General features: G+C 46.2%; 1 protein-coding gene and 1 long non-coding RNA gene across 4 annotated transcripts; one reads left to right on the top strand and one right to left on the bottom strand.

The window, feature by feature from the left end:
- Window positions 1-135,897: 135,897 nt before the first annotated feature.
- On the bottom strand, window positions 135,898-548,560 carry GAS2L1 (growth arrest specific 2 like 1). 3 transcript variants are annotated; one of them, XM_069619267.1, is made up of 6 exons: window positions 548,415-548,560; window positions 442,924-443,620; window positions 331,397-331,504; window positions 264,248-264,344; window positions 220,980-221,391; window positions 135,898-143,184 (listed from the first exon to the last, which is right to left on the bottom strand). In XM_069619267.1, the coding sequence occupies exons 2-6, from the start codon at window positions 443,590-443,592 to the stop codon at window positions 141,447-141,449; spliced, it is 3,024 nt and encodes a 1,007-aa protein (XP_069475368.1). In that variant the 5' UTR covers window positions 443,593-443,620; window positions 548,415-548,560; the 3' UTR covers window positions 135,898-141,446. The 3 variants fall into 3 exon arrangements, with proteins under 3 accessions (XP_069475368.1, XP_069475366.1, XP_069475367.1); XM_069619265.1 differs by lacking the exon at window positions 548,415-548,560 and adding an exon at window positions 484,567-485,561; XM_069619266.1 differs by lacking the exon at window positions 548,415-548,560 and adding an exon at window positions 484,345-484,498.
- Window positions 493,542-526,011, top strand: LOC138492231 (uncharacterized). The gene is made up of 2 exons (XR_011276170.1): window positions 493,542-493,632; window positions 521,753-526,011. It is a non-coding gene; the product is annotated as an uncharacterized lncRNA (long non-coding RNA).
- Window positions 548,561-576,716: the final 28,156 nt, after the last annotated feature.

The following is a 576,716-nucleotide window of genomic DNA, read 5'->3' as shown; positions in this document are numbered from 1 at the left end:
TAGTCAAACCTAGGAGGCAGCCATTGCTAAGTGGTGTACATTCAATGAGGTATTCTGGGTGCCCCTCACATGGGGGAACCGAGGTTACCAGCTATTGTGATTACTGACTATCATTCTGATATCCCAGCAATTTCCATTATTAACAATTGGTCAGGGGAGCTCACTGGGTTCACATTATCCTAGTCATGGGCTTGGCGGCAGCCATGCCTGTAATGCAGGTACGTCTGCCGCCGGAGTCGTTTTTTTTCCAGCCCCCTGTAATGGGTTACCGGGGTATTACAACCCCGGTGGACCCAGTAATTACCCATTCCAGGGCGCCGCAAAAAATTCTTCCCCATAACCATTGAGCCGCATAGGGCTCAATGGGAATGGGGAAGCCGGATGCACTGGCACCATCCGTGAATGGTGCCGGTGCATCCGACATGTTGTGCTCACGGCAGAAAGGCACGCGCGAGCACAACCCGTAGTCTGCCGGTCCGGGAACTACGGTACCGGCAAGCTTACCAGTACCGTAGTTCCCAGACAGGCAGACTCGTAATGAGGCTGTGTTGTTCAGACCTTAAGGTTCTATTAGTTTAATAAGGAATGACTCTTACCAGGGTGCTCGTGCTTTTAACCATTTCACGTCTTCATTCACACCAGTGATGTGGCATCAGATTTTTTAAATCAATCTCTGTTCTAAAGTAGGCAGTCTACGTGCGTTAGATGCTTTTGTTCTCCCGCTGGGTTTCAATTTGTGACCTTCACATTGGCACACTCCTGCATGCCTTCTATGCGTGCATGTTTCTTCTGATCTGTTTGACTTTTTCCTGAACCGTTCTGCATGCGAGTATCCCTTCGTATTTTTATTAAAATACCAGAAGGTGCTTAACACCCTTAACAATTTGGAGTCATACCCATCTTCATTGGCACATATATTGCGGTTGATATCAGTGCATAAGCTTCACGAATCCATCCCAGAGAGTGATTAGTAGTAGATCAAGAGCACCTGCTGCTGGTGCACACTTCGTATATCGTTAATGATCATGTACTGGGGCTGGTTTGGACCAGCCCGGGTGTGAATGCCTCCGCAAGGGCTCACGGCTGTTAACGCAAGGCTTGCCTCAGTTCAGGATTGTTAATATAGCTGCCACCTTTGCCCAGGATGCTAATAGTGATTTCCATGATTAAAAGGAAATTGGTATTGAACCTTTTACATATGTCCTATTTCTTTTTTTTTTTTTAAAAAGGAACAAGTTACTTACCTGTAACTCCTGTTCTCCGCATGGTCTTACATGGATTCACATGCTCGTAAATATTCCCTGTCGTCAGGCTGGGAATCCTCGATAATATTAAAGCAGTTTCGCTTTAAAGCTAAAAACTGTGTGTCGCTCCTAAACTGGCAGGACGAATCAAGAAGAGCCAGAGAGGGGAAGAAGGGAGGGGTTGCATGTGAACCCATGTAAGACCCATGCTGGAGAACAGGAGTTGAAGGCAAGTAACTTGTTCCTCCTCCAGCATGGGATCTTACATGGATTCACATGCTCATGAATAAGATTACACAGCAGTACACATACACAACCACGGGAGGTGGCAAGGCTCAACAGAAGCAATACACATACCCCTGGAATAGACTCACCTCATGCAAACAGGTTGCGAAGCACTGCTTGGCTGACCCAGGACTCCTCCCTGGAATCCCTGTCGACACAGTACAATCTTGTGAAGGTGTGGGTAAACCTCCACATAGCAGCCCTGCAGATGTCCAGCAGGGGAACACTAGAGAGATACACTGTAGTTGCTGCGTTGGCGCTGGGGTGGAATGGGCTCTCAGCCAGCCTGGTAGCAGCCTGTTGGCCAGACGATGGCAATGCATGATACAGCTAGAGAGCCACCTGGAGATGGAAGCCTTAGACATGGCCTTCCCGTTTCCCATAGGTCCGAAAGCAATGAAAAGCTGAGAAGTCTTTCGAAACGATTTGGTGCATGCCACATAGTACTTCAAAGCACGCAAAACATTCAGGGAATGCAATGTCCTCTCTGCCGGTGAAGATGGGTTAGCAAAGAAAACCGTCAATACCAAAGGTTCATTCAATTGAAAGTCTGATGTAACTTTAGGCATAAAGGACGGATGATGGAATGACAGATATGGAGGTTTACATGAGAGAGCTTGAATTTCCACAACGCGCCTGGCTAAGGTGATAGCCATTTTCCAAGACAGAAACTTTAAAGATGCTTGATTTATTGGTTCAAAAGGTGGAGCCCTTAGATTTGACAAACTACATAGAGCTCCCAAGCCAGAGACAGAGCTTTCACTGGAGGGAATCTCCTGAAGATGCCCTTGAGGAACTCCTTCACGAGTCTATGAGACCACAGGGAGAGCTTGCCAGGAGCCTGAGTATAGCAGGATATGGCGGCCAAATTCACCTTGATAGAAGCATGGGGTAGCCCAGACTTAGTAAGCAGGAGCAGATAAGCAGAAGCTGTGGGGCTGTTACTTGCAGTGAAGAGATTCTCTCTGAGCGGCACCGCACTGTAAAGCATTTACACTTGTGCTTATAGCAGGGAAGCATTGATGGAGCTCTGACCATAGCTAGAATGTTCTTGCATTCTAGAGGTATCGAGTAGTGTCTAAGTTCTAGGGCTGAAGGAGCCAGGCCACTAGGCTCAGCGACTCTGAATCATGGTGCAGGATTGTCCCTCCTTCTCCAGAGAGGTAGTTTGATGGCTGGTGACACAGACAGATGGAGACGATCTGGATACCAGATCTGTCTGGGCCACGCCAGTGCAATGAGGATCATCTTGCAGCAGAATCGTCTGAGTGTATTCATCACACGTTGCAGCAGGGGGATGGGCGGGAATGCGTACAGGAACAGGCCCTCCCAAGGGAATGGAAGGTTATCTCCTAGAATCTTGGCCCGAGAATACCTGCTGGCAAACTTCTGGAATTTGGAGTTGGCCGATGTGGCAAACAGGTCAATCTGAGGGCGACCCCTCTTCCTGGAGAGAAGAGATACCTGGTTTTGTTGGAGTTCCCACTGATGGCAGTACCGTAGCTCCCTGCTCAGCATGTCGGTGATGGTGTTGTGAATGCCAGCCAGGTGAAACGGAACAAGGAACATCTTTTGAGTGATGGCCCAGTGCCACAGGTTCTGCGTCTTCCTAGAGAGAGCGAGAGAGCGGGAGAGTGAGTTCCACCCTGTTTCCAGATATAAAACATTGTGGTTGTGTTGTCGGTGAAGACACAGACCACCATCTCCTGGAGCTGAGGCTTGAAGGACTCCAGGGCCCAGAAGACTGCCTGCAGTTCTAGGACGTTGACATGCAACTTGTTCTCCTCTGGAAGCCAGAGGCCTCTGCGTACATCTGGCCTGTAGGGGCGCCCCAACCTTCCAGAGAGGTGTCAGTAGTGACTGTCGCCTGATGAGTAGCGGCCTGAAAAGGAGCTCCCTGTCAGAGATGAGGGTGAATGGACCACCAATGTAGGGCTTGATTGAAAGCTGGATTGAGGTTGATCTTGTCGCTCCATGAGTCTGTGATTTGTTTCCATCTGGCATCCACAAACTACTGAAGGGGTTTCATCTGCAGTCTGCAAAAAGGCACCAGATGGATGCATGAGGACATCATCCACAGCAGGAACTTGAGCTGCTGAAAACCGTTGAACCTTCCATAGAATGGCTTATTGTCTGTCTTCTGAAGGAGTCACTAGACATGACAGTGTTTTGAGGCCAGCTTCCATGAATAGTGCGTTCTGAGATGGCACCATGCAGGATTTCAGATAGTTTATCGAGAATCCCAGAGAAGTTAGGGCCTGGATGGTCTCTGCGGTGTGCTGGACTGCTAGTGCCAGAGGGTGGGATCAGATCAGCCAATCGTCCAGGTAAGTATAGACGTAGATCCCCCTGCACCGAAGGTGTTCTGCCACCAGGGCCAATCCCTTGGTGAACACTCTTGGAGCTGATTTTAGGCCGAATGGCAGGGTTTTGAACTGGTAATGTTTTCTGTGAACGACAAAACGCAGGAACTTCAGGTGCCTGCAATGAATGGGGATGTGGAAGTAAGCGTCCTCTAAGTCGAGGGTCGGCAGGAAATCTCCTTTTTCCAGCTGGCTGAGCACATGCTGCAATGTGACCATCCTGAACTTTTGGGACTTGAGGAATTCGTTTAGGCATCTTAAGTCTACCTCTGCATTTTCACTGTCTTTGGAACCATTTGAGGAGCGTCACGACGCACCGTATGAAAGGCCAATGTTGTATGGATGGAAGAGACTAACATTGAAGAATATAATTGTGCACCAACATTGGTTTGGCATGGGGCATTTACATTTTGATGAAGCTGTTATTAATCTGAGGAATAGGGATCTGAATGAGCTAATCTTTGGCAATGAGTGCGCAAGTGCTAAATAGGACCTAACAAAGAAACCAGTTGAAAGCTCTGAAGAAGACCTTCAGAAGGAGGTCGAAACACGTGTTGGCAGGAATTGTACAAATCCTACTGTTCGAACGGGCAGCATTTGAACAGTTTCAATTGTAACAAAGATTGTACAATCCTTATTGTATAATTATTTGATTTCTAAGTTGTTTCTTTTCTACATTAAACAGAGGTGTAAATCATTCCATAGTGGATCTCCAACTTAGAATTGATATTTCCTAAGACAACTGGCGCATTAGGTGGTTTTTCAACTTTTGTTCTTAATTTAGAGTGATTTCAGGCTTGGAGTCACAATCTTAATCACAACTGATGCAGCCAGTTGACTGTGTGTGAACTTAAACTAAGTGACTATAATTTATGGTTGGGTAGAGAGCGCACAGAAGTACCAAGCCTCATCTTGATACCCTAAGTCGAGAATAGGTCTCCACCCTCCTCACTTCTTTCAGACAAGAAAGCGTCTGGAGTACAATCTGGGGATACACCCAGAGGCACAGATGAGCCGATTCTATTGCCCCTCTCTTTAACATGGCGTCAACTGCCTTCAATAGCTGCGGTACGTGCTGCTCTTGTCTGGAGACAGGAGGAATGTAAGGGCATATGTCTTGGAATTCCAGGGTGTGGACCTGTTGGATGATATTGAGCACCCATTTTTCTGTTGAGATGTTGCACCACTTGTTGGCAAACTGCGACAACTAACCTGCCACTAGAGTGCTGAAGTGTGGGCACAGGCCCTAGTTGCTTTGGCATCTGCGTTCTGACTGCTGGAGTGCAACAACGCTGGTATCTTCCTCTGTAAGCTGAGAAATGTCCCCTATAAGCCTGCTGGGTGGTGGAACAGGAGGGTTGATGATAGGGTGAGGTGAACCCTTTAGATGATCTCAAGACCTTTCACTTGGAGGATTGAAAGGACTGCCTCCGCTGGAGAGTGCCCAACAAATGAGCTGTCTCTGTGTCCATCATTATGGACTTGAGGTTCTCGTCGACAGCTTACCCAAATAGATTCTCACCATCGAATGGCATTGTCGAAACTGATATAATATTGTTTCGTCTTCATTGTATATGTTGGCCTATGCCCAGTCGCTTTGCGAGGAAATCTGTACTGCAAGGTCGTGACCTTAAGTTAATCAAGCCTCCATTTTAGGTTAGACCACCATTTTGGTTTATCGTGCAAAGTCACCCTGTGGCCTAAAATGGCCGACCTGTGTCCTCTTGTTTTCACTTTAACCTCTTCAACCTCTGTAGGCGAGTTAATGTCCAACCTGCCTGCAGGCTATATGTTAGGGTCATGTAGACCTTGTCCTTTCTTGACCTAGGGATCAGGGGATTACTTGAATCGGCGATGTTAACCTAGAAGTATACAAGAACAATAATGCTATTTAAACATGATATGCGAAACATCTGTTTGACCTACATTGAAGCAAATGTGTATTGAGTGTAAAGTCACATCCAGAGAATAATAGTACTTGTTAGTAAATGTATTAAGAAGTACGCCACATGCACGAGATATGTAAATTAGGAATGAACCTGGCGCGAACCGTAGCCCAGTACATGATTAACTTGTAGGAGGCTGGACATCGTTACGAAGAACCTGTATAAATAGGCTGATGTCCAGCTAGCAATTCCTGTTCACTGCTCACATTGAACCTGCTGGTGGTCTATGTGAAGTACTGACGGCCAAATAGCTATTTGTGTACTTTGTTTTGTAAACTGTTCAGTGTTGCAATAAAGATTCTGGGAATCTTTACAAGCCTGTGTTGGTGTATTTCTCTTTGCATGGTGTAAAAGCCTTAATATTGTATTTTCTGATTTCACAGCATGTCCTCCACTTTCATCTGCACATCATGGCAGAAGTTGTTGGCCTTAAGCCAACCCTGGTGGCGGTGTGCCACTACATTACCCATTTGCCAGAAACCAGAATCTGCGATGTCCATGCCAACGATGATAGCCTGGCCGGAGGCAACTTCCCCTTCGTGAAACAAAGCTAGGGCCTCTGCATTTTTGTCATCCGTGAGGAAGTCAGGTATGGGTCCCAACCAAAGCTCTCTATCATATCTCGAGAGAATTGCCAACGCGTTAGCAGCTTTGATCGTAGATGCTGCAGTTGTGATAATGAGTTTTCCAGTCACATCCAGCTTCTTACCCTCCTGATTTGGAGGAACCATAGAAGAGGAAGATGGGTTAGATGACCTTTTCCTAGCCGCAGCAGAGACCACAGAGTCTGGTGATAGTTGGGATCTGAGGCACTTCGGGCCGTGTCAGAGACCCAGTACTCTTTCTCTAAGAGGTCCTTTCTTGCACGGGCCGTGCTAGGGGTCTTCATAATCAGCAGGCCATGTTCCCAAACATTATCCAGAAGGGGAACTAAAAGCATAGTCTTCCTGGAGGACTCTCGCTGTTCAAAAAGGAAGCCTTCCTTCTTCTTTTCTTCAGAAATGAGGTTGAATAGCTTCGCAGCATGCAAGATCATGGTATGAAATGAACCAATCTCATCTGGTGGAGAGTCCCTGGAGGGCATCTCAACGTCAAGCGGCTACCCAACAGCGGTAACATAGTCATCAAACTCATCAGTCCCCTGTGTACCTTGGGTCATGCCAGTATCAGCATCAGTGTCTGTCTGAGCGTCCTGTTCCACCACAGGAGGAGTTGTAACTGGCAATTGTCGAGGGGCAGCTGGAAGACAGTGGAAGACTGCTTGGAGCAGGTATGGGTGCTGCCAGAAGATGCTGCAGGATTTCTGACACCAACGTGTGGAGAGTGGTTAAAATATCCATTGATACATCTCTAGGTGCTGCAGGAGCCCGCACTGAGTCTTATGTCAAGGGCTAGTCAGCCGAGAGGGCTGAGCCCCTTGTCGAGGAACTGGCAGAATGGGATCAGGTTCCCTGTGACGGCTTTCTTGGTCTGAACAGAAGCCTTCTGGTAGTTACTCCTCAGAAGCACTGGATCACTGGGACTGGGGATGACACCCTGGGAGGGTTCAAGGAAGCCAGTCCCAAGAGTGGTGTGGCCTTGGTGGGTCTTGGGAGGAATGCAAGAGTCAGAGGCATCGCTCTCCAAATTAGTGCCTGTGGTGCAGGTAATGGCACTGCCGGTGCTGGTGCCGGTACAGCCGACGGAGGCCTAGGCATCGTGCCACTCTGGGAGTGGTAGTGGTTCTTGTGGCAGCGGTGACTGGGGTGGACAAGCCCACCAACAGGGCAGCTTTCTTCATGGATGAAGTCGACAAGCTCGAAGTCGTCGATGGAAGGCCAGTCTTCATGGAGGAAGTCGATGGGGTAGTTGTCAACAGGTTAACGGCCTTGGTGGACCAAGGCTTCGACGGTTTAGCCGCTGATGGGTCCCTCAACGAGCCCCATGATGACGAAGAGGTTGTTGATGGTGAAGCAATTGACGGGTCCCTCGACAGACACCATGATGACAAAACTTGTGCTTTGCAGCTGGTGTCAATGATTTTCTCGCAAACAGGACCTGTCCGCTCGACGGTAGACTACTCATCGATGAGGAGAGTGACGACAACCGGTGCCTTTCAGATGAAGGATCCACAGCAGCGGTGCCCGTCGATGATCAAGTCTTAGCATGAGACGACTTAGCCTTTTTTGGTATCTTTCCCCGGCAAGTGTCCTCAAAGGATCTTAACCTCTTGCCAGAGGGAGCACACTCTTTTGGCCTACCGACCCTGGAAGAGGCATTACTGTGCACGGAGGCTGAGTCAGAAGCCCTCCATTCCTTCCCCCTCCACGCCACTAACCTTTGATGGCGGTCTTTCCGAGTCTTGGAAAAGAAAGCCTAGCTGATGGAACATCCGTCTGCATCGTGGTCTGGATGCAAGCAGCAGATGCATTTGAGATGCCGATCCTCAATGAATATGTTTTTCAGGCCACTTTTTGAGCAAGCCCTGAGAAAGCTTTTTCTTGTGGTATCCACCATGAAGGTTCAAGTTTGAGCCTGCGGCCTCTCACGGTCTGGAGATTCCATCATGGACTGGATCTCGTCCTGGAACGGGCCCATGACGTCGGAAGTCACAAAGTGACAGAAGAATTAACAATTTGAGACGATTTCTCACAAAAATAGGAAAAGTTATCGATATTTCGAGGAGCGAAAAATGAGGACTCTGAACACGAAAACGTACAGTAAAAGTCTGAAGATGGCCACCAGGAGTGGAGCTATCATTGGCGGGGCAGTATGACCCAACGTGACAGCAATATGCTATAGAACCGACAAGCAGTTTTAAGCTTTAATATTACAGAGGATTCCCAGCCTGACGACAGGGAATATTCATGAGCATGTGAATCCATGTAAGACCCCATGTTGGAGAAAAACCACAAACCAGATACCCAGTAGAAAAAATAGTAAAGGTAGTAAGTTATTTTACTATTTGCATTGCCATGCCAATAGCAGGCGTGACAAGGAGGAAGAGGCTGCAGGCGAGACAGCAGATAGGTAAGTGGGAGGAGTGAGGTTGGTGGTGGGGACCTGTAGCGGCTGGGGGTGTATGCAGACTAGGGCAACACATGGCTCGGGTCAGTGGCCAAACCAAAAGAAATGGCGACCTGGGAGAGGCTAAGGTGGCCAGGATGGAACCTGGGCTTATACTCACAGACACAGGCTGCATTCCAGGCCACCTAATTGGTTGCTGCCTCTCTCCCAGATGCAAATATTCTTTAAACAACCAATCTTTATGGCTAGCTTTCTTGAGGCATCCCCTGTAAGTATATCATTGGCTGTTGCTTCCCTCAGTTCACCTAATTCCCCATACTCAACCCTATACTTTACACAGGGTGTTCTCTGAATAACTCATTCGGATCTAGATGATGAATTCTGACACACACTCTCCTCCCAGAATATCTCCACTGTGTACCCTTTCATTTATCACTATGACAATTTAGTTCCCCTGATGGAAACAACGCCCTTGACTTGTTTTAGACTATTTGCAAGAGACATATGTTGACAAGTTATTAATCTGTGATGTCGATCTTGTAAAACGGGTTTGTCAAATAAAATAAACATCAAATATGAACCAGGAAAACAAAATGGGGCTAATCGTAGAATCCCCAAGCCGCATCCAGAGTGATCTCTGAGGTTCTAAGATCCACTTGTGGGAATGTCTGTTGCTACGTTGATATGGTCATCGCCGTTGTTCCATAGTCCCTATTTCAATTACAGTATCATTTGATGAGCCACCCTTTCGTTCAAAGTCGTGGTGTGCAGGCATTGTTTTGTCTCTTTCACATCAGATGAACCCTTGAATAAGCCACCAGAGACTTCCTGGATCTGCTTGCTGCACAGTGTCACTGTCTCTCTTGCCCTCCTGTAGCCCATTCTTGCAACTCCTGTGGCTTTCTGTGTAGTTATCTGTTCATATCTGCTGCTTTTTTAATGGCTTGTTTGAGAGTGATGTCTTTGTGCCATAGATGTTCCTTCTGCTGTGGCTATCTATAGGCCCCATCCATAACGTTGCGTTCTGCCTTAGGTGTCCTTAAAATGGAAAGAGTCATGGATTAGAGTAAGAATATGTATTATTCATACTTAGATTCCTTACAGTGCATCACACTCTACATGCCATAAGTGAGATTTCATCAAAAATAGCATTATCGGCAAAAACAGTCAGATCACACATTGTGCAATACTTATGATGATGGTTAATATAGATTAATTTCAAACTGACTTGATTAGTTCTCTTTTGGGGGTTTGAAACCTGCAGTCTACTATGGACCCAGGCATTGCTTTAGTAATGTTCTCTCTTCACCCTAAGGTTGGTGGCATTTGCACAGATATACCCTGTCTCCCACCTAAAAGTAGTTTGAAGATGATCACCTGGCACTTTCTCTCTCTCTCAACACTGCTAAGACTGGAGTCTTATTCTTTCCCTCCACTTCGCCTTCCCCTCCAAACCCCCCTCCTTTCATTCTCTTCCCCCTTCAAATCTCCCCATCTCTGACCATGCCAGCAATCGTGGCCTTCACCTCGACTCCTCCCTTTCCTTTACCCACCATATTTCTCTTACCTCCCGTTCCTGCTGCTACCACCTCTTCAATATTCGTAAAATCTCTTCCTCTCTTACTTTCCATGCATACCAAACTCTTAATCACTTCCCTTCTCTTCTCTCGTCTTTTCTATTGCTACACTCTTCTCTTTGGCCTCCCTGCCGCTCATCTTGCTCCCCTCAAATCCATCTATCACTCTCCATCCATACCTTTTGCCTTCTCTCTACCCATGTCTTCATCTCATCTTGGCTGGCTTCCTTTCCACTCTCAATTTAAATTTAACTTCCTTTGTTTCGTCTTTTAATCTCTTCATGACCTCGCCCCTTCCTACCTTTCCTCTCTCCTCTCTTTCTATTCTCCCTCTCGCCCCCTCCAATCTGCTGATCTTTTCCTCCTCATTGTTCCCCCACCTCCTTGTGCCCCTTCCCATTTCCCTCTCTCTCTATCTGCTCCATTTCCTCATACCCCTCCTTCCGTTCCTTCTTGAAATCTCATCTTTCTCTTTCCATGGCCTGTTAACCGCTTCACCTCTCTCTTACTCTTCCTCTCTTCTGTTTTCTCTCTTACTGTTCTAGGTAAATTGTTCTATATATTGTTTTAATGGTTTGTCTCATGTTTTGCATTTATTCTTCCAATTATTCTATGTATCCAGTTGTTGTAATGTAAAGCGCTTTGGAGTAAAGCGCTCTATACATTTAATAAATACAAAATACAAATAGTGAGATATTGCACCTCTTGCTGCTTTTTACTATTCGTCTGGGCAAATGCAAATGTTTTTTGCTGATCGATACAATAATTTTAGTTGGCATAATAATTTCACAGGAAGGACTGTTCCCAAATTCTTAAGAGTCTTTGGTCCTCTTTGTGGAATTTGGATTGTTACCTGTGGGATTGTACCAAGTCGTTCTGAACACGGTGTCCTTATTTGAGTTTTTTTGTTTGTTTTAGTCATGGTGATCCTTAGGATTCTCTGTTCCTTTAAGTGTCCCAGACACTGTGAGACAGTTTCTTCGGGTTAGTGCCTGGTTACTCTTTCCTGATGCTCTTCGTTCTGAGGAATGGACCCAAGTCAGCTTCATCTTACTCAGACGTGAAGCATAACACAATTTGCTACTACTCACTGCTGTTATAGAGTCCAGACCACTTCTCTAGATTTGCTCTTACTCCTGGAGTGGGTTGTCTCCCTTCCTTACCTCTGTCCCATCCTTGAACCGATTTTCTATCTTCTTTGGGTTTACCTTTTCTCTGTCCAAAATATCATCCTTACCTGTTTTTAGTCCCTTGCATCAGGACTTTTGTCTCTGTTCTAGTCATGCACTCTTGGGTCGGAACTGCTGTCCTTTCTTTTCATCCCTAACACTCTCACTGGTACGGGTCACCCCTCTTTCTCCAGGATGCCATTCCATATAACCTCTCGTTTTGATCACTTGCCACAGTCAGCCTCTGGTAGGTTTCTTGATTCTTCTAAATGACTCCCCTTTTTTATTTTTTGGAAGGTTCTTCTTGCCTTCTACTTAGCCAACCACTCTCTAGATGGTTCTTTATGTCCTGCTTTGCTTATGTCTAGGTTATTTCTGGACATTTCATTCCATCTCCCTCTAGTCAACTCCTTTTGTTTAGTAACTGCTCTTTTTTACTTTCCCAATTCTTGTCTTACTACTTTTGTGGCTCAACCACACTTTTTTGAGTGTTTTTCCCATACTCCCCATTTCCCCCACAATCACCTGTTCCCATCTTGCTGAACCTCCTTCTTGCCCAAAGAGGACAGTGTGGGCAGAAAGGTACTGATCCCGCCCACAGGCATGCTCTTGAAGGAGCAGAGATAAAGTGCGATGACACGCAGTGATGGGCAGCACACCAGCATTGCCTACAAAGTCACACAGTGGAGGGAGTATCCCTCTCTCTTGCAGCAATGAATCCCCTCTTTCTTGTGAGGAAGGAGGAAACAGCAATAGAGGCATTTCCAGTGACTCGGTGAGAGATGGAGATTGCTCTGATTACTTACCGGTAATCTTCATTACTCCTAGGCCTGCTCATCCTCATCAGAGTGCTTACCTCTGAGGCCCTGCCTCCACTCCAGGAACCCCTTCTCACTTTCTTTTTCTTTTGAGGTATAATACCTCCTACCTACCCACAAATCCCAGTTACCAATTTCCAAGCCAGATCATTGGATCTCCCCCCCCCTCAGGGAGGGAGAGGAGGGCCGTCAGTACTGTGACGAGGAAGATTAGGACTAGGAGTAATGAAGTGTACCAGTAAGTTATCCGAGCATTACCTCCACGTTCCTCTTCCTCGTCACAGTACTTACCTCTGAGGAATACCAAAGCATAGATAAGGGGGAGAGGTCCCAATGAGACACACCGACATTCATTACGAGTTGGCGGATCCGGAAATAAAGTGCCGGTAACAACGTATGCCGGCACCTTCCTGGACTGGCCAACTCCAAGTCTGCCAGTAGGGGCTCTGCTCTACCGGCAGGCCTGACCTGCTGGTAGATCAGGCTCCTCCTGGCAGATAAATGCATGAATCACCAGCACCGTTACTAACAGTGCCGGTGAATTGGGCAGCCCCATCCCATGGAGTTGTGTGGATCTCCATGGTATGGGTAGTTATAGCGCCTCAGCTGCCCGATAAATCCCGGTAACACTGGTATATCAGGTGGCAGAAGCAGTACAGTATTTTCCCGGTATTCAGTCGGAATTACCAGCAGGATAACTGGGAACTCATAATGAGCCTCACAGAGACAGAACTTCTGCAACACTCCAACACAACTTTATTTCCCCAAAACAAGTCAGATTCTTGCTTATAGACAAGACCCACATCCCAAAAGAACCATCCCTGGGGTTATGCACCTTAAGTCTGTAGTATAAAGGTGCTCTGATCAGCCCAGCTAGCTGCCCTGCAAATCTCTTGCAAAGAAACCCCCTGAGCAACCACCCAGGAAGCCACCATTTCCCTGGTGGAATGAACTTAGACATGTTCTGGGACTGGCAATTCCACCGACACATACACCATGGTGATGACAGTGCAGATCCAACAGCTGATGGAAACAACAGAGGCCTTCCTACCCGCCCCAGCAAGCACAAAAGTCACCAGAAGACTGTCAGTCTGTCTGAAAGGCCTCCGGAAATCAATAGCGTGTCAAGCCACCTCTTCAGGGCTCTGAGGATTCGGGAAAAAGGCAGGGAGAACCAGGTACCTGAGATGTGTGAATCTTCAGCACCATTATATGAAGAAATGTAGGATAGCAGCATAAGAGAAAAGCATCTGGGAGGACCCGCAGAAAAGGAGTCTGACACAACAAAGGCCACACCTCCCCCAACCTACGAGCCAAAGTAACAGAGATCGAGAACGCAGTCTTGAGCAAGAGGTGCCGAATGTCAATCTCCCAATCGGTTAAATGTGAGGCAGATTCCACAGAGGAAGCCCCTTCTAAGAACAGAGGTGAGAAGGATTCCCTTTGAGGGTCTTAATGGATGCCCACTGGGAGTGAATTGTGGACACAGCAAGCACCCCTCTGGAGAAATTAAAGCACAGAAGGAAGCACACACTGAAGGGCAGACATACCAAGCCCCTTACACCAAGTCAGGAAATTCCCCCAGTGCCTCTCATAGGTTTTTAAGGTAGAAGGCTGCATGGCATGAAGGATAGTGTCAACCACCTGGCCCGAAAACCCTTGCCCAGTCAATCTAGACCTGGCAATTTCCAGACTACCCATTGAATCTTCCTGGCATCGCACCCAAGCCCGTTTGTAGAGGGCAAGGCCATTTTGGAATCTTCCACGGGTCCCGACACTGGAGATCCAGGATAGAAGGGAACCACCCTCTCCAGGGCCAAAAGGGGCCACCAAGAGGACCATTGCCCTGCAACCCCCGATCTGCCAAATCACCCGGTATAGGAAGGAAAGCATACAAAAGACAGCTCAGCCATACCAGATTCAGAGCATCCACCCCCAGACCACCACCGCCTGGAACCTGGAGAAGAATCGTAGAACCATTGTCGAAGATGGGGAGGCAAAGAGATCCAGACTCGGGACCCAAATCTGCGACAGATCTCCAAAAAGACCCTGTCTAACAGCACCAGTTCCTGAGAAGAGTAAAACCACTTGCTGAGGTGATCTGCCCGGAAGTTGTCCACCGCCCTGATATGCATCACTTCCAGAGAAAGCAGATGACCTTCCCTAACAAAGTAATTTTCAAGTCCAAGGCATCAAGAGACTGAGATCCCGAGATCCCTTGATTGTTCACATAGGCCTGGGTGGTAGTGTTGTTCATTCTGACCAACACAGCCGTGCCTTCCAGGGACCCACCGAAGGTGAACAGAGTTTGATAAATAACACACAACTCCCTCCAGTTGGAGGACTGCAGATGCTCCTCTGGGCCTGTATCCTCTCTGTTGTCCAGGAGCGCAGTGTGCCCCCCCGCCCCAAACTGATGGCGTCTGTAGTAAGGGTGGTCTTTATGGGACAAACCAGACTCTTCCCCTGCCGGAGATTCTTGGTACCCAACCACGATACCAGCTCCTGTTTTAAGACCTGGGTCACTGGGTTCCGGGCCTTGTACGCCTGACAAGCAGTGGTCCAGGAGATATGTGACCAGGGGTAGCAGATGGAGATGAGCCCACAGGACCAGGAAAACACAAGAGGCCATCTGCCCCTGCAGAGTCAGCAACAGCCTTGCCGGGTCCCACTACCGCCTCAGAACCATGGAGAGAAACCAGTGGAACTGCCGAACCTTCTTCAGGGGCAAGAAGAACATCCCCAGTCTTATGCAGAATTGGGCCCCTATGCACACCAGGTCTTGCGTCAGAACTGGGGCTTCTGCAATTTATCAGGAAACCCCCAATCCCGCAGGTCCTGATAGACCAGATGAAGATGCTCCGGGACCTCCCCCTTGAGATCTGCCTTGACAAGCCAATTGTCCAAATAAGGAAAGTTGTATCGCCCACAAGTGAAGATGAGCCAGCAGGGGAGCCACCAACTTGGTGAACACCCTCTGAGATGACCTGAACCCAGAGGGAAGGACTTGGAATTGAAAAGATCCCCCTGCCCCCCAACAGCAAATCTCAGGAATTTCCTCTGAGAAGGGAGAATCGCCACATGGTAATAGGTGTCCAGGAGATCCAGGGATGGTAACCATTCTCCCCACTGAATCAGAGGGATGATTTTCTGCAGAGACTCCATCTTGAACCCTTCCTTTTTCTTGAAACAGTTCAATGCCTTGAGAACCAAGATGAGCCAGTGTTTCCTGAGGCCTCGGAGACCAGAAAGACCCTAGAGTAAATCCCCAGACCCTGTGGAGCATGAGGAACCAGCATTATAGCGTTCTTCTCCAACAACTCCTCCAAGGCAGTCAACAGGCCCTTCTCTTGGTCAAAGTTCACAGAGTAGGAGTCACGGTCATATCGGGTTGAACAGGAAGGGACAGAAATTCCACCCGATAACCATCGTAGACCATGTGAAGAGCCCAGGCATCAGATGACCACTGGTCCCAAGTGGGAAAAAAGAGCCGGAGCCATCCACCCACCGGACCGCTGTAACAGTCAGGGCTTCTTCAACTGCCCTGATGGCATAACAGCTCTAGGACATGTACGCCCCCCCCTTGCGGCTTCCAGAAGGACCTGGACTCAGTCCCCAAAGAAGAACGCTGAGACTTGTAAGAGGAGGACTTCTTAGGCACAGAAGAGGATTTTCCGCAGCAATGTATCTGCATGCTTTTCTGCATGGAAAGCATCTTGTGAAGCTTCTCCTCCAAGGTATCGCCAAACAGTTTAGTTCCTTCAAACTGATGTTTTAGAGCCGCCACCTTTTGAGAACTCTCAATCTTCCAGTCCTTAAGATGGATATGATTCCTAGCCGAAATACTGGCACGCATCACCATGGCTAATCCACGCACCCCATAAGAGGACAAGTCCGACAGCAGCTCTCCCTGCTTCGGCATGTAAGAGAGAAGATGCACACAATCCTCACCTTGCTCCATCGCCTTTCCCAACTTCTTAAAGCCTCCCAACACAGATTCAGCCATGTAGGATCCGTAGACATTGACCCTGAGAGCCAGATGAGCACCAGGATGGACCTTCTTCAGACCAGAGTTAGCCTTGTGCTCCACCGAGCCCCAGACCACCGTTTGCTCCGCCGACATAGACAACCGGCCCACCAGGCTGGTGAGGATGTCATCAACGGTATCCGAGAGAAAGGTGTCGGCACCCATCAGGGTATAAAGCTTCCCCATAAACTGGGGCACGACTATATGTTCGGAGTGCTTCCACGTCTTGAGGATCTTCTTCCTTATGTCAGAGATCAGAGGAACCCCCATCTTGGGGTATGTTTGTATTGCCGTATGGCAGGGACCGCAGAATCACCCTGGAGCATCGGTCCAGAGAAACCCATGCTGTCCCACACCTGTGAAATTATAACTTCCACTTTATCCTTGCCCAGGTACTTCCCTTCTGCCTCATCATCCGAGGCGGGGCCTCTGAAGAGGAGGAATCCGAACAGGAAGACGAAGAGGAGGAGGAAGAGGAGGCCTGTTTCCTCTTCTTCCTACTCTCATGTTCATGTATAGCCTGCTTTATGAGGACCTTAATCTCCTTCTGGGACAAGGAGAACTTCAGTACCACCTTCTTCTTATCCTTTTTCTTTCTAGGTCTGTCCACTGAACTGGAAGAATGGTCAGAGGACCCCAGGTGCTTCTTCTTTTCCTTATATTTCCCCATAGCGCAATGACAAGCCTGAGACCTGGAAGAGAATGTACATAAGTGTCAGCAGGCGGTGCACAACGGTCAACTCAACAAAATTTCCCAGCCCGGGTCACCCAAATATAGTGCAAGGCTCAAGGAGGTCCAACCACGACCCCCAGGGAGCCATGGAAACCGATGCCGCCGAGAAACGGCAGCCCGGCGACAACCAGGCACGCCCCCTTGGGGAATGCGGCACCACATACCTCCGGTAAGCCGTCGCCACCTGAAAGAAACCCTCTGCGAGAAGGGCAGGCCAAATACTTGGAAACCCCAGGCAGGGGGACCCGGGGCTCAGCAAAGCCGTGGCCTCAATCAGTTGCCCTTGGCAGGGGGAATAAGAGGGAGTCACCAGAGCTATCAGCGCTCAACCAGCGTCCCGCCCTGATAGGGAACCAGGAGCATGCCCCTACAGGAAAGGATTCGCCGCCCCGCCAGAGAAATCTTCCAGGGTGCCTGCAGGCGTGCTCTCTGGTGCCCCGTACCCGAAAGAAACAATTCCTGGGCAGAAGACAGGACATTTTTTAAACTGGGGATTGTGGGTAAGTAGGAGGTATTACACCTCAAGAGAAAGTGAAAAGTGGTTCTTGGAGTGGAGGCACAGCCTCAGTGGTAAGTACTGGCACAAGGTGGAAATTCAGCTGCCATTGTAGTGTATTAGGCTGCAGGTCCAATGGAGGGCGGCGTAGAAGGAGAAGGGGATTAGGGGATTGGGGTGAAGACACAGGGGAGGCAAAAAAGAAGGGCCCTGTCACTGGGTGTTGTGGACAGATATTTGGGCCCGCGGAAGCGCAAAAAAGAAGGCAAATGGAGGGGATACAAGGCCAGGGGAAAAAAGGGCAGATGGGGCAAGGAGTGCCCTTCGAAGAGGGACACACCCATTGCAATAGCCAGGTCTGAGGGGGCGGGGCAGCCTGATGAGAGGGCTGGGGAAACATGATGGTAGGCAAGAAGGGAAAGGGGTGCCAGGCCAAAGCAGGAGGACGAGGGGAGCAGGCGAATGGGGTTGCCGCTAGGGGTGGCAATATGAAGGATAGGGCAAGAGCACAGAGAAGGGCTTCAGATGGTCGTGATGAGGATGATGGCCATGAAAAAGGGGAAAGGACAAGGATGGCAATACAGGGGGGAGGAATTGGAAACAGATGTTCAATTCCTCCAAGATGTAGAGGTATGGGTTCACAGCGTGGAATCCAGAGGCATAGACGGCGAAGGGCCTGTGGGCAAGGCCCACACAAAATCTGGAAAGGCCCACTCAGCAGCGGTGTCGGCATTTGCAGATGCTAATGTCGCTGCAGTGGGCCCAACTACATTTGCTTCAGACCCCACTTGTTAGACAATCCTGGCTACGCCTCTATTGGAATGTCTTCAAGGTGGGGTGATTGGGGTGGGGCAGTAGTGATGGAGGGAGGTGGCCTAGATGTGTACCGTCATGGACAAAGACGTGGGCCGGATAGCCCCCAGATAGCCCAATGTTGAGCAGATCAGCGATGCCCGTAAAGGGGTGATGTATAACAGGGCTGCAATATATCCTGGGCAAGCAAAGGAGGGGACTGGCAGTGACAGCGATAAGAGTTGGGGCATGGAGGAGAAGAGCGGCATTGGAGGGTTTTGGGACCTTCTGGGTCATTTACGGGAATGGACTGAGGTGGAAGGGGCCGGGGTTTTGATTAATAAGGCATGGAAGGATGTCAAGGAAGGGACAGCAGGGTGAAGGACTGAATTGTGGCTGAGTTTTGTAGTGAATAGTCACCCATGGAGTCACCAATGAAGGAAGATGATGAGGGAGCTGGGTGGGGTTCCCTGGGAAATGAAGACACAGTGCAAGGAAGGCTGCAGCTGTGCAGGCTCTCTGAGCAGAGCAACATGATGGCAGTCAGGGCTGGACTGGGAACCAGGAGAGGCCCTGGAAATAATTTTCAAAGTGGCCCTATATTACACATTTTCAGCAAGCCCAACCTTTTTTTCTATGAGAACATTTGGAAATTCCTGCACAAAAGTGTCCTATGAGGGTGCAGGGCGCAGAGGCCTACTGGGAAATCTCCAGAGTTCCCTGCAGGCCAATCCATCACTGGTTGGTTTACATTTCACTTAAATTCTGTATCCAAGGGCAGCACATGACTATAAGAGTCCACCTTTTCACATCACCAGGAATGTTTGCCATTTGTCTTAATACCTTTTAACTGCTATGGAGTGCCAGTCAACGTCATTGTGCCATCAACTAACTAGACTAGGGAAAAACACCCCAGCACCGTAAAGTGTCCAGGATGCATCTAAAGCACCCGCTCTGCTTCCATAACAAATGTACCAAGCTCGCATTTCTCCTGAGGAAATTAGTTGGCTGAATAAACCACAGAACGTGCAGTGTTTAGATACACGAGTTGAAAGATAAACTGTTTAAATTCAAAACACATTTCAATCTTTTCAAGCCGCATTTCAACCATAAAAACACAGGTCTCGTGTGGCCCTCACCTAAGCCGTCTATCACACATTTTACCCTGCATTGTTATTAAAACTATTTCCTGTTTCCTGCTGCGAACTTGCAAAACATTCACCCACTGCAATGCCTTGCAAAGGAAGCTTTTGGGGGAATCGTGACTGCAATGTCAGGGACCCCTCAGTGGAATTTGGAATAGTTGAAAGCTTTGGAAACCACTTTCTAGTTGAAAACACAGCCTGAAGCTTGTTCCCTGTGAACACCGAGTCTATTCCCGGGCTGTGAAGTCAGTGGGAGAAGATTAAGCCTCCAGCTTTTACAATGCATGAGAAAGTAACTCCCTGCAGGGCAGGCATTGCACTTACAATCTCGATTTTAGCGTGTGATTTTTACACCACGCAAAGTAAATAATACGTGTTTCATCAAAAAACAAAGTGAGGCTACTTTTTTTTTTTTTTTTTAATTTTATTTGTATTTAATCAAAAGATTTTTACAAAATTTGAGGTTTCTGTCTTTTGTCTGTGATCGTGACGGAAAGAAGAAAAAAGAAAGAAAATGAGAACAGCTCTCTAAAAATGTGCCTTTGTCGGCCAGTTTATGGCTTCCAAGATTTTATAGGAAGCTATTTGCCATGATGTTTTGTCGCCTCCAATCAAACGAGACCAACATATTTCTTCGTCCTCTATGATGAAATCTGTGAAGGTTGATTTTAAGTATCGACTTCTTGTATGTTGGTTTGAGGCACATTTTAGGAGCAAGTGGCGGATTGTTTCCTTTTCTTGTATCTCACAAAATCGACAACTGTTGTTTCCCGACTGGCCTCTAATTGACAAGATCTCATTTGTCTGCAAGACATTTAAACGGGCTCTCATCAGCATGTCTCTCCCTTTCCTGGATGGAAACTTCTTTATATATTCCTGGAGTTCATTGAGTTTTTTCGTGTTTGGAGGCAGGTGTAAGGTTAATTTATTTTTTCCTGCTGTCTCCAGGGTGTTTATCCAGTCGAGTTCTTTGATTTTGGTGAAGGTTCTCTTTGGGTACTTTATTAGTTGTTCTTCGTCTGCATTGATCTGTTCTAGCAAGCTGATGTTTTCTTCTTTCCATTTTTTAAGGGATTTGCTTGTATTCCTTTCTATTTCGAGATTGATGAGAAAGTATATTGATGGTGGCTCAGCCATCCGGCATTTCCTGAACAGTCTTAGAGACGATTGTGAGACTGAACTTCTGAGAGAGGGTAAGCTAAGCTCTCGTCGGATTGAGGCTATTGGGGTCGAGTTTGGGAGTCTGAGGACTTTTCGCCAAAACTTTGCCTCAATTTTTGTCCAAATGGATCGTGGTAAGTTCATCATAGCATCTCCCCCATATGTTAATGTCGGCATCACCTTTTTCTTATAGTGTTCTAGCACAGGGATCAGTGAGAATCTTCCAAACTTTTTATCTATGGCCCTAGCTTGGGCTGCCAATTTGTTGGCTTTGGACATCAGGACCGACATCAAAACAAACAAAGTGAGGCTACATTCGACAGACGGAACGTTGGATATACAGAAGTGGGACTTATGATTCTGCATTGACCACCCACTCCAGTGCCCACCCTTCCCACTGGCAGGACTGTTGCTAGGTCTGGAAAAGATCAGGGGCTAAGGTAATGTTGTGACTTGCGGGATTCGGGGCTAGCTATAGCCTTTTGGTTGTAGTCCCTGAGCTTCTATCCGGGGCTACAACCAGAAGACCCGGGCGCTATAGCCCGCCAGTCACCCCCTAGCAATGCGTGGCTGTGATTCGGTGGAAGCAGGATGTGTGCTCTCTGTGAGGTAGGTGGGGTGACGTTTGTAACTGGGATGTGTGTGGGTGGGTGTACGTGTGTGAGTGCTGCTGTGTTTAGAGTGATGGGAGGAAGCAGCACGTCAGAGTCGAGACAACTTTACCCAAGGGCACCGGAAGCAGGTGGCGCGGGGGCCATCTGTCGGTGCCACCCAAAGGCGTGCTGCAGTAACCTTGTATTACATGACGTTCACGGAAGGATGCAGCGGGGTGTCTCAGAGATGGGCGTGGAGGGCGATACTCACCTCTGTGTTCCTTGAAAGATCAGGCATTTTCTCGATGCCCCTGTACCATGCCATGCCCCCCCACCACACACACATATGGTGCATATCTTCAAAAGGGGCACCAGGCACAGCACCGAAGTGCTGCAGAAAATGAGTGGGGACTCCCATCAACACATGCCATATTCCCGAACCCCCAACACACACACACACACGCACATTCTCCTCCCGGTCCCCTGAACTGCCCGCCCCCTTAATGTTGTGTTACTGGTATTTATACCATACAGCTCTCCCATTGCATCGGTCTCTAGGCGCTCTGGGGGGGTCTGACAGGGAGTGGAGGGCCATGTTAGTGGGGAGAGCGGAAGTCACTGGGTACAGAGTGCAGACCTGCTTTTAGGAGCTCTGTGTTGAGGACATATGTGTGTCTCTTGAAATGGATAGCAGGTGGCCGGCGTGACTTGACATTTACACTACTGGAAATAGACACAGTTTACATTGAGGTGTAACTCTTTATGTCTTGATTACTGAGGTGTATTGGCATACATCAAGCCTTTCGTAAAGGTTTTTAGTAATGACATCACCGAAAATGTGATCAATAAAAATCCATTTCACCTGCATCTTGCCCGAAATACTTTTCCACAAGTGCCCAGTGATTCGCGACAGCTGGACTCCTCGAGATCCCATTTCCATACCTCAGCGCTGTGTGGGGACATATAACGGGAAAGCTCCGATATACCCTGCAGCCATGGACTTGTAAGTCAATATCGTTGCGTTTCTTTCCCAGTCATATAAATTGGCTTTTGCCATCCATTCACACTTCCTCGGGTCCCAATCCAGCTCTAAACCACAGCCTGATCGTAAACCTGTTTCCTCTCGTAATCATGACGCCTGAAAAAACCCGGAGAAGAGCGTTTCCTGTAAGGTTACTTGCAAACTATATGAGATGCGCACCTTTTAAACCTAAGCATCTGTATTTAAACAGTTCCTGCAAAGTACACCCCTCATGCGCGATTTCACAGGCACTGTGGTCAGGCGTGACCCGGCTGCACGCACTAAACACTGCGGGTGCACTGTTCACTGGGACCAGGGATTTGGAGCTTCCGCGGATCTGGGGAGATATTTTTTGTCAGATCCGGCAAAATCCAGCACTGCGCATTTGGCCTCAATGCGGATCTATAGTGCTAGGGGCCTTGGATAGGACCGGAGAGGGGGTATGGAGTGGGGCAGCGTGGCCCTCTGCAGCTCCGGGAAGCACAGGCCCATCACGAGGGCACTGCTCATCCGCAGACCAGCCATGCACGGGGTGCCCCGAAGTACCCTCCACCTTGGCTAACTCTGGAATCGGCCAAAACTCGACCATGGCGTTGTCAGATATTCAAGAAGCCCGGTCGATCCCATTGAAGTCGATGGGGGCACGTTGTTTCAGGGGGCAGCGGCGCAGCTGTACTTTACTGACACTGCGGATGCTACATCGCAGGGAGTCAGCAGACATGTTCAAGAAGTTGCCGCCTCTACTCCCTGTGTGAGGGAGCCCATTGAAGTCAAGGGAAATAGACTGCGGTCATGGGACAGCCGGTTTCAGGGATAGTGTGGGCAAACCGGTTGGAGTTATAGAAAGTTATGCTGAGGAGGGTGGGCATTCAGAATGACAGCTGCAGGGGTGGCCTGTTTTGGGGGCGGGAGGGTACAGCAAAGGCGGTGCAGGTGAGGGGGAATTTACAGTAGCGGGCACTGCTCATCACAAGACGTGAACCTCGGTCCCCGGTCTTGCTACCCCCCTCGCTTGTGTTTTGATGGGACTCCATGGGGAGGTGCTCGTTCACAGGTGGGTTGTAGTGGCTGCGTGAGGCCCACCCCCGGGTCGGGACTAAAAACACGGAAGCGTCTGAGGTGCACACTGTCGACTCCGCGGTCACTGACCTCATTGGCTGCCTCATCCCACGTGACCCGTCTGCCTCTAAATGGCTTCCCCGGGAACAGGAGCGGCAGAATCACCACAATGCGTAAAAATGTATGTATCCTTCATCCCCCAAGAAAAGAGGCCCTATGACCTGAGGCCCAGCGGGGAAACTCCCGGTGTCCCGCTGGCCCAGTCCAGGCCTGAAGTGGTCGAAGTGTGCATAAAGAAGTAGTGGAACTATGTTCCCTACTGGCCTGCACCACTGCCCACAAACCCCATCACCACGCACCCTCCCACGCAAAATACAAACCCCCAAAACATGCTCCTGCTGTTTAGGGGAACGCTCAGTGCACTGCACTGAAAGTGAAAGTTTTAACTTCTTCCTACACATTTGTTTTAAAACGGAACCCTTCCGGAACGGTTTCTTTTTAAAATAAAAGTATAGGAACAGTAAAACTTAATTAAAAGAAGTAGAGGAGCACCACTCCCGACCGCTCCCGCCCACTTCCACCACTGCCTGCAGGTCACAGTCGTGGTGCCGTCCCAGGACTGTGGTACCAAGAAGAAAGGATTAGGCATCAAGATGAGTGGAAGGAAAGAATGGTCATGACACGGGAAAGGGGTGGGGAACAGGAGCTGCAGGCCGAGGAAGCCGAGGAACGAATGGGATAAGCAGAAAGAATGTCAGGGAGAAAACGATGGATCAGTGGAGGCAGAATCGGATAGAGCCACATGAAGGTAGAGCTGAGAGAGGGAGATGTAAAAAAGGGTTGCTGAAGGACAAGAAAGAAGGGATAGTGGGGACAACGGACAATGCTGGTGTCTCGGAGAGCAACAGGTGGCACAGAAGGAGAGGAAGGAAGTTAAGTTGCCGACCATGGGGAAGGATAAGCTTTTGGGTTCACATTGGATAATGGCAATGAAAGAAAGACTGCGCGATGGGCAATTCATAGCGAATCACACAGAGAAGTGAGAAGTAAAGAGGGTTTGAAGGAAGAGGAATTGGAGTTCTCTCGGGATCCTAGGGTGCCACGACGCTTGAATATTGGATATTGGCTTTCCATATTTATGCTAGAATTCACTGGGGTGGAGCGGAGTGCTACATAAATATATGGAGGTGACCAAAAAGACACAGATTCACTTTTGGGGGGCTTGCTGGGCTTCCTTATGAAGACGAATTTCGGCACGGATGAGCAATGACATAGGGGGAGCAAAGGGGTGAAATTGATGCAGCATTGTGGCTGAAATGGGAGGCGCCCACCAGACCTGCCGATGTGTCTGCGCCCTTTTAGTCATCCCCATCCAGAGAAGGATGGTGCATCAAAGTAGAGTGGGGTTTGGAAACAGGAGAACATGCTGTGCTTAAAACAAGGAAACATGTACGCAAACAACATGCAGATACAAACATGAATGCCCGGAATGCGCAGGGTGACGTCCAGGCATTCAGTACTGGATGAAGGGCTGGAAGGGGAGGTAGAGGATCTGTGGGCAGAGAGGGTTGTTGGGAAAAGGCACGTTCGCCGGTTAAGGTGGATAGGTTGCGGGAATGACTGGGAATGTACCCTGATTGGGGCAGCAAGTTTATTGGCAAAGGGTTTTACAGAAGGTGTTTGCAAACGATACAGGAGCCAGAGGGAAGGCAGGTGGGTGGAAAAACTTGCAGTCCATCAGGGAGCACATGGGCAGTATAGGTGATAAATTGATGAAAGAAGTGCTAGAGGGGAGGATGGCAGGTCCGATGGATGTGATACCGCTGGCTAGTGGAACTGATTATCTTGCAGATGGAAATTCGTCCCATGAAAGAGAAGGGGGAATAATCCACCACTTGTGTTGGCCCGGAAGGAGAATCCATCATTGACTCTGCAGACTGCTCCCTATCCTACCTGAACAAATATGAGGTGATCACACGTATTAACCCCTCATGTGCCAAGGACGAGTATGCCGTCCTTTTTGCATAGACTTGCATAATAGCCTGGAAGTTAAGAGTGTGGGGCAAGGGCTCAGATGGCGAAATGTGACATAAAATGGGCCCTCGGCTTACTTTCCATGCACCTGGATGACTTTCATCGTTTGTGTATCCAGTTTGGGGGCAGGGATCCTGTTGTCAAGGCTTTGCCAATGGGATGCTCTCTGGCATGCTCCCTCTTCGAGTGCTTCAGCACGTTTGCAGAACGGGCTTTCATGCAGTGCACTGGATCACACCAGATATTGCACCATTCGCATGATTTGTTGATGGCGAGCAGAAATGACAGGGAAATGGAATGTGCTCGCCTGCTGGCAGAGGACCTGGGCGTCCCGCTGTCTCCAGATCAGCCGGAAGGGCTTGCTACTGCTCTGACAGTCTTAGGTTTTGAAATGGACTCCATTTGGATGGAATCAAGGTTGCCCAGGGATAAACTATGAAAGTTGAACAGGGTGATTGCAGAAGTGTTGCCCCAGGACAAGGGTGAGGTGCGATCAATTCAGCAGCTGCTGGGCCATTTCAACGTTGCTTGCAGGGTGGTTGAACTGGACAGTGCTTTCTGAAGGCAACTGGCTTTAGCACTGCTGGGCGCAAAATGACCACACCATAGGATCAGGGTGACGTTGAGGATAAAAGGGGACCTGGATGTGTGGCTGTGTTTTCTGGCAGGCTATAACCGGATTTTGATGTGGCTGTCTAATGGGGGTGTGAACTGGAATGTAGAGATGTTTTTGGGTGTGGTTTGTGTGTATACTGGATAGGAAGTGTTGTGCATCCGAATGGCGACAGGAGTTATTGGCTGTGAAGCCCAGCATTGCATTGATGGAACTGTGCCTGGTATTGGTGGCAGCAGAGCTTTGGGAGAGGAGTTGGAAGAACAAAAGAGTGATGTTCAGGGTTAATAACAAAAGCATTGTGTCAGTGATCAACAGGCAGTCCAAGAGGAACAGGTGGGTGTTACAGCTGCCCAATCAGTTTCTTGTGTGTCTAAAGTGGAATATTGTGTTTAGAGCTAAGCATATCCCAGGTACAGACAACTGCATTGCCGATGCACTGTCTCGTTCAGTGGTCGTGATTCCGTTGGGCTGGCTGTGACGAATCAACTTCCGGTTCACCAGTGGTACCGGTTTCTATACCATCAATCAGCCCCACACCTCTAGTACACCATAAGAAATCCAAACAGATTGGAATACAAATCAATTATAAACCTCCTTGTCCAAATTTGGTAACGTGGACGGAACAGCAGGCTTATCTCCGCAAGGTTGTGGATCGTTGGTTAGTTGCAACACAACGAAAATACAGTTATTACCCAATGATAAAAGGGACTGTCCAGTCAAGGTTGTATTAAAAATACCTACTTTATTATTATTACAACAGACAGTTCTAGCACACTACAAAATACAACCCACTCTTTAAAGGAAGACAGAGGACAGACAGTTTCACGAAGGAAACAGAAGCACTCTGGATACTGCCCTCGTCCCCAGAGTCTTTTGGCTCACTGTACAGGAGTCCATCTTCCCAGTACACTTTGAACAGTCCAGGGGCCCCGCCAGAGAGGGACACTCTTTCTGGGCTGTGAAGAAGTCAGTCTGACCTGGGCTTCCAGCTGATGCAAACTCATCCAGCTTGTGCAGACCCTTCAGATCTGCGCCCACCTGGTCCTCCACTTCAGGTTCCAGCACTGCACCAGGCAACTCTGAAGTCACAGAGTCCCCTGCTACCAAAGTAGGGTCCTCAGTGGCTACTGGAGTAGGAGTAGGTGCTCAGCAGTCTGTGGAACTGGACTAGGGGCTACTGGCCATGTCGGTCCTTCCAACAAGCCCTCTCGAAGCACTCCAGGCCCTAAGGTTCTCAGAGTGTTCAATCTGGCGCTCTCTTTGGCCCTCGATCGTGTAGCTGCTGCAGCTTTTTTGGGATCAGGAAGATCATTACCCAACAGTCATGTACAGGGATGGAGTCTTTCACTGCTACACAGTGTTGGGTCGTTTCACCTCACCAGCTGAACTCTACTATCACCAAGAGGCACTTACTCTTGCCATCAAACCCACTTATGCACAAATCAGGGCCAGCAATATACTGGCCTGGCTGTACCCACTGCCAGGTGACAGTAGTGACAGTTGTGACACTAGCCACTGTCTCTCAGACCGCAGGAGTTTTGTGTCCATTGATATACACATGTTCTAGATAGAGTTGAGTATTATTGGGAATTGGGGTTTCTTCTCGAGACCTGCTACCGTTCCCACTCAGTGTAACCAATCTACATTCGGCCACTCCCCGGCCTAGTGGAAGTCCCCACACTAATGATGGCCTCTTCCATGAGTCCAACAATCACTATGGCTTGGTTGGGTAATCCTTTGCAAGCAGCATCCCTTTTCCTATGGTCCAGCTCCTTACACACAAAACAACTTTGGGTGGTGAGAACGTAGGTGTCCCAGCGTTAGGGGTACCTGCACTCTTCTTTTCGGTATGCACGGCTGAACTAGTTTGGGCTTCCCCTTCATTCTTTTGGGGACCTGACTTTGAAGAGGATGGGGTTGGACCTTTGTCCTTCCCTTCCTTGTTTACATTTTTGTCTGCCGATTTATTTTCCGGTTTCGGGTGTGCTTGCCTGAGCCTTTTGCTGGACTCGAGTACTCACAAACCTATCAGAAGCCTTTGCAACCCTCCTAAGGTCTGTGATAGTCTTGTCCCAAGATGCTGGTGTAGGTGAACCTCACAAGTTTCCAACACATGCTTACACGCAATCAAATTGTCCATCCCTTTAAATGTGTCAAATTTGTTACCAGTCACCCACCAGCTCAGATATTTCAACAAGTGTCTCTTTATTCTCTTTTCCCATATTTTTTGTTCTTCTTCTTCGATTCTCTTTTGTTCTTGCCTATCCTAATCATTCGCTGTTCTTGGCTTATGATCGCGTTTCCTTTCTTGCACTTCGCGATATAACTGCTCTCGTTTCTGTCTGTCCTTTTTTCTGATTCTTTCGTCTCTCAATCCTTTTTCCTTTTCCTTCTCTTTCCTCTTTGAATCGTCTAGCTTTCCTTTTGTTTGATGTCCTCAATGCCTTTACCATCGAGTTTCAATCAAATCTGACCTCCCATCCATTCGTTCTATGTGAATGCCATCTCATCCGGTCCTATCCTCATCTGCTTTCCATCTCTATCCTTCTCTACTAGTATCTAAAGATGTACTTGCTTGTGCTTGATCTCCTTTTTCTTTTTTGCATCTCTCCTTGTCCCTCGAAACTTTGGAGGTAATATCTCTGTCTCTGTCCTTGTCTGGGTTTTCGTCACTACTTTTCGTAGGTGACTCGTATGCCGGGTTGCTATATCCCTTGGCTGCTTTAACCTACCTCAACGGATATAATCCTTCGTCTTTACTGGCTTTGCTTTTTGTTTCAGACAGGGCGGGTGGGCAGAAAGCATTTCACCCCCCTCTGTTCATATGTTAAGTATCCAATCTAATGGCGGCTCCTCCTCCTTTTCCTCTTGGTACATCTTCCAAAGCTCTAAACTAGCTAGGCGTTTATCTAACTTTTTGCCAGTATACGTGGCGTGCAAATATGTCGTCATGTGTTGCAGGACCGTTTTAGACAGCGATCCGCCTTGAGGCCATGGCATAAACATTTTGTGGGTGGTTCCTTTAACCCATTCTGCACTGTACTTCTTCAGCTTCAGGGTCAGTTGTTTTTCTAAGAAACGAGCTGGGGGTAGATCTCTGTCTTCGGCTGGGGCCTCCCTCTGGAACAGCCTCCCTGCCACTCTAAAACTTGAGGAGAACCATCTCTGGTTCCGGAAGAACCTCAAGACCTTCCTATTTTCTTCTGCCTTTGCTCCCCCTCTCCCCTGCTGATCTGTTCTCTGTTGGCACCGTGCACCTGGCCACCCTCTGTCTTTTGGGCCCAGGTACCTGCTCATCCTGCCACCCTCCCGCACTGCCTCTGGGCCACCCCTTGCACTGGAGTCTGTATCTGTACCCATACAGCCCCCCTTTTTCTTCCTGCACTTATCAGACCTACCCTGTCTGCTGCCTTAAACCTAGCACTTGCAAATTGCTGGCTGCATTACCACGGTTTGTTGCCTTTATTATTTATTTATTGTTATTTATCTGTTTCTCCTCTGCTTCGTACTTTCCACCTCTCCCCCCTTCCATGCACTTTTCCCCACCCCCCTCTCCCATGCACTTGCACGTTCTCAATGTCACTGGGCCTAGTAAGATCGCTGTTTTGTTCTCCCCAGTTCCCCTCCCTTGCCTTGTCGCGCTCTGAAACACTTGTGTACGAGCGCGATAGAAATAAAATATTAATCAATCAAGCAAGCTTAGGTGCATGTTTTGGCAACTGTTTGCACAAGTGTACCAATGGGGTAACGTCTTCATTGCTTAACCTGTTATATCCTCTACTCTTATAACACTTTGGGCCTCATTACGACCCTGGCGATAGCCGTGCCCTTATTAAGGGCACGGCTGCCGCTGATTATTTTTTTACCGGGTCCAAGAAAATGGCAATAACCGGGTTATGCCGACCTTGGTGGACCCGGTAATTGCCCTTTTCTTGGACCCGGTAAAAATCAGTCCCCATTCCCATTTGAGCCCCATAGGACTCAATGGGATTGATTTTTACCGGGTTAATGACGTCCCGTTGATCTTGCGTTAATGACGGGCCCGTTGTTAGCATCCTGGCCTGCTAGCGGGTCCCGCTTTTCATGTCTGGTCAGACCAGACGTGAAAAGCGGGACCCGCTAGCAAGCCACATAATAGGGCATCCTGTAATGAACGGTGCCGGTCCCGTACCGGCACCTTTCATTACGGGACCGACAGGGTCCTAATGAGGCCCTTTGTTATGCTTTACGTTTCTCAAACAAAATCAACAATATGAGCAAGCACCAATCGTCGCAAGCTCCAATCCCGTTTTTTCACAAAAAAAATTCACTTTTACTTTTTCAAACAACAACCATTAATTCATGTCATACAACTTTTTTTCTATTCAATCGCACAATTTTCATGCTATTTCCCCCAAAAAAGGTCTTACCTCATGACGTCAGAGAAAAAAAAAACACAAGATAGACACGCCAACTAGACAGACTCCAGCCAGCTACATAAATCTCATGCCATCTGCTTCCACAGATGCATTTCTGCCCCTATTATTATTCTGACATGGAATGTAAGCCCATTTCTTTCAAAAATTTCTTTAATCGTTTTGGTCTCCTATAGCGTCCTATTTTTTTCAAGGCTTCAAATGCAGGCTTCTTCTAGCGCTATATTAAAACCTAAGTATCTGGTTGTATCCTCTCTAGCTCGGGTATCCTCCCGGTATCTCTCTCCTCCCAGTATCTTTCTCTAGCTCGGGTATCCTCCCGGTATCTCTCTATTGCTCGGGTATCCTCCCGGTATCTTTCTATTGCTCGGCCACCCTTGAGTCAATATTTTTCCCCTTATATATACATTATACTCTTACTCTGATGTTATTGTTGTCTCACCTCCTTCCGTTACCTTCCCTTACTTGTTCTAAGGCATGCAACTTTTTGCCAAAGCATTTAGTCTTTTTCACTGACCATTTGCATTTTTTCCCCTCTGGATGCTCAGGATCACCGCCTTTGTTACCGCCTCTCCTTGCCGTTCGTCCGATTAGCTGCTCGTAGAAGTGGGAAGGGGTTTATGGGAGAAAGCAAGGGTCCCTTAAGAAACCTGCAGGGTTTTTACTTAGACTAACTACTATCTACGGGGAGCCTCTCGTTCTACTCAGCTGGATGGCAAAGGACTTGTGATATTGCCGAGGACCTAGAGTTACTTATGTCGACGGCTACTGGGTGTCTTATCTAATCGATTCTAATCGAACCATCAATCTCTGCTACCAAGTTTGCAGTAGGGACCCCAGCCGGCCCATAGGACTGGGGGTTTCCAAACAGCACTTTAAGATGAGTAGCACCACCCTTGAGATAGATGTGGATGCAGATTAATACTCTCGCATCAAATCAAGAATGACAACTCAATAGTTAAGCAAAAGGAGTCCGAGTAATGACAAGTACAAAAAACAGTGAGTTCATGAATATCAGAAATCGCTCGATCTTCCTTCTCACTTCAACTCCGATTAATTTCAGAAAAAACAGAACATGTATATTGAAAACTCGTCATCACTGACATGTAACTCTTAAAACTTAGCATGGTTCTATGAAGGTAACTTTAATATAGGTATTATATCTGTATATGGTAACGGGGAGTGGGGATTGGATAAACAATGTCAGGTGGGGCATCTAAGCCCTTCCTTCAAAATGGCTACTGTAGACGCCACTAAAAGTATGACGTCTCATTGATTCTACTAACTATAGGACCCCCTAGATTACACGGTCCACTATGATTGGGTTGGCATCAATCCCACTCATGCTTTTCCACTTGCTCTTAGCAGCGTGCAGAATAGCCGGCCAGGTGCAGGGAGTTCTTGTTACAATCAATCATCACTTCAGTGGGCATGTGTCAATTATTTCTTTGTGGTTGACCTTGAGTCTGCTTCTTGGTCTCGGAAAGTTAAGGTGTCTGGGCATGGCAAAGGTCCATACATGGGTGTGAAGGTTTCATCCCTTCCTGCTCGCCTGGTCACATGATTCCGACACCGTGAAATTGTCTTATTCTTCATGCAATTTAGTGTATTTGATTTAATTCTGCCAGTCGTCTGCCATCTGTGGCTTATCATGACCTTTCTGAACAGGATACTGTGTTCTTCTTCTCATTAATTGTGTCCACTGTTGGCCTATTTCAGACGATACGAGCTTGGATTCTTGCATTGGTTATCTTCGTCTGAGTTTCTCTCCGTCTTTAATTCTCGATTTGTTTGATGCGAAACTGTCCTCTTGAGACCTTTAATAACCGTTGGTTGATTGTGCTCTTGTTCATAGTGGAAGTATACATATATAAAATGCTCCTTTTGAGGTAGATATGTATAGGTGGTGCTTGCCGCAATCTATCTTACTATCAAGCATAAGCAAGCCTCACGATTTCTGTGCTTATTGCGGTTACTTTGCATATGTACATGGTTAAACTAACTGAATATCTTCATCGTGCTTATGGCACAAGTTTCTGACATCTTGACATCATTTATTTCACTTTAGGCCCAGGATGTCACTTATCCATGGTGTTTCATCTCTTTTCATCATTCACAGGTCATTATATCTTCTAAATGTGAGTCAGTCTGGGTTCTTATGATGTCATCATTCGTCTTCCTTCAACATCTTCTTAGCTTCTTCAGGTATAACATTCAGCCAATCGTCATTCTGTCTCACTTGTCGATATTGTTTTCTCAATGGGTATCTTACTGTCCAGGTTTTCTTAGGTGTCGGTACTTCAATAGGTGCTATTATTCTGATAGGTATGGGATAGAGCCCCACTGCGGCTCTCTGCTGGTTTATTTGCTCATCATACGTTACATATTTTGGCGTGAATGTTCCTGGTACTTCAAAATGGGCGGTAGGAATGTGAATTGTGCTTGGTACCTCCTCTACAGGCCTTTAACTGATAATTGCATTAGACCCTGGTGTCGGTAAGCGGCTCATCAGGGCTGTACTCCCACAGTACCTCATCCACCTCCTGCAGCTGGAATACCAGCTCGAGTGTTTCAAACCAGTCAAATGTATCCTTCCCCACTTCATAAGCCTGTACTAAATCCTTGGGATGTGCCGTTGGGGCTTATCCTGGGCACTCTGGATTGAGACACTACTGCTGTTCTCGCTAGAGGAGGACCTGTTGGCCTCCTTCTGCTCTGTGAGCACCAGATTGCGCAGCTCTATGGTGACCTTTTCCCACTGTTTCTGTTCCTATAGCACTAGTCTCCTCTCCTCGAGCAGGAGCTTTCCAGCCACTACCTCATTAACAGCCCAAACAGTTACTGGCCACTTAGAGACTGCGCTGAGGCCCGGGAACTGTGGGACGCCACACTAGCCCCTGTTCTCACTGACACTCTCGAGTGTAGGGAAACCACATTTGCCCCCTGGTGGGATGATTGGGGAGAAACACTACTCATGCGGTCATCCTCGTCATTTTTCCCCTCCGGAAGGTCTTGTCCGTTCGGGTACACACAGCCTAGCTCATCCCCTGGGTTCTTCTCCCCAACCATCATCGCTTCTACCCAAGCTTGGAGGCTGGTCAGCAACTCGGGTTTATTAACCTTAGTGCTGTGGGGAAGTCCCCTCTCTTGGCATAAGACGCGCAGAGCATCCTTGGGCAGGTGTTTTGTAATCTCCATGTCAGGCTCCATGACTATTTCTAATACCTAGCAATGACTAAACGTTGCCTGCAACAGTACTTCTTTCGTTGGGTGACTAAACTGTGCTGGTTGAATCAACTTCCAGGGCAGCAGTGGTGAAGGGATAAATATCGGTTTCTAAACCATCAATCAGTCCCACACCTTTAGTACACCAGAGGGGATCTGAAAAGATTGGAACACAAGTCAATTATAAACCTCCTAGTCCAATTTTGGTAACATGGACGGAACAGCAGGCTTCTCTCCACAAGGTTGTTGATCATTGGTTAGTTGCAACACAGCGAAAATACAATTATTACCCAATGATAAAAGGGACTGTCCAGTCAAAGTTGTATTAAAAATATCTACTTTATTATTATTACAACAGACAGTTCTAGCACACTACAAATTACAAACCACACTGTAAAGGAACACAGAGGACGGGCAGTTTCACGAAGGAAAGGGAAGCACTCTGGATACTGACAGGAGGGTAGTTGAGAATAAGCTGGGAATGGTGAAGCAACAAGAAAAGAGAATAACAGTACTTTGTCCTACAGTGGGCAAGTACGTGGGAGAAAAGAAAGGAGAGAAAGAAGGAAGGCCAAAAGATAAAGGAGCAATGAGGCTGGGGGCACACAGAAGGGCAAGTAAGATGGACAAAGGTTCAAAAAAGGGGTGTAAGAAATGGATGAGGGAAGTTGACATGGAGTCTTGGGAGGATAGCTCAGTGGAAACGTGATTGCCTTCGAAGCAAGATGACACAGAGCAACATGGGTTCAATCCCCAGGTCCGCGCTTAGAAACCTCTGGGTATTAAGCACGTTATAAATAACCTATCATATTTCAACAAAACTGTATGGGATAAAGAGGAATTAAGTGGCTAATGTTCATTTTAGAAAGGGTCCTGTCTTGAATAAGGCAGCCTTTCATCAAAACATTTGGGAGTTAGAGAGTTTCATTTAGAGGCACTTTCTAACAAGTAATCTTCTTTAAGCCTCCCCTGCCTTGGTTCATTTCGTGCCAGGATGTCCGCTCTTCCTTCTCACGGTCTTTTCACTCTTTTTTAGCCTGACTTCTATTTTCCATCTATTTCATTTAATTCTGCCTCCTTTCTTTATTCTTCCCATCTCTTCCTATTGCTTCCCTCTCTCTTTCGCCTCTGTCCTAGTGGATGCTTCCTCCTCCCTTCTATTCTTCTCTCATACCCTTAAAATGATCTCTCTGGTCCTAGAGGCCCACCCCTTGTCACTTCTTTAGTCTGTGTGTTCCTTCTCCGCTCCTCGGTCTTAGTTGCCAGTCTAGTAGCTTTTTCACCCTTTCTATCTGTCGTGCTTTCCTCTCCGACCTGGCGTCCTCTCTTGATTTGGTCTTTCATTTCACCTCCTTCATCTGCCTCCCTACCTTTTGCCCCCTCTCCTTGCACTTCGGTTTTTCCTGTCCTCTTTCTAGGAACTGCTTCTTTCTTCTTTACATTTTGTGGTGCCCCAAACCATCCACCCCTGCTGCCCCTGATCTCTCCAGCGTGCCACCTTTCAATGTTCAGCTTCTCACTTGTTTTCCCCTTCCACCCTGTTAATCCTTTCTTCCAAATAGGACTCACCAGCAGAGACACGGCCTTCAGCTTCATTCCAATACAGTGCCATTTCTGATCCAGTTCCTTGTTTTTCCAGCCGAGCAGCAGCTGACCTTTTCCCACGGGTCCACCACTTCACTTCCTTCAAGGCTATCTTCCAGTCAAGCAGGTAAGGGTTGCTTGACTCCCTCTGGTCTCCTTAGATGGCCTCCAACCCTTTTCTTCCTCCATCTCTGTGGGTCAATCCCAACCCTTCCCCCTGGGTATGCCCTCCCGGGACCACTGCAAAGTCACCAGGGTCTCTCAGCCATCCTGACCCTCTCCACAGAGCCAGACGTCCAAGGCCAGCAAACACAGCACAGAAGCATCCCTTTGTGCGGAGTCATAAACCAAAACACCACCAGGTTGAATTGGGAAGTTCTATCCCTATAATTAGGGTAAAATATGACTATATGCTCCATTCATGGGTAGCTCGCCACATTTCAGCAGGCCCTTTGACTTTGTCACAGGGTGCAGAAATGGCACAGGAATCTGGCCAGTGCCATGTTCTCATGCTTTTTTTTAAAAACCCTGACATGACACAAGCGTTAATGTCTGCCTCCATATATGTGCAAGGAAGAGTTTTATTATGAACCCCTATGGATTGCTTCTTCTTTTTACCCATGTAAAATGCAGGCTGAATTATTGGGGAGTCAAACTTATATGAATAGAAAACACAGTGTCCTTAAGTGATGGGGCAAAATAATATTGATTCTTACAGTTCTTCAATTTTCAAAAGGTATCTAAATAATAAGTGAAAAATATCAGTTTCACCTCATTTGCGTGCATTAATCATTATATCTCAAATATCACATGGAGTCAAATTGTTAATCACCTGGCTAGCACATGCCATGGGTCTTGTCAAGATAGATATCCAAATGGATATCTTAAATTATGCATCAAGATAATGAGATCCTCACAGCATTCATGGATAGACAAGCCCCAGATAGGAATACCCGTAGCTTGTATTACATTTTTACAAATAACTAGAGAATAAACACCCACTTTTTATCTTGCATTTTTTATTCGCTTAACTAGAGACCGAAAGAGAGGAACACACAAACAATGCATAATTTGAGATATCCATTCGGAAATCTATCTTGCGAAGACGCATGGCATGAGCTAGCCAGGTCGTTAACAATTTGACTCCATGTGAGATTTGAGACATGATAAATACACTTAAATGAGGTGAAACTGATTATATTTTTCACTTATTCTATAGATGACTTTTGAAAATTGAAGAACCGTAAGAACCAATAATATTTCGCTCCTGATGAAGGGAATGACCCAAAACAGGTTGAGAAATCCCTTTTGTTTTTGTGTTGTTGCTCTAAACTGATTATGTATTAAAAATTGAATAGTGAATGTTTGTCTCATAAAATTTACTTGAAATCATTTCTGAAGATCTGATCAGAATGATTGATATTAAGTTGTTTGAACTCTGTTCTTAGTAACAGTAATAACAGTGTGCAGGGTACAGGAGTCTCCATCACTTCAGGACACTGAGTTTTCTTTTCATGTTAATAGCAGCTTCATGTGCCAGAGTTGCATTTGTCTCCTCAGTACCCCAAATTATAATGAATGTGTAAACATCTTTTTGAAAGCAATAAGACATTAGGTGTGCAGCTTGCCCCATTATTTGTAGATTCAAACTACTATACAAGTCAAGTACAAGTCAAAATTAGACTGACACAGAGATGGTGGCATGTTTCCTTTCGGGGTAAGAGGCTGAGCCGAATGTACACCTCATACCCAAATTCTGTGCAAGAATTCCAAGGAAAGATCACACAAATGTATTGTGGTGATATCCCTTGTTTCAGTCTGGTTTATGAGGCTTAAGTCACCAGGGGGGCAGATGCCAACACCTGCTCTGTTAGACCTGCTGGAGGAAAGGGGCGGCTAAGCCAGGTGCCCCGCCCCATCCCCTCTGCTATCTAATCGGATATTGTCCACCAGGCCGTCTGAGAGGTTACTCTGGGTCCACACCACGAGGTGCAGGTAGTATTGGAATTGCTGCAGATCAGATTGTTTGAGCCAGCAGTTAGCTAGCCTAAGCCTCTGTTCTCAGGCCCCTCCTTTGCTACAGATATACTCGACATCCACCTGGCAGCTAGAGCCCTCACTACCCTGGCCTTCATGCCTGGGTCTTGTTCCTCCTCGTTCCTTCCTATTCTCACTCAGCACTTCACCTCCTTGGACTCTGGCCTCCACCATCAATGCACCTTCCTCTCCTCATGTTGTGACTTCCACTGCCCCACCTCTTCTTTCCACCTACTCCCATTCTTGTCCAGCTGTTACCTTCTCCTCGTCCAGCTTCTCCCAACCACCTCCTATCACCAGCACCTACAGTTTTCTCCTGCCTCGTTCATGAGTAACCTCCTCTGCCAACTTCTCACCATCCAACCTGCTGTCGGCTCCTCCTCCAGTCCTCTACATCCTCCTCCAGCTATAATTTCCTCCACCTTCTCAGCCCCACCTCCACTACTGACTCCTTCGCCAGCAATCTCCTCTCCTCCACAGCCCTTGCAATGCCTTTGCAACTCCTCTGACCGACTTCCACAACTTACTCCAATAACCCGCAAGCTGGGTCTGGGCTGACAGGCTTTTTCAGCAAGATTTCTCTTCCACTTGGGTGGGGCTGAGGTTGGGGATATACTGCTGTGGGCCTAGATTTTTTGAAGACTTGGATTGATCAGGTTTTTTTTCTTCCTTGCTAGACAGAATAAGGCTGACGGGACTGCAAGAAGTTATATCTGCTTTCGCAGGAATTTGGGATTGTCTCTCTTTCCTTGATTGGATGTGGAAAGGTGTAAGCAGGTTCTTCAAGCGCTGGGCATAAGTAGCAGAGTCTCCTAGGGATCTTTGTTACCCCACGACCTGATTTTGTATTCCCCAGATGTTTTGTGTACCTATCCTGCACTCGTGGCTCTGCAGACTCTGTGGGATGGACCAGGAGGGCGGGCAGCTCTGCAAATTCCAAGAGAGAATATGAGGCATTGTGGGAGCCCATGAACGTCAGATACTTGCAGATCGACTTGGGGTTGTTTTGGGGGACTGGACATTCCTTTCTGTGAAGCTGGCAATTGGGAGGGGATTCCCAATATCTGCCATATTTAGTGGAGCGGTTTTAGTGGCTCCAATGTGACTGTCTGCTGTGAAGGGGTCCAGGGGTCCTCTCCATTCCACCTCAATGCCTATTATCCACTGGCTCAGGGAGTCCTCTGGATGCCGAGGCCTCTCTCCCACCTGTATGGAGAGCGAGGAAGGGGACTTTGACACTTCCAGAACGTGTAAGGATTGGCTTGCCTGCCATCCTAACCCTTCTCTGTTGCTGCATCATCCATCATCCTTAAGAGTAACCCACAATGATAAGCTCTTGGTTCTAATCTCTACCAAAGTCGAATAGAACTGCAAAGTCCCCTAAGCAAGAGACTGTGTAGTGTATGTATTGCAGACAGGTAAACAGGAAGGACTCTGGAAGCTGGAATATGCTTTATTCAGTTACAGGGATTAAGTAAGAAGGGAGGTAAGAGCTACAGTAAATACATCCTTCTATGTTCATCTCCCATCCTGTGTGTCTCAACCTCACTCCTGGAACCCTGAGATACCATAGGGTTCCAGGCCCGCTGACAATTTATGGCTTGCATTGTGTACATCAATGCAAGCCCAATACCACAGACTGCCTGCAATTCATTATCCGAGGCAAAGGCAGCATTATCAAGAGAGGACAGCAGGACCTGTGAAGGAATTGGGGAACAGGGTGTTGCACTTTCAGAAATCGGCAAATATTCAACAATGATTCAGTTTTAGGAGGTCTGACATTTATATTAGAACCTTCCCTCAAGCTCTTTGGAGAGACCCACATAGACAGGAGGAGCAATACAAGTGGCTGGCAAGCAGCCGTGCACTCCAGTGGAGGCAAATACCAGCATAAAGCCCTGTGAAATCCAAGATGTAGGACAACTCTCTGGTTGGTTCGGTCTGTGGAGATGCATCTGGAAGAGCTGACCAATCAGAGACAACTTTCAAGAACAGCTACAATTTGGAAAGCCCAATCCCTGTGCTCACTGTTTGCTTCACCTCACCTGAGCGCAATGTGGCATTTGTTTACACCCGAGCAGACTCTGTGCCACTATTTAAACTGCATCAGTTTAGCTCCTGGGGAAGGTGCTGGAAGCAGGATGGTGGTTATTGTACTGAGCACAGAGGAAGGGTGAGCGAGGAGCAGAAAAAAGAGTGAACAGGTGGGAGATGAAGGCAGAGTCACAGGAGTGGAGAAAAGGGAAGGAGGGAGGAGAGGCTGGAGAGGAGGATAGAGAGAGGAGGAAGTTGAACCTGTAAAAGACCTGGAGACAAGAAAGTGGACCAGCCAGGGAGGGGGATAGAGAGACGAGGTGGAATGTCAAAAGATCTGAAGAAGACGACAAAAAGTAGATGAGGTAAAAGTTGAATGGCATGAGGAAAATAGGGGAAAGACAGTGACCCGGAAATGGTCACTGGAGGAGGCGGTCTGTGAAATGATCTTTAATGGGAAAAGGAACAGGGAGACAGAAAAGGAAGAGTGAAGCAAGGACAGAGAAAGAGGAAAGGAGGGAGAAAGACCAGAAACCTCTCATAAGGCAAAGCCTCAAGAGAGGACGAGACATGAAGAAAGGTCATGAAGGAATAGGAGCTAAGATGCGGTAAAGATGGTCCCATTGTTGTGGGGCAAGTCAGGAGGGAAATAGGGGAGAGAAAAAATGGAAAAAGATAAGATATAGATATTAAGGAGGGTTTTGGGAGGTATCCTATGTAAGAGGCACCTGGGCATTTTGACTACAACTGTGGCAGAGTCAAACGTCAGTACACCATGGCTCACGCAGGGACCTTCCCGGACCCAGTAAGATCTGGCGAAGCCTTAACCAGATGTTGCAAAATGTGAAGCAAACCTTATGCCAAAGGCCCACTAGGTAGTAGGGAACACCGTTGTCCAGTCGATTTACCTACGGAAAATTCAGAGTGGTACATTTCAGTGCAACCAAAATACAGCAAAATACTGAAAACATAAAATAAATATATATAGGGTAGTGGGGGTAAGGGGTAAAAATGGGTCGGGATGGGGTTGGGTGGAGTTATAAGGATAGAAAAACAGAAGCCTCGGGGGCGGTGGGGAGGCTCCCAAATAAAACAAATATTAAAAATCAGTATTTTTGATTGCACTGAAATGTACCACTCTGAATTTTCCGTAGGTAATATCACATATAACCGGGATCACCTAGATACTCAACATCTTGACCAGAACCACCACGGAGAAAACATCTTTAAAGCCGATAAGAAATGCAAGGGATACTCAAACCTCACAGACTGTGAGCGACTTTCATTTGATCCCCTGACAGCAGTGCTCAGATTGCAAACAAAATAAGTGCCAGGGGCCATTTTCTTTCTAGCAATCCTGTAACACTGCAGCCCGGGCAGCACCCCATCAATGTTGCCATCACCCACAGCTGCTCCCCACAGTGTCAAACTATTTCAAGTTAAAGCTGCAACTCGCATCGGCTCATTGGGGTTGATGGATGCACTGACTATGGCAGATATGCAATCCACATAAAATAACATAACATATTGGTTGTGTTTTTAAATAACTCATGTTTAAATGCTTCTTGAAACATGTATTCATTGTTAACATTTTTCTATGATTCTATAGGTGGCAGGTGGTTTTATTGACCGTTTAGCCACAGTAATTAGCGCCAACATCCTATCCTCCCATGGTAAATTCATGGACAAATGCTGGCAAATCATTACTGAACTGATGAACTTTCCTGTCAAACACTGCAGCAAGCTCTTCTTTTATAGGCTAGCTCTTGGGACAGTTACTCCTCCTTGGCAATGGTCTTTTCCCTGTTTTTGGCCCTGTATTGGTGCTGCTGGCTGTCCTGTTGTTGCTATCCATCCTGCTGTGGCATTGCTGACTTTTATTACAGTAGCAGTGCTGCACCAGTGTCGTGCAGGCTGACTGGAGCAGGGTGTGGGCCTGGCCAGCATGAGTGCCCAGCATCGTTACCTTCCAACCCATTGCTATTCATGAAAACGTATAACTAGCACTGCCGCCACACCAGCTTGCTTGCATTACAATGAGCCGGCCCAAGATGCAGAGACACATGGCCAGTGCAAACCGTTGTTGTTTGTTGTACAGCTGCTACTGACAGTGACAGTGACAATAAGAAAGTGACCAAAACAGCACTTCATAATCAAAGTGAGCCTGAGACAACAAGTGCTGGGGCTAAAAAATAAGTGCCCTGGCAAACACCCCCACAAATGAAGCATTGCCTGGAGGTGGTAACAAGGAAGGTGAGGCATGCACTACTCTACTCAAGCAGGCTGGAGCTGGCTTCTTTGGAAAGCCCTCATTCAATTTACCAAGTCCATCCCACCCCCTTGGCTTATTTGTGTGGAAATATGAACCACTGTATACACTGCTTTTGCAAACTGATCTCATTTGCATCCAAATGATCACATGGACCTGGACTTTTTGGGGCCCTCATGACCACCGATAGGGGAGCTAATTAATGATCCAATCTTTTCTGGTTTCTTTCATATATTTCCATAATATGCCTTGCATGTTAGTAGGCCTCTTGACTGTAACCTGTATGCAATATGTGCCCCTTGTGATGGGAACCTGTAATCCCTCACAAGTCCTAGTGCTAGAGCAGATGGAGAAAAGCTGCTCTGCTGGGCGGCATTCTGCCCACTTGGTGGATACACAGGTTACTTCTAACACACATTTCACCCCCTTCATGGTCAGACATGTGGACCTATGAGTTATATTTCTAGGTCAGGCCATGGAGTCACAACCCTCTTTTTTGTATTTGAGCTCTGTGCATGGGTGATGCGGGTTAAAATGGCGTGGATAACGCATATAAGTATATTTTGTATTTCATTACACAGGTTTGGACTCCAACATAGTTCCATTAATATGCCATAAGTCACCCTATCCCCTTTTTGGACTGCCTTGTCTGAGACAACATTGACCCCCTTCCCCCACGCCCCTTTCCCTAGAAGTAGAGTGCAGGTTCAAAGGAGGGTAGGGCACCTGAGATGCATTAGACGGCCTGCATATCGCGCAGTAGAGAAACTCTGTATGATGTATTCTCAAAAACCCCGGGGTATTATAAAGGCAATTCCACTAAAAGCTGAGTGCCGCCCTGCAGGGTTACAGCTTCCTCTGGAGGACTATCAAAGCTGGAGAATGGCGTCTTGCTGCACACAGGAGGAAGCAGCATGAGGGTATGGCGCAATGCATGATCTCTGGGAGGACGCAGCCGCCAGATGAATAAAGCACAGGGAGAAGTTCAAGAGTGGTGCAATCATTCATTGATGTGCAGCATGAGTTTATGGCGCAATGCATGATCTCTGGGAGGACGGAGCAGCTGCCAGATGAATAAAGCACAGAGAGAAGTTCAAGAGTGGTGCAATCATTCATTGATGTGCAGCATGAGTTTATGGCGCAATGCATGATCTCTGGGAGGACGGAGCAGCTGCCAGATGAATAAAGCACAGAGAGAAGTTCAAGAGTGGTGCAATCATTCATTAACCTGCAGCATGAGGTTATGTCAGTGCATGATCTCTGGGAGGACGCAGCAGCCAGATCAATGAAGCATACAATGAAGTTGAAAAGTGGTGCAAATATTAATTGACGTGCATGGTTATCCCTGCTTCATTAATTGCAGATATATGCTACTAAATCAATCATTTATCATTTAGAAGGCCTAGACATTGATGGTGTTGGTCCCTGTGGCACTTCAAAATGTATGTGGGCTCCTAGATCCTACAAAGACACTTTCTAGCAAATAGTTTACACACTGTTGTTGGGTCACAGGCTGGTTTCCTGAGGTTTCAATTTCCTTCAGGGCATGCTCATCACAGTTTGCAAAGCCAATTCATGTGTATACACTTGGTCTGATGGAGCCTTAATTATTATTTTAGAAACAATGTAAGTGTAACGGAAACAGATGATTGGCGTTTTTTCATTTAAATCTGAATGTTCAGAAATAGAAGTACCTATTCTGTTACAGTCAGACAACAAGTTTCAGTCCTAAGAAATGATCAACCTTCCAGACTCAGTCAATTTGACACCTTTTCATCTCACCTGAGAATATTACCTGTTCCCCAGTCAGGGAGGGAGTGTTGAGGGCCAAATCAATCATCCAGTCTCATTTACATTAGTGGGCAATTATCTGCTATTAAAAGATGTTTGGCCGGACATCTACATCTGAGACCACATTACCTCAATTGTTACCGATCAAGACAGGAACCTAAAGCACCATTTCTGATGGAGTTCCATTGAGTGGTGAGCTATGCTGGTTGGCTGGTGGGGAAGGTGTGAGGTAATAGGTAGAGGATTAACATCAGGTAAACTCACTTGAATATGTGTTTCACTCATCTCTCCCTCTCCCAACAGCCTATTCCTACAATCACCACTCATCGCCAACCCCACCCCTCACCAGCATCATGGACACTATATTGCAGCAACCTCACCCATGTCCCTTAAACCGCATTACTACTCCATCATCCAGTGTTAGTAAAGATTTCCATTTATGTGTAATTTGCCCACCAGTTGTCAACCCCCCAACTTTTTGCTTTTGTCTGACCATCCTAACCTGACATTTTCCAGTGGAGCCCAGCCTTCTGCTAAACGCCACTGAGTTTTCGCTCACTTTATTATGGGGAAACTGACATGCCCTTAAAGACAGTCAGTGCTGGGAGACTTTGTTTCCCTTAGTCTTTCAATTTGTTGCTAGTTTTTAGCAATATGTTAAAAGTGCACAATGTACTTTCCTTTCATTTTTAAGGCCCTCGATACCTTCAAAGGATTTTACGGTAGAAGTACAAATCTGCGTTGGACAGAGCTTGTGGCAGCTGTTAATTTTCATAGATTTGTAACCCTTTCCTGTGGTCCATATCACGTTTACTGCATTTGGACCAGGACAGTGGCTTGCCCCCAAAATGGCCGTTCCACGAGGTTCATTGTTTTGTTCTTTGGCCATCTTGTCCCTTTGCCTTCCCCAGGTCAAGGAGACCCGGGAAAACCCCTATATGGTCATGCAGATCCCCGTGCAAAAGGAAGCTCTTGCGGGCTTCTGCATGCCTTGTATGAGTGCCTCCAGGATGTGGGCTGGACTATCCAGTTCCAATACACATCCTGGGTGCCAGGATGTCTGGTGTGCTGGGAATGACTGGGCCCTCCGTGGTCCGTGATTGGTCCATGTCTGGGATGGCTGTATGTGAGCAGATCTCTCATTGGGTCCTCTTCGTTTTGGCGCGAAGGAGATTCTGGATAAGAGAAGGCCCCTTACACCCATACCAGGTAGATCTCTTGAGTTCTCATTGAATTTAGGATAGGCGCCAAGTATCCTGAAACCAAGAAGCAGACCTGAGGAACTGCTGGTGACCTGCTGGAAGGTTTGGCACCCTGAGCCTGCTGTTGTCCCATTGGACTCCCTGTTCCTGATCGAACTTATAAGGTCTGCAAAGGTGCTTTGACCCTTTGGAATAGTGGGACTAACTATTCTCACCACCTCCAATTTAACCTGTAAGCAAGCCTTTTCAGAAGTGTTCCAGGACCAATCAGTGAACTGACCAGCTTGCACGGGACCCTTGCCCTGGAACCACCGCTGTTTTGAGTTGACACTTGAGCATTTGGAGACTGTAAACTCTGGGTATGAGGCACTCTCCCTCTGAGTTTCGTACACCTAGCATTCCTAGGTCTGGATTTAGAAGAGTACGCCTGAACCTGAGCATACGCGGTCGCCATGTTGCCCTTATGTGGTGATGAACTTTGTGGGTGACTTGCTGCTGTGCCCCCCTGGGCCCTCAGACCTGCTGCAGCGGAATTGGCCTGATCCTTTCATCAGGAGCGGATAAATCGCCACTGTCCCGCCACAGAATCATCCCTGGAACGCAGCCCTTGAAAGCTGCAGAACCGCACAACTGCAGGATTCGAACCTGCTACCCAAGTGGACTCAACTGCCAAAGTTTGGTCCGGAGTGTGCCGAGGGTCGGTGAGCACTTGCAACCCTTACCGGTGACTCATAGCGGATCCATCCATTTTTACGCACAAGTGTCCACTGAGGGCCACTCTTCTTTATCAAGGTAGCCTGTGCTACAGAGCAATTCCCAACTCTTGGATCCTGTTCTGCCCTCTTGGGGAGACCCTCCTCGAATAGTGGGAATGTATTCTTCACTGCCTCACCCGCCTTACTGAGCTGCTACAGCCCCTGCAAGAGACCCCATTTTTGCTCAACTGCATGATCGCGTGCATCAGCACCGAAAGTACTCATCGTAGGGATTTGACTACCTCTTAGTTAGAGTTTGATAAGTGAAGGATTGCCTAAATAATATCTGCACTGTTTTCTCCCTTTCTTCACAGATTGTGGACTCTTACTGTGCACTATTCCTTTATGCCATTGGTATCTGTATATAGGTTTGATAGTAGGGTTGTGTTGGTTTAGTTATTACTGTTGATATTTGCTTTGTGTTTGATTTTAAAGGCCTTTAATAAATGTATATGTATTTTTGCTACATACACCTGACTGAGAGTAATTAGTAGCGTTGTTTACTGTGTGTGCTCATTGTGGGCTTTCGATCACCCTCACCGCTCCTGAGACCTAGTCTTGACCGCCGCCAATGCTACCTTGATTGATCTCGCTTGTCCACTAGGTTACCCTGTTCCAAGAAACTAGCCTGACCTTCTGAACCTCGGCCCACCAGGTCAGAGTTCAGAAATCCATCTTAACATCCACCATTATACGAAAATTAATGGTCACCAATTCCTGCTCAGCAACCAATCATGCAGCTGACATCGCCGACCTCATCATCCCACATGACTTCTATGCCATCTTCATTACTGAGACCTGGATGACATCCATCTACACCCACATCCTAGATGTCCTCACCCCCAACAGTTATAGAATTCTACAACAAGACCATCCAAACAAGATTGGCGGATGTCTGCCATCATTCACAAGGCATCATGGCCATGCACCAAACTGGACGTCGCCACCATCGGCTCTTTCAAAAAACTATCCTGCCACTCCCTGCTCCCTCCAATGGGCACAGTCACTTTTCATCTCATCTACAGACCACCCAAGCCCAACACTGCCTTCATTGAAGACTTCATGGACTTGGTCTCTCAGCAATGCCAACATCTTCCTCAGAGACTTCAACATCCCTGGAAACCCAGCAACCACATCAATGAAGAAAGTTCTCCACTGCCTATGCAATACACTGAACCTCACACAGCACATGAAAGAACCAACTTGCAGCAAATATCCTTGACCTCATCATCACCACACTGCCCACCCTTCATCACAGCTCTCCTATTGCGCTCATCTGGTCTGACCATTTGCAGTCCTCTTTAGATTAGTCACACCACACCTCTCCAGCAAAGGCATTGGAAGCCAAGCAATCAAGACTTCAGTTCCTTCAAGAACTTCCCAGTGGAGGCTCTCACAGACAACCTAACCAAACTCCACCTCACATGGGCTGATGTACCTCTGACGAATCAGACTGCAACTCGCTTCTCAAAGCACTCAACACCACCCTCACAAACAACAACAACCACTATGCCCCAGCACCCTCAAGCCTAAACTTTCAGCGCCCCAGTAAACTTAAGAACTCAACCTCAACAAATGAACCATCAGAAAACAAGAAAAGAATTGGCGAAAATCGTGCAGCACATCCAACCTCGCCCTGTTCAAGGAACTCGTGATACACGCAGGTGACTGATCAACTGCCAAGGCCAACTACTACCAAAACACCATAGCCAAGAACAACAAGGAAAGCAGAGCCCTCTTCAAAGCCATCAAACACTGCATTACCCTCTGGCCGACCCACCCGTATCACACTCCATCGAAATATTTCACTGCCATCAACTATTTCTTCATCAACAAGATCAACATGATCAGCCAACACATATACACCAACGCCACAACTGACAGCACACTACACATCCCATCTCACAAAACCACAACTACCTGGACAACTTTCAAGACACTAACTATGGAAGACCTCACTGGCACCTTAGCATCCCACAAAGCCACATCTTATACGGATGCCATCCTCCCTTCCTCCTTACACAAACCCCTTCTGACTGAAGCACTCCTCCCTTATCTGACATTCATCAACAGCTCCCTAACTGAAGGCACCTTCCCCATGACCCTCAAGACCAGACAAATTCTCCCACTTCTTAGGAAACCAGCACTAGACCCTGACGATCTCAGCAACTACAGCACCATTACCCATCTTCCCTTTCTAGGTAAGGTCCTTTTGAAAGCAGTAGCTACACAGCTCCTCCAACACATCGAAGTCAATACCAATCTGGCTTCAGACCCAGATGAAGCACAGAGACGGCTACTATCAAGGTGATCGATGATGACCTTAAAATCCTCAATGATGGCCATCCTTGCCTTCTAGTTCTCCTTCTCCTCTCGGTAGCATTTGTTACACTAGACAACCAGACACTCATTGACAATCTACATTGCTGCATGGGGAGCAGCAAGATCATCCTCAGATTGCTCAAATCCTACCTTGCGAACCACCAACAGTTCGTACAAATAAATTCTTCCAGATCACCAACTCTACCCATCACCTGTGGAGTTCCAGAAGGATCCATCCTGTTCCACGTGATCTTAATTTTTTACATGGAACCGCTCCAAGCCCTCCCCTCTCCACACAACATCCACATTCATCAATAAGCAGATGACACACAGATCTACCTCAAGATACCCTCCATCGAAGACACCCACAGCCTCAAGGCCTGTCTCACATTGATCCAGTCCTGGATGTCCAGTGTTTACCTGAAGCTCAAGACCTCCAAGACTGAATTCCTACTGCTGTCCAACAACACTGACCACCCTGACATGCTGTCAGACTTCGGCTCCGCCTCCCCCTTCTCCTCACCTGAATCTTCTGATATTGAGTCCTTTACCGTAGTCCGGATCCGGGGACGTTCCTTCTTCTTGTTAGAGATAAGATCCTTAGGTGATCTAACCTTCTTATCGTGCAAGTAAGGTCTGGCCCCTCCGGAGGCCACCGTGGCAGAAGTGGAAACCTGCCGTGGGGGGCTCCCAGTGGGCCAGCCTCGGTGCCCAAGGGAAAAAGCCGGAACGGCAGAAAAAACCCTTGAACGAAGATCTGCAGGCAAGGTGAGGAGTGGTTCCAGGCCTGATATAAGGCAGGTTATTCCAGGCTGAGATGATGAAGGTTCAGTTATGATGGATTGAAAAGCGAGAGCTTTCTCCAAAGTCAGGACACTTCAGAATGCCGGGAGTGTCAGATGCTTCGGACACCGAAGCAGATAGAGGCCGCAAGCAGTTTAATGTACAGGAAGGCAGAGCGAAGAACAGAGTGCGGAGGGATAAGCAAGCGGAGAAAAAGTAAACAGAAGGTAAGCAAGAAGCGGAACGCGAAAGGGATCGCGAGCGGAGAAAAGTAAACAGAAGGTAAGCCAGAAGCGGAACGCGAAAGGGATCGCGAGCGGAGAAAAAGGATTCAGAAAGGCGGAGCGAGGAGCTGAGTGCGAAGGGATTCGCAAGTGGAGAAAAAGTAAACAGAAGGTAAGCCAGAAGCGGAACGCGAAAGGGATCGCGAGCGGAGAAAAAGGATTCAAAAAGGCAGAGCGAGGAGCTGAGTACGAAGGGATTCGCAAGTGGAGAAAAAGTAAACAGAAGGTAAGCAAGAAGCGGAACGCGCAAGGGATCGCGAGCGGAGAAAAGGATTCAGAAAGGCGGAGCGAGGAGCTGAGTGCGAAGGGATTCGCAAGTGGAGAAAAAGTAAACAGAAGGTAAGCAAGAAGCGGAACGCGAAAGGGGTTCGCTAGCGAGAAAGGCTGAACACAGATAGTCGGTTACGAAAAACCACATAGAACTAGAACACAGAGCGGACAGAAAGGGAGAGGGACACAGGAGAAAATAACAAGCTCACGCCGAAAACGAGAGCTAGGAGGAATACTCGGAAATAAGATACGAGCTACTCTGAGCGCTGGTAGAAGTGTAAGCAATACACAGATACAACGCGCCGAGCTGGAGGCGGGGCCTAAATTTATAGTGGAGGCAGCCATGTTGGGTGAGGACTAGAGCGTCCATCGATCCCACAGCTTCCACCCTCGATTCCTGACAGTATACCCCCTCTTCCTTGGGGGTCCCCCCGGTTTGCCTGGCTGAAAACGATGGAACCTCTTTAAAAGATGAGGAGCATGTATGTGGTAGTCAGGCTCCCAGGTTCTCTCCTCCTTAGGATAGCCCTTCCAATGTACCAGGTACTGTAACCTGCCCTTACGATACCTGGAATCGATCAAACGAGCCACCTCGTACTCGTCCGGGGCAGGATCAACCTTAGGGCGTCCCTTATGAACAGGCCTCTGAAATGGGTCTTCCTTGTAGACCTTGAGAAGAGAAGTGTGAAAGACAGGATGAATCCTCTTGAGGGAATCCGGAAGTTTAAGTTTGAAAGCCACCGGATTGATCTGTTGAACAATGGGAAAGGGTCCTAGAAATCTAGAAGAAAACTTCCCCTTGTGAATCCATCTGGGAAGAAATCTGGTTGACAGCCATACCAATTGTCCCACCTTCCAGTCGGGGTTTGAGCGTCTGCTCCTGTCTGCCCACTTCTTCTGGGCATCCTGGCTGGCTAGATGAGCTTTCTTGGCTGTCTCCTGTACCTCGTGCAGATCTCTGAGAGCCTCATCTAAGGCCGGAACCTTGGTCGATCGTGTGTTAACCCAGGGTAGATATTGTGGGTTGAAACCGTATGTACAAAAGAACGGACTCATCTGTATGGTGGTGTGAATTGCATTGTTATAAGCAAACTCTGCCTGGGGGAGAAATTCAAACCACCTTTCTTGCTGTGGACTACAGAAGCACCTAAGGTACTGTTCCAAGCTGGCATTAAGTCTTTCCGTTTGGCCGTTGCTTTGGGGGTGATAACCTGAGGAGAGAGCCCTATGGATTCCCAGAACCCGACAGAGAGTGGCCCAGAATCTTGAGGTGAATTGGGAACCACGATCAGAGACTATAGTCCTAGGCAAACCATGCAGGCGGACTACGTCACGGAGAAAGACGGCAGCTGTCTCAGAAGCCGAAGGCAGTTGCTGAAAAGTGTGCCAACTTGCTGTAGGAGTCACAAGTGACCATAATTACAGTCATACCAGAAGACACCGGAAGATCCACAATGTAATCCATGGAAATGTGTTCCCAGGGGCGATTAGCTAGAGGAGGCTGTTGCAACAACCCTATTGGCCTACCGTCTGATACTTGTTTGCAGCACAAACAGAGCAGGTAGATACGTATTGACTCACGTCCTTTCTTAGCGTTGGCCACCAGAAGCCCCTACTTATTAAGTCGTATGTCTTTCTGATGCCAGGATGACCTGTCAAGGGCGAGTCATGGCACCAGGAAAGAACCATTCTTTGAAGCTTCTTGGTGGGAACATAGAGCGCCTCCTCATGGTAATACAATCCATCCTTCTCTTTGGTGGTAGTGTGCGCGAGCTCTGGGCAACTCTGATACAGGGGTATAAGCTCCTTGAGAAAAGTGGTCGTGGAAGCCAAAATCCTGAGCTTGGGGAGAACAAAGTCATGTCCTTGATATAATCCTGATACTTCCCCCTTACTTCGGGATAAGGCATCAGCCTTCTTATTCTCCGTCCCAGGAATGTAAGTTATCACAAAGTCATACTGTAGAAAGAAATAGGCCCATCGGGCATGACGGGCATTGGTGCATTCCATCTGCTGGAGTACCCTGAGATTACTGTAATCGGTGCGAATCAAGAAGCTATGAGCAGCTCCCTGTAGGAGATGACGCCATTCCTGACAAGCTAGCTTGATGGCTAGTAGCTCTCTTTCCAATACGGAATAGTTCCATTCGCTACATGTTAAGGTCTTGGAAAAATACGCTACAGGATGCTCAAGACCGTCTTCCGATTCTTGGAGGAGAATGGCTCCCACTGCTCCAATGGAGGCGTCAGTCTCCATGATGAATCGTCTTGTCTGGTCAGGTTGGATCAGGATGGGAGCCGTGGAGAATCTTTCTTTAAGGAGTCGGAAAGCCTTCTGAGGTTCTCCTTCAAAAGAAAACCTTACTCCCTTCTTAAGTAGAGAGGTCAAGGGGAGCACAGTTTGTGAGAAGTTGGGGATGAAACGCCGATAAAAATTGGCTAAACCCAGAAAACTCTGTAGCTCCTTTATGTTTCCGGGTTCCTTCCAATCGTGAATGGCCTTAACCTTTCTTGGGTCCATTTCGATCCCTTCATGAGAAAGGATGAACCCAAGGTAGGACACAGCAGTGGCTTCAAACTGACATTTTTCGGGCTTGACCAACAACTGATGGATAAGGAGTCTTCTCAACACCTTCTTGACCTGTGCTCTGTGTTCATCAAAAGATTTGGAGTAGACGAGGATATCGTCTAGGTATACCACCACGGATAGGTATAACATGTCAGCAAACACCTTGTCCATATACCTCTGGAAAACTGCCGGACCATTGACAAGACCGAACGGCATGACTCTATACTCGTACAAGCCGAACGGAGTGCGAAAGGCGGTCTTCCATTCGTCCCCCTCCTTGACTCTAAGGAGGTGATAGGCCCCTCTTAGATCTAGCTTTGTGAAATACCTAGCCCCTTGAACCGCCTCCAGGATGTCTCGTATAAGGGGCATGGGGTACCTATCCCTTATAGTGATCTTATTAAGTCCTCTGAAGTCTATGCATGGTCGCAACTCCTCCGAATCCCTCTTGGGGATAAAAAACAATGATGCACCGCAGGATGACTTGGATTCCTGAATAAGCCCGTTCTGTAGATTAGCGTCCAGATATTCTCTGAGGGCCCTTCGTTCCGGAAGGGACAGGGGATACATCCTTCCGAAAGGAACGATAGAATCAGGCACCAGGTCGATTGAGCAGTCCTCTGCCCGGTGTGGGGGTAGCTGCTTAGGTAGAGTATCCAGAAAGACTTCGGTGTATTCATGGTATTGGGGTGGAACTGTTGCTACAATTAAGGAGCCTGGAGCCTTGGAACCTTCTCCAGTCACCACCATGGCCGCAGTAGTATTCAGACAGCTTGATTTGCAGAATTGGGAGTCGAAGCACACCTTGTTGGCAGCCCAATCTATAAGAGGATTATGTCTCCTCAGCCAAGGTATTCCCAGAACTAAAGGAAAATGAGCTGCACGTATCTGGTCAAATACTAGGAGTTCTTGGTGATTGCCTACTCTAATCTGCAATGGAATCGACTCCCACAGGATAGGAACCGAAGAAAGAGGAACACCTTCTAAAACCCTCAACAGGTATGGGTCTGGGCTTGGGTCTGGTAGAGACTAGGTTCTCCTTAGGCCAATTAATGTCCATGAAGTTACCCGCGGCACCACAATCCAACATTGCCAATACCTCAACTGATGTCGCTTCAGATAACTTCACATGGACCTTGAACACCATTAAACTACTGTCTTCGCCCTCTTCAAGGGTTCTTGAGTGGTTGCAAGGGTAACTGGCAGGTCCCCCGAGACTTCCCTTGCAACAGCCTGGGGGTGGAAGTTTTCCTTCTTCCTAGGAGGAACTTCTGGACAGTTTCTCAGCAGGTGTTTTGAGGATCCACAATACATGCACAATCCCGCCTCTCGGCGCCGTCTCCTTTCTTCAGGAGTCAGAGGTCCACGAGCTGCTCCTATCTGCATTGACTCTTCAGAGGATGATATCGGTCTCTGGATGGGAGTCTGGGAGGGCAGGCCTATCGTCTGTGAGGTTCCCCGTGGACGTCTCCTTTCTTGTCTGCGTTCATGCAGCCTAAACTCGATCTGGAGGGACAAGGTCATCAAGTCACGAAATGACTGTGGTCGGGCTATCCTCGCAAGCTCATCCTTGATCTCATCCTGAAGTCCTCTTCTGAAGATCGTCTGTTGAGCCGAGTCCGGCCAGTCCGCCTTTGCAGCCAGTCTGAGGAAGCGTGAGATATATGTTTGCACGTCTGTATTTCCTTGACGGACATCAAGAATGGCTTCTAATGAGGAGTATAGAACTTCAGGTCTATCAAATCTATCCTTAAAGGCTGTCACAAACTGATCGTAGACATTTAGGGAAGGATCATCATTGGAGACCAGTGGAGTTGCCCATGATAAGGCATTCCCAGAGAGATTGGCAATTATGAATCCGACCTTGGCACGGCTAGACTCATATGCATGAGGCCTGAATGTGAAGTATACTTTACAGGCGTCCAGGAAATCCTTGAGACCTCCTGGATGACCATCATACTTGCCGAATGAGAGAGGCATCGTGGGTAGGTCTCCGTGGTCATCTCGACGTAACACTACTTGTTGGCGAAGGACTATGTTTTCAGCCCTTAGGGATTGTACTTCAGCTGTCAGGTTCTGTATAGCTGCTACGAGTTCCTGGTATTGTTCCAAAGATGCCATGTTTGTAGTTGGGCGTTGTATGCTGTCAGACTTCGGCTCCGCCTCCCCCTTCTCCTCACCTGAATCTTCTGATATTGAGTCCTTTACCGTAGTCCGGATCCGGGGACGTTCCTTCTTCTTGTTAGAGATAAGATCCTTAGGTGATCTAACCTTCTTATCGTGCAAGTAAGGTCTGGCCCCTCCGGAGGCCACCGTGGCAGAAGTGGAAACCTGCCGTGGGGGGCTCCCAGTGGGCCAGCCTCGGTGCCCAAGGGAAAAAGCCGGAACGGCAGAAAAAACCCTTGAACGAAGATCTGCAGGCAAGGTGAGGAGTGGTTCCAGGCCAGATATAAGGCAGGTTATTCCAGGCTGAGATGATGAAGGTTCAGTTATGATGGATTGAAAAGAGAGAGCTTTCTCCAAAGTCAGGACACTTCAGAATGCCGGGAGTGTCAGATGCTTCAGACACCGAAGCAGATAGAGGCCGCAAGCAGTTTAATGTACAGGAAGGCAGAGCGAAGAACAGAGTGCGGAGGGATAAGCAAGCGGAGAAAAAGTAAACAGAAGGTAAGCAAGAAGCGGAACGCGAAAGGGATCGCGAGCGGAGAAAAGTAAACAGAAGGTAAGCCAGAAGCGGAACGCGAAAGGGATCGCGAGCGGAGAAAAAGGATTCAAAAAGGCAGAGCGAGGAGCTGAGTACGAAGGGATTCGCAAGTGGAGAAAAAGTAAACAGAAGGTAAGCACGAAGCGGAACGCGAAAGGGATCGCGAGCGGAGAAAAGTAAACAGAAGGTAAGCCAGAAGCGGAACGCGAAAGGGATCGCGAGCGGAGAAAAGGATTCAGAAAGGCGGAGCGAGGAGCTGAGTGCGAAGGGATTCGCAAGTGGAGAAAAAGTAAACAGAAGGTAAGCAAGAAGCGGAACGCGAAAGGGGTTCGCTAGCGAGAAAGGCTGAACACAGATAGTCGGTTACGAAAAACCACATAGAACTAGAACACAGAGCGGACAGAAAGGGAGAGGGACACAGGAGAAAATAACAAGCTCACGCCGAAAACGAGAGCTAGGAGGAATACTCGGAAATAAGATACAAGCTACTCTGAGCGCTGGTAGAAGTGTAAGCAATACACAGATACAACGCGCCGAGCTGGAGGCGGGGCCTAAATTTATAGTGGAGGCAGCCATGTTGGGTGAGGACTAGAGCGTCCATCGATCCCACAGCTTCCACCCTCGATTCCTGACTCATTCAGACCTGGCTCTCTTCTCTGAATCTTGAGGGATTCACACCCCAGCCAGCCCCCCATGCCAAGTCCCTTGGGTTCAACATCGACGACATCTCATCTAACAGCACCCAGCAAGGAAGACACAAACGGCCTGGTAACAACTTTCTCTCCTGACAAAAATAGAGTACTTCATCCCAGAAAACAATTTTAGATCTGCTGCCCAAGCCTTGGCCCTCTACCACCAATGCCTCTTTGGAAGAACTTCCCTGGCACCCCTGAAATGTGTCATGCATGCTGCAGCAAGACTCATTAAAGGACTCCGGAAATTCAACCACATCACCCCGAGCCTAATTGAACGGCACTGGCTCCCACTGCAACCCTGTATCATCTTCAAATCCTGTTGCATCATCTACAAGGCTGTTGCCCTGAAGTCCCCAAGCTACCTCACTAAGAAACTCAGGATCTGAAGAGGCCTGCGATCCACCAGAAGCAAGGAAATGTGCAGACTTGAATTACGACAGTGCAGGAAGGGAAGAACCAGAAGACCGTCCTTCTCTGTCTATGCTCCAAGAATCTGGAACCTCCTCCCAATCAACATTAGACTTGCCCCATCACTTGTTCAGTTCAGGAAAGAGCTCAAGACCTTCCCCTTCAAGGAATTGCTCCTCCTTGAGACCTAGGTCCACACACCCTGCACTGCCCACCCTACCTGAGACTCAGTGATCTGTGCTCCACTGTCCTTCCTATTAGGTCCCTGCTCCTTTTTTCTCTGCTTCCCTCGCTGTGTTCTTCCCCCTGTGATTGTAAAGCACTCCATTGCTTCCCAAAGCTAGGTCGGTAATGGCTTACAACTATAATTGGGTTATGGGCTGGGCCTTGAAGGGTCTGTGTTAGGGGAGGTGCAGTGCCTCATGTGCCCAGAAATACTAGTAATCATGCAGAGCTAATGGTGGAGCTTAACCACATGGTATGGGTTTCGGGGAATGTGGAGGTCCAGCAGCAAAGTTCCGAATAATTCATTATGCAGCTTCGCTCAGAAAGGTTATTTTGTAGAGCAATCTCCAAATTTAAAGAAGGAAAACATTGAGGGACAATGATATGGCAGGGCAATTCACTTCCCCAGGAAATAACCATAATTAAATCCGGCAAAACCACAAGGCCATACCCCAAAAAACAGATTCTGATATAAAGATTTTAACTCCGTCAGACTCTAGTTTCATGAAATGTTGATACAAAATTGTTATATCATACTTTATGTTTTCATGCTTGTATGTTTGCAGGATTGCACTGCAGACTCCCTTGTATATGGTTGAACTGGATGCTCATTCTACATGGGACTCCTGCTGAGAGAATGTTGTGGGGTTCTATGGGTTGCTGTTGGAGTGGAGAGGCAGTTGGCGAAGGAGAGGGAGGTGGAAGCAGTGGATTTCTGGGGGCCTGTTAACCACTAAACCGCGTGGTGTCCTCCATATTAAAAGTTAATTAAACTCAGAACAATGTATTAGCCCATAAATAGAAGTCATACTTTGCTTGAACTGTTCATTAGCACCCTCGTGGGGAGCCAGCCAATCAGGTGGCTAGGAACGCAGGTATCTCTCTATTGCTCGGGTATCCTCCCGGTATCTTTCTATTGCTCGGCCACCCTTGAGTTAATATTTTTCCCCTTATATATACATTATACTCTTACTCTGATGTTATTGTTGTCTCACCTCCCTCCGTTACCTTCCCTTACTTGTTCTAAGGCATGCAACTTTTTGCCAAAGCATTTAGTCTTTTTCACTCACCATTTGCATTTTTTTCCCCTCTGGATGCTCAGGATCACCGCCTTTGTTACCGCCTCTCCTTGCCGTTCGTCCGATTAGCTGCTCGTAGAAGTGGGAAGGGGTTTATGGGAGAAAGCAAGGGTCCCTTCAGAAACCTGCAGGGTTTTTACTTAGACTAACTACTATCTACGGGGAGCCTCTCGTTCTACTCAGCTGGATGGCAAAGGACTTGTGATATTGCCGAGGACCTAGAGTTACTTATGTCGACGGCTACTGGGTGTCTTATCTAATCGATTCTAATCGAACCATCAATCTCTGCTACCAAGTTTGCAGTAGGGACCCCAGCCGGCCCATAGGACTGGGGGTTTCCAAACAGCACTTTAAGATGAGTAGCACCACCCTTGAGATAGATGGGGATGCAGATTAATACTCTTGCATCAAATCAAGAATGACAACTCAATAGTTAAGCAAAAGGAGTCCGAGTAATGACAAGTACAAAAAACAGTGAGTTCATGAATATCAGAAATCGCTCGATCTTCCTTCTCACTTCAGCTCCGATTAATTTCAGAAAAAACAGAACATGTATATCGAAAACTCGTCATCACTAACATGTAACTCTTAAAACTTAGCATGGTTCTATGAAGGTAACTTTAATATAGGTATTATATCTGTATATGGTAACGGGGAGTGGGGATTGGATAAACAATGTCAGGTGGGGCATCTAAGCCCTTCCCTCAAAATGGCTACTGTAGACGCCACTAAAAGTATGACGTCTCATTGATTCTACTAACTATAGGACCCCCTAGATTACACGGTCCACTATGATTGGGTTGGCATCAATCCCACTCATGCTTTTCCACTTGCTCTTAGCAGCGTGCAGAATAGCCGGCCAGGTGCAGGGAGTTCTTCTGCACCCCCAGCTTCCCTCCAATTATTGTTACAATCAATCATCACTTCAGTAGTCATGTGTCAATTATTTATTTGTGGTTGACCTTGAGTCTGCTTCTTGGTCTCGGAAAGTTAAGGTGTCTGGGCATGGCAAAGGTCCATGCATGGGTGTGAAAGTTTCATCCCTTCCTGCTCGCCTGGTCACATGATTCCGACACCGTGAAATTGTCTTATTCTTCATGCAATTTAGTGTATTTGATTTAATTCTGCCAGTCGTCTGCCATCTGTGGCTTATCATGACCTTTCTGAACAGGATACTGTGTTCTTCTTCTCATTAATTGTGTCCACTGTTGGCCTATTTCAGACGATACGAGCTTGGATTCTTGCATTGGTTATCTTCGTCTGAGTTTCTCTCCGTCTTTAATTCTCGATTTGTTTGCTGCGAAACTCTCCTCTTGAGACCTTTAATAACCATTGGTTGATTCTGCTCTTGTTCATAGTGGAAGTATACATATATAAAATGCTCCTTTTGAGGTAGATATGTATAGGTGGTGCTTGCCGCAATCTATCTTACTATCAAGCATAAGCAAGCCTCACGATTTCTGTGCTTATTGCGGTTACTTTGCATATGTACATGGTTAAACTAACTGAATATCTTCATCATGCTTATGGCACAAGTTTCTGACATCTTGACATCATTTATTTCACTTTAGGCTCAGGATGTCACCTATCCATGGTGTTTCATCTCTTTTCATCATTCACAGGTCATTATATCTTCTAAATGTGAGTCAGCCTGGGTTCTTATGACGTCATCATTCGTCTTCCTTCAACATCTTCTTAGCTTCTTCGGGTATAACATTCAGCCAATCGTCATTCTGTCTCACTTGTCAATATTGTTTTCTCAATGGGTACCTTACTGTCCAGGTTTTCTTAGGTGTCGGTACTTCAATAGGTGCTATTATTCTGATAGGTATGGGATAGAGCCCCACTGCGGCTCTTTGCTGGTTTATTTGCTCATCATACGTTACATATTTTGGCGTGAATGTTCCTGGTACTTCAAAATGGGCGGTAGGAGTGTGAATTTTTCTTGGTACCTCCTCTACAGGCCTTTAACTGATAATTGCATTAGTCCCTGGTGTCGGTAAGCGGCTCATCAGGGCTGTACTCCCACAGTACCTCATCCATCTCCTGCAGCTGGAATACCAGCTCGAGTGTTTCAAACCAGTCAAATGTATCCTTCCCCACTTCATAAGCCTGTACTAAATCCTTGGGATGTGCCGTTGGGGCTTATCCTGGGCACTCTGGATTGAGACACTACTGCTGTTCTCGCTAGAGGAGGACCTGTTGGCCTCCTTCTGCTCTGTGAGCACCAGATTGCGCAGCTCTATGGTGACCTTTTCCCACTGTTTCTGTTCCTATAGCACTAGTCTCCTCTCCTCGAGCAGGAGCTTTCCAGCCACTACCTCATTAACAGCCGAAACAGTTACTGGGCCACTTAGAGACTGCGCTGAGGCCCGGGAACTGTGGGACGCCACACTAGCCCCTGTTCTCACTGACACTCTCGAGTGTAGGGAAACCACATTTGCCCCGTGGTGGGATGATTGGGGAGAAACACTACTCATGCGGTCATCCTCGTCATTTTCCCCCTCCGGAAGGTCTTGTCCGTTCGGGGACACACAGCCTAGCTCATCCCCTGGGTTCTTCTCCCCAACCATCATCGCTTCTACCCAAGCTTGGAGGCTGGTCAGCAACTCAGGTTTATTAACCTTAGTGCTGTGGGGAAGTCCCCTCTCTTGGCATAAGACGCGCAGAGCATCCTTGGGCAGATGTTTTGTAATCTCCATGTCAGGCTCCATGACTATTTCTAATACCTAGCAATGACTAAACGTTGCCTGCAACAGTACTTCTTTCGTTGGGTGACTAAGCTGTGCTGGTTGAATCAACTTCCAGGGCAGCAGTGGTGCAGGGATAAATATAGGTTTCTAAACCATCAATCAGTCCCACACCTTTAGTACACCAGAGGGGATCTGAAAAGATTGGAACACAAGTCAATTATAAACCTCCTAGTCCAATTTTGGTAACATGGACGGAACAGCAGGCTTCTCTCCACAAGGTTGTTGATCATTGGTTAGTTGCAACACAGCGAAAATACAATTATTACCCAATGATAAAAGGGACTGTCCAGTCAAGGTTGTATTAAAAATATCTACTTTATTATTATTACAACAGACAGTTCTAGCACACTACAAATTACAAACCACACTGTAAAGGAACACAGAGGACGGGCAGTTTCACGAAGGAAAGGGAAGCACTCTGGGTACTGACAGGAGGGTAGTTGAGAATAAGCTGGGAATGGTGAAGCAACAAGAAAAGAGAATAACAGTACTTTGTCCTACAGCGGGCAAGTACGTGGGAGAAAAGAAAGGAGAGAAAGAAGGAAGGCCAAAAGATAAAGGAGCAATGAGGCTGGGGGCACACAGAAGGGCAAGTAAGATGGACAAAGGTTCAAAAAAGGGGTGTAAGAAATGGATGAGGGAAGTTGACATGGAGTCTTGGGAGGATAGCTCAGGGGAAACGTGATTGCCTTCAAAGCAAGATGACACAGAGCAACATGGGTTCAATCCCCAGGTCCGCGCTTAGAAACCTCTGGGTATTAAGCACGTTATAAATAACCTATCATATTTCAACAAAACTGTATGGGATAAAGAGGAATTAAGTGGCTAATGTTCATTTTAGAAAGGGTCCTGTCTTGAATAAGGCAGCCTTTCATCAACACATTTGGGAGTTAGAGAGTTTCATTTAGAGGCACTTTCTAACAACTAATCTTCTTTAAGCCTCCCCTGCCTTGGCTCATTTCGTGCCAGGATGTCCGCTCTTCCTCCTCACGGTCTTTTCACTCTTTTTTAGCCTGACTTCTATTTTCCATCTATTCCGTTTAATTCTGTCTCCTTTCTTTATTCTTCCCATCTCTTCCTATTGCTTCCCTCTCTCTTTCGCCTCTGTCCTAGTGGATGCTTCCTCCTCCCTTCTATTCTTCTCTCATACCCTTACAATGATCTCTCTGGTCCTAGAGGCCCACCCCTTGTCACTTCTTTAGTCTGTGTGTTCCTTCTCCGCTCCTCGGTCTTAGTTGCCAGTCTAGTAGCTTTTTCACCCTTTCTATCTGTCGTGCTTTCCTCTCCGACCTGGCGTCCTCTCTTGATTTGGTCTTTCATTTCAACTCCTTCATCTGCCTCCCTACCTTTTGCCCCCTCTCCTTGCACTTCGGTTTTTCCTGTCCTCTTTCTAGGAACTGCTTCTTTCTTCTTTACATTTTGTGGTGCCCCAAACCATCCACCCCTGCTGCCCCTGATCTCTCCAGCGTGCCACCTTTCAATGTTCAGCTTCTCACTTGTTTTCCCCTTCCACCCTGTTAATCCTTTCTTCCAAATAGGACTCACCAGCAGAGACACGGCCTTCAGCTTCATTCCAATACAGTGCCATTTCTGATCCAGTTCCTTGTTTTTCCAGCCGAGCAGCAGCTGACCTTTTCCCACGGGTCCACCACTTCACTTCCTTCAAGGCTATCTTCCAGTCAAGCAGGTAAGGGTTGCTTGACTCCCTCTGGTCTCCTTAGATGGCCTCCAACCCTTTTCTTCCTCCAACTCTGTGGGTCAATCCCAACCCTTCCCCCTGGGTATGCCCTCCCGGGACCACTGCAAAGTCACCAGGGTCTCTCAGCCATCCTGACCCTCTCCACAGAGCCAGAGGCCCAAGGCCAGCAAACACAGCACAGAAGCATCCCTTTGTGCGGAGTCATAAACCAAAACACCACCAGGTTGAATTGGGAAGTTCTATCCCTATAATTAGGGTAAAATATGACTATATGCTCCATTCATGGGTAGCTCGCCACATTTCAGCAGGCCCTTTGACTTTGTCACAGGGTGCAGAAATGGCACAGGAATCTGGCCAGTGCCATGTTCTCATGCTTTTTTTTAAAAACCCTGACATGACACAAGCGTTAATGTCTGCCTCCATATATGTGCAAGGAAGAGTTTTATTATGAACCCCTATGGATTGCTTCTTCTTTTTACCCATGTAAAATGCAGGCTGAATTATTGGGGAGTCAAACTTATATGAATAGAAAACACAGTGTCCTTAAGTGATGGGGCAAAATAATATTGATTCTTACAGTTCTTCAATTTTCAAAAGGTATCTAAATAATAAGTGAAAAATATCAGTTTCACCTCATTTGCGTGCATTAATCATTATATCTCAAATATCACATGGAGTCAAATTGTTAATCACCTGGCTAGCACATGCCATGGGTCTTGTCAAGATAGATATCCAAATGGATATCTTAAATTATGCATCAAGATAATGAGATCCTCACAGCATTCATGGATAGACAAGCCCCAGATAGGAATACCCGTAGCTTGTAATACATTTTTACAAATAACTAGAGAATAAACACCCACTTTTTATCTTGCATTTTTTATTCGCTTAACTAGAGACCGAAAGAGAGGAACACACAAACAATGCATAATTTGAGATATCCATTCGGAAATCTATCTTGCGAAGACGCATGGCATGAGCTAGCCAGGTGGTTAACAATTTGACTCCATGTGAGATTTGAGACATGATAAATACACTTAAATGAGGTGAAACTAATTATATTTTTCACTTATTCTATAGATGACTTTTGAAAATTGAAGAACTGTAAGAACCAATAATATTTCGCTCCTGATGGAGGGAATGATCCAAAACAGGTTGAGAAATCCCTTTTGTTTTGTGTTGTTGCTCTAAACTGATTATGTATTAAAAATTGAATAGTGAATGTTTGTCTCATAAAATTTACTTGAAATCATTTCTGAAGATCTGATCAGAATGATTGATATTAAGTTGTTTGAACTCTGTTCTTAGTAACAGTAATAACAGTGTGCAGGGTACAGGAGTCTCCATCACTTCAGGACACTGAGTTTTCTTTTCATGTTAATAGCGGCTTCATGTGCCAGAGTTGCATTTGTCTCCTCAGTACCCCAAATTATAATGAATGTGTAAACATCTTTTTGAAAGCAATAAGACATTAGGTGTGCAGCTTGCCCCATTATTTGTAGATTCAAACTACTATACAAGTCAAGTACAAGTCAAAATTAGACTGACAGAGAGATGGTGGCATGTTTCCTTTCGGGGTAAGAGGCTGAGCCGAATGTACACCTCATACCCAAATTCTGTGCAAGAATTCCAAGGAAAGATCACACAAATGTATTGTGGTGATATCCCTTGTTTCAGTCTGGTTTATGAGGCTTAGGTCACCAGGGGGGCAGATGCCAATACCTGCTCTGTTAGACCTGCTGGAGGAAAGGGGCGGCTAAGCCAGGTGCCCCGCCCCATCCCCTCTGCTATCTAATCGGATATTGTCGTGCAGGTAGTATTGGAATTGCTGCAGATCAGATTGTTTGAGCCAGCAGTTAGCTAGCCTAAGCCTCTGTTCTCAGGCCCCTCCTTTGCTACAGATATACTCGACATCCACCTGGCAGCTAGAGCCCTCACTACCCTGGCCTTCATGCCTGGGTCTTGTTCCTCCTCGTTCCTTCCTATTCTCACTCAGCACTTCACCTCCTTGGACTCTGGCCTCCACCATCAATGCACCTTCCTCTCCTCATGTTGTGACTTCCACTGTCCCACCTCTTCTTTCCACCTACTCCCATTCTTGTCCAGCTGTTACCTTCTCCTCGTCCAGCTTCTCCCAACCACCTCCTATCACCAGCACCTACAGTTTTCTCCTGCCTCGTTCATGAGTAACCTCCTCTGCCAACTTCTCACCATCCAACCTGCTGTCGGCTCCTCCTCCAGTCCTCTACATCCTCCTCCAGCTATAATTTCCTCCACCTTCTCAGCCCCACCTCCACTACTGACTCCTTCGCCAGCAATCTCCTCTCCTCCACAGCCCTTGCAATGCCTTTGCAACTCCTCTGACCGACTACCACAACTTACTCCAATAACCCGCAAGCTGGGTCTGGGCTGACAGGCTTTTTCAGCAAGATTTCTCTTCCACTTGGGTGGGGCTGAGGTTGGGGATATACTGCTGTGGGCCTAAATTTTTTGAAGACTTGGATTGATCAGGTTTTTTTTCTTCCTTGCTAGACAGAATAAGGCTGACGGGACTGCAAGAAGTTATATCTGCTTTCGCAGGAATTTGGGATTGTCTCTCTTTCCTTGATTGGATGTGGAAAGGTGTAAGCAGGTTCTTCAAGCGCTGGGCATAAGTAGCAGAGTCTCATAGGGATCTTTGTTACCCCACGACCTGATTTTGTATTCCCCAGATGTTTTGTGTACCTATCCTGCACTCGTGGCTCTGCAGACTCTCTGGGATGGACCAGGGGGGCCGGCAGCTCTGCAAATTCCAAGAGAGAATATGAGGCATTGTGGGAGCCCATGAACGTCAGATACTTGCAGATCGACTTGGGGTTGTTTTGGGGGACTGGCCATTCCTTTCTGTGAAGCTGGCAATTGGGAGGGGATTCCCAATATCTGCCATATTTAGTGGAGCGGTTTTAGTGGCTCCAATGTGACTGTCTGCTGTGAAGGGGTCCAGGGGTCCTCTCCATTCCACCTCAATGCCTATTATCCACTGGCTCAGGGAGTCCTCTGGATGCCGAGGCCTCTCTCCCACCTGTATGGAGAGCGAGGAAGGGAACTTTGACACTTCCAGAACGTGTAAGGATTGGCTTGCCTGCCATCCTAACCCTTCTCTGTTGCTGCATCATCCATCATCCTTAAGAGTAACCCACAATGATAAGCTCTTGGTTCTAATCTCTACCAAAGTCGAATAGAACTGCAAAGTCCCCTAAGCAAGAGACTGTGTAGTGTATGTATTGCAGACAGGTAAACAGGAAGGACTCTGGAAGCTGGAATATGCTTTATTCAGTTACAGGGATTAAGTAAGAAGGGAGGTAAGAGCTACAGTAAATACATCCTTCTATGTTCATCTCCCATCCTGTGTGTCTCAACCTCACTCCTGGAACCCTGAGATACCATAGGGTTCCAGGCCAGCTGACATTCTATGGCTTGCATTGTGTACATCAATGCAAGCCCAATACCACAGACTGCCTGCAATTCATTATCCGAGGCAAAGGCAGCATTATCAAGAGAGGACAGCAGGACCTGTGAAGGAATTGGGGAACAGGGTGTTGCACTTTCAGAAATCGGCAAATATTCAACAATGATTCAGTTTTAGGAGGTCTGACATTTATATTTAGAACCTTCCCTCAAGCTCTTTGGAGAGACCCACATAGACAGGAGGAGCAATACAAGTGGCTGGCAAGCAGCCGTGCACTCCAGTGGAGGCAAATACCAGCATAAAGCCCTGTGAAATCCAAGATGTAGGACAACTCTCTGGTTGGTTCGGTCTGTGGAGATGCATCTGGAAGAGCTGACCAATCAGAGACAACTTTCAAGAACAGCTACAATTTGGAAAGCCCAATCCCTGTGCTCACTGTTTGCTTCATCTCACCTGAGCGCAATGTGGCATTTGTTTACACCCGAGCAGACTCTGTGCCACTATTTAAACTGCATCAGTTTAGCTCCTGGGGAAGGTGCTGGAAGCAGGATGGTGGTTATTGTACTGAGCACAGAGGAAGGGTGAGCGAGGAGCAGAAAAAAGAGTGAACAGGTGGGAGATGAAGGCAGAGTCACAGGAGTGGAGAAAAGGGAAGGAGGGAGGAGAGGCTGGAGAGGAGGATAGAGAGAGGAGGAAGTTGAACCTGTAAATGACCTGGAGACAAGAAAGTGGACCAGCCAGGGAGGGGGATAGAGAGACGAGGTGGAATGTCAAAAGATCTGAAGAAGACGACAAAAAGTAGATGAGGTGAAAGTTGAATGGCATGAGGAAAATAGGGGAAAGACAGTGACCTGGAAATGGTCACTGGAGGAGGCGGTCTGTGAAATGATCTTTAATGGGAAAAGGAACAGGGAGACAGAAAAGGAAGAGTGAAGCAAGGACAGAGAAAGAGGAAAGGAGGGAGAAAGACCAGAAACCTCTCATAAGGACAAAGCCTCAAGAGAGGACGAGACATGAAGAAAGGTCATGAAGGAATAGGAGCTAAGATGCAGTGAAGATGGTCCCATTGTTGTGGGGCAAGTCAGGAGGGAAATAGGGGAGAGAAAAAATGGAAAAAGATAAGATATAGATATTAAGGAGGGTTTTGGGAGGTATCCTATGTAAGAGGAACCTGGGCATTTTGACTACAACTGTGGCAGAGTCAAACGTCAGTACACCATGGCTCACGCCGGGACCTTCCCGGACCCAGTAAGATCTGGCGAAGCCTTAACCAGATGTTGCAAAATGTGAAGCAAACCTTATGCCAAAGGCCCACTAGGTAGTAGGGAACACCGTTGTCCAGTCGATTTACCTACGGAAAATTCAGAGTGGTACATTTCAGTGCAACCAAAATACAGCAAAATACTGAAAACATAAAATAAATATATATAGGGTAGTGGGGGTAAGGGGTAAAAATGGGTCGGGATGGGGTTGGGTGGAGTTATAAGGATAGAAAAACAGAAGCCTCGGGGGCGGTGGGGAGGCTCCCAAATAAAACAAATATTAAAAATCAGTATTTTTGATTGCACTGAAATGTACCACTCTGAATTTTCCGTAGGTAATATCACATATAACCGGGATCACCTAGATACTCAACATCTTGACCAGAACCACCACGGAGAAAACATCTTTAAAGCCGATAAGAAATGCAAGGGATACTCAAACCTCACAGACTGTGAGCGACTTTCATTTGATCCCCTGACAGCAGTGCTCAGATTGCAAACAAAATAGGTGCCAGGGGCCATTTTCTTTCTAGCAATCCTGTAACACTGCAGCCCGGGCAGCACCCCATCAATGTTGCCATCACCCACAGCTGCTCCCCACAGTGTCAAACTATTTCAAGTTAAAGCTGCAACTCGCATCGGCTCATTGGGGTTGATGGATGCACTGACTATGGCAGATATGCAATCCACATAAAATAACATATAACTCATGTTTAAATGCTTCTTGAAACATGTATTCATTGTTAACATTTTTCTATGATTCTATAGGTGGCAGGTGGTTTTATTGACCGTTTAGCCACAGTAATTAGCGCCAACATCCTATCCTCCCATGGTAAATTCATGGACAAATGCTGGCAAATCATTACTGAACTGATGAACTTTCCTGTCAAACACTGCAGCAAGCTCTTCTTTTATAGGCTAGCTCTTGGGACAGTTACTCCTCCTTGGCAATGGTCTTTTCCCTGTTTTTGGCCCTGTATTGGTGCTGCTGGCTGTCCTGTTGTTGCTATCCAGCCTGCTGTGGCATTGCTGACTTTTATTACAGTAGCAGTGCTGCACCAGTGTCGTGCAGGCTGACTGGAGCAGGGTGTGGGCCTGGCCAGCATGAGTGCCCAGCATCGTTACCTTCCAACCCATTGCTATTCATGAAAACGTATAACTAGCACTGCCGCCACACCAGCTTGCTTGCATTACAATGAGCCGGCCCAAGATGCAGAGACACATGGCCAGTGCAAACCGTTGTTGTTTGTTGTACAGCTGCTACTGACAGTGACAGTGACAATAAGAAAGTGACCAAAACAGCACTTCATAATCAAAGTGAGCCTGAGACAACAAGTGCTGGGGCTAAAAAATAAGTGCCCTGGCAAACACCCCCACAAATGAAGCATTGCCTGGAGGTGGTAACAAGGAAGGTGAGGCATGCACTACTCTACTCAAGCAGGCTGGAGCTGGCTTCTTTGGAAAGCCCTCATTCAATTTACCAAGTCCATCCCACCCCCTTGGCTTATTTGTGTGGAAATATGAACCACTGTATACACTGCTTTTGCAAACTGATCTCATTTGCATCCAAATGATCACATGGACCTGGACTTTTTGGGGCCCTCATGACCACCGATAGGGGAGCTAATTAATGATCCAATCTTTTCTGGTTTCTTTCATATATTTCCATAATATGCCTTGCATGTTAGTAGGCCTCTTGACTGTAACCTGTATGCAATATGTGCCCCTTGTGATGGGAACCTGTAATCCCTCACAAGTCCTAGTGCTAGAGCAGATGGAGAAAAGCTGCTCTGCTGGGCGGCATTCTGCCCACTTGGTGGATACACAGGTTACTTCTAACACACATTTCACCCCCTTCATGGTCAGACATGTGGACCTATGAGTTATATTTCTAGGTCAGGCCATGGAGTCACAACCCTCTTTTTTGTATTTGAGCTCTGTGCATGGGTGATGCGGGTTAAAATGGCGTGGATAACGCATATAAGTATATTTTGTATTTCATTACACAGGTTTGGACTCCAACATAGTTCCATTAATATGCCATAAGTCACCCTATCCCCTTTTTGGACTGCCTTGTCTGAGACAACATTGACCCCCTTCCCCCACGCCCCTTTCCCTAGAAGTAGAGTGCAGGTTCAAAGGAGGGTAGGGCACCTGAGATGCATTAGACGGCCTGCATATCGCGCAGTAGAGAAACTCTGTATGATGTATTCTCAAAAACCCCGGGGTATTATAAAGGCAATTCCACTAAAAGCTGAGTGCCGCCCTGCAGGGTTACAGCTTCCTCTGGAGGACTATCAAAGCTGGAGAATGGCGTCTTGCTGCACACAGGAGGAAGCAGCATGAGGGTATGGCGCAATGCATGATCTCTGGGAGGACGCAGCCGCCAGATGAATAAAGCACAGGGAGAAGTTCAAGAGTGGTGCAATCATTCATTGATGTGCAGCATGAGTTTATGGCGCAATGCATGATCTCTGGGAGGACGGAGCAGCTGCCAGATGAATAAAGCACAGAGAGAAGTTCAAGAGTGGTGCAATCATTCATTGATGTGCAGCATGAGTTTATGGCGCAATGCATGATCTCTGGGAGGACGGAGCAGCTGCCAGATGAATAAAGCACAGAGAGAAGTTCAAGAGTGGTGCAATCATTCATTAACCTGCAGCATGAGGTTATGTCAGTGCATGATCTCTGGGAGGACGCAGCAGCCAGATCAATGAAGCATACAATGAAGTTGAAAAGTGGTGCAAATATTAATTGACGTGCATGGTTATCCCTGCTTCATTAATTGCAGATATATGCTACTAAATCAATCATTTATCATTTAGAAGGCCTAGACATTGATGGTGTTGGTCCCTGTGGCACTTCAAAATGTATGTGGGCTCCTAGATCCTACAAAGACACTTTCTAGCAAATAGTTTACACACTGTTGTTGGGTCACAGGCTGGTTTCCTGAGGTTTCAATTTCCTTCAGGGCATGCTCATCACAGTTTGCAAAGCCAATTCATGTGTATACACTTGGTCTGATGGAGCCTTAATTATTATTTTAGAAACAATGTAAGTGTAACGGAAACAGATGATTGGCGTTTTTTCATTTAAATCTGAATGTTCAGAAATAGAAGTACCTATTCTGTTACAGTCAGACAACAAGTTTCAGTCCTAAGAAATGATCAACCTTCCAGACTCAGTCAATTTGACACCTTTTCATCTCACCTGAGAATATTACCTGTTCCCCAGTCAGGGAGGGAGTGTTGAGGGCCAAATCAATCATCCAGTCTCATTTACATTAGTGGGCAATTATCTGCTATTAAAAGATGTTTGGCCGGACATCTACATCTGAGACCACATTACCTCAATTGTTACCGATCAAGACAGGAACCTAAAGCACCATTTCTGATGGAGTTCCATTGAGTGGTGAGCTATGCTGGTTGGCTGGTGGGGAAGGTGTGAGGTAATAGGTAGAGGATTAACATCAGGTAAACTCACTTGAATATGTGTTTCACTCATCTCTCCCTCTCCCAACAGCCTATTCCTACAATCACCACTCATCGCCAACCCCACCCCTCACCAGCATCATGGACACTATATTGCAGCAACCTCACCCATGTCCCTTAAACCGCATTACTACTCCATCATCCAGTGTTAGTAAAGATTTCCATTTATGTGTAATTTGCCCACCAGTTGTCAACCCCCCAACTTTTTGCTTTTGTCTGACCATCCTAACCTGACATTTTCCAGTGGAGCCCAGCCTTCTGCTAAACGCCACTGAGTTTTCGCTCACTTTATTATGGGGAAACTGACATGCCCTTAAAGACAGTCAGTGCTGGGAGACTTTGTTTCCCTTAGTCTTTCAATTTGTTGCTAGTTTTTAGCAATATGTTAAAAGTGCACAATGTACTTTCCTTTCATTTTTAAGGCCCTCGATACCTTCAAAGGATTTTACGGTAGAAGTACAAATCTGCGTTGGACAGAGCTTGTGGCAGCTGTTAATTTTCATAGATTTGTAACCCTTTCCTGTGGTCCATATCACGTTTACTGCATTTGGACCAGGACAGTGGCTTGCCCCCAAAATGGCCGTTCCACGAGGTTCATTGTTTTGTTCTTTGGCCATCTTGTCCCTTTGCCTTCCCCAGGTCAAGGAGACCCGGGAAAACCCCTATATGGTCATGCAGATCCCCGTGCAAAAGGAAGCTCTTGCGGGCTTCTGCATGCCTTGTATGAGTGCCTCCAGGATGTGGGCTGGACTATCCAGTTCCAATACACATCCTGGGTGCCAGGATGTCTGGTGTGCTGGGAATGACTGGGCCCTCCGTGGTCCGTGATTGGTCCATGTCTGGGATGGCTGTATGTGAGCAGATCTCTCATTGGGTCCTCTTCGTTTTGGCGCGAAGGAGATTCTGGATAAGAGAAGGCCCCTTACACCCATACCAGGTAGATCTCTTGAGTTCTCATTGAATTTAGGATAGGCGCCAAGTATCCTGAAACCAAGAAGCAGACCTGAGGAACTGCTGGTGACCTGCTGGAAGGTTTGGCACCCTGAGCCTGCTGTTGTCCCATTGGACTCCCTGTTCCTGATCGAACTTATAAGGTCTGCAAAGGTGCTTTGACCCTTTGGAATAGTGGGACTAACTATTCTCACCACCTCCAATTTAACCTGTAAGCAAGCCTTTTCAGAAGTGTTCCAGGACCAATCAGTGAACTGACCAGCTTGCACGGGACCCTTGCCCTGGAACCACCGCTGTTTTGAGTTGACACTTGAGCATTTGGAGACTGTAAACTCTGGGTATGAGGCACTCTCCCTCTGAGTTTCGTACACCTAGCATTCCTAGGTCTGGATTTAGAAGAGTACGCCTGAACCTGAGCATACGCGGTCGCCATGTTGCCCTTATGTGGTGATGAACTTTGTGGGTGACTTGCTGCTGTGCCCCCCTGGGCCCTCAGACCTGCTGCAGCGGAATTGGCCTGATCCTTTCATCAGGAGCGGATAAATCGCCACTGTCCCGCCACAGAATCATCCCTGGAACGCAGCCCTTGAAAGCTGCAGAACCGCACAACTGCAGGATTCGAACCTGCTACCCAAGTGGACTCAACTGCCAAAGTTTGGTCCGGAGTGTGCCGAGGGTCGGTGAGCACTTGCAACCCTTACCGGTGACTCATAGCGGATCCATCCATTTTTACGCACAAGTGTCCACTGAGGGCCACTCTTCTTTATCAAGGTAGCCTGTGCTACAGAGCAATTCCCAACTCTTGGATCCTGTTCTGCCCTCTTGGGGAGACCCTCCTCGAATAGTGGGAATGTATTCTTCACTGCCTCACCCGCCTTACTGAGCTGCTACAGCCCCTGCAAGAGACCCCATTTTTGCTCAACTGCATGATCGCGTGCATCAGCACCGAAAGTACTCATCGTAGGGATTTGACTACCTCTTAGTTAGAGTTTGATAAGTGAAGGATTGCCTAAATAATATCTGCACTGTTTTCTCCCTTTCTTCACAGATTGTGGACTCTTACTGTGCACTATTCCTTTATGCCATTGGTATCTGTATATAGGTTTGATAGTAGGGTTGTGTTGGTTTAGTTATTACTGTTGATATTTGCTTTGTGTTTGATTTTAAAGGCCTTTAATAAATGTATATGTATTTTTGCTACATACACCTGACTGAGAGTAATTAGTAGCGTTGTTTACTGTGTGTGCTCATTGTGGGCTTTCGATCACCCTCACCGCTCCTGAGACCTAGTCTTGACCGCCGCCAATGCTACCTTGATTGATCTCGCTTGTCCACTAGGTTACCCTGTTCCAAGAAACTAGCCTGACCTTCTGAACCTCGGCCCACCAGGTCAGAGTTCAGAAATCCATCTTAACATCCACCATTATACGAAAATTAATGGTCACCAATTCCTGCTCAGCAACCAATCATGCAGCTGACATCGCCGACCTCATCATCCCACATGACTTCTATGCCATCTTCATTACTGAGACCTGGATGACATCCATCTACACCCACATCCTAGATGTCCTCACCCCCAACAGTTATAGAATTCTACAACAAGACCATCCAAACAAGATTGGCGGATGTCTGCCATCATTCACAAGGCATCATGGCCATGCACCAAACTGGACGTCGCCACCATCGGCTCTTTCAAAAAACTATCCTGCCACTCCCTGCTCCCTCCAATGGGCACAGTCACTTTTCATCTCATCTACAGACCACCCAAGCCCAACACTGCCTTCATTGAAGACTTCATGGACTTGGTCTCTCAGCAATGCCAACATCTTCCTCAGAGACTTCAACATCCCTGGAAACCCAGCAACCACATCAATGAAGAAAGTTCTCCACTGCCTATGCAATACACTGAACCTCACACAGCACATGAAAGAACCAACTTGCAGCAAATATCCTTGACCTCATCATCACCACACTGCCCACCCTTCATCACAGCTCTCCTATTGCGCTCATCTGGTCTGACCATTTGCAGTCCTCTTTAGATTAGTCACACCACACCTCTCCAGCAAAGGCATTGGAAGCCAAGCAATCAAGACTTCAGTTCCTTCAAGAACTTCCCAGTGGAGGCTCTCACAGACAACCTAACCAAACTCCACCTCACATGGGCTGATGTACCTCTGACGAATCAGACTGCAACTCGCTTCTCAAAGCACTCAACACCACCCTCACAAACAACAACAACCACTATGCCCCAGCACCCTCAAGCCTAAACTTTCAGCGCCCCAGTAAACTTAAGAACTCAACCTCAACAAATGAACCATCAGAAAACAAGAAAAGAATTGGCGAAAATCGTGCAGCACATCCAACCTCGCCCTGTTCAAGGAACTCGTGATACACGCAGGTGACTGATCAACTGCCAAGGCCAACTACTACCAAAACACCATAGCCAAGAACAACAAGGAAAGCAGAGCCCTCTTCAAAGCCATCAAACACTGCATTACCCTCTGGCCGACCCACCCGTATCACACTCCATCGAAATATTTCACTGCCATCAACTATTTCTTCATCAACAAGATCAACATGATCAGCCAACACATATACACCAACGCCACAACTGACAGCACACTACACATCCCATCTCACAAAACCACAACTACCTGGACAACTTTCAAGACACTAACTATGGAAGACCTCACTGGCACCTTAGCATCCCACAAAGCCACATCTTATACGGATGCCATCCTCCCTTCCTCCTTACACAAACCCCTTCTGACTGAAGCACTCCTCCCTTATCTGACATTCATCAACAGCTCCCTAACTGAAGGCACCTTCCCCATGACCCTCAAGACCAGACAAATTCTCCCACTTCTTAGGAAACCAGCACTAGACCCTGACGATCTCAGCAACTACAGCACCATTACCCATCTTCCCTTTCTAGGTAAGGTCCTTTTGAAAGCAGTAGCTACACAGCTCCTCCAACACATCGAAGTCAATACCAATCTGGCTTCAGACCCAGATGAAGCACAGAGACGGCTACTATCAAGGTGATCGATGATGACCTTAAAATCCTCAATGATGGCCATCCTTGCCTTCTAGTTCTCCTTCTCCTCTCGGTAGCATTTGTTACACTAGACAACCAGACACTCATTGACAATCTACATTGCTGCATGGGGAGCAGCAAGATCATCCTCAGATTGCTCAAATCCTACCTTGCGAACCACCAACAGTTCGTACAAATAAATTCTTCCAGATCACCAACTCTACCCATCACCTGTGGAGTTCCAGAAGGATCCATCCTGTTCCACGTGATCTTAATTTTTTACATGGAACCGCTCCAAGCCCTCCCCTCTCCACACAACATCCACATTCATCAATAAGCAGATGACACACAGATCTACCTCAAGATACCCTCCATCGAAGACACCCACAGCCTCAAGGCCTGTCTCACATTGATCCAGTCCTGGATGTCCAGTGTTTACCTGAAGCTCAAGACCTCCAAGACTGAATTCCTACTGCTGTCCAACAACACTGACCACCCTGACATGCTGTCAGACTTCGGCTCCGCCTCCCCCTTCTCCTCACCTGAATCTTCTGATATTGAGTCCTTTACCGTAGTCCGGATCCGGGGACGTTCCTTCTTCTTGTTAGAGATAAGATCCTTAGGTGATCTAACCTTCTTATCGTGCAAGTAAGGTCTGGCCCCTCCGGAGGCCACCGTGGCAGAAGTGGAAACCTGCCGTGGGGGGCTCCCAGTGGGCCAGCCTCGGTGCCCAAGGGAAAAAGCCGGAACGGCAGAAAAAACCCTTGAACGAAGATCTGCAGGCAAGGTGAGGAGTGGTTCCAGGCCTGATATAAGGCAGGTTATTCCAGGCTGAGATGATGAAGGTTCAGTTATGATGGATTGAAAAGCGAGAGCTTTCTCCAAAGTCAGGACACTTCAGAATGCCGGGAGTGTCAGATGCTTCGGACACCGAAGCAGATAGAGGCCGCAAGCAGTTTAATGTACAGGAAGGCAGAGCGAAGAACAGAGTGCGGAGGGATAAGCAAGCGGAGAAAAAGTAAACAGAAGGTAAGCAAGAAGCGGAACGCGAAAGGGATCGCGAGCGGAGAAAAGTAAACAGAAGGTAAGCCAGAAGCGGAACGCGAAAGGGATCGCGAGCGGAGAAAAAGGATTCAGAAAGGCGGAGCGAGGAGCTGAGTGCGAAGGGATTCGCAAGTGGAGAAAAAGTAAACAGAAGGTAAGCCAGAAGCGGAACGCGAAAGGGATCGCGAGCGGAGAAAAAGGATTCAAAAAGGCAGAGCGAGGAGCTGAGTACGAAGGGATTCGCAAGTGGAGAAAAAGTAAACAGAAGGTAAGCAAGAAGCGGAACGCGCAAGGGATCGCGAGCGGAGAAAAGGATTCAGAAAGGCGGAGCGAGGAGCTGAGTGCGAAGGGATTCGCAAGTGGAGAAAAAGTAAACAGAAGGTAAGCAAGAAGCGGAACGCGAAAGGGGTTCGCTAGCGAGAAAGGCTGAACACAGATAGTCGGTTACGAAAAACCACATAGAACTAGAACACAGAGCGGACAGAAAGGGAGAGGGACACAGGAGAAAATAACAAGCTCACGCCGAAAACGAGAGCTAGGAGGAATACTCGGAAATAAGATACGAGCTACTCTGAGCGCTGGTAGAAGTGTAAGCAATACACAGATACAACGCGCCGAGCTGGAGGCGGGGCCTAAATTTATAGTGGAGGCAGCCATGTTGGGTGAGGACTAGAGCGTCCATCGATCCCACAGCTTCCACCCTCGATTCCTGACAGTATACCCCCTCTTCCTTGGGGGTCCCCCCGGTTTGCCTGGCTGAAAACGATGGAACCTCTTTAAAAGATGAGGAGCATGTATGTGGTAGTCAGGCTCCCAGGTTCTCTCCTCCTTAGGATAGCCCTTCCAATGTACCAGGTACTGTAACCTGCCCTTACGATACCTGGAATCGATCAAACGAGCCACCTCGTACTCGTCCGGGGCAGGATCAACCTTAGGGCGTCCCTTATGAACAGGCCTCTGAAATGGGTCTTCCTTGTAGACCTTGAGAAGAGAAGTGTGAAAGACAGGATGAATCCTCTTGAGGGAATCCGGAAGTTTAAGTTTGAAAGCCACCGGATTGATCTGTTGAACAATGGGAAAGGGTCCTAGAAATCTAGAAGAAAACTTCCCCTTGTGAATCCATCTGGGAAGAAATCTGGTTGACAGCCATACCAATTGTCCCACCTTCCAGTCGGGGTTTGAGCGTCTGCTCCTGTCTGCCCACTTCTTCTGGGCATCCTGGCTGGCTAGATGAGCTTTCTTGGCTGTCTCCTGTACCTCGTGCAGATCTCTGAGAGCCTCATCTAAGGCCGGAACCTTGGTCGATCGTGTGTTAACCCAGGGTAGATATTGTGGGTTGAAACCGTATGTACAAAAGAACGGACTCATCTGTATGGTGGTGTGAATTGCATTGTTATAAGCAAACTCTGCCTGGGGGAGAAATTCAAACCACCTTTCTTGCTGTGGACTACAGAAGCACCTAAGGTACTGTTCCAAGCTGGCATTAAGTCTTTCCGTTTGGCCGTTGCTTTGGGGGTGATAACCTGAGGAGAGAGCCCTATGGATTCCCAGAACCCGACAGAGAGTGGCCCAGAATCTTGAGGTGAATTGGGAACCACGATCAGAGACTATAGTCCTAGGCAAACCATGCAGGCGGACTACGTCACGGAGAAAGACGGCAGCTGTCTCAGAAGCCGAAGGCAGTTGCTGAAAAGTGTGCCAACTTGCTGTAGGAGTCACAAGTGACCATAATTACAGTCATACCAGAAGACACCGGAAGATCCACAATGTAATCCATGGAAATGTGTTCCCAGGGGCGATTAGCTAGAGGAGGCTGTTGCAACAACCCTATTGGCCTACCGTCTGATACTTGTTTGCAGCACAAACAGAGCAGGTAGATACGTATTGACTCACGTCCTTTCTTAGCGTTGGCCACCAGAAGCCCCTACTTATTAAGTCGTATGTCTTTCTGATGCCAGGATGACCTGTCAAGGGCGAGTCATGGCACCAGGAAAGAACCATTCTTTGAAGCTTCTTGGTGGGAACATAGAGCGCCTCCTCATGGTAATACAATCCATCCTTCTCTTTGGTGGTAGTGTGCGCGAGCTCTGGGCAACTCTGATACAGGGGTATAAGCTCCTTGAGAAAAGTGGTCGTGGAAGCCAAAATCCTGAGCTTGGGGAGAACAAAGTCATGTCCTTGATATAATCCTGATACTTCCCCCTTACTTCGGGATAAGGCATCAGCCTTCTTATTCTCCGTCCCAGGAATGTAAGTTATCACAAAGTCATACTGTAGAAAGAAATAGGCCCATCGGGCATGACGGGCATTGGTGCATTCCATCTGCTGGAGTACCCTGAGATTACTGTAATCGGTGCGAATCAAGAAGCTATGAGCAGCTCCCTGTAGGAGATGACGCCATTCCTGACAAGCTAGCTTGATGGCTAGTAGCTCTCTTTCCAATACGGAATAGTTCCATTCGCTACATGTTAAGGTCTTGGAAAAATACGCTACAGGATGCTCAAGACCGTCTTCCGATTCTTGGAGGAGAATGGCTCCCACTGCTCCAATGGAGGCGTCAGTCTCCATGATGAATCGTCTTGTCTGGTCAGGTTGGATCAGGATGGGAGCCGTGGAGAATCTTTCTTTAAGGAGTCGGAAAGCCTTCTGAGGTTCTCCTTCAAAAGAAAACCTTACTCCCTTCTTAAGTAGAGAGGTCAAGGGGAGCACAGTTTGTGAGAAGTTGGGGATGAAACGCCGATAAAAATTGGCTAAACCCAGAAAACTCTGTAGCTCCTTTATGTTTCCGGGTTCCTTCCAATCGTGAATGGCCTTAACCTTTCTTGGGTCCATTTCGATCCCTTCATGAGAAAGGATGAACCCAAGGTAGGACACAGCAGTGGCTTCAAACTGACATTTTTCGGGCTTGACCAACAACTGATGGATAAGGAGTCTTCTCAACACCTTCTTGACCTGTGCTCTGTGTTCATCAAAAGATTTGGAGTAGACGAGGATATCGTCTAGGTATACCACCACGGATAGGTATAACATGTCAGCAAACACCTTGTCCATATACCTCTGGAAAACTGCCGGACCATTGACAAGACCGAACGGCATGACTCTATACTCGTACAAGCCGAACGGAGTGCGAAAGGCGGTCTTCCATTCGTCCCCCTCCTTGACTCTAAGGAGGTGATAGGCCCCTCTTAGATCTAGCTTTGTGAAATACCTAGCCCCTTGAACCGCCTCCAGGATGTCTCGTATAAGGGGCATGGGGTACCTATCCCTTATAGTGATCTTATTAAGTCCTCTGAAGTCTATGCATGGTCGCAACTCCTCCGAATCCCTCTTGGGGATAAAAAACAATGATGCACCGCAGGATGACTTGGATTCCTGAATAAGCCCGTTCTGTAGATTAGCGTCCAGATATTCTCTGAGGGCCCTTCGTTCCGGAAGGGACAGGGGATACATCCTTCCGAAAGGAACGATAGAATCAGGCACCAGGTCGATTGAGCAGTCCTCTGCCCGGTGTGGGGGTAGCTGCTTAGGTAGAGTATCCAGAAAGACTTCGGTGTATTCATGGTATTGGGGTGGAACTGTTGCTACAATTAAGGAGCCTGGAGCCTTGGAACCTTCTCCAGTCACCACCATGGCCGCAGTAGTATTCAGACAGCTTGATTTGCAGAATTGGGAGTCGAAGCACACCTTGTTGGCAGCCCAATCTATAAGAGGATTATGTCTCCTCAGCCAAGGTATTCCCAGAACTAAAGGAAAATGAGCTGCACGTATCTGGTCAAATACTAGGAGTTCTTGGTGATTGCCTACTCTAATCTGCAATGGAATCGACTCCCACAGGATAGGAACCGAAGAAAGAGGAACACCTTCTAAAACCCTCAACAGGTATGGGTCTGGGCTTGGGTCTGGTAGAGACTAGGTTCTCCTTAGGCCAATTAATGTCCATGAAGTTACCCGCGGCACCACAATCCAACATTGCCAATACCTCAACTGATGTCGCTTCAGATAACTTCACATGGACCTTGAACACCATTAAACTACTGTCTTCGCCCTCTTCAAGGGTTCTTGAGTGGTTGCAAGGGTAACTGGCAGGTCCCCCGAGACTTCCCTTGCAACAGCCTGGGGGTGGAAGTTTTCCTTCTTCCTAGGAGGAACTTCTGGACAGTTTCTCAGCAGGTGTTTTGAGGATCCACAATACATGCACAATCCCGCCTCTCGGCGCCGTCTCCTTTCTTCAGGAGTCAGAGGTCCACGAGCTGCTCCTATCTGCATTGACTCTTCAGAGGATGATATCGGTCTCTGGATGGGAGTCTGGGAGGGCAGGCCTATCGTCTGTGAGGTTCCCCGTGGACGTCTCCTTTCTTGTCTGCGTTCATGCAGCCTAAACTCGATCTGGAGGGACAAGGTCATCAAGTCACGAAATGACTGTGGTCGGGCTATCCTCGCAAGCTCATCCTTGATCTCATCCTGAAGTCCTCTTCTGAAGATCGTCTGTTGAGCCGAGTCCGGCCAGTCCGCCTTTGCAGCCAGTCTGAGGAAGCGTGAGATATATGTTTGCACGTCTGTATTTCCTTGACGGACATCAAGAATGGCTTCTAATGAGGAGTATAGAACTTCAGGTCTATCAAATCTATCCTTAAAGGCTGTCACAAACTGATCGTAGACATTTAGGGAAGGATCATCATTGGAGACCAGTGGAGTTGCCCATGATAAGGCATTCCCAGAGAGATTGGCAATTATGAATCCGACCTTGGCACGGCTAGACTCATATGCATGAGGCCTGAATGTGAAGTATACTTTACAGGCGTCCAGGAAATCCTTGAGACCTCCTGGATGACCATCATACTTGCCGAATGAGAGAGGCATCGTGGGTAGGTCTCCGTGGTCATCTCGACGTAACACTACTTGTTGGCGAAGGACTATGTTTTCAGCCCTTAGGGATTGTACTTCAGCTGTCAGGTTCTGTATAGCTGCTACGAGTTCCTGGTATTGTTCCAAAGATGCCATGTTTGTAGTTGGGCGTTGTATGCTGTCAGACTTCGGCTCCGCCTCCCCCTTCTCCTCACCTGAATCTTCTGATATTGAGTCCTTTACCGTAGTCCGGATCCGGGGACGTTCCTTCTTCTTGTTAGAGATAAGATCCTTAGGTGATCTAACCTTCTTATCGTGCAAGTAAGGTCTGGCCCCTCCGGAGGCCACCGTGGCAGAAGTGGAAACCTGCCGTGGGGGGCTCCCAGTGGGCCAGCCTCGGTGCCCAAGGGAAAAAGCCGGAACGGCAGAAAAAACCCTTGAACGAAGATCTGCAGGCAAGGTGAGGAGTGGTTCCAGGCCAGATATAAGGCAGGTTATTCCAGGCTGAGATGATGAAGGTTCAGTTATGATGGATTGAAAAGAGAGAGCTTTCTCCAAAGTCAGGACACTTCAGAATGCCGGGAGTGTCAGATGCTTCAGACACCGAAGCAGATAGAGGCCGCAAGCAGTTTAATGTACAGGAAGGCAGAGCGAAGAACAGAGTGCGGAGGGATAAGCAAGCGGAGAAAAAGTAAACAGAAGGTAAGCAAGAAGCGGAACGCGAAAGGGATCGCGAGCGGAGAAAAGTAAACAGAAGGTAAGCCAGAAGCGGAACGCGAAAGGGATCGCGAGCGGAGAAAAAGGATTCAAAAAGGCAGAGCGAGGAGCTGAGTACGAAGGGATTCGCAAGTGGAGAAAAAGTAAACAGAAGGTAAGCACGAAGCGGAACGCGAAAGGGATCGCGAGCGGAGAAAAGTAAACAGAAGGTAAGCCAGAAGCGGAACGCGAAAGGGATCGCGAGCGGAGAAAAGGATTCAGAAAGGCGGAGCGAGGAGCTGAGTGCGAAGGGATTCGCAAGTGGAGAAAAAGTAAACAGAAGGTAAGCAAGAAGCGGAACGCGAAAGGGGTTCGCTAGCGAGAAAGGCTGAACACAGATAGTCGGTTACGAAAAACCACATAGAACTAGAACACAGAGCGGACAGAAAGGGAGAGGGACACAGGAGAAAATAACAAGCTCACGCCGAAAACGAGAGCTAGGAGGAATACTCGGAAATAAGATACAAGCTACTCTGAGCGCTGGTAGAAGTGTAAGCAATACACAGATACAACGCGCCGAGCTGGAGGCGGGGCCTAAATTTATAGTGGAGGCAGCCATGTTGGGTGAGGACTAGAGCGTCCATCGATCCCACAGCTTCCACCCTCGATTCCTGACTCATTCAGACCTGGCTCTCTTCTCTGAATCTTGAGGGATTCACACCCCAGCCAGCCCCCCATGCCAAGTCCCTTGGGTTCAACATCGACGACATCTCATCTAACAGCACCCAGCAAGGAAGACACAAACGGCCTGGTAACAACTTTCTCTCCTGACAAAAATAGAGTACTTCATCCCAGAAAACAATTTTAGATCTGCTGCCCAAGCCTTGGCCCTCTACCACCAATGCCTCTTTGGAAGAACTTCCCTGGCACCCCTGAAATGTGTCATGCATGCTGCAGCAAGACTCATTAAAGGACTCCGGAAATTCAACCACATCACCCCGAGCCTAATTGAACGGCACTGGCTCCCACTGCAACCCTGTATCATCTTCAAATCCTGTTGCATCATCTACAAGGCTGTTGCCCTGAAGTCCCCAAGCTACCTCACTAAGAAACTCAGGATCTGAAGAGGCCTGCGATCCACCAGAAGCAAGGAAATGTGCAGACTTGAATTACGACAGTGCAGGAAGGGAAGAACCAGAAGACCGTCCTTCTCTGTCTATGCTCCAAGAATCTGGAACCTCCTCCCAATCAACATTAGACTTGCCCCATCACTTGTTCAGTTCAGGAAAGAGCTCAAGACCTTCCCCTTCAAGGAATTGCTCCTCCTTGAGACCTAGGTCCACACACCCTGCACTGCCCACCCTACCTGAGACTCAGTGATCTGTGCTCCACTGTCCTTCCTATTAGGTCCCTGCTCCTTTTTTCTCTGCTTCCCTCGCTGTGTTCTTCCCCCTGTGATTGTAAAGCACTCCATTGCTTCCCAAAGCTAGGTCGGTAATGGCTTACAACTATAATTGGGTTATGGGCTGGGCCTTGAAGGGTCTGTGTTAGGGGAGGTGCAGTGCCTCATGTGCCCAGAAATACTAGTAATCATGCAGAGCTAATGGTGGAGCTTAACCACATGGTATGGGTTTCGGGGAATGTGGAGGTCCAGCAGCAAAGTTCCGAATAATTCATTATGCAGCTTCGCTCAGAAAGGTTATTTTGTAGAGCAATCTCCAAATTTAAAGAAGGAAAACATTGAGGGACAATGATATGGCAGGGCAATTCACTTCCCCAGGAAATAACCATAATTAAATCCGGCAAAACCACAAGGCCATACCCCAAAAAACAGATTCTGATATAAAGATTTTAACTCCGTCAGACTCTAGTTTCATGAAATGTTGATACAAAATTGTTATATCATACTTTATGTTTTCATGCTTGTATGTTTGCAGGATTGCACTGCAGACTCCCTTGTATATGGTTGAACTGGATGCTCATTCTACATGGGACTCCTGCTGAGAGAATGTTGTGGGGTTCTATGGGTTGCTGTTGGAGTGGAGAGGCAGTTGGCGAAGGAGAGGGAGGTGGAAGCAGTGGATTTCTGGGGGCCTGTTAACCACTAAACCGCGTGGTGTCCTCCATATTAAAAGTTAATTAAACTCAGAACAATGTATTAGCCCATAAATAGAAGTCATACTTTGCTTGAACTGTTCATTAGCACCCTCGTGGGGAGCCAGCCAATCAGGTGGCTAGGAACGCAGGTATCTCTCTATTGCTCGGGTATCCTCCCGGTATCTTTCTATTGCTCGGCCACCCTTGAGTTAATATTTTTCCCCTTATATATACATTATACTCTTACTCTGATGTTATTGTTGTCTCACCTCCCTCCGTTACCTTCCCTTACTTGTTCTAAGGCATGCAACTTTTTGCCAAAGCATTTAGTCTTTTTCACTCACCATTTGCATTTTTTTCCCCTCTGGATGCTCAGGATCACCGCCTTTGTTACCGCCTCTCCTTGCCGTTCGTCCGATTAGCTGCTCGTAGAAGTGGGAAGGGGTTTATGGGAGAAAGCAAGGGTCCCTTCAGAAACCTGCAGGGTTTTTACTTAGACTAACTACTATCTACGGGGAGCCTCTCGTTCTACTCAGCTGGATGGCAAAGGACTTGTGATATTGCCGAGGACCTAGAGTTACTTATGTCGACGGCTACTGGGTGTCTTATCTAATCGATTCTAATCGAACCATCAATCTCTGCTACCAAGTTTGCAGTAGGGACCCCAGCCGGCCCATAGGACTGGGGGTTTCCAAACAGCACTTTAAGATGAGTAGCACCACCCTTGAGATAGATGGGGATGCAGATTAATACTCTTGCATCAAATCAAGAATGACAACTCAATAGTTAAGCAAAAGGAGTCCGAGTAATGACAAGTACAAAAAACAGTGAGTTCATGAATATCAGAAATCGCTCGATCTTCCTTCTCACTTCAGCTCCGATTAATTTCAGAAAAAACAGAACATGTATATCGAAAACTCGTCATCACTAACATGTAACTCTTAAAACTTAGCATGGTTCTATGAAGGTAACTTTAATATAGGTATTATATCTGTATATGGTAACGGGGAGTGGGGATTGGATAAACAATGTCAGGTGGGGCATCTAAGCCCTTCCCTCAAAATGGCTACTGTAGACGCCACTAAAAGTATGACGTCTCATTGATTCTACTAACTATAGGACCCCCTAGATTACACGGTCCACTATGATTGGGTTGGCATCAATCCCACTCATGCTTTTCCACTTGCTCTTAGCAGCGTGCAGAATAGCCGGCCAGGTGCAGGGAGTTCTTCTGCACCCCCAGCTTCCCTCCAATTATTGTTACAATCAATCATCACTTCAGTAGTCATGTGTCAATTATTTATTTGTGGTTGACCTTGAGTCTGCTTCTTGGTCTCGGAAAGTTAAGGTGTCTGGGCATGGCAAAGGTCCATGCATGGGTGTGAAAGTTTCATCCCTTCCTGCTCGCCTGGTCACATGATTCCGACACCGTGAAATTGTCTTATTCTTCATGCAATTTAGTGTATTTGATTTAATTCTGCCAGTCGTCTGCCATCTGTGGCTTATCATGACCTTTCTGAACAGGATACTGTGTTCTTCTTCTCATTAATTGTGTCCACTGTTGGCCTATTTCAGACGATACGAGCTTGGATTCTTGCATTGGTTATCTTCGTCTGAGTTTCTCTCCGTCTTTAATTCTCGATTTGTTTGCTGCGAAACTCTCCTCTTGAGACCTTTAATAACCATTGGTTGATTCTGCTCTTGTTCATAGTGGAAGTATACATATATAAAATGCTCCTTTTGAGGTAGATATGTATAGGTGGTGCTTGCCGCAATCTATCTTACTATCAAGCATAAGCAAGCCTCACGATTTCTGTGCTTATTGCGGTTACTTTGCATATGTACATGGTTAAACTAACTGAATATCTTCATCATGCTTATGGCACAAGTTTCTGACATCTTGACATCATTTATTTCACTTTAGGCTCAGGATGTCACCTATCCATGGTGTTTCATCTCTTTTCATCATTCACAGGTCATTATATCTTCTAAATGTGAGTCAGCCTGGGTTCTTATGACGTCATCATTCGTCTTCCTTCAACATCTTCTTAGCTTCTTCGGGTATAACATTCAGCCAATCGTCATTCTGTCTCACTTGTCAATATTGTTTTCTCAATGGGTACCTTACTGTCCAGGTTTTCTTAGGTGTCGGTACTTCAATAGGTGCTATTATTCTGATAGGTATGGGATAGAGCCCCACTGCGGCTCTTTGCTGGTTTATTTGCTCATCATACGTTACATATTTTGGCGTGAATGTTCCTGGTACTTCAAAATGGGCGGTAGGAGTGTGAATTTTTCTTGGTACCTCCTCTACAGGCCTTTAACTGATAATTGCATTAGTCCCTGGTGTCGGTAAGCGGCTCATCAGGGCTGTACTCCCACAGTACCTCATCCATCTCCTGCAGCTGGAATACCAGCTCGAGTGTTTCAAACCAGTCAAATGTATCCTTCCCCACTTCATAAGCCTGTACTAAATCCTTGGGATGTGCCGTTGGGGCTTATCCTGGGCACTCTGGATTGAGACACTACTGCTGTTCTCGCTAGAGGAGGACCTGTTGGCCTCCTTCTGCTCTGTGAGCACCAGATTGCGCAGCTCTATGGTGACCTTTTCCCACTGTTTCTGTTCCTATAGCACTAGTCTCCTCTCCTCGAGCAGGAGCTTTCCAGCCACTACCTCATTAACAGCCGAAACAGTTACTGGGCCACTTAGAGACTGCGCTGAGGCCCGGGAACTGTGGGACGCCACACTAGCCCCTGTTCTCACTGACACTCTCGAGTGTAGGGAAACCACATTTGCCCCGTGGTGGGATGATTGGGGAGAAACACTACTCATGCGGTCATCCTCGTCATTTTCCCCCTCCGGAAGGTCTTGTCCGTTCGGGGACACACAGCCTAGCTCATCCCCTGGGTTCTTCTCCCCAACCATCATCGCTTCTACCCAAGCTTGGAGGCTGGTCAGCAACTCAGGTTTATTAACCTTAGTGCTGTGGGGAAGTCCCCTCTCTTGGCATAAGACGCGCAGAGCATCCTTGGGCAGATGTTTTGTAATCTCCATGTCAGGCTCCATGACTATTTCTAATACCTAGCAATGACTAAACGTTGCCTGCAACAGTACTTCTTTCGTTGGGTGACTAAGCTGTGCTGGTTGAATCAACTTCCAGGGCAGCAGTGGTGCAGGGATAAATATAGGTTTCTAAACCATCAATCAGTCCCACACCTTTAGTACACCAGAGGGGATCTGAAAAGATTGGAACACAAGTCAATTATAAACCTCCTAGTCCAATTTTGGTAACATGGACGGAACAGCAGGCTTCTCTCCACAAGGTTGTTGATCATTGGTTAGTTGCAACACAGCGAAAATACAATTATTACCCAATGATAAAAGGGACTGTCCAGTCAAGGTTGTATTAAAAATATCTACTTTATTATTATTACAACAGACAGTTCTAGCACACTACAAATTACAAACCACACTGTAAAGGAACACAGAGGACGGGCAGTTTCACGAAGGAAAGGGAAGCACTCTGGGTACTGACAGGAGGGTAGTTGAGAATAAGCTGGGAATGGTGAAGCAACAAGAAAAGAGAATAACAGTACTTTGTCCTACAGCGGGCAAGTACGTGGGAGAAAAGAAAGGAGAGAAAGAAGGAAGGCCAAAAGATAAAGGAGCAATGAGGCTGGGGGCACACAGAAGGGCAAGTAAGATGGACAAAGGTTCAAAAAAGGGGTGTAAGAAATGGATGAGGGAAGTTGACATGGAGTCTTGGGAGGATAGCTCAGGGGAAACGTGATTGCCTTCAAAGCAAGATGACACAGAGCAACATGGGTTCAATCCCCAGGTCCGCGCTTAGAAACCTCTGGGTATTAAGCACGTTATAAATAACCTATCATATTTCAACAAAACTGTATGGGATAAAGAGGAATTAAGTGGCTAATGTTCATTTTAGAAAGGGTCCTGTCTTGAATAAGGCAGCCTTTCATCAACACATTTGGGAGTTAGAGAGTTTCATTTAGAGGCACTTTCTAACAACTAATCTTCTTTAAGCCTCCCCTGCCTTGGCTCATTTCGTGCCAGGATGTCCGCTCTTCCTCCTCACGGTCTTTTCACTCTTTTTTAGCCTGACTTCTATTTTCCATCTATTCCGTTTAATTCTGTCTCCTTTCTTTATTCTTCCCATCTCTTCCTATTGCTTCCCTCTCTCTTTCGCCTCTGTCCTAGTGGATGCTTCCTCCTCCCTTCTATTCTTCTCTCATACCCTTACAATGATCTCTCTGGTCCTAGAGGCCCACCCCTTGTCACTTCTTTAGTCTGTGTGTTCCTTCTCCGCTCCTCGGTCTTAGTTGCCAGTCTAGTAGCTTTTTCACCCTTTCTATCTGTCGTGCTTTCCTCTCCGACCTGGCGTCCTCTCTTGATTTGGTCTTTCATTTCAACTCCTTCATCTGCCTCCCTACCTTTTGCCCCCTCTCCTTGCACTTCGGTTTTTCCTGTCCTCTTTCTAGGAACTGCTTCTTTCTTCTTTACATTTTGTGGTGCCCCAAACCATCCACCCCTGCTGCCCCTGATCTCTCCAGCGTGCCACCTTTCAATGTTCAGCTTCTCACTTGTTTTCCCCTTCCACCCTGTTAATCCTTTCTTCCAAATAGGACTCACCAGCAGAGACACGGCCTTCAGCTTCATTCCAATACAGTGCCATTTCTGATCCAGTTCCTTGTTTTTCCAGCCGAGCAGCAGCTGACCTTTTCCCACGGGTCCACCACTTCACTTCCTTCAAGGCTATCTTCCAGTCAAGCAGGTAAGGGTTGCTTGACTCCCTCTGGTCTCCTTAGATGGCCTCCAACCCTTTTCTTCCTCCAACTCTGTGGGTCAATCCCAACCCTTCCCCCTGGGTATGCCCTCCCGGGACCACTGCAAAGTCACCAGGGTCTCTCAGCCATCCTGACCCTCTCCACAGAGCCAGAGGCCCAAGGCCAGCAAACACAGCACAGAAGCATCCCTTTGTGCGGAGTCATAAACCAAAACACCACCAGGTTGAATTGGGAAGTTCTATCCCTATAATTAGGGTAAAATATGACTATATGCTCCATTCATGGGTAGCTCGCCACATTTCAGCAGGCCCTTTGACTTTGTCACAGGGTGCAGAAATGGCACAGGAATCTGGCCAGTGCCATGTTCTCATGCTTTTTTTTAAAAACCCTGACATGACACAAGCGTTAATGTCTGCCTCCATATATGTGCAAGGAAGAGTTTTATTATGAACCCCTATGGATTGCTTCTTCTTTTTACCCATGTAAAATGCAGGCTGAATTATTGGGGAGTCAAACTTATATGAATAGAAAACACAGTGTCCTTAAGTGATGGGGCAAAATAATATTGATTCTTACAGTTCTTCAATTTTCAAAAGGTATCTAAATAATAAGTGAAAAATATCAGTTTCACCTCATTTGCGTGCATTAATCATTATATCTCAAATATCACATGGAGTCAAATTGTTAATCACCTGGCTAGCACATGCCATGGGTCTTGTCAAGATAGATATCCAAATGGATATCTTAAATTATGCATCAAGATAATGAGATCCTCACAGCATTCATGGATAGACAAGCCCCAGATAGGAATACCCGTAGCTTGTAATACATTTTTACAAATAACTAGAGAATAAACACCCACTTTTTATCTTGCATTTTTTATTCGCTTAACTAGAGACCGAAAGAGAGGAACACACAAACAATGCATAATTTGAGATATCCATTCGGAAATCTATCTTGCGAAGACGCATGGCATGAGCTAGCCAGGTGGTTAACAATTTGACTCCATGTGAGATTTGAGACATGATAAATACACTTAAATGAGGTGAAACTAATTATATTTTTCACTTATTCTATAGATGACTTTTGAAAATTGAAGAACTGTAAGAACCAATAATATTTCGCTCCTGATGGAGGGAATGATCCAAAACAGGTTGAGAAATCCCTTTTGTTTTGTGTTGTTGCTCTAAACTGATTATGTATTAAAAATTGAATAGTGAATGTTTGTCTCATAAAATTTACTTGAAATCATTTCTGAAGATCTGATCAGAATGATTGATATTAAGTTGTTTGAACTCTGTTCTTAGTAACAGTAATAACAGTGTGCAGGGTACAGGAGTCTCCATCACTTCAGGACACTGAGTTTTCTTTTCATGTTAATAGCGGCTTCATGTGCCAGAGTTGCATTTGTCTCCTCAGTACCCCAAATTATAATGAATGTGTAAACATCTTTTTGAAAGCAATAAGACATTAGGTGTGCAGCTTGCCCCATTATTTGTAGATTCAAACTACTATACAAGTCAAGTACAAGTCAAAATTAGACTGACAGAGAGATGGTGGCATGTTTCCTTTCGGGGTAAGAGGCTGAGCCGAATGTACACCTCATACCCAAATTCTGTGCAAGAATTCCAAGGAAAGATCACACAAATGTATTGTGGTGATATCCCTTGTTTCAGTCTGGTTTATGAGGCTTAGGTCACCAGGGGGGCAGATGCCAATACCTGCTCTGTTAGACCTGCTGGAGGAAAGGGGCGGCTAAGCCAGGTGCCCCGCCCCATCCCCTCTGCTATCTAATCGGATATTGTCGTGCAGGTAGTATTGGAATTGCTGCAGATCAGATTGTTTGAGCCAGCAGTTAGCTAGCCTAAGCCTCTGTTCTCAGGCCCCTCCTTTGCTACAGATATACTCGACATCCACCTGGCAGCTAGAGCCCTCACTACCCTGGCCTTCATGCCTGGGTCTTGTTCCTCCTCGTTCCTTCCTATTCTCACTCAGCACTTCACCTCCTTGGACTCTGGCCTCCACCATCAATGCACCTTCCTCTCCTCATGTTGTGACTTCCACTGTCCCACCTCTTCTTTCCACCTACTCCCATTCTTGTCCAGCTGTTACCTTCTCCTCGTCCAGCTTCTCCCAACCACCTCCTATCACCAGCACCTACAGTTTTCTCCTGCCTCGTTCATGAGTAACCTCCTCTGCCAACTTCTCACCATCCAACCTGCTGTCGGCTCCTCCTCCAGTCCTCTACATCCTCCTCCAGCTATAATTTCCTCCACCTTCTCAGCCCCACCTCCACTACTGACTCCTTCGCCAGCAATCTCCTCTCCTCCACAGCCCTTGCAATGCCTTTGCAACTCCTCTGACCGACTACCACAACTTACTCCAATAACCCGCAAGCTGGGTCTGGGCTGACAGGCTTTTTCAGCAAGATTTCTCTTCCACTTGGGTGGGGCTGAGGTTGGGGATATACTGCTGTGGGCCTAAATTTTTTGAAGACTTGGATTGATCAGGTTTTTTTTCTTCCTTGCTAGACAGAATAAGGCTGACGGGACTGCAAGAAGTTATATCTGCTTTCGCAGGAATTTGGGATTGTCTCTCTTTCCTTGATTGGATGTGGAAAGGTGTAAGCAGGTTCTTCAAGCGCTGGGCATAAGTAGCAGAGTCTCATAGGGATCTTTGTTACCCCACGACCTGATTTTGTATTCCCCAGATGTTTTGTGTACCTATCCTGCACTCGTGGCTCTGCAGACTCTCTGGGATGGACCAGGGGGGCCGGCAGCTCTGCAAATTCCAAGAGAGAATATGAGGCATTGTGGGAGCCCATGAACGTCAGATACTTGCAGATCGACTTGGGGTTGTTTTGGGGGACTGGCCATTCCTTTCTGTGAAGCTGGCAATTGGGAGGGGATTCCCAATATCTGCCATATTTAGTGGAGCGGTTTTAGTGGCTCCAATGTGACTGTCTGCTGTGAAGGGGTCCAGGGGTCCTCTCCATTCCACCTCAATGCCTATTATCCACTGGCTCAGGGAGTCCTCTGGATGCCGAGGCCTCTCTCCCACCTGTATGGAGAGCGAGGAAGGGAACTTTGACACTTCCAGAACGTGTAAGGATTGGCTTGCCTGCCATCCTAACCCTTCTCTGTTGCTGCATCATCCATCATCCTTAAGAGTAACCCACAATGATAAGCTCTTGGTTCTAATCTCTACCAAAGTCGAATAGAACTGCAAAGTCCCCTAAGCAAGAGACTGTGTAGTGTATGTATTGCAGACAGGTAAACAGGAAGGACTCTGGAAGCTGGAATATGCTTTATTCAGTTACAGGGATTAAGTAAGAAGGGAGGTAAGAGCTACAGTAAATACATCCTTCTATGTTCATCTCCCATCCTGTGTGTCTCAACCTCACTCCTGGAACCCTGAGATACCATAGGGTTCCAGGCCAGCTGACATTCTATGGCTTGCATTGTGTACATCAATGCAAGCCCAATACCACAGACTGCCTGCAATTCATTATCCGAGGCAAAGGCAGCATTATCAAGAGAGGACAGCAGGACCTGTGAAGGAATTGGGGAACAGGGTGTTGCACTTTCAGAAATCGGCAAATATTCAACAATGATTCAGTTTTAGGAGGTCTGACATTTATATTTAGAACCTTCCCTCAAGCTCTTTGGAGAGACCCACATAGACAGGAGGAGCAATACAAGTGGCTGGCAAGCAGCCGTGCACTCCAGTGGAGGCAAATACCAGCATAAAGCCCTGTGAAATCCAAGATGTAGGACAACTCTCTGGTTGGTTCGGTCTGTGGAGATGCATCTGGAAGAGCTGACCAATCAGAGACAACTTTCAAGAACAGCTACAATTTGGAAAGCCCAATCCCTGTGCTCACTGTTTGCTTCATCTCACCTGAGCGCAATGTGGCATTTGTTTACACCCGAGCAGACTCTGTGCCACTATTTAAACTGCATCAGTTTAGCTCCTGGGGAAGGTGCTGGAAGCAGGATGGTGGTTATTGTACTGAGCACAGAGGAAGGGTGAGCGAGGAGCAGAAAAAAGAGTGAACAGGTGGGAGATGAAGGCAGAGTCACAGGAGTGGAGAAAAGGGAAGGAGGGAGGAGAGGCTGGAGAGGAGGATAGAGAGAGGAGGAAGTTGAACCTGTAAATGACCTGGAGACAAGAAAGTGGACCAGCCAGGGAGGGGGATAGAGAGACGAGGTGGAATGTCAAAAGATCTGAAGAAGACGACAAAAAGTAGATGAGGTGAAAGTTGAATGGCATGAGGAAAATAGGGGAAAGACAGTGACCTGGAAATGGTCACTGGAGGAGGCGGTCTGTGAAATGATCTTTAATGGGAAAAGGAACAGGGAGACAGAAAAGGAAGAGTGAAGCAAGGACAGAGAAAGAGGAAAGGAGGGAGAAAGACCAGAAACCTCTCATAAGGACAAAGCCTCAAGAGAGGACGAGACATGAAGAAAGGTCATGAAGGAATAGGAGCTAAGATGCAGTGAAGATGGTCCCATTGTTGTGGGGCAAGTCAGGAGGGAAATAGGGGAGAGAAAAAATGGAAAAAGATAAGATATAGATATTAAGGAGGGTTTTGGGAGGTATCCTATGTAAGAGGAACCTGGGCATTTTGACTACAACTGTGGCAGAGTCAAACGTCAGTACACCATGGCTCACGCCGGGACCTTCCCGGACCCAGTAAGATCTGGCGAAGCCTTAACCAGATGTTGCAAAATGTGAAGCAAACCTTATGCCAAAGGCCCACTAGGTAGTAGGGAACACCGTTGTCCAGTCGATTTACCTACGGAAAATTCAGAGTGGTACATTTCAGTGCAACCAAAATACAGCAAAATACTGAAAACATAAAATAAATATATATAGGGTAGTGGGGGTAAGGGGTAAAAATGGGTCGGGATGGGGTTGGGTGGAGTTATAAGGATAGAAAAACAGAAGCCTCGGGGGCGGTGGGGAGGCTCCCAAATAAAACAAATATTAAAAATCAGTATTTTTGATTGCACTGAAATGTACCACTCTGAATTTTCCGTAGGTAATATCACATATAACCGGGATCACCTAGATACTCAACATCTTGACCAGAACCACCACGGAGAAAACATCTTTAAAGCCGATAAGAAATGCAAGGGATACTCAAACCTCACAGACTGTGAGCGACTTTCATTTGATCCCCTGACAGCAGTGCTCAGATTGCAAACAAAATAGGTGCCAGGGGCCATTTTCTTTCTAGCAATCCTGTAACACTGCAGCCCGGGCAGCACCCCATCAATGTTGCCATCACCCACAGCTGCTCCCCACAGTGTCAAACTATTTCAAGTTAAAGCTGCAACTCGCATCGGCTCATTGGGGTTGATGGATGCACTGACTATGGCAGATATGCAATCCACATAAAATAACATATAACTCATGTTTAAATGCTTCTTGAAACATGTATTCATTGTTAACATTTTTCTATGATTCTATAGGTGGCAGGTGGTTTTATTGACCGTTTAGCCACAGTAATTAGCGCCAACATCCTATCCTCCCATGGTAAATTCATGGACAAATGCTGGCAAATCATTACTGAACTGATGAACTTTCCTGTCAAACACTGCAGCAAGCTCTTCTTTTATAGGCTAGCTCTTGGGACAGTTACTCCTCCTTGGCAATGGTCTTTTCCCTGTTTTTGGCCCTGTATTGGTGCTGCTGGCTGTCCTGTTGTTGCTATCCAGCCTGCTGTGGCATTGCTGACTTTTATTACAGTAGCAGTGCTGCACCAGTGTCGTGCAGGCTGACTGGAGCAGGGTGTGGGCCTGGCCAGCATGAGTGCCCAGCATCGTTACCTTCCAACCCATTGCTATTCATGAAAACGTATAACTAGCACTGCCGCCACACCAGCTTGCTTGCATTACAATGAGCCGGCCCAAGATGCAGAGACACATGGCCAGTGCAAACCGTTGTTGTTTGTTGTACAGCTGCTACTGACAGTGACAGTGACAATAAGAAAGTGACCAAAACAGCACTTCATAATCAAAGTGAGCCTGAGACAACAAGTGCTGGGGCTAAAAAATAAGTGCCCTGGCAAACACCCCCACAAATGAAGCATTGCCTGGAGGTGGTAACAAGGAAGGTGAGGCATGCACTACTCTACTCAAGCAGGCTGGAGCTGGCTTCTTTGGAAAGCCCTCATTCAATTTACCAAGTCCATCCCACCCCCTTGGCTTATTTGTGTGGAAATATGAACCACTGTATACACTGCTTTTGCAAACTGATCTCATTTGCATCCAAATGATCACATGGACCTGGACTTTTTGGGGCCCTCATGACCACCGATAGGGGAGCTAATTAATGATCCAATCTTTTCTGGTTTCTTTCATATATTTCCATAATATGCCTTGCATGTTAGTAGGCCTCTTGACTGTAACCTGTATGCAATATGTGCCCCTTGTGATGGGAACCTGTAATCCCCCACAAGTCCTAGTGCTAGAGCAGATGGAGAAAAGCTGCTCTGCTGGGCGGCATTCTGCCCACTTGGTGGATACACAGGTTACTTCTAACACACATTCCACCCCCTTCATGGTCAGACATGTGGACCTATGAGTTATATTTCTAGGTCAGGCCATGGAGTCACAACCCTCTTTTTTGTATTTGAGCTCTGTGCATGGGTGATGCGGGTTAAAATGGCGTGGATAACGCATATAAGTATATTTTGTATTTCATTACACAGGTTTGGACTCCAACATAGTTCCATTAATATGCCATAAGTCACCCTATCCCCTTTTTGGACTGCCTTGTCTGAGACAACATTGACCCCCTTCCCCCACGCCCCTTTCCCTAGAAGTAGAGTGCAGGTTCAAAGGAGGGTAGGGCACCTGAGATGCATTAGACGGCCTGCATATCGCGCAGTAGAGAAACTCTGTATGATGTATTCTCAAAAACCCTGGGGTATTATAAAGGCAATTCCACTAAAAGCTGAGTGCCGCCCTGCAGGGTTACAGCTTCCTCTGGAGGACTATCAAAGCTGGAGAATGGCGTCTTGCTGCACACAGGAGGAAGCAGCATGAGGGTATGGCGCAATGCATGATCTCTGGGAGGACGCAGCCGCCAGATGAATAAAGCACAGAGAGAAGTTCAAGAGTGGTGCAATCATTCATTGATGTGCAGCATGAGTTTATGGCGCAATGCATGATCTCTGGGAGGACGCAGCAGCTGCCAGATGAATAAAGCACAGAGAGAAGTTCAAGAGTGGTGCAATCATTCATTAACCTGCAGCATGAGGTTATGTCAGTGCATGATCTCTGGGAGGACGCAGCAGCCAGATCAATGAAGAATACAATGAAGTTGAAAAGTGGTGCAAATATTAATTGACGTGCATGGTTATCCCTGCTTCATTAATTGCAGATATATGCTACTAAATCAATCATTTATCATTTAGAAGGCCTAGACATTGATGGTGTTGGTCCCTGTGGCACTTCAAAATGTATGTGGGCTCCTAGATCCTACAAAGGCACTTTCTAGCAAATAGTATACACACTGTTGTTGGGTCACAGGCTGGTTTCCTGAGGTTTCAATTTCCTTCAGGGCATGCTCATCACAGTTTGCAAAGCCAATTCATGTGTATACACTTGGTCTGATGGAGCCTTAATTATTATTTTAGAAACAATGTAAGTGTAACGGAAACAGATGATTGGCGTTTTTTCATTTAAGTCTGAATGTTCAGAAATAGAAGTACCTATTCTGTTACAGTCAGACAACAAGTTTCAGTCCTAAGAAATGATCAACCTTCCAGACTCAATCAATTTGACACCTTTTCATCTCACCTGAGAATATTACCTGTTCCCCAGTCAGGGAGGGAGTGTTGAGGGCCAAATCAATCATCCAGTCTCATTTACATTAGTGGGCAATTATCTGCTATTAAAAGATGTTTGGCCGGACATCTACATCTGAGACCACATTACCTCAATTGTTAACGATCAAGACAGGAACCTAAAGCACCATTTCTGATGGAGTTCCATTGAGTGGTGAGCTATGCTGGTTGGCTGGTGGGGAAGGTGTGAGGTAATAGGTAGAGGATTAACATCAGGTAAACTCACTTGAATATGTGTTTCACTCATCTCTCCCTCTCCCAACAGCCTATTCCTACAATCACCACTCATCGCCAACCCCACCCCTCACCAGCATCATGGACACTATATTGCAGCAACCTCACCCATGTCACCTTAAACCGCATTACTACTCCATCATCCAGTGTTAGTAAAGATTTCCATTTATGTGTAATTTGCCCACCAGTTGTCAACCCCCCAACTTTTTGCTTTTGTCTGACCATCCTAGCCTGACATTTTCCAGTGGAGCCCAGCCTTCTGCTAAACGCCGCTGAGTTTTCGCTCACTTTATTATGGGGAAACTGACATGCCCTTAAAGACAGTCAGTGCTGGGAGACTTTGTTTCCCTTAGTCTTTCAATTTGTTGCTAGTTTTTAGCAACATGTTCAAAGTGCACAATGTACTTTCCTTTCATTTTTAAGGCCCTCGATACCTTCAAAGGATTTTACGGTAGAAGTACAAATCTGCGTTGGACAGAGCTTGTGGCAGCTGTTAATTTTCATAGATTTGTAACCCTTTCCTGTGGTCCATATCACGTTTACTGCATTTGGACCAGGACAGTGGCTTGCCCCCAAAATGGCCGTTCCACGAGGTTCATTGTTTTGTTCTTTGGCCATCTTGTCCCTTTGCCTTCCCCAGGTCAAGGAGACCCGGGAAAACCCCTATATGGTCATGCAGTTCCCCGTGCAAAAGGAAGCTCTTGCGGGCTTCTGCATGCCTTGTATGAGTGCCTCCAGGATGTGGGCTGGACTATCCAGTTCCAATACACATCCTGGGTGCCAGGATGTCTGGTGTGCTGGGAATGACTGGGCCCTCCGTGGTCCGTGATTGGTCCATGTCTGGGATGGCTGTATGTGAGCAGATCTCTCATTGGGTCCTCTTCGTTTTGGCGCGAAGGAGATTCTGGATAAGAGAAGGCCCCTTACACCCATACCAGGTCGATCTCTTGAGTTCTCATTGAATTTAGGATAGGCGCCAAGTATCCTGAAACCAAGAAGCAGACCTGAGGAACTGCTGGTGACCTGCTGGAAGGTTTGGCACCCTGAGCCTGCTGTTGTCCCATTGGACTCCCTGTTCCTGATCGAACTTATAAGGTCTGCAAAGGTGCTTTGACCCTTTGGAATAGTGGGACTAACTATTCTCACCACCTCCAATTTAACCTGTAAGCAAGCCTTTTCAGAAGTGTTCCAGGACCAATCAGTGAACTGACCAGCTTGCACGGGACCCTTGCCCTGGAACCACCGCTGTTTTGAGTTGACACTTGAGCATTTGGAGACTGTAAACTCTGGGTATGAGGCACTCTCCCTCTGAGTTTCGTACACCTAGCATTCCTAGGTCTGGATTTAGAAGAGTACGCCTGAACCTGAGCATACGCGGTCGCCATGTTGCCCTTATGTGGTGACGAACTTTGTGGGTGACTTGCTGCGGTGCCCCCTTGGCCCTCAGACCTGCTGCAGCGGAATTGGCCTGATCCTTTCATCAGGAGCAGATAAATCGCCACTGTCCCGCCACAGAATCATCCCTGGAACGCAGCCCTTGAAAGCTGCAGAACCGCACAACTGCAGGATTCGAACCTGCTACCCAAGTGGACTCAACTGCCAAAGTTTGGTCCGGAGTGTGCCGAGGGTCGGTGAGCACTTGCAACCCTTACCGGTGACTCATAGCGGATCCATCCATTTTTACGCACAAGTGTCCACTGAGGGCCACTCTTCTTTATCAAGGTAGCCTGTGCTACAGAGCAATTCCCAACTCTTGGATCCTGTTCTGCCCTCTTGGGGAGACCCTCCTCGAATAGTGGGAATGTATTCTTCACTGCCTCACCCGCCTTACTGAGCTGCTACAGCCCCTGCAAGAGACCCCATTTTGGCTCAACTGCACGATCGCGTGCATCAGCACCGAAAGTACTTTTGAGCACAAGGCGCCACTCATCGTAGGGATTTGACTACCTCTTAGTTAGAGTTTGATAAGTGAAGGATTGCCTAAATAATATCTGCACTGTTTTCTCCCTTTCTTCACAGATTGTGGACTCTTACTGTGCACTATTCCTTTATGCCATTGGTATCTGTATATAGGTTTGATAGTAGGGTTGTGTTGGTTTAGTTATTACTGTCTGTTGATATTTGCTTTGTGTTTGATTTTAAAGGCCTTTAATAAATGTATATGTATTTTTGCTACATACACCTGACTGAGAGTAATTAGTAGCGTTGTTTACTGTGTGTGCTCATTGTGGGCTTTCGATCACCCTCACCGCTCCTGAGACCTAGTCTTGACCGCCGCCAATGCTACCTTGATTGGTCTCGCTTGTCCACTAGGTTACCCTGTTCCAAGAAACTAGCCTGACCTTCTGAACCTCGGCCCACCAGGTCAGAGTTCAGAAATCCATCTTAACATCCACCATTATACGAAAATTAATGGTCACCAATTCCTGCTCAGCAACCAATCATGCAGCTGACATCGCCGACCTCATCATCCCACATGACTTCTATGCCATCTTCATTACTGAGACCTGGATGACATCCATCTACACCCACATCCTAGATGTCCTCACCCCCAACAGCTATAGAATTCTACAACAAGACCATCCAAACAAGATTGGCGGATGTCTGCCATCATTCACAAGGCATCATGGCCATGCACCAAACTGGACGTCGCCACCATCGGCTCTTTCAAAAAACTATCCTGCCACTCCCTGCTCCCTCCAATGGGCACAGTCACTTTTCATCTCATCTACAGACCACCCAAGCCCAACACTGCCTTCATTGAAGACTTCATGGACTTGGTCTCTCAGCAATGCCAACATCTTCCTCAGAGACTTCAACATCCCTGGAAACCCAGCAACCACATCAATGAAGAAAGTTCTCCACTGCCTATGCAATACACTGAACCTCACACAGCACATGAAAGAACCAACTTGCAGCAAATATCCTTGACCTCATCATCACCACACTGCCCACCCTTCATCACAGCTCTCCTATTGCGCTCATCTGGTCTGACCATTTGCAGTCCTCTTTAGATTAGTCACACCACACCTCTCCAGCAAAGGCATTGGAAGCCAAGCAATCAAGACTTCAGTTCCTTCAAGAACTTCCCAGTGGAGGCTCTCACAGACAACCTAACCAAACTCCACCTCACATGGGCTGATGTACCTCTGACGAATCAGACTGCAACTCGCTTCTCAAAGCACTCAACACCACCCTCACAAACAACAACAACCACTATGCCCCAGCACCCTCAAGCCTAAACTTTCAGCGCCCCAGTAAACTTAAGAACTCAACCTCAACAAATGAACCATCAGAAAACAAGAAAAGAATTGGCGAAAATCGTGCAGCACATCCAACCTCGCCCTGTTCAAGGAACTCGTGATACACGCAGGTGACTGATCAACTGCCAAGGCCAACTACTACCAAAACACCATAGCCAAGAACAACAAGGAAAGCAGAGCCCTCTTCAAAGCCATCAAACACTGCATTACCCTCTGGCCGACCCACCCGTATCACACTCCATCGAAAAATTTCACTGCCATCAACTATTTCTTCATCAACAAGATCAACATGATCAGCCAACACATATACACCAACGCCACAACTGACAGCACACTACACATCCCATCTCACAAAACCACAACTACCTGGACAACTTTCAAGACACTAACTATGGAAGACCTCACTGGCACCTTAGCATCCCACAAAGCCACATCTTATACGGATGCCATCCTCCCTTCCTCCTTACACAAACCCCTTCTGACTGAAGCACTCCTCCCTTATCTGACATTCATCAACAGCTCCCTAACTGAAGGCACCTTCCCCATGACCCTCAAGACCAGACAAATTCTCCCACTTCTTAGGAAACCAGCACTAGACCCTGACGATCTCAGCAACTACAGCACCATTACCCATCTTCCCTTTCGAGGTAAGGTCCTTTTGAAAGCAGTAGCTACACAGCTCCTCCAACACATCGAAGTCAATACCAATCTGGCTTCAGACCCAGATGAAGCACAGAGACGGCTACTATCAAGGTGATCGATGATGACCTTAAAATCCTCAATGATGGCCATCCTTGCCTTCTAGTTCTCCTTCTCCTCTCGGTAGCATTTGTTACACTAGACAACCAGACACTCATTGACAATCTACATTGCTGCATGGGGAGCAGCAAGATCATCCTCAGATTGCTCAAATCCTACCTTGCGAACCACCAACAGTTCGTACAAATAAATTCTTCCAGATCACCAACTCTACCCATCACCTGTGGAGTTCCAGAAGGATCCATCCTGTTCCACGTGATCTTAATTTTTTACATGGAACCACTCCAAGCCCTCCCCTCTCCACACAACATCCACAATCATCAATAAGCAGATGACACACAGATCTACCTCAAGATACCCTCCATCGAAGACACCCACAGCCTCAAGGCCTGTCTCACATTGATCCAGTCCTGGATGTCCAGTGTTTACCTGAAGCTCAAGACCTCCAAAACTGAATTCCTACTGCGGTCCAACAACACTGACCACCCTGACATTCAGACCTGGCTCTCTTCTCTGAATCTTGAGGGATTCACACCCCAGCCAGCCCCCCATGCCAAGTCCCTTGGGTTCAACATCGACGACATCTCATCTAACAGCACCCAGCAAGGAAGACACAAACGGCCTGGTAACAACTTTCTCTCCTGACAAAAATAGAGTACTTCATCCCAGAAAACAATTTTAGATCTGCTGCCCAAGCCTTGGCCCTCTACCACCAATGCCTCTTTGGATGAACTTCCCTGGCACCCCTGAAATGTGTCATGCATGCTGCAGCAAGACTCATTAAAGGACTCCGGAAATTCAACCACATCACCCCGAGCCTAATTGAACGGCACTGGCTCCCACTGCAACCCTGTATCATCTTCAAATCCTGTTGCATCATCTACAAGGCTGTTGCCCTGAAGTCCCCAAGCTACCTCACTAAGAAACTCAGGATCTGCAGAGGCCTGCGATCCACCAGAAGCAAGGAAATGTGCAGACTTGAATTACGACAGTGCAGGAAGGGAAGAACCAGAAGACCGTCCTTCTCTGTCTATGCTCCAAGAATCTGGAACCTCCTCCCAATCAACATTAGACTTGCCCCATCACTTGTTCAGTTCAGGAAAGAGCTCAAGACCTTCCCCTTCAAGGAATTGCTCCTCCTTAAGACCTAGGTCCACACACCCTGCACTGCCCACCCTACCTGAGACTCAGTGATCTGTGCCCCACTGTCCTTCCTATTAGGTCCCTGCTCCTTTTTTCTCTGCTTCCCTCGCTGTGTTCTTCCCCCTGTGATTGTAAAGCACTCCATTGCTTCCCAAAGCTAGGTCCGTAATGGCTTACAACTATAATTGGGTTATGGGCTGGGCCTTGAAGGGTCTGTGTTAGGGGAGCTGCAGTGCCTCATGTGCCCAGAAATACTAGTAATCATGCAGAGCTAAAGGTGGAGCTTAACCACATGGTATGGGTTTCGGGGAATGTAGAGGTCCAGCAGCAAAGTTCAGAATAATTCATTATGCAGCTTCGCTCAGAAAGGTTATTTTGTAGAGCAATCTCCAAATTTAAAGAAGGAAAACATTGAGGGACAATGATATGGCAGGGCAATTCACTTCCCCAGGAAATAACCATAATTAAATCCGGCAAAACCACAAGGCCATACCCCAAAAAACAGATTCTGATATAAAGATTTTAACTCCGTCAGACTCTAGTTTCATGAAATGTTGATACAAAATTGTTATATCATACTTTATGTTTTCATGCTTGTATGTTTGCAGGATTGCACTGCAGACTCCCTTGTACATGGTTGAACTGGATGCTCATTCTACATGGGACTCCTGCTGAGAGAATGTTGTGGGGTTCTATGGGTTGCTGTTGGAGTGGAGAGGCAGTTGGCGAAGGAGAGGGAGGTGGAAGCAGTGGATTTCTGGGGGCCTGTTAACCACTAAACCGCGTGGTGTCCTCCATATTAAAAGTTAATTAAACTCAGAACAATGTATTAGCCCATAAATAGAAGTCATACTTTGCTTGAACTGTTCATTAGCACCCTCGTGGGGAGCCAGCCAATCAGGTGGCTAGGAACGCAGGCTTTAACTGCCGGTACAAGCCTGCGTTCCAAGCCACTTGGCAGCCAGCTCGCCCTGCCGCCATCTTCCCACCACCATCTGCTCTGTTTTTTTTTTCTTTACCAGCCTCCCACACTCCCACTTACCTTATTTTGGCAGTGGCAGCCCTTGCTGCCGCAGCCGCACCTTCCTCTCAGCTTCCCCGGGCCGCCATGGAAAGAGAAGAGGGGTTCTGTATGGAGCCCCGCTTTCCCTTTCCATAGCAGGCATCTTGGAAAAGGATTTTCCTTCCTACAGCTGGATGTTCCACGCGTCCCGTTGTAGAAAAGAAAACCCTTTTTTTTGGTAACCTGGGGTGCTAATGACCCTCATCTCCCATTCCAGGGTCTCGAATGGGGGATAACGACCAAGCGTCCTCGTTATCTGCCCTCGCTTCGCTCAGGCCAATAACTTGGGCTGCCGGGCCATTATCCCCCGTTCCAGCCCCTGGAATGGGGGATGAACACCACAGAGTTAACGTCAGATCAAGTTACCAACACTACCCGAATAATGGAGATTTCGAGTTTAAGAAAGGATGCAATCTGATATTATCAATGCACCATCATTTGATATTATTTTGGGATTTAGGCTAGTGACACGTGATCCACTGATTTATTTACAATAGAAGAAAGGGCAGTTTGGGTCTGCAGCAAACAAAGGAAAATGTCTTGCATGGTGAAATGTGCTTCTGAAGTATCTTCTGCGGTAGAAGAGATGGCCGGAGTAAGGGAAACATTTCTTTGAAAGTTTGTTGATTTTCTTGATGTGAACTTGTACTCCGGCCTTCAGAGTTCCAACCAGGAAATCAGTCTCATGATTGTGCCATAAATATGCCCCTTGATAGTGTGTTTTTCAGGGAAAGTTGTATACATTATCAGTGAAGCAGCATGGGCACTTAGATCAATATATCGAGAAAAGAGTGAGAACAGGTTTAATAGACCTACAAGTTCACCAGTTGGGGTTTCTCCCCATCTGTGCTTTATGTGTTTACAAGGAAGATATCTGGCAACCTTCATCCACGCATAGAAACTCCCATACTGTATGATATTTTGATGAATGGCTGCTGCCTGCTCTACCGGTTGGCAACTTTGGAAGCAGATTCAATGAGAAAATGTATTGTAAAACTACATTTACAAGAAGCAACAAACCTAAGATTAATTTTAAAAAAGATGACAAGTGTAAGATTATATATAAAACCAAATTGTGCCAATATGGCTACCAAGTAACACCTTTTGGTTTGTGCAGTGCTCTAGAATTGGAGTCTGCAAACTTTGGGTCACCAGATGCTTTGGACTACAACTCCTATCAGCCCTAGCCAGCATAGTCAATGACAAGTTATCAGGGGTGGGGGGAGCTGTAGTGCAAAGCATCCGGAGAGCCTCAGCTTGCAAACCCCTGCTCTAGAAGAATTTCAACACTTGATGATTAAGAACATGTTTGAAAAATACTTGGACCACTTCAGGGTGATTTTTTGGACAGTTCTATTTTCTTTAGCAATTTCAAGGAACATAACCAGCATGAACAAAATGTGTTAAATAGTTCTATGTCATATTTCTGCATTTTAAAGACCGAACACAAAAAAGACTGATTTATGTTGTGTCAGCTTTAAAATGGCAAAAGATGGCATATTCCCCCACCCTCTCCTGCTAGTTTTGGTTTAACCCCACAAACCCTCCCCTTACGCCACCCACCACCCCCTTCCCAGCATATATCTCTCTCTCTCTCTCTCTCTCTCTCTCTCTATCTCTCTCCCCCACCCCCACCTTCACCCCCCCAGGCACACACAAACCTCAACATACATACACACAGACATGCCAAAACACACTTAACCGTTTCGCCCAATCTTCGGTCTTCCGGCCTGGCCCTGCCTGTCAGCCGCGTGCACTCTGTGCATTCACAGAGCGGTTTTTGTAAATTGATCTTTTTGTTTTTTGCTTTTAAAAAAGGTATTTTAACCTAACACAGTTTAAATTGATACGTGGCAATATTCTCTAAATCTAAGTGGAAAGTGGACAGTGTTGGGCAACACTGTTGTGTGGTCTCTCCAGGGAATTTGATTAATGAAAAGTATAAAGTTAAATCTGTGCATGCTTGGAAGGTCTTTGTTTGCAGAGATATACTTTTTTATGGCTGTCAACCAGTAAAATGTAAGTTGAATATTTCAAATTGGGATATCATGGATTGCTGGCCTGCCAGGAAAGGAAACTGCATTGGAACTGAAGTCCTACTGCCATTGGTGGCCTCTGATAAATACTGAAATGAAAGGGTATGACAGGTCACTTGCTCTTTCAGTGCAGGCTAAACAGTTTTAAATAAGGTTTTGATCGATATACCTACACAAAAAGAACCTTGGCGCTCTTTGTCTTGGGTATGTAGTACTCAGCTCCCTGAATCCCAGCAAAATGATACCCTGTTGGTAGTGGTGGGTGTGTTGGTGGTTATCGTTTCCTGAGAAATGTCAAAAAGCTAATTTCAAAGCAGTCGTCAAATTGTAGTTTGGGTAATAAGGAAACCAGTATGTACTAGGTGATGGTCCAGATATACAATGAAAGCTGACCTATGTTCAGTGCTTTGCTAGGTGGTGAATTCTACCTGAGAGTGTTAAGAAGAGAGTGACCTCGACAACTGATTGGACATCTACAGATATTGCAATTTCCATTGGCTGCAAGTACTCACAGGTGTGAGGGGAAACAATATGAGACTGTCGTCTACTTGCGTGATTATATCACTAGTGAAACAAACACATGCTTCCTATGTTTCCTTTCCTTCTGTAAACATCCATGATAGATAGAGATTTAAATGGCCCACTATTGATGCTGCTGGTATTTGGATCTGCCAGACTAGCATATTGTGATCTAACGCCAGTAAAGGAGCTCAGATGACATTGGCTATGTTGTCTTTACAGTATGGAATATTAGAATTGCTTGTCATTATGCACTAATTTGATGCATTCACTATTTGCACTGCTCACTGTTTAGCCTTTTTATTAATAACAAAAAACAGTCTCTTTCATTGTAAGATATGGATGTGTGTAATAGCTGATATGCTGTATGTTTTTAATGGTTAATGTATGGTTATAAACAATGTAAATACAGACTTTTGACTTGACTGACTTAGGGATGGACTTGTTTTCCAAAAAAACATAATTTATTTGTATTTACTGGGCTGCTATAATTGCAGAAGGAACCTCATTTAGCCTGATTGGTTTGCTTTGGCAGAGCAATGAAATTGAGAGTATGTAAAGAATTACTACGCTCTCCCTGATAGAAAAGAATCCTTTCCCTAGACTGTGGTGGTGAACTGCCCTAGACTGTGGTGGTGAACTTCCCTAGACAGTGGTGGTAAACTGTCCTAGACTGTGGTGGTGAACTTCCCTAGTCCATGGTGGTGAACTTCCCTAGACCATGGTGGTGAACTTCCCTAGACTGTGGTGGTGAACTTCCCTAGACTGTGGTGGTGAACTGCCTATTTAGTCAGTCCCTGTTGGTGGACTCACTGCATGGAACAACAGAAAACGAGATATGTCTGATCTAGTTTCAGATTCTTAAATATAACTGTAACTGTTTACTGCCCAGGCTTATATGTTAGGGAAAGTTTCCATTTAAAAAAGTGGACTGTGAAAAAGAAACCTTTATTCCAAATATGCGCAGTCACATACTTAAAGGCTAATGAAAGTCACTGTGTCAATAATGGTTTGGTTTTCTGTCTGGTTGCATTCTAACTGAATACCCGAAACGTATCCTACATGCAAATGTACAGGTTTCAGCAGCATTAATAATGGTAGTCCTTCATCAGGACAAGAACACTCCTCTCAGGAGAGCGCTTTATCAATTCTGTATACATTTTGTCTCACAATTTAATTTTTGTGGAATACAATTCCCACCATTTGCAAATGATACAAAAATAGGGTTGATTGTACTACATGACCGACCCTAAATAAATTGGACTTTGTATCAACAAGTTTCTGCTAAACGGTGTGGAGCCAGCTAGTTAATATATAGTAGATGTGTATTATCAACAGGATTTCATGCAGAGGTGTTAGTAGTGATTAAACTTGGAGGTGGAACATTTCCCTAATTAATCCCAGTAACGTGTTTATCTTTTATAGTTTAAGCCTTGTCTATACTGGCACAGATTTTCTTGAAAGAAGTTTAGGCCTTTATTTATTTATTTATTGCATTTTTTTAAAGCGCTCACACAGCCCGCAGGCATCGAGGCGCTGTTACAGGAATTGTTTGTTTTTTAGTTGCGTAATTGTTTTTTGTCTTAGTTGCGTATTTATTACGCGCTTAAAGGAATGGTTCGGTCAAAAATTTGTATTGCCCCTACAGGTCGGCCATGTGTTTTTAAGCCTAAGTCGCTCGATTTTAGAAAAATTTCCTATGGACCTTACCCGAGTTTTCGTCCATTAAACGCACGCGAAAACAGGCACCAGGGAGCTGCCATTTTGTGATAATCCTATCATTTCCCCCATCGCCCTGGCTGACCTGCTTTTGCGGCACTAAATCATATCCCCCGCCCCTGAGCCTGTCATCAGCAGACGCGTACCGCCCATTTCACAACGCCAAAGCACGTCTCATGTCAACATTCGCTGCGCTTCAGCTAATGACGTGTCGCCATGGAAATGGCAGGACGCCTCTTTCCTCAATAAGTACAAACAGAACGTTTCACAACACACAGCAGCAGATTTTCGATTCCATTCCTCTCTCTGTGTTACTTTGAGTATTCTGTGACTCGTTTCTGTGCTCTGGTCAGCTACCTTCGTTGCTTGTAGCCCGGGTGGACAGATACCAGTACCACCGCTATCAATTATTTTAGTTTGTGCAACACACAATGGATACAATAATGCCCTACATGTACGAGCCCGAGCATACCGAGGAGGAACTACTGGAAAGGGAAACACGCAAAAACGATGGGGCTTCGGACAGCAGTTGGCAGGACGAATCAACGGATGAAGACACTGGACCTAGTCGCACGGACGGTGTTTCCACCTGGTGCACATGCAATCGGTGCGAGCTAATGCCGACCGAGGAGGAGAACTGCTGCTGCTGTGAAAACTCGGGATGCGTGGCCTACATTTCGGAAGGTGAGCCACGACCGCAATGCATCACCGAGCTGCCAGACTTCAGGGCAGCCTGCCTCACATGGTTTGCGAGCAGTCTGCTTAGTTCTGGCGATGACTTCGTTCAAGGATAATGATGGTGCTTATGCACGAACTTAGCGCAACTGTTCGTCCTCGTAATCTGAGTAACGAGTAAGTATACTCTGCTTGTCATGCCACTCCCATTTCATGGTCTTCTACTATATCCAAAATTACATATACATATCATTGTAACGCATGAAAGTCTTTCAATAGTGTGCAGTGTCTAGATTGCATTTGTCCGAGCAGAATGCCATTAGTTACAAGAATTGTCATTGACAACAAACGTTTATTACACTGATCTTGGTAATTTAAAAATAGTTTGTTTCATTCCTTTTCACAGGTGGTACAGGCTGGTGGCCTATCGTTCCTTTACATGGTGGCTTCACGGGAGGCTTGGACACCGCGTTCGAAGAGTGATACCCACCTGTGCCGTTCGTGCCATAAGAGAAACGTTCCCGAGTGACAGCGGTCAGTACAGGGGATTTTCTCTCGCTGTGCTGCAACCTGAACTGTACAATGTGTAAACTTTTGTATTTTTGTGTCATCAAAATAAGTTACAAAATAAAACACCACATATATTTTAACAACGGTTGTTTCAATTTTTTAAATCAATCAAGTGTGTCTCCATTCAAGGATGGACGTCAGACACCTGTGCTCGGAATGGGTGAAGTTCAGGTCGCTGTGAAGCGGGGTGGTCACTATCTAAGCTAACATAATATATTATCAATAATGCATGCACTAAATAACACTTGTTCAAAGTCTTTCAGTCGGTTATGTCTCTATAAAAGTCACACATATATCAATACTATCAATGAACATTGGGTCTTGACCACTATAATACAGTGTTTGAAGTGTGGGTCTGTGCTCACAAGAATCTCCGATATGTGGCATTTGTTATTGATAGGCAACGATATACTGCAGTAGGGGTCTAATGTTAGTTGGGGATCTGCTAGGTGGCCATCATGGCGTGGTCAGTGGTCTGGCACATGAAGAGAATACCTTGCAGGGACACAGGGTCAGAATGGCAGTAAATTTCCACTGGCGAGGGTGCGTGGGCAAGGACACGTTTGTGGAGATGAATGAGCCATGTGCTTGGTTCAGGCCGGTTCACATGCTGGACCAAGATCTCAGAGAGTGATGTGTTACATTTATTAGCTGTTGCAAATACCTCTGGAGTTTTCCGGTCAGAGTGGGAACGAGGCTGTGGGCCATGTGCTCTGCGCGCTGTACTATCGCAGTGAGGCCTGGTCACCAAAATGGAGTGGAAAGGGGGTACAAAAATAGATGCCCCGTGTCCTGCTCAGTGTTCCCATCTACGCAAATGTCATGCAAAGTTAACATCACATAAGGGCAAGGGACGGGCGCAAACGGCCAAGGTGCCAAACAGCATGTACACTTCAGAAGGTATCCCACGCCCAGGGGCCATCACTCACATGGCCTCCTCAGACCCTGTGTCTCCAGGGAGGCCTCCCCTGAGGCAGGCCGCCCCCCCTGCAATCCACATAAGTGTGTCTCCATTCAGCAGTCTTCCTGTGCCTTATCTGCACGCCCACCGGCCCATCCGTCCCACCCCCCTCTATCAAAGGCGGTTCGCACCCGTGGATGAGCGTTGGCATGGGGGACTGTGACGGGCGCAAACGGCCAAGGTGCCAAACATCATGTACACTTCAAAAGGTATCCCACGCCCAGGGGCCATCGCTCACATGGCCTCCTCAGACCCCGTGTCTCCAGGCAGGCCTCCCCTGAGGCAGGCCGCCCCCCTGCAATCCACATAAGTGTGTCTCCATTCAGCAGTCTTCCTGTGCCTTATCTGCACGCCCACCGGCCCATCCGTCCCACCCCCCTCTATCAAAGGCGGTTCGCACCCGGGGATGAGCGCTGGCATGGGCAGCTGTGACGGGCGCAAACGACCAAGGTGCCAAACAGCATGTACACTTCAAAAGGTATCCCACGCCCAGGGGCCATCGCTCACATGGCCTCCTCAGACCCCGTGTCTCCAGGCAGGCCTCCCCTGAGGCAGGCCGCCCCCCTGCAATAAACATAATACCACGACATACACATGTCATTCATTCACAAACACACCCCTGTTTCTAATACTTTATAAACCACTTGATATGTCTCATGAGAACATCTTTGTGCTTTGCAAGTCAACTTCTGAACCTTCTACCTGAGAAGCACTGAGATCTATGCTAATCTGCTCGTCGCCGTGCTATCTGTGACCGCTTCGAGCAAACTCGTCAGTGTGCTACCTGTGGCCATCTACCTGTTCTCCTGCAACATACTGCTCGGCCTGCTGAATCCAACTGTTTGTTGGTCAAGGTAAGGCCATGTATCCTAGTCATATTTCGGTCATTTTTACATTTCAATTTATTTGCTATTACAGTACCCAATAGAGCTATGGTCATTGGTCTCATTGCTATTGACTTGAGTTCCAATTGTTATGTTATCGATAGATCTATTTATTTTCATCTGTGTCAATTGTCATCGAATTGCATCCTTTGGGGGGTCCAGTCTATAATGTAAGCATGGTTACTTTTCGTGCAAGACAAAACAGACATTTCTGTAACTTATGCATATACTAAGCCGCACATGATGAACTGGTATAGTTCCGGGGACCAAAACAAACCTTGCATTGAGCATGGTATGGTTCATTTACTTTTTTATTACATTTTTATTCATCAAGGTTTTATAATCTTCATATTTACTTTTCAGAATTTTCAACAATGCCTGCCTGTTCGATTGGCGGTTGCCCTTCGAAGACCCATGCTAAATCTGAAGGCACTAAAATGCATGTATTCCCGAAAACTGTTGATCGAATAAGAGAATGGGTCAGACATTGCGGATATCCACTGGATGAGCTGGAAAGTAGAGTCCAACAAGTCTTTGAGGACAAGAGGGGTGATCGATACCGCATCTGCAGCCGGCACTTTCCCTCGAACATGTACACCACATCTTGGGTAACAAAGAAGAACAAACGGCGATCGACACGAAAATTGCTCGCAAACGCTATTCCCACTCTATTCATCCACAATCCGCCACTGGTGAGTCAAGTGTCCATTTTTAGCTTTAGGCCTTGCGGTAGTGTGTAGGTAGCCGAATGTATTCATTGATATTTTAGGTGTTGTTTCCAATTTGTAATACTTTCGACATTGATATGAGTGTATAGCTTTTTGAATAATGACATTCATCAATATATTATTTCTAGATTTCATAACCCACAAACGAAATCTATATTGAAATCTATATATGGGCACAGGGAACTGTGCTATATTGCGCATTACTCAAGTATTCTGTCTCCTTACATGGCAAATTTAAATATTATGTCATTTCATTATCAAACTATAATTTACCTTCACAACTTTTTGACTATCCCTTGAATCTGAAGCAAGAACATTCTACTTCCGTCACGTGCTCGCAGTTATCAACCACTTCTAGCGCGTATCAGGTAATCATACTTGGCTATTCCGCTACAGACTTGTTTTATGCATGTCAAGTAATAGTTTGTATGTATCGTGTGATTATTTTACCAATTGTTTGGTTAGTGCTTTCCAATTGATATACACCTTAATTGTCGTCCCCTGGTGTTTGTTTTCAGTTATAATTAGTGTTATCCATACTAATGCAAGTACTGTCTTTCAGGGAGATGCTGAAGCGTCCACCACATTCACAACAGCCCTAGATGTTCTTCAGCAGCCCGAGGTATGGATACTGACAGCTCAACTGACCGTGATCATCAGGACTGGAACACTTGTCGTTTGATTGTTCTACACCATGTTTCATTTGTGGTTAGCCGTTGATATGTACCTGTGCGGTCACCCCAAGCGTGTGTTGTGTTTTCAATATTGTAATCCTTACTAATGCAAATACTATGTTTCAGGCAGTTGTTGAATCGTCAACCCACGCACTTGATGCAGAGCCTGACATTCAAGTAATTCCGGTGGAAGCGGGACCATGCGGATACGAATCGGCACAACAGCTTTCGGAAGTGCGCACCACATTGACAACAGCCCTAGATATTCTTCAGCAGCATGAGGTATGGATACTGACAGCTCCATCGAGCGTGATCATAACGTGATTCCATTTGCTATACTTTCTTCCCTATTAACGCAAGTACTGTGTTTCAGGGAGATGATGGAGCTTCCACTACAATCACAAGATCCCATTTAGATGATGCAGATGTAAAGAAATCGGAGAAATAAGTCGATTAAATCTGATCATTTTTAAATGTTCCTTGATTCTTTTAGACAATGCAACATTTGTGGTTATCTCTTTATATGTACCTGTGCCGTCGACCCCAAGTGTGTGTTATGTTTACGATATTGAAAACCATACTAACGCAAGTACTGTGTTTCAGGGAGTTGCTGATGCCTCCTCTTCAATACAATCATTCGTGGCAGTCCGTGTAGAGCCAGAGGTATGGATATTGACATCTCCATCGAACTAGGTCATCAGAGCTCGAATACTTGTCTTTTGATTGTTCCACACAATGTTTAAATCGTGTTTGGCTATTGAGATGTACATGTGTGTTTGTCCTCGCGTGCGTTTTACGTTAACAATATTTTGATACACAGTAATGAAAATACTATGTTTCAGGGAGTCGATGGAGCCTCATTCCGTGCTGTCTATGCGGATACAGAAAATATAGTCGTTGCAGCGCAAGAGGAAGGGGAGACATGCGAATACGTATCGGAGCAACAGTGTGCAGATATTGAAGGTCGAGTCAAAAAAGTTGCAAAGAAAAGAAACCAAAATAAGGTTAATTACAAACAGTTCATAACTTTAGAAATGTTTTTGTGCTGGGGACTATTTTATGTTTTTTCCCGTCAATTGTACTATACTTTATCTTGTGTTTAAACTGAACATCCCTTTTCCAATCTGTCCTCTAGTTACCCGTGGGTCTACGAACTATACATTCACAGACAGTGAAGCGAATGAAAGATGTTGCTTGCCAGACCATTTACACTATGGAGGAACTATTAATTCAGAGGCGGCATGTTGAGACTCGGGATGCTCATGTCCAATGGCCAGAACATGAAATGAATGTGTCCGGAGAATCCAGCAAAGTTTTATTGGACCATTGCTACAGTACAACCGCACCGCCGCAACAACATGATACTGGATGTATTGAAGATAGCTCTGAAGTAGTCGCAGATCAATTCACACAATCTACACCCGCCAAAAAATTGCCACCAAAAAATCTGTCGACATTGTTGTGTTCTCCCATCAATGTTGAAGTAGCAGATGTTGAAATGACAGAGAATGAACCAGCAGCAGCATTCACCGACGCATCAGAACTTGATAGCAGCGATATTTCTTTCAAATGTGGTGATATGTCCTCAACGTCACAGGCCGAAACAACTTTGACGCAGGATGACAGTTTAATGAAAGAGGGCAAATACATAGTATTCGATAGTTGTTTGATGGATATTATAAGTATGCTGAAATGTGGGCATTCCGTCAGAGGGAAAGTATGTGGGAAGCCATTGATTCATGTGACTCGTCAAAAACAAGGCAGTAACGTCACAATACATGCCGCCTGTAGATTACATCATACGTTCTCATGGTCTGCACAACCAATGCTGGGGAAACTGCCAGCAGGCAATCTACTGTGTGCAGCTGCATCACTTTTTAGTGGCTCCAGTTTTAGAAAGTGAGTCTTCCTTTCAGTTTGTGGGACTCCATTTCATTTAAAAAACGTAGTACTACAAATACCAACATGATTATCTGTTTCCGGCCATTAGTGATGCTTGGAAAATTGAACAATTGTCTCTAGCAAGTACATTCGAAGGCAGACGATTCAGGCTAGCTGGCGATGGACAGTGCGACAGCCCTGGATTTTCTGCCAAGTACTGCACCTACCACTTTCAGGACATGGATAGTAAGAAGATTGTGAGTTTGGTGGTCGTGCAGGTAACACAATGTACATCCTCAGTGGCCATGGAGAAACTAGGATTTATAAAATCAGTGGAATATCTACAATAGAGGGGAATCCACATCGACCTCATAGCCACGGACAGACACGTTTCAATTGCCTAGACAATGAGAGAGCAGTTCCCACATATTACACATCAAATTGACGTATGGCATCTTGCTAAATCAATCAATAAGAAAATCTCGGCTGCAGGGAAAAGAAAAGGTTTGGAAAGTCTTTCAGAGTGGTCGCAGTCTATCAGCAACCATCTTTGGTGGAGCTCCAAAACTTGTGAAGGGTCAGTGGAAATACTACTTGAAAAATGGCGGTCACTGATGCACCACTGTACCAACGTGCACCGCTGGTCAGAAAACCTACATTTCCACCAATGTGAACATGGCCCTTTATCCCCAGTGGAGGCACGGAAGAAGAAGTGGTTGAATCCATCTTCACCGACACACAAAGCCATTGAGAAGATTGTTTTCGATAAAACTCTATCAAGAGATTTGAGGGGACTGACAGAATTCTGTCACACAGGAGGTTTGGAGGTGTTCCACAATATGTGCCTAAAGTACAGGCCAAAGCGCTTGCATTTCAGCATACAGGGCATGAGACATAGGACTCTACTTGCCGTCTTGGCCCATAACGAGAATCTCGGCCGTGAACAATCTAGGACTAAGGGTAATGTAAGGATGCCTCGCTACACTAAGGCCTTTTCAAAAAGAAGTAAGCAATGGGTGATCAAACCAGTCTATGAGGAAATGGAGTTCGACTTTGTCAAAAGCCTTATTGTTGCTGTATTAGAGAAGCACAGATATGGAATTTTGAACGTTTCTGTGCAGAGCACTGATCCATTGCCACCCAACATTGCCACTGTGCCATGTTCCCCCAACGGAGAGCTGGTTGTGAAGTACAAATCCTGGTTTAAATAATTGTAATACGATTGTCTTTTTGTAAATAAAATTTATTGTACAGTGTGCACACAAAATACGCTAACCCTAACCCCTACCTTCACCATCCTGGGTGCCGAACTACCTGGGTGTCATCTTTGAATTCTCTCTCTATTCACCTCATATTGCTGACCTTGTCTATATGTGTATGTATATATTTTTGTTGATGTAACTAATTTTCGCAATCTCTTATAAATGCTGGGCACTGTTAACCGAGGGGAGGCTTGCGTATTGCAAATAATAAAACAAACAAACAATAAATCTCACTTTCAACTCAACTCCTCGGGTACTTTATACTTTCCCTGACCTTCCCCAAAAAATTAAAACTCTCAATAGTTATGGTTCTTTGGGGCTTCATAGCTCGCAGACAACAAGGACAAAATTGGGGCCTTAGAACGTGCCAAGCGAGCCGTTGCAGATGGGAGAGAAGCCAGTTCGCATTTGCACATTGAGGCGCACTACATAGATGGATTCGAAACTTCAAGTTCTCACAGATGGCTTTACTACGGGATGTTGCAAAGAAAGAATGTATGCTAATTTCTAGTGAAGGTCAGCGGCTTTGATTTTCAGCTCGCGCCCTGAAGAGGACCACAACTCGCACTGGCAGTATAAGGTTCTATTGTTTTTTTACCTTGAGAGACAGGGACCATGCAAAAAGAACTTCATTTGAAGAGGGGATTGGGGGGTGCAATAACGTTTGAGACGATAAGGCAGAAAATTCTTAAACTAGACCGAGTTTCATGTTAGTTCAGTATACGAAAAATCGTTGTCAAGAGCAGTGTGGGATTTACGGACTGCATTACGCAGAGACACAATGGAAATTGCAAATATAATGTAAGTAACTCTTTAGACGCTTTTATACCGGAATGAAGAATTAATGAATGGATGCATGAAAAAATGAATGAATGAAGAGCTTTGAAAAGGTTTGTGGGATCGTCCTTGTAGCGGGCACATGGGCATGCAGGTCCACATTCCACACGCATGTAGACAAAAAGTGGTTTCTCATTGTGTACCAACCTCGATTTATTTCGTTAGTTTTCGCATTGATTTTAGAGCCGAACATACTCCATTGCACTATCCTTGAAAGCAAATAGTTTCAGCTCGGCCGTAATAAATAAAATGAATAATATTAATAAAGATCGGCTGGCGAGACTAATTATACATTTTATGTTTTCAAAATAGGTACATCCTTCCCTTTTGCCCCTGCTACCAGTTTCAGACACCGGCAGACGGTTTCTTCAGCCGCCAGCTGCAGCTTAATGTAAAACTCTGCACCATTCTGATGATCTTATGGGACGATCGCCAAGGGCCCATATACCCTTACGCGGTACTAGCGGCTAGAAGCAACATATCAACCTTTGCGCTGGCCTAGTGCCTACTTGATGGAACAGCCTTGCGGTTCAACGTGCGACAAAAGTGCTTCTTTGAACGAAAACCAACACCCTGTGTACCATAAAGGAACAGTGCATGACTCACGATAAAATTTTACGGATTTGCGGATAGAGATAAAAGAAAATAAATGACTTTCGGAGTTCATATGGCAATTGCAGAATATTCTATAAACATTTAATGTCAAATAAATGTACTTTACCAAATTTACTGTGTTGCTGTTTGATTTTAAAGTACAGTTTCATATTCCGAATTGTGGCGCGTTGTGTTGTGAGCTGATCTGTGTTGGTTTCCGGGTTCTGTATGAAGTCGCGTAGAAGACGACTGGGCGCGTTTGCCTACGCAGCACAGTAATGTCACGGAGAGAGGAGGGGAATATGAATGTTTTGTCAGGCTCAGGGGCGGGGGATATGATTTAGTGCCGCAAAAGCAGGTCAGCCAGGGCGATGGGGGAAATGATAGGATTATCACAAAATGGCAGCTCCCTGGTGCCTGTTTTCGCGTGCGTTAAATGGACGAAAACTCGGGTAAGGTCCATAGGAAATTTTTCTAAAATGGAGCGACTTAGGCTTAAAAACACATAGCCGACCCGTAGGGGCAATAAAAAATGTTGACCGAACCATTCCTTTAAATACCCAGAGGTTTCTAAGCACGAATCCGGGGATCGAACCTGTGTTGTTTCGTGTCCTCTTGCTTCCAAGGTGAGCATGTTGCCGCTGATCTATCCTTGCATGGATCACCATAAATATTGGTTGGAGATATAACTACACAATTTATATCATTTAAAATAAAAATACATTTTGATCAATTATAGAAGATGAATTTGCATTTACCTTCTGTAACTGACTCAATCAGATGATCAACGAGAGAACAAGCAAAACCTTAGGACTATTGTATAAATAGACCAGAGGCATTTGGATTTGGTTCCAATGGGGAATGTTACGCTCACTAGGTTCCCACGGGGGCGTCGACCGGAACTGGGCCGCTGTTGTTCCCACCAGCGTGACGTGTAGCGCCGAGATGACTGACTGGACTGGCCCGCTCAGCCTAGTTTGTCTGGTTTCGCAAGAATATTCTTCTGCAAAGGAGAAGAGGAATTAACCACCCGTGGAATTGAGTGTCAACCCACCTTCCCCACTCCCGTTGTCTTCCCACAGATCACTCTTGATGTCCCCCCTCCTTAGTCTCACCTGATGGTTTGGAAGGATGAGCTCTCCATCCTGCGTCGACCGCAGAGGCGCGTTGATGACCAGTTACTTCACTGGCGTAGAGGAATTGGTGAGTTCCAGTATTGACTCTAAAGTCCAATTGTTCATAAGAGTTCAAATGTCTGATCTTCACTCTGTCCGATTCCTTGCAGGTTGCAGATTAATCCACTCGAAGATTTCCAAATGGCAATTGGTAAGATTCAGGTAAGTCTATTGTGGTTTTCCCCTTAGGGGCCGGGGTACGGCGATGAAGCTGAGTTGACTGTGCTGACCCGAGATGAGGTGAGACCCCCGTGGTAAATCAGGTAAGTTTTGTGGGGGGGTAACTGGTATTGTCTTTGCTTTCTACCCTTAGGGGCCGGGGTACGGCGATGAAGCAGAGTTGACTGCGCCGACCCGAGATGAGGTGAGTACCTCCCGTGGGAAATCAGGTAAGTCCTTGGGGGTAGCTTGTATAGCCTTAGAGAGTCCCCTTGCTCACCTTGCTGTCTTTGTCTCCTAAGGTGTCGGAGGGCGGCCGCGAGATGGAGAGAGCGTGATGGAATGCTGAAGTACCGCCAAGCAGGTGAGTTCAGCGCGGCGCCGTAGGAATGCGAAGCGATGCTTCAAAGACTTCTGTCTTTCAGTTCCGTGGTGAAATGGATCAGGATTCAGGTAAGGATTAAAGTTAAAACTCCTATTCTAACCTTTATCCTTCTTTTCTTCTTGTTTCAGGAGTCCCAGGACTGAAGCGGGCGTGGCTGAAGACTGGAGCTGCTGAAAACACGGTGAGCGTTACGCTGCAGCAAGCAGAATAACGCGAAGCACGTGTGGCTGTCCAGGCGTGGTTTAAATAGCCTTGGAAGAAGATCCAGGTAAGTATTCTTCCACAGCCCCACCCAAGTAACAAAATAGTTCCTTCAGTAAAATAGTCCCTCCTAAGCCTCATTTGGCTTGAGTCTTCATGCAGCATGGTCTGCCTCAGGTGAGTATGCAGCATGGTCTGCTTCAGGTAAGTTATCAATAATGAGCCTGGCGCCCATGGCACCAGGACTGACTTTATGTTTATGAGCCTGGCGCCAGGACTGCACCCAAACAGCCCCTAACTGGGGCTTTTGGGCATGCTCCAAGTGGCATGATGCCTGCTTCCGGGGCTGCTGGGCCTGGTCTGGTCTTCCGGGGGCAGGCATCATGACAGTAAGTTCTCTTAAAATAATCCTATGTATTCCTCATCAATAGTGTTTTTGGTCTTTTCTTACCATCACACCATCCGAGATGAGTACCTTCGATGGTTCCGGAAGCTAATGATGTATCGTAGAAGAATCAGAAGCATCAAAAAGATATCAAGAGCATTTCGAGAGGTTACAGTCCTTGCTAGAAGTGTGGTTGTATTTCCCACCGGAAGAACAAATTCAGTAGTAACCCATACATTATTTTAGTGCATCCCTACCCTTGTAGGAAGGATATCCTTTCAACAATTGGATTCGGAAATAGCCTTTTAAGTTGTGGTAAAAGTATATAGTATGTTATGAGGCAGAATATATCTCATTCCCATTTAGTTCATTTGCTAATTCTAAAATGTGGTATCTGGTAATATCCTTATGCATCCATTATCAGGTGGTTGGCAATAATAGGTGGTATTTGAAATACTTCTTCAATTTTCACTGCTGCTGCTTAACTCATAATGATGCCTTAAGAGTTGTTATAAGGTTTGTGCAGATGAAAAGCCAAGGCCAGGATAGAAATACTGGGTAGAGGGTATGGCTGAAAACATGGCATGTTCACATCCATGGGCCACATAAGACAATGAAGCCTTGCTTTATAGGATCCTTTTAAACTGAACGTTGATAAATACAATGGGTGTTTATTTGAAGCTCCTTAAAGAGTAACAACTGTTAACGAAAATGCCAATGATTTAGAAAACCCACCAGGTTGTGTTATATTGCAAGATTCCCAGAGTATGGGATTCGTGAGATCCTAGATTCTAATGTTTTTAAGGATGCCTATTTAATTGGAAAATATATGGACCCGAGAGCAGATCATGGTAACATTTCAAAGGTCTACAAGAGAAGAGCTTAATCCAATGTTTCCATGGTCATTACCCACTTAAATCCATTACCTAAATCCTTGCAAAAGGAGTGGTGAACACTGCCACATGGGTGCAGATCAGTAGTATGCATAGGCATAGACAATCCTATGCCTCTCTAAGTAGGCAAAGAGTATTGTGAGGTCTTGGCCTTCCAGGGACAGCGTGCCCAGGCGGGCACCTGCCGCAATGACACACTACCACACAGAATCAAGGTTTAGCACGTACTGCTTTATTCGCGTGCTGAGCGTGCACACATTAACTTTGGCCAGCTGACCATCTTACTCGTGTCACTGTGTCCCTTATGTCAGGTGACCAGGAACGCTACATCTCAACCCAAAATAACATTGTCCTACCCCATTTCCTTGATCCAACGTCATGGTTTCTGAATGGTGCAGCATGGTCTGTTGTTGACCTTGTGCGATGCACTATCCTCCTCATTTGTGTTCTCCATTGACTCGTGCTCCCCTTCTTCCGATTCATCACTGGAGTATCCTGATGTCTCCCTGGCATAGTCCTCTTCCTCACTCCATTCTTGCTCCGTCTGTGGTCTGTCCACCCCTGCCTTTCTGAAAAAGGAGCTGTTTCTGGTCACTGCCCATCCATCTCTTTCTGCCGTAACCATAGACCCGTTCATGTGAGTGATGGTCAGGGGCCGAGGGTCGAAAGATGGGACATTCTTGTGGGACTGAGTCTATCATACCACAACATGGTCCCCTATACCCAGATCGACATTCTGCACCAGGTTTCTTTGATCTGCGTATGCCTTCATTTTGTCCTTCGCTATGCCGTCTCTCCTCCTTGCTCCATGTTCTTCTTCTCTCTCGTCTGGACCGTTACCTTCTTGGGGCAGCATTGAGCACACGCAGCCACCGAACATTAGGTCATCCCAGCATGTTCATGTGGCGTCATGTGGCATGTTTCTGTAATTCTGCAATAGTTGATACAGTGATTGTTCAACTGGCATATGGGTGATGTTAGCTATGTGAATGGCCCTTTTGATGTTTGCCATAAATCGCTCCACTGTCCCATTCACTTGGGACCACAGTGGCATAATTCTGCGGTGATGAAAGCCCATGGAAGTTGCAAAATCACTGAAGTCCTTGCTGGTGAAAGGGGGATCATTGTCTGACTTGACCACCTTGGGAACTCCAAACCCCGAGAATATTCAGTCTAGCATGGGTTGTATGGCAGTGACGGCTGTGGAGGTCACTATTCCGGCTTCGGGATATCTTGAGTGCTCATCCAGAACCACCAACATGTATTCCTCTGATCTGAGAGGATCATAGAAATCAATTGCAACTTCTTCCCACGCCCCTTCTGGAAGCGAAGTCATGTGCAGGGGCTCTGGGAATGCTGGGGGTTGCAAGCTCAGGCATATATGGCAAGACTTCAGAGCTGTCTCCATCTGTTTTCAGTTTGTCCACTCCTGGGAACCATACTCTCCTCCGTAGCATGAATTTGGTTGCCGCAATGCTACAATGGCTCTCATACGCGATGTCAACCGCGTGTTGGTGAAAGGATGCTGGCAGCACGATGCGGTCCCCTTTGAGTATTACAGAAGACCGAGACATGGACGGTTCATATTTAAACTTGTGAGTGTTCTGAACAGGGGTCCATAAAGAGCTTGATTGTTTAGTATGCTTGCCTCTGTGTAGCACCACTATCCATGTTTGTTCCACAAAGTGGCGAGGGAGAGCGTTGCATCCTCCGCAGTGCACTTCGTCAGTTCCGCCATTGAGATGGCTGGCGACATTGCATGGTGGATGATGTAGTTAATGTACCCATCTGCATGGTTGCTTGCCTCCTGGGGGCCGGCGAGTGGGTGGCATGATAGAAAATGCACAGGATTCTTGTCTTTTCCTGGACAATGGTTTATTTATACTCTTGCAGATGAAGTCCCCATCTTGCTATCCTGGGTGGCATCTGGGCAGTTGGTTTGTCATAAATAGTGTGGAGAGCTTGATGGTCCGTAATTATCATAAAAGGCTTCCCGTAGAGAAACAAGTGTTAGTGCTTGCACGCCTGACAACTGCTAGGGCCTCTTTTTCAGCTTGCAAGAATCTCTGTTCTGCCTCTGTGAGGATTTTGCTGGCATACACCACAATTCTCCTTTGCGCGAGTTCACTCCCCGAGTGCAGAGCCAGTATTGTCCCTAGACCTACTGGGCTTGCGTCCACTGTGTGCATGTTCGGGTCGAAATAAGACATGCATACCGCAGTGGCGAAGACTCTCCGACTCTTGTGTAGGGCCCCACTCGAACAGGCGGTCCTGCTTCAAGAGGGAGCGAAAAGGGGTGCTTGTGGTGGCAAAATGTACAGTAGCTCACCAAACCCAGAAAGGATCTTACTTGTGCAGTGTTCACAGTGTGAGGGGCTTCTGTAAGTGCTCGGATCTTGTCCGGGTCCAGTTGGATTCCGTTTTACAAGAAGATGTGACCGAAAAACTTGAGCGTGCTGTTGTTGAAGGTGCACTTGTTTCTGTTAAGCGTTAGTTTGATGTCATTGAGAGTTGTACATACTTTGGTTAGGGTAGCATCATGAGTGTCCAAATATCAAGATATCATTTCTGTAATTGATGCAGTGGGGAATGTAACAGATGATTTTGCGTATCTCTTCTTTGAATATTTCCGCTGCTGAAGAAATTCCGAAACTCAGGCGTTTGTAGCGGAATAATCCTAGGTGGGAGGTGAAGATCGTGATGTACCTTGACTCTTCACAAAGTTCAATTTGGTGATACCCTTTGTTTAGACGGGAGAATAATTTGGTTCCATTTAGTAGACGCATCATGTCATTGATGCGTGGTGACTGGTAATGTTCTCTGAGAATGGCTTGATTTGGTGCACGCATGTCCACACATAGTCTTATATGGCCTTCCAGGCCTCTTTTTGACACTGGTGATACTAACGGGGTTGGGCCCCGATGCTGGTTCGATGATGTCCTCCTCTGCTAAGGCAAGCAGTTCTTTTTAAACCTGATGTTGAATGCTGACAGGGATACCCCTGTAATGTTGAGTTATGGGCTTTTCTTGTCTGATCGATGTGAAGCCAGATCATTTGCCCTTTTAGTTGCCCAATTCCCTTGAGGAGCTGGGGAAAACTTGTTGTGATCTTGGCAATGGGAAGGTTACCTTGGTGACGTGTAGTGTATATACATAAGCAAGGCAAGGAGGCACCACAAGGGTTGGCTGCCTCACATTGGAAAGTTTTCTTAACTGATTAAGGTAGGATTTGTTGCATATCTATCTTTGAGTTCATTTGGGAACTGGTTTACATGGGATAGAGGACCAGCCGCGCGAAAGCAGTTAAGGGATTAGATCTACGCTCCAGCATGTGATTTACAGTTTCATATGCTGACAAGGTCCATGCTCCCACGTGTGACTTATTTTGGCATATGCGGATAAAGATTCACGCTCCTGCGTGTGACTAAATATTGTACTTGCGGATGCATTTGGCCTACTTGATTAGCTCCAAACTATAATATTGTATTTTCACACACTTACGGATTGTTCATGAGTTACGTGCGAGAACTGTTTGCAGTATGACCAACTGACATCGTCTTACTGTGTACATTCCCCTTCAGGTCCTTAAGGAGACATTCCGGAGTATTATCCGGCTAGATTAAACTCTCATAGGCGGGGAACAGCGTGAGTATGCCGCTCATGTAATGTTTATTGCACACCCCTTGGTGTGTGAGTTACCCATGAGGAATGGCAATAACATGTAGGATGATGTTATATTTGATTTATTTGTTGCAACATGTTGGAGTGATTTTGAGGCTTACACATTATTTTGAGGTTAGTGTCATATGGGATTTTTTTCATATGCACTTTAAAAATTGGTTAATTTGGAAATTACATAAAATCATTAAGTCTTCACCTGTCATGTTTTATAGGTATACAGATAAAAATGAATTTGTAACTTCGTTATAGTGAGATGAAAACACAAGCCCTGATGATGGATGGTTAATCTGAAACGCGTTGACTATTGTTTATATTGTTTAATGTGATGAAACTGTTTATGTATGAAGAATCATGTTGAAAGACTAGAATGTATTCGGTGTTTGATTCACATAATAGGAAATTGGGTTGTGAACAGATCCTGGTTTTGTTCAATCTGAGGAATTCTAATTTAAATGAACATGTCTACAATTTCGTGAAAGGTTGTTGGGTACAGACACACGCAAATCCTGATAAAATTCAGTGGATTTTTCTAAGGTCGAGTCTGCTCAGAAGTTTTCTCTATTTGTTGTCAAAGCTTTTGTTTTCTAATGTTTACATATGGAGATTGAATATCACATGGTGAGATATTAAATTGACAATTATAGAAGGAATACTACGTAAGAGGAAGACTGTCTTCTAAGAGTGCAATGGGGTTACCTGTTGCTGACAACAGGTTGGTGTAATTAGAGATGTATTTATGTGCCATGATTTGATACATTATGTGTATAAGTCCCATGTGAACAGCTGACTTGAAACTCAGTACACACCCACTCACAGCTTCGATTGCTAGGACTATTTGTCTTGGTGCCGGCAGGGGCTTTACAGGCACCCAGGCATGGGAAGGGTTTCTTGGCCCTGTATGCCTAGATTGTGTAAGGAACTCATGGTGGCAACAGTAAAGACAGACACAAGTGATCACAGTTAACTGTATAATGGGTGAGAAAAACACCTACTCTAAACCTAAATCTAAGATGAGAGCAAGCTACCACCATACAATAATAATAAGGCAGTCCTAGTGGTGCCTTGTCAAATAAAAAGGGCCTATACTAAAGAAAATCTATTGCTAATCCTTACAACTAAATTACAAATCAGTGTGGGATATTGTTCACAAGAAAAGAAAGAAGTGTTCACCAAATGATAAGTCAGGATGGTAGGCCTGGGGTCCCCCTTCCCTGCATTTTTTAGAACGGGACAAGGCGGGACTCCTGAGTACAGCACACTCATAGGCTTCTCCTGCACAAGTCTACAGTTCAATTCCAAGATATCGGGGCCTTCTGTGGCCAAGCCTCTTTCACATGAAGTCTCTTTCCTCAGAAAAGCTGAAGTGCCAAAACAACAAACAAAAGGTTCCTTCAATAAATCTTCCACATTGGGAGAATACCCTTTGCCTTAGGATCCCCCTCTCACGGGCTTCGATCCTTCTCTCAATGTTGGCCTTCCTCTGTCGGGTTCACTCTTGTCAACACAATGTTCTCCGGTGTATTATGCTTCACCCCAAATTGCAGGCATCCCTCAGCCGGGTTCATGTTTGCCAGCTACACAGTTCACTTTGTTTTATCACAGTACGGGATTCACTCTCGTTAGTTTTCCTCTTGGTATCCTCCGTCGGGTTCACATAGCCATCCTATCACAATGTTCTCAATCTCATCAGAAAGCGGGGGGGTTCCCTTTCCCTAGCTTTCTCTTCGCAATGGGTCAGAGACTTTCGATTGTGCAAGGGATTTGATGTGACCCTTGTAGGACCACTCTGACTGACACCTCACGTCGGCCTCTCCTTAGGCCTCCTGGTACTTGTACTTGCACAACAAAGGGGCCAGCCAGAGTCCTTCGAATGAGCACCTCTACAGCGTCTGACCACCCTGCAGCTGGCCTTTCACTGGGCTTTCTTAAATGTCCAATTACACACAAGTTCTTTGAAGTTATATATTGTTGCCACTTCCAACTATCGGCTCAACACAGTCCGGCTTACTATCAGCTCTCCCCGAATCACCGGCTATGCTGAACTCATTGGTGTTTCTAGTCGCTGGAGTCACAGACGATACCACGGTACCAGGCACATCTCCCCGTCTTGGCTATCAGTGCGGGAGGGCCTTGTGCACCTGTGACATCTGTTGCACCACACGTCAGCTTTAATTCCCAGTCTTATAAATCCATTCACAGAGGCTTTGCGGGTCTGGGTTGAAATGGGCAAGGGCACTTCCTTCCTTGTCGTCCTTTCCGGTCTCGCCACCTTTCTTCTCCGTTTGAACTGCTGTCCTGGAATAGCTGTTTCCTCGTGCGGTTGGCCTTGCTCCAAGTGTGCTCTCATGCTCCGCCTTTAATCCCTGTGGGGAGGGGAAAGGGCCGTCAGGTGTGTGTAGTTATTGTCAATTGTCTGACTCTGCCTGACCCTTGTGTTGGGACATGTCAGGTGTCTGGTGTTAGTCTGTTGTCTTTCACAGTGTAGGAAAGTGTTTGTGTCGCAAAAGAGGGTGGAGGGGCGGTAGAGCTTCTAAGTATCCTATTGGGTAAGATGGGGAAATGGGTTAGAAGGAAGGGGGTACTGTGTCTCGCCCGTCAGTGTCCCACTTCCACTCCCTGAAGACCCCCCATCCAGGTGATCCTCCCCCAAAGGTCCACATCCAGGAACCCAAAATCTGCCAGAACAAGTTCTTCTCAACAAAAGTTGCAGAGGCAGAGGTCCCCACCTCAACACCACAGAGAGAAAAGGAATAGAGTACCTGAAAGGTGACACTGCAAAGAAAGACGCCACACACAAGTCAAGAATTCTATGTCAAGACAAGGAGGCGAGTATTAAGCTTTCATCTTCTTTATTCTCTACTCTCCAGCAGTTTCAACAAATATAACTTTGTAAACTTTCAATTTAAACATTTTTTTTTTTAAACAACCTTCAAATCCCATCAATCCTGTAGTCTCCTAGTCTCTGGCCATCTGACCTAGTCCTTCCTGTTCCTCTGTCCTTCCTCTTCTTTTCCTGCTCTCCACAAGATAAGTACCTCTTTATCTTTGCTCCGTAATATTCGCTTGCCAAAATGTGTTTTATGCCATTAACGTAATTGGAATTGTACACCATTGACAATAATAGAATAAACATGTATAGTAGAGCGCGAGAGCGTTAGTGTTTTAGTGTTTAAAAGGGATTCGGAGGCCCCGTGTCGTAATGCACGACACCTCAGGAGCCTGCCGTACCCCCTAGCTGAGCGCGGGTTCGCAGCCCCAACCCTTGGAAGGGCGGAGCTCTATGCAGGCGGGAAACTTTCCGCGAGCCGAGCAGAAACGGCCACGCGCAGCGAATGTGCCAATAGCGAACGCCTCCTACGCGGGGGCGTGGCCTTAGACAGCGGAGCCGCACGATTATAGAGTATTACCAGGCAATAGGAAAGATATATCCTGCAAACATACGTACTGTATAAGGAAGGTGCAGCCTCGAGCAAAGTGAATCTGTGGACGCGCCACTACACCTACACAGGTATTGATTCATGCAACGGCCAGCACAATGTCGAACTTCGAGTGGAGCGAAGAGGAGCAGGAGGCAGTCTACCAAGAAGACCTAGCCTATAGCTTCAAAGAAGTGCTGGGAGATTCACTGACAGAGGCAGTGGCCCACGGAGTGCAGCCTTTACAAGAAAGGCTAGATACCATAGAACTATTCCTGAGCCAGAAGGAAGAACGCACCAAGCAGGAAGAAAGCGCGTCCACAAGGGCAACGTTTAACGACCCTAAGGGGTGTAACAAGGCCTGGAAGAGCAAAGACTCTCCTGACCCCCCGGGCCAACCGATAGGGGCGAGTACAGGTGCCCCAGAGGCTATGGACGCGTTCCTCAGACTAAAGGAAGCGTTCATGAAAGATTCCCAGGTGCCGAGCCTCTGGACCCCCTACCCAGGGGAAGACAATATGGGTTGTACAGAGGAGGAATCCCCAGAAGGCTTCCCAGACGAGGAACCCCGCCGATATCCCCACATCCACTCAAGCGGATGCAGATAACGAAGGGGAGGAGGGGAGCCAACCTCCGCCTAAGAAAAGGCAACAAAAACTCCACCACCTAGAAGAGGACGAAACGGCGGACATGTTCCAACCAGAAGAAATCAGAAATCCGAGATCCTCGGAGTGGGTGCCATCGCCGAGAGTGGCGAAATACATGACGCAGAGATTGAGGAAAGCCCTCGAAAAAGAGGTCAGACAAAGACCGAGGGCCGAATGTCCGAGACCAGATCTGCCGGGCAAAGTCGCGGAAGCCCCGGAATTGGACCCTATAATGCTGTCGTTCATCTCCAAAATAAACAGAGACCCGAGGAACGGCATAGACCGCTCCTGGAGAAGCTACCAAGAAAAACTCCTCGACCTGGCAGGTCCGCTAGCTAAAATAATGGACCTAGCCGAACGAGCCAGAGATACAGGCGAGGAGGTAGACCCAGGAGTGCTAGCGAACTGGGCCCAACGGGCGGTACGTATACTGGGAAACGCGAACTGCGCGATTTCATCAGAGCGCAGGAGAGGCCTCCTCTTGAAAATCGACCGGAAACTAGGAGATCTGTCGTCATACGAAGCTGGCGAGGCAGCGCAGGGCCTATTGTTCGGAGAGACTTTTGATAAGGAGATGGGGAGGTTCGTAGGGACCTACACCTCCCTGGAGAAAGCACAGGCTTCAATGAAGAAAATTTTCCCAGGGAGAGTTTTTGGCGGGACCGGTCACTACAGAGGTCGCTTGACCGGTCGATACCAAGCATCCAGAAGGCCTCAGTACAACAGAAACCAATACTGGGAATCCAGGCAGCCTGATACCTTCTTTCCCCCAAGAGGCCGCTTGCCTAGAGGAAGACGAAGCAGAGGACAGGGAAGAGGACAAAACTTCCCCACAAGTGAGAAACTTTACATATCCACCAGTAGGGGGGAGGACAGCTATATTCTGGGAAAACTGGCGCTCGCTTTCCAGCGACGCTTGGGTCCTTCAAACAGTGAAAGGCATGTGTATAGAATTCACAGAAAACCCTGTTCAGGACCGAGCGCCACGCCCCGTAGTCATGACGCTGACCGAAAAAGAGCTGCTAGACTCGGAATTGCGAAGCCTAGCAGAGAAACGGGTGATCGAACCATGCATAGCGCTGCCAAGATTTGTGAGCAACATGTTCCTAGTTCACCAAAAAGGCAAAGTGAGACCAGTGATAATTCTAAGGCACATGAACAGCTGGGTGGCCTACAACCACTTCAAAATGGAAGGAATCCACCAGCTCAGAGATATGCTCGGACAGAACGACTGGCTGGCGAGGATAGACTTGAAAGACGCCTACCTTACGATTCCTGTAGAGAGGGATTTCCGTCCATTCCTAGCATTTGACTGAGACGCGCAATTATGGCAGTTTGCATCGATGCCTTTCGGGCTCTCCTCGGCGCCGTGGGCATTCACGAAAGTGATGAAGCCAGTAGCCGCAGCGATCAGAGGGAAAGGAATCTGCATGATTATATATCTAGACAACATCCTACTGATGGCCGACAGCAGAGAGACCCTAGTCTACCAGACCGACTGGGTAGTACACCTCTTAACTTCGTTAGGTTTCCTATTGAACTGGGAGAAGTCGGAGATGGCTCCGGCGAGGAAGATTGAATTCCTGGGATTTGTTATAAACACCAGGTCGGCGACACTGGAACTCCCAAACAAAAAGATCAAAGACATAAAGAGAGAAATAAGAGCATGTCTCGGCAAAACGAGCATATCACTCCGCACCATAGCGAGAGTAGTAGGCTTACTAGCGGCATCAATAAAAGCAATCTTCCCAGGGCCTTTACACTACCGAGCCCTTCAGAGGCTGAAAATACGGCATCTTCAGCAAGGCCTACACTACCACCAACTGGTACTCTTAGATCAGGAGTCCAGGACAGAGTTGGAATGGTGGTTAGCGAACATGGAGGCCTGGAACGGCAGAGCCATTTTCGGCGACCGCCCAGACCTGATAATAGAATCAGATGCCAGCAGAGCAGGCTGGGGAGCCCGGTGCGGGGATCTCCAGACAGGAGGGAGATGGAGCGCATCGGAACTCCAATTACACATAAACTGCCTAGAGTTACTAGCCGGATCCTTTGCGATCAGGGCATTTACGAAAGGGAAAGTGAACTCCTGTATCCTGCTAAAAATGGACAACATTTCGGCAGTCAAATACATCAACCATTTAGGAGGGACAAGGTCCAAATTGCCGGCGGAAATAGCCAAGGATTTCTGGCATTCCTGCCTAGAATCAGGGATCTCAGTGGTAGCCGAATACTTACCAGGTTCGTTGAATGTAGTAGCGGACTGGAACTCCAGACATCTCTCAGACTCCAGTGACTGGATGCTGGACCGGATGATTTTTCAGAAACTGGAAAAGATCTGGGGCCCAATATACACAGATCTATTTGCGTCCAGGCTGAAGGCTCAGAAAGAGAGGTTCTTCAGTTGGAGATTGGACCCAACGGCAGCCGGAGTGGACGCTTTTATACAAGATTGGAGGGAGCACACACGCTTTACGCTTTTCCCCCATTCATAATGATGAACCGAGTACTAGAAAAGGTACGCAGATAGACACCAGACCTCATAGTGGTAGCTCCGATCTGGAAATCCCAAGTATGGTTCCCAACACTCATGGAACTATTGGTAGATTACCCGGGAATATTGCCCCAGGGAGAACACCTCCTCACGGACCCAGCTGGGTCATCTCACCCTCTGAGAGTGAAGGGGACACTGCCATTGATGGCGTGCAAGATAGCAGGAGACGCTGGAATCTCCCGGGCATTTTGCCACAAGCTGCTAGTCTCATCTCAGAGTCATGGGCTCCATCAACTCGAAGGAGCTACGACACAGCTTGGAACAAGTGGTCGACATGGTGCAGAAGGCGAAATATTCATCCTGTTTCTGCCCCTCTAGTTGAGATCTTGAATTTCCTAGCGGAACTCCTCCAGGACGGGAAAGCATACAGAACAATAGGGGTATACAGATCTGCGATATCAGCAGGTCACCTACCCGTGGAAGGAGTACCGGTGGGAGAGAACGTAGCAGTAATTCGGCTACTAAGAGGAATAAGATTCAGGAAACCACCACAGCCGAAATATGAATCTTTATGGGACGTAGCAATAGTATTGAAACTATTTGCGGACTGGCCCGACAACAAGTATCTGTCCCTAGGACAACTGTCCGAAAAATTAGCCATGCTACTATGCTTGGTGTCATGCAGGAGAGTAGCAGACGTGAGAGTCTTAGAAGTGAATAGGAGAACGTACGGGCCGGAAGGCGTGACGTTCAGCTTAGCCAGAAGAACTAAATCGGATTCTAGTACCATCACATACCCGTACATGCAGGAGCACCCGAAATGGTGCGTAGCGGCATGTTTAAAGGAATACAAAAATAAGACAGCCGAACTAAGACCGGCAGGGACGACTCAATTATTAATTGCGCGCAGAAAGCCACCCAGAGGAGTAGGAACAGCCACCATAGCACGGTGGGTCAGAAACATTGTGTTTAGCAGGCGTAGACATGACAAGATTCGGGGCACACTCAGTCAGAGGAGCGATGGCCTCGAAAGCACTAGGAGTAGGCGCAACATTACAAGACATCATGAAAGCCGCAAACTGGGCTAGTGATACGACATTCAGGACGTTTTACTACCGACCTATTAATGCAATGGCAGGAGTAGTAGTAAGAAGCTTTGAACAAGCTTAATGCTCGCCTCCGTCTTGACATAGAATGAAGATTCCCCCTGCTAATAGCGCAGGGGGCTCTTGATTCTATTAAAGACAAGGAGGCGAGCATTAAATTCCCATCCCGAATACACAATGAATGCAATTATGAAATACATGTGGTGAAGTACTGTTGATAATTAACATGGCTATTTCTCCCAGAATAGGGTGTGTATTCCCGCCCTAACGTATACTATTTGTTTCTTATTGACTGTAGGGGGTGAGCAAAAGAACAGCTGAAAGCCCGAATCAGAGCAGGTCGCCTAGAACAGCTTCGGAAGCTCGTATGTGAGAGATCGAACTGGTACAAAGCAGGAAGTTCAGCACAAGTTCAACAGTTGGGTGCGCAGTTAAAGAGAAAGGACAAGTTCAAGCAGTCAAAGAAGAGGAAGGACAGAGGAACAGGAAGGACTAGGTCACATGGCCAGAGACTAGGAGACTACAGGATTGATGGGATTTGAAGTTTGTTTAAAAAATAAAAAATAAATGTTTAAATTGAAAGTTTACAAAGTTATATTTGCTGAAACTGCTGGAGAGTAGAGAATAAAGAAGATGAAAGCTTAATGCTCGCCTCCTTGTCTTTAATAGAATCAAGAGCTCCCTGCGCTATTAGCAGGGGGAATCTTCATTCCCCGCCGGAAAGGGAGGAGGAGAATTCCCGTACACACAAACACTGTCAACAAGCGAGTTAGACTCACAGTCCAGCACGGAAAGGAAGAGCAGAGGATACCTATATGCTCTGGGCAATCCCACAACGTCTGAACATAGCCCCACACTTCCACTATCCATCCAAGGACAGGAATTTGAATTCCTGGTGGACTCAGGAGCCACCATCAATGCCATGCCGGAATCTGAGTGGATCAAACTCGCACAAACACCCAAATTAAAGGGTGGCAATTGTGAGAAACCTGAAGGTGTCTCACCTGCTCGTCCCCGGAGATCTGTCATCCAGGTAGTCAGGACACGGCCATCGCTATTGGATTCAGTTCCTGGGGGTGGACCATTGGGGGAGGATTACCTGGATAGGGGGTCTTCAGGGAGTGGAAGTGGGACACCGATGGGCGAGATGCAGTACCCCCCCTGATAGTACACCTCCATCAGCCGATGGCTGGGCATGACCCCTCGTATTGGAGGACACAACCGCATCAGAAACACTGCCGTTTCTCCTGCCGGGCGTCTTGTGCTGAGTGTTGTTGAGATACGAGTTTGGCAATGGCCTCTTCTTTGATGGTCTGTGGTGCAGAGATGTGGGTCTTGCTTAATGTGGATATTTGTAGGTCTAGAGCCGTTTGATGTTCTGGCTTGGACAAGGATTTCCACTAATGAGTGCAGTATTTTCAGTAGTTTCTTTTTCAGTTTTATGGTCTCACACCCCGCAATTACTTGGGATTTAATGGCTTCCTCATTCTTGTACAGGTGAAATTCACAGTGCTTTAGTCTTGACTTAAGGCATGTTACAAATGTGTCCATACTCTCACCTGAGAGTTATGTTGTTGGGTGGAAAATGTGCCTCTCATAGTTGACGTTTCCGTGAGTTGCAAAATGTTCCTTCAGCCCCCAACGGTATGGCTAAGCTTTCTGGTGGAGGCCACAACATGGATTCTGATAGTTCACCTCCATCCATTTTGTTTTCCAGCAGCAGGAGAGCCCATACTTGAGTAATGGGAATGCTCAAAGACAGTACCTCGAAATGACATCAGCACAACCCATTGTGTGATCCCATGTATGGGGCTTGTTATAAGCTGACCATGCTCTTTTACTGAACCGCAAGTGAATTAAAATCAAAAGTTTTCATTTGTATCACAATCACGATCTATAATCTGATAAAGAATATTGGTAAGGGTTATCAGTGAATTGATAGAGCCTCCACATAGTAATATTGCCTTGTTCTTCCTTAACAAGATTATGGTTAAGTGTATTAAGTGTATTTGAGTGTATTTAAACAGAGTTGAGGGACTGTCAGGTCAGGTTGCCATTTTGAGTCAGGATCCTACTTCCACTAGGTCCCCATTGATGGCCCCCAGTTTGGCAGACAAATCTGCACAGCGATTGACTTCGTGCCTTCCTCCCGGCAACATAGGCTTGGGTTTTTGTTAATCACCTGTTACCTTCTGGCCATTGGTGAACAGGAACTCCCAGTGCAGCTTATAATGGGTGAGCAAGGATTAGACTGTTTCAATAAGATCCTATGCAGGATGCCCACAGTTAGACCAGAGCATCCCAACAAAGTGAAATACTGAGTGTATCCTCCCCCTACATCCTAAGGTACATGTATAAAGTAGAGGCTGTGGAGCTCACATTCATCCAACAGTTGGGTACAGCCTGCAGCATAGCATGTTGATAGTTTATGGTCTTTCCATCGAAAACTTTACAACGAAATGAAAATGCATCGAAAGTTTTGCAACACATTTCTTTTCCATCGAATGCATTTTTAGTGATGATTTTTTTTGGGGGTCCCTCCCCAAAACCCCCTGTTTTTTACCGTTAAAAATCCACCCCAAACAAAATTAACCCTTTATCCTACACACACATACATTCGATGGGAAAAAATGTGTTGCAAAACTTTCGATGGAAAAAGTTTAATTGGAATCATTTTCGATGGAAAGACTGGATACCCACTTTGATGACATCTGGATAACCCAGTAATTGCCCAGTAATTGTTGACCTTTGTGGGTAGGGGAGTGGGCCCACAATGGAACCATTCTGTATAAGTGGAGCACTCTGGCACGCAAATAGCAGTTTGCGTCTGTGTGATCAGATTTCTGCAACAACCATGTCCTGTCTTAGAAATACATTAACCATTTACTTTCAGCAGGACATCGGAAATTAAAAGGCTTCTCATTTTCTTCCTGTTTTTCAAGAAAAGGTTCTCTCTTTCAGGTGATAGACTGCGACACAGCACCTCTAAATGATGCCATCAAGGTGGCTGCTTAGCCGTAAATAAACTAGTATCAAGAGTTTCTAAAGTGATTTTCCCAAAGCCAAGAGCAAAAAGAACGCCCTCTTTGATGTATGGGTGTTTCCCACATTTTCAGGACTTTCGTAATCTTAACTAAATACCATCAATGTTAAGGTGGGTTTACAAACCACATGAAAAAAGTGTAGAATAGTCCACTTCAGCCAACAAGCCTCACGTATCACTGTGCCTACCAGTATCCATCACTGCAAGTTCACCTCTCAGAGGTTCACCAACATACAAGGATGGCAGACCAATGCATTGTGGGTATGCAAGTATGTCGAAAAGCATGCATTTCTGTTCCAGAAAGTTGAATTCGTCTTATAGTGCAGCACTGTGTTTGTACATAGCTTTATCAATCCAAAACAGACAGCTCTCAACGATGCAGACAACCACAACCACAACCACACATGCAATGCACCCTCATGATCGCCAATGAGGATGCAATGCATATGTGGTTGTCTGCATCCTTGAGAGCTGTTGCTCTTGGATTGATAACGCTGTGTATAAAAATAGTGCTGCCCTATAAGAGGAAAACAGCTTTTTGGTGCAGAAATGCATGCTTTTTAACTAATTTGCATACCTACAATGCATTGCTCAGTGGCTCTGAGCTGGAGGTGAACTTTTATGAGTGGCTACTTTGTGTATGTGTGGCATGTTAGCTGAAATGGCTGCTTCAACCCTGTAACTAAGTCTTGAACGTTCTATGACTTCCTACATCATCCACTAGTCCCAATAGCCTATGAATGCAAACCAAAGTTCTTTTAAGGAAAGCAGCGACATGTCTTTACATTTTCATGCATTTTCAACAACTGGATTTACATCGTGTTGTTCTTTTTTCTGGGAACAAGCAAAACAGATGTAAAAAGGTAAGGTGGAACAGAAAAAATGAAGAAGTACAGGGCAATGGGGCCCTTAATCCCTTTTTAAAAAAGACGCAAATACAGTAGAAGAAAATTCATACCAATGCCAATGCAGTTAATGTCAAGGCATGGAACATACATGTAAATGTACATGATACTTATAGGTGGTATTTGTAACACAGAGAGACAGTTCTGAAATACAAAGGCAAAATGAATGCTTTGAAAATAAGTAGTGTGACTTGGTCTCAACTTTTATTTTGCTATACAGATCAATATACAGGATTTCAGCAGCAGAATTTAGGGTTCTCAAGTGTAGGCACAATAATATACAAGTATTCATACACACACGCAACCAAAATATATTAATGTGTAATTCATCTCTCGGCAGAACACACACTCCTAGTGCATCATGGGATGGTGACAAGCAGTCACAAGCACAACGACCCAGCGGATCCATCGAAGGATGAGCAGTGACATGCAAGGCATCCCAGTTGATCTATGATGGGAGGTAGGGGCAGCCAGAAGCACTTGATCCTGCAGATCTAGGATGGGAGGAAGGAGCAGTGAGAAGCACATGATCCTAGCTGATCTATGATGGGAAGGAGGAGCAGCCAGAAGCACAGGATCCAGCTGATCTATGATGGGAAGGAGGAGCAGCCAGAAGCACAGGATCCAGCTGATCTATGATGAGAGGGAGGAGCAGTCAGAAGCACGCGATCCAGATCTATGATGGGAGGGAGGAGCAGTCAGAAGCACAGAATCCCAGCTGATCTATGATGGGAGGGAGGAGCAGTCAGAAGCACAAGATCCCAGATGATCTATGATGGGAGGGAGGAGCAGTCAGAAGCACATGATCCCAGATGATCTATGATGGGAGGGAGGGGCAGTCAGAAGAGCAGGATCCAGATCTGTGATGGGAGGGAGGGAAGAGCAGTCAGAAGCACAAGATCCCAGATGATCTATGATGGGAGGGAGGAGCAGCCAGAAGCACGGGATCCAGCTGATCTGTTATGGGAGGGAGAAGCAGTCAGTAGCACATGGTCCCAGCTGGTCCATGATGTGAGGGAGGAGAGCAACAACAAAGAGGTGATGGCTGGAAGGTTTAGACTGAATCTTAACCACTGGCATTGCTCGGGGTAACCCTCCAGACCATCGTTCTTCACCTGCCAAGCCATTACAGAAGGGGAAAGACCATATGCAAATTAGGCTTGGCCCTACCCCAAAAGGGGCAGTCCAGCCCGAGCTGCTAGGTCACATCCCTTCTGCACAAGACCACAAGCATCCCCAAACATGTTTCGTCCTTGTTGGGGCTCATCAGTGAGGAGTAGCTTGGGTCTCTAGGCCCAGCAGGCACGGGACCCACGTCTGGGCATACCCGTCCCACTCGGGGTGACAAAGCAACAACAAAGAGGTGATGGCTGGAAGGTTTAGACTGAATCTTAACCACTGGCATTGCTCGGGGTAACCCTCCAGACCATCGTTCTTCACCTGCCAAGCCATTACAGAAGGGGAAAGACCATATGCAAATTAGGCTTGGCCCTACCCCAAAAGGGGCAGTCCAGCCCGAGCTGCTAGGTCACATCCCTTCTGCACAAGACCACAAGCATCCCCAAACATGTTTCGTCCTTGTTGGGGCTCATCAGTGAGGAGTAGCTTGGGTCTCTAGGCCCAGCAGGCACGGGACCCACGTCTGGGCATACCCGTCCCACTCGGGGTGACAAAGCAACAACAAAGAGGTGATGGCTGGAAGGTTTAGACTGAATCTTAACCACTGGCATTGCTCGGGGTAACCCTCCAGACCATCGTTCTTCACCTGCCAAGCCATTACAGAAGGGGAAAGACCATATGCAAATTAGGCTTGGCCCTACCCCAAAAGGGGCAGTCCAGCCCGAGCTGCTAGGTCACATCCCTTCTGCACAAGACCACAAGCATCCCCAAACATGTTTCGTCCTTGTTGGGGCTCATCAGTGAGGAGTAGCTTGGGTCTCTAGGCCCAGCAGGCACGGGACCCACGTCTGGGCATACCCGTCCCACTCGGGGTGACAAAGCAACAACAAAGAGGTGATGGCTGGAAGGTTTAGACTGAATCTTAACCACTGGCATTGCTCGGGGTAACCCTCCAGACCATCGTTCTTCACCCGCCAAGCCATTACAGAAGGGGAAAGACCATATGCAAATTAGGCTTGGCCCTACCCCAAAAGGGGCAGTCCAGCCCGAGCTGCTAGGTCACATCCCTTCTGCACAAGACCACAAGCATCCCCAAACATGTTTCGTCCTTGTTGGGGCTCATCAGTGAGGAGTAGCTTGGGTCTCTAGGCCCAGCAGGCACGGGACCCACGTCTGGGCATACCCGTCCCACTCGGGGTGACAAAGCAACAACAAAGAGGTGATGGCTGGAAGGTTTAGACTGAATCTTAACCACTGGCATTGCTCGGGGTAACCCTCCAGACCATCGTTCTTCACCTGCCAAGCCATTACAGAAGGGGAAAGACCATATGCAAATTAGGCTTGGAGGAGAGGCCAGAAAACAGGATCCAGTTGATCTATGATAGGAGGGAGGAGCAGTCAGAAGCACAGAGTCCCAGCCGATCCATCATCGGAGGGAGGAGCAGTCAGAGCACAGAATCCCAGCTGATCTATGATGGGAGGGAGGAGCAGTCGGAAGCACAGAATCCCAGCTGATCCATGATGGGAGGGAGGAGCAGTCAGAAGCACAGAATCCCAGCTGATCTATGATTGGAGGGAGGGGCAGTCAGAAGTGCAGGATCCAGATCTATGATGGGAGGGAGGGAGCATCAGTCAGAAGCACAGCATCCCAGCTCAACTATGATGGGAGGTAGCGGCAGTCAGAAGTGCAGGATCCAGATCTATGACGGGAAGGAGGGAGGAAGAGCAGTCAGAAGCACAAGATCCCAGATGATCTATGATGGGAGGGGGGAGCAGCCAGTAGCACAGGATCCCAGCTGATCTATGATGGGAGGGAGGAGCAGTCAGAAGCACAGAATCCCAGCTGATCTATGATGGGAGTGAGGAGCAGTCAGAAGCACAGAATCCCAGCTGACCTATGATGGGAGGGAGGAGCAGTCAGAAGCAGGGGGATCCCAGCTGATCTATGATGGGAGGGAGGAGCAGTCAGACGCACAGGATCCAGCTGATATATGATGTGAAGGAGGAGCAGTCAGAAGCACATCACAGCTGGTCTATGATGAGAAGGAGGCACAGTCAGAAACGTAGGATCCCAGCTGGCCTATGGTGGGAGAGAGGAGCAGGCAGAAGTACAGAATCCCAGCTTGTCTATGATCGGAAGAAGGATCAGTCAGAAGCATAGGATCCTGGCTGGTCTAATATGGAAGTGAGGGCAGGTAGGAGGTACATGGTCTCAGCTGATCTGTGATGGGAGGGAGGGGAGGTGAGAAGCACTTGATAATGGCTGATTTGTAGGGGGAGGAGATAATTGATTACCTGCCATTAGAATGGGGCCCCGTAGGACCCCATGCAGGACAGGTTAAAGAGGTGCTATGGCAGCATAGAATCTCACTTCAGTCATTGGGAGAAATGGAGATAAATAAGCTTTCCCAATTAGAAGATACCAGGGGAATCAACATTATCAGGAGGAGCTTTCACAACTCTGGTCCTCCATCTGATCCAGCCTGGAGGAGCTTGGAGAGCTATGCTAGGCAAGGGGGTCCCTCCCAGCTGGGGCAATGGGGAGAGCCACTACCAAAAGCACACACTCTAATGACTCTATCCAGTGACTGAGGACAGCCTAGTGGCTGGATATATGGGATCCCAGCTAAACTAGTGGGGAACAAGATCCATCACAAGCATGGTTTCCAGCTGATCCATTCAGCGAGGGGGAGTCTTAGGCACGTTATTGCTCAGGAGACGACTTGTCACAAGCCCAGCGTCCTAGATTAGTCATCAGGTGTGATGGTGTTGCCATCGGAAGAACAGGACCCCAGCTCATTGATCATGCCAGAAGGTTTAGCAGGTGGTGGGTCCCAGTTGACCACGTAGGACACAGGCTGCCACAAGCACGGTGTCCCACTGGACTAGTCAGGAAGGGACTCTCACAAGCACATCCTTCCGTGCCAATTTGTCAAGACAAAACAGAACGTGTCAAAAGCACAGGATCCCATCTGATTAATTGAGAAAGGGAGCAAGAGGAGCTATCAAATTCAAGACGAGGTGCAACTGTGCAAAATGCAGACACATGTATCAGTAAACCAGCTCCTTTTAAATCAATCATTGAAAACAAAAGTAACACCCCTTTTAGTTTAATGTCAGTTGTTGCACAGCGCAAGGCAGTGTCCATTGGCTGTTCTCCATCCCTCACTGCTAGGGCAATGACAGCACTGCTACATTACGAGTGGAAATCCATAATAGGGGTGCACTCTGAACAGATGGCCAAGGTGGGTGCCACCCAAAGCGAAATCCATGTATAGGCACTACAAGGACCAATGTCAGTTCAAGGATGCAACGTGTGTCATAGATGACAACTTTCCAAACATTGATGCAAGTATTTTCTTAGTCAAGCACACGTCAAGTCCTTTTACATTGGAATATGCTGGAATAGGTCAATGCTTTAAAGGGCTACAGCTGAAGAATTGTACCTTGCAACATATTCTGAGCCAAAGCGATTAGGGAGAATGAAGTCCAGAGCCATCTAGCATCTGAGAGCAAAGAACAGCAAAGCCTATGGTTAGACTCTGCCACACAAGAATCCACTGACATCTATAAGGTGGCAAGGCCCACATGAGTATTCCATGAAGTGGGCCTCCTCCAAAGCTGCATAGTACACAATGGCTTGCTCGAGATCAGCTCAGGACTGAAGATATCAGATAGCGCAGTTACATTGCGAGGTATTCCTTTGGTCAGGCGGGGGATATGTCGGCTTTCGGTGTGCCAATTGGGAACATGTGAATTTGAACGCAGCCCAGAGATAGGTAATACATGGAAATTGCCTAGGGGCAGGTGACATTTGATAGCCCTTGGGCGAACACACTCAGAGGAGGTGCCAGGTGAAAGTAGACACTAATGACTTTCCATAGGGAGACATCCACCAGGAGACACCAGAGTAGAGATGTGCATGCAGAGGTGTACTAAGTAGAATTTCCCAGGCAGAGGTCCCCTAAGTGCAGAAGCCACCCAACATTTCTCTGGGCAGAAATGCCAAGCCGCAGATGTTCCAAAAAGAGATGCCCAACCAGCTGATCCATGTTTAGAGGTATCTGCCAACAGCAGAATAGGCTGCCCATCCAGAGTTGCCCCAAGTGGCTATGGTCAATGAAAGGTGCCGCAGGTAGAGATAAAAAACCTAAAGATGCCCACTGAGAGGTGCCTTATGTAGAGGTGATCAACCATAGATAAAGTAATAATTCCCACCTAGAGATGCCCATTGAAAGAGCCCATTGACAGCTGCCTTCCCAGAGATAGCTTGACTAGAATAACCCACCACAGGTGCACAGGGCTGAAGTTCCAAAGCAAGATGATCTTGGTCAGAAGTGGCACCAGATGTGCACAGAGAAGTATCCTGAGAAGAGGTGTCCTGGGATTCAACGGCCACAGGTTATGATAAGTGTTCACACAGGCATGCCTGGCATAGCGATATGTACTTAGAGTTGCTCAGAGTAGAGATGCCCACCCAGCTGAGTAGACATGCCCCTAGAGATCCCTCACATAGGCATGATCCCTTAAATTGCAGGTTCCCTAAATGGGGATAGCCAATCCCTGGTGTCTAGGAAAGATTCCCGCCTATGAGTGAAGCTTGGGGAGGTGCCCACCCATATGTTACACCAAAGAGATACCCAGTCCTGAGCAGCTACTATGAAATAAGCCCAGCATGAGTGCACCCACGAGTGATCCCGGGAGAAAGGCTGAATTCCAGGTAACCCTTCAGAAAAAGCACCCCGAAGAGTGACCACTGGAGAGATGCCAACGCATGAGTGATCCCTGGACAGATGCTCATTCCCGAGTAACATCCCAGAAAACACATGTGCCCCATGAGTGAACTCTGGACAGATGACCAATCAGAAATACCTGGAATGACTCCAACCATGGGTTCTCTCTGGAGTGTTGTTCACCTATAGGTGCTTCCCAGAGATTTAGACTGATGAGCTGAGGTATCTCATCGTGTGTGTCCACTGGAGACTAATCAGGGCCGGCCTCTTGTCAAGCGTCTGCGATTTTCCATGTACATAAAGTTTCCAGCCCATCGTTCTTGACTATCATGTGGCCATTCTATGCAATAATGTGCCTGCTCCTGGAGGCATGTACTGCACTCCTGGACTCTCAACCATCATCAGACCTCATCATCATACCTCCGAACACGGGGGGGGGGGGGCAGTCCAAGTACAGGGCAGATGGGACAGGATCAGAGGCAGGAGGTGGAGGGTAGGTAAGGTGGGCAGGGTGAGAAGACGAGGGGAGGGCAAACACAATTGAAATGAGAAGGGGAATGAGAGGGATAATATCAGATAATTAATTGGTAGTCTCTTAGCACGGGGACGGGCTGTTGTCTTGCTTTCAAGACAAACGCGTTGGCCCTGAGCTATCGTCCAGGCCCAAACAGCAGTGGATTTAAAAGACACTGGATGAGTGAGGAAGGAAAGCTCATATGTGAGGGAAAGTGATCAAAGGTGCTGGAAGAGTCTTGAGGTGAGTTAGTGGAAGGACAGAGGCAGAAGAAAAGATTCACAATCAGAGAAGAGAGTGGAGGAGATGATCTGGAGAAGGGAGGGGGAGAACCAGTGGAAGAGGGGGACAGACGTCAGGATAAGAGTTTGGGGGGATAGAGTCCGCGTAAGGGGGTGAAGAAATGCACACGGTCTGAGAGGGGAGGAGGAGTAAAGGGAGAAAGTAAAAACCTGACCAGAGTTGTAATAAAAGGGATAATAAAATCACGTTTTATACCGCCTCCATGCTCAATTCTTCCCACTTCTAAGCGCTCTACTCACAGTTGCGATTATTACCCGATGTAATGGTACTCAATTTATCTTGGGAAGATAAAGGGCTGAGTCGACCTTGTTGCGAATCGAACTTGCAAAGTGCAGGCTGGTGCTGTATCTGAGGCACGCACTTGGCTCGTGAGGTACCCCTTTTTTATCCCACCCCTCAAACCCCCACCCCCCAGACGTGAGGACATTGGAGCGGTGAGGAAACATAAAGTGAGTCACAGAGAGGGCACGCAGAAAGAAAACAGCGGAGAAGATAGGAGAGCACGAGACTCATTCTGTCTTTTTGGAGAAACCCAACTTGATGGCATTTACTCAGTGAGTTGCAAGGGGGGGGCAAAACGTTATTTGGTAAAGAATTTTAATAATTTTAAATAAGGTTTATGAAAATGTGAAACACCTAAAACAGTATTTTATTTTTAAAAAAAGGTGAGTTGCCAAAACATCTTTTTCAAAATCCAAATCTGGTTCCTTAAAAATGTCCTAGCAGAAACTTTTTGGAATTCATTTCAATATAAGGAAATTAATATGTTTATGGGACTGTCTCTAAACCAGGGCAAAGGAATGGAAAGTGCTGTTCACTGCAGCCCCCCCAGAAGAGACCATCCACGGATGCAGTCCACATTAGGGGCGAGGGGGGGGGGGCTAGCACAGATTTTAATCAAAGGTGAGTTTTGAATGTAAGGAAGAGGGGATGTGTCCGTTTGGTGCGTCTGGTGGCCACAGTGAAAAAGTGGCAACCAAAAAATTAAATAACCAAACAGCGGTTGATTTAACAACGGGATACCACAGTTTAGCTAAGGGGTGTGTGATGTGGGACTGGAGGATGTTGGAAGGGGCGCAGAGGTAATAAACATGGGTTCAAGAAAGGGATGAACTGGTAAACACTCTGGGGTGAAAGGGATTTCGCCCTTATGCCTATTTTGATCAAGTCATTACTTTAAACATTTTCATCAAATTAGATTTTCATATCTGTTTAGTTGTCAGATTCTCTTGAACAATGTGATTCCCTCCCCATCCCCCACCAACATTTTATTAGTAGCTTTTTATTGGGTTTTATCAAGAGAAACACACAGATAAAGCAAGATGGTGGGAACGCCCGACTGAGAGGATGGGTGTGGTAGAGAACAAGGGGCAAGAGAAAGAGATGCAATGAGGGAATAAGAGGAGGGCGGGGGAGGGGCTTCTGACTGCCAGCAGTGCGGCCAGACTTCAGTAATTTCCTGGGGCATCGTCTTTTCATAGCTTTGGACAGATTTAAGGGATACCATTGCTCTAGAGAGGGTTTTCCTGGCACACTCCTGGTTTAAGAGATGCAGACATTCCTTGGCATTGTTAGGTAAAGTCCTAACTCCCCTTTCCCAGCGCGGGCCTCTTCCCTAATACGCTGATTTGCTACAGAGGGGGAGAGAGGACATACAGCAGCGAGCCAGCACAGGCGTGGGAGTGGGGATCTGGAAACAGCAGTAATTCGGCCCAGCCAGCCTTTCTTTTTCATGAGTCACCTTTGTCCGCCATGAGGTCTCCTTAACCCCAGGGATTCTCCTCCTGCCCTTCCAATTCCAGCTGTCCCGGGGTGACCGGGGAGTCAGCAAAGGAGGAAAATATGGAGTGCAAAGCCCGCCAGGACTTGTGCTTGGTGGGTCCTGCTTTTGTGGGGGTGCCCCCCTGGGGAGACCTGGCTGCAGACTTGTAGCTCTGCGGGGTGGGGATCTTGGAGGGATTCTTGTCTGGTTGATTGTCCATCCTGGGGCGGATTTTGGGTCGCAGTTTGAGTTTGTAGATCGATGGCACTCGGTCCGGCCTCTTCTGCGACTTCTTTGGCCTCATGACCACCTCCTGGACCTGGCCACCATCTTGCACATTGAGGACGCAGGTGGGAGCTGACTCACTGGAAGACTCCACCACAGAGCCTTCCTCTTCCTCCTCCTCAGTCAATTCATCTACCACCTCCTCCTCCAGGACAGTCTCCTCTGGGACCTCACTTGAGTCCAGGAAGCAAAAAGCTCTCAAAGAGTGGTCAGCATTTGCAGTGGGAAACTCATGCCCATTCTGTGAATCGCTTGTTGCTGTGTGATAGTTGCTTTCATCTGAGGAGCTCGACAAGGTCGCTTTCCGCCAGCACGTTTTTGTCTCAGGCGTGTCTGGGGTATTCCAGGACCCAGTCAGCAAGGGCTCATGCCCAGGGGAGCCATTGCCAAGCTCATTGATAGATCCTGGCACACATGAGCGCGAAAAGGTCCCCGACACATGTATACCCCTGGGATCCTCCCTTTGTCGCTCACCAAAGTCTGCTGGAAGACCACCTTTGCTGTAGAAGTTCAGGGAGGAGGAGGAGGAGCTGGATGAGCAATAGGCAGAGTCAACAGCGGTTTGGTCTGGGGTGGCCTGCTGGAGCCTTTGACTTGTTTGGGAATATTCCAGACGGGCAGCATCCTCGTCGTCCATACCGATGAGTTGTGAGTTTGCTATGAACTCCTCTTCCAGACTCTTGTACAGCTGCTGCTCCTCGCTGGGGTCAAGTCGGAGAGGGGCAAGAAATGCCTGGGTCAGGTTCCCCAGGTCTTCCATAAAGTCCTCATATGGTTCTGTGTCAGGTAGAGATTTTGAAGGTGCAACATGACTCGGTGAATGATGTAAAGACCTTCCAAGCTGTGGTGTAGGGGGACCTTGTGTCTTTCTGAGGGCCTGATTGCGGGGCGAAGTCCTGGATTGGGTCTCTGATTTTTTGGACAGTAGTGGCGACCTCCCTTTGGCAGCAGGGGCAGCAGTCTTGGACCCTATTGTTGCAAAGCGGCCGGGAACTGGGTTTGTGGTTCTGGCTGGAGGCTTTCCACAGCCATTTGCTTTCTGTTGACCTGTAAGGGCCCAGGAGTGCTGCCCGTCTTGCCCACGACTGATAATCAGAATAGAATCACTGTCCCCGGCTCGGCCCTGGCTCCTTGCTCTTTGATGGTTTGGGCTCTGTGTTCCGGGCCTGGCAGGACCCTGAGGTCCCCGGGGTCGGCCGCGTTCCTCAAGGGAATTGTTTGGTTTTGGCCTTGTCTTAGATGGTGTGAGATTGGCCGAAGAGCTGCGGTCTTGAGAATGGCTGCGGCTGATTGGCTTCTTCTTTGGGGTGCCGGTTCTGTCCAGGACAGGTCTCCCATCCTTCCCAATCCCAGTGAGGAGCACCCCATCACTGAACTTTCTGCCTGGGGGACCACTCTGCACTGAGGAAGCTGAAGAGTCACTGTCCCCAGAATAGCGCCTCGGCCGTGGGGGCCTGTTGAAGGAAAAGAGAAAAGAAGGAAAACATATCAGAAGGATACAAAGGCAGGAAACAACAGGGAATAAATACAGGACACAAAAGTTAGTCAGGGCGAGGAAAAGGAGAGGGAGAGTAAATAAAGGGTCAAATAAAAACTGAAATCACTCTCTACTAGGGATGGAAATATGTCTAAACTATCAAAAATAGATTGTTTATTAGGTAATAAGGCCACACTGTACCCTGCATATATTGTATATCAGCCAGGCATCTTTATCAACTAACAATCTTCATGCTTTAAATTGTCTGTTTTTTTTATAAAGTCATTTTAGAATAACCTACTTAGTTAAGTTGATTTCCACAACACATATTTGGTGGTATTTCTGAATCGCGTTATAGGTGGATAGGCATGACAATGCCTCTTGTATTACCAAAGGTTTACTGCAGTGTTTTAAAAGTTACCCATACCTTCAAGCAAAAGTTACGGACAGATTTACCGCCATTGGATGCCCCCGAGCTCCTCTACACATGAAATGGTCTGTTTCTACTTCTGTTTCTATATCTTGACTACTCTTAAAACCCTAGTATACATCTAGATGGATACAATCAGACTGCGCACAATGTCTATATGTTTCATGCGTAATTGCATATCATTTATTCAACTGAAGATCAGCCTAACACGTGTTTTGAGACGTTCTCTTCCTCTGAGGTTGATTTGTTACGTCACAAATTAATTTTAAAAAATGGTCAGGTGGTAGTTGCAAGCACATATACCCGAAGATACAGGCGGCTCAAATCAACGACAAAACCAAAGGGTGAAGTATACAATGGCCATATTGTCATGTAGCAGTGTACATCAATATTCATTGTTCATTAAAAATGAGAATTCATCGATAAGATATACAGTTGGATCAATTCCATTTCAAGAATGCAAAATGGAACACAGGACATACGTACACAAAAGAGAAACGAAAACAATCAAAGACAGCAAAATTAGTTAATAGTTGTGGTAAATAGGATTGAGTTCTACGGCAATTAAGGTGGTGTGTGAAATCACCTATGCCCAAGTTAACCCATTTACTACTATACTTTAAAGACTCGTCTGTACCATGTATGCTCTGCAAGAGAGTAATAACAGTAATGGTAAATATTACCAAGCAATACATTAAAAAATATGATGCATAGGTTCCAAATACCTTGACTAGCTGAATACAATATGTAGGCACTTACCAACTGGCGGTTTGCCTATAAGATGTAGTTTGTCGATTCTGTAAAGATTCCGTAGAGAAATAACCAATGATTGAGCCCATGGGCATGAGTAAACACTGATGATTACCAAGTAGATAATAAGTTATGCAGACCCAAACGGGTTAGCAGTCCAGAGACAGAAACGCAAAAAATGGGGTAATGAACCAAGGGTTTACCTATATATTCTTTGCAGTTGCGGCTAAAGACTTAACTCCTGCGTGGCGATCATAATGGTGTAACCCATTAAAGAGAAAGGAGATAAGAGATTGCTGATTTAGACAAGTGGAATAATACCATTTAACAGAAAATCGTAAAAAAAAACTACTGCGAATGCTACTAGGGACCATGTCTAAACAAAAAAATATACCTACCCGGCCTTTTGGCTTGCTTCCACGTTGTCAAGGAAGCAGCGATGCTGCCTTGTGCTTGTATTTATCCTGTACTAAAGAAGATGGACTGTTACTTACTAAACCGGACCATCTGCAACCCCGTCCGCCATCTTGGGTGAGGTATTATGCCCCTTGCGGCTATACTTGCTGCTTATTACATACTGTGCGAACTACATCTAAAATGAATGTAGCATAATTATATAAATACAAATGCTGGTGGATAGACTAGCCTCATTATATTGTGAGCAAAGATTGCCTGTCAGTAAAATGCAAAACTGCCAGCATGGTGCGCTAGTGTCTGTGCGCATCACATTGGTTGGTTAACATGTACCCCATATTAGAAACTCGCAAACCTCTTCAATTATCATATTAACCGTATCCACAAGGTCAGTGAACCTGTTTACAGCACGTGTTGGTTATTAGGTAATGATCAGTTCGACAGGATGATTGTGACACATTCACCCTCAATTGCAGCAATTTCATTCCTGCACCATATTTTGTTTTGCTTGCAACATGTGATCAAATTGTATAGGTACAACGGGGCACTGGCACCCCAACTCCAGACCGTAGTGGTCCCTTAAATGCCATTGGTACCGCTAAGGTCTTACAGTGACCAAGTCTATGGGGACCTTGTGAACTGCAAGACATGAATACATAACAGATGTAAATACTTACAGGGAGAGCAACTCCAATTGTTATGTCTATAAACTGGGGTGCAACATTATTGGATCATTTCGATTCATCACATATAGTTATAACTCAGAACATTGGGTCAATCTGGGTATATTTAATAGAAAAACTGAAAATTCGTGATCCGTATTAAGGCCCCTTGCAACCGTCCTGTATTGGCAAATTAGTCTGGCCTCCAACTGTCTGAGCTTGAGTTCGAGGTTATCCCCTCTAGGTGGTAGATTTACGTTGGCCATCCTCACAAACTTGATGTCCTTCTTATCATCCATTTGATGGGCATTTGTCAATGTGTGGCTAATGGGTATTTAACTCCCTGGTTAGCAATGGTTGGTAAATGCTCTCTAATCCTAATTGTAAGAGGTCTAATAGTGCTTCCAATATAATGCACACCACACACGCACGTAATGCGATACATGACAAATCTAGGAAATCAATAGTTGTGTCACTAAATTTGTGTAACTTGTAACTCCTTGGCAGCCAAATAATTTACACTATCATTCGGAGACACTGGCATCTTTTAAAAAATGGCTGCTGCAATATGTCTACACACGTGTTGGAAACTATGGTGGTTGATTTTGGAACACTAGGCAATTTCTTTATTAGATCATTTATTAACTGCAACTCAAAATGTGTTGTGTACCACATACGTGCATATGTGGTCTGCATTATATTGGAAGCACTATTAGATCTCTTAAAATTAGGATTGGAGTACATGGGGTACATGTTAACCAACCAATGTGATGCGCACAAACACTAGCGCACCAAACTGGCAGTTTTGCATTTTACTGACAGGCAATCTTTGCTCACAATATAATCAGGCTAGTCTATCTACCAGCATTTGTGTTTATATAATTATGCTACATGCATTTTAGATGTAGTTTGCACAGTACGTAATAAGCGGCAAGTATAGCAGCAAGGGGCATAATACCTCTACCAAGATGGCGGATGGAGTTGCAGATGCTCCGGTTTAGTAAGTAACGGTCCATCTTCTTTAGTACAGGATTTATACAGGCACACGGCAGCATCGCAGCTTCTTTGACAACGCGGAAGGAAGCTGAAAGGCCGGGTAAGGATTGCTGTTTGTTTAGACATGGTCCTAGTAGCATTCGCAGTAGCCTTTTTACGATTTTCTGTTAAATGGTATTATTCCACTTGTCTAAATCAGCAATGTCTTATCTCTTTTATGGGCTACACCATTATGACTACCAAGCAGGAGTTAAATCTTTAGCTGTAACTGCGAAGATAATATAGGTAAACCCTTGGTTCATTACCCCATTTTTTGCGTTTCTCTCTGTGGACTGCTAACCCGTTTGGATCTGTATAACTTATTATCTAGTTGCTAATCATCAGTGTTTTCTCATGCCGATGGGCTCAATCATTGGTTATTTCTTTACAGAATCGACAAACTATATCATATAAGCTGCCAACTGGTAAGTGCCTAAATATTGTATTCAGCTAGTCAAGGTATTTGGAACATATGCAACGGATTTTTTTATGTATTGCTGGTAATATTTAACATTACTGTTATCACTCCCTTGCAGAGCATACATGGTACAGACAAGTCTTTAAAGTATAGTAGTAAATGGGTTAACTTGGGCATAGGTGATTTGACACACCACCTTAATTGCCGTAGAACTCAATCCTACTTACCACAACTATTAACTAATTTTGTTGTCTTTGATTGTTTTTGTTTCTCTTTTGTGTACGTGTGTCCTGTGTTCTATTTTGCATTCTTGAAATGGAATTGATCCAACTGTATATCTTATCGATGAATTCTCATTTTCAATGAACAATGAATATTGATGCACACTGCTACATGACAATATGGCCATTGTATACTTCACCCTTTGGTTTTGTCGTTGAGTTGCGCCGCCCGTATCTTTGGGTATATGTGATTGCAACTACCACCTGACCCTTTTTTTCAAATTAATTTGTGACGTAACAAATCAACCTCAGAGGAAGAGAACGGCTCAAAACACGTGTTAGGCTGATTTTCAGTTGAATAAATGATATGCAATTACGCATGAAACATAATGCCATTGTGCGCAGTGTGATTGTATCCATCTAGATGTATACTATTGTTTCTGTGGAGTATTAGGCAAAATGCCCACAATATACAGTAACCTGCAGCCATTTGAACTTGACTTACTTGTGTGCAAGCGCTTGGGTATCTTAGCCTCTCATGCCACATATCTTACAAGGTACTCTTAAAACCCTACCACCTTCTATCCCCCCTTAGCTACCTCCCTTTCAGTCCTCATCACCTAATCCTCCACTGGATTCCTCTCCCTCGATAGCTGACAGGTCTGGCCAGAGATGCTACAGTGCAGCAGTAGTTGGTCACCAAGGTATCCATTATCTAAGGTGCCAGGGCTGGGGGTGGAGATTTCAGCTATAAGCAGCCTCCAAGCGGGGTGTGTAGTGGGGGCTGGCGGCGGGTATGTGTGTTGTGGATTTGGCCACCTGCTTTACTGGATCCTGCCCCTCAACATTACCCTTCAAACATGTTGAATCTCCTAGGCAACGCCCCTGGCTCTCTACTCCCCTACCTCATTTCCTCACAAAGCCATTAGGCTCCTTACACTGCTATTCCAAATATTGCCTTGGGTTAGCACCTACCGATCATCTACAACCATCTTCATCTAAACCAGCCTCTATGATTACGCATCGCTGTTCTGCTTCCATTTTCCTGAACCGTCCTGAGTATTTTGGTAATTTCTCCCCCGTTCACCCCTTCACTGGAGTGCCCTCTGCCTGACTTGACTGCAATGGATTCCCACATAGCTGCTTCCGTGGATTGAGCAGGTCCAGTGTGATGAAAGGGGGGAGTAGCTACAGTCAAAGTCCTAAACATTATACACTGCTCAGCAAGAAGCCGGTGCATCCCTCTACAGATGGGGACATGTGATGTTATCTTCATGCCCTTTGTTAGGATTTCCCTAGACCCTATGTTTAGGGCTTGGGGAGACCCTTCCGTGCGTAGGTGCAGCCTTCCCTGTATACGCCCCATTCTCCAGGTCGGTGAAGGTAGCCAAGCTGTCAAGCCTGTACTCTCAAGAGAGGAGCAGGGTGGTCAAATTCATCAACATACAGAAAGGATTTGACTACAAAGTACATTAATACCAATATATTCTTTATACAGTTTGCTGCGAGAGAGGAAATGCAGTTTATTGATGGTAGGTAACTTTTAAGTGCGTCGTTTTAGGGGCCAGGGCTTGCACAGAATCTGCTACACATTCAGAAAATCATTTTAAGGCATACAGTTAAGGGGCCAAAATTAAAATACAATTGCACTCGAAGTGAATATCATTCAATAAAGTTAGGTATAGTCCTATGCTCTTATGGTGCAGGGTTCTACTCTAGCCACCCATAAATACTGTAGACATATAAAAAGAAGAACCCTTCACAGGGGATGTGGTTCCCACACTCCACCTCGAGCAATCAGCTCTTCAGAATGAATCCTCAACCAAAATTCGTGATTAGTAAATAATAGAATACCATTACTCAAAAAGGTTTCATCATAGTTCCAACAAAAACAAATTTAATGATTCTCCTCAAGAGATTATTTTGTTTTTCAATACAAATAATATTGATATGTGTTCATTCAATATTAACCAATACTGAAATAGTTTTGCTCCACATCTGTTTAATATTCATCTATAAACAGGATTCCCACATGGGGTGATTATTATGAATTTTCACAAATCAAAATGTGTTAGATGTTGAAGTTTGACGTGTTTCGAATTAATAATGATTCTTCTTCAGGAAAAAACGATTTGATATTTCTACAACAAAATATAAAAAAGCCAATTAGACAAGATCAGTTAATTTGGCAAAGTGAGAATAGAATCCTCTATATCCAAATACTCATTAACCTCATAGACTCTTAGGGAGAACGCCTTCAGTGACCGCAATCAAATGGGTATCACCCCATTACTGCGCTGCATAAAATGCCAAAGCCAAAATTGCAGAATTTTATACTGTGCAATTAATTATATGTGGGGGAGTGGGTTAGGGTAATAAATGATGTGGGGGGAGTGTACGGGAGGCTGTGGGGTTCTCCCCCACATATAAATGCATTCAAATGTGCGGGGGGAAATAAACGGACATTTTTGGCAGCAGTTGCATAGATCCATCCAATGATCTGATGATGATTCTGTAACACATATTAAGGATGCATCTGTTGCGTGGCTCACTACCTTGGCAAATGGAACCTCGTGGGCTGCCCTAGAGCCGACTTACACTAGAGTCTGCTTCCACTGTGGGCCAATATTGCAGTAAGTACGTGTGCTGCGGCGCTGTATTCTAATCCTAGAGTGATCTTAAATCCAGCCTTGCGGCTCCTTCTTACCTTAGTAAGGGGCACTTCTGAGTGTTCCAAAATCAGGGGCCTAGTAACCCACTTGTAAAATTCAGGGGTTCATCTGAAAACATAGGGGTGCATTTTTCGGCCCAGAGCACCACAATTGAAAGATGTAAAAGCCTTGTGGAATGTTTTTATGGCTTTCATTTGCGGTGCGCCTGATGTTGGCATGGTGGAGAGGAGGGACAGAATGCAACTTGCATTTCAGCCGCCTTCCTTCCTCTCTGCCATACTAATGCCCCAGCATTTGGGCCGGCATGGATTTTCATGATGGGGATCCCTATGGAGCCTGTCAGCGTCATGCACCAGCATAGAGCAGGCCGACTCATGCACATGGCATGTCATGGCAATTAAATGCATCCTGCCAAATGATACCTACCACGCGAGGATGGTCCGCGGTGTTTACTCATTTGCACAGCGGAGTGAAAATGAGCAAAGCAAAAGGCGGGGTACACATACGTACACCACCTTTTGCCCTGTACATTTGCTCTCCGCCGTGCCAATGACCAAAATTTAGCGGCGGGGAGCTGCCTACGTGTATGTCTATATGTAACAGCTCTCCGCTGCTAAATAACGTCTGGAACAAAATGAGTTCCATAGGGTTTATCCGTTTTATATCACGCACCACTTTGCTTTCCTTACTGTCAATATTTTCCAATGAGGCTAGCACGCATTCATCCTTCAAGAATGTGTTGGGTGAGGGTTCTTTGCAGAGTAGTCTGTTAGTTTAGCCACAGGCCTTAGTATTCCTAGAGAAGAAGACCTGGCACCCCGTGGCCTAAGCATGTGCATGAGAGCTTTGTTATTAGTTCAGCAGTGGAATTTGTCCCCCGATGCGTTTGTCGTAAAGTACAAGACTACGCATGTGCATGTCAGTGTTTCTCCTCCAATCACAGTAGTTTCTTTACACTGAAGACAAGATTTGGAAGACACATCATGCCTCTTTTGACTGTTTGTTTTACTCTGCATGAATGTTGCTCCAATTCTATATGCAGTGGCATCAACTGTGATGCATGCGTCCCGGCTTCGGATGAAACGGCCTAAGACTGGGAATGCTTGCGATGTAGGACCAGACTTCAGCAAATGCTGATTGTTGTTCTTGCCCGCATTGGAACTCCGACCCCTTTGGGGGACACTTAGGTTAAATTCTTTCTGAGGAGTTGTGAAGGAAATGTGCATAGTACTGTCAGAGTCAGAGAAAAGGATTCAGGATAAACATTGGAGAGAGCTTTGAGAAGATCCAACTTCAGCCTGATTTCCTCTGGAAATGGTGTATCCTAAGTACTCATCTATGTTTGTCGTCACTTGTCTCTCTGGGGTGAATGTCTGAATTCTGCAAATCGCCACAGAACTGTGAGTCTTTTCTTTATCTTCTTCGTAGATCAGATTATCATCCTGGAAGTAGAACACGTTCCTGACTGCTCTCAATAACAAGCTCATCATCCGCTGACATAACGAACAGGCTGAGGACAGGTTAAACGGCATGCAGGCTTTCTCTCAAAACAGCAATAAATGTTGTCAGAGATTTAAACCTTTTTTGAATCGTTATCTGATGGTAAAGGGTTCTTCATATGAAGGCTGGTGAACACGAGAGCGTTTTGTTATATGAGGACAAGCTCTGGGCTGTTTGGCAGCATATAGATGCCTGTAACTACTTCTCGTGTGAGACTACGAAAGTCCAGGAAGAAGTGGAACGTATTAGTCATTGGTTTCTTGATGGGAACTACTGGACACAAGTACTCTGTGGCCTTGACTTGTTCAATTGCTTCTAGATCCCCGTTAAGGTCCTTGATGAATTCCTGGTGGTCATAGGTACTGGTCAAACCTTGTGTTTGACTGGAGCAGTTCCTTTTCAAAGTTGGATATTGTCACTGATTTCCGCTCTTGCCCACACCCTGTGTAAACACCTCTTTATTGTTTTTATGTTTTTACCTGTTTCTGTCTCCATGCACTTTACATCTTCTCAGCTTCAAGGTGTCATTTTATTTTAAGATTCCTTTATTTGTGCCATCCCAGTCAGGTTGGGCTATGCTTCGCCATATAATAATAAACCCATTGAACTCAATGGTACAAGATTGGTCACCCAAGACGTTTGAAGTCCAGAGCCTCGACGGAGACTTTCTCTTGGTGCATATTAAGGTGGATTTTTGGAAGTAGTCCTGAAGGAGGGTTTTGAGAGGCCACCATAGTTAGTAAACAGGGTAATTGACAGGTCTAGCCAAACTCTATCAAGGTAGACTGAGAAATGAGGCAGATTTCCAGAGACATGGTGGTGGTGTAATAGTACTGTTAAACCACACACAGAGCACTCAACTAAATCAAGCAACTCAGCAGTACAACATATATTAATTCATTAGGCCTTTAAAGTCCAAGCAGGTAAAGTAAAAGTCAAACAGCTATCACTAACACACACTTATAAACACATACACACACGCATGTGCACGCACGCACACACACACACACACGTGTGCACACTCAGTTGGTGATCTCAAAGTAAGATCACTTACCCCTTACAATAAAAACAGTAAAATCAGTTCAAATTAATGAAAGAGGTGAAACTATGAGAATCAAAGTGAAAGGACATTACAATAAAACCCTGAACCATATACCCTGCCTTATAAATATAAGGTCTCTGTAGCTTACTCAGTCCTCCCTACCAGGTAAGTAGGCCTAGTGCCTCACAAGAGACAGAGTGCCAGGTAAGTACCTAAATAGGAATCAGGAAGTATTAAAGGTCCCACAAGAACCAGCTTTCACAAAGCCAACAAACAGGAGAGTGCAGTAACAAAATGAAAGCCCTTTGGGGGTTAATAGAGAAGTAAACGATATGTACGGGTACTGTCCCAAACTCACCACACTGGGGCTTACCCTGTGGGATTCTTGGCCAGAACGCCACCGATCATGACAAGGCAAGGGAGAGTTACAGACTGGACATGTTCATGTCATGTGCTTTAGCCATGTTCTCTTTTGGCCTTCTTCCTGCCTTCTCAGGTCAGGGAATGTAATGTATGGTAAACCCTTTCCCAGGGAAAACCTTGAGATTCCTGCGCAAAGCTGTAGTATTCCAGAGAAACGAATCCTGCATCTACAGTCCGCTCAAAATCCAGCTTCTGGGTTAATCTGTCAGGTTCCAAAGTTTCTCTTACCTCTCAATTATCAGAGATCTCTGCACTGGCTATCGGTCAGACTAAGAATGGCGCTCAAGGTACTGTACCTGGTCTTTAAGTGTAGTCATAGCATGGCATGGCTCCACCTTCCATAGCAAAAGGGGAAAGAGTGAGGATAAAAGGAGACCTAGGAAGTTGTGGGTAGTTCAGAGGAGGTCAGCGGATGCCAAGAGACCAGGCGGTAAAAGAACAGTGCTTGGGACCGTAGAGGAGGATTATTTAGACTGTGTGCAAGGTGAGGTATTGGTTGGTGAGAGGAAGGTGTACTTAAGATTGCATGAGCGTGTGTTTGAGTGGTGTGGTAGAAGAGAGTAGGGAGTGAGTGAGAAGGTGAGTGAGAATGTGAAAGGGATGTGATTGAGAGAGGGGTGGGTGGAATAGCAGCAGGGTGGGGACGCAGACGTAGGAGCTGTTCCTCTGGATACTCAATAACATGACATTTACACAGTCAAGCTTGGAATTGAGCAATGAACCAGCCTCTGCTGGTTGGTCACCAGCTTAATGTAAAGGAGGCAGGGGGAGCAGTAGAACGAATGAGCCTAAGACGGGAGTTATAGTGTAGAGAGTGGTAGTAGTAGTATTTGGGTGGGGGAGAGAGAGAGAGATGGGAGAGAGAGAGAGAGAGAGAGAGAGAGAGAGAGAATATCAGTAGACAGAGGAAAATCAGAGGGACGGAGGAGGAAGAGCCAGGGAGAGAGAGGATAGATGGTGGGTGGAGAGGTAGAAAAGAGACTAGGAAGAGGAAGAGAGAAGGACAGGGAGAATAGGTAAGGGAACACCAGGGTGTGGAAGGACAAGAGAGAGAGTGGGATATGGAAATCAGAAAGGCCCAAACCTTGAATCCCATCTTTGAGAGGTCTTTGAGTAAGCACCCACAGATTGTTCCCTGAAACCGTCTAACTAGAGGAGGTGTTTGCCTTTAGGTCATCACGAGAAAGTACATATCTTTCAGGTAGCAAGGGTTACCGATCTCTAGTACCAGTCCAGGGTTGAGATACACCTGGGTTAGGGTGGGACTGCCCATCCCTAGGTTACATAGACATTGAATAAATAAATACCCTTGAACTATCTCTAGGAGTCGCTGTATTCTTGAGGCCATTTGTGACAGTATATCCAAATATCTATATGGTTTGGTGTGCACAGAGTGTTAGGGCCTATTTGAGTGCTCTGTATGTGTCTCACTGTACCACTACACCGTCTTGACTTGCTGCTCTGTTACACTACATTGATAGAGTTTGTCTAGACCCAAGTTTCAATGATCCTATTAACTAACCAGTGTTGCCTCTCAGAACCCTGCCACAGGGCTGGTTCTGAAAATCCATCTCAACAACAGTGGTTCCACGCTCCAATGGGATGGTTCCAAAGTTCTTCCAGCGGGATGGCCCACGTACTTCAGGACAGCAACCACAGCAGGTCCCACTCTGAGATGATGGCCCCCCTTCCATGACATGGTAGAGGTGGTCAGCAGTGAAGTTCCCCCCAATCAGGAGGTGGCAAGCGAGACCCATGGTGGCGAGGAAGACTCAGATCCCGGAAGAGCCGTTTTCATACTGGAGAGCAGCAGGAGCTTGAGCCTCTGCCAGGCAGTGAGAGGCCTTGGCAGAGGCTGGACAGCTCACAGTATGGTCCCAGAGCACTTCCGACAGCGTCTGGTGATGTGTTTCTCAAGCAGGTTGATCCCAGCAGTCCAAGGGTCAAGCACAAACAAGGGTCTTCTAGGATCATAGCAAGAGAGGCAGGGCTTCAACAGGGCCTGGCTTTGGCAATGATGGCCATCCTCATCAGCAGCCTTCTGTGTCTTCAGTAATGGCTCCTCTTTTTCAGGGTCTTGGCTAAGATAGCTGATCTGAGAAATGGCTGCCTAGCTCCTACTTTTTTTCCCAAACTTAGTCTGTGGGCTGCCCTAGAAGACCAGTGGCAAGGATCTGTACCCTTCAAAGGTAACTTCAGTCTAATCATACACAGCCTCAAACCCCACATTTTTATGTTTTTATGTATTTCATTGTTCATTTATAACTCACTTAATACCAGCGAGTGGTTTCTAAGCACGGGATCGGATTCAAACCTGTGATGCGTCTCGTTGACTTGCTTCCAAGACAATCACGTTGTCCCTTAAACGCGTCTCTCCAGCAACAGACATTACCTGTCTGAAATGCGGTTGGCACAAAAGAGTTCTCCCCTGCATATTCGTCTAGGCCTCAAATACCCTCTTTGCTGGGGAATCCAAGCTGACTCCTGCAAAAGTGCATGCTTTTTATGGCTATTCCTGAAGTCAGAAGCGCAGAGCAAAAACCACATGGTACTGCCATTTTGACTCTATATGGTACTTAAAATGGCATGATCTGGAAAGAAAGAAACTTGCATGCACCTGCATCGAAAAAATGGTACAACTCAATGTGCACAAAGTAAATATCCTAGAAACGTAATTCCAGAAAGCTGTGTGCTCACACAAGTAGCTCAGATGAGAGCTGAGAACATAGTTATGTTAATCATTAGAAAAAAAAGATTTGAAAGGTTTTTAGCCATCACTCCTAGATTCTTAAGTAGTCAGATATTTAAGGATCTCATTCAAGGAGGACAGAAATAGTAGTTAACAGGTCTGTCAATTCATTTCGGACCACGTCCGTCATCAGGGCAGCCTGCAACTGTATGGATCTTTCTAGTATCTGCACTAGGTTTCTAGGATATTTACTTTGTGTTGATTACCCTACGTGCCCAGGGTTATACTGGAGTGTTTCTGATATATTTTTTACATTTGGGCGATATGCCCCGTGGCGGCGGGCCGACCCTGTTGGAAATGGCGCATCACCCAAGTTAAGGGACCGAGCAAAGCCCGGTCCTTAACGAGGGTGGCGGTGCCGTTACCGACTGGGTCGACGTGCCGCATAGGCATCCATGTAGATCCTACACGGGTGCTAAGAGTGTGCATTTAAAAACAAAAAGAAACGCACCATTGCTGCGCAGCTCTGCACCACGCGTGGTTTCCAAGTGCAACTGTGTGGAAAACTACATGGGTGCTAAGAGGTGAAGGGGGGTGGGAAATGGAAGGGGGCGCTGGCCGGCAGCACCCAGGCTGCTCTGAATGCGGGCTTGTACCATACAATACAGCCCACGTTTCGAGCTTCCTGATTGCCCAGCGCCCCTTCTCAGGGTGCTAATGCCACAAACATACCTATAAGTTGTACTTAAGGTGGTCCCCACCTGCCCCAGATCTCAGAACTTAATCTGCAGCCACCAGCCCATGCTAGGCACATCAAAAGGGTAAGACAAATTGTACTGGAAAAAAAGGATACACCACACTGCACAGCGATGAGTGCTACAGTAAAAAAATACAGAAATCTCACCCAGGGGATGGAGTCTCCTTGCACTGGTAATCATATGGCCTGACCAGTGCACCCAAATAAATTAGTTGAAAAATGAAAGTAAAGCAAAAAGACTTCACTTATCTCCAAGAGTCAGTATCGGGTTCAAGCCTTAGCAAATAGCTGAGGGTTCCATTGGTTTCAATGGAAGGAAAGTTGCACAAAATATACATCTTTCCTAACAGTGCACCATACTTTTGTACCCATAAAGTGAGATTGCTGTGAGGTCTGAGTGAGAGGTTGGCATCAGCAGGACTTCATTGCCATGGCCTTTCACTGCACAATGTGATTTAGAATCTGCACCCCACTGTTGATTGCTAACCCTGCCTCACTTCTGTCACCGGCACTGTCTCCCCGCAATATGACTGTGTTGCGGCTTCTATTGACAGTGAGCTAGTGGCCCTTGGAATGTGCATCTGTTACTGGATGGGATGACACCAGAATAATTCTGAGTCTAAATAGCCAGACAAACTCAAGAAGATGGCAAGTTGCTGTTTTATTAGCAGTTATCTAAAACAGGGACTATACAATGAACATCAACGGTCGGACGCCTATTCTCTCCGATTTCCCCATGAAATGCAATTATATACTTTTTTATACATCAGAATGACGTCATGCTATGTGACAATAGTGAACAACCTATCAAGGGTTGGGATTGGTTAAGGGACACATCTAGATATACAATCATATACCAGGTAGGTTTGTTATTGGCTGTCAAATATCAGGTGGACAACTTATGCCTATTTTAAGAAAATTTAGTTACACAATGTTTCATTGGTTTCTCAAGCTATAAGGTCCTTCGTTATATGGACTAATGCAATTGTTTGGCACGCTTGTGCCTTGTCTGGAACATTCAGTTCAATTAGCAGCACATAAGCCAAGACCCAGGTGCAAGAAGATAGGACATGAAGCTGCCCTACCATCCATTTGGCCCAACATCTCTCATCACCCGTGCCTTCTGCCATGAAATTCTCTTTGTACTTGGCCTTGCAGAGTATTCTGTTCCTAGGAATGCAATGGGAGTTGGGGCACTCTCTATCATGTCTTGAACTCTAAGTTCAAGCCCTATTTTAAGCCTCAACTCACGTGACAAGAGACCACAATTCTTGTTCATTCTGCAAACTTTTAAATGTTTTAATAAATCAAGACTTGGCATCTTCTGTGCTCTTTCTTGCACCTTAACGTGAGAGGATTCATCCTCCGCACACATGTTCCTCTTCAGCGTAGATGGCTGAGCTCGACTTCTCAGTTCTTGACTTTAGGGCAGACAGCCTCCCAACGCAGCTCCAACAACCTGCTATTCTACTGTGACAGAGCCTTTCATTTTCTCTTCATGGTTCTTTGGCTTAATTATTTCATGATACCAATGCTCCGCTGTTAGGCAGAAACCTGTGCAGTTCCCTCTGGGAGCACTGCAAAAGATTTAGGACTACAGGTGTTTGGCAGTAAACCCACTTGGTAGCAGTCTGTACCACACAGATTCACTTGGTAGCTGTGGCTGAGCAGTCAGACTTCCCTCAAGAAGAGTTAGGCAGTATATAGAGTATTCACAATAGGTCAAGAGAACACAGTAGAACAAGTAAACACTGACCAGGGCTTGGTGTAAAAAAGATATAATTATTTATTTAAAACCACATCTAGAAAAACACAGACACTAATAGTAAGCAATTCAAAAACACGGTCACTAAAAGATATACACTCCCTTAAAAGAATATTAAACAAGTCTTAAGTAAAGCCCCACTTATTTTCAGACAGCGGTGAACGCTTAACGTAGATGGCACTCTAATAGTTAGTTTTAAAAAGGGAGAGAAGAGCAGAGAACGAGTTGAAACAGATCCCAACACTTTTATCAGAACATAACAAGAGAGGAAGGCAAAGTAAAACCGTGAAGTTAGAGTTCAGGAGGCCGGATCCACTTTCAGAGGATCCAAACGAAATGTGTCCAAGGTCACACGGTTGCAGTGCACAAAAGTCTTGTAAAGGTTCAAAAGGAGTTGGACCAAAGAAAGGGACCAGTTAGAGGGTCAAGGCGGCCAGCCCAGTCCAGAAGGTTAAGGGGTTATTATTACCTTGTAGCAATCTTTAGAAAGGGAGGCCTGGCGGACATGGTACCTTAAAGTGGTGAGAACGCTCCAGCGGGGGCAGTTGTTCCTGGCAGCGGATGCAAGTCAGTGCTTCGTCCGGGGGAAGAGAGGATCTCGTCGTGGAGGAAGACAGGAGTCCGTTGCACTGCCAGGAAGAAACCAGCCACGGAGTTTCTCAGGTACAAGGAGCGGTCCGGTGATTCGCAGTACAGTGGTGAGTGGCTATCCGGCTGACGGGGTGCTTGGCACGGGCAGTTCAACCACAAACCGGGCTGGGGTGTGAAGAAAGAAAGGTAAACTGGTTGTGCCCACCAGTCAGGGGAAGAAGCCTCTCCAGCCGGGAGATGTTCTCTGTCGTCGGGAAGTGGTGAGTCGGTTCTGCAGGGCTCCACCGGTGGTGTCGTCGTGGTAGGTCAGCTCAGCTTCTCCCTCGTCGGATTCTCAGGTCCTGTGGCGACTTCTGAAGTTCCAGTCCCCAAAGCCCTGCTTTTATGCAGAAAACCCCCATTCACTCAGCCTAGCTGTCACTCAAACATGCTAACTGGTGAGCCGGCCGGCTCACCACTTGGGCCAATCACACAAGAGTGCGACTTAAGTTACCAAGGTAACTCAGTCCAGGGTGCCTAAACCCCCTTCCACACCCCCTGTGGTACCCAGACAGAGTGGCACCACTTTTGGAGGCTTCTGTGGAGAAGCCCGCCAAAAAGTGGAACAAAGGGCTCGACTTGGGTTGGAGTCACAGAAGAGAACAAACGCCATTTTAGAATCGAGTCTTGGCAAAAAATACCAACCGGAGAATTAATATTAATTAAATAAACCGGCGGTATGTTCGAGGCTATGAGAATTAAATAATTAAAGTTGATAGCCTCGAACAATGGGAAAATCCCATAGGAAAATATTTGCGGTCGAATATAAAAAGTAGTTTCCACTGCCACCAGCCAAAACTCGATCAGGGGGGACAGAGACGTGCCCCCTTGGCTAACAGACCCCGGGGCAGTCGAATTGCCCCGACCAGTACGTCCACAATATGATAGTTTGTACTGGTTTCTGTTAATAATTTGGGACTAGTAAAGCCAATGGTAACTTTACATGCCCTGGGAGACAGTAGTCAGTCCCAGGGTATGGAGTCTATGGTGGGGTGTCACTATGACACCCCTGTGTTACTGCACGGAGGGTGCTGTGTAACACACATAGGAAAAACACATGAGACTCTGTGGAGTAAAGGACCCCATAGCCCATAAAACACATTACCAGTCAAAGGAATACTATAAATCATGTCCAAGAGTGGGAGGAAAAAGAGTCTCACTCTTGGCAGGAGGAAAAAACAAACTCCAGAAATCCAGCAAAGCTGCTGGGGGACTCACTAGGTTAGGAAATTCAGCCTAAAGAGAGAATTCTCCCTAACACTCACCCCCACAGCCTAAGGGACAGGAGGATTTAATCCACTCCTGGATGAACCTCATACCTCTAGTCGATGACATACATCCTAGAGAGTCCATCAGCATTTTGATGGTGACACCCTGACCTGTGCTCAATGGTGAAATCAAACCACCATCTCAAGGGTTGGTGGTCAGTCTGAATGACAAAAGTAGAACCATACAAGTATGGCCTAAACTTCTTCAGTGCCCACACAATAGCAAAGCATTCTCTTTCGATTGTTGCCCACCTTGTTTCAGGATCCTTCAGCTTTCTGCTGATGAAGCAAATGGGGTGCTCCCTACCTTTCCCATCCAGTTGACTGAGGACTGCACCTATTCCTACATTTGAAGCATCTGTTTGCACAATGAAAGTTTGGTGATAGTCAGGAGCTCTGAGTACTGGGGCTTGGCAAAGAGCCTTTTTCAGGGTTTCAAAGGCCTGATTGCATTCCTCATTCCATCTAACCTTTTTAGGGAATTTAGGAGAGGAGATGACATTCAGTGGAGAAGCTATGGACCCATAGTTCACAATGAAATTCCTGTAATACCCAGTGCGACCTAAAAAGGCTCTCACCGGGTCTGAGTAGTAGGTATTCTCCAATTTTGCACAACTTCAATCTTACTGGGCAAATGCCTTATTTCTCCACCTCCTACCTCATGTCCAAGGTAGACCAGTTTACTCTGTCCAATCTGGCATTTACTTGCCTTTATGGTCAGATTGGCCTTTCCAAGAGCCTGCAAAACATATCTCAGGTGGTCCACATGTTCCTCCCAGGAATTGCTGAACACTGCTATGTCATCCAAGTATGCCATGCAGAAGTCCTCCATCCCATTCAGAACCTGGTTTACCATCCTTTGAAATGTAGCAGGTGCATTTTTCAATCCAAAAGGCATAACCTTAAACTGGTATAAGCCGACTAGGGTAGAAAATGCAGTTTTCTCCTTGGCATGGTCTGTCAGGGCTATTTGCCAATAGCCTGACGTCAAGTCAAATGTGCTGAGGAACTTGGCTGCACCAAGTCTATCCACCAACTCATCTGTCCTTGGCAAAGGGTGGGCATCAGTCTTAGTGACTGCATTAAGAGCTCTGTAATCCACACAGAATCTAAGTTCTTTAGATCCTGCCTTTGGTACTAACACAACTGGGCTAGACCATGGACTAGTAGAGGGCTCTATTACCCCGAGATCAAGCATCTTGTTGACCTCACCTTTGACGTGGGTTCTTATATTTTCTGACATTCAATATCCTCTGCTTTTGACTGGCAGACAGTCACCAGTGAGTATGTCATGCTGTCCCCAAGGGGTCAAGCCTGGTGAAAGTGAGAACAGGGAGGCAAACTGATTCAACATAGATTTGCGCTCTTCCTGTTGCTCAGGTGTCAGATTTGAAGAGAAATTTACTCATTCAATTTTTTCGTCTAAAGGTAAGCCTCTGAGGAGATCAGGAAGAGGTTCACTCTCTTCTTCTTCCTCTGATGATGCTAGAAGCAAAGCTCCTACATCAGGTCTGGAGACATACGCTTTTAGTCTGTTGGTGTGGAAGACTGTTGGAGCCTCCTTGGGGTTGTCCAAGTCCACCAGATAGTTGACCTCTCCAGGTTTACCCATAACTTTGAAGAGTCCCATCCATTTGTCTTGCAAGGCCCTCTGCCTTGTTGGAATCATAACAAGAACTAGCTGGTCCTGAGTAAACTCAACCATGTTAGCCTTTTGGTCATGCCAGTGCTTGACCAATGCCTGTCCAGCTTTCAAGTTATCACTTGCTTCTGCCATCATTTCTGACATTCTCCTTCGGGGACCTATCACATATACATTCACTCTGACTGGCTTGGGGGAAGGAGCACTCTCCAACCCCTCCTTGATCAGGGCCAATGGACCTCTGACCGGATGACCATAGAGAAGTTCAAAGGGAGAATAACCTACTCCCTCCTGAGGGACTTCTCTATAAGCAAAGAGAAGGCATGGCAGTAGAAGGTCCCACTTTCTTTTAAGGGGGTCCTCTAAAGCACCTATCATGCTCTTCATGGTTCTGTTGAACCTTTCAACCAGCCCATTTGTCTGAGGGTGGTATGCGGTTGAGAACTTGTAAGTAACTCTGCAGGTTTTCCACATGGCTTTCATGTAGTGGGACATAAAATTTGACCCCCTGTCAGAGATTACTTCCTTAGGAAACCCAACCCTGGTAAAAATACCAAGGAGGGCCTTAGCCACAGCCGGAGCTGTAACAGTCCTCATAGGAATTGCCTCAGGGTACCTAGTAGCATGGTCTACTACAACAAGTATATACCTGTTGCCTGAGGAAGTTGGAGGATCAAGGGGACCAGCAATGTCGATCCCTACTCTCTCAAATGGGACTCCCACAACTGGGAGAGGTACTAAAGGTTCCACATTCTTGGAGCCACCCTTACCAGAAGTCTGGCAGGTGTGGCAGCTCCTGCAGTATTTATCTACTTCAGCCCCGATCTTTGGCCAATAGAAGTAGAGTGAGAGCCTTTCCTTAGTCTTCTTGAAACTCAAGTGACCAGCCAAAGGAATCTCATGGGCTAACTGCAAGAACTGTGGTCTGTTCTCTTGGGGTACTACAAGTCGTTTGTTGTCCCCAGGTGCAGACTTGGTTGGTTCACTGTAGAAGAGGCCATCTTCCCAGTGTAACCTATCGTTCCCAGGCTCTTGCCCTTCAGCCTGAGCATCTGCCTGGTGGCGAAGACCTTCCAGAGTTCGACATTCTCTCTGTCCCTTACTGAAGTCTGCCCTGTTGGGTCCACCTTCTGCCAGTAAAGACTGCAGCTCAGGATGGTCAACAGGAGCCAGATCTCCAATGAGTTCCTGGCCTTCCACTAGCTCTTCTTCAGAGTCTAGTTCAACCACACAGGGTTGTACCTCCCTCTCAGCCTCAGCTGGAGGGGGAGTTACTGGTGTAACTTTGGACAACCTAGGGGGAAGTCCTTGTTGACTGCACTGGAGTGCTGGCTGTGAGGTTCGTTTTAGCAGTTTTAGGTTTCCCTTTTTCTTCTATTTTCTTAGAGACGGCAGCTGACACCTCCAGTGGAGCAGGAGTGATCTCTTTCTTCATCATCTCCTTGGGAGTACCTCTCATGGTTCTCTCCATTGCAGGTCTGGTGAGCTCCTGTAACCTTTTACTAGGAGGTCTCGGGGTATGTGACACTACTCCAAGAGTTTTCAAGTCATTACCCAGCAGAACCCTTCCTGGCACCTCACTTTGTATGCTGACAGGTATCCTCACAGTCATGTCATTATACTGGATGAGAACTGGTAATTGGGGAAGCATCTGCACAGGCCCTCCAGCTAACTTGGTGAGGCGTTTGGGTGCCTTAGCAACATCCTCAGCCTGAAAAAACGATTTGTCCACCACAGTTATGCTGGCCCCAGTGTCCCTAATGGCAGGAGTCTCCTGACCATTCACCTGGACACTGTCCTTATAATACTCTTTAGTATTATCTGGGATAGAATTATAGACATCTAAGTTCTGTTGTTCCCACAGACCCAGAGACACTAAAGAAACACTAGATGAGACTCCAATGGGTTCATCAGCCAGTAATAGAAAGTTTCCACTTGCCATTTGGACTGCCTCCTCTGGAGCGAAGGCTAAGGAGACAAGCTGGACCCCTGAAGGTTTACCCTTACATCTGGGATCTCCTTTCACATGGTCAGTAGAGCCACAAACAAAGCATTTACCAAATGCTTTCTGGAATGGTGGCTTGTTCTGACCTCCTTCTGGTTTGGCACCAGGAGGTACAGTAGCCTGATTTGGTTTCCCTGGTGGCTTGCCCTTTTGGTTCTGTTTGGGGCCCTCTTTGGAATTGGAATTATTAGAATTCTCTTTGGAGTCCTTTTTTGGCTGTTTTCCCTCATCCTTTTTCTGAGTAGCCCCAGAATCCTTGTGAATGGCCCTGTTGGCAACCCACAAGTCAGCAGCCTTAGCTAACTTCCTGGAATCTAATTCCTTTGAATCGGCCAAGTGCTGTCTGAGCTCAGGAGAGCAGGCATCATAAATTGACTCCAACATTACAAGATTCTTCATTCCTTCATAAGTGTTAACTCTGTAACCCTTAATCCATCCCTCTATGTTTTTCAAACTTTCACTCACCCAGGTAGCCCAAGGGGTAGCATCATGCTTTTTGAGGGTCCTAAACCTCTTAAGGTACTGGGAAGGGGTCTTCCCAAATCTAGCTATCAAAGCTAGCTTCACACATTCATAATCCTTCTTATCCACCTCCCCCAACTCCATTACCAAATCAGTTGCAACAGGGGGAAGCCTAGAGAACAACCAGGGAAGTAACTCATTCCCTGTGACATCTTGGAGCCCATGATTATACTCAAACATGTTCAACCAATCCAACACATCCAATCTAGGTTCATACATACCCACTAATTCTTTAGGCATCCGGAGTCTTTTGGGACTGGAACTCCTAGAAGAACCAGAGGAGAGAGAAGCATTTTCCACAGACAACTTTTTCATTTCTAATTCATGATTAAGCTCTATTTCTCTGAGTCTTAACTCAGCTTGCTTCTGCTCAGCTGGGCATTCATTCTTCTGAACTCTAGCTCTTGGTTTCTTTCAGATTGAGCTAAAAAACGTTTGTACTCTAATTCAAGCTTCATTTTTTCAAGTTCAAAATAAGCAGGGTTACATGTGGGACCTGGTATGGGCCCAGTAGGTACAGTCGGTAAGGCAGACAGAGGCTCAGAGTGGCTAACTTCAATGGGTTCACTTTCCTCTTCTGACTCATTCTCAAGACTTTGATTCAGATCAATACCATCACTGTTTTCTACATTTGGTGGGGGCGGGGGGGCGGTGTAGATTCCTCTGTACCACCCAGACTTTGGTTTTCTAACAATCTTTCTATAAGTTCCATTTTCTTGCCCTTCTCAGAGAGATTCGTATCTCTACACAATACTTTTAAGCAATCAGCAGTTTTGGCAGACAATGATTCTAGAGTATAACTCTCCATAGCAGACATAGTTAGAAAATCAGCTTTTTAGTGCTAAGCTCCGTGGTTAGTTGTCCTAAAGTGTTCAACAAGCACTCTAAAGTGTATACTCAATAAAAATCCCACCGCTGACACCAGTGTTAGGCAGAAACCTGTGCAGTTCCCTCTGGGACCACTGCAAAACATTTAGGACTACAGGTGTTTGGCAGTAAACCCACTTGGTAGCAGTCTGTACCACACAGATTCACTTGGTAGCTGTGGCTGAGCAGTCAGACTTCCCTCAAGAAGAGTTAGGCAGTATACCGAGTATTCACAATAGGTCAAGAGAACACAGTAGAACAAGCAAACACTGACCAGGGCTTTGTGTAAAAGAGATATAATTATTTATTTAAAACCACATCTAGAAAAACACACAGGCACTAATAGTAAGCAATTCAAAAACATGTTCACTAAAAGATATACACTCCCTTAAAAGAATATTAGACAAGTCTTAAGTAAAGCCCCACTTATTTTCAGACAGCGGTGAGCGCTTAACGTAGATGGCATTCTAATAGTTCATTTTAAAAAGGGAGAGAAGAGCAGAGAACGAGTTGAAACAGATCCCAACACTTTTATCAGAACATAACAAGAGAGGAAGGCAAAGTAAAACCGTGAAGTTAGAGTTCAGGAGGCCGGATCCACTTTCAGAGGATCCAAACGAAATGTGTCCAAGGTCACACGGTTGCAGTGCACAAAAGTCTTGTAAAGGTTCAAAAAGGAGTTGGACCAAAGAAAGGGACCAGTTAGAGGGTCAAGGCGGCCAGCCCAGTCCAGAAGGTTAAGGGGTTATTATTACCTTGTAGCAATCTTTAGAAAGGGAGGCCTGGCGGACACGGTACCTTAAAGTGGTGAGAATGCTCCAGCGGGGGCAGTTGTTCCTGGCAGTGGATGCAAGTCGGTGCTTCGTCCGGGGGAAGAGAGGATCTCGGGTGGAGGAAGAAAGGAGTCCGTTGCACTGCCAGGGAAGAAACCAGCCGCGGTGTTTCTCAGGTACAAGGAGCGGTCCAGTGATTCGCGGTTCAGTGGTGAGTGGCTATCCAGCTGCCGGGGTGCTTGGCATGGGCAGTTCGACCACAAACCGGGCTGGGGTGCGAAGAAAGAAAGGTAAACTGGTTGTGCCCACCAGTCAGGGGAAGAAGCCTCTCCGGCCGGGAGATCTTCTCTGTCGTCGGAAAGTGGTGAGTCGGTTCTGCAGGGCTCCACCGGTGGTGTCGTCGTGGTAGGTCGGCTCAGCTTCTCCCTCGTCGGATTCTCAGGTCCTGTGGCGACTTCTGAAGTTCCAGTCCCCAAAGCCCTGCTTTTATGCAGAAAACCCCCATTCACTCAGCCTAGCTGTCACTCAAACATGCTAAGTGGTGAGCCGGCCGGCTCACCACTTGGGCCAATCACACAAGAGTGCGACTTGAGTTACCAAGGTAACTCTGTCCAGGGTGCCTAAACCCCCTCCCACACCCCCTGTGGTACCCAAACAGAGTGGCACCACTTTTGGAGGCTTCTGTGGAGAAGCCCGCCAAAAAGTGGAACAAAGGGCTCGACTTGGGTTGGAGTCACAGAAGAGAACACAAACGCCATTTTAGAATCGAGTCTTGGCAAAAAATACCAACCGGAGAATTAATATTAATTAAATAAACCAGCGTTATGTTCGAGGCTATGAGAATTAAATAATTAAAGTTGGTAGCCTCGAACAATCGGAAAATCCCATAGGAAAATATTTGCGGTCGAATATAAAAAGAAGTTTCCACTGCCACCAGCCAAAACTCGATCAGGGGAGACAGAGACGTGCCCCCTTGGCTAACAGCCCCCGGGGCAGTCGAATTGCCCCGACCAGTACGTCCACAATATGATAGTTTGTACTGGTTTCTGTTAATAATTTGGGACTAGTAAAGCCATTGGTGACTTTACATGCCCTGGGAGACAGTAGTCACTCCCAGGGTATGGAGTCTATGGTGGGGTGTCACTATGCCACCCCTGTGTTACTGCACGGAGGGTGCTGTGTAACACACATAGGAAAAACACATGAGACTCTATGGAGTAAAGGACCCCATAGCCCATAAAACACATTACCAGTCAAAGGAATACCATAAATCATGTCCAAGAGTGTGAGGAAAAGAGACTCACTCTTGGCAGGAGGAAAAAACAAACTCCAGAAATCCAGCAAAGCTGCTGGGGGACTCACTAGGTTAGGAAATTCAGCCTAAAGAGAGAATTCTCCCTAACATCCGCCTGCATTCTATTTACTACTTGCATCTAGCCTATATGATGACTTCATCTATCTTGCGTTTTTGCGCATGTACATTCATTATACTTCTGAATTCTGCAGCACTTTCTACACTTTTAAGGTTCACTTGATTCTTTACTTCGTCATTTCTCCTCTAGGATTCATACATTGGGCCTCACTACGAGGTTGCGGTCCGAATACAATGGTACCGGTAAGCTTGCCGGTACGGTTGTATCTGGATCGGCAAACTCTGAGTTGTGCTTGCGGGTGCCTTTCATTCCTCTGACCAGTCGGAATGAAAGGCACCCATGAGCACAGCATGCCTGTAGCACAGGCACCGTTATAAACAGTGCCTGTGCTGGTGTATATCTGGTTCCTCTATCGCCTGCTTGTATGTTTGAAATAGGGTACACTACTGCCTTCATTTAATGGGGGTTCTAATCGGGTTTGCCATAAACAGCTTCTCTGTCCTACTTTCTGCATGCACTGATTGTGGTGATTAGATTCAACAAACAGGTTTGGGATCGGCACTGTGTCCCTCACCGCCAGTGTAATTAGGGTGACCAACTGTCCCATATTTTGCGGGACTTTCCCATATTGATCGGTTCTATCCTGCCTCCTACACACACTCTACGGGGCACAAAACGTCCGTACTTTGCTTTGGCCCAAGCCTGATCAAAGCATTATCAACTCAGAGCTCACACTTCCATGTGATAGTTGGGTCTCCAGGCAGCAGAGCAGCTCTCTTCTAGGTCTACGCAACATCTTAACACGCTGACTAACTTATATTGGTGTCAACGCATACGCAAGTTAGGACGTTTGCATATATTTTCACCCACATGGTCTGGACAGAGCTCTAGCAGATGATGCGGCTGCATCAGGACCCCTCCTCTCACTCGCCATCCCTAATGACTATACCATCATCAGATGTGATCGCAATGCCAACCACTCTAAAGGAGATGGTGTTGCCTTCATCCACAAAAAATCGATTGCCATGAGAATCATACCCAACCAACAGATCCCCTCAGCAGAACTCCTGTCGGTCAAACTTCCTATCTCACACAACCAAACCGCCATCCTGCATCTCATCTACAGGCGACCAGAACCCGTCACCACCTTTGCAGACAATATCACACCTATCCTAGCAGACAAAACTAAGGTCAACTCTCAAATAATATTACTGGGCGACCTCAAGTTGGGCCTCAAAGACGCCAAAGAATCCAAAGCTTTAGACATTGCTAATTCACTTACCGACTTAGGCTTCACCCATCGTATCCTTGAACCCACTCACGAAAAGGGAAGAATCCTTGATTGGTTAGCAGATTTAAACTGTACTATCACCTCAGTAGTTAAAGCATCCTGTGCTTGGTCCGATCATCACACTATTACATTCAACATTGCAGCTAACTACCAACGCTCGGTATCCCTACATATTATCCCCACCAAAAATATCGCCGTATATATGGTCATCTGGGACGCCATAGGTGATATTTTGGGGGGGGATAATTCGTGGGAGCAGGAGTTGCGGCGGTGTCCCCCGCACATTTAAAATGAATGCAGGGATTGCGGGGGAGTCCCCCGCAGGGTCCATGCCTCAATATCGCTGCAGAAATATGGTGATATTTTTGTATCGCGATATTTTTGTGGGGATATTAACAGATGGGACCCAATGTTCCAGTCCAGACATTGCACATCCAATTTGTACTAGAAACAAAAGAGACATAACCAGAGATAATCTTCTCCCCCACATCCTACCCACTCTGAACAATGTATTATTATCCAGTTCAGACCCCACAGTCCTAGTCGATACCTACAATGACACCATTTTTAAAGCAATGGAAGCAATTGCCCCTGTCAAATCTAGGAAAGTCAAACCACGTGCTCACCTCAATTCGTGGTTCATACCACATCTGAGGGCCTTATGCAAAGAAAAAAGAAACACGAAAGGCCGCTAGAAAAGTCACCCCACCAATGCCGACAAGGATAGCCTTAGCATAGCGTCACTCAACTATAAAGAGGCAATCTTCCTAGCCAAAAAGGAGACCTACAACAAACGTAGCCTGCAAGCTGAATCTAATACCAAAGAGCTTTTCAATATCCTCAAAGAACTTGAGACCCCCACCACACCACCAGCAAGACAGCTCTTGGTGCTCAAACATACAAAAAGCGCTCCTAGACAAAATCTCTACACTCCAGGCCAAAATCAATGCCAAAAAAAGTAGTCTCCAGTCTAATGCTCAGCTCAACCCCCGTCCTGGACAAAACTAATCCTACTTTACACACTCTTATACCTTTCAGCTTCTCACCTGTAACTATCCCGGAGGTGGAGGGCATCATTAGCAAACTCAAACCCTCTAATTGCCAGGGCGACACATGCCCAGCTCCCAACATAAAGGAGGCTTCCCATGAATTAGTGAATTAGCTCCTTTCATTACGGCTCTAATCAACACGTCATTCAGCACAGATAACCTGAAGGATGCTTGGGTCATACCCCTTCTCAAAAAAACGTTTTTAGACCCAAACATACCCACTAAATTACAGGCCTATCACAACTGTGCCATTCCTGCTAAAAAATTTGGACTGAGCAGCTTACTTACAGATTCAGGACTACTTGACTACTTGGAACATAATAATATCCTTGGCTTCAGACAATCGGGCTTCCGTCCCAAGCATGGAACAGAAAACGCCTTGTTAGGCCTAAAAACTAAAATTGAGGACCTGAAGATCACCCTCCTTTTACTACTGGACCTATCAGCTGCTTTTGATTTGGTGAACCACCAAATCTTGTGTCGATATCTCAAAGAGGCAGCCCACTTCTGAGATAAAGCTAGCACTTGGATCGGATCCTTTTTGGCCAACAGATCCATGAGGGTCTTCTCCCCTTCTGCTACAGCTGAACTCTCTCTCCAGTCCTTTGCGGTGTCCCCCAAGGATCTTGTGTTTCACCCAGGCTTTACAATGTGTTCACAAAACCATTCTTTGATATTCTTGACTATCTGGGTGTCACCTACACTAATTATGCAGATGACACCCAGATACTCATCCCTATCTCAGGCGACCATATAGCTGACACCAAAGCCTTAAACAATGTTTATATGATCATCCAGGCTTGGAAGGCCCAACACGAGCATCCTGGGCTCCCCCAACCGACTTAGAAAATTAGATTATACATTCAAATCCTTTGTCATTGATGGTAACATTATCAAGGTTACTAATGACACCGTTGCAAGTGATAATCCTTAAAAACACAAAAACAGGCATGCGTTTCAAACAAGAAATGCAGAGCAAAATACTGACTTTTCTGTCAAGCTGGTTTTATTTGTTTCTATTAAACTGACAGCAGATGCAACCAATTACAAGGGACACACAGAATGTTCACCTTTCAGCGAATCACAATGGCAGGAACATACAAAGGAGGTAATAATCGATCATATGGCACATCCCTAAGGCTGGTGCGTGTTTATTCACATTTGCCACCCCACCACCCATGGTGATATATTTTGCTTGACTATGCTATTGTGGGGCCGGCAGTGGGCACACGGCCAGCCTCGGGCTTACCAGGGTCACAGAGACTTATGGTTGGTTGCAGGGCAGGACCCTGATAGGCTATGGGGACACGCCCTGGGTGCCGGGGGCACCATGGATGCCGAGAGCATTCTGGATGGCGGATGCCTGGGAGGGACCCAGGGCACCAGGCTGATCTGGGGGGCCCAGACCAGCAGGGACCTGCAGGACCATAGTCACACAGTGTGGGCCTGAAGGCCACGGCTGCAGGACCGCAATCACACAGCGTGGGCCTGCAGGCCCAAAATGAGAGACAGAGTCAGCAGTTCCATTGGAGTCTGCAACTGTTCTGAGGCACGTGCATGCAGGGGCTCCCCATCTTAATATGGCAGTACACTTGGGAGGGACACACATTACACTCCCCATCTTAAAAGGGCAAATCACTTGGGAGGGTCACACATAACGAGCAAAACAACTGTTACTGAAACATAAATGATTCCCCCCGTTACAGAATGACAATACTTATACCACTTGGGAATTGTTGGGTCATAGGATAGACCAATGATATACACATAGACACTCAGGTAGCTGCAGACATATAACACATATCGAACACTTAAAACACCTCGGCTCCACCCTATCTCTCTCAAGTCAAACTAATGCTGTGATTTCAGCATCTGCATACACATGCAAACTCATCACTGCCTGTCGTCCATTCATTACCACACCAAACTGCATCATTCTTCCTATAACTTTAATTATGTCTAAGTTAGACTATTGCAACGCCCTTTATCTTGGGACCAGCCAACGAAACCTTAGCAAGCTTCAGGTCATCCAAAATAATGCCATAAAGGCTGCCTTGAACATCCCCAGGAACCAACACATATCGGACACCCGACGTAACCTGCATTGGCTCTCTGTTGCCCGAAGAGTCTCCCTTAAATCTCTTGCCCTCACACATAAATGTCTGGCCGACAAGGCACCCCCATACTTGGCTACCCGGTTCTCTCTGCAAACCTCAAGCCGGCCACAAGAGCAGCCCAAACCCACTGCCTATCTGTACCCAGATTTAAATTACAAAAATCTGGTGGAGCCAGCTTCCCGGTCCTCACCTCCAAACTTTGGCATTCTATGCCTACCTCAGTCAGACTAGAACCCTCCTTCTTTGCCTTCAAGAACAAAGCCAAATCATGGCCCAAGACTCTCACAATTTTCTCCAGCAACCTCGCTAATCCCAGGACCTAGCTCATTCACTGTAAATGACTTGGCCGAATTGTAAATACTTTAAATGTTTTGTAAATCTTTCTTTATATATCTTACAATGTATAGCATGTCGGGTACCTATATATTGATGTTGTGATAGTAACCTAAGATATGTGCCCAGATGCCTTTGGGGCAGGTGCGCTATATAAATAAAGAAATCCGAAATACAAGTGTCCTGTATGTATGTATGTACAGTGTTGTTACTTTTTGTGCTGTGTATGTGTTAAAATGCCATCTGCCACTAGTGTAACCAAAAAAGTGGATTTGGAAGGCGCACAAATGACACCATATGTACTGTAGGCCGCTTCTGAGGCGTTACCGCGCCTAAAGTGTCCTGCAAAACCATTTTGTAAGGTTGGCCACCCTAAGGGTAATAATGCTCAGACCAGGCACTCAGTCAGTGGTGTTGAGAGGTTAGCAACGTGACTTGCTTTATTTCAACAACGACTCTGTTATTGCGAAGTGCTCAGAGGCCTTGAGAATATCCGCAAAATGAAAGTGGGCAGCGGCCAACTGGACTTTCCTTCCTAGAGTTAGTTTAAAGTGCTTTCTCTTGTGTAGACACTAGGGGGCAACCTTTGACTGTGCATTTACACGGTTTCAACGCCGGTCTTCCCTTTGGTAGCCGTTTCCCGTTCCATATGCACCTGGAACCCCGTCACATCCCGACATCCAGTGACTTAGACGGATCCTTTTCACACACTGTACTCATGTTCACAGCGGCCTTTCTGGAATAAGGACACACATCCGGAAAGACCCAGGCCTCAAGTCCGCGAGGTGGCAGAATGCAAAGAATTCGTTATTTAAAAAAAAAAAAAGATTCTGGGTGAAATGCTCACATCTCACCAAACGCTTGCGCCCAAAGGGAACGGATTAACAGACGTGAGCGCCATTTTTCTGTACCGCTTTAATGATTGGGTGCACTATTCCGTCAGTAGTGTCAATCAACGCCAGTAGCCCAATGTGGTTTAAAATCCACCTTTCCAAGCACTTTCCCAGAAAATGTGATCGCAGGTACTAATCAGATTGTCGAATAAAACCACGAATGTTGGTTGGTTGATTGTGTGCAACTTTTTTAGGTTTTGGTTGATTTAGTGACGCATATGTTATGTGTGACCCTCCCAAGTGTATTGCCCTTTTAAGATGGAGAGTGTTATGGGTGTCCCTCCCAAGTGTATTGCCCTTTTAAGATGGGGCGTGTTATGTGTGTCCCTCCCAAGTGTATTGCCCTTTTAAGATGGGGAGTGTTATGTGTGTCCCTCCCAAGTGTATTGCCCTTTTAAGATCGGGCGTGTTATGTGTGTCCCTCCCAAGTGTATTGCCCTTTTAAGATGGGGAGTGTTATGTGTGTCCCTCCCAAGTGTATTGCCCTTTTAAGATCATGGGCCATGGCCAGGGGCGCCGAGTGCGTGGGTGCTCCGGGGCCCGGGCTCCCGCCGGCAGAATGAAGTCAGGGCTGAGCCCCCCCCATCCCCCGCCTCCTCGGCCGGAGAGAAGAGACGCAATATGGATGGCCCTTTGTTCCATCCATACTGTGTCTCTCTCTGGCGGCCGGGTAAAATCCGGGTAAAAACGATGTTTAAAAATTGAGGGGCGGGTGCAAAGCAAGAGGCTCTTGTTTTGCACCTGTCCCTCAATTTCTAAAAATCTTTTTGGTTTGGGTATACTTCTAAATCTGCACGAATGTAGAGGTACACCCAACCCAAAGCAAGTCTGTCCCTCAATTTCTAAAAATCGTTTTTGGGATGGGTGTATTTGTACATCTGTGCACCCCTCTTGGAAAGAGGGGTGCACAGATGTAGAGGTAGACTCAACCCAAAATGATTTTTAGAAATGGAGGCACAGACTTGCTTAAAGATGTAGAGGTACACCGCTCCCGACCGCTCCCGCCCACTTCGACCACTGGTAATACCCAGAGGTTTCTAAGCGCGGACTGAGGGATCGAACCTGTGTTGCTCCATGTTGTCTTGCTTCTGACTCTGAAGATCTGAAGTATATTTAGTGATACAGAACCAGAACTATTGAGCAAGTCTAACATCATCTTCATCAGCATCAGAATAACTCAACACTGTTGTTGTTATACAAGAGCAAATATATTTAAAGCGATGGACTCAGAATGTAGCAGCATTATTCAATAATCCAAAGTGCTTATGCACACAGAGGCTTCTACACCTTTTATGGGGCAGCACTGATCCAGCCTACTGGACAGTTTCACTTTTAATGGCACTTCTCAATAGGGCTGCTATACTTCAATAGGAAATGACCAACACTACCCGCAGGGAATTGCATACTCTTGATGCCACCGAAGCAGCACTTCCACCCACCACTGCTGCTTTATTTTTAATGGCACAGTGCGTGTACTTCTCAGCCACTCTGCTTTACATTTAAACAGACCGAATTGTCATTTCTCAGCAGGACTGCAACACTATACCATTGTGTTCTGTATGTTGAGTGCTTCTTCACACCCATGTGGGTTCATGGCTCTCTCCCAGTGTCTAAATAGTGGATCTGGCTACATTCAATTGGCAACAGGCATGTCCCGAGCTGCCTGCTGTACATAAGCTGCCGCTCAGAATGTTGGAAGCTGTGATGGGGCAAGGGATAGAAGGCTCGAGACTGTAGGATAGCAGCATCAGCAGGGTCTTAAAACCTGCTCACTCATTCTGGAGTGAGGGGCCATGGGGCAAAATGAGCCTGATCCCACATACAGGGGGTTGTTACCCCTTTATCTCTCCTGAATGAAAGAATGAGCTCTCTCAGACACAAGTTATCACCCATACACACAAAATGGATGAATATGGTATGGATCTATAGATTGAGAAAACTGGAGTGAGGCTTCAGAGTGTTTAAACAGAAATATAATTGTTTTCCCAGATGGGAGACTGACTCCATTAATATGCATGGGGTCACTGAGATGACCAAGAGTGAAACTGTACGTTCAGTTGTGATATTACCAGCAACGGGTATACTATGCGCCAATGAGTGAGGTGCCCACTCAATATATCACACTGTTTAAAGGTGTGAGACCCATCCAGAATGCTTGCCCAAAGAGCCTTGGCCAGAGTTTCACACTGAAGAAGTGAGCATGTGATCCGGGGTCTGCAGCCCCCACACACGCATGGGATTCCCATGCACCCACTTGCGAGATTTGCACCCAATTAGTGAGATTGTGCTTCAAGGTAGGAGGCAAATGCACAGGCTTTGGTTTGAGGTTTGACAGACTCACAGGATGGGATGGTATTTCGTTCTCCCATCCTAACTGTGTTGCTCTGCCTTTTGAGGGCTTCTACAACCTGGATGATTATAAAGGGGTGGAGTAGGGGCAGTGTTGGCCTACTGGAATGCAACTCGAAGGCTTAAACCTCCTTCTTACTTGACTTTAGTATATGCAGTACATGCTAGCCAACGTTCCCAATGTTCTGTGCCTCCCCGCCCCCCTCGCACCAAGTTGACGACTACGTGCAAATGCGGTCAAAGAACTGCTGGTGATGTCACTTCCTATATTTGGGCACCTCCCGGGAAATTCATAAGTCGGCTCCCCTGTCCATGACTGTCTCATGGCCCGACCTAATAAAAGGAGCCCCTGCATATACATGCCTCAGAACGGCTGCAGACTCCAACAATGGAACTGCTGACTCCGTCTCTCATTTCAGGCCTGCAGGCCCACACCGTGTGATCACTGTCCTGCAACCCTGGCCTGCAGGCTCACACCGTGTGACCATGGTCCTACAGGTCCCTGCAGGTCTGAGCCCCTCAGATCAGCCTGGTGCCCTGGGTCCACCCCAGGCACCCTCCATCTAGGATGCTCCCAGCGTCCATGAGCCCCCGGCACCAAGGCTGTGTCCCCATGGCCTAACAGGGTCCCCCCCTGCAACCAACCATAAGTCCGGTTGACCCCAGCAATCCAACAGGGTGTTGGGCATCCCCAGCACCTGTGAGGCCGGCCATGTGCCACCACCGGCCCCTCAATAATGGTGATGAGTGAGAGGAACCCCTGCTGTATGGAGGGGGAAGAGGAGGAAGCAGCACCCACCTCTGCAAGTAAAAGGAGGAGTGGATGCCAACACCCTGCTGTCTGCTTCACCCCGGCCGCGGCCCTCAGTCAATTGGGTGCTCGTGCGGCTGGGGGGAGGCGAGATTTTAGGCCCTGCAGCGTTTGCTGCTTGTTTGTTTTGATCTGCTCCCGGCAAGGGAGAATGTGTCTGGCTCTGTGATGAAAGCTCCACCGTGAAAGGCAGAAGTGTCATCTGCCGCCTGAGAGGAGGAACTGTGCCGCTAAAGAAAGTAGAAGCACGCAGGCACAAAGGAAAGGTAAAGTGGCATCCGCCGCCAGGGTGAGGAGAGGTGCTGCGGTGGTGGCAGTACTGGCTGCGCGGCCTCCCACGCGCCACTGTGCAACGTTCTGCTATGCGGGAGACCCGCTGCCACCAAAGGGTTGGGATGCATCACCCAGCATCAGAGACGGTGAATGCCTGCCCCCCCCAACCCGCAATCGGCTCCGTCTGCGGATGTCCGTCCATGCTACTGGGCCCCCCAGAGTCCCTGGTGGGATCTGCAGCAACAAGTGGAGGTACTGTCCCTGCTCGGCCTTTGCCACCACTGTTTTGTAACTGGCTCCAACCTGGCGATCCAGGCCGGTAAACCGGGGAAACATCTCCCGACCTGGGAGAGAGAAGTGCCTGCTGCTCAATGTCCACCCGGGCCAGGCGGGCGGTGAAAAATGAATATGCTCCATGTCGGAGCAGGTAGGAGATGATCCAAATATCAGGCTGGCTGGCAGTGACGATGCATAGGCTCTGTGCCTACCAAGCTTTCACTGTGGATGCGTGGCTGAGGCCGCACCGGCTAATCAAGCCTACAGAGTCAACCCGGGCCAGCCTGCAGTGACTGTTAATGTGCTCCGTGTCGGAGCCAAAAGGAAAAGTTAGAGCGCCCATGCCAGTGCCCCCCTTGCAGATACTGGGCCAAGCTGGCAGTGACATAAAAAGAGCTCTGTATTGGAGCTATGAGAGAAGAGGGAAAGTGCTTCATGTGGGTTCAAATTTGGAAAATGCCCTGCTGCAAGAAGTACAGAGACAGAAAGGTTCAAACCTAACGTGAGGGTTGCAGCAACACGAGGGCGTCCTGCCCACACTCCTGCCTGGGCGAGATAACTAAGAAGCAAGTGGACCCAACACCCTGCCACTAGTGTGCCCTGCCTACCCAGCACTGTTCCACTAGTGTCGCCCTGCCTGCCCTACCATCAATGGACCAGGTTGATGTAGCCTCTCCGAAGTCGGCTCATCATCATTCCAGCCCCACCCTTGATGCGGCCCGCTGACAGGGTGCTCGTGTGGCCGAGGAGGGGGTAACATGCTGCCACCCCCTGCCCCGTCAACACCCAGAGGCACTCCCACCTGGGGGAGCCTGAATGTGGCACAGCCTAAACACCCTGCTACCCGCGTCTCACTGCCTGCCCCAATATCAAGGGACTGACTGAGCCTGAATGTGGCGCAGCCTAAACGCCCTGCTACCCGCGTCTCACTGCCTGCCCCAACATCAAGGGACTGACTGAGCCTGAATGTGGCGCAGCCTAAACACCCTGCTACCCGCGTCTCACTGCCTGCCCCAACATCAAGAGACTGACTGAGCCTGAATGTGACGCAGCCTAAACGCCCTGCTACCCGTGTCTCGCTGCCTGCCCCAACATCAAGCGAATAAGCCGATGTGGACCCTGGTGCTCGCACGTGCGGCTTTGCTGGCCTTTGAACTGCACCATCAACAAACCTTGACCCGGGGTAATGGCTATCGTGAATGGACACTGATGCAAAGTGAACTAGTTTCCAGCGGTTCTACAAGTGCTCGAAGAAGACTCAGTAAACATGTGTTTAGATGCTGTGAGCCTGCATGTACATTATATGCATAAAGTGGTTCCAGTTAAATGGATGTGAATATGTGCCCCCTGTAGTGTGTAGGCATGCTCTAAATGGTGTCAGCAGCTAACAACGGGCCCATTCAGTGGTTGGAGTTCCACTTACTCCAGGTTAATAAAGGGTCTTGTAAAATGTGCTAGAACTGCCAACATACCAGCAGCAGTTCACTGACCATGACTGTCACCTGCTGAATGTGTTTAGAGTGTTCGATATGTGTTATATGTCTGCAACTACCTGAATCCCTATGTCTATATCATTGGTCTATCCTATGATTCGTCTACCCAACAATTCCCAAGTGGAATAAGTATTATCTTTCTGTAATGGGGGGGGGTCATTTATGTTTCAGTAACAGCTGTTGTGTTTGTTATGAAAAAGGAGGAGTGTTATGTGTGTCCCTCCCAAGTGTATTGCCCTTTTAAGATGGGCCATGACTGTCTCATGGCCCAACCTAATAAAAGGAGCCCCTGCATGTACATGCCTCAGAACGGCTGCAGACTCCATCTCTCTTTTCGGGCTTGCAGGCCCACACCCTGTGACCATGGTCCTACAGGTCCCTGCTGGTCTGGGCCCCCCAGATCAGCCTTGTGCCCTGGGTCCACCCCAGGCACCCTCCATCTAGGATGTTCCGGCACCAAGGACGTGTCCCCATGGCCTATCAGGGTTTCACCCCGCAACCAACCATAAGTCCGGGTGACCCTGGCAATCCAAAAGGGTGCTGGGCCCCCCCAGCACCTGTGAGGCTGGCCGTATGCCCACCGCCGGCTCCACAATAGAATAGTCGAGCAAAATATATTGCCATGCTCAGCCATAAATAAAAGCTCAGCCATAAAATATAAGCCCAGCCAACGGACCGGGCTGAGGCTGCCAACAGCACATCACTGCTATCTTGCACTTTTCCAGCCAAATCCCACCAACTCACCCCCCGACTCCCGCCTCCCTCCTTCAGAGCCGCCAGAGCACCAGGGGACCACTCCGGTCGTGATATTGCGCGGTACAAATATCCTTTAACATTAACATGGGTGTTGGGGTGGCAAATGTGAATGAACGCATGCCTGTTTTTTGTTATTTTGAGGATTGTTAGAACTTGTAATGGGGTGAATATCATTGCTCTCACGTAGTCATGGCACAGAGTTTATTGGGGGCATTTGAGGTTGCACATGACAAATGGTAGTCAAAACCTATTGGCTTTGCCCATTCTTGTTTTGGTGGTTGGGGTAATTTTTTCCCGAATCCAACCCTGATCGGTCATAGAAACCAGATATTACTGTTTGCCTCAGTAAAATGCAGCCTCGCGCTCGTTCCCCTAGAACGCATGTTGTTGGGCCAGTCTTTGATTTACACCCCCTCTTCAGCCCTCCCCCCTAGTCCTGCCCAACCTCCCAGCGAGTAGGAAGGAAAGTTCGCATTTTCAAAAAACACAGTTTAAATTAAAACCTCCTCACGCGCTCCTGTAGACCAGGCTCCACGTGGCAGGAGGCTGATGGGAGCGGCTCAGCTGTGTTCAGTCAGGCGGTTTGCACCGTCCCCTTCTCGAGCTCGGGCAGACTGAGGGCACACCAGGGAAAAGTGCAGGGAGTTTAGCGGGAGAGGCAAGGCTGGTTTCCACAAGAAGGCGTGAACGTGGATTTCCCACAAAATACACCCGCTTCTGGTCCCCAGACTGGCTCCAATAGAACAGAGATAGAGAGGCACACGAAACGCAACAAAGCCCTTAGCACCTGTAGGCGACCAATCTAGGGCTGGGGCCTAGACAGGCCTTTGCAATATAGGGCCTTGAAGTGTGTTTGTTCTGCAAGGCTTCCGCATAAATGTGGCCTCTGGTGCCTAGAAAGGTCTTTGAAGTCTATGTAGGGCTTCATTTTGCAGGACACTAGCCCACCCTGGACGGAGTGGTGGCTGGTGAATTTTTGAACTGGAGGGGAGTCAATGTATGCGCCGACTATGCATGAGCGACCAAGCGCAATGAGGGAGCTCAAACCAAACAAGTGCATTTTGGGGTTTCCCTGAAGAATTTTTTTTAAATAATGGGTTAAATATGTGCATTTTTACAGCACTTTGTGTGAAAAATTGGGCAAAAAGCCACATAGTTTGCAATCAGTTACCGGTATCACATGAAAAACCCAATAAATGCAAGTCACCAACAGTGCACAGGACCATTTTCCAATACATTTTTATAATGCCTTTGCCCACAAAATATGTCGGTATATAAAACAGCATTTTCATGCTGGCTGTGCCCATAGATGTCAATGTAGGCTACCCCAATATATGTCAGAATTACCATATTAGGAATCCCAGCCAATAAAAAATGCTATGCCATGGAAAGAAAGTACCAGACTGGCTATACCAACAGAGGCCAGTGTACGACGTAATCATACCTAGGTTTGATTTTCCCCTTGATGCCAAGTACAAAAATGCCATGACACATAAAGAATATATGGCCAGACGGAAGCCATCAATTTAAGACAGTCTAGCCACGTAAAACATGCATCATGTCTGCTTTACTCTTGAAGCCAAGAAAAAATGCCACGCCTCATTAAAAAAGTCTATGGAGACTGGCACTAATAATGTAGGGCTGTCTAGCCATGTAATCACAATGATTATGTTTGCATTACTCTTGATGCCAAGTAAACATTGCCATGCGACAGTAAGAACGTATATGGAGACTAGCACAACTAATGTAGGCCAGTCTAGCCACGCAATAAAACTGATCATGTTTAATTACCCTTGATGCCAAGTAAAAGATGCCATGCCACAGTAAGAAAGTATATGGAGACTGGCATAACGAATGTAGGCCAGTTTAGCCATGTAATAACACTGATCATGTTTGCTTTACCCTTGATGGCAATTAAACGATGCCATGCCGCATTAGGAAAGTATATGCAGACTGACACTATTAGTACCAGACTGCACATACTTTCTTTTCTTTGTCAATCAGTTTATAATCAACAAAAAATATAATAAAAGTCAAAATCAGTGAGAAAATTAATAACAAACTAGACACAATGCTTGAGTGACAGAAGTCCATTCAAATGGCTCTTGAAAATATTTCCAAATGATGACAACAGTCCATTGCCCAGCCATTGTTTCCCCGTTTTTCAATTGACTGTTGTAACAAAGAATCCAAAGCAACCTCAAACATTGTCTTGTGGTACAAGATTACACGACACAAAAGGAATTTATTCTGGGTAGCAGCCTACGCCAAGTTAGTAAACCTCACAGAAATACATCTTTGTAATCCTCCAGTATGGGGGGATTCATCTTCTCCTGTGAGTGGTTAACTCCATATCTTTATGCTTCTCCTCCGTTCCCACATGTTTCAGTTTGTACCCCTGTATGGGAGTCAAGCGTTGTGCCCACACTCGGTTCCGTACCACATTTTAAGGTAAACAATCCCCATTCCTCCATAAACTAAGACATGTCATCATAATGATATGATATTTTATTTGGATCACGCTCCTACACAAGTGTTTCAGAGCGCGACGAGGCAAGTGAGGGGAACATGGGAGGACAAAACAACGATCTTATTAGGCCCAGTGACATTGAGAATGCGCATGTGCAGGGGAGAGGGAAAGAGGGAAGTGCAAGGAAAAGGGGAGAAGTAGAAAGCGCTGAGCAAGGGATAAAAATACAACAGCTGGTAGTGCAGCCAGAAAGGTGTCAAGTGCAAGGTTTAAAGCGCAGACAAGGGGTGTCTGATAAGTGCAAGTAAGGGGACTTTAGGGTTAAACAGATCGAAGTGCAAGGTTGCCAAGAGGAAGTGCGGTGTGTGGCTGGGAAATCAGAGGGTAACCAGGTGCACAGTGCCGAGGCAGACCGATCAGCCGGGGAGAGGAAGAGCGAAGGCAGAAGCAAAGACAAAGGTCTTGAGGTGCTCCGGACCCAGAGATGGTTCTCCTCAGGTTTCAGAGTGGCAGGGAGGCTGTTCCAGAGGGAGGCCCCAGCCAAGGAAGAATATCTACCCCAACTGGAGAAGCGACTAACCCTGAAGGAGTTGGAGGTGGAGAAGCGAAGAGCTTGAGTGGGGAGGTATTTACGGAGGGACAGTTGAAGGTATTTTGGACCCAGGCTCCAGAAAGCATTGTGGACAATGCAATATATCATAAGCCATGTTTGTAAGTGTTTCCATCAAATATACCTCTCATACTTTATTTAACCAATCTCCCTCATTAGGTATAGAAGGTTTTCTCCATTTCTGTGCTACGGCTGTCCTCCCTGCACACAGGAGTGCCTGCCACATCCTTGGGAATCTGTACGTGTCATATTCCCTGGGTAGGATTCCCAAGAGTAGAGTGAGGGGCTCCGTCTGCAGGGCAATCCCTGTGATGTCTTTTATACAGCTCAACAGCTCTGACCGAAATACCTTAATCTGGGGGCAATCCCACCACATATGTATGGAGGTCCCTATTTCCCCACACCCCTGGAGTACCTAAAGGTTATGTTCGAAGGCATGGGTGGAAAGATTCCCATGATATGTAAACTTGTATATCTTTTCCCCAGAGTTCCTCCGGTACTGTATCGACCAGCACTCTGTCCCAAAAGGTCTTACGTTTCATCAAGAGGCAAGTTTGCTACCAGAGAACCTGATAAACATCCAGGTACCTACCCCTGTATGAGTTGCAGCAATTGCAATAATGTAATGAAAGGTAATACAGTGACTCACCCGAGAACAGGGGCCAGAATCAAGCTCAAATATCACGCTACATGCATGTCAGAAAATGTGATTTACGCCATCAAGTGCCCCTGCAGCAAGTACTACGTAGGAGAAACAGCACGCAAAGTACGAGTTAGGATCAACGAACATAAATCGTGCATCCGAAATGCCAACCTGCATCAGCAGTAGCCAGACATTTTAAGGACAATTGTGATTTGTGGTACTTCGAAGTTCAGTCTACGAAAGGATCAAATAAAGACATGAGGAAATGGAGGGCACAGCAAGAAGCTTTCTGGATTGATACATTGGACTCACTTACTCCAAATGGAATTAATGAGGAACTTGATTTGAGTTGTTTTTTGTGATTAAGCACTTTTTCCCAAGCAGCCTTTATAATTATTGTTGTCATTACTACCACAAATGATGAAATTGTTGTCAATATATATTGAGAATGTGACTGACATTGATGAGCAATGATTAGCAGCTGTAGGGCATTTGCACATCTCTTTCGTGCATTTGAGCATCCGTACAAGATCAGAACAGTATTGATATCATTCAGGCATAATAGTCTACATTAACTGACATAAGTGTCTCATACCACCTGACTTAAGAGGATATCCAACCAGGATTTAATGTAAGGTTTGTATCAGTCCGACAGCATAATATGCCAGTACATACGTAATGTCTCAAACTATTGAAGCAAGGAGATATTGGTTATTTTTTAGGCAACATATAACAGAATGTATAATTAGACACAGCAATAGTGACCGTTTTGATAGCAGCTTTGTACACTTTTCATCCTATATTTCATAATCCTGTATATCACATATTTTCATATTGGCCAAACACACACTAATCAATTATTTTACATTGCTAGACTAGCTACACACACGGTTCATATCGGCTAGACTGAAGATTACACCATTCTAAAATGGCTGCCACGGAAACCTGTGGCTCACGATCACCATAGCAACGAGTGTTACAACAAAATGACTTCGAGCTCAGGTGCGCATTCACGCCACTTTCCTGCTCAGCAGTAGAGAAACAAGGTAAGACACAGACGGCCTCATTTTTAGAGTTTCACACTTTCGCATACTTAGATCTATGATCACTTACAGTACTACTTGATATCTTTACAGGGCGGCAAAGAGACACTCTCTTCGTGTCCACTGACATTTTGAGCAGCAGCAGCTACTCGTGCTTAAACGCACGTACGCATTACCGATGCGACAGATAAGAGGTTAGTTTAGTCCATATATATATATATATATCACTCCTTACCTGTTATCTTGTATATGATTGAAGCGCTAATGAAAATGCATCCTTTTCTCCCTCTATTTTCTACGACACTGGCAACATAATTACCAACACCAACGCGTATGTATTATCTATACGTTAATTAATTATTTAACCAATGCACTCAATTGATGTATTATGCGGTTGCTAATAATATGATATGTAATGTTTAATGCTGAATGAATTTGGATTATATCTTCAATTTAAATTATTTGAAATTATGCATGGGATGCAACTTAAAACGTCGGTGAACATGACGTCCTATGTTTACTTTGGTGACTAAAAACCAACGTTGTGATTGTGATAACCAGATAGAAATGTCCCTGAAGAAGGATAATCATATCCGAAATGCATTGGCCCATCTAATGGCACCTGCACAAGCAGTGATTCTATAATTTAACAATTTAAAGAATACATTTTGAAAGAATTCGTAATTACATGGTTTGAACTAATTATTAAATTGGTACACACGACAGATACAAGTAACTATACACCACATACCAGTGGTTACGGGAGTGCAGCCCACACTGCTGTGTTCACAGCCAAGGACCTAGTTCAATTTACGTTTCATCTTCCCTTTCATCAAGTTCCTTACCAGGGTCCTGTATTGTTTTGAAATAACCCCTGTCTCTATTTGGCCTTCTCCAAGATCATATGAAAAGAAGTAAGATCATGGGTTAAATCGTCCCTCGATCTCGAGTCTGGCACCAACCCCTTTAAAATAAAATATTAGAAGATAGTAATATTCCCCCTAACCAACATTTCGCACACTTCTTCGAAATCTTTAAACTTGCCATTGAGGAGGAGATGTACCACTCTTTCCAAGCCTAGACCCGACCATCTACGAGCCCCTTTAAATCCTAATAGACAGAGCGCAAATGGGGGACCCCATAGAGAGCTGAATGGAGAGGACCAGGAAGATAGCTCTCTTTTCATCTTATTATTCCTCCATAGTGTCCACAGATCTCCCAGTGTGGAGTGTTCCCATACCTCCCGAGGGATGAGCTTAATCAGTGCCCACGGTAAGTCCCGAACCTTTTTCGGGGCTGTGAAACAGTCCTTCAAGTTCTCAAATCCTCTGACACGTGTTCCAATGATAAAATAATAATACTAGAGTGCATAGTTTGGGAAGCCAAATCCTGCCACACCCTTTGGGAGCACCAAGGTCTCACGTGCTATATGTGCCTTCTTTTTCTGTAATACAGAGGTAAAGCAAATGTAGGCAATCTCTTTAAGAAAACAGTCCACCAGAATAGTGGACAGTATCTGGAATAAGAATAGTAGGCGAGGGAGCACGTTCATCTTGATTACAGTGATCCTCCCTGTTAAAGAGAGAGTGAGGTCTGGCCATCACTTTAAATCACACTGCAGCTCATTAATAATAGGTTCATAGTTAAGCCTGTATAGGTCAGCGAGTTTTCTTCTCTCGATATCAAGATATGTTATTGCTCCATCGTCCATTGGGAGCCCAAAACAGTCCAAACTAGCCACAGATGGAGATCCCCCCTCCGATTGGTAGGATGAATGATTTAGATTGGTTTATTTTTAAACCCCCATAAACTCTGTATATTCTCAAGGTCTTCCTCAGTTCTCCTAGAGATACCCCCGGGTTTGTAAAATAACACATAGGTCATCCACAACTAGCAACACTTTAAATTCCATCCCTTCACATTCAACTCCCTGCATCCCTGGGCTGGCCCTAATCACCGCCGCCAGGGGTTCAATCATCAGGGCAAAGAGAAGAGGGGCTAGAGGGCATGCCTGTCTCGTCCCCCTATTACAAGGAGAAGCCATTCGATACAATCCTGTTCACTGTGACCCTTGCCGAGGGATCTAGATAAATCACTGAGACACAGGTCCTAAAGTCTACCCCAAAGCCAAATTTGATCAGGACTTCATTCACAAAACCCTGTTCAACCCTCTCAAGGGCCTTCTCAGCATCTAACGACACACAGTTTGCATCTCTAGCCTGTTTTTGTGTTTGATACATAAAGTTCAGTGTTTTTCTGATATTATCTGAACCTTGCCTCCCTCGGATGAATCCCACCTGATCTCCATGTATAAGCGAGGGGCGAAATACATCAAGCCTGCACCCCAAGATTTTAGCCATTATCTTCCCCCTTTCAACTCTGATGTGTAGAGATTAGCATAGTACTGCCAAAACCCCTCTACAATCTCCACACTGCTCCACTTCGTCACCCACTTCAACTTCCAAAATATTATTCATTCTAGACTGTGTTTGTGCCCTCTATCTGCATGCAAGCTGTGTGTCCGCCTTGCCCACTTTCTCATAGTACCTTTGCTTCTGGTATTTCAATGCCCAATACGTTGTATGTTCTAACAGAGGCTTAAGTTCGGAATTGTACGATCGGACCGAAAAAAAGGTCCGACCATACAAAAAGTGCGAAAAATGCTACCACCAAAGGTTCGAACACCAAAAGTTAGAAACCTTTGGTGGTAGCATTGTAGGCAAGTATATAAAAAAAAAGACTGCAGGGGTGTCCCCCGCAACACCCGCTCAATATACTGTGTGGTATAGTGAGCGGGGGTTGCGGGGGACACCCCTGCAGCTCCCGGAAAAAAAAGAAATTAAAAAAAAAGAAAAGGACCCTGCGGCGCCGGTTCCCGATCACGGAAGTGAAAGGGAACTGGCGCCGCAGGTACTCAGCGTGTAAAAAAAGGTAACTAGGGTTTGTTTATGTTGGGGGGGTGTGTGGGCGGTGTGTTGTGGGTGTGTTGTGGGTGTGGGTGGGGTTGTGAGTCTGTAGGGGTTTTGAACGTGTGTTTGCATGGGAAATGTACGAACCTTTTGTGGTTCGTACATTTCACATGCAAACTTTTTGGGTGCGGGAAAATCAGCCGCGGCCGGATCACGTAGATCCTTAAGTTCAGCCTTCCATGTCTTGAGCTCTTTCAACCTTTCAAGGCTCATATTTCTATCACCCTTGCACCCCCGTGGTTCATAGCTTCTCAATTCTACCTCTCAGGGCTGATTCTTGCTTCAAACGGTCACATTTTGCATGCAAACCCATCCCTATACGTTCCCCCCTAATGGTTGCCTTAACCCTTCCTTGAGGTTGTCTGTACTGACCTCTACCGTATCACTGAATTCGAAATATTCATTGATTTTGTTGAGAATAGATTCCCCCACTGCCTTCTCATTTAATAGGTAGTCATTACAGTACCAGCACCCTCTCTGAACCCTCACCTCTCTGACACCTATCACTGCCGTTACCATGTCATGGTCAAACTACGGGACTGCACATGTATCAGCTTTCCTGATCCACGAAGGGTACTTGATTCCACCAGTAGCAAGTCTATCCGTGAGAAGGATTCATGCACTGCTGAATGGTAAGTAAATGGGGCTTTAATTTGTGTCCCTGCCTTCCAAGTCCACAAGTCCAAACCTCCTATTAATCTCCTTGAATTTGAGTCAACCTCCACCCCTATCCAATTCTACCCAGCCTTCTTTAGTTCGTAATCTGTTAGTCTGAGGGTTCAGACCCATATTAGAATCACTTCCCACCAGTAATGTACCTTCTAGAAAACTTAGCAGGTGCAGTCCAACCTCCTCTCAAAAGGCCACCTGTCCGGGTTTGGACAATATATAGACGCCACATCAGTCTAATACCTTGGTACAGACCCTTCAATAATAGGAATCTTCCCTCCTAGTCACACTCCATCGCATGCACTTGGAATCTACAGGAGGTCCCTAAAACTATGGGATTTACCCTGAATGCACAGTAAAATGTACTCAGGTTTGCTTTGCCCTTGGTGCACAATACATTTCACTGTGCATCAAGGATAAAGCAGTCATGATTGTGTTATCATGTGGATAGACTGGTTTACATTGAATGTAGACCAGTCTAGCCACGTAATAACGCTTACGTTTGCTTTACCCTTGATGCACAGTAAAGATACTTTAATGTGCATCAAGAGCAAAGCAAAAAAGAATGCCATGCCCACAACAGCCCCACCCCTAAACTTAGTAGCCCAGGGGGTCATTAAATGTACGATTGGGAACTGGCACCACACTCTCATACAACACTTTCACCAATGCATTCACACAACATTCAAACAACCTCTTGCATGCACGCATACATAGAAACAAACACAAATATGTGCACACACATACATTAAAAACACCTTTCCTGCTTGCATCCTCCACAGGCGCTCATGGCGCAATGGAGGATCAGATGATCCTCCCCTCATCTCCACAAGGTAAAAATGATGGCTTCTATTTTTGACACCTACCCAGGTAAGGTTACTGTTGGGACCAGATGGCTCAATGAAACACCCTTACCTAACCATGGGCTTTCCTATCTCTGTCACTTATATATTGGAAGTTGTGGTCCTGCGTAACTTAAATGCATTGGATTAAAATAAAGTCAAGGGCTCTCATTCCTAGATTGCCAATAAACCGCTGATAATTCTGGTGGTTTACCGTTTCCGCCTTCTGATATCTTGGTATTCCCCGGATATTACGTGCGGCGGAGTAACAGTAAATTCCCATTCCCATGCATTCCCCTAGGACTCCATGGGATGGGAACCACTGAAGCACTGGCACCATTGTTAACAGTGCCGGTGCTTCAGTGAATGATCTGCCGGTAGGGGCCTGAACTACCGGCAGGTTAAATCTGCCGTTAGTTCACAGCCCCTACCGACAGACTCGGAGTATGCCGGTTTGGAAAAGGTGCCGGTACACGGTGTTACCGGCACCTTTTTCCAGACCGGCATACTCGTAATGAAGCCCAAGGACTGGCCTGGACTGGGTTATCTCGAGTGATATGGATTGATCTGGTAACCTTATACCCAGAGATTATGTCTGTGGGTCCCAACTAGAACTCTAGCTTGTATGTTTTAGCTGGGCTTAGTCTTTGTCGCATAACCAGGGTTTCGGTCTGCAGGCTCGAGGCAGGAGTTCAGTCCATGAAGTGTCGAAAGGGCTTCAGTCTCCGACCTCTAACTAGAGCAGTGGTTTGCACCCTCTATTCAGGTGTGGACTGGCCTATAGGGAACTGTGGAGATTTCCCAGTAGGCCTCTGCACCCTGGGCATCTTGTGTGTGGTAAACTATCTTATTTCCACATTTTCTCATAGGAAAAAGGTTGGGCTTGCGGAAAATGTGTAATATGGGACCACTTTGAAAATGATTTCCAGGGCCTCTATATCGACTTGCAGATCTGGTTCAGGAGCTTAGCTCCCACTTTGTAGAAACGTCACTTGCCATGGATAAAAATACCAGTTCTGTTGATTAATCCAGATGTGATTATGACATGCAGAAGCACCGGCCTGCCGAGGAATCCGCTGAGTTCTCATAGGCCGGTCAGCCACAGGCTAAACAACACAGCTCATGAAAATGCTGATCAAATGCGTGCCTTATTACTCTCTTGACTCAATTAAATCATGCTCTCTTTCAGTGGCTGACTCCAGTGCATGGACATAACACATGGCGCACTGTCCAGTGCACTGAAGTTTCTCCACGTCATGCACAATGCCCTGAAACGCCACCTCGCAAATATATGAGAACAATGTCTTTTTGAGGAAATGGTTTTCTGAGGCCCCCCTACACAGCACATGGTGACTAGGCTGGCCATGGTTATCCGGCTGATGCATTTCCTGTGTATGCACATTGTCACCGTACTCGGAACATCCTGCATGGCCTAAATACACACCACTCAAACTGTGGCGGGGCATGATGCACACTCCTGCTACATGCAGTGCAAGACCCACTAGCAAGCACACAGAACCACGATTGGAGCATCAAGGTCGGACTGGGTCATAAAATTGTCTCGGGCCCAAATGAAAAAGTGGCCCAGAGTTGCAAATGGCTATTAATTCCTTTTGTGACACCGATTGAATAGTAACCAAGGAGGAGTTTTTCGATAAAGTGTGATGCAAATGTGCATTTTAAAGAATATTTATTAAGCAACACTGGTCAAAACTACTAGCTGCAGACTGAATTAACTCATCAAACTGGCCCAAATTGACACAAAACGTGGCCCACTTTGACCCAAAAAACGGTCCCATACCAGCATTTTCTGTTTTTGGTTCGGCCATGGGTCTATGGCCCTATAGGCTAGTCCGAGCCTGTGTGTGGAGCATGTCGTGTCAGGGCAGAACACGTTAACAGAGGTGGACGAGCCGGACTCATCAGAGGACGTCCCACCAATGAGAGCTGTCCCAGCTTGCACATGCGCAGCGTGAACCGCCGCGCTCAGCAGTCCGTCTGAGACCTGAATAAAGAAAGGTTGTATATTTCCCAGTCTCTCACCGGCTCCTTTCTTTCCCGCGTTTTCCCTCGGCGGTCCCTCGCTGGGACCAGGAGGTGAATGGCGTGTGTGTGGGTGAGAATCTACCCCCCCCTCTGCTCTATATACACACAAAATACAAAAATGGCGGCGACGACGACGGGATTTTGCTGTCCATGCTGAAGCTATCGGCCGCAGCATATTCTTTCTCCTGAAATGTCCGAAAATGAAAAGGCAGACGAGGAAGGTCCTGGCGCCGTTGCATTCCACAGGGCCATACCTTTCGACATGAGTGACCAGCAGGCCTTTGTACCCTGGTGGGAGAGTTGGAACCGAAGGTTTGACAATTATTTAGCTGTTCATGACAAAACCATCCCTGACAAATTTGCCAGAAGGCTACTGATTAACTTAGTAGGGGATGAAGTGGAAGATTTAATGCCCACTTTCCACCCTGATGACGCATAAACCTACGCAGGGCTCAAAGAAGCACTCAGTCCATATTTTGATCCATAGCGAAACGTGGATTATGACCGACACATGTTCAATACCACATGCCAGATGACAGGTGAATCGATGGACACGTTTACAACACGGCTCCGCAAATTAGTAGCCCACTGTGACTTTCAGAAGTTCACAAACGAATAAAGCAATCCATTTGAGAATCATTGGAGGCTGTCTCTCATCCTCTTTTCTAAAGAAACTGCTGCGTGAACCGCTCCCTCTGACAGCCATATTACAAATGGCTAGAACCGAAATCACTAGCCTCAAAGATGGAGACCAACAAAACGCTTGTGAAAGATCAAATATACTAGCTCAATCAAGGAAGCTGAGAAAGATATGTCAGAAGCCCTCCGCCAAGGCACTATTATTCGACGAGAAGTTACCGATGCAGGTGACCTTTTCCTCCTCATCGGACAGAAATGCGCAAACGATGGCCAGGAAAATCACATGGCTTCTGTGTTCAACTCAGTACCCAAGCGAATGTCAGGAACCAATTTTAATCCCTCAAGACCAGAACATAATATGGGGACTCAGCTCAGAGAAAGGACGCAAGTGCACAAAGAGATCTTGTGAGCCATGTAAGACACATTACGGGACAATCTCCCTCACCTCCGCCATCTAGAGAAAGAGATCCAAATGACTCTGCGTAGATGATGCAGGACATGCCCGCGTCACCTGACAGTGATGTCGACATACAAGTCAGAACATTAAGCCTAATTTGTCATTGACACTGGCGCTACCCTAAACATTATGTGCATGATTGAATTCCGCAAGATGACACATCCGCCGCCGCTATCGCCATCAGACTTGGAACGTTTTTCAGTGGGTCACAACGGGGCCAGTGTGAAATCACAGGACATTTTCTACAATTCTCAGCTACAAAGGGAGAGAGGCCTTTGCTGAACTTCACGTATCATAAGGGGAAGTCCCGGGAAGCAACTTACTAGGTCACCCGACAGCCCTTGAAATGAGAATCGCAGCTGTGACATGTGCAATGCAATATTAGGGCTGCATCACAAATTTGTATCAGAGCGATTCAAAGGCTTGGCATGTCTAAATGGAGATCCAGTCACTCTCCATATAGATGAGTCTGTACTGGCAGTTGCACAGCATCCAAGAAGAATTCCTATTCATCTTTAATAACAAGTTGGAAAGGCGATTAAGTGGCTGATAGAAGATGACATAATAGAACCAGCCAGTGGTCCAACACCCTGGTTGTCTCATATTGTAACAGTACCCAAGAAAAGAAAATATGACCAAATACTCCTTTGTGTGTACATGTGATGTTAGGCAGAAACCTGTGCAGTTCCCTTAGGGACCACTGCAAAAAGTTTAAGACTACAGGTGTTAGCAGTAAACCCAATTGGTAGCAGTCTGTACCACCCAGATTTACCTGGTAGCTGTGGCGGAGCAGTCAGACTTCTCTCAAGAAGAGTTAGGCAGCAAATAGAGTATACACATTAGGTACAAAGAGACAGTAGCACAAGCAAATAATGACCAGAGCTTTGGTATAAAAGTATATAATTATTTATTTAAAAACACACTTGTAAAAATACACTGGCACTAATATGTCAAGCAAGTTCAAACACAGTCACTAGAAATATATAAACCTCCCTAATTAATTATTTGACAAGTCTAGGTTAGTACACCACTTATTTAGCAAAACAGAGGTGAGCGTGTAACCATAGATGGCACTCCAATAATGATTTAAAAAGGGAGAGAAAAGGCAGAAATAGGAAAACACACAATACCAACACTTTTAAAGAACCACAGCAAGTCAAGAAAGGCAGGGTCTACTGTAGAGCAAAAAGTTCATAGGCCAGGCCCACTCTTGGAGAGAGCAAGGCGGAATGTGCCTAAGATCACACAGTTGAAGTACACTTTAAAAGTCTTTGCATATAGTTCAAAAAGGAGTTAGATCAGTTCAGAAAAATTAGTTGTTCCTGGCAGCGGGTGCAAGTTGGTGCTTCGTCCAGGGGAAGAGAAGATCTCGGAGTGGAGGAAAGCTGGAGGTCGTTGCACTGCCAGGGAAGAAGGCAGCCGTGGAGTTTCCCGATTAAAAGGTACTACCCTTTTATTTGCGGTAGTGGTGAAGCGTGGCTATCCGGCCATCGGGGTGCTTGGCACAGGCGATTCAACCACGAGACGATCCAGGAAGGTGAAAAAAGCGAACTGGTTAACCCCACCAGCTCAAAGGAAGAAGACTCTCCTGGAAGAAGATCTTCTCTGTCGTTGGGAAGTGGTGAGTTTGGTTCAGCAGGGCTCCACCGGTGGTGTCATCGTTGCAGGTTGGCTCAGCTTCTCCCTCTTCGGATTCTTTAGGTCCTGTGGCGACTTCTGAAGTTCCAGTCCCCAAAAGCCCTGCTTTTATGCAGAAAACCCCCATTCATCAGTCCTAGCTGTCACTCAAACATGCTAAGTGGTGAGCCGGGCGGCTCACCACTAGGCCAATCACACAAGAGTGCGACTTGAGTTGCCGAGGCAACTCAGTCAAGGGTGCCTATTCCCCCCTCCCACACATCCTGTAGACCCAGACAGAGTGGCACCACCTTTGGAGGCTTCTGTGCAGAAGCCCGCCAAAAGTGGAACAAAGGGCTCAACTTGGGTTGGAGTTACAGAGGCGAACACAAACGCCATTTTTAAACCGAGTCCTGGCAAAAAGACCCACCGGGGAATAACTATTAAATAAATAACCCGGCGGTATCTTTAACATTGCACCAAAAAAGTGGTGCGTTTAAAATGAATGGGAAAATCCCATAGGAAATATTCCGGTGGAATATTTCGCGTGGTAACCACTGCCACCAGCCAGAAACTCAACAAGGGGGGACTGGACAGTGCCCTCTTGAAAAACAGACCCAGGGGCAATCGAATTACCCCTACCAGTACTTCCACAATATGATGGTTTGTACTGGTTCTGTTCACAATTTAAGACTAGTAAAGTCAATGGTGACTTTACATGCCCTGGGAGACAGTAGTCAGTCCCAGGGTATGGAGTCTATGTTTGGGGGCCACTATGACACCCCTGTGTTACGGCACTGAGGGTGCTGTGTAACACACTTACCAAAAACACATGAAGCCCTATGGAGTAAAAGACCCCATAGCCCATAAAACACATTACAAAGTCAACTGACATTCTCAAATCATGCCTAAGAGTGGGAGAGAAAGAGTCTCACTCTTAGCAGGAGCAAAGCAAAAATAAACCCCAAAAAATCCAGCAAAGCTGCTGGGGGACTCACTAGGTTTGGGAAATTAGCCTATATAGAGAATTCTCCCTAACACCCCCCACCCAGACTAAGGGACAGGAGGATTTAATCCACTCCTGGATGAATCTCATACCTCTTGTCGATGACATACATCCTAGAGAGACCATCAGCATTTTGGTGGTGACACCCTGACCTGTGCTCTATGGTCAAATCAAAGGTTTTCCTTTGTAAGCTATATGACCTACAAACCCTTTAAGGAACATCAGTCTTTTTAAAACTATAGGGGATCTGGTTGACCGGTCCCTCAGAAGTTGGTACAACTGCTGAACCTGTGTGATGCTTTTTCAAGGGGCCCTTATAAAGGATTCCCTTAGATCTAGAGGGGCCTCCAGAGTTCCTCACCACCTCTCTGTTGGGAGAAGTTTGGGTTTTGGGCCTCTTGGTTGGAGGGGATGGAGATAAGCAAGGTACATGCTTCTCCTTCCTCTTAGACCTACCCTTACCTACTTTAGGAGTTTCACTCCCAAGACTAGGAATTGAGTTGGAGTCTTCAGTGGAAGGTCCAACAGTCTCAAGCTTTTTGGCCTTAGACTTTTCTTTTCTGGTTTTCCACCAGCACTGAGAATTAGCAGTTCTCTTAGGTCTAGATAGGGGTCCAGTTGGTCCATCCACCTCTTCCTCAGAAGCAGGGGGAGTCACAGACTCTAAAACTGGGGGAATAATGATGGAGCTTTGTTCGGGCTCCCATTTCCCTAACATTTTAGCTTGAAATTTGCCTGGGTCAGAGGTCAATTTACCAACACCAGGGCTTGTAGTGGGTTTCTCAGTAGAGGTTCCCACAGGCTTAGAGTGGTTCCTTAAGGTGGCCTCTCTAGCCAATGTGGTTTGGTTCTGGGTCTCCATACTGGTAGGCCTAGGGGTACTGGATACTACTCCTAGAGTTCTTAGCTCATTCCCCAACAGGACTCTCCCAGGCACCTCAGTCTGAACACTGACAGGAATCATCACTGTCATGTTATTACACTGAATGAGGGCTGGTAGAATTGGAACCATTTTGACAGGGCCTCCAGACATCTTAATGGGACCTTTGGGTCCCTTAGCCACTTCCTCAGGCCTGAAAAAGCTTTCATCCACTACTGTTATGCTGGCCCCAGAGTCTAGCATGGCAGGAGTATCCTGGCCATTGACAATAACACTGTCCATATAATAAACTTTAGAGTTTTCTGGTATGGAGTTGTACACACTCCTATTCTGATTGCTAACCAGACCCATGGACTCTACTGTTACACTTGCTTGAAGACCCAAAGGGTCTTCAGGAAAGACTTCAAAGTGAGCACTAGCCATTTGGACTTCATCCTCAGGAGTGAAGGCTAAGGAGACTGTGCTGATCCCTGCAGGTTTACCCTTACATCTGGGATCTCCTTTGATGTGGTCAGTTGCCCCACAGAGATCGCATGTTCCAAATGCTCTCTGGAAGGGTGGCTTGGTCTGACCTCCTTCTGGTTTGTGACCAGAGGGTACACTAGCCTGTTGTGGTTTACCCTGGGGCTTAACCTGGTTATTTTGTTGTTTGGGGCCCTCTTTGTGTTGGGAGGTATTAGAAGTCTCTTGGTTCCCTTTTGGTGACTGCTTTCCCTCATCCTTTTTCTGAGTGACCCCTGAATCCTTGTGAGTAGCCCTGTTGGCAACCCACAAGTCTGCAGCCTTAGCTAGCTTCCTGGAATCTAATTCCTTTGAATCAGCAAAGTGCTGTCTGAGCTCAGGAGAGCAGGCATCATAAATTGACTCCAACATTACAAGATTTCTCATTTCCTCATAGGTGTTCACCTTGTAACCCTTAATCCATCCCTCTAAGTTCTTCAAACTTTCACTCACCCAGGTAGCCCAAGGGGTAGCATCATGCTTTTTGAGGGTCCTAAACCTCTTAAGGTACTGGGAAGGGGTCTTCCCAAATCTAGCTATCAGAGCTAGCTTCACACATTCATAATCCTTCTTATCCACCTCCCCCAATTCCATTACCACTTCAGATGCAACAGGGGGAGCCTAGAGAACAACCAGGGAAGTAACTCATTCCCTGTGATGTCCTGGAGCCCATGATTATACTCAAACATAGCCAACCAATCCAACACATCCAACTTAGGCTCATACATACCCACAATCTCTTTAGGCATCCGGGGTCTTTAGGGACTGGAACTCCTAAAGGATCCGGAGAGAGAAGCACTTTCCACAGACAGTTTTTTCATTTCTAGTTCATGGTTAAGCTCTATCTCTCTGTGCCTTAGTTCAGATTGCTCATGTTGTAGCTGCAGTTCTCTGTGTTTTAGTTCAGATTGGGCAGTTAGTTTCTTGAATTCTAATTCAAGCTTCATTTTTTCTAGTTCAAGACATTGAGGACTAAGTGTGGGAACTGGTAAAGGTCCAGGAAGTACAGCTGGTAGAGCAGACAGAGGCCCAGGGGGGGGGGGGGGGACAGTCACAACAGCCTCACCCTCCTCTTCTGACTCTGCCTCAAGATTTTCAATACTTTGACCAATATCAATATCATCACTGTTATCTACATTCTCTGGGAGAGTGGGTTCCTCTGAACCATCACCCAGACTTTGGTTTGCTAACAATATTTCTATTAGCTCCATTTTCTTGCCTTTAGTCAGGACATTTTTATGCTTACAGAGAACTCTTAAACAATCAGCAGTTTTTGTAGCAAGGAACTCTTGACTATAACTTTCCATAGTTGACAGGTTAGAAAATAAACTTTTTGGTGCTAAGCTTTGTGGTTAGTTGCACTAAGGTATCTATAAGCACACTAAAATGTATACTCAATACAAATCCCACCGCTGTACACCAGTGTTAGGCAGAAACCTGTGCAGTTCCCTTAGGGACCACTGCAAAAGGTTTAAGACTACAGGGGTTAGCAGTAAACCCAATTGGTAGCAGTCTGTACCACCCAGATTTACCTGGTAGCTGTGGCCGAGCAGTCAGACTTCTCTCAAGAAGAGTTAGGCAGTATATAGAGTATACACATTAGGTACAAAGAGACAGTAGCACAAGCAAACACTGACCAGAGCTTTGGTATAAAAGTATATAATTATTTATTTAAAAACACACTTGTAAAAATACACTGGCACTAATATGTCAAGCAAGTTCAAACACAGTCACTAGAAATATATACAGCTCCCTAATTAATTATTTGACAAGTCTAGGTTAGTACACCACTTATTTAGCAAAACAGAGGTGAGCGCGGAACCATAGATGGCACTCCAATAATGATTTAAAAAGGGAGAGAAAAGCAGAAATAGGAAAACGCACAATACCAACACTTTTAAAGAACCACAGCAAGTCAAGAAAGGCAGGGTCTACTGTAGAGCAAAACGTTCATAGGCCAGGCCTACTCTTGGAGAGAGCAAGGTGGAATGTGCCCAAGATCACACAGTTGAAGTACACTTTAAAAGTCTTTGCAGATAGTTCAAAAAGGAGCTAGATCAGTTCAGAAAAGTTAGTAAACAGGTCCGAGGTCACCCCAGGATAGAGAGTCAAGGATTTACGGGACACCTTGAACAGTCTGTTGCAAGGGAGACCAGGCAGGACACAGTACCTGAAATGGTGAGAAAGCTCCAAGGGGGAAGAGAAGATCTCGATGTGGAGGAAAGCTGGAGGTCGTTGCCCTGCCAGGGAAGAAACCAGCCGTGGAGTTTCCCGGTTAAAAGGTACTACCCTTTAATACTACCCTTTAATTCGCGGTAGTGGTGAAGCGTGGTTATCCGGCCGCCGGGGTGCTTGGCACGGGCGATTCGACCACGAGACGATCCAGGAAGGTGAAAAAAGGCAAACTGGTTAACCCCACCAGCTCAAAGGAAGAAGACTCTCCTGGAAGAAGATCTTCTCTGTCGTTGGGAAGTGGTGAGTTCGGTTCAGCAGGGCTCCACTGGTGGTGTCGTCGTTGCAGGTCGGCTCAGATTCTCCCTCTTCGGATTCTTTAGGTCCTGTGGTGACATCTGAAGTTCCAGTCCCCAAAAGCCCTGCTTTTATGCAGAAAACCCCCATTCATCAGTCCTAGCTGTCACTCAAACATACTAAGTGGTGAGCCGGGCGGCTCACCACTGGGCCAATCACACAAGTGTGCGACTTGAGTTGCGAGGCAACTCAGTGCAGGGTGCCTATTTCCCCCTCCCACACATCCTGTAGACCCAGATAGAGTGGCACCACTTTTGGAGGTTTCTGTGCAGAAGCCCGCCAAAAGTGGAACAAAGGGCTCGACTTGGGTTGGAGTTACAGAGGCGAACACAAATGCCATTTTTAAACCGAGTCCTGGCAAAAAACCCAACCGGGGAATAAATATTAAATAAATAACCCGGCGGTATCTTTAACATTGCACCAAAAAAGTGGTGCATTTAAAATGAATGGGAAAATCCCATAGGAAATATTCCGGTGGAATATTTTGCATGGTAACCACTGCCACCAGCCAGAAACTCGACAAGGGGGGACTGGACAGTGCCCTCTTGAAATCGAATTACCCCTACCAGTACTGCCACAATATGATGGTTTGTACTGGTTCTGTTCACAATTTAAGACTAGTAAAGTCAATGGTGTCTTTACATGCCCTGGGAGACAGTAGTCAGTCCCAGGGTATGGGGGTCTATCTTTGGGGGCCACTATGACACCCCTGTGTTACTGCACTGAGGGTGCTGTGTAACACACTTACCAAAAACACATGAAGCCCTATGGAGTAAAAGATCCCATAGCCCATAAAACACATTACAAAGTCAACTGACATTCTCAAATCATGCCTAAGAGTGGGAGAAAAAGAGTCTCACTCTTAGCAGGAGAAGAAATTAAACCCCAAAAAATCCAGCAAAGCTTCTGGGGGACTCACTAGGTTTGGGAAATTAGCCTATACAGAGAATTCTCCCTAACATGTGACAAGCAAATAGAGCAATTATGTACGAAAGACACCCCAGCATGCACCTGGATGACATAAGTCTCCTAAATGGAGCCAAGATCCTTACAAATCTTGATTTGAACAAGGGATACCGTCAGATTACATTGGATGAGCAGTCTCAGTATATCACCACTTTTGCCACCCACATTGGTCTGTTCAGTTATAGGAGGTTGAGCTTCAGGAATCTCTTCCGCCAACGAAATCTTTCAAGAGAGCATCAGGAAAGTAATTTGTCACATAAGGAATGTTTACAACTGCAGTGACGATATCCTGGTATTCGGGGACAATATTGAACAACACGATCTCACCCTGTAGCAAGTATGCACTGCCCTTGTGCACCTCACATTCTTTGGGCATGTTTTCTCTCACAAAAGGATGAGTCCTGATCCAGGGAAGGTGACTGCGATCTCTGAAATTGCAGACCCACAAGACTTCAGTGAAGTCAGATCATTCTCAGGGATGGCCAGTTATTGCAGCCGTTAGCTCAAGGATTGTGCCACTCACAGTGCCCCGCTCAGAGAACTAACCAAACAAGACATATAGTTTTGGTGGTCGTCAGTGCGACAAGGCTTTCACACAAATCAAGAGGGGTATCGCATCGGCAGAACACATGGCTTATTTTGACCCGGACAAATGCACAGAGCTAACCGTGGACACCAGTCCAGTGGGACTCAGAGCCACACTGGCGCAACACCACCCAGGCCATGAAGCCCCTCACACAGTGATCGTATATGCCAGCAAAAGCTTATCCAAAGTAGAGAAGAGAGATTTTCAACCTGAAAAAGAAGGACTTGGAGTTGTATGGGCCTGCAAGCACTTTCAGATGTTTCTCATATGAAAACCCTTCACAATAGTGATGGACCACCATGCCCTGGTGACCATGTATGGAAATCCTCAGTGTAAGATGCCACCAAGTATTGAGCGATGGGGTTTAAGGCTACAAGATTTTAACTTCACGATTATAAACAACCCAGGAAAAGAATACAACCCGGCTGACATCATGTCACGACACCCTCTCCATGATTGTTCTACAATGTCATTGGTAGAAGAATACGTCAATTTCCTCATCCAGCAAGGACCTCTGAAGCCTCTAACAACTACGATGATCAAGGAATGCAGCCTGATGGACTGGGTGCTGAGAAAAGTGTGAGAGCTCATTGTGTCCAGGATATGGAGAGAAATCAGCCTCTGAGCAACTCGAGGTGAGGAAGGGTTCAGTCAAAATACACATATATTCCGACAAGTGAGAAATGAGCTCGCAGTGACAGCAGAAGGACTTCTCATGAGAGGCCGACACATTATCATACCACTGATCTAAAACAGCAAGTCAGGGACCTTGCTCATGAAGGGCATCAAGGGATGGTGGCTACCAAGAGACAAATTAGAGAGACCATGTCGTTTCTGGGACTTGATGCGATGGTGGAGAACACCATAAGAACATGTCACCTGTGCCAGAGTACACCCAAATTAAACAGCCCAGAACCTCTCAGAATGTCAGACACGCCAGAGCTGCCATGGGCACACTTAGCCATCGATTTCTCTGGACCCTTCGGGGATGGGAAATACTGGATGGTTGTCATGGACAAGTACTCGTGATTCCCATAGTGCAACAGATCTCTTCCACTGCAGCCAGCACCGTCATCCTTGAGCTGGACATAATAGCCTCAGCATGGGGCATTCCCAGGGTATTACAATCAGATAACGGCCCACTATTCAGCAGTTTGGAGTTTGCCCGATTAATTCATCACAGGAAGGTCACTCCACTATGGCCTCAGGCTAATGGCATGGTGGAAAAATTCATGGGCAGTGTAAAGAAGGTACTCCAGCAAAACGAATGACAGTCCAGGTCCTTGAATCAGCAGTGTGCAGCATGCTCTACGGCTACAGAAGTGTGCCGCATTGGCATGACAGGACGATGCCCTTCTGAGTTGCTATTCAAAAGGAAGGTGAAAATAAGGCTTCCTCACATTGCAAGTCCTTCTGAGAAAGATGTTCAAGGGATTCTAGTGATGGACGCGTCCAAGGAGCAAAACATGAAAAGCTGCGCTGACGCAAGAAGGAACACCACGAATTTGACATTGCAAACAGGTGACAAGGTTCTCGTGTGTAGGAGACAAGATACACATTTGATCCCACACCAATGGTCGTTTCTCACAAGAAAGGCTCAATGGTGACTGCCCGGTCTCCCGGAAGAGTCACCGCTAGAAACATTTCCCACTTCAAGTTATACCATGAAAGGGAGGAAGCGAAGAATGAGATGGAGAAATTGTTATACAGAGTGAAAGTAAGAGATGGACGTTAAGCCTCCGACAAGAACATAGAGATGCGTCAGAAGGCCTGTAAAGCGGATTGAAGAGCTGTAAAAGAGAAAACTGCTAATACAATGCACCTTTGCCCAAAGGGGCCGATACCGTGTCCCGGGCAGGACACAGTTAACAAAGGTGGACGAGCCCGACGGGTCAGAGGACGTCACGCCAATGGGAGCCGCCCCGGCTCGTGCATGCACTGAGCGAACTGGCGAGCTCAGCAGTCTGCCTGAGACGTGAATAATGAAAGTCTGCCGGGGGGAGGAGGGGTGTGTGTGTGTCCCTTCTCTCACTGGCGAACACTTCTCTGGCACAAGCTACCTGCACCTTTGAAGAATGTCAGTGCTCTGAGATACTGACTGTCCCTGCACCTTTCTGAAGGCCAGTCATCGCTATCCCCTCACGCTATCATGAAAGATTTAATTTGGCATGTATGATATAATCAAATATCATGTACCGTGCTTAATGCGGGTTCACCACACTTCTCAGTGCGGCAATAAAGTGGCGTTCATCCCCCGTTCCAGGCCCTGGAACGGGGGATGAACGCCAATAGCACCCCAGGGTTACAAAGCAGTCATCCGGGTGCTAAATAAAACGGTTGTTTCCTTCCTAAAACGGCATGTGCGCAGCGTCCCGTTGCAGGAAGGAACATTCTTTTCCAAGATGGCCACCATGGAAAGGGAAGCCAGGGCTATGGACGCAGCCGCTCTTCCCTTTCCATGGCGGCTGCCGAAAAAATGTAAGTAGGGGGCAGACAAAAAAAATAAAGTGACGGAGGGTAGGGGGAAGCCGGCTGTCAGGCGGCTTGGAACGCGTGCTTGTACAGGCGGTTCAAGCCCACCTTCCTAGCCATCTGATTGGCTGGCTCTCCCCGCCCGGGTGCTAGTAAGTGTTATTATTATCCATGGGTAACGGCATTCAATGTATACACCCTTGTAGTGTGAAGATCTGAGTCGGCTCTGTTGGCTTTCAAACTGGAGTCTGAAGGTTATAAACAGATGTAAGCAGCGAGTGCCTGGCTTGTGAAACTACCAATAATCGATCCGCCAACTACCCGCTTACCCACACATTGACAACCCATCCGCCCCACCACTCACATTGTAATCATTCAGCCGCCACACACTCATTCACAAATCCAGTTAAAGGAACATCGAACTTCTCGCCCACACGTCACCCACTAGTCACATAACCCCACAGCCCACTGTCTAAATGTCCTTTATTGTCGGGGTGGGGGTTCTTAGAATTAATCAAGCGCTGACTTGATTATTTCTTCGTTTCCCTTTTCTCTGCTCTGAGTTGCCAGATGGGCGAGGGGAGGTTATTTTGGGGGAGTAGAGGGGTTCCTGGCCTCTGTGAGTACACCTCACTAATTCGTTGTTCTGTTGGCCTCTTTATGCTGATGAGCCCTTTTATGTAACAATTTGTATTACATTTCAAAACTCTTCCTTCCATTTGGTTTCCGCGCCTCTCATTTTTTCTTATCCACGATTAATAATCCGGTAAGGTATGGTCCATGATTTCAAACTAGCCCCTCCAACATATGACTTTCTAGAGACATACATCTGGACTTCTCTTGTACTACCCCCGCCCCATCATAAGAGTGAACAGGGTGAAGGTAGAACATTGGAGATAAACCTCATAGGAGGACACCCCTTGCCTTACCTTGCATTGCCTTGCCTTGTCTTCATTTCCCTTCCCTTCCCTTCCCTTCCCTTCCCTCCCCTTCCCTTGTGGGACTGAGATATGAGGTCCACGGCTGCAGGACCACCCCATGTAGTTGATTTCATGGCTTACAAGAAGAGGACACTGGGAGATGAATGCTGGAGCCATCCGTGCAAGGCTCTGCAACACGCTACCTGCCGGGTCGGACTGGGGCATAACATTGTCTCGAGCACCAGTGAAAAAGGGGCCCACAGTTGCAAATGGCAATTCATTCCTTTTAATTAGTACCCACGGGGGATGTTTTTGATAAAATGTGATGCAAATTGTGTATTTTAAAGAATATTGAGTAACACTGGTCAATACTACTAGCCGCATGGTAACTTATCAAACTGGCCCGCTTATACCAAAAGAACTGTCCCACACGAGCATTTGCTTTTGGTTCAGGCTTTGCCCCATTGCCCTATAGACTAGTCCGAGCATGGCTTCCTGCAACTCACTGGCAAGTAAAAGGTGCGTGCTTATTTCTTTCCTGGTGATTTATTCAGCATCTATTGGTCTGTTTAACAAATCTGTCAGCCTGAGCCAGGAGAAGCTTTTCACCACATCACTCCCATCCTCAATGAGCTACATCGGCTACCTCATCAAGCAGGCTTCGTTGTTGTGAAGAGAAAGCCAGAAAAGGAAGAGGCCCCTTTAAGGAGGCAGGACTAAGGTCCAGGGGCGGGATGGCGGGAGGAGGGAGGAAGGGGAGGGGTGTGGGTAGGAGAGAGCACTTGATGTAAGGAGCAGAATAAAGAAGGTCACTTAACAATCTGGCTCTGAGTCGTTAATAGAAGGCCAAGAGCGGGCACAACAGCTGGTGGCGAAGCGCTACGTCCCCATACTGTGTGACAACGCAGGATACACTGCGGGCATCTGAGGCCATGAGTCGGAACGGACAAGATGGAAGGCTGCAGATCGGCGTGATGAGGTACGCACGAGATGGCGAAACCGGCATGAACAGCCAGCCCAGGAGGCGGCCAGCCAAGGGGAGCCTGCAGCTCCAGCCCCGTATGTGAGGAGGGTCGCATAGGAAGAGGGGAGCTGGTGAGGAGCCGACTGTGGACGTTAGTGACTGAAAAGGGCCACCAGCGCAGCTGGTGGAGGAGGACCATGAGGACAGCAGAACTGCTGAAGTGAGCCAGGAGGATAGGAAGAGGTCTGCGTAGGCAACAGAGCTGACGGAAGAGGCCAGACAACAGAGCGGGTGAGCAAGGAGCACCCGCCGGAAAGGGAAAGACATCCAGGACCCAACATTGCAGATATGCTGGTGAGATTGAATCAAGCCACTTGAGTTTCCACACTAGACCTGAACCAAGGATACCACCAACTGGTGATAGGTCCCCGCCTCCAGACCAATCACCACATTTGCAACGCACAAAGGGCTATTCAGTTACAAGCGACTCAACTTCGGAATCTCTTCTGCCGCTGAGATATTTTAAGAGACAATCCACAGGCTCATCTCCCTGGTGCCCACGCCCTCAACTACAGCGACGGCATCCTCATCTTTGGCACCACCGAGGACCACCATGACCTGCGCTGCAGGCCATGTGCAACATCCTACACAAAGCTGGACTCACCTTCAATGGCCTGAAGTGCGCCATCAACAAACACAGCCTACGATTGTTCGGTCACATCTTCTCTGATCAGGGCATCATTGCTGATCCTGACAAGATAAGCGCAATCGTCGGCATGGCACCCCCACAGGAGTTGTTGAACTACGATGATTCCTAGGCATGGCAGGCTACTGTGCATGCTACGTACCAAACAATGCCACCCTCATGGACCCACTCCGACAGCTCCTCTAAAAAGACCTCCCATTCCTATGGGACACACAGTGCCAAGAGGCATTCAGTAACATCAAAGAGGAACTCGCCAACAACCGTCAGCTTGCATACCTCAACCCAGAGTGGGAGACGGAACTAACCATCGATGCCAGCCCTGTTGGCCCCTGAACATCCTAGCCCGGGCGACGTCAAGAAGCAGACCATTGTTACATACGCCAGCAGAGCCCTATCACCTACTGAACAGGCAGAGCCTTGCAGCTGTATGTGAAAAGTTCCACCACTTTATCATGAGCAGAAAATTCACGCTCATCACTGAACGCCAAGCGCTGCTATCCCTCTTTGGCAACGTGAAAATGAAAATGATGCTGCATATCGAGCGGTGGGGCATCATACTCCAAGAGTATGATTACTACATCATCCATAAACCCGGGGGTGATGCCAACCCAGCAAACTATTTCTCCAGGCAACCAGAGGGGACTCAGGGGTCTCTGAGAAAGCCATGACACGTGAAGCAGAGGTCTTCATCGCTTATCTCTCAAGCAATGCACTCCCCCCGCTATCACCACTGACACATTCACTGCCAGAACGCTATGAGCTGTCCTGACGCTACGAGCGGCAACCACCCTTGCGAAGGAAAACAGATGGAATCATCTCGCCAAGGAAAGATTTGTGGCGGGGGAAGTGGACAGGAAAGAACTAGAACAAATGGCCAAGATACAAAAAGAACTAGCCACAATGGAACAAGGAATACTGCTACGTGGTAGCCACCTAGTGGTTCCCAAGTGTCTGAGGGAGGCAATCGTAACCATCGCCTATGAGGAAGGCGGCCACCTGCCCGTGATGATAGACGAATACTTCCGATTTCCCTGCGGTAAAGCACGTACAATCCACGGTTTTCCACCACGTAGCAGGGGTAGTTGATGAACTGTTCAGCGAATGGGGGATACCAAACACAGTACAAATTAACAATGGACTGTCATTTCAAGGACAGGCGTTCCAGAAACTAGCCGCACACCTGGGATTCCATCACTAGAAAAGTACACCACTGTGGCCGCAGGCCAACAGGATGGTGGAACGGTTCATGTCCACCATCAAGCAAACCAGACAAAAAGCCACTGCGGATCAAACCTCACTACCTCAAGCGATACGTCAGATGCTGAGGAGTTACAGAAACACCCTGCATGAAGCAACAGGACATACACTGCTAGAACTCATGATAAGATACAAACCCCGAACCCACCTCCTACAAGTAGAAGACTCCACTCGGGAACAAGATGCGGAAATCCACGAATGGGATGCAGAAAGGAAAAGGAGAGCAAAAGAATTTGACGGACCAGAAGAGGAGAGCAAAAGAACCTCACCTCCCGGTTGGTGAGATGGTCCTAGTAAAGCAGAGACAACAAAGGAAAACCGGCTCAAGATACGATCCGGACCCGCTCCTCATCACCGAGGTAAAAGGACCGACGGTGACCACAACAGGGGACGGGCAGGAAATAACCCGGAATGCCTCCTTCTTCTGCTGAGTACACATAGAAGAACCTGAGGCTCCGGAAGCAACGCCGGAAGAAGACGGAAGGACAGGGCAGAGGTTGACGAACCGCCCGAAGTAGAAAGGCCCAGGGGAGACCCGCAAATAACCTGGGTGGCTGCAACGGGCCACAAGGAACCTGTATGCCTAATCGAACAAATGTGAGCATGTGAACTTCTGTGATAAGCAAGGGGGAGCTGTTGGGAAAAGAAAGCCAGAAAGGAAGAGACACCTTTAAGGAGGCAGGACTAAGGACCTGGGACGGCATGGCGGGAGGAAGGGGAGGGAGTGGGAAGGAGAGAGAACTTGATGTAAGGAGCAGAATAAAGAAGGTATGATATGGCATTTATAATGCGCCTATACACAAGTGTTTCAAGGTCACGTTAACAATCCGGGCCCGAGTCGTTAATAGAAGACCACGAGCGGGTACAACAATTGTGTTCAAGACAGCCTGATTACCTGCAAAGAAGTCACAAGCAGAACACCACTCTCCTCGGTCGAGAAACTCACCGTCTCTGGAGGACAACACACCACCAGAAGCAACAAACATCGCCAGACAGCAAACAAGGATCTGCAGGAGGGAAAATGATGGGAAACATGCCTTTTCCTACTAATCACCCTGTCTCTGGAACATGTTACCAGTGCAGGTAACACTGCCCCCCTACATCCTACACTTCAGGAAGCACCTCAAGACCGTGCTCTTCAAACAACATTTCACCAATCGCTTCAGCCAACCCCATGTCTCCCCATCCAGAGCTCCCCTACCTCTGCTTATCCTCTACCCACCGCAGGAATCTCTGCTACCCCCTCACCCTACCTTTATCCACCTAAATGTGACCTGCGTACAGTGCTGCGCTGCGTCCCATTTAGTTTTGCACTTTCTTAAGCCCAAACATACATACACTGTGTTACTAAGGTACTTAAGCTCTACCCTTGTTTGTCTGTGTTGCATCACCTGTGTTTTCCTTGCATGTGATCCATAAAGCCTTTGTCAATTAACCTTCCACTTATAAGTCTTACATGGTTGCAGTCTTTGTTACTGAGGGCGGCTCAGCACAAGGCCATTCTTTAATCCTCGCAATTTGAAGAATCCGTGAATGTACCCAAACTGCCGCTGCTATTTCGTAGGTGCGAGTGGTAATCGCGCAGCGGAACTTTCAGGGGTGTGGTTTGGAGGTGGTTGTCCTATGGGCAGTCTGTTGCTGCCTACTTACCCTCAGATGCAATTACCTGACATCCACTCCTTTCCGGAAATGCCCTCTGCTACCTATTCTCAAACCGCCCCCGAAACCAGGCCCCTGATCAAGCATTCACCCCCTAACACAACCCACCCACTCAACCCTAACACTCACTCACCCACACACTCACCAACTGGCAGCTCAGTCAGCCAGCTAATGACCTGCAAGTCCTGTATTCGTTAATTACCAAGCCTTTTAAATGTTCAGCTACTCCGCTATCACCAATCTCACTGTAAACAGGGTCGGCATCAGGGCCTTCCAATTATTTCAGTGGATAGTGGCCTATGGCGGCGGGAGGGGGGCTGCAACTGCGACATTGATAACAGACAGTAATCTTATGCCCGCCAATCTATGGTTTTCATTCGAGTCTTTAAATGTACGCTTTGCAGGGCACACATTACAAGCTGCATTAGTTGGTGCCCTTCGCGGCGTTGCCTCAGGCCTTTGTGGTATTTTTCTCTCTCTACATTAGCTCGTTGCTGACAAACAAGAACTAATCACGAGAGGGCCAGTGATCAGGGAGCTGAAAAACGAAGCACCCTTTTCAGGCAACGTTTAGCGTTACATACAGCTCCTTGCTGCCTGGCAATGTCTTGATAAGCGACAACTATTAACCCCGTTGTATCCATTAATTATAATGTATACAACCCACGGGTGTCTCAGAGTTTTGTTCTCCTCCATAAGCAAGGGGGGACCCCAACCGTCATTTAGGAATGGGCCCCCAGAGCCTCCTCAGTTGGCCCTGCCTCTAATATATCTATCCACTTACCTCCTTGTGCTGGTACCTACCCCTTTCATATTCTTCCACTCCTCCATAAAAGCGGCGCTAGAAGTATGCCAGAAAAGTAGTGCAGCTGCGACCCTGGCAGGGGCGCAGAGTAGGCAGGAAGGGAGCAACATGCAACACATTCTTCAAGGATTCCAGTCATGCTGGTTGGCAGTTAATTGGGTAGGAACATGTTTCAGTTTAGCTGTAACTGCTATTGGGTGTTAAAGTGGAGAAAAGTGCTTTAACTTTACAAAGAACAGTTCCGTAATGGTGAAAATGGTTGCAAAAAGTAGTGGAACGGTTAACAGTAAAAAATAAAAGTAGTGGAACACCGTTCCCATCCGATCCCCCTCACTTCGACCACTGGAAAAGTCAGTGTTTCCGTCTTCGACCCCTCTGCTGTTCACTGCTCTTTCTTTCTCTGTCTTCGACTCTCTGTTCACAATAAGTTTTCCCTCTCATCCCCACTGAATTTGGCACTCCACCTCCCTCCCTGCTGATACGTCTTTAATTTCTGACCACCCAGTAGCCGCATGCACCTTCCACAAATAAGCATGCCTTTACTATGGATTAATGACTGTATACACTGAAAGCCACAATCTGCTCCAGGGGCCATTTAAGATTGAAGACATGTGGCCTGGGCGAATAAAGGCATTTCACTGGGCATAACAAGACAGAGCCATAGTCCAGGCGCTCAGACTCAGGAGGCGTGCTGGCAGGAGTACATTCTGGCGTGGCTCGTGGCGGGCTGAGTGCTGTGATGATGTCAACGCACATTTTTACATTTAGAGTTCCAGTCAGGAAACAGCACACATCTAAAAATGTAAGCAGGGCGAATCTCAGCTAGTGTGCGGGAAAATCTGCAGTCTCACCCACACTTCCTCACGCAGGAAGTCAGCTCTGCCACTGCTCACTGAATTGACGTAGAGTTACAAGAGGCCGCACAAGCTACCCTTTTGGTAGTGTGATCCGGTAGGTTGTCATACCCACTATTACTAAATGTACGGGGTACTGGTTGCCTTGACACGTAAAGAACAATAGGACGAGGTGACCCAGCTGGATATGACTTGTGCCTTGCGGGTCATACGCATCTGCAGCAGGTGCATTACCCACTGAACTATTTCACCCCACGGGGCTGTTGCACTGTGGAGATCTCCTTTTGCCATGTTACATATGTATATGTTATTGGGATTGAGAATGCACACTGCTGCCACGTGTATGGCCTCCAGGCACCTTGGTGTATCAGAAAGGAGCGGGAGTAGGGGAGGGGGAGGGGAAGGGAGGGAGTTGCAAGATAGCTTTGCTGTTGCGGTGATGCATGCATTTCAGAAGTACCTGGGCGCTGTGTGAGGATCGGTTTCTAGGTGGTCTGTGCCGAGGCCATAGAGGCATTTGTGTCCCAAAGAGAATCTTGTGTGCCATGGTCAGTGGCAGCTCGTACATAAGACTCATTAATACCCTCACCCATTATGGAGGAGCCGAGCCAGCCCAGTGTAAACACTGAGCGCTTCCTCAGCTGCGCTCTGTTGCTGAGGGAGCGCTCTCGGGCCGGCTAAAACTGTCAAAGCGAACCGGGGTTTCCTTCGACAGTTCAGTAGTGCCCAATCGTGCATGCCCAAAAAGCCATGCAAGGCTGGGGTCGTTTTGCTTCCTCGTGCATGGCCCATTGGGGATGCAGGCTAGCGTATTGCATGTCTGAATGCACTCAAGTGCCTCACCGCACATCCAGGGGAAGAGGGGCCGTGAGATAGAAGCGCTCGGCCTAACAGCACATAGGCAGGAGCAGGGGAGTTGCTAGGTCTGGAAAAGACCCGGGGCTAAGCTGCTGTCGGAACTGTTGGGACTGGGGGCTAGCTGGTCTTTTGGCTGTAGCTCCTGAGATTCTATCCGGGGCTACAACCAAAAGATCAGGGGCTATAGCCCCCTTAGCCCCCCCCCCCTAGCAACGCCCCTGGGCAGGAGCCAGGAAGCACACTCTGCTTCCTGGCTCTTGTATGCTGTGTGGGGGCCGGAGAGCCTTCATAACAGGACAGGAAGTGCAAGGCCCAGAGGACCGAAATTCAGACTGGGGTTACAGGGAAGAAAACAAAAAAAACTTGTGTATGCGTGTATGCAAACGCTTGTGTTTGTAAGTGGGTTTGTGAATGAGAGTCTATGTTGTTCGGGTGCTCGTGCGAGTGAGAGAGTGTATGCATTCTGTATGAGTGCACAGCACGGGTGAATGTGAGAGTGAATGAAGAATGAATGCCGTATCAGTGCTATTGAGTGAGTGCGTCTGAGAGTGAATGAAGAATCAATGCTGACAGGTGTTTGTAAATATGAGAGCACATGAAGAATGAATACCAAATGTGTGAGAGAGAGAGAGAGAGAGAGAGAGAGAGAGAGAAAAAGAAAGAGAGAGAGAGAGAGAGAGAGAGAGAGAGAGAGAGAGAGAGAGAGAGAGAGTGTGTGTGTGTGTGTGTGTGTGAGTGAGAATGAACAATTAATGATGCTGTTAATGTGTGTGTGCCAGGCCTTGGGAGCATGCCTCTGATTTGGGGGGGGGGCAGAGGGGTGCAAGAGGGTGGTCTAAGGTTAAGGCCAGGGACGTCATTTCAGCAAAATGCCAGGGGTATCGGAAGTGACATCACACAGCCCTTGAACTCTGATGACATCACACCAAGTTATGTCATTTGACCCCTCCCACAAGTGACATCACAGGACGCAATGGGTCACAACCTGTCACCCCTTGATAAAACAAGAAGTGGCATCACATACCATTGTTCCCAAGTACACTATGAAGAATATGCTTAACATATGACTCTAATATGATATACATCTCATACAAGAATGTATCACTATATGTATCATTAATATCAGTGTATATGGGCCCATATTACTGTGAATGCAAGCAAATGTTCAAGGCCAAATGATAATGATGGCTTATTATATAGCACTTAGCGCTTTATGTAGAACAAATATACATACAATATCACCCAACCTGTGTTCATACTCATTTATCAACCTCAGAAGGATGACAGACTGAGTTTGCCTTGCCGGGATTCAAACCTGCAGATCACACACACATCACAGCAGTGAGCACTCAACCCACTGAGCTATCTTACCATCGATATATTACATGTCTGAATGTTCTCACAGTCAGAAAGCAAATTGCACTGTGTAGTGGATACCATTCAACTGGTAACTGATATTTAACAGCAGGCCAGTTTATATGCAGGTCTGCTGCAAAGTTGGCCACATGTCAAGCCCGCCCCATCACCGATCTTCCCTTCCTGGGTAAGATCTTTGAGAAAGTAGTGACCACGCAACTCCTCCAACACATCAAAGCCCACAACCTCCTTCAGTCCTTCCAATTTGGCTTCAGATCCAGGTTCAGCACAGAAATGGCCATCATCGAGGTGATCCACGATGCCCTTAAAATCCTAGATAATGGCCACCCTTGCCTCCTGGTTCTCCTTTCCCTCTCAGCAGCATTTGACAACGTAGACCACCAGGCACTCACCGACAATCTACATTGCTGCATGGGGATCAGCAAGATCAGTCTAATCTTGTTCAAATCTTACCTTGCTAATCATCACCAGTTAAATGGATTCCTCCAGATAGCCAACTCCGCCCATTAGGATCCCTCCTCTCCCACATGATATTCAATCTTCACATGGAACCGCTTGGAATCCTCCTTGCTCCAGACAACATCCACATCCACCAATGCACAGATGGCATGCATCTCTACCTCAAGATCTCCTTCGTTGAGGACATCCAAAGGCTCAAATCCTGCCTCACATTTATCTAGTCATAGATGTCTAATGCTCAACCCTTCCAAGACTGAATTCCAACTGCTGACCAGCAACACTGAACACCCTGACATTCAGACCTGGCTCTCTGCTATGAACCTTGAGGGATTCACAATCCAGCTGGCCACCAAGTTCCTTGGGTTCAACATCGACAGATACCTCTCCTTCCAACCGCACATAGCCAGGAAGACACAAGCAGCTTGGCACCAACGTTCCCTCCTGCAGGAAATCAAGCCCTTCATCCCAGGAAACAACTTCAGATCTGCTGTGCAAGCCTTGGTCCTCACTTACCTGGATGGTGGCAATGCCATAGACCTTCTGGCGACTATCCTGGACCCCTGAGATGTGTACTGCATGGTGCAGCAAGACTCATCAATGGACTCTGCAAATTCAATACCACATCACCCGACCCCCATCAAATTGCACTGGCTCTCGCAGCAAGCTCATATCATCTTCAAATCCTGTTGCATCATCTACATGGCTGTCACTCTGAGAGCCCCAAGCTACCTCACTGAGAAGCTCAGCATTTCCAGAGGCCTATGATCCACCAGAAACAAGGACATCTGCAGACTTGATCTCTGCGGAGGAGGAAGGAAATAATCAGAAGATGCATTCCCTGTCTATGCCCCAACCCTAGTGGTAGAAGTGTACAGAGAAAAGTAGTGGAACTGTGGTCTCGGCATGGGAGATGATAGGCGAAAGCATAGTGCAACATGTAACAAGGTATGGCTGGGGCATTGTCTAAGTGACTAGTAACTAAGGCTCCTATTACAACTTTACACTTGCATAGGGACATGAATGGACACATCCTCTACATAGAATGGTGAATATGGTCTTAAAAAGTAGAGGAACGGTAAACAGAAAAAAATAAAAGTAGTGGAACACCGCTCCTGACCGTTCCTGCTCCCTTCGATCACTGCCCACGTCTCTGGAAACTCCTCCCCATCAACATCAGATTCACCAACTCATTTCTACAGTTCAAGCAGGAACTCAATATCCTACTCTTGAAGGAATGGCTCCTCCCTAAGACCTAGGTCCACAGACCCCCACTCCCTACTCTACCTGAGCCTGGGAGATCTCCTCCCCAATGTTTCCTTTCCTGGTTGTTTGTAAAACCCTTGCTGCCAATTCACCCCTCACCCCTTTTGTTAGCTCCCTGCTCCCTTGTTTCTCTGCTTCCCTCACTGTGTTCTTCCCACTATGATTGTACAGTGCTGTGTTGTTTCGCGGAGCTAGGTAGGCACTCAATAAAAATCTTAATAATATTAATAATAATAGTAATTAGTGTTCATGGTCTGAAGCGCTGGAGTCTATAGCTTGGTGTCAGTGAGTGTGAGTGAAATGAGACTCTGGTACTGGGATAGTTCAGGATAGTGTACATTAATGTCATGCCCATGAGTCTATACTTGGGGAGTTTAGCTTGGTAATAGTGAGTGCGAGTCCAATGAGCATCTTCTACTGGTGGGAGTAGAGGGTGATGTTAGTGAGTGTGAGCCCATGAGAAGCTGGCACTGAGTGGAGTTCAGGATGATGTTAATGCATCCGGTGTCCATGAGCCTTTACTGCTGGGTGTTTAGCTTGTTGTTACTGAGTGTGAGTCTTATGAGGATCTGATGCTGGTGGGAGTTTAGCTTGTTGTTATGGAGTGTGAGTCTTATGAGGATCTGATGCTGGTGGGAGTTTAGCTTGGTGCTATCGAGTGTGAGTCCCATGAGGTTGTGGTACCGGTGGGGGTCCGCTTGAGGTTATGGAGTGTGGGCCCTATGTTATTGCGGTGACGTCAGTAAGGTGTTAAAATGTGTGATATCCATGAGTGGGGGTATCACTTGCTGTTAGCATGATCCGATGAGGATCTGATACTGGTGGGAGTTTGGCTTGGTGTGAGTGAGTGTGAGGGCCAGGCGTATTCAGTACTGGGGAGAATTCTGCTTTGTCTCTATAGCAGTTGTGGGAGTATAGCATGGTGTTAAGGAGCCTGAGTCCTATGAGACCCTCGTACTGTTGAGAGTTCAGGATGGTGTTAGTGAGTGTGGTCGCCATGAACCTTTACTGGTGGCTGTTTAGTTTGTTGTTACTGAGTGTGAGTCTTATGAGGATCTGATTCTGGTGGGAGTTTAGCTTGTTGTTAGTGAGTATGAGTCTTATGAGGATCTGATGCTGGTGGGAGTTTAGCTTGTTAGTGAGGGTGAGACTTATGAGGATCTGATTCTGGTGGGAGTTTAGCTTGTTGTTAGTGAGTATGAGTCTTATGAGGATCTGATGCTGCTGGGTGTTTAGCTTGTTGTTACTGAGTGTGAGTCTTATGAGGATCTGATTCTGGTGGGAGTTTAGCTTGTTGTTAGTGAGTATGAGTCTTATGAGGATCTGATGCTGGTGGGAGTTTAGCTTGTTGTTAGTGAGGGTGAGTCTTATGAGGATCTGATGCGGGTGGGAGTTAAGCTTGTTAATGAGAGTGAGTCTTGAGGATGGTGGGAGTTTAGCTTGTCATTGAGTGTGAGTATTACGAGGATCGGATGCTGGTTGGTGTTTAGCTTGTTGTTAGTGAGTGTGAGTCTTATGAGGTTCTGATGCTGGTGGGAGTTTAGCTTGTTGTTAGTGAGTGTGAGTCTTATGAGGATCTGATGCTGGTGGGAGTTTAGCTTGTCATTGAGTGTGAGTATTACGAGGATCGGATGCTGGTTGGTGTTTAGCTTGTTGTTAGTGAGTTTTAGTCTTATGAGGATTGTGGGAGTTTAGCTTGTTAGTGCGTATGAGTATTATGAGGATCTGATGCTGGTGGGAGTTTAGCTTGTTGTTAGTGAGTGTGAGTCTTATGAGGATCTGATGCTAGTGGGAGTTTAGCTTGTTAATGAGAGTAAGTCTTGAGGATGGTGGGAGTTTAGCTTGTCATTGAGTGTGAGTATTATGAGGATCTGATGCTGGTTGGTGTTTAGCTTGTTGTTAGTGAGTGTGAGTCTTATGAGGATCTGATGCTGGTGGGTGTTTAGCTTGTTGTTAGTGAGTGTGAGTCTTATGAGGATGGTGGGAGTTTAGCTTGTTAGTGAGTCTGAGTATTATGAGGATCGGATGCTGGTTGGTGTTTAGCCTGTTGTTACTGAGTGTGAGTCTTATGAGGATCTGATGCTGGTGGGAGTTTTGCTTGGTGTTAGGGAGTGTGAGTCCCATGAGGATGTGGTACCGGTGGGTGACCGCTTGGGGTTATGGAGTGTGGGCCCTATGTTACTGCGGTGACGTCAGTAAGGTGTTAAGATGTGTGATATCCATGAGTGGGGGTATCACTTGCTGTTAGCATGATCCGATGAGGATCTGATACTGGTGGGAGTTTGGCTTGGTGTGAGTGAGTGTGAGGGCCAGGCGTATTCAGTACTGGGGAGAATTCTGCTTGGTGTCTATAGCAGTTGTGGGAGTATAGCATGGTGTTAGGGAGCCTGAGTCCTATGAGACCCTCGTACTGGTGAGAGTTCAGGATGGTGTTAGTGAGTGTGGTCGCCATGAACCTTTACTGGTGGGTGTTCAGCTTGGTGTTGGTGCGTGTGAGTCCGATGGTCCTATAATACTGGTATGGGTTTAGCGTGGTGGCAGTGAGTCATGTACGAGGCCCATGCACTGGTTGCGCTCGGACCTGTCTTGCTCGGGCTGCACTGCCACCATATCCCGTGGGTGAGAGGAAGAGGAGGCGAGTGGAGCAAAGGAAGTGGAGCTGCTCATTACCGCCAGCATCCTGCCCGAGTTACAGCACCAAGAGTTGTTATTACCGTATTTAGGGAGTGGTTGTCATGGTAGCCTTGAAGAGATGATCCCCGGCTCGCCTACTGTCCTGCCACTATGAGTCAGAGCAGCCAGCCTGCCCCCTGAGCTCAGAGCAGCCAGTGCAGCGGCTGGAAGGCAACAGTGGCTCTTGCAATGATGTGCTTTGCCTCTTAGACTGGCTGGTCACTGCGGAAGACAACTCACACTGCTAGAGTCCTATAGCACTGACAGGAGACTTCTGGAGGAGGCTCACACTCCCAGATCCCATAGCACTGACAGGGCATTGCTGCAGGAGGCTCACACTGCCAGAGTCCCATAGAACGGACAGGGCATTGTTGGAGGAGGCTCACACTGCCAGAGTCCCATGGCACTGACAGGGCATTGCTGCAGGAAGCTCACACTGCCAGAGTCCCATAGCGCTGACAGGGCATTGCTGCTGGAGGCTCACACTGCCAGAGTCCCATAGAACGGACAGGGCATTGTTGGAGGAGGCTCACACTGCCAGAGTCCCATGGCACTGACAGGGCATTGCTGCAGGAAGCTCACACTGCCAGAGTCCCATAGCGCTGACAGGGCATTGCTGCAGGAGGCTCACACTGCCAGAGTCCCATAGAACGGACAGGGCATTGCTGCAGGAGGCTCACACTGCCAGAGTCCCATGGCACTGACAGGGCATTGTTGGAGGAGGCTCACACTGCCAGAGTCTCATGGCACTGACAGGGCATTGCTGCAGGAGGCTCACGCTGCCAGAGCCCCATAGCACGTTCAGAGCATTGCTAGAGGAAGCTTACACTGCTGGAATCCTATAGCACTGTTGAGAAGAAGCACTAGGGTTGATCCTCAGCAAGGATTTAACTGCCATTAGAATATGGGGCATATGGGTGCATCAATCTGTATCTAAGAACTTGGGGGATATCCATGTACCAATCTGCATCCAAGAATATAGGAGTATGCATGCAGCAATCTGCATCCAAGAATATGGGGAGGGGGATATGCATGCAGCAGTCTGCATCCAATAATATAGGGGGATATGTGTGCAGAAATCTGTATCCAAGAAAATTGGGTAAATGCATGCAGAACTTTGCATCCAAGAATACGGGGGATGTACATGCTGCAATCTGCACCCAAGAATATGGGGGGATATGCATGCAGAAATCTGTATCCAAGAATATGGGGGGATATGCATGCAGCAATCTGTATCCAGAAATATAGGGATATTCATGCAGCAATTTGTATCCAGAAATATGGCATATGCATGCAGCAATCTGCATCCAGGAATATAGGGATATGCATGCAGCAATCTGCATCCAAGAATATAGGGGGATATGCATGCAGAATTCGGTATCCAAGAAAATTGGGTAAATGCACGCAGAAATCTGCATCCAAGAATTTGGGGGCTATACATGCTGCAATCTGCATCCAATAATATGGGGGGATATGCATATAGAAATGTGCATCCAAGAATATGGGGGGATATGCATGCAGCCGCCTGTATGCATGTAGCAATAGGTACCCAAGAATATAGGTGCTATGTGTGCTGCAATGTGCATTCAGGAATATGGGGATATGCATGAAACCATCTATGCCCAAGAATATGGTGATGGGGATATCAGTGCAGCAATCTGAAACCGAAAATATGGGGGGATATGTGTTCAGCAATCTGTACCCAAGAATATGAGAAACTATGCATGCAGCAATCTGTATCCAAGGATATGGGGGCTATGCATGCAGCAATATGTCTCCAAGAATATAGGATATGCTTACAGCAATCCGTATCCAAGAATATGAGTGGGATATGCATGAAGTCATCTATATCCAAGAATAACGAGGACATGACTATGGCAATCCGTATCCAAGAAGCATATCAGACAGTCACTGCCCAGAGGAAGCTCACACTGGAGTCCTATAGTTCTGACAACATGGGCTAGAGCAAGGGCACACTGCTAGAGTTCGGACGGAAGCACTGGCAGGAAATATTTGGGTGGTGGGTGGCACATCAGGGGACTGTCAGGAGTAAGTGCACGCTGCTGGAGACCTGCAGAACTTAAAGGGCACTGCTGGGAGGAGGCTCACACTGCTAGATTTCTGAAGCACATGCCCTTTTGAAGTAGGCTTACACTGCTAGAGTTCTACAGCATTTAAATGGCACAGCTGGGGGGAATGCAACTGTTGGGGACCTAAAGCACTGGCAGAGCACTGCTTGGGATAAGAGCCCAATGGGGAGTCCTTCAGCACCTTTGGATCACTGCAGAAGGGGAATGCTGCTGGTGTCCCATAGCCCTCAAAGAGCAATGCTGGGGGAAGCGCACACTACTGGAGTTGTTTAACACTGAGCGAGTACTGCTAGATCACTCTTAAGGCACTGCTGGAGGGAAGCACACACTGCTAGAGTTCTGAAGCACATGTACTGCGCAAGGAATCCTACACTGCTGGAGCACTATAGCACTAACATGGCAATGTTGGGGGAGGGGAGAGTGCATAGAGCAATGCTGGCAGAGGGGACAGGGCATACTTCTGGAGTCCTATAGCACTAACAGGCAATGCTGGGGAGGTAAGAGTGCATACTGCTGGAGCCCTATAGCACTTACAGAGCAATGCTGGGGGAGGGGAGAGTGCATACTGCTGGAGCCCTATAGGACTAACAGAGCAATGCTGGGGTGGGGGGAGTGCACACTGCTAGAGCCCTATAGCACTAACAGAGCAATGCTGGGGGAGGGGAGAGTGCATTCTGTTGGAGCCCTATAGCACTAACAGAGCAATGCTGGGGGAGGGGAGAGTGCATACTGCTGGCGCCCCATACTACTGTAGTCCTATAGCACTTACAGAGCAATGCTGGAGGGGGGTGCATACTGCTGGAGCCCTATAGCACTAACAGAGCAATGCTGGGGGCGGGGGGGTGCATACTGCTGGAGCCCTATAGCACTAACAGGGTAGGCTGGGGGTATACTGCTGGTGTCCTATAGCACTAACAAAGCAATGCTGGGGGAGGGGAGAGTGCATAGAGCAATGCTGGGGGAGGGGAGAGGACATACTTCTGGAGTCCTATAGTACTAACAGAGCAATGCTGGGGAGGGGAGAGTGCATACTGCTGAAGCCCTATAACACTAACAGAGCAATGCTTGGGGTGGGGGGCGGGGCGGAGTGCATACTGCTGAAGCCCTATAGTACTAACAGAGCAATGCTGGGGGTGGGGGGAGAGTGCATAGAGCAATGCTGGGGGGAGGGGAGAGAGCATTCTGCTGGAGCCCTATAGCACCAACAGAGCAATGCTGTGGGAGGGGAGAGTGCATAAAGCAATGCTGAGGGAGGGGAGAGGGCATACTGCTGGAGCCCTACAACACTAACAGGGCAATGCTGGGGGAGGGGAGAGTGCATACTGCTGGAGTCCTATAGCACTACCAGAGCAATGCTGGGGGAGGGGAGAGTGCATACTGCTAGAGTCCTATAGCACTAAAAGAGCAATGCTGGGGGAGGGGAGAGTGCATAGAGCAATGCTGGGGGAGGGGAGAGTGCATACTGCTAGAGTCCTATAGCACTAAAAGAGCAATGCTGGGGGAGGGGAGAGTGCATAGAGCAATGCTGGGGGAGGGGAGAGTGCATACTGCTGGAGTCCTATAGCACTACCAGAGCAATGCTGGGGGAGGGGAGAGTGCATACTGCTAGAGTCCTATAGCACTAAAAGAGCAATGCTGGGGGAGGGGAGAGTGCATAGAGCAATGCTGGGGGAGGGGAGAGGGCATACTGCTGGAGCCCTATAGATCTAACAGAGCAATGCTGGGGGGGAGGAGTGCATAGAGCAATGCTGGGGTAGGGGAGAGGGCATACTGCTGGAGCCCTATAGCAGTAACAGGGCAATGCTGGTGGAGGGGGGTGCATACTGTTGGAGTCCCATAGCACTAACAGAGCAATGCTGGGGGAGGGGAGAGCGTATACTTCTGGAGTCCTATAGCACTAACAGAGCAATGCTGGGGGAGGGGAGATGCATAGAGCAATGCTGGGGGAGGGGAGAGTGTATACTTCTGGAGTCCTATAGCACTAACAGCAATGCTGAGGAGGGGAGAGGGCATACTGCTGTAGTCCTATAGCACTTACAGAGCAATGCTGGGGGAGGGGAGAGTGCATACGACTGGAGACCTATAGCACTAACAGAGCAATGATGGGGGAGGTGAGAGTGCATACTGCTGGAGTCCTATAGCACTAACAGAGCAATGCTGGGGAGGGGAGAGTGCACACTGCTGGAGTCCTATAGCACTAACAGAGCAATGCTGGAGAGGGGAGAGTCCATTAAGCAATGCTGGGGGAGGGGAGATGCATAGAGCAATGGAGGGGGAAGGGAGAGTGCATACTTCTGGATTCCTATAGCCCTGATGGATCACTGCTTAAGGGGAACACTAAATAACAATAACACCATCACTGCTGGAGTCCCAAAGCACTTTTAAAGTACTCCACGGGCCAGACTACAGAAACACATTGGGGACGTATTTTCCCTAGTGCTAATACCATTACATGTTAGCACTAGGGCAGACTTTGCCTTGGTGAAAAAATGCATTGCAAGTGTATGGGCCTCATTACACGGAAGGCGGTAAGGGTTAACGGTCACCGGTAATGGTACTGGTGACCGTTAACCGTTACTGCCTTACTACGAGGTCCCTTTGCGTGTTGGTACTTTAATGCCTGCTTTTTAGCAGGCGTTAAAAACCAACCCGCAAAGGGACCAGGTTGCAAATTACGGTACCGCAATTTGCGGTACCGTAATTAGCACCTTCCCCATTCCCATTATGCCCTATGGGGCAAAAATGGGAATGGGGAAGGGCAATGGGGGAAGGAGGAATTACCGCCCCACCAACCTTGGAATAGGGCGGTAATTCCCCTTTCCTCCAAGGCGGTGCCGGTATTTTACCAGCATGGACCTGGTCCACCGCCTACCGTGTAATGAGGCCCTATGTTTTTTGTACTAGGGCAATTTTTTGCAAGGGTGCTTAAAAGATATGGCACGTGTCGTGGTGAAAAGGTGTTCTAATACGTCCCCAGTGTTTTTTTGCACTAGTGCAACCTTTGCCCTAGTGCTAATACCTTTCCATATTTGTACTATGGCAAACTTTGCCCTGGTGCAAAAATGCATTGTAAGTGTATGTTTTTTGTACTAGGGCAATTATTTTCACCTGCACGTGTGATGGTACAAATGTGTTCTAATACAGCTCCATTGTTTTTTGCACTAGAGCAAACTGTGCCTTAGTGCTATACTGTGCAACTTTGCCCTTGCATTGCGCCGGTGCAAAGTTTCTGTAATCTTACCCAGGTGAGAAGTGCAGAGTTCTTGAGCACATGAACACCAGAAAGTTGACACTCCTACAGTTCTACAGCACAGAGAGAGCACGTACTGATAGAATCGTATAGCACTCATCACCGCTGGAGGGCTACCTGCTGCGGTACAACCTTACTGACAGTGACAGGCACTGCTAGGGAGGCAGTGTTGCCTCAGTGTCGCACGTCTTACCGGAGCAAGGTTGCAGAACGTGGCTCCGAGCCATCTCGCTGGATCATGCGTGCTGCGGTTCTCCGTGGGCTGGCGGCACTATGCAGCGGGACCGGGACTGTGGCTGAGCGGGGAGGCGTGCTGCCCATCCTGTCCTGCCTCGGGTTGAGCACTGGGGCAGAGACCTGCCTGGGAAAGTCGATTCTAGGGCTTGTGTCTGCGCTGCCCCTCGAGGTGTCCATCTTGCCTTGGGCCGTGTCAATGGTCGTCCTCTTCTCTGGGCCCCGTAGAGGTTCTGATTGGCGCTGTGGACTGGCTCCTTCCGACCAGCGTGGCCGTCCTGGACTGGACTCTCGGGGAGGGGAGCTGAAGGCCCCCATTGACACTCTCTGCACTGGGGTACCCAGACCCCTCGACTGCTGCATACGGTGAGCTGCCAATGGAAAAATGGGACAATTAACCTCATGTTGCAATAACATACCACAGCCCAACGTCAGAGAACAACATGTAACTTGATCACTGTAATTCCACACTGCTGCAAACAGGGAACCCTGACAGTGCATTGCAGCGGCGAAGCCCACACTGCTGGAGACATGGGCGAGTTGCAGTGCACTGCAGCACGGACCTCAAAATGCTGGACCAGAGCAGCAGTTGTGGCCCACTCAGGGAGGAAGCTCACACTGCTAGTGTCATGGATGATGGCAATGCACTGCAATATGGAAGCACACAAATTAAGTTCGGGAACACTGCAAGTGCACTGCAGCGAGGAAGCTCACACTGCTGCAGTCATGTTGGATCCCAGTGCACTGCGTAGAGGAACCTCAGAATGTTGGGGTCATGGACCACTGGCAGGATAATGCAAGGGGGGGGACTTACACTGCTGGCATTGTGGAACACTGTCAGTCCACTGAGGGAGGAAGCTCACACTGCTGGAACTATGGAGCATTGACAGTGCTGTGGAGCACTGCTGGACCTATGGAGCATTGACAGTGCTACTCCCTACTCACTCTACTCTACTACCGGCACTGGTACTTTTATTTATTTATTTGGCATTTATTTACAGCACACAAAACCCTGAGGCATCTAGGCGCTACTTACATTAAGAGCTTGATACAAGAATATGCAGAATATACATACTCTGCTCATGTTACGGGGAGCTACAACAGACAGCATTAATAGGTCAAGGTAGGTGCAATTAAACATACTGGTACAGCCTCACCTCATGTTACAGGGAGCTTCATCAGGCATGCATGGGCAAAGGAGCGGAGGGGAGGAGGAGAAACAGAAGCAGGAAGTAGATGTGGCAAGTGAGCACATCTAGATTCGAATTTCAGGCAGTGTTGGAAAAAGCACAGGTAGCAAATGAGCATTTTTAAATAAGGGAACGTCCATGTCTGGGGGATGAGGATTGAAGGAGTTTGTAGAGGGAGCTGACCTTGGAAAGACGTAGAGACTCCTTAAACCAGCATGACCAGATAGTATAGAGGTCTCCTCAACCTCCATAGGAGCGAATGGGGGTAGGAGTGGACCGCAAGCCCGACCAGGCAACGGACAGGGGAACAGACAGGGCCTTAAAAAGTAAACATTTGAATGAGGGGGCCGGCTAAAGCCTGCCGGTCTCTTAGTGGCCAGAATAAGCTTGTCAGTGGCCAACGGGATTGCATGCAGGGGGCATGTAGGAAGTCACTTCAACAGCCTCTGCAACAAAGCAAAGGTGTCGGCCATCTTGGAAAATGCTGCGAGTCCAGCACACACAAAGATCTTCAATACGTTGCGCCCAAAATAGGAGCATTAAGGCATCAGAGAAAGGAAATCCCAGGCTCTGCGGTAGAAAAGCGAACACTTTCACACTTTTCAAATAGCAATAAAAAGTACATTTTTGTTTTTTCAGTTTTCAGAAGGTGCAAAGAAAATTCAATTTCTTCACAAAAAACTCCTAAGGTACTGCACTGCAGGAGGGAGGAAACTCACCCCTGGAGCAATGACGTACTGCCAGTGCACTGCAAGGGAAACTCACACTGGAGCGGCCTGTGGCACCGGCATTGCACTGCAGGGAGAAGGTGTATACTACTGGAGTCCGGGAGCACTGACGGTCAAAAGCAGAGGGAAGCTCAGGATGCTAGCATCATGGAGCACACACTGGACTGCTGGGAAGAAGCTCACACTGCTGAAGTCATGGAGCATTGACAGTGCTCCTCGGGGAGGAATTTCACAATGCGTCGGCCCAGCAGCATTGACCAGAAACTGTTGGGAAGAAGCTTTTTGAGGAGTGGCCCGTTATACTGACTAATAGAAGTAGTCACACATTAGTCTATTTTCAGAGAAACCATCAATTATGTAATAGCTATATATTTTGGGCGGATCTCGGGTTTGTATTGAAGGTGGCTCCATACTAGATGCCCCCTTAAAAGATCTTGTGGAGTCACTGCTGAAGATGGTCTCATTGTACCCGCACAATTACAGAGAATCCCAGAAAAGGTTAGATAATATCATTGTGGCGAGGGTGTGCTTAGAAAGTGCCCCATCAAAGGTCTTATGGTGTCAGTGATGGGTCAGTCTTAGTGTAGTAGGACTGTTTGGCGCTTGTTCCATCAAAGATCTTGCAGTGTCATTAATAGGGCAGTCTTGCGATAGTGGGCCTGTTTGTCCATTGCCACATGAAAGTTCTTATGCTGTCATTGTTGGGGCAGTCACAGGGCAGATGGTCTGTTTGGTGATTGTCCCATCAAAGGTCTTATGGTGGCCTTGTTGGAGAAGTCTCATGGTAGTAGGTCTGTTTAGCGTTTCCCATATGAGATCTTAAGTTGTCATTAATGGGGAAGCCCCAGGGTAGTGGGTCTGTTTGTCGACTGTCTCATCACAGCTCTTATGGTGTCATTGTTGGGGCGGTCCCAGGGTAGCTGGTCTGTTGGCGACTGACCCATCATAGATCTTAATTTGTCATTAATGGGGCAGCCCCAGGGTAGTGGGTCTGTTTGGCGACTGACCCATCACAGGTCCTATGGTCTGTTGGGGAAGTCCCAGTGTAGTTGGTCAGTTTGGTGATTGTTCCATCACAGGTCTTACTCTGTCATTGTTGGGCGGTCCTAGGGTAGCTGGTCTGTTTGGCACCTGACCCATCACAGGTCTAACAGTGCCATTGCTGCTGGGACAGTCTCATGATAGTGGGCCCTTTTGCAGCGGGCCCCATTGAATATCTGGCAGTGCAGCCATCATAGGTCAACTTGGGCTATTTGGATATTTTGTAGTGGATCAGTAAAGTTGAAACGGCGGGGATTGTTTCAGGATAAGAGGTCCTGTTACAGAGTCTTGTGCAGACATGATACAGTCGCTGTTGAGGTTGAATTTTGTTTTTAGAGTTTCAGTTGAATTTATAATAGTGTTATTTTGGGGGTCTTCTCTGGTTAGTGGTTCCCAATGCATGATGTCTGAGCAAAGGTTTGATGATGTCGTTGTAAGGGGAGTTGGTGGGGCAGTAGATCTATCTGTAGATGGTCCCATTGGATATCTGATGGTTCTTCCATTAGATGGCCCATGGTAGAGGATGCCATTGGAAGCTTTATAGTTTCACATGTGCAGATTGGCTTGGGCTAATTTGTCCCTTTCCAGAGCACCCTATTGAAGTCTGTTTGAGTCACTATTAAGGTTGTGTTTATGCAGTATTTGCAGTATCACATTGTCGGTCTAGCACTGTTGTTGTTGGGGGCTGCCTCAGGATAGAAGGTCCGTTTATAGGGTGTCCCATTAAGGGTCGGATGGTGTCACCATTGGGGGCAGTGGCAGAGGAGAGTGCCTGTTTGCATTGCACTACCCTATAGATGATCTAATACCATCAGTGTTGAGAACGGTCCCAGAATTGTACGCCATTTTGTAAAGTGCCCACTGCGGGTCTTCTAGAGGAACCATGAGGCATATCGTAAGGGCTGCAAGTCTTCTGTCAGAGCGTCCCTTTGAATGTCAGGTAGGGCAAATGTTGTGGAAGGTGTCAGGGGCAGACGTCCGATTTTCAAAGAGCGATGTTGAAGGTCTGATACTGTGGCCACCTGGAGGACGTCAGCATGGTCAGTGTGTTTGTAGAGAGCGGTGGTGAAGGACAGCAAATGTATGATTATTTGGCCATCTGAAGGTCCCGTGTGTGGTCACACTGCAGATACCCATGGTAAAGGTTTGATAGTGTGGCCATCTGGTAGGTCTCATTGTGGCCAGTCTGTTCACAGAGAGCTATGGTGAAGGCCTGATAGTCTGACCCTCTGGAGGCCCTCCATAGGGAAGGTCTGATGGTGTGACCAACTGGTGGACCTCAGCGTGATCTGTTAGTTTGCAGACAGTCATGGTGATGGTCTGATAATAAGACTATCTGAAAGTCTTTGGTGTAGTCACTCTGTTTGCAGAGAGCCGTGGCGAATGTCTGATTGTGTGACTATCCGGAGGACTTCAGCGTGGCCAGTCTGTTTGCGGAGAGAGAGGTGTCTAAAATAGTGACCTCCTTGTGGTCAGTGTTTTTGAGGAGAGCCATAGTGACTGTAAGATAATGTGACCATTTGCTGGTCCTCATTTGTGGTCAATCTGTCTGCAGAGCTCCCCTTTGGGGTGGCCGCAGTGCAATGGACCTGTTGGCAGAAATCCCTTTGAACGTTTGATATTGTCACTGTTGGTCGTGCTGTCATAGGATGCAGAGATGGAACCAGGCTTATCCAGTAGTCTGGTCAGACTAGCTGCCCAATCTCGCAAATGGCAATGGCGATGTAGTGGAGTCTAGAGCAGGCGGTATCCCATCTCAGGGGACGGACACTGCATGTGCTTTCACAGGCTGGGAAAGTGGTTCAGACGAAAGCTGGATCTGCTTGGACATCTGTATTTTGCACGTAGAATACAGGGCCTAGGAGGAGCCTTTTGTCTAAACCGGAATGAGAAATTGTAGAAAACCCCCAACCACAAAGCGACAACGTTCGCGGCAACGATTGCACTACGTCTCCTCTTGTTTATCTTGTGCACTAAACACGGTTTCTCATCGCTCTTTCTTAACACTTCTCCTTCAATGCGTACATTGTATGTTACCAGTCCGTCGCAGGCCAACGAATCCCGGTCCTTCCTGCTCTCTGAATCAACCTACTGTTTGCAATGCAATATATAAATAAATAAGGGACCCTATTCTATCTCACTACAGGCCACCTTTCAAGGAGAAATCATAGCCCGCGCCGACATTCAGAGCCCGATGCCCCAGGAAGGACTAGGCGCAGTTGGTCGCCATTGAAAGGGGACCAATGAAGCTAGTACTGGGCTTTCTCCATCACTGAATGTCCACTTCACGTCTTTCAGTTCCTTCCATCGGCCGGTTCCATGCCATTAAGTTATTGAGGGGTTGAGTGGCGGCAGATGCATCCCGTTGCTATTTGTAAAAAAGTAAAGCTCTCCCTCTTGCGGGGAGTCACTCCTTGCGGGGATTTTCCTCTTTTGAACACCTTTTGCAAGTAGGCAACTCACCCCTATTTCCGGGTCTTGCCTCGTTTTTGAGATGATGGCAAAGCCGTGCTACCTCTGGTAGTCCTAATAGATGCTGAGCCTCACCCACTCCTCCACATCTACATCGGTTATATGTGATCTTACCTACCACAGTTACAGAGTGGCAAATTTCATCGTGGACAAAATACCGAAAAACACTGAATCTCTTTTTGTTTTTTTAATTTGAGGGGCCCCTTCCAAGCCCCCTCAAAGTAGGGGTCCTGCAAGGTAATACAATTCAAAGTTCGGCAGGTTGATGCCCCCCCCCTTTTCACACGAGTTTTGTAATTTCCAGAGGGCCACCCTATTTTTTATACCCTTATAACGCCACCCCAACCCCATCCTGACCCATTTTAACCCGTTTACCCTACTATCCTTTATTTATTTAATTAATGTTTGCAGTGTTTTTCAGTGTTGTGGTCCACTCTGAAATGTACCACTCTAAGGTTTTAGATAGGATCTATGTGATCACTGCGACCACACATAATTGCCACAGCCAAAAATGCAGACTATTCTTTGTTTTTAAAATTAAATCCTCCTTACACCACATAGGTATGCGGGGAGAGACCTCCCACTGCCACCCGTATTACTATAATATCCCATACTCCCCCCACATATATATTTGGTGTAAAGGGGGTGTTTAAAAGAAATCTGGTATTGCGGCCGTCGCAATAGTGAGGGTGACATTTTGGGCCATTTCCTTTTAGATATATTGACTGGATACCATCTACATCAGGTGCCAATTTAGAGATAGTAGGAAGGGGTGGTGGGTGGGACTAGCCATGCCACTGCCTCTATCTCCTCAGGGCTGGTGGAAGGCCCCCTTGGGCTCGGGTGATTGGCTCCATGTGCAGCACCAGAAGCAAGAATAGGTAGGAGAAGCCTTTGCCAAGCAGATGCCCACCATGGTGGCCAAGTCACTTAGTGATTCAGGCTCTCTTCTAAGCCTGGAAGCTGGGGGACAGGGGTGTGGGGGGGAGGGTTGAGAGTGGGGGAAAATCTGCTTACACATAACCCACTGAATCAAGGCCTTAATTTGGAATTTGAGTGAAGCATTTAGCTTTTTATACGCAAAATCAACTGCATCAAAAAGCCTTGTTATCCGGCACCAATGGAAAATCAAGTGTGCCGGATAACCAAATATGGCAGCTAACTAAATGAAGCCAAAAAATTAACTGCAGCATAAAGCTGTGCTATCCGGCAATACTGGGAAGTCATGGATGCCGGATAACTAAATGAAGCCGCAACATTAATTGCCGCATAAAGCCTTACTATCCGCCAGCAACAAATCGTCTGCCCCAGGCCCCGTGCGGCACAAAGTGCGGCACGATAGAGGGCCTGGGGGGTTAGGCGCCGGGTGGGGGAACCAAACGGCGCGAACTGCAAGGGGAGGGGCAGCCAAGCGGCGCCCCCACCCGCGGCGTTGCCAAGGGAACACAAACACACATGGGGAAAGATGTGAGGTAAAAGCAACAGTGGGGCAGGAGGAAGTCCAGCCCCCCAGAAGTACAACAATGGGCCAAGGGGGTATAAGTACCCCAACGAAAAGAAGGATAGGCACAACAAGGTAAGGAGCTCACCTCTTTTGGGTAAGCTCCCAGGGACTGGAAAAGGGGGAGAAGGAAACGTTTTGGTTTGCTCTTGCGGGCTTACTGTCGGTTTTCCTCTTCCAGAGTCACTTGGCCAGGTTTGCTCTTGCGGGCTTACTAATGCCAATTCCTCAATTCACTTACTGGGAGTAACCCTCGGCGGAGATCCAGGCGGCGCAGGAGACAAGTGCTGGTGTGCAGGAGAAGTGAAAAACCTGCGTGGGAAGTCAGCCGGAGTCGCGCCGTCGCATCGGAGACCAAGGCGAGGGGAGAGGACAACAGAGCAGCACTCCCCGGAACGTAGAAGCAGCACGGGAAAACAGCCATAGGCGCGGCGGGCAGGAGGATCCACATCGGAGAGCAGCGAGGAGGTAACCGCTGCAAGGAAGCCCGCTCGGGAGAATAAACGTATAGCACAGGAGTAGCAGGAAGGCGGGGCCACCCCCCTCGAGCGAACAAATCGATTACGTTTACCCGGGCGCTGTCTGGGGCCTGCAACAACAAAGATCTTTAAAGGTACAGGCGCGAGGGGGCGTGGCCGGCCCAGACTCATGCAATCGGTGGGAGCGGACGCGCTGGGAATTTCTTTTAAAGATACAGGCGCCCGGGCGGCCAAAGTAACGGCAACCCATAAACACTGGAAATTAACTGATTAGATACGCTGGGGGCCTGAGTTATAATCCAACGTTTTGGAAATCCAGGACAAGTAACATCTTTAACAGCAGCCCGGAAACACAGACAGGCTCTGGGGCAAGGTCAGTAGGTGTGCTGACTTATGTCTGAGAGGTTTGGGGTTCGGGCCAAACCTCCTACTGCAAAATTCTGAAAGGATCAGGAATAGTAATTATAGTGTTAAGAAGATCTTTGCACGTCTGAGCTGAACAAAAACGAATTTTGGAAGCAATGGCTGAAGAAAGGGCAAGAAGAGCGCAAGAATTTAGCGCATGGGCTAAAAAAGCAGAAAAAGAATATGGAGCGCAGTGGGTGCTGGAGCTGATGGTGAAGGAGGAGAAGACAAGGGCAATGTCGCCTTTGCTACTAGATGAGTCCAGCAGCAGCGAAGAGGAGGTAGCAATACCACAAGGCCAGAAGAGGGCGAGAGAAGTGGCAGGGGGGTCACAGGAGCAGCCGGAGGAGCCCAAGAAGAGGCGAAAGAAAACCAACAAAAAAGGTAAAGAAAAAATTGATAATAACATTGGGGACAAAATTGTTAAAATGTTGAAAGAATGCATCACGGTTCAGGGTAAGTCGCCCAGAACCCAGGAAGAAAAAGAAAAGAGACACAAAAAGCACAGGTCCGAACAATTGGCAGTGACATCCGAGGAGGAGGATAGTAGTGAGGACGAGGAAAGGGAGCACTTGAAGGCATGGGTGAGATAGAAGGGGGTAATACGTAAAGATAAGCAGAAAAAGGCCAGGACAGATGGGGCAGGTGACGGTCAGGGGACTGGTGGGCCAAGTCCAGCAGACAATGGGGTACCCATCCCACACGGTGGGGACAAGGGGTTGCGCCAGGGTCAACTCCCCAGGGGGCGAACACCAGCATACCGGTGGCGCCGGCCGGGCTTACAAACATAGCAGTACAAGAACCAGCCACAGTTATGACAAAATATGGCAGGCTCACGGTCAGGAAAGACGCCCAGGGGCGTTCTATGAAGGCGCAGGCATGGTACATTAATGAAAAAGTGAAGGAAAAAATATGGAGGAAAGAATTTATAGATATCTTTTCGTTACTAGATGTACAAAAGAGAGGACAGAATGTATCATTAGAGGATATAAAGGAGGATGAGAAGGGTTTACTAAAAAGGGCACCAGTACCTAGGAATTTTGATAATTGGACAGCGGCTTTCCAAATTATGTCCACTATCATACTGCAAAAATACCCAGAAGACGGTTTATCACTGTTAACATACCAGCAGAGGGTGTTGAAGGTTTACAAAGCATTTGGGGGAGATGCATGGAAAGAATATGACCACGAATTTAGAAAAGAAATGGATTGCTTCCCAGATATAGGTTGGGATGAGGAGAACTTCAACCTGTACATATTCAATGTGATAAAAGAAAAATGGGACGCCAGGGAACAGAGTAGTGCGGGAGGATATCAAAGGAGGCAATATTGGCAAAACGATTTTAGAAACGATTATAAATATAATACCAGAAGATATGAGAGCAATTATGACAGAGCAAGGGATCAGAGTTTTCGGAGCAGGCAATACAGCTCACAGAAAAGTTGGCAGAACAGCATATTGCCAACAGCACAAGGGGGTTGTAGGGGAAACAATGGGCCAACTAGGACAGAGGCAACGCATTGTCGAAACTTTGAGAATGGGGTACCATGTAGCTGGGGCAAGAAATGCAAATTCAGCCACAGATGCAAAAATTGTAGGGGCGAACATAGTACCACAAAATGTACCAGAACAGCATCCAGCGCACACAGGGTACTGGAGAAACGGAGTTAAGAAAAACGGTGAGAAAGGGGCCACAGCAGTTAAGATTGAAAGAATGGAGATGTGGCTACAGGTTTTTCAAGACAAAGAAGTCGCAGAGACGATCAGGAGAGGCTTCCAGGAGGGTTTCAATATACCATTTGAAGGGCATGGGTCCCAGAATACCCCAAAAAACCTGAAATCCGCTTTAGAGAACAGAGTGTTAGTGGGCCAGAAAATCAAGAAAGAAGTAGAACTGGGGAGGATAGGGGGCCCATACAGATCCCCTCCATTTTTCGAATACATATTCTCACCATTGGGGCTGGTCCCAAAGAAGGAAGCAGGCCAATTCAGGCTGATTCACCACTTATCATACCCTCCAGGGGCATCGGTGAACGATGGCATACCACAGGATGCAGTGTCAGTGTCTTATGCAGATTTTCAAGAAGCAGTACAGGTGGTCAGGAAAGCAGGGGAGGAGGCATGGATGGCGAAGGCCGATATAAAGTCAGCATTTCGCCTGCTTCCAGTCAATAGGGAATCACAGAGGTGGCTATGCATGCATTGGGAGAGCGAATATTTTGTCGATAAATGCCTACCAATGGGTTGCGCCATCTCATGTGCATATTTTGAAAAAGTGAGTTCATTCTTACAATGGGCACTCACAAAGGAGATGGAGGAGGCACAAGTAGTTCACTACCTGGACGATTTTTTATTTGTGGGAACACAGGGTTCCGAACTATGTAGGGCTACCTTGAATAAATTCATGGCATTAACAGAAGATTGGGGCTTCCCGCTGGCGGAAGAAGCAACAATGGGCCCAACACAAAGAATCCAATTTCTAGGGATAGAAATAGACTCACGAAGGGGAGTGTGCAGGATCCCGGAGGAAAAAGTGGCAGACCTATTGAGAACAATCAAAAGCCTAAAAGGAAAACATAAGGCCACGGTTAAGGAATTGCAATCACTGGCAGGTAAACTAAGCTTTGCTGGTAGGGTTATACCACAAGGCAGGATATTCCAAAGAAGGATTGAACAGAGAACAAGAGGGGCGAAAGAGGGGCACCACAGAGTCAGAATTGGCGGGGAATCAAGAAAGATTTGCAAGTATGGGGTATATTCCTTAAATCATTCAACGGAGCAGTGATCTGGCACTCACCAATAAACGAAGAGAGCAAGAGGGTGCTATTTACAGATGTAGCCGGAGGATTTGGTTTTGGCGCAATATTGGGGAGAGATTGGTGCGCAGATAAGTGGCCAAAGGCATGGCAGGATGCAGCTTGGATGAGTAATATTACATTACTGGAGCTGTTTCCTATCTGGGTAGCACTGTGTGCATGGGAGGCAGAGCTAAATAGCAAAGAGCTAAATGTTTGGTCAGACAACATGGCAGTAGTGCATGTAATAAATAATGGAAGCGCATCATGCCCGCTGGTCTTGGAATTAATGAGGGCAATAACATTGGGTTTTCTGAATAATAATGTGGTCTTAAAGGTGAGGCATATCGCCGGAGAAGCAAATGTGGTCGCTGACGCCTTGTCTCGTTTCCAGTGAGACAAGTTCCGATAGCTGCGGCCGGATGCAAACAGGATAAAAACGCCCACGCCACAGAAGGCATGGGTCCCATTAAAGGCAATGGAGGAAAAACGGTCAACTACAAGGTTGACTCAGAAGAGGAGGTGCAAGGTCAAGTGATAGAAAGATTGGCCAGGAACGCTATAACATACACAACTGGTAAGCAATACAAGAAGCATGTAAATAATGTGTTAAAGGAAACTGGTTTGCAAGAAGTGGGGGAGATTACAATCTCCAAAATGTGTGACTTCCTGGAGAAAGCATTTGCACAGGGGAAAAGAAAAAGCTGGGCGGCAGCACATTTGGCCGCAGTCGCATATACCTCTAAGGTGGCCGGGGTGCAGGGGCGTTGCTAGGGGGGGGCTAAGGGGGCTAAAGCCCCTGATCTTTTGGTTGTAGCCCCGGATAGAATCTCAGGAGCTACAGCCAAAAGACTAGCTAGCCCCCAGTCCCAACAGCTCCGACAGCAGCTTAGCCCCGGGTCTTTTCCAGACCTAGCAACTCCCCTGCCGGGGTGACAGACCCAACAGTTATCCCACGGATAAAATATGCAATGAAGGGCTGGGCAAAATTGCAGGGAAAGAAACCAGACAGCAGGAGACCCCTGAATTTTGGAAAAGTGGTTAAACTGTTACATTTGTTGCATAGTACGTGTAGCGACAGTTATGAGACAAGGATGTTCAGGGCGGCATTTGCACTAGCGTATTATGGGGATTTTAGGATTGGGGAACTGGTAGCGCACAACACAGTTGCAGGGGACGGGCTAGCAAGAGGCGACGTCAGCATAGGATCCAAAGGCATGTCGATATTACTGAAGAAATTGAAAACAGACCAGATGGGGAAAGGTAGAACAATAGAGCTGAATTGCATTAAGGATAGGGAGCATTGTCCCAGGTGCATCACCCAGGAATTTATCGAGGTACGGCCAGAAGTCGGGGGGCAGCTACTGATACACAGGGACGGCAGGGCGCTCAGCATATACCAGTTCCAAGCAGTGCTAAAGAAAACTATAGCTGAAGCGGGGTGGGATGAAGCGGAGTTTGGGACCCACTCTTTTAGAATAGAGGCAGCCACGTCGGCATGGGCAGGAGGTCTGGGAGCGAAAGGCGTGAAGGAAATCAGGGGGTGGAGGTCACAATGCTTCAAAAGATATGTAAGAGAAAACTTGATATGATTTCTCTCGTATCCACCCATGCAGATACGAGCAACTACAAGTCGGCATGGATAGTCGGCCATTCATTTGTGACACTGGCAGGCAGGTGGATTGAAGACTTCAAAGAGGGCCTGCATTTTAAAAAGACAATAACATCCTGGTGGGGCCTCCCAGGAATGCATTGAGAGGACATTCACGATCGGTTATCAGACCTGATCGGGTTTAGGGACCCCCCGGAGTATCTGGTAATCCACCTTGGTGGAAATGACCTGGTCAAAACAAATAGGGGAGAACTGATGCGCAACATGTGCGAGTCCCTAAGGGCCATAGCAAACTGCTGGTGGAAAACCGAAATTTTTATGTCTGAGATAGTTACCCGCAGAGTCTGGTACGGGGCGCACAGGAGGCATGCAATCGAAGTTGCAAGGAAAAAGCTCAACAAGGCAGTAGAAAAGTACTGTAGGAGTATGGGGCTTCAGTTTATAAAGCATGGCTTGTCGCAGAACAACCCAGAAATGTTCCACCAGGACGGTGTACACCTATCCAGCAAAGGGATGGGAATTTTTACAGATAACATTTTTAGAGCCTTAGCTGAGCGAGGTTGCAGATAGGGACGCTTTTTGGGGGGACCCGAGCGGCCGAGGCGGCACCCACTCAGGGGTGGCGGCACGTGTCCAGGAACGGATGCCCCGGGTAACTAAGACTAGCCAAGGAGAAGGCTGGGCATCTACACCCCCTGGACACGAAGTGCCCAAAAGCGAGTTGGTGTTCTTGTTGGTTGTTATGATTATTGTTTGGTGTTATTTTCTGTAGAAAATAAACAAGCCTACGGCCATAATTTTTCCACGAACAAAAACCCTGTCTGTATTATTATTGCTGTATCAGGGGTACCAGGGTTTAAGAATTAGAGCGAAGGGGAGCCCACACTACTCAGCCTATCGGGTGCCGCAACACCAAACATGCCAGCTACCCACCTAAGCGGAGCCTGTTGTGGATGGTAAGGCGCCAGGTGATAGAACATATGACAGAGGCCAAAGCAACCTGAACACCTCCATTCAGCTGCCCATTACCACGTGGAATGCTTTGCTATACGGTCCTTTGTGCTCTCTTCAGCACACTTCATTATACAGAATGCTTATTTCGATGGCAATGGAAGTGCTCGTTAATTGAGCTTACTGGAAAACAAGCGCCAGGCATCAAAGCTTTTCCTGGATATTGCTTTGGCTAAATATAGAGTGACTTTTTGTCACATATCATGTTACAGGTTATTATTTCATGAAAACTCTGGAATGCCCGAAGCCAAAACATATATTTACAATCTTTGTCAATCTGGCTCCTGAAGACAAAACATGACTTGCTGTCCGCAGATAAGAACAAAACGTCGCCGATAATTCCTTCTGTAGCATTCCTAACAGACATGAAGCAGTCGTGGGGTGGAACAGATGGTACACGATTCCACTTCTAAAACCAAACACTTTTGTTTTTATTTTTCACATTATTGTGTTCCCTATGAGTTGTTTTTTTGTGGGCATTTTCTTTTATGGTTTTGTAAAGTGCTTGAGTGCAATTGTGCATGTTTCTAAGCACATTATAAGTGGAAAGAGGGTTAGCTGAATTCCTGTTGTTAGAAGAGAACGATCCGTCAAGTACATTAGGCTCTCTGTTTTTGGGAGGAATTGTTGGGTAGGACTTAAAGGGATGGTCTAGTAAACATTTTTATTTAAAAAATAGATATGCAACATAAAAAAAATAATACTAGCATTCTCTGTTTTAAAACTTCCTATGTAAAATTTTGAGCTATTCAAGCTCAAAATTCGCAAAAGCAAGCACATGGGCGCATCCATTTTGTGAAATGGAGGGCCTCCTGTGCTGGCTTTTGCTTTTGCGGCACTAATGAAGGAAAAGCCAGCCAGCTGTAGTAAACAAAATCTACCGCTGGGTGGCTTTCCCTTCATTAGTGCTGTAGGCGGAGGACAGGGACCGGAGACCAGAGCAGGAAAGCTGCAGCTGAATCTCGGTAAGTGCTATTTATTTATTTTTTAAAAATAAGCACTAGCTGCGTTTTTTTTTCTAAGTTTTCCGGGCTGGAGGAGCCCGGAAAACTTAGAAATAAAACCGCAGCTTTAAAAACGTTGTATTTATGTTTGCGGTCGCTTTTGAAGCGACCGCAAACATAAATACAACGTTATTGTGTTGGAAAATGCTGCGGTTTTTCTTTCCAAGTTTCTCAGGCTCCTCCGGCTCGGAGGAGCCTGAGAAACTCGGAAAGAAAAAACGCAGCGTTTTCCAACACAACCGTGTTGTTTCTGCCTGAATCTGCTTTCCCATTTGGGGTTCTCGGGCTCCCGGGGAGCCCGAGAGCCCCAAATGGGAAAGCAGATTCAGGCAGAAACAACGCCGCATTGCAGAAAAAAAAAGCGTTGTTTCTGCCTGAATCTGCTTTCCCATTTGGGGCTCTCGGGCTCCCCACGGGGAGCCCGAGAGCCCCAAATGGGAAAGCAGATTTAGGCAGACACAACGCAGCATTTAGCATTTCCCATTTGGGTCTCTCGGGCTCCCCACCGCGTTGTGTTTCTGCCTGCTGTGGCTTTCACTTTGGGTCTCCGGTGCTCCCCTGGGAGCACCGGAGACCCAAAGTGATAGCCACAGCAGGCAAAAACACACGCGGTTGTGTTGGAAAACGCTGCGTTTTTTCTTTCCAAGTTTCTCAGGCTCCTCCGAGCCGGAGGAGCCTGAGAAACTTGGAAAGAAAAAACGCAGCGTTTTCCAACACAATAACGTTGTATTTATGTTTGCGGTCGCTTCAAAAGCGACCGCAAACATAAATACAACGTTTTTAAAGCTGCGGTTTTATTTCTAAGTTTTCCGGGCTCCTCCAGCCCGGAAAACATAGAAAAAAAAACGCAGCTAGTGCTTATTTTTAAAAAATAAATAAATAGCACTTACCAAGATTCAGCTGCAGCTTTCCTGCTCTGGTCTCCGGTCCCCGTCCTCCGCCTACAGCACTAATGAAGGGAAAGCCACCCAGCGGTAGCTTTTGTTTACTACAGCTGGATGGCTTTTCCTTCATTAGTGCCGCAAAAGCAAAAGCCAGCACAGGAGGGCCTCCATTTCACAAAATGGATGCGCCCATGTGCTTGCTTTTGCGAATTTTGAGCTTGAATAGCTCAACATTTTACATAGGAAGTTTTAAAACAGAGAATGCTAGTATTTTTTTTTTTATGTTGCCTATTTATTTTTTAAATAAAAATGTTTACTAGACCATCCCTTTAAAATAAAGCACTGCAAGGACAAGGACGAGGATGCGTGCACTTGCAAGGTGGTGGAGCCGGTCTGGCTGGTGCAGAGTGGTGTGCTGCACACAACCAGTGCATCGCAGAACATGACACCATTTCAGGCAATCAGATCCCGCCTTGGGCCGGGAGGGACTGAATTCCACAGGGCTGACCAGTGGCCACTACAGCCTTGTGGTGGTCAGCAGAGTGGGAGAGACTGGGCAGATCCCAGGCTACCGCGTGGCTTCTATGTCTGGAAGATCTTGGAGAGATGGAGTGGCGTACGACTGTGCATGTATTATGTGAGGGTTTGACCTGCAATATTTGCTTCATTCGGAGCAAGTGTGGAGGCTTTAATGCAGGTGAGATGTGGTCCCTATGCGGTCAAACTGTGCAACACGTTTCTGGATTGGCTGACGTTTGAGGGGTGGCTTTCAAAAGGGTGCGATATGGTGGGCAATGCAACAGTCCAAATGGCAAGTAACTAAGGCTAAAAATAAAGCTTAAAACCTCTGACAAGTCAAGGTTGAGCTGTATACCATCTGATAGTGAGGGTGACTGGTGACTGGGGAAGGAATAAACCAATGGCCACCACCCTCAGTTGTAGTGCTATTGATATGATATGATATGGCATTTTTAATGCGCCTGTACACAAGTGTTTCTAGGCGCGACGAGACAGGAAGGAGAAACAAGGGAGGACAAAATAGCGATCTTACTAGGAATTGTGTCATTCAGATTGTGCAAGTGCAGGGAAGAGGGAAGGGGAGAAGTGCCAGCGGGGAGGGGAAGGGGAAGTGCAGTTAACTCACAAGTGCATCCAGTGGGTATTTGTATTTTGTTTATTTGTAACGCGCACCATCCGGCCCAAGGGCATCAGGGCTCAACTTGTGCAAATATACATACATAGCTTATATACATACATAATTAATTATATACATGAATAAAATGAAAACTTAGATATATATATGAGTTACAAAAGAGGTTGACAGGCGAGGCATAAGGAAGAGAGTGTACAACGAGCAGGGATCAATGGAAATAGTCGGAGGCAACGCCAGTACTTGTAAGGTGGCTCAAAAGAGCAGAGAGAAGGGACTATAGGGTTGCAGATGCAGACCCTTAAGTGCTGGGAGCCCGGAGGCAGTGCGGATGCTGCAGAGACGCAGGCTTGGATGTAGGCTCTCTTTTTAGAGAGGACAGAGAGTCTGTACTGCCTTTCAAGCAGTCGGCAGGCCAGTTTGTCAGAGGGTGCGAGCCTGATGCCCTCCACTTCCTCTCAGCCAACTGAGGCTTTAATGGGGCCTCATGCATAACAGGGTTTCCTTTCCTGGGTGGACCAAGGTTAAATCACACTTCTCACTGTGGGGGAAGGGAAGTGCACTTGACTTGGAAGGGGGGGCAGGGTACCCAACATCTGATATACATATGTGCAACTTGTGGCAAAAGAGAACACTTTTAGAGAGTATTTGCAAGTCCTATTAGCACTTAAAAAGTTAAGTTGGAAGAGTGGCACTTTTCTGCGGTGTCTGGAGAGAGCTTGTGGGTCTCAGTGAATAAACGGGTCCAATGCCTGAAGTGGGAAATTGCGTATTCGAAGGCTGACATCCAAAAGAGGGTTGATCTTAAATGAGAATGCACATACTCGACCGTCCCAGGGGTGACTTCCTATTTCTATTATTGCATTAGTCTCAAGGTCGCCTTCCACAAGGTCACCATGCTGAACGTCAACCACTAGTCAACATGGTTTTGGTTTTTCATAAATGGGGTGTCTGCATCGTAACCTACTTTCCCACTCCTTCACTACCCCTTTCTCCCATTTCCATAACATAGTTCCGATTTTTTCTAATGCAAAAACTTTTGAATGTTTCCTTTCCATTTCCTCAAAAGGAATCCCTTTGTTGAGGTGGTCAATAAAGGTCCCCATGAGAAAGAGGTATTCACGTTGCGCGTGTCATATTGATGACTGGCGAAATGGCGAAGTTGGTGCGATGTTGCAATTTTTACATACATTTAGTGTAGTTAATGGGAATGGGATATGTGTTACTTTTAGTTTTACAATGTTTAAGTTGACACATTTTAGATTGCACGCACTCAACAAGACAAATGGCAAGGCTGCTGATGAAATATAAATATATTATAGGTATGTGTGCCACGTAAGCACCTAGAAACTGGGCCATGAGAAGCTTCATAATGCACATGTGAGGAAGGAGATTTGCAATGAATAAACCACTGTAAAGAGGACACAGTAGTTTAAACATGCATGCACTGACATACATACATGGGGAAATGTACAAATCTGTATGCTGTGTGCTCTTTCAAAATTGGGTCAGGCTCTGCAGCCAGGACTCGCAAGGTGAACTCTGTGTGACCGAGAAAACTGGTTTTGCAAGGTTGAAGGCTGAGGGAAGGGCAGGCCGTTGCAACATTTTAAGATGGTCAGTCATAACCAGGCTGGGTTTTTATGGCTTAGCACTATTGCGGAAAGGAGATGCGATCTTTTTAAATACATGGGAGTTTGTTACTCATTATTAAGGATAGTCCAGCCATTTGCTTTTGACCAGCAATTAACCTGCGGTGAAGGGACACCTGAGGCCAGAATTGACCAATACTTTATGGGTTTTGATTATTTTCTCAGGATGTGTCCACAGGCCTGCGTGTTGAATTGTTAGTTGTATAGATTAAAGTGAAACAAGGACGCCAGCAAGTCTGGGCGGGTGAGAAAGTTATCGCCAGTACAACAGGTTACATGTAATTATAACTAATGAACTAATAACTAATGAAAACATAACGAATACAAAACAACTAATTCCAAATTAACAAATTCATGTTTTGTTGTTTTTGAAGGGATTCTCCCAAGCACCCTTTTTTTAAATCATACTTTTTCCCACCCCCAAACCACTATTCCATCTCACAACCCCATTTTTAGTTTTTTTTTCAAAACTTGTTATTTTGGTATTAGTTGTTTTTTCATTAGTTTTTTTTCATTAGTTGTTTTGTATTCGATATAATCACTGCATACCAGTTCAAAGAATGACTCCCTCTCCTACCATCGTTAAAAGTGTCCTTGCAAGCCATGTGCCTCCTGTTCGAGGTTTGAGATTCCAGGGCAGCTGCAACTTGTAATGAATTATGTTTGTGCTTAAATGTGTAACTATGTGATGATGTCATGGCCTACCATGGACAAATTTCAAAAGGGTGTGTGCTGTACACATGAGCTGATGATGGTAGTTAAGATAACTGTGACCAATGAGAATATGGGAATTGGAGAAGATTGGATTTCCTTTGTATAGGTTTGACCAGTAATGTGTCGGGGGGGGGGTGGTTTGCAATAAAATATGTGGGAGTGTTTAAACTGTTGCAAAAATGTGTATAATGTGTCAACTTGTGTGGTTTGAGGAGACTCTGGTTAGTTTGTCTCCACAGGGCCATCTAGCCCCTCCAGCCCTTTGTACAATAAACTTCCTTTACGGACAAGCATGCACTTGTTCTAAAGTGGTGGGCCTATTCTGGTTAAGGTCATTAGAGGCACATCCACACACCGTTCACCTACCGTTTTCCCTTTTGTAATGACTTTTGCTCCTTAATTTATATTTCTTGGGGGAACTTTGGCCTCATGAACATATAGTACCGTTACTTTAGGTCGTCACTTTTTTGGATGTTGACATTTGAACCTGCTGACATGCAACCCATCATTAACATATTTCTATTCGAATTTGTTCACCCTGAACTCACACATATTGTTGTAGGCTGCAAAGCACAATTATGAATGCCACCTCCTACATAGCATCATTGTTCAAACTGTAAAAAATAATGTACACCCATTAATTAAATATATCCGTCCGAATTGATAGCTGGCCACATGTTCTATGTATGATCAATGAGAAAAATAGGATCCCTGCCTATGTAAGTTCGGGCGTTGCCCATTGATTTACTAATAAATATCCCAGAAGACTCCTTTTCTTTTCTGAAAGAAAACCCAAATGATTAAACCCCTACGTCTTTCCATCTGTGAGTATAACTCATAGTTTCCTCTGAAGATTGTACCCATCAAAAGGTCTTTGTAGGCTGAAACATGGCCGTTAGAGCCAGGTTTACACTACATATGTATAACAAACACCCACAAAACAATGGCAGGTCTTACAGGGTCATTACGAGTTCTACGGTAGTGGTCGATCCAAGTGTATTTGTTAAATCCTCCAAATTAAGGGTTGGTTCAAATAACACAGCAGGGTCCCAGGCAAACTTGCAGCTGCCCTTTCACCTATTTTACCTTCACCTCGGAGGTGGAGGAAAAAGTTCCAAAGTGGCCCAACCTTTTTCTTTACACTTCAAGTGCAGGTGCTTCCCTTCAATAATTACAAACATCTTTAACAGTGGTCCATGCTTAGGAGCTGAAAAGGTGGGCATGTGATATACAAAAGGATCTACATTAAAAATAATTTACAGTTATGGTATGAGCCACTACTTTACATGAACACTTTCCAACTTTCAAGTTCGACTGCATAGAAAGATTATTTTTTTAAATAAATTTTAAGGTTATCACTGGCAGAGATGGTATTTCTGGAAAAACTGCAGAGGTATTTCAGGAATACCTCTTTTGCCAGTGTAAAACTGAATTGGAATGTCTTCTTTCCCGCATCTCGATATCCTCTACATTTACCCTGCCTGTACTATTAATATACCGGCCCCCTGGAGATGACACTCTGTTCTGCTCTGATTTTCTGGTGCTAGCCTGTGGATTACAGACTCAACATCCCAATTTAGTAATCATGGGAGAATTTAATCTTCCTAACAGCCCGGCCCTTAGTGGTCATGGGAAAAAATGTTTAGACCTGATGCTTGATCTTGTCCACCACCAGTGGGTGACCAAACCTACCCACCTACAGGGAAATTTTCTTGATCTAGTTTTCGCTCTGGAGCAATCTATTACTCTGTCCTCTCCTTCCCCTGTTATCTGGTCTGAACATTATTTGGTTCCTTTCTTCATTCCTCTGCCTGTTCCGATCGCCACAAAACCTAAGCCAGCCATTTTGAAACGTAGCTGGCATAGGGTTTTAAGCTCGTCCATATTGTCCGCTTTGGCCACTCACTGTGGTCAGCCCATGTTGTGCTACCTGTCTATTCTGGAATCGGCCTTCTCCACTGCTGCTGACCAATTGGCTCCTCTTAGGATGTGAAAGAAAAAAAGCACGTCCATCAGAGCCATGGTATACTGATCAGCTACGAGCTGAAAGGCTTTTGTGCAGACAGGCTGAGAGAAAGTGGTGTGCTGACTACTCGCTGGAAACTAAATCTGTATTCCGCCAGCAACTCACTGCCTACCATAAATCTGTGGTATATGCTAAGAAGGTGTATTTTGCTCTCAAGGTTGAAGGAGCCCTTAATCAACTTAGGGCCCTTTTCAGCTTGTTCAGTCCCTTTCTTCACCTGTGATGACTAGCATGCAGGGAACTCCTTTTCAAGCTTTATGGGATTCCTTGTTGTCCTTCTTTGTGTCTAAGATCGCTGCTATTTGTGATAATATTAACAGCAATGCAGCGTACCCACCAGTCGCTAAAACACCAACTGAGCTCTCTCGCGAAGATAGGAAATGGTCCTCATTCCCCATTTTCCTAAAATTGGATATTCTCGCTGCCATTCAAGGGTTGAAATCAGCATCTCCTACTGAACCTATTCCGCTGGCGTTGCTGAAGTAAAACTCGAGGGATATTATCTTTCAGATTAGTGCAGCCGTAAAATGCCTCCTTTAGGGAGGGTGAGATCCCATCAACACTTAAACACGCCCTTGTGATCCCTTTACTAAAAAAAACTCTCACTTGATCCTGAGGTATTAGAGAACTATCATCCTATTTCTTTACTCCCGTGCCTTATGAAATTGTTGGAAGTTCTGGTTTCCCCTCTGCTTTCCACTTTCTAGGAATCTACGTCTTACTTTGATTTATTTCAGTCTGGGTTCCGGCCTGGTAGGGGAACTGAATCAGTCCTGAACTCAGTGCTCGACGACCTGGCACGCCTTTGTGGACCAGGGGGGTGTCAGCGCAGTTGTTATTTTAGATCTTTTGGCTGCGTTCGACACCGTCAACCATCCTACCCTGTCCTCCAGGCTTTCTACTGTCGGGCTGTTTGGCAGAGTCCTGGACTGGTTCGTCTCCTTTCTGTCCGACCATTCACAATCAATTTCATTCCCTCCTTTTTGCTCCAGCCCAGTTTTATTACCCTGTGGTATTCCACAGGGGTCTGCCCTGCCCTCTCCCCGATCCTATTTAACTTGTATATTCTGGCTCTTATTCACTCCCATGTCTTCTGCTATTATTCCTACACTGACGACACCCACATTTTGGTCTGTCTTGACCTTAATCAGGCCAATACGGCCAGTTGATTTAGGTTGTGTCTTCAGGAGGTCGGGGAATGGATGTCATCTAATTGGCTCAAATGAAATGGTAGCAAGACGGAGGTATTGGTGGTTGGGACCACATTGCCTCTTCTTTATTGGACCAATGATTGCTAGCCAGCCTCTGTTAGCCCTCTCCCGGTCCCTGTGGCATCCGTAAAGAACTTGGGGGTTGTTATTTCCTCCTCTCTTGCGATGGACGCCCAGGTAGTGGCAGTATGTAAGAGCGGACATTTTAAGTTGTGCATACTCAGGAAAGTTTTCCCTTTTGTTCCGGAAAAATGTCATTCTCCGGTTGTAGCAGCACTCGTCTTCAGTGGTCTAGACTACTGCAACTCACTGTATCTTGCCCTTTTGTGGCGGAAAAATGTAATGCCCGGGTTGTAGCAGCACTCGTCTTGAGTGCTCTAGAGTACTGCAACTCACTGTATCTTGCCCAACCTCGCTATGTGATTCATCGGTTACAGTTACTGCAGAACGCTGCTGTCAGAGCTATCCTTCGGCCCCCTACTAGGGCCCACATTACCCCTCTGCTGAGGCAGCTCCACTGGCTTCTGGTGGACAAGAGGATATTGTTAAAATCCTTATGTATGGTACATCAGGCTTTCAACGGCCTTGGGCCGCAATATATCCAAGAAAAGTTCCCCCATTACGTACCAACACAGTGTCTCCACTCACACTCTCCTTTTCTGGTCAAGGTCCCCTGCTTAAGACTGACACATACTGGCGGCCGTGCCTTTTCGGTGGCTGCCACCAAGACCTGGAATGCTACTTCCCTTGCATCGCAGATGATAGTTGGCCACCTCACCTTTCGGAGTATGCTCAAAACATTTTGGTTTTAATTTGTTATCTGGTAGCTCTGTATTCATTCTAGCGCCAGGGTGCCTTTGGGTGTTTGTGCGCTCTATAAATATGCCTAACATAACATTGGGCAGATTTTGTAGAACATCACTGGTGGAGGTGGGAAGTATTGAAGGCAGCATTTCACACCAATAATCTGTCTAATGTGTAATGACCTCCTTAATGTCGAAAAAGGGCGAAGATATGATTGAACAATTCCAAAATATAAGATGCGAAGCAGAAAGGTTAGCTGACCCTGCTTCAGATGCAGGCAGAACTGCAGCCCATGCCTCAGACTCAGCTATTTTGGAGTGAAGTAATCTACACCCGAGAGCTTGCAAAAAAAGAAAATATCCAAAAATCAGTCTTTCTGAAATTACTGTTATCTGGAACCCTACTGTTTTGGGAACATATACTCTTGAAGGCCTTCAAAGGGGAAAAGCCTGCCAAACAAAGCTGTCCCATACCCCTCCATCTCAATTCACCCCCAGAGGCTTTCGACACGCCAGCTGTCCATAGAAACATAGGGTGGCAAAGACACGGAAGGAGCCACTACTTCATAGAGGAGAGATTTGTTTTAACACCAATGTGTTTCGCACACCAGTGTATTATAAAGGTGAACTTCAATTGCCAGCGACAGTGACCCACACAAGAACAGAAGATGTCCTAGAACCTAAAGCTCAAGTTATCAGTAATACCCTCCGAAAAACACTCTCTCGCCTGCAAGATAGCTTCCCTGGCACTTAGGGTACATCACACCTCCTGTGATTCACTGGTCAGGGGGCCTCAGGTCCTTTGTCCCATATGGAAACAAAAGGCATCAGACAGTTGGGTTTTGTAAATGATTAGGGAAGGCTACCTAATCTACTTCCTACCTCCTCCTGGGTTGGAAATAACCTCTGACCCTTGATTCAAGGACCCATTTTAAAAAGTAGAACTTCAGTCTAACCTATGCCTCTTGACTTCACAAACCCTCTGGGGGCTTCCAATTACTTCAAACCTTTCAGCCTTTTAGCTGAGACAGTTTCATTTCTCCATGGAGACCCTCCAAGAGATTCTCCCATTCGTCTGTCCAGGGAATGCCATGACCTTCATTGATTTGCATGAGGCATACCTGCCTACACCCATTCATCCTTCTCAGAACAGGTTCCTGCGATTTGCTATGGGGGACTAATACTTCCAGTTCATAAGGACAACATCCTGTAGAAAATCAATTCTTGTGATTTATACCAAGACAGTTGCACCCATTTTAAGAATACTTCAGCAAGAAGGGATTATGGTTCACCCCATCTAGAAGTCATGTTGGTTTACTCCTCTTCTTTTCCAGAGGCCTTAGACAACACATAAGGAATCTGTGAAGTACTTCGACAATTCAGCTTCCTGCTGGACCGAGGCAAGTTATCCCTGGCTCGACCTTAATCCTCGATTCTACCATGCCTCCACAGTGTTCACATTCCCCTAGGCAAGGCTGGATATTTACCCACCCGCCCCATTCACAATCATTCTACACTGGTGGTCTGCCTCAAGGAACTTTGAGAAGTTCATATTGGTACAATGCAGCTTAAAGGGGAAATTATAATGGGGGTGGATTCCAACTCATCTGGAAGCAGGTACATTACCCCTCCACACCTCAGGTGATTACCACATGACAAAGCCACACTGGGTGGGGGAAATAGTTGTAGCTACAGCCTGTACGGGTTAAATGGACAAGGCACGATGCATGTCTTGCCCTCTACTGGTGAGAACTCAGGGCACTCCTATTGGCCTTCCAAGTTCTTCCCCTGAGGCAGGGCTTGCACATTCAATTACAAATGGGCAATATGATAACCAAAGCTACCGTAAACATACAAGGGCGCACAAGATATAGAGATCTATTCTCGCTGGCAATCAAGAAAAGTAAGGTTGTAGGGGCAGCTACATCTGGCCTCCATTTCAGCCATTCACTTCCCAGGTCTCTGGCACATCTGGGCTGAAGCGCTAACGGATCTCTCCCACACCAGTAGCATTCCAACAGGCATGAACTGCTCTGGGTTCCTCTTAGTTAAATCCGTTTTCACCCCCTCAATGCCAGCCTACCAGACTTCTGCACTAGGCGCAGGGATCTAGTAGTGCGGTGGTGGGACGTACAGTCGCTTCTGTGGCCAGAGGGTCTGCTCTACACACTCCCACCACTAATCCCCTTTGCAAAGGTTGGAAAGAAAAGGAACACGTTATGCTTATATCCGCCTACTAGCTCCAAGGAAAAAGGTTCCATCTAATCTGACAGCTCGACATCTCAAGGTGTCTCCACCTACCCCTCTACCCCAACATATCGGCCTCCTCCTCTTCTAGGGAGCCCTCCACAAACTCCACCTGATGGCCTATTCATTTATTAGTATGCCAAAGACAAATTCTGCAACAGGCAGGCCTACCCTGGCAACGGAATTCACAATCCCAGGAGACCATCCATGCTGCGGTCCTATAACCACCACTGGTATGGCTCTGCTCTTTGGTAGTTGGGCAAGGGGTTGGATCTGTTGCCTCTCCTACTGTCCTGCTATCTTCAATTCCTACACGGGAGCTTCTTGAGCCGCCTCAATTATATATATATGCCAACATATGAGTTGTATTGGCAGCTATAAAAGCCTTTAACTGAACCATGGAAGAGTCTAGAAACAACAGTTCCCTCAGTCTCCTGCCTCCCACAGAGTTTTCACATCTCCAGACCTTTAAGATATACATGTTTAACCCCTCGGGGGTCGTCCACTGGAACTATGGGCCCTTCAGGAATCCCTCTTTGAACTCCTTATTTGCCTTCCTGTCGGCTAAATTTCTTTCTCTAGTGGCATCATAACTGCCAAGACGTGTGGGCGAACTTGGAGCACTCCTAGCCCCCATTTCATCGTATTATCTGAAGGCGGAGTGTATTTTCGACACTGCCTTTCTACCTAAAATGGCATCTGTATTTGATTGGTCCCCGGAACTGGTGCTGCCGACATTTTACCCATCGCCCAGCTGAGACCATGAGAGGAAACTCAACACTTTGGACATCTCCAGGGTCATTTGAACTTACCTGGATAGAACAAGAACATTCAGGAAATCTGAGAAACGCTTAGTCCCATGTAGTCCGGGGCCCAGAGGAATCAAGCCCTTGTCCTCAACTGACCTGGTGAATGTCCAGTCATCGAGTCCTCATGTGGGACATTCCACCAGTCGAGTGGCTTCCTCATTGACAGAACTACAGTTTGTCATCATGGTTTATATATGCCAGGAGGCAACATGTGCTCACACCAGTCCTGAATGATGATTCTGCAATAAGCATTGGATTACCAATTGAACCTCTTGTTGCACCATTAAGGATCTACCAACCAACCCTCCTTCTACGTTTTAGACATATGGAATAAGACATTCAAACTACATAGTCATCTATGTTCTTCTACTTCATTCTTTTAAAAGACTTAATTGGCTGTAAAACAAGTAAATAAAATAAAAATTAAGGATCTACTCCCTTTTGTCATAAGTATATGTGTATTTTTAATACTGTAAAACAACACTAGATAAATGGTCAATAAAATCCCTGTGTGGTTTATTTCATTTCCTCAATGATAAGGAATCTACATATAAGCAGATGCAGCTTGCTATGCCATCTTTATATAATGGCTTCGACGAGAAAGAAGGGAAAAGGAAGGTAATACCTTGATTACTTCCTGGTAATGTTCATTACCTCAAGACATCTCTTCCCTATCAGAGCCCATGCCCAGGTGTGTCTTGCTCCTCCCATTCTCATTCCCCTCCCAGGATACCAAAGTGTTAGTATGTTTGTATTTGTATTTAGTCAAGAACAACACAGTGTAATTTCAAACAGAAATGACTTACAGAGTAGGCAATAACAGAGAGCAGAGGCAGTCCTAGGGTAAGATGCAATTACACAAGAGCATCATTGGATTGAATGACGCCTTCCAGGTGGTGAAGGTGTAAGAGTAGACACTTATACCAGAGACAGGCATTGGATGAAATGGAAGTATTCTCAACATTGAGAGCCTGAGGCCAGTATCTACACATGTACACATTGCATAGCTTAGCCCTGAAGTCAGAATGCGGGAAAGGTGGGCTGGGTGGTGAGTTTAGACATGAGGGTGTTGGGGTTTAGGGGACTCCTTCCTGTGCATGCAAGTGGTGTTTGAACCTCGTTTTAAAGAGTTCTACTGAAGAGATGGTGTTGATGGCCAGGGGTAGAGCAAATTGGGAAAAGGAGCGAAAGCGGAAAGCAGTACGGTGGTTGTGAAGAGATGAAGCGTGCAGGTAGTGAGGGGGCAAAACTATGGATGAATAGCAGGAGTTTAAAGAGAGAGTGATTTTGCAAGGAGAGCTATACAGACTGGCAATGGTAGGCAGAGGTGAGGGGGGATGTGGGTAGGGTGTGTGCTGTGAAGTTAAGGATTTTGATTAGGGGAGCAGAAAAGTTGAAGGGTAGACCAAAAAGTAGGTTCATGCAGTACTCCAGTTGTCAGAGCAGAAGAGCAGTGACAAGCACTTTAGTAGAAAGTTGCACGAGATGTGGGCAGATTTCTATAAGTGTGCTGTGGCAGTAGCCATGATAATGAAGTGTTCAAACATATTTACATACAATATCACCCAACCGAAGTTGGTACTCATTTATCAACCTCCAAAGGATGAAATGCTTGCTTGGCCTTGCCGGGTTACAAACACGTGACCTGCAGGGCGCACACAGATCGCAGCAGTAAGCACTGAAACTGTTGAGCTATTTTACCACTTTGATGAACTGGAAGTGTCTAAGATCATTATCAAAGAGAAGCCCATGGTAGCGAGCCATGGGTCATAGGCTGAGGAGGTCCAGCGGGCAAGGAGATGGGAGAGGTGAGAGTGGGTTTGGTGTTGGAGGCAGAGAGAAAGATGACTTCAGCCTTTGAAAAGTTTAGAATGCAGAAGAGTAGAGCCATCCAGCAGTCGATGGCAATTGGGCATTTGATAACTGTTTAGAGACTGTAGCGGTGAGGTAGGTAAAAGAGAAGAATATCTGAGTATTGCCAGTGAAGAGGTGGTATTTAAGCCAAAGGGGGAAATGAGGTTGCAGAGGGAGGAAGAGAATTGGGCTTCAGGGAGGATCCGAAGTGGTTTCAGGGCGGAGGTGCTGATTTCCCATGTCATGCAGAGGTAGCGGTCACAGAGATAGGAGGGCACCCAGTCGAGTACAGTGTCCTTGAAGCCAAGGAGGGAAAGAGTTTGAAGGAGGAAGGAAGGATCCATAGTGTCAACGGCAGGGTGAAGCGTACAAGGATGAGAATGGAAGGGGGGTGAAAGTGGTGGGCAGTGGTAAGGGAATTGGTGACATGCGTGAGCACAGTCTTGCGGGACTGTTTGGACCGGAATAGATAGTTCATTCTGAGATCGTTCACTATGCCGTTGAAGGCAACCCTCTCAAGGATTTTAGAGTAGTAGGAAAGGAGAGAGACAGGTCTATAGAAGGTGGGATTGTTGGGATTAGCCCTTCGTTTCTTTAGGAGAGGTATGAATGTTACTGTTTTCTAACAAGCTGGGAAGATATGGTGCAAATTCCTTAACAAATTGTGATGGAAAGGGGACAATTGGCACGTATGATGGGTAGAAGTTGAGCGTGGGAGGTGGGGATGACGTGTAATAAAGAGATTGAGGGAGCTGGAAGAGTGGACAAAGTGTCCTGTATTTCGCTGATTTTAGTGGAGAAGTAGGAGGCAAAGTCAATGGTAGAGAAAGAGGAGGAAAAGAGAAGTTCTTCAGGATGGAGGGTAAAGCATGGACAGCGGAGTCCTGGATAGCGTTCAAGGGTTCAAGCAGATAGTTAAACAGGATTAGTGTAATAGGAGAATTTGGTTGTGTTGAGAACTGTGGTCAGGGTCATTAGAAAGTGCTCAAAGGCATTGATAAGGGTGTTGTATCGGTCTTTGCGCTAGCAGCTTAAGCAGTGATGCATTGTTGCTGTTTTCAGCTGGACAGCAGAGGAGATCCATGATTGAAGATGCAGGTGGGATAAGGTGAAGGAGCAGGCAGGATAGTGATGATTGAAGGTGGTAGAGAGTGCAGATCTGAATTCAGTATCAGCAAGTTCAATGGAGCGAGCAAGTGGAGGAGAGGGAGATTGTAGTGAGAGGTGGCTTGGTGGAGGTTGGGGACCATGGTGTCGGGCTTGAGTGTATGTTTGGTGATATATGAAGGAGGGTGATGGGAGAGTCACGGTTGAGCAGAGCTGGTGAAATTAATGAGAGAGTGGTCAGAGAGAGGTCTATAGGTGGAGCGGAGGAAACCAGGTTGGAAGATGGGAATATTAAATTGAGAGAGTTGCTTTTGGTGTGGATTGTGAGGCTATGTAGGTTGACTAGTGAGTTGTCATAGCGAAGTCAAGTTTGGGCTGTTGGACCTTAGGCAGCTTGCAGAGTTCGAGGGCATCCAATATGACGTCTGGGAAATCAGCTGGCATCAATTCAAGAAATAGGTCAAGATCAGAGGAGAAGAGGTGGAGTGTGCCAGCGGGGTGCAGACGAGAAGGAAAGTAAGAGGGGTTGGAGCAAGGAGTTGTGCTGAGAGATGTTCAAAGGAGGAGGGAGTGAAATCAGAGAGAGAAAGGGATGGGGATGGTGTGTTCTTGCTGATCAGGAGACCAATACCAACACATTGTTTTGGTGAGACAAGGAGACTGAGAAAAAAGAGACAAGGTAGGTGTGAAGGGCTGCCAGCGGCAGCATCCTGGCAGGAATCCAGGTTTTGGTGCTTGCCATCACCGAGAATTTAGGGGTGAAGGGACTAAATATGATTCATGAGAGAGGAGATTTTTGCAGTGGGGTTTGGCATTCCAGAGACCGAGGGCGAGGTCAATAGGGCGAGCAGAGGTAGAGGAGGTAGTTGCTGGAGTAGATGAACAGAAGTGGGTTGGGTAGATAAGTGTGGAGTGAGTGGGATGGGAGATAGAAGTCTTTACTGCTTTAGGCTAAACAGACTGATGGGCCGGGCAGGGCAAAGCACAATTTTTCTCCTAGCTAAGCAGATTAAAGACTGTCTTGGGTGTGGAAGTACCTCATTATGTAATGACTGATGAGAAAGAAATGGCTTGTGGTAATGAAAATGACCAGCAAGCCATCAGGGCAATAATAAAACAAGCTGATCTGTGAACATTTAGTATAATGAATGTTCTAAAATGCAGAAGCTACTTCACAAGTAGGCAAGGCTACATTTTGAAGCAATCAATGGAAGCACGTGATGCTCGAGAACATGTGATGTCCCATCCTTTCAGAGAAGGTCCGAGAAGGCTCTACTGCTTACAGAAGCTTATGCACTGATTGGCTAGCTAAACACTTTGGTGTGGCCAATATTAGGGAAACTTCTACCTACTTAAAGAAACACTTGGAGATCATGCTTTGGTGTAAAATTAAATAATCACAGTGTTTAAAGAAACATGCTGTGAACACCGATTTTGGGGCAAATTCGGGTTACTTCCAAAAATATTTGTGCCTCATTTTGGAGCACGTTTTAACTATTTGCAACAAATCGTGTGGGTTACATTGTGTGGAACGTCGCTAATATCAGGAAAATCTAAGGTTGCGTTGTGGGGAGTATTTTCTCCATAGAGGATAAAGAGATGGTACATGAAGACACATCACTGAACACAACCAGAAGCAGCTATTCAGAAAAAAAACGAATGGCTTTAATCCCCTGCGAAATGCAAGACGGGAAGTCTATCATCGAAGAGAATCGGGGAGGGTTTTCCAACCCCTAGGAATGTCAGGAAAAGCTTGCTTCCAGGTCTGGGATTTTCTAGGAATATCAAGCTGAAGAAGAGGCTTGCTGCTTCTGGCAGCCCTGACCCCACCGGCAATACTCAATGTAGATGGCAAGATGGTTGGTTGGTATGAATCAATAGTCTTATAGGAGCCAAGCATCCCCCATTAAACTGAATCCTGGCTTCCAATGGTAGTCAATGCAGGCACACTTCAACCCAGCAGCAGAATAGCAAACTTTAACGGATGTGGTGCACAGTGCTTTCAGACTTCTCCATCAAGATGGCATTGCCCTGCCGATGTGAGAATGTATCAGTGCCTACACAATGCCGCGAGAAAGAGCAGGTGGCAAATTGGTTTTAACCACTAAGCCAAATATGTCCGATTTTGGCAAACTGTATTTTCTTAGATTAAAAGTAATAAACATGAGGGTGCCATCTAGTAGATGTTAGTTCAAATGCCTTTACGGACTGCAAAGTAGCACCCCACTTCGGCCTTTTCTTATCAAGCGTTTTAACTTAATAGTGAGATTATTTTGCAAAAGTCTGATGCCCCAATGCAAGTTGGGCTCCAGCTGCAGCATAGCGCCCAAAATCAGCACATGCGTTAACTATGCCAGTTGGTTTTCTTGGGGAGGATTCAAGTGGTGCTTTCATATGATGGCATCATTTGTACTCTGGGCGTATTTCTCCTCCCCACACTTCCCCACCATATCGGTTTGGCACTTGACCAACCCCTGCCTGGCAGTCACAACGCTGGGCAAGACCCTACTGTCACTACCCTGCTCTCTCTCATACTTAGCACTGCAGCTCCAGGTGAGTAGAAACAGGTGCACGCCAGCGTGCGTCACCGCAGAATGAGGTCCAAATAATGGCGCAAGAACCTCTCGCAGGTGCAGCAGTCCTTTGCTCGGTGATTACTATTACTATTAGGGCCCAACCTGAATCATAAACATTCATGATATGTGTAACATTCCATATTGCTATTTTGAGTTTCATTTGTGATATTTATAGAAACAGGGTGTAATGAAGCAGATTTAAGCCATTTCTAATTTCATGCACCTCCCTCTTCTCTTCCTCGTTCTCTCTCCCACTGCCCTGCTAACCCCCTTTCTCCTCTCTCCTGCTTCCTCCCCAACTCTGCTCAGTTTCTCTGACTGGTCGCCTGGTGCACCTCCAGAGCTACAATAGTCCCAGGCTCCCCACGCCAGTCCTACACTTGCCTCCGGGCCTCTGCACTCTGCCTCACACTCTGCATTAGGTACACCTTCCATGTGAGAGGCAACCTCTTCTGCACTTAGCCCAGGACCCTGATGGACTTGGCGCACTTGCTCCCCCTTCCCTTCCGCACACTTCCTGTCTGCGCACTTCGTGACCTTGAATGCGCAAGGCCTAGCAAGATCGTTTTTTCCTGTCCTCCCTTTGTCTTCCCTGCGTAGCTTAGTTGCACCTGAAACACTTGGGCATAGGCGTATGACCTATCATCATTCCATGTGAATGTCTCCAGGCCTAGCACGGTAATGTATTGTTCTGTATGTTCCCCCCTCCCCCCGCGCCCTTTCTCCTTCCCTCCTGTCTTGCACTTACACTAGCAGAAATGCCCCTGGCTTAGTACGCTAGTTAATTTTGTTACATCATTCGGAAACTTCAAGGCCTAAGAATTCATACTTTTTCCCTTGTTCTCCTCCCGCCTTGAAGTGCTTTGAAGCACTTCACTTGTGTATAAGCACTTTACAAATAAATAATTACAATTGCAATGCTCTGCTGGCCTTTCCGGATACAGGTGAATCATAGGAGAAAATGTGCTGCTGAATTTTTGGGGGCAAAATCGTGATATTTTTTAAACATTGGCATTTTGGTAAATTTTTCTGATATTTATGGAAAAGAGATGTTCAGCTTTTGGGGTCAAACTTAAGCTATTTTAGAAATGTGCAATGGTGGAATTTTGGCAAATTACAGGTCTTTGATGGAAGATGAGGGGCCTATAATTAAGCTATTATTAGGAACCTTTTATGCCGATATTTGGGGACCTCTCAGGCTATTGTATTTAATCGTGACATTTTGAGAGACCCATTAATTAATGTACGCATTTGATAGTGGGGTTTGGGGAAAATCCAGCAATGCTAATATTTGTGAAATTAAGCTATCAAAAGAGCACTGTCATCAATCATATTGGTTTAAATCATTGAAGCAATCACCAGTAGGAGCTTAGACAACACCAACAGACTTGTAAAATAAGTCCTAGAGCTGTACAATGCGCTCTGCCCGTGGTTCCTGGAGGCAGCCATCTTTCCCGCTATCCCCGATGAGCAACAAAACGATGCTTGGCTGAGCGCTGAAGGACACGTCCTGCAACACAGTGGCAACAGCTATTGTTACAAGGGAACAGTTTCAACTTTGAAGCGCAATGATACAATTCTGAAATTGACGAATTCTCAAGCAGTTCAAGTATCTATTTTGCAATGATATTTTTCCTGTCTTTACATCTAGCTTCCCTTCCTTCTTTCTAGCCTTCCTTTTTCTTTCACTCTTGGTTGTCTTTTTCTTTCTTTTATTATTTACTTTCTTCTTTTCTTTTAGTCTACACTTTCTTTTCGTCTATCCATGCCATTCTCATTTTCCCTTTTTCTTTTTAATTTCCATCTTTGCTAGTGACTGTCTCTTCCTTTCCTTTTTGTTTCACTTCCATTGTCTTTCGTTCCACCTATCCATTTAATTACTTTCTCCTTTTCCTTTCATGGCTTTTTTTCTTGCGCTTTCTTTCTTTTCTTTCAACTGCCTGCACACACTCCACCCGTTCAGCTTTCTTTCACTTGTTAAGATGAGTGGCAGAAATTTAGTGGAGGAGGCACGCAAAAATCCAAATGGAACCTTTGCCATGTTTAAAAAAAAAAGGGGGAGACCAATCCTACCACCTGTCTCTAACGATGACGACGGGAGCAAAAAGAAAGTCTCTGCACTCCTCCAACCTGGACTAAGATGAAGGCTGGAAAGAACACATCTGAAAAGAGCCTAATACAGAGATCAAAGGTTCACACTGCAACACGACCCTTCCCTGTTAGTCATTATACCACCTTTGTCTCCACAGTGGATATCCGTGCATTGTCTCTGTTTTTTGGGGGGTTAGGTAGATTCCTCACTAAATGAGCATATACAACCAGCCACACTCAATGCAAACAAAGGTTGGAGACATCACTGTGGGAAACTTGACCTCCAAAGCTCTCCTCCGAATGTTGGATGATCTTCACCTGTGCAATGCCAATGAAAGGATTTCACATGCATTTATTTATATATTTATGCATTTATATAGCGCTAAAATGGGCCTGCAGGCATAGGAGCGCTTAAACCAAAAGACAGAACGTGTCCAGTCATGTAGCTGGAACACCAGATAGGGCCTTGGGCAGTGATCGAAGTGAGCGGGAACGGTCGGGAGCGGTGTTCCACTACTTTCATTTTTACCTTTTTAGCATTCCTCTACTTTTTACGCCCATGTTCACCTTTCTATACAGAGGGTTTGTCCATTCATGTCCCTGTGCAAGTGTAAAGTTGTAATAGGAGCCTTAGTTAGTAGTCACTCAGACTATTGCAATGCCCAAGCCACACCTTGTCACATGTTGCACTAAGCTTCCACCTACCCTCTGCTCTGCCGAGACCACAGTTCCACTACTTTGTTCAGTACACTCCTACCACTGGCCTTGGGGAGTCAACAGAACAAATCAGTTTTCAGACCACGCTTAAAGGGTATGCAGTGATAAAATCGTGGCAAAAATGTCACCTGTACAAAAAATCGCGGCAAAAATGCTGTGATTTGACTCGTTAAAGGTGTACCCCATTACACCATTTAAGGGGAGCGAGGGTTGCGGGGGTGTCCCCTGCATCATTTACATGGATTGCAGTGGCAAAACCACAGCCTTTTTGCCACAATAATTTGTGTCCACAGCCATTTTTGCCGCGATTTGAACACATGGAATCGCTTAAAGCAATCACAATATAGGAGCATTTCGTTCAAAGCCCAACCTAACCACCGTTAAAGGGCTGCATGAGACCAACGAAAGCAAACCTCCATCCGGTGACCGGGATGGCGTAGCAGTGGCCTTTTACGCGGCCACGCAATAGACAGTGGTGCGTATGGGAAAGAATGAACCAGAGGGGCAAATAGCTCATCGAGAGGCTGCAATAAGTCCGTTTTTGGCAATGGGATTTTTTAATTGCACTTTGAAGAATGGAAAATACGCTTTCTGGCACTGTTCTCATGTCGACTCGTGTATTTCTGAGCCAGCAGGTACACTCATTAAGATAAAAGGCGACACTTGTTCGAGGGGATGGGGCCGAGATGTGCCTGGGAGGGGCTGCTCTCGCTCTCCTGCCAGGGATGGCTTCCTCTGCGGCATCTCAGGGGTGAGGCTGGTGCCGCAGGGGGCCGGCCATTCCTCTGCTGGGAGGAGCTGCCCTGACACAGCTCGGAGATGGGGTGTTGTGTTGAATGAGCACTCTGCGTTCCCTGGCTTGGCACAGCCTTCATACATAAATCTCAGCAGGCGAGGCTTGTGCTGTAGGGCACTTCACCACGTCTTTTCCGGGGTGGTCTGGCACAGGCTCAACTCCTGAGTGAAGGCCTGGTGCCTGGGGCTCTCCACATGTACCTACGACGGAGCTGCACTGACGAGGGCAATTGAGCTCTACCCGAAGTACTTTTCAATTCCTGGCAAGGAACTGTACATATATCATTGGCAATGCTTGGGTTGGGTGTTACCTTGGCGTGCGCTGCAAAGACATAGCTCACAGGGAAGCGGTACGTTTGTCTTGGGGTGCCCTTTCCCGTCCCCTCTCATCTCAGTCAGAGTAATGCGGACCAGTTGCAGAGGCCTGCGTGTAATCTGTAGGTCATGGTTCCAACCCCTGCATCACCAATGTAGATATTTGGCCTCACACAGCATGAATGCTGTCGAGATGCAAAATAATAACACAGAGCTGGACATTGCCCAGAGAGGACCCATCTCCACGCAAGTTTGATTTTTTTTTGGTAAGGGGTGTAACTAAGTATCAGAATGTTGTGTGGTGCTGGGATTCTGTGACTTTTTGCACCGATGAACAAAAACAATTGTTAATGCTGCCCACCATGTGCTTGCACGGTGGGCAGCATTAATATGAATCCCTATGGAGTCTACCTGTTTTTTTCAGTTGCAATGTAGGATGTATATATGCGTAATCAGGATACATGGCAAATATTACTTAGCAGTGGTTGTCTTTCTGTGGCTTGCATCTGCTTAGAATCGCATGCTTTTCATAGGCCACCGCCTAGTGGTTGGTGCAGAGTACTACATCATGTGTTAAAGCACGCTGGCAAATACATATCTGCTATCTAGATATGAAACACCTCACCTATGTTCTAGTACTTTCTTTATTTCCCTGTGATTTTAATGAGATCTGGGCAATCGCCTCACAGTGGTTACATAGATTTTCTAAATTAACTACACTGAAGCGTTACATGTATCTTTTTGAAACTCCAGTTCAGAAGTATACAATAAATCAGGTCCCAAGAGTGTAAACCGGAGAGCAAAACACTCTTTCCTTTGAAAATAGTTAATTGTGGCACTATTTGGAAGTGTTTTTGAAGTGCGGCCGCAGCTTTTCACTGCAGTAACCTCATGTTTAAATGCTGTGACCTCACGTTAAAAAAAATCACAATGCAGAATGTTTAGGGATTTTTGAATGCCACAGAGGAATTTACTGTCCCAGAGGAGCCCTTCTGAGCCTAAACGAGATGTCAGCATGGTAAAACGTGTCAAATGAAGGTTGTACCAAATAGTAGATGAAAATGCTTTCACACCACACTAAAAAGCCTCTGTTCTAGAAACCAGTAAATAAATAAGGCAGTGTGACATTTATGTTTGTGGTGTTAGTGGGAAACTCCATCAGGTGTGACAGTAGAAGTCACAGGGAACTAGATGTAAAGCTTGAATTGATATGAAGCAATATTTCCTACCAGAGTATCTGTGGGGAGGTTGGAAATCTACCTTTGTGATGCCTTAGTTCTTCCGGAACCATACATTTTCCTTCAAGGGAGAACGGATCCCATCGGAATCCGTCTAGTTGGCCAGCCCTGACACCTTTAATTTTGAACAAAGGTAAATAGGCTTTTAACGTGCATCCAGCCATGAAAAGGTCCTGGACCAGACTGTCTTCCGTTTGACTTTTTATAATTGCATTAGATCTGCAGACCCCTGTCCTGTTAAACATATTAAATGCCTTTATAGCATCAGGTATTGTCCTAGGCTGTTGTAACAAAGCAGCAACACTGTCTAAATATAAGAAAGGTGACAGCTCTCTGCCGGATTTTTACAGACCAATATTTCTCGTGGCCATCTAAACTGTATGGAAGATTAATATTCAGATGACTGTAGGATTGGCAAGACAAGAAAGACATTCTCAGCTAGTAGTTAGACAGATTATTGGCACCATAGAATAGGTTTTGAATCTACAAGTGGTCTAGTATATTGTAGCTAAGAGAAGCCTACATGTCTGGCTCCAGGGCCTTCGATTCTGTCAACCGCACTGCTCTCTGGCAAACCCTTGTTCATATAGACCTTCGATTCTATCATCCGCACTGCTTTATGGCAAACCCTTGTTCATACAGACCTTCGATTCTGTCAACCGCACTGCTTTATGGCAAACCCTTGTTCATATAGACATTCGATTCTGTCAACCGCACTGCTTTATGGCAAACCCTTGTTCATATAGACCTTCGATTCTGTCAACCGCACTGCTCTCTGGCAAACCCTTGTTTAGATAGACCTTCGATTATGGCAACTGCACTGCTCTCTGGAAAACCCTTGTTCATATATAGAGTCCATTTGTACTTTTGCAGCTTCCTATTGAGCTAAATGACGGTACGATTTCCGCTGTGAGATATGGCAAAAATGGAGCTTGTACGGAGCAAGTAGCAGAAAACAGCACCACCCATCAGGGCTTTTGCACTCCTAAATACCATGAATTAGTTGTTGCCAACATCCCACAAAATTGCACGTAGAATAATCCTGGCATTACACGGACAACGCCCGTTTCTGGGCAGGGCCGCCAAAGCATTGACAAACCTTTTGGATTCACACAGTGGGCCTCATTACGAGTTTGGAGGTAACCACGCCGCTATTTGCGGCATGGCTGCCTCCAAAATCGTTCCGACTCCACCCTGGTGAATGGAGTAATTACTGGTCCATTCCAAGGTTGGAGGGACCGGTAATTCCCCATTCACCAGGGCCCTTCCCCATTCCCATTTGAGCCCCCATAGGGCTCAATGGGAATGGGGAAGGCGCTAATAACGGTACCGTAAATTACGGTACTGTTATTAGCACTAAAGTCCCTTTGCGGGTCCTGTCCTTAACGCCTGCTAAAAGCAGGCGTTAAGGAAGGACCCGCAAAAGGAACTCGTAGTAGGGCGGTAAGGGTTTAATGGCACCGGTCTCGTTACCGGTGACCGTTAACCCTTACCGCCCTACTCGGAATTAGGCCCACTCTAGATGGCGTCTTTAGCTCTAGCCATTAATGCTAACATATGTGTATTTCTGATACTGGATTCCACGCCTAAGAAAGACCCCACATTAACTGTGGGTTGAAGTGTTCTACCTCTCGTATGATTACCTCAGCAAAGGATTTACTAAGAACATGTACATATACCAAGAAACAAGGGACCCAGATGGGCCAGTCTATCGGAGGTAGTTCTCAAGTCGCTAGTTACTTTCCCACCCAACTGTTGGAGACAATCGTAAAACTCTATAAAAAACAAACAAAAGCAAGCTGAGGACACATCCGCATGAGGTTGGATTGAGCCCATGACTTACCACTAACCTGCATTATGCTTCTATTCACGCAAGTGAGCAAGGCCTGGATTTGAGAAAGGCAAGACAATTTTTGCCCAAACACGTGTCATCCACTAAAGGCTATAGTAATTTGCAATTACAGCAATTCCAAATATTCCTCAAGACTTCTCTCTTCTGTTCTGTGCATGACTGATATGATACTACTTGTGGGGTGCACTAAATGTGTAAGCTCACCCTACCATTGAAATTTTGAACAACGGAGTTGAGGGCCTCTATGTCTCTGTAGATGCTTACATTGGTGCAACCAAAAATTAATACGTGGCTCCTATAATAAAGATCTCTCAAGTTCTTAGCAACACACACACAACAAGGTCGCAAGGTATTACCGCAGAAGGTGTCAACCAAAAAGTCCCTCACCATTAGTCAGTTCTATAAAAAACAGAACTGTCTCGGCTGCCTCTTAACTGGCTGCCATTTCGGGATCGGAAGATGATTCCAAACTTCAAAATTAAGAGAATGTGATCGTCAAACACCTACCAGGGCTTTCGCGCCCAGCTGCTAGCTAGAACAGCAGATGTGAAATATAATATACACTCCAAACCCACCCACTTCAAGCTTGAACTGGTCTGATCCAAGTCACTGTTGGCAGAACCCACAATACAGGACATCACCAAATGCAACTGGTCTAGTCCTAGTGCGCAGCCTTTTCACATTTGTAGAGAGCTTTGGCAAGTCAACGTTTTCCACCAGGGGTGTTGCAAGGTCTGGAATAGGTCCGGGGCTACGCTAATGTTGAGACTGTCGGGACTCAGGGCTAGCTAGCCTTTTGGATCTAGCTCCTGGAATTCTATCAGGGGCTACAACCAAAAGACCTGGGGCTATAGCCTCCTCACCCCCCCGCCTCCCGCCCAGCACCTAGCTATGCCTTTGCATCTCATAGAGGACAATCGCAAACTCTGTTCAAAAGCCTGGAGCGCCAAAATGAAATAGTTTTCATTTGATTTCTACAAAAGCAAACGGGAAGCCCTTGAACTAAAGGAATCTGGTAATCTTTTCATCTAGTCAAATTATTACAAATCTGACATTAGGCCCGATTACCATTAGTACCCCTATTTTTCAAGTGCATAGGAACGACTGCACCCATTTTTATTTTCTTAGTAGCTGCTAGAAGGCAATTAGAGCACACCCAGTAATACTGTTGCAGAGGTCATTGTGGGTCAGATTTCCTTTTCTTCTTGCACTTCCAGACATCTTCACTTGCACTGGCTAGAACCTAAACTCTTACCTCTCCACTCTTTATGGTCCAGGCGGAAGTGATCATTTCATCTGAAGCTTAGATCATTTTGAAGGATCTTTTAGCAGGGGTCTATTACAATAGATTATGCTTCTCCCAATTGTCCTAACTTAGCACTCCGTCTTCTTTTTATAGGATGACTGCAATCTGTTTTCAATCCATTTTAGGCTGTCTTTGATTCTGTTTTATGGATGCACAATCCCCAATAAACAGACCATAAACACAAACAGATGATAAATAAGGGCTACTTTGGGGTGGAATCCCTTGTCAGGTGTATGGAGGGCCTGGAGCTACTCCGCTCTGCTTCGCTGGAAGCGAGGAACTGATGCCTTCCCAACAGTGTGACCGCAGAGGCAGGCGTAGTCCTCCGCTCACCCATTCTGACCTTGAGAAGAGAAACACTTGCCTGCCCACATGTTGGAACCCATTCCAATCTTTCCTATTGATGGCCGCTGCTTTGACTGCAAGAGCGTCAAGACTGAGGCATATGTGTAGCCGCTGTGTGTGAGGAGTGTCATCTCATGGCACCCAAACTGATGTGTAAGAGCATCTTCAGGTAAAGTGAGTCAGAAGGACCTCCCGTAAGTGCAAAAGCCCACCCTACTACGTACTGCAGTGACTGCAGTGCCTATTTGATTGAGAACGTGTGTCACTTATGGTGCCTTGTAGTTTGATTCCCACACCCTGGTACTTCCATAAAGCATGCTCCTGAGGGACTCAGGCACATTAGACACTGCACTTTTGGTAAGGGAATTCCTGCTACCCAGAGGCTTCCTGGCAGATAAGGATCTGGGGCTACGCGGCACCAGAGACTTTAACCACTATGTAACCAAAACTCTGAGATCTGTTTGCATCCAGAGGAGACGTTTTCCTTGTCCATTTATTTGAGTTGCACCACGACTAACCACGGATGCCTTTGTTGGTTTGGGCTAATAGGTGGCGCCTAAGCGCCACCTATAAGCCAACACTATTGCATTGCAGCACAGCTATGGGGGAGATTATATTTGAGGAGAGACACACAGCTTGTGGATTTTGTTTGGTTATTTGCCCACCCATTGACTGGCCCACTCCTTCCTACGGCCATTCCTACACACTCCTTTCCCCTCCCTGTCCACAACACATCCCACTGGGATCTCTTTGAGCTAGCTCTAGTGAATGGCTTAATTGCAGCTATAAACAGCGACTGTTGTAATAAAAACGTCTTAATACTCTGTTCTTTCAGCCACTTGATTTATATCTGTTCCTTGCACTCTAGTTAGGTTAGGTTTGGTTAGAAATGTATACAGCGCATATCCATTGGAACCAAGCAGCAAGCTGCATCTAGGCACCCAACAAGTCAGAATAACGTACCTACATAGTGAGATCGCACAAGATCGTTGTCTCTGTCCTCCCTCTGTTCCCCCTTCCTTGCATCGTTGTGCCTTAAAACACGTGTGTATAGGCGCGTTACAAATGCCAGATCATATCATATCACAAATTTATAGGAACAGATATGTCTTCAATTTCTTCCTGAAAATGACGGTAGACTCAATATGTCGAAGATAAGGAGGAAGTGAGTATCAGGCCCGAGGGCCGGCCACTGTAAAATGTCTATCACCCCATGTAGGTTTAGATGAGGGAATCGTCAATAAGCCCTGATCTAAAGGTCGCAAACACTGCGGGTTTATAGATCTTAATTTTGGAGGACAAATAAACCGGTGCCACTTCATGACTGCATCTGAACGCAAGACACAATAGTTTGAATTGAATCCGCCGCTCAAACGGTAACCAATGAAGTTTTCTGCAGAAGTCAGAGACTGATGATTTCCAGGGCAGGGAGAAGATCGGGCGTACAGCTGAGTTTTGGGCCACTGCAAGGCGCCTTAGCTGGTATTTTGGACTTCCTACCAAGAGTGCATTGCAGTAGTTCAGCCTTATATTAATAAGGGTGCCTACCACCACTGCCCAGTCAAGTTCAGCCACCAGAGGAAGAATTCTAGTCCTCTTGAATGCAAGTAATGACAAAGCCAACAGTTTTGGCTTGAGGTATTAGATAGGCATTTGTAATTGACATACGCCCCTTCAATTTCTCCCTTCTTTCTTGACCACATGTGCTGATAACGATGTGAAACATGGGACCTATGGTATGTGTTCATTTTACATTATTTACCTTTACCAAATTGTGAGTCTGCTTTTACTGTATGATCATAGACTATAGGATTCGCCCTGATGAAGGAACAATTCTCCGAAATGCATTGGCACTATGACCTTTATATGTACATGCACTGATGTCTGCCCCACTAAAGAAGCATTTAGTGAATATAACTAAATATAGCTACTTTTGAAACCGACACTGATGACTAGGGCTGTTTTACTGCAGAAAACTCAAACAAGATACATTGGAATTTATATCAGAGTGCACTATATTTTCCTTGGAAACCCCATAGTTGGGACAACATTAGAGAGCGACTGAATAGCTGGATCTTTTTATCCAGCTTTCTTGCTACATAGTTATTTGAAGTCGGGGTGTCTCTGGACTCATTTCAGTCAGCTTCTAGAAAACACCTTAATAACAGAAGATATATGACGACTTTGAACTATATGTTATTAGATGGGCATTTGCCAGGTACTGACATCATATGCTCTGGAAATCACATATTGTTCCAGCTGTTGCGATCTTCTGGCTAGGTGGTACCTTTATATCAGTGCCTAGCAAGTGCATATCCCATTCCTGCGCAAAAGCCCAAACTGGTGTCTTTGCCAATGCTTATTATTGGCTATTACTGTCTACACCTGCACCACAAGCCCACCCATCATGAACGTACCTACCACTGAACCTGGAGTACCATAAGGAACCTCAGTATCGAGTTAAGCTAAAGACTTAATAGGAGCGTATCACTGCCTAGGGTGATCAAGGTGAGATTTTCTGAAACCCTATTCCATAAGTGAAATGCAGAATTAGATGTTGGTGGCCTTGGTATTGTAAACTTATTTCTGCTATTGATTTGGGAATGGATATAGATTTTCCATTCAGAGATCTTATTATCCAAATGATGGCTTCAGTTGTAGGATATTTCACGTCGATAAAGGCTATATTTGTGTTATATAATGAAAGACACTATTGTTTAAAGAGATTACATTGACGGCCTATGCTGTGCTCCGAGTCTGCCCATCTGCCTTCTATAGAATACATCCAGAGCGTTGAACCTCACTACCAAAGGCTACACTGGGTGTTCTTGAGACCCACATGATTTTACATTAGCAGTCGCATATGCTGGGACATCAGGGAGCTTAAGGAGGACCTTTTTTGGACCACCGCAATGCTGCCAGGGGCTTAGAGACTAACCCACAGTCTCACAGTGGAGGCCTGGTTCCACCTGTCTTCTCTAAGGTAAACTGGCACTGACATAGCTCCTGGGGTGTTGCAGGGGTTCTGCGATCCCTTTTAAGGGTAGTAGTATAGGCACCTACTGTGTTGAGGCCTGGGTTTCCCTTTCTACATGGTACAGAGTCACAGACACAGCACATGTGGTAAAGCCTGTGTTCTCCAATCCCCTTCATGGCACAGTGACACCTGTGATCCACTTTAAGGGAAAGCTGTGGCATGGACACCCAGCTCCCAGGGAGCACACTGGGTGTTCCCATACCTTTTAAGGCAGAGTAACACACATGTCATATCTGCAGGTTTACGTCTGTATACTCACATAAGGAGGAACATCTGCAGGGATCGTGCTTGTCCAAGTAATGCTCCAGGGTGTCCCAGCCTCCGCCCACACGCACCATGACATGGCTCCGCAACACCTGGAAAGGAAACAGAAAGTCATCAGTTCTACTCCGGTGCAAATGTAAGATCTCTCAGTGGGGAGTGGGGTGGATTGTAGGGACACCAGAGCAGACCGACCACGGCATCATAGCCAGAACCACTGGCCATCCGAGCTTGACCGGCTCAAATGCCCGGTGGCATCAGAACCTTCCCTGAGCTTCATATAATCTAGCCAGCGAATGGCGCGCACGAGGCGACCCGCCCATTCCCTCGTGCCGCAGTCTTTCTTCCATTAAACCTTCTGACACACAACCTGCCCTTACCTCTCACAGGCCAGGCCCTCTCCTTATCCTCCACAGCCTGTCCCCTACATCACCTGAATCATATGTGAACATCTTGAAGGTAAAAGGAGAGAACGAGTACATCTTAAATGAAATAAAAATTAACCTCAAATGAAAGAATTCCTCACATGGCTCATATTATATGCTACAAAAAAACAAGCTAGTTTCTATTATTTTAATACCATTCCATTTTAAATGTTGACTTTTATTGTGGTTATAATGTAGTATTATAGGCACAATAACATTCAAAATTTTAAATGAAATGGTTTTAAATTAATTGAAAATAACCTGATTTAATCCTGCTTACCTTTACACTTTCTGAACTTTTTCAAACCAAAGCATTGGCGCACGAGGGAAGAAGCAACATGCTCTTTAGTCCCTCCTTACCCCTACCCCACAATACTGTTCCTAACTTCCTTACCACTCTCTTCTGCATATACAGAATCTCTATGTTTATTTTAAATTTCAAATGTTGTTTATTCTGCATTTTCAACTGGCCTCATTATAACCCTGGCGGTAAAACAGGCACGGCTGCCGCCAGAGTTGCATTTTTACTGGCACCATCAATGAGGAATTACCGGGTAATTCCGACATTGCCGGACACGGAAATTCCTGCATTGCCGGGTGCCGGTGCCTGTCAGTCCCCATTCCCATTGAGCTCAATAGGGATCAATGGGAATGGGGACGTCGGATGCACCGGAACCATCGGACATGCTGCGCTCACGGGTGCTGCTCTGCCCGCCAGGCCAGACCTGGCAGGCTGTCAGGCGCCCGCAAGCACAGCTCGTAGTATGGCGGTCCGGGAACTACGGTACCGGCATGCTTACCGGTACCGTAGTTCCCAGACCGTCATGCTTATAATGAGGCCCTTTGTTTTTCCAAGATTCTTCACGTGACACTTTGAGCATTCTGTCTTTTCCATTCTATATTTTGCGTAGTTGCCATTACCCCGTCATGCCACAGATACGGAGAGCCCCAGGACTCTATCATAACCTTCAGGTGCTCTCTTCACCACCCCTCCCTTCACACCAGTGTAGGATAAAGCCTCTTGCCAGCACACATGGAAACCTTATTTTGACTACCACTTCTTTTTGCTTTGCGGCTTTCTCTGATGAGTCTCTCTCTCTCTCTTTCTCTCTCTCTCTCTCTCTCTCTACGCCTTGGAAATGGAAAAGCGACTTTTGCCTATGGCGGTGGCCATCTTTTTTCCATTTCTTTCCCTCAGTAGATTGGTGTTGCTTGCACAGCCAATCGCCAGAGAACTTTTTTTTCTCGCACCCTCGATAAACCCTGGGGTGCGAATGGCTTTCACAGCCGCAGTAGGGGGGGGGGGACACGGTAACAGCCCTCACACCTCGGCTGGGCTGGCAGACCACTACCGGCCATGTCCACCCCCCATAGTGGGGCTGAAAGACATATTTTACCAATAGATTAAACAACATCTGGGTTTATTTCCTCTACCCGCACACGACTTGGACACTGACAGGCTGCAGTATTTGGGTTATTGTTGCAGGTGTGCTGACTTGAGTGTGGTATTTATGTTTTTCCCTTACACCCCACCAAGGTAGCTATTGAATGTGATTCCACGCCCCCCTCTCGTGGTGACTGCACACCCGGTTTGCCATCAGTACGGCAGGTGAAGTTACTTTCGCTACCCCAGACATTTCGGTGAATTGATGGCCCTACATTTCCACATTTAGGCCAGGAATTGGAGGGTATTCTCGCCCCCCATAACTCCCTCCTGCCATGCATCTAATCCACTCCATTTTCTATAGACAAATCATGAATCTACAGGCAAGATTTCAGAGCCAAGTCACTCCCCAGACCCAGATGGGATTCCATCCAGTGCTACGTCATCCACCAATCATGGCACACAGCAGAGGCGTATCAGGATAGTCTAACAAGTGGGGCCTGATGCTAATGCAGTTGGACCGACCGCAGTGACATTAACATCTGTAAATGCCCATTCAGCGCTGCAGAGTGGATTTTTTGTAGGCCTTGCCCGCTCATGTCCTGCCCTGTCTACGCCTCTGGCACACAGGAGACTCCATCTGCGGTCAAAATGACCCCATCCTTATGATGTATATAAGTAGGGTCACCAGACGTCCCGGTTTTCCCACGACAGTCTGGAGAAATTACCCTCTGTCTCAGGGTCCCAGGAGTTTTTTCATTTTCCAAATCCCGTCCGGGGATTGGAAGGCTGGCTGGCTACAGTCCTGGTTTTTGCCGACACCCGATTTCGAAATCCTGAAATCAGGTCCCGGCACGACTTTTCCTGCGTGTAAATGGGGGCGTGATGATGTAGTTGTATTGTAGTCCTACTTCTATGTCCATGGCCTGTCCCGTTTTTCTTTTTTTTTAAATCTGGTCACCCTATGTATAAGACTCCATTTGAGGCTGCAATACTACGCCCTTGTTATTTAATTCCGGCAGCAACACTCGGCCCTTATGCTATACAAGAGCACCACTCTGGGGCTACAACATTTAGCTTTCGTGATATGCAAGAAACTTCAGCCAAAACTAAAAAGCACACTCCTCGCAATATATATACGAGATGCCTTCTGAAAAGTCAACACTCAACCCTTGATATACATGAGCCGCACTCAAACTTTCAATGTTTATGTGACTTTTTCTCAGGCTACAACACTCAGCCCTTATGATATAAATGAAGCAGACGCCTTTCCAGAGCTACAAAAGCTAACCGTTGCAATATAGGTGAAAAGCCATCTGAGGCAACAACACTCAACCGGTTCCACACATGAGACTCCATCCAAAGAGCATGCAAACCTTGTAATATACCGTCACTCTGAGCTGCAACACTTAACCCTTAATATATAGAAGCCTCCATCTGAAGCTGCAGCACTCAACCCTTGCCATATATAGAAGCCTAGTCATAGGCGCTTTAGGTAGGATACACCCTACTTGACTACAGTAGTTTCCATCCTAAAGCTTTAAAAACTAATCTACCTTTTGGCCAGTTTCTCAGACTGCGGAGAAACTGCAGTACTAACAACGAATACGACTCTAAAAGTAGTGAACTCAGCACACGTCTCAAAGAACGAGGCTATCCTGGACATGTTATACGCCAAGCACGCAGAAGAGCGAAACATATGGATAGAGAACAATGTCTTACTCCTATAGCCAAAGATGTACAAACTCAAAAGATGACATGTGTAACCACCTTTACGTCTTTCAGCAATCAAATTAAAAAGAACATTCTTAGCAATTGGAACATCTTGAACACAGATGTCTTCAAACCAGAAAAACCGAGATTTGCTTTTAGACGCAATAGAAATCTACAAGACCGGCTAGTACACACATACGAAGACAGAACAAAAGATAAGACAAGACAAACCACGCTATGGGACTTTCCCAGCGTGAAAGGCAATTTCAAATGCGGCAATTGCTCAGTGTGCTGTCTAACTAAAAACATCAAACACATTGACTTAAAAGAAACCAGATGGATATTTCCCAACTTCAGCAACTGCAAAACTAAATGGTCAATATATGCTATCAAATGTCCCTGCGACCTGATATATATTGGGAAATGTAAAAGGGAAATCAAACAAAGAATTTGTGAACACCGCTCCTGTGTAAAAAACCTCATAGATGACAAACCACTAGTGGCCCATTTTAAGCAGAAAAAACATAGTCATAATGATATCTTTTGGGTCATCTTACAGACAGTCCAAAATCCTTTCCGAGGAGGTGATCGTGATCTAGCACTCCGCAAACTGGAGCAAAAATGGATTTATCGCCTTGACTCTGTTAAAAATGGTTTAAACATATCCATTGAGTGGAATCTCTTCTTTAACAAGTAATCCAGCCAAGCATGGTCTTGTGCCCCCCCTTTCTTTCACCTTTATGTATATGAGCAACCTATAGCCGTGTTTAGCTACAAATATATCATGTACCAACATATGCAGTTCTGGCCATTGTTGTTGTTGTTTTTTCAACTTTTTTTCAACTTTTCATAATTTGTTTCTTCCATCTGTTTTCCCTTCCCCCCCCTTTTTGAGTTTTTCAATGCTTTTTGAAACTTTTGGCAGACTAAGATATTTTCATCAATGCATGAGGGTACTGTGGCTATTTAGTATCATCGAGCCTGCTAGCCCTCTTGACAATGTATATAAAAAACATACCCTCTACGCTTTCTCCTTTTTTGTTGAAAGACTAACAATGGTAACGATGTTTTATCAATGCTTCCTCATAAGTGCATGTTCATGTAGTAAATACTCTGCATTTCTTTAAGTCACTAGTGAGACCACTACTCGCTAAACACTCTCATTTTTGCTCTTTGTATTTGTATTATTTACCAAGAATGTTTTTCCAAATTTTGCCCAGATGTAGTTACTATTTCTATGCACCTTATACAGTTCTTGAAAGACCAATAAGAGCAATAATTGTTCAAATAATATATTTTTTCGTAAGAAGTTGACCAATACTTAGTTGCTGGCGACACGCATGAATCTTTTATGTGTTCATGCGCACTTTCGGAACACTTACAACTGATCGAGCGCATGCTCACTTCGCTTTCACGGCTAAGGACACTACTCCCCCTCACACATGACATCTAGCCCAAGTTAAAGAATGGAGCCTCCTTACGCATGCGCGTAGCTAACGAAGCCCTGCCATTCACTGACACAGTTCGACCAAAGAGGTATGCTTTTCTCCTCACTCCGCCCTTTTAGGCTCAAAGCGATTCTTCGACTATGGCGGCCCTGCTATGAAGGCGCCACCGAATGAACACAATATTTTTATAATAGTCATCGGTCTAGGCACCGGTTCCCTGTGTTTTATATGCACAGCGCAATCACCAAACATAATCGCGGGTTTTTCATATAATTTTTCTAAATCATTATTATTTACTATTACTTGTTAATTGGCTTTCGCAGGCACGCGCAAATGGCTAGATGCAGAAAACTTTTCACTGCTAGATAACCTTTGTTAATGGCCTCTCCTTTGTCCACCGTAGATTACGGCTACCTGCGCCCTGAATAGAGACTTTGCCTCATTCAACACAACCTGGGACAACATTAGTTATCCAGACCAGGTAAACCTTTGACTAGTATAAATATACTATTTATACACATACATAAGCTGTTACCCTTGCCATTTCGACAAGTGTAAAAACCTCTGGTCTTTTCAATTGTTTCAGACCCCCTGTCCTACTAATAGGACCTAATTAAATCGCCAGCGACTCGCCCAGATTCTGGCCCCTACAACTAACGGCAGCCATGACGCTTCAACAATCCTAGGTAGGTCCTCCCTTTTTTGTTAGTGTTTTCCAACAAATACACTTTTACATTTATTTTTAGTTAGTTTTTAACCTTCCATCCTTTGCTTCGCCACTCAGGTGCCTGGCACTTTACAACCATCCTCGTGCTTAAGAGTTCCCCCAGTCCTGAAGACAGTCCGGTACAGCGACCAGCAGTCTCCACAATCCTTATCGCTGGCCGCTACAACCAACCTACCGTACTAGAAACACCTGAACCTTGTGTGTGTCGACAATTTTTACATACTGCCACAACACTAGCAGTATATGTAATAACATATAGTATTGATGTACTAACCCTTTCTATGTGTACAAGTATTGCATAATTTTGTATATATAAATGTCCTTTGTGCCAAGGATGGCATACATTATTGTGTTATCTTTGAAAAAGACTTTTAATCTTTAAAAATCGAATAAATTTCACTTATTTTTGTTTTGAAAATGGATCTGTGTACGTATATGTCACACTCTAACTAAAATGTGGTAAATTAGCTTTATTACCTTTTACAAAAAAGTATCCTACCTAAAGCGCCTATGACTAGGGTAGCTGTTGACTCCACCTTCCTCTCCTAAACCCCTTGTCTTACCCTCTGGAGTCAAGCCCCCTGATACAAAAAAGAGGGTTCCCTGCCTTACTTCATACACCATATATAGAAGCCTCCATCTGCAGCTGCCGCACTCAACCCTTCCCATATATAGAAGCCTCCATCTGAAGCTGAAGCACTCAACCCTTGCCATATAAAGAAGCCTCTATCTGAAGCGGCAACACTCAACACTTGCAATATATATAGAAGCCTCCATCTGAAGCTGCATTGCTCAACACATGCCATGTATCAAAGCCTCCATCTGAAGCTGCAGCACTCAACCCTTGCAATATATAGAAGCCTCCATCTGAAGCTGCAGCACTCAACCCTTGCCATATAAAGAAGCCTCCATCTGAAGCGGCAACACTCAACACTTGCAATATATATAGAAGCCTCCATCTGAAGCTGCATTGCTCAACACATGCCATGTATCAAAGCCTCCATCTGAAGCTGCAGCACTCAACCCTTGCGATATATAGAAGCCTCCATCTGAAGCTGCATCGCTCAACATATGCGATATATAGAAGCCTCCATCTGAAGCTGCCACACTCAACATTTGGGATATGTAGAAGTCTTCATCTGAAGCTGCAGCAGTCAACCTTTGAGATATATAGAAGCCTCCAACTGAAGCTGCAGCAGTCAACCTTTGTGATATATAGAAGCCTCCATCTGAAGCTGCATCACTTAACCCTTGCGATATATGGAAGCCTCCATCTGAAGCTGCAGCACTCACCCCTTGCGATATATAGAAGCCTCCATCTGAAGCTGCAGCACTCAACCCTTGTAATATATCGAAGCCTCCATCTGAAGATGCATCACTCAACCATTGTGATACATAGAAGCCTCCATCGGAAGCTGCATCACTCAACCCTTGTGATATATAGAAGTCTCCATCTGAAGTTGCAGCAATCCCCCTTTCGATATATAGAAGCCTCCATCTGAAGCTGCAACACTCAACCCTTGTGATATATAGAAGCCTCCATCTGAAGCTGCATCACTCACCCCTTGCGATATATAGAAGCCTCCATCTGAAGCTGCAGCACTCAACCCTTGTAATATATCGAAGCCTCCATCTGAAGCTGCATCACTCAACCCTTGTGATACATAGAAGCCTCCATCTGAAGCATCACTCAACCCTTGTGATATATAGAAGCATCCATCTGAATCTGCATCACTCAACCCTTGCGATGTATAGATGCCGCCACCTGAAGCTGCATCACTCAACCCTTGTTATATATAGAAGTCTCCATCTGAAGTTGCAGCAATCCCCCTTTCGATAAATATAGAAGCCTCCATCTGAAGCAGCAGCACTCAACACTTGTGACACATAGAAGGATCCATCTGAAGCGGAAGCACTCAACCTTTGCGATATGTAGAAGCCTCAATCTGAAGCTGCAGCAGTCAACCCTTGTGATATATAGAAGCCTCCATCTGAAGCTGCAGCACTCAGCCCTTGCCATATATAGAAGCCTCCACCTGAAGCTGCAGCACTCAACACTTGCAATATATATAGAAGCCTCCATCTGAAGCTGCATTGCTCAACACATGCCATGTATCGAAGCCTCCAGCTGAAGCTGCAGCACTCAACCCTTGCGATATATAGAAGCCTCCATCTGAAGCTGCAGCACTCAACCCTTGCAAAATATATAGAAGCCTACATCTGAAGCTGCATCGCTCAACATATGTGATATATAGAAGCCTCCATCTGAAGCTGCCACACTCAACCTTTGGGATATATAGAAGCCTCCATCTGAAGCTGCAGCACTCAACCCTTTCAAAATATATAGAAGCCTCCATCTGAAGCTGCATCGCTCAACATATGCGATATATAGAAGCATCCATCTGAAGCTGCCACACTCAACCTTTGGGATACATAGAAGCCTCCATCTGAAGCTGCAGCAGTCAACCTTTGCGATATATAGAAGCCTCCATCTGAAGCTTCAGCACTCAACCCTTGCAAAATATATAGAAGCCTTCATCTGAAGCTGCATCGCTCAACACATTTCATATATAGAACCCTCCATCTGAAGCTGCCGCACTCAACCTTTGGGATATATAGAAGCCTCCATCTGAAGCTGCAGCAGTCAACCTTTGCGATATATAGAAGCCTCCATCTGAAGCTGCATCACTTAACCCTTGTGATATATGGAAGCCTCCATCTGAAGCTGCAGCACTCACCTCTTGCGATATATAGAAGCCTCCATCTGAAGCTGCAGCACTCAAGCCTTGTAATATATCGAAGCCTCCATCGGAAGCTGCATCACTCAACCCTTGTGATACATAGAAGCCTCCATCTGAAGCTGCATCACTCAACCCTTGTGATATATAGAAGTCTCCATCTGAAGTTGCAGCAATCCCCCTTTGGATATATAGAAGCCTCCACCTGAAGCTGCAGCACTCAACACTTGTGATACATAGAAGCATCCATCTGAATCTGCATCACTCAACCCTTGCAATGTATGGAAGCCGCCACCGGAAGCTGCATCACTCAACCCTTGTGATATATAGAAGTCTCGATCTGAAGTTGCAGCAATGCCCCTTTCGATATATATAGAAGCCTCCATCTGAAGCTGCAGCACTCAACACTTGTGATACATAGAAGCATCCATTTGAAGCTGAAGCACTCAACCTTTGCGATATATAGAAGCCTCCGTCTGAAGCTGCAGCAGTCAACCCTTGTGATATATGGAAGCCTCCATCTAAGCTGCAGCCCTCACTCCTTGCAATATATAGAAGCCTCCATCTGAAGCTGCAGCACTCAGCCCTTGTAATATATCGAAGCCTCCATTTGAAGCTGCAGCATTCAAACCTTGTGATACATAGAAGTCTTCATCTGAAGCTGCATCACTCAACTCTTTGTGAAATACAGAAGCCTCCATCTGAAGCTGCATCACTCAACCCTTGCTATATATAGAAGAGTCCATCTGAAGTTGTAGTACTCCGCCTTTTGATATATAGAAGCCTCCTTCTGAAGCTGCAGCACTTAACCCTTGCGTTATATAGGCTCCTCCATCTGAAGCTGCATTACTCAATCCTTGGGATATATAGAAGCCTCCATCGGAAGCTGCAGCACTCAACCCTTGAGATATTTAGAAGCCTCCATCTGAAGCTGCCGAACTCAACCGTTGCAATATATAGAAGCCTCCAAATGAAGCTGCAGCACTCAATACTTGCTATATATAGAAGCCTCCATCTGAAGCTGCAGCACTCACCCTTGTGACATATAGAAGCCTTCACCTAAAGCTGAAGCACTCAACCCTTGTAATACATCAAAGCCTCCATCTGAAGCTGCAGCAATCAACCCTTGTAATATATCAAAGACTCCATCTGAAGCTGCAGCACTCAACCCTTGTGATATATAGAAGCCTTCATCTGAAGCTGCATCACTCAACCATTTCGAAATACAGAAGCCTCTATCTGAAGCTGCAGCACTCCCCCTTTCGATATATAGAAGCCTCCATCTGAAGCTGCAGCGCTCAACCCTTGTGATACATAGAAGGCTCCATCTGAATCTGCAGCACTCAACCCTTGCGATATATAGAAGCCTCAATCTGAAGCTGACGCACTCAATCCTTGCAAAATATATAAAAGCCTCATCTGAAGCTGCATCGCTCAACACATTCGATATATAGAAGCCTCCATCTGAAGCTGCCGCACTCAACCTTTGCGATATATAGAAGCCTCCATCTGAAGCTGCAGCAGTCAACCATTGCGATATATAGAAGCCTCCATCTGAAGCTGCAGCACTCAACATTTGTAATATATCGAAGCCTCCATCTGAAGCTGCAGCACTCAATGCTTGCCATATATAGAAGCCTCCATCTGAAGCTGCAGCACTCAACCCTTGTGATATATAGAAGCCTTCATCTGAAGCTGTATCACTCAACCCTTGTGAAATACAGAATCCGCCATCTGAAACTACAGCACTCCCCCTTTCGATATATAGAAGCTTCCATGTGAAGCTGCAGCACTCAACCCTTGCGATATATAGAAGCCTTCATCTGAAGCTGCTGTACTCAATCCTTGTGATATCTAGAAGCCTCCATCTGAATCTGGAGCACTCAACCCGTGCGATATATATGGAAGCCTCCAACTGAAGCTGCAGCACTCAACGCTTGTGATATATAGAAGCCTCCATCGGAAGCTGCAGCAGTCAACCCTTGTGATATATAGAAGCCTCCATCTGAAGCTGCAGCACTCAATCCCTGCGATATATAGAAGCATCCATCTGAAGCTGAAGCACTCAGCTTGTGATATATAGAAGCCTCCATATGAAGCTGCATCACTCAACCCTTGTGATACATAGAAGCCTCCATCTGAAGCTGGATCACTTAACCCTTGTGATATATAGAAGCCTCCAACTGAAGCTGCAGCACTCAACCCTTGCCAAATACAGAAGCCTCCATCTGAAGCTGCATCACACAACGCTTGCGAAATACAGAAGCCTCCATCTGAAGCTGCATTACTCAATCCTTGTGATATATAGAAACCTCCATCTGAAGTTGCAGTAATCCCCCTTTCGATATATAGAAGCATACATCTGAATCTGCATCACTCAACCCTTGCGATATATGGAAGCCTCCATCTGACGCTGCAGCACTCAACCCTTGCCATATATAGAAGCCTCCATCTGAAGCTGAAGCACTCAACCCTTGCAATATATATTAGCCTCCACCTGAAGCTGCATCACTCAACACATGCAATATATAGAAGCCTCCATCTGCAGCTGCTGCACTCAATCCTTGCGATATATAGAAGCCTCCATCTGAATCTGGAGCACTCAACCCTTGTGATATATAGAAGCCTCCATCTGAAGCTGAAGCACTCAACCCTTGCGATAAAAAGAGGCCTCCATCTGAAGCTGCAGCACTCAACCCTTGCGATATATAGAAGCCTCCATCTGAAGCTGCAGCACTCAGCCCTTGTAATATATCGAAGCCTCCATCTGGAGCTGCATCACTCAACCCTTGTGATATATAGAAGCCTTCATCTGAAGCTGCATCACTCAACCCTTTCTATATATAGTAGCCTCAATCTGAAGTTGCAGCACTCCCCCTTTCGATATATAGAAGCCTCCACCTGAAGCTGCAGCACTCAACCCTTGTGATACATAGAAGCCTCATCTGAATCTGCAGCACTAAACCCTTGCGAAATATAGAAGCCTCCATCTGAAGCTGCTGCACTCAATCCTTGGGATATATAGAAGCCTCCATCTGAATCTGGAGCACTCAACCCTTGTGATATATAGAAGCCTCCATCTGAAGCTGAAGCACTCAACCCTTGCAATATATAGGCGCCTCCATCTGATGCTGCATCACTCAACCATATGAATATATAGAAGCCTCCATCGGAAGCTGCAGCACTCATCCCTTGCGATATATAGAAGCCTCCATCCGAAGCTACAGCACTCAACCTTTGCAATATATAAAAGCCTCCATCTGAAGCTGCAGCACTCAATGCTTGCCATATATAGAAGCCTCCATCTGAAGCTGCAGCACTCAACCCTTGTGATATATAGAAGCCTTCATCTGAAGCTGTATCACTCAACCCTTGTGAAATACAGAATCCGCCATCTGAAACTACAGCACTCCCCCTTTCGATATATAGAAGCCTCCATGTGAAGCTGCAGCACTCAACCCTTGTGATATATAGAATGCTCCATCTGAATCTGCAGCACTCAACCCTTGCGATATATAGAAGCCTTCATCTGAAGCTGCTGTACTCAATCCTTGTGATATCTAGAAGCCTCCATCTGAATCTGGAGCACTCAACCCGTGCGATATATATGGAAGCCTCCAACTGAAGCTGCAGCACTCAACGCTTGTGATATATAGAAGCCTCCATCTGAAGCTGCATCATTCAACCCTTGCGATATATACACGCCTTCATATGAAGCTGCATCACTCAACCCTTGGGATATATAGAAGCCTCCATCGGAAGCTGCAGCAGTCAACCCTTGTGATATATAGAAGCCTCCATCTGAAGCTGCGGCACTCAACCCTTGCGAAATATAGAAGCCTCCATCTGAAGCTGCAGCACTCAATCCTTGCGATATATAGAAGCCTCCATCTGAAGCTGAAGCACTCAGCTTGTGATATATAGAAGCCTCCATATGAAGCTGCATCACTCAACCCTTGTGATACATAGAAGCCTCCATCTGAAGCTGGATCACTTAACCCTTGTGATATATAGAAGCCTCCAACTGAAGCTGCAGCACTCAACCCTTGCCAAATACAGAAGCCTCCATCTGAAGCTGCATCACACAACCCTTGCGAAATACAGAAGCCTCCATCTGAAGCTGCATTACTCAATCCTTGTGATATATAGAAACCTCCATCTGAAGTTGCAGCAATCCCCCTTTCGATATATAGAAGCATACATCTGAATCTGCATCACTCAACCCTTGCGATATATGGAAGCCTCCATCTGACGCTGCAGCACTCAACCCTTGCCATATATAGAAGCCTCCATCTGAAGCTGAAGCACTCAACCCTTGCAATATATATTAGCCTCCACCTGAAGCTGCATCACTCAACACATGCAATATATAGAAGCCTCCATCTGCAGCTGCTGCACTCAATCCTTGCGATATATAGAAGCCTCCATCTGAATCTGGAGCACTCAACCCTTGTGATATATAGAAGCCTCCATCTGAAGCTGAAGCACTCAACCCTTGCGATAAAAAGAGGCCTCCATCTGAAGCTGCAGCACTCAACCCTTGCGATATATAGAAGCCTCCATCTGAAGCTGCAGCACTCAGCCCTTGTAATATATCGAAGCCTCCATCTGGAGCTGCAGCACTCAACCCTTGTGAAATATAGAAGCCTTCATCTAAAGCTGCATCACTCAACCCTTTGCGAAATACAGAAGCCTCCATCTGAAGCTGCATCACTCAACCCTTTCTATATATAGTAGCCTCAATCTGAAGTTGCAGCACTCCCCCTTTCGATATATAGAAGCCTCCACCTGAAGCTGCTGCACTCAATCCTTGCGATATATAGAAGCCTCCATCTGAATCTGGAGCACTCAACCCATGTGATATATAGAAGCCTCCATCTGAAGCTGAAGCACTCAACCCTTGCAATATATAGGCGCCTCCATCTGATGCTGCATCACTCAACCATATGAATATATAGAAGCCTCCATCGGAAGCTGCAGCACTCAACCCTTGCGATATATAGAAGCCTCCATCCGAAGCTACAGCACTCAACCTTTGCAATATATAGAAGCCTCCATCTGAAGCTGCAGCACTCAATGCTTGCCATATACAGAAGCCTCCATCTGAAGCTGCAGCACTCAACCCTTGTGATATATATAAGCCTTCATCTGAAGCTGTATCACTCAACCCTTGTGAAATACAGAATCCGCCATCTGAAACTACAGCACTCCCCCTTTCGATATATAGAAGCCTCCATGTGAAGCTGCAGCACTCAACCCTTGTGATACATAGAATGCTCCATCTGAATCTGCAGCACTCAACCCTTGCGATATATAGAAGCCTTCATCTGAAGCTGCTGTACTCAATCCTTGTAATATCTAGAAGCCTCCATCTGAATCTGGAGCACTCAACCCGTGCAATATATATGGAAGCCTCCAACTGAAGCTGCAGCACTCAACGCTTGTGATATATAGAAGCCTCCATCTGAAGCTGCATCATTCAACCCTTGCGATATATAGACGCCTTCATATGAAGCTGCATCACTCAACCCTTGGGATATATAGAAGCCTCCATCGGAAGCTGCAGCAGTCAACCCTTGTGATATATAGAAGCCTCCATCTGAAGCTGCAGCACTCAACCCTTGCGAAATATAGAAGCCTCCATCTGAAGCTGCAGCACTCAATCCTTGCGATATATAGAAGCCTCCATCTGAAGCTGAAGCACTCAGCTTGTGATATATAGAAGCCTCCATATGAAGCTGCATCACTCAACCCTTGTGATACATAGAAGCCTCCATCTGAAGCTGGATCACTTAACCCTTGTGATATATAGAAGCCTCCAACTGAAGCTGCAGCACTCAACACTTGCCAAATACAGAAGCCTCCATCTGAAGCTGCATCACTCAACCCTTGTGATATATAGAAGTCTCCATCTGAATCTGCAGCACTCAACCCTTGCGATATATAGAAGCCTCCATCTGAATCTGGAGCACTCAGCCCTTGTGATATATTGAAGCCTCCATCTGAAGCTGCAGCACCCAACGCTTGTGATATATAGAAGCCTCCATCGGAAGCTGCAGCACTCAACCCTTGCGATATATAGAAGGCTCCATCTGAAGCTGCAGCACTCAACCCTTGTGAAATACAGAAGCCTCCATCTGAAGCTGCATCACTCAACCCATGCGACATATAGAAGCCTCCATCTGAAGCTGCAGCCCTCAACCCTTGCGAAATACAGAAGCCTCCACCTGAAGCAGCATCACTCAACCCTTGTGATACATAGACACCTCCATCTGAAGCTGCATCACTTAACTCGTGTGATATATAGAAGCCTCCAACTGAAGCTGCAGCACTCAACCCTTGCCAAATACAGAAGCCTCCATCTGAAGCTGCATCACTCAACCCTTGTGATATATAGAAGTCTCCATCTGAATCTGCAGCACTCAACCCTTGCGATATATAGAAGCCTCCATCTGAATCTGGAGCCCTCAACCCTTGTGATATATTGAAGCCTCCATCTGAAGCTGCAGCACCCAACGCTTGTGATATATAGAAGCCTCCATCGGAAGCTGCAGCACTCAACCCTTGCGATATATAGAAGCCTCCATCTGAAGCTGCAGCACTCAACCCTTGTGAAATACAGAAGCCTCCATCTGAAGCTGCATCACTCAACCCATGCGACATATAGAAGCCTCCATCTGAAGCTGCAGCCCTCAACCCTTGCGAAATACAGAAGCCTCCACCTGAAGCTGCATCACTCAACCCTTGTGATACATAGACACCTCCATCTGAAGCTGCATCACTTAACTCTTGTGATATATAGAAGCCTCCAACTGAAGCTGCGAAATACAGAAGCCTCCACCTGAAGCTGCATCACTCAACCCTTGTTATACATAGACACCTCCATCTGAAGCTGCATCACTTAACTCTTGTGATATATAGAAGCCTCCAACTGAAGCTGCAGCACTCAACCCTTGCCAAATACAGAAGCCTCCATCTGAAGCTGCATCACTCGACCCTTGTGATATATAGAAGTCTCCATCTGAATCTGCAGCACTCAACCCTTGCGATATATAGAAGCCTCCATCTGAATCTGGAGCACTCAACCCTTGTGATATATTGAAGCCTCCATCTGAAGCTGCAGCACCCAACGCTTGTGATATATAGAAGCCTCCATCGGAAGCTGCAGCACTCAACCCTTGCGATATATAGAAGCCTCCATCTGAAGTTGCAGCACTCAACCCTTGTGAAATACAGAAGCCTCCATCTGAAGCTGCGTCACTCAACCCATGCGACATATAGAAGTCTCCATCTGAATCTGCAGCACTCAACCCTTGCGATATATAGAAGCCTCCATCTGAATCTGGAGCACTCAACCCTTGTGATATATTGAAGCCTCCATCTGAAGCTGCAGCACCCAACGCTTGTGATATATAGAAGCCTCCATCTGAAGCTGCAGCCCTCAACCCTTGCGAAATACAGAAGCCTCCACCTGAAGCTGCATCACTCAACCCTTGTGATACATAGACACCTCCATCTGAAGCTGCATCACTTAACTCTTGTGATATATAGAAGCCTCCATCTGAAGTTGCATCACTCAACCCTTGTGATATACATGTGTCTTCAACCAAAGCTGCAATATTTAAACCATGCAATACAAGAGACTTCGTCCGAGGCTCTAGCACCCAACACTCGTGATGTGTACAGCGCTCATACTTAAGAATGGATATGAAGCTGCAGCAGGCAAACCACGTAATATACAAGAGACTCTCTAAAGCTCCAAAAGATCCCCGTGTGATATAGTTCAGATCCACTCTGAGGCTGTAGCACTAAACCCATGAAATACACGAGATTCCACCACACGCTGCCTTAATGGCATGCGCAAAAACAAAGCACTACACTTTGTACCCATCACCTCAGCTGCTAAAAATGTACTCGTATTTCTAACCACTCAGCTTGTAATATTGCTATATAAGGAAGAAAGAAAAAAGCAGAAACCCCTTCAAAATATCCACCATGGTAGAAAGGCCCCATGCATGAGGTGCAGCCTAGCCTTGAATGTGCTGCGCTTGCAGCTGAGTTAGGCTTGTCAGTTTGCATTGCGTTGTATGCTCTCCTGCTCCTCGCCAATCCTCGCACACCTGCCCCAGCCTCGCTTGCATTAGCAGGACTCAGCATGGGGTTAGCAGGGCTCCTGCAAAGGGTGACTCACAGATTCCTGGAACATTTCAGTTCATCGGGGCTTGTTGTGTCTGTGTGATCTTCTCTGTGTATTGCACAGTGATGCATATCTGGGCGAAATGTCTAGGAGCGGCTGCGATATTCATCATTCTCCCAAAATAACGCAGGCTGGACCGTCCCTAATCAGGCGTGAGAGTGGGCCAGGTCTGTTAACTGATTGCTCAGCTGTTCCTTAGGCCTAATGAGGAGGCCAGGCCTGGCACTGAGGTGTGTAATGCTCTGATTACTTACGAGTAATCTTCATTACTCCTAGTCCTACTCTTCCTCGTTGCAGTACTTACTTCATGAGGGACCTGCCTCCGACACAGGACCTTCTTCTATTTCGTTAAATCCCTATAACTCCTCCCCCACATCCACGTCACTCAGTTTCATATTACCAAGCCGGAGCATGGGACCTTCCCCGCAGGGAGGGTGAGGAGGGTTGTCAGTACTGTGACGAGGAAGAGTAGGACTAGGAGTAACGAAGATTACTGGTAAGTAATCAGAGCATTACCTCCACGTCCACTCTTCCTCGTCCCAGTACTTACTTCATGAGGTAAACCAAAGCAGCAACGGGGAAAAGGTCCCAATGAGACACAGAGCCAAAAACTGCAGCAAAACACACCCACAATAACTCTTAAATCACATCACATCCCCACAGACAAAACTCCAACCACGAAGGAACCAACCCCCGAGTGGGAGAAACTCAACCCATAGCGGTTGATGAAAATGCCTAGACCAGCCAAGGTGGCAGCCAGGCAAATCTCTTGCAGAGAAAAAACCCTCCTTGCATCGGCCCAGGAAGCCGCCAAACCCCTGGCGGACCGCCCCTGATCGTGCGCAGGCACAGGCAGGCCAGAAGCCAGATAGGCCCTGGAGATCGAACCCGGAACCACCGGAAAATGGAAACCACAGATGCGTTATGCCCAGCCCCAGCCGGACCACAAGCAATCAGAAGACTATCAGATTGGTGGAAAAAGCAAACCAAGCCAAATACACCAACACGTCCCGCCAGACATCAATGTTAAGCTGAGCCACCTCCTCAGGCGTTCTTGGATCATGAAAGAAGTCAGGGAGAAGCAATCCCTGACAGGTGTGAAAACCGAGAGACAACTTAAGGGAGAAACTTCGGACCACACCCCAGCACCACCGAGTCTGGCAGCACCCTCAGGAAAGGAGCGTGACATAAGAGAGCCCCAATCTCCCCAAGCCTACGGGCAGAAGTGAGGACAATAAGAAAAGCAGATTTCAGTGTAAGATGTTTGATATCAATCTCGGAAATGGGCTCAAAAGGGGGCCCGTGAAGGAACCGTAATACAAGAGGGAGATCCCAAGGAGGAAGCCCTTTATCAGCACAAGGACGGGAAGAAGAAAAACCCTGGATCAACTTCCCCACCAACACCTCCCCATCCAAGTGACCATCAGAGTCGCCCCAAAAGGAATTTCATGGAGGCCCACTGAGAGCGAAGCCTGGAAAAACTGCCAGGCCCCTGTCAAAACCCCTCCTGGAGGAACCGAAGGATAGCTGAGAGGCCAGAACGCAGGGGAGGGATCCCAGACCGCCCATACCAGTCTCGGAAATGGCCCCAATGTCTGATGAACACCTTCAGAGTAGAGGGTCTAAGAGCATTTATTATGGACTCAACTACAGGATCTGAGAATCCCTGAGATATCAACCTAGACTGAGCAATAGCCACACTGCCCATTGCATCCGGTGGACTTCTAACCGCAGATCCCCTTGAAGGGGACACGGCCACCTCGGAACCAGCCAAGGTTCCTAGAACCGAAGCTCCAACAGAGAGGGGAGCCAACTCCAGCAGGACCAGAACAGAGCTAACAACAACACAGTCACCGTGGACACTCTGATGCGCCAAACCACCCGGGGCAGAAGGGGAATAGGCGGAAAGGCATAAAGAAAAACCCCAAGGCCACTGTACAGAGAGGGCGTCCATCCCCCAATCCCCTCGGCCTGAAACCGAGAGCAGAAGAGGGGGAACTTCTGCTGAGGCCGGGGATGCAAACAGGTCTAGAACCAGGGACCCTAATCTGACACAGGTCACCGCAGAGGAGTGAAAACCGGCGTCTGAGAAGATCCGCTTGAACATTGTCCACCCTTCTGATACATGAGGCCACCAGAGACACCAGATGAGATTCCTCCCAGGTGCCTATCAGCGCTGCCAGAGCATTCAAGGAGCAGCCGGAACCCCTTTTGCAGTTGACATATGCCAAGGCCGTCGTATTGTCTGATCGGACCAAAAACCGACGACCGTCCAGCGACTCCTCGAAGTACACCAGAGCTTGGACAATGGCACAACTCTTGCCAATTGGATGATCGCCGGCTCTCCCCAGATCTCACAACCCTTGAGCTGAGAGGACCCCCAATGTAGACCCTCTCTGTTGGTGTTGGTAGTAAGAGAGGCCACAGGAGGAAGGACCATGTACACCTCAGCCTGTAGACCTGAAACCCCCCCCCCCCGCCACCATAGAAGGGAGACTCGCAGCGCTGGGGACACTGAAAACAAAACTACGAAAGCCGAGATGTCGGGAGCCAGTGGAAGAGTATAAGACACCAGGGGACGTAACCGAAGACGGGTTTGAGGAACCGGAAAACACGCAAGACGCCGCGTGCCATGTAACTTCAGCAACAGGCAAGCCGAGACATACTGCCTTCTGAGAACCCAGCCCAGAACAGCCAGCAAGCGCACCCCCCGATCTTTGATATACTAGATTATCTGGGTGTCTCCTACACTAATTACGCGGATGACACCCAGATACTCAAACTCATCCCTATCACTGGCGATTATGTAACAGATGCAAAAGCACTCAATGCAGTCTACACTGTCATCCAGGCCTGGATGGCGCATCATGGGCTTTGCCTCAATGATGAAAAGACGGAATTAGTCATTCTGGGTTCACAATACAAACTCACTAAAATTGACCCCAAATACAAGTCCTTCATCATTGACGGAAACAATATCAAAGTCTCCAACGTCACAAAAACACTTGGAATATATCTAGATTCCACTCTATCCCTCAATCGGCAAACCAACGCAGTTGTCTCAGCATCATCATATACCTGTAAATTGATTACAGCATGTCGCCCATTTTTGACAACAGAGAACTGTCTGGTTCCCGCCAGAACCCTTATCATGTCCAAAATCGATTATTGCAATGCCCTTTACCTAGGGACAAGTCAAAGAAACATCGATAAACTTCAGGTCACGCAGAACAACGCCATAAGGGCAGCCCTCAACGTTCCCAGGCGCTCCCACATCTCTAACACTAGATGCAGGCTGCACTGGCTACCCATCACTCACCGCATATCCTTCAAAGCACTTATGCTAACACACAAGGCCCAGAACAACGCAGCCCCGGCCTACATATCCACGCCCTTCATACAACATACTGCAACTAGACCATTAAAATCGTCTCAGGCTCACACCCTGACTATTCCTAGTTTCAAGCTACAGACAGCCGGTGGCACGAGCTTCCCAGTCCTTGCGGCTAAGCTCTGGAACACCCTACCGGATGCTCTCAGAAACGTGCCTCACATCCACTCCTTCAACACTAAAACCAAACTGTGGCTACATGAACGGGATCCACTAGACTCCTCTCTATAATCCGTACATCTGTTATCCACACCACTGTTTGTTCACTGTAAGACTGTTTCTACTGTATACCTAGATTCAGTCCTTTCCGGTATATTCGTTGCTCTGAACCTCATGTAAATATATGTAAAATGCATACTGTATATATCCTCTGTAACTTGTAACTGCTTGTAAACATGCGCCCAGATGCCCCGGGGCAAGGCGTGCAATACAAATAAACAAAATACAAATACAACATCCAGAGTACGCTCTCCCCAGACGTCCGGACAAGCAGTGCAGGGTCTTGAGACCCATAAGCAGGTGACACATCCTAGAAGGCATAGGGACCAGGAACACCCGCAAGAAGAAAACCTGACCCCGAACAGGGAGAGAAACGGGCAAGACGGTAACCCACAACAACCGTTTGGAGAGAACGGATCCCATGGCCAACTACTTGGACCGTGAGCTGGGTACCAAAGTCCTAACCATGCAAACCTGGACAGGAGGGGACAGGAACGGCAACTGATACCCCCCTCCGGAAGGAGCCTATTACCCAGGAAGCCGAACCCCACCGGTCCCATACACCTCCGAGAAGATAGAGACGAGGAGCCAGGGAAAACCGCCAGTCACTGCACTTGCACCAGAGGGAACTCACAGGACGTTGAAACAGGCCTGCGCCACAACATAACAGCATGCTTGTCAGCCCACAAAAAGATCCGACCTATCAAAAGGAAGATACAGGACAGCCCAGAAGTTCAGCAGACTATGACCCCCTCAGCTGACAGAGGAGCCACCAGGCTGGTGTCAAAAGGGCAGAGTACTGTCACAAAGCGGGGCAAAGCAATCCCTCCCGGATAGCAGACATCAAAGGCAAACCCCTACCTGGGGTATGCCTATACTGGAAAACCCACTGAAGTGACACCCCCCTGCACCGGCACAAGGGGCTCTGATAACCCCTCTAAGCACAGACATGTGCCACCATGTGCCCTATCACTTCCCACAAGTCTGAGAGGAGGCGTGCAAGCAACACGTCGGCACCGGAGGACCTAGGCCCTAAAAGAAGAGACACTGGGAACCCCCTGCATGGCCGTTACTTCCATGATGCATTTTCCATAATCCCATGCCGGACAAGGGAAAAGCAAATCAACTCCTTTGACTTTCCCTCGCGCAGTTTAGAGGAAGAGGACAGGACAAGGAGGCTGCGTCCATAGCTAGCACAGACCCAAAGACACCATTAACACGCCACATGACTTGAGCCCTGTATCCAGTAGCTGGTAGCCCCATGCTCTAAATGGTTCCAATGCGTCGGTCTAGGAAGGATGAAGGACCGAGTCAGCACCGCTGAGAATCAAACCCGAAGTGTAGACTATGCCAGGCCGGTACCCTTCCGGCCGCTTGCAGACGTGTCCAAATCTGCGCCGTATTCACAGGCAGCACGCAAGGAATGCAGCCAACATCCGGTGCATCCTGGGCTGTGTGTGTCTGAGGAGCGGGTGGTATGTGACATGCCTGTGACAGTACAGAGCCCCGCACTTTCAAATACTCTCTGTCACAGTCCCCCCACGACAAGAAGCAGAGAGGCCTCACAACAAAAAGGGAAGGCTAGCCCATACTGCCAAGTGCTTGCCATCATTTCCAATAAAGATGTGTAAACAGAGCACGAGGAAACGGCCTGTCGAAGGAGTCAAGATGGCCATACCAGCAAGACAGGGGAAAACATCAAGCACAGTCCTCCTCTCTCCTTACCTTCCCCCAGATAATGCAGCTATCATCCGGTGCATCCTGGGCCGTTTGTCTCTGAGGAGCGAGTGGTATGTGACATGCATGCGACAGAACAGAGCCCCCGCACTTTCAAATACTCTGTCACAGTCACCCCACGACAAGAAGCAGAGAGGCCTCACAACAAAAGGGAAGGCTTAGCCCATACTGCCAAGTGCTTGCCATAATTTCCAATAAAGATGTGCACACAAAGCACGAGGAAAAGGGCCTGTCGAAGGAGTCAAGATGGCCAAACCAGCAGGAGAGGAGAAAAATATCAAGCACAGTCCTCCCCTCTGCTTACCTCTCCTTACCTTCTCCCAGATAATGCAGCTAACATCCGGTGCATCCTGGGCCATGTGTCTCTGAGGAGCGGGTGGTATGTGACATGCCTGCGACAGAACAGAGCCCCCGCACTCCCAAAGACTCTCTGCCACTGTCACCCCACGACAAGAAGCAGAGAGGCCTCACAACAAAAGGGAAGGCTAGCCCACACTGCCAAGTCTAATCAAGATGGCCAAAACAGGAGGAGAGGGGAAAAACATCAAGCCCAGTTCTCCCCTCTCCTTACCTTCCCCCGGGCCGTGCAGGACGCGGGACACAATGCTCACGCTGCGGTCCAGAGCCCAGCAAAGAACTGAGCGAGGCATTCCAGCTCAACTGTGACCCCAAGCCCCGCAGGGGGCTCAGGAGCAGCGCCGCACCTGAGGGAGCCGAGGGGCCCGCCACACAGCCTCCCCCACGGGGCCAGCAATCGGTGCTCCCCGGTGCCCCGCACCAGGAAGAAAAAGTCCAACCTGCCGGAGGCAGGAAAAATTAAACTGAGTGACGTGGATGTGGGGGAGGAGTTATAGGGATTTAAAGAAATAGAAGAATGTCCTGTGTCGGAGGCAGGTGCCTCATGAAGTAGGTACTGGGACGAGGAAGAGTGGACGTGGAGGTAATGCACTTCCACCACACTGGTGAAGCGCAGACAAAGATTGTAAATCTCTGCACTCTCGTGAGTGTGCTGGCCAATCATGGCAGCCATATTGGTACTACAGCTACTTCATGTCACGTAGAATAATTTTGCCCAGACTTGGCAGCCTGTGCTTTTCAGCCAAAACCACCTTGCATTCTGGGGCTTGTAGTTGCATTTTCCAGTTACAAGTATGGCTCTACAAGCCTCGCCATAATGAGTGCTGTTACCTAAAAAAAAAAACAGGACTGGCACAACATTGGCCGCTTGATAGCCACGTTTGATAGTGTGCGTATTGCGTGCTTATTGCGCGTCTCTCTTTCTTTGGCAGGGATTAGATTGAGCAGACTTTATTATCGATAGACATGGAGGTACATGGGTCCAGAGTAGCTCAGGGCATGAACAAATCATAAATATCACTATGCATGTATTGTATGTAATGAGAATTTGTAAAGGGCATCTTTGGCCCAAAGGCATCATGGCGATAGAACAGCAAACGGAGAGACCTCTCAAGACCGGCTTTAGAACAAATGGGTTTTCAGGGACCGCCTAAATAACAGGGGATCCCTGATGGAACGAAGGGACCGAGGGAGCGAGTTCCAAAGTTTGCCGGCAGCAACAGAAAATGCAGGGCCACCAATCCGCACAAACATGGCACGGGGTCCCACGATAAGACTATGCCTCAACTAAAATGTTGTCTGGTGTGGTTGAGTATTTGTAACTACCTTTAACACACTCTTGACCTGCAAGATCAGAGACATTCTGAGCTGTGAGTGCCAGAGGTCTCCCTAAGGCGTCACTCCCGGTTTTGCGAAGGCCTTCTATTCACCCTATGGGCGCAGTCAAAGCAATGCTGAGCTACATGTATTGAAAGGCCTCCTGTGATCCAAATGGTGAGACTTGTTCACTAGCCAAGGTTGTTGGCGTGTGCCTGTAACAGTAGACGGCAAGCTAAACATCTGCAGTCTATTTTCAGGCACACATTATTGATCACTAAATCGTGCGAGCTACAGGCACCTTTCTATACTTGGACGTCCGGTTCTGAGCAACCCTTTTCCGGCACAAGGTTGAACGATATTGGAGAACAAGAGAAGGGAGCCCAGCAGAATGAGTCAGATGTATTGTGAGGATTTCTACCTTTTTAGACCTTTTAAATGATGGTAGATCAACCTCTGGAAAATCTGTGGGGCTAATCCGCACACATTTTCCTATGCTCACTGTACAACATACACATAGACCCGTGTACTCTGGGTGGACACAGCCTACATGTGCTGTCCCCCCAGGTCCTATTAAGTTGGGTTATGACAGCCAGGATTACACCCTGTCATCCCAGAAGGTGGAGGGCCAAAACTTCCTCTGGCCATGGCCAGACTAATTAACTACCAAAGGCTCCACGGATCCACCCTGTCCTTTGTTTAGCTCTGTAGGTGGTGGCAGTGATTAACATAATTAACATACTAATAGAGTGTACATGGGGCCTGGATGCAGAGGCTAACAAAGTAGAAAGGAAACCTCAACAACTTTTCAGATGCACTGTGTCAACCTGAAGCCAGCTCATACCCTCAGTATCGCTTTGACAGTGAAATGTCATGTCTGGGACTGCGTGTATTACAGTAGTCATCCCTGCAGGGGGACCCCATTCGGAAGGGACCAGTATGTGGATTGCTGACACCAGAAAGTCTGGTCTCACCACAGCTTCAAGGGAGACCTGCTGCTTTAATCAGGAACCACAGAGAGCTCAATTGACCATAGAGACCCTTTAATCCACAACAGACAGGAAGACAGGTGGGACTTAGTATGGCGTGTTTTCACCTCTTTACTTTTTCTGTTGCAAAGCACTCTGGTTATGACCTCATGCATACAGGAGATTGTTGGTTGGGACCCAGAATTGGTTAATTAAGATAGGCTTAGCCTACACAAATCCCTGTGGTCTACCTTTAACGTTTGGCTTTAAAAGAGGATCAAGCCCCTCTTTTGGGCAGATCGTCTGAAGACTTTGGACGGAGCAGCAAGAAGAACTCATCCTTGGACCCTGGCTGAAGGTGCAGTCTGTCTGAACTATTCCGCCAATGAAGGAAGGCCAGGACCTCCAAGAGGGAAGCAAAATCCCTACCCTAAACATTTCCCAGGGAACAGATGGAAATACCAAATCCCGAGAACACCCCAGCAGCTCCAGAACCGGTACCCATCTAGCACACAGGGTACCCTGCTTATCACTGCAGCAAGTTTTCTAGGTGGGAAGCGCCAGAGAGTCTTTGGTCAAAACCAAGGACAACGCAGCTACCTGCAACACTCTCCTCAGCTTTGGGCTGTCTGACTTAAAGGGCGACACAAACGATTGAGATTAATTACTATACCATCTACCCTTCTGTCAGTATCCAGAGTGCATACCTTTTCCTTCTTTGAAACTGTCTGTCCTCTGCATTCCTTTACAGGGTGTGTTGTATTTTGTAGTGTGCTAGAACTCCCTGTTGTGATAATAATAAAGTAGATATTTTTGTGCAACCTTGACTGGACAGTCCCTTTTATCATTGGTTAATAATTGTATTCTCGTAGTTTTGTGCTAACCAATGATTCACAAATTTTCTAAAATAGGCCTGCCTTTCCGTACACATTACCAAAATTGGACAAGGAGGTTTATAATTGACTTGTGTTTCCAATCTGTTCAGATCCCTTCTGGTGTACTAGAGGTGTGGGGCTGATTGATGGTTTAGAAACCAATATTCATCCCTGGATCACTGGTGCCCCAGAAGTTGATTTGTCACATGTATGCCTTTAATTCTTCTGCATTCACTTTGCCATAAATTCACTTTGTCACATTTACCTCTTCATACCTTTACTTCTCCAGTCGTTTACTTCTTCTAACATTCACTTCATCATTGCAGGGAGGAGACAGACCCCCTGCACTCCCTCTTCTTTTCGAACCCACATTCTTCCTCCTAGCCCTCTTGGTGTTACTGGATGTTTCCTCTGCATTTGATACTGGACCAGTCTGTGCTACTCAACATCTGTAAAAGCCTTAGATGTACCTTTTTACTTTACAGATTCCTTTCTTCATGGGGGTATCTTTCCTGATGCTTTAAAAACCGGTATTAGTACCCCACCTATTGAAAAAATAAAATATGGTCCCAGAGAACATAGAAAATGTATCACCCTGTCTCAAGTTTACCTTTTTTAGAGAAAATGTTGGAAAATCTGTTTTAGTGCAACTGAATATCTATATTCACACAGCTAACTTACTCCAATAATTTCAGTCTGGCTGCAGCGCTAACCATAGTACTAAGTCAGCGACAAATCAAGTATTGGATGATATCTTTTGCATGACTGATGGGGCTAGTGCCTGCCTCTTGGTGTTACTGGATCCCACCACAGCATTTGATACTGTGGACCACTCCATGCAACACAACATCTTGGCACATCGCATGGGAGTGGGGGGGAGGAGGAACTGTCTTAAATTGGTTCCAGTCTGTCCTCTCAAATACACATCACATGATTGAGATGGAAGCTAGTGTTTCCTCCTCTCTCCCTATGTGGTGTGGCATTCTTTTCAATCTGTACATGGAACCGCTGGGTGATCTCGTGCTGATGCACAGCAACTCCATCTATCAGTAGGCGGATGATACACAATTGTATCTCCAAGTGTCATCAGAAAGGGATGTCCAATGCTTGACATTGAGACTTGGATAAAGTCGGTATGCTTGAAATTTAACAAATTCCAAAAGCAAATTAATCGGGTTTGGTACAAGAAAACTCCTAGACACAGGCCCTCATTCCGAGTATGGTGGTAGCCATGGAGCAATTAGCTCCATGGTTGCCTCCCATACCGGTAACGCCTCCGGCTTTGTTCAATGGGGACTTACCAGTCCATTCCGACCCTGGAGGGACCGGTAAGTCCCCAATGAACAAACCATTCCCATTCCCATTTGAGCCCCCATAGGTCCCGTTAGGACCTCGGAATCGGGCGGCAGGGGATTACTGGCCACAGTCTCTTCTTGTTTTCAATCTTTATATTCTGGCAACACTCAAGTGGAGTCATAGGCAGCCGTGAAAACATTTGGTTTTTATACCAAACCTGAGCTTTACCTAAAATCACACATAAACATGAAAGCGCAAACGGCACACTACCAACTCTCGGTACTTCGGATAAAATAAAGCCATTCTTACCATCAATCTGTTTTCGCACTCCAGTTCAATATTTGGTTCTTTCTCATGTGGATGGTGGGAATGCTTTGCTGGTGGGGGTTCATACTACTACTCTAAAACCCCTGGAAATAGCTTTCCACAGCACTGCCAAACTGATTGCTGGAGCCAGAAAACTTTACTCCGCATCGCCAATTTTACACTGGCTCCCCTTACAGCTCAGATTCTGTTCAAATTAGGTTGTCTGGCCTTTAAAGCGCTTGGTTGAGGCCACTTTGCTTATCTTTCCGAAAAAAGTTATCTTTTAGGCATAAATTAAAACTTCTGAAACAAAGATAAGCTAACACTTTTTATTTCAAATGCAAAGAAAGCCCAAACAAAAAAACAAGTATTCTCTATTACCGCCCCAGCCTTTTCCAATTCTCTTCCAATTCATATTTGTAACACTGACTCTTTATTGCACTTTAGGAAGTTGGTAAAAAATCTGCTTTTTTCAAGAAATGAATGTTGTTTCTTTTATATTTAGTCTTTTATTAGTTGGGTTTTAATTACTCCAGTAACTTCACGATTTTATTGGAATTGTATATTTTTTTTTATTTATATTGTCTTTTATAAGTGGTTTGGTATGGATTTCTTCTATTTTTATAGGCACCCTATGTCTGTATTGAAAAATTCAATATTATAATATTTCTTGCTGGTAAGGTTTGTATGTGAAATGTTTTTTTCTTTTTACCCTGTACAACACTGCGTACATCACTCGTTGATAAGGTTCACGGTATAAAAATATAACACATTTAAAAAAAAAAAAAATACCCTCCCTTGGCCCCAACCCTACAGCTAACCTTACTATATCCATTGCCACCTTGACAATGTGAAAATGGAGACGAAGTAAAGGTAAGAAGAAGTAAATGCATGAAGAAGTAAATGTCTGACAGAGTTGATGTTGAAGATGTACAGGTTAAAGAAGTTTTTTTGGCAAAGTAAATGGGGAATACCAATGAGTCTGCAAGAGCCTTGTGCCTTTATTCCATTACTCAAACTCTGACAAAAGGATCAGAATTATAAAGATTCACCCTATTCTAGGAAACGGAAGGGGTGAAGATCCAGGCTCAAAAGGGTGCAAGCAAAAATAACAAGTGACTCATCCATCCCCTACAATGTCTCTCACAGGAAGCAGAAAGCCGAAAGTATCGAGGGCGCAGAGGTTCTTACACCCCAATAGACAGTCAGGTCAACCACATGTATGCCCAACTGGTGTGGCATGAACTTATATACGCTTTCCTCATGGTTTTAGACATCTGAATGTGGAAGCCTCGGTTCTACACCACACTTGCACCATCGTGTCCTGTGCTAAGTCAGAAGCAAGTCATGTGGATTTAAGTCATGTGGATTATTGAAGGCCTGGTGATGCCAAGATCCATGAGGGGTAAATGCCTTATTGAGCAGGAGGGATGAAGAGGGGTGGGTCATTATCAGTATTGTTGTATTCAAGCAAACTCATGTACTTGTATACCAGTGATGCATACCAGGGAAAGATTGAATTCGATCCTTGGAGCAAGAAGGTCTTTGGATAATGAGCAGATGCCCTTCTCAGTGGTTTCCATTGCAGTCAGCGGCATGGCACACAGAGCGAATCATATCTTTCTGATGTCATAGGGAACCCATCTAAAATACAGATCTAGCTCTGTCCAGCGGTCTATTTGAGAGTTCACAAGCTGTTTTCTCTAAGAGGCGGATATCCTAGTATATGGGTTAAGAACGAACTCCCTGAACTGCGGTTTCTAAGACCTCTGTGTCTCCCTTGCTGTGCTCAGTGACAATGGTTCAAGTCTTCTGGGGCAGACATTTCAATTAGTAGCTATGCTTCAAGTGTCAATCTAAGTTTTGTTTAATGCAGTTCTGGCACTACATGCCATGAGCGGTCCCAGAAACACTAAAAGTGAACCAGATGGAGGCACATAGGACCCAACAACAAGTACGCCTTGTTCTGGAAGGGTCAGATATTAAAGCCTTTCCTTCATTTAAAATGAGATTATTCTTTTTGCAATACCAATGGGAACAAACTCAATGCTATGTGTCTAGCTGTTGAAGAAGTCCTTCTGCCTTTTGAATATGTATTCGATTTTCTTATGTTGGGTACCCAGAGCAATCTGGAACCAACAAAGCACATTCTGCAGTTAAATTTGTATGATCTCAATTTAGAAATCTGAAGAGGGATTGGGAAGCCTGCCACCAACCCCCTCCCCTCCTACTAAATTCATGACAAGGAAGAAAGCCAGAAAACACTGCAATCACCCTTTCTATTTTGGACAAATTCCTAATGGACCTATGATTAACAAATACATCGAGCGGTATCCCCTCAGCCAGCCATAACGACCAAGGGACATACAGATTGATCCATGTGTGGATGAGGAGCCACAGGCCATGATCAAAGACACCTGTCTGGACAGCTTGGACTAAACACCAAGAAGCCATGTTGCTGAGGTTAATCAAGACACCATGACAAAGTGGCGTTAGACATGAAGCACACATGCCATCTGCACTTTGGGACATAAACACACACTCAAATACATGAAGACCAAAAGCGTACAGTTCTATAGTTAGAGGACAGAGACATATACATACTGTCATTGCTTTTATTATTTTTGCCATTAGACAAATGCAGCAATGCAGAAACTGCAAGGCAAGAGACCCTGAGCAAAGCTTTCAGATGCTTACATGTGAATAAGCCTATGGAACTGCAGGAGCACATATGGGACCTGACAGAGCCAAGTGTGACTAACCTATGGAAATGTAGTATAACATGGAGACTGTAGAAACCACCTTATAAGGTTTAGGAAAATTACAGAAGGCCTCGGCCTCTGAGCAAGAGACAAGCTGAGCTGATTCAGGCTGGACAGAGAGACGTGTGAGACAGGACCCGCAGCCAAGGTCAAGAAATACGGATGACATTCCAATCCCCAGATGACAAAGGGACCAGCTGCAGACAATACTAACAAATCCTCATAATTCAGAGCTGCACAGCTCAAAATGGTGGTTTCTGAGCATGTGACGCGGCCGAAGCAGATACTGGGCAGCGATCGGCAGTGGGAAAGGAGAGCCGGTCCCAGGCCACCAGACACAGAGAGCAACAAGTATGCAACGGTATGCAACAAGTGTTGGGCTGGTCAGGAGAGCACTCTCATAAGCAGAGGTGGTACACAGAAGTTACAATACAGACACATAATCGTTCCCATTACCTTGAAGAGGTACACAGTGAGCTGAGAATCTTTGCAGATCCCAGGCCTGGGGACGTCAGCTCTAGCTAATCACAGTTTAATATCTCAGGGGTGGGTAGCAATAGGTAAAGAACCAATGGTAAGTCCACAACACTGAAACAATGTTATAGTTAGAGACTTGGCGATGGAACAGGTCAGCCACCTGACATGTGAGGGCCAGTAGAATAACATCTATAATGTTGCCTGTAGGTAATAGACTACTCAATACCCAATCACTTGGCCCTATAGGTCTCCTAGAGAGGGGCCCAAGTTGTGACAAAGTGCGGACACCATTTGGAAGTAGAACCGGCCTGCGAGCCGAGGAAGAGCAAGATGTGCATGAATATTTTCTGTTCCTCTGCTGATCCCTGTTGGTTTTGTCTGTAATAAACCGCAGTTTGAACTTGCCATTGACTGAGTCCTGGGGGGGGGGTTGGGCCCTTCAGGTCCACGGACTTCCAGTGTCCCTCTGGCATGCCTGTGGGTCCGTCCCTAACAAAGCAATGTTGTTGGCCTATCCCTGCTAGGGTTATGCGTTTTAAACAGCGAGTGATCTATGTTCATGGAGTCCACCGCGCTTCAGAATAAAAGCTGTCGGACACATTAGAGGTGATCCAGTTCTTCGGGAAGATCCAAATGACCCCTTCTGAGTTTGTGTAGAGAATAGGGTGAGTGCTGTAACTCCAACTAACAATAAGGGCAATTACCATATCAATTGTATTTCAATATAAATGTATGATATTTCATGAGGAGTCCTAAGTATATTGATCTAATCAAATGTTTTACTTTTTTTCATTCTTAAATCTTAATAACATTTTTAAACATAAATAAATAAATAAGGGGAATGACATGATGCAATAGCATTTTACAAATGGACAAACCATGGACTCATCACCACACAGACTTGGGCCAACAAAGAGAATCGCTGATCAATGATAAATCCCAGATGCCTGGATGTGTTTGCATGGGCGGGACGGGCAATTATAAGGCCAGGCCACTATCTTTCATTCCAGACATGGATCCCATTGCCAAGCACAACAACTTCATCCGATTTATGCTCATCCAAGATTCCATCGCCTGTAAACAAGATGACAGTGAGAGGACCACAGGGTTATTTATGATTTCTAGTGTTAGCAGAATTTTGATATCGGTTGTGCACATGTAATGGCCAAACCCAATGATATTTGCCTGAGGGCATAGGTAGCGAATAATCATAACAGGTGACAGAGCTGAACCCTGGGGTTCTACAAACTTAATTGAGGGCATGTTTGATCAAAGGGATTTTTTGAGTCCTCTCACATAAGAAATAAGATAACAAATTCAACAGTGAGGCCTCTGACCTGACTAGCTCACAGCCACTTCTATAGAACTTGCATTAGATGTTGTCAAATGATGTTGATAAATCAAGTAAGATCAGGGCACTGACACCACCCCTAGCTGTTATTATCCAGAAATCGTCTCATAAAGAGACAAAGGGCCTCATTACAAGTGTGGCGGTGCGGAAGGAGCATGCCGGTCGCACCGTACCAGCACCCTTTCCGAACTCTGCCGGCAGGAGCCTTTGCGCCCGGCATGCCTGACCTTCTGGGTGTAACGGCACCCCCCCCCAGAGTTTTCAAGGAAGCACCGGCACCGTTAGCAAAGTTGCCGGTGCTTCTGTGTCCCCATTCCCATGTAGGCCTATTGGACTCCATGGGAATGGGGACCTACACTTTGCACAGCCTGATAAATCCCGGTGACACCAATATCTCAGGGGGAGGAAACGGTGGTACGAGTTCAGTCTTGTAATGAGGCCCAACGGCTTTGTTTCGGAACCGAGAGAAACCCTGTTTAAACAGTGTTTAAAATATCGTGGCTTTTCGTGTGGGTATGCAAACGGACAGTCCCAACCTTCTCAATCAGTAAATTAGTTCTGCCATGAATGGCAAATGAGGATATGGTATGAATTGAGCCAGATTAGAAGCTTATGACCTACCATATGCGCTCCAAACCTGTTACACATTTGCATCCAACAGCGAGTTAGACAACACTGGAGGCCCACAGTGGTTCCCACCACTAGTCATTTAGGAACACCATAAGACACTAAAGGAAGGTTCCAGTGTGCCAAGTCAGCCCTAGGAAGGACCAGAAGTTGGGAGGAGGAACAATACCCAGACAAGGAGGCCAGAGGAGAAATAGCCAAAGTAAACAAAGGGGGCAGGCCTCTGGCTGTGTGGCAGAAGGGAGACTGATCCTTGTGATAAATGGGGTGGCAGGAGGTGGGGGAAGCAATTGGTACCATCTAAGCCCAACAGAGAGGCGGCACCTGTATCAGCAGTTGGCCGATGAGATGACCCAACTGATCAAGACAATTGTGCTTGGGACCAGGAATGGAAAACCTGCATTGGACTACGCAGAGGCCTTTAAGGGCTTGAAAACTCCCAGAAACACACACTGCCATTTGGAATTTAGATGGTACCACGCCAGGGACGTCATTTCACCAAAATGCCAGGGGTAGAGGAAGTGACATCACACGACCCTTGACCCCCCCAATGACATTACAGGAAGTGGTGTCATTTGGCCCCACCCCAAAGTGATATCGCGGGAAGCGATGGAACACAACCTTTCACCTGTTGACAAAACAGGAAGTGGCATCACATAGTATTGTACACTACGAAAAATATGGTTACGATATCACTATAATGTGATGTACATTTCATACAAGAATGGATCGCCGTATGTATCATTATGATCAGTGTGTATAGGCTCATATCACCAAATTACTATGATTGCAAGCATACGTCCATGACCAAATGATAATGATGTGTTATTATATAGCACTTAAGATTAAGCGCTTTACATAGAAGAAATATACACCCAATATCACCCAACCTGTGTTGGTACCCATTTATCGACCTCAGAAGGATGAAGGGCTGAGTTGAGGCGTTTAAGAACAGACTAAATAAGTGACTCACCCCCTGAAGTGTGCCTGAAATAAACCTTTTATGAGTCTAGCAATTATTGTATAGAATTCCAGAAAGACACATTTTTTGGCATTCCTATTCTTTCTTATTTAGGGTCAGTGATGAAAGTGTTAGACTTGTGACACTCCTGTTCTTATTTTTCTTCTATTTTAAGGGGCCCGAAAAAGAAAGCTAGCCACTCCAGAATTGAAGAGCCACATGGTGCTGACCACAGCCCAAGAGCTTGCATTGCAAAAAAAGAAAAAAAAATGTTTTTGTGTTTTTTTTTGAGAGGTCGCAAGGGAGACCACAGAGGTCGTAAGGGAGACCTCAGATGTCGCACTTGCGACCTCTGGCGACCCCCAAATGACGTCCCTGTACCACGCCCAGTGTAAGGCGCTTGTTTTGATTTCTTAAGTGTTCTGTTGTTTCATTCTTTTTGTTCAGTTTTGTGTGTGTAAATAAACCCAGTGAACTATACTTCCTGGGTCACTTTTTGTGCATCCCATGTGAGCCTTCTGACTATGGGATTATTGATCACCGAGTTCTGACCAAATTGCATATCTCAGGGTTTGAAATTAAGATTCATTGAGCAGGAGCTAAAACCAAGTCCTGGGTGTCAGGCATCACACACTAAGCAGGAGCTACCACTGGGGAACCAGGACTAAGTGCACAGCAAATCTAACTTCCACAGGAGAGAAAGACGTTCACTTTTCAACATTATATATGATCCATTATGTTTAAATGAGCACTAGATGTGTCCCGATTCATCTTTATGAGCATTTCTCAAATACTCAAAGTTAATGTCACATTTGTATGCTTGATAGGCCTGGGTTGGCCTGGGTACCAAAAAATAGCTCCTGGCAGCTGTTGATCCCAAGCAAACCAGGCTCTCCTATGCCAGAATAAGGAGCTAAATAGCTCCCAGCAATTACAAGGCCTGTATCTAATCAGAACCCCAGCAATCCTCGCCATATTAAATCAGAACTAAGGTGTATTTAAAAATATACACATATAAAATGGTGACTCTAAATCACTATGAGCCCTCAAGGTGTTATGTTGTGTTAATGGTTTTTTAAACAGGACGAAGTCACTACTGTAGTAGTCTTGGAGCGCCACAACTTGTCTGAGAGTTGGCATATTGTGTCCCTGCCAGGGAACTCTAGACCTCAGTCTGCAGTAGGAAAAGAAGCAGGATAAAGAGAACAGGATGGGAAAGAGGAGATAAGTGCCACAGACAAAAGGGGAAAGGGATACAGTGCTATCACAAAAGAATGTTTTGTGATGGCATGGGTAGCTTGTTCTACCTTGATTTAACACTCATACATTTCTGCCTGCAAGTACTAAGAAATTAAGGGTTGAAGAGCAAAGGAGGGTTTACAAAGATGTCTTCTTGTTGTCATGGAATCGGCTTACAGCAAGTCCCCATACAGGCCTGGGCCAGGAGGAGGAGGAGGTTGAGACCCGGTAGCCCAGGCTCACCCAGACCACAATTCAGAACCACCTGGCAAAGGCCCCTTAGTCCAAGAGGACACCTTTGCAGCCTACCCATCTTCACCGAGGGGAAACACGCTGCCCTTGTATTAGTAGCAGAGAATTAAGTCTGTCTGGTGAGTTCCTTCCTTGAACACCCTCCGCTGATGATATCTGCATTTACCTACAAATCAGTATTACTTATAACTACAGAAAAGTGGACACAATGGTGTTGTGTGCTTGAGAATGTACCCAGAGAGACCAAACCATTGAGACTGTCAGTTTTCAGCACTAGATGTGAGAGGATGAAGATAATACAGAAGGCCAGCAATATTGCCTCTTCTGCTGTCCCCAGTGCTCAACTTTTCAAACCTCCATAGCACTATATTGTTATCTAAAATTTACCTTTTTGAATTTTGCTTTTAGATAATTGTCAAAATGTTCTTGAAATATTTTTTTGGATCACAAGCTTTGTGTGGAGGGTGGTTTATATTTATTTGTCTTCATCACCATAATCAACCTTCTAGTACATTTTCAGGTGTTTGTATCCTCTCCTTTCTGAACCAGACGCATGATTCTAAGGATCTGGAACAAATCAAGCTCAGAACAAACAGAAAGATCATATTTCAAAAAGTTCCCCACTGTTAAGGAGAGATGCAATTTCAAGTTTCCGGAAATCAATCTTTATGCGCGCTCAGCTGTAACTGCCCCACAGCAGCACGGTGCTTTTTCTGTCCTACCCAGTCCAATATGTGCGACTTTGGAAAGGACAACGCCAAACCTTTTGTAAATAATAGCTTCAAAAAGTTTACAATACAAGGTTTATCAGTTTTGTACCACTTACGTTATTTACATATTATAATGCCCACGTGGTAAAATATACCAGAGGAGCACACGCTGACAATTAGAGGCCATAATATTGGAATATACATAGTCCATTACAAATAATTATGATACACTGTATAACACTTTGATTAATTTAACCATCTGCCAAAACTACTTGGTGAAATATTTTGGTAAACATGTGCGTGCTTCATCTCCAAGAAGCAACTGAGATTTGGAATCTTAGAAGAAAGATATCCAGGTGGATTGCGAAATTAAAACCATTAACAAGTGGCTTGAATATGGACCACCAAATGGGAAGCCTGTTATTTGATTGAAGCTGATTTTATTAGGCATTAGAGATATTTGTTCTCTTAAGACAATTAAAAAGTGAAGCGCGACCCAGGTTCTAGCTATCAGTAGGTGCCTGCATTCCAATAGGTGCCTGCATTTTCTTCTCACTGTTTCAAGCTCTCTAGCCAATCAGCAAGCAAGGAATGGAGGCTCTTACCAACTGTAAATGCTGCATTTAAAGCTTCCCTTTTTGATGTGTACACACTGATCACTGGACACAGAGACCTGGGATAGCTCTGTTACAGGGTGCCCACAGCAGGGCTTCCATTCTTTCTGCCTGCACAAGCTCTAATAGTGTTAGTGCCCTTACCATCTGGCTCTATTGTGTGCCAGGTGACCTGCACCCTCAATAGAGGCACTCGCCTTCAGATCGGGAACACTAACTCGGGTGGTGGTCACCTACCCCACAATAGAGTCCTCTGTTGCTCGCTCTAATGCTTCAATAATTAGGCAGCTATTGCATTGGTGATGAGAGAGTTTTTCTCTTCCTTGTTGCTTTAGGAGCAGAAACTGTTTTCATTATCAGCTCTGACAATTGATTACAACAAATACAATAGGTTTGTATTTCTGTACCTCAGTTTCATTGAAGATGACTGCAATGCACCATAATCACAAGTAGACTACATTTCCAGAATACACGAATCACACATTATTATCTCATTTTACTTTCTGCTGCATAGCTTCCGATTTCAATGGCTGCTAGGTTTACAAAGTTAATGGGGGAACCCAGAAAGCAACATGGAATCACCAAAATGGCAGAGGTAGAGGAAGTGACATCGCGTGACATTTGATCTCGATGACACAACAGGAAGCAGTGGCAAGCGACAGTTGACCCAAATCGCACCAGAGGAAGTGACATCACATTACTATTGCCGCCTCAAGCATCCCTACTCATAGCATCACAGGAAGTGACATCAGTAGGTTAATAAATCACAATAAGTTAATATAACAAAAATGTCTTAGTAAGACGGATAAAATATACCACACAGAAGATTCACATTACCTTTTTACACTGCTACCTAAAAAGAAGAATCCTCCTTACGTGCCCTATTCTGCAAACCATTTGCACTCACCATTTGATCCTCCTCCTACCACCCTTATGCTCACCACAATAAAGTATGTAATGGAATATAAGCAAACACCAAAGAAGCAGTTTCCCTGGAGATTGCAGATTGTGTTCTCCCCATCATCTTTAGCCAGGTCTGTGGCTCAGTGGTCTAATGCATCCACAATAGGGGCTTGTGTTTGGCCTCATGGTCACAGGTTCAAATCCTGGTAGGTCCATTCAGCCCTTCATCCTTCCAAGGTCAATAAAATGAGTACCATTTCGTTGGGTAACAATGAACATCTGTTAGCTGACAATAGCGCCAAGATGCCCCCTTGCGGGTAAACGTGTGCTCTCAAAATATACCTGTGTGTGCTGTGTAGCTTATATGTCAGTATAACTATTTGGGAATTCTCAAGGCTGCTGCACACTTCCCTGACTCATGTCATGTACAGCACTCTGCCCCATAGCGTTCAGCTAGATCCGTAACCTACCCAGTCCTGTTTTGCTTTGCATTTTTGTAGTCCTGTAGCTATGAAGGAATAATGAAAAACTATAACTACCAGAAAGCAGTGGCGGCTGGTGAATTTTTAACTGGAGGGGCAGACATACTTCCCACAAATATGACAGAGCGACTGAGCGTAGCGACGGAGCCCGAACCAAACAAGGGGAGGTTCAGGGGGGTTTTTCCCTGAGAATTCTTTTTTAACATTGGGGTAAACAAGTGCATTATACAGCACACTTTCTGTGCAAAACTAGGTAAAATGCCAGACAGCTTGCAATGAGTTGTGTAGGGAAACTCCAATCCAAAAATTCAATAGGTGCAAGTCACCACCATTGCACAGGAGGAGCATTTCCCAAAGTATTTTCATGATGCCTTCACCCACAATATATTATATGCCAGTATAAAAAACATGTTCACACTGGTTGTGCCCATACATGTTCATGCTGGCTGCATCAATATAGGCCAGAACTCATATATAAGAGCATACTCATGTTTGCTTTGTTCATAATGCCAGTAATCATATTATGAGAAAACATGTCCAACTGGCTCTGCCGACAAAACAATTGTATAGCACTCCGTCTTCAGGTTTTTTGCAAGGCCTTGCACTCAGTTGTCCTCTGCTTTCTAATTCTGCTATTAAAACACATTATATTCTGATTTAGGTTGGATTGTATTTGTTATTTATTTGTATATGAATATGTTCCTATGGCATTGGCTCTGCGTTTTTATGCAGACACTTTATGAGCACACAACATTATAGCCACTCTGATATAACCTCTCTTGTGGATAGGAAAAGCACCCCAACATTCTACAATGGTTTGGCAAATGATCTTTCCCATCGCACCCTTATCTGTTTTGTAGAGCCTAGATGCCTTTCGGCCTTAGTTTGCGCTTTATAAATCCCCATACCATACCATACGATATGTGTTAAATGGCAATTGGGGATGCACTAGAGTCTGAGCTACACCACCATATATTCTGCGTAAACTTACAATTTTGAACCAGCGTGGTTGGCAAGTTCGAAGGAACCAAGGATCCAACCAAGACTCAGCCAAGACTCAGCCTCCAAGTCTTGAAAAATTACGTTCAAGTCTAGAAGATCAAATTCCAACCCAAAACCACATAATATTTTCAATTTTAATTATTTTATAACCCAAAGGATGATTTAATTTAGACAACAAAATTAGTATTTAATGACATTTGCTTAAGGTTTTATTAAACCAACACTTATAACATGTTATTTCTGAGTAAACACACAAGAAAAAAAGCTGTTGGTCCTAAGTGAAGACACACGAGAAAAAGCCAACACGTGTTTCAACCTTTCACAGGTTTTCATCAGGGCTAAGTTACATAATTTCTAAAGACAGCTTTATCACACATATTGAAAAAGTCCCCAGAGGTGGGAGATGAAAGCAAGAGCATACAAGGCGAAGCAAAAGAAAATTAGAATTACAATTGGTTATGTTGGACCCTTATACTCTGACATGTGATGTCCCATACAACTCTATTAAGAATCACAGAACATCTTAAATTCTTCATGTCTCAACTGTGTTTGCATCCAGCTTTAGTGATATTCCACTCTAGCTGCACTAACACTACTTCCAGATCCGTTGATATCTGGCTCTCTCGCCACCATCACCAAAACACATTAGCTGTGTACATATACACTAAAATGGAAGCATTACACCAAAGCTGTAAACCAAAGTGTGCTTTTACCTACAAATTGGTTTCCTAGTTTCCGACGCATGAAAGCTAAGTAGCTTGTACTGAAAATAACTTGCTCTTTTGAATAATCCACCTAATAGCAAATGAAAGAAGGGGGGACATGTTAGAAGTCTCACTCCCTCAAGGCACTACCTTGTAAAGGTCTCTATGCCCAAAGAAAACATTTGCTTACCCCTTACTGTGGGCGTACAAAGTCTTATCTTGACTGCGACTACTGTGCTCAAGGTTCCAATGTAACTCTCATATATAATATGTTTGGAATATTCGTAATGAAAAATGATATAATAAAGAAAACATTGTAAGGAGCTCAAAGGGTTTTCCCAACCTAAATTCAATCTTTTCTAAATTCACAAAAACAGACCAAATGAAGAAAACGGCCTGACATTGGGTAAAAATCAAAGGGACACAAAGTCCAGTATCCATATAACAGGGATCTCTTTCAGGCTCGCTGGGGCGGTGTTCCTCGCAGAGTGCGGCCATGTTCTGAACTTCTTTTATACCAAATTGCTAATGTTTGTCGGCAACGTGTGACGTCATACGTTCTCATGCGCAGCACGTCTGCCGACAAAAAGTAAACAGAAACCTGAGGCCAAAGCACTCGGTAATTAGTTTGGTGACCCAATACATTGTGTGAGCCCGGCATCCTGAACTGTATTTCTCTGCATTCTGGTACTTGTAGTTTTGTTTCTCAATTATGCGTGCAGAACTGTACGTTATGTTTTGCGATATTTGTATAGCGCCTAACTGCCAATGCCATGGCCTCAAAGTGCTTCAAGATGCTTGGGAGTTGGGCAGACCATAGTCTGAACATACATGATAAAACAGAACATTTCATTGCATAATGACATTTCATGGATTGTGTTTACTATTGTACGCAAAGGAGAATTTTTGGCATAGATGACTGGTACAGCAACGTTATATTTCGCAGCTGTATGTGTTGGATGTGGGGTGCTGTATACTTTGCTATGTCAGTGAGTATGTGGAAGCTGACATTAACCGAATTTTGCATGGTACTCAACTAGCTAATAATTGGATATTATGCTAAGAATTTGGGCAAGCAACATGGATGAACGTGACTGTCTATCCTGGGAGCAACTGACTGTGGATGTGGACTCTGCAATAGTTTGCGTGCACGTTACAAGCACACTACATGCATATGGTAAGATTACATGTACATTACATACACATTTAGTAACTACATGCAAATTTACATGCACATTTGGGCAACAGTACATGTTTAAACTGTGAATTTTCAAAGTAGCCCCCTATTACACATTTTCAGCAAGCCCAACCCTCTTCCTATGAGACCATTTGGAAATAAAATAGGATGCCACAGAAAAGAGACCCGTGGTGCAGAGGCCTACCAGGAAATCTCCAGAGTTCCCTATAGGTCAGTCCACCCCTGGGTGCTGGGGTGCAATTGGCACTGACATGGGGCGCCTTGGGATGTGTGTATAGTCTCCAGTGGTTTGTAGAATCAAGAATCTGCTTTTTTTCATTGTTTGAAAAAGGCATGCAGCTTTTCATCATGTATTATGGGAATAAAATGTGTGGGTCTGCAAAACAAGTCATATTTTCTTTCTCAACTTCTGAGAGGATTTAGTTGAGCTTTTCTGCCACGTACGAACCAATAAACTGCCGTGCGCTGTAGTGGGCCCTGGACTTGAACATATATGGCCCAACAAAGTGTTAAGAACTTAGCATGATTCACTTCGAAGATTCGGAATCGCTGACATAAAAGAGCCATTGAAGATAAACGTTCCCTCATGACCTATTTCCCATTAACTGTTGACTGCTGAGCCGTCCCTAATTGACAGCTGGCAAGAAAACAGACAGAATCGAACTGTGTTTGTGAGAAGAGCAATAAAGTTTGCTGAACCACAGCCCTGACAGCTCTGCTGCCGAGGCACGTATTAGACTCGATAAGACACGCTCCACCCAACCCCATAGAAAACACCCCTACTGAAGCTATATGCTGGTCCAGCCCCCCGAGAGCCAGCCCATTCGTTATGAGTGAGTCTTGGGATACAAGGGCCCAAGTAACTGTCATGTCATGACTATGTAGACACAGCGCCCTCCCGCAATCTGTATGTGGGACGGTCCACGTTTGGGCCAAGGCACAAGGGAAGTGACGTTGGGCTAGGGAGGGGGCGGGAGAGGAAACAGGGTTTGGTTGGGCAGCTAAGCCTTGGTGGCATAGAATAAAGAAGTGTATGTTCTACCGGACTCTCGTGTCCTTCTTTATTTACTGGAGACCTCCCTGCCAAGTTGCCCCCCATCCCCCTCGGAGTGCTGGCGGCCAGAGTTCACACTGGCAACGAGGTCCAGGTCGGGACCCATGCCCCCATAAGGACCGTGCCGCATGGGCGCCGTTGAAAATGCAGGCCACGCACAAGCGATCCACATAGCTCTCAACTCACCCGCTTTTGGCGGGTGTCACCCGCCTTGTAAACAGGTGAGTCACCCGCCAAGCCTCGTGCACGGCCATTCATTTCAATGGGCCATTCACCCGCCAAACACAAAATCGGGTGATTTCACCCGCCTTTGCATCGGAAAAGGTTGAGAGTTATGGATCCAGGTGAGCGGGCCAGGGTGCACGCAGCTGTGTGACACCGGAGGGTGCCGTCGGGCACATGCCACGAGCGCCAGCGCGCCTCCAACTGCTGAACGCCGCATTAAAAGTACGGAGGGGGGAAGGACTGCCAACGTCCCCATAAAAAACAACAGCAGCTGACGAATTGCGCAATCTACAGGCCACACACATGCTCTCCCCGGCCAGTAAAGGCCTACATAAAGGGCCAGGAAGGGCCAAGAGAGGCACAGCAAAGGGGCTCAGAACAGCGCCCACTGGAAAAGACAGGGCTGCCATAGCCTGCACACAAGTACTGCACCTAACCCACGCATTCGACCTCTGTGACACCAGCAACCTGGGGCCACGATGGACAACCTGGCTAAGAGATTTCAAATTTTATGTAGGAGCCATAGGGCTCAATGATGATGAAAGACTCAAAAACACGCTGTCTGTGGCAGTGGGACAGGCGGTTAGAGATATTGCTGGTGAATTACTCAACCTTGAAACAGCATCGTCGAAAAATTCATGGCCAATATCAAAAGAACTCACAGATAGCCAACATCGTCAACAAGCCATTTGAACAGGCTCTCTACCAACTCCTGCATGAATATCGCCACACTCCACAGAGCACCACAGGAGTCTGCCCATCTGACGTCATGTTCCGCCGAACCATAAGAACAAGACTGCCAGAGGGCCACACACAAGCCCAAACAACACCCTTGGAACAACAGGCTAGGGGTCGGGAACCAAGGCTAGAAAGATAAAATGAAAGACAGAGCAGACTCCCGACAAGGAGTGAAAGAGTGCGACATAGAACCAGGAGACTACATGCTGGTACGTCAGCCAAAAGTAAGAAAGGAGGACCCCACATTTGCACCCGAGAGACTGGTCGTATCTAACAAAAAGGGTACTATGATAAGTGCAAGCGGAGACCAGCAACAGTCCATAACTAGGAACTCTTCCAACTTCAAGAAGCTCATGGGTACCATGCCCCTTGTGGGGGGACACTTGCACGGCAGTGAAAATGACCCGCACCTTGGATGACTCATACCAAGGGGATGGCAAGCAGTGTGAAGAAGAAGGCAGCAGTGGAAAGGGACGATCACCCCCACAGACACCCCACCTTTACACAAGACCTCAACGGTGTCGGATAAAGCCTCAGAGACTGATCGAAGAAATGAGATGAAATCGTAAGTGATCCGACATGTTCAAAAAGGGCGAGATGTCATGTCATGACTATATGGACATAGTCCCCTCCCACATCATTATGTGGGACAGGCCACGTTTGGGCCAGGGCACAAGGGAAGTGGCATTGGGCTAGGGAGGGGGCGGGAGAGGAAACAGGGTTTGGTTGGGCAGTTAAGCCCTGACGGCATAAAAAATAAAGAAGTGTATGTTCTACCGGCCGTCTCGTGTCCTTCTTTGTTTACTGGAGGCCACCCTGCCAGGGTGCCCTCCCTCAGAGCGCTGACGGCCCGAGTTCACACACCTGGGCCCTTTGCCAATTGACAGATAACTTGGGCCCTACCCGGTGCATTATTTTTTAAATTGCTATGTTTCAAAGAATCAATGTAGCCCAGAATGCACTGGGGTGTGCCCTTGTAGCATAAAGGATGGAGATGTGCTGTAGTCTTGGAGATAAGATTTTCAATTTCAAATCCTACTTCCCAATACCTGTGCAATGAAGAAAGTAGTTGGGCATTCGATGGCAATTAATATGGATAACGTGGGTAACCAGCGTATTTGAGAGCAATTCCTGGTATTGGCAATATCCAAGATATGTTTCCTCGTGCACAGCGGCCATTGGCATAGTTGGAAGCACTCCATCCTTATCCCGCCTTGCACAGCTCAGGTATCTGACAAACCAGTCCTTGGAGCCTGGATGAATGGTGCCTTAGATGTGTATTGCCTGTATTGCTCTGAACTAGCACTCAAGTAGTGGATATACACTGACCAACACTCTGGTGTGAATAGAGCATGCAGTGGCCAGTGCAGGTCGATCCAGGACCATTGGGCTGCTCACGTCACCGTGCGATACCCGTCCAGCGGGGTCCGGACTGAGTGCAGGTGTAAATGTTGGAGGAACCAGGATGCAGGTGAATCGGTGGGGTGTGGATGGGATGGGTGATATTAGAGATGTGCTCCATACATGATGCTGCACACTCGTGTTATGTATTTGAGAGATGTGGAGGCCAGTGTCACACATGCACAGAGTAAGAGTTAGTTAAAGATTACCTAATGCTACCTATCAGACAGCTGCATCTGTTGAAACTAAGATACAAGCACCTTATAAGCAGGTGTAAATGAACAAGGCTCTAGGTGTGCTGCATGAGTCCCTTTGCATAGGCATCTCTGTGTGGGTAGTGGTACATGCCTGTGTGTGTAGTGATACATTCATAAAAGCAGAACTGCACAGGCAAGTGTGTTTCAATGGAGTGCTGCAAGCACAGATCCATGGGGCTCAAGGTGCTGCAGAAGAGTAACTGCACAGCTCGTATTTGTCTACACAGTTGTGTGTGTTTGTAATGTAATGTAATTGTCATTTGTATAGCGCCTTTTCCCATTTGTATGGTCTCAAAGCATTCTAGGTGAGCACATTCGGGGGACCAAAGGCCGGATATGGGAAATTCGTGTGTGCAGCTAGACCAAATTTTTGTTGTGAATGATAGCTGCCTTCTTATGGCAGAGGGGCTGTGCGGTGTGACCTAGTGCCTGATTCACAGAGCATTTTTCAATGGGATTGCGCCATTATAAAAGTCTTCTGTGAATCAGGCCCTTAGAGTAGTGTGTGATAGCAGATGCATGCAGGTGGATGGCCGTGCCTTTGGCTATCTTCCATAAGTATGAAGTGGGATATGTACCCGTGAGTCTTGGCTGGTTTCATGGTTTCGTAAATACCACTGAGTTTAGAAGGGGGTGATTTCAGAGCACGGCTACATTCTAAATCGTGACTATATTCAAAAGGCGGCTGAATTATACTCGGTGGCTATACTCAAGAATGCAGCTAAGTTTCACAGTGGCTATACTCTGGAATGCTGCTACATGTAACACAGTGGCTGAACTGAAAAATTGCAGCTACATAGAGCACAGTGGCTATACTCAAAAATGCACCTAAATATGACACTGTGGCTATACTAAAAAATGCAGCTAAATATAACACAGAGTCTATACTCAGGAATGCAGCTAAATATGACACAGTGGATGTATGCACAAATGCAGCTAAATATGTCACTGGATGCACTCACAAGTGCAGCTGAATATAGCAGTGTATGTACTCAAAAATGCAGCTAAATATGACACAGTGGGTCTATTCAAGAATGCAGTTAAATATATCAGTGGCTAAATTCAAAAATGCAGCTAAATATAACACAGTGGCTATACTAACTAAGCCACTAAATATAGCAGTGTATGTACTAAAACATGCAGCTAAATGTAACACAGTGGGTATACTCAAAAAGCAGCTATGGCAGTGTATGTACTAAAAAATGCAGCTAAATATAACAGTGGCTAAACAAAAAATGCAGCTAAATATAACAGTGGCTATACTAAAACAAAGCTAAATATGACAGTGTATGTACTAAAAAATGCAGCTAAATTTGACATAATGGATGTACTAAAAAATGCAGTTAAATATAACACGCAGGCTATGCTTGAAAGGCAGCTAAATATGTCAGTGGATGTAATCAAAATGCAGATAATGTGTGTATAATATGAGAATATAATTGCACAGGGAAGTGTAAGTTGTGGGAGAGTAGTTGCAAACATCTGTGTGCGTGTGTGTGTGTGTATTTAGATGATCGATTACGCAGGTACATTAAAAGGTTTATTTGTTTTCTGAATTCGATGTTTTGGATAGCCCAGCTACATGTCAACTTGCAGCCAATTTCAAGTGCTTATCTACCTTGTCGACGGTACCACGGTGAACGTCTGGTCTAATTGTGACTGGCTGCCCAGACTGCCTAATCAGCTAACGAGTAATTTATTTGGGTATTTGAAGGAGAGCAAACAAGTTGAGCTTTCGCGTAATGTTGTGGCCTGGTTACTCAGCCCAAGTGAACCCTGGACTTTGCTGGTTTGAGAATCTGGGGTTATTGATGGTAATAGTAGGTATCTGGTAGCAATACATATCATGATATTACTCCCGGAGCAAATGATGGTGGTACTTTGGCATAAGTTGGCAACAGCTGGTACATGGCTTTATCAATATTTATAGTTGCAGAACTTGTGAGCAATTATTAGTTGGTCATGTAAAATAGAATACAGTGGGCCTCATTACAAGTGTACCAGTCTGGTAACAACAGTGCCGGTAAGCCTACCGGCACGGCTGTTACCGCACCGGCACACTACGAGTCTGTGAGCGGGTGCCGTCCCGCCCGCCAGGTTAAACCTGGCGGGCGGGACGGCACCTGCTCACATACTTTTTGTAAGCACCGGCACCGTTAATAACGGTGCCGGTGCTTCCATCATCCCCATTCCATGGGACTCAATGAGAATGGGGATTTACATTTACTGACGCCTGACTTCTCTGTAAAAATTGCAAGGTTTTACCGGCATGGTTACCGCCAGACTTGTAATGAGGCCTAGTGTCATGTTATGTTGATTGATTGTATAGCGTTTAACACCACTGTCAGGACCACTGAAAGTGCTGAAGATTAAGAACAGAGTGGTTGGTAGAGAGAGGCTATCGCAGGTGGAAGGGTGCAATTTAAGAGTCAGCCCCCAATAAATCGGAGATCCCGGTGCTCATTCTGCTCCTTAAATCCCCATCGGAAATAAGCCAGAGATCGATCAGCCATTCACATCCTCCACGTTTTCCTTCACATGCCTTCCTGAGCATCTTATCTATCCCTTGCCTCATCCAAACTATCTAGCCGACTTTGCTCCTCCCTACCACTACTGAATGTTCTATCACTCCCCTCCTTTACATCTCTGGCAGGCAAAAACCCTTCAATGCCATTAACTATGGCAGGAAGAGCTATACAAATGCAAGATTACATAACAGTTGACAATCAATAGAAGGCCAGACTTCCACCATCGTGCCTGCCACCAGGTGGACAAGCACCCAGATGTGGCTGCCAGGTGATATACCAAGTTACACAAAGCACCAAAATAAAGGGTTGATTGGAAATGAATCTGGATTGAACTCAGAGTTACTTGACACAAAGTGCAACATCACGTGACATCTGAGTATTTTTTATGCTTCTAAAGATGTTCATGTAGACGGAGCATGGGCAATATGATTTGGTGCAAAACTGTTCTGAGGATGCACAGGGAGGGTGAAACATGGAGGACAATAAGTCAAGACTGAAATAGCCTGAATAAGAAATAAGGAAGGGCCTAGGAGGGTGCAAGCCCCCATTCTTCTAAACATCATAAATCACAAGATCTGATCCGATGAGCTTGAGGCGCATGGGCCATAGGCACCCACTCTGTGCAGTACAGAAGCATCAGCAAGAATATAGCAGCAGCCCAAACTCTTCAAATCTGATAGTTGGATGGTGTTCCTGGGTGGGGGAATGGGTTAGAGGGCCCAGTTAAACAAACACCCCTACATAGACTCCTCTCCAGGGAAGTCTTTGTCCCTTCGGTTGGACTATCTACTTCGCCTACTCCTTGCATAGTTCTCTTGGGTGGCCTCTGGTTCACTGCAGCAAGGACTGGGGTGTCCTGGGATTCAGGCTTTGGGCTACATCCCTAGGTGTCGCCCTGTAATTTACCTGTCATGTTGCCTAGCACTGGTTGCTGTGTAACGTGACACTTGTCTCTTAGTACCTCTCTGTAATGCTTACAGTGGTTCTCTGTTGTGATTGTAAGGTCTCTGCTTTCTCACTTCCGTGGACCATGTTGTTGACATTTTCTGGGGGGGTCGTGCATGTGCCCTCCTTGCACTTACTCTCCCACCCCCCCTTCCTTGGCACATATCTCACCAAAGTGTTACAAGGCTATCAAGGTCAGCACTCCTCTCCGAAGATGTGGTGCCACGAAGTGACAGCATTTCACAGATGGCAACTTCCGCATCGTAGAGTAAGTGCTGAGGTAAATGAGAAAGAGGACTGAGTGGACTTGTCGGTTCAAAGAGATAGTCAAGTGAGTGAGGGGAGGGGCTTGGGTTATGAGGGAGGGTCCATGCGTGTCGGGCAAGGGTAAATCAGTGGAACTTGAGCCTGGGTGTGGAGAACAGAATGAGGTGGATAGCTAAAATTGGGCAGTGTGTTGGAGGGGAAAAGCGCCTGGCCGTTAGAGACAGAGCACTTTGGGATCTGAGGGGGGCTGCACGTCAAGATGGAAGGGTGATGGGGTGACCAGAAGTCCCGGGTTTGCCAGGACTGTCACAGAAATGGGCCCTCTGTCCCCCCATCCAGAATTTATTTTTAAATAAAAACTCTGTTTCGGAAAAAGGGAGGGTGACAACTTAATTTAATAGGCAGCAATGATGTACTTAACAACCATTATTGCACTTATGCAATGTTGTTACACTTTCACAAGAACAGGGAGCATTGATATGCTTCCACAACTTTGCCATTGCAGGATGGGCTTGAACTGTAAGAGGATTCAATCCAGCACTACAGCTAAGTCAATGCCTAGTCTGGGATACTGAATGGAAACCCTTATTGATATATCTTTATGTCCAGTTCATGAGTTCTGGATGACTACCCCTATATAACACCCCTCTCTTGGAATCCCCCTGACCCCACTGAGCCAAGAAGTAGTTCTGTTTTGCAAGTTAAAAGGTTTATTTGAGAATTTAAACAATATATATATATATCACACTTTATAATAAATTAATAATTGAATATCACACTTAATCTGAGCAGTAATCAATAATGGATAGTCTGGCACTAGCACACTTCTTTATAATCAATGATGAGTGGTTATAGGATGGATAAGATAGCAACAATACTTTTATGGTTTCAAATGGATGCAAGGTGGAATGAAAATGCAGTACAGAAAATAACTTGATAGGGTTTCAGCAAAAGACAATGTAATCACTTTCTTGGACAATTCACCCCCCAGCAGCTTATACAACAGATAGGAGTTTTGAAACACAGGCAAAATGCTTTGAATATGGTGACAATGCAGTGAGAAATATGCTGAAAATGCTTTTAATTCCCTTCAGGAGGTTCAGGGTGAGTGAGAGACACCAGGGATGAGTTCAGGCTCACTTTAGCAATGATTCAGAAATGGTGATTAAGAGGCAAACGAATTTTTAGCAAGGAAAGAGATGACTGCTGATGGTTACACGTGGCTGGATTTTTAACCAAATCGCAAATCGCGGTAAAATTCGCGAATGCGTGAATCACGATTACGGCAAAAGTATAAGTCGGTTCTAGGTTCGTTGAAAAGCTAATATTCTAAGCTTTCAGAGGAAAGTTAAAGCAAGTTTCTAGCCCAAACGGTTACAGAGTTATGAACGATTTTGTGAAGGTTGTTTTTCGGATTTGAAATTTTAAAAGTTCAAAGCGACAGGTTTCAGCTTGCAGCTAGTAAATGACAGGTGACAGCTTTGCAAATGACAGGTGACTGTTAGGAGGCAGTTCTGGTTAGATTAAAATAGATTGAATTATATTATTTTAACTAAGAGATTGGTTCTGCACAGTTCTGCTAGGTACTCACAATATATTTTGAAATAGGCCTCCCCACGGATCTGGTCAGGTTTTGGACTGGACTCCGGTTCTGGTCTCGGCACTTCACAGTGATCTGGGTCAGCTCTCTGGTTCTGCTAACAGCGGTCTGGGTCACTCTGGATCTCTGGCCTCTGGTTCTGGATACTGCTCTGCTTTCTCTGGGTACAGCACTGCTTCTGGATCTTTCTGCACAGCTTTCTCTGGACCCAGCGCTGATCTGCACGGCTCCTGGATGCTGCTACCGCTGTTAGGTTTGCTGGATGCTGAGGCCTACTGGGAAGAGTTCTCAGTTTGTGGGTTTAGGCCCTTGCTTTGAGTTCTGAATCAAGTTCTTTGGAGTTTTAAAGTCTAAGTGTTGAATCTGGTATCTTCTGGATGTTGTATGGTCCGGCAGAGCGCGTTGCAGCAACTGGATTTGAATCTCCTCTCTAGCTTCCAGTGGCTCTTTTTATGTCTTTTGAAAGTGGGTGTGTGTGCAGCATCACTAGCCAGCCCCTCTCTCAACTGCCCATTGGTCAAGCTTTCCTTTCTCTCTTGATTGGGGAAAAGAAGTGGAGTGTCAGAGCGATGTCATTATATGGCCTGCAGAAAGGACACTCCCCTGTCAAATTGCACACAAATCTATATTTGATCAAAAAGACATATTTCATAGATACACAGTGGTTTGAAATTGCATGCACCCATCACATATCACATGAGGTATACTCCGTTCAAACTCTGCTCTTCCTAAGAGCTCGCATTCAGAAATGGCAACATTTTGCGTTTTTTAACTGGTTTTGCAATATTGGTTTTTCATTAAAAATTATACACATATACACGGCCTGTCCATACATACTCCAGTAAATTCCCATGTCTCTAGCTTAAACACAGAGTCTGTAGTATCAATAAATAGCGGGGTTTTGCCCCAGAACATCACACAAATTGGAGTTTGGGCTTGAATCGAAGGTACATTTTTTAAATTAAGGCTCTCAAAGTTATACATTCCTGTCATTTGATTACAAAGAGTTATCAGTATTTTTACAAACTATATATTTTGCTTTCAATTCAGTTCTCAGAGTGTTGGAGTCCGCCTCCAACACTCTGGGTGGGTCAGTGATCACATGTGTCTTCTGGCAGGCAGGCCTTTGTTGACAGGAAACAGTCAAAATCAACATATTCTATTCAAGTGCGAGAGCCTATTGTGTGGTCTCCAGGAGGCTCCCAGCCAGTCTGCCTTCTATCAATCAATAGGTCATGTGAGATTCTAACTCCTGGTGTGAATCTCTGGAGGTGAGAAGTTTCCCAGCCTTTGGCCTGTTAATTAAATCAGATTGTCTTCTGGGAACAGCATGTGGTTAAGATTTTAATTAACTCCCAGCCTTTGATGTAAAGGCCTCTCCTGCAACTCCTGACATGCAGTTTCCTTGTCAGAGTTTATACCGCTAGCGCCGCCCTCAGTCAAAAGCGGGTACTGCATGCAATTTTTTTGGATCAGTCTTGAATTCAAGCATTTCAAACAAGAGATATACATGGAAGTATATTGTCCAGGTTCAACAAATGGCATTGGTGTAGTTCTGCAGTAAAATAATTTTGTGTCCATAAATTAGCCATGTTTGACCTGAAGAAGACGAATTCCCACCAGTTATGGGTTGCTTTTGGCAATCAGCATTGCCCCTTTTGCAATGGTTTTAGGCTCTGTGCCCTTCTGTGCTCACAACATAGGCAAAAATGGGTGGCAGCCTATTCTTCATGCATTTCCCTGTGAATTTTCTGGGAAGTTCTGGCCATCATGATGTTTCCATGCCAGTACTGCACAGTTTTTGTGGTAGGGCTCGGATGCATAGGTAAAAACATCCCACAAGCCCCCCATTCTGTTTCACTGATGGAACTCGCAAGATCTGGGATGTTCTCCTCATCTTCTTCCGGTAGATGGCACAGTTCAGCATCTTTTCCTCCATCCGGTACTGATCGATCGGTTCTCCTCGCCGGTCCTGATGGGAATATTGGGCGGTACCCCGGGCCCCTTGCGTCTCTGCTCCCGGTCTCCGGATCGCCCTCCTTTGCCAGTCTCCAGGTTTTCTTTCTCCTAGGACGACAAAGGAAGAGCGGCAATACCTATTCATGGACATTTCTCCCCCACCATTGATATAGTGGGGTGGCATATATATTTTTAGAACTCAACAGATATGAACATGCACATTTTTTTAAATTAAGCGACAGGAACACATAAACTTGAGAAACACAGAATTTGATAGGTTATATGTAGGATATTTTAGGGTTGGAATTGAATCACTCTGGAGCGGTACCCTCTGGGATTGCAGAGGACTCCTCCAGTTGTTGCAGAGTGTGCCTGGGATGGCAACACTTCAACTGGTTGATGTGGACCCACTTGTCTTCCCCCTCTGCCAAACCGCCTTTGGGGATGCAGATCTTGTAGGCCACAGGGGAGATCTTGTCTATAATCTCAAACGGTCCCTTCCATGTAGGCAAATATTTTCGCTGTTTGGCCTTGTTCCTTTGGAAATTGTATAAATAGACCCGGTCCCCCACCTGATATTCCTTCCTGGAAGTTTTCAGGTAATAGTGGGTCTTCATACTCTCAGTTGATCTTTCTAGATTCCGCTGAGCATAGGCAAAAGCATGTTGAAGGTGTTTCCTTAAATTCTCCACATACTCATGAGTTGTGGAGGCATTTATTAGTGTCTGCTCTTGGGTCCTGTAGAGCAAATGCTGCGGAAGCACCATCTTGCATCCAGTCATCAACTCGAATGGTGACATTTTGGTTGCAGATGAAGGGGTAGATCTGATGGCCATTAGGACCAGAGGTAATCGGATATCCCAACTTGGCCCAGAATCTGCCACAAACTTCTTTAATATACTCACAATGGTTCGGTTATATCTCTCTACTGCCCCAGAAGAAGCTGGCCTGTAAGCAATGTGTAGCTTTCTCTTGACCCCCAGTATCTACGACATCTTTGTCATTACTTCACTGGTGAAGTGGCTACCCCTGTCTGATTCAATCCTTTGAGGTAGACCAAAACGGGAAAAGATGTGGTTAATCATCAGGGCAGCTGCTGTTTCTGCCTTGCAATTTGGGGCTGGGAGACATTCCACCCACTTGGTAAACAAGCATGTCACAGTCAACATGTACTTATTCCCCCTAGCGGAGTGAATCACGGGGCCTACAAAGTCGATTTGTAAATCTGACCATGGGAGTGTCATTCCCCTCTTTTGGAGGGGCGCACGGTGCGTGAGGGATGATGGCTGAAATTGTGCACACACAAGACACCCCTTCAAGTATTGGTCAAGGTCCTGCCCCATGTGTGGCCAGTATGCAACCTCTCTTAAGATTTCCAGTGTTGTGTGAAACCCCCTATGACCGGCGGTGGCCGCATCATGGGCGTGACTTAACATCAGGCTTCGGAATGAGGTAGGAACCACCCACTGTTCGTGGCCAGCTTTGGATTTCCTTACCAGCAAACCGTCTTGGATTCGGAACATTTTTTGGACATTTCATCAACACTCTTAGGTCCTCTTTCCCAATGTAATCGGTATCCGTCAGGGGAAAGTTCTCAGGGTCCTAAAGGTGTTGGTAAAACTTACCAATAATTGGATCCCCCTTCTGAGCTGTAATCAAATCAGCATCAGGGGTCTCCTTGCTCCATTGGGCAGTTGAAATATCATTGTGAGCATTTGTCTGGGACCTAGTGATAGCAGTGACCTGGATTTCCCCCAACCGGGACTCGATCTCAATTAGATCCCCTTGGATGGCCCCGGTTTTGGCCAGCTGATCAGCTAAGTCATTTCCAGTTTTGTCTGGTCCCTCTACTTTGGAATGACCCTTGATCTTCTTCCAGTAGATGGTCATCCCATTCGAGGTGACCAGATCATCAATGTTTTGAATTAACTTCCCATGTTTCAAGGGTTTGTTATTAGCACATAACATGCCTCTGGTTTTCCAATTAACCAGGTGCTCCACGAACCCGTTCCGTACATAATCAGAATCTGTGATTATGACCAGTTCGTGGAGTTGATGCTGGACAGCAGTGAGGATGGCCTGATGCACAGCCATCAATTCTGCCACCTGACTACTTCGGGGACCAATTTTGTATCCAGCGGAGGGTTCTGGGAACTCCTTCACCCATGCATTCCCTACGCCAGCCACCAGTTCTTTCTCCCCGTCGTTGTCAACATGGTAAGAGCATCCATCCACATAGACAGTGGGCATTCCCTCACACTTGTCCTCTTCAAAGACTTTGTGTGGGGAATTAAGGTATGCCTCCGTGTTGTCCTTGATTTTTAGACTTTCGTCCTCGAGACAGTTTTCTCTGGCACCATCATGCAAGTCAGCCAGACCTTGCGCGAGGGGACTCTTCTTGTTTTGGCCATATCTGACCTCCACAGGAAAGCCTTGCATTGACAGAATCCAGGAAGTAATTCGGGAATTACTCACATTTCCGGCCCGGATTCTATCACTTTGGAGATATTGCAGAGGCTGGTGTGGAGTCTCCATTATGATGTGTTCCCCCTGGATAAACGGGCGGTAATTCTTCAATGCCCACACCGTTGCCAGGAGTGCCTTCTCACAATCGTTGAATTTTTCCTCCACAGAGGATAAAGTTTTGCTCGCATAGGAGATTACTTTATTGACCTGGTCATGCTTTTGGTATAATACTGCCGTCAAGCACGTATTAGAGAACCCCGTCTCCAGGAAGAACTCCTTGTTTCTGACAGGGTAAGCTAGGCAAGGCGCTTGTGAGAGGCTTCTCTTGAGTTGTTTTACCGCCTCGGCTTGTTCTGGACCCCATTCCCACTTGACCCCCCCTTCAGGAGATGAATCAGGGGTCTGGTGATCTCTGCGTAGCCCTCAATGAACTTTCTGCTGTAATTAGTCAGTCCAAGGAGGCTCCTTAGTTCCCGCAGAGTTGTGGGGTCTTTCAGTTTCTGAAGTGCTTCCACTTTCTTTTCCTGGGGACAGAGACCCTGAGGAGTAATCTCATGCCCCAAGAAATTAACACGGGTTCTACACCACTGTGCTTTCTGAAAGGAAAGTTTTGCTCCGGCGGCCCTCAACTGGGTCAGAACATAACGGATCTCTGCTATGTGTTCCTCCACAGATGAACTTTTGATGAGGACATCATCTACATAAGCCAGGTTACCCCTTGCACCCAGGTCGGGCATGGCCTTGTGTAGGAAAATGTTGAATTCATTGCCGGAGTTGAGGTATCCGAAGGGAGTCCGGGTCCATGTGTACTGCTGACCCCCAAAGGTAAAAGCCAGTTTGTATTGGTCCTCCCTACTGACAGGCACGGTCCAGTATCCATTGGTCAGGTCTATTGCAGTGAATACCTGTGACCCCTGGATCTGGGCCAGCCCTTGGTCAATGTAGGGCAGAGGCCATCGGGAAGTATGGACCCGTTTGTTGAACTCCCTAAGGTCGGCGCAGAGTCTCCACTGGCCGTTTGGCTTCAATATTCCCAGCACCGGATTATTGAAGGTGCTGTGTATTGGACGGATTATTCCCCGGGACTCAAGGTTCTTAATTATTTCAGTAAGGGACTCCATTGATGCGAGAGGCAAGCGATATTGCTTCACAAACACTGGAGTCATGCCAGGGTCCGTGGGGATTGTTGTTGTGTGGATGTCGGTGCGGCCACAGTCATATGAGTCTACCGCAAAGAGATCTTGGAAATCCAAGAAAACTTGTTTCAACTTTTGCTTCTGTTCCAGAGTCACACAGGCATCAGCTAGGTTGACTCTCTCTTCCACCATCTGCCTGAAGCCTGGAAAGACTTCTGGTATGGCTATCTCAGCGGCCTCCTCCAGCTGGGTGGAGAAGTCCCTGGTCAGAGTGCTGATTTGGACTGGAGGCCTCAGGTGGGAAAGGCAACCCTCATGGACCTGGAAAATCACCTCATCCCTCCTGAAGTCACAAGTCACATCTTCCTTACCATAGGGGCAGGAAGTGTACACCAGGAAGTTCCCCCCATGCCGGGTAAAAATCCTGTCTGGTGTTGTATTGTCCTCACTGTCACTGTCAAAACAGTCCTTGGGGATTGGTCCTAACAGTTCATTTCCTAGATCAATGGAAAAATGTCGGTCATCAACCGCCATTCCAATAATGGTGCCTGAGGCTAGAGTAATACTCTTTAAGTCGCTGTTATCCACCTCTATTGGAATGGTGTCATGTTCTATGTTGACTAATGGAGTTGGGTTTACCCCCAACCCTTGCTGTTGGAGAGAAGCATTTAGATGTATATAAGCATCAGGGTTTTGCAAATATTGTCCTCTTTTAACTTTCACTTCCAGGGAGAATTGTCGGGTCCTTTCTGGGATGGTGACTTCCTCTTTAATCTGAATCTCAACTGCATAAGGTAGCAATTGAGCTGACCTAAATGCTTTTTCTGGATCATCAAAGCCCATGGGATTATCCGCTAATCGGGACCAAGCTTTGAAGTTTATTAGGTCCAAACTAATGGCAAAGCAATTGAGAATGTCACTGCCTAAGTAAAAAGCGGCAGTGACGTCTCGCACGACCCAACAATTGTGGACTATGCTCTTGTTGCCAATGGAGATTTTGAGCATACACCTGCTTGGCAGGAGATGTTTGGAATTGGGTGCTTCCAGGTCCATTTCCCATTCGTCTATCAGTTTGAATGTGGGAATGGCTGGATCTTTTGGGAGTTGGCGGAACATGGCTTCGCTGATGAAGCTCTTACCGTTGTTCACACACACTCGAGCGAGAACAGAGTCCTTCCCATCATTTAACTGAACAGGGATGAACAACTGCTCTCCAATTTGCTGAATATCAGCCAGGCTCTGAGCTGATTTCACATCTTTCTGGACTATAGGAGTGGGAGTTTCTGATTGTGGATTAGTAAAGAATTTCAGGGTGTTTCCTTCCAGTGTGGAATACCACCTTAAACTGGAAGGAAGGTTGATTTTCAGAAATAGAGAGGACCCCCCATCACCAGTCTGTTGTCCTACTGCTATTACTGTCACGTCTGGAATCTGGTTGTTCTGGAAGTGAAATTCTACTTGGTCAGATTTTTGTTCAACCATGTGGCAGGTGCCGTTTAAACTAACATCGTTGACACTCTGTTTTAATTTTATTGGTCGGCTAGTCTGGGTCCAGAGGACCTTGTTTACACAATCTATTAGGGGTGACAACCTTCTCAGGAGGTCATTCCCTAGTAAACAAGGGGTGCCCTCTGGAGTCACTACTATGACCGGGTGTTTCACCTTGTGTCGCCCAATTTTAATGTCCAAGTCTGCAGTCCCCTCGACAGGAATTTCCTTCCCGTCAAAGTTCTGCAGTTGTCCAGGAAGAGAGGTGAGAGGAATTTGGTAATTCTCCCCCTTCCTGCATTTAGTTCCTCAAAGGCCCTTTTGGACAGAAGGGTAGCTTGGGATCCAGTGTCCACCAGTGCCAAAATTGTACCCTGCCCCTGTACTTGTACCGGGGCATAGTATCTTCCCTCCTTCTCCTCAAGGGGGCACAGATAATGCACATTTTTGGACAACTGGTGGGCTAACTTTCTGGTTTTGGACATGGCGAGAGAAGAGATTTGGGCAGAATTCTGTGGAGAGCCCTGGGAATCTGAAAGAAAAAGTTGACAACTGGAGATCAGAGCCATTGTGGGGTCCCCTGGTTCCGGTTCTGGGCCGCCCCCCCCCCCTTTTTGGAGGCAGTCACCAGGATGGGTTTGAATCAGGGGATTTTGGTATTGTGGGTTCTGGGATGAGATGATGGGCGGCGGTAGCTCAGTCTCCATATCTCCCCAGTCTGGATTGGAATCCCTTGGGACCCATTTTTCTTTGGGAGGAGTTCCCCCATCTCTGAAGGAGAAGGTCCTTTCCCCAGGATCCTCTGAGGATCCCTCTCCCTCAAATTGGAAGATCTGTACCTCCTCCACAAAGTGGGTCTGTTTGGGTCCTTTGTTTCTCCTACCCCCCCTCTGCTCCTTGGGAGGCAGGCTTTCAGGGGTAGGAGATTTTGTTTCCGGTTCCTGGTTTTCTAGGAGCTGTTTACAAGTTGGGAAGGAAGCTTCCTCCAAGGCTTTACACCCCCTTCCCCTTGTGCCTCCTCCCTGGGAACCGCTGTGTTATCGGGGTGCTGCCCCCGTCATTGTTCTGGAGCACCAGGTCCAGAGTTTGGGGCATTCTGCGGTGGCATGCTCATCTGAGGGTTCTGTTGAGCCCTCAGTATGTGACCCAGATCCCGTGCCATATTTTGGACCTGGCGCTCAAGTTGTGAAACCCGCTCAGGCTGATATGGGGCTCTATTTTCTCCCCTGGGCTGATCCCGGGAAGGGTAGCTATCCCTTCTCTGGTAGTACCCCTGGTTGGGAACATTTTGGTACCCCTCCACCCTTGGCCTCCCCTCTCCCGGATTAGGTTGTCTGGGCTCAGGGATTGGGGAAAGAAGGGTGGAGGATTTTGGGGCTGGAAATTGGGCGGATACCTGGGGAAAACGTTCTGCCCAGGATTTGGAGAATTTCTGCCCTCCTGGGGGAAGTTAGGAGGGAAGTTCCCCGGGTCAGGTGCTTGGCTGGTCCCCCCCCTTGGGCTGGAGGAGTCCACACATAACCCAGGATTGGTCGGTTTCCCTTGTAGCGGGGACTTACATAGTCAGGGGAACGGGGGACCCCATTTGTGGGACTACCTCCTCGACTCCCTGTCTGTGACTGGCCCGAGGGCCTTCTGGGCTGTGAATTATTAGGTGCAGGTAGGTTTTTAGGCCCCCCCCATCTCCAAATCCAAAACGGGGGTGACCTTTACCTCTGCCACCTTGGCAGCAGCAGGGGTGCTGTTGGTTTTGGGATTTTTCTGGGTATTGCTTTTATTTTCTATGGGCTTCTGTACCTCATAGATCCGGGTAGCCTGTTCAATGACCCAGTCTAAAGATCTTTTCTCATGAAAATCTCTCACGAGCTGGGTCATTATCAGGGCTTTAAGTGGGGTAAGAAATCGAGGGGGGGCCCTCATTTGGGGGCGTGGCTTGTGGGAGGGGCGTGGCCTGAAAACTAGGCAAACCGTAGGGCCTGCACACACATATATATAAATGTTATATATGTGTGTGCGTACCTTACTATGGTGTGTGTACTGTGCAAGCCATCTTTTCTAAACATAGAGATATTTCTATGTTTAGAAAAGATGGCTTGCATAGCACACACCATAGTAAGGTACACACACAAATATATAACTTTTATATATATGTGTGTGCATACCCTACGGTTTGCCTAGTTTTCAGGCCATCTTTTTTAAACATTTCGGGTTTATAAAAGATGGCTTGAAATGTGTACTTTTCAAGCCATCTTTTATAAACCTCGAAAAATGTTGAGGAATCCCCAGGTTCGCCGAGGTTTAAAGACACCTCGGCGACCAGGGGAAACAAAGGGACAGTAACTGCCTCTGGTGACCTCTCGCGCGAGGGGTCACCAGATGCAGTTACTATGACTGACGGAAGTGGCAGCCAGGCACAGCGTCGCTGTGGCTGGCTGCCACTTCTGTCAGATCGCCTGACTTTATGGCAGGCGCCTCTCCCGTCGCGGCTGCGGCCGCGACGGGATAATGCATCCTGCCCTTGTTGCGGGCTCCACTTTTTGGAGACTGCCGGGGCCCAGCCCCGGCAGGCCCCGGCCCACTTTAAGCACTGGTCATTATATATTTGGGCAAGGCATGGAAAAATGTATTGACAAATTCTCTGCTGTCTGTGCGCACCCTTCTGGTGGTCTGCGCAAAGGCACGTTTCAGTTCTTGCACGAATTCTTGTTGGGCCTGATCCTCCCCACATTGCAAATTGTAGGCTGCCTTGCGAGCCTCTTGAGGATTTCTGTGAACAGAAAAATGTTTCAAGATGGCCGCCTTATAGGTGGACCATCTTAAATGATTTTGGTCCTCCAGCCCCGCAAAGAAACTGGAGTATTCTGGTGAGAAGGTCCACTTTACATATTGAATACAGCTTTGGCTGTCCTTCAAATGGAAAGTCTCCATCATTTGCTCGTAAAGCTCCAAGTGTTCCCAAACAGAATACTTGGCGTTCTTGTGATAAGGCGTGATGACACTCCTTATTGCCTTTATTTGCTTTAATGGGTCCTTAAGCAAGGCCCTTTTTTTGCCTTATTGGCCTTTTTGGTTCGGGTAACCCTGGTCCATTCATCCTCTGACTCAGAGGCACTGCTCCCAGAGGTTCCTGTCTGGTCTTCCAGGTTTTCCCGGATTCTGCGAGCCTGGGATTGGCTGGCAGAATGTGGGGACCTGGTCTCCTGTGTCCTGCGCCGTTCAGAAGAGTCTTCAGATTCCTCCTTGCTGCCAGGATTTGATTGGTACCCCCCCCCCACTGACCTAACTGGGCAGAAGTTTTCAGGATGCCCTTAATCGGCCTATTCTCCTGGGGTTCCCCACTAAATTGCACTTTGCTTGGGTGCCCATACCCGGATGCCCGCCCGTCCATTCCTGGGAGGTACTGGCCTATGAGCCCCATGCTTCTGGCTGGATAGTAATCTGCCATCCCTGTGGCCCGGTGCTCATGTGCGCCAGGGGACATGGGGGTGGCAGAGTCCAGGGACGGAGAGAGATAAAGGCCTCTGGTACTAGGGCTCCTGAGGTTATGCTCAGGGGTTTCCCTTTCCCAGCGAACCTGGTCTCTATCCACCCCTGCTCCCTGTTGCAATGCAAGAGCCTGTGCTTTCAGTTCCTCAGTTAAGGCCTTACTAGACTCTATCAGTCGCTCCTGCATCGCTACCTGTTGTTGGAGCCTATCATTGTGCTGACAGAGAGCCTCATTTTCTCTCTGTGCCTCCTGATTGGTCCTGGAGTACTGGGCCAGTCTCTGCTGCAGGAGGGTTACCTCCTGAGCTGTGTCCCTATTGGTCTGCTCCTTTCTTGCCAGAGCATCCTCCACCCTCCTGGTGTGCTCTAACAAGTTCTGGTGTTCTTTTTGGAGGTCACCCAGTCCCTGGAGGGCCAGGTGATTTTCTTCCATTTTCCTTTTTAAGTGGCAGACTTCCTGGCCTAAGGTATCCCTTTCCTGACTAAGAGCCTGCATCTGTGCCGCCAGGTCGTCCCTTTGCCTTTGGAAGGCACCAGTTTTCTGGCGCTCCTGGTCAAACTCTGCCAGGGTATCCAGGTCTTTCAAAATCAGTTTATTGCTCTCTGCTTTCTCCCTATCTAGGTGGCTTTGCAGGGTGACTACCTGCTCAGCACATGCCCTATTGAAGTCTAACTGTTGCTCCAGCTTTTTCTGGCTCTGCAGTAGGGAGTCCAAACCTTCTTGGTACTCCTTCTGCAAGGCCAGAAATCTGGTATCCTGGTCCGCCTTTTCCTGTTGCAGCACATCCATATCCTCCTTTATTTTAGTGATGTACCGTCTGCTGTCATTTTCTGACTCCTGGCTCCTGAGCAGCCTCTGCTCAGAAGAGTCCAGATCAGATTTGGCCTTCTGTAGTGCCAGCAGTTGCCTACTCGCCAGATCTTGGCCTTCAGCACATTTGTCCTGCATGGCTCCCATATGTAAATATAAATATGCTGCTACCCTGGCAATCTTGTGGTGCTCATCCTTGGCCTTAGGGGCCATATATAGTTCACTCAGGGCCACATGTAGGGGACCCTGATCTCCCCATATAGCTGACCCTGTTTCAGTGACCTGTTGCGCGATTGCCTGCAACCAGACCGTTTGGTCCTGATGAGTCCACTCACCTCTCACAAATAGCTTATGTAAGAAGTGTTCTCTGGCTATTTTCATATCTACCATTGTCGTCATTCTGGAATTTGAGTTCCTTCCTGACTTACAGAAGTTTGTATTTTATTTTTGCAAAACAGACCTTTTCCTTAGAGCGTTCCTTTGAGGAGTGCTTTACAGCGTAACACAGCGTGGTGATCCGACCGGATATGTGTATCTGGTCAGCTGGCACACTGTATTAATCTGCACAAGTGATAGGTCTAACCCAAACGTCAGGCTCGAGCCCCCACTTTGTAAGAGGATTCAATCCAGCACTACAGCTAAGTCAATGCCTAGTCTGGGATACTGAATGGAAACCCTTATTGATATATCTTTATGTCCAGTTCATGAGTTCTGGATGACTACCCCTATATAACACCCCTCTCTTGGAATCCCCCTGACCCCACTGAGCCAAGAAGTAGTTCTGTTTTGCAAGTTAAAAGGTTTATTTGAGAATTTAAACAATATATATATATATCACACTTTATAATAAAATAATAATTGAATATCACACTTAATCTGAGCAGTAATCAATAATGGGTAGTCTGGCACTAGCACACTTCTTTATAATCAATGATGAGTGGTTATAGGATGGATAAGATAGCAACAATACTTTTATGGTTTCAAATGGATGCAAGGTGGAATGAAAATGCAGTACAGAAAATAACTTGATAGGGTTTCAGCAAAAGACAATGTAATCACTTTCTTGGACAATTCACCCCCCAGCAGCTTATACAACAGATAGGAGTTTTGAAACACAGGCAAAATGCTTTGAATATGGTGACAATACAGTGAGAAATATGCTGAAAATGCTTTTAATTCCCTTCAGGAGGTTCAGGGTGAGTGAGAGACACCAGGGATGAGTTCAGGCTCACTTTAGCAATGATTCAGAAATGGTGATTAAGAGGCAAACGAATTTTTAGCAAGGAAAGAGATGACTGCTGATGGTTACACGTGGCTGGATTTTTAACCAAATCGCAAATCGCGGTAAAATTCGCGAATGCGTGAATCACGATTACGGCAAAAGTATAAGGAGTAGCAAGTCGGTTCTAGGTTTGTTGAAAAGCTAAGATTCTAAGCTTTCAGAGCAAGTTTCCAGCCCAAACGGTTACGGAGTTATGAACGATTTTGTGAAGGTTGTTTTTCGGATTTGAAATTTTAAAAGTTCAAAGCGACAGGTTACAGCTTGCAGCTAGAAAATGACAGGTGACAGCTTTGCAAATGACAGGTGACAGTTAGGAGGCAGTTCTGGTTAGATTAAAATAGATTGAATTATATTATTTTAACTAAGAGATTGGTTCTGCACAGTTCTGCTAGGTACTCACAATATATTTTGAAATAGGCCTCCCCACGGATCTGGTCAGGTTTTGGACTGGACTCCGGTTCTGGTCTCGGCACTTCACAGTGATCTGGGTCAGCTCTCTGGTTCTGCTAACAGCGGTCTGGGTCACTCTGGATCTCTGGCCTCTGGTTCTGGATACTGCTCTGCTTTCTCTGGGTACAGCACTGCTTCTGGATCTTTCTGCACAGCTTTCTCTGGACCCAGCGCTGATCTGCACGGCTCCTGGATGCTGCTACCGCTGTTAGGTTTGCTGGATGCTGAGGCCTACTGGGAAGAGTTCTCAGTTTGTGGGTTTAGGCCCTTGCTTTGAGTTCTGAATCAAGTTCTTTGGAGTTTTAAAGTCTAAGTGTTGAATCTGGTATCTTCTGGATGTTGTATGGTCCGGCAGAGCGCGTTGCAGCAACTGGATTTGAATCTCCTCTCTAGCTTCCAGTGGCTCTTTTTATGTCTTTTGAAAGTGGGTGTGTGTGCAGCATCACTAGCCAGCCCCTCTCTCAACTGCCCATTGGTCAAGCTTTCCTTTCTCTCTTGATTGGGGAAAAGAAGTGGAGTGTCAGAGCGATGTCATTATATGGCCTGCAGAAAGGACACTCCCCTGTCAAATTGCACACAAATCTATATTTGATCAAAAAGACATATTTCATAGATACACAGTGGTTTGAAATTACATGCACCCATCAAATATCACATGAGGTATACTCCGTTCAAACTCTGCTCTTCCTAAGAGCTCGCATTCAGAAATGGCAACATTTTGCGTTTTTTAACTGGTTTTGCAATATTGGTTTTTCATTAAAAATTATACACATATACACGTCCTGTCCATACATACTCCAGTAAATTCCCATGTCTCTAGCTTAAACACAGAGTCTGTAGTATCAATAAATAGCGGGGTTTTGCCCCAGAACATCACACAAATTGGATTTTGGGCTTGAATCGAAGGTACATTTTTTAAATTAAGGCTCTCAAAGTTATACATTCCTGTCATTTGATTACAAAGAGTTATCAGTATTTTTTATAACAAATTACTCATGTTCTTTTGGAAGAATTATTCTTTATTTATTTTTTTAATTTATATATTTTGCTTTCAATTCAGTTCTCAGAGTGTTGGAGTCCGCCTCCAAGACTTGGGTGAGTCAGTGATCACATGTGACTTCTGGCAGGCAGGCCTTTGTTGACAGGAAACAGTCAAAATCAACATATTATATTCAAGTGCGAGAGCCTATTGTGTGGTCTCCAGGAGGCTTCCAGCCAGTCTGCCTTCTATCAATGAAGAGGTCATGTGAGATTCTAACTCCTGGTGTGAATCTCTGGAGGTGAGAGGTTTCCCAGCCTTTGGCCTGTTAATTAAATCAGATTGTCTTCTGGGAACAGCATGTGGTTAAGATTTTAATTAACTCCCAGCCTTTGATGTAAAGGCCTCTCCTGCAAATCCTGACATGCAGTTTCCCTGTCAAAGTTTAGACCGCTAGCGCCGCCCTCAGTCAAAAGCGGGTACTGCATGCAATTTTTTTGGATCAGTCTTGAATTCAAGCATTTCAAACAAGAGATATACATGGAAGTATATTGTCCAGGTTCAACAAATGGCATTGGTGTAGTTCTGCAGTAAAATAATTTTGTGCCCATAAATTAGCCATGTTTGACCTGAAGAAGACGAATTCCCACCAGTTATGGGTTGCTTTTGGCAATCAGCATTGCCCCTTTTACAATGGTTTTAGGCTCTGTGCCCTTCTGTGCACACAACATAGGCAGAAATGGGTGGCAGCCTATTCTTCATGCATTTCCCTGTGCATTTTCTGGGAAGTTCTGGCCATCATGATGTTTTCCATGCCAGTACTGCACAGTTTTTGTGGTAGGGCTCGGATGCATGGGTAAAAACATCCCACAGAACCACTAACCTGTCAGATGCCACTCACATGCATTACCTGACTGTGCCACAGAGACCGGTTGGAAGACCTTAAACAGCAAATCCTGTAACCTCAATCAGAGCAAAAGCTTGTTTTTTATTGACATTATCCACATCAAACTGCACCATTTATATGCATGAGCAGTACTGGAAATACTGTGGGGTGGGAGGGGGGTGATGAGTTAGGGAGGATATGTGCGGGGGTTGCAGTGAGGGGTAGTCCTTCTTCCATGTAATTGGACATCCCGGTTTTTCATCTGGACAATCTGATCACTCTAGAGCAGTGGCCTTCAAACTGGGGGGCTGGCCCTTCCTAAGGGGGGCTGAAGTATGAGGGGGACAGACTCTTTGAAAAGCGATTAAGATAACTGTTTTTAATATAAACATGGATTAAGGTGACTGCTTTTAATATAAAATATATAAGCAGCAGAAAGTCTGCCTATATTTAAAGAGCCTGGGGCCTCCTTATGGGTCCCTTAGAGGGAGCCAACCCCACGGCTGGGCGGCCCAGAAACCATTTTTTTACTCAAGAGTGGAGGGGGAGGAGGGGAGCTTGGTATGAACAAGTTAACATACCACTGCCCTAGAGGGTGAGAGCAGGAAGGAGCACCCCTTGAGAAAAGCGGAACGTCATGAGCACTTTCAGAGACACAAGAATCAGAACTTTTGATCAGGGGTAGGAAAAAGCTGATTTAATCCACGTGTAACGCGATGTCTTCTCTCTGAGCCTTTTCTTATGGGCGTTGCAAGGGTATTTCCTCGTTTATTTCTATGGCATGGACAGGTGTGTATAGAGTTATGGTATGTGCAGAAGCATATTGCATTCTCCAGGAATTGGCAAATGTGTCACAGCATTCCATGCTCGTGGGGTGTGGGTGGAATGTCCCTCTGTGTTTTTCTGCTGACTGAGGCGCTAAGCATTCTACCCTCGTGTTTACATCTTTACTCAGGCGACTGTGCGAGTTGGGACAGCATACCGGAAGGGGAGGGCTCAACAGATTGCAGCTCTTGCCGTAGGCCACGGGCGCAGTGATGCCCGCAGAGGCGCCGGCGCAGTGCAGCCTTTCAGGCCCGGCCTGTCTCCTCGCTGAGCTGGGCTGGCAAGCACGTGCCGCACCTGTGCAGGGGAAGGGAGCCGGGCGCCTCGCTGTCTCGCAGATGCTTTCAGAGGCGATGAGGGCTGATTGAGGGGCGTCTCGGTTTCCCAGCACCGCGACAAGAGCTGCCAGGCCTGCATCAATAATACATGCCCACCTGACCCCAGGCAAGGATAGCTTTGCTTGCTCCAGTTAAATAAAGACTCTCTGCAGCGCTGTGCAAATGTGCATTCTCCAAAATACGCAGAGACCTTCATTCAGTCCGGGTATGCAGTGCATGGCTTTCTGTGTGGCTCAAAAAATAAAATATTCCCGAACTCCTACACAGGTTTAGAAAAAAAAAGTCCTACAACGTTTGTCTTCTGTTGCTTTCATCAACATAGGCTCACATTTGGAGCATATTCTGGCCTGTCAGGTTTAGAATGGCCTTCAGCATTTAAGAGGTTGGGCGCAAAGGATTTTATTAAATAAACAGAACATCAGGTTTCTTTGATAGGGCCGGCCGGAGGCACAGGTGTGCAGTTCACCTGGAGGATGCATGACAGCCCTCTGTGTAAAGATTACGCTGAAAGCCATCTTGCGTACGGCAATAGCAAGCCCAGGAACACAATAAGGGCTAAAAAGCCATTCACAAGCCCAGCAGGTGGCCCAAACTCTCGATACTGGGAATAAACATGCTCCTATTGCTGTTTGCTTCCAGTCTGATTCTCTTCACACGACTCGCCAAAATAGGTCCAATCTCATCTCAAAGGGGTCTTCCTCAGCGGCCCCTGCCACTGGTCATCCACTTCCAGGGGACATGTCTGAAAGTTTCCCGTCCCAAGGGGCCATTTTGCATTTCAAAATGCAAAGTAGGTATATCTCTTAACTGTGCCTGTTGTACCATTATGACTGTGTTGGTTCCTGGCTTGCAGCAGTGTGAGGGCCTAGTGGGCATTTTAGCCTCTACTCGTCCTTGTACTTCTGCAAGGCAGAATCGAGTTTGTCACACCCTTAATGAACAATCACAGGTAATTTATATATTATTTAGAGTCATGGCCAACTCAACAAACCCTTTCATAGAGTAGCAATTCTCTCCTAATGTTAATGTTAAAGGATATTTGTACCGTGCACTATCACCACCGGAGTGGTCCCCTGGCGCTCCTAATGTACTGTTCTTCACCATGCGAGGAACATGGAAACCCTGGAGGGAAACATCCACCCTTAATCCTATTCTTTGACCAGAAGGTTTCAGTGTATATGTAAACCCAGCCTCCAGCTAGTATTTGGGGTCCTCGACTATTGCCTAGTGTCAAGTCATTTGCCCAATGCACACACTCAATTAGGCTGCACCAAGCGTTCTCCAGTCCCACAGAATGGAATGGTCAAGTCCCTTCATAGTTCCCTTATATGATATGATAGGTTATTTAAAATGCAGTTAATACCCAGAGGTTTCTAAGCGCAGACCCGGGGATTGAACCTATGTTGCTCTGGATCGTCTGGCTTCCAAGGTGAGCACATTGCCCCTGAGCTATCCTCCCAAGCCAATATAATAAGCACACAGCTAACCAATGAGTAATGGTGCTCAACCCAAGATAACCAGTGGACTCGGGTTCCTGAAGTGGAAGTACCTGGAATAGCACAATCTCTCACACTGAGAAAAAGAGCGCACCCCATCAGCCACAGGAATTGAGATAGTACAGAGCGATAGGCCAGAACGGCTCTTACCCGGACGAAGATGAGGGCGTTGGTATCCCCAACTTTGTACTTCCCCTCCGAGACCTTTATCATTGGAAACTGAGAAGGGCAGGAGCAGCGGCCCAGAATCTCACGCACCTGCAGGAAGAAATGAGAGAATTACATTAGAGATGGCGGGAATAGTGTTATTTAGCAGTCTCACAGAGTTATGTTTCTAGTAGAGGTGAGGCGACAGGAAGGTGCAGGCATGTTCTTCTAAATGGGTGGTTCTGTGCTGATAGTAACAGCAATGTGCAATACGCCTGTGTATGTGTGTGGGTACAGGAGTCAGGGTGCATCTGTCTGTCTATAGCAGTGTGGATGATACCTCTGTGTGTAAGACCTCCTCTATGTGTGAAGAGCAGTACTAAGGGTACTGCATTTAAAGCCCACGCTTAAGATGTAGACAAAACTCCATAAGAGCCTACACCCCCATGATATACATGATACCCAATATAAGGCTACACACCCTATACAGCACCACACACTCATGTGCATGTACCGGCCCTGTGGCTACAACATCCAACCTTTACGATATAGAAAATGTTTCTCTTGCCTCGGGACCTAGACCAGCCAACCCCCAACGATGTACATACGGCTTCATCTAAGGCTATGACGTTGTTGTACCCTAGTGAGGTACACAAACCTTCATTCAGAACCTCATCATTCCTGGCACTCCGTCTGAGGCTCCCACCCTCCTGATGTGTACCCTGATGCCTGTGGGCTATCGGTGCGTTATAAATAAATAAATAACATGCACATACGTCTCCCATCTGATATCAAAGCATCTCGCCCTCATCATGTACATGAGAGTCAATGCAAGGCAACAACACCTAACCTTTATGTTATACTTGGGAATATATATAATATATATAATGCTATATACCCTCATGATGTGTATATATAAGCTGAGTGTCCGTCCGAGGATACAATCTCCAACCCTCAAAATGTTTATGAATCCCCATCAGAGCTGCTATAGCAGAAACACACAGTGTGTCACCAGTAGCATGCTATTGGGGGACATAAAGGTGACTTTAGCGACTTCAATTTAAGCGTTAACATTTATTTTTTCAATAGATCTTTATACTTTTTAAAGCATTGTTAATCAACTGCTGTAGTTCTAACTGTAATGGCAAGCAAAGTACATTTGTACTTGTTTAATTGATGTATGATTTCTTGAGGCATAGGGCCTCATTACACGGATGGCGGTAAGGATTTACGGGTACCGGTAAAATACCAGTACCGGTAAATCCTTACCGCCTTACTACGAGGTCCCTTTGCGGGTTGGGGGATTTAATGCCTGCTTTTTGCAGGCGTTAAAAACCAACCCGCAAAGGGACCCAGGGAGCTAATTAGGGTACCGCAATTTGCGGTACCGTAATTAGCGCCTTCCCCATTCCCATTGAGCCCTATGGGGCAAAAATGGGAATGGGGAAGGGCAATGGTGGAAGGGGGAATTACCGCCCCGCCAACCTTGGAATGGGGTGGTAATTCCCCTTTCCGCCAAGGCGGTGCCTGTATTTTACCGGCATGAACCATGGCGCTAATAGCTAATAGCGCCATGGTTCTCCGTCATCCGTGTAATGAGGCCCATAGTGTGGCTTGTATGCAATGCATCCGCTCTAACTTTAGCATTCACCGACCGGAATCATTGTTTGGTCACGCTAAATCATTGTTTTATTTGAACCTGTCTTAAAATACTGATGACACCTCCTACTGGTTCTAAAATACTGCAGTTATTTTACACCTTGGAGCAGATTGGGAAAAGGAAGCCAACACATGCGCAAACTGTAGATATGTAATTTATATGCAAGTAAAATGTGCCTGGTTAACAACAGAAAATACAAGAGCACATTTATTTTATTATAGTGTGTCATCGTTTACAAAACCTTTTCACACTGACATATATGTAAGTGCAATAAAATAAAATAAAATAGAAAAGGTATCTTTTTTACTTCATTCGGGTTTATGGTCAGCATATCTGAGGTAGAATCTATGTTTGGTAACAAATTTTCACAGTCAATTCTTAAAGCCAGAAGGGGACCCGCTCACATCAATACCATCTGGTTCTGATTATCATGAGGTGTTATGATTTTTCTGTGAAATTAGATTTTTTTCCAGAGATTCTATCCTTTCAACAATATCATGCCCAATCTGTGTCTGATTACAGCTATAGACACACAGTTTGGCAATGTCAGCAATCTTCTCCAAATAAAGCCTTCAGTTTTGTTAAGGTCAATATTTGTTGCTAAACTGTTAATGTCAAGTCCATAAACAAGTACGAGCATGGCTTTGTTCTAATAAAAGCCTCTTCTGTCCCGAGACACTTGAGGCTGGAAAGCAGGGGCACCAACTTCTGGTGGAAAGCAGTATATCACCTTTATGGAGCGCACCGACAAATCTATATCATCGATGCAAGGGTGATCGGAAGTGTAGCGGAGCAGTGCCCAAGGAAAGAGAGTGGTAGCAGACAAAACCAGCACCCAGCTGACAAGATCCTTTCAACGCGCAGAGCCGCAACATTGTAAAGGCTTCATCGCATTAAGTGCATAAGATATCACACAGGGAATATTCCTGTGGTCGCATGGAATCCATATCATCTCAAGAAATGCTTTCCCCAGTGTCTGAGCAACCGCCAGATCTAACAGAAAGGGAAAGGGAACGACTGAGGTTCTGCAATCAAGTAATTGTATGTCCTGATGAAGGCCCATTAGAATACCCAATAAGATGATTGCCTGGATGTTCAAATCACGCCGAAACAACACGTGTTGATGCAATTTTATAAGAAACATCCTGTGCTAAAATAAAAAAAGTGGCTAATACGTCCACTCTTTTGTAGCTTTTGGGCAATGCTTTGAACAACCACTGTCAAATAATAAATTATGCCAACTAGACATGGTAGACATTTGCAACATCGACTCCTACTAGATGCATTAAATTGTGGCTGCCCGTGCATACCTAAATGTAATCTATGTACATTTGATCAAATTATACCCACTGCATATGAAGCACACCCAATACTAACCCCACACTACATGACTATATCCCAATGAGTTGAGGGTTTTGTCTTGTGCTATATGAGAAAAAGGAGACACTTTTTCATTTGTTTATATGTGTATGTGAATTTGGTGATTGGCATCACGTATGACATCAATTATGTATGATGAAATGTAATGAATAAAACATTTTAATAGAAAAAGATAAGCAAGGCGCTGTGCAGCATTTATTCCACATCTGCACAAACGTTAGAGGTCACATTAGGTATGGACACATGAGGGAGGGGTAGCTATATATTCTGTTCTAGTTCAATATGTATTCTCCCAATTTCAGTGGCGGCTGCTTACATAGGACGGGGGGGCGCCGCCCCACCCCCAGGAAGCACAGAGTGTTCAGAGAACAGTGTGTTAACATTCTCTGTCCTTCTGCATGCATAATATTTGAGCAGCGCTTCTGCTGCCTGTAAATCAAATTCAAAATGAATAAATAAATAAAGTCGCTCCACCCAGGCTTTCTCTGCCTTTCATGGCTGGCTGGGCCTGCTGCAGAGGGGCGCGTCCCCTTTTACGCAGCTTTTTCCACTGTAAAGTGCGTGGAGCTCGTAGCTCCATGCACTGTATGTAACCCCATGGCATTGTAGAGGCTGGCGGGGCGCAAGAGGGGTGGCCCCGCCAGCAAAAATGTGTGCGCAAACAGTGCACCTGCTGAGGACTTTGGCATAGCAACAACAAATCACTGAATGTCATTGGCTGTTTTCCAGCCAATGACATTCATGAGTGGCTGAGCGCGCAGCGTGTGGACGGAAATCCGGTTCCACCTTCTCACTTTGTGTGTGGACTCTGAGTTTTGAAGACTGACTGAAGACGACAAGCCTAGAGAACAGCAGAGCCAACTGAGCAGAGGGTCCACGTCACACGGCAGGGCCTATGGCAGCTCCAGTTACGGTAAGTGTGTGCGTGAGAAAGAGGAGACTTAACTTTGTGGTGCCCGCCCAAGCCGGCCTTCATTCCCCAGGCCATTGCTCGCAGCGATCCCAGGACCGTCCTGGGCCTCCTGGACTGGAGCCCTGTCCTGGGGAGTGAAGGGCCTAGTTCTCAAATGGATGTGTCTATAGGTCTAGGGGTAATTTCATGACTAGTAGACGCTGCAGAATCAGAGGTATGGGTAAAACACAGACATTTTTTGTAAATGCGTGACATGTCCGTGATCATAAAGGCTAGGCTAGTGGCCTGCCGTAATCGACGTTCAGGGCATTAATGGTTGCCATAATGAATTCTAGAAAGCACGTATGTTGAACATCAATTAAATCGATGTTCAACATACGTGCTTTCAAAAGTGTAATCATTTTTCATAGTTGAGGCCCTCAACGCTGCAGTAGCTGCCCGAGCAGGCCCCAGATGACCAGAAACAGTTTTAATGGGCCGGGTAATGCATCACGGTGACACACCCCCAATGAGAATGTGAGGCCAGCTGCCCAGCACTCGCTTTGTGAGGGGGCCCATGTGTACTCATGATAAGGACCACAATCGGGGTTATGAGAGCCGCCTTCAAGAGAAGAAGGGAAATGTAGGGCAAAGTGTGTTGGGCAGCTGGGACGCAGATGAAGTTGCGATATGGTGGTTACGGGATTCTTTTTCAGGTAAATCCCATCCCCTCCCGTCACGGGAGGGGATGGGATATAACGGAAAAAGAAATGGAGCGGAGTGGTTTGAAGAGCGCACACCCAATTTGATGCAGCATGGTGGGTTGGGAACCTGTTGCTGGCAATCCTTGTGCAAACTGCAGGTTACAAGTGAGAGGGGGATACAAATGTATACAGCAACAGACCATTCAGATGTCATGGGCGTTCTCTGAATCTTTAATGACGCTTTGATGTTTAGCAGGCCGGAGTGCACCTTGAATAAAAAGCGTGGCTTTATTAAGTACAGCGTTTTGCATACAGCTAAAGAGGCGGTGCACTGTGCCCTGAAACATTAAGAAGTTTGTGTTTTAGCATAAAGTGCACACATATATATGCCACATCAGTTGCTGTCACCATTTTTAATCTTAGTCTCCTTCTACTTTTTCTTTGTATTATTATTGCTATTCATATTATTGTTTCTGCCATCATTTCCTGGCACAAATGATAATAACACCATTTTTGTCATTCTATCATTGTTTTTGTATTACTATTAAGAGGAAACTAAGCGGACTGAGGAATATCGGGGTGGGGGGTTGTCTGTGCCATATGAAGGTGGTGCTGGCAGGAGTTTACAGGAATTGTGTCCTCTAATGAGGCAGACTGAAATGCACAGAGCAATCCACGAAAGGTTGCTAAAAGAACATCCAACCTCATAACAGTGTCTGTTTTATTAAAACGCTGGTTCTCCAGGTATGGTTCTCTTTAAAGGAAACAGAAGCATGATTGCATTCTAAATGTCCCATTTCTGTTATTTAGAGAGCGTTTATGTGTTTGCCCTACATTTTGAACTCAGAGGCCTTCCTGGATCAGAGATGAAGCCATCACTAACTTGTCAAAACACAGATGCAGGATACAAATAGCTGATTTGTAATTGGAGGCTTCTTCCTTTCTTCTGCTAAAGACGATGTGGGAGGGTGTGTCTGCCAGTGAAGAACATAAAGCTCTTGTTACCAGTCAGCCACATGCGAGCAGTGATGGGTAGAGAGGCCATGGTGCTGCTTTCCCAGCGGTGATCAGTCAGTAATGCATAAAGGCAGTGTTGTTCCGAGAATGCATATTGACTAGTTGTAGCCAATAATGAGGATGGGTGTATGATTCTGTACCAGTGATAGCCAGGAGGTGCCAGTGGGCAGTAATTATGGATTGGGTTAAAGATGAAACTATGTGTTTAAATCAAACCTTAAAACCTTTCACCTAGTGTAGAAACAAGTGAGCAGTGCCTGGCTCCTGTGACCTGACACCCAAAAATCTCCTGCCACAGGAATAAAATATGTTATTGCTGCTGCACAAATACGTGCTCGACCCCCGCTCTACCATGTAAGAATACTCTTTATGTTGACTTTGCTCTCAACACCAGTAAAACATACAAACAGCAAGGAACCATTTCCTTGTTTGACTGCACAAATGCCTCCAACCACCATGTAAGGAAAGTCATTATGTTGACTTTGCTCTAACTTCAGTAAAACATTCAATGCCACAGTAAGAAAACATTGGCTTGCTTAATACACAAGGGCTCCCACCTTCTCCATATCAGAACACACATCATATTGGCTTTCCCCCTTATGTGACTAAAAATGCCATGCCACAGAAAGAAAATGTCCAGTCTGCCTGCCCCATTGTGCTATTAACCCCCCACATTAAACCCTCCTTCAAGTAATAACATTCATCAAGTAGGCTTTGCACAAAATACCAGTAAAATGTGAAAGTCAACATCCATGCTCCAATGCCCCTTGCCCAGGCCACAGCCATGCATGCACACATGCATCCCCATTCACCCACCAGCCACTCACCCAGTGGCAGCAGGTGAATTTTGGAATTGAAGGGGTATAAACATTTCACACAAATATGCCAGAGGGGTAGAGCATCTCAAAGGACCCCCAAATCAACCAAAATGAGTTTTGGGGGTGTCCCCCCACTTCCCAGAGAATGTATTTTTATATTGGCTTGAAATAGTAAACGTTCTGTGAAAAATTGGGTAAAACGCCAGACAGTTTGCAATTGGTTTTGTAGGGTGACTCCAATCAGAAAATCCAATAGATGCAACTCACCATCAGGCCACAGGAGCATTTCCAATGCATTTTCATAATGCCTTTGCCTGCAATTAATGCCACTCTAAAACCTTTTTCACGCTGGCTGTGCCCATGCATGTCCATGATGGCGGCACCAATATATGCCACTATTACCATATAAGTAAATACTCCTGTTTGCTTTGCACATAATGTGAGTTATGATACTGTAAGAAAAAATGTGCAGAATGACTCTGGCAATATGTGGCAGTATTCCCACGTAAGGATATACTCCTATTGTCTTTGACATTAAAAATGCCATGCCATAATAAGAAAACATATCCAAACTGATTGCAGCAAAAGGCCCCTCTAGCCGCATAATAATATTTCTCATGCTTACTTTATCATAGATGCCCAAAACAAGAAATAGTTAGAATGGTAGCACAAAAAATACCAGTCTAGTCACGTAATAACAATCATGCTTCCTTTATCATAGATGCACAGAATAAAATGTCATGCCACAATAACAAACAGCTAGGTTGATGGCATCAAATGCCAGCCTAGCCACAAAATAACGCATCATGCTTGCTTTATCATAGATGGGCAGTAACAATGCCATGTCACAGTAATAAAATGGCTAGACTGGCTGTAATGAAATGCAAGTCTAGCCGGGTAAAAAAAACATATAATTCTTGCTTTGTCATAAATGCCCAGTATAGAATGTTGTGCAACTGTACGAAATGGCTAGACTGGCTGGCCACATAATAACACATAACATGCTTGCTTTATAAGGGATGGATGCCCATTTAAAAATGTCATAGCAGTCTACACCGCCCCTCACCCCACACCTGCCAAAATCAGCTCCTTGGCAGCCAGACCAGCACAAACACACACGTACACCCATTCACACAACATTCACTCATACCATTCACTCACTCATTCACACGCCCACCTGGCCACCCATACATTATACACTCACTCATTCATGCACACATTACATAATATATAACACACCCTTGCATAAATGTAAACATAAATGCCACATACATGCATCATAAACAAGCAGCACGCACAAGTACACTTACAACACTTTTTTTCTCACCTGCTCCAATTCCGAAGCCATCTTCCCCAAGGGACTCCTCTGCTCCGCTCCGGCAGCCAGCTTCACGCTCCAGCCTCCAACATGCCGACAGGAACCAGGAAGCAGGGAGAGCTTCCAGAGAACTTCCTGGTTTCTGTCATATGCTACGGAGGCGGAGCCGGAGTGCCTCTATTCCTGTGCTACAACCAGAATATTTCTGTCTGAAGTCAAGAGTGAATCCTTGAAATGAGGAATGGGCATTAAGCATCCAAATCTAAGAATCGTCCTCTGTGGTCAGCCGTTATAGGTATCCGAGGATAGCACAGGGGCAACATGCTGTTCTTAGAAGCAAGACCATGCAGTGCAACAGAGGTTCGTATTGTGGGGTATCAGCTGCATGCCTCTGCAGGAAATCCCACCCCTTTACTTCCTCTATATTGGAAGAATAGGATTGTGCCATGCTTGACACCAGCTGTTGTGCCAATTCCACAATGAGTATTCGAAAGAAGATATCCACTGCGAAAACCTCATCAAATGTACCCCCAAAGAGATGACAATCTGAGGGAGGAACTCCCTGGGGGTATATGAAAAAGAGTGAAAGAGAAGCCAGTGACATCACAAGAGACAAGCGTGATGCCCAGAAGATACTGGCTGAAGAAAATGCATGAATGAAACTGATAACTAAGTAAAAGAATCAAGTAACCATTTGTATGCGTAGAGAAGATTGCATGCATGTGACGCACTGCAGAAAATGCAAGCCGTTCAATAACTGTACAGATGATGTAACACAAGTAGACCAAGTGATCATAGAAGCTGGCTATACGTAGTGAATAGACTGCAGGCGAAGCAGCCATTGTATAGAAGCTGGACATCGGTGTCATGAATTTTAGTAAGCCAGGACCCATGGAAAGGGAAGGTCGAGAGCTGTGTTGCAGTAAGAATTAGCTGAAGATCATAGACAAGGATGCTGAGGCTGTTTGGCCTGGTATCAAAGCTGAAGCAGCCAAGTTCTGTTATCTATTCTTGAAGGCGGTCAACGTGAGAAGCTGAATCGTCCCTTGTTAAGGTGCAAAGAAAGAACACCAAGTGTGGCAAGTTTTATTCAATTAAGACATTTAAAAGCTGCAAAATGGGCCAAATCATGGTCTCCAGTCATGTGAGCTGGAGATGGAAATAGTGTTGAGCTTGCATTCTAGAACAACGATAGAGCGTGTTCACACCCCCTTATATTCCAAGAGACAAGAATACACTGCAAGGCCAAGTTCAAAGACAATCTTCATGGTAGAAGGCATGGGTGATGAGAGACGATGGGCTAGCTGGGTGGGAAGGTGAAGTCAAGTCCACCCCCTGGCACCTAGGTATGCGCTTATTTGCTGCTAAGTGAACCGAATGTTCCAGGCATTGCACGAGCGTGGCAACCAACTGTAGAGGGCCATATAACAAAGAACCTTATAGTTTGATAGCCAATGATATATTGTATACTTAATAAGGTTGAAGATGACATGTTTTAGAAGTAGGCCTAGGGTGTCCACCTGACAGTAGAGATCCTATCACAGTCCTACCTCTTATAGAAAGTATACTTCGATGTTCCCCTTGATCCTATCACAAGCCCACTTAGGTTTTTCTTATTTGCCACGTTATATGATGTCACTTATGACAAATGTTTTGTATAAAAAGACTGTTTTTATGTGATTTGCGCTGAGAGCTCAAGCAAACGTCTGTTGATGTCCGTTGTAACCTCCCTGTTTTAGATAATTGTTAATGAAACAGCAGACATTGCCATCTTCCTGAGTTGGTTTGTTAGTTGGTGTCAGTTATTCTGCATCCCATCGACTGCATGCACGACTACCCAAGGGCTCTAAGCTAGGAATCCTGGATCCGTGCTTAGAAACCAGACTCGGGTATGGTATTAGGCGCGTTATAAAAAAACAATTAAATAAATATATAAATAAGATCATGCCTGCTTTCCCTTAAGACGTGAGCCTATGAAATCGGCCATTCTCACACATTGCATATAGGGCAGAGCCCTCTGCATGCCGGTTTACTTATTGCATCTTATTTAGGAACAATTTCCCTATAACAACTGAGAGGAGCTCTGTCTGCCCTCCATCTCACAGTCGAGTAAGTTCAGTGCCTTGGACTCGAGTCAAAAGTTGCCTACATAATTTGGAAACCAACAGTGCCTGCAGAAATGCTAGTGTGGCCTCTTCACTTTATTGAAGCGACGATTTTTGCACCACTATATGGATTTCATTTAATCCGTTCTGCTTAGGCCATGCTAGTTGGCGACCCTCCCCCTTCAGGCCCAAGCCTGATATGTGGCAACAACAACCAGTATGGTTTTTATTTTGCCTTCCATTGCATCCTGCTTTGCTAGCTTGCAAGTCAAGGTACAATGTCGGAAACCTTGCAAACCATGCCTATTTCATTTGACCACACAGCTATGATACCCGAGCCTCTGTGCTGATTGCTAGTGGGCTGCGAAATGAGTCTGCACCTAGCAAATGTTGTCACCCAGGACCAGCAAAGGGGGAAGCGCTTGCCTCAAACTCACAGGATGGTCCCGAGCAGAAATGCTGCGCACCGGGAACAGTGGGGAAGAAATGCGGCTTATATTCTAGAAAGTAGAGCGCATGGGTGCTTAGGTCCACACTGTTGAATAACACTGCGTGTGAATAAAGTCGAAGCAGGCACACCTCCACTTACGAGCTTTCCACTCTCATCCATATCCATAACTATTTCAGAGAGACTGGAAAGTTGTATCCATTGCATGTATAAATGAAAATGCCGTGCTTGATCAAATTGGTATTTAATAAATTAATCAGTAAAATACGCTGAAGTTTGGGAATACAAACCTGGATACAGATGTTTCCTGCTGCAATTCGAATATAGCAGTTACCAGGGCAATGGCAAATAACAGACAAACACAGGAGAATTCAAGATGGCTCCCTTGCTTGTCAAAGTGTACAGTCATCCTGATCTAGGTCCCTTGACAGCAATCAGGTGGAAATTGATTCAGTAGGACAAAGAACAGAGAAAGAGGACAGAACGCGCAACAGACTTTGGCGTGCATTTAGAAAAACGACTGTGCTTTTGCAGTGGCTGACATTACTGATGATCATTGAAAACGACCCCAGTAGAGAAACCATTGATTTTTGCCTCCAGAAAATCGACGTAAATGCACGGCCAACTGCCTACCCAGCGACGTTTGGGGTCATCCGAGAGGGAGATTGTGCAGCAAATAGAGGTGAACGAACCAAAATATGCCCATGAATTTATTTTTCTATATTGGGTTGAAATCGTGCATTGTACAGCACCCGTTCTGTGAAAATTGGGTAAAAAGCCAGCCAGTTTGCTATTAGTTTTGTAGGGTAACTCCAATCCGAAAATCCAATAGATGCAACTCACCATCAGTCCCCAGGAGCATTTCTATAATGCCTTTGCCCGCAATGTATGCCATTCTGAAACCTTTTTCACAATAGCTGTGCCCTACATGTCCACGATGGCTGCACCAATATATACCAGTATTACCATATATGAAAATACTCCTGTTTGCTTTGTACATAATGCACGTTATGAGTCTATAAGAAAAAATGTCTAGGATGGCTCTGCCAATATGTGGCAGTATTCCCACGTAAGGACATACTCCTATTGTCTTTGATTTTAAAAATGATATGATATGATATGTTTATTTATATAGCGCCTATTCACAATGTGTTTCAAAGCACTTCAAAATGGTCTGGGCTGCTGGAGACCCATTCCTCATTTGAGTTTGGCTTTTAAAAAGGGAGAACAGTGAGACCAAATAAAGAAATATACAATCTTGGCTACAAAAGAGGTAGCCTTTGTACTAAACAGACTGAGTTGTTATGTGTGTAGAAGGGCTTGCCGTTCAGCAGGCACTCAATGGGTAGCACGGAGAGTCTTGTGCACTGGAGATGGGCAAAATATTTGCTGGAAAAGTGGAAATAGTGAATTCCTCTATAATCCAACTTCACTGGAAACACCATTTTGCCGTATAGTGTGCCTTATAAATAATCAATAAATACACAGGCAGGTTACATTCCAGGCATTTTCCCTGCTTCGGGTGCATGAATATTTCAGCCAATTATGAGGTTGACATTTTTCGCCCACCCCGAAGTTACCAAAATAGTCACCATCTGTTCATGGGAGTGAATCCGTCTATTTCGCCCATCTCTACTGTGCACCACACCGCCATATGACGCAGTTCATTCATCAAAATATCCCACACATTTGGGCAGTTTTCTTAAACTTAGGAAAAGACACGTGAAGTGTACATGGTAATGTTAACTGTACCAGCAATTGAGCTAACTTTGCTTTTCGTATTCCTGCTGCCAATTGTCTTGGCCTGGGCTTCAATTAAGCAAGGGTCAAGATCCAAAAGCTTGCAAAAAGTACTGGGAATCTTTAACTTTGCCAACTACATGCACATGTTCGTGGCATTCTTCAATTAGATAATTTGTATCTGACCCATGCCATGGGAGTAACATGTAAAGGCCGTGTCCAGTCTAACATCTATGTCCCATTGCGTTCTTCATGTCATAGACTTGACGTGATATGACTGGGACAGCACAGGCGGTTTAGCTCTCCCTGTTAACCTAAATTCCACCCTCTGAGTCATGAGTTCAGTTTCATGTGCAGACGGCGCTCTCCAGGGATGATGAACTCACATCTGTACGTATCTATCATCTGTCCCATCTGTTCACTCTATTCCAAGCAAAACGCATAGTTTTCTAAATGCGGCCGCTCCTTATCTCACCTAAAATAAGAGGCACACGGTCTGGTCTGTTTGATCTGCCTCGCTGTCATTTATTCATACCGTATTATCTTTCACTCATTTATATAATGATTTACACATTTTAGAAACATATTTTCTGCTCTCACGATGACTCCGCGGGCCGCATGTTTGCTATGCTAATAACGCCAACCCCAACTGGCATTACTGCTTGTGGTAATAATAATGTACCACTTTACTCCACTGAGCATAGGCAGAATTACTACATTGGGTAATTATACCCAACCATTCATGCTGCTTCAATGGAGCAATTACCAGCATGCCAAAGCAGAGAATATTTGTTTTATAGGTTATAAAACTCATAGGCCCTCATTACGACCCTGGCGGAAATCGTGGCGCAAAATGCACCATGGAGCACGGCGGAAAGCTGCCGATAGCGCCATGGGGGTTGGCGGATTTACCGCCCCATTCCGACCTTGGCGGGGCGGTAAATCCCCATTCCCCATTTTACCCTTCCCCATTCCCATTTTTGCCCCATAGGGTATAATGGGAGTGGGGAAGGCGTTAATTACGCCACCGTAAAATACGGTGGCGTAATTAACAACAAGGTCCCGTAGCGCCATGGATTTCTCCGCCCGGAAAAACCAGGCGGAAAACGCTCCATGGCGCTACGGGAACTCGTAGTAGGGCGGACGGGTCCGCCGCGAATACCGCTGGCGTAAACCCACTCCGCCAGGGTCGTAATGAGGCCCATAGTCACGAAGAGCAGTAAAGCATGCTCCACGTGAATTTATGAATACTGCTTGTTTACTTTTACCCTATGACTTATGAGGCTGTGTGTTTTTTTTATTTCCTTTCCATTTTACCTGCCATTTTACCAGGTGGTTTTTCCTGTTTTATCAGTCGTTTTTCAGTTTTCTTTGTAGCAAAATGAATCCAACAATGCTATTATTGTTTTTTCTATCCTGAAGAAGACTAGCGCTATTTGTGGAAGGACCGAAACTTTTAACTGTTTAGTTTCCTTTAGTTTTCATGTCCACAACATAGATTTCGGCCACATGGCAATGTTGTTGCTAATCTCCTGGGTCGCTCTACTCCTCAGGTGCATACTTTTGTTGCGTTACACTTGCTTGACTCTTCATCTTGTCCTATTGGATGAGTAGTTTTTGGAGGTCATGATACGGACACATGAACTGCTTAAACAAACATGGCAACTGTATTCTTTAATTGTCTTCAGTTTATTAGAACTACCTTTCTAAATCAATAAAGTACATGGGCCTGAATCCGAGAAGCATTTTATAATGGCGCAATCCCATTCGAAAAACGCTCTGTGATGTGAATCAGGCCCACTATCAACTGCACCTCCTGAGAGGTATTCTCCTTTTCCTCACCTTCCCCCAGAAACTCAATGTTTCCAGAGCTCTAGTCTTTTCAAGGCTTGACTAATGCAACATCCTCTCCCTTAATCTTCCTTCTTCCTCCGTTCGTCCCTTTAAACTAATTCAGAATAGGAGTGTGAGTATTATTTTTGACCTCAAGCCCAGCGACTGCTTCTCTCCAGCACTAATTTCTCTCCACTGGCACCCAGTTGCTGTTAGGATCAATTCAATTCAATTCAAGACCCTCTGCATCATCCACAAGGCTTTCTATGTGCCTGGGACCCCACTAATCCTTCTCTCTCCCTAAATACCTCCCTGCTAGAGCTCTTCCGTCTGCTAGCTCTAACTTCCTGGGAATCCTGCGCTTCTCTAAGCAAAGAGTGGGTGGTGGGCATTTCTCCTCTGCAGGAACCGCCCCCTGGAATGGTCTTCTTGCCCCTCTCAGGCTTGAGCCAGATCAGTGTGAAAATTCTGCAGTCAAAATGCCGAGTCCCAAAATTGCAAAGCTGATATCTCTGCATTTCAAAAATGTTGCATGCATTTTTTTTTACATGTAATGTAAATGGTGGAAACCCCCGGTAGCCCGAAGCCCATAATGCGGAACTAGGGTCGTTATGAATACCCCCGCAACTCCTGCTACCCTTGTTTGGCATTATGGAATTCGAGATATTCTACTATGCCGAATGCGCACAAAACGTGTATTCGCCACTTTCTCTCCCTGTTATTTTCTGCCACGCCCGCTTGAGCCAGATCTCCTTAAGTTCCAGAAGCTCCTGAAGACCTTCCTTTTCTCCTCCTCCTTCACTCTCCCTCTCTCCTGCTAATCCCTTCCCTCCACCTCTAAGACTGGTTTCCTGGTTCCCTCTGAGTATTGCAGGGTCCCAGGCCCTCTTTGGCCCAGTCCTACACGCCCCCTCCCCTCCTTTCTCCCTGTGCTTACCTGCTCTCCATGGCACTTCTCCTTGGGCCTCCCTGTAACACCTGCACTTCCCCCTTCCCCTTCCCTCCCACCTTAGCTCTTATCGCTCAGACTTGCTCAAACCGATTTTGGGGTGACTGGAAGAGGGGGGCGAATCCGACTTGTTGAGTTATGGCCTTGTCATTGTTTGAGGGCCTGTTTATTTGGGGGACGCTGCTGGTGCTGCATGCTCAAACATTCTTTCATCAAGAAGTGGTGGAAAGCTCCTAGTGGTGCATGGTGGTTTTTCTGGGTGCAGATTCCAAACCTGAGCTGGGTGTTGCAGTTGGTCCTCTCTTGAGCAGGTGTTTTTGTATCTGTAGAATTGTGTAGCTGAAGTGTGAGGAGGTTGAGTCGCAGAGTTCTTGGGGTGGAATCAGTGTAGTGTTGCCAGCTGGTGTTTTTATTTTTACTCTTTCAACAATTTTTACATTTTCTCTTGGGAGTGTTGTGTGAACTGGTCTTTTTGTGGCCCTTATAGTTTCGCTCTGTAGACTCAGCTCTGTTAACAGTGCACCATTTTGACTGTTCACTGGTAGTTTTGCCTCTGGATTTGCTCTTCTAGCCTTCTCTTCCTTGATTGATGTTGAAAAGGACCATCTAGCGGCTTGTCTCTCTCTCTCTCTCTGTATTCTCTCTGTATTCTCTCTGTCTCTCTCTCTCCCTCTCTACCCCTCTCTCTCAGAGGGAGGGGTTGTGGGTATGTGTGTGTGCGCGCTCATGCACACACGTGGGCGTGTGATAAGCAGGGCTCAATCATGAGGACCCCACGTTGACCTTCCTTCCTCTTCTGACAATGGCCGCCGCAGATACTGACAATGGCCGCCGCTGATACTGACAATGGCTGCCGCTGACACTGTCGCATTGATTGTTGTAATAATAGAAAGCTGTCCCTTGTCATCAATGCCCGGTCTCTTTGTCTCAGGGCGTCTACAATGTCTCTTTGGGCACACAGCCAATCCCGGCTCAGCTTTCCTGAAGATTCCGTTTCAGCATCGCATCAATCCTCAGGAAACAAAGATTTCTATCGTGTCTGATGGCTCAATGGGCTTGTGGATGGTAATAAGTTATTGGAGTGGGCAGGTGGGAGGGTGGGGGCAGGAGAAGCGGCGAGGGTGGTCATCCTGACTGCCTCTGCGGTGTGGGCTCAGACCGCACAGGCAGTCCTTTCTTCACGCAGGAGTAGGAAGGCGCTTAACGAAGGTGCAATGTTTGGGGCTGCACAGAGGAACAAGAATTAAGAACACAGATCTAGTAATCCCCTGCAGTGGGAGACTCAGAAGGAAGGCCAAGTGGTGGCAAGCTAGCCCAGGCCAGCAACTCACCCCTAGTATTAAGGGAGCAGAGGAAGTTCCATGGCAAAGAGAAGCATCACATGTGACTTCTGCACAATAAGAAAACTCACAGAAACAGGCTCAGTCTGCGCCTGGCAGAAGGAGAGATTTTCAAGAGAAAATGGCTTTGCCAGAAGACTCACACCCAGGGACGCAATTTCACCAACATGCCAGGGGTAGCGGAAGTAACATCACATGACCCTTGACCTCTGATGGCATCACAGAAAGTGATGTCATTTGACCCCACCTCGAAATGACATCATGGGAAAGCGATGGAACAAGACCTTTCACCCCTTGACTAAACAGGAAGTAGCATCACATAGCATTGTACCTAAGTGCACTTCCCAAAAATATGGTTACGATATCACTGCAATGTGATATACATTTCATACAAGAATGGATCACCATATGTATCGTTAATATCAGTGTGTATAGGCCCATATTACCAAATTACTGCGAATGCAATCAGACGTCCAAGGCCAAATTGTAATGATGTGTTATTATATAGCACTTTATATAGAACAAATATATATACAATATCATCCAACCTGTGTTGGTACTCATTTATCAACCTCAGAAGGATGAAAGGCTGAGTTGACCTTGCCATGATTTGAACCTACAACCTGCAGATCTCACACACACATCGCAGCAGCGAGCGCTCAACCAACTGAGCTATCTTACCATCTAGAGCTATCTTACTGGATAGAGTAAACTGAGCAATTACATGTCTCAATGTTCTCAAAGTCAGAAAGCAAATTATATTCTGTAGTGGATACCATTAAACTGGTAACTGAAATTTAATAGCACACCAGTTCATCTGCAGGTCTGGTGCAAAGTTGGCCACATGCCAAGCCTGCATGGATCTACTTTACAGGCTTGAGAGGTTGTCCAAATGCATAACATTGGGAGGTTTCATAACTGTGTATTCAAGAATTTAGAGTAGCGCAGGGAAAGTAGCACACTCACACAGCATCCTATACTCTGGGCACTTGTTACCTCACACATGCAAACAAACATCCTGAAGAGCATGCCAGGGAGATAGGAAAGATGGACAGATTACAACAAAGAACGAATTGTGGCACAATGGAAGCAAGGGCCACTTTATGTGCTATGGTAAAACATTTCTATACTGTACACAAGCTTTTAGGAACAAGGATTTTGTCAAGCGACCGAGGACACTGAGATGGAATGTCTTGTGATGATCGAAACAAGGACAACGGTAGAAAAAAAACATATAAACTGCAACTTGCAAAAAGCAAAATACATAGGAGGTCATTACAACCCCGGCGTTAAGGGTTAACGACGGCGTTAACCCTTAACGCCGGATTCCCACTTTAACGCCTGCTTTTGGCAGGCGTTAAAGTCCATGGCGCTAACCTGCCATGGTGCTAATTACGCCGCCGTAATTTACGGCGGCGTAATTAGCGCCTTCCCCACTCCCATTATGCCCTATGGGGCAAAAATGGGAATGGGGAAGGGAAAATGGGAAATGGGGATTTACTTGGAATGGGGCGGTAAATCCGCCATCCACCATGCTGTAAACGTAGTTTACACCATGGTGGTAAAGTTGGTGCACTTAGCACCAAGGTTGTAATGACCTCCATAGTCCGAAATGGATGCTTATTCTACTCTAAATGTTTTTGGGAGGTTTTTATCTGCATTGTGAATTTGAGGTGTTTAAGAACAGACTAAATCCGTGACTTACCCCCTGAAGTGTGCCTGAAATAAACCTTCAATGAGTCGAGCAATTATTGTATAAAGTTACAGAAAGACACATTATTTGTTCTTCCTATTCTTTCTTATTTAGGTCCACTGCTCAAAGTGTTACACTTGTGGAAGCCCCTGTTTTTTTAAGAGGCCTGACCAAGAAAGACAGCCACTCCAGAAACATGGCGCTGGCCACAGCCCAGGAGCTTCAATAAAAAAAAAACATTTTTTTTTCTTCTTTTTTACAGGGGTTGCAGGTGTGACCACAAAATTACATGCCTGCCCACACCTCTGCTGGAGAAGCTGGCACTGCCCCAACTCAACTCTCACATCGACCTTGTTGGTGATCTCCACGACCATCAATCTGGAGTCCGAGCATCCAGAGGCACAGAAACTGCTCTTCTGAACACCTGTGAAGAACTGCTTCCATCTCTGGACTCCAACTGCCCAGCTATCCTCATCCTTCTCGACCTCGACTCTGCCTTTGACACGGTTAACTATTCCATCCTCATACAAAGGCTCCACAATACCATTTGTACCTCTGAACGGGCACTGGACTGGCTGACATCCTTCCTAACTGACCGCTCTTCCCAAGTCATCCTGGGCACCTTTTCCTCTCCTACTTCCTTCTCCACCTGTGGTGTCCCCGGGATTCTATCCTCTCTCTTGGCTCTTTAACATCTACCTTGCTCAGCATGCACGCCTCATCTCCTCTTTTTCCACCAACGTCCAGTGTTATGCAGATGATACACAACTCTTTTTCAAACTTCTTGCTGACCCTCTTGCATATTCCATCATCCCAGACTGCCTATCTGCCATCCAGTCCTAGTGCTCTTCTCACAATCTCTGCCTCAACAATTGTAAAACTGAGATCCTTCCCATCGGGACCCCTGCTCCCTCCTTCTCCCTGTTACTCTAGCCTTCCTCCTTGGGCTCCTCCCTACTCCTTCTTCGACTCCTCTCTCTCCTTCCTCCCTTATACTCAGGTCATTGCCAAGAAGTCCCACTTTCAGCTGTTCCTTATCAAAGGAAACCTCCCTTTTCTCACCTTCCCCCAGAGGCTTAATGCTACCCGAGCCCTGGTCCGCTCTAGGCTTGACTATTGCAATAGCCTCCTCCCGAATCTACCTTCGTACACTCCTCGACCCCTCCAGCTAATCCAGAATAGGGCAGCAAGACTTATCTTTGGCCTTAAGCCAAGGTGCTGCATCTCTCCTGCCCTAAAAAGTCTTCACTGGCTCCCGGATGCTGCACCAATTAAATTCAAATCCTTCTGGATCATCCACAAGGCTGTCTGGGACCAGGGCCCACACTATCTTCAACTTTATCTTACTAAATACTCCCCCTCTAGACCACTACATTCCTCTGGCACCAACTCTTTGTGTGTAAGGCGTTTTGCTAAACGGAGGGTAGGTGGTTGATCACTTTCCCCAGCTGGCTCCCTCCTTTGAAACAGCCTCCCCCTCCCTCTACGGCTTGAGCATGATGTTCTTAAATTCTGGAAGCTCCTTAAGACTTTCCTCTTTACCTCCCCCTTCCCTTTGTCTCTCCTCTGCTAATCTCGCAGTTGCTGTGATTGGTGTCCTGGGCCTTTATGCATCCTCAGCGCACTGACCTCCCACACCCAATCGCCCAGCTCCTGTCTATGCTTGGCACCTGCCTTAGCACACCCTCCGCCCTGGAGGTTCGCACTTACACCTAAGGCGGCTCTTGCCATGTAGCACTCACCATACCACGCACTTCATCTGTGGCTCATCCATGAGCACAGACACCCCAGCACTTACCCTTCTACCCTCTTCCTGGTTGCACTTGCACGTTCTGAATACTCACAAGGCATATTAGGTTTGTCTTTTCCACCTTTTTCCCTCCCTGCTTTTAAATATTGTGTTTTTTAATGTGTTTCACTCCCTTGTTCCCTCCCTTTGCCTTGTGGGCGCTTTGAAACAGTATATTACTTGCTGTATAAGCGCCTAACAAGCGACCAATAAATAAATAAATAAAATAAATAAATTCAGTGGTTCTGTAAACTGGGGGACCACCACACTTTTGTGCATGCAGCGGGCTTTCCATGCAGGGACGCTGGAAGATTTTGACTCCTACTGCTTGAGAGCAACTCCACAAACAGTGCCTGGTTTTGCTGTTAGAGGAAAAAACCAGGGACAATATTTGAGTTTGCATACCAGAGCGTGTGGCTGTCCCAGTGGTGAAATTGTGGTGGCTATTGTAACAGTGGTTGCCATTACAAATCCCTGTCATTTGCATGCTCTGTGTAGTGTGCATGCCAGAGATGGTAGTGATTGGTGGCCTTGCTGTCACAGTCAAAGGATCAGCAGACAACTGGTGACTTGGAGAGATTGGTTTGAAAGGGTTTATTTTACAACAAAAATGTGCCAGGGGATCGGGTGGACTGTATGTAAGAACGGGGGGCAAGCAGGGAAACCAAAGAGGAGCTATTCTAGCTTTCTTGGGGGCCGTTGTCAGTCAGTCCACTTTCCTGGGGTTCTGCTCCCTGCTTGTGAAATGAAAGTCACAGTGTGTGGGGTTTCGAGTGTCCGCTGACTTCTTTCTTGTCTTGACTGAGCAGTCGCTCTGTCGTCGCCTGGTCAGGAGGGCGATCTCCCAGGTGAACCACTTCTCCTTCAGAGAGCAAGGGGTTCCAGGCTCATTTTCCTAGCAGCCTGGGTGAAACTGAGGCAGCCCTCCCTAGGTGAGGCAACGCCTTCCTCACACTCTCCTAACTCACTGGGCTGTCAGGCCTCTGCCTCCTTGCTTGGGCTCATGGCTTCCCTGCTTCAGTCACCAGCCCTGTTTTTCACCATTTCTCACTTTCTATCAGCCTCCTTCCTCCCTCCTTCAGTTGTTTCAGCACTGATGTCTTTGTGTTATCCTCCTTCCCTTCTCTCCTTCTCTCCTCCTTTCACTCCCACACTTCTCTCCCAACCTTCTCCTCTGGTGATATTGGTCTCTCACCCTGCTTACATCCTTCTGCCACCCCTTGCTTCCCTTCCTCTTTCTACTTTGTTCCTTTTCTCCCAACCTCCTCCATCTCAGATTCTTGTTGCATTTCACCCTAATATATTCCTCCTTTTACTTTTCCTCCCTCTTTATTCTGTTCCATTACTATTCGTCCAATCTCCTCACCTTTGGATAAGTGGCAGAGCCAGGTTTTGATGCCGGTGGTAGAGGGGCGGGGGAGCCGCGACCGGTCGGGTCAGAGAGGGGTCGGGGTCACTACCATTTCCTTAATTTTGCGGGTATGAGTAGGAACTGTGGCAGCAGCAGCCTGTATGGGACTCCAGCGGTTTAAAAACAAACACTTTTATATTTGGTACCGCACACCCACACACAACGCTGAGATGGTGGCAAAGGAAAACTGCCACTGCACACATTATTGCCCAGAAAGAAAAAACGGTTTGGTTCCTTCGTGTGATTGAGCATGTCAAATAAATGCTGTGAGCGAGCACAGGCTTCAGCAGCAAGTACCCAACACAGACACAGAGTGAGCTATCTGTTTGTTGCAGTGTACAAGAACAGTGTGTAGCTGACTATCCCCCAAGGGGTCAGCCCAGTGGCGTAACACATAATGTGGCCCCCCCCCTGCGAGCCATGCTGAGGGCCCCCCCCCCAACTCGGCAACAAATCACGGGTCGCGCCACACTCTAGGCCGGCCTAGATTGTCACGCTTGCGCAATATACACAAACGTGCTGCTGAAGGGGTATGACGCACACTGCACTAGGAGAAAGATATAAATATGTATTTTAATGCAATATACAGCACACTTTCTGTGAGAAATTGGCTATAAAGCCACAGTGTTTGCAATTGTTCTTTAGGGTAACACCAATCCAATACATGCAAGTCACCAACAGTGCACAGGAACATTAATGCTTTGCTATTAAAAATGCCATGCCACAATGAAAACATGTCCAACTGGCTGCACAATGTAGACCAGTGTAGACATGTAATAACATTACAGTAAAGCATGCCAGGCCATATTTACACATACCTAGACTGGTTGCACCAAAATGCCAGTCGAAGCAATAACACTCATCAAGAAGAAAACACACATTAAAGCCTACGTGTCCGCCACCTCTACCAACACGGCCAAACGCTTTAAAATCTGCAAGGAACTGCTCAATCCTGTTGCAGTCTCTACCTCTTCTGTTCCCTCCAAAGCCCTCTGTACGGCTCTGGCCTCTCACTTCTCTGCTAAATCTCAGGACATCCTGTCCTCTATCCCCTCTTCCTCTCTCAGCCCCCTTTGGCCATCTCTACCTCTCCCCGCCCCCTCCTTTTTCCACTTTCTCTCTGACAACACCTGGCAAGGTTTCTAGACAAGTCTGATCTATGAAAGCGTCATCCAAACAGGCGCTCCCCTGCTCCTCCAGAACCATCAAGGACCGTATGGACACCCTCGCTTCAGCCTTGGCCAATTTTTGAAATCACTCTTTAGCCACTGGAACGTTCCCCTCTCTCCTTAAGCACTCCCTTGTGCACCCACTTATCTAGAAGCCATCTACTGATCCTACATGCCCGGCAAACTATTGCCCAATCTCCATCACCCCTTTCTTGGGAAAACTCTTGGAAAAGATTGCCATCTCCCAGCTTACTCTCCACACTGAATCTGTTGGTTGTCTCCATGACCACCAGTCTGGCTTCAGAGCTGCCAGAGGCATGGAAACTGCTCTCCTGAACACCCATGAAGATCTGCTCTCTATCCTTGATTCCAGCATTCCTTCTGTCCTTACCCTCCTTCTTTCCTCTGCTTTCGACACAGTCAACAACGCCATCCTGATCAATCGACTCTGTGAGAACCTGGGCATCACGGATCAGGCCCTGGAGTAACCGACCTCCTTCATCTTGGACCACACCCCCCCCCCTCCTTCTAGGTCCAACCTGGTCCCAATCTCTCTGCCATCTCTCTCTACCTGTGGCATTCCCCAGGGCTCCATGCTCTCTCCCTGGTTTTTCAACCTCTACTTGGCCCCTTTGTTATGCGGATGACTTAGCTTTCCTTCAGGCTTCCCTCAGCCTCCTCTCCTCTCTCGCTCATTCCTGACTGTCTATCTGCGATTCTGGATTGGTGTGCCTCCAACGATCTCTACCTTAATGCCAGTAAGACGGAGATCCTTCTCATTGGGACCCTGGCACCAGCTTTCCCTTTCTGGCCGTCCGCCTTGAGCCCTCTTTCTTCACCTTCCTGCGAGGCAAGCAACCTTGGTGTCATCTTCTATGCCACTCTCTCTTTCTCTCCTCACATCTCGGATGTCACCAAGAAGTTCCACTACCAGCTACTCCTCCTCAAAGGGACTCTTCCCGTCTCACTTTCCACCAGAAGCTCACTGTCTCCAGAGCCCTGGTTCTCTCTATGCTGGACTACTGCAACAGCCTCTTTCTCATTCTGCCTTCCTCTACTCTCCGTCATCTGCATATAATCCAGAACAGGACTGAAAGAAGTATCCTTGGCCTCAAGCCCAGAGATCATATTTCTCCAGCCCTGAAATCTCTCCACTGGCTCCCTGTGGCTGCAAGGATCAAGTCAAGACCCTTTGCATTGTCCACAAGGCTTTCTGGGGCCGTGGCTCGCACTACATCCAACGCTCTCTTCCAAAATACCTTCCCTCTCAAGCCCTTTGCTCAGCTACCTCCAACTCTCTAAGGGTTTGACGCTTCTCTAGGCAGAGAGTGAGGGGTAGATCTCTCTCCTCTGCTGGCGCCTCCCTCTGGAATGGCCTCCCTGCCCCTTCAAACTTGAGCTGGACCAGCTGAAGTTTCGAAGCAGCTAAAACTTTCCTTTTCTCCTCTGCTTTCTCTCTCTCCCTCCCATGCTGACCTACCTGTCTGCTATAACGAACGGTTGATTGGATACCCTCAGAGTCTGAGTCCAGGCTCTTTCTTGATCGGTCACCCTTGCACTGTCACCATGCCTACTATGCACTTAGGGGCTATAACTATAACCCTGTAGCCCCTTGTTCATCTGGCACTACCCGTAGCCGCGCTGCACTGGCTGCACTTACTCAGAGTATTGCAGCCCTGTTTTCCCTCCCCTCTCCCTTGCACTTCCCCCTCCCTTTCCTCTTGCACCTTTCGTTCTCACAATGACACAAGGCCTAGTGAGATTGTTTGTCTTGTCCTCCCTCTATCTTCCCTCACTTGTCTTGTAGCGCATAGAAACACTTGTGTACAGGTGCATTATAAATGACTTTTATCATATCATTTTATCACAGATGCCTAGAAAAATATACAATGCCGCAATAATAAATGGGTAGACTGGCAGCACCCAAATGCCAATCTAGCCAGGTAATTACACTTAGCAGGACTGCTTTATCAGAAATTCCCAGTTAAAAGAAAGTCATACCAAACTGAGGAATGACTAGACGGGCTGCACCAAAATGCCCCTCTAGCCACTAATACCACATATCATGTCTGCTTAGCCTGGACATGGACAACCATTATGATTTATCGCACAATCCCGCACACCCACACATCCCCTCTCCCTCCCAACCCCTACCCCAACCTCCAAAATCAGCTCCTTAACCCAAGAATGAACCCAACGTCCCTCTTCCTTGTCCCAGAGCTTACATCTAAGGCTCCTTGCCTCATAAGTAGGTACTGGGATGAGGAAGAGTGGGACTAGGAGTAATGAAGATTACAGGTAGCTAAGTCAGGCACTACCTCCATGTACCTCTACCTCATCCCAGTACTTGTGTATGAGGCGGAGTACACAAGTACTGCCTCATAGAAAAGTACTGGGACGAGGAAGAATAGGGCTGGGAGTAATCAATTCACAGAACAGAACAGAAGTAGTGGTGCAACACTATTGAGTTGACTGGGCTCCAGCACTCCCCCCCACTGACATTTTGGGCTATGTTGACTCGACCTGGTTGACCTTCAGAGCAGTTGCCGGACAGAACAGGACACAGATGTTAAACAGCACCTGGGTTTTGCTGTTAATAAGGGCCCAGCAATTACCAACGTAAAGCATTTCACTGCTAGTACCGGCATTCAAATGCCAAATTTTTTAGGCAGTTGAAATTGCGATGTGGGTCTAGTACTTGCATGCCAGGGGAGTGATTGGAAGGGTAGAGAGGGAATAGGAGACTTAAAGGAGATAGTTAACTGCTTGTAACATTGAAGCTGCACTAGAATAGTCTCATTAAAACGCATAAAGAAGTTAGATGCCCCTACACAAATAAGTTTGCCCCTCCCCACCACACATGAAGTTAGCGCCTCTCCCAACATTTGAAGGGTTAGTCCCCCGAAATGTATGTTTTGTTGTGCCCCTGTACACAAGCACACGCACCATTCACCATATACACACCCAGCCATCCATACATTTATGTGTGCACTTTGTCACCATACAGGCACACCCAGGCAGCCACCTATTCATTTAGGTGTGCACCCTTTCACCATACAGGCACACCCAAGCAGCCACCCATACATTTAAGTGTGCACCCTTTCACCGTACATACACACACACACACACACGCACGCACAACCAGCAACCCATACATTTGTGTGCACCCTTTCACCATACACTCACATACACACACGTCATGGGGTTGAGGGGAGCCCTATAACTTCAAAAAGAAATTGGGGCTCATTACGGGTCCGGCGGTAACCGTGCCGGTGCCACCGATGGGATGCCGCCAGACCCTAAAAATATTACCAGAGACTGACTTCCTGGTGCCACCAGGCTCTTCCAAGTCCAGCGGCCGGGAAGTGAAGCGCTGGTAATTTCGGTAATCCCCATGCCCGTGGAGTCCCATAGGACTCCATGGGATTGGCGACACAGAAGCACCGGCACTGTTGTTAACGGTGCCGGTGCTTCCGTGACGGGTCTGCCTACCGTGGCCTCTGTGCCCGGCAGGGTCAGATCTGTCGGGCACAGCGGTCCCAGCAGGTAGACCTGTAACATGCCGGTCCGGAAACAACGGTGCCAGAATGAGCCCCATTGTTTCTTTTTGAAGTCACTCTAACTTCATTAAGAAATTATTCAGTTAAGGACCGAACCATAACGGAAATAATTTCTTTATGAAGGCAGAGTGACTTCAAAAATAAACTATTTATTTTTTTGAAGTCATAGGGCTCTCCTCCACCCCATAACATGGAGCCCTCCAGCCTAGGGTCTTCCATGTCATCAGTTTGGGTTGGGGGAGCTCTAAGCCTTCAAAAAGAAAGTTTCTTTTTGTAGCCACTCTGCTTTCATAAAGAAATGATTTCTGTTACAGAAATAATATCTTTATTAATGCAGAGTGAATTCAAAATGAAACTTTTTTTTTGTTGAAAAAAAAATCTTTTTTTTTTTAAGTGGGGCCAAATCCCAGGACATGTGCTGGTGGGGCCCCCCGCAGCGCTGGGGCTGTGGAGGCCCCTGTTATGCCAGTGGGTCAGCCACAGATTGCATTGTATCAGTCGGTTTAGCTCACTTTAGTGCAGTGCATTATGTGCATAATGATTGAACTGGAGGAATCCCAGCCCCACAACAATAAACATAACCCTGTAGGGAGAGGTTTGTTTTGACAATGCAACACATGCTCGGTCGGTAGCCGGGACTTGAATCTCACCGTCTTCCCTTCTCTCTTTTGGAACCCAGCTGCCTCCTCCTTGGCCTAAGACCTTGCCGAGGTTACAGAAGCCCAGGGAAACTGATAACAACTAACACCAGCACCGAAAGACATAGTAACAAGGGAGGGTGGCAGTGCGCAGTCCATCAAACAGCTGTGTCACGTCCATTCACATAGCACAGGACCTCAAAGTGCTGAACATTACCTAAAGAATAAGTATTGGCAAAGCCAACAAGTTTGGCTTTTGTGTAGGCATGGGGAGGCATTTGTCAGGCATTGCCATAAGGGGAATACCTGGCTATATAACATGGCAACAGCTGGAAAATGGTTCGATTACTTAGGCATGTGATTGGAGTGCCTGGCAAGTGCCTATCCCATGCCTACACAAAAGAAAAACCGTTGGCTTTGTTTATGTCTGTTTTTTTTAATCAGGACTTGAGTGCAAGGAACAGATCTAAATCAAGTGGTTGATGGCACATGGGTAAAACTTTGTTATCACATCAGTAGCACATGTAAAACTACAATTAAACAATTACCTCTCAGCAGACTGCTTAGAAATAACACTGTGTGTGCAAAGTTTGACATTACCGCTTGATAGAGCTAATTCAATGAGAGCCCAGAAGGATGTGCTTTGGGCAGGAAGAGGCAGGTAGTGGAGGAGAAGGGCCGTAGGGGTTAGCATGGCCATGGGCACTCAATGGGTGGGTGAATAACTAAAAAACACACACATGCTGTTGTGGGGTGAAATAGCCCTAAAACACCATAACAAAAGACCAGAGGCAGTGGGGGGAAATGCCCCTCAGTTAAGGGCCAGCTTTGGGTTAACATGGAAATCAGGCCCTGTAATGTCAAAACGAAAAGGAGTGAATGTAGATGTCATGCATGGAGATTTGCCTCATATGAGGGAAAGACCTAAGAAAACTTTTGAAAAAAGGCCTGGAAAAGCTGTGACCATATTGGCAGGAACAGCAGTGTCCAGCATGTAAATAAAAGTGTCAAAATTGTGTGCAACCCTGAGCAACAGAAAGGAGCTTTCACTGACAGAAATAGTTATCTATACGAATCTGTTTTTCCCTTTCAATTAAAGATATGCTCCTTGGGAATGTGTGCAGAAAGGTGCAATAAATGACCTGGAGTTCTGTTCATAAGGAGCCCATCACAGAAGACTCCTTTAAGTTGCAAGAATCGACAATGAAATGTGAACTACAACAGAATGAAAGGTTTCACGGCTGGAACTTTTTTCAGAAACATTGCAATTGTGCTTTTAAACATCAACACTTGGAGCTTCCACATATTCAGCTAAAGTCTTGAAATATACATTATGTTGCTCATCTGTAATCACTGTTTGCAGGAAATTACTTTTGCAAGGGTTGTCATGTTCAGATTGTGGGCATTTGCTAAGGTTGTATTAAATGAAAAATGCTGTTCAGCAGTGGGGGGAAAAGACAAGTCTTAAGTTTCATTTCCTTCAAGTGTGAAACTAGCTTTTCCAAGCCTGTTGTCAGGGTGATGGGATGAGAAATTCTCCTGCCCTACGGGTTTTATGACCAGAAACCACTTAAGGCCACCATAAAACTTTCGTTAGCTGGCAACTAGCCCTTTGAAGCCCTTGGAATGTGAGCTAATCTTAACACAGGACCCCTCTTGACGTCACAGCCACACCCGCCAAAGGTGGTGGCGAGGTTTAAGGAGGGAGCATATTTCCCATTGTGTAAAATGGTAGACATATGTTTCATTGTGTAATATCCAGAATATTCATCCCAAAATATTCATGTTAGGATTCCTGGAAAGCTTTCAGAAACCTGCACATGGTGGGCCAAAAATGATTTTAGTGACACCAACATACCAAATTTTATAAGAAAAAAAATTGATTGGAACCTCTGCATAAATGTGACAACCATAACAATTTGAGAGAATGTGTAACAGGTGATAAATATTCTGCCCACCGAATGCCAGATTTTTCAGTAATATAGTTTGGGCATAAATGAGGAAATACTGTAGCTTTGCACCAATAAGTCGCACACTCATCAAACAAAGTGTATGCAAGTCGCTGAAATATATAGTATCCAAAAATGCTGCCATATGTGGCGGAACATGAGAAATGTGAGATTTCCATGTGCAAAATCCAGATCCAACCCCCTATCCTAGTTAGATGATGGATGGGGTATCCTCCCTCGGCTTTCCAGAAAATGCCAATTTTCTCTGGACCTGTCGTCCCACCGATGGGAGGGAACCCTTAACCACTGCCCTATCATTTGTGCGTGAAAGATGACACATCTGTGATGTCATTTGCCTTATAAAAAGGTCACTCTACCTCAAATGAGGACTCTACCTAAAAATCTTGAGGTGTGCAGCTGCCAAAATCTGACCATCCTTGCAGAATTGGACCTAATCTTGGAGTAAAGCCAGGAGCAGGAGTAGGACCTTTGTGGAGGACAGAGAGAGTCTTTGACTGACCCCTTGATGGTCCCTGCATTGAAGCCCTGTCACCCCTTGATGACCAAAAAGCCCTTTTTCGTGTAAGTATAGACCTCCCCAGCAATAGATTCAATAAGCCCTATATATTTCAGCACTGCCATAGAAATTCCCCCATTGAAAAATCCCCTATTTTCTGAGTTTGTGTAATTCAGTCATTTTCCCATTGAAAAGTATTTAATTTGTCTGTGCATTATAGTAAGTGTTCCCAGTGACAATCCTGTGTTTGCTTGTGCATTTAAGTCAGTTTTCCATTGAACAAAATCATCTCTTATTTGCATGTTGATTGTAGTCCCTTTTCAACTTCAACGTTCTTTCTGTGTCTGTATATTTAATTCATTTTCCTGTTGAAGAATTCTTTGCGTGTCCATGCATTTCAGTTACTTTCCCAGGAAAGAATACTCCGTTGCTGGTGCAGATCCCAGGTATATTTTGCTCATTAAATCAATTAATTCCCACATTTTATTTCACTGTATAGGGACAGTTGGAATTCAAAACTAACTCCCCCTTCCCAGTGTATTGTGAGTCATATAGTCCTAAAGTGCTTTCCCAAAGAATTAAATTCACTATTACCTAAAAACAAATTTGGCTCTGTGTTTAAATTGTGTGTAACCAAACAAATTCCTATTTGCCTCTGTCATTTGAAACCCAAACCGATTTTATTACTGTGAGTAATCCCTTTGTCCAGAGTCTCCCTGTTCTGTGCCTCTGTCATTTTAACTAGAAACGTTTTTTCTATGTGAGCTCCCCATTGATTAAAGCATGCCTGTCATTTGCAGCCTCAGCTAAAACGAGTGTGATTTGCATTTTTGTTTCTCTAAAACTTTTGCTTAACCTTTGAAAAATCATTTTTCCTAGTCTATTCCCCTTCCCCTATCATATTCTGAGCACGGATTTCAAATTGCATTTCCTTCCGTTTCCATTGCCTAGAGTTTGCCTGTCATTCACAGCCTTAGATAAACAAGTGTCATTTGCATTTTTGTTTACCTGGAAATTTCATTTAACCTGTTTAAAACTGTTTTTCCTAGTCTATCCCTCTTCCACTACTGTACTCTGATAACAGATTTACAATTGCATTCCCTTTTTATGTGTTGCATATATTAAAATCAAGTTTTCTATGATGTGCTACCTAGTCGGTTCTGAAGCCCTATTTGTGTCTAGTCTAAGCTGCACAAAAAAACCTTTGTGACCTATCCCATAGCAGTTGTCCAAATAAAGTGAAAACTCATTTTACCTGGTGTAGAAAACAAATTGTCCCATTCATTGCTGGCCTCATAGTGTTTCTGAAAACCCCATTAAAAATCTTGAGTTTAACCTGGTGTTACATGTTTGACCTGACTTGATGTGCTAATTGACCAAGGATACTCTGAAGTCTGTATTACCACACCTTGGTGGTTCTTGTAAATGTTCATTCAATTTTTCCATTAAATCACAAATTAATAAATATTCATTGATAACACACCGGCCTGGTTCCTGGTCTACTGTGACTCGGGGTGCTGGTGGAGATTGGGTGCGAGATGGGTTGGAGGCCTCCTTAAATAAAGAATCTGATTGTAATAATAAAAACTGGTTTTATTGTGCACACACTTATTGCGGGAAAAGAGTTCCCTGACTTGCTTGTGCTGCATAATAAACGTTTTATCCCTCCTCCAATGTCATCTTGTCCTAGCTGTATTCCTACGCACAATTTCAGTTTATAGATGGCAGTTATGCACACTAGCCAAAACTAAAAACCAGCATGTGTTGCCACGATTTAAGCCCCAGTCAAGTGTGCTGCGCACAGTGATTTTGTGACGACTCTCTTGCTGGCAGGGCTGGGCCTGGCTCCTGTCTTGGCCCTCGAATGCCCTCAGCCTATCTGACCTCCACTGGCCAACCTAAAACAAATTGCACTGACTCACTCATCATGTCATGACTGCCAAGTTACAACTCCGAGCAACACAGGTGGCAGATGTGGCCTTCTATGATCTGAAGGGAAAGACAGGGGAAGGGAGGGACATGATGACAACAGCCCGACACTACAGCCAGAGCCCCAGAGACCCACCCTCTTGGGAAGAAGGACACCCACAGTGGAGGAGGCTTGAACAGACAGAGCAGCAGAACATGCTGACATACACTGATCAACTTTATGGTTCATGGCCCACCGTGCCGCATGGGGGCCGGGGCATGGGCCCCAGCTAGAAAGCTGAGATGAAAAAGGGCAGCAGGCAGCTCAGTTGAGCACAGGCTGTGTCGCCGGCTACACACAAACACACAATGTCAGACTCATGAACTGAACACAACACACAACTACCTACTTACTTTAACACAGTAGCTGTTGATAACAACGTGGACTGGACTTCGATTCTGAATTTGGGCCGGGCAGGCAGCAGGGCAGCAGAAGTGCAGCAGCAGGCCAAGGCCCGCGGGGCAGGAACATTACATGACGCACTCGAGAGAGACGTAAGTCACTCAATGCGGACGGCAGTAGCAGAGGCCAGGCCCAAGCAGTCACTGAGGGCAGGCAGGGAGGGCGGCACACAGCAGGACAGACCCAGCAGTAGTCTCAGTGGCACTACCACAAATACACACACGGCCAGGCAGGCCTAGGCTTGCTGCCGCCTGACTGAAAGACAGACAAGAGCGTGGACGTCAGGAGTCGGGTCGTACTTCCAAAGGCACCTGTTGGATTGGACGAGGATTTGCTACATTTATAGTTAATTTGCCCAGGCCTGGCTGCTTCGGTACCGGGCTCCAGATAGTCTGGCCTGGGTCGTACCGGACCGGGGACGGAGGAAATCGAAACTGCATTGGCAGAAGTGTGTCTTTTTTGCACCATTGTGCGATTTTCATTCATTGCATGAGCATCAGGCTATCAGCATGAGCACCTCCACATCCCCTCCAAGGACCTGCGCCACCGGAAGCGGGCACACAACATCAAACTCTCTTCCTGTGGGCCCCGGCCTGTCGGCTGCTGCTCTGCATATTAATTACCGCCCATTTTGAAAGGGATTCCGGATGGGATCATCTTCATAATCATCCCAGGCTGGCTGCTGCTCCTGGCCTGGCCGACCGCCCGCCCTTGTCAGTAAATAAATAAAAAATGATGGCTTCGTCTAGATGATGCCACTAGGGTGCCACCCCAATAGCACAGCCGTATGCTTTTGCTGATGCAGAATCAACCCCAAAAGCATGCCATCATAGTGCTTTACAAAGAGCTATGCCTATGCACCATTCTCTTGGCCGGTGTGTTTAACAGAGATATGCAGTGCATAGCGTGCGTGGACTGTGGTCCCAAAAAAACTGCAACAGCCGCCGAGCTCAAAGCAAATCTTTGCATTCGGATCACAGGCGATGCATTTTGTGCAAAAAACAATGGACTGTGGGGAGTGTGGGCAGAGGATAAAAATAGTTCTCTTCCTCAAATAATTATTTCAGGAGTGGCAGCCTGCTGCGGCCCGCGCCTTTTTGATCACATACTTGTCTTAGACAGCCTAGACCAAGGGTGTTGCTAGGTCTGGAAAAGATCCGGGCCTATGCTTATGTTGTGACTGGGGGGCTAGCTACCCTTTCTGGTTGTAGCGCCTGAGCTACTATCCGGGGTTACAACCAAAAGACCGGGGCTATAGCCCCCTCAGCCCCCCCTAGTAACGCCTCTGGCCTAGACTAGTGTTTTGCACTTTGCAAATCATGGCTTAATGTTCTCTTCCGGCCCCCTGATTTCTACAGTTTGGATTCGGTTCAGGATGGTTCATATTAATATTGTACTGTCTGTAGCAGCACTCAGCAGTAGCTCGCCTCTCGCCGCGTGTAGTGTTTGCACAGACTGTGCTAGCATGCTCGCTTTCTTTAGGCGCTCGCCCCTGGCATCGCTGGCTGCAGCACTGCAGCAGTAGCACTAGTACAGAGACCAGACACAGTGGGCCTCATCATAAGTATGGCTTATGATGAGGCCCACTGGTGCCTTGGTGCATGCGACACGATTGGTGCCAGTGCATGTGGTTTCCCGGGACTGACAGGCACCGGAACCTGGCAATGCAGGAATTACCCGGTCCGGCAATGTCAGAATTACCCGGTAATTCCTCATTGACCGGTGTTGGAAAAAATGCAACTCCGGTGGCAGCCGTGCCTGTTTTACAGGGTTATAATGAGGCCCAGTGTGTCCTGCGTGCGTGGACGTATGCATTGAAATTAATGCCACAGCGGTGTGCCAGAGCCCTCCAGGAGCCTAGACCTCCCTCCTGGCTCTGCCACTGCCTTGGATGCTTCTTGCCTTTCTCCCTTCTTTACTCCTCTCTCACACCTCTTCATTTAACCTCTCTTAACCTCACTCTCCTTTCTTCCCCCTCCTCTCTGTATCACTCTCCACAAGTCTTTACTGTCTTTCCTCCTCCTCGTTCCACTCCTGCCCCTCGTCCCCACGTCCCCACTTACTTCCTCTCTCTCTGTTCAACTCTACCCACTGCTCTGAAATACCAGTGGGTTCCTTGCACACACACCCTCACTCAGCCTAGAATGCTGAGAACCTTTGTACCGGTATGGTGCCGTCACCGGGACCCAAGACCCAGTGGACTAACTTTGCTGAAAATGTTGGGGGGGGGGCGACATGACATCTAAATGAAAGGGGCCGCTGCCAAATGAGTAGGACAAAATGATGTGCCACAAAAGCTGAAGGGGGACAAACACCTTTGTCCCCCCCCTATAATTACGGCATGCCACGCCCACACTAGGCTGCAGAGCCAAACAAGCTAAGAGGCATTTGTTGCCAATACTTACTCATATGTTGGAACTATTGGGCATGTGAAAGCAGTTAACATCCAGGGTATGAAAATATCCGGGCATATGATAGCAGTACCTAAGTCTACGATGGCAGTACCTGGGCATGCCAGCAGCTAATGGTCAATGACTCTATTGTAATTGGTTATTTATAACACGTTTAATACCCAGAGGTTTCTAAGCACGGATGGGGATTGAACCTGTGTTGCTCTGCATCATCTTGCTTCGAAGGTGAGCACGTTGCCCCGTGACCTATACTCCCGAGACCCTCTCTATGGCTTTTGGCCTGCCCACAAGAGTTTTTCTCGCACACTTGCGGGCCCACGCATCAAAGTTAATAACCGTCCTCTGTGTTCTCTCGGCATTGACTCAGTTCTGTCTGCTTGGATGTGCTGCCCTGTGGGTCCTGCTGCCCCTGCCTGCATCTCTTTGATGATGGCACTAGGCTGGTTCATCATGCACCAGATCTTCAAGAGAGACGTATTTAATGAAAGGCATTGTTTGTTCTGATGTCTGCCTTGGTCCCAATCAGGGACGTCATTTCACCAAAATGCCTGGGGTAGCGGAAGTGACTTCACATGGCCCTTGACCTCTGATGACATCACAGGAAGTGATGTCATTTGACTCCACCCCAAAATGACATCACGGGGAAGTGATGGAACATAACCCATTTACCCCTTGACAAAACAGGAAGTGGCATCACATAGCATAGTACACTATAAACAATATGGTTACAATATTACTGTAACGTGATACACATTTCATACAAGAATAGATTACCATATGAATCGGCAGAAAACAACATGCTATAACTGCAACTTGCGACAAGCAAAATGCATAGTCCGAAATGGATGCTTATTCTACTCTAAATGCTTTTTGGAAGGATTTTGTCTGAATTGTGAATTTGAGGTGTTTAAGAACAGATTAAATTGGTGACTCACCCCCTGAAGTGTGCCTGAAATAAACCTTTAATAAGTCTAGCAATTATTGTATGGAATTCCAGAAAGACAAATAATTCAAATAGCCACATGGCATTGGCCACACACGGCTCAGGAGCTTCAATTGATTAAATAAAATGTAAAAAGTTTTCCTATTTTGAATTTTTTTTAGGGGTATCAAGGGAGACCTCAGGGGTCGCATGCACGACCCCTGGTGACCCCTAAATGACCTCCCTGGTCCCAATGGAGGCTGGTGGGATATAGATCCTTTAGAGTCAAGGTGGGTCACAGGGTTGCGTAAGACCTGCGGGTTTGGGAGGTGGGACAACAGGGTTGAATTAGGGTTAGGAAGACTCTTGGTAGAGAACTGGAATGCTTTCAATGGTTACGCTAGTGGGGAGAGGGTCATTGACATATTTTTGTTGCCCTTCTTCACCCTGTGGGGGTTTCACATTCCCTTTTACCCTACTTGGTAGTTTTATTCTACCCGGGCATTTGGTTCTAGGATTTTATTCCTCCCAGGGTTTCTCTCCCTCACGGGGTCCCGTAGGCTCCTGGCTTGGGTTCCAAGGGTTTATTGGGAGGGTACTGCCTCCAAGCCTGGTGATGGTCTGGGGTGCCTGGGGGAAGCTCCGTTCACCTCTTCCAGCCCTACATCAGGGAGCAGGTGGTGGCATGTGGCCCCAATGGTCACTTTATCTCCATCACTCGGCCTAAAATATGGGACTTGACCGTGCATTCTCCGGCCTGGTGACCTGCTGATGGATCGGCATTGCTGGGAAAGACCATGACCTCTGGTGCCAGTCGGGCTCTTACTTGCAGCAAATATGCAGGGATCAGCATAAGCCAGATTGTGTTTATTACCTTATCAGCTCCTGCATCCTCCGTGCCTGATCGCGTTCCACCAATCTAACAGTGGTGATGTAAATGTCGGTCGTTCCTCAGTAGCTGATTTCATTATGCATGCGATGATGGCTTGATTTGAGTGATCCGATATCACAGGCCAGTGGCCATGTCCTTCCAACATGATCTCAAATGGTCAACGAAGGTCAAGTGCTTCCTTACTGCCGCAATCGGAGAAAAGGTCTGCGGCGCCCATCAACAACTAATAGCATAAAATTGGTGATTAGACAATTAACCACCTTCTGCTGACATAGTTTATTCAGAAGGGGACGTCTGCATCTGTTCGAATACAGCATACATCACAACATTCTACAAACCTGAAATTCTGCATGTGGGTAGGTTCCATGGAGTAGACAATGTTTAAAGTGTAAAATATACATTTTTATAAAGCAGTCTGCAACGCTTAGATATGTGTGTGTGTCTGTTCGAAATGTTCAGGAAAGTTCCCAAAATGCAACAAACCTGACATTTGGCATGTGGGTAGGTTCCATGGTGTAGACAATGTAAAAAGTATAAAATATGAACATTCCTTTGTCTATTTTATTTTAGTTGGAATGTCCGTGTGAAGCACAGGTACAACTGCTAGTAAAAGATTAATTAATTAATTAATCAGAAGACTGCAATAGAAAAAGAACAGACTTACACCTCTCACAGTACCTAGTAACTTATAAAATCAAAATGTCCTTGAGAGCTGGCTACCAGCAGCATGCCTTCCAGCCCAACCTCTGCCACATACTGTTGTCAGTCCACGGCAGTGGCGGACCGAGCAGAGGGCAGAGGGGAACATGCTCTTTTGAGAGCCTAACCGAGACTTTTGTCAGTGGGACACCTCTCTCGTTCAGCACCTCAATGAGGGTGCCCAATAGGCAGGGTATCCCGCTGGCAGGTCAATGTGTGCTGAGCAATTCCTACTCAGCACGCGTATTGTCCTGGCAGCAGGACAACTTACCCTTTCCTAACAGAAGAGGTGTCCCACTGCCAGGACAATACCCCAAGGAGCTAAGGGCAGCAGAGGGGCTCTCACACATTGCTATGGGTCAACAGAGCATTTCAATGTGAGCTGTTAGGCACTGATGGGAGGGTGGGGCGACTATTAGCTGGGACTTTTGTCCCTTTAAAAAAGTGCATGGGAGGGAGTGATTAGCAGTGAACATGGTGCATAATGCTGCAGGCTTTATGAAACAATGACTATGGCTTTGCCCAAGGGGGCTTTGTTAGGCTCACATTCATCTGCATGATGTTAGTGTGACCTTGCATGCAGGATGGGGAGAATAAAACTAAAGCCATCCTCTTATTGCTCAATATATTTCTATGATGATGTATATAGTGTAAAGTTAATTATGAAGGGATAGTTTATTGTGTAATGTGCTTTGCTTAAAATGCTTTGTTATTAAGTATTATTTGAAGCACATGAAATGCAAAGGGAGACCATAATAACTATCTATATCAACTAAACCTGTGAAGATGTGCTCAGTTGCTTATAAACATCACTGTTTCACCATTTAACCAAAGTGTGTGATCCTGGGCAGATCATTTAATCACACTGTCTTATCTGCGGCTCTGTAAGTGATTCACTTCAGAGCTTATGTTAATATATCAAGCTGTTATTTAAAAATAAGCCTGACTTTAGAGTTGCCTGATATCTAGTAATAGTGCAATTTAGGTATTTTGCACCACGTTATTTGCCACTTGGCTTGCTTATGGCAGCTTAATCTAAAGCCACTTCCATGGTGCCTCCAAGAATCAAAGACTGATGATACTCCTTGCAGTGTCCTTTTCTGTGAAGTCACTTCTGTTGGTGCAATCCATATGCACATTTGGAGGTTTGCATGTACTTAGCCCCAGGGCGCCTGGACAGAGCTCTAATAAATGAGTTCCCTGCATCTGTAATGATTCTGCAGTTTTCTATTTTTTGTTGTTGTGTTAAAATGCCATCTGTTGCTAATGGTACCAAAAAAGTAGATTGGGCGGCTTGGGGGCACACATGAGATCATATGGAATTGCGCGCACTGCATTTGGGGGTAAAGTAGCAGGACTTTTTTCGTGGCCCTAAACAACCAGAAATTGTGTACATAGGTCAGAGAAAATAACATTACATAAATAAGGACGTTTGGTACATACACCAGTGAGGATTAAGGGAGCTCAGCTAAGGAGATGCACATGGGGCAAGTAGATGCACATGGGGCAAGGCGATGCATATGGGGCTACGAGATGCCCATGGGTCAAGGAGAGGCACATGGGGCAAGGAGATGCACATGGGGCAAGGAGATGTACATGGAGCTAGGAGATGCACGTGGGGCAATGCGATGCACGTGGGGCAAGGAGATGCACGTGGGGCAAGGAGATGCACATGGGTCTAGGAGATGCACATGGGACTAGGTGATGCACATGGGGCTAGGAGATGCACATGGGGCTAGGAGATGCATATGGGACTAGGAGATGCACATGGGGCTAGGAGATGCACATGGGGCTGTGAGATGCACATGGGTCTAGGAGATGTACATGGGGCTAGGAGATGCACATGGGAATAGGTGATGCACAGGTCGCTAGGAGATGTACATGGGGCTAGGAGATGCACATGGGACTAGGTGATGCACATGGGGCTAGGAGATGCACATGGGGCTAGGAGATGCACATGGGGCTGGGAGATGCACATGGAGCTGGGAGATGCACGTGGGGCAATGCGATGCACGTGGGGCTAGGAGATGCACGTGGTGCAAGGAGAGGCACATGGGGCAAGGAAATGCACATGGGGCAAAGTGATGCACATAGGGCTAGGAGGTGAATATGGGGCAAGGAGAGGCACATGGGGCAGGGAGTCGCACATGGGGCAGGGAGATGCACATGGGACTAGGTGATGCACATGGGGCAAGGTGATGCACATGGGGCAAGGTAATGCACATGGGGCTAGGAGATGCACGTGGGGCTAGGAGATGCACATGAGGCTAGGAGATGCACATGGGGCAAGGAGAGGCACATGGAGCAGGGAGAGGCACATGGAGCAGGGAGAGGCACATGGAGCAGGGAGAGGCACATGGAGCAGGGAGATGCACATGGGGCTAGGAGATGCACATGGGGCAAGGAGATGCACAGGGTGATGCACATGGGGAAAGGTGATGCACATGAGGCTAGGAGATGCACATGGGGCCAGGAGAGGATCTTGGGGCAGGGAGATGCACATGGGGCAAGGAAATGCACATGGGGCAAGGAAATACACATGTGGCAAGGAGATTCACATGAGGCTAGGAGATGCACATGGGGCAAGGAGAGGCACATGGGGCTAGGAGAGGCACATGAGGCTAGGAGATGCACATGGGGCAAGGAGAGGCACATGGGGCTAGGAGAGGCACATGGGGCAAGGTGATGCGCATGGGGCTAGGAGATGCGCATGGGACTAGGAGATGCACATGGGACTAGGTGATGCACATGGGGCTAGGAGATGCACATGGGGCAAGGAAATGCACATGGGGCAAGGAGATGCACATGGGGCAATCGAAATATAAGCGCCTAAACACGTAGTGTGGGGGCATTATGGTGCATCCATGCGAGCGGAGCACAGCAGGATTGCTTGTGTAGCTGTAGCGGTGCATGAGGTAGGAGTAAGTGGCTTGTCATGGTAGATGTCCTCAGGGAGAGGGGATGTGTGCAAGTGGGTGGGCTTTGAATTGGAGATAGCTTAAGGCTGCCATTGCAAACTCCATAGATCCCCTCACCCCTGCCCTCTCCCGATCACAGAGGGCTGGCGAGGATGCATGAATGCCCTGTACCATCCCTGGAATTCCTGTCCTGTGTCCACTTCTAGCGCCTCAGAAGCCCACTCTTGGCTGTTGTGGGACCTGGGAAGGTAAGTCGTCCTTGAGAGCCTGGGGAGGGTGGGCAGGCGGGCACCACCTTCTATTAACTATGTTTTTAAAAAACAAATTCACCTCAAAACATATAGCAGCAAAAGTTACATGCGAGGGGTGAGGTGGCACCACGAGATTGACCCATGGGCAAAAGCTACGGTAAATCTTCCTCCCACTGCATTGCACACCAGGACAGTGCATGGAAGGCACAGATGACAGAGACGGGCCCACCAATCCAAAGGATCATATGCAGGTGTGTTTGATTCACAGGCCTCTTCTGAAAACGTCCTGTAACAGGGGGGTTGAGGGGTGGGGCTCAGGGGAACCGGGGTGGAGGAGAGGAACATGGCTAAAAAATGAAGCTCCTCTAATGAGCCTCCCCACTTTCCTGACTCTCACCTGTGTTGCAAGTGTCAGGGAGGTAGGCCCGCTCCAACTGATCTCTTCTTTATCCAATGCCGGTGTGGAATAGGTCCATTCTGCAGGGTTGAAGACCAGGGCGCTTTAAAGTAAACATCCCTACCAAAAGAATCTGGATTGAAAGTGCATTGCTACTGGATTTTCCCAAACATTTAAATTCTCTTTAAATGCAGGAAATCCAAATGTACTCAGTGGATTGCATGAGGCTTCCTTTTGACTTAATTCCCCCCGAAATATGTTAATTAGCAATCCTCAGTGGAATGCAATCCCAAAACAATCCAAGCAATCCAATCCCCAAACAATCCACTAAAAATCCAAAAGCAATTCAATCCACTAAAAATCCCAAAGCAATGCAATCCCCAAACAACCATATGTTGCCAAAGCTTAGGTTGGGAATCTCAGGCCTCCGAAAGCAGTTAGCAGACAGGGGGTGGAAGCATATGGTGATAACAGCTCCTGGTCTATGAAGGTCGCACATGTGCATACACTGTAGTATGATATAAAGTGGCATTATGGGGTGCACTTCTGCCATATCGCCAGCCTCCTCCTATTGCACGGAAAGTGGGAGGAGGGCTGCTAGTGGGACAGAGGGAAATGCAGATGGGAATTCTGTGGCATCGCTTCTTGCTGGATGATGTACCAGAGTTTTGGGTAGTGGCAGAGGAACCTTGGGTGTGTGCTTCATCTGGAAAGGAGAGCCCGGGATCGATCAGGTGAGGGCAGTGGTGGCACCTAGTCAGCTGCTGGTGTTTGTGATAGGACTGGAGACGTGAGTGGCGGTGTTGCACTGTGTTTGTATGCATTTCGCTGCCCCGTGTGATGGCTGATTGTGTGAGTAGTTCCAGGCTGCCATCGGGCGGGAAGTGGAACGTCTGATGTGTTGCTATCCATCAAAAGGAGAAGTTCTGACTGTTCGAAGTTCTATTTGATGAAGTTTGGGGAGACTGACCTAAGCCGGAGAGAGGAAGAAGTGACCGTTCCTGGCATTTTCATACAACCAGTCAGAGAAGGTTCCAAGTGGTCAGTGTTGCCGATGGTGGCCATCTGTTGGGTGGTTTTGTTTGTGCTACTCTGATGCAGTTGCCAGCTGAAACGTCAGCTTTTCAGAGAGTTTCTGAAGGTCATGTAGTGTTTCTCTGTGCACAGTCTGGGAATAGAGTTCTAGAGTTTGGTTGAGAGGAAAGAGAAGGAATTAAAACTGGCACTGTTACTAAGGCTGCGTTGCTAGATCAAAGTATTCTAGATGGTTTGTAGTGGGTGCAATTTCTTGTGGTGTATTCTGGGCCCTGCCGTGGAAGGCACAGTGAGCTGTATGCATAGGGAGTGGACATGGATCCTCTGTTTGACCAGGAGCCTGTGAATTGCTTGGTGGCCTGGGGTGATGTGTTTGCATCTTCATAGTCTCAGAGGTGGGCTGCATGCGTAGGGAGTGGACAAGGATCCTCTGTTGGCCCAGGAGCCTGTGAATTGCTTGGCGGCCTGGGGGGATGTGTTTTCATAGTCTCAGAAGTGGGCTGCATGCATAGGGAGTGGACATTGATCCTCTGTTTGACCAGAAGCCTGTGAAATTGCTTGGCGGCCTGGGGTGATGTGTTTGCATCTTCATAGTTTCAAAAGTGGGCTGTATGCATAGGGAGTGGACATGGATCCTCTCTTTGACCAGGAGCCTGTGAATTGCTTGGCGGCGTGGGGTGATGTGTTTGCATCTTCATAGTCTCAGAAGTGGGCTGCATGCATAGGGAGTGGACATGGATCATCTGTTTGACCAGGAGCCTGTGAGTTGCTTGGCGGCCTGGGGGGATGTGTTTTCATAGTCTCGGAAGTGGGCTGTATGCATAGGGAGTGGACATGGATCCTCTCTTTGACCAGGAGCCTGTGAATTGCTTGGCGGCCTGGGGTGATGAGTTTGCATCTTCATAGTCTCAGAAGTGGGCTGTATGCATAGGTAGTGGACATGGATCCTCTCTTTGACCAGGAGCCTGTGAATTGCTTGGCGGCGTGGGGTGATGTGTTTGCATCTTCATAGTCTCAGAAGTGGGCTGCATGCATAGGGAGTGGACATGGATCATCTGTTTGACCAGGAGCCTGTGAGTTGCTTGGCGGCCTGGGGGGATGTGTTTTTATAGTCTCGGAAGTGGGCAGTATGCATAGGGAGTGGACATGGATCCTCTCTTTGACCAGGAGCCTGTGAATTGCTTGGCGGCCTGGGGTGATGTGTTTGCATCTTCATAGTCTCAGAAGTGGGCTGTATGCATAGGGAGTGGAAATGGATCATCTGTTTGACCAGGAGCCTGTGAGTTGCTTGGCGGCCTGGAGGGATGTGTTTTCATAGTCTCGGAAGTGGGCTGTATGCATAGGTAGTGGACATGGATCCTCTCTTTGACCAGGAGCCTGTGAATTGCTTGGCGGCCTGGGGGGATGTGTTTTCATAGTCTCAGAAGTGGGCTGCATGCATTGGGTGTGGACATGGATCATCTGTTTGACCAGGAGCCTGTGAGTTGCTTGGCGGCCTGGGGGGATGTGTTTTCATGGTCTCAGAAGTGGGCTGCATGCATAGGGAGTGGACATGGATCCTCTCTTTGACCAGGAGCCTGTGAATTGTTTGGCGGCCAGGGGTGATGTGTTTGCATCTTCATAGTCTCAGAAGTGGGCTGTATGCATAGGGAGTGGACATGGATCCTCTCTTTGACCAGGGGCCTGTGAGTTGCTTGGCGGCCTGGGGTGATGTGTTTGCATCTTCAGAGTCTCAGAAGAGGTTCAGCGTCTGCCTTGTGGCCTTTCTGTTGATCGTTATTTGGGTACTCGGGGAGCCCTCCTTGGATGATCTTGGAAGTGCTACTGCAATGATAGTACTTGGGATATGGTATGTTGTGCAGGGTTTGCATAGCACACCTCTGACATTTACACTGCCTCCTTGAGCTATGATGATCTTCTCGTGCGATGCCTGATTTCCTGAGCTGTGGCTGGCAGTCGTGGTGAATAAACGAGGGGACGGTAAGGGAAGAGTCCTGGTAGGTAGTCAGAAACCTAACAGTACTCCCCATCAATTCCAGTCCGGGATTATTTGGGGGATGTCAGAACCCCAACATCCCTCCACATCACCTTCCAGTCTGGATGGCAGTACATAGCTTTCTGATAGCAGTGCTCCGGCCAATGCCCTTATATCAGAGTTTATGAATTCAAAACACTGCCCTATGTAGCCAGTACACTCCCATATGATGGGTGCGCCCCAACCTATGGCTGCAGGTGCCCTAGCACAGGGCACACAATGCACACTCGCTACTAGCCATTGGCTAGTCATGATTGGCTCTTAGCGAGTAAGGAATGGTGTATAGTGTATACGTGAAGAATTGAGGGGGCGAGTGACGTTTTATGGCTGGCTAGTAGCCTGCAGCTTGACATTTTAACCCCTGAGCCAGCATATCTTGGCAAGGCCTCTCCCATGTTTTCTAGTAACCACAAAAATATGATGGCTTCAACTATGCATGCTCTCCTTCAAACTACAGATTGGCTAACCCAATCAACATGAGGCCCGAGGTCCAGCAGTACATCGAGGTGGAAGCACTTGAAATGAGCCTCAAGGTGACATGTCACCAGCGCCTGTCTTAGCTCTAGGAGGTCCCCAGGAGAAACAAACGTTGGCCCTCCACCTGCCCACCCCTCCAAAAAAAGTACACGGATCTTGAAACATAACTGTGCAACGCTAATAGTGTATGGAAACATGACAAATCGCATGTTTAGCTGTGCTGCATGTTGTGCATAACAAAAACGCAATCTTTGACTTAATTTAGGCACTCAGTAAAAATGTACTAAAAACTAGAATAAAACTGCAAAGATGCCCACAAAGGTGGTTGAAGAACAACGTGTATTAATATATTCGAGTTGGGGTGGGATTGAGGGATAAAACAAATTATGTGACATCGTTTATTGCTCTGCCGAGGGCATACAAAGGGCAAGGGCAGAAACATGTATTTAAAAGGCAAACACAGCAATTTAAGAAAAAAGTTAACTTCAAAGGACACTAACGGCCAATTAATCTAAACGTAGATTGTTCTGGCCTATCTGTGGGGAAGTTCACTTTTAGTATGCGGGGGAAGGCAACATGCGTGCTCAAAGTACACTAGAGTGCTTTCTCAAATAAAGGGGAAATATGAAAAGTGCAGGGGCAAAGTAAGCGAACCTGGGGAGGTGTGCCTTTGCAAAACTGGTGAGAAGAGCAGAGATTCTTGTGGAGGGCAAGAAGGGGGCAACAGAGGTGCTCAGAGGCGTTGCTATAGGGGGAGAGGGGCTGAAGGGGCTACAGCCCTGGGTCTTTTGGTTGTAGCCCAAGATAGAAGCTCAGGGGCTACAACCAAAAGGCTAGCTAGCCTCGAGTCCCAACAGTCCTGACATTAGCCTAGCCCCAGATCTTTTCCAGACTTAGCAACACCAAGGTGCTTGTGTTTGAGAGAGAGCGCAGAAGGTCCATGAGGTGTGTTTGAGAGGAGGGTTAGCGTTAAAGGATAGCGAGAAAGTGAAGGAAGAGCGGAGTGAGCGTAGGGGTCATGAAATAGGTGAGACTATGTGAGGAGTAGGGAATAAACCAGATAAACTACAGCCAGGGAGTATACTGATTTGATTACCAAGGTGGAGTATGTGTGTAAGGCCCTGCCATGCACTAAAAGCTGTTTAGCTTGATGTCTGATGGTCCAATTATTGGGGAGGATCCAGTATCTGGCACTGCACTTTGGAATCTGCAAGGCATGCTTGGATGATGGACATGCGATGGAGAACTGGCTGCTGAATTCGAGGGAGCCTGGTGCCAAGAGAGGTCTCAGTGGAGGACACCTGAAGGCAGGGAGCTGAAGAGACTGTGGCGAGGGCAAGCCTGTTGAAGACTAGTCTCCTGAAAGGTATGTGGAAGAAGTGGATGATGGCAACACAAGAGGTAGGTGAGTGGAGGGGTAGGTTGCCGGCCTTTAAAGCAGTGCCGAAATAATGGGTGACAAGAGGCAGCAGGGAGGGTAGGTGTGTCAAATGATCAGGCTTCACGAATACCCAGATTCCAAGGGCAAGGCTAGAACCGAGAATCTCAGGCAAAGGAGATGTTCCTGGGAAAGGCGCGCTAGAAACAGTAGATCGATGCATCTGGTTAGCGAAGCTTACATGGCACCCGGAAGGATTAGCAGACATGGAGATGTGTGTCTGCTCTTTGCATGGCCATGCCCGTTCTTTCAGTGGACTTGATGTAGCTCACAAGGCAGCTCTTCAGCTATGCTAGGCACACCCCCTCTATTGCTCACAGCACAGTCAGAGGCTTTCGCAAGGCCCTGGCCGTCCTGGCCCTTCCATCTCAGGGAGTACAGCCGTCTCAGAGCTATTATAATAGCCTGTGTACATAGACTTTCCCCAAAATTCTATTGCTAATAACTTCTGAATCGCTGGATGGATTTGGATGAACATTTCCCCCAAAAAAGTTTCCCGAGCTTCCCTAACCCCACCACAAAGTGGAAATTTGGGGAAAATTAGCAAAAAGGTGACGAATTTAATAGGAAAACAAAAATTATGTTTTTCGTCCTACTTCCATTCATTTTCCAATAGTAAATAAGTGCATTGATTGAACACCCATAGCGTGAAAACCGCTGGACAGATTTGGACCAAATAAGAAACAATTTAGGCACAAAGTGCCCCAGATCTGCCTTTTGCTAGTTTGGGGGAAATCCATCCAGTCGTTTTTACAATATTATATGAAGAAGGGGGTGCCCCCTGCTCACAAAAAAAGTTAATATATCTCCCATGGCAATCAGCAAACATTACATCACCACAGCAATTGACATACTCGGGAATGATTACCGGAAATGATTGCGGGAATTGGAAGGGCAGCTGGGGGCAAGTATCTGGTACAGTCTTTTAAACCTGCACAGATCACATTTACTAGGCAGGGTGCAATAGATCTTTTGGAATAATTAGTGCAACCTCTATAATTGACATAGCTGTGGACAGTGGCATGCAATGGACCCGGATGTAGCCAGTGGACTAGTGGGCCACTGCAAATGGCTGCAGCACAGTGGATCCGGTGGTCACTAGTGGGTTATGGGCCTCAGCTGAGAGGCCTTCCCATTTTTTCAATTGTTGTTGATGTGACCATCCTTCCAGCCTCAAGCCCCCTCATCCTTTCTGCCCTTTTGTCTTTCCTTTCCCCCTGATCTTCTCACTGCGTGCTCCAAGGTTCGCACCCTCTGAACCCTCTTTGACAGAAACCTCAAACTTCAACAGTTCATCACTTCTACTAAGGCCAGAATCAACCTCCTGAAATTCGCCAACTCTGCCCCACCACACCTATAACTACACTACAACTCTGCCCCACCACACCTATAACTCCACTAAGACTCCGGCTCTTTGCCGTAGATCTCCACATTCCCCAACTCTGCCCCACCACACCTATAACTCCACTAAGACTCCGGCTCTTCGCCGTAGACCTCCACATTCCCCAACTCTCCCCCACCACACCTATAACTCCACTAAGACTCCGCTCTTCGCCATATACCTCCAAATTCCCCAACTCTGCCCCACCACACCCATAACTCCACTAAGACTCCGGCTCTTTGCCGTAGACCTGCACATTCCCAGGCTCTGCCCCACCACACCTATAACTCCACTAAGTCTCCGGCTCTTCGCCGTAGACCTCCACATTCCCCAACTCTGCCCCACCACACCTATAACTCCACTAAGACTCCGGCTCTTCGCCGTAGACCTCCACATTCCCCAACTCTGCCCCACCACACCTATAACTCCACTAAGACTCCAGCTCTTCGCTGTAGACCTCCACATTCCCCAACTCTGCCCCACCACACCTAACTCCACTAAGACTCCGGCTCTTCGCCATAGACCTCCACGTTCCCCAACTCTGCCCCACCACACCTATAACTCCACTAAGACTCTGGCTCTTCGCCATAGACCTCCAAATTCCCCAGCTCTGCCCCACCACACCTATAACTCCACTAAGACTCCGGCTCTTCGCCATAGATCTCCACATTCCCCAGCTCTGCCCCACCACACCTATAACTCCACTAAGACTCCGGCTCTTTGCCATAGACCTCCACATTCCCCAGCTCTGCCTCACCACACCTATAACTCCACTAAGACTCCGGCTCTTCGCCATAGACCTCCACATTCCCCAGCTCTGCCCCACCACACCTATAACTCCACTAAGACTCCGGCTCTTCGCAATAGACCTCCACATTCCCCAACTCTACCACACCACACCTATAACTCCACTAAGACTCTGGCTCTTCGCCATAGACCTCCACATTCCCCAACTCTGCCCCAACCACCCCTATAACTCCACTAAGACTCCAGCTCTTTGCCACAGACCTCCACATTCCCCAACTCTGCCCCACCACACCTATAACTCCACTAAGAGTCCGACTCTTCGCCATAGACCTCCACATTCCCCAACTCTGCCCCACCACACCTATAACTCCACTAAGACTCTGGTTCTTCGCCATAGACCTCCACATTCCCCAACTCTGCCCCACCACACCTATAACTCCACTAAGACTCCGGCTCTTTGCCATAGACCTCCACATTCCCCAACTCTGCCCCACCACACCTATAACTCCATTAAGACTCCGGCCCTTCGCCATAGATCTCCACATTCCCCAGCTCTGCCCCACCAGACCTATAACTCCACCAAGACTCCGGCTCTTTGCCGTAGACCTCCACATTCCCCAACTCTGCCCCACCACACCCATAACTCCACTAAGACTCCGGCTCTTCGCCGTAGACCTCCACATTCCCCAACTCTGCCCCACCACACCTATAACTCCACTAAGACTCCCGCTCTTCGCCGTAGACCTCCACATTCCCCAACTCTGCCCCACCACACCTATAACTCCACTAAGACTCCGGCTCTTCGCCGTAGACCTCCACATTCCCCAACTCTGCCCCACCACACCTATAACTCCACTAAGACTCCGGCTCTTTGCCGTAGACCTCCACATTCCCCAACTCTGCCCCACCACACCTATAACTCCACTAAGACTCCGGCTCTTCGCCATAGACCTCCACATTCCCCAACTCTGCCCCACCACACCTATAACTCCACTAAGACTCTGACTCTTCGCCATAGACCTCCACATTCCCCAGCTCTGCCCCACCACACCTATAACTCCACTAAGACTCCGGCTCTTCGCCATAGACCTCCACATTCCCCAGCTCTGCCTCACCACACCTATAACTCCACTAAGACTCCGGCTCTTCGCCATAGACCTCCACATTCCCCAGCTCTGCCCCACCACACCTATAACTCCACTAAGACTCCGGCTCTTCGCCATAGACCTCCACATTCCCCAGCTCTGCCCCACCACACCTATCACTCCACTAAGACTCCGGCTCTTCGCCATAGACCTCCACATTCCCCAACTCTGCCCCACCACACCTATCACTCCACTAAGACTCCGGCTCTTCGCCATAGACCTCCACATTCCCCAACTCTGCCCCACCACACCTATAACTCCACTAAGACTCCGGCTCTTCGCCATAGACCTCCAAATTCCCGAACTCTGCCCCACCACGCCTATAACTCCCCTAAGACTCCGGCTCTTCGCCATAGACCTCCACATTCCCCAACTCTGCCCCACCACACCTATAACTCCACTAAGTCTCCGGTTCTTCGCCATAGACCTCCACATTCCCCAGCTCTGCCCCACCACATCTATAACTCCACTAAGACTCCGGCTCTTCGCCATAGACCTCCACATTCCCCAACTCTGCCCCACCACACCTATAACTCCACTAAGACTCCGGCTCTTTGCCATAGACCTCCACATTCCCCAGCTCTGCCCCGCCACACCTATAACTCCACTAAGACTCCGGCTCTTTGCCACAGACCTCCACATTCCCCAACTCTGCCCCACCACACCTATAACTCCACTAAGACTCCGGCTCTTCGCAATAGACCTCCACATTCCCCAACTCTACCACACCACACCTATAACTCCACTAAGACTCCGGCTCTTCGCCATAGACCTCCACATTCCCCAACTCTGCCCCACCACACCTATAACTCCACTAAGACTCTGGCTCTTCGTCATAGACCTCCACATTCCCCAACTCTGCCCCAACCACACCTATAACTCCACTAAGACTCCGGCTCTTTGCCACAGACCTCCACATTCCCCAACTCTGCCCCACCACACCTATAACTCCACTAAGAGTCCGGCTCTTCGCCAAAGACCTCCACATTCCCCAACTCTGCCCCACCACACCTATAACTCCACTAAGACTCTGGCTCTTCGCCACAGACCTCCACATTCCCCAACTCTGCCCCACCACACCTATAACTCCACTAAGACTCCGACTCTTCGCCATAGACCTCCACATTCCCCAACTCTGCCCCACCACACCTATAACTCCACTAAGACTCTGGTTCTTCGCCATAGACCTCCACATTCCCCAACTCTGCCCCACCACACCTATAACTCCACTAAGACTCCGGTTCTTCGCCATAGACCTCCACATTCCCCAACTCTGCCCCACCACACCTATAACTCCATTAAGACTCCGGCCCTTCGCCATAGATCTCCACATTCCCCAGCTCTGCCCCACCAGACCTATAACTCCACCAAGACTCCGGCTCTTCGCCATAGACCTCCACATTCCCCAACTCTGCCCCACCACACCCATAACTCCACTAAGACTCCGGCTCTTCGCCGTAGACCTCCACATTCCCCAACTCAGCCCCACCACACCTATAACTCCACTAAGACTCCGGCTCTTCGCCGTAGACCTCCACATTCCCCAACTCTGCCCCACCACACATATAACTCCACTAAGACTCCGGCTCTTCGCCATAGACCTCCACATTCCCCAACTCTGCCCCACCACACCTATAACTCCACTAAGACTCCGGCTCTTCGCCATAGACCTCCACATTCCACAACTCTGCCCCACCACACCTATAACTCCACTAAGACTCCGGCTCTTCGCCATAGACCTCCACATTCCCCAACTCTGCCCCACCACACCTATAACTCCACTAAGACTCCGGCTCTTCACCATAGACCTCCACAGACTCGATTTCTGCTTTGGACTTCTCATGTGATCCCACCCCTATATTCCTTCACCCCTCTTAATAAGGTTCGGAGCTTTGACTCCTGCATCTTATACATTCGCTTATGATGTTCGTCCACCGCCACACAAAATCTGCCCTACTTAAATATCCCTTTTCGTGTCTTCAGATCCCGTTCCCTGAACCTCCTCATCTGCCACCCTCCATCCCCTGGACCTTCTAAATCTCCTATGCACCCTCAGGCACTACAATCTCAAGCCCTCCTCAATCGCCTATTCCCCATGAACTGCCTTATATTTCCCCTCTTCTGTCCGCCTAGCTCCCCCACACTGAAACTCATTAACCCCAGCTTCCAGTGCACCCCAGAATGACAGGGTTCAACACTGACTTTGGAAAAGCCAAGCAATGAGGAACTAACTATTGTCTGTATGTGTTTACATGGAATGGTTTGACTATAACAGTTCCAGTGAATAAGGGTTGGATCAACACCTATTTGCTCTACGGGAAGAGCTATAACCAAATGTGGTTTATTCTAAAGTAAACAGGGTTCAAAGTACTTCCCTGTTCTAATGCAACAAAACAGTCCTCCTCCTCTGCGGAGGATGTTACAGCAGCTACTCACAATCTGTCCCCGGCTTCATGCCTTTCTGCGTTCACCTTGCTTCTCAAAGCCTCGCTCACGTTTCATGTTTCACGGTTCCCTCTTCTTCAGGCTTTCGCTCAGCCATGCGCCGCTCACTGATAGGCTTTCTTCAGCCTTTGTTTTTCTCATGGTTTCTTCAACAGATATCTCTAGGGCTTTGGTTTTCTCAGAGTTCCCTCGTAGACCGTGGATTCATCAGGATTTACTGCGGATCTTTCCTCGCCATTGGCTTCAGCAGGGTTCACAAACCATCCCCTTGGACTGTGGGCCTCTCGGGTTTCACAATTGGTACCACGTGGACTACAGCATTTACAAAAGCAGGAATGGGTATTTCGCCCCCATCCCCTCATTAGGGTCCTTGTCAGGCAGTTGATATTCTGTCACCCTCCTGCCTCAGGTCAGAGCCATCTCCGTTTTACCTTCGGGTCACTGTCGGTTGGCCTCAGGCTTTGGCGTCCAAGTCCGGCAAGGTTTATAGACATTTGTCACACAGTCTGCTTCCCCACGCAGGGCCTGCAGTAAAATGAACCTGCTTGCGGGTACTGCTCCCCTCTTGCTTCAAAGGGATGTCAATTCACCAAATTGCCAGGTTTAATGGAAATGACATCATACAGCTGATGACTTCACAGGAAATTACATCTCATGACCTATGACACAAAGCATGTCCCAGGAAGTTTTGTTCCATGAACCTTGACCTTGATGACATGACTGGAAGTAATATCAGCCAATTTGTTTTCTATGTGGTTATTTCTAAAATTTAAATCCACGCCGTTGGCTGTCAAGGAATTTACATTCTACATGCCTGGGTATATGTTCCTGCAAGTCACTTGCTGCTCTTGATCTGTTCAGTACACGTGGCGTTAAACCTCATGATTTTCACAGGTGCCCTTCCAGTCATGTTATTTTCTTTACATTCTTGGACTTTTAGGTTTGCCTTTCCCATTATAATACAAGGACTATGTGCCCCAGAATCCAAAGAAAAAAACAGGATTGCATGAGCATCTTCTCACGTGACATGAGGCATGTTGGCATACATAGTAAATTCAGCTGCCATAAACACCAACCATGCTTCTCTGGAGTGCCTGCAGGTATTTTTGTCCTCTCTTTGATGTTATTTGCACTGTGAATGTGTTGTTAGCTTTTGAAGTCCCTGTAGATATATGCAAACATTGCATATTTGTTCTGTGGTTCTGTAACTTTCCTTTATGTACTGGGTTTAATCATTTTTCAGACAACTGCATTGAAGCGAAAAGTGCCATTATTTGTGTTTTTCACATTACTGTGCACAAGATAAAGAGGAAACCGTATCAAAATGGCCTGCAGGCGTGCAATAGTAGGTACACGCAGCTCTCACTGTGTTTTCGTTATATTTCTGACACTGCCCCTTCAACCTCTGATCTAGGATCCCCAAGGGCAGTGCCATGGGTACCAAAAAGAGACCCAGGGGTAGCAGCTACTACCCCTTGCGGCCCTCAAAGGACACCCATGCTTTGCTTGCTTCCTTCTGCCAGGAATATCTCCTGTGTCAAGGGAGCATGAGTAGGCATGACTGCCTCTTCTTGGGTCCTCTTCTCTAGTTTGCTTGCCTAGCCCCTTGTATGGTCTCTGGGCTGGGTAGTGCTTTCTATGGGGTTCTTTGATAGGTTATTCCCCATTTGTAACCTTCTTGCGGATTGGTTATTCCTCTTTTCTGTCTTAATTTCCATTATTGCTGTTTTATTATCCCATGCTTTACATTGGCTATTTGTCTGAGGGCTTTCCCTAAAGAAAATTAGGGAATGTAAGGCTCTAACAGCATTTGCGGTGTGCAGCACCGTCTTGGAATATTTGTTCAAGCAAGCCCCGGTTCCGTAGCATGCCACAAGCTCTCACGACTGATCTCCAGTGCAATGTGTCTTACGAGTTGGAGCTCGAGGCCTGCATCACATAGTTTTTTCATGTTAAGAAGGTGAAGTCTCCCCCCTGGCATTTGTGAACACTGCATGCTCACTGTTAATGGTGGTTCGGTTCTTGCATGCTTGATATGCCATTCTGTGGACCAGCATGGTTACCTGCAGGTCATTCTGGTAATTGAAGTCCTGCCAGTCAGTTTGAGATAGGGGTTCATCGGGATTCACTATATCTCAACTCTGGGGACAGCAAGACGGCGGGATTTCTCTTCATACAACTGTTCGTGTTGGATTCCTACACAATTGGCACTTTACACATTTCGTAAGTGCTCCCTTTGTTTAAACGATGAAGGATTTAGTCCTACCATTTAGAAGTTTATTCATCACCGTCGGTGCCGACACGTGTTTCGACGATTTACAAGGTCTTTATCAAGGCTAGAATGTGGTGTTCCTTCTATATTGGGTTTTGATATTATGAAGTCACTGGTCATTAATATCACTGAATGAGTGCATCTTTCAGGCTCAGTGCAACGTTACGGGTTGTAGTCTGCAGTTCCTTCGGTCCTGAAGGGCCATTTGATGCTCGCACCCAATCCTCACCAGCACCAGGGACTTTATCTGGTCCTCCTCTGCTCCTCGGTTGTAAAGCACCAGGCAAAGGGACTCTGCTCCACCCACAGAATGACCTTTCTGTAAATTGCTCCTGATCAAAGCACAGTGTTACTGCACGAAAAATAAATAGGGATGGGTTACAAAACAAATGTACCTTATGCTGTTTTCAGGTACCTCGGTCAAAAACCTTGCAAAACTGCAATTCTGCAAAATAAGGGCTTGAGATCAGCCCTGGGACTAAAACTCTCAGCCCACGTTACAACATCAAGAAGGGAGGCTTGCTGGCTTCCCATAAAAGCAAGAATTGAGTTCAAAACATTGACCATCATACACCGCTGCCTGCAAAAGAATGCCCCTTCTTACCTCATCCCACCTACCTCACCAAAGCCTGTTACATGCTCCCTCCGCTCTCCTCCAAATTGACCCTACAGACGCCTCGCTACAACCTCAAACAGGGGGCTCCAGCTTTAGTGTCACTGCTCCCACTCTTTGAAACTCCCTCCCAGACCACTTCCAGAATGAACCTTCCTTCACTGTCTTTAAAAAAACTCCTAAAAACATGGATATTTAACAAATATGTATAACCTGGTGTACAACCTTTACTTTGTACAAGCACTGTGAGACCCACGGGTCTGGGCGGTATATCAAATGAAATAAATAAATAAAATAAATCAATCCCTATGAAAACGTCGGCTTACTGTCATTGGAGTTCTTACCAGCAATGAGCTGGGCTATTACAATAGCCTGCCATAGAGGCCCTCAGAAACTACCCACAAGGCCTCAAGAAGATAGCTTAAGCACAAAGAAGCTTGCCTTTGGAACAGGGTGATGCAGTGCGATATGGGGTTTGATACCACGATGGATACGAGACAGGCTGGGTCAGCTTTTCATCCTTCAGGGGTCGATAAGCTGAGTACCACGAGTGGATAACAGTCATGACACTGATTATTAAAGTGCTTAGAAGTTTGAGGAATGTGACGTGAAGCACCATAGAAATCACCCAATTATTCTAGATTCTCAATCACATGCACTCACTCACCCAGCCACCAGAATCCACAAAAGGCCACCATGACCTCCACCCTACTCTCTTAACTGATAGACCTTCATGCTGAAGCCCTGCACATCTACAGAGACAAGGCCCTGAAGATGGAGCACAAGATTCAACCCCCACAGACGCGAGGGTGTGTGGAAAGGTCACAATCACACCCGAATGCAGCGCACATGGCTCTGTTACCACCACACATGGCTTGTGGAGAAGGAAGCAATCCCCAATCACAATATGAGGAGGCATCCATAGGGAAACCTGCAGCTGGAAACCAACACACTGCTAATGACTAGACATACCACTGACATGCACATGGGTGTTGGGGAAGGACGCAATCCACAACGCCTCTATGGGACCCTCTGAAAACAGGATCTTAAAATAAATCGACACCACTTTGCTAGTAACCGAGGGGCTGGGACAGTACCACGAGGGCATGCACATTTCAAGTGTTTCACAAATGCTGCGGGAGTTGACAAAAGCTGGAGGGAGATGGGGCAAATGTGCTGTCAGCAGAGGTAGGACTTCAGGGCCGCTTAAAGTAGGACTAAGAGGCTCAGCTCAGCGCCTATGGGCAAGGCTTTAAGCAGGCCAGGCCAGCCAGGGCTCAGCAATGCCAGTTTCAATATATCCCCCTTGAGACAGGGCTCTGCAAATTAACTTCCTCGACCTGATTTTTCCCCACAGTAATGTGAAAAAGATGAGTGTCAATACTGCTTTTCGCCAATAGATGTCACTAACAGCCATATTTAGAATCACAACAACAGTTAAAGACATTTGGAATTCGGCTGTTTTCACGCACAGACGGGAAATTATGAGAATATATTTTTTGATTTTTGCAACACAGTGTATTCAAGTATTGTCATTACAATGTGTTTAATTAATAGATGAGAATCACGACTCTCCTTCAAAAGAACGCTGAGATTGCATGGTCCACTTACCTTTTTGATCTGGTTTTCTATTTTCTATTTAAATAAATTTACTTTGGTCAATATGTTGGTAGCACATTATTTTTTAAAGCAGAATGTACTCCCTTTCACTGCACACATGAAAACTCGATTGGGTGTCATAACGCACGCATTTATTTACATAGACCCTATCACTTTTAAAAGGTTTATTAGCTACTAGGGAATTGAGGCTGCACCATACCCTTTTTACACCCCACCCCGAATATTGCATCACAGTGAATTAGAATCCCCTCACCCCTTTGATTTCATATCCCACTTAAAGCACCGCCTATGCTCAAGCCTGCCCTGGCATTGTTTGCCAATAAAGGCGCGTTCTTGAATTCACAGTCTTTTCATCTGAGCCTGGAGTCCACCACAGCTGCACATCTGGCCTGGCTGCCACCTCCTCCCCCTCCACCGCTCTCCTGCTGCACCCATAGTGGATAAAGCATCCCAACGTCGTCATGGGAACCTGACCGCAACAGCTGTTCGGACTGGCTCCAAGAGGGAGCTTGATGCGTGGAGCTTTAAGCATTATGTCTCATATTTGGGCTGACGCTCGGCCCAGCCGACGGCACTCCAGGACACCACAAATGTTCCACACGTAAAATTGCTAAGACTAAAAGGCCGCCCGACATAAAATAAATCTGTGTTTTATTTGTTTATATACAAGAAGGAATAATGCTCCTTTTGATCACAAAAGAACGTACAACAGATAAGACATCAGATTTGATGGGAAGCAGTGAGCTTCTTACAATGGGGTGAGTTTGAGTGAAATTCTGACCAGGTTGTGGTGGGGAGTAAATTACACAGTCAATGGGGACAATACATGGGCGGACTTACATAGATTAAGGGCAATCAACATTAGATATTTTTAAGTGCAGGTAGGCAGTACGGACAGGTGTGATAGGGATGTCACCACCACCCCCCAAGCCATCCTCTGAGCCTACATCTGAGTTCAAGTGCTGGAACAAGGTCAAAGTACTACCAGGCTTAGCCGAGGCGATGCTAAGCGCCCTCCCATCACAACCAACCACAGCTAGACCCTTACTAATAGAGCTCTTCGATTCCTGGCTAAACCACTCCTTCATTCCTCTAGCCCCCTCCAAGTCTGCTCCCTCCCGCAAAGGACCTACTCCAAATGGTTCACCCCCCACCTGAAGACTCTAAAAACCCATAACTGCTCCCTTGAGCACAAATAGTGAGCTTCCAGAACCCTGCAAAGCAAATCAGTACTTGCCCGCCACCACAGAAACTACAAATCAGGGATCTGAAAAGCCATAAAAGCATATTATAATAAAAGGATCCTGAACTGCCGTAGCAGCAGAAAACAGTTTCACGGGATCATCACAGAATTCCTGAACCCACCTAGCCCTGCAGCCCCGAATGTGTCCTCACAAACGCTCTGCAACTCCCTGTCTGAACACTTCTGCAAAACAGCCCTAGCCAGGATGGCCAACCTCAACGCCAAACTCTCCCTCTTGTCCACCCGCTCCACACATGCTCTACAGGACCCAACCTCCCGCCCCGCCGAGAACCCTTATTTCTGCTCTTTCAACCCTATCTCGAGCAAGGAGTTTGCAAAACTACTATCCGACAGCCAACCCTCACGCTCACCCTTTGACCCTTGTCCCGCCTCTCTCCTCAAAGAAATCTTTATCTCCACCTGTGCAGGAGAATTGGCGAGGTCCATTCCCAATGGCTCCCTCACCTCCAGCAAACTTCTCAGACTCCTTCAAAACTGTGCATGTAAAACCTCTGCTTAAAAAGCATTTCTCAACCCTCTACTACCAATCAACTACAGGCCAATCTCCAACACCAAGTTCCTGGCAAAACACATTGACTGCACTGCTTGCTTACAACTGACTGGTTTCATAGAATCCAACAATCTCCTAGAACCCGCACAAACAGACTTCTGTCTGCGGCAAGGAACAGAAACCACGCTAATCTCTACCTGGGATGACCTCAAAGTGACAGCTGACTCAGAAGGATGCGCAGCTCTATTTTTTCTTGACTTCTCGGCAGCCTTTCACGCCATCAACCACATGATCCTCTAAGACAGCAAATTACCCACCTCCCCCCCTTTTCTCCCCGCTGCACACCCAGTGAACACTGGAGTACCCCAAGGTGCCTGCCTCTCTCTCCCCTTCTCTTCAACCTTTAAATGACCCCCCTGCCCAGTATCATCCACTCACACAACCTCACTTGCAATAACTATGCAGATGACACTCAAATCATCCTGAGAATTCCTAAATCGACCACCTACCCTTGCACTGACCTAGCAGCATGTCTCACAGACATTGACCGGTGGATGACGACTAACCATCTCCTTATGAACCCAGGTAAAACCGAGATCATGGTATGTGGCAAATCTGCTCTATTTCCCCAACTGACTCCCTGGCCACCCTCACTCGCCCTCCCCCGCGATCACCACCACTGTCAAAAAACTCAGACCTAACTCTGTGTCACATCAACAATACATCCAAAGCCTGTCATTTCCACCTTAGACTCCTGAAGCGTATCTTCCCTTACCCGTCCTGCCCAAGCAGACTGGTTGCAATTATGTCCATTGTCATGTCTAGACTTGACTATGTGAACACCCTCTACCTGGGTGCACCGGCCTACCAGTTAAACAAACTCCAAAGAGTACAAACCACAGCTGCCAGACTGCTTCTTGCATTGGGGTGAAGGGACCACATCTCACCATCCCTCCGCACCCTACACTGGCTCCCAATTGGACGCAGGGCCACCTTCAAATTCCTATGTATTAACCACTGAGCGGTGCATAAAGTCACCATAAAATTATGCCTTACCATCCGACTCGCACCCTTAGGTCAAGCACTGCCCTTCTAGTGATCCCAACCTCCAATTTGGCCAGTATTGGGGGGCCAGCCTACTCAACAAAGGCGCCAACTTTATAGAACTCACTGCCTCCCCGCATTAGACGCATCTAAGATTACATTGCTTTCCGGAAGGCAATCAAAACCTGACTGTTCGCCTAAAAACACATAAGGGAATGCAGTGAATTACCCGACCCACCACCACGACCGACAGCTGGCGTGGTACCCCGCTGATCACAGGCCCTGTCATAGACCCTCAGGCTTGACGATATCTAACCCCACTACCTGGAGCCTTTGCTCAGACCTGAAACCCGAATCGTAGCAGCACCCATGTACTTGACGGAATTCATTCATCACTTCGTCTGCAGGAATTCTGTATGCTCTGAGGCCTAGAGTTATCTATCACCATTAATCAGGACCGATTGTGACAGATTCGTAGCCCAAGCACCAATAACACTCATGCGCTTGAAGGCACATGGCTGCTAATCCGACGCTCCTGGAAATCCAAGAGCAGAACTAGATACCAGGGGCCATCTAGCAGTTATTCTGCTATTCAGACCTACTGGTGAATGTATATTGGAGATCCACATACCGGTAATCTATCTAGCAAACTAACAACCCAAGCACTAATAGCACTTATAAACTTGATCATCGCCAGGCAATGTGCACTACGCTATCAGTTCAGGAAATGCCCTTGCTTGCTAATCCTACACATCTGGAAATCCCTGAGAAGAATTATATAGCAAGGAACGTTCTAGCACTTATTCTTTGCTAATCCCAACTATCTGGGAAAGTCCTAGTAGAACTACCTATCAGGGATTGCATTTAGGAGAACTGCCAACAGTAACAACATGAGTTTGGGACAGATCTGCCTGTCACCACATGTCAGTCTTCGCCATAACAATCTGAGCCAACACGAAACAGGGAGATACCACCCTCTAGACAGTCACTGGAAGCTCAACAGGAAAAAGGTCCCTCAGGAAAACACACAAACATTCAAACTCACCACTATGCTAACTTTTGCCTCTGTGCCAACAAATAATAGAATGCAGCTACACCCCTCGATGAATTCGGCACTTACACACCCCCACGTTCACCTCAACAATCTTTAGAAAGCAGTTTTACCTCTCGGAATTGGCCTCGCTGCACAAATAATGTCAATCTCAAACCCCAGTGCATATACCGAAACCCATTGGTCCTGCTGCACACATTCTACTGATCTTACACCCCCACCGCATCACACCCACCACTAGTATGAAGCTACACACCACCTATGGAACACTGGCTGCACCCATACTGAGTGCACCCAAGCACGTTTCACTACGTTACTCTCTCTACTGACCTGGACTGTGGTCCTCGAGGGTGTTCAACCCACAGCGCTTTGGACTCATGCCATTGGTAAAAGGCACTATACAAATGCCAAATAACATAACATAACATGATGGATGAGGTGCTAGAGTGGAGGCAGAGAAAGTGAGGGTCAGCGGCAGGTTAGAGACAAGGGAAACATTTTACCTAGAAGGGAGATGAGAGGTAGGTTAAGACAGGACGTTTGGAAGATTTCTCAAAAGTACTGGGATGCACCACTGCACACAGTACTGTACGTATAACACTTGGCTACCACAGACGACAACAGTGGCAAGGCAGGCACATTCAGGTCACCCCTAAACAGAGCTTGACGGGTCCACCTGCTTTTCGGTGGGAGCTGAAGACGACTTCCTTCCGGTTGGCATTCGGATAGGAGACCCAGCCCAGATCTTCACTCTCGCCTGCAAACCACAACCCCCTGAAAGCAGCCGCCTTGTCTGAATGGCACTCATTCTGCAACGTCTCCACTACCGGAAGCGGTGTAACCTAATTTCTGCACCCTCAAGCAGCCACGCGCTGCACGCAAACCTTTATGAGTTACCAGGAAATACACAGACCTCAGTCTCCGAAAGGCTGATACGAGTGGAGAAAACTGTCACGTCAGGCTTTTGAACTTTACTTTTCTTGAGTACGTTTATTTTATTTTTTTAATGCATGGATCCTGAAACTCTGTGCAAAGTGAACGCGGCACAAATCACGAGCTTAAGATGACTACTTGCTACTCGCTTTCCATGTTCATCGATAAGAAGAACAAACATCCTGCTGCGCAGGCAGCAGCGCAGCACTGAGCACCTGCGCGGAACCTGCAAACTGTGGGTGCAGAGGGATCCTTTTCCTGACCTCTAGTCTGCAGTAGCACCCAGTTTGTGCTATGCTATGTCGCATGGGCTTTCTACGGCCTACCCATGACATTTCAACCACCTTACAGCAAGCACCATCTTCAGGTGTGATTGCTGGATTCCTGAGCTGTTATGTTACTGCGATTTATACCACACACCACTGCCGTTTGCATGCTCTCCAGGCGCTCTGGAGGATCTGAAAGAGAGGGGGGTCGGTTAGGTTAGAGGGGAGACAGGGAACCTGCAAGACAGCTTTGCTGCGGTGCTGATGTGTGCAGTTTGGAAGTAAGTGTTACTGTGCACGGGTCTGTTTTCAGGTGGCCTGTGCTGAGGGCATAGAGCAATGGTGGGCAGGCCACGGCCTGTGTCATCGACTGCACATGAGGATTGGCGGGGTGGGCGTGGAAATAGCCATGGCAGGCGGTCAGAAACCTAGAGTCCTTCCAGTCACTTGAACAATGGCTAGTATAGGCCACATGCGTCAACTCTGCCTGTATCTACCTTAAACCTTGCCTACCCCTGGGCAGCCCAGTGTCCTTAGGCGCCCAGACTCATTTTTTGCATTACTAGTGTGCTTTTCTTCTGTTTTTAGCACCCTACCAAGCTGCAGATCACCTACAAAAGGTGCAAACCACATATTCACAAGTAAACTAGCTCTGCACATGTTAGAAAGTTAGACCCAAAGTCAAATGCTCCATCGGGGCCACCTCACAACACCCATGTTGTGTGATCTGTGCATCTAGCTACACAGCTTGCCATTTAAACACTTTGCAGTCCCTTGGCACACTGATTACTAATCTCCCGCGCATGTAGTGAGCAACCTCTTATAGGGGATTGTATCAAATGACCGCAAAAGGTCCAGGAATATGACGGGCCCCATATGCCCCAGATCCACACTGTTCGCTATTAACCAAAGACAGTAGTCCCCTGGAGGGGTGGGCCGGGCCCTCAAAAGTCTAGCACACCTAAACCGGCCCCCAAGGGAAGGTTTATAAAACAGACTTTCACAATCACCAAAATTGCTTGCCTGCAGCGCAGTCAGTGGAAAGGCTTCTCTAAGCAAGCCCTTATCACAGGTTTGGTGGTATTTCCCATAGCAGTAACACGCGTGGTAATTTGCCTTACCACATGCGGTATCCTGAGGGGTCAGCCTACACTTTGGATGGACCTCCTCTTTGGCGGTTATGTAATGCAAACCTTAGGTATTTCGGAAATACTGACCACAGTCTTCATGCCTAGCATACCTCGGCCACATTCCCCTTAAGAGTATTGTTTTGGGGTTACACTGTGGCAGGATGCTGGGCTGGGGACTGTCCTGTCACTATTCAATTGAAACAGCTGCGGGCAGGACCGATTGTAGCTCTGCCAGGCTAAGATAAAAGAAAGGGGGTGGGTGGGCGATTCCGAGAATACAGCAGGAAAGAGGGGCATGCCCACTCGAGTCACGAAGCAACGCAATCTTTCCTGCAGGCATGCTGAAAGGAGGAGCAAGCGGAAAAGACTTCTGCAGAGAAAGATCAGGAGTACAGCAGTCAGCCACACTCTAGCATGTCAAACTGGGAGTGGGTGAAACCACGGTGAGCCAGTGCCTGTATGGCGTGAATGAGGAGTGCAGGGAGAGCGGTATTACAAAATGGACACCTATAGCCCAGATGTCAATGCTCGTTTAAGGAGAAATAATTCTTGTGTGACCTCCTGCGCCTCAGCCAAATACTTTAATTTGACAACCTGTTGACTAGCGTGTTGAATAACATGAACTTAAGGAACACAGTATTGCAATGTAGTTAGTGGGTGTTATTGATGTCTGCATACTCAAGATATGTTTGCACATAATTTACATGAATTAATTAGTAAAATAATGTTCTACATTCCGAATGATGAGCAACGTTTCTTACTGATTTTGTTAGAAATGGTATTTTTGATGGCCAACACGTGTTTCACTCTACAAGAGCTTCATCAGGGTCAGATATATAATAATGATGGAGGCAGGTGGTTGTAACTAAGCTCAATTTCTGAAGCTAAACTTGGTCTTGGATAGCTGTGTGCAATACACCGTTCAATTAAGGCCTCCCCCGAGGATATCCGCTGTGGCATGGAATTCTAATATCAATTTTCTCTGGATGAAGGGTGTGTGCATAGGACGTGTGTGGGTTTCAAAATGAAGTTCCATTGTTGTTTTCTCCCCGGGTTTGCATGTATTCACAATTGTTTCTTGGTAAAGGAACGTGTAAGTTCCTATTTCATTCTGTTGCCGTGTGGTTCGTGAGTCCCATTCCCAGCATGGACTGGGCCGCGCTTTCACACATGAAAGCAAGCGTACACCCCTTTCCACCAACCCAGCACATGCATGCAGAATAGACCACACTCTAGCATAAGCCACACAGAGTCATGAGAGAGACTCTTCCTGGGAAAAATGAACAAGCATTGATCAAGACTATAGCATTGTCTTTTGTCCATTGAAAATGTTTTCATTGTTGCTTTGTATTGACCTACGTCCAGATATTCACAACACTTGGCCGGAATCACCATCACATTTCCACATAGTACTGGTTGTGACGAATCAACTTCCGTGGGCACCAGTGGTCCAAGGATGAATATGGGTTTCTAAACCATGAATCAGCCCCACACCTCTAGTACAACACAAAGTATCTGAACAGATTGGAAACACAATCAAATTATAAACCTCATTGCCCAATTTTGGTAACGTGGACAGAACGGCAGGCTTATCTCCGAAAGGTCGTGGATCGTTGCTTAGTTGCAACACAACGACAATACAATTATATTACCCAATGATAAAAGGGACTGTCTAGTCAAGGTTGTATACACATATCTACTTAATTATTATCACAACAGACAGTTCTAGCACACTATGAAATACAATCCACCCTGTAAAAGAATACAGAGGACAGGCACTTTCAAAGAAGGAACAGGGATGCACTCTGGATACTGACAGGAGAGTAGTCAGTATAGTAAATAATCACAACAGATCAAGGATACCTGGTTTCAGCACAAAGGAAGACATTGGTCATAAAATGTCACTAGGGGGCTTTTCAGAAGAAACAGGGGGACAGAACTACAATATACCTTGTGCTTGTAGGTGTTCTTGGTGCTGAACATGGTCGAGTCAGTTTCAGGGTGCTTTGCAGCTTCTGCAACAGAGTTCAAGATGGGAGACAGCTGCGGGTATCAGACGACAAACAGTTTGGTGAGCAAAGCTGGACGGATGGCTGCAGGCCGGCCTACACAGTGGCTAAGGGTCAGGAATTGTCTCAGTACTGTTCGGCGGTTCAAAAGCACTGGTCAAGGTGTCTCAGAAGTCTTTAAGCGACTGTGGCGTAACAACGGTCAGTGATGCAGTCGGTTGCAGCTCGAGGGACTTCACTGGCTCGAAAATGTCCTGTAAGGCAGACATCGGTATATTCTCATCGAGGCACTTCTCCTAGCTTCTTCACTGGGCTTGTGTCGTACTTCAAGGCGGACATCCCAAAGCTGAGGAGTGTGTTGCAGGCAGCTGTTTTGTCCTTGGTTTTGGGTTCGGAGACTCTCTGGCACTTCCCACCTAGGAAGCTTTCTGCAGAGCATAGCAGGGCACTCAGCGTGCAAGCTGGGTACCGGTTCGGGAGCTGCTGGAGGTTCCTCTGGATTCGGTGCCTCCCTCTGCTCCCTGGTAGATGTTTAGGGGAGGGATATTGCTTCCCTCTTTGGGGGTCCTGCCCTTCCTTCTTTGGCAGAAGATGTAAAGCTAAGCTGTAAACCTACTTGTTCTCATGCGTCCTGCAACCTCAGGGTCCGGGGCGCACAATAAATAAACAAACAAACAAACAAGGCAGACTGTACCTTCAGCCAGGGTCCAATGATGAGGTCTTCTGGCTACCCCTTGCAAAGTCTTGAAGCTGCAGTGAGACCAGCCTCTCTGACTCCGGCAAACCACGCTCTCATACCTTATGAATGGGGTCCCCAGAGTGGTGAACTACTGTAAACATGCAATCCCAGACATGACAGTTCACTGTCAATCGATACTGAGGGTGGGAGTTGGCTTTAGGTTGACACAGTGCCTATGAACAGTTGTTGGGTTGTCCTGTCTCCTTTGTTAACCTCTGCAGCAAGGCCCATGTGGGCCTGTTTGAATTACCCTCTGAATGGTATGCGAATCACTGACACCAGATGAAGGGCCCAACAAAAGGACATTGTGGATCCATGGAGCCTTTCTTAGTTAATCAGGTTGGCCATGGCAGGGGGAAGGTTTGGTCCTCTCCCTTCTGGAGATGCATTGTGCACTCCTCCTGTCATATCCCAACTAAATATGACAGGGGGGGGCTGCTCTTGTAGGCTCTGTCCGCCCAGAGTACACAGGTCTATGTGAATGTCATGGGGTGAGCATAGGAAAATGTGTGCGGATTAGCCTCACACATTTTCTGGAAGGTTGGTCTACCATCATTCCATTTCATTTAAAATTTTAAAAAAGCCCAGGCGAACACACACCCACCATGTGGATGGTCATATACCTTACAGTGGCCTCACAATACAAGTATTCGAATCAGAACCAGGTATTGTACTATATGGCAAGGTGCTAATACATGTTGACAGATATTGCCATCATATGACTATGTACACCATTTGACATGTATTGCCATCTTGTTTCCAGGTTACGCGCTCCATTGTCCAGGCACTGCATCAAATAGCCCCATTTGCAATGTAAGGGTGTCATTTCCCAGGTAATCACATCATATACCAGAATTTGTGTTCATATGTCCAGCAACCTATAACATTCTGTCAGGTAGTGCTCTCCTCTGCCTAGGAACATCATGTGCTGGGTACTGACAGCATTTTCCAGGCATTGCCTCACAAGGCCATTCCAGCCATTTTCTGGCTACAGCCATCATACACCTAGGCACTCACAACATCTTCCAGGTATTGCCATCATTTGGGCAGGTACTCGCACCATTGACTAGGGATTGCCATAATTTGCCCAGATACTCACGTTATTAATTAGATATTGCCATCAAATACCAGACACTCATACCTACCATTTGCCAGCAGCAGGTGCTGGGCAACGCTAAGGGAGAGTAGGAATTCCATGTTCCCCTCCCACTCCCTTGTGAAAGAAAAGAGAAGCAGGAGGGGAAGAGCTGCGTCCATTCCTGTTTCTACTAGGAAGGCAAAACAAAGAGGTGATAGCTGGAAGGTTTAGAATTAATCCTAAACCTCTGGCAATTGCTCTGGGCAACCCTCCAGACCATTGTTCCTGGCCTGCCAAGCAATTACAGAAAGTGGAAAGACCATATGCAAATCAGGCTTGGTCCCAGCTCCAAAGGGGTAGTCCAGTATGGGCATACCCATCCTACTCAGGGTGGGACCAAGCCTGATTTGCATATGGTCTTTCCCCTTTCTGTACCAGCCTTGGTACGTGGGCAAGAAAGGTTGGCAATCCAAGGAAGTCGGGCGAGAAGTGTGAAAAGCATTTGAGAATGGCCAGGAACACTGAAAACAAGTGATTGAATGAAGTGAAAGATAATCACAGGCTTGGCAGGAGAGTGAATGAGGCTGTGGTGAAAATGTATTGCGAGTCTGGGACCCACACCCATATAACAGGCCGATTCTGAAAGCCACCAGATGGTCTGAGACCCTGAAGAGTGTTAAAATATTTGAAAGGGACACACGCACTTGGTAGGAGAGTGAACCAAGTCGTGGTGTCGCTGTCTTGCAAGTCTGGGACTGTCAGCCATTTGAAAGGGGACACATAAACTTGGCAGGGGAGTAAATCAAGTCGTGGTGTTAACGCATTGCAAGTCTGGGACCCACACCCATTTGAAAGTGACACTCGTACATGGCAGGAGAGTAAACCAAGACCTGGTGCTACAGCATTGCGAGTCTGGGGCCCAAACCCACATGAGGACCAAATAGGGTGTGGGACCCTACAAGAAACAGAGACTGTCCAGAAGGAAGTGTGTTTCTGTCAAGAGAATAAATCAACATATTGTTATACAGCTTTGCAAGTCTGGCACCCGCACCCACAAGAAGGACTGAGAATAAGAGTATCTGAAAAACCTAAGAGTAGAAGAGACTTTCCGTTACTGAAAAGGAGAAGATACGTTTCTAAGCGGAGCAAGTTAGATGCTAGGGGAACGGAGCCAAACCCTGGTCACTGGAATATTGTTTCTTAAGAAACAGAACATTTGTTTTCCTTTTGAACACTTGAGACTTTGAGAACTTTGAAGTGGCATGGACTGTCATTACTGGTTTACTTTGGAGTTCTTACACGTAAGTGATTAGGGTCAGAAGTAGGGTTTTGGGACACGACATTGACAGATTATTTTCATTTGGACATTGTGACAGTTTTCCTTAGTTTTCTTAGAGGCAGGGAAACCCCCTCTTAGTTTTAGGGACAGAAAAGGCTTTTCTCCAATCCCTTTCTTTTTATGAATATATCCAAAACAATGCAACACTTTTGTCAGAGCCTTACTCCTGCACCCTCACAGTACCTTTAAGAACACGGCAGTCACATATGAATATGACTGACTCTGCTTCACCCTCCCAGTCTCTTGTGAAATGTGCTGTTTTCTACAGAGGGCAGCACGTCTCTGCTTCTTGGGGAAAGATGCGGTCTAGTGGCTAGGTTTGTGGCTGTGATCTCGGGTAAACTGGATTTGAATCCTGACTCCCACGCCTGACTACATTGTGTAATGCTTAGCAAATCTCTGAACCTTCGTGCACTCATGTCCCGTTAACTGGCAGAGAATTAGTATACAAATAAATGATCTGCAATTACTGTAGCAATCACCCCCACATCAGGGGCCATACAGGGCAGATAATGGTCCCCCAGCTGGAGCCTAAGCAGGGCAGAGAGATGGAAGGGCCTCGACGAGGGCTCAGTGCCGCTAGTGGCCCAAAATCTAGATAATGCCAGTGCACCACTCATAATCTTTGGTTATGGTGACTGCTGGGGCGGTGGGGGTTTCCAGTTTCCTAAGGATAGTGAACATTTCTGGGGTGGTAAATTTGGCGATAGTAATGCAAGCGTTTAGGTGGAAGATTTGAACAGGAGGATCGCTTTTTTGCACTGCTTGGCTACTGATATGAACAGTAGTTTGTTTTCCTCAGAGGGTGATTTCTTCCAATTATTTTCTGTCGATCATTTGTTGGATTGGAGTGCTTGGAATTCTGGGGTAAACCGCGAATATCTATGTGCTGATGGTTTAGATTTGCGTGGCTTGAGGGGGGCTATTGTGTTAATAGCATCTGGCAGGGTTTTGCATACATGTCTGCTAGTGAGTTGGGGTCAGTGGGAAGAGGCAGCTAGGGTATGAGTGACATGAGTATAGGGGTAAGGCATTCCTTGGTGAGGGTTTTGGAACTTCGTGCTAGAGTAAGAGGCAGCAAGATGAGGTTTGGGGTGGTGTGCACGTTGGGAAGATAGTGAATTGCAGAATGTTATGGTCAGACTAAGGGCACAGGTTGTTTGCGTGAATAGTCACTGGCAATTATGGTCTGCGATCCAGTCTAGGATATGACCTTTATTGAGAGTTGGTGTGTTGATGCACTGTGTAAAGCCAAGGACGCTAAGGTAGTTAGTGAGTGAGGTCGCTGCAGTGTCATCAGGGTCATTGTAACCAAAGTTGAAATCTCCTATGAGGATCATTTTGGATGAAGGTTTGATAGAGGCACCCAGGGTGTGGAGGAGGTTCTCCTGGAAGGCTGTGGCTGGGCCAGGGCGTCGGTAGATAATGTGGATGGAGATAGTATCTGAGTTGGATAAATCCAGTTTAGTTGAAAGTATGTCACAGTTGTGATATAGGAGACAGCATGGACATTTTATTGCATACACCACTCCAGTGCTGTTGCAAGTCGCAATTTTCTTGGCTGTGTGAGGACGTTGGATGTTGTTGCCTTGAATGATATTATTGCAGTTACTGCAACTCAAACATGGGAGCTCATCTTTCTTTCTTGTGGATAGAGTTCTTTGCATCTCCCAACGTGTTTTTTCTGCTCTCACTAGTCTGTCTCTAACGTTTCTCCCTCTTCTATAAGCCATCATTGGTGGTCTTGGAATCAAATTCTGAAGAAATGGATCATGGTGTAGGTATTTCCGGTTGCTGCATATTATCCTGCACAGATTCATGCTTTGCCTTGAAAATGTATATATATAAAGAAGTGGAATTCCCTTATCTTTACATGTCGGATGAAGTGATGTTATTCTGTATGGTATCTGATATGATAGGTTATTTATAGGTTATGATATCATAGGTTATGTATAACGCACTTAATACCCAGAGGTTTCTAAGCGCGGACCCAGGGATCAAACCTGTGGTGCTCTGTGTCGTCTTGCTTCCAAGCCAAGTTGCCCCTGAGCTATCCTCCCGAAATCTTCCTTTTGACTAGCCAGTTCCACAATCTCAGAGCAATATCCTCTGGATATGAACTTTCTTTTCTGGTCTGTGTATTCCTTATGTAAATATTCTGTATTGGTGATTATTCTCTTTATGCGTAGAAATTGGCTGTATGGAAGGTAGTGTAAGACGTTATCAACCTCAGTGGGTTTATATGTCGGTTTCCAACCCAATCTCTGATATTTTCAGTTGTGCATCTAAAAAGTGTAGACAGGGTTCTCCAATCTCCATAGTGAATTGGATACGGGTATGGACCTCATTGAGATAGTAAAAGAATTCTATCTGATCGGATTTGGTACCTAACCATATTCCAGAAACGTCATCAATTTACCTCTTCCAGATGACCTGGTTGTTAGACCAGTTGGTATTCTCCAAAATGTATCTCTTTTCAAAATAGTACATGATGATGTTTGCATATACGGGTGCCATCGCTGAGCCCATGGAGGTGCCTGAAATCTGAGTATAATACTTGTTGTCGTATCTGAAATAGCTGTTGTGTAGGATTACATACAGCAGTTCCATTAAAAACTGTTTATTCGCTGAGGGGTTCAGGGTATGAAGACCTTGATTAAAAAGAGCAATGTTGTGGAAGGCCAACCCCTGTAAGGCCACTCTGTTTCCCCCCTTGTGCTCATTTTTTGGGAGGTCCCCTATGATCCCTGTAGAGCGTGCCCCCATACCCATTTTCCACGCCACCCCCCCTTATCTGCAATCCCCCACACTGGAAGACTGGCAATCACCCTATACTCTGCCCAGCCGAACCTAAGATTATGCTCTGCGGGAAGACCTATGTCTATCCCAACCCACCATGTTCCCTCTCTATCTAGGGCCCCCCGCCCTCCCCATCCAGTGCAATAAAAAACCTATTATACATCATGGACACAGACCTGACACAATCACACTGCATTAGTTAATTGATAAAAAGCTGCTACCTACACATATACCTGACCTTGCAGCACAGAATCTCTGCAATGATGGCCATCATCCTTTCATGCCTAGACTTCACCATCTCTCTCCTATACCTGTGAGCCACAGCATCACAGCTAAGAAAACTCCAACAGGTACAAAACTCTGCTGCCAGGATCCTCCTAGCCCTGGGCCTTAGAGAGCACATCTCACCCGCCCTCCCTGCCCTTCACTCGCTCCTTATTGGTGGCAATCCACCTTCAAAGCAATGTGCATCACCCACCTGGCACTCCAATACACAGGACCGGAATACCTGCAACACAAACTCACGAAATATGGGCCTACCAGAAACCTCAGATTAGGCGCAGCACTTCTCCTCTTCACACCTGTTAAAAAATCAACCAGAACTGCGGGTTCATCCTTCTCAGTTCGAGCACCCACCATCTGGAACTCAACCCCTTTAACCATCCATAGCTTAGAAGGGCATCTCGCCTTCAGGAAGGCTCTCAAAACGTAGCTCTTCCCTCCTTAGCCTGACAGTACCAGCCCGCCGCCACGGAAGAATTACATCTCCCTCCTGGAAGGAATGCCGGGGACACATCACCACCCCCTTTGAGAGAACTCAGTGAAGACTTGATGACATGCGCGGTACGTTTTTTTCTCCAAACAGGTATTGCTCTCTCCTCTACGGAATGGCATAAACACAGCAAAAATAATATACATACATATCCACATAGACTCTGTACTCGATTTCACACACCCATAACACGCACCTCCTCCTCCCATACAATACAGCTGAGACCCATGCAAAATTTCGGACGGGCAGTTCACATAATCCGACCCTACAGGCAATCCCCCACTATGCCACCTCTGTGACAATTGGCCGTGGCACCCTTCCTCTCACATATAACTACGTGTAGCCGCCAGAGAGCTAGCCATCCCGAACCGCCTTCGTACAGACTAAAAATGCACACACGCATTTTAGAACCCCCACCCGTTACCTCTAGTACTTCGGACTACGGGGCTCGAAGGGCGTTCAACCCCACAGTGCTTTGAGGCCAATGGCAGTAGGCATTATACAAGTGACATATAGCATAACATCCCCACTTGCCTTTTTGCGCGTTTTCCATTGTTGCTTACCATCTACACCCACCTGGACCCGCGCGCGGCGTAGTGTGCATCGGGCTTAGCGCAACGCTCTTTTATCGCATCACATTTGGGCTCAGCAGTCTGGAGTCCGCAAACACCAATTACAGCTTGCTCCATGCTGAGCCATTTGCATACTAAAAACCCTGTCTCTATAGCGATGTTAAACTATGTTTCATCATTTTAATTTTTTATTGGTATTTTATGGTTTATACAAAATCATCAATATTGCATTTTGCACTTAAAATCAGTCTCCCACAATTCAAGGGATATTTCTATGTATAATCCCATAAAATGCCGGCCAATTACGAAGCACGGCAAAAATTGATGAATTTTCAGAACCATTCGTATGTAACATCTAACCAACTAATGCTTTATAGCCGTCGCATTATTTTAACAAATAAGCGAATAATTTCACATCTCATTGAAGTCTATAGAATCGTGTTCAATATAAAGATGTCAAGAAGCCACACTCTTTCCCTGTTCTTTACAGATATTTCTTCAGAATACGGGATCTTAAATCTAGGCCCCAGAATCTCAGAAGATTCCAATTGATTTAGACAACATTTTATAAAGAACTGCTTCGTGTTTATAGAGAAGTAGATTTAGAAACGGGCTCAGAGGGGCAAATATTAGATTCCCTGAAACAGATTTAAGAATATGAATTCTACATGCCCAGAGTTGCCAGTTTCTGTGTTTGTCTTCTTAGGTGCCGGCACCACATTTGCCTTCTGGCAGCGATTAGGCACTAAGCTGGGACTGATTGCTTCTTCAGAAATTAACTATAGGTCAGACCAAAACTGCTTGTGGCTTCTTGAGAAATCTTGGGTAGATCCAATCTGGCTCCAAGCTTTTCCTACGTTAATGAACTTAAGCTGTTTCATTACTTTCTACTACGCAAACGAAATCTGATTAACAATGACGTGTTCTATCAGAAGATAAAGGGAGCATATCCGAAACCTTCAGGGAAACGCAGACCTTGGTGGCAGAAAGATCTATTAGTTACAGTGTTGAAAATTACCCTGGGCATGACCAGAATCGGGAGACTTGTAATTGTTGCATATGCCGGCATCAAATGTATGTAACAATGTATTCTCAAAAGTGAAGCCTTTCATTCAGAATCAACTAATGACGTGTTCCCGAATTAAACTTTCACCCGGAAGTATTTGGGCATGTGGGATAGTTGGCTTTACTTAGTTGAATTTCTAGTGGATCACACATAAATTAACTCAACGTGGATTAAATATGAAGCCCAATTTATTCCCAGGTCATTTAGCCATTGTTTTCTGCACTATCTGTGATATCTAAAATTAAAGTTATAATGAAACTTTAAAAAGCTTAAAAAGGCTAATCGTGCTTCGTTTGCTCCATGAAATGAGGTCAGGGTCTGATGACAACATAATGGAGATGCCTGTGGGAGTTGTCCTCACTGCTGCAATTGCCTCATTTGTTTGGTAGTAGCCATGTGATTATCATGTCAAGTGCTTACAGATATGTATGTATACAAACATGCATATCCCCTACTGTGTACATGAAGACACACACAGAGTCCAATTTGCGCATAAACACAGATCTCACGGGCACACAGACCCAACGTGTGCGCACACAGACTCATGTGTTCACAAAGAAAAACAGATGTGCATGTTGTCCAACATGTGCAGGCAAACACAAAGGGCCTAATTCACAGAAGCATTTGAAAATGGCGCAGTCCCATTGGAAAATGATCTATGAATCAGGCCCAAAGACTCTGCCTCTGTGCACACAGACCCCACAAATACACACATCTGCAACGTTGACAGAAGTACATGGAGAGCCCCTGCATACACAATCCTCAGGACCACACGTGCACCTGCTGCCAGACCAACAAGATGTCCATGTAAACACAGGCATGAGCATGTGCCATATCAATGTCCTGCATGCAGTACTCCTCTGCACACACCTCTTGGGCCCCTTCGAAAATCCACCCCCAGACACTCTTTGCTGTCCCTGCGGTCCTCCTTGTCAGATGGTAAGATGTCCATGCATTTCTCTTCACTATGTAAGGTGATTTTGAGTTGGTTGTGAAGAAATGAGTGGACTGTGGTAATGGGCATACCTTGCCTAATATATTTCCATGTTGCAAGTATGTATGTATGTATGTATGTATGTATGTATGTATGTATGTATGTATGTATTTATATATATCTCACTTCTCAGGCATATTTTACTGTTAGGGTGAGCATAGGGACAGGTGAAATGAGCCCCGCACCCATTGTGCTTTACGTGCTCAGGAGGATTGCATGCTTGAATCACTATCAGACATATTTGTCAATTCGGTGATCAGTATTATGCTCCCACAATGCACTTTGAATTTATACAAAGCAGCCAGCATCCGTTCCTGACATGAAACATCATTCTATCTATGCCTAGCTCTGTCCCTCAGCCCCACCCAGATCTCACAAATGGATAGGGGAGTTCCCGCAGTGCATTTTGTCCATGTACAGCACTGATCACATGTAATTCAAATGTGTAGAGACACACGTGTGCAAGTGCCTGGCGCGTGCCCACACACCCATGTGCAAAGGCGGGTCCACCGTGTGGATGCAGAAAGAGTGAGCTGCTTAGAATAGATTTTACAGCACAATGGAATGCGAGTTCTCGTCAGGGCCTGCTTTCACTCTAACTGCCATCTCATGCATTTCTGCCCTCGCCCAGCCCACTCAAGCATCCCTCCACCCCCTCCCTGCACAGAATCGGCTGAGTCAGTGCGCCTGTGATCGATCAATGACTCAGCTCCCTGGCGCCCCAGTGAGACTCTGCTACCTCAAAGGAAGAAAAGGGCTAACTTCGGGGCACTGAATCTGCTGGGTCACTGAGCACCCCTCCTCCACTCATGCCTGGCTGCTTCTGTGTAGCTACTATGTCACCCCATGCCTATTTACATTCTGCCCCCCCTTAACACTCTCCTTCTTCCATTCACATTGTCGCTCCCATCCACACCCTCCCCCTCCATGCTTTCCCATTGAAATGCCTTGTCATCCCTTCGATTTCCGCTCATTTGTCCTCACTCCAACCCCCCCAATCTTTTTCATACTTCCTCGCCTCCACCCATTCTAATCTCCCCTCTCTGTCCCATTCACGCGTCTCTTGCTTTCAAGGGCCACTACTCTCTCTCTCTCTCTGTCTCTTGCTCCTGTACCCCCATTGTTGCGCCCTCATTCAAACCGCCTCTCCTCTCCCCCTATACTCTGCCCACCTTCATACGTAGCCCATCTACCCTTGGTACCGTATTACACCTTGGCATCGCAGACTCTGCCCTTGCCTGCACTACCTTTCTGAGCACCCCGCCGCCCTCTCCTGGAACATGAGCACCTCTGATCCCGGTCATCTCCCATTGGGAGTTCCCCACGGATCTGCTACTATTTACTCTCTACACCTCCTCTCTTGGCAAACTCATCTCCTCCTTTGGGTTCTCCTACCACCCATTTGCAGATGCCCGGATCATCTTCACCTCCCCACCTTTACCCCTGATCAGCCCGATCGTAGATCTGTCTTACGGCCATGTGGCACTCAGTGGATCTTTGCCTTATGATCTGATCCTCCAGGGCTGACATTGCCTACATTCGGACATTCAGTGCACCACCCCTTCTTTCCTTCCTTCTTTGTTTCCTCATGACCATCTTACAAAAGCCCTGAAGCCTTGGAGCGTCCTCTCTGGAACTGATTTCCAACCCTGAGAATTTATCGCATCCACTCTGACCACCACAATGCTAGACCTGCTTAACATCTGAAAAACCTGCTTGGTCCTCTCATACCACTCCGCAAACATTCTCCTCCCCTCTTAGCACTCGATCGACCGGACTACTACCTTATTAGCCTTCTCCAGGACCTCTCTCTCTACTTCTTTGTCACCCCTTAAAGGAATGCTCAACGTTGCAACCCATACTCCTCCCTGCTTCACTACCACTTCTACTCACCCCCTCCACACTGGTTGGCTTTCCAGGTTGCTCTGTTCCCTTTGCAAATTCCTCTAGTTCATAGTTAAATGTCTGCATGGTCTTGCCCTTCACTTGACTAACCAATCTCTAATTTCTCCTCATTGCATACCTTATGCTTTGCGCCCCATTCAACCTTTCTGCAACCCCCCCTTATGCTACCTCTTGCTTTCATTCCTGCTCCCTCTATGCCCCATATCACTGGAAGTCCCTCCCTCTGATATCAAAAATACCTCCACCGTCCCCAATCTGCCCCTGAAACTCAATCTCCTTTCCCTTGAAGTGGACACTTCCCTGAAGCAAGGTGACCAGCTGTCCCTGTTTCACTGGGACTGTCCCAGAATTGGGCCCTCTGTCCCCTTGTTCCAAGAGTTTTTTGATAGGAAAACACTGTCCGGATTTGAGGTGAGTTTTGGGTGACCTTGCAGAATCCCTACTGCGACTGCCACGAGTATATGAATGAACGCTCCCGATCGCGAGGTAACGCATTATGCTCCTTTCTCGACAAGGCAACATAATATAACTTTATAGACCGAAGTAGGGTCAATTATAGTGGGATAATGACTTGCGCCTCGGGCTATAAATTGAGGAAGGGTCATTACCCTAAGCGATAATTGCCCCTGCCGAGGTCTATAAAGCTATTACCACATTGGATTGTATTGTATTCGTTATTTATATAGCGCTATTTACCCATTTGTATGGTTTCAATGCGCTTTGTAGTTGGAACGCCCTTGTGACCGCAGTCAATGTGTAGGAGGGTCTAAGAATTTAGATTAAGAGATGCGTGTGTGCATTTTCACCGCGTTAGGACATACGATGTCAAGAAGTTACTTTAATAGTGATTAAATAGACAAACTAAATAAATTAAATGCAGTTTTATTCTGCAATGTTTTATTTGCAAACTTAGTTAAACTGCATTTGGTTTAACATGAGCATGCAATAGGTGTTATGTAATAATAAATGGTTTATCGAAAAGAAAGTGAAATCATATGTTCATGTTTTAGTTTTCTCTCAGGTGTGTTAAATAGGATGCTGCAGTGAAAAAAGGGCCTCCCAGAAAGGAAGTATCTGGAGGATATTATAATCGTTCATTTATAACGCACTCAACACCAACGAGTGATTCCTAATCATGGCATCGGTGTTCGAAATCTGTGTTGCTCCTTGTTGTCTTGCTTCCAAGACAAGTGCATTGCCCCTGAGCTATCCTTCCTCCCCCTTATACGAAGCTTCCCAGGAAATTACTTTGTGGATTCCCTCTATGCTTTTGAAGTCAGAACGTTAAGAAGACAGTCAATACTAGTAGTTATTGACTGCCCTCTGAACATTCTGATTGGTCGAGAGGAGTGAGAGGAGATCTGTTATGATCCCTAATGATCCCTATGTGCTAATAATGATTAACCAAAAAAATGCAATAAATATTCACTGCCAACCTTTCAGTTAGCAAACTCGATTGTGCCCAAAAAACTGTTTTAGAAACATTTTCCTAGCCAGGCCTGGAATCGCAATCAGAACACAAGTTTCTATTTCATATGATTCAGAGCCAGAGCCAAATGTGTATAGTTTCTCAGGAACCCTCCACCCCACCGCTTTTCCCACTACTAAAGTGTAGTCCAAGCAGCCACTGTAAAATGATAGTCCTACTTTTATGTTGGTGGCCTGTCATTGTTATTTATTTTGAAAATGTGGTCACCCTTTACTGAACCAGCTCATTGCCCCTCCCCCTTGATCACCACCTCTGGCGCATACTGCTTATCCTACTAATAAACGGTATTTTAATCCCCTCTCTCTCTCTCGCTCTCTCGCTCCATAAATTGCCGTCCTTAGACTCTAATACAGAGGAATTAGTTCAGAATCCGGATAAAATCAAATTGAAATTAATTATTGGACTGACACCAGAGAATGTGTCATGAAATGTCAGCTGTTTTATCATTCCTGGGCTGAAGTGAAACCTTTGAAGGAGATCGCCCACTACTTACTCCCGACACCCGTCCCGAGTATTTTGGAATTATTTTATTCGAGTGGAAAACGCCCGCCACAAAAAGGGTTAAGGAAAGTCCCAAACCATAGGAGAGGCAGACCAAATATTCTCCTGGTCTGCCGTGGCCCACAGACCCCCCTCCATCTCAGAGACACAAATGGCCATTGGGGAATAACCTCTGCGGCACAGAAATAAGAGCTCCCCTCAAGGTCACCCTGGGGAGCCCAGGCATGTCACCCCTTACCCCACCCCGCCTTCACATCAACTCATCCCTCTAAAGGCCAGCCCATTTTAATTAAGTATGCTTTTAAAGAGGGCCCAGCAGGAAGTCATCTTTTAACAAGCCCTCCCGCCGCCCATCGGACCATCGACAGAAAATCTCTCGGTTCTCAGAAGGCGGCCTGCAGCCTTGCCAGCGGTCAAGCCTTTGCCTAGATAAAACAGCAAGGGTCTCTAGTGGCCAAACCGGAGGAGCTTCGGTGGAATTACATACACATGTGCATTTTATAGAGCTTAAAAAGTGACGCGAAAACCTTATACATTTTCCACTCCATCTCTAAACACATTGGCAGTCCACAATGGACCACGTGACGGAAATAGAAGGAAGGTAACTTAAATTGTCATTCGTTCCAAACGGACAAGAAGGACTTCCTGCTCAGACCGGCTGCTGAGTCCATTGGCCAGCCACTCATACCCTCGGTGAAACCTTGACTTGTTTCTCACCAGAGTCTTTTCTCAGCAAAGGCAGAGGTTGCAGCAAGTGGCCACTTGAAAGACAATGGAAAACATTACATTTCCGTCTGAAAACACAAAGAAGTGATTTTCCAGGAGCTGTAAGTGCCACGGAGCAGAGAGAGAGAGAGACTAGCCCTCTACTAACCCTCCACTTAACTCTGTCCAGAGGCTGCTAGGCCGGATGCCAGACCGCAACAGGGCCTACCGGAGACATGACGTTACACGTTCCACGCCGGGGCAACTTCCTCAGCTTCATAGCCTCGAGGGATGCTTAGCAAAGATCGTTCAAGATCGATGTGTGTATGTGGGGGGAACAGAAACATATCGGGAGAGGAGAAGTGAGAAAGAGAGTAGATACAGGGTTAACACCAATGGCCACACCACAATATCCAGTGCTTGCAAACCAATGCAGGCAAAAGGTCACCTGGAAGTAAGCTTGGCTCACATGTAGGTAGCGCAGGCAGTGCTCAAGCCCCGGGCTATACAAACAAATTTGGTGCACCCACGCCCCTTGGTCAAGGCTTGGTGGGTGTACACCAATGTTTTTGCTCTAGCAGATGGGGGCTCTCCTTGCTCCCGTGGTGGAGTGGGGAGTTAATCACTGCAATAGGGCCCCGATGGTAAAGCATCAGCACCCTATTCTTTTTTTTTTTTTTAACTTTTATTTTTGTTGGCAGAGGCAAATGACACACACATTCAAAAGAGCAGCTATGAGATGACATTTTGGATAGGCAACAGAGTACAGTGGCACATACGAGCAATGAGAAGCAATTACACAGGGACTGCAACACCATGGAACATTAGGCGCAAGGTACACGGCAATAGCAGTCACGGTGAGTTATCCGCTGAGAAGCCGGCTTCGAGGCCATTGAGATAGCTGTTGAAGGCAGACCAAATGTTTTTAGGCCAGGATCGGGCTGGGAGGGTACTGATGTATTCTGCCTCGCAGTTCCGAGACCAATTCAATAGGTTCAGCCATTTCCGGAAGGTAGGAGGAGTGGAGCACTTCCAATTTTGTAAAACACACTTTTTGGAAATTACACAACATACATTTAGGAATTTGGCTGCCCCTCTGGCTCCTTCATCCCCCCATATCCCAAACAATATACCCAGTGGATCAGGCTCAATAGCAGTGTCGCAGATTACTGACAAAGTTTTCAGAATCTCTTCCCAAAATGGGGTTAGTCGCGGGCAGTCCCAGAACATGTGTAGGTGGCCCGCGTCTTCCGCACCACAGCGAGGGCAGAGCTGTGCGTCAGAGCGGGCGAACTTGGAGAGCTTACATGGGGTGTAGTATAGTCTATTGAATAATTTATACTGTATTGTTCGATATCGGAAATTCAGGGAGACCCTATTAGTGTGGGAGCACATTTTCCCCCATAGTTGGTCCGTGAGTTCTACCGCTAGTTCAGAAGCCCAGTCGTCCCGCACCCTAGAGGGTCGTGGTGTGGTAGTCGTAAGCAGGAGTTTGTATAATAATGATACTACCGCGCGGGCCCCGCCAGAGTTAGCGATGTAGGCAATTTCAGGGGAGTCGGGGGGGGTTTGTTGGGGAACTCAGGCCACGCGTCGTGAAATGCAGCGCAGAGTCTGTAATATTGAAGCAGTTCCATCGGTGTTCCCAAATGGCCTGGTCTCCAAGTCTGTGGTGTTATAAATAGCCCATCCGGGTAGAAGTCAGTTAGGGCTAGGTATCCCAGGGACCACCAGTGTTGTGCCAGGGCGATGTCATCTGTGGGTTCCAACCCAGGGAACTGCCAGGCGGGGAGCCACTTGTAGTATGGGCGTTCTTCAAGGCCTGCAGCAAATATACGCCACCAGGCCGATATGGTGGTTCGGACTGGGTCTATTGGTGAAACCTGCTCATATTGTCGGTGTAAGATTAAAGTCGTTATATTGGTGTTGGAGGCAGCAAGGGTTTCTAGCTTGACATGCGGTGGAGGGGGGGTCCAGGGTAACAGTAGGTGGCGAATTGTGCCTGCGCTGCGATCCAGTACCGCATCAGGTCAGGGGCAGTGAAATCGCCTTTCTCGTAGGGAAGAGTCATAGCAGCCCATTTTTTGCGCACTGCTCCAGAATGCCACAGGAACTGCGCGCACAGCTTGTGTAAATCAGCAAAGTACTCTTGCCGGGCCATATGGGGACATTCGTGAATGTATACAGTAGTTTGGGGAGCAAAATCATTTTAACCAGTGATAATCTCCCCGCCAATGACAGCCAATGCCAGCGCGCCATCTTGGTCTCCACCAGTTCTGCCATTGCGCGGTAATTGTTAGCTAAGAGAGTTTCTTTGGTCAGGGCCACCTGAATTCCCAGATATTTAATCCCGTCAGGGGACCAGCGGAGCGGCTACTCCGTGGCAGGTTGAACCATAGAGCACGTGAGGGGGAAAAGTTTGGACTTGGTATAATTGATGGTGAAGCCAGAGTATGTGCCAATACGAGTAATGTCACGCAGGGTCAAGGTGGAGGTCCGGGTCTCTGACGAACAATAATACGTCGTCTGCATAAAGTGAAATAATCTTGGGGGTGCCCTGTAGCCGTATCCCTTTGCATGAGTGGCGCTCCCTGACAAAGTCCGCCATCAGTACCCTATTCCAATGAACACCGCCCCATGCCTGGGCTGGAGCGGCAAGTTAATCACTGGAATAGAGGGACGAGGGTAAACCATCAGCACCCTATTGTAACGAAATGTGCCCGCTGTCGTGTGGGAACGCCAGGCACCAGCATGGGAGCAGGGCGCATTTTATTACAGTAGGGCGCCTTCCATGCCTTCACTCACCACGCGAGCTCGGGGGGGGGGCATGAAAGACTCCCCCCAAGCCGCTGTGGCGAGGGGCTAATGTATTTTTGCAAGGAACTTGGGGTTGGTCACCGTAAGTTACCTGAGGAACCCAGACGTGGACCCCTTGCTCACTGTGCTCAGAGAGGCACAGCTCCACCTCACTGATGAGGCCCAACAAGTTTGAAACACGTGTCCGGGGTTGCTGTTGGTACTCTTGTTCAAAGGAGGTTTGCCTGGCATTTCGGTGCTGGACTGCCCTTGTGGGCGGGACAAAGACTGTTATGCAAATGGTTATTCCGCCTTTTTGAAACGTACAAAAAGCGATGGCTGCGGACTCTCAAAGTGGAAAAAACCACAGAAAAGGTTATCATGGCGTGTTCTTTCTAGAGAGGGGCGCCTGCTACCTTTTTTGTAATGTGGTGCCCCGGGAAATAGCCGAGGTCACCCGGGCCTAATACAGCCCTGCTGATAAAGGTACTAGAGCATGCAATTAGAAGTGGTATACGCTTAAAATCAAACAGCATAAGGTCCGCCAGGTGTTATATATAATGCATGGGCATTTTATCAACAGAAAACCACCAAAAAGATTTATGTGAAAACTGGAGAAAATGTTTCAATATTCTTAAAATTATTAAATTCAAAGGTTAATACAAACAGATCGGTAGGCTGCTTTAGCTGATCTGTAGCTGTACTCATTTATAAAATCTTCTCGTTATCACTTATATGGTGCAAGAACAATTAATTAAAAGTATAATTAATATTTAACAAAAGTGCAACAACAGTTTACTAATGAGTAACGTATTGCTAATTGTTTTGTCACATACACATCCAGTGGCAGACAGTGCTTAATAGACATTGGAACCCATCACCTCGTGTTTTACACATGCCATTACCTGTTCTGACATGCACAGCGCTCCATTTCCGGAGCACTGTGCATAACAGAATAATCACCTACTGTCTAGAGAAAGACCATGCAGGCCCTCATTTGGGGCACTGTCTCAAATTGAGCCCTGCGGGGTCTCTGTTCCTGCAGTCATAAGGTGGAGCATGGGAGCAAGGTCCTTAGGAGGCCATGAGGGTGTTTATTTAGACACCCTATTCATGTCCTCTTATTTTCTGTGCAGAGGCGGGACTCAAACAAAGAAGTGTCAATTAGCTTCCCTCCCTACTTCTACTTCCTGTTGCTGTGCTGTCATAGGGACACCAATAAGATTTTCAGTAGCAGGGTGAGGAACAGGGACCAGGTAGCTAAGAAAGTAAGTGAAAAAATAAAAACTGTTTAGGTGTGCATGGGTGTTGTGAGGTGTAAGTGTGTATTTGTGTGTGCGTGCAAGTGCCAATGTCTGGATGTGTGTGAATGCAGATATGCAATGTTTGTGTGTGTGTGTGTGCATTCGAGGGTGGGATGGGGCATGCCGGTGGGATTGAAGGTAGAGGTGGTATGTGCTGGCAATGAGAATGCCCATGACAATCCTGACATATTTTGGGCACTGGCTGAAAGACAATGTATTACAGGGTAATGCTCGATATATATTTAAAACTAGCTGCATAATAAACGGTGTATAGGGCAAATATGGCATATAGTGAGCACAGCAAGCATGAAAATGGCTTCTTGCCATGACAATACTGCCATTATTTGATACAGCCATCATGACCATGTTCTTTCATTAGCAAAATTGGAATATATTTGCATAGTCAACATGAAACGGTCTACTTGCAGTGGAATACTGACATTATTGGGCTAAGCCGAAATTAATGTGTTCCTACAGTGGCAATACTGACATATTTTAGCAGGACCAGCATGAAAATGTCTAAAAGTGTCAAAACACTGACCTATATTGTTGACACAAGCATCTTAAAATTGTGGTCTAAAGATGCAGTGTTGGCATATAGTTTGGGCACATGCATCACAAGAGTCTGTTTCACATTTGTAATATCGGCTTATATTGTGAGCAGGGATATCATGAGCATGTGGCTGTGCAAATATATTGTTGCATCAGCATTGAGAAGTGTGTTATACAGCAGGACTGCAGACATACATTGTGGGCACATGCATCAGGAAAAGGTTTCTGTGTACTGTTAAAAGATGTCTCTGAAGGACACAATTATACATTCATGAGTTTTAAGGAGCAAATTCTACCAGGTTGCGCCTACTATAAACTTTTGAGACTCCCAATGCTGCAGGGAAAACTCATGCAAAGAAAAGATGCAGAGCAAGGCATAATTTTAAAAACAACATGCTAGCTGTGGCCGGCGCACAGCATTTGGAAAACACACGTGCAAACAAACTGACGAGACCGGAGATAAACATTTCAAGTACCAGAAACTAACCTGCAACTTTTGTTAAAATGGGGAAATGCTTAACCTGTGGAGAATGAGAGCAGCAGCTTCAAATTAGAAAAACGAATTTGCATTTTCTGCTGCTGTGTTTTTGGGGAAAATGTAAAATCAAGGGGAACAGGAAAATGTACATTTTAAAAGCTGAAAGTGTGAATGGGACCACATTAAAAGAAGCCAGAACTGCACTCTGACATCTGTATTCTGCTCATGTCACCTCCCCCAAGATGAGATGTGAAAACTGGTAGAGGCTCAGCCACGAAGATAATAATTGGCCTGCATCTTAGTCATGGGGGGTGAGGAGGCTGGACCTCCTATCAACCCTAAACTGGCATTTTTTATGGGGCTGCATTTTTTAATGGTGGGCTTCAGATAAGGCACAACTAATGGGGGCTCAGCTTGATCAGCGATCTGTTGAGCCTAATACTGATATTTCAATCTCTGATGCCCTCATGAAGGCATTAAAAGAAAATACCTGGAAAAAAAAGGTTATCTGAAAATCTAGATGCCCCCGGACCTCAAACTTCAAAGACATTATTGTTGCCAGGCCTACAGTTATACTTCTAGCCCTGAACTAACAGTGAAAGAACTGAAGACACCAGGTGCTCTGTATTGACTAATATGTATAAAGTGAGGACAAAAGGTCTTTTAAATCTTACAAAGGAATGTACTATTTTGCCCATAATTCTGGAACGGAATGTCACAGCTACATAATTCTTTTTGTAAAGCTTTCAGCGTGAGATGCACTATTTAGTGCTACCAAAACGAGTCTGCTAATGTGATTTTTAATTATGCAAATTAGATGAATTCATATTTTAAGGCACAGAAATGGCTCACGCCAGTGAATTATATCTCATAGCGTTTGTAGAGACGAGGCCGTGATTTTTATATGGGAAAATATTTTGAATATACATGTAGAGGTACGTTAAATGGAAACATTTGTAACTCAGTAATCATTTGTGATATCTTGATGAAAGTTGAATTGTTTGATTCATGCTAGAGTGAGAAATCTGGTGAGCCAATTAGTAAAGTCATCATATGGTTGGAATTTATGATCTCAAGATGTTACAATATTTAATGCAAGAGATCACTGAGATGACATCACATTAAATGGAAGGGAAACTGGGTGTAGACGTTTCTCCCATCAGTCTGCCCTCTTCATTAATATGCCCAATGACTGTGAAGCGGGATGTCTACAGTCATGTCACTTTTGGAACACTGTCCAATCACATATATTGATTAATTGGATTGGAGAAAGTATACATACCTCAAAAAGTGGGGTTACTGTTCTATATAGTATTCAACACACATGATCTAATGTGGAAATAATCCTGAGGGGAGCGATACTAAAAAGGGAATTAGATTCATTCCGGGCCCTGTTCTTTGTCAGTACATAGGGGTGGGAATATATAAACTGATTGTGCATCCCGAAAAGTTAGGGAATATTTCAGAAGTGTATGTGTTTCCTGAAATATATATATTTGGTAATTAGGTGCCATGGTGTGTCCACAGTGAGATCCCTCCACTTTTCTCTGTTTAATGCCATCTAGCATTGACGAAATTGTCGTTAAATTAAATGGACATCTCACTGTGTGCATACCTAGAAAAAGAATATAATTAAAGTAATTCCTGGGTCTACCATCAAGCAGAATATTTTTGTTAAAGCTCAGTTGTTCCAGACCAAAGTTAGAGGGTGATTATTTGCTACCCATTCTCTCACTGTTTACAGTGCCAATTGAAAGTGACAGAGATATGCTTTTACACAGTAATTTAAATGCAACATCACTAAAGTGAATCTAGCCTACACACAACACAAGTTGAACATACATTAGTGCTGATTATGAGTTCACTGGTGTGGCCAGAAACGGTGGTAATGCAGTGGTAAAAGAGTTACCACGGCATTACTGCTGCATTACTGCATGGCTGAACTATGGTTTGGAGGTAAGGTAGAGGACAGGCCTCCAACACAATGCACGAATGGGGACTAATACTGCCATACTGCCACTTGTAATCTGGTGGTAATTCTGCTAGACCAAGTGGCAATAATTCCACTGGACCAAGTGGCAGTAGCAGTAAATCCATTTGGTGGTATCTCAGCGGATTTACCACCAACATACCGCCCAATTTATAATGAGGCCCATTGTCTTTTCTACAAGCAATAATTCCATACATTATGGTCTGAAAGTCCGTTGCAATTGAATTTGTAGAATGCCGTTGAAATTCTGACATGTCTATTGAGTAAGGGTAGTGGTATTGTAAATATAGGGGAAGTAGATAGACTTGGATAGGCAGGGATACTATAAACTAATTTGTTTTTTACAAATGAAAGATTCCTCTTGGGCTCTCATGCATTCAATCCATGGTGCATGCATGCTCAGGGTGAATTAAATGAATAGATACCTATGGTGATGTGTTTGTTACAAAAGTCTTTATCTCCAATACTGTGCATTGGAAACTGAAGTGACTAACGTGTTGATTATTTGTTTATCATTGCAATTGGATTTAATGGAAGTGTAACGTATTTTTTCTTAAAATTGAGTCAATTATTTCTATTGCGTTAATAAATATACCTTCTGTGCCACTCAGTGTGTTTCTTGTCCCGAAAGGGGAGGGAACATGTAAGGGATCAGTGTTATGAAATTTGGTCTCCCAGATTCATAAAACGAGCTTGATTAAATAAAGGACTATTGTGTGCGCCTGGTTTGGGGTGGGTGGAAAGTTCCCCTCCATTAGATATCGCCCCATTAAAACGTCCTACAATGCTCTGCAATGTGCCTGAAAATCTGTGTATTTTTCCTAATTTTAAATGTGCATGGTATACAGAGCTATACCTAACACACAGTGGAAGGAGGTCTTTGGGAGTTTACCAGTTCCTATTAGACACAAGTAACCAGGATTCCTTCTCTAACCCTGTTGAATCACTCATTATGTACAGAGTGCTCTCAGTGCCACTAGTGATATGCAAATTGCACAACAATTAGTACACATTAGTACATTGTTTTAACTCACGTTGTTACATATTCATTACACAGTGATATAGGTCTACTGCACCTTATTCCAAACTGATACTGCCTTCACTTTTAATGACGTGCATGGAAAATCCAGGAACACCTTCAGAGTGCCCTCTAGTGAGTCTAGCCAGGAGGGACTTGGTCACTATGAAGCTTTGGCCCATTGGCCACAGTTACCCTGGCACTCGTACAGCTCTGGCTCCGGACATCATCCTGGAAGTACCCCACATCCACAGGCACAAAAGAAGCTTGTGGTGAAGACGGATGGAAACAATGGAAACTTCCAGAACAGGAGAAGTTGTTTCATGGGCAGAGCTATGGCTTCAGGTGGGCTGTAATCCACAGCCCCATTCTGAGTTAGGTGGTTTGCAGCAAGCAACAATTAATGGCCAGCAGATTGTGAGTGCATATCCACGTTGTCTAATCCTTTCAGTGATAAATTGCCGAGAAGTGGCCCCATCACGAGTAGGGCAGAATCTCTGCTGGGATACCCCCCTAACGTTATTTGCGTTAGCGCCCACCCATCTGGCGGTATTACCACCGGATCACGGGTTGGACGCTACCGTAACTCCCCATTCCCCACCCAATGGTGCAATTACCGCTGGCGGTATTACCGCACGGTACTTGCGCCAAAAATTGTCATTTTTTCTGCATGTTTACCCCCCCAGCTCTGAGCTGGGGGTAAACACACCAGACTCAAGATTGGGCGGACCCTTAAATGCAATGTTAAGACCGTTACCGCCGCATTTAAAAGCTACTGCCCTACTCGTGATGAGGCCCAAAGTATTTGGCACCATGTTAGTCGAGTTTTAAAATAGAATAAAATACACGTTTTTATACCTTTTATTGGACTAACTGAAAATATTCTGCTGAGATGGTAGATGCATAACCTTTCAGAGTCCCATATACATCTTCATTAGATGGTGGTCGTACTATAAATGAACAATGAAGAAACTAAGAAACAGAGCTGGTCGACTTCATGGCATTCTGCATGAAACGTGCTAATGCTGGCGCTGTCAACTGTACTGGGGCATATCCATTTTAAAGCCAACTACCAACGACTGCCCGCAGCAGTTCATTCCTTTAATTAGTGAAATGAATAGGTCAAACAAATACTTTAAAAATGTCCAACCTTTTGTTTTTAAAGAACGCATAGCCACAGGCAGCATGCCTGTCTGAAACAATAAAAAAAGAAGACCACCTTTCATGAGCATACAACCACCCCTCAGGAGTGTGTACAAACATCTGACTTTTTTCCAATGTCATGTGTGAATAGCAGTGGCGTGTCCAGACCCTTTTTACTAGGGTGGCCCAAGTGGGGCACTGACTTGTGCCAGGGTGGCATGAAGTAGGAGCGCACATACAGAGAATGAGCATAGTTTGGGATAATGGCGCGGCACCTCCGGTTGCGGCCTGCCCATCAGTTGCCCACCAGCCTCCTTATACAGGCTCCATCAATCATATTCAGACTACGCCCTGACAAAGACCTGTTAGGTCGAAACACGTGTTGGCTTTGCTTATGGAGAAACTAGCATGTCCATGCGTATGAAATAAACAACCACTGCACTACAGTTATCAGTGGCGTGACTCATCATTGATTGCGCCCCACGCGCCAGCCTAATGAATCTGATTTCAACCAACCCAGCGCCAGGACCGACGGGGTTCCCCAACCCCTTTCCCAATTCTGATGTAGAGGTAGCAAGCTGACACAATATCACAATTAGTCCACAGAATTACCCATAGAATTTTATGAAACGTATACTGAAAAGTGTATACAAAAATATACTTTTATTTTGTTACACATATAGCTCTCTATTAGTTCAAATAAATACATGGGCATATAATGCACCACATAAAAAATGGCCAGTGTATATGTATGGCTTGGATTTTAAGCCTTCAAATGTGTACACTAATGGCGGCTATAAGACTGGAATTTGGATTTATTTATTTATTATTCAGTACATACAGTCAGATATTGACTTCGTACAGTCCACATAAAAACACGAATCAATAAAATCGCACATGATTTACACAACTCAATATAGATCATTAGTCCCTAAGATCATTAAAAATCCTCAATGAATAATCATAAAATCTAACACCATAATACATTATAATAAAATCATTGCCACTCATAAAAAAATACCATAGCACTTTTATTTATTTATTTTGTACCTCTCTGCATTTTTAAACCCCTCACACAGCCCCGGGCATCGAGGCGCTGTTACAGGAATATGTTTTTTAGTTGCATATGTATAACACGCTTAATGCCCAGAGGTTTCTAAGCGCGGACCCAGGGATCGAACCTGTGTTGCTTTGTGTCGTCTTGTTTCCAAGGCGAGCACATTGCTGCAGAGCTATCCTCTCGGGACAATTGTGCGAATAGACCATTAACATCATTTCTATATTTCATAAAATACTGTCCCCTAATGCTCATCAGACTCTCACAGCCCGTAAGAAGATGCCTTATGGTTTCTAGTGCTTGTTCTCCACCTAACTTGCATCTGCGTTCATTACATGGGATGCCTAGCCGCGCGACTACAATTTCATAAGATAAAACAGAAGAATTAAATGTGATTAGCATATAATGCCTTCCAATGTTACAATCAGGATAGACATGTATGTACATCGGTTTCTTCATGCGCACTTTCCCATGTTTCAGGAATTCTCTTCTATTAATTTAGTTTAGCCATTTCTTGTTCTTTATCAGCAAGTTCTATGGTTGCCTTTATCATATTTTATACCTAGTAGTCGTGAATTGGTTAGCAGAAAAACGCAAAGTGTTTGTCCAAAATTCGGAGGTCATATATGCCCATTCCATACATCTGTTCCTCAGGGGCATTTCCGTCTTCTTAAAATACAGGACAATCTGATGGATAAGCACATTTTGCTCCATATCCTGTACCTCCGAGAGTAGCATCATTCATTTTATACTAATCCCCATTTCTATACTAACCAATCCACATTCTAACAATATATATTCAATTGGCATAGATTTCGGAAGACTCAACCATTTTTACAAGACATTTCCTTCTAATTTCTTCAATGCTTTTAAAGGTTTGCTTCCCCATACCTCCACACCATATAACATAAGTGATCTGATTTTTGTCTGGTAAATAGTTAAAAAAAGATTCAGTGCTGTAACCACCATTTTAACCAGCAAACTTGTATAAGGCACTCATTTGTTGGGCGACCTTATCCCCTATATACTCCCATTGTGCCAGCCAGTTTAATCGATCGCCAATAATGACCCCAAATATTTAGATCTAGACCCAATTTCCACATTGTCCTCATTAATGGTCCAATGAAACACACCCCTTTTGCTCTTGCAATGCTTGACTTCCCTAATCTTTTTCTTCCCAACATTGATGTTTAGGCAATTGGCTCTCCCATAATCCCCCAATGCAGGGTTGCCCAAATCCAAGCCTCGAGGACCAGAAACATGTTGGATTGTCAGGGTACCCCTCATTATTATTCAGGAGCTAGATTTGCCTACAATTATTCTAAATGTATGCACATTTTATCTCATGAATATTAATGTGGGATATCCTGAAAACCTGTCAGGATTATGGCCCTCGAGGTCTGGAGTTGGACAACACTGCCCTAAAGCATTCAGTTTATTTTGTAAACTCTTTGGTGTATAATCTAGTATAACAATGTCATCAGCATAACTCAGCCATAGTTTCGGGTATGTCAAGAACCGCTTGTAGGTCGATTAGATGTAAGTGAAATAAAGTTGGTGCTAAGATGCATCCCTGATTGACATCTCTACAGGTTGGCAGCCATTCAGATGCACGACCTGTGCCATCTGGTCTGACCGTGGCTCTTATGTTCGTATGCAGGTTTCTAAACATCAGTAAATGACCTTAGATATCCAGTGTTAGTCTCATTTATACCATAAATCGGTCCCTTTTGACAGTATCGAAGGCTGCACTAAAGTCGCTAGAGGCCACATAGACCATCAATTGATATTGATATTTTATTTATATCGCGCTCGTACACAAGTGTATCAGAGCGCGAAAACACGCCTGTCCCAAGAATACTCACTCAAGGAAGTCAGAGTAATTAGATTGTACAGGTTATTGGATCCTTTCCTGAAACCCGTTTGATTCTGTGGGATAATGTTATCATTTATGCATGTAGTCAGCTCATCGAGAAATACCTTAGCAAAACATTTTGATGGAATATCTAGCATAGCTAGCAAACAATAATTATTCGGGGAACTTCTGCTGCCTTTCTTAAAGACAGGCACAATATGACTATCTTTCCATGAACAAGGAATGGGATTGGTCATACTGATAGATGCAAATAAACCATAAAGAGCCTGTGCCCACAGTCCCAGATTGATTCCAATTAAAGCATTGCAAGTCCCATTGGGACCAACCGCTTGTGAGCAATTTAATTTATTTACAATCATGACTAGATCACTCACCGCTGGGAGGGGACGCCATCTAATATTATTATCAATAGGATATGGAGCATCCCCAATGTGTTTTCCAGGAGTATTAGCAATGTGTTCCTCCCAATCCTTACTGGAGGCACACAGCTTATTAAGGGCCTAGAAGAATTACCATCCTGGATAACTCTCCAGAAACCCATAGAATCTGCACTCCTGGCATAACCTGCAAGCGTTAACCACTGCTCTCTATTATTTTCTTTAATATATCAGCGCAATCATTTGCAATAAGAGTTTTTCCACGTATGTAGGACTGTTTTTAAATGTGTATTGCACTGGTTGCCGCACCCCATCTCATAGGCCTGAATCAAAGATTTAATATAGGCTCTCAGCTTTCTCGTTTCCTCCTGACCTTTCATATCAAAATGGTGGCTGTGCTTAGAGCCAAGATTACAAGCATTGTCCTTCCACTTTCTGGTGCGGAATTTGGATTATAATCACTTATTTCCCTTTTTATTAGTAAATAGGTGATGATCCTGTCCAAAATGCAAAATCCTCTGAGGGGCTCCATATATGTCATTTTAAATCATTTTCTGATAAATGGTACATCCAAGGTATTAAACACTTTTAAGAACGAATGTGTAGAGGCTCTAATTGAAGCTTGGTGTTAATTGGGCCTCCTGGTGAGGAACCCCATATGGGTCAAATTAAAAATTCATGAACAGCACTAGGTGAAGCAGAATGACTTGCTTAATAAGTATGGCTGCTTGAACGAATATAGTGCTGAAATAAAGACATTCTATCCCATACTTGAATACTTAGAAAGATTCCCCAGCCATCAGCATCGGCGGGTGTTCATGAGATGAAGGTTAAACCAACTGCATAGCTTAGAAGTTAGGGGCCATAGGAGAGGGTTGCCTACAGAGCAAAGAAGGTGTCAACATTGTAAAAACATAGATGCGTTGGTACCTTGAAACACCTGGTTGTCAATTGTCCAAAGACACGTAACATTGCATATGTATGTTTCAAAAACTGATTCAAAATAAAGATTTTATATCTTCAAATGAATTTTGGTGTTTACTGCTTTCAGGTCATCCGTTTATGCACTTTATCAAAGAAATGTATACATTGTTGGGGGGAAATTGGACTTTTTAACATTTTAAAATTATTGAGATTGAAATTGATTGTTTTTTTTACTATTGGGTTTTCTGTTATTTAAGGTCTAAGTGAATGCTATAAATGCAGATGGATATATGTGCTTATGTATTGTATTGTGGGATGTGTTTAGCCATGCATCCAAGCCCTACCATAAAACTGTGCAGTACTGGCATGGAAAACATCATGATGGCCAGAACTCCCCAGAGAGTGCACAGGGAAAACATGAAGAATAGGCTGCCACCCATTTTTGCCTATGTTGTGAGCACAGGAGGGCACTGCCTAAAACCACCGTTGGGCTACCCACACAGTAGCCTGAAACCATTGGGAATGGCAATGCTGATTGCCAAAAAGCAACTCAGAACTGTGGGGAATTCATTTTCTTAATCCCAAAAATGGGGGCAATACCGGTACTCACCACTATCAGCAATCCGGCGTTTTAAAACCACCAGACTTTTGTGTAAAACTGAACAAATGAAACAAAACCAGGCCAAGGAAAGACTTGCTAAGAGGTGGAAGAATGTAAAACTATATTCTGAAATGACTTGAAGGAAGTAATTATTTAATGTATAGGTAAAAATGTGTAAGTTGGATTTAAACTGGGAACTAAAGTGACATTTAGCTGAATTCTGCCTGACAACTAACCCCGACAGGAGAAACCTGCTCAGCCACTCTTCCCAGGCCTAGCTGCATCCTGCTGCCCCTTGCCAAAAGGAGTTGACACCTCTCTGATTAGATTAGGGGTGGAGCACCTGAGAACTGGAAGGGACAGAACAATGCAACTTCCTTGACTCATAAGCAAATGTTATATTGAGGGCGTCGTAAAAAATAGCTTCCTCTTGGGAGAAACTGGGGGGCAGCTGTGCCTTTGTGAACAAGCTGGCTTGGGGGAAGTGGATAAACCAGTTATTCCACCATGTGATGTGGGAAGCCACACCCCTTTTTGACCAGAGCATAATTTTAAAAAGATAGATAACGCATAGTGCGGACCGGTCAAAATTATATAATTAATATCATTGTTCTTGTGATTTTTCTGTGCACGTTTTAAGAGGCGTTAGGACCCTGTGGTATATTCTGGGGGGTTGCTAGCGAAAAATAGGATCTCACTCCAAATGTATGCATGTTAAAAATCTGACACTTTATCATCTGTAACCCATATCCCTGGTGCACATTTGTGTAAAATCTGGAAAGGTTTAGAGGTCGTTATCTGGATGAAAAGGGGAGAATTCTGTCATCAGTGGACACGACATCGTACAAAGACAGGAATCGGATGGTTTGGTGCTACAGAAAATATGTTAACTGGACCTATAATATTAGAAAAATGGTACATAGATAAATATGTATTTAGGTCAGAAATAGATTTGTGGGCAAATTGACCAAGGGAGGATCCTCTGACCCATAAACAGACCTCATCATGATGACAAGCCATTTCCTTCCCCCAATCATGGGAGAGGGGAGAATTGGGCCAATGACAAGTAGAGAGGGGCAGGCTCAGTTATGCCACGCACACACCCACTTCCAAAACACATAAAAAGAGACTGCTGGGACAGGTAGAGACATTCAATTCCATTTGCTGTGGAGCATGCTGACCGACGACTTCACATCCAGAGATCCAGACTTCAAATCCATCAATCTCCAGAACCTGTAGCAGAAATTAACTCCAGAATTTGTAGCAGAGAGGCCTGAATCCACCAGCTGAATCCTCTTCAGCAGGCCTCAAAACCAACCAAACTATTCAACAGCCGGGCGAGCTGTTTGAATTTTTGCCAAGAATTTTGGCAAGAACCTGTAGCAGTATCCAGAAAGCAGTGCTGTATCCGGAACCCGAGAGAACTACAAACCAGACCATTGTGAGCAGAACTGGTGCCTGATTGACCCGCCGAGCAGACAGAACCGCAGCCGGACGTGTTGACCAGATCCGTGACGAGGCCTAGTTCAAATTTATATTGTGAGTACCTAGCAGAACTGTGCAGAACCAATCTCTTAGTTAAAATAATCTAATCCAAACTATTTTAACCTAATTAGAACAGCCTCCTAGAAATTGTGTCATCTGTCATTTGTAAAGCTGCACAACTGTCACCTGTCAATTCTGCAGCTGCAATCTAAGCTTTCCAACAAGCCTTGCTACCCCTTATACTTTTGCCACAATCACGATTCACGCACTCGCGAATTTACCGCGATTTGCGATTTGGCTCAATTTCTCCACTTGTCAAAATAGCAGCTCCATTCTTTCCTTTGTTAAAATCCGTTTGCAACCTGGTAATAACTCATAGAGCATTGCTAAAGTGAGCCTGAACTAATACCACCACGCATCTCCCACTCACCCTGAATCTCTAGAGGGAATTAAAATCAGTTGCCACATTTTCCCATCCATTGCCATCACATTTAAAAAGCATTTTGGGCCTGTGTTTCAAACTCCTACCTGTTTCCTCTAAGCTTGCTGCAGGGGAACTGAATTTCGTATTGTATTTGATTGCATTCCTGAGAACTGTGTGCTCCTCTTTCCATCTCCTTCCTTTTCGTACATTGCATAGGGGAGGGGGGTGAATTGCCAGAGAAAAAGTGATTATCTTATCTTTTGCTAAAATCATATCAAGTATTTCTGTACTGCATTTTATTCCTCATTGCTTTTCCCTTGAAACCATAAAAGTATTTTTGCTACTTTATCCATCCTATACTAACTCCTCATTGATTGTAAAGAAGTGTGCTAGTGCCAGATTACCCATTGTTGATCAACATCATATGTCTAAGTGTGCTATCAGATATTAATTTATTATAAAGTGATATATATATATATTTATCACAAGTGTATTTGGGCTCATACAAATTTAGGTATATACCTTTCTTTGTGATTTTCTTTTCTCTTTCCCCTGTTTCTTCCAGACTATATTTTTTCTTTTAGATTCTATTCCATTTATAGGCCCTTCTTTCTGCACATGCTTACGATTGATTTTGTGGGACCATGTGGTTTTGCTGAATAGGTTATCTTGGGTTAATATTTTTTTTAAACAGTATTGGGTAGAATGGAAATAACAGGCATTAGATGTGTAGAAATATCTTTTTTGCTTTTATGTATAGATCAGTTATTAGATGCTAACTAGATGTTTACATGCACTATGCACTTTATTATGCACTATGCACTTTATTACATCTTATTCTAGTATTACATCTAAGACTAGGTTGTCTTGCATATTTGCACGGATTCAATATTTAGGTAATGAATGCACCCAACACTTTAAACATCTCCGTGTAGGATACATCAGTAGCTGCTAAATTGCTAATTGCAGTCTGACCATTGGGGTTGGTTATTGCATATTTGCACATCCATGCATATTTGCACGGATATAATATTTGGGTATTGAATGCACTAAGCACTTTAAATACCTCCATTTAGGATGTATCATCAGCTGCTAAACTGCTTACTGCAGTCTGACCATAGGGGTTGGTTATTGCCAATTTGCAAGTTCAGGTATTCGCATTTTTTATTTTCCTAAATGTGGTACATTTGAATAAGTTGCTGCAATACGTACTATGCACTTTATTAGCAACAGACTGGTCTATGCTGGAATATACTTTTATCCAGCTAAGCATTAGGCATTTTATTTATTTACTAATGCCAGTTAGTCACGTGATCTTCAGCAATAGAGATTCTTTCATTGGTTACCCATTTGTTTATTATCCATTGATAATGGTAAGCAACTTTATAGCCAGCATCTATTTTGGGGATATTATGCTATGGTTCCCATACTTTACATGCTGTAATGATTTTGTTGATATTACGAGCTGTTTGGCGCAAGTGGCATCCTGAATTATATTGCCCTAGAGCAGCATTTCTATACATTAGCTCTGAGAGCTCTAATGCCCGTACTAACTATTAATGCTGGACAAATGGTTGTAACTTAAGAATGTTGAGAAATGTTTTGAATTTAGCATTTCATTTTCTCATCACGCACCTGTGAGCATTTGGTTTTGCAATTATTTTACGCAAACAGAAATCACTACGAAAACATGTAAAGCGCTGGGAATGAGTTTGATATGCATTTACTATGGGCATTGTGCAGTGTTTTGTAAGGGTTAAGATGTCTGCTATGTTAGTATTGAGACAGCAGTCAATTGTCTTGGAGACACTCTACATTGTATACTGGGGATAGAGTTACATGAGTCCATATATAGTCACCTTGTCTATGTTTACACTGTTCTACGTGATCAAGCGGTCTGCGTGCCGTGAAACGCGTTGTGTTTTGTACTTTTTCCTATCCATGCTGACTTTAAAATAAAGGCATGTCAGTCTGGACCAATTGGGTTTTCTTTGCCTTAGTATAGAGAGTCATTAAGGCTTTCTATATTCGAGTTTTTTTGGGAGTGCATTCCGCTTAACACATCCCGTTTCCAATCTGGATCGGGTAATGGGTTTTTTCTAATATATATATATATATATATATATATATATATATATATATATATATATATATATATATATATATATATATATTATTCAATTTGTCAAATAAACCTTTGAATTTGCAAAACAAACCTACTTCTTGGCTCAGCGGGGTCAGGGGGATTCTAAGAGGGGGGTGTTATACAAGGGTTTTCATCCAGAGTACTGAACTGGACATAAAAATACATCAATAAGGGTTTTCCTCAGCATCCCAGACTAGGCATTGACTTAGCTGTAGTGTTGATTGAATATCGCTTACAGTACAAATGTTTGAAGAAACCAAATACAGGGTACGAAATTGGGGGGAGTTGGTAGCTATTTATCTCCTGCTTATAGCCTAGAAAAGCCAGATTAGCTTAAAACCAACAGTTAGCAGGAGCTACGTTTGGGTACCCAGGCCAACTGATGCCGACCAACTAGAACTATGTGAATTGGGACAATCTTTAAATAAACATTAGGACACATCTACATGACATTTAAAGCATAATGGGTCATAAATAATGGATGCAATTATATGTTTGCATTTTACGTGAAAGTTAGTTTTGCAGAAGCGCTATGTACTAGCTCCTCATTCCCCAGTGGTAGCTCCTGGTGAGTGGTTACTGCTGGATAACCAGGAGCTGCTTGTAGCTCCTGCTTATCCAATCGTAATTTCGAGCCCTGAGATACACAAATTCAAAAATAATAATAATGTTCCTTATTAGGTGTGGTTCACAGAATCCCGTGCCCGGTGCCTTGAACTCTGATCCAACAAAGACCTCCTATGACAGAAAAGAAGGACAGGTAACCTTCCCACAATGTAGCCCCGCAATCCAGCAATTACAACACAGGTGAGAAAGACTTAGAGAAGATGAAGAAACCCAGGAGATGGATACCAGTGACTCTGTGGATGCCACAACCGCAGATGGTGGTCCCATGATGAGGACAGTGTGGAGACGGCCCAGGACAGCCCAAGGAGCAGATGAGGTGCAGTGTTAGTGACCTATGCCCTTCCAGGAAACTGCAGAGGCCCACAGCCGAGCAGGCGATCCTGGCGGAGAATGGCAGCAATCACTGGTAAAATGGACAATACATGGTCCCAGCATGGAAGACTGAAACAAACACTGAAGAGGAGTCAGCAGGAGGAGACAGGAAGCCCAGCCTAGATTTCAGGAGCAGAAACACCCAGCTGGAATGTGCCCAAGCTACTAAATGTGGCCCGTATTGCCATATTTATTTATTTATTTTGTCATTTGTATAGCGCACAAAACCCAAGGGCATCTAAGCGCTCTTCAGATGCACAAAACATCAGGTCCCGCTTGTTGAGAGATCCAGGAAAAAGATAGTGAGCAGTGCTAGGGGGGAAGCTTAAAGAGCATTGCCTTTATTGAGGTTGGCAAAGGACACCTCACCAATCACTAACAGGGCTAGCGAGGAAGAAGTCAGGCAGCCAACCATTCTGGTGGGCCATCTGAATGGCCAATCACTTCAGATCACTCCCCACAGGAAGTGAGAGGATTTAGGCTCGCTTAAACAATTTCAACTTCAATTTCACCAGTTGGAACCACTAAAGAGGCTGTCATATGGGAGCACAAAGAGCCCACGTTATCAGTCCGTAATTTTAAAGATACCTTGTGGTTCCCTAGAACAAAGGGAGTAATAAAATACAAAATGGCCAAGAGCAGGATTTTTAAACAAATACGTTGGTGCCAAAATGGCCACCGAAAAGGTACATTGGGATAACAATGCAGTTAAATGGCTTACTCCCCAAAAGCAATGTAAGGTGATAAAATCATTCTACAGCAAAAATGGGGTGCCTAAAATTACATTGGGACTCGGTGCCTAAGGGTTCAACCAATAACATATACTTTAAGTAAGGTAAAAGGGACGCAAGGGCAGAGAGACTTCAGGAGAAGTCCCTTCTTTCCACCAAAATGAGCCAGTAATCCGAAAAACAAAGGAGCTGGGGGAATCAGGGAGCCCTAGAAAGTTGCCCTAGAATCCCCAACAATGGGAATCCTATCTTAACAGCTCTTATACAAGATAGCACAATGACAGGCGCTGAGAAAGAGCAGCAAGAACCAGCAGGACACCTTGCACCTATTTTCTACATGTTTGAAAAGGAATGTCATAGAATGTTCACCTACATTTCAGGAGGCAATGAAAATGCCCACCTGGCTCTGAAGCAGGTTCTTTAGCATAGAATAGTGCTGTACCCAACTCAAGGCTCTGAAGAGAGTTGGATCACTGTGCTTAGTGCAAGAGAAGCCACACCCGCTTCCCTCCCTGGCACCTGATAGGTTTACTATTAGACGGCAATCTTGTCTTAGACTGCAATATTGTCATTGAACGGCCCCAGGCACATTTAAGACCAAATTCTTATTACCTTTGTGAAAATGATTAACATTAGATTTCATCAATAACTTCTCTGCATAGTTTTATCACTAAAGCAACAAACATAACACTTGCAATATAGTGCCTCTTTGTGCAAAAATAGAAACACAGAAGACCTTGCCCCTTTCATAATGGCATTTATCAACTCCTTCTTTAAAACAGGTATTGTTCCTGACAATCTGAAGGATGCCTGGGTGATCCCACTGCTAAAAAAACCTTCCTTAGACCCGAGTATACCAACCAATTACAGGCCCAATACAACCGTCCCGTTCATGCTTAAAATTCTGGATCGTGAGGCCTATCTGCAGATCCAAGAATATTTGGAACTTAACAACCTCCTTGGACTAAGACAATCTGGCTTCCGTCCCAGGCACGGGACGGAAACAGCATTGATAGATTTGAAAACTCAAATCGAAGTCTTGAAAGATAATGGGAAACTAGCCTTGCTATTACTCCTGGCCCTATCTGCGGCCTTCGATCTGGTCAATCACAAAATCCTGTGTCAGCACCTCCGCTCTGCCGCATACTCCTCGGATTCAGCCACTGCGTGGATCAGCTCCTTTCACAGCAACAGACATATGAGGGTTTTCTCCCCTTCAGCGGCCGCTGACCCAGCCCCTATCCAATGGGGGGTCCCACAAGGCTCATGTGTGTCACCTACACTCTACAATGTGTTCACCAAACCACTCTTTGATGTTTTTGATTATCTGGGTGTCTCTTACACTAATTATGCTGATGACACCCAGATAATCATCCCCATCACCGGTGATCACATTGCAGATACCAAGGCACTGAATGAAGTATACTTGGTAATCCAGGCTTGGATGGCCCAACACAAACTCTGTTTCAATGATGATAAGACGGAGCTACTCATCTTGGGCTGCTCTCAACGGCTTAATAAATTAGATCACCTGTATCAGTCCTTCACCATTGATGGCAATGTCATTAAAGTGTCTAAGGATACTAAAACCTTGGGCATCTATCTGGACTCCACCTTGTCCCTGACAAGACAAACAAATGCCGTCAGATCAGCGTCGGCATATACATGCAAACTCATTTCGACCTGCAGACATTTTCTGACCACCCCGAACAGCATCATTCTAGCGAGAACGCTCATCATGTCTAAAATTGACTACTGTAGTGCCCTCTACTTGGGGACTAGCCAGGCCCACCTTAATAAACTTCAAATTACCCAGAACAACGCCATTAGAGCGGCATTAAATATTCCAGGAAACCAACACATATCTGATGTTAGGACCAACTTGCACTGGCTCACTGTCAAACAAAGAATTGCGCTGAAAACACTTGCCCTCACCCATAAATGCTTGACAAACAAGGCCCACCTCTACCTTTCCAACTGCCTCTCCCTGCACACATCCTCTCGACCCCAAAGAACTGCCCAGATTCACTGCCTATCCTTGCCAAAATTCAAACTCCAAAAAGCAGGGGGCGTAAGCTTCCCTGTTCTGGCCTCTAAGCTTTGGAACCCTCTCCCATCCAATATCAGGACTGAACCATCATTCAATTCTTTCAAATTGAAAACCAAATCTTGGCTTCTCGCTCAAATCTGAGGAAGTTCCCGCCTGCTGCAATCACCTGAGATTTCTGCCTCCTCTAATTTTTGCCTCGCCTACTGTGCTCACATGATAACCACCCAGTGTGATCACCTATGTTACATACTATAAATGTTTGCTCTATTGTTGTTTTGTATATTTTGTGGAATATATGTAAATATGCCAATTTACATTATATGTAAATATGCCAACGTACTTTATATGTAAATATGCCTACTAAGTTTTTGCGCCCGGATGCCCCTGGGCCTGGCGCGCTACAAATAAAACAAATACAAATACAAGACCATTCTCATTCTTTTGTATAGCATGTATGTACATTTATTATTTTGAAGCGATAAAACATGAGCTTTAAAAATAAAATCTCACTCAATTGCAGATAATCGGTGCCATCCCGCTAGTAAAGCAACCCAAAGCCAAGTTGAGCAAGCAATAAGGGAGGATTGACAATAGCAAAGGGGCACACTGGGTTATCGTGTATCTCCACCCTTTTACCAAGTTATGCAAATACAATACCTGGCATAAAACACTGATGGCGACAGAATAGGCTTAAGCCAGACAGCGGCTCACATTTTACAGGAAACAAGCTTATTCCAGGGCTCTCCAACCTTTGACTCTGCACCTTTTGGACTACAACTCCCACCTTCCCTAGCCAGTGTTTATAATGGTGTGATATCTTGGGAGCCATAGTTATAAACATCGGGTGACCCGCAGGTTGCAGACCCCTTTGCTGGCCATCATCTGGTGATGGAGCTCTCAGAAATGCTAAGCCTGGACAACCTCACGCTTGGGGCCTCATTATAAGTTTGGCGATAATTCCAGTTACCATTACCGACACTCGGGCCTGCGAATATACAAGCTGGGTAAGTGTGCTGCTAGTCCCCATTTTTGGAGTCCGTGGGACTCCATGGGGATACGGGTGGAGAGGATTTACCTCTGTCCGCATGCGGTGGTAACTCCTCCACTTCAACACAAAAGTTGGAATTCAGTGGTGTGGGAAACTGGCAGTAAAGCGGTGGTAAATCAGTTACCGTCATTTAACCACCATTTCCTCCTACTCTGGCAAACTCGTATCGAGGCCCTTAGAACTAGGGAATGCAGAATCCAAAATCTGCAAATACTGCGCTTGCAGAAAAAGAACTTCTGAAAAACTCCTGTGCTCATTTTGCCAAAGTTAGCCTCTGCTCGGGAACTGTAATTGAAAGACAGCATTGCTCACACAATGCATGGGAAGTTACCCACACAGCAGGGGTGCAGACCTGCTCAGTGGACCCTGCCTCTGGAAAGACACTGATCATTTCTGCCTTGGCTCTTTTAGAAAGAGCTTGGCTTCATCTAAGGCAGAACTTTTGGCTCTCGTAACATTCGGAGATGAAAAAAACTACAAAGTGTGCACTATTAGAAATCAAGACTTGTCCATTGTGAGTAATAAGAGCCATGGGATTAGGCAAACATTCTCAGGTGAAGCTAATCCATCATTTTAGAGTTCGTCTTACATAGAGGTTTATTAAAAGATTGGCACGTCTGACTGTAACGAGGCCTAAAACTTGTAGCGCGATATCCTGGTAACCTATTGGAGGTTAACGCCTGAATTCTACACGTTCTGGTTGTATAAAGAGAAGAAAACCTGATGTAATCTGCCTTTCACGTAAATGGTATCACCATTGCATTCTGCCTCCAACGTCAGTAGAGTATCTGGCTAAAGCAGTCAGGATGTTCTGATGATGGGCTGTTTGTGCCCCATGGCACGGTCTCACCTGACAGCATTGGCAAGCTGATTCACCAAGCACGGGCGTCCACGTTTACTATCTACGAAGACGTGCAAGTTAAGAACCATGTAAGAGCTTGAAAACTTGGCTCTTCGCACAAGATTTGCTAAAGTAATTCCCTATCACAGTAACTTCCACTGTATGCATGACTCTGAATAGAAAACTGTAACCTAATGTATTGTCCGTTTCCATGTATATATGTACTTTGCCATACTGCTAATAACCAGCGCCCAGATGACTCGCGGTTTGGTGCGCTTTACAAGTGCCAAAATAAATAAATAAATGTAACAGTGTTGGCAATGTTACTAGATTGAACTAGCAGGGATATAAAATGGGGTCTAGGCAAGGATTAACCCCCTCCGGAAGCAAGATCTAGTGAAAGGCCTGATAAGCAGTACATATTGAAAGCATCTTTAACCAATTGCAATAGTACAAACAGGACAGGGCCAAGACACATTTCAGCTTTCCTGGGAGGACTGTAGAAGTTCTTCACCCAATGTTTTTGATGTTGTAGTAAATTGACAACTGTGTATTGTAATCACTGCTAACTTAGCACATTCACCAAACAAGCATTGGCAAAGCCAACAGTTTGTGTGATCTAAAATGGGTGGTTGGTCTCGGAGGCAGCTGAAGGATAGTGCAACGTTCCTGCTATTCCTATGCCCTGTATGCCCTCGACAGTCCTACCGACTATGGCAGCGGTACAGGAGAGAATATGTCGCAGGGAGACTTCCGGGTCACCATGGGTCTAGATGCCGATTGTGGGGCCTCCCAGACAAGGCAGACTCTCTCTCCAAAGGCAAACAAAAAAAAGGCACCCGCCACTCGAGGTACTTCCTTTTCTCAGTGTCCAAATCCTGTGGGATTGGGCAGGGGAGAAATCACACTTAGCTTAACATATTGTGTGCACTGTCCTTTGCACATGAGATCCGGTAAGTCAGTAGCGCTGGGTGGCACCAGGAACCAAAGTTAACCAGGATAAGGTAATCAGGTTATTGGGGCACAAGTAATAATCACAGAACTTAACACCCGGATGTGAATGCCCTTTCACATCAGCTGAGAATGCATCGTGAATCAGCAGATGTTGCATTATGAAGTGTTTGCCGGGCAGCATATTCACCATTTGCAAGGCCTCTTGGCACTGATGGTTAATAATAATAATAATAAATTAGCATTTATCTAGCACTACGAACCCTCAGGTATCTGAACGCTGCTTATTATTACCCACGGTGTGTGGAGCTCATTTATCGACCTTGGAAGGATAAGTTTGGCCCTGCCGGGACTCAAACCTGCATCAGCAGACTCTGCACAGATGTCAAAGCAAGCGCTCTACTCACTGTGCTATCAGACCACCTACATCGGTTGGGCAATAGTGAGACCTGCTGCATGTGCGGTTCCCTCCGCAGGCAGTTCCCGGTGGAATAACACACGTGTAGCCTTCCCCAAGCACAGTGTGGTTTGTCAGCTTGTTTTGTAACATTTCACAACACCCTAGTGTGGTTCCTCAATAGGGCCTGTTGTCTGCGGGTGGTCCGAGCTTGCGAGGATACAGAAGAGATGTACTAGTGACAGGATGTAAGGCGTGTAAGCTATTGGGGTGAGGAATTGCCAAGCTGGGTTCCTGCGTAGGCATCGCAGTGATTTCGGAATGGCCCCAGCCACACAAATATGAAATGTTCATTGTCATCCGATGCTGTGAGAAATGTTACACTGCGTTGGGGACTAGCGCTCATGGCCGAGTGGTATGTCTACAGGTACCACTTACCACAGACATTGCGGCTAGGATAGGGTGACCAGACGTCCCGGTTTTGCCGGGACTGTCCAGGTATTTGCACCGCCGTCCCGGGGTCCCGAGACTTTTTTAAGTTTAAAAACATCATCCCCGGATTTGGGCCAGATATCATGAGGGGTGGCCTCGAAACCAAAAGAGGCCTGGGAAATAATTTAAGGTGGCCCTTTATTCCACATTTTCAGCAAGACCAGAAATACCACAAAAAAAGAGGCCCAGGGTGCAGAGGCCTAACGGGAAATCTCCAGAGTTCCCTACAGGCGAGTCCACCCCTGCCCGATCCCCAAATCCTGGACTGTTTTTTAAAACTTAAAATAGCCTCGGAACCAGCGCTGCAACATGACACGGGACAGTCCCCCACATAGAAGTAGGACTACTGTTTCACCGCTGAAGCTGTAGTCCTACGTCTATGTCAGTGGCCTATCCCGGTTTATTATTTTCCAAATCTGGTCACCCTAGGCTTGGAGGCATTAGGGTTGTGTGTCGGAGCTAAAAGGAATCAGGGTGTGCGAGCTCGGAGTCATCCCCCAATCGCCATGAGAGGCCAGAAGAGGACAGCTGAGGGGTGACAGCACCCCCGGGCGGGACATTTGACGGAGGAATTTCATCTCTGGTTTCACAGCAGGTCTTTTGGCGGTAGATGCGCTCACCTGACAGGTGTAGCAACTGCTGGATCCACTCCTGTAAACGTCCTAAAGTCTGGTCACTTACTGAGATGTTTTGACCCAAAATGTTTAATGCATAGTTTTGATACATGTCGTTAGTAAATAAGGCTCAAGCTATTTTCTAAAAATAGCATCCTTATGTCAAGTTGTGGGGACACTGATTGAGGGGAGATTGACTGACGACTTGTGTCATTGTAGGCTTTTTCCCCTCGCTGTAGTTGAGTTTTGCGGCATACCACAGCACATAAGCGTGCTTGTCAGTGAGAGCCTGCTCCCCGAGGATTGCCACAATGAGCCCCCTTCCATTAGTTGGCCATAGAGTACCTGCGCTAACTTACAGCACACACTAGCTGTTAAATGTCTCCACATATTAACTACTACAGGCAACATATGTTATGTTACATGCTCACAGAACAAGCTCCCCAGACAAATAAATACTACCCCAAAAAACTCGTTCATTGCCTACAAAAAAGGCGCATTAAAAGAACCCAACGAGTAGTTATGTCTGTTCACTGAAAAAAGCAATTCACTGCTCACACAAAATACAAGCCCTTTCCTCAGAAAAGAGGAACAACTCATGACTCCCCTAAAACCTTTCAGAATTGCCTGAGCTATAGCTTACAAAATGCTGCCTAGATGCTCGACGGTTCCAGGAAAAAAACAGGCACTCCCCCACCCCCAAAAAGGTACATTCGCCAATGCCCCATTAAAAAACGAATTTCCAAGATCTAAAAATCGATTTGCCTCAAACGTCTTCGGGGAAAAGCTAATTAGAGGATGTTCTTAATCACCTCAAGAAAAGGCGCTGCAATGGCACCAGAAAATACCCCACCAGCTGCGAAGTAAAACAAGATAATTAGTAGCTACCAGAAAACAAACGTTTATTTCCCCACCAAAATATACATCTCTCCAAAAATGCATAGTACTTACCTCATGCAAAAAATGCCAATTAAATGTACGAAACTATATATATATATGTATTAGTTGTTATCAGAAAAGACTATCGATTGCCGATGGGGTCTTACTTTAGACACCAGTTACATTGTATTCGTTGCCAGAGAACAAGCGTAGTAATTGTCCCCAGAAAACAAGGGCGCGCTTGACCTAAAAAAGGCGAATTGTGTGCCCCAAAAAGATTTTTCAATGCCAGCCGCGAAAGCTCCTACATCAACGACCCCAGAAAACGCCACATAAAGCTACATTCTTTGCTCAAAGAGCGTAATGCATCACTAATTAACGATTACTAAGGGGAAGAAAACAAGTCTCCTTGCAACTCGAGCGAGCATGAAGGCCACGTGACTGCGCTCACAGTGAGCAATGGCGCCACATCATTCCCCTCAGAAAATGCCAGGCATGACGAGACTTTTACTGCAGGAAGCGGAAGGGGGAGCCCGGGGGGAATGCGAAGCGTTTCCCCCCGGGGAGGTTTTTGGCGCTGCACACGGCCAGCGAGTGGCCGAAGGGGGCAGAGCGCCTGCCGAGGGTATTAAGGGTTCAGGGAAGGTTCGGGAGGCAGGCGACGGTTGGACTTGATGATTGTTCAGTCCTGTTGCCTGCTCCCGAGCCTTCCCGGAGGTAGCTGGGCCTAGTGTGTGAGGTTAGAGCAGGTGAGGAAGGGTTGTTGTTGTAGTTAAGGGGCGTTTAGGTGCTTAGTTAGGTATTTCTATGGTTCGTAGAGAAATGTAATTAATAATAAATTTAAAAAAAATAAAAAAAAAGTTTTCAAATAGCCGGGGGTACCGTACATAAGGTACCCCCCTTACCGGTGCCGCCGCGGCTTCAGCGGTCTCTTTGTAGGTGGGTTTTTTAGCGGTTGGTCAGCTCTTCCAACCCAGCCCGCGGTTAATGGGGGGTGGGTAGCTGCGAGGAATCCAGGTTTCCCTCTCGTCTCGCCGGGTGGGTGCTTTTCGGTGGTGCAGGAAGCGGGGGCTCGTGGGCTCAGTGCAGTGGGCGGTTGGTAATCCGCAGCGGGCCCATTGTTGTACCCGTATCTTCCTGTAGGCTTTGGGGATTAAATATTGTGCACGTAGCGGCGGATCCGTAGCAGGAGCTGCCAGCTCAACCCCCCCGACACTCAGGGCTGGTGTAGATACGCCCCGGTCCCCCTTTGGTTTCGGGCAGGCCGGCTGGTGGTGCGTGTGAGAGCCCGGGGGCTGCGGAGAGCGGTAACGGCCTCTTAGCAGATGGGGCAGTGCGGTCGCCTTAAAGGGGCCCGCCCCGGGCTCGCACGAAGAAGATCAACTCAACTCGGGCATGAGCTTGCATCCACAATGGTATTTAACGGGGGATGAAGTTGGATTGGAGGATTATGGGGGGCAGTGGGAGGTAGAGGGTTATAGGGCTGTGAGGGAAAGGGGGGAGGAGAGTAGAACTTTGAGGTGGGATAGCGAAAGGCAGGTGCAGGGTGGTCAGGGGGCAAGAGGTCGGGGGAACTATTGGCTGGGTGAGTGTGCTGACATGTTTTATCCCCGCAGTAGGAGCCCTCTAAGAAAGGAGATGAGGAGCATCGGTGTGGACGCCAGACCGCAGATGGCCGGTGTGGAAAGAGGTGAGCGGGAAAAGGAATGGTCATCTGCATGGCAGAGAGGGTTCACGAGAAGGGGGACGGGAAAGGAAGGGTCTGGACTGCAAGGGGTGAGGAAAGAAGCGGGTGTACAGGCCATTGGAGCTTTGGGGGAGGAGAAGGGCATTTGCACAGTGGAAGTTCAAACGGACAAGGTGGTGGAGCCATTGGTGCTCGAGGTGCCAGTTGAAAAGGAAAAGGAGGTCGAAACGAAAGGCAAGGAGAAAAACTGCCATACATGGGGGATAACAAAACCGTTGGGAGCGCACTTGAGGGCAGCGACCAGGGAGAAGATTGAGGCGGGGGAATTTGTAGATGTTTGTAAGTTGCTCCATAGGGAAGTGAGAGCAAAGGAGGGGTCTAAAGAAGAAGAGAGGGAACGGGCTTCGCGCCAAGGGAATTCAGAGCGAGAATGGCGGAGGACAGTCAGGCGGTCTGGGGGGAGATAGACATGGATCTTTGGCCGCAGTGGATGGCTCCAACGAGGCCTGCCCCGACATTGCACACAGCAAGTGGGCTGCCTGTGCCTTACCGGCCCTTTCTTGGTCGCCCCGCCCATGAGGGGGCGGAGGGAGGAGGCAGAGGACAGCCCTCGACAGGTTGGGCGTTCAATAAAGAAGGCTGCAAGAGGGGGATGTGCAAATTTAAACACGAGTGCAGCAGGTGTGCGGGTCGGCATCCGGTTACAGATTGTTTTTCAGGCAGGGGACAGTGGGTCAGGGCGAGGAGTGGGGCAAGGAGGTGGGGGGGAGGACCGCAGGCCAGGTAAATTGGGGGTGTGCTGGTAGGTCGGGCTCAGTTTATCGTAAAAGGAGGGGGGGCACAAGGTTGATGAAAGGTTTTTGGGGGGAACTTAAAGGGGGCAGGAGAAGGGTGAGGAGGAAGACATGTAGGTAGGGGAGGGCCGCAGGGGGGATGTAACTGTGGAAATTGTTAAGGGGTGGGGGTCATCGTTTGAGGGCAGGGACGACGGGGGCGAAGCCCTCACGCTTGCCGCACGACAAGGTGAGTAAGCTTCAGGCTGCATGGACGGAGGTGCGGGGCGCCTCTGGTGCAGCAAGGGGAAGTGATGAGACGGGTCTGCATGGACGGGGGTGCACTAGGGCCCCTGGTGCAGCTGGGGGAAAAAAGTGGAGCATTGAAGCAAGGTGCTGGAGAGGAATTTAGGTGGAATGGACTGCATGGACGGGGGCGCAGGTTTGGCCCCTGGTGCAGCGGTGTAGAGGAGTAAGACAGAAAAAGGGACTGCATGGACGGGGGTGCACTAGAGCCCCTGGTGCCGGTGGGAAACAGGTGGTAATGGAGGCAAGGAGCTTGAAGATTAGTTACATGGACGGGGGTGCAGGTTTGGCCCCTGGTGCAGTGGCGAGAGGAGTAATAAAGTAAAGGGCCTGCATGGACGGGGGTGCACGTGGGCCCCCGGTGCAGGGGGGGGCAATGCAGGACCAAATTAATAAGGTGTTGGAAGGTGGGGGGGGCAAGGGTGAGCAGGAGGGTAATAGTTTAGGAAAAAGGGGGGCTAAGTGGGTTTAGGTGTATTGTTAAAGGTTAGGTGAAAGGGGCGAAATATAGGGGGACAGGTAGGAGAGGACCTGGGGTGTTTCCCGAGAGGGTTAAGGAGGTGGCCAGAAAGGATAGGGTACTGAGGAAGTGTTACTGGTGGTGGGAAAGGTTAGGAGGTTGGAAATCATTCATTTAGGAGGGGTGCAGCATCTGAAGGTAGCAGGCTGGGCTATTAAGAGGAGTAGGTGAAAAGGTTGGGACGCTGGGAGTAAGTGAGATACAAAGGGTATGTCAGGGACTGGGGCAAACGGGATGTCTTTATAGAATTTTTTCAGTAGGTAGCGGGAGTGTTGCATGTATTAGGATGTTGTTGATTTGTAAGTGATTTTGTAATTTCTTTTTCAGATGCTGCTAGGAGGTCCGGTCAGATGTCAAAAGCTGGTTTTTGGGACATTCCAGGGTTAAGTGGGCGGGGAAAGAAGCGGAGAAAAGGGTTGTTGGCAGGCAACTGCGGTGCAACTATAAAGATGTTGTGGTAAGATGGTCCGGGTTTGGGGGGCTGGGCTGGGATCAGTTGCTTCCTATGTTGGCTGGGTTGAGGGAAAACTGTGGGCCTCCAGATGGGGGGGATTAGTCTTGGTGGGGAAAATGATCTGGTAAGGGATACGGGTGTGGCTCTTTAAAAAAAAAAAATAAAAAAGGGTTTTATGTCATGGGTCCGACAAGTGTGGCCTCAAGCAATTGTGGTGGGGACTAAGTGTTTGCCACAGAGAGTGGGAGGGGAGCGAGAAATGAGGGTCCGATAGAGCGGGCAAGGAAGGGGATAAAAAGAGAGATGGTGGAATTTTTACATCGGTGGCAGTACAGGTTTTGGACCACAAGGAGATGGTTTAGGAAGGATTGATGAGATTTAGAGAGGATGGGTAAACTTTCCGGTTTTGGGGAACAATCATTATCTGGCGGACTTGAGATCTTGGCGGGAAGATTGGTTGAGGGGTTTGGAGGTAGGAAACTTGGTGGGGGGGGGGTGGGGCAGAAAGAACACCTCAGGGGAGGGTTTTTCTGGTGCCAGGGGCATGGCCCCTTTTGATGTGGGGGGAGGGAAGCACAATGGGGGAATGACACGGGAAAGGATGGGGTGGCGCTGTTTGCACAAGCGGGCCACTCCGGGGGAACAGGCATTGACCCTGGAGGGGCATGGCCCCGAGGAGAAAGCGGGACGCCTGGAAAAGGGGCAAGGAGACGGTAGGGTCCAAGGGATAGTTAGGGAGGAAATGGCTTTATTTAATTATTTAATTGTTGGGGGAAAATGAAAAATGTTTAATTATTTAAGTGGTTGTTTAAAATATTTCTTTAGTTTGTAAGGCTATGGAGCCAGGTAAGCGTTTAATTGTAAGCTTTGGCCTGTCACATTAAAGCGACCTTTTCCACTTTTAAATGAGTCTGGGTTTTTGTGCAGTAAGCCAAAAGTCCCCGGGCATGCCATGCAAGCCAGCTCGCTGGCCGCTTCCACGCGATGCCTTGACCGCCTCTCTAGTGCCTGCATTGCATAGGTCTGGCGTAGCGAAATGCACAAACCTCTCTGTTGAAAGTGGGGATGCATTTCTTCCAGTCCTGCCAGCACCCGGATACAGAGGCAGCAACAACAGTCCCACTCCCAAGCTAGTTGTCATTTGACCTGGACTGAACCGGCTGCCAGTCATTTGGTGCAGGCCAGACGAGTCCCGCCTACCAATGGGTGACTCTCTGTCCCTATGAGAAGCCCATGATCCTGGGAAGTCTATGCACCAGTTGCGGAAGAGAAGCGCGGTCGCATGGAGCCCCTTGAAGGCCTTCCTTGTGAGAGCCCCTTCATCAACAGCAAGTCTGAAAACTTCCCTGCGATGCAGGCAAGGGCCTACCCTGGAGAGTGCTCCTCCACACTGCCACTCCCCTTTACATTATTTGGGAAAAGGCAGCTCTTTGTAGTACATTGAGGTGGAGCTTTCATCTCTCGGACTGTTGTATGAACCATGGTCTCGAGTTACTCAGTGAGGGAAATCAGGTAATTTAAGAAAGATTACATCTATCAAATTCCAATGTATCATAGTTCTTCTAAATTATAATTGAGATTTTTCTGGGCATTAAATTATATTTGATAATAACTGTATTTGTATAATAATATCCTAAAACTGTAGCTATATTGAATGTACACCTAAATTCTATGCCTAAATCCCTCCCTCACAGTGCAGCCTGCACATTCGGCCTTGCTACCAATAGGTAAGCACACTGTTCCTGAAAAATCTTTGTTTTACTATTGCACTTAAGGGGAACAATCTGCGGCGCTGCCCAGATCGTCCTGGGACTTCCAAACTTACGTCCAGATCTCACAAAAAAACATACCTCAGTGGGGACAACAACCACAACATACACCTTTAAAAATAAGCATCCCTGAGTCAGGTATTCTAGCTATGCAGTATAAAGCAGGAAATCTCCAGAAATAGCATCTAAAGTCCTCAAAAATAAAAGCAGGACACAGGTCTGCTCGGTGGACACTGACTCCAGTTCCAGAGTATCAGTGAAATCTACGAAGATCAGAACAGACAACAACGCTAACACTCACTTGTAGCAGTCCTAACATGTATAGTTTCCTTATGCAGTCTAAACTATAAAAACAACCCTTATCTCAACCTACAGGAAAACCATGCATATTATAGATTGGAAAGCATTGCGTATCCTGACTTCCAACATAACTTTACAAAGCCTAGGTTTCAAAAATTAACTTCTTGTAAGGGAACATTTACAGTGTATAGTACAAAATGATCCGCGCCCGCTTAGAGTAGAGCCATTCCATAATAGCAGAGGAGACAAAATCATCATGAAAAGACAATTCGTCCGGCCAAGTGATCTGGCATAATTTTGTGAGAAGACTGACAGAGTGGGGGAAGAATAGGAAAATGCGGGACAACCGGAATCTGCCCACAGGTGAGACGAAACTTGTGAGGACTCCACTCTCCCTCCTTCAATGGCAGAGGGCACCCTCTAGGGCATCTCACTCTTCAGACGACACTAGCTGAAGTTCTGCCATCTCTGATCCCGCAGCTGTCACAGACTGGGAAGTGTGTTCAAATTTGAAATGTGAAGTGTGCAGGAATTGTGCTGGGGAGCTGCTCCTTCCTCAGCCACGTGGACTGGCAACAACTCAAACCAGCCCTTGTCCTCCAGAGCTTTCTGCGGAAGGTCCCTGTCCCTCATAAGGCCAGTCCAATGCTTGCAGTTGTTCTTGGCTAAGACTGAGTGTATCTAAAATTCCTAGCGAAGCTAAGGCTCGTCTACTTATGTATGGGATTCTCCCAGGCTCGGACTGAGCTATAGGGCAATATGCCCATGGCCGAAACAAACACACAAAATGTTGGTGTGGGCCAGATTTTTGGTCAAAATGGGCCACAGTCACTAGAAAACAGCCAATTTGGGCCAGTTTGATGAGTTAATTCACTCGGCGGCTAGCAGTTTTGACCAGTGTTGCAGAATAAGTATTCTTTAAAATGCACAATTTGCATCACACTTCATCAAAAAACTCCCCCTTGGTTATTATTCAAACAGTGTCATCAAAGGAAGGAATAGCCATTTACAACTGCGGGACGCTTTTTCATTTAAACTTAGTAAGGGCACAATAAATACTCCAGGCAAGCATCTGTACCAGGTGAACACTATCAAGGTAACCGGTGCAGTGTAAATGACTATTACATTACATTCATAGAGAGCAAGCTTAGCAAGAAGGGCCCCAGAACAAATGAAACATAGAGTGAGAGAAGGACAATTAAGAGCAAGGGGCACTGTTGGGAAAAGAGGAGTTATCACAGGCTTAACAGGCAAGGAGGTGTTGCTTGAAGAGCAGAGTCTTGAGCTCCTTAACCCGAGGAACCTGTCACAGCCCTTGCCAACAGCCAGCCCAAGGTGCACAGAGGGTAGGTCGGAGCCAGGTGAGGATTGGTGAACATGGAAAAGTGAAAGGAGTCACCTACCAGCTCGTCCAGGTTACGAAGGTCGCAGATAGTGATCCTTTGTCGGCGGACTGGGTAGACTGGAATCTGGGGCTCCAAGTTGAATCCCCCCGGAGGAGTGCTGTTTTCCAGGCTCTCGTAGCTTAGTTGGTCCATAAACTGGTCCCTGAGCTCTTCCTCGATCTCCTCCTCCATCTGGATGAGCATTGGAGCCAGCATGCCAAACCGGGCGCCCCTGCGCGCCACCTCCAGCAGGCAGAGTACAAAGTTCTTCTCGTTCTTTTTGAGGACCAGATCATTGGTCTCGAACATCAGGACGTCCAGAATGCCCAGATCCTGCCGGCACCACTGGATGAAGTTGGACACGTTATCCCTCGCCACAAAGGAGCCTGCTACCACATTGCGCGACTGGAAGATGACGTCAGTTCTAGGCAGCCTCATGCGGCCCGCCGCCTCAGGGCAACGCTGCTGGAATTCAAGGGCGATGCGGTTAACATTGTTTGCGTGCTGGCAGAGGGCACAGCCCGACTCCAGGGCCTCCAGGAAGCTCTCCACTTGGACGTCCAGATCGTAGAGGGTGTTGAGCCATTCTGCCAAATCCTCCTTCATGGCTTCCAGGTACTCCTCGCTCGAGCGGAAGGGGCGGATGCTCTTGGATGCTGCGGATTGGATGTTGCTTTGGTCAGCCATCTTGTGTTGCTTGTTCACTTCTCAGTCACTAGAAAACAAGAAATAAGTTGTGTATTTAATGAGCCACTGATAATGAAGAAGAGTCTTACACCAAGCCCAATACAGTAGACATAAGTTGGCACACTTTGTAGGTGGGGCACCAGTGTTTACTGGCAAGTCGGGGTTTGGAGCCCATGCGCATTCATTTCTAGCTGTGATCTTCTGGAAGGATCTCAGCCTATCTCTAGTGGGACCATAGCCATGGATGAGTGTGGCTGCTTTGCCAGATGAGCTGGCTAAGTAAGGGTGGCGATGTAAGAGAATTGTCCACAGCGAGCAGGGCAAAGGCCATGGAGTGACTTTCTACCTCGTACTGGGACTCTGAAAACAACCTACCCCCCTTGTCCTACGTCTATTTCTTCCTATGGCTGCATTCCGGATCCGCTGGCCAGAGTGACAGAGGCTGTTGATGTGAGAAAGCCTGCCTGCACCCTGGCGCAGTGCGCCTGGCCGCTCTCGAGAGGGTGGAACAGTTTGGCTTCGAGGCAAGCCGGAAGTGAATGGAAAAGAAGGAAGCGTGTGAGCAGGATGTGGCTCGTGCTCCTTCCAACTTTCCAATCAGTCACTTTCCTTTCACGGTCTCAGAGAATACAAGGCGGGGCGCATACGAATTGTGGTGGAAATAAGATAAATGTACCCTGGGAACCCGCCACTGGTGGGGGAGGTAACGGGAATGGGGAGAGCAGGGTGCGGGGGGGAGGTGTTAGGCCGGGGTGAGGCAGGGGGTGGAGTCATGATAGGCTGACAAAGGGCGAGCCCCCGACTCAAATCCTGGCATGTTTTAAATAAATACCTTATAGAAGCATGTTATGGAAAAAAGCAGGGGTGTAGCTCTATAAACCACACCATAAATGACTGGTGCTAGTGTAAATAAATCTTCTTTGTGCTTTCATATTTTACTTAAAATTTTAGGAGACACACAAGAAAAGAAACCGTGTGCTTAGATCTAGTGCAGATACTCATTGTATACAGATATGCAGCTTGTTACTCTTGTTGTAAAATACATTTGAAGTTCAACAAAAAAGTAAGCTTATTTTTGTGTCAAACAAACCGACATCATAGAAATTAACAGACAGTTTAAAGAATTTAGAGCTGTGTCAGATAACTGGAGCTACGCATGGTTTTCGGATGCAGACGAGTCCGTTGCGCTGTATTCACGTAATAATTGGCACCTTTTCAGAGGACTTGTCACAGACAATGGCCACTCCATGGCCACTCCACGATGCATACCAGAAATGTATATGGTCAGTGGGAGGTCTTCCTAGGGTGTTGGAGAATGATATGATATGATATGACATTTATAACGCGCCTATACGCAAGTGTTTCAAGGCACAATGAGGCAAGGAAGGGGGAACAGAGGGAGGACAGAGACAACTATCTTACTAGGCCAAGTGACATTGAGATTGAGCAAGTGCAGGGGAGGGGTCAGTTCTGTACATGGAATCAAAACAATAACAAGAAATGAGGCCAGCAGGTGGCAGGTGCAAGGGTAAGTGCAGACAGCAGGTGTCCAAAAGTGCAGGTAGGGGGACAGTAGGGTTACAGGTACAGACCAAGTGCAAGGGTTGCCGGGAGGCAGTGCGGGTGTGCAACTGGGCGGGCAGGGACCTAGGCCCGAAATCAGAGCTTGTGCCTTCGATGGCATAGTATGCAGGGTGTCATTAATGACAGGCAGCCAGATTGTCCTCCGTGGCAGTCAGTCAGTGCCACTAAGATGATAGGCAGTGTGGGTTCTGTTCCGACGGCACTGTTCGGGGATATGATCACCTCCATGTTGTCGGGCATTCCTTCCGACCGATGTAGCAGGGTACCGGGTCTTGTTCTGCTGCCAACACTGCATCCCCTGCAGCACCTCATGGACGGTGCCGTTAGTGCAGTGTACAGTGCACACAATGTCCAACGTCGTGGCTGGGGCCTTAGTATACGAGGGTGGACGCCCCACTATGAAGGTGGTGTGGACCCCATGGGGGCTGGTGCTGTCGCTCTGCTTTGTGTCTGGTGCACTCACCGCCTGGGATTTTTTTTTTTCCAATGGAGCGCCCTTTCGATGCAAAGAGCTCCAACGGGAAGCATGCATTCTCCTCTCTCCTGCTCCTTCCAGAGCACCGTGGCCTCTCGACAGCAGCAGCCCAGAATCTTCATTGAGGCACGTTGGGCAACGTGGCCCTCTCCGGGTAATGACATAGGCACGGGTACTGCTGTAGCCGATCCCACTGAGGCCTCTGATGGCACAGCTCCAACACAAGATTGCTTGGTTGTTCTCCTCGCCAATCATTGCAGGGGCCATGTTCGCACTTTCGCCTCCCCGACCCTGTAGGGCTGCTGGGATTTACATCTCTCTGTGGCCCCGGATCCTGAATGGAGCGGGTTCTTTCTTGTGCCACTCGGATCCAGAGCTTTCTCACCTCCAGCCTGACCCGGGCTGACCCGGAGTATCAGGCACCTTTCAGTTCTGACATAGAGCGCATCACAGTGTACCTCGGGGCTGCGTGAAATCGCCCTGCCAGCAGCCTGAACGTTTAGTGAACCGCAGGTGTTTGCTTCTTTTTGTGTCTCACCGCCTGGAACGGTTGGGGGCGGTTACTCTGCCCAGGGCACCTCGCGGCAGGCTGGCAGAGGTGGGCGCTCCACCGCGGCACTCAGTCTCACTGCATCGGCTGGGGGCAGTCTATATTTCCCACTGGACGTTCTTACTTCTTTCCCTTCTTTTTCTCTTGGCATAGCGCCGCGGGACGGGCGTGGGCTAGCTCCCCCCTCCTTTTGGCCGCACGAGCACCCTCCTTTCAGAGGGCCGCGGCCTTTGGCGGGGCAATGCGTCTCTCCTCACGGGCAGATGTTTGTTCCCTGCCCGCAGCTGCACTAGTTCCACAGCCGGGTTTGCGGGCAGGCTGCCCCCTGGCCACACGAGCACCCCCTTTACAGAGGGCCGCAGCCAGGGAGGACCCACCCTCAGGGATCTTCTTCCCCCTTACGGCGGGCCCAGCATCAGCTCGTGCGGCTGATGCCGCTTTCCTTTGTTGCCGACTTTTTTTTTCCTCTGGGCCCGATTGTTGTTGGGCCCGCCTCAGCTGTTTCGTCCGCGGGAGACGCCGCCGCTTCGTGCGGGGGCAGCCTCTCCCTGCCACGGCCAGGGGTCCGCCCGGCATCTTACTGCGGCTGACGCCGCCCTCTCCATTGTGGCGGCCGCGGGCATCTCTCCCCCCTTGCGGATTGCGGGTGGGGGAGGGGCAGCGCCTCCATGTTGCGGCTATTGCCGCAGATACTCTGGGGAAGACAACATCCTCCCCCTCCCCCGTTGATGGGGGGCAGACCCTCCTCCCAATGCGGCCGACGCCGCTCGCGGTTCGGGGCCGCCTCTTCTCTTTTTCGGGACTGTGAGGTGGGGCAGCTCACGCGGCCACCGCCGCACATCCCCCTCCACACGGGGTGGAGGCGGCAGCTCCTCCTCCCAGGGCCACCTCTCATGGCTACGGGACAGCGTTGCATCTCCCCGTCTCCCTCGGGGGACGGGCCAGCAGCTCGCCGTCCTTTGTCCTTGCGGGCCCCGTTGTTGCTGGGCCCCGCCTCTTTTTTTTTTTTCCCGACTTCGCCGCGGCCGGCCCAGATTCTGGATGGGCCGCCACCGGCAAACGTTCCGTTTTGCACTTTTTTTTTTTTTTTTTTTTCCGAACATTGGGGGGGAGGGGGGGGACCGCACCTCATCCCCATCGCGAGCTCCGACACCCGTTCGTCTTGCTGTGGGCCGCGGCCGGGCTGACGCATGCAGGGCACATCCACCCATTGCGGCGGATGCTGCTCTTCCTCCTGGGAGCCGCACCTCTCCCGATCCCGGACGGGGGAGGGGCAGCGCCTCCCCATCGCGGCCGACGCCGCGGGCACTTCTGCTCCCCGCGGGGACAGCTTTCTCCCCTCAGGTGGGGGGGGGCACGCACGCGGCCGCGCCGCAGATCTCACCTCCCCCACATGGGTGGGCCAGCAGCCGGCAACTCCTTCGCGGGCCCCGTTGGAGTCGGGCCCGCCATCCTTTGTTTTCCTGCTGCTCCTCTTCATGCGGCCGACGCCGCCCACGAGTTGGGGCCGCCTCAGCTGTTCGGCGGCCCCCAGTAGATGCAGACACGCTACCTCCTTTGCGGGCCCAGGTGGAGATGGGCCCGCACGATAATTCCTTCGGGCACGCAGGGCCCCTCTCTTCGTCGCCATTGTTGGGGGTCGCCTGCCAGGTCCACATGGCAGGCGACAAAGGGGTGCTGCTTCCTCACAGCACATTGTTGGGGGTCGCCTGCCATGTCCATCCGGCAGGCGCCCCGGGGGTGCTGCTTCCACACAGCACCCAAACAGGCCCAGCGCCTGTGGGAATTTGGGGCCTGCCATGTCCATCCGGCAGGCCCCGTGGCGCTATGGGACACCAGCGCCATCGGGGTAGGGGTACAGCCTGCCAGGGCCCTGACCATGCGGACCCCGGCCGCCATCCTGGCACGCGGGTCCCATGGCACCAGGGCCTGCAGGCCTGTACCTCCTACAGCATTAATGAGACACGGACTCAGACCAACCTTCCACGGAGTCTGCAGCCGTTCTGTCTCACGTGCCTGCAGGGGCTCCTTTTATTAGCTTGGGCCATGACGCAGTCATGGCCCATCTTAAAGGGGCAATACACGTGAGGACAAACACATCCCCTTAAAAGGGGCAACACACCCAGGCGGGTCCCACGTAACACCTAGGTGACCAGTGCAGTATCAGACAGGAAATCAGCAGGGAAGAGGAAGAGACTAGGCAGAAGCAAAGAGGAAGGTCTTGAGGTGCTTATGGAACCGGAGACGGTTCTCCTCAAGTTTCAGAGAGGTAGGGAGGCTGTTCCAGAGCGAGGCCCCAGCCGAAGAAAGAGATCTATCACCAACTCGTTGCTTGGAGAAGCGACTAACCCTGAGGGAGTTGGAGGACCGAAGAGCGAAGAGCTCAAGTAGGAAGGTATTTACGAAGAGAGAGTTGGAGATATTGAGAGCCCAGGCCCCAGAAGGCCCTGTGGACATTGCAGAGGGTCTTGAACGTAATCCTTGCAGCCACTGGGAGCCAGTGCAGAGATTTCAGTGCTGGAGAGATATGATCCCTGGGCTTGAGGCCAAGGACAAGTCTCGCAGTCCTGTTCTGTATGAGTTGCAGAGGGCAGAGAGTAGAAGCAGGCAGATTTAGAAAGAGGCTGTTGCAGTAGTCCATCCTAGAGGGAACCAGAGCTCTAGAGACAGTGAACTTCTGGGGGAAGGAGAGGAAAGGAAGAATACCTCTGAGGAGGTGCAGTTGGTAGTTTGACTTCCTAGAGACGTCAGAGATGTGAGGAGAAAAAGAGAGTGTGGAGTCGAAGATGACCCCAAGATTCTTAGCCTCACAGGTGGGAGCAGAAAGAGGGCCAAGGGAGGCCGGCCAGAGAGTGACAGGAAAGGAGGGTGCAGGTGTGCCGATGAGGAGAATCTCCGTCTTACTGGCATTAAGGCAGAGATCGTTGGCGTTACACCACTCCTAGATAGCATTTAATCACAGATGAGAGAAGGAGAAGAGGTGGCAGAGGGGAGCCTGAAAACAAGCTGAGTGTCATCCACATAGCACTGAAAGCTGGAGCAGAGAGCAGTAATGCGGTGGGCAAGAGGTGCCAGGTATTGGTTGACCAGCCAGAGAGAGAGGTTAGACCCCTGGGATCTGGCGGAAGTGCACAGTTTACAAGGCCGCAGCAGGCATAGACTGGGGTGGGCAGGGGGTCGGATGGTGTGTCCCAGTGGCAGCTCACAGCTCTCTCCTGCAAGTCCATCTTGAGCCTATGCCTGCCTCCTCCTGGGAGTTGGTCACCCGGGAAGGAGGCGAACGTGGATATTTTTGCGTGCTGGTCAGGCATGGGTTGCTTCTCTGACTGGTTATTATTTAGTGTATATTTGCGTTCAAAATAAACTAAATAACCCTTCTAACTGTGCCCTCGGCGTGGTGCAAAACCCTAGGTGCTGGTGGTGGGCCACCTATTTAGGGTGAGGGGACAGAGAGAGGCTGACCGTATTGCTCAAAAAAGTAATTTAAAAGGAACAAAGAGACACTTCGTCCTGTGTCCAATATACTGAGTTGCAGCAGGAGCCTTGATTGACCTAGTTTCTTGAACTACAAAATCTTTAAAAACATGAACTCATAAAAATGTGAACTAAATCCGTGCACATACAATTATAGGCAGTCCCATCAGGTAAGCAATAGGCCCGAGCAGGGGGGGGCATTACAATTTCAGGTAATGCCCCAAGGCCCACAGTTACAGGCCGGAGCAAAGCGCGGGCCTTAACGAAGGCCCTGGGGCATTACCTGAAGTGGTAATACCCCTCCTGCGAGGTGCCTATTGCTATTAGAACCACAGCATATAAGACCGGGGTAATAAAAGCATTTTTTTTTTCTGTTTCAAAATGCTCTGGCATTTTGGAACAGAAAAAACAAATGTAAAAATAATGGCCACTGGGGTAGTGAAAACAAAGTCAGTTTTACCTTTCCATGGCGGCCATTGAAAAAAATAGAAAAAGGTTATGAAAAAAAAATGGCTGCCATGGAAACAGGAGAAGGAACGACACGTCGTCCCTTCTCTCTTTCAATGTCGGCCATAAAAATAGTTAACATAAAATATGGCTGCCATGGAAAGGAGAGAAGGGAATACGTGTAGTCCCTTCTTCCTTTCCATAACGGCCCGTCGCAGATCAGAGCAGACACGCTGGGGACACAAGTGTCCCCAGCGTGTCCGTTCCCGAAATGGACAGAAAAGAAGGTAAGTGGGGGTAGGAGGCCGGGGAAGGAAGTCTGTGGATGGCGGGTTAGGTCAGGGGAGGAGTAGACTTAGCTCATTCCACGGTGAGGGGAGATGGCGGCTGTCAGCCCTGAGGAGGATCAGGGCAGAAGGATTACTGTCTGGTAACGCCCACGTTGTGAGCCTCCCCATTGGCTGGGAGGCCGCCACACCCATCTCTCCGGGTACTAATATCGGGGAAATCCCTCAATGGTGTTGGCCTGATTGACGGCGTGACATGGACATGGATATCCGGAAAGATCCACAGAGAGGGGTATAACATCCTACATGCCTTTTATTATTGCTTAGTATTCCATTGACTATGCCAGCCAGCACTAGCTTTTCAGTCAACAGCAATTTGCATCCTTGGACTCACAAATCACCAGATGCAAATTGCTAATGGCCAAAAAGCAAACACTAACCCAGCTTCTTTCCAATCTCGACCAGCTGGGGAATGCAGGCCAATGAGGCAGGGTTGGGTGTGCTATTTAGACATGGCACAAGCACTTTCAGATGCATGTAAAGTCCTGTGTTGCACTATCAGGCATACATAACCTGAGTGTGTCAGTGTTGAAACAGTCTTGCATATAATTATTCTATTTTATATAAAGTATGCAGTTCCAACAAAAAAAAGAAAACTTTGTTTGTATTTATTTACTTTTGGTTCCACAAAGTAATCAACTACAGGGTGCAGAAGGAATTTGTTTTTAACATGTACAGTGAATATTATATGCTGGTAAAATTGCTCTATGGGTAGAGTGCTTGCTGCTGTGGGTCAAAGTGTCTCTGTGGCTAATTGAGCTGTCAAGCGGCATGTCACCCTTGATACTGCGCCAGGAGCAATTTTTGGTCCCCACCAAACCACATACTCGTACCTTCTGAAAGGGGTCCCCTTGCAGGGATGTCTAGAGTAAATACATTCTCAGACATGAGAGGTCACTACACTTGATACTGAGAGGCGGGAGCTGGCTTCAGGTTGACACAGTGCATATCAAAGGTTGCTAGGGGTTTCCTGTCCTTTGTTAGTCCTGCGACCAGGCCTCCCGTGCGCCTGTTCGAATTAACTGTGATTAGTATGCGAGGCTGCCACCACCAGTTGAGAAAGGAAAGAGCGGATCCATGGAGCCTTTGTTAGTTAATTAGGCTGGCCATGTCAGGAGGAAGGTTTTTCCTACCCCCTTCTGAGGTGCATTGATGTACTCTTGGCTGTCATATTCCAACTAAATATGACAGGGGGGACAGCACCTGTACGTTGTGTCCACCCAGAGTACACAGGTCTATGTGTATGTCGTCTGGTGAGTTTAGGAAAATGTGTGCGGATTAGCCCCACACATTTTCCAGAGGTTAATCTACCATCATTCAATTTCATTTAAAATTTCAAAAAAATCCCAGGCGAGTGCACAACTTCCGTGCGGATGGTCAAATTCCTCACAGGAGGGGCAGGGAAGCACCACTAATTTATTCATCTTGCCTGTCTTGGGGGTGGGAGGGATGACTCCTCACTTCCCTCTTCCGTTAAGGTATTGGTATTCCAACTTTTTCATGCCAAAGCAACCCCCCACCCCCCAGAGTAAAGATATTATTTTTTGGGACCCAAAGGATGTCCAGGGGAGCCCCTGGCTGTTTAAAATATAAGCAGATTTTTGACTGCTTATATTTTCTATTAAAAGCAGTCAGCTTAATCCTTTTTTATATTAAAAACAGTCATCTTAATCCCTTTTCAAAGCGGCTGGGGCCATCCTGGACATCCTTCGGGCCCCCCTAGGGGTGCCAGCCCCGCAGTTTGAAGACCACTGCATTAAGGCTTTTGGCCTGGACTACGTTGGGTGTGAGTGGACACTCACACTCTCTTTTGGCTGAGAAGGATTGCTTGGGAACAGGGAAGCTGTACATTTCGCTCTGGTGGTTTTGTGTGTGTGTAGGTTGGGCTCCGGGAGGGGGTGGGTGGCAAGAGGTTGAATCCAGCCGCTTACCCTCTCATGCGAACACCGTTGTGGTCTTGCTGGTGGCGTGAGCTAATGAAGGAAATGGCGGTCCCGCCCCTGCTCACACGTGGCCCACCACTTTAAAAGGCTGCATGCCGGACTTCACTGCTAATGAGGAAGTCACCCAGATCCGTCATGCAATGGGTCCGCTCTCTGTGAATGGATGTCCAAGCCCCGCTGCCCCGCTGCCCCACTGCGCGTGTGCATCATTCACAATATCACCTATACTCCCCCCTGTGTACCAGCAATGCCACACTATCAGTGAGTCGCTCTCCCGTCCACCATCGCTACCTCCAACCCTCTTAGTCGCACGCATGCGTCCTTGTGGTCTTCCTGTGGAGTCTTCCCGCCCTCTGTGCACGTGTGCCACAATGCCTCTATGCTATATCACACTGTGCGCCCTCTCCTCCTCCCATGCCTCTGGTTTGCTTGGCGACTTCTCTCACGCCACTCCGCCTCTGTCCCTTCAGCTCTCTGCCACCCGTTCTGTGTCCCCCCTCCACCCCCCCAGCTCCCTCAACACAGGCCCCATTGGCAAATCCGTATTTGCCACCGGATTTTAAGGGACAACTCAGACTTCCCATGTCGACTTTGATAACCTTACATATTGTTTCTGAATGGGAAGGTGGGCTGAATGACACACTTGGGGGTTCGGCGGGGAGGAGGTGACCGGCAGGGGGCGTGCAACATCAAATCAAGATGTTGTGTTACAGAAACACGCTTGCGGCTATTCCTGTTCTTGCCAGAGCTTAAAACTGGAACTGACACAATGATTTTATTTTGCTTGGCTGGGCAAGAAGGCAGTGATTTCCAGGGAAACCGCGGAGCATCTCTGGGGCTTAGGGTGCCCAGTTACCGCGGTGTGCTGTACACGAGTTATCTCTGAATATCTAAAAATGTTTCCACCATTGATCAGAAGGTCAAAGGAGACACATTGAAGCCACACACATTTCTGTTAATTCCTCGGGGCATTACCCCGCAAACTACAGCACTTTACCTTTCTGCACCTAGCAGTCCCAATCCCCCCCCCCACCCTCACCCCCTCACCTCACAGACATTAGCCTCCTCAGTTCTGAAAATGCATTGGGCTTTCCCTCTTTTGAACACCAAGGAGGGTGAGTGCGTGTGTGTTAGGTCAATTAATAATAATGTATTTCTTATATAGTGTCATAAACCCATAGGTCTCAGAGCGCTGAAAGAACAAAAGACATTATATCACTGTATTGACCTCGGAAGGATGAAAGGCTGAGTTGACCCTGCCGGGACTCAAACCTGCCACCGCAGGCTGCGCATAGATATCAGTGGTGAGCGCTCAGCTCACTGTGCTATCTGACAGCTAATTCTTTCTTATACTGTGGCAGTCACCACTGTAGTGGTCTAACATCACTATGGATTATTCGGACAGTGGTGTATTGTTCCCTGCCAGTCCTACTAGACCTTGGTCTGAGAGGCAATAGGAAAGGGAAGGGTAAAGGGAGTGATAGATTAGACACACTAGAGATGTGTACAGGTGAGAAAGAGAATGGGGGGTAGGGATGGAGTTTGTGATAGTTTGCATGCCGTTCGAGTGAGCGTAGAATGACAAAAGCACGACACGGATCAGAAAGGAGCAAGGGCAAAAGTCCCTGGGAGCAGGCGTATAACCATCTGTGCAGTATTTAGTATTATCAGGATAGAAATGAGGTGAGTCAGTGAGCGGTAAAGTGCTTCAGTCCCTCAAAGTGCGGGGGCTTGTTTGTTCGTGGACCCCAGAACGATAAATCTGGGATATGCCCAGCCGAGTGTCAGAGGTGACGGAACCCAGAGTAGACTACGTGCACGGTAAAGCGGTCACACAGAGGACGAGCACTCTTGTGAGTGATCTAATAGGTTATAAGACTCGACCTGTGCCAACATGTGGCTCCAAGCATACTTCCTAGAATTGTGGCAGATACGGTATGTTTGAGATAGGTTGGTAGCTGGAGGGATCTTCTGGGTCTCCAGCTTTGTTCTTTAGGAGCAGGTTCATGTAGGCAATCTAAAAAGGCTTTGGGTACACTTCCTGTTTCAAGTGATCAGCTCATTAGTTTGCAGAAGTAGACTGCCAGCGTGTTCGTTTTCAAGGGTCACTTTCTAGATAGCTTAGGGGCAGGCGTCCATACCAGAGCTGGCTTTCTAGCTTAGTGTTACCAATGTGTTTAAGTCGAGCTCAAATAGTAGTGTGCAACAGTTCATCGGAGGGGTTGCAGGGTTGTTGTTGTTGCCAGGGATTGGATTGCTGTGGCTGTTCCTTATGGCTGCATTGATTGCCTGCTGTATACTTGATTTCAGAAATGGTTGGTCGAGGTTTAGCATCTCTTTATCTCATTAATGATTGAATTTCTCTCTGTGCAGGGGAGGACTATAGTTACAAAATAAATACAAATGAATTCTCATCGTAGATTATAAAACTCATGTGTGGAGCATAATGCATAACAGCTAATGTAAGCCGAGGGGAGCTGGGAGCTAGTTGGCTCCTGCTTGCAGCCAAGCAGAGCCTGGTTAGCTTGACACCATCAGCTACCAGGAGCTACTTTTGGCTGCTCCCCAGGACAAATGATACCAAACACACCCATCTAAGCGAATTTAACCCTGTGCATTTGGGACAATCTATAAATAAACATTAGGACACATCTATACGACAGTAAAAGAAAAATGGGTCATAAACAATGGACAGAATTATAGATTTCCATCTAATGTGGAAGTTAGATTTGCGGAACGCTATGTACTTTCTCCCCATTCCCCAGTGCTAGCTCCTGCTCAGTGGTGAATACAGGATACCCAGGAGCTACTTTTAGCTCCTGCTTATCCAAGCTTCATTTTAAACCCTGTATTACTGCACCCCTGCACCCACACAACAGAAAGCACATATCACCGCGCCCCACACAATAGAATGGTAAGCAGCGTGATGAGGCGGAGGTGCACAGCTCAAACTGAAAGCACATATCACCGCGCCCCACACAATAGAATGATAAGCAGCGTGATGAGGCGGAGGTGCACAGCTCAAACTGAAAGCACATATCACCGCGCCCCACACAATAGAATGATAAGCAGCGTGATGAGGCGGAGGTGCACAGCTCAAACTGAAAGCACATATCACCGCGCCCCACACAATAGAATGATAAGCAGCGTGATGAGGGCAGGTGCGCAGCTCAAACTGAAAGCTAAATCACTGCACCCCACAGAACAGAATGGTAAGCAGTGTGATGAGGCTGAAGTACATAAGCGAAAACAAGGTGCATGGCACTGCTTGTTTGCACCAGCGTTACACCCTGGCTCTGCAAAAGGTGGAAGAGAGGTGTCACCCACCTTGTACATATCTTCACCCTCTGAGCATCCCATTGTCTTTCATAGACTTAAATGAGCCAACCACTTAGGAAAGCTTTTCCCAACATTAAAGTATCAGTTCCCAGTGAATGCAATGGGATCACCCTCCTCACACCCACCAATTTCACCCTCCTTGTAGAGCCAGCAGGTATACTGAAGGGCAGTACAGCATCATATGTCATATGATGTCACCTGGGCATATGCAAAAAAAAAATACCCCGAAAAAGAAATGTACAGCATGTGTAGTGTTAACAGTGAGGAGGTGTGTAGCAGGGTTCATTGGAGCAGGGCATGTCGCTGTAGCCTGTCCAAGTCTTCCTCCAAAGGGGAAGACAAGAGGGTTGATGCTTGCAGCCCCATGATGAACTGGGGCAAAGGATTGCAACATTTGGCCCTCTAGAAATGCTGGACTACAACTCCCATCAGCCCTAGCCAACACAGCGAATGGTGAAGGATCATGGGAGCAGTCACTGGGCACTGGGCACCTCTACAGAATTCCCACCCATCCAGCAGAGTGGCACACGTACCCTAGAGGAGCAGCAATCGCCAAATGATTTCTATTGCGCTCCGCTCTTGCCTCGACTTCGGGAGACACATGTCTACGGGCATTTTAAGATCACAGGGACATTGGAAACCACACACAACTGGATACATATTGACAGGTGCCAGATCAGCGAGGATCTGAAGAGGGCAGACAAGGATTGCCCTGCTCTGGGCGTAATCATTAAAGCCTGGAGTCAATGGCCCGCACTAGTGCTTCTTGTCCTGGGAGTTATGTTGAGGGTGAGCTAGTTCCACCCAGTCTTAAATGGATACACAGCCCATGCCAGGAACCAACAAGCTGCTGGTTCTTCTGGGATGAGGCGTGATAGATCAATCTACACAATCGACTCCAGGTGACACTGAATGGCCAGTGTAGAGTCCAGCCCGACTTTTGCAGTCAAATCCACGTGGTGTGAAAACACACTGAGAGTCTTCCAATGAGCTCACCCACAGGGCAATTGTGCAATGCCTGAAGAGTGGGCCTGATGAGCCAGCGTAGGTTGGTTTTGTCTCCTGCCTCATCATCTCTACCTCTCCCTGGCTACTTTTCATTGTTCCATTTTATCACAGTCGTCGCTACTATCTCCTTCCACGTCTCCTTCTGTCATTACCTCACTGAAATCCCCACCCTCCCGCTTCCCCTTGTCGCACTTCCTCCCTGCAATCTCCACCGTCACCATGACGCCTTGTTCCACTTCCTCACAGTATTGTCTCCTTGTTCTGTCTCCTCATTGTAATTTCCTCCTGAACCCAACATTAATTCTGCAATGACTTTGCTGCACTCTCCTTTGTCTACCTCTCCTCTTGTTTTGTTTCCTGGCGGTTGTTTCTTTAGCTCCTGTCTCCTTCTGTTGTTCCCTCACTGTAATCTCTCCCTCATGCCTCCTTCTTTATGTCCCTCACTGTAAAAGTCTTCCACTCTATTATTTCTAAAGGGTCAAACTCGGACATAAAAACATCCCTCTCACCAATGAAAAAGTGTCCGGCAGTCGCAAATTGCAATTGGTTACTTTTTTGGACACATTGTCTGAGTACTATCCAAGGGGAATTTTCTGGTAGCATTTGCTGCAAATGAAGCATTTGAAATCATATTTGTTAAGTAACATTAGCACATGGAACTCGTTATTGACCTCTTCTCAGCCAATCAGAATTAGAGTGCAGTCAATAACTACTGGTATTGACTGCATTCTAAACATTCTGTTTTCAGAAGAAGACAGGGAAACAACAATGCAATTTCCAGGCAAGATTTTGTTTCAACAAGACAATTCCTTTCTGGGAGCACTTTTTGGCTGCAACATGCTGATTAACACATGAAAGAGAAAGATTACAACTTTGGAAAAGGTTTTCACTTTCTTATAGAGAATCCATTTACTTTTACAGGACACCTCAGGCCTGCTCATGTAAAATCTGTTCCAGTTCCACTAAATTGCAATTAAAAAATACTACAAAATAAAACCACATTTAATTTACTAACCCAGTTTATCTGTTCATTTTACTTACACTTACAGCAGCATTTTTTTACTTCAGCACAAAAACTTCAAAGCATACATTGCTACTATCATCATGTGCTAATAGCCTTATAGGCCTTGGGAGGGGTTATTGGATAATGACCCGCTTCCAAGTTATGGCGTGGGGCAAACCCCTCCCTCCTTCTATAAGGCTATTTTGGTTAAAACTAGCCCTTATCAAACGGCCCCAGTTTGGTCACAAAAACGGTCCCACTTTGACTCCAAAAAACGAGCCCACATTAGAACGTTGGGCTGGCACTTCGGGTATTGCCCTATTGCTTTATAGGCCAAACTGAGCCTGTTCTTGTATTTCCCACTGTAATCTCCTCCGTCAACGATTCTTCTTGTTCCATTGTCCAGATGATATCTCCTTTCCCGCCTTCTTCCTTCATCAATCCGACCTCTTTAATCTAGTCCCTCGCCATCTCTCATTCTTCCATTCCCTCGCTCTAGCCTCGTTTCTCACCCTCTTTCATTGTCCTATTCAATCACTAAAATTGCTTCTATCACAACCTCTCCTTCCATTAGTTTGCTGTAATCTCCTCCCTCACCACCTCTTTTTGTCCCATTCACTTTCTGTGATCCCCTCAATCACTGTTGCACCTTCTTCCATTCCTTTGCTGTAATCTATTCCCTCGCTATTATCCATCCTTTCATTCCCTCACTGTAATCTCCTTCCTCATCATATCCCTCTTCTTCCATTCCCTAACTCTAATTTTCTCTCCTTTGTCATACCTTCACTGTAATCTCTCTCTCCTTCGTGCAGTCCCTTACCTCCCCCCTCGCCACCTCCTGTTGTTCCATTCCTTTGCTATAATCTCCTCCCTTGCCCTGTCTCCTTCATCCATTGGCCCGCTGTTATCTCTTCCCGCTCCGCCTAGCCGTGTTTCATTTCTTTACTGTCATCTCCTCCCTCGCCCTGTCTCCTTCATCCATTGGCTTTCTTATCTCTTCCCGCTCTGCTTAGCCATGTTCCATTTCTTTACTGTCATCTCCTCCATCGCCCTGTCTCCTTAATCCATTGGCTTGCTCTTATCTCTTCCCGCTCTGCCTAGCCTTGTTCCATTTCTTTACTGTCATCTCCTCCATCACCCTGTCTCCTTCATCCATTTGCTCGCTCTTATCTCTTTCTGCTCCACCTAGCCGCGTTCCATTTCTTTACTGTCATCTCCTCCATCGCCCTGTCTCCTTAATCTATTGGCTTGCTCTTATCTCTTCCCGCTCTGCCTAGCCGTGTTCCATTTCTTTACTGTCATCTCCTCTCTCGCCCTTTCTCTTTCATCCATTGGCTCACTCTTATCTCTTTCTGCTCCACCTAGCTGTGTGTCATTTCTTTACTGTCATCTCCTCCCTCGCCCTGTCTCCTTCATGCATTTGCTCGCTCTTATCTCTTTCTGCTCCACCTAGCCGCGTTCCATTTCTTTACTGTCATCTCCTCCATCGCCCTGTCTCCTTAATCTATTGGCTTGCTCTTATCTCTTCCCACTCCACCTAGCCGCGTTCCATTTCTTTACTGTCATCTCCTCTCTCGCCCTTTCTCTTTCATCCATTGGCTCGCTCTTACCTCTTCCCACTCCACCTAGCCGTGTTTAATTTCTTTACTGTCATCGCCTCCCACACCATTTCTCCTTCATCCATTGACTCACTCTTCTCTCTTTCCACTCCACCTAGCCGTGTTCCATTTCTTTACTGTCATCTCCTCCATCGCCCTTTCTCTTTCATCTATTGGCTCACTCTTATCTCTTCCCGCTCCGCTTAGCCGTGTTTCATTTCTTTACTGTCATCTCCTCCCTCGCCCTGTCTCCTTCATCCATTGGCTCACTCTTATCTCTTTCCATTCCACCTAGCCGTGTTCCATTTCTTTACTGTCATCTCTTCCATCGCCCTTTCTCCTTATTCCATTGGCTCACTCTCATCTCTTCCCGCTCCGCCTAGCCGTGTTTAATTTTTTTACTGTCATCTCCTCCCTCGTCGTGTCTCCTTCATCCACTGGCTCGCTCTTATCTATTCCCACTCCACCTAGCAGTGTTTCATTTCTTTACTGTCATCTCCTCCATCACCCTTCGTCCTTCATCCATTGGCTCACTCTTATCTCTTCCCACTCCGCCTAGCTGTGTTTCATTTCTTTACTGTCATCTCCTCTCTCGCCCTGTCTCCTTCATCCATTGGCTCGCTCTTATCTCTTCCCGCTCCGCCTAGTCGTGTTTCATTTCTTTGCTATCATCTCCTCTCTCGCCCTTTCTCTTTCATCCATTGGCTCGCTCTTATCTCTTCCCGCTCCGCCTAGCCGTGTTTAATTTCTTTACTGTCATCTCCTCTCTCGCCCTGTCTCCTTCATCCATTGGCTCGCTCTCATCTCTTCCAGCTTCACCTAGCCGTGTTCCATTTCTTTACTGTCATCTCCTCCATCACCCTTTATCCTTCATCCATTGGCTCGCTCTTATCTCTTCCCACTCCACCTAGCTGTGTGTCATTTCTTTACTGTCATCTCCTCCCTCGCCCTGTCTCCTTCATGCATTGGCTCGCTCTTATCTCTTCCCACTCCACCTAGCCGTGTTTCATTTCTTTACTGTCATCTCCTCCCTCGCCCTGTCTTCTTCATCCGTTGGTTCGCTCTTATCTCTTCCCGCTCCGCCTAGCCGTGTTCCATTTCTTTACTGTCATCTCCTCCATCACCCTTTATCCTTCATCCATTGGCTCGCTCTTATCTCTTCCCACTCCACCTAGCCGTGTTCCATTTCTTTACTGTCATCTCCTCCATCACCCTTTATCCTTCATCCATTGGCTCGCTCTTATCTCTTCCCACTCCACCTAGCTGTGTGTCATTTCTTTACTGTCATCTCCTCCCTCGCCCTGTCTCCTTCATGCATTGGCTCGCTCTTATCTCTTCCCACTCCGCCTAGCCGTGTTTCATTTCTTTACTGTCATCTCCTCCCTCGCCCTGTCTTCTTCATCCGTTGGTTCGCTCTTATCTCTTCCCGCTCCGCCTAGCCGTGTTTCATTTCTTTACCGTCATCTCCTCCCTCACCCTGTCTCCATCCCTGGCTTGCTCTCATCTCTTCCCACTCCGCCTCGCCTTGTTCTATTTCTTTACTGTAATCTCCTCCCTCACCACTGCAGTTTTTCATTTGTTGTGACGTGAGAAAATTGCCATGTTGTGTCATGTTGTGTTATGTTGTGTTATGTTATATTATGTTATGTTATTGGAGATTAGTCCCGCGCATGACACCGGGAGGTGTGTCGGGCAGGGGAACTGCATCTAGGCACAGAGGGGATAAGCAAATGAACTACTGTATTAAGATGTCCGAGACCTGCCTTGTCTTGAAATAGTTCTAATAGTCAAGAGGTAAGTAAAAGGGAGTGTTTCACCTTTACCCATTGTCATTACACTGGATCCGGGGGGTTCATCATCAGCCTAGCCTCAACGCAACCGATGGATTAAGGCCAGCATTCATTTCCAGCTGGGAAAGGCAGGTGGATTTCGTAGGGGTCCACTGTAAATGCCTCCCACAAGCAGGGGCGTTGCTAGGGGGGGGCTAAGGGGGCTATAGCCCCTGATCTTTTGGTTGTAGCCCCGGATAGAATCTCAGGAGCTACAGGCAAAAGACTGGCTAGCCCCCAGTCCCAACAGTTCCGACGTCAGCTTAGCCCCGGGTCTTTTCCAGACCTAGCAACTCCCCTGCCCACAAGCAATCATTGCTGGAGTCCTTTACAATTTTGCAACACGTACTGGAAAAAACGGCCATATGATTTGACCTGTTTTAATTAAAAAATGCAGCACTAAAGATGAGAAATGTGTAGCATTGTAAGGAGGGATCTTTTGCATGGAAGTGCACACATAATGTGACCCTTTTATGCAATTTGCTCTTCAAATTAGAACCGTGTGCTAGCAAAAGACTGAACTGCTTTGGGCTGCATGGTCCACCATTTCTACCATCACTATACAACACCGCACAAATGCCGCACAACATTAAGCACGCATAACACATAATGCAGCTATAACCACAAAGTGCTTACACTCTAGCTGCCATACAATGGGCACACCTACCTGTACCGCACAGCATATGCACATGGACCCAAACAGACGTCAACGCCACTCCGAAATGACGCACAAATGGAAACAGACACCACGGAGTTGTGGAAAGACCCTAACTTCTTATTCCACGTACACTCGCTCCCCTCTATAATGTCGGTGCACTGGCAGGGCTACTTTCCCCCCAATACCTCCATGAGAACAACTCCATCAGAATGTCCTGTCTCTGGCCCACAGAGACCCCAGCAGTGCCAAGACGCCATGAAAGTACCAAAGGCGGTCCTGCGTAAAAACACTGACCTTTCTGAAAGGATTGCTTCCTTTAATCTTGGCGGGAAATATGTGTGATAAAGCGAATCAAGATAATTTAGAGGAGACTATTTAGCAGTTCAGAAGGAAAACTTCTGTTCACGTGCCCTTTTGTCATTTATGTGTAGTTTTCCTATGCCAACGCATATTTTTCCCCTATGCACACTCCACCACGGTAAAAGCATTTCCTTTTTAAAATGTATTTATTGTGGTATAGTCAAGAAGTCGACTTTTCACAAATTACACATTACAAAAATGAGAAGAGGTAGACCTAACATACTATAGGAAAAAGATCAAAAGAACGAAGGAACAGAAAGCAGATCAGTTGGAACGCCACTAAAATCACTCGTGCTACTTTCGAAGACCCAATTCACGAAGACATGTTACTACTTCCCAAGTCAGGAGGTTTTCGTGGCCTGGGCTCATTCAAGCCCAGGATTATTCTGTATCCAGCCACCAAAAACATTTCCATCAGACACTCTCCGGCTAGCAGGGTCGGACTGGGGCTTAAAAGTGTTTCGGGCACCAATGAAAAAGTGGGACACAGTCGCAAAAGCAATTCATTCCTTTTGTGGCAAACTGTCTGAGTAGTACCCAGGGGGAGGTGTTTTGGTAAAATCTGTTGCAAATTGAGGATTTTAAAGAATATTTATTCAGTAAAACTGATCAAAACTACTTGCAAACTTGAAGTAACTCTAAATTGGCCCACTTTGGCCCAAAAAGGGGCCCACTTTTGAACAATAAAATGGGCCCAGATCAGCATGTTGAGCCTCAAGTTTGGACATTGGCATATTGCCCTATAGGCCAGTCCGAGCCTGTCTGGCTGGAAAGAGTGTCACACTTCTCAGGTAAGATTATTTGAAGAAATAGTGAGGGAAAAGTCAGACTGGTGATCTAGGAGAATACAGGAAATTAGACAGTCTCTCAGAACGGAGGACACTTAGAGACTGCTGCACCCGTTAGGAAGGGAGTTTACACTCTTTTCTGCCCTTCCTCCAAGTGTCCAACACGAGGATAGATGATTTCTTGGGGTCCACAATGCTTATGGGCTGAGTGATGGGGGCCTCAACTGGGCAAGTGGTTATTTCGGCCCACGCTTTTACTACCATGGTTCTAGCATTATCACAGAGATGCAGGGGTGCGGGGAGCTGGAAGCTGAACCCGTGCTTATAGGCAGACCCCAGATTTGTGGATTTCATTGAGAGGGAGATTGCGAAGTTCCTGAAGTAAAACCAGAGGTTGAAGTGAGCAGGAGCTATCGGGAGCGCAGTACCACTACTTTTTTTTGTTACTGTTAACAGCTCCACTACTTTTAACAACCTCTTTCACCATTCTGAAGATTTTTCTTTTTTAAGTTAAAGCATAGGTCTTCACTTTCCTGCCCTATGGAAATTACAGCTAAACTGATATCGGTTTCACCCACAAGGATGTCACGCTGGGCCATCCACAACCGCTTGAAACATGTGTTGCACCTTGCTTACTCCCACATCTCCCATTCCCCGCCGGAGTCACAGTTCCACTACTTTAATGGCACACTTCCACCAGTGAGTAAAACACAGGATCTGGTGAGGATGTGTTGGCACTCTGGGATTGCGCTGAAGACTAGTCTTGGAGATAACACGATGACCTGGTCCTACAAGATTAATAAAGAGAGGAGGGTAACAACGATGCCCCCAAGGGCAGTCCATACGAGAGGCTAAGCTTAAACATATTGAGGATTTAAGCGAACTCAGTCTGGAAAACTTTGCTGTGTTTGATGAAACACAGTTGTAGAATTGGTGAAGATGAGTTTCTTCTTCTGCCCACTTTTTTTTTTAGATGGGCAGAACATCACCTATACACTAGGGAAAGACACTTAAATATAGCGTAAATTTATCCTTTCTATAGGGTTAGAGTCAGTCAGTTAAAAATCATTAGTAGAAATATACCTTCGACCATGTGATACTAGTTGTTGGGGAGTTGAAAGAATCAAGTGTACCCCAAAGGCCATTTTTGTGATTATGAAAAGGACAGGCAAGATCTTCAGTCCAGCTGAAGGGGGAATCTGGTGTGTATACACTTTTCTGACACGGCCTACCCCTTAAGGTAATGGTGAGACTTATCCTCAACAAGTGGTTAATGGATTCACTAGATGTGAAGCATGTGATCCCGATGACTTACCAGCTGGTGTCATCTCTCTGTTGGTGTTTGAAAGGGATGGAGAAGGATCTGCCGGAACCTCTGTTGGTGAACGCAGAGGCGACCAGGAATAGCTGAGAGGCTACTTTGGCTACTGAGTGTGAACAGGGGACTTGGCGAGAGATAAATTAGCCAATTGGAGATAGAGGTCAGTTATATTTCCTACCTCAAGATCTTTCCTGGAAAAGCAACTCTGATCAGAAAGGACAACCTGGTGCCAAAGACGCATGTGAATCACCAGGCGGTTCAATGTTGCAGAGGCCTGGCAGAGCTGGCTCACGTGTTGGCTGTAAGTCCTTAGAGGCATCCTCTTATAGGCTCTATATGGTTTCACCTGCACCATTTTTTAAGTGGAATGTTTGATTGTGACAATTTCACCTACGTAATATACACTTTGACGTCCTTCTTGTAATGAGTTCTGCCCACCATACATGCCTTTCCCCACCCTCCCAATGCCCTCACCCCTTTTCTTGCCCCTGCATAATCCCTCCCCTGTCTATATATCTTTCTATTATGTTATGCTAATCAAATTGCCACAATCAAACAGTCCACTATAACAGTTGTGAAGGCGAAACCACTGCCGACCTTATGTCCTATGGATTGAGGGTATAGGACCGGAAAGGTTTACACAGATATTATCCAGGAATTTTCTCTGAGGAATTTTGTTTTTAAATTAAACTATTCAAAAATGTGGTTCTCCTTTTCTGGATGTGTCTGTCCAGCAGGATGCTCCGCTACCAGCACATTGATTCAGGGGCAGGATTCATTGGCTCAGGGCAGTGGATACTTGGATGCTTCAATGATTGCAGTGACATTCGTTTCCATTGCCCCCAGAACCCCTCATTGTCCCCGTTCTCTACAAGGCCAGGAAGGGAGGCTGATTCATAGCACTAGTGCTTCCTTTTTGAAGCAGGGTGTCCTGGTTCCCTGCTCTCGATGTTACTAGTATCCCCAGGATTCCCTAGTTCACGTGTAGTCTGACTGGACTTTCCAGCGATATAGGATACGCTATCGCGTATAAGTCTTTCGATGAGGAAAGTGACAGGAGTGGGCAGTAAAACCAGGGTTCGTCTTTAGGGGTTGGTTTGACTCTAGTCCTAAGGTATTGCAATAGGCATTTGGCTTCCTTTTTGACTTAATGTTTATCCAGGCATTTGCAGGCTCTCTGTCATGTGATCTGCTCTTTTTTTTGGATTTCCTCAGAGAGGATCTCCTGTTAGGTCTGGCCACTAACTAGGGGTTCTGGGATCCCTGCGGTGGGATCCAGCATAACCCATGATAATATTGCCACTAAAAATAAAGATGTATAATTCAGTGGTGATTTCAACAAAATACTGTAATATTGAAAAGTTATTTAATCAACAATGTAGTTAAATGTAATATAATTTATAATTAACAATGTATGTATAAATGTCCCATATGCTATCTATATATTTGTGAAAGTGTGTTTGTATGTTCGGGGGTTGGCTCCAGCCCCATAACGTTTGGTGGGCTGACATTTTGGCCCAAGGTCGGCATACCAGTCTGGGGTGTACTGACGATAGTGAAAATTGACCAACCCCACCCATTCGCCCTGCACAAGGCAGGGTCTGGCCCTGTGCTATCAGTATAGGCTATTTTGGGAGATTGCCAATTTTGCGATTGTTGGCTCCATCCCCACAATAGTTGGTGGGCTGAAATTTTGCCCCAAAGTCGGCATACCAGTCTGGGGTGTAGTGGCGATAGTGTAATCTGACCAACCCCACCCATTCGCCCTGCACAGAGTGGGGTCCAGCCCTGTGCTGTCAGTATAAGAGATTTCGGGAGATTGCCGATTTTGGGACTTTTCCAAAAATCAGATATTAGGACACAAGGTCGGCACACCAGTCTGGGGTGTACTGGCGATAGTGAAATTTGACCAATCTCACCCATTCGCCCTGCACTTGGGTCGACCGGGGACCGGCCGTGTGCTATCAGTATAGGCGATTTTGGAAGATTGCCGATTTTGTGATTTTTCAAAAATAGGAAGTTATGACACAATAAAACATACACAAGGCTATAGCAGACCCCAACATGCATGTCGGCCCCAGACCCGTGCAGCGCCGGGTGGTACAGCTAGTAGTTCCTACATTGTAGTCACTTTTAAAATGTCCTGTAGTCCCCATTTCCCACTACTGGAGGGCGTTGCACAAGTTCATTCCAATGCAGTTCCTTCTCCGTCCACTGAAGGTTTTCGTTCGTCAGACCCTCTACGATTTTGGGGCATAAAATAGCAAATTCTGTGGCATTAAATGGCAAATTTTGCCGCACAAACCTTTATTTATTGTGCCATTTTTGCAGCACATTTTTTATTGACTGGAGGGTGCACGATTGAAAGAGGCAGTGTGCAAGGCTACAAGAGAGCCCGGGTGTCATCTTTTGTATCAATTTAATAGGAAGAGTCCCAGATGTCTCTTGCTTGGCAGAACAGTGTTTGTTTTGGCTCTGTTTTTTGGTTTTATGTGCATGCCTACTTACTTTATTAATGGTATTGATAATTGTCAGTTGTAATGCTGAAAATATTCCCCTTCTATGTTCTCCAATCCCCCTAACACCCACACACCTCTCTAACCAAAACACCTCACACGTCTCACCAATTCCCCATCACAACTTGTATCTCATCAACTTGTAGCTTCTTATATGCGCCCATTCATGTGTCCTTTGTGGATTGGTCTGCTCTTTTATTTGCACAAGTGATTAAATGTGCATATGCATTTCATTTCTTGAGTTCAAAAAAGTGTTGTGAAACTGGTCACTTGAGTCTTTTTTTATTTATTTATTTAGCAAAAACAGCCATTTTTGTGGGTTTTTTTGCAAAAACGTTCATTTTAGCACTTTAAAAAACAGGCATTTTCGCTGCAATTTGCGGAATCGCAATATGCTGGAGGGTCTTGTTACTTGTCGTTTCCAGTTTCTCTCGCCTGCCATTTTCATTCAGAAATGTTCAATTCATTTTTCAGAGACTGTTCGAGGTGAAGATGTTCCCATGTTCATCAACGCCTTAGATTCTTTATTGGAACTTGGATTTTTTCTCCTTTTCAGAAGACTTTTTTTCCCGGATTCTTCAGTCTTAATAATTCGTTTTTGGGACACCGTGTTTGGATCGCTGGATAATATTTCGGATTACTTTTTGGAACCTGGCTTTTTTTCACATTTTCGAATGGTTTTGTTGCTGGGAATCTTTGGATTTTTGAATGCTTTTGCTGGATTCTTTTTTTTTTTGGATCTCTGGATTACTTTTGGGATCCTGGATTTTTTCATGTTTTCACGTGTTTTTTTCTTGGATTCTTTGGTTTTTGCAATGTTTTGGCACTGTATTTGGATCCTTGGATTACATGTGGGAACTTTGATTTTTTTCACATTTTCAGATGGGCTTGTTATTGGATTATTTGGATTTTGGAATGCTTTTACTGGATGCTTTGTTTGGATCGATGGATTACTTTTGGGAATTTGGATGTCCATTTATATGGGATTTTGGATCAATTTCTCAGGATATGGTGTTCGGATTAGTGTAATTCTTATAAATCGGGAAAAAATAATAACTTTTCTGAAAGGGGAAATACCTGGACGGATAATAACAACGTGGGAAGTTTAATATTGTAATTTTGTATTCATTAGGAACTTTGGTTGCTGAATTTGGTAAGGACTATTAACAGTCACTTCTTGATATTTTTAGTAAAACGCAATACTCTGCAATGTGGAATGGCATTTTTTTGCATAATAGTTTAAATACAGTTCCGCTTGACGATTCACGTTTTTGACGGAGCTTTTAATTCTGCTGTTTTCTTTGTCATTTCTACTTTGGGTGCCTATTGCAAATGGCTTTGTTATGTCTTCTGAAGTACATTAGCATTGGTACACAACATTCAGGTTCGTTCTGTTCTGATGACCGTGGTATTTATTCAACAATGTAATGTCCTACTCAATTCTTTACATAGGGACACTCTGAAAATGATGCCTCTATTATTGCACCACTGTTTTGTGATTTCGGTATTTGCAGAACGATTAAATCACATATAACCGGAACCAGCAGGTAGGACATTATGCGTTCAGGCTTCATATTATGTCGTACCCTGATCCGGCCGGTTTTCTAAAGTTTCTGTTCTTAGTGACCATCTTCTTGGCTCAAAGCCTCAGTGAAGTTGGTGGCCAACACGCAAGCCTGTAGCCTCAGTGAATTGGGTGTTGTTTTTCTGTCGGTGTACCAGAGTACCAGTGTTATTTTTCCAGTTTTGTCCTCAAATCTTCTCCTTAAATTGTTGTGAACGTTTTGTCTGATTTTTGGATCTTTCAGGTTGTGATGCTGCCTATATTTTTCCAGGTCCTGTGTCCTCTGAGGATCATCCGCTACATCCTCTGAATGTCTATGGGCCTCATCACGAGTTGGGCGGTAACGCCGGCGCTAATAGCGCTGGCGCTATCTGCCCTACCGCCAAACCCACCGGCGCTATTAGCGCCGGATCACGGGTTTGGTGGATTTGGAAATCCCCATTCCCCATTGAGCCCATTCCCTATTGGGCTCAATGGGGAAATTTCGTGCTCATACCGCCGGGCGATTTACCGCCGGCGGTATGAGCGCACATTTTTGGCAGATTTCCCCCCAGCTCAGAGCTCGAGAGAAATCCGCCGAAGCCCTGATTTGGCGAACCCTTAAATCCGGCGGTAACAGCGCTACCGTAGGATTTAAGGGTTACCGCCAAACTCATGATGAGGCCCTATATCTGGATTGTAATGTTTCCCTCAGGGCTCCAGATCACCTTTCTGTCTAGTTTTGGTGTGATTATGGGGCAAGAAATCAGCCACTGCCAACCTAAACTGATGGGTTTGTCAGGGGGCTGCACCAGTTTATGAACGATAGCAAATACCTTTGCCACAAGCAATTCAGGGCCCGAGAAGCCTGATCAGTTGCCTGCTAGGATCATGGTTCGAATGTCGAATGTCTGTGTAAGGGATTTATTTAGTAAAGACATGATAATTTTCCCACTTTGACCAAAAAAACAGGCCCACGCTAGCATTTAGCATTTTTGGTTCAGGCCCTATAGGCCAATCCTAGCCTGCTAGACCCTACTGGATGCTGTCACAGGGGTGAGCCCAACCTCAAGGTTTGAGGAAAAGAAGGACTCAGTTTCATCAAGATTACTAACAAGCAATCCTGCCATTTCCTATGCCAAAATCTCTTCTCTGTGTCAACCGCACAGATGCAGAAGATGTCAGCCAGCAGCAGTGCAAGCGTCCTTCACACACACAAAACAGGAACAGAACAAACAGTAGCACCTACAAGACACACGCACAAGGCAGCGCATGTGCAGCGGCGCTGCAGGCTTCTGTCATCCGTGGTCAATGAACACAGCAAATGTAGCAACGATGCAAGCTCCCTTCACACACAGAACAGATGCAGCAACACAGCAAGCTTGCCTCACACGCAAAGAACAGGAACAGCCAGCAGAATCTGCATTACAAAAAAGCACAAGGTACAACATGTGTAATGGCTCTGCAGGCTTTCGTCCCTCAGGGCTAAGGCTTTAAGAGGGCCTGGGCTACCTGGGGCAGAGCCCTGCAAGTCTCTGAAAAAATGTGTCCGAGACAAGGCAGCATCAGCCGATGAGGCCGCTAGAGGCTCGCTCATATGTGAGAGCTTCAGGCTTTAGAAAAAGGGATGAATCTTCCATAATGGTGGCGCCTACACCTGCCAAGAATCCCTTCAATTAAGGGATGCAGGGGGCCGGTGCTACCATTATGGAAGAAAAAGGGAGGCCGCTAGAAGCTGAGGCCTTTTTTTCTAAACACCTGAAGCTCTCGCTCGAGCTTCAGGCTTTAGGAAAAAAGGCCTTGGCTTCTGGAGGCCTCGCCTTTTCAACCTTAATGGTGGCACTGACCACCGCCAGGCATCCCTTCAACTAAGAGATCAACTGAGGGTGATCGCTGCATCTCTTGGTTAAATGGATGCCTGGCAGAGGTCAGTGCCACCATTAAGGAAGAAAAGATGTGGTGTTAAACCCCCACCAGGCATTTCATTAGCTAAAAGATGCAGGGATTCCCACCCTTTCACCTGGGGGGGGGGAGAGGGTGATGATCGCTGCAAAGGGATACTACAGGGGGTCAGTGGCATTTACCTCCTGCCCTGTTTAGGTCGCGCATCCTTTAGGCCACACAACCTTCACAGATCCCTCCCCCCCACTCCCCGAGTTCACAGGTCATTTAAAGCACTGCTCATAATCAACAAACACAGCACAAGTAGCAGTAATGCACACAGGGCATATGTAGCAACACAGTGCTTCCTCACACACACAACAGGTGCAGCACATGCAGCAGTCAAGCTTCCCTCATACAGAAGAGGTGCAATAAAAGAAGCAGCACTAGATGCTTTCCTGGCACACCAAATAGTTGCAGCATATGTAGAAGCACAGGCTTCCCTCACATTCAAAAGTACAGCACATGTAGGAGTCAATCTACAGAGCGGGTGCAGCACAAGCAGCAGCACTATAAGTTTAGCTCACTCAGAACAGGTGCAGCACATAGAGCAATCAGCAGAGTGCTGCGTGAGTAATTTGGTAACTAAAAGACCACTTCTCGTTGGAACAGTGAAACGCTGTGAGACGCATAGTCTTTCTGCTGTGGCTATACTTACTGGGAGGAGTCTGCATATAATCCCCGCACTCTCGCAGAGCAAAGCGGGGTGCTGCAGGAGTGTTTTGGGGACTAACAGACAGCTTCTCATTGGAATGGTGAACCGCTGTGAGACGCACAGTCTTTCTGCTGTGGCTAGATTTACTGGGCGGAGACTGCATATAATCCCCACATTCTTGCACAGCGAAGCAGAGTGCTGCAGGAGTGTTTTGGTGTTTTGGTTCTTCGGGTGTGCGGGTCGAGGAAATTACAGGCCTGCAAAGTGGACCAAGTGGTTGGAGGTGTTGGGAAAGGGTTGGAATGGAGTATCCACTGCAGCGGAGTCTTCCTTCTGGGACCTGCAGCATGGGAGCTAGCATCACCAACCCCCCCCAACCCAACTGGCGGAAGGTAAGTGCAAGGTGGTTAGCGGTAGCCCGCGTATTGGAAGCAGGATAAGAAAGATCTTCGTGGGCAGTAAGGAGCCGACACGCAGGTTGGTTTCCGTATTGTGTGCATTCTGCATATTTGCATGTAATGCTCTACCTTTGATACTGTCCTGTTCTCTCCAATACCGCTATTAGATCCAAATGCAGGCACTCCTATGTGTCCCTGAAGTGGAGTATTAGTTCTATCACCTTATTCATCGTTCTACATTTAAAAGGCGACCATGAGGCCTTCAAATCTTGAAGCCAATACTTAAATTTCCTGGTGCCCTTTGGCGTTAAGAAGGTGACTGCGGGCTGATATCCAACTTGGAGCCTTCTAACTACACGCCATCTTGATTGCCTCTTGATTTGAAAGGGCGACCACTGGGTACTGGTACCTTGGAGCCCTTGACAAACGGTTGGAGCTATTAACACAGTTGCATTGAACATACTCCTGCATCAAGCTCTCTGATACAATATAAATTATTACCACATATTTCTGTATTCATAAATATGCCTACAGTTACCAGGAGGCGCCCATAACGTCCTGGCGATCACGTGGTATGCATTGGCACATTAAACGCTGCTTGTAATCTAAAAAAGCAGGCAACTAAATGGCTCCTAAAGCAAGCAAAATCTACTATGGTTGGGATAGCTAATACCATCTGTGACTTAAATGGCATTGAGGAGTGTCAACAAGGAAAGATAACTCCTTTTTAAAAACCTAATTGTCATTCCAATAGGAAAACCAGTTCTCCTCCAAAGATAGCAGCCGCTTCAGACCTTACCACAAATCAAGACAACACTTCCCTCCAGGATAACATGGTGATGGCCATAGCTATGAGTTTAGAGGCTCGATCAAATCTCTTACCAAGCCATGGCCACAAAACATTTTGTTACAGACTTGACATGTTCCCCAAATGTAACTGCAATTGCCCAGAATGCATATGCGAAATCAAAGGGCAACCTTGAGAGTCCTCTGTCCCCAGACTCTCCGGGCCCAGAGACTTTTGGTATGGAGACAGAATTTTTAATGATATTGAATTCCTTGCTTGATCTGTGCAGAATCATTCATATGGAACCATTATCTATGAAATCCCAACTTGTAAAATTTGTAAAATTGTCTGTGAACAAACAGGTATCCGGGAAGAACAACCTGGAGGGGGACAAGACATGTGCTCCCACGACAACTATACAGGATACCGAGGACCTTCATCATTTGGGGAATGCCAAAATGAAAGGTGGTAAAACGGTTCCTGCTCTGGCAGGAAGCATACCAAAAAATCCAAACGCAGTGTACTAATTGCTAACTCTGGCATTGCTAACCCCACTAATATCGGGGTGGCATCCCAGGCCCTGTCGTCAACCTTTCCCAAGAGTATGTCTTGTATTGAAACCGCTAAAGGGTCCGTAATTGTGGGGAAGGTCAAATCAAAAAAAGATCAGCGTTATACCCTCGGCCAAAAACTTGTTCCTGACAGTTTTTGTAACAAAACGTCTATGGCTGGATCCTCGCAATCACAAGATCATTGTCTGCAGTCAGTACGAAATACTAGAATGGGAAATGACGATACGGCTTGCCCTAGTGGCACTGCACAACGGATTACAAACATTCTGCAACCTGAAGAGATGCCTGTAAATAATTGATTGGAGACGGGAGATGGACGTGTGTTACACAGAGTGGGGATAAGCTTACCTTTAAAAAAAATTCTGTGGTGAACCTTGATAATGTTTTAAATTGTACAAGTACAGATACAATGATGGTAACAGATGTATATGTCACCACGGCAAGTCCTTTCTTAAACGGCTCTAAGATGCTTGAATTGCTACATCAATTCCTGGCTGTCAGTAACATATCAGCCCATGAGCTAAAGAGAGCTGAGATCCTACTGTCATTTTGGGGACCTAATTGGGCTGTACTACACTGGGTATCACCCATTACAGTGGAGTTCATTATGACACAGGCCACCTTCTTTTGTGATCTTGGATATGAATTTGCAAGGGTCCTGCCACACAGGGAGCATACAGGAAACAAATATACAGTGGAGAGTAAGAGTGCAAGCCTCACTGATAATATGATGAATGATCTAGTCACCAGGGAATGCCAGGAACTCCACTCAAAAGGCAATCTATCAATGAGACAAGCAAACCACTTCCCTTAAGCTAAGAATTGTGAAGAAGTGGACTGAATCGCGGCTTCTAATTATAATCATGTAAAAATCAGATCCTGGAATACTAAAAGTTTCGCTCCTTTATTTCTAACCCCAAAGGCACTCTATTATTATTAGCAGCTGTTATTATCCTACTGCAAGAGATTTGGCTTAGGGAAAATGTTTATATTGATGGCTATATAATCTACCAAACCCCTGCACGTAAAAATAAGTCAGGCAGGCCGTTCGGGGGTCTCATTGTTGCAGTTTCTAATTATTTGCAGGCAACCACTGAGAAATTAGAGTGCAGCTCAGACTTTATGTTAGCCACCATGATAGCCATCCCAGGGGCGAAGTGGAAGGATGAAATGGTATTGATTAATGTTTACAATCTGCCAGGAAATGACAACATGGAATCTATTATAGATCAGATGGAATATCTCATAGATTGATGGAAAACAAAACACCCTAAAGGCCTATATTATGTTATAAGAGACCTGAATTTCCAACGCCCCGATTTCCCAGAAAAAGGGTGAGGGTGCTGGAATGCACACCTACGTCAGAAATGAATATGAGATGTGGGCTTTCGGTCCAGAAGAAAATTAAAGTTTAATAAGCCAAAATCATCGGACCTCACTGATTAGTAAACATCAATTATATCAACTGCTAAATGTGAGACATGATGACTTGTTTTTTAATTGTACTAATGGGCGACCATTTTCCTTGATTGATTTTGTGCTGTTTCAAGTAGCTGGGTATGTACCTATTAGTGATTTTAGACTTATTGGTAATAAGTGTAGTGATCACGTGATAATTGAATTCTCTCTGAAGATAGCACAGAAGGCTGATCAGAAGAGATTAAAAGGGGATTATTGTATTAGCAATAAGGGCAATTGCATACAATGGACCAGAAACAAACTGTGTAAGATTAATGATTCAATATTAGCGGCATTGACTGAGGATAATCTCCCCACATTTACTAATATGGAGATCATTTATTCCACAGTTCAGAACTCACTAAGAATGGCTCTGAACCATCATCATAAAATCCCCTATAGTAGTTGTACTCACAAAAACATTTATGATCTGACTGTAGCCAAAAGGAAAAAAGAACGCCATAGCAATGTACGCTGGTTAAAAAGAAACACACAGGATTTTGAGACAGGAACTATGAGAGTAAAGAAACTGAAAATGTAATACATATATTGGAGCATGATGGGTATCTATAGCCTCTGCACAGTGGAAAATAATGTTTATGACATTAAAAGACAACATGCAAAGATTCTGGCACATCTATAAAAAGTATAACTTTGGGATACTAGGAATTCGAGAGATTAACCCTATATCTATTGATTGCTGGAGAACTTACATACTAAGCCTCAGGACCTCTGCTAGCCTTAGCGATCCCGCCGGACTACACCATCCTCAGAGCTGATAGAGCCCACTCTACCAGAGGTGGTGTAGTCATTATTGCCAAGAATAACCTACAACTCAGATCGAATTCTATCGAAGACATTGCAGGGTATGAATTCCTTTTAGGTAAACTAGCTACGAATGAGAACACTACGATTAACATAGTAGTAATATATAGAACACCTAGCACCAACAGTCACCCAGAAATAGACATCCCGCTATTTCTTTCATCCTTCATTAAACCTAACACAAAATGCATTATCCTGGGAGACCTAAATCTGGGCTTCAATGATGACCAAGACCATAAAGCTGAAGTCCTACACTCAGCAATCAAAGATATGAATTTTTCCCAACTGGTGAATGCTCCCACCATATCAAAGGCAGAACCCTTGATTGGATACTCTCACTGAATAATAATAATAATAAAAATAATTTAGCATTTATATAGCGCTACAAACACTCAGGTATCTGAGCGCTGCTTATTATTACCCACGGTGTGTGGTGCTCATTTATCAACCTCGGAAGGATGAAAGGCTGAGTTTGGCCCTGCCGAGATTAGAACCTGCGTCAGCAGGCTCAGCACAGAGGTCAAAGCAAGCACTCTACTCGCTGTGCTATCGGACCGGCTAAGTAAGTCTAGCCAATAATAGACTTACTGTTGATAAAATCAGCCCCCTAGATTGGACGGACAATTTCTGCATAAAATTCAGACTTATGAATGATGAACCCTGTCCCCCTAAAACCAAAGCAATGGCCATCCCCGAATCTAGAAACCCCAGTAAGCTAACTGTAGAGAATTTTGCCCCCATACTTAACAGAACATTAGAAACCAATTCAATCGTCAGCAATGACCCAAGTACCTTCGCGGACTATTACCACAAATGCCTTTCCATCACCACTGATGAAGTAGCGCCAATAACAACCAAAACACGACGTGTTGACAAAAAGACGCATTTCTGGTTCAATGAAGAACTTAGCTCCCTAAGAAGAATCAAATGCTCCTTTGAACTCGCCCACAACAACCATCCCTCCCTGGACTCTGCTAAAGCCTTCAAGGATGCTAACAAAATATATAAAATAGCCGTTATTACACACAAAGCCAATGCCTATAACACACGTATAAGCAATGCCACATCAGACTCTAGAGAACTCTTTTCTATCCTTAGAGAATTAGAAAATCCTACCCCAAGTATAAACCCGGCCATCTCCAGTAAAGAATGGTGCACCACCATACAAGATACACTCGCCTCAAAAATTACCTTGTTACAAAACAAAATAACCACCAAAAGATTGGTATTAGAAGACAAAAATGCCTTAACTACTAACCCCTTTTCCACCCCCAATGTAAACACTAATCCCTGCTTCCACTTCACCCTGGTCACCCAGGAACTAGTGCTTGACACTATTTCTAAGTTAAAAGCCGCTAACTGCAAAGGGGATAATGTCCCAGGTAAATTAGTCAAAGCATGTGCTACCACTCTCACCACCACCATCACTCATTTTGTCAACTCCTCCTTCAACTCCAACACAGTGCCAGCCAGCATTAAAGAAGCCTGGGTCACCCCACTTCTAAAACAAACAACTCTTGACCCTACAGTACCTACCAATTATCGTCCCATAACAACGGTCCCTTGCCTACTCAAAGTCATAGATAAAATAGCATATACACAAACAAGCATACCTCGAACAAAATCATCTCCTCGGAACCAGACAATCAGGCTTTAGGCCTAACCACAGTACAGAAACAGCCCTTCTGGATCTTAAAATCCAGATGGATACTAACAGAGATTCAGGGAAACTCTGTATCTTCCTGCTGTTAGACCTGTCTGCAGCATTTGACCTTGTGGACCATGACAAACTGTGTACCACACTAGCCAATGACTTCAACTTTTCCAACGATGCCACCATGTGGGTGAAATCCTTCCTCGCCAAACGTACCTCTAGAGTTGCAATAGGTAAAGAAGCGGCCGATCCCATCCCAGTACCCATTGGAATACCCCAAGGATCCAGCCTCTCGCCAACACTCTATAAAGCCTACACAAAGCACCTATTCTCAGCATTAGATGATATGGGTGTCATCTACACCATCTTTGCAGATGACACCCAGATCCTCATACCCATCTCAGGGAACTACGACCAAGACACTACAACCATTAATAAAATATACGCCATCAGTCAAAATTGGATGTCACTAAACAGTCTCTGTCTTAATGATGTGATCGTAGGCTCCCAATCTAAAATAGCCGGCCTCCACTCAGAATACACTTCTATCAATATCGACAGCACCATGATCCCAGTACTTAAGCAAGTAAAAACATTAGGTGTATACCAAATGCTAACCTTACCATGACCAAACACATCAACACGCTCGCATTATCCACGGCATACACATCCAAACTTATTGCACTAAGTCGTCAGTTTCTGACTCCCACCAACTGTAGCACCCTTGCCAGGGCTCTGATATTATCTAAGTTGGACTACTGCAATGCATTACTACTAGGGACCTCCAATACTCAGCTCAGTAAATTGCAACTTTTGCAAAATAATTCCTTACGGGCAGCATTAGGGATAAGAAAGTTTGATCACATCTCGAAGATCAGGAAAGATGCTCATTGGCTTCCCATAAAAGCCAGAATTATCTTTAAAACACTCCTCATTGCTCACAAATGTCTCACCAAAAAAGACCCAACCTACCTTAATAAAGCATTACAAACAAAAAGAAGCTACCAGAACTCTGAGATCTAACGACAATCAATTCTTAGCCGCACCCCGCTACAAAACCTCTAGAGCGGGGGTAGTAGCTTCCTTGTCCTGGCCCCCAAACACTGGAACCCACTACCCATCAACATCAAACAAGAGACATCTTTCCCCAGATTCAAAAACGTGGCTATTTAACCAATACTAGTTTATCAGGGTACCTAACTGATACTAGTATAAAGCCTGTCACTTTCATGTGTAAATAATGTTCACTATTGTATGATATGTTCTGCTGCAGGTTAATTTTTACTGTTTTTCTGTACCTTGCATAAATGTATGACTAACTTGCCTAAGCTGTCTGTAACCACGCTGTGATACCCCAGGGTCTGGGCGTGTAACAAATGAATAAAATAAATAAAAAATAAATATTATAGAGAGCAAATTACTGAGATCAGCAGCGGTTATTGCAATATAGGGAACAAAGATTTGTTTTAAGTTCACTGTAGCTGAGATTTACTAAATAATTGGGGATGTGAAGCCATCTAGGGCTCCTGGCCCTGATGGACTACCGAATATACTACATAAGGAAAACATAACGGTATGGGCCTCAATTTTGAACATAGTTTTCAGTGAAATTGTGTGCATGGCACAAATACCGAATTCCTAATACCTATTTATAAACAAAGGAGCTAGAGACAGCCCGTCTAACTACAGAATCCTGGCAATGATAGACTCCAGAGCAAAATCCTTAGCAAACTGTTGTTAAACTACATAAATGTGTGATTAGTAGAAAATAAGATACTCAGCAATCAACAATCCCGCTTTCCAAAGGGTTACAGTGCCATGTCTACGCCTGGGTCTTAATCTCTCTCATACATACCACTTTGCTATCATAAAGTAAAACTCTGTATATTTGTTATATAGATTATTGCAAAGCATTTGACACAGTTAACCACCAACTACTCTGGGAAAAGATGGAGAAAGGCGGATTACACTCTCAAATATTATACTTTGTCAAATCACTGTATACTGACAACATGGTACAGTTTAGAATCAATCAAGAGGCTGATGGGAGTGAACAAATCCTTGATAATTATGATCTTAAACAAGGATGCACCCTGGCCCGATATTTTTTAACATTTACATTTCAGACCTTGAAAGAGCTTTCAATGATTGCAATAACCATCCTCCATGCATAGGTGTCTTTCCCATTGTCTGGCTCTACTACGCAGATTATATTGTAATTTTTAATCAGACTGCGATAGGTTTACAATGTAGCCTGAATAAATGAGCAGCATACTCTGTACAACACAGTTTGGCGATCAATTTGTCCAAATCTAAAATGATGACGATTAAATCTAACCGCAAATCCATAAAGAGATTTAGATGGACAATTGATGACAACGTTTTGGAAGAAGTAGAAAGCTACCTGTATCTTGGAATGCTCATCCCTAACAACTTAAATAAAGAGTCCTTATCTACAAATATAATCTGTAAGACTGTTACAAAGTTTAAGGCTACTAGGTATTTTTAAATCTGGCGGACACTCCGTAGAGGGCCTATTGAAAGTATAGAACACCTGTATTGTTCCTAGTGCACTCTATGGGCTTGAAGTCTATTCTGCCAAAGAGACCGACTGGCTGAAACTCTTAGAAGGGAAATTTTGGAGAAGTGCTTATGGTCTCCCTCAGTGTGCACCAGCAGAAACAATATGCTTCCAGCTGGGTCTGATTTCTTTGAATACCCGGAAAATGATTGCAGCATGTAACCTATATTTTAAAAAAAGGATGAATGCTGGCAATAATGATTCTGTGCATTCATATTTCAGTGATCACAACGGCAATAGGTGTCTCTTTCCGGCTTTTAAAATATGGCACAGTGAGATTGATCACGTTTTGGATGAAATCAGATGTGCATTGATGCCATTGGACCACTTGGCCACAAAATGTATTGAAATTTAAAAAAAGGCAATGATTTGGGATAGGGATAAGTGAACTACCTATGTAGCTAAAAAGTCCAGCTATAATGTATACTCCATGCAAGCATTCCAACCTGATCCTGTATGTTCCTATCTTATAAACTTGCAAAACACAAAGGTAAGGAGGTTTATCCTTCTACTAAGACTTAACCAGCTTCCTGTGTTGGCAGATAGGGGCAGAGGGGAAAGATCACTGTGCAGGGACAAGCATACAGAATATGTGGAGACCAAGAGGAGACTGGCCAACACTTGTTGACAGAATGCTCTGGTCTAATTTCCATACACGAGAAAGGATACTCAATGCAGGTAGAGGCCATGAATTTTAGTCACACAAATCAATTTTGGTCTGCGATATATGAAGGCAGAAATACTGTGTTAAACTTTACTGTATATTAAATATGGGAAGACATTATGAATGTATTGCTTTAATGGATTTCAGCACAAATGTAAATTTAAGGAAATGTTGCACAGGTTATTAAACTTGGTTATTTTAGAAAGTTATGCGATTTTTAGATCACAAAGATTGGTGACATCTATTTTAAATTGTGCTTTGTAGTCATGTCTAATGTATTTGTGTGTTTCATGGTGATGATTTTCTCTTTTAAACTATTGTATTTACTGTATCATTTTATAGTGTGTTAAAGGTTATATTTAACCAAATGACAATTAATAAAACAAATTTAAAAAACCTATATATAGCAACTAAGCTTCCTCCAGGCAGAAGTGAAGCACAACAGGTTTTCCTCGCACAGAACAGGTGCAGCACATGTAAAATTACAGGTTTCCCTCAAACACTCAAAAGGTGCAGCACAGGCAGCAGCACTAAATGCGCCCCTCACAGAACAGGTGCACATAACCGTAGCAGTGCAGTCCTTCAGACACAAAACAAGTGCAGCACCTACAACAGCACAAGGTTCCCTCAAAGAGAACAGTTTCGAGAGCACTGGCTTCCCTCACACAGAACAGGTGCAGAACAGGTCAGCACAAGTGGCAGCACAAGTGGCAGCACTATAATCGCCCCAAAGAACAGGTGCAGCTCAAGTAGCAGCAGAGCATGCGTCACTTGCACACAGAACAGGTACAGCACATCCATCCATACTGTCTCTCTCTCTGGCGGCCTGGGTAAAAGCCGGGGAAAACCGGTGTTTAGAAATTGTGGGACAGATGCAAAGCAAGAGGCTCTTGCTTTGCATCTGTCCCTCAATTTCTAAAAATCGTTTTGGGTTGGGTATACCTCTACATCTGTGCACCGGGGTGCACAGATGTAGAGGTACACCCAACCCAAAACGATTTTTAGAAATGGAGGCAAAGATGCAAAACAAATCTGTCCCTCAATTTCTAAAAATCTTTTTGTGTTTGGTGTATTTGTACATCTGTGCACCCCTGTTGGCAAGAGCGGTGCACAGATGTAGAGGTACACCCAACCCAGAAGGATTTTTAGAAATGGAGGCACAGATGCAAAGCAAGCCTGTCCCTCAATTTCTAAAAATCGTTTTGGGTTTGGTGTGTGTGTACATCTGTGCACCCCTCTTTGCAAGAGGGGTGCACAGATGTAGAGGTACACCCAACCCAGAAGGATTTTTAGAAATGGAGGCACAGATGCAAAGCAAGTCTATCCCTCAATTTCGAAAAATCGTTTTGGGTTGGGTGTATTTGTACATCTGGCACCCCTGTTGGCAAGAGGGGTGCACAGATGTAGAGGTACACCGAACCCAAAAGGCTTTTTTAGAAATGGAGGCACAAATGCAAAGCAAGTCTGTCCCTCAATTTCTAAAAATCGTTTTGGGTTGGGTGTATTTGTACATCTGGCACCCCTGTTGGCAAGAGGGGTGCACAGATGTAGAGGGACACCCAACCCAAAACGATTTTTAGAAATGGAGGCACAGATGCAAAACAAGTATGTCCCTCCATTTCTAAAAATCGTTTTGGGTTTGGTGTATGAGCCAGCACTTTCTAGCAGAGCTGCCATATTTGAAATGGGGCAATGCTGGTACTCCTCAGTTAGCTCGCTATACTCTTGATGGGATAGTACTGCTGTAACAGGGCTTCTATAATTGTTGAATCTTCTCAGCGATAATACTATGCTTTTGTTGGGGTAATGCTAGTTCATCTTAGTGGGGCTGCTATACTTTTGATGGGACAACATCAGCACTTCTCAGTGGAGCTGCTACACTCTTATTGACAAGGCCCCAGCACTTCTCAACAGATGTATTTCTTTTTACTTCAATTGGTTATTTATAATGCGTGTACTACCCAGAGGTTTCTAAGCTTGGACTGAGGGAGCGAACCTGTGTTGCGCGGACTGAGGGAGCGAACCTGTGTTGCGCGGACCGAGGGAGCGAACCTGAGTTGCGCGGACCAAGGGAGCGAACCTGTGTTGTGCGGACCAAGGGAGCGAACCTGTGTTGCGCAGACCGAGGGATCGCTCCTGTGTTGCTCTGTGTCGTCTTGCTTCCAAGGCGAGCACGTTGCCCCTGAGCTATCCTTCCGATACTCTAAAGATCTGAAGTACATTTAATGATACAGAACCAGAACTATTGAGCAGGTCTGTCATAATCAGAATAACTCAACACTGTCGTGGTTATACAAGAGCTCATATATTTAAAGGGATGGAATTACTCAGAATGTAGCAGCACTATTCAATAACCCAAAGTTCTTAAGCATAGTTAATGTGAAAATACTACACTTCTCACCGTTGTGACAGTACTGCCACTTCTCACAAAGGCTTCTACACCTTTTATGGTGCAGCACTGATCCAGCCGACTGCTCACATGCTCAGAATTGTCATTTCTCAGCAGGACTGCAACACTATACCATTGTGTTCTGTATGTTGAGTGCTTCTTCACCACCAATGTGGATTAATGGCTCTCTCCCAGTGTCTAAATAGTAGATCTGTCTACATTCAATTGGCAACAGGCATGTCCGGAGCTGCCTGCTGTCCATAAGCTGCTGCTCAGGATATTGGGAGCCTTTTACCCTTTTATCTTTCCTGAATGAAAGAATGAGCTCTCTCAGACACAAGTTATCACCCCTACACACACATTGAATGAATATGGTATGGATCTATGGATCGAGAAAACTGGAGTGACAATTCAGAGTGTTTTAACAGAAATATAATTGTTTTCCCAGATGGGAGACTGGCTCCATTAATATACATGGGGTCACTGAGATGACCAAGAGTGAAACTGTACATTCAGTTGTGAGATTACCAGCAACGGTTGATACTATGCTCCAAGGAGTGAGGTGCCCACTCAATATATCACACTGTTTATAGGTGTGAGACCCATCCTGAATGCTTGCCCAAAGAGCGTTGGCCAGAGTTTCACACTGAAGAAGTGAGCATGTGATTCGGGGTCTGCAGCCCACACACACGCAGGGGATTCCCATGCTCCCACTTGCGAGATTTGCACCCAAATAGTGAGATTGTGCTCCAAGGTAGGAGGCACACGCACAGTCTTTGCTCTGACGTTTGACACACTCACAGGTGGGACGCCATTTCGTTCTCCCATCCTAGTTGTGTTGATCTGCCTTTTGAGGGCTACTACAACCTGGATGATTATAGAGGGGCGGAGTAGGGGCAGTGATGTCCTACTGGAATGCAACTGGAAGGCTTAAACCTTTAGTATATGCAGTACATGCTAGCCAATGTTTCCACTGTTCTGCGATGTGCGTGCTTCCCCCCCCCCGCACACCGTTGCACCCAGTTGGCAACTACATGCACATTTGCGGTCCTATAACTGCCGGTGATGTCACTTCCTGTATTTGACCCCCCCCCCGGAAATTCATAAGTCGGATCCCCTGGGTGCAGCACAAGGAGCGGTCAAGCTTCCCTCAAACAGAACAGGTACAGCACACGTAGCACCACAGTCTTCCCCCAAACACAACGCAGGTGCACCACCGCGCACAGAACGGGTGCAGCACAAGACGCAACACTACACGCTTCCTTTGCCCAGAACATGTACAGCACATGTAGCAGCACAGAATTCCCTCAGACACGGAGCAGGTACAGCACATGAAGCAGCACTGAACGCTTCCCTCGCACACAGAGCAGAAACAGCACACAAAGCGGGTGCAGAACACGCAGCACCTCGAGTGTCCCTCACCCAGAGTGGGTGCAGCACAGGAAGCAGCACTGCGTGCGTCCCTCGCACACAGAACATGTGCTGCACATGTGGGCGCGCAGGCTTCCCTCACACAGCACCAGAAGCCTCAGGGGAAGCGGGGCTGGGGGGCAGAATGTGAGCACAGCTGTGCTGCTGGGCAGGGTTCACCCGCCGGTGACAGGGGGCCATGGAAGTGTTCCTGAAGCAAGGGGCGGGGGGGGGGGCTTTATTCTCGTGCTTGTGGTCACTAAAGCTCACGCGTGAGGGATTGTATCGCCCACACCTCTGTTCATTTTCTCCACAGAGGGCAGCGCGCCGCCCCTTCGTGTCTCAGCGCTGCCCAGCAGGTAAGGGGTTAACCGGGTTCTGGGGTGAGAAAGTCCTCGGCCCCACTCACTGCACTGTTGCGCCGCGCGTGTCAGCTGTGACGGTGGCATGAGGTGCAGCCCTGCCCGCCACGTGCTGCCCTGCGGAGACTGCCCACTCCTCACGTCTAGAGGTGCGTCCACTGCCTGGCATAGCAATGTCCCTAGCCTGGGCTGGGTGGCGTGAAACGAAGACGTCCCGGAAATCGCTCTGCCACCCCTCCCCCTCCCTCTCCTCAATACCAATTAAGCACCCACCTCGTCACTGACCACACAGGGGCGCCTTCATTCGGAGTCTCGGCCACAGCACAAGGCAGCTTATCCTTTCTGCCTTCAAACTTCCCAAGCTCGGACCAAAGGGGACAGTGGAAGAGTCGGCACCGGGCAGGTGGGCGGTGGGGGGTGAAGAAGAACAGGGGTGGGACTCAGATTATGGTTGCGAAGGAGGATGGATTAGGTAAGGGGGAGGGGCTGACTCACCTGGATCAGCATGTTCTTTGCCGCACACATGTAATCCCCGCTCAGCCTGTGTGTCATCTTCGGAAACCAGCCCTGGAAGCAACCCCGACCCTGCCCCTGGGGCACGGGGGCAGCCCCCTGAGCCCACACCTACGAAGAGGTCCGAATCCGAACACACATAACCCCGAGTCTCCTCAAATTCCAGGGTGTGTCTCGTCACATTCAAAGGGATATATTTTCTACATACACCCCTGCCCGTGGGGTACCAGCCGTGGTGCCAGCGGGACCCTGGGCTGTGCCATCCCAGAGCCTCACCCTCCTTGGTCAGAAAGGTGTAGTGGAGTCCGTCCGCGCACCCCCGAGATGCGGGCCTCCAGGGCGGGGGAGTGCGGCCATTCTTGGTGCTCTGTGGTCAAGTCGCCCCCGAGTGCCACCCTCCCGTGCCGCCCCCCCCCCTTGTTTTGTTTTAGCGCTCCCTAGGGCGGGCCTTCCTCCAGCCCGGTTCTCCGCTCCCCTCAGCCGTCGCCTGGGCCGGTCCTGCTCCGAATCCGGCTCCCCACACTCATGGGACGGTGCTCCGTTCTGTCTCTCCTCTCTTGACTCAGTCCTTCCCGGAGCCTGGCTCCCCTCTTTCCCCGGGTCACCCTTCCATTCCCCGAGCCCGGCTCTGCTCTCTCCTGGGTCACTCCTCCCCTATCCCCGGCTCCCGGTCCAGTGAGCGGCTCCTTGCGATCAGCTGGATGTTTGCCAGCCCGGCCCTTCCCTTATGATCCGCTCCCGGAGGCACTGTGGACTGATGTGTCTTGTAAGCCTGGGGCCGTGCTCAGCGGGCGGGGGGAGAAGGGAGGCGGTGGGGGGCAGCGCAGGCATGCCTTTCATTCAGCGCAAGGTTAATCCCAGCACCGACATCATCCTCAGAAAGCGATGAATGCGGATGTCTGTATGCACCCCCAGCCCCGCCACCCCAACTCGCAGCCCTCGCTACGAGTGACAGCTACATACGCTGTGCAGGAAGGGAAAACACGGCCAGTGACACCCGAGTGCACACAAGCTGCTGTGTACAGCCCAGCCAATGGCATCTAAGGGCAAACTGCCGGCTGTGTAAAGTCCAGCCACTGACAGACCACTGCATATAGGTTGTTGTGTAAAGTTCAGCCAGACACACCCACGGTACAGTAGACAGCTTTGTAAAGTTCAGACAGTGATACCACAATGCACGAAGGCTGCTTTGTAAAGCCCAGCCGGTGACATACCACTGTATATAGGTTGCTGTGTAAAGTTCAGCCAGACACACCCACAGTACATTGGGCAGCTTTGTAAAGTTCAGATTGTGATGCCACGCTGCACGAAGGCAGCTGTGCAAAGTCCAGACTATGAAACCGAGAGCACTCAGCTTGGTGTGCAAAGTCCAGCCAGTGACACCCCACTGCGCAGAAGCTTCTGTGTGAGGTCTGGCCATTGACATCCCACTGCACACATACTGTGGTGTAAAGTCTGTCTACTGATACCCCACTACACACAGGCTGCTGTGTAAAGTCCGGCCATTGACAGCCCACCGCACATAAACTGCTGTGTAAAGTCTGGTCATTGGCACTCCACTGCACGCAGGCTGCTGTGTAAAGTCTGGCCATTGACACCCCACTGCACACAGGCTGTTGTGCAAAGTCGGGCCATTGACACACCACTGCACACAGGCTGCTGTGTAAAGTCCGGCCATTGACAGGTCATTGGCACTCCACTGCACGCAGGCTGCTGTGTAAAGTGTGACCATTGACATCCCACTGCACACAGACTGCTGTGTTAAGTCTGGCCATTGACACCCCACCGCACATAGACTGCGGTGTAAAGTGTGACCATTGACACCCCACTGCACACAGGCTATAGTGTAAAGTCTGGCCATTTGGCACTCCACTGTACACAGGCTTAAAGTCTGGTCTTGTCATTGACACCCCACTGCACACATGCTGTTGTGAAAATTCTGGCCATTGACACCCCACTGCACACAGGCTGCTGTGTAAAGTCTGGCCATTGACATCCCACGCACAAAGGATGCTGTGTAAAGTGTGGCCATTGACACCCCACTGCACACAGGCTGCTGTGTAAAGTCTGGCCATTGACATCCCACTGCACATATACTGCTGTGTAAAGTCTGGCCATTGACATCCCACTGCACGCAGGCTGCTGTCTTCATTCTGGCCATTGGAATCCCACTGCACACAGGCTGCTGTGTAAAGTCTGTCCACTGACACCCCACCACACACAGGCTGCTGCATGTGTTAAGTTTAGCCATTGACACCCCACTGCACACAGGCTGTTGCGTAAAGTCTAGCCATTGGCACTCCACTGCACACATGCTGCTGTGTAAAGTCTGACCATTGACACTCCACTGCACCTAGGCTGTTTTGTAAAGTCTGGTCATTGACACTCCACTGCACACATGCTGCGGTGTAAAGTCTGACCATTGACACCCCACTGCACACAGGCTTTTGCGTAAAGTCTGGCCATTTGACACCCCACTGTACATAGGGTGCTGTGTAAAGTCTGGCCATTGACATCCCACTGCACACATGCTGCCGTGTAAAGTCTGGCCATTGACAACCCACAGCACATAGACTGCTGTATAAAGTCTGGCCATTGACACCCCCACTGCACACAGGCTGTTGTGTAAAGGACAGCCAGACAATGGCATATGATGCACACACACTGCCCGACATAAACCCGTCAGGGACCGGTGATGGCACAGCACCGCTTTTCCCGAGGTATTGAAATCGCTTTTCAGGCACCCTCAGGCAACCGAAACTGCGCCTGGTCCCGAGCCTTTCTTCTCGCGACGAAAACTGTGGTCCCAGATTGCTATGGAAACTCGTGTCAGCGTGTACCCCCTCCTCCGGCCTCGTTTGACAGAAGGAGGGAACCTCGCCTCGTCCTTTCATTCTTTTGTTTAAATTTGAGTTTGGAAAGCGCCCAAACATGTCTGAGAATGGATTGCGGCGGGTTAAAGACACAGCAGGCCTTAATGGGGCTCTCCGGAGGCGGAGAGACACGGGCAGGAGGACCAAGACAGCAGCGCCGAGGGCCTGGCGGGGATTAGAGACAAAGAGAGGGGGAGGGTCTGCGAAACAAAAGAAAAGGGGATAGGGGCAGTAGTTCAGGCGAGAGGTATGGAGGGGGGGGGCATAACAGAGGTATGATAAGATAATGGCGGTAGAAGCTTAGGAACCGGCCTCGATATTCACAACGCATAACCAGAGGGGTTGAAATGGGCGCGTGTTCCCCCTAATGCGCTGTCCTATGACAGTGCTGTCATTGGGTGTTTCCCATAGGGCGGGTTCTGCACGGCCTCTTTGGGCTCAGCCAGTGAATAGGTTGGGGCGGAGGGAGCAGAGCAAAGGTTGCTATTTGATTGGCTGCGTCAGAGACGGTTTTATGGGTGGGCAAACAGAGAACATGCCCAAGGCCCCCACCCTTCAGGAGGGCCCCACCTACTGCCCAACTTGGCGTGGGGGGCAGTGGGGGTTTGACCATTCATGGTATATATGATATGATAGGTTATTTATAACGTGCTTAAAACTCAGAGGTTTCTAAGCGTGGATCCGGGGATCGAACCTGTGGTGCTCCGTGCCGTCTTGCTTCCAAGGTGAGCGCGTTGCCCCTGAGCTATCCTCCCGAGAATGGTGTGTGACCAAGTCATTGTATTCTTTACTTCTTTCATTTAAATTGCCATTTAGACACTGAAAAGAACATATGCGTTTTGCTTGCATGCCCGCACGCACATTTGACACACAAAACAACAAGCATTGGCAATGCCAACAGTTTGGGCATTTGTGTAGGCATGCGAAAGGCACTTGCCATACACTGCGCAGTGATATTAACTGGCCATTGATGTTAGCAGGTGCTAAATGATGCGACTGCCTGGGCATCTAATAGCAGTGCCTGACAAGCGCCTAATACTTATACACAAGCCAAAGCTCTTGGCTTTGTCAATGCGTGTATTTACTAGGACTTCAGTGAAGGGCACACACAGTGCTTATAAATCAAGTGGGTGAAGGCAGACCTAGGTGACATTTTTATTACACCTGTAGCTGTTTGCAAATCACATTAAGGCATTCAGTTTCAGGAGACTGATTTGAAAAAAACACTGGCACCACTTTGAGAGCAAAGTTTGATGGTAAGGCTTAAATAAAAAAAGGGCTTAAAGAGTTCTAATGAGGAGGTGTTTCGGGTAAGAGGGGTTGGGGTAGGGGGAAGAACTGTGAGGGAATGGCCATAGGGTTTAGCATGGCTATGGGCAATTAATGGGTGGGCAAATAGCCAAACAACACCTTCAATTTGTGCCGCCCTTCTTAGATGCCATTTCTCCCCATCTACTCTAATTCAATCATTTTGGCTTATAGGTGGCTCTGCCACCTAACAGCCCAAACTAATGAGATGACTCATTGCTCCCCCGGATAGGTGCAGCCCCCACCACATGGCAACCAATCAGTTTGCTGATTGGACACATGCTGCTCACTGCTGGTGCCAAGAGGGCAACAAATCTAAAAGCAACTGAGTATAGTTTTGGCACAGCTTGCTGTATGAGCTAAATTATGTCTTTGCATTCCAATTTTCTGTATAGCGCCTTGCACCACAAGTAGGCCAGGTAAATGCTATCTCAGTCAGATAGCGGGCCACTGCTAAGCCATGGCACATTTTGATTAGCAGTCGTCGTTCGCCAGGCTAACCTCCCTGGAGCTTGTATCTCCAAGAGAAAACAAAATCCGGTGACAGATAGGCCTTCTCCCCATGTAACAGGAACGTAATAGTAATGGAAATCATGTTGACCCAATGCATAATAAATATGTTTTGGTATGTGAAGGTTTTCATTCAGAATATTTTCTCTGGCAATTATGTGCATGTTGAACTGTTGTAGGAGAAGCTGCACACATTAAATATATAGATATAGGTTACAATCTCACCTTAGTCCCTGCCGCTCAATGTTGGCAATCATTTTGAAAAACAAAAAACACTGACATGCTTACTTCTTTATTAGTGTGCGCTTTTCACCACGCCTGTTACAGTTCATCTGTGGTGCAGGGCTGGCATCCACACTCCAGCCATTAACACCTTATACACCTCAATCAGCGCCTAGCTAAGGTGATGGCTGACAACAAAAGGAGAGTGAAAACAGGCAGGACAAGTGTGAACTATTTGCATAGTCTGAGATGTTGCACTGTGGGAGGGGCCTCCACCTGGCTACCCAGAAAAGAAGATGTTAAAGTTAAAGACAAACTATAGAACTGGCTAAGTTGGAAGATGAAATTCAAAAACTAGTTTCTATAGAGGCCTTTACCAAGAGACTGGATCAAATCATCAAAGAGATGAAAGATTTTAAAGAATCTACGGTGAGGGATAGGATTAGAAGGCTAAAAAAGGACATAGCCGATTACAAACATGAAAAAGCTTTCCACTACACACAAGAGGGCTATGTCCCGAACCAACAATGTGATGGAGCCCAAAGAACAAATAAGAAAAAAGTCCGTTTTGCGAATACATCTTACAGCTCACAGAGTTCAGATGAGGATGGTTTTCAACAAGATCCGAACTATAGATTTCAAAGAAGAGGCTCAGGCAGAGGCAGGGGCAATGGTAACAATAGATGTAGAGCTCAGAACTTCCGTCCAACACAACGAGGACATGATCCCTCTGCTGGTTTTTTAGACCAGGACATGTCAACATGGGACTACGAACCCAGGGTGACCAGGAGCAACACAGCCTATTAATAAATCTAACCTCATACATACCCACTGAGGTTGAGAAAACAGTGCTTGAAAAGGGATTTGGATTTGTTCTCTGCTAACTATGACCGGTTCAACTCACGCCTTGAAGTACAGAGTCTTTTCAGGAAAATACACCTGAAACAATACTTCAAGGACAATCCGTTCGATAGGGACCAGGTTAATAGCGGTCTTCACAACCCGTCCACTTTTTGCCCCCCTATCTCCAGTCGTAGTCCCGAGTCTTTGGTCTTTGAACGGAGAGTATTGTCTGAACTGGACCGCTTAAACGGAACACAAATGGCACGCGCTTTCCAAAATTGTTCTCATTTTCAACGTCAAGCCGTCATTGCACTCAAAAGCAACATATCAGTTGTAATTTGTAGTGCTGACAAAGGTGGTGCTATCGTCCTGCTTGATCGTGTTGATTACATTTCTGAATGCAATAGATAGCTGGCAGACACCAGCTTTTACAGGCCATTGACTACCGACCCCACGCCCCGATTAACAGCCTTGATTACCATGAAGGTAGAGAAGGCTAGAGACAGAAAATGGATTATGAATAAAGAAGCTGCATTCCTGGTCAAAAGTGATCCGAGAGTCCCTGAATTTTATATTTTACCCAAGGTCCACAAGACCCTGGTTAATCCACCTGGAAGACCAATAGTATCAGGTACTAATTCTTTACTGGAACCTCTGGCTAAATTTGCAGATTCCTTTTTAAAGGGCTATGTGACAGAGATGCATTCGTTCATACAAGACTCAACCAGTGTCATCAACCTCATCGAACATTTTCCTTTTAATAGCAGTGAAGACATATTGGTCACCTTGGATATTGTTTCTTTATATGCAAAGATTTCACAGTCATCCACTCTCGACATGGTTGAAGAAATGCTGCTTGCTAAACGTACAGCAGGTATCACTCCTAATTCTTTTATACTTTGGTGTACCTCATTAGCCTTAACAGAAAATTACTTTAATTCAACAATGATTATTTCCAACAGATCCATGGTACAGCTATGGGCTCAGCCGTGGCCCCCACCTTGGCCAATCTTTATGTTGATTCAGTTGAACAACAAAGGATTTGCAGTGAGGACAATACCTTCCACCATCATCAGATTTTATGGAAAAGTTATATCGATGATGTGCTGATGATCTGGCACAGAGACGAACAACAACTATTGGCATTTTTCGATTGGCTTAACGGCATTAATCCATTCTTACAGTTCACCATCCACTATGACAGACATAAGATTGACTTTTTAGACCTGACGATTTCAGTGAATACCATTAACAATACTCTACAAGTCAAACCCTTTCATAAACCAACTGATCGGAATTCTTTATTAAGATATGACAGCTTCCACCCTAAAACACTTCGTGACAACCTCCCGTTTGGTCAATTTTTGAGGTTGAACAGAAACACCACCAATCCTGACGTATTTCGGGAGGAAGCCGAAATTCTGAGTGAGAACCTCTTCCAAAGAGGTTACCCACGCAAAATTGTTAAGCGGTCTCTTAAAAGGGCTTTTAATAACCATTGACAAGCTCTACTAGAGTACAAGAAAAAATCACCCACATCTGATCCGGATGGACTAGTGTCTGTGAGCACTTACAATCCATTCTCCCACAAGATTGTAAGAATAATCAGGAAGAACTGTCATATCTTATCCAAAGGCAATAATCCTATTCCGGCGCCTAGATGTGCGTTTAAATGTGGACGCAATCTCAAAGAATTGATAACAACGAACGATATCAGTGACCAGTTGACTTCTCAAAAAACCATCACTGAGCAATGGGGTTTAGACAGACCCAGTGGCCATGCCCGTGTGGCATGTGCAAGTGTTGTTCCTCTACCAAATGGAGTACGTCTGTGGATATAGGCCTAACAAGACCTTGGCAACAGAAGGTATTCACCAACCACAACACCAGTGGCGTTATATATGCCATTTGGTGTACCTGTCCAAAATTGTACATTGGACAAACTGAACGAAAAGTTAAGACCCGAATAACTGAACATAAGAGCTGCATTAGAAACAAAAATGTTGCAGCCCCTATGGTTGAACATTTTTTGACAAATAATCATAACTGTGAAGATTTAAAATGGACAGTGCTAAAGAAAATATGTACTGCCAATGGTTGCAACACGAGCAGAAGTATTTTGGTGAAAGAAGAAATGAGGCTAATATTTTTAACCAAAAGTCACCTGATCGGTCTTAATGAGCAGTTTGATCTGGTTTTGTAACTTGTTGTCTGATTTTTTGTGCAACAGGTTACTTTTACCATCAGCATTATCTCTTGCTGGACTGTCCATTTCTAATTAGGTTTTGTATTCTATCCCATTATGGTCTGTCTTTTATATTGATTTTGTTCCTTTTGCCCGCTCGTTGTTCAGTTTGCCCGTGTACTCGTTAGATCTCAGTAGTCACTTCAATATGGCTGCCGTACGAGTCATTATTCTGTTAGATCACGTAACGAGAACCTTGCCGCTTTACTATATATACGGAGCAGCCTAACACACTTCCGTTAGTCCTTCTACTATTTTTCAGAAGACTTCCTTGTTTTGGCCACGGACACCAGTCCTGCGACCGCTCCCGGTGAGTACTATGCATTACAAATGTTATCAGTATAAGCGCACGGGTAGTTTAAGTGTCTAACAGCTTCTCGGTTCACTACCGACACGATCATCGAATCAACCCGTGACCCAAGTTTATGTGCACAGCTGTCAACCACACTTAGTCACGTTGTTTTGTGTTTGTACTTTTAGAACACCATACGGGCTCATGAGACGTGACTTTTCATTGATTTTTTGAGCATTAATTTCATTGAATATTTCATGATGCTTTTTCGGCATTTTACGAAGGTATTGCTGTCCGGTTTTGATGCATATTGTGTTGCCGCCCACTATTTTCCATTTTTCTCATTGATGAGAATTGGGTTTATTGGTTATTTTGATAGGCACTAATGAACGCCAGCTGTGAGGCATATTCGCAGCCTCTATCATCATTTGATCTCCTTTCAACCTCGCTTGACGAAGCGCGGCTATTGCTCTAACACAAACAAGGGTTCCGTTCACATTGTTGTGACAAGTAAGTGCCTCTCTGAATTCCATTTGTCAATTACTTTCCGGGTTTGACTTTGTTTCAGGCTATGGCGATTCTTATTATTTAATGTACCAATCGAGTCTTATTTTCCATACATTTAATATATACATTTTTTGTCCCTTCTTTGCAGGGTGCATTTTTATGAACAGCACACGGTTCTGTAAGTGTATGGTACAGCACTTCTTGATTAACTATACCTTCCTACTGACCAGCAGTCTTTCTACAGCAAAGTAAGTAACACTTTCTGAATCACTTGTTTGAATTAGTTAAGTCAACAGTTTGGGCACAGCCACATGCTGTCTATGCTTGTTTCACTTTTTTCGTCCCCTTACAATCCCGGCCATATGGTTGCAGATGTTCATTACTACATGGCCATTATTAATTGCCTGTGCCTGTTCCAATACATCAGTGTTCCATCAGTATTTATATTTATATATACGAAGGAGACTGTTGTTATTTACTCTAACCGTAAATAGTTTGTCACCACTACATCTTGAGTGACTTTCTATGTTCGGTGCAATTAGTTATTACACCGACTGACATTTTTTCACCATGTTTAGGGATATTTCTTTTTACTCTCTTACATAGTACATTGGGCTAGAACCATATTCATTTAGTTATTTAGCTCCGTTGGTCCATTCACTTTTGTCTGTGACCCCAATTAGATGAATTTTTCATCAGGTTATTTGACCCGATATCTCGCCTATTGATAGAGCGTATCAGATATATACTGAATGCATTGGGCCTCATTACAACCCTGGCGTTAAGGGGTTAACGGCGCCGTAAAAGGCTGTGGCGCCGTTAAACCCTTAACGCCAGATTCCCACTTTAACGCCTGCTTTTTGCAGGTGTTAAAGTCCATCCCGCTAAGGGACCTTGGAGCTAATTACGGCACTATAATTCACGGTGCCGTAATTAGCGCCTTCCCCATTCCCATTGAGCCCTATGGGCCAAAAATGGGAATGGGGAAGGGGCCATGGTGAATGGGGATTTACCGCCCCACCAACCTTGGAATGGGGCGGTAAATCCGCCATCCACCATGGCGGAATCTGGCATGGACCATGGTGCTTATAGCACCATGGTCCAACGCCAGGGTTGTAATGAGGCCCATAGAATTTATTTGGCATGAGATCAGTCATTTTTGCTTTCTTGTTTAGGTTTTCCCCTGATGAATTTCCACACAAATAATTTAATAATGAAGATGGAAAGAAACATGTTGGTTCTTTGATGGGTCTTTTGATTCTTGTCTTGATTAATTGTCAATTAATTTGACAAGTTAAGTTTTCTAGTTTTGAGAAACTTTATCTCTAGCAGTACAGTGTTTGTTACTGACTAGATTTTGTGAATGGTGCTATAACATTTTGTGTAAAAACTCCTATTTTTATCTTTATGTATTTTTTGTATTTTTGTGATTACCATTGTTTTTTAGGTATGTATGAGTGCAGTATGGATGGAGTAATTGGTGATGCGAGTGGATCTGGTTTTGTTGGACACTATATATGGTGAATGGTATTAATCATTATATAAATATGAATTATTAGCTCTTTTTCTATTTTCTATTGTTTCTATTTTTGACACATTATGAGATTTTATAATTCTTATGATTCATTTTAATGAATTAATAAATCTATTTTCTAATATGTTATGGATGTGAATTGAATCCTTTCACCTCCCATTGAGTGATGTGTTCACTCAGTTATGTTATGAATAGGCTGTGTTAAACATTTGTTCCATCTTGCCTTCCACCTAAATAAGTTTGCTTATCCCGGTCTCTTAGTTGCTTTATATATACTTGTTCTTTCCAGGCACTGCTGTGGATACACTTCGCTTGGAGTCCCCTTTCGAGTGTTTTGGCAAAGTTAAAGACTTAAACACATCATGATAATGCATAGTGTGCTGAGGAGGTATTGCAACAAGGTTCAGATCAGATCAACAGAACCTTTAAATGCCCAGTTTGTGCATTCACTACATCACAAACTTTGTGATGATTTCATCCTTCTTTGGGTACTATATTAGTAAAATGCAATAATCAAAGTTGAAATGAACATTGATAAGTTTGAGTTCCACCATGGTGAAGAATATAGCTCAGTGAGTTAAGCACTTGTTGCAGAGATCTGTGTTCATATGCTGGGGGTTCATATTTGTGTATGTACATGCTGTTGATAGGTACACTTACTGTGCTACTAAACAACATACCTGCAATAAAAAGAACTAGTAATGTAAACTAAAATAGCATCATTTTGGTGCTGGTCTAGTTAGCGGTTGTGTGCGTCTTTCCTCAAACCAATATTTTTTATAGCAAGAACAACATTGCAATAAATGATAGCTGCTACATTTCTTAGTGTCACCCTCCTACTGGTTTATGCAAAATGTGCAATGGGGAGTGAGTCCCCTTTTAATTGCCCTCTTCATCACTTCTTTACTTTACTTTACTTTAATTTATGCTTTCCTTGGGATGTACCTTTCATACTAGGGGTCCCGTTTGATCAATGCCCTGTTTCTTTTAATCAATTCCTGAGCATGAAGTATGGCACATTTTAGAACGTACACTGTATGAAGAATTGCTATTTGGCAAGGGTGCAAAGCCTTGGCTTTTTACATTTTTGTTAATACACAAAATGATGGGGGTAATTTCATCTGCAAAAGGGTAATCTGCCAGCCAGATTCCCCTTTTCATCAACCACCTTGCCGAAATCATAGATTACTTGTGCCTTGCTGCCTCAGTAGCCTGATCCACAGTGCCTGCTCTGCTCGTGGTGTGGAGCAGATTCAAAGGTCAGAAGATGTGACCTCGATAGCCACAGAGGCAGCCAAGTTTCTGCCGCTCACAGGCGGCACTTCAGATATACACCCACGTACCAAAAGTATGATGATCATGAGTAACCCACGCTGGTGGCGGGGTAAACTCTAAATAAAGGTATTCCTTAGTTTAGGCATGGTACTTATGATCATGGCCTCCACATCCCAATTGATAGCGCACATGTGTCAGCTCCTATGAATCAGCTATGCTGTGGAAGGTGATGCGTATTCTGGCCAGCTGGGTGGAGGCTGCCAAATGGCTGCCAAGAACCTGGAGGATCGGGACTCTTCTTTGATCCCTTAGTGAGGGCAGGTAGCAGACTCCACCAGAGGCAGCTGTCCTGAGACCACGCATCAAAGGAGCACACTCATTCAAAAGGGGTAGCCCCATACCAGGGTGCTGCATCTCTAAGGGCCGTTGTTCTTAGTGGGAAGGGAAGGGGCGGGGTTAGAGTAAGCAGGAGGTCCTGGTCAATTGAAGGAGACTTCCACCATCTAGTTTCTCTCAGTCTCGCCTTCTCTTTCCTGTCCCCTCCTCTTCCAGTGGAGCAAAGAACTTTGGGTGTGACATCAGATGGGCCAAGTTCACTCCATTGAGGAACAGTGATTGGATGGCTAAGTCAGGCGGGGGGATTTTTTTTACCTTTAACATAAGGGGTCTGCCACACTTTCTTTAGATTCTTTCATATACTCTTGGATCCTCTCAAGAAATGAAAATTCACCTGAGATGAACTCACTGGACTTCCTTTGGGAAAGTTGCGCTTTCCAAAGCCCCCAGCCTGAGGTGAAGAAGGAGCCATTGAAGGCAGAAGGAAGGTATGCCCACTACCCACTCTCAGGACACATCAGGAGGGATCTTTGTGGTGGACCAGGACTTACCACTCTGCACCAGAATCTCCTGAAACTGGGAGAGCAGACCCTGAACAGAACCATCCTTTCATTGCGTCCCTCTGAGTGGGCTTCACAGCAGCTCGAGGGCCAGACCAGCCGGAGCTCTCTCTTCTACCGAACCGGTCGCTCTGTGTTTATTGCACTGCGAACCAGAGGGAAGGTGGCGGCGCTGGCTTTTGCTCTCTTCCACCAAGTCAAACTATTGCTTGCACTTTGAATCAACTTGACGCTGCCTCATGCCTTATCTCAGCCAATCACCTGCTAGGTCTGAATCAACTGCTCGACACCGGGACCCAATCCAAATCGCTGATGAGTGACACACCGACTCTGAGCCCTTGATCGGCTGCCCTATCGACATGCACATTGGTGCCCACAAAGTTACCACTTTGAAAGACTGTTGTCTGCCGTCTCGAACCACAGGAGCATCACTCACCAACCCATACCAGAGAGTAAAGCTGGCTTAGCCTGGCTCAACTGCGAAGCAATCCTGGAACTGCTCTGACATCCATCATTGAAAGCACCCCTTCTGCTGCACAGAGCAACCACATTCGCACCTACTCGGCACCCACCAACAACTGAATCCAGGTACTGATAACCCTCAACTGCCCCCTCGGTTCACTTGGGGCCTAGAGACTGGTTTGATCATGATCACACCTTTTTACAACATCAACATATCCTTTTTGTGGCTAGTAATTCTCTTACCGTCCCTGGAACCACATGCAGAGTGCTAGTTTCTTCTTACATGTTCTCTGTTCTTCTGTCGGGTTGGGTTTTTGTACAGTATTTTCTATTTGTTCCATTGCAGGTTGTGTGTTTAATTAAAGTAAATATATATATTTTATAGAACCTTGATTGAACATTGCCTTTATTTTGGGCAGTGATGCTGTGTTGTTTGGGTCAAAACTGGTTCATCTTCACATCCCTCTCATGGCCATAGCCTTCCCTCGGCCCACGTTACCATATTTTCTTTACAAATTAATATATTAATCGAAAAACAAAGTGAAAATGTCTTCAATATAGCACCCTCTTGGGGAAACAGGTCACAGAGACGTGTATTGTTTATATTGTATTAACAACTAGATAACTCATTTAAAACCTAGACAAGTTCCTGTTAAATTTGTGGATTGGGAGGGGGCATGGTTTTTGAGGGAGGTGGGCTGCATGGGTTCTGGGGGTGGTTGGGAGGAGGGAATGGATTTCAGGGGAGGCCCAAGGCAGTCTTTTCCCTGGGCCCCAGAAGTTGTTTAGATGGCCCTGGGCTGCATGAGGCGTTCTGGGAGCTGTTGATACCTGTGTGTAGATGATCATGTGCTGCATGCTCAAGTGTTTGCTGGGAGTTGGAGTCCCGCTGGCCGGAGCCCCGCGTCACCTGAGAGCAGGTTGGTTAATGCAGGGTGTGTGGACTCAAAGCTTACACCATAAGTGGTATGGAGAATGTGGACATTAAAGGGCATTATTAAGCCCACTAAATACGTGCTAATGAATCCAAAGGCCACACCTGAATACTTATAAAAGATGACAGAGCTTTATTCCAGAACCCCCCATTAAAACATTGAATATTTCTAAGAATGAGGAGGAGGACATAAGATTTAAAACAGCAAACAGTCTTTGTCTGTAGCTTGAGCACTCCACAAGGATTGAGGGTGAGCATATGCACTCCGTCCTTTGGGGCTCAGCGTGGGCAAGCAGTGGCCTTTTCCGCAGAAATAAAGTGGGCTCAGACCCGATACGGGAAGCCAAGAAGAGGGAGCACTATGGGGCCCCCTATTCCAGGCACGTAGAGCTTCAGGTCAGGGTCGGGTCCACACTAAGGAAATGAAGGGAAGATGCCCAAGGTGCCGCAGGCAAAAGGGCCCAAAGTGTTGTAGTGGGGCAATTACTGACTGGAGAGCATGTGCCCAGCTGCCTTCCTCAGAAGAAACAAAATCATAAAAACAGAAAGGACACATTTGAAACTGCACTTTAAATCCTCCTGGAAATGCAGCTGGCACAAAGAATAGTTAGTTTAGCTACACAAGTAATGGCAGATGAGGCATTAGCTTGCACAATTAGTGCGTTTCTAAATAGAATAGACTAGGTGACCGGAAGGGGTGTACCCAGGATAGGGCCGCACTACACATGTAGGGCAGCATGGCTAATAGGCAGGGATTAGGCTTCAGTGTACCCATATGTAGAAATGTTATGTGCAAGGCATGCACCAGGCCTCGGTAGTTCGCAAATAAATGCAGAACATATTTGTCCTGCAGAGGCAGCTTTGCAGCTTTAAGAAAAAGCCCAGTTAAACAAGATTGAACAAATACAGTTCATTCAGGGAAAATGCTATAGCCAGTTTCATGGTAACTACATTAAAAGCAATGTCAAAAGCCCAAGGCTTCATAGCGGAGTGTTGCATAGTGAACCAGAGATTATTGTGTGCATTCAGCTGTGTGGGATGTTTTAACCCACTAGGCTCTGCCCTGCGACATCCCTGTGTGCTGGTGGCACTAGAATCAGCCCATGCGCGCCAAAACCTATGAAAATTGCGCTTTGAAACCAAAAAAGATGGCTGCCAAATCTACTTTGCCTGTTGTCAGTAGTGAAAGCAGACCTCACTGCTGAAACCTGTCACTGGGCTGCCTACCGAGTAAAAATGGAACACTGCAGGAAAGGCAGTGCTTTATTGCAAGAAACCCAGAAATTGCTCTTAAACCCCTTTTTCTTGGTTGCTGAAAATACAGAATGCGAGTCCAAAACATCAGAAAACACCCAATATCTTTGCTGGGTGTTACTCGCCACTTCATTTAAGGAATCATTATGAACACACAATGGGCCTCATTACGACCCTGGCGCTAAGGGGTCTGCGCCAGCGTTAGCTGCGCGGACCCCTTACCGCCAACTACGAGTTTCTGGAGCGCCATGGTCATTTTTCCGCCCGCTTTTTGCGGGCGGAAAAATCCATGGCGCTCTGGGACCTTGGTGTTAATTACGCCACCGTATTTTACGGTGGCGTAATTAACTCCTTCCCCACTCCCATTGAGCCCTATGGGGCCGAAATGGGAATGGGGAAGGGTAAATGGGTCAATGGGGACTTACCGCCCCGCCGACCTCGGAATGGGGCGGTAAGTCCGCCATCCGCCATGGCGTAAAGGGACTTTGCGCCATGGCCGGAAAGTCCGTCGATGGCGGAAAAAATCCGCCAGGGTCGTAATGAGGGCCAATGTCAGGAAAAGCAGAATCCATCATCAAAATATCCACAGGAAAAAGTGTGCTTGCCTGTGAAAATCTGTCAAAATATGGGTGCAGTACCAGCAGCCACCCCTGACTGTTTCAAAAGCCTGCATTTAAACTGCAAATTTGCACCATTAAGATCTAATGTCTTAAATCTAAGTGACCTGTCATTAAGGGGAACATAGGTTGCAACTATTTAATCTCCATTATTTAGAGACTGGAATCAGAGTTCTAGCTGCTTGATTAAAAATTGCAAGTTTTATTTTAAATTAAGAAAAATGTTATAAATTGACAGTGGATTTAGCTGAACTCAGAGTCACCAAACCAGTTTTCCCCATCTTTTCCCCAATAAAAGGCATTTCTCCTGCTTCCCACCAAAGGCCAGGAACTCACATTCAGGTGTTGATTAAGAGGGGAGGAGATTTTGGGCTGCTGCTCCTGGAGGAGACAGTGAACCTTCCTTGGCTGAAAGGATATGCGTATTGTAAGTGTCAACAGTGGTCTCTGCCAGAGGAAGAAGGCGGGGATTGCTCTTGAGCTAAAGAAACCTTTGGAGGCGGAGATAGAGATTTTTATGAATTCTCAATGGACATAAAGCATATTTTTGGAAAAGACTGATAAACGACTGCGAATTTGTAAAAATTAGAAAACTAACAGCATTGTGAATGTGATTTTTTTGTGAACATTTTAAAAGGAGCCAGAACTCTGTGCGATGTTCTGAGAAGGCACTATGAAAATTCTGGTTTTGTAGCAATTGTATTCATGTCAGAAGCACAAAACTTCATATGATTATGCCCAGATATCATGCACACATATCTACAAAATTGTGGACAAATCAGATGTTGTGTCCCAGACCAAAGTGCGAAACTTTGTCAAATCCAGATCCAAGATCTCACAGCAACGAGGATTCGAAGAGGGTGTGCTCCACAAAATATGTGATCTATGTATGTTATTGGTATAAAGATTGTACAGATGTAAAGATGTATTATATCAAAAATAGAATGTATGTGCAAAAGGCAAAAGGGGAGGGTGTTTTGCCTCATAAACTACATCATCATGATGACACTCTGTTTTCTCCTCCAACCAAGGAAGAGAGCAGACTTTAGCCAATAGACTACCTAGGGCGTGCGCCTAGGCTAATTCAGCATACCCACCCCTTTATGAAACACATAAACAGAGACAGCTTAGGACCTAGAAAGACATTGATCCACCCACCACCCCGAATTTGGCAAAGCACTCTGATGGAAATCCATCCATACTCCTTGTTCCAGACTACAGAAACTTTGCAAGCAGAAAGGCTCGGAACATAGCTGAACCAATTTCAGCTGCGCCTAATTTCAAGTACCCATCCCTAAACTTAAAGGGGAAACCAAAAGAAGCAGCCAGGCTGTGCTGTAACAGCTGGCCTGCCAAAGAATTATCTTCATAACCAGAAGGGCAGATTAAACCCTGCCTGGTGCCGTGCTGTGCAGACCAGAGAGCTATTGCAGATCCAGTCCTGACGTGCGGTGTGCAGAGGGTCTTGCTGATCGCTGACCCGTCCAGTCCTGTGTGCCCAGCACTCTGTCCCAGAAATCGTTGACCAGAATCCCTGACGGTTCCATTCAAAACATTGGTAGTGAGTATCCATAATATAGGATTGTCACTAGCGTATGTACTGTACATAGTCATCCCTATCCAGATCAAATCTATTTTATATCCAGAACCTTATTGTTAGAAACCTTTTTGTCTTGCCTGAACTCTCTCTCTTATCCTATAATCCTTCTGTCATAATATTGTTAAAATCATCTTTCCGCTGATATATTTCATCTCAAGACGGCACCCGATCGGTGACGTCCTGATCTGGTGGCTGTGCTGTTGTGTAGTTTGTTTCTTCATAATCCATCCCTAGTGTAAAGAAACCTTGTTTGTATTTTAAAAGGACATTCTTGTTTTACAATTCTGCCTTGTTCTGAAAAAACGCCCTCCACGTAAACGTCCATATTCTTCATACTTTATGCTAGAAACAAAATTCACGTGTCTACTTGAAGCTAACATCCCAAGCTTTCTAAGGAACCCAAAACTGCATCTTTTATAATTTTTCTGTAATCGCGCTTACGGCGCATGAAAAAGTTTGCCGCAAATTTTTCATTTGGCTTAAATCTATAATGTGTGAAATAGCCTTTCATTGCACCCAACCTCAAAATTAAGTTTTCAACTTGCTCATTACTCTCAAATCATTGCTAGTGTTTGTCTGATACCATACAAAGTGGCCCCCATTCGTATTTCAGCATATATATATATCTCATACATACATACACATGTCATCATGCAGCCAGTTCATGGATAGTGTGACCACATTCTAACCAATGAGCACATCTTTTTTCACCTCAGAAGTGATTTAGGGCCTACCACTAATATTGGAATATGATGAGGTAACACATTTGTATGGGAAGGTTCATGGGTGGGATCTTAGATAGCGATTGTCCAATCCCTAGTTGTGCACATATAGGATTCCATATGTAGCTTAGTAGAGGGAGACAATGGGCCTCATTACATGGAATGCGGTAAGGGTTTACCGGTACCGATAAACGCTTACCGTCTTACTACGAAGTCCCTTTACGGGACCCGACCTCAACGGCTGGTTTTACCAGCCGTTAAGGAACGGGCCCGCAAAGGGACCTTGGTGCCAATTACGGTACCGCAATTTGCGGTACCGTAATTAGCTCCTTCCCCATTCCAATTGAGCCCTATGGGGGAAAAATGGGAATGAGGAAGTGCCTTGGAGTAGGGCGGTAATTCCACCATCCACCAAGGCGGACACGGTAAAATACCGGCAGCAACCATGGCGCTAATAGCGCCATGGTTACCGCATACCGTGTAATGAGGCCCAATGATCATGATGACATCAGAATGACTCATTTGTACTATATAAACTCCTGTTGTCTGTTCAAATGTTGGAGAATGTTGGAGTGAAAGCTTGGCTTTTAATCTTGCATTTTCCCCCAGTCTATTGCAATAAACTGGGTTACCTTGCATTTGTCATACCACAAACACTCTGTGTTGTCTCTTTTTTGACAAATAACAATCAGAGGGCGATTTGGCTTTGTGACCCTCTTCATCTGGTAGCAGACTCCAGTTAAGGGCTGTGGATTTTGGAGTGCCCTGCCACCCTCCTTATGAGCACCGGAACGATCAGGGGAGCAGATTTCCTTTTGTGCACAACTCAACAGGAAGGACAGCAGGGCCAACTTTGGAGTGGAACTCTGCCTGGTCTCCCACCACCCACTTGAAGCAACAGGAGGAGCTGGCAAGTGGGGGTACCCTAGAGCCCACAACCCTCAAAGGTCCACTGAAAAATGTGAGTGTGCTATGTGCAGGGTAACAGGAGGTGGGAAATGTATTGCATGGTATTTAAGAAACATTGAAAAAGGATAGCCATAGACAAGGTCTTGGAAGACTGTGCAGTAGGGCCACTAAGGGGCCAATCTTATTTTGAGGGTAGAGTTGATGAGACAGAGAGATAAGGATAGCCCAGGACAAAAGGAAGAAACCGGAAGACAGCAGTATTTTATTTTGTTGTATTGTGTTTTTTGATTTAATTGTTAGTTGCCAGAATTGTGATTTGTTGTGAGACAGGTCCTTTAGAGGATATTTTTCTTTGTGTGTTGTGTGAGCAGCAGATAGTATTGTTTGATAGAGGTTGATGGGGTAAGTATGAACATTTAAATTGTGAGCGATTTTGTTGTGATCCAGAGGTAGGATTTTGGATATTTTGTGGCATGGCCATAAGGGAAAAGTGGGAATGTTTTATAAAAACAACTATTTCTGTTCTAAATTATCAGTAAGCTGACCACTATTTTTCATTGCTTATTCTGAGTAAGTGCCAAACTGCGTGCTGCTTAAAAGTTGTCACCATGTCAGATACCCCAATAATTCACCTATGCAAAGCATTCCCTAGATATAGTACCAAATCCACTGAGTATCATGCTGAGTGGGTGAAAAGGACTGCTGGGAAGAACTACCTGTCGTGGCAACAAGAGGGCAATCACTGTAAAAATTTACTCTAACACATATGCACGTTCTTACATGCCACCCACAAGAGCAGGACGCTCAAGAACAGGCTAGGGGTATTAGAACTCTGGAAGGCCTTTGAGGAAGAAACAGAGGAGCCTAAGAAGGAATGGATGCTTAATATGCGTCAGGGGGAGCGCAAGCAGCCCACAACACCACTGCCTCCTCCCTCTGAGGAAAGCGCTTACACACAGCCAACAGCTCTGCCACCACCAGCGGAGGCAGGCAGCCACACACAATTCACAGTACCTCCTCCGTATGAGGAGAGCACACCAGCCTCGACCATCCCAGGAATAAACCCGGTACAAGCAGCAGCGGTGGGGTATAGTAATCCCAGATATGAATACCCTGATGAGGAAGGTGATGATAATAGGAGAAGGGTAAAAGTGGTAAAAGGAAAGGCGCCATTAGTGCAAATAGAGAATGAAGCATGGCATAGCTCAGAGACGCAGTTAAGGGAGGAGGAGGAATATAGAGGGCTACATTGCTTACAAAAGCAGCTAAAAGCAGCCGAGGAAGAGCTCCGGATAGTGAGAGGCATGCAGATAGATGGCCACAGGGCAAGAAGCGTACTCATAGGTAATGGGGATACTGGAGAGACCATGATGAAACCAAAGAGGGGGGAGAAGAGGCAGCACAAGCCCCAAAAATGGCTACCACAGGACCAGGCATAGGAGAGATAGCATAATTACTGGGGCCAAACTTAAGACTGTATCCACCCCTCACATCAGTACTGCCCATAAATGAAGACAATAAATCACCATATTTGTAAAGAAACTTGCCAGAGCGCCAGCAACACTGCATAGCTGAGACATTGAAAAGGAGAACACCCACAGCATCGCCTTTCCGCAAGAAAGGGGTAACACAATTCCCACTGCTCCACAAGGGATTAGGGCAACCCCACTATACTCCATGGAATCAGACAGACAAACATAACTTGATGGATAAGCTGCCATCACTGACAGCAGGGGTGGGCATTGGATCTACATACTAGAGCGAGAGACATCTGGGATAGCATTAGCTATAGGTGACATGAAACACCAATTCGCATCCATATTGGGTGACCAGGCGGAATACGTGTGGAAGCGAGCAGTCAATTTTGCAGTAATATAATGTAACACCACTAAATATGACAGTTCACCATTTAATAATTGCACAGCTAATGTATGGAAAGCACTGAGGGTGCTATTTCCAGATCAATCTGACATGAGTGCCATAATTACTAGGAAGATGAGGCCTTCTGAAGACCCCACTGCCTATATTCAAGACATTAAAGAGCGTTGGCGTTTGGAAACTAAGCACCATTGGGATAAAAATATACCAGTGCTTTATCATATTCTATGTCAGGGCCTACCTGAAGAAGTACAGAGACGGTTAAAAAAGATTGTGGGGATTGAAATGCGACCATGGCCAGAGATACAATTAACTATTATCAATGACTATAGACTAAAGCAGGAGAAGGATCAAAAGAAAGTAGAGGAAAGGCAAAAGGAAGAGGCAGAAATGGTACAGAAGACATTATCCAAAATGGCAGTAGAAGGAGCGGTATTGATAAATACAGGAGACGGGAATACTGGACAGGGAGTTATCATGCCACAGCAGGGCATGGGTGGTTATTTTGCAGGAATAGGGCAGAGTAGTTTTTACCCCAGAGGAGGAAGGGGATTTGTTCACAGAGGATTTGTGCTTGGTGGGGGACAGCCCCGCTTTGGAGGACCGCAGGGAACTGGAGCAGTATGTTGGACATGTGGGAAAATAGGACACATTTCACAAGTGTGTAGAAGTAGAGGAGCAATTCAGTGTGGGCCAAGAGGGGGATGGCATATCCAGCACCATATGGTTCACCACAGCAAAACTATGAGTACTATGACTACACACAATATTTGCCAGATCAGACACAAGCACAGCAGGTGCAGCAACCCCAAGGCCCACAGATACAGCCACAGATAGTGCCACAACAACCACAGCAGACATTGACACAGCAACCACAGAGTGCAGTGTAATCACAACAAGCAGTGGCACAGTGGGATACCAATATTCTGCCACAGGCACAATGAATAGGAGGAGTGACAGCGGTTGGGGAAACCCTTTTACAGGGACAGGACTGAAAATGTATCCCCAATAGGACAGCCCAGCCGCTGTGTGCCAGCAGTGTGTTTGGTGCGAGGTCGAGAGAAGGTTCTGCATGCTAACATCTCTGTGATTCCATCTATCGACAGTGATTCTGCCAAACAGTCCTCTATCTACCATCACTGTTTTTGAATCCAGCCTACAAACACACAGCGTATGCGTGGATCGCTGTGCGGTGTGCCAGCAGTGTGTTTGGCGCAAGGTCGAGAGAAGGTTCTTCATGCTAACATCTCTGTGATTCCATCTGTGACAGTGATTCTGCCAAACAGTCCTCTTTCTACCATCACTGTTTTTGAATCCAGCCTAGAAACACAACGTGCATGCGTGGAGCACTGCGCGGTGCCAGCAGTGTGTTTGGTGTTTGGGGATTGCGGAGCAGCGGCAGCAGAGGATGCCCTCTTGGATTCTGGTCATATAGTTGGTAAGACACAACCCTCCATGGCTCTTGGTGCCCGGGCGTGTTCCTTAGTTATTTACTGTATACACGTGCGATCCGCTGGATGGTGCTCAGATGCAGAATCCTTGGTTTTGCGTAATCAAGTCTCTCTGATCTGTAAATTTGAACGTTGACTTGAAGCCCTGTATTCAGATTTATTCAATACGGTTTATTACCATTAATATGGTAACAGTGGTTCACTGTGACTGATCAACGGGATTTCACAAAAGTGATTTGAACTAACAACGAAGGGGTGCCACGTACCGTGTGTTTACATGGCGAATACTCTGAAAATGATATAAGATTGAAGTGCGCTATTGAATACTATATTGAATACTGACACAAAGGCCAAACAGAATCGGACATGACTCTTTTCGAACAGCCATTTGCTACATTGCCTTAAGGGGGTGACTGTGGGCCAATACACCTTCAAACCCTCTAATAGACTGAAATGAGATCTTACTTGTTATACATCTGACACATATACTGTGATATTGCCTTAAGCGGGTGACTGCAGGCCAAGTTGCCTTTGAACTCGGATGTAAGGCGTATGTGGATCTGCATATGTCATCTTGCAAATTATTCTCTGTGATATTGTCTTAACGGGGTGACTGGGGGCTATAATGCCTTTGTACTCTCAAACAGGCTACATGTGAATTGGTATGTGATACACTTGATACATACATTGATAAATAGTCTTAAGTGGGTGACTGCAGGCCAAGTTGCCTTTGAACCCTGAAGTAAGGCTCACGTGGAGCTGTATGAGTCATCTGAATTATTATTTGTGATACTGTATTAAGGGGGTGATTGAGTGCTATAATGCCTTTTGAATTCTCAATAGGCAAAAGTGTGTATTGTAACTGAGATATTTTGCTGGGCTGTCTGGGTGGCACAGGTTCGAACTTGGCAGACACTTATTAATTGTGTAAAGAGTGGGTGATTGGTAGGTTGATTTTCTTATTGGGAAAAGATACTTCAAACAGTGGTACTATTGATAAGGATTGCTTAAGAAATCAGGTGATTACCTACTGTGCCACTAGTACCCTGCAATCTCCACAATGAAGATGAATAAAATTCCCCTAATAAGAAAGGAGCCGGGGCCGATTTTTTTATTGCAGCAATTAACACCAGGCGAGCAAGTTTAGCGAGGGCGGTTGCCCTTCCGCTGCCTCTACCTGGTGCCGAGGAGGAGGAATTTTTACAATGTGCCCAGGACTGCTCGAACACCCTAAAAAACACTTCAGACTCAGGAGACTCCCAATCACTGTTTTTGGAAGAATCACTAAATGGTGCATCTGAGGAGATACCAGACTATTGTTTTCCTCCGTTGGGTAAATCATTTATAGATACGCATATTACAGATTCACAAGATGAATATAAAACTGATCCTGCCATTGAGACATTGGACCCTTCTTGTAAGTGGTACGATTTGTCTACTATGATGGGTATCTTTAACAGACTGATTCTCAGTGAATTGTGGAAGCAGAGCAAAGTCCTTGTGAAGGCCTTGTAAGAATTTCAACTGATTTTGATGCATTGCCAAATAAAATTGGTGATCCATCGAGTCAGCTGGCTGATGCCGAGGGCATGATAACAGCAGGTAATACAAATCCCCCAAAAGAATAATTACAATAGCTGATATATAAAGTGGGGGAGGCAAGTCTGCTGGCTTGGAGAATCTAGGTACCAAAGACGGTGAATGTAATGATGTGATTGAGGGGGGGCCCAAGGGGTGGGGGATCTAAGGACGGGGCGAAATGTTTTTCACCTAAATCTCCAAAAAAAGGGGAAAAAACTGGAGAAGATGAAGAAACAAATGGATTTAAAAAATAACTCATCTAGGAAATTCCTGAGGGATGTGGAATATAAACATCTAATTGATGAAGAAACTGGCACAGCAGGGCAATTAATTATTCCCCTGTTAAGATACCCTAAGGTATGTATGAAGGCCTTGGGGGCTCGGTCAATTGTAATATCTACCGACCCGTCTGCGCAGAGTGTGTATTTTGATGGTGATGATGTTCTTTCTAATGCTATGAAAAAGAAAAAAGACTAACCAGAACCCAGATAATCCACAAAAACTATCTGAGTCCTGCACAAATGACATGTTTGAGATCTTTAAAAATCAAGGCTCTTTGTTTCAAGGGCAGGGAATCTATGGGAATCGGCGGGGGGCAGGGAGGCATCAGGTGACAAGCCAATTGGCTTGCACTCAGTGAAAGTTCTTACTAGGACGCATGTACCCTCTCTCGAACCCCCAAATAACAAGCCGAAAGGTGTAGCTCAAACAGTCAATAAGGGTTTAGGACACAGAAAGGGACTATGGGCCTCATTACACGGAATGCGGTAAGGGTTTACCGGTACCGGTAAGGGCACCGGCACCGGTAAACCCTTACCGCCTTACTATGAGGTCCCTTTGCGGGCCCGTTCCTTAACGGCTGGTAAAACCTTGGTGCTAATTACGGTACCTCAATTTGCAGTACCGTAATTAGCTCCTTCCCCATTCCCATTGAGCCCTATGGGGGCAAAAATGGGAATGGGGAAGTGCCTTGGTGAATGGGGAATTACCGCCCCGCTCACCTTGGAGTAGGGCGGTAATTCCGCCATTCACCAAGGCGGACACAGTAAAATACCGGCAGCAACCATGGCGCTAATAGCGCCATGGTTACCGCATACCGTGTAATGAGGCCCTATTTGTACCTACGGCATGCTTCTCTAATTTCAGTTTGATGTCCGAATCCAATTTACCCAATGTACCCCATGAACCCAAGGTGCAGACTAAATCCACCAGCTCATGTGCGAGGTCGGAAATTCATTCAGTGCATGAGCACAGGGTGCAGACCAATCTGCCAAATACACGCATAAACGAATTCACTGAAAGAGGCAAAGCAGCCTTTCAGTATAATGAAGAAATACTGACACATATTGTCCAAAAGGTCTTGGGTGAGAGTCAACCATCCTTGGTGACAGTCCCTCTGAAGGACCCTGAACTTAAGGATCTTATGAAAGTCAATCAAATAACGGAAGAATGCAAAGTGTCTCCGCGATTAACAACCCGTACCCGCCTGAATGTGCTAACACAGCTAGGGATGATCAAAGCCGGGCGTGGGGGGAGACTATGAATAGTGAACTAAGAAAACCTGCTTTTCCGGACTTACCAGGGTTAATTCTTCGCACTCTGTTTGATGATGGATGACAGGCGTCTCTGAGTAAACCATATATTCTGTCTCTATTTGTTTCAATTCCTAATTTGAGTCTCATTTCTTTATCGGATATTTATTTGATTGACTTTATTCACAATCACAGATACGACTATGTTCATATGGTTATTCCTTCTCCCTTGGTAAGGGCTCTCCTGTTGCATGAAGCAGAAACTTTACAATGCAGAGGCTTTGATATTTTCCCTTTTAAACCACTAACAATTCATCCAGAATTAAAGGAGGGAGGGGCAGCCATGGCGGTGTGGGGGGTTCACAACACGAAAAAGGAAGTTTCTGAGTCAAACCAGGGTGGTGATACTGACAAACAAGACTGGAGGTGGCTGGTCATATCTTTAAGAGAATCTATTGACAAGTTAAAACTGACGGGGAAGCCACTTTAGTACTCCGAATACATTACAGTTAGTTAGCTGGAACTCACGTGGGTGCTGCCAACTACTGAATAATGTGAGTTTGATGGGAGAGCTGGCAATTCTTGACTTTGTTTTAATTCAAGAGTTCTGGGCTTGTGACAAGCTCTGATGGGAGGGTTTCACACTGCACAAAATATGTGCTTTAGGTGGAAAAAAGGGGCGCCCTAAAGGAGGTTTGATTTTGGTCTGCAAAGACTCTAGACAAATTGTGGTAATGAGTGATTGGTGTATGAGACAATCCATTTTGGCTGTTACTGTAAGGGTTGGTGAGGCAGGCTACTCCTTGCTCATAGTGAATGTATACTGGAATCCAAGTGTACACTCAGATTTTGAGCTGGAGTCAGAGCTGAATAAGCTTGGAACTAAAATAAATTTGTGACTGGAGGAAAATGAGTGAGGACAAATTATTGTAGAAGGTGATATGAATGCTTACTGCTCAGTTGATCAGATTGAGGGAGCTGTGTTATACTCTAATAGGGATTCTGTTACAACAAAGGGAGGTAACCCCAAACTAAGAGGTACTCTATGGCTGAACTTTGGTGAAATGTGGGGCCCCGAAATGGTACATAATGAGGAATTCACATGGAAGGTAAGGGGATTTGCATCCATAATAGATTATATCTTCCTCTCAACGGAAATGAGTAAAGTTCTTTTTAAGTTCAAGGTCAAAGATTCACCTTTTAGCGATCACCGGCTGTTAACCATTGAAATGGCAGGGAATACTTCTTTAGATGAAAGGAGCATTTATAACGAAGGAGTTGGTGAACGCCAATGGTTACAGAATCAAATGGACCTATAAAAAAACAACAAGGTTCACAGCGACTATGATAAATTATTATGATAACTCTGAATTAACTGTACGACTAAATAGATATGCAGTTAGTAATTATACATCCTACATTAGTATTAATATCCAGGAGATGGAAAATAAAGTTAAAAAGAAGTACAACTCTCCCAAACTAAATAGGCATGCTGCGGACATTGAGGTTTATGAACAAAAGGCCCTCATGAGGAAAGAGATAAGCCGACTACACAAACATGGAAAATTTGATCCCAAGAAGTCGAGTGAGATAAAAAAAAAATTAAACAGCATTATAAAAACTGGCTAATTAACCATGGAGGGAGACAAGCCCAATTAGACAGTGAAGGGATGTTGAAGGCCCTCAGGGGCTACAACTCGGCTAACTTCTGGAATATTATCAATGACTCGGAGAGGCCTCAGAAAGATCTGAGTCTGAATTCTATTTCAGAAGACGTCTGGTTGGGCCATTTTTTGAGTATTTATATAGCAAGATCCAACATTCATAAGATAAATTTCGATACTAATATAACATGGGCTATTGACAATTCTGTTGAAAAAATTACAAAGAGATCAAGAAATTCTAGAGCCCCCAGACCAAACAATATGTCTAACAAAATGTTGAAGTCCAATCCTGGGCTAAGGGCGAGAATCCTGTTTATTTAGTTTAATGATGTTTTGACAACCAAGATCATTCCTTGTTCCTGGAGGGTGTCAATTGTATTACCTATTTTTAAAAAGGGTTATAGACCAATTGCAATTGCCGACCCAGAGTCTAAAATTTTTGCATCCATGGTGCTATTAGATATTCATAATGGACGACTGAGAAGCAAATCCTGGATATAAAACAAATTGGCTTGAGAAAAAATATGGGAACAAGCTGCTTACTAAGGTGCTGTTTGGCTGTCGGAGACGCTGGTTCTGCGTTCGAGTTTTTGAATCAACACAGACTTGAAAGGACTTGAAAGAATTTGAAAAAAAAAACTTTCCACTGAAGCCCGCCTCCGTGCCTGCCCATTTTTCCCAGGATTCCCCCTACAATACCCAGACTCCTGCGCTTCAGCGCGTGCTTCACTCGCAGCTTAACAAACTGCTTATTAAGGTGCTTTTTGGCTGTTGGAGACGTTGGTTCTGCGTTTGAGTTTCTGAATCAACACGGACTTGAAAGAATTTGAAAAAAAACATTTTCCACTGGTATGAATAGACTCATGGGGTCAAGAATTGGATGTTTTTATGATATTTATTGTTAGCATTTGCTAATTTTTACCTACTTCCTCCTTTAGGAGCCCGCCTCCGTGCCCGCCCATTTTTCCCAGGATTCCCCCTACAATACCCAGGTTCCTGCGCTTCAGTGCGCGATTCACTCGCAGCTTAACAAACTGCTTACTAAGTTGCTGTTTGCTGCTTGCATGCAGCCGGAGCCCCTATCTTGACAGCTTTCACCTTGCTGTCCGAGCGTAAGCCTTCACCTTTTGAGCTACGATTTTATTTATTTACGCAATTTTGCCTGTGTTTGCAAGTATTATCTGTTTAATTGTATTTCCTGCTTTTTGCTTTCTTTTTTAAATTCTTGATACCCTTCGTGCTAAGGAGATATGTATACACTAAAAGCGCAATGCCTAATGGGCTGACAACATGTCGCGGTGAACCTTATAAGCGAAAACAAATGGGCAGCACGCCGCGAGAGGCAGATTTGCTAGAACCTTAACTTCTAGCAATCATACACTGGAAAGCGTGTCTTGCACGGCTAATAAAAAACGCTTTTTTTTCAATTATTCCAAACCCCCATGCTGTGATTTTACCGGTAAAACAATAGACCCCTGTTACAAATTTACAATGAATGTACAAGGTTTGGGAGTTTCTGATAATACCCTCATCAAAGAAGGTGAAGTACCACCTCTAAAAGAATTGTGTGAATCTGTTGGATACTCGGGGTCTACCATGAATGTGAATCCAAACCTGGATGCGCATTCAATCAACCCGGTCTCTGCTGTAACAGCGGATGTCGGTGGTTCCCCTGTGCCTCAAGCTTCTGATGTTCCCTTAGAGGCACCTTCGAATAGAAATTGTAAAGATTCACCGGGACCACGGCCGGCTATAATTGACCTAAGTTCAAACTCATCTTTCTTGGAAGAGGACGAGAGACAAAATTCACTGGCGTTACCTGAAGTTTCCTTTATATACTCTGAAACAGCGCACAGTTTGGCCTCTTCGTTCGCTGCTCCTACTCCCCGCTGTGTCCCTGGTAACCCTGAAAGACCTCCTAATGTACCAAAATTGGCTCCAGCTATTCCACCTGCGATTCTGATTGAGACAACTTTACATGCCATAAATGTGGCCATTTCTTCCTTTTTCAAGTTATTTGAAATATTGTACCAAAAGCTGCAGGCACACAATAAACAGATTGCGAAATTATTTCGATGGCAATCTACTCTTACATACAGTATGAAAACGAATAGCCTAAACAATCTAAATCAAAGGCCTGTCAGCATGCCCACCTCTGTTACCTTGCCTCCTGGCCCTGCCTTAAACCCTCAATTTATAAATGCTAAATTGCTACCTGCTTTTCCGAATGTAATTTACGCTGATTCTTCGCCCCGCAAAACTCACAAAAACCTAATGAAAAGGCTTTGTCTGATTCTGTAGTTTTTGGGGCTTCTATGAAAAATCTGAGTGATTCTAAGCAAGCGTTTAATATTTTGTCTTTTAATGGTCCCAAATTACAAGAAACGGTAACAAAACCAAAAAAGATCCAGACGCAGAAAAAAAAACAAAAAATAGTAAAGCCCCTGTCAAGACGACCAAATCAGCAACTAAAGCTTTCATCAAAACACTTTCCTTACTTAGGAAAAACACTACTATGGCAGCAGAAGCGGTACAAAAGAAATATAGTGATCTGGCTAATGCCAAGAAAGTAAGCAATTTTCATTATGCAACCCAAATAGCAGTTTATGCCCCATTAGATGCCCTGATGGAGGCGGCTGAACAGTGTAAAGAGGTGGACCTACAATCTATGCTTCCTTTTTCATCCGATGACCTGGCCGAGCCACCTATACAGATAAAAGTGGTGGTCACTCCTCTGGTGCTCCCCCCTTCCTTAGATGATTTACTCCTAGATAAGAACCTTGAAGCCAGACACAATAAAATTAGAAAAGAGATTGATCAATATATGTACCTGCATAGACCCTTGAAAGCCCTGGCTGAGGGCCCTTTCTGTGTTAACTCTCAGGACAAAAGCCACTTAATGGTACAAATTGATAAAGACCGTGAGTCACTGAGACCATCTTTGCCAAAGGTCCTTGAGCTGCCGCCTGTGAATAAAATCACTGAATCCCCTGAGTTGAGCAATACCACTCATCATCTTCTTGTAAATCAGCAACACTCTCTTGGCGCAATAGAACCCCCAATAGATCAATCAATAAAAACTGCTGTAGATCAAAACATGGCAGCCCTGAACAATAAGATTTTGTTGCACGCTATGCCTGAGGCTGATCTCGCCACTGCTCATTTACAAACAACTGATCCGCGGAGACACCCATTAGGACCACCCGCAAGGGCCGAGGCACAAATACAACACCATAACTATTTGCTGGGAACAATTCCCCAGCGATCAAACATGCCTCATTCTATACCAGCAAAGGGCTTGAAAATGTTATCCAAACAGCCTCTTTACTCACTAATAATTCGGTGTAGAGACAGGCCCTATCCCAAGTACGATCCAAATCGGACTAGCATACTTGCCATACTAGCTGAAATTCCCTCGTTAAATGATATTCAATCCTCAGACATTGAGATAATAGAATTTATCTTTGATAAAGACCTTTCTATTGCATGCATGTCGGTGTCCTCTTGAGTTGTTTTAAATACATTGTGGCTTGCTAAAAGAGAAATATATGAATTGGGTTTTGAGTTACTTATTGATGAGACAACCCAAGTATCCACCCCTTTCCCTCAAACCCATCAAACACAAATGTATGTATCAAGTCGGAGACAGGTTCAATTAACTCAGCCAATGACTCAAAAATACCACTCCACGTCACAATGTGTCTTGCAGCAGACGTAACTAGCCCCCCAACATCCTCTATTATCCTTGTCATTGATAAGCTGGAATACCAGAGGCCATGTGCATTTGCTGAGGAATGGAACTAATGAGTTGACTCTGCATGATATTATTTTCTTTCAAGAGACTTGGCTTATGGAGCGACCTGTATGGGATAACTTTGATATTGTATTTAATCCTGCAATACGATCTGTGAAAGGTCGTTCCATGTCTGGGCTATTAATGGCCTTAAAAAAAGAGCTCAGAAATTGTTCTTGAACATCAGTCTGCTCCAAATCGATATAGCCAGTTGATTATGTCATAATAAGAGAACATAGATATGCGATAATAAATACATATTGGAACCCAGTTGCAATGTCCACCAACACATTTTTCAAAATTTTGGAAGTCTTATGGACAGAGATTATTAAACTCCCCATTTACCCTGATATTATTCTGGCGGGAGATTTGCATTGTTTGGATCTTCTTCCTAAACGAAATGATAGCAGACTGATTTCTTGGAACTCTTTCATTGAGTCGAAAAATCCGATCATGCTAAACGGCTCTTGCCCGGGTGATATTCCCCCGCAGAACACACGGAAAAAAGGTCTCTCAGAGGCTATTATTGATTTCATATATGTGAATCGAGAAATATTTCCAGATGTGAACTTGTTCTGTGTGATCCCTTCCAAGGATAGTGACCATAACATTTAGAATCTGAAATGGCAAACCAGGGCTCTAGTGAAAAAAAAATGAGATCTATAATACCCACCTGCCTATGTCTTTAAACAATGGAATGGATAGACTACACTGGACCAAAGGTAACCTAGTGCAATTTGTCAGGGCATTTCAAATGTCAACTGTGTATGAGGTTAATTCATGTAACAATAAATCACTAGAGTATAGCGTATTCCTACACTCATTTGGCACTACAAATAAACCGAAGGCAGAACACTTCCCATTGTATGCTTTCGACCTTGAGGTACAGAGCCAAAAGTCTTGGTTCAGACGAGAAAAAAAGATTGTTCTGGCTCTTCCTATCCAGGTGAAATGGCAAGCACTCAAGTCATTGAAGACAATACATAAAAATTGGATGAAGGCCCATCAAGCCAACCTATATCAAAAAGATGGTGAACGCATGCTCCAAAGAATTGGAACGAAAAACTCTACTCAAGTATGGGTGTTAATTAATAAGACCAATGCTAAGTCTCAGATCTCTTTACAAATTAATGACATCTCAGAGGATCAATGGATCAAGCACTACACAAAATTATATGCCTGTCCGGTTGAGTCAAGTCCGTTGCATAGCCAGTTCTATCAAGGAACTTTTAGCTTAAAATTTTCAGTATCATACATTTTATTTTATATTAATAAATCCAGTCGTTCTCGTGCTCCCGGCCCAGACGGGATATCTAATTCCATGATGAAACAATTCCTGGAAGTATGGATACTATTTGCACTGTTCTCCTTAATTATGCATACTCAAAAACGACCCACATCTTAGTCTCTTTCTATTATTATCCCGGTGTCCAAGAAGGGTAATAGACAAAATCCTTCAAATTACAGACCAATTGCCCTTCTTGATACACCGGGTAAGATTTTTGCACGTTTAATCCTTTGAGATTTTCGTGCGTGGATTGAAGCCTCTGGTAATGCTGACACATTTCAAACAGGCTTTGTTGCGGGAAGGGGCACAGCGATAAACATTATAGCCATTAACTCTATTAAAGCCATGTGTGGACACCAAGACCAATCCTTGTTTTTAACCTTTGTCGATTTTAGAGAGACTTTTGACTCGATCGACAGACAACTACTAATCAATAAACTGATCAAAACGGGTTGCCCCAGCTCACTAATTAAATTGATTGTACTTTTAAACTCAAATACTGCAATTCAGGTAAGAATCTCCTTAGCTGGGCAACTAACCGCTAGAATACCGACAGCACGGGCCTGAAACAAGGCTGTATTTTTTATTTTTTTTATTTTAGATATGGGCAAGAACTTAATTGACATTAATTCAGATGCTCCGAAATTAGGGCCCCATCAAATTGCATGGATTCTGTATCCGGATGATCTTATTTTAATTTCTAAAACACTGTCGGGTCTTCAGCGGTTGATAAAGGGTCTCTCGCATTATGTTCAAGAAAACCACATGTCAATTAATTTATCTAAAATGCAGATCATACAATGTGGTAATAAAAATGTTGCCCTCTGAAAACGTCCATCTGGACATTTCAGGAAAAGATTATCTCCATTACTCCACAATATAAATATTTAGGAGTGATTATCAACAATCTGAAGCTCGATACTCTGTATGTCCATGACATAAAACATAAATTGCAAACATCAATTTGCCAAGCCAAAGTTCTTCTATACAAATTTAGCAAATGTACATGCTCCCCTGTCCTTCTATATTACGCCAAAAAAGCTATGCCAATTCTCACATATGGCTCCAAAACTAAACATCCAAGGGTGCGTGTGTTTTGGGACAGGATGGAGGGAAAATTTTGGCGTGCAGTGTTTAATTTACCTAACTCAACACCTGGGCCTCTGATACGTTACGAGCTAGGAGCACTCTCTATGTTTGTGTTTTATGCTTGGAAATTATGTTCGTTATTGAGGAAATTTCTGGTGTTTATAAATTACTCTGATTTATCTCACATATTGGCTATGTATATGTTAAAATCTACTCACACCTTCCCAACAAAGTGGAGACGTTTTGTCACTTATCTTTTAGTGGATGCCGATATCACGATTGACCTGCTAATAATCAATCCCAATCGTGCTCAGAGAAAATTATATCAGCATGATTGGATGTGTACCCTAGATCAATGCTTTGATTACAAAGATTATAGCATTCAACTTTTTGGATTGAAAAAAGCTAAAACTACAGGCTCCTATTTGCTCAAGTTCCCTTCATCTCACCTCAGAAATCATTATCTCCGCTTTAGACTCAACCTATGGCACACTAGAGAAATTTTATGTAGAAGAGGTCAACTAATGAAACACGACAACATGTGTCGGTTTTGCCAACTGCCAGAATATGAGGAAAATTAAAAACATCTAATAACTGTCTGCCCCTCATTAAAGGAGCTACGTTGTAAATATTTTAAAAAACTATTTGAGAGTTAAAGTATGTTAACTATAGATGCTGTTCAATTCCTGTTAGAATTAAAGCTAGAGACTACAGAATTGATAGACTAACCTTGCTTAATTCGTATGATTGTGTAACGATTTAAATCCTAAAAACTAATTTGTTCTCTGTGCATGGGTTGTAAAAAGGTTGGCTAAAGAACGTGGAAGTTTCAAAAGATTTTAGAATTAGATATTCTTGAAGACTGTTTGTATATATATATGAAATTGTATTAGAATTTAGAAGTTTTTAAAAAAGTTTAAGTTTTCCTCTTCTTATCATGATCTGATGAAATGTCTGGTGAAATATGTATAAATTTGTTGTTGTCGTTGTTGAATATGTGTTAAATTGAAAGGTTGATTTATCAACCAAACAATTAATAAATAAAAAACATATATGGGAACAGACTGCAGAGGTCTGGTTCTACGATGTATCCAGGATAAAGCTCTGAAAAAGGGTGGTGGGCCTAACTTTATCCCCTCAATGGACCTCAGTATGGCGTTTGACATGGTTGACAGATCCTTACTATGGAAGAAAATTAGTGATCTTGGTATGACAAAACATCTACTCGAGATAGTAATTGCCTTATATAAGGATACTAGGTTAAAAGTATGTTTAAACTCCCAGGGATGGCTATCTGCCGAGCTGCCAATTATGAATGGTCTTCGTCAGGGCTGTATGCTAGCTCCCACAATATTCAATCTTTATGTGTGTAGAGCCGAGGGAGCCCTGGGTAACAAAGGCCTGGTTTCACCTAAACTCTGTAACGTCCGCATTGCTTGGTTGGCATATGCGGATGATTTTTTGTTACTGGATAATACGAAGGCAGGGTTGCAACGTTTGATTGAGGAATTCAAAAAATGTACCTCTGAATTACATTTAAAAATCAATACCCACAAAATCATCATAATTTGAATGGGCAAATCGAACAAACAACATGGGGCCTTCACTTGGTTCTGCGGAGGCAAATACATCAAAGCAAAAAAGCGCCCTGAAATATTTGGGATATTACTTTTCTGGTACAGGATCATCCAGTTTGATTAAAAATCAACTGAAATTAAAAGCAGAAGTCGCTTTACAACAAATGCGGTTGGTTGAGAAAACATTTGGAAAGTTCTCCATGTCACCAATTTGAGAATACTACACTAAGAAAGTGATACCTAGGTTGGTATATGGTCTGGAATTTTTTGCCTGTGATTTTTTGGATTATTTGAAGGCCCTGGAGGGAAGTATCTGGAGAAGTATACCTTTCTTTCTCCCAAGGTGCATACCTCTAGAGCTCATTAGATACGAATATGGACTTCAATCACTCGCATCATTGGTTATCTGGAAAAGACTCTCTCTATGGAGAAAATGTTCAATTAAAAGGGACGAGAATTTCTATGTATGTGCAGTTAATGAAGTAGCATGTGATTTCATGAAAAACTTGAAGAAGGATGTTGACAAATGCCTTTGGTCTATGAGTATGTCTGTTTGAACCTTGCTCAACAAACCCGTTAAAATTAAGCACATTCTTCAGGGCAATGATTGGCAAAATACACTAAACAAAATATCAGAGTCAAAGTTATACAACCAAGCGTACTCAATCTGGAAACTTTTTCCGGTAATGGAAGGCTACTTGACGTAGTATCCGTGTAGGAGGGTGCAAAATGACTTCATGAATTTTTGAATGAATGTCTTGCAGACCAATCAAATAATAAACATTAGATCCAAGCTACATGAAGGATGGAAGTGGTGCAGATACTGTAAAGAAGAGGGTATTGGAGAAACACTCCAACAAATTTTGCTTGTATGTCCGGCCCTCATTTGTCAAAGGATTGATTATTTCGCACAATTCATAAGATCTACTCATTATGTTAACAGAGAATTTATATTGTACAGAATGATGCAAGAAAACTCTACTACTCTGACTATACGTGTAACAGCCTTTTTGAAAAACATATGTGATTTGTGCTAATAAGTTAAATAGCACTTTTGAAAATATATGTGATGTGTGCTAATAAGGCTTTGAGCTAATGATTTATTTGAACGTGATCAGATCATGTATGTGATCATGTATGTTATCATTGCATAGTAGTAAACTTAAGTTGACTTTTTGACTTGTGCTAATAATAAGGTTCTTTTTTGGTTATATCTTTTTATCAAAATTTGTGGGGTTTTTTTGTGTATAGGTTGGATTCATATCTTTTGAAAAATGTTAACAATACATACTGTAAATGTCTTGATCTGAATATAGTTGTATGTGTGATTTGCTTTTATTCAATGAATGTTTGTAAATGTTTATAAGAAACCAAAACAAATAAAGTAAAAAAATAGAAAAAAAAATAGGACAGCCCACAGAATAGATTGATGTGCCCTATGCTATCAGTAACCACAGACCCAGAACAGGAATAGAGTTTGGAGGTATCTGTAGGGGACCAGCTCTTTCTTTCTTAGTTGACATTGGGTCAGCAACATCCTCTGACAGTAGGAGAGCAGATGGTAGCTATCCCATAACTATATTCCAGGAAGACACCGGTTAACATATTGGGAGGAGATGTTATGGCCAAACTCAATATGTCAATATTATTAACAGAGGTCAGCATAATATTATCTACACCAGGCAAATATTTCCAGACAGCAAAAGAAAACATACACGCCTTCAATTGAAAATAGAGTATACAGTGGTGCCACAACAAATAATGCTAGCTAAAAAGGTACCATCAGTTATGGAAGAAGATCTGGCAAGGGTACTCGGCACACTATGGATGACAAGTCCATATGATGTGGGTTGTTAAAAGCAATTGGAGCAATAAAAATAAAATTAAAGAAAGGGGCAATTTTACCTTGAGTGAAACAGTATCCAATGTCTAAGGAAGCAGATGAGGGTATTTTTTAAACAATAAATGCGCTCATGAAGCAGGGAGTAATAGGGCCATCAGAACCTCCTTGCAACAATTCTGTATATATAGTGAGAAAAATCTCAGGGATGGTTGTGAAGATTTATCTATTTATGTATTTATTTTACATTTATAAAATGCACAAAACTCTCAGGCATCACGAGTAAGCAAGATTAGCAAGATTACATCTGAATCCTTATGAGTTGGTGACAGGTCGCCGGATGCATGTGCCCATTACCTCGCCCATGCACTCTCAGACAGATGCCCAAAAGCACTGTGACTGTGTTTATAAACATGTTAAATGACTAATGGATGTCCATGACTAAATACCTCTCTCTTTCGGTTCTTGACAGGAAAGGAAAGGTGGGGAGGTATTGCAAAAGGCACAGAAAAATATGAAATAGAATTGAATACCACTGCAGTTGTCAACTGTTTTTTGTGTGGGTCAACATAGCCAACATAAGACGATAAAAGAGTGCTGCCTCCGTTCCCAGCAACCAGCATCCTGAGGGAGACAAGAACAAAACCAGACCCAGGACAAGAGCTCAAGTGCATGCTGAGAAAGAAGATAAAAGGAATAAGGAACTTGCGGGTAAAGCAGATATACATCACATTGCACCGCTTGAGGAACACTGATGCCGAACTTTCACTGGAACAATAAGAAAGGAGTTGATGCTTTGATTTTACTTGATTAAAGTTGATTTAAGACTTTTAACGTGCATGTCCAAAAGGAACAAAGCGTCAAGCCACGCCTAGGCGCAGATTTAAATTACAGCATGCTGAACACTTCACCAACATAGTATTTCTGCTGCTGCTGAGGACTAGTTTTCACAGGAACAATCATCTATAACAGACTATCTTCTCTTCTTTCCTATCTCTACATTGTATTCGGACTATTTTTTATACTATTTTTGACATGAGCATATATCTACAAATGACTGTTTTTTCTACTTTTTTATCTTTACATTTTTTATTGGGACTATTTCTATCATCCACATTTTTTATATTTTTATGTTCTTAACAGCACTATTAGTAGATTGTTCAACGAACTACATAAGAGTGGGAGTCGTTTGAAAATCAATCAAATTTTATATTTTTGTCATTATATATGGATGCAAAATGTTTTCAAAAAGATATATACACCTCTCGTCACTTGAAAAAATACGAATTCACTATTGCCTGGTACTAAGCAAACTCTACAAATGTTTTCATATCCTTATGTTCCTGATCTCATTATAAAACCCTGATCAATACGCTGCAGAACATATCTAAACACAACAGACATCATGGCTATTCCAGTGCTTCTATTTTCCTTTCGCTTTTGTTATTTCTATTTCTTATTTTATCTCACACTACATTTAACTGATTATGATATGTTAAATGTGTCCCTATGGCATAATGTTAGTGAAGAAGTTAAAAAACAAGTTCATATTCCGCCCAGTTGTGGAGACAGTAAAGACTAGGAGGGTATTGGAGATGATGAGTATTTTCTGATAAGGCATTTTGATAATTCCATAAATATTGAATGAAACTGATGGTATAGGTCAATGGAGAAGGTGAGGAGACAGAGATCAAGGGAAGGCTGCTTTGTTTGCTCACTTATCCCCTTTGCCATGACAGCCTCTTGAGTATTTATACCGCAAGAAGTACCTGAGTCCAGAGCACACTGCTTGGTACATCTCGCAGTGTACCAGACCAGAGGACAATTTCAGGGACAATCGGCCATGATACAGTATGTCACAGGATCATATGTAGACAACTATGTAAATGAACCACACATGATGGAGAGTATAACAATGAAAAGTAAGGTACTCAAGTACAAACTATCCGATCCAAAATGAGGAGATGTTGAAGTAGTGGATCACCAAATATTAAGGTGTACAGATACCCAATTTATGTTGATACCTCATTATGCCGACAGACCACAATTACAAATAAAAGGGAAAGTATATTCCTCAAGAGGATGGGTTGATGGAATAAAGGGATGTAAAGCAGAGTCAGTATGGACTGCACCAGTAGAAGTGATGAAAAACGCAGACAGAGTGTGTGGTGAGGAATGGAAAGAAACTGCAAAATGTTTAAAATGGGTGGAAGATGAAGCAGGACCACTACCCATAACCAAACTACAAGCACCAACATTATGCTTTAGAAATAATGGTTCAGTAAAGCTTGGTGACAATGAAGGGTGCAAATGCATTATGGATTTACCAGGTATGAAAGTTGGCACAGCTGTACTAATGGACCATTACTGGGTATTACGAGACCTTATATGCAGCTTCCGCCCAACTGGGGTGGCATATGTACAATAGTATTACTAAATGCACCAGCATTAATAATACCACAAAGTGAGGTTGACATTGGGACTTTTCCTTCAATGGCACACAACATGAAGAAAAGATCTCTATGCCTAAAACGCACAAAAAGAACAAACTATTTTTCCAAGGAAGTCAATGCTGCATTTGAGGAAATCCCAGAGAGTCATAGGTTGTTTGGTAAAACAACAACACTTTTCACATCCTTTCTAATGCCTGGCCTGCAAGCAACAGCAAATGCATATTGGATCCAGATAACGAGGTGGGAACTGTTACAAACTATTAAGGCCACAATAAAAGACTTCAATGCCACCAAGGAGGAGTTAAGAGGGGTCTGATTGATGACCCACCAGAACATGTATGTTCTGGACCACCTCACAGCCATGGAGGGAGGAGTGTGTGCAAATATAGGGACAAGTTGTTGTACATCTGTACCCGCACATGATGAGGAGAATGGGACTTTGACAGAGGCCATAAACTCCCTGAAAGAGCTGCATGATAAAATGGTAAAGGAAGTAAATGACATTTAGGACAATAGCTCGTTCAGTTATCTATTCTCCTGGATGCCTACCTGGCTGACAGATACATTTAAATGTCTGTTGGCAATTTCAGTACTGGTCCTAATGGCTTTTTGCATCGTGAGAATAGAAATAAGCCGTTGTAAAAAAACTGGCAAGAAGGCACTCCAAATGACAGTATGGTTAATATGGCTGACACCATACATCAGTACACTCAAACTGATGATGAAGTTTACTGTCCAATGTGCCCATTGGGGCCGCCAGCTAAACAACCTGGAGCAGTGTGTACATGCCCAAAAGATACCTATAACTACAATGAGCACTGGATGAAATGTGACAACAATGTTGAGTGCTGGCTTATGACATGCAGTCCAGCAGAATACGTAGCACAAGGAGGTAACTTGAAGGGGGTCACCAGTGTGTGGCTGCCTAAGGATGGCTATAATATGATTATAGAAAATGAAGGTGCGGTCGATGACTCGACCAGAGGGGGGAATGTAGTTGGGCAATTGTTGACTAGAGAGCATGTGCCCCCATGCATTCCTCAGAAGAAACAAAATCAGAAAATCAGAAAGGACATATTTGAAACTGCACTTTAAATTCTCCTGGAAATACAGCTGGCACAAAGAATAGTTAGTTTCGCTACACAAGTAGGGACAGATGAGGCACTAGCTTGCACAATTAGTGTGTATCTAAATAGAATAGACTAGGTGACAGAACAGCGTGTACCCAGGATAGGGCCTCACTACACATGTAGGGCAGTATGGCTAATAGGTAGGGATGAGGTTGCAGCGTACCCATATGTAGAAATGTTAAGTGCCAGTTATACACCAGGCTTCGGTAGGTAGCAAATAAATGCAGAACAAATGTGTCCTCAAGAGGCAGCTTTGTAGCTTTAAGAAAAAGCCCAGTTAAGCATGCTTGAACAAATGCAGTTAATTCAGGGAAAATGTTGTAGCCAGCTAGATGATAACTACATTAAAAGCATTGTCAAAAGCCCAAGGCTTCATAGGGGAGTGTGCATAGTGGAACCAGAGATTATTGTGTGAAACCGTTTCAAGTTTATACACTCCAGGAAGTTCAGAAGGAGTTGGCAGATGAATGCTTCTGTGATCGGCTAGACATAGCAGTGGGACGCAAGATGCGACTAAAGAAAAAACAACTAATTGCAGAGATAAAATCTTAGCAGGGTGAAAGCAGAATGACACACAAAATTATTCATAAATGTGCCAAGAACAGGTTGGCGATCACTGTTGCAAACAGGGCCTTGAAACTCCGCGACCATGGCAAGAGATAACCTGGCCTGTTTCATTTAATTAAAACAAGGCGATACACTTGCTATCTCTCTCTCTCTTACCTACATAAACATGTCATCATGCAGCCAGTTCATGGAAAGTGTGACTGCATTCTAACCAATGAGCACAAGTCTTTTTTCACTGCAGAAGTAATTTAGGGCCTACCACTAATATTGAAATATGATGAGGTAGTACATTTGTATGGGAAGGTTCATGGGTGGGATCTTTGCTAAAGATTGTCCAATCCCTAGTTGTGCACATATAGGATTCCATATGTAGCTTAGAAGGGGGAGCCAATGACCAGGAGCGATAGGTTTTCATAACTCAGTGATCATGATGACATCAGAATGACTAATTTGTACTATATAAACTCCTGTTGTCTGTTCAAACGTTGGAGAATGTTGGAGTGAGAGCTTCGCTTTTAATCTTGCGTTTTTCCCCAGTCTATTGCAATAAACTGGGTTACCTTTCATTTGGCATTCCACAATCACTCTATGTTGTTTCTTTTTTGACCGATACCAATTAGAGGGCGATTTGGCTTTGTGACCCTCTTTTCAGTGTGCAGAACAAAGGTGGTTCCATTTTAAATGGGGGCACACAAATAAATGTTCCGATACACAATGGCAGACTTACATGCTGCTACGCAATGGCTACTGAATCTTCTGATACCATATGGCTGGTGAGCTACCGATATCCACAGGCATGTGGCAGACTTCCTTCAAGGTGCCCAACATTGAGTGAGCTTCCAAAGTACTATCATGCAAGGTGAGTTTCTATAATCTAGTGTCAGGCGAGCTTCCCCTATTGTTGGAAATAGAACAAAAATATGTGTGCACTTGGGTGATTAGTGGGAGTCACAACACGTGGTGATAGCAGAGGAATAGATCCACTGCTTCTCTCTGTTTGTTTGTTGATACAAGCAATGTTTTTATGATACTTTGTCTTGAACCCTGAAATGTTCAAATTTGTTTAAAAACCAAAAAAAACAAAACATAGCAGGTCAAAATGATACGCAGTATGAGGTATTTAAATAAATACATGACGGAGGGCAAAAGGTTGGCAGTAAAATATTGGTGCTAAATGTTGAGCACAAAAATTATGTTATAAAGGAAAAAGGTACCAATAAATGAGACGGATTGGTTAACAATAGAGAATTCCATAAATGTGTATGTTTAATTGAGTGAAGTATAAGCAACTCAAAATAACGACGAATAAGGTAAAATGGTGGGCACACTTCTTAGAAAAAGGCAAGCTTCCCAAGTTATCATATCAGGCAAGCATCCCTCAAACTCCCCAATAATGGGTGAACTTTTGATACCTAATAATGGGTGAGCTTCCCAGGCCCAATAATGCCAGGTGAGTTTCTAGCTAGCCAATAGAAAGCAAGTTTCCAATCCCAAGACATCACAACAGATCAGAATCCTTCAAGGTCTCTCGAAAAATGGGCAAACTTCCGATATCACGTAATGGCTGAGCTCTGGTACCCAATAATGTAAGATGAGTTTCTAGATATCCAATGGCAGGTGAGCTTCCCAAGACCTCATAATATGCAGGCATCCTTCAACGTTCTCAATAATGGGTGAGCTTCCAATATCCAATAACGCAAGGTGAGTTTCTGAATATTCAGTGACAGGCAATTGTGCTCTAGCACCTTCAAGCATCTCTTGTGCTAGATGGATTTACCAATAAAGATCGAATACCACATAACAAGACAGAATCAAAGAATATGGCAAAGTACTACTTTATTCTTATTTTAATAAAGCAGGGTACACTGACAAACATCAGACTGACATTTGCACACACACACAAACTTCATAACACAGAGTTCATCTACCCCAATATGCATCATCCTATGTGGCAAACTGTGAAACCTGCTGGCAGGACAGATTGGTTAGGGGAACACGTCTACTAATCGAATGTATACAGGTAAGTACTTTATTGGTGGTCTCTTATCTGCAAGACACACCTTGAACTACCTCTAAATACATATAATACTGATTATAGCCGACAAAATGGCAGTGGAATGGTCTATGCAACATTGTATAGCAGGTTGCACCATAGACCCACTGATTGGTTGGATTCCCACCCAACCTTGGACTTTCGGCTCGCTAGCAGCAGGTAAGGAAATTGAAACCCAGCTTAAGTCACATCAGATTACACCCCACTTTGCCAATTAGGACATCATCTCTCTTCCATAAGTCAAAGTTTCCCATCTGTAGTTGACCTTGCCGTTGCTCTCTATCTAGGACATTCAAGTAAAAGCACATCATCTATCTTCAATCTTCGCCTAATGAATTGCACTTGTTTTCGTCTTCTGCATCACATCTGAAGAGACAGCAAATGTGTCCATTCCATCTCATATTTACTGCTATTGGATTCAATTTAGCCGGGTGTTATTGCTTCCTTTGTCTCGAGAGACTTGCTCACTCCATCTTGTATGAGCCTTACTCACTATTAATTGCCCAATACTTGGCTCTTACATATGACCTCATCTTCGTTATTCGAAGACAAATGTGTCGCACACTCATGACGTTATCCGGCTGTCTCCCTTTATACTTTGCAGTTATTTCTTGAAATAGCGTCCTTGATCCTAGGCCAACATAGACTCCTCTTCGTTTGCGCACAAAGCCGTTTTCCAGCATCTCCTGACTCTTCAGCCCTGATCTATTTTTGAGGTAGTTAGAATGGATTTTTGCACGAGCCAGCGTCCATTTTCCAATCATGGCCATCGTAACCAGGTTATATATTCCTCTGAAGCAAGCTTCTATATGTCTCATCTTCCTTGTGTTGCTGTATATTTACACTTATTGATCGACAAGTTACTTACATCCTTTTTACATACATGATTACTTTATCATTTCATACATGTTTCTCCTGCCACTTCAGTTACATTGTCATTCTTAAGTATTTTCATATCTTTTCAGCATATTCTCGTATATCTTCTTCATGACATCACTCTGCCCTCGTCAGATTTCACTTCAATGTTCCATGATGTCTAATGGTGCGTGCAGACATCCATCCACTCTCTCAATGTGTGGATACATTTGGTATGGTTAGTGCATAACTGTGATGCTGGAAATGCATCGGAGAGACAGGGCCTCCGTATCCTTGTCCTTTACTGTTTTTATTGTGTGTTCTGTCGTGTTTTCCGTGCTGGAGTTCATGTGGGACTCCTGGCGGTGTAGCTCTCTCTTTTAGTTTGGTGTACAGACCCATGGGATACCCTTATGGCACCCATGGGTGGGGGTACAACCCTGTGCCTTTAATGTATGTTTTTGGGCACCTGTGTGTGGCCCACAGAGCAGGGTATGGGCTGGTGGCAGCTCTGTGCTGAATTTCACAGGTGCTCTGAGTATCCTCCATTTTGGGGATGCCCAGGCCCTGCCATTGCAATCAGTAGATTCCTGATGAAAACAAGATGGCCCCCATGGCCTCTTGCCTTCCATCGCCTGTTACCTTGTTTTCCCAAAGTCCTGGGAAGCCCGGACTCTGTCCCTTCCCCCTGACTGGCTGTTGGGTGGAAGTTCCATATATGGTGTTGTTGTGAAGTACAGGTCAGACTGGCTGGAACCTTCCCAGTGACTGTATGTTGTGGGTACACCCTGTGGGTGGGACCTGGGTGAATGGAGTGTGTGACGAATACGCATTCTGTGTTGTAAATGTCTAGTATCTGGTGTTTGACACAATGACTGAGACAGCCCTGCCCTAAACTGGTATGAATGCAGTGTGAAGTGTTGAATGGCTGGGTACTTGTCCCAATACACATACATTGTTGTGAGTGTCTGGAGAGAAGTGAATGGCCTGAATGCACTATGCACCTGATTGGATGCCTGCCTGCATGAATGCCCTTCTGACCGATTGGTTGCCTGAGTGTGACCCAGCAGAATGAATGGGAGATCAACTAGTATATCTGGGGGCCTCTCACTGCTAGAATTCGTGTTCAGAAGCTGAAGTCCAAACTACGAAGAGTAACTGGAGTGAAACTGAAGCTTGACCATGAAGCCCTGCTGGAAGAGAAGAATTGCTGTTGCCCTTCTTCATCAATTTGAAAGTTGCTGTGTCTCCAAGGACTGACCCAGAGGGGACCTGGTAAGGCGCCCTCTTCCCGAGCAACGAGGGACCATCGTGCACCAGCTGATCTTTGCCAAAGCTCCCTGGTAGACAGACATGAGACAGGCTGCCGACCGGAGATGGGGACTGCCGCGAAATCCCAAAGAGAAGCGCCCGGACTGTTGTCCACCACTGTCGATGACCGCCATCGCCAACCGGAGCCGTCGTGCTCTCATTGCCTAAGAACTGTAGATTCACGGATGCGCTCATCGGCACCGCCGCCCACCTTATCCTGCCGGAGAAGGCCAGGCTGTCGACGCACCGAGGAGCATCCGCCGGTGATTTTCCCGCCACCCAAAGGCCACAGAGATGCCGACGACTCGACGCCCTTGCTGGGCCACAGTTCTTCAAACTCTTTGCGGTCCTGAGCTATTGACACCAAGGTGCCCCGCACACTTCTTCCTTGCAGGACGTTTACGCTTCCCCGTCGACGAGCACCGCTAGGAAAGAAGCTGCCACTTCACCGTCGTAGTTCACCCTGTTCTCCATCGGACTTTCAACGACCCGTGACTCCTGCCTTAAAGGGAGGGCACTCAAGAAGGGCCGTCGATTCCCTGACGAGAAACGCTACAACGCCAGGTACTTTGGGGTTGCAGAACTATTGGAAAGTCCATTGTGAACAATATATGGACTGGGCTTGTAATATATCTTTATTCTACAGGTTGCCCAGGTGGGGGGATCTCCACACAGAACTGTGTCTAGGTATCGGGGTCAGTATTCTGCCAATTGTTCTAACCATCTGCTTTCCTCCTATATCTATTGTTGGTTGCCTTTATTAAGTGATCTGTGTGACATTTGACCAGAGTATAGTTGATGCACTTTAATGAGATCTGATAATAATTGTGGTACCACTTTAGAACTGTATATATTTGCCATTGTTGATTTTCTGAGCACAAAGTGAGTTATTGTGATAGTGTACATAACCTTGAACTTAATTTGATAAAGACTGTGTTTTAACTAATACAGTGTGGGGACATTCCTTTGTGGGGGCTTGGGGACTACACTGTACTTAGGAACCAGCCGGCATCAGCTCCTAAGAAGCTAGGCCTTGATTGCTCTGCCATTGCTACCACAATAGAGAATCTCCGCTGGGGTCCTCTGTGCCTCCCCTCTATCATATAGAGAGCAGAAGTACATACACCCCCCTCCAGTCTTTACAATAACGTCTCTCAAACACTCAATATGCTATAGGGACAACACATGGGGTCCCGCGTGCAGCTCTTCTCCTGCTGTTCCAGTATGACAGCGGTGAGGGGGTATATGCCTCTACCTGCTCCTCTACATGAGCGTCCCAAGACATCAAAACAGGCAGGCATCCATTAAAGTCCTCAATATTGGTCAGCTTCTGAAATTCAATAACGCAAGTGAACTTTCTTGATAACAAATGGCAGTAAGCTTCCCAATAGACAGTAAAGAGCAAGCTTGCAAGACATCATAACAGGCAGTCATCCTTCAAAGTCCTCAAAAATGGGTGTGCTTCCGATACCCAGCTGTGCGTCAACTGCATCTTGGTGGATCTTGATGAGAAGATCGGCGAGCGGTTCTGGTAGCTCTGTGCAGAGGTTGAAGATGACAGGGGACGGGGTGAATCCTTGCGGGACCCTGCAAATTCGAGCTCATGGCTGGGATTTCTGTGCGTCTTTCTGGGCGAGCTATTAGCTAAGCTGGAAACCGCATCACTTAACAACTCAAGAAAAGCCACTGCCTCAGCTGCACCCAGGCACTTGCATCATTAAGTTCCCCCTGAAGTGATCTTGGGACACTTCGGGGGGGTGGAACCCCAATCCTGAAGCTTATCCTGCTTAGGTGCTCCCCTTATTCCCTCTCACCTCTCCTTTAGACAAATGACATGCCTGCTGGACATCTGGACGCTGTGTCATAAGGAGGGAGATTCCAGCATCTGTCTGACATGTGGGATGAGGGCCTTGCTTTAGGCACAGCTATTCATTTAATGGTATTTTTTGGTTATGGGATGTCGTGAGTATAAGAAGCTATTTTCTGTAGCTCTCTTATTAATAACTATTCCCTATCAGTGGACCATGCTTAGCAGTGTGCAGCGCTAGCAACAGCTGGCCCTAATCTGCTTATGGAACCTCTCTCATACTCTGAAATGACTATGTCCATTTCAGACATCCCTCCATTTTCTCTGCCTCTAGCCCTGATTATATCCTTATCCACCGTTCACACGCTTCCTTAGATGCCCCCACCCTGATGATATCCTTATCACACGCTTCCTTAGATGCCCCCACCCTGATGATATCCTTATCACAAGCTTCCTTAGATGCCCCCACCGATGTTATACTTATCACACGTTTCCTTAGATGCCCCGCCCTAATGATATCCTTATCACACACTTCTTTAGATGCTCACCCTGATGATATCCTTATCACACGCTTCCTTAGATGCTCACCCTGATGATATCCTTATCACACACACGCTTCCTTAGATGCCCCACCCTGATTATATCCTTATCACACACTTCCTTAGATGCCCCACCCTGATGATATCCTTATCACACGTTTCCTTAGATGCCCCACCCTAATGATATCCTTATCACACGCTTCCTTAGATGCCCCACCCTGATGATATCCTTATCACACGCTTCCTTAGATGCCCCACCCTGATGATATCCTTATCACACGCTTCCTTAGATGCCCCGACCCTGATGTTATCCTTATCACATGTTTCCTTAGGTGCCCCCACCCAGATGATATCCTTATCACACGCTTCCTTAGGTGCCCCCCCACCCAGATGATATCCTTATCACACACTTCCTTAGGTGCTCCACCCTGATGATATCCTTATCATGTGCTTCCTTAGATGCCCCATCCTGATATCCTTATCACGTGCTTCCTTAGATGCCCCATCCTGATTATATCCTTATCACACGCTTCCTTAGATGCCCCATCCTGATGATATCCTTATCTCGTGCTTCCTTAGATGCCCCCACCCTGATGATATCCTTATCACACGCTTCCTTAGATGCCCCCACCCTGATGATATCCTTATCACACGCTTTCTTAGATGCCCCCACCCTGATGATATCCTTATCACACGCTTCCTTAGGTGCCCCCACCCAGATGATATCCTTATCACACACTTCCTTAGGTGCTCCACCCTGATGATATCCTTATCACGTGCTTCCTTAGATGACCCATCCTGATGATATCCTTATCACATGCTTCCTTAGATGCCCCCATATTGATGATATCCTTATCACGTGCTTCCTTAGATGCCCCATCCTGATGATATCCTTATCACACACTTCCTTAGCTGCTCCACCCTGGTGATATCCTTATCACGTGCTTCCTTAGATGCCCCATCCTGATGATATCCTTATCACGTGCTTCCTTAGATGCCCCACCCTGATGATATCCTTATCACGTGCTTCCTTAGATGCCCCATCCTGATATCCTTATCACGTGCTTCCTTAGATGCCCCACCCTGATGATATCCTTATCACGTGCTTCCTTAGATGCCCCCACCCTGATGATATCCTTATCACGTGCTTCCTTAGATGCCCCCACCCTGATGATATCCTTATCACACGCTTCCTTAGATGCCCCACCCTGATGATATCCTTATCACGTGCTTCCTTAGATGCCCCCACCCTGATGATATCCTTATCACACGCTTCCTTAGATGCCCCCACCCATGCATATGTTACCTGATAGTAATACCTAATAATATAGATAATTATGATTTTCTCATCGAATAAATAATGAACTACTATAATTATGTGCTTTAGTTGCAAGCACATTGCTTCCCGTTTGTTTAGAATAAAAAAGTAAGGGGGAGCGCCAGGTTACCAAAGAGCAGCTTCATTGTATCACAAACTCTTCAGAGGTAGCGCGGTATTGGGTGCAACTACACTCCATCTAGAAATTAACCAAAAGTGCCCGATACGCTAAGGTCACATGACCTCTTTTGGACTACGTCCGACTGATACTGTGTAAGCTGTCTCATCTCCGCCCCTTGGAGCCAACTGACCTTCAGGGCATTAACTGTGCCGTGCCTTAGAGCTCATCCCTTGCAACCCTCTCCTGTTTTTGTCACCTCTCACACTCTGCGATGTATGTGTATGTCTGAATTATTTGACTTACTATCGCAGAAACCTTACTGGCTTAGCAACCGAGCACTCTACAAAGTGAGAGGCGAGGAGATGGTGGGGTCATTCCGTAATCAATGTCGATGAGGTGTCCTTTGAAGAGCAGTTTTAAAGTTCTTTCCACAAGTGCTGGGCAGAGGGGGCCAGTTTGTCCGATGGTGCCAGGAGCTTATTTTATGGTCCTGGTGAGCAGCATTAAAGGATTCGGCCCTGAAGATGTTGTTGCTGGTCTCCTTCGATGTTGTCATGTTCTTGTGGGTGATGCAGGAAGATTTGAAGATGACATGAGCCTGCTGGGACAGTCACTGCAGTTCCTTCAGGTTTGTGATGTTGCAAACAGGTTTGTTGTGACCTGTTGTTAGGGGGAATTCGGCCTTGTGCGATAGACTCTCTTGTGCGATGACAGAGTGGAGACAGGCAGCAGCGAGGAGGGCATCACTTCCACCCTGGTGGGAGCGTGCTAGAGCTTGGACAACGCTTCTGGATGTGGGGCTGCGGTGAATAGTTTTATTCTGAGCAGGGCTCTAGTCAAGGGACCACGCAGGTATTTTTACATTAGGAAAAAATACAAACGTTCCCTTCACCCACGTTTATCCCTTTTCCGCTGCCCGGTCTCGAACCTACATCGCTTGGTTGAAAGGTGACTGTTAGCCGCAAGACCAGGGTCGGACTGGGCCATAAAATTGTCTCGGGCACCAATGAAAAAGTGTCCCACAGTTGCAAATGACAATTCATTCCGTTTGTAGAAGACTGTTTGAGTATTACCCAAGGAGAAGGTTTTTGATAAAATGTGATGCAAATTGTGCGTGTTAAAGAATATTTATTCAGTAACACTTGTCAAAACTACTAACCACATAGTGAGGTGACTCATCAAACTGGTCCACATTGGCCAAAAAATTGGCCCACTTTCACCAAAAAAACTGGCCCACACTAGCAACTGTGTATTGGGTTCGGCCATGGGCCTATTGCCCTATAGGCCAGTCCGACCCTGCGCAAGACCAGATGAAGTGTTCACCAAGACACAGTAAAATGTCTCCAATGATCACTTCATGTCACGTCACTTTCACATGCTTGCGTCACAGACCCTCCACTTTTAGTTTACGCTATTAGGAGTCACTTGAAACTATTGCACTGGAGTAGAGCTAGGGAGGAATGGCATATGAGGAGGGACACACAGGAATAACAGATGAGGAGAGATACACAGGCTCTAGCTATTGTTTGGTTATGTGCCCACCCATTGCCTGCCAATGGCCATGCTAATCTCTATGGCCATTTCCACCCATTCCTGCCTCTGCCCCCCCAAAACACCTCCTAGTGGGAACTCTTTTAGCTCACTTTATTCAAGCCTTACTGTCAGGCTTTGCATTCAAAGTTCCTGCCAATGTTTCTTCAAAGCAGTCTTCTGAGAGTTAATGGGGGTCATTACATGTAAGCGGAAAAATGCTGGTAAAACAGCGGGTAATCCGGCTACAGTATTTTCCCCAGACCGGCTTACTCCGAGTCTGCCGGTAGGGGCAGTGAACTGCCGGTAGTTCAGACCCCTACCGGCAGAGTAATCACTGAAGCACTGGTAACGTTAACAACGGTTGCAGTGCTTCAAAAATTCCCATCCCATGGAATGGGAAATTACCGCCGTTGCCGGCACCCGTAATATCCCAGTGACACAGTTGGTAACAGTAAGGCGAGTCTGCCGGTAACCCGCCGATAGCACCGGCAGACTCATAAGGAGGCCCAATGACTTAATTGGAGTTGTAAGCACACTACTGATATAACAAAAATGTCTTACCAGGGCTTCGTTCAGCCACTCTATAAACACTTTGCGTGTCCTTCGCTGAAGTCCTGTTAAAAACAAGCACTGGCAAGGCCAAAATGTTTGGCTTGTGCATGAGTTTAAAGCTTTTGCCACGCACTGCTATTTGATGGCCAGGTCCTCGCACCATTTTGCACCTGCTACCAACAATGGGTTAATACCATTACTGCTGTGCCTGGCGAGTGCCTTTCCCAACCCTACACAAAAGCCCAAACTGTTTGCATTGCCAATGCTTGTTTATTTAGGACTCGAACCCTGATTCTGCAGAGGAGAGAAAGTTAGTGCTGGGCTGTCTGTGTTTCCTTTGCTACCTAAGCCTTGAAGGACAGCCAGCCGTGTCTGGACTATGACCATTGCAGGGTGGATTCCGATTTCGTGGGGGGCTCAGTTTTGTAAATCATCCAAGCTGTGGACATTATATGTTTTTAATAAAATAAAAGTCGGTTCTAGACGTCCAGAACTAGATGAGATCGAGGCAGTGTAGGAAACGGTGGATGTCATTGACCAGTTGACCTTCCGGTAGATTTGCATGTCATCTGCATGTTGGTGGATCTTGATGACAAGACCGGTAAGCGGTTCCCTGATAGCTGCATGCTCAGGATGAATGCTTGCGGGGTGTCGCAAGTTAGAGCGCACAGCTGGGAACTCTGCGGTCTATTTGGACCAGATATTGGGTGAGCCGCACACCTTTGGCATCTATTACTGCCTCGAGGCCCCACCTACAAATACCTCCACCAGGGTAATCTGAAGGAAGATCACAATTGTGAGGTGGAGATAACTGTCTATAAATAACTACCTAACAAAAAGAACCCACGCCAGAGTTCTGATGCAAAATTGGATATGTCGTTCTGAGCTACCTTGCCTCCTTGCTTCACGCGGTTGCCTTTTGACCCTTGTTCCTCCTTACCTTGCCAGTAATAGGTGAGCTTTACTGATACACAGGGTAAGCGAGTTTAAAGATGCCAAGCAACAGGTGTGTTTCGCGATAACCAATGGCGGGTGATCTTCCCAACATGTAGGAAGGTGTGATTCAAATACACAATGATATGTGAAATTGCCCATATTCAATTTCGCAGTATTCAAGTACAGGTGCGATAACAGACATTCAATGATAGGCAAGCTGTGCAACGTTCAGTAACTGGCCAAATGCTGATAGCTATTAACTGGTGAGCTATCAAATATTGAATGATAAGTGAGATTTCTGATAACCAATAAAAAAGCAAGCTTCTCAAGAGGCAATAAAAGGTGAGACACTGTTAATTACAGGTGCGGGCCCAAAGATCCAATAGTGGGTATGATCCTGTATCCAAAATGTTTCCTTGCAGACACTGATTGACAGGTAAACCTTCTCATACTCAAGGACAGATGACATGGCCACTATTCATTAACAGGCGAGACTTCCAATAGGGCATGAAAGCAGATTTGCCTGCTACTCAATAACATGCGAGGGCCCAGCTGTATTATAATTATTACTTTTAGCTCACCACCTGTATCATGTTCGGAATGTTTGATCCTCATTGCATATTTGCCCTGCAAAATCTGCTGTCATTGGACCCTTGTGGTGCATGACTTTCCTGATATGTATTAGCTACTGTCTGTCACTGAGCAGTGCCCAAGGGGCCTGCATGGGGGAAGCAGTTCTACTTTTTCAATAGATCATATTGTGGATGCAGAGGGAATCAAGTGCATGTTACTCACTGTAGCGGCTACTGTACACCAGGTCCATGGGCTCCATTTCTGCACACTAAAGAGACATGACCCCTAGGAAGGGGATGGGACCAGAAAGCTCATGCAGCAGAATAAGAAGAGTTTCCTAGTCCACAGTCTCCCTCCCTCCACACTAATGCGAGATGTCCCCCCCAGGAAGGGGATAGGCCCAGAGAGCTCATGCTGCAGAATAAGAAGAGTTTCCTAGTCCACAGTCTCCCTCCCTCCACACTAATGCGAGATGACCCCCCCAGGAAGGGGATGGGCCCAGAGAGCTCATGCAGCAGAATAAGAAGAGTTTCCTAGTCCACAGTCTCCCTCCCTCCACACTAATGCGAGACGACCCCCGGGAAGGGAATGGGTCTGTAGAGGTCATGCAGCAGAATAAGAAGAGTTTCCTAGTCCACAGTCTCCCTCCCTCCCTCCACACTAATGCGAGACGACCCCCGGGAAGGGAATGGGTCTGTAGAGGTCATGCAGCAGAATAAGAAGAGTTTCCTAGTCCACAGTCTCCCTCCCTCCACACTAATGCGAGACGACCCCCAGGAAGGGAATGGGTCTGTAGAGGTCATGCAGCAGAATAAGAAGAGTTTCCTAGTCCACAGTCTCCCTCCCTCCACACTAATGCGAGACGACCCCCAGGAAGGGAATGGGTCTGTAGAGGTCATGCAGCAGAATAAGAAGAGTTTCCTAGTCCACAGTCTCCCTCCCTCCACACTAATGCGAGATGACCCCCAGGAAGGGAATGGGTCTGTAGAGGTCATGCAGCAGAATAAGAAGAGTTAGAGTTTCCTAGTCCACAGTCTCCCTCCCTCCACACTAATGCGAGATGACCCCCAAGAAGGGGATGGGTCTGTAGAGATCATGCAGCAGACTCATAAGAGTTTTTTGGGGCGCATGCCTGGAATCTCCTGCTCACACGCTGCCGGCCCCAATCACCAGTCATTTTCTCTGTGTGTATGTGATAGGTATATATGAAACCCCTTTAACCGCCTCATGTACTATTCTTCTCTACTATATCTACTTTAGATAGTGCTCCCCTGTAGAACAGTGAGTGCAGAAGTGTGGACCGCATTGTCTCATAAAGCATTCACTTAAAGGCCCTTTGCTGTCGCTCTCAGTTTACAAGTGGGGATGAAGAGCAAATAGCAATAGCAATGGCGGGGTTGTCACCACTTTGCATTTGCATGTATATAACCACATTGACCACAACACATAACATGGGCTGTATAATATATCTTATATGCATAAATAAAAACATGCCTTAGCAGGCACACTTTTTATGTACAATCGTCATGTGAATTTGGCTCCAAAACCCATTTGCTTTGATACAGTCAAATTCAGAGTGTCCCGCCCACCCCCCAGTACCTCACTGAAAAACTGCCTCAGGAGCAGAGACGCTAATCTGTCGCGTGAATGCCACTAAAAGATAGAAGACATATAAATGTGGGTTGCAGTGTTCTTCTAAGAGTTACACACGCTCAATCAAGATATGGCGTGCCTTCTGGCACTCCTTCTTTTTCTGTTCCACTCTCTGCCATCCAAAATAACAATCCTCTCTCAGCCACGCACGGATCCAATACGGCCGACTCACCCTCAGCCACCTGACACTATGTCCCGCTTCAGTCTTGTCCCACAGACTTTGCGCATGGCGACCTCCGCAAGGACACCCACCTTAGGCCTCCAACACCTCACTACCGACTTCAATCCCTACCTCAATGACCCAGCCCTCTGGTTGGAGTTGCTAGCAAACCTACTCCGAACCAACCATGCCCCACATCTCTTAGAAATAAAAGATTAGGCACCAGATTCCGCATACGCCCTAACCGCTGCAACCTCCCCAAACAAACTCGACACATACTCCCGTGCCCACCATCGGTCCCAAACAAAAGCAAACCCCCTTCCACAAAGGCAAAACTGCCTATCATCAAAGGCACCCTTATCAACGCCAGATCCCTCCCAGCTCACGCTTTAGACATAGCAGACCTTATAACATCGTCAGATCTTGACTTCATTGCCATAGCTGAAACCTGGCTACATGCCGCTTCCGGTCCCTCATTGGCCCTTGCTATACCACCTGGCTTTAGCATATTGCGATGTGACCGCACCTCTGCCTCCCACTCTAGAGGTGGGGGCCTTGCCATTATCCATAAAATCACCTTGGACCTAAGAGTAATGACTAACACCAAACTCGAGTCAGCTGAAGTATTATCAGTCAAACTCACACTAACACCCAACCAAACTGCCACACTCCACCTAATTTACCGGCCTCCAGGCCCTGCACCCTCCTTCATCGGCGACATATCCACCCTCCTCCTTGACAACGCTAAAACCAATTCACAAATCATCATCCTGGGCGACCTCAACTTGGGACTCGGTGACCCTAAAGATCCTATTGCTCTTGATTTGGAAAACTACCTTTCCAACTCTGGCTTCACCTTGCACATCCAAGAGCCCACGCATTCTAAATGCAGGACCCTCGACTGGCTAGCCAGCTCCAATTGTAATATCAATGTCCTGGCATTATCCCCTGGTCAGACCACCACATTATCACCTTTAACATTGAAGCCGCCCCCCCCGCATCCCGACCGTGATAGCACCTGCTCTACCGACCAGAAACAAAAAGGACATAACCAAAGCAAAACTCCTCCCTCTACTACTCCCTTCTCTTAAAGCAGCTTCTGATTCCTGTAACGACCCGACTGGCTTAGCTGATATCTACAACTGTAGCATGCTGACCGCCGTAGATTCTTTGGCCCCCATCAAACTGAGGAAGGCCAAACCACGTGCACACCTGAACTCGTGGTTCACCCTACAGCTAAGAGTACTCCGTAAAACCAAACGCTGCGCCGAAAACCGTTGGAAATCCCACCCTTCTGACGCGCATAAAGACGGCTTCTTCCTGGCCTCGCTCACCTACAAAGCAGCCATTATAGAGGCAAAAAAAGAATCCCTTAATAATCACATTCTGCTTGCTGACTCCAACTCCAAGGAGCTAGTTAAGATCTTAAAAGAGCTCGAAACCCGTGTTGCTCCCCCTGACACCTGCATTAAAGACAGCAAATGGTGTGCCAACATTCAGGCAGCGTTACTGAATAAAATCACCATGCTTCAATCTAAAATCAGTGCCAAACAAGATAGCCTGAAACTGGACAACCGCCCTCCCATCCTAGCAGAGGCCCTCTCCCCTGACGTCCCAAGCTGCAAACGATTCGCCTTCTCACCCCTCACCATTGCTGAGGTAGAAAACATTATTCTGAGGATCAAACCGTCCAACTGCCAGGGCGACCCTTGCCCTGCCTCAATTATCAAGGAATCCACCCACGAAATGGCCCCATTTATCACATCCTTCATCAACGCATCCTTCAAAACAGGAATTGTCCCCGACAACCTTAAGGACGCTTGGGGGATCCCATTGCTCAAAAAACCTTCTCTCGACCCTAGCATACCCACCAACTACTGTCCCATCACCACTGTCCCGTTCCTGTTAAAAATTCTAGACCGTGCAGCATACCTGCAAATCCAAGAGCACCTGGACGCCAAAATTCTCCTAGGTCTTAGACAATCTGGTTTCCGCCCCAGACACGGAACAGAGACAGCTCTACTAGACCTAAAAACCCAAATCGAAGTGCTAAAGGACAACTGCAAACTTGCCTTATTACTTCTTCTTGACCTTTCTGCGGCCTTCGATTTGGTCAATCACCAAATCCTATGCAAGCATCTTCACTCGGCCGCCCATTTCTCACCTACAGCTACGGCCTGGATCAAATCATTCTTGAGTAATAGATCCATGTGGGTCTTCTCTCAATCTGCAACTGCAGATCCTTCCCCGATTCACTGCGGCGTCCCTCAGGGCTCTTGTGTGTCACCAACGCTCTATAACGTTTTTACTAAACCACTCTTTGATGTACTTGACTATCTGGGTGTCTCCGATACGAACTACGGTGACGACACCCAGATACTCATTCCCATCACTGGTGACTACTTGGCTGACTCTAAGGCCCTGAACGAGGTCTACCTGGTTATCCAAGCTTGGATGGCGCAACACCAATTATGCCTCAACAACTACAAGACTGAGCTCCTCATCTTGCGCACTATGCAAGCAAACTTGAGCCTTCCTATCAATAATTTGTCATCGATGGCAACACCATCCCAGTTTCGAAAGACACCAAAACTCTAGGTGTCTATCTTGACGCCACCCTATCCCTATCCCGTCAATCAAATGCAGTCAGATCCTCCTCAGCATACACCTGCAAACTCAATGCAGCTTGCAGGCCATTTCTGACCACCCCTAACACGGTCACCTTGGCCAGATCTCTTATCATGGCCAAAATTGACTATGGGAGCGCCCTCTACCTTGGAACGAGCCAAGAGAATCTGAACAAACTGCAAATCACCCAGAATAACGCTATCAGAGCAGCCCTAAACATCCCACGAAACCACCACATCTCGGAATCTAGATCCAACCTACACTGGCTACCGGTCAAACAGAGAATTTAATTGAAAGTCTTAGGCCTCACCCACAAATGCCTAGCTAACCAAGCCCCACCATACCTCTGTAGCCGGATATACCGACACGCGCCCACCCGCCCGCAAAGAACGGCTCAGACCCACTGCCTAACCATTCCTAGGTTTAAACTACAAAAAGCGGGTGGATCTAGCTTCCCCGTCCTAGCCTCCAACCTTTGGAATGCCCTCCCCATCTCCATCCGATCTGAAGAACGTTTTAGTGCTTTCAAAACTAAAACCAAATCTTGGCTCTTCAACCAGCCATGATGCCCGAACTAGCCCCCGGTAATTGCCTGCCCTAATCTCTCTGTAGATATGTATATTGCTGTATGCCTTGAATACTATGCACTGCTATGTTTTGAATATATTTAATTGTATGCTTATGTAACTATGTCTAAATTGTGCCCTGATGCCTCTGGGCCTGATGGTGCGCGTTACAAATAAACAAATTACAAATTACAAATTCTGCGAGCGCTTCTCTATAATAGGAATCACTCCCCTTTCAAAGACATAATAATTTGAGGATACTTTTCTATTTCAAAACCTACATGCGACACTGTAACACGGCTATGGTCAATCAGTCATGTTAGGCCACTTGCAGGGACATTTTTATTTACTGTTTTTTTAAAACATTTTTTATAACGTACTTGCTACAAAGACCAGCACGTTGCTCTTGTGTTATCCTCCGTTCACAACATCACTTAGGGGTCGCCGGGCGTCGAAGTTGCAACCCCTGCTGTCTCCCTTGCTACCCCATTTCTTTTTAGTGGCTGTGGTCGGCCCAATCGTCTCCTTCAAGGACATCACGACACTGGCTGCTGGAGGACAAGGGTGTGTGAGTGTGTGTGTGTGTGAGTGGGTGTGTGTGAGAGAGAGAGAGAGATTTAGGCAGAACCAGCTCCAAGCAGGCTGAAGTCTCGTTGTATAGGGGAGTTATTTTGTACACCTATGAATTCGGAGTGGGGGAAACTTGGGGCGCTTCTTGAGTACAAAGCATGTCTCACACTGCACGACTACCAGAAGGTGATTGATAGATTCTGTTTTGCTAAAGACTATGTTGAACGATTGAAAGGGCCAGGTATTGCCCCCTTTTGTGTCAATTAGATGCCCAGTGCTATGCTGATCATAGTTATTTTGGATTTGTTTAATTGTTGGGGGAAATAAAAAAAAAGGCCAGACAGTTTAGATTCAGAAACATAAAGAAAGCCCGCTCTTTGCATTGCAGTTTAGGGAAATGAAAAGCACCAGAAAAGATGTTCTAATGGTGTGAGAAATTCGGATAATGCTGCATGGCGAAATGGTTTGCTGCTCGTTCCCCTGATAGCAAGAGATGACTCGTCAGCATACAGTATATGAATGCATTAATGAGTGTATGCCGCACTACTTTTAGACATTAAAATTGTGAGTCTTAATTTAAGGGGAATAAACAGGGATGTCATTTCACCAAAATGTATGAGGTAGCGGAAGTGACATCACACGACCCTTGACCTCTGATGGCATCACAGGAAGTGATGTCATTTGACCCCACCCTAAAGTGAGATCATGGGAAGTGATGGAACGCAACCTTTTACCCCTGACTAAAGTGGCATCACATAGCATTGTTTCAAAGTACAATACGAAAAATATGGTTACAATATACAAGAATGGTTCACCATATGTATCATTAAAATCAGCGCGTATAGGCCCATATTACTGTGCATGCAAGCAGTCGAAGGTCAACTGATAATGATGTGGTATTATATAGCACTTCCCCTTAAGCACTTCATATATAACAAATATACATACAATATCACCCAACCTTTGTTGATACTCATTTATCAACCTCAGCAGGATGAAAAGCTGAGTTGACCTTGCCGGGAGTCAAACCTGCAGAGCCCACACACACAGTGCAGCAGCGAGCGCTCAACCCAGTGAGCTATCTTACCCACTATAGCTATCAGAAAACTAGTCACTGCAGAAACAATGCTGCTGGCCACAGCCCAGGAGCCTCAAAAAAATATATACTTTATACTTGGGGACGCAAGGGATTCCACAGGGGTAGCAAGGGAGACCTCATGGGTCGCAGGTGCGACCCCTAAATGATGTCCCTGGGATTAAACCCGATCAGAAGCCCCACATTAAATTGGTGTCGACATTTGCAGTTTCCAGATGACAGGAGAGTTCTCTTAATCCTTCATGCATGCAAAAAAGGCGCAATTGAACTCAATTATGTGTTCATATATTTGCTTTCAAGAAATTGCAATACTGTCGACTGGAGCGGTGATGGCCTTACAGCAGGACGGTGCATTGTGGCTTGACAGGCGGGTCTTGTGTGTTATCGTGCACTGGTCATTAGTATCTTGGTCTGGAGATTCTGGTCAATCCTCAGCTACTTTGGCCAGAAATCTGGGTAGACAAGCTGGGTTCTTCACTGACGAAGTTCACCCCAAATGAAATGGCTTAATTTGCTCCCACAATGGCATCTCCTGCCCCTGGTTGAGAATACCTCTGGGTCAAGGTGCAGCACTCCAAAAGTGTTGTGCTCTTGGTGGTAGATATCAGGCACCCCTAAAGTGATGTTGGAGGGTGGGCAGGGATCCTAACCTGTACCAAAACCTCTGTGGGGCACGGGTGGAATGTTTTCGTGTGGGCCCAGTTCATTGTGTGGGAATTGGCCTGTGATGCAATACTGGTTGCTTGATTATTAGTGCGAGCACCTGTGAAAGTGTCAACTCTAGAATGTTGCTGACAGGCTTTCCATGTTGTCTCATAATGTTGCAGCACCATTTTAGGAACTGGGAGTCATCTTTGACTAGTGAAAGAACCCACTGGGTGTCAATCTCAAAGTGGAAAGTGGCCACGTGCCCTATACAAAAGGCACGTAGCCCTCCCCCTTCTGTCCTATGTCCTGGCACTGGCCACGCCCCCTAGAGCTAATTTCCCACCAAATTTCAGCCACACTTCCGACAGTCAAGGGGCAGTCATAGCTCAGTGAGATAAGCGCTCGCCCCTGACATATGTGCACAGTCTGGCGTGGCAGGTTCGAGTCGAGGAAGAGTCAACGCAGCCTTTCATTCTTCCGAGGTGAATACATCGAGTACCTCTCTGTGGCATAGTGATGTCTCGCGTTATTTCAGTGCTCCGAGACCTATGGGTGTTTAGTGCTATATGACAAATACATTATTATTATACATGTATAACTGGGTCTGAGCGCTTCCCTAGGACAACATACTATTAGCCAGAATCAATTCCCCCCTTTCACAAGCAGGATGAGGCCATACAGTATTTTGTTTATGTTTTGTATTTTTTCAGTGGAAATGCAAATCGATTCCCCAGGAAATACTGTGCCAATGGCATTTTCATGGCTGAAACTGCCCCATTGCCGGGTGCTTTACACAGACATGATATATTGTAGGCGCTCACCGTGTTTTCTAAGCAGGCATTTTACAAGTAGCCATTTTAACCATGTAGTTTGCACTGCAGCCGTTTTCATTTTTTTTTTACTACCTAGGTGTTCTGTATTTGGCGTAGGGATTGAGGGGTACTGGAGGGGCTTAAATTGGGGGATTGCAGGTGAAAACTACATTTTTAAAATGACAATTTGTAAAATGCCAGAGATGAAAACACATGGAACTAATGCATTGAACCGGGTGATGTTTGGAAAGAACGGAGACAATCTATGACGGCCGAAACATGTCTGGGGTTGCTTGTTCTTCCATACAAAGGGGATGTGGACCAGCAGTTTGGGCTGGGCTATTGCCACTGGTGGTGATACCAATGCTGATTTTCATATGGCGGATTTCCTTCTGCAATGACGCAGGCAGACTCAAAACACGGTGGTGTGGAAGTTCACCGAAAGCAATAGCAGTAGTTAACATTAATTCTAAACCTTCGATCCATCACATATTTTGTGCAGCACAAGACAGATATTAAAAACATCTTCGGTGGTACAGTATTTACACCGCTATACAGATGTGCAATCCAGTGTTAACGGTGGAAGGCCCACCGTGGGGGTAGGGGGTTGTGATAGCACCATAAGACGCTTGGGCTTCCCTTCCTCCTGGGAGAGGGGGTGGGGCTTGAGGGTGATCACAGTCACAGTAGGAATGTCCTTCATTTCGTGGAGGTATGGGGTAGCATTGATGGAGTTCAAGAAAGGCAGATGAGCAAAAGCAGAAGGCAGAACTATGTGGATGGGTAAAGATTGAAGCAGGCCTGGGAACACCGAATGCAAGGGGCCGAGCAGCAGGAGATGGATTAAGGGAGGCTCGGGCATGCGTCTAAGCAGGGAGGCTCGGGCATGCATCTAAGCAGTATCTGCAGTGGATCTGATTTGAGATGGATTAAGGGAGGCTCGGCCATGCGTTTAAGCAGAATCTGCTGTGGATCTGATTTGAGATGGATTAAGGGAGGCTCGGCCATGCGTCTAAGCAGAATCTGCAGTGGATCTGATTTGAGATGGATTAAGGGATGCTCGGCCATGTGTCTAAGCAGAATCTGCAGTGGATCTGATTTGTGATGGATTAAGGGAGGCTCGGCCATGCGTCTAAACAGAATCTGCAGTGGATCTGATTTGAGATGGATTAAGGGAGGCTCGGCCATGCGTCTAAGCAGAATCTGCTGTGGATCTGATTTGTGATGGATTAAGGGAGGCTCGGCCATGCGTCTGTCTAAGCAGAATCTGCAGTGGATCTGATTTGAGATGGATTAAGGGATGCACATGTGTGCACCCAACATATAAGCATGGGTGTGACAAAATGCCACCTGCGAGGGCAGAGTAGCCTGAACTTTTTAAATGCGTCTAAGCAGAATCTGCAGTGGATCTGATTTGAGATGGATTAAGGGATGCTCGGCCGTGCGTCTAAGCAGAATCTGCAGTGGATCTGGTTTGTGATGGATTAAGGGAGGCTCGGCCATGCATCTAAGCAGAATCTGCTGTCGATCTGATTTGTGATGGATTAAGGGAGGCCCGGCCATGCATCTAAGCAGAATTTGCTGTGGATCTGATTTGATAGGGCTACTGAATCCATTGGCAATGATGCAGTTGAATGATTCCCGTTCTATAACCTTGGAATCATAAGGAAGGTACTGGCTATGTTGTTGGAGCATTGGATGGGTTTCTTCAAGACGGGTAGGATGGTGGCACCTTACAACAGGCAGGTAGGATACCAGAGGAAAGTGAAGGGTTTGAGAGAGGAGTAGCAGTTCAGGAGCCCCACTTCATAATGCTTGGACAACAGGAAGATTACCTCCAGACTACTTTTGCTGTAGAATTATGTTAAATTGTGGCAGTGAGGAAGGCAGCCTCTTTTTGTTGCAGACTCCAGCGAGTTGCGGGAGACTTGGTTGGCAGGTCTGCTGTCAGCAGGTGGTAAAGCCTGGCAACACCGGCATCCTATTCTGGAATCAATTTCTGTATTCTCTTTGGCCAGAAGTTGAGTTTACAGACTGTAAAAAGCTTCTCAACACTTTTTTGTTCTGGGCATATGTTGAGCTCAGTGTTTCTCACTATATTGGTTGTTCATACACTGTTTTCCGTTCCAGCAACAAAAGTTTGTCACCTGCCGGTTGACAGTCCTTTATTGCTTTACGGTTGTTGGCACTATACACACTGATGATATTGCTACATATGGTGATCCATTCTTGTATGAAACGTATATCATATTACAGTGATATCGTAACCATATTTTTCTTAGTGTACTGGAAAAATTCTATGTGATGCCATTTCCTGTTTTGTCAAGGGGTGAAAGGTCGTGATGTCACTTGGGGCACATCAAATGACATCATTTTCTGTGATGTCATCAGAGGTCAAGGGTCGTGTGCCACCACTTCCGCTGCTCCTAGCATTTTGGTGAATTGACGTCCCTGGCCACTTGTGTATGTCCACAAGATACCTCCAAGAGCCCAGGCACCTCTTATGAGGTAACTGTCTGCACTCAGCAACCTCTCCATGAACGGCCCAGAGGGCAACTAGAACTCTAATCTCAACATGAAAGGGAACCTCAAAGTGGGACACCTGAAAAAGACCCCAGCATAGGGTTTCATTTTCTTGCCATCCTTGCCAGTTCCTGCTGCGTTGGTCTCCTATGACCAACCAACCACAACACTGAGCTGTCAATGTTCTCAACATTCCACCCAATCAGATCTCCGCCCCCTTCGCTCTGCCTCGCTGATGGGCCAGGGTGTGTTTCCACCAGGCTAGCATACACCTTCACTCACTCAATCTCGCACAGACACACCCATCAGAGTAATAAAAGATGCCATCCGTTTATTAAAGTAAGCATATGTTCGGGGTGTGACTGCTGGAACAATAGACGTCGTTCTGGCTGTCAACACTTTAAACTCTCTGTAGCAAGATGATTCTATAAGAATGTATTATTGGGCACTTTGGCAACTCTCAGTCGGGAATCCTGAAATGACTGTCATGTGAGTTACACATACTGTCTGCTACAATGTGCTCTTTCATAAAGCTCGAAGTAAAAAGAATGTCTATTGTCTAAAAAAAAGAATGTTAATAATAATTGTCCCTAAGGATGAAAGGCTGAGTCAGAACAGCCGGGACTCCAATCTGGGTACAGGAAGCTACACACAGATCGCGGCAGTGGGCGCTTAGTTCACTGAGCTATCTATTTCATTTCTAGCCCGGGTGCGTGGACGCGGCTCCTACCGTTCTCCTCTGCGGGTTATCGCGGGGGAAGCTGCTCCTTTCCTGCCTGCCATGTGGTGGTCGCTGTCTCTGTGGGAAGTTTCCATGTACAAGAGTACAGTAGATTGGTGTCTCGGTGACTGCGCCTATTGGAGCCTCAGCCGGTGTGAGACAGCGAGGCGGCGTCTTTGAGAGGCGGGGACCCTGCTCCAACCCCCACCCTCCAGTCTGGCAGGCAGCACACTGCTGGGCCCTGTCTATGGTGCAGACGAGATGACATCACAGCCGAGTTTAAATATTTAACCGACTCGACAGCTGCTAACTGTAGAGGTCTAATGTGGAACAGCCCAACCCGAGAGCTTTAACCACCACAGGCTACAAATCCCTCCAGCACATCAGCCCAGGCGTGTTCAACAGACTGTGCACAACACTGCACCGAGACAACACCACTTACAGTCCCAACAGGGAGAGGGGGCGGGGGGCTCAGACACTGCTCCACTCCAGTGGCACTGTCAGGATCTGCAGGGAGGGAGGAAACAGCACGGGACTCATGTGGCATTGCCAGGCTCGACAGGAAGAGGATCTTCCGTGGAACTGACAGGACTGTGTGCGAGGGATGTAACACTTCTGATCTGGCACTGACACGCCTAGATGGAGTGGTCATATACTACTGGTCCAACTGGGCGACAGCTCACTGCTGGACCTATGGCACTGGCAGTGCAGCACTCAAGTGGGTGACTGTGTGTGTCAGGTCCGGCCACCTCTTATACTTTACTGATGTGCAGCCCACATGTGTGCACCCAACATATAAGCATGGGTGTGACAAAATGCCACCTGCGAGGGCAGAGTAGCCTGAACTTTTTAAATATTTCATATAAATTGAAGCGGGTAAATCTGTTTTTGGAAGTGAGGGCTGCTAATCAGACCCTACTTTCAGAAGGCTCCATATGCTGAAGAGGATATTGCAAACATGCCACTCTTCTGAGCCTGTCTACTGACCCCTCTCAGCAGCTGCCTTGAAGTTTGCTAATATGGCAATTATAATGTGACATTTGTCGACTTGCCAAAAGCCTGATAGAACCCAAAGTCCCAGCAACCAGAACCTGCCGTTAACCGTGGGTATCCCTTGTCCAAAATTCTATACATGTCTGCTCCCTGTACCCAGTGGCAGAGCAAACTCTTAAAGACATGTCTAGTTTTGACATGGTGGCCTCTGGGAACCTACACTTATACTGGCCTAAAATAAGCATGTCAGCTTGGCTGCTATTGACTCATTTCACTGACAGGGCCGGATATGTATCAGCGTCTAGGACTGGGAAGGCTTGTCCCCCTCACCAGAAGATAGGACATCTCCCCAGGGGTTTATATAAGAACCACTGCTTCAAAGGCAGCCCAACTTGGGTGGTAATTAACAAAGACTATTTGTTGCGCTGTAAACAAGCGAGAGGGTGGAGTTAGAATAGTCAAGAGAGAAGCACCAGTCCACAGAAGGCTCCAACCATCTTGGACTCTGCTAGTGCTCCCACACTTCCTATGCCCCCTCCCCACTTCTTGCAGACAATGGACTCTGGGACAGACATCCCCAGACAAAAGACGTTGAACACAGCAGCCAGGATTGGACCCTTGAGAGAAGGCAATAATGGTATCAATCCACTCTGGAAGATTGCCTACTTAAGGGGATGAGACCACCCTCTCTCCTCAATCATCTTTGAAATACACAAGAAGAATTTCACCAGGAAAAGTGTCTGGGGTAAAGTCTGCCCAAAGGCCTCGTCCATTGAAGTGAAGACAAAAACTTCAAAGAAAGGAGCAAGCCTTTTCCCTAAACCACCCAGAGGAATACTTCGGGTGACCGGCTGGCTGGATAATACCTACTACAAGCTAAGACCACTGGTACCCAGGAATCCCACTCGAGGTGAGAGCCAATTCAAGTGCTAACTGGAAACATTCCTGGCTGGGAAGTGTAGAACAAGGATTCAGCTTGTTCTTGGCGAACTTGGATGCAGTCCTCCAACAACTAGAAGTCAAGAACCAGCTCTGGGCACCTTTTGTGTACTTCAACTCATTTTTTGAGAGGGCTCAAACTCTTCAAAATGCTTTTCGAGTGACTGCAATGAACCAGAGCTGCCTTTGACACTCACCACCTTCGAACCATTGAGCTGTAGACTTAACCCATTGCCCACCTGTGCTCCAGCTGTTTTCAAGCTGATCGCCACCGAAGAACTGTGTTGCTGTATTTCAAAGAATAAAGTTTGATGTTAGAAAATGCAATATGTGAGTTCATTCAGCCAAGGAAAATCTGTGGGTCTCTGGGAAGAACTTGCAAATGGCTTCCCCCACTGCAAACCTGTTGGCCTCTGGATCTTGAAAGGGGATTTAGGTGAAGCTCCTGCATCCAAGGTATTTACAACTGCAATAAGTTTGACTTGCCCTTAATGATGTTACAAACAAACTTACCCCATTGCCAGACCTGTTGTCTTTGAAGGTTCATTTATTTGTAGGGCAAATGGCCTATCTAGTGCATGACTGGAATGTAAACAGGGGATGCAATTAAGGAAAGCTGAACTCTGAAAAACAAGAAAAGAGAAGGTTTTCAGATCAAAATGGCTGTCAACTTCAGATAACAGGACAGAATGCCAGATTTCAGCATGGCCTCATGACATCAAAGGGCCAGCCTGGCTCATTATCTGCAGTGGGAGATCTCTGTGTAGCCGATGCATCTCAACTATTTATGACCTGCAGCCCACCAACTTCAAACAACAAAGAGGCTAGTGGCTTTTACTCTGGCCTTAAAAATGCACAGTGCAGGAGGCTCTGGTCACATTCTGGCCAAGAATGGAAACTGTCCTGAAGAAAGGATAGGTAAGATTTGCACACATATGAAGATTTCCCATTAGTTTAAATGGGCTATCATAACTGATGTATTTTCTCAGAAACAACAAGTTGCACTGCATCCATTTATGGGTCCTTTTTAAGATAATTTACATGCAATATTGTTAAAATAAAATGTATCCAAATGTGACTAATGGAAATGTAATAGCAATCTAAAATGCGTTACTGGCTGCTCTGCAAATGTCCCAAATTTAAGAATTAGCGAGCTGGTAGAGTGTAAAATTAGGTATTTGCAAAGAAAATTGCATGTTCATAACTATTATGCTTTTTATATAAGCGGCAACAAAAATTGCCACATGCCCATACAACATGGTGCAAACCCGGCTGTCATTTTATTAAATCCCCCATGATTAGCTGAAGTGGAAAATATTGATGAAGTACTTTGCAAATTTGTATCCATGTTGCCATCCTATGTAAGGGACACCACCAATTTCTTATAAAAAATTGACTAACTCCCATGGGAACCCTCTTATTTGTTGCCAACCATGGACGTGGTGTCTTTATACACATCCACTAAGCATAGTGATGGGATATTTGCCTGCCAGAACGTTCTCAATACTCAATCTTTAAATCATCTACAACACTCACAGATGAGTCTCGAAATGATTCAAATGTGCCTGGAAAACAACATTTTCATCTTTAACAATGAAACTTTTCACCAAACCCGGGGAACTGCTATGGGCACAACTTTCGCACCATCATATGCGAATTTGATGATGGGTCACTGGGAAAAAAACTATGGTTTGGGCAGAAGCCAATGACAAATATACTGAGAACATCATAGTGTGGCTTCCCTACATTGATGATTTATTCATCATTTGGGATGGGACAGCTCAGCTATTGTGTGAATTTGTTAAATTGTTAAATACCAACGACCTCAATCTAAGGTTCACTGAACACCATAGCCGACAGTCCATTGTATTCCTGGATGTGCAAGTAAAGATAGTGGCACAAAAAATGGAGTCCGAATTATACAGAAAAAAGACTGGTGCCAACATTCCGTTACATGCAAATAGTGCACATCCTAAAATCCTGCTATGGAGCATCCCACATGGTGAATTCATCCATATTAGACAGAATTGCAGAAACATCGCTGATTCTGATCTGGCATGCCAAGTAACAGCCCAAAACTTCATACAACAATACCCTAAGAAGATTATCGAAAGAGCATACCTAAAGGTCTGAGAAATGAACAGACAAGAAATGTTAGTAACATCAAAAACGGACTCACGAAACACAGAAGAAGTGAACACCATCAGACTAATTCTGACATTCAGAAGCCATTCCCAAGTTATCAAAAGAATAATAAAATATTGGAAAGTTTTGAAATCTGACAAAGACATATGCAGCTTATTAAATGACCATCCTGACATCACTTTTCAAAAGAGCACCTCTAGTAAAGATCTATTGGTGAATAGCTATATGACTGCAGAAAAGAGTGATGGTAGTATTAACTGGCTTTCTACAGCAGGGGATGGCTTCTCGAAGTGTACAAGGTGTAAAATCTACAAATATGGAGAAAAAAAACTGTAAAAGTTATACACATCCCATTCTTAAACATCTGGTCCACATAAAAAGCAGGATTACATGCAAATCTGAATTGGTGGTCTATGCTCTGATATGCCCATGCCTTAAGTGGTATGTTGGAAGCACCAAATGTAAGCTCAAGGTGCGAATTTTGCAACATGTGAGAGCCATCATTAACAAAGATTGCACATATCCAATGGCCAAGTACTTCTCTGAATTCCACAATGGAGACCCAGCCAGTTTAACATTCTTTGGTATCTGCAAGGTCATTGCTGACCCTAGGGGAGGCGATAAGGAGAAATTACTCTGACAGGAAGAGACAAAATGTATCCTCAACTTTGAGTGTAAGACACCTATCGGTCATAATGTTGATGAAGAACTACACACATTCCTGGGGACATAAACCTGGATTATAATATATACAGTGAATTTAGAAGAGACTATCATCAACCTAGAGGACCTGATATTGAAACCTTCCCTGTACAGTTGTTCTTATGGGTTCCTTTTTTCCTTTCTTTCGGTTTATACATTTTCTAAATGTATCACTTATTCTTAATCGTGACTTATAATAATGTGTTCTTACACACTCATATCAATTGTAATAGTGTATGTGTGTATGGTATGTTTGTTTGTTTGTTTATTTATTTGTTGTGCGTGCCGGACCCTCGAGTATCAGGGCGCATAAGACAAGGAGGTTTACAGCTTAGATGCAGAAAGGTTACGGTTACAGCATATGACAGAACAACAGAACAACAGAAAAACATGCAGCCGCGCATTCAAATTATAGTTAACATTTGCATAGTAAAAGTCTATAACAGGTGAAATGCATGTAGTGGTGGGTGGGAGAGTGCCAGTTATATGGCATTTTCGGTAAGCCATTTTATAGTGTTTGTTCTAAATTTATTGAAAGTTAGGTCAGATCTAAGTGCCTGGGCTAGGGAGTTCCACAATAGAGCTGCCTTGACAGGGAAGCTGGAACTTCCGATAGTGGTTAGTTTAAATCTGGGCACTAAAAGGGAGTTAGGGCTGGCTGTTCTAGTGAGTCTTGTCAGGTTTTTTCTAGTAAATCGTTCTATAAGGTAATGGGGGGCTTTGTTGTTTAGGCATTTATGGATGAGGGATGCAGTTTTAAGGTTGATTTTTCCTTGGGTGGAGAGCCATTTGTGTTTGCGTCTTATTTCAGAAATATGTGCACTTCTCGGGATGCTTAGGGCCGCTCTAAGTGCATTGGGTTGGAGCACTTGTATTCTGTTGATTATTTGTTTGGAAGTCCCTATAAAGAGGGAGTTGCAATAGTCTAATTTTGATAAGATGAGGGCCCTAACTAGGATAAGACAGCTGTCTTCTGACAGAAATTGTTTACCGGCTCGTATTAATTTGCATGTATAGGCCGTGGATGAGGCCAGTGAATTCACCTGTTTGGTAAAGGAGAGAGTCGAGTCAAGGCAAAAACCTAGAGTTTTTACTTCTTTAGCGACCTTAATCGTGTTCCCATCGATGATGAATGTAGAATAGTTTCTGTTGAGTTTAGAGATACGGGCGGCAGTGCCCAGGATGATCAGCTCTGTTTTGTCATAGTTCAAGTAGAGGCCGTGGTTTGCCATCCATGCTTGAACGATGCTATAGACTCTGTTCACCAAAGCCAGATCTTCCCCATAATCCCTGGTAGGTGGTAGGAGAATCTGGGTATCATCCGCATAGTTAGTGTAGGTGATACCCAGATTGTCAAGATCGTCAAAGAGTGGCTTGGTGAAGATGTTGTAAAGTGCTGGCGAGACGCAGGATCCCTGGGGCACTCCGCAGGTGATGGGTATTTTGTCTGCTGCCGATGAAGGGGAGAACACCCTCATGGTCCTGTCGCTGAGGAATGATTGTATCCAGACTATGGCCTCCTCTGAGAAGTGGGCCGCAGAGTCCAGATGGTTGCATAAGACTCTATGGTCCACCAGGTCAAAGGCGGTTGAGAGGTCTAGAAGGAGGAGGAGAGCTACTTTGCCCTCGTCTCTGAGTGAATCTATTTGGGCTTTCAAATCAATAAGGGCAGTCTCTGTACCATGTAGCGGTCGGAAGCCGGATTGGCGGACGCCAAGGAGCTGGTCCATCTCAGGAAGTTCTGGATTTGGGTGTAAGCTACCTTGTCTAGTATTTTTAGTAAGAAGGGCACCGTGGTGATGGGCCTGTAGTTTGTGGGAATGTTAGGGTCCAGTGTTTGTTTTTTCAATAAGGGGAGTACCCAGGATTCCTTAAGGTTAAGTGGAATGGTACCTGTGGTAAAGGAAGCATTGATGAGTTTTGTGATAAAGGGAGCTAGATCTCTAGCAGCGTCCTTGATCAATTGTGCTGGCCATTGGTCTCCTTTGCAATTAGATGGTTTGAGAACCAGAATAGTTTTCTCTACTTCAATTACTGAGACCGTAGAGAAGCTGAATTGGGTACATTCAATAGGTTTGAGTGTGAGGATTTTGTCCCCAGATGTATGGGTTTTGGCTGGTAATGATGCTTTCTTTAGGGCAATTTTAGTTTGGAGGTTAGATACTTTAGTGGTGAGAGCCAGTTGTATGTCTGTGCACCAGGTTTTATCTTTGATAGAGTCATCTTGTACAGCGATAGGCGTTTCCAGTTCTTTTAGGATGGAGAAGAGCTCCTTCATGCTGGAGTTGGCTTGGGTAATCCTATTGTTATATGTTTCTTGTTTGGCCAGGATGATGTCCTTTTTGTATTGCTTAGAGATGTTTGTTAGATTGGATTTGTTTTCAGTGGTAGGTTGCAAGTTCCATATTGTTTGGCATTTTCTTTTTTGTAGTCTTAGGTTTTTTAGGTGGGGAGTAAACCAGAGGTTTAGGTGCTTTCTTGCTTTACTATTCCTAAGTTTAAGCGGGACAACGCTGTCAAGAGCGATGGTCATGGCATTATTGAATTCCTCCACTAGAAGGTCGGGTTCAGTATGTTCTGGTAGAGAGTTAGGTTTAGGTAGGATATGAGGTAAGATGTTATCGGCTGAGATATTTTTCTTATTTCTAGTTAAAGTGGGTACGCCGGTTGGGTTTTAGAGCTATAGGTCTTTTAGTGTTGATCGTGAAAGAGATTAGATGGTGGTCCGTCCATATTTGTGGGACAATGGCTATTATGGAGGGATTACAGTTGTGACTGGCGATCCAATCGAGAGTTCTCCCTTTAGCAATGTTGGGAGTATTCACCTTCTGCGTGAAACCTAGTTCTGCTAAGGTGTTGGCTGCGGCAGTGGCCTGGTGATCATTGATATCATTGTAACCTAGGTTGAAATCTCCTAGCACTAAAGTTTGTGAGGAGTTTTTTAGTTTCTCAGAGATAACAGTCGTGATATCTTCGTTGAAGGAGCTGATAGGGCCTGGGGGTCTGTAGAGGAGATGGGTATTTAATGTTTGCGAGTTGGCAGTAGGTAGTTTGATAGAAAGAAACTCACAAGATTTCAGGTTGGGTGTGGAGGTGATTCTCATGGATAGATTGGTTTTGGTGATAATCGCTATTCCTCCACCACGTGCATCTGGTCTGTCAGCTCTAAGGATCGTATAGTTGTCAGGGACTGCTAGGGTAAGTGCAGGACCTGCTGCATCGTGGAGCCATGATTCCGTGATGGCAATGAAGTCAAATTAATTTTCCCTGATAACGTCCGCTATGTCTGTAGCATGAGCAACTAACAATCTCGCATTAATTAAAGCAGCCTTTAGGTCAGGTTCTGGTGGTATTATAGGCGGCTGTTTGGCAGTAGGCTTATTTCTTTTAGGATGAAGTTTACGGCTAGGGGGGTTGGTAGTTTCTAATGGTAAAGGTAACTTCGGGCGAAGGTGGTCCAGGTTAATGTTGTATTTATTAATAGGTTCGAATATTTTAGGAAGTCGCACCGGGAGTCTATGGTTCCTCTGTGCTACGTTGCAAGGGGTTGTGGGTATTGACTGTATGTGGACTCCTGGGTCCTCGAGAGGCTGGAGGGTTAGCATGGTGATGTAGGCAGTAGTAATGAGTATAATTATCAGATTAGAGAGTGATACTCGGTGGGCTAGGTTAGGCATGTAAGAGAACATCGTGTTATTCCTGGTTATGATAGGGCCTGTGGGTGGGCTATGTGTGGGGCAGGTGGACTAGATGCAGCAATTAGATACTAGGCAGGGTAGACTAAGAACGACATTGAGTAGTAGGATCAAATATTGGCTAGCTGCAGCAGTCTAACACTAGGCTAGGTGCAGCAACAGATATGAGGCCAGATACAGTAATCAAGTACTAGGCTAGATACAGCGATGAAATAATGGGCTAGATACGGCAATCAGTTGAGCTAAGTGTGCCAGTCAGGTGTAGGGCTAAATGCAGCAATCAAATATTGGGCTAAAAGGAAGCAAGCAAATATTGGGCTAAAATGCAGCAATCAACTATTGGGCTAAATGCAGCCATCAACTGTTGGGCTAAATACCGCAATCAGATATTAGGCTAAAAGGCAGCCATCAAGTATTGGGCTAAATACAGCAATCATATATTGGGCTCAAAGGCAGCAAGCAAATATTGGGCTAGATGCAGCAATCAAATGTTGGCTAAAATGCAGCAATCAAATATTAGGCTAAATGCAGCCATCAACTGTTGGGCTAAATACAGCAATCAGATATTGGGCTGAAAGGCAGCTATCAAATATTGGGCTAGATGCAGCAATCAAATGTTGGCTAAAATGCAGCCATCAACTATTGGGCTGAATACAGCAATCAGATATTGGGCTAAAAGGCAGCAAGCAAATATTGGGCTAGATGCAGCAATCAAATACTGGGCAGACTGCAGAAAACGGGGGTATGGCTGTGCTAGTGGGGGTGACTAGTTCCCTTCAGAGGGTGAGAATTATCATCGTGGAAATTTAGAAGAGCTTCATTTGTGGGGTTGGAAGAATGTCAGCAAGTATGCTGGGCTGGCATCCAGTGTAGACTGGGCATATGGGAAGTGGGCGTCCCGAGTAAGGCTCAGTGTGGGAGGGTTTGAGGCCGCAGAATACGTGTAACAAAGCGCGTGTGATCATACATTTGCTAAAAGACATGCATACATTAAGCACAATTGTGTAGTGTTGGCAGGACCAAGAACAAGAGCAGGAAGAGATCAGGCAGAAACTGGGCACATTTAGGGTATGCAGTAGGGGAGTATCAGGTGCAGGCATAGATCGAGACAAAGGGAAGGTCGTGCAGGCAGAGTAATAATTTAGTACAGATGATGCAAATCTGCTTGAGACACAAGATCAGTAGATAGTGTTATCATAGTTCCTACGTTGCCAATGCAGCGGTAGGGTAATAGTTAATTGTTCGGGTAAAGTTTCGACGACGAGGAGGATTTCTTTAGCGGTGCTTTCTTACTCAGGAGTGCCTTGAGCCTGTTTGAGGGGCGTCGCGTGAGGCGCTCAGCTACCTGAGGTATGGAAAGTCGTGGGCAACTATGATGCTATCACTATGTTGCGGGGAGCGGGCGAATTACCTTTGAGATGAAGCTGTGCTGGGCCAGGGGGACTGGCAGACGGCAGCTTTGGCAGAAACAGGCTGCAAACAGGCGTTGGCCTTATTTCGACGGGCCTTGATGAGGGCGGGCCGGCTCTCGCCATCCGGCGAAGACAAGATGCGGAAGTAGGGCAGGCGATCCAATCACAGGCCGTACTGAAGGCGCGAGGTCGGTAGGCAACCATAATAACAATACGGGCCGCCATTTTGGATCAGCTGTGGCTGGCTGAGCCTCGTGCTTCGTAATGGCGAGCACTCACCGCCGGCGTCAGGGCTTCAGAGAGTGTTAGGCATTCTTGAGGCAGGCGCACGGTAGTGGTGCTGCTGGCATGCTGTAGCAGCCGTGCTGTTGGCGACGGTGTAGCCGTGATGCTGGTGGGATCACACGGCAGATCCGATGTGAGCAGCGATCGGGCTGCTGGATGGTGGGGGCTCCTGCCCTCCATGCGCGGCGGCGGTGAGAAAAGTGCACTGGGAAGCGCCACTGGCCTATTTAGGCAGACCCTGATGAGGGCGGGCCGGCTCTCGCCATCCGGCGAAGACAAGATGCGGAAGTAGGTCAGGCGGTCCAATCACGGGCCGTACTGAAGGAGTGAGGTCGCTAGGCAACCATAATAAAAATACGGGCGGCCATTTTTGATCAGCTGTGGCTGGCTGAGCCTCGTGCTTCGTAATGGCGTGCACTCACCACCGGCGTCAGGGCTTCAGAGAGTGTTAGGCTTTCTTGAGGCAGGCGCACGGTAGTGGTGCTGCTGGCATGGTGTAGCAGCCATGCTGCTGGCGACGGTGTGGCCGTGATGCGGTTGGGATCACACGGTGGATCCGATGTGAGCAGCGATCGGGCTGCTGGATGGTGGGGGCTCCTGCCCTCCACGCGCGGCGTCGGCGAGAAAAGTGTAGAAGTTTGAGGGTAATGTTGTTAGCAGTTTGGTAGTTAAACAGTTTATCCCTGTATTCCTGCTTAACATGAACAGTCTTTATCATTTTGACAGTTCACATTTTTTCTTTGAATTAGAAGTGCTCGGATATTCACTATTGCACTAGACAAGCTGCAATTTTATCATCTCTTATGGTTTTCATAAGGTTACACATCGTACATTTATCATATGAATGCACTACGCACTTTGTACCAGCTGTTTTTTTAAAAATTATATGCAGCTTATTGTTCTTATAAGGCTATATGTCATCGATCTATCATAGGAATGCACTATGCACTTTGTAGTGGTTGGTTTCAAAATCATATGTGGCTTTTCTGTCCATAGGAATGCATGATGCACTTTATTATATGCAATCATTGTTCTAGGAATGTTAAATCTATCTACAACGAGCCAGGCTCTAAGAAGGTTTTTGTTTTTTTAAATATTAAGAAACTGAATTGGAGCACTGTGCTCCTCATTCTATTAATTTAAATAAGATATGCAGGATGTGATATTCTTATATATAGAATTATGATAACATTCAAATATAATATTGGACAATAAGCATGGTTTTAACTTATCTAGCACTATGCACTTTGGTAGCCGCATTTAAGTTACAACTCTATGAAACTCAGTATGCATTTTAACCTTGGAAATGTTTAAATAATTTCATTAGTGGGAGGGCTCCTATTAACTGTTAAGCAGGACAAAGCATGGAAAAAGGACGCCGCACCAATTTACATCGCATCCATTGACTTGTCCATGGCATTCGACAAAGTGGATCGAACTGTGCTGTGGGGCAAGTTAAAACATCTGGGAATGCCCCCTGTCCTACTTTCCATTCTAATTCAGTTACATGAGGGTTCTCAATTGCAGGTCCGTCTGAATAACGAGGGTAGTCTTTATGATTTAATTGATGCACCGAATGGACTAGGACAGGGGTGCATTTTTGCACCCACGATTTTTAACCTCTATGTCTCAGATGTAAGGGAGGGGTTGGAAGAGGTGGCTTTTGTACCTCCATCGGTTGAGGGGACAAAAATCTGCTGGTCTGCATATGCAGATGATTTTATGCTCTTTGATCACACTCCCACAGGGCTACAGTGACTGCTCTGCAGATTCCGAGACTACACTGTAGCAAATCATCTACAGATGAATGCGAACAAGACAGTTGTCATTCGACTGCATTTGCGTCCCTACATAAAACAATACTCCTGGTTCCTGAACCACATAAAATTGCTGGTAAAGCCAATATACGATACTTGGGATACCCACATTTTGGCAACAAACAGAAATCACACTACAGACAACATATGGATGCAAAAATTATACCTTTACTCCTACAACTAAAAATAATTGATAGCAAATACAGAAAATTTTTGGTTCTACCAGCTCTTTGCTTCTACAAGCAAAATATATTACCACAGCTTTGCTATGGAGTGGAGCTCTTTCCACATTGGTTTATGGAAGAATTGTACAAATATGAAGGACGGTTACTGAGAATAATCTGACCATGTTTACCGAAGTGTACGCCAGTGGCAGTTCTGTGGTATGAATTAGGCCTAAACTCTCTTTCTTGTATCATAATGTGGAAAAAACTCTCCCTACTCAGGAAATTGGTGACAACAGCGAACCCTATTTGATCTCCTGGGTTCGGGTATACACAGTAATAACTCTACTTCTGCTTATATGCTTGACCTCAGGGAAGAATGTATAACACATCTTGAGCAGCTGGGCCTAACCCTTGAACTTCTAATGTTTAAACCAAACAAAGTAAAAAAAAAGTCTGGAATGGGGGGACTGGGATACTACAATGTGTATTGTAGGGGCCACTAGGTTCCAAAAACACATTGTAACCCACTATAAAAACCTGGGCCCTGTTGAAACATATCTAGCACTGTTCCCCAATAAATCAGCCAGGCGCATATTTACAAGTTTTAGGTGTAATGCCTTACTGACTAGAGACATTCTATCTGCTCGGAGTAAAGAGCCTGTACAGGAACTAAGCTGTCGATTCTGTGAGGTAGTGGGAGTGGAAGAGACTTTGGAGCATCTGATGGTATACTGCTTTATATTAAGACCTTATCGTATACAGTACTTTAGCAAAGTTGTTGCTTCCTCGGGTTCCATCAATCTGCATTCACTTTGGATGAAAATGCTACATGGAGCAGATAAATCACTACAATTAACCGTTGTGAGGTATTTGAGATATGTATGTAAATTAGAACTACAAAGTGAACTATATGTGGGAAATGTTGACTAAATAAGCTTACAAGTAGATTACTAGAATCCTTGAATCGTTCGTTCTTGCTCCCTTTGTGATGATGATGACAACATTAAGAACCTTGTGCTCCCTCTGTTTAATATTCTCTTTCATTTTTCCTTATGTAATGATGGTAAATTGCTTATATGTTGTGATTTTTCCTTGTTTCTCTGATGTTGTGACTGTCTTGTTTTTTTTTATCTTTTAACTAACATGTTTTAAAATTGTATATTTTTTTGAAAATATTTGTAAAGGTTATTTATAACCATATACAAATAATTAAATAATAATAATAAATAATTGCATTATTAGAGGTATGTTAACCATTTGTATTGAACTGAACAACGTGTTAAAAAAACATCTAAGGAGGCAATGGCTAATCACCAAGGTCTCAACTGTACTAAACCTACATGAAAGCGCATGTCTATGTGTAATGCGAAAAAAAAGAAGAAAAATATTACACTACGCTTTTTCTAAAATCCCTCTCTTCTATAAATTATATGGGCATATACAAATGTATGCAATTGCTTGTAAATGCTACTCACAATTGGTATCAGACAATATTGTCATGGAACAGACTCGGAACATGGCCACCGGACACAGTGTGTGAGGTTTAAGTCACCTTTATTGTTTTTATCACTTGGGTGTTGTTTTAAAACGAACTTCCTCATGAGGAGGAGGCACTGTGAACAAGCCACTAGGTAGTGGCGAAACATGTCAGGCTGCCGTCTGGCAAATAACGTTACTGGGAAAATCGAATTTCTTTAAAAAAAACTGCGGATATTGAAATAAAGGTTGTTTATTTTGTACAGCCCACGCAGTCTTGGATTGGCTATTTTGTCAGTGACAAACTGTGCTGGAACCTTCAGTGAGGAGTGCTGCTCGGCGTATTGGCGTCCTGTATGCTATCCAGAATGGAAATATATATAAATATATATATATTCTTGTAATCACCGGACCTTGCGTTGGTGTTGGTAAATCGCCCCTGCAGCTTTCCAAATTCGTTAATTCCGATGGTAGAGAATTGCGACACGAACATCACAGTCCAAATTGCTTCTCAATTTGAAATGTCTTTATTCCAGCAATCCATTAATAAAGCATCATAACAGCCATTACCCAGCAAAGTTTTTCGGAAGGCAAACAAACTGACGCGTTTGGCCACTCCTGGTGGCTTGATCACATATATATATATATATACATATATGTATATGTATTATATGTATATATATATCTATATATATATATATATATATATAATATGTATATATATATATATATATAGGCAGTTACTAGTAAATCACAAACGTTTTGCCATGTAGCTATTTTTTTTGCTTAAGTTGACATAAGAAAAAAGGGGGAATTTCAAATGAGAGTTGCAATATTTCTGTTCTAGACTCCTGAACCAATCATTAGACAAGGGCTGGGCTTTGGGGTTGGAGGGAAATGTGAAGGACCAATCAAAGGTGAGATAATTATTGCAGGGCACTGCCCAATATTGAAATCTTGATTATGTCATCACTGGTATATATACTGGATGCACTATGAGAGAAGGAGATAACTGCTAAACATTATAAACAGAAGGAGCTGCAAAAGTATTGCCAAGTGATAGTTGCCAAAAATCACCAAAGGAGATCTACTAAGATTTAATCTGGGGAAATATTGGCAGGATGCTGGAGAAATATTGCTGGAGAGACTAGAGAACCTGAGGCAGTGATTCTTCACTGAGTCAGAGAGAGAGAAGTGCAGTGGGATCCAATTGACTGAAGTGCTGGCTAAAATCCTGTTTTTCCTGCAAGCAAATTTGCTCAGTTGCTGAGTGTCAAGCCTGGAGATTTACAAAAGTAGATTTTTCAGCAAATGGTCAGTGGGGGGGATCTATTTAGTTAACCCATTCCCATTCATTAGTGGGTTCTTTTCCATTAGTGAGTGGGAGGAAGAGGGGACTGTGTAGATCCTTAGCCTATTTGACTGAATAATAATGTAATTTATTCCCCTTTTTCAAAACACCCTGGGTGGATTTTTGTTAACATTTGAAATCAACAAAGCTCGTTCCCAGCTTACACTGAAAACTATAGCCTGTAATGTAATTAGGTAATCCTATGTTTCCTGTTGACCCCGACTTCTTTAAGGAAGAGGGGTGTGCTTGTCCCTAAACTAAACAAATCCCTAAATTGCCAACTTCCCCTACACAGGCCTTTATGTGGAGTGGAGTCTCAAAATCCACACTTCCTAAATCATCCCCACTTTACTGTCCAACTTCCCCAACATAGGCCTTTAACTGAGGGGGGTGGGAGGGTTAAAAGGTTAAAAAAATATACTTCTAAACTGTCCCCACTCCATAGACCTGGCTTTTGAATAGAAGGGTGCTGCATGTAATTGATGCTTGGGTTTTTGAGGCTGGGGGTTGAAGTGCTTGCAAACGTGAGACCTACTGTATCCAACACTGTAAACCAAACTGCTAGCATTTTTAAGCATGCAGGAAAATCGAAATTGTATAGCACTGCATATGTAAATTGATATTGGTAATTTACCAGCATTGGCTATTCCTTGAATTTGAATCTGTATATAGTAAAGTACTGTGATTTGTTTTTTCCAAACCAATTGGTGTGATTTATTTATGTAAAAAGAAGTTTAATTGTGAGCCACAGAGAAGGTGGCATGTGTAGTTTTAGTGTGATCTCCATTAGCTATGATTCAAATAAATATAGGTATATTTTCAGTACACTGGGCTGGTTCCTGGCTCATTGGTGGCACATGGGGAGGGATCCAGGGGGCACAATATGGGTCTGAAATAGGGCTCAACAAACAATTAATTAAACAGTTTGTTGTCTGACACCTTGATTGGGGAAGGAAGGAACTCCCCATGTTGAGGGCTGCCTCTCAATAAACTGTTACAAATTGGGGGCTCGTACGGGATGTGGCTGGCTATTTTTGACTCATGACAAGTGCATTGTGACAAACTATTCATTTTGATGTAATTGCATTAAGGTGGAGGGAAATTCATCTTTGTTTTGTTGAAGTGCTGCGAGGACTTGACCCTTTAGTTCCAGGGAGGCATATATGTAAAAAGTTAAGATTGAGTAAAAATTGATTTTGGATTTGGCATTGTGAGTGGAAATGTAGCGGTAACAGGGTGATTTTTGCCTGTGCGCAAAGCTCTACACAATTTGCAACAAAAACATTTTAAAATGACTACCATCGATGTGTGTGACACCAGGAAACATCTCCTCAGCAAGCTGTTGATTTGTGGAGAGTGGACAGAGGCAGATGAGGGAAGCTGGCAAGCTAAAATGATGCAAGAGATTACATCAGAAGGAATTGACATTTGGCTTGAAGTTGGGAGGTTGCACAAAACGTTAGAGGCATTTTACATGACCCAAACTACATGTGAGGAACAGGCTCAAATAGTTTAACTCACGGCTCATTTCTATTTCTATTTGCAATTAGCCGAAGAGCCGTTGCAAATAAAAGAGACCAGTGTCCTGAATCAAACAGAAGCCCTAAAAAAGGTGCAGCACGCATGTGAACAAATGAAGGAGAAATGTAAACAGAGCCACATTTTGGAGGTGAAACTTGAAAGTCTAATAGAACATCTGCAAAATGAGTTAAACACCCATTTGCAAGCTAGGGACGATGGAGAAACAGAGTTTTCTACACTCCAAGACACCTATAGGGGGTGAGCAGAAACTGTAAAACACATTCAAGGTAAATTGAATGATCAGACCATTCATAGTAGTGGATTGGTGGATGAAATGGTGGCTTCCAAGCAAATCAGCAAGGAACTGAAATATGAAACTAACCAGTTAATTATAAAAGGGGTTGACTCCCAGAATGCATTTGACCAGTTGCACCGATATTTAAAGGCTTTAAAATAACAGTAAATGCAACTGGTGAAAGAAAGCGTACAGTATGACAATAGTGTCCTGTTACAAAAAGTAAACCAATTGAAGATGGATACAGAAAAGGGTGACCCTGGGTTCCAGCAACTTACCAAAGTGAGGGAAGAAAATACAGAGACCGTTTGATGTGAGCAGGAGCTAATCTATTTCAGGCAGCCCATGTTATAGATGCTCAGGAGTAAGAAGTAGTCAGTCTCACAGATAAGCACTGGGAGCAGGTGTGCATTTTACAACAATCTCAGAGAGAAAATGAAACCCCCCAGGAAGAGGTTCAGGCAGTGATGAATAGATTAGCGGGGCGAGGCAGTGCCCTTGAAGCCAGCCAAACATCCGTGTCAGAACTAAAGGTTAAGCTCTCGGGGTACCAGAAGGAAATCTGGACAGAGAAAGGCAAGAATGACAAATAATTAAATGAGGAAATTAGGCAATATAAACAGGCCCTGACATACCCTGACCAATCAGGATATTGGATAAGGTCCCCTGATCAAGGCGAGGTGCCCTTCCCATCTGGGACCTCAGGCCAGTCATTTGCAACCTCCCAGGTACATATGGGAACTGACCTCATGCATGCCACAGATAAAGAACAGGGGAACATGAGGCAGTTGGACTTACCCAGGTTTAGCCCAACTGATCCAGAAGGCCATTCCATGTCTGATCCTGATAAGTATTCACCTCTACCGTACGGAAGGGAAGGGGCCAGACCAGCGTGTCCTGGGAGACTAAAAGGAATACTATAAGTACTTCAGACCATGAAAACTCCTATAATGAGAAAGTCAGGGAGTTAGATTGGCTGAAGATGAGACTACAAAGAGACCACCTCACCCACTTTGCTGAAGGAGAAAAGCCAGATCCTCAGCCTAGGAAGGGCATTCTAAAAACCTCTAAACCTCTGTACAATCAAGAGAAGGGGGGAATTCCCCAGACTCCCTGAAAGGATGGATGATGAAACTATATTCAACCAAAACCCTGGACATCCTGTCCTCACTCTCCACTACCCCCCTCCCTACTCCCAAACCTGCCCTCAGGCCTCCCTTAGCCCCTGTTTCTCTCTCCCCAATACTCTGCTCCTACTCGCCCATAGCTCCGGATGAGGACTCTAAAGCTGTTTGCGCTATGAAAGTCTCCTCCAAACAGGTGCCCCCCTGCTCCTCCAGAACTATCAAGGACAACATCTCCTCTCGCGCTCCTGCCTTGGCTGATTTCTGCAACCACTCCTTTGCCACTGGCTCCTTCCCACAATCCCTCCAGCACTCCCTTGTACACCCTCTCCTAAAAAAGCTGTCTACCGACCCCTCCGGCCTGGCCAACTACCACCCTATCTCTACCATCCCCTTCCTGGGAAAACTCTTGGAGAAGTTGGTCATCTCCCAATTGACCCACCACACCAAATCTGTTGGCTCTCTCCATGACCACCAGTCTGATTGTAGAGCACCCAGAGGCATGGAAACTGCTCTCCTGAATACCTGTGAAGATCTGCTTTCAAACCTTGATTCCAACTCTCCCTCTGTTCTCATCCTCCTTCACTTACCCTCTGCCTTTGACATGGTCCATCATGCCACCCTCATATAGCAACTCCATGATGCCTTTGGCATCACTGATTTGGCACTGGATTGACTGACCTCCTTTCTTTCCAACCAACCTTCCCAGGTGCAACAGAGCCCTTTTTCTCTTCCCTCTCACTCTCTACCTGCGACATCCCTCAGGGATCTATCCTATCGCTGTTGCTCTTCAACATCTACCTTGCCCTTCTGGCCCACCTGATTTCCACCTTCTCTCCGCATTCCTAGCATTATGTAGATGACACACAGCTCTCCACCAAGCTTCCCTCTACTACCTCCTCTACTTCCTCTCTCATTCCCACCTGTCTGACTGCCATTCAGGCATGGTGCACTTCTAATGATCTCTGTCTAAATGCCAGTAAGACAGCAATCTTTTGCATTGGGATCCCTGCTCCCTGTTTCCCTCCCACTCTCTGGCCACCCTCCTTGAGGCCCCTCCTTTCAACATCTTGTGAGGCTAAAAACCTTGGTGTCATCTTTGACTCCTCTCTCTCCTTCTCCCCACACATCATGGACCTTGCCTAGAAGGCCCACTTTCAGCTTCACCTCCTTAGAGGCATTCTCCCTTTCCTTACTTCCCCCAGAAACTCAATGTCTAAAGAGCTCTGGTCCTCTCCAGGCTGGACGTATGCAACAGCCTCTTCCTCAATCCGCCTCTTTCCTCGGTCTGCCTCTTTCAACTAATCCAGAACACGACTGCGAGGCTTATTCTTGGCCTCAGGCCAAGGGACTGCACCTCTCCAGCCCTTAAATCTCTCCATTGGCTCCCGGTGGCTACAATGATCAAATTCAAGACCCTCTGCATCATCCACAAGGCCTTATGGTGCCTGGGACCCCACTACATCCAACTCCCTCTCCCTAAATATCTTCCTGCTAGAGCTCTTCAGTCCTCTAGCTCCAACTCTCTGCAGATCAGACGTTTTTCCAAGCAGAGAGTAGGGGGCTGGGGGGGGGGGGTAGATCTCTCTCTTCAGCAGGTGCCTCCCTTTGGAATGGGCTCCCGGTCCCTGTCAAACTTGAGCTGGACCACCTTAAGTTCCAGAAGCTTCTCAAGAACCTTCTCTTTTCTACCTCATTCCCTCTCGCCCTCCCCTGCTAACGCCCTGCCTCTACGACTGGCAACCTGGTCCCTCATGATCCCTCTTGCCCTCCTTGCTAATTCTCCCCTGCCACTGTGACTGGCGGCCTGGTTTCCCTCATGATTCCTACAGGGCACCAGGCCTCTCTGACCTGTCTATACAAGCACCCCGCCCCATACCAGCACTGTCTTTCTGGGCCTCCTTCCAGACTGCTGGGTGGGGTGACTTCCCTCCCGCATCTGGTCATCCCCCTCTTCACACACTTCAATGATGGTCCTCCCCCGGCATCCCCTGGCACTTGCCCCCTGGTAGGCTGGGCATCCCCCTGTGTCTGGTCCACCCCGCCATCCTTGCACGTAGCCAATGGTCCACCCCCAGCCTCCCCTAGAACTTGTCCCCTCCCTGGAATCTGCCCAGTACTTGACTAGACCTTGAGCCCTTCTTTTTCCCCCCTCTTCCCATCACTCCCTTCCCACCCCCCTGCACTTCTTATTACTGCACTTGTATGATTAAAATGTCACAAGGCCTAGTAGGACCGTTTATGTTTGTTTATCTCCCCTGTTCCCCTGCACCTTTTTGCTGTGTAGTGCACCTTATAAATGCTCAATAAAAAAAAAAGAAATCTTGTGTTAAAAGGTGACTACAGGGGAAATGACCCTAAGAATTCACGACAGCACAGGCAATAGGAGTCCAGACCCCATGGTTCACTTTCCCAGTCTCATACAGATAGGGAGCGGCTAGAAGACAGCAAATGCAGTACCATAAGCAGCTCTGAGTCAGAAGGTGAATGCACTCAGGTGCAGAGGAAGAAAAAGACTGCGAAACAAAGCAAAGGTTTTGTGAAAGACCCAATAAGACAGATCAGTCCATAAAGAGCTTCCTGACACCATACCACAAGAATGCCAAGTATTTGGTATGGGAGCATCTGGAACTTTATGAGCAGATGATGGCACCATTTCAGATCAGAAATGGTGTGAATTGCATTGCATTTGTGAAGTGGACATTCTCACCTGAGTACTCCAGTTTCTTTGCAGGACTGGATGACCAGGATCATTATAAATAGTCCACCTATAAGGCAGCCATTTTAAAACATTTCTCTTCACACAGAAACCTACAGGAGGCCCGTAAGGCTGCATATAATTTGCAATGTGGGGAGGATCAGGCGCCTAGGGAGTTTGTGCAGGAGCTAAAGCACGCATTTGCTCAGACTTCCTGGGAAGTGAACACATATAGCAGGGAGGTTGTGACCACCTATTTCCATGCACTCCCAAATAGAAAATGACTCAGCTGGTGTGTGATTTCCATGAGTGCAGATCCCTGGATTGGTTAATTGAACAAGCCACCAGGATCTATGAGGTCCAGAAGCCCACTGAGAATAAAAACACCCCCCAAAATCCCTAAACCATCTAACATTCCTGCTGCTGCGAAGGTGGCACAGGTGATAAATACCCCTCCCTTGGACCTGGAGACGTGGAGGCCTAAAAGTAACCCTACTGCCATCCTGTCAACAAGCAAAATGGAAGGCAGAAGGGACCCCTAACCCTGGCGCAATCAAATGGTAGTCAGGCAGGGGCACAGAACAATGATCCCTCAGGCCCTGCCATCTGTATAAGCCCTAAGTACCAGGGTACCAAGTCAATCCTGGGGTGCACTCCCCTAGCCCAGGGGGCTGGGAACCAATCAGGTAAGTACTGCCCTGGGAAACCTCCCTCCAAACTTCCCTCAGCAGAGAAGTATCACTCCACCTCCCAACCTCCCCAGATATCCCCCAAACCAGAACTTCCAAAATAATCCTCCTCTCTCTCCCCCATTCCAGGACAATAGATCCCTAAACCCGGGTGAAGGGAGATTCTGGATGGAAAATTATGGGGGAAATTTCCAGTACCCAAGCTACTCCGAGAGAAGGTACAGTTACCCTTTTCAGGAGCAGCAGAGGTATGACTCTAGACTTCCCTACCACCCAGAAAAGGTCTTGCAGTTGGAGCAACAGGTCCAGCAACTGACCAACGGCCTGGAGCGCATGCTGAGGGCTCAGTCTGTCTAACCCTCTACCTAACCCTGCTTCTCAGAATTCCCCAACACCCAGGGCTGATGCCCCAGGGGGCAAATGATGCCAGGAATCATCCGACAAACCACAGGGTTCTGAGGAGGGGGCCCAGGTGGAGGGAAGATGCCCTAGAGGAAGCTTCCTTTCTCACCCAACCAGAACCCCTAGAAACCTCTCAGCCTGAAAATGACTCTTCTACCGCTGGAAAGTTAGAACCCAAAGAGGAAAGGGTAAGTAGGAGGGGCCAAAGAAGAACCCACTTTGTGGAGGCAATGAAGATTATCCCCTTTGAAAGAGAAGAGTCCCTGGAGGATTCAGGTAAGCAAACTTTCTCTTTCAGAAACAAGGGGATCCATCCTAAAGAAAAATGGGTCCCAAATGACCCTCAGTGGGACAGGGTAAGTATGGAGACCGACCTGGCTCAGGAAACTATTCTACCCCAAAAGTGTGAGCCAGCAAGGCAGAAACAGAGGTGTCCTTCCCCAAATAGGTTCTGATAACTGCCTCCAGGTAAAGGGGCAGAGCAAAGAATCGGTGTAGAAAGAGGATTGCCTAAATCCGGCCATTGTTAGTTGTAAAATTGTCCTTACAGATTCTCAAACTCTGACACGGACAATTGCCCAAGATCATACTGTGTCCGAGTTCAATATTAAGAAAACGACCACAGGGCTGGCAAATAACAGACATTTTCTTTGCAATTTTCTTTGCACCCTGGAGGAGAAAGAAGACAGATTTTACGCACCGGTAAGGGTGCAGGGTCAGTGTGAATTATCAGCTCTGGGGGTCAGAGGATCCCAAGCCACCCTCCTGTACAAAAAGGCCTTTGACCAACTCAATTCAGGATGGGGTAGGGCCACCAATTTCCCCTCACACCACTTCATGGACAACTCCAAACCTTCGACAGGAATTACATTTCTGTCAAAGTGACTGTGGATCTGAAAATAAAAATTGAGCGACATCCATTAAAACATCCAGTGATTGTTATGACTCCAGAGGCCACAGGAATTTACTGGGGAATGATCTCCTGAGGAGGTTATCACCTCTGGTTGACTGTGTAAACAAGGTCCTCTGGACCCAGACTAACTAGCCTTTATAATAAAAAAATGAGCACCAATTATGTAAGCATGAATGGTACCTACCATCTAATTGACCGACGGTCAGAGAAAGTAGAATTCCATTTTAAGAATAACAAGGTCGCAGACATCACTGTCATATCTGTAGGAGAACAATCTGGGAACCCTTCTCCATTCTTGAAAATCAACCTTCCTCCCAGTTTTAAGTGGCAATCCACACTGGAAGGGGATACACTAAAATGTTATACCAGCCCAAAATTAGAAGAAACATTGAGTGCCGTGAAACCAGACAATGAGGAACCCGCTCAAAGTCTGATGGAAATTCAGAAAAAGGGTGAACAGTTGTTTTTCCCCATTCAGTAAAATGAGGGGGAGGAGGCGGTGTTCGTCAGAGTATGCCTGAATAATGGAAGGAGCTTCATCAGCGAAGGATTATTCAGGAAACACCCAAAAGATCAGACCATTCTCACATTTAAATTGATTGGCAAATGGGAAGTAGGTCTGGAAACTCCAAACATGTCCTGCCTAGTAGGTGTATGCTAAAATTTCCAGTGGCAACAAAAGCATAGAGCATAATGGTTGGGTCGTCAGAGTTGTCCCTTCGACCTGTTATTTAGGCAGTTGCATTTTCAACCGATTCGCAAATCAAATTGGACTTAATAATAAAGCCTGGTAACGACTCGGGTGTAACCCCATGGACATTGATAACACTAAAAAAGCATTCAATTCAGCTCACTTGCAGCCTTATGCGGTTGAATTTCAGGTGCGAGAAGAGGTTACCATCCCAGAACAGGTGCAACAATTTACTATTACCCTAAAAATTAAGAGAGGACAGAACCTACAACATTAGGATGCCTATAAATTAGAATTCCCACCTCCAAAAACAAGGTTTGTATTTTAATCCGACACCTCTAGTAGATCTAGAACACAACGCCTTTTGAATATTTGTGGATAGCAGCAACCCTCAAAGTATCACTTTGGGCGCAGGCATCTTTATTGGATTGATGGTTGATGCCCAACATTATTCCATTGATTTGGGTAATAAAATCGTGGGATCATTCCCAAATGACTTTTTCGACATCAGCAACGGTATTCCTCCAGAAAAGATTTTTACTAGACATGGGGGGAATTTCTTGGTGTATTCTTCCTGCTCCAACGGCGTGGCAGAGGTGACGTGTGACATCAGGAGGGAGGAGGTTGTGTTCAGAGTCAGGGACCACTACCTCAAATCTTTGGAACCTCCAGTTCAGATTAACACCATCAAAAGAGATCGCTCCACCCAACTGGAGGATACCGCTGAAATTGCCAAGCCTGAGGTCTTTCCAGGTTTCAAGCAGATCGTCGAGGAAAGGATCAATATTACTGATTCCTGTGAGACTGTAGAGCAAAGACAAAAGCTGAAATAGGTCTTCCTGGAATTCCAAGATATCTTTCCAGTGGACTCATAAGACTGTGGACGCACATCCATTCATTCAACCACCATAACCATGGACCCAGAATGGCTCCAGTACTTGTGAAACAGTACGGCTACCTCTTGCATCCATGGAATCACTCACTGAGATTATTAAGAATTTAGAATCCTGTGGAATAATTTGTCCGATCCACGGTACCTTCCACAAACCAAACGGCCAATGGAGACTATGTGCAGACCTGAGGGAGTTGAACAAACAGGTCCACATGTCAAGATGGCCACTTCCCTAGAGCGATCAGCGGCTGGCAAAGATCCAGGGGTCAAAGGTGTACACCACCATTGACCAGACCAACAGCTAGTGGACAGTACCTGTGAGTAAAGAAGACCAGTACAAGCTTGCCTTTACCTTCAAGAGGCAGCAGTACACATGGACCAGAACTCCCTTGGATACATCAACTCCAGCAATGAGTTCAATATAAGGTCCTGCCTGACTTGGGTGAAAGGGGAAACCTGGCCTATGTAGATTAAGTTCTGATCAAGAGCTAACTGTGGAGGAACATATAGCAGAGATCTGCTATGTTATGACCCAGTTGCAGAAAGCTGGAGCAAAACTGTCCTTTCAGAAGGCACAGTGATGTAAGATCCGAGTGAACTTCTTAGGGCATGAGATCACCCCTGAGGGTCTTAATCCCCAAGCAAAGAAGGTAGAAGCCTTTTTGAAATTAAAAGACCTGATTACTCTGCAACAATTAAGAAGCTTTCTAGGACTCAGTAATTATAGTCAATTGTTCATTAAAAAAGACTACGCAGAGGTCACTCGACCATTAGTCCATTTATTAAAGTGGGAGTGGGGTCCGGAATAAGCAGAAGCAGTTAAACAACTGAAAAGAAGCCTTTCCCAGGCTCCTTGTTTGACTTACCCCATAAAGAGCAAGGAGTTCTTCTTGGAGACAGGGTTCTCAAATGCTTGTCTAACAGCGGTGTTGTATCAAAAGCAGGACAAGGTCCACAATCTGGTGATCTCCAATGAGATGACCATCTATTGGAAGAAAATAATGGGTCGTTCCAAAATAGAGGGGCCAGATAAGACTGGGACTGACCTGGCTGACCAGCTGGCTAAAACTGGAGCTCTGCAGGGGAATGTCATAGAAACGGAATCCATGCTGGGGGAAAATCCAAGTTGCTGCTGTCACCTGGTCACAAACTCGTGCTATCTGCAAACTTTCGACTGCCCAGTGGAGTAAAGATACCCCAGATGAAGATTTGATCACTACACAGAAAGACAACCCGATTATTGGAAAATTATATCGACACATTGAAGACCCTGTGAGTTTTCCACTAACAGAGTCAGATTATACCGGTTAATAGGATCTCTGGGTGTTGATGAAGTTTTACAAGATGTTCCGGATCCAAGACGGTTTGTTGGTAAGGAGAACCCTATCTGGCTGTCACCAGCGGGTGGTACCTACCTCATTCCAAAGCCTGATGTTGAACCACACCCATGAGTCACTGCCGGTCACAGGTGGTTTGAGACAATATTAGAAATATTGTGCGAGGTTGCCTACTGGCCGCACATGGGCCATGGCCTCAACATTTACCTAAAGGGGTGTGTCTTGTGTGTGCCCTATTTCAACCCAGTTCACTCACACACAGAGCTCCCCTACAAAAAAAGTGAATGACACTGCCTTGGTCAGATTTGAAGTCGATTTCATCAGGCCAGTGATTCACTCCTTTAGAGGAAACAAATACATGTCAAATGTGACATGCTTGTTCAAAAAGTGGTTAGAATGTCTTCCTGCCCCGAATTGTAAGGCGGAGACAGCTGCCACATTAATGATCAACCACATCTTCTCCCGTTTCAGCCTCCCACAAAGGAATGGGTCAGATCAAGAAAGTAATTTTACCAGTGAGGTGATGGAAAAGATGTGGGAGATTCTAGGGGTAAAAAGAAAATTCCACATGGCCTACCACCTAGCCTCAAGCAGAGGGGGGTTGAGATATACAACAAGACAATTGTGACAGACTCTGGATCCATTTGGGAAATCCGATTACTGCTTGTCCTGATGACTATTAGGTCTACACCATCTTCTGCAACAAAGATGTTTCTGTTTGAGCTTATGACTGGATGAAAAATGATGTTACCTCAGCATCTGCTCTATAGAACTCAGGAGCAGACACTGATAAATGCATCCACCACTCATGAGTACCTTGAAATCTTAAGGAAGCACCTCCAGCATGCTTTTGCTTATGCTCAACGCAATTTAGAAAGGTCGGCTGAAGGAATAAAGACCTATTATGATCTAAAGACCACGAAGAAAGAATATCAAGTAGGTGACAAGTTTTACCTGTACGATTTTCAAAGGAATCAGACCAAGGAGCGGAATGTTCTTCCGTCTTGGCGTGGTGCCTTTGAAATTGTAGATAAAATATCACATGTTGCCTACAAAATCTGCATCCCAGAAGGAAAACAGACAGAAGAAAAATGGGCCCACATCATTCAGTTGAAAATTTGTCATCCCCAACAAGCTTTACGACTGATTGGGGAGCCAAATAAAAGTCGAGCAAAGGAACTATCCACAGAGTGAAAACCCTGGATGAAGACTTATAACAGGTGAAAAGTTTAATCAAATATTCTTTGGAAATATTCAGGAAAAAGTCTGTAATGTTTTTTCTCTTGAGTTGATGTTCTGAAATATTATTACTATTTAATGTTTTTTATTCTTGAATGCAATGTCCTATCTTCCAGGGAAATATGTTGCGTAAAAAGTATTGAAACCTTCTTTTCTTTCTATTGCTAGATAACTAACTTCCTTCACTTCCAGCCCGGGGTAGGAGGGGAGTGTGGGGGAGGGCCCCAGGCATCCAGGAAGGGGGTTCGGTCCTACAACCTCAACCCAAAGATGGAGGTGGAGGCCGGAGCACCCATTCGCTAAGAAAGGAGAAGGAGGGGGTTCTGTCCTACACCCCCAACCCAAAGACGGATGTGAAGACAAGAGTGCCCACTCCCTAAGGAAGGAAATTGAGCCAGATGGGAACCAATAGAAAGAATAAAATATTTGAAAAAGAAAAAGGACTTCAGATGTAAGGGGTAAGCCCTCTCTGACCTACTCTTCCGCACGAAAGAATCATGGAAAGGACTTCAGATGTAAGGGGTAAGCCCTCTCTGACCTACTCTTCCACACGAAAGAATCATGGAAGTACCGGGGGGACATGTGCATGTGGGGTTTAATCAAAGGCCCACACAAACGGAACTGAAAGGCCAACTGGAAAAATGATCTGCTAGCCTTCAGAAACCTTCACACTGAAAATTGACCTATTAAGGCAGATTATGTGGGTGTATTTCTGCAGTTGAAATTCAGATAATGCAAAACAAAAAGGTAATCAGTGTGCAGTTTTAAAAGGCACATCACATTGGTGGCTAAGAGACAAACGCAGCATTTTCACTGAAACTGCCACCCATCAGAAGGCAGTGCACTATGGCACCTCAGACCCACTTTTCAGCATAAAAATGAACAGCAGATAATTACAAATACATGTTTTAATGACTGAAATAAACAGCCCTGTACTTTCAGCTATCATATTTAAAAAACAATTCTGCATGAAAAGAAAGAAGAAATACTCTGATGCAAAAGCAAAGTGAACTATGTTCAGTAAAACACACAGTATTTCAAAGAAACAAAGGAGTGTGGGAGCCCCTCTACTGAGAACAAACATGGGTCATATACCCTGTTCTATGGAATTTCGTCCACTCAGGAGGGTCTACAGGCACGTTTTAGCTCACTGAACCCCTCACAGAGGGGAAATATCCTTTTGCATATCAGTCTTTGCCCCAACCACAAGGGCAGTCCAGCACCGAAATGCTAGGCAAATCTCCTCTAAACAACTCTAAACAAGAGTACCATCAGCAACCCGAGACACCTGTTTCGGCCTAGTCGGGCCTCATCAGTGAGGTGAAGCTGAGCATCTCTAAGACACAGTGAGCCCATGTCAGGTCCATGTCAGGGTTACCCTGGGTTACTTAGGGTGAAAGCTCAAGTTTTACAAAGTTGCAAAGGAGTGTGGGAGCCCCTTGATTGAGAATGAACATGGGTCAAACACACTGTTCTATGGAGTTTTTTACACACTAATTTCTAGTATTTCAAAGAATAAAGCCTGATG

Source organism: Ambystoma mexicanum, chromosome 10, assembly GCF_040938575.1.
Source record: "Ambystoma mexicanum isolate Mex_15411 chromosome 10, UKY_AmexF1_1, whole genome shotgun sequence".
Lineage (NCBI taxonomy): Eukaryota > Metazoa > Chordata > Amphibia > Caudata > Ambystomatidae > Ambystoma > Ambystoma mexicanum.
This window is presented reverse-complemented; position numbering and strand designations above follow the sequence as displayed.

Excerpts from the sequence above, each read along its gene's own strand:
- GAS2L1 (XM_069619267.1), bottom strand. The coding sequence starts at position 443,592 with ATGGCTGACCAAAGCAACATCCAATCCGCAGCATCCAAGAGCATCCGC. Across the intron at positions 264,345-331,396 it reads ACGCCCTCATCTTCGTCCGG|GTGTTGCGGAGCCATGTCAT; the intron begins GTAAGAGCCGTT and ends TTTCCTTTCCAG. Across the intron at positions 143,185-220,979 it reads CGTTCTGCAACCTTGCTCCG|GCCCCCACGGCCGAGGCGCT; the intron begins GTAAGACGTGCG and ends TTCCTTCAACAG.